Here is a 576,716-nt window from a genome sequence, read left to right on the forward strand (position 1 = left end):
TTCATCTGTAAGTGACACTAGACTCAAGACTTAGCATGCCTGGTCATTATGGAGCAGCGGCCAGCAAAGTTGGCTGAATGAAGAGCTGTATTGGGAAATTAGTAGAAGACAAGTCTCAGGTTGTCATGTTGAAAATGTATAGGGCTCTGGTCAGGCCATACCTTTAGGAATGTGTTCAGTTCCCATCACCAAGACACAAACATCCAAAACCTAGCTGCAGCGCAGAGAAGGGCCACATGACTAATCCCTAGTGACAACTGAGTTATGAGGATAAGTTTTTTAAAAACTCAACCCATCATCCTTGAAAGTAGGTGAATGAGAATATAAAAAGATAATTCTGGAGCATTATTTTTCTCTGGGTAATTTATTTTTCAGATTTACTAGAAGGATATGCTGATTAGATGAAGAGAGGTGGGAGAAGGTTCGTGTGGAGCATGAACAACGGCATAGACCAATTGGGCCGAAGGCCTGTCTCTGTGCTGTAAATTCCATGTAATTCTACGATGTGGTCGTCATCCTTCCAGTTATGTCTTTTGCTCTCTTCTGCTCCTAGGTTTCTATCTCTTGCTTATGGAATTTGGGGTCAAGCAGAGCACTGAATGACTTTCTGATCTTCGAACCAAGAGTTGGATCAAGAGCTCAGTGGTATATCATGAATGAAGGAATTATTGTAATTACTAACAATACCTGATGTGAAAAACTGTTAACTCTAATAAACAGAGGCCCTGCAATTTGGCAAAGGTTCTCCCCGTCTTCCACCATCACTCCATGGAATTGTAGACCCAGTGAGAATGAGAAATATAGAATAAAAGTTAAATAGAAACAGATAAGATGCTCGATGAACTATGGGTGGAGATGATGGAGGAATGTCAACTATGAAAATATCATATACATAACACCAGCTCATTTCATTAGAGAGAAAGACAGAATCACCACACGAAAGATGTGACACAATGAAGGCTAAGGCTAAGTGATGTTATTTTATCATATAATGGTGAGCTGTTGTGCCTTTGGGAATAGACTATTGTAATGAATGCTTTGCAAATCATAATCACCTAGATTATTATATGCATGTATGGAAATAGCAATTAAAATAGAAATTAATGATAAATGGAGGTTATGTTTAGTTCTTGACCTTTCTGATTTTGAAGAGTTAAGTGGTTGTACTTCATATTGCTAACGAATCATGATTTTGGCAGAGCAGTGTTTCAGTGAATATTATTTATATTGACTGCATCTAGGAAATATTGAAAGTAAGCCAAACATGTCATCACGTTAATTCCTAGTTATACAATGGTGAATCCTGATCCATATTTCTTGCATAATTATGGCATATTGGGATTTATCAGCTAGTTGCTTCCTGGATATTAATTTCCATGCATTAATGGGAATTTGAGTCTGGAATATATATTAATCTTTCCTTTAAATGTCAAGTCAAAAGCTCAAAGATTGTGTAAAACTGGACCTTATCCTATAAATTGAGATCAAAAAATACCATACATAATTAATACCTGAATGCCTTACTTTCAGGGGGGAAAAATGCCTTATGTATATAATATATATGAGGAAAATTGATGTCAGGGCCAAAATAACATGCAAGAAAATGTAGTGCATACAGTCCTTGGATAATTAGCCAAATTTCTAATCTGTTTTGCAAGGCAAATTCCCCTGAAGACTTAATTCTTTTTGTAGCAGAATCATCTCCCTTTAACACTGGACGTCAAGGAGAAATATAATCCTATTTTCCTGCTCGTTTCCCATATGCTTTAATAATTCTCTTGTTCAAGCAACTATCTAATTTGCTTCAAAAATAATTTATAGCCTCTGCTTCAACACTGGTAGAGAATTCCACATTATTAGCATCGTGTGTGTAAAGATTTTTTTCTAATCTCCCTTTTAATTCTTTGTGACTTTCTTAAATTTGTGCTTTCTCCATAACGTCTTGCCGACCACTGGAAACAGTTTATCACTATTTACTTTATCACAACCCTTCATAATCCTAAAGACCTCTATCAGGTCACCCCTTAACCTGTTCAGTTCTAATGAAGAAAGCTTAAGATGCTCTTCGTAACTGTGACCTCTCATCTCTGGTAACCTCCTAGTTGATCTCAGATATACTTTATCAATTGTCTTGATGTCCTTCTTATAAAGAGGTGCCCAGTACTGCACACAACACTTTAGCTGAGGCCTAATTAAGGTCTGTATAAGCTTATCATTAATAAGGGCTGAAAAATCTGGCAGAAAAGTAGGAATCCTCAGAAAAATTGGCCAATCTTGTCTCCATCAGCACTTCTGCTAACCTTTTATCAGGCCAGTGGTTGAATTTCATAGCACTTTTTCACAAGCCACAGAGAAAACTCATTTCTTGTTTCTGAATTCAGTACAGTCCCAAAACCATACAAACCAATGAATTTGATAAGGATAACCAAAGCATGCTAAAATCCATCATGTTCCCTGGTAGTTAGTCCTCAATAATATCATTGAAGTAACAGCAGTGGAAAAATAGATAATGCTTAAGCCAAGAACACAAAAACTCAGGTAACTGTGCCTTAACATTCTGTATCTGTCCAGAAGTTGCATAGAAAGCCCACAATTCAGCTGCACACATTACTTCTCCTGCCTGCGAAACTGTCATCTGTATGGTGTTGTCATCTGGAATACAGTCCTTTTACACATTTAAATACAAGGACAACTCTCATTTCCTGAACTAGGTTTGAAGAAGCACCCTATAGGCTATGGGACACCTGTCAACAAGACCGTCTACTTCCAGCTCTGTAACATCACCTGTCTCTGTCCCTGCCTCAGCTCATCTGCTGCTGAAACCCTCATCCATGCCTTGGTCACCTCAATGTTTTCCTGGCCGGCCTCCCACCTGGCACCCTCCGTAAACCTGAGCTCATCCAAAACACTGTTGCCCGTATCCTAACCCTAAACATAACCCAAGTCACGTTCACCCATCACCCCTGCGCTCGCTGACCTACATTGGCTCCCGGTCTGGCAAAGCCTCAGTTTTAAAATTTGCATCCTTGTTTTCAAATCCCTCCTCGGCATCGCCCCTCCCTGCCTCTGTAACCTCCTCCAGCCCTACAGCCCTCCGAGATCTCTGCGCCCCTTCAATTCTGGCCTCTTTCGCATTCCCGATTTTCTTCGCTCCACCATTGGCAGCCGTGCCTTCAGCTGCCTAGGCCCTAAGCTCTGGCAATCCCGCCCTAAACCTTTTCGCCTCACTCCCTCTCTCTCTTCCCTAAAGATGGTCCTTAAGATCTACTTCTTTGACCAAGCGTTTGATCACCTGTCCTAATATCTTATGTGGCTCGGTGTCAAAATCTTGTTTGATAATTGCTCCAGTGAAGCACCTTGGGACATTTTACAATACTAAAGGCGCTATGTAAATGCAAGTTGTTGTTGTTGTTGCTGCTGCTGCTGCTGTCGTCGTTGTTGTTGGCTGTTGGTGCCTCAATACAAACTGTGCAGGGTTTTACTGTGCTTTCAGTAACTACTACGGTTAGTTTTGTGAGACACCAGTCTAAACTAAGTCCATATTATACATGTAGAGAAGTAATGTGTAGCATAGTGGTTATGTTACTGGACTAGTAATCCAGAGGCCCGGACTAATAAATCCGGAGTCATGAGTTCAAATCCTGCCACAGCAGCTGGCGAATTTAAATTCAATTAATTAAATTAAAATACTACTATCAGTAATGGTGGCCATGAAACTATCGGATTGTCGTAAAAACTCATCTGGTTCACTAATGCCCTTTAGGGAAGGAAACCTGCCGTCCTTACCCGGTCTGGCCTATATGTGATTTCAGGCCCACAGCAATGTGGTTGATTCTTAATTGCCCTCTGAAACTCAGTTCTAAAATCTCGCTTAAAAAGTCATAATAAGAATAAAACCGGAAGGACCACTAGGCACCGGACACGACAAAGGCAACCCTGCAAAGTCCTCCTCACTAAGGTCTGGGGACTTGTGCCAAAATTGGGAGAGCTGTCCCACAGACTAGTCAAGCAATAGCCTGACATAGTCATACTCACAGAATCATACCTTTCAGCCAACGTCCCAGATTCTTCCATCACAATCCCTGGGTATGTCCTGACCCACCAGAGGTGGTGGTACAGAGATATACAGTAAGGAGGGAATAGCCCTGGGAGTCGTCAACATTGACTCTGGATCTCATGGCATCAGGTCAAACATGGGCAAGGAAACCTCCTGCTGATTACCACCTACCGCTCTCCCTCAGCTGATGAATCAGTCCTCCTCCATCTTGAGAAGTAGCAAGGGCACATAATATACTCTGGGTGGGGGACTTCAATGTCCATCATCAAGAGTGGCTCGGTAGCACCACTGCTGGCCGAGTCCTGAAGGACATAGCTGGCAGACTGGGCCTGAGGCAGATGGTGAGTGAACCAACACGAGGGAAAAACGTACTTGACCTCGTCCTCACCAATCTACCTGTCGCAAATGCATCTGTCCATGACAGCATTGGTAGGAATGACCACCGCACAGTCCTCGTGGAGACGAAGTCCCATCTTCTCACTGAGGATACCATCCAACATGTTGTGTGGCACTACCACTGTGCTAAATGGGTTAGATTCAGAACAGATCTAGCAGCTCAAAACTGGGCATCCATGAGGTCCTGTGGGCCATCAGCAGCAGCAGAATTGTATTCCAGCACAATCTGTAACCTCATGGCTCGGCATATTCCTCACTCTACCATTACCAACAAGCCAGGGGATCAACCCTGGTTCAATGAGGACTGTAGAAGAGCATGCCAGAAGCAGCACCAGGCATACCTAAAAATGAGGTGCCAACCTGCTGAAGCTACCACTCAGGATGACATGCATGCTAAACAGTGGAAGCAACATGCTATAGACAGAGCTAAGCGATTCCATCAACCAACGGATCAGATCAAAACTCTGCAGTCCTGCCACATCCAGTCGTGAATGGTGGTGGACAATTAAACAACTAACGGGATGAGGAGGCTCTGTAAACATCCCCATCCTCAATGATGGTGGAGTCCAGCACGTGAGTGCAAAAGTCAAGGCTGAAGTGTTTACAACCATCTTCAGCCAGAAGTGCCGAGTGGATGATCCATCTCGGCCTCCTCCCAATATTCCCACCAACACAGAAGCCAGTCTTCAGCCAATTCGATTCACTCTTCGTGATATCAAGAAACGGCTGAGTGCACTGGATACAGCAAAGGCCATGGGCCCGACAACATCCCGGCTGTAGTGCTGAAGACTTGTGCTCCAGAACTAGCCGTGCCTCTAGACAAGCTGTTCCAGTACAGCTACAACACTGGCATCGTGTGGAAAATTGCCCAGGTACGTCTTGTCCACAAAAAGCAGGATAAATCCAATCTGGCCAATTACCGCCCCATCAGTCTACTCTCAATCATCAGCAAAGTGATGGAAGGTGTCGTCGACAGTGCTATCAAGCGGCACCTGCTCACCGATGCTCAGTTTGGGTTCCGCCAGGACCACTCAGCTCCAGACCTCATTACAGCCTTGGTCCATACATGGACAAAAGAGCTGAATTCCAGAGGTGAGGTGAGAGTGACTGCCCTTGACATCAAGGCAGCATTTGACCGAGTGTGGCACCAAGGAGCCCTAGTAAAATTGAAGTCAATGGGAATCAGGGGGAAAACTCTCCAGTGGCTGGAGTCATACCTAGCACAAAGGAAGATGGTAGAGGTTATTGGAGGCCAATCTTCTCAGCCCTAGGACATTGCTGCAGGAGTTCCTCAGGGTAGTGTCCTAGGCCCAACCATCTTCAGCTGCTTCATCAATGACCTTCCCTCCATCATCAGGTGAGAAATGGGGATGTTCGCTGATGACTGCACAGTGTTCAGTTCCATTCGCAACCCCTTAGATAATGAAGCAGTCCGAGCCCGCATGCAGCAAGACCTGGACAACATCCAGGCTTGGGCTGATAAGTGGCAAGTAACATTCGCGCCAGATAAGTGCCAGGCAATGACCATCTCCAACAAGAGAGAGTCTAACCACTTCCCCTTGACACTCAACGGCATTACCATTGCTGAATCCCCCACCATCAACATCCTGGCGGTCACCATTGACCAGGAACTTAACTGGACCAGCCACATAAATGCTGTGGCTACAAAAGCAGGTCAGAGGCTGGGTATTCTGTAGTGAGTGACTCACCTCCTGACTCCACAAAGCCTTCCACCATCTACAAGGCACAAGTCAGGAGTGTGATGGAACACTCTCCAGTTGCCTGGATGAGTGCAGCTTCAACAACACTCAAGAAGCTCGACACCATCCAGGACAAGGCAGCCCGCTTGATTGGCACCCCATCCACCACCGTAAACATTCACTCCCTTTACCACAGTGTGGCTGCAGTGTGTACCATCCACAGGATGCACTGCAGCAACTCACCAAGGCTTCTTCGACAGCACCTCCCAAACCCACGACCTCTAACACCTAGAAGGACAAGAGCAGCAGGCACATGGGAACAACACCACCTGCACGTTCCCCTCTAAGTCACACACCATCCCGACTTGGAAATATATCGCCGTTCCTTCATCATCGCTGGGTCAAAATCCTGGAACTCCCTTCCTAACAGAACTGTGGGAGAACCTTCATCACACGGACTGCAGCGGTTCAAGAAGGTGGCTCACCACCACCTTCTCAAGGGCAATTAGGGATGGGCAATAAATGCCGGCCTCGCCAGCGATGCCCACATCCCATGAACGAATAAAAAAAAACCAGGAGGTTAGCAACCATCCTAAAAGCTAAATAATGTGCATCAAGTATAGATTTGTTGCAGCATTTCCAGGCCTCTGCTTGGCATGAAACTATGCCGAATTTATCTTGAAATTCTGAATATTTTATTATAACAAATCTGGCAGCAAGTAGGATTAAACATAAATTACATGAAAGCCTCTAGGAATCAGCATTTGAGCAGTTAAGGGATCAAGCGAAATATCATATGATTGTCATGTTTGTTACCTTGAATAGTTTATTTCAAAACAGCTTACCAGACATAACCTTTAAGTAAAAACCTGTCTGTTAATGACAAGCCAGAACTTACTACACCATCTGACAAACATCGGAAAACATCTGACAAAACATAATGAACAACCGCACTCATTAGCAATCTACAGCACATGCCAACAAAATGGAATGGGTTGATAACATTAATGTACTCATTCTATACTTGCTGTCTTTTGCGGTAACAAAATTAGATTTGTTTTATTTAGAGAACAATCGATCCTTGAGAATTAACTAATCCATTCAAAGGCTTCAGATGACACCTCAAACTAGACAAACAAAATTCAGGTGGTCTATATGCACCACCTGAACTCCAACATTTTATTATATTACTGTTTGATCTTCCATAGTGTTGTCCACAGGGAGTTACGGCCAATTACAGTCTTCAGGTGAAGCAGAGTTCGAGGGTGGGTGATAATTGGACCAGGGTGTACGGACATAATTCAGGCACCATTTTACAGTTATACATTCTGTCCTTAATTTTATATAATGCTTTGATATTGTATTGTTATTTACAATTGCATAGAAAAACTTACGAACAGGAGTGGAGTTGATTGGAGCATCGGAGTTTCTTTGCAGTACAGATGGAGGAGCTGGGAGATGCACAACTGAGGTGATACGGCATCACCCCTGGTAGAAGGATGTAATTACAGTGCAATGAGTTTACATAGGCAGTTTCCATTATAAATGCAGACAGAGGAACTTATAATGGAAACAAAACGATTTAGAGGAAGTATAAAGAGAGGCAGGTTTTTAATATGTTATAGACTGACCCCTCTTTGTAATGTTTATTGTTAATAACATTTATTATTTCATTTGGTTTATGAGCTTTTTATTCAATTTAGATTGATGTTTTTGGCAATAACGGCAGGCAATACATCCAGGTGTTGAACACGGTCTAAGTGTCCAAATGCCCATCTTATCTGCCCCAATTAATAATAAAAGGATACCATTGTCTTTGACCTCCTGTTAAAGTGCCATTGAGATGCTGCCTTTTGTGTATATGTTGACAGCACTTGAACAGGGGGCAGTGTTTAAATAAATGTAATTAACTCTAAAACATAATGGATGGAAGAGAAAACATGAAGGGCATCACCTCACTTACAAGACCCTCACTAGGGGCCAACTCACAAAAGGATGAGGCAGTCCCAGTATGCACCTGGAAAAAGACAGAAGGACCTATCAGCACAGAGGTCTGGAATTTCCCCTTCTACCGTTATCACACACTTTAAGACAGCAGGAGATCGGGAATGCTCTGAGGGCTCAGGGTGCCATCAATGTTTTTGAGGCTGTTTTGATTCTGGATTCAAACAGCTGCACAATGACCTTATAATCTTTCATCAGAAAATGCAGGGCAATTGGACACAATAAAATGTGTGGGCTCTTGTATCAACATGCTGATTACACTAATCCAACACCACCTGCACGTTCCCCTCCAAGTCACACACCATCCCAACTTGGAAATATATCGCCGTTCCTTCATCGTCGCTGGGTCAAAATCCTGGAACTCCCTACCGAACCTTCACCACACGGACTGCAGCGGTTTAAGAAGGCGGTTCACCACCATCTTCTCAAGGGCAATTAGGGATGGGCAATAAATGCCGGCCTCGCCAGCGACGCCCACATCCCGTGAACAAATAAAAAAAATCCTTCTCCTCTCACCTAAGGAATTAACTATTCCCACTTCCTTTGAGTCTTGTAATGGCCAAGCTAATTGGATTGTCAAGGAAACTGTGTTACATTGTTACCCCCCTCAGAGGCTAAGCCTCTGAACGATCTCTATATTGTTGGCTCCTCCTAAAGTGTAACAAAATTATGTTTATTTTCTTGCTAGCTGTAATTATGAGTGAGATTAACTACGGGGTCCTTTTCCTTCCTTTTTAAATATGTAAAAATATACATATTTGTCTCTTTATTGAAAGATTAAATAAAATGTATTTCTCCCACTTCTGCATCCAAGTCTTTATTCCTCAATGATGGAAATAGGTTACCATTTGAAATTAAACAAATGTCGAAGAAGACCTGTGAGATGTCCATGCTTTATTTCAATTTCTGGCATGTTCCAGTGAACATATCTTAACAGAACATTTCCTTCATGAGTTATCTCGTGCAGGTAATCTATTAAAATATTTGGATAGAGTAATTTCCATCTCTGTAATATTAATTATTGCCTCTTTAACTATCCTATATAATTTTCTTTAATTACAATGTAGTGCGCAAAAAAAATTATGCTTCTTACAAATCCTACAATTCCTAGAATCGTAGAACCCTACAGCACCGAAACAAGCCAATCAGCCCGACAAGTCTCCACATGAACTACCTCATTTAATCCTACTCTCCATACCCTTTAATATTCCTCTTTTTCAAGCAACTATCTAATTTCCTGATGAAAAGAACAGCTTGAGGTAAAGAATTTCATATTCTAACCATCTCACGCAAAAGTATTTTTTTTCTAAGCTTCCCTTTAATTCTTTCTGATTAACTTAAATTTGTGCCGTCTTATTACCATCTCGACCAGTGGAAATTATCGATCACTATTTACCTCATTGTGACCCTTTTTAATCTTGAAGTCCTCTATCAGTTACCTTTTAACCTTCTCAGCTCCAGTGAAAATAGTTCTATCTTTTCAAGTTCTGCGATAATATTTTGGCTATATATTTTAATTCTGTCAATGTTAATGAAATATGATAATTAATTGCAATAGTTTTATAAATCACAACAGTCGTGTGTGGTGCAGAAATATTTGATCGATTTGTGGCTTAGTATTTTCTTACCGCAGGAAGGAATTAAAATGTACTTCGAATGTGCCTTAATTGCTCAAATGTTTAATGCGGGAAGTAAACACTGTCATTGCTGGGCTTTTTGAGCCTATTCCACCCTAAATTACTGCTTTATTTAGTGATTTTCTACTTGGGTGGTAATGTTTAACTCGTGCAGTTAATTCACAGTGCAAACTATGAGTCAGAAGTAATAATGTCCAAAGTAGATTTAATGGCCAGAAAGCAATTTTCCACTCAGTGTTCATAGTGTCAAAATAATGCTGCACACATGACGATTTCACCTATGGCATTCTACAATTCCCCATAGTTGTACTAAAATAGGGAGCCCAGAGACCAGCCCTGCCATCATTATGTAGAGAAAATAAAACACTGGAAAGTCTCACTGGGGGAGTTTCTGTTGATTCAATAAACATTTCCAGAGTAAAGTGATACTGTAGAATTAAAATAATGGGTACTGTTCAACATTTTAAAAAATCACTTTTCTTTGTGAAGATTAAATTAGTTTGCTTTCACTAAATAGTTCACATTTCTCAATTTGAAATTTTCCTTTCATTACATCGAAAATTCTAGGGATTAAGTCAAATGTGAAAACTGATACTATAATTTTGGCACTTGTATGAGGCAAAAGACAAGTCTTAAAAGCCCCCAATATTTTGAAAAGCATGATTTAAGCACATTTTGGAAAAAAAATAATAATTTGCAGTGATTTAGTGAAATTTCTTTTCAAAATCTATTTCATTTGGATAGAACTTTATGCTAACCCAGTCCAAGTAAAATAACTGAAACAGGTTTTTATACTCCAACTAAACACAGTTAATTTAGCTGTAAAAATCAAAATAATTGGAAAGTTTCTTTATTTTTCTTACGATGAAGACATCCATCAAGCTGAACGGCATGTTAAGTAAACCCACAATATTGCAGGGTTTTAATGCCTTTAAAGAGACTTTTTTCCATTTTAATGTTTCCCAAATATTTTTCACACCCCTGTACAGTGTCCATTCCCCACAGGAGACGGCATGCAGATGACTTACTCCAAGCCCTACAGCAATGGTATTTCATAACTATTGTTTATAGAACAAACTTGTGAGCAAACTGAAAAGAAACTGCTCCCAGTGTCAGCCAAGGCTCAGTGGGCAGCACTCTTGCCTCTGAGTCAGGAAGTTGTGGGTTCAAGTCCTGCTCCAGTCTTAAGCACAAAAACCTGGGCTGACGCTCTGGTGCGGTACTGAGGGAATGCTGCACTGTCGGAGGTGCCGTCTTTTGGATGAGACGTTAAACCAAGGCCCCGTCTGACCTCTCAGGTGGACGTAATAGATCACATGGCACTGTTTCAAAGAAGAGCAGGGGAGTTCTCCCCGGTGCCCTGGCCAATATTTATCCCTCAACCAACATCATTAAAACAGATTATCTGATCATTATCACATTGTATATTTGTGGGACCTTGCTGTGCGCAAATTGGCCACTGCATTTTCTATATTACAATAGAGACTACACTTCAAAAGTACTTCATTGGCTGTAAAGTGCTTTGGGATGTCCTGAGGTTGTGAAAGGCCCTATATAAATGCAAGTCTTTCTTTTGCAAGATCACTGTCTGTCTTCATTTATTTAATCAGCAGCACATGTTCTTACCTGCGAACCACATACTTTTCAGCTGGGAGCTGATACAATGAATAATAGATATGAAGGACTCCCTAACAGGCTCCCTCTGCTGGATACATAGGCAATTACATAATATAGGGGGGGGAAATTCAACTTCGACAGGTGCAAATCAGGCGCTTGCGAATCGGCCGCCCGTTATACACCCCACCTGATAAAGTTAATGGAAAAGAAAATCAGACAGGTTGTATAACACAAGGACAATCCACTCCTGCCCGTTTTGCGCCCCTGCCAAAGTTGAATTTCACCCTCCTAGTCTTAAGCACCACAACAAACATCCACCCACCCGCTGGCATCTGTTTGAGCATCTCAAGTTGGCCTCCATCCCTGTGGTCAAGTTCTTTGCCTTAAAATTGGTACCTCCCCAACAGCCTGGCTGAGATCAGCATATCACTGTGCCGGTAGTTACAGGCCTATACAGATGATCTACAACACCATGCCTCAACATGTCAACACAGTGTGCTTTCAGACTGCCCCGAATTGCAACTTTTATTTTTTTAGGCAGAATCATTTATTGGTGTCACAAAAATCAATATGAACAGAAACTGGTAAGAAGAAAGATTTGAATTCAGCACTCTAAGGTAACAGCAAAACTATTGTATCTTGACCAAAATTACACCATCATTTGGACTTCTTAAAGTTTTAAAGCGTTTGGATAGACTGAAGCCGTCGATTTAATATCACCATTTCTATTTACTTGCAGATTCCGTACACAGGCACAAGCATTAGTTGGCAGAACAAATTGGTCCTTAAGAGGCATTTCTATCACTGGGATGGCATTGTATTGTGTAACTCTTTAATATATACCAATCATATCCTGCTGTAATGCAAAATAGAGAAGAGCTTCTGTGGAATCTTTCTGCTTTTGAATCACAAAATTATATTGAGCATCTTTATTCGAATGTGAAAACATTTGACCACATTTATTATTTGATTTTTGATGAAATAAAACAACTTCCTGCAAACTAATAATGAGACAGGAATTTCAGAATAAAGAATATTTTTTTCATATGGCACATGCATTATTGATAATTACAAGCACCACATAAATTAAACTGTATGTGCTTAAAAGGTTGTTGGAGACAAAACCTTATTTGTAGCCTGAACTTTCACATTTACACCTATATCCTGGTCAGTTATGGTTACTGGCCTGGAGGTGTTTCTGAGCCAGGCAGTGTGATGATGCTGAAAAAAAGAAAGACAGACTTGCATTTATATAGCACCTTTCACGACCTCAGGACATCCCAAAGTCTTTACAACCATTGAAGTACTTTTTAAAGTGTAGTCACTGTTGTAATGTAGGGAACGCGGCAGCCAATTTGCGCACAGCAAGCTCCCACAAACATCAATGAGATAATGACCAGGTAATCTGTTTTAGTGATGTTGGTTGAGAGCGGTGGAGTGCGGTGGGATTTTTATGTCCACCTGAAAGGCCTCGGTTTGACGTTTCATCCGAAAGACGGCACCTCTAACAGCTCAGCACTAAGCAACATCAGAGTCACTATCCAAGATGTAGAAACGTGAATAGCAATGATGAAGCAGCAAACAGTTATATATAACACATATATATAGGCCCGGAAATTGCTCTGAGTGATTAACCAACAGTCCCCACCGCTCATTGGATTTAAACTCACCCATTAAGTATCCGAGGGTTTTATCGGCAGCAATTTGCTTCAGTGGTGAGCTTAAACAAGTGCAACAGTCTTTCCCAGGCTTCTCTGAGCTCTGAGAGCGGGGAAAGGATCTCTCTCTCACCTCTCAATCAATCAGTTTGAAGCATCCTTGACAAACCGCGCAGTCAGAACCAGGGAGTGAAAGCATCCTTCACAAGCCGCGCAGACTGAGAACCAGAGAGAGTCAGGTAGATTAGTAAATTCACTATAAAATCAGTTAGAGAAAATGAAATAAAGAGAGGGTAAGAGTAAAAGGCAGAGATAAAAGAGACAGAAGGAATAAGTAAAAAAAAATAAAAATTTTACATTTTGAAAATTTTTTGTTTTAAATGTCCAACAACAATTAATATCAGGAGGAATGAGACTCCAAATTTTTAAAAGTTAATTTTCAGTGCCTGGGAGGTTGTGTTGCAATCATCAATATTTATCATGCTGTTAAAAGTTAGTTTAGACCTGTAAAACCCAGCGTACTTTTTTCATGGAGAGGTTAGTTCATTTCCAGCTGGGCAGTGCAGCAAATTCGTGCTGGTCCATTTATTCAGCCAATGTGTCTCTTTACTGCAAAGCTTTTAAACAAGCAGGCCAAATGGTAGAGCAATTTCTGGATTTCCGAGTTTGACTGCACATGTGCGCTCTCTGGAGCTTGCTCTTCCATTTGGCCTGAAATAATGGTGAGCCCTGTTAGCATTGCCATTATTTCATGAGAAATTTCTGGGCTATAGTAGCCTAGAACAATACCATGAGGTGTACAGGCTGAGCAATTAACTGTAGCTGAGTACATGACACCAACCATGATGAGGCAAGTACTGAATTAGCATCAGATAAATTGTTCTTATTGGGAAATTCAGCCTCATTTCTCTGTCTCAATGATTCAAAGAAACAGAGGTAAAACATAGGTCACATAAACTTTGACTGCAAGCATTAATTCAGTTCTCTCACACTCTCCAGGGAATTAGATTTCATCTGTAATGGGTGTTGCAAGATCATAGACTCAATCTTTATAAACAGGTTTACTGTTTTGCTACAATCTATGTGCCGAGAAAATCTTCCCCCAAGGCCAGTAACTCCTTCCAGGCTGTTCTACAATATCACCATTTAAATAAAAATATTTTTTTCAAAACATCAAAAAGAAATAATCAAATTAAATGATTAATGATCATGATGACACTGAGGGGGTCATTTTAACCCCCAAGAATGGGTGGATTGGAGGCTGGTGGGAGGTTAAAATAAAAACCTTTTGGAGTGGGACCGCATCCCGGCACCAAATTGCCCACTTCTGGGTTTAACCCAGGCAGGTTTGTATGCGTGTGAACAACGGACACCAAGACGTCCCGCTCCCACTTAAGCCAGGATGGTACTTAAAGGGGCAATCCACCTCATTGAAATAGTTGAGGTACTTCATATTTTGTGCTTCTGATTCATGTCAGGTGAAAGTAGACAGGAAGGGCTGGATCCATGAGGTGAGTGAAGGCCTTTATTGCTCTGCTTGTGGGCCCAGAGGAGCAGGAGTGCTTCATCCAGGCCCAACAAGCTCACCTGGCCGACAGGAATCCCGCAATAGGCTGACCACCCCCTCCAACCGATCCCCGATGCTGGCTGGACTCTCCCGATGTCGCCCACGTTCCCACACCTCCCCCACCCACCCCTCCCTAATTTATCCCAGTGCCAATGATCTCTCTCTCTCCCTCCCGCTCCCCTCTCTGATTTGCAGCTCCTTTCATTCCCAACAGGCAACCAGCCTGTCAATCTGGCTGGCACGTGGGAAACCGGGCAGCACAAATACTCACCTTCAAGTGAGCTGCGATCGCAGATTGCGACGCACTCAATTCGCCTCCGAGTTCCCCGTGCAAATATCTATGGACACGCGGGGTACCCGGCTCCAAGATAAAAACATGCCCTCACTGTCAGTTAAGAGGAGAAAGAAAGCCTTGCATTTATATAGCACCTTTCACAACTACAGGATGTCCCAAAACGCTGTTACAGCCAATGAAGTACTTTTGAAGTGTAGTCGCTGTTGTATCTATTAAAATTAAGATAAACTACATCCCTTTGTTGAACAACTGTTTACTTTCATTAATATTAATCTCATAGGAATTGTCTCACAAAGGAATAGCGTATGTTTTGGGATAAAACAAGAGGTAGAAATGATTTGTTAACCTGTATTGTCTCGACTCAGTGTGCTAACAAAGAGGCTAAATCATACTGTGAAGTACTGATAACAAATGAGTTAATATGTTTGTGTGAAATTATTTTGTTCGCTATTTTAATGAACCCATTAGCCCATTTATTTGAAATGAGTTAATGCTTTTTGTTAAAATGGTGCATAGAGGAAATCTATACAAATGCATTAATGTGTCTGTTACTAATATCACACAGATCAATTTCAACCTCAAAGTTGTTTTTCTGACATTCATTTTTCACCACATCAGCGAGCTATGCCACACATTTATGAGGAGAAAGAAAATATGGCAAAATAGAAATCAAGTTATCTATGTTGCTATACAATTTACAGGTTGTTGTGATGTCCGAAACAAGATTTTAACGAATCAGAGTCTTCATTTTAAAAGAGGCATTGTCTTCTTGCAAATCTTTAGCTAACCCTTTCTAATTTGTTTACAAACACACAAGATGATCTAAGGTAATTGACAAAAGAACCAGATGCGACATGAGGAAAACATTTTTTGCACAGCGAGTTGTTATGACCTGGAATGCGCTGCCTGAAAGGGCGGTGGAAGCAGATTCAAAAATAACTTCCAAAAGGGAATTGGATAAATACTTGAAGTGGAAAAATTTGCAGGGCTGTGGGGAAAGAGCAGGGGAGTGGGACTAATTGGATAGCTCTTTCAAAGAGCCGGCACTGGCATGATGGGCCGAATGGCCTCCTTCTGTGCCGTCTGATTACATCAACTGCATCAAAATTGCGTCACTTTCACTTGACATCATCATAACACAAAAGATACCGAGCTCCCTCTTCTTTTCAATTGAAGAAATGTTGGCCAAATATCTTTCTTTTCATGAAAACAGTGCCCATTTAAGTTCTTGCACTCTGAACTCAAGTGTACAGTAGCGGAGAATGCTGACGAAATGCCAGTAAAGTGAAGTGCTGAGATTGTTTCTTTGTGGGAGAGGCCAAAAGCTCAAATGGACAGCTACCGTTTAATTGTAGATACTTTCTTACAAAATATTATTTTCCTGTTTCAGTTGTCTGCTAAAGGTTTTAGCTGCATTACAAAACAATGAAGATGGTAGGTTCAGAACAAATACATATTCAATAAAAAATTGGAAATGCACTTGAAGTGCCTTAACCTACATGGCTACGGATCAAGAGCTGGAAAGTTGGATTAAGCTCTTTTTTTGGCCAGTACAGACACAATGGGCCGAATGGCCTCCTTCTGTGCCGTAAATTTCTATGATTCTACGAATTGAACTTGGAAGACAGCATTATAAATAATGCACCTCCAATATGCTCACTTTCGAAACTCTGCATTGAGTTTTAGTTGGACCCAATGTTTTAATCCTTCTGACCGAGAAGCGTGAAATAAAAATAACACATTCCATAGCCCCTTTATCCCACAAGTCCTTTTAACTTTTGTATATTATTTAGCTCCTGACAGGCAAGGATTAAAACGATTCTTCTGCTGTCGATGTTTTAGAAGACCAGTGTTCTTGCTATTGTTTTGTAACGAATAGATATATTTTGAAAAGGAATGTTTTGATTTACAGAGTTTGGAAGAATAAAAATGTAAATATTCAGCGGCTACCTACAATTCACAAAGGGAAAACAATTCACTTGAAATCGACCCAGATGTGGCGCACCTCTGAAAATAATTCAAAACCTGTTTTGATTTATCAATGAGTCATATTGCCCGTCGACAGAATCTATTTGTTCAAAGAGCATTGTTCCTACAGCAAGAACACTTCAGATGTATTTTTGTCTGCAAACAACTGGAAGAATCATGGAAAAAACAGGCAATCTTTCAAACAAGAAGATCAAAGGCCAGAGGGATGCACGAATGCAGCTCTAGTACGGATACAGATGTTTGCAGTTAGCTATCAAAGGGAACCAATGTTTCCAATACAGAAATTAATTCTGACATTTAACATGACACTGATCACAAAATGTATACTTTAGCAGGATTTTTTAAAAAATCAAATTATGGAAAATAAATAAACAGCGTAAAGAGTGCAGCATTATGGGGACTTGCACCTTCTTTACATTGAGATCTTCTGTCATGTATTGGGCTCGGTATTTTAATTTGTGTGGACAGATTGACTGGAACTTTCCTATTCATTTTCCAATGTCACGGCCATTCTAAAATAACGATCGGGTATATTTTGTGCACGTTGACACACCTCTGCTGCGTACATATGTATGCTAGATGCTAGATGTACATAAAGTATGCATACATGTGCATGCTTAAGCAAGTTAATAAAAAGAAAGAGGAAAATACACAGCAGGTGAACCAAGATCCTACAGCAAAAGACAGATTAACGTTTCAGATGTGATCCTTAGTCAGAGTTCCGATAAAAGGTCACAACCAAAACACTAACCTTTCTTTTTATGTCATTTGTTGGTCTATTTCCAACATTTATACTTCTTTTAATTTCAAATTTCAGATTTCAGATTTACATTAGTTTAATTTGTATCTCTTTAACTACTTTTTTGATTAGGGGTTGAATTAAGTTTTTAGGTATGCTTCACGAATGCTCCCATTTTTCATAATGATGGATGAATGTGGTGACCATTTGGAAGGTTGTAGGAGGAATTTGGTTGCAAGAGATTTGGTTTCAAATCCGCCTTTCACTGATACCGGCATACATCTGATTCAGCACTTACGAGATAAGCAGCTCTAAGGTGGGTTTGGGTTATGTGCATACCAATTAACTTGTAAAATTTGGGTCAATCTGTGACAGCAGGAGAATTCATACATAACCAGACTGTGGGATAAATCAGGTATTTGTTCGCCACTACAAACATGACACTGGGTTCTCAGTTCATGAGATGGGAATGGATGAGATAATCTCATCCATTCCCATTTTAACTTCGACTGATACACTAATTGGTCAGTGATGGGTGTTCTACTAGTTCACAGACAGCCAATTGTTGGACTGAACATTCCATCTCAGATGATGAGGGAAACATAGTGAAAGGAAAAGTCTGCCCCATCTTATCAGAAACACCCTCGCCAACTAATGTGGTCCAACACTAGGGCCCTCCTATATCAGGGGGCTGGAGGAAGGCAGTATGATAACAGAGAAGGCTGAATTATACAGATATATCTATATATTTTGACTGCCTAACTATTAAAAAAGACCATAATGGAGATTTCCTCTGTATTACATGCAGCAAAATCATAAACCCATTTATAAAAAATGGTTTTACAATTTCATTACAAACAGCACACAGAGGAACTGCTTTTTTATTTCCCCAACATTGTGTTTGAAGGTTTAGATTGACTGTCTGACTTAATTATCAGACTGATTTTCTTCAATAATGTATCTTTAATCATCTCAACACACTTGTTCAATTATTATAGAGAATATCAACACTGTACAACACAAATGATTTGAGAAGAGGTGGCATATTTTCAATTGGTTATTTTGTAACCTAGTCATAATGCTGGTGATGTGATTCAGCTTACGTGGAGTCATAAAAATCACCAGTATGTTTCTAACCATAAAATTATGCATTCCTATGTCACGAAGCACGTTGTACAGTTATTGGCATAGAACCAGAGGGATAGAGGAATGACTCTGAATTGTCTTTGGATGCCATTGTTTCCCATTGGTAATTTTGAATAAGGAACAAAAAATAGCCAAATGAAATTTAGACCTAAAGACTGCATAATTTTCAGAGCTGTGACTACTTATTTTCCTCTAGGAGAATATGGTAGCATATCATTTCACATCTTCAAGGCACTGTGCCAGGGTAGTATGATGTGGGTTTGTATTCATATCTCCACACATGGTGAGTTCTCGGCTATGCAGAAGACAACAACAACATCATGCATTTATATAAGTGCCGTTAACGTAGTCAAAACATCAAGGCGCTTCACAAAAGCGTTATCAGACAAAATTTGACAACGAGCCACATAAGGAGATATTAGGACAGGTGACAAAAAGCATGGTCAAAGAGGTAGGTTTTAAGTAGAATAGGAAGGGAGCAGTTGTTTTTACTCCTTGTAGAGCACATTTGGTAGAAGTCTGGGATTAGGTCTCCAGTCTGTCTGTTTGTCAGTAGAGTGTGAGAAGGCAATGTGAAGCAAATAAAAGTGTGTGGGGAAGAAAATAATAAAATACAAATAAACTAAAAAAAAACACTTACTCCAGTATTCACATGTGGTAGGATGTGGAGTTCTAGCATCAATTCCCAGAGAGTGAGTTAACAATCTCAGTTGTGGAGTCCATGGCTAAGCTGTGTGCAAACTGTCCCACAGGAAGGGAAGGAAAATGGCAAAGCTTCAACCCAGGCCATTCCTACGTCTATCTTAACAATCAATTCAAGAATAGTATTTGCAGAGCCCTGTAAGCAGATCAACTCTTTACCCACTCAGATAGGAAATGTTGCCTTGCAAAGTGAAACATACAGGACAGTGAGAAAATAATATAAAAATGGGACAAAAACTTTGGAAAAAATTGCAAAAGTGGTCAAAATAACAGAATGTTGAACTTTAAATGCACTATTCAACTTTTAAAAACTTTAGGACAGAAGAACAGTAAGCTGTGTGGAACAGTGAGGTGTTGCAAACCCTTTGCTCAGTAAAGTAAATAGAACCAAATCTCTCTTTGATCAAGTGCCCATTTTTGTTGTCTCATTTCTACCTATATACAATGTCCGTTAGATGTTACCGTGTCTACTATTTCAAAAGACAAATCACAAAAATCTGTGATTTGCTGAATCAAATTTTGTAATTGCTGTAAAATCCAATGTATGAATTGCACATTTCTATCTCTGGCAAGTTGGAGGAATAGCCTTTACATCACTGTTTAAGTCAAACCTTTACATACATTTTCTTTCTTGGTGTATATGGAGAAATGACTTTTATATGTGCACCCTGAGATCAAGTAGATAAGATGAATGACAAGATTTTAAACATCAGCAGCATCATGGAACTTCTTGTTTCAAGATCTGATTAACATTCACTTTTTATTCACAAACATGGCTGGGGTAGGAAGAGGAGAAAATCAGCAAGATAAAATAAAAGAATGGGTACTTAATGAACGAGAGAAATAAAGAGAAGGGACAGCCAGAAAAAGAGGAACATAGGAACATAGAAACAGCACTAAGCTATTTAGCCCCTCGAGCCATTCAATGAGATCACGGCTGATCTGTGACCTAACACCCATATACCCGCCTTGGCCCCCTATCCCTTAATCCCTTTGGTTAACAAAAATCTAATAATCTCAGATTCAAAAATTAATAATTGAGCTAGCATCAACTGCCATTGGTGGAAGAGAGTTCCAAACTTCTACCACCCTTTGCATGTAGAGTTTCCTAACTTCACTCCTGAAAGTCCTAGTTCTAATTTTTAGGCTATGTCCCCTGGTCCGAGGCTCCCTAACCAGCAGAAGTAATTTCTCTCTATCTACCCTATCAGTTCCCTTTAATATCTTGAAAACTTCTATCAAATCACCCCTTAATCTTCTAAATTCCAGGGACTACAACTCTAGTTTGTGTAATCTCTCCTCATAATTTAACCCTTGGAGTTCAGGTATCATTCTAGTAAATCTATGGTGCACTCCCTCCAAGGCCCATATATTCTTCCTAAGGTGTGATGCCCAGAACTGAACACAGTACACCAGGTGTGGTCTAACCAGGGCTTTATATAGCTGTAGCATAACTTCTACCCCCTTGTATTCTAGTCCTCTAGATATAAAGGTCAGCAATCCATTAGCCTTTTTGATTATTTTCTGTACTTGTCCATGACATTTTAATAATCTGTGTACATGAACCCCTAAGTCTCTTTGGACCTCCATTGTTTCAAGCTTTTCACTATTTAGAAAGTACTCTGATCTATCCTTTCTAAGTCCAAAGTGGATGATCTCACACTTGCCTACATTGAAATTCATTTGCCACAGTTTTGCCCATTCACTTAATCTATTAATATCTCTCTGTAATTTTATACTTCCATCTACACTGCTAACAATGCTGCCTAACTTTGTGTCACCGGCAAACTTGGATATGTGGCTCTCTATTCCGTTATCTAAGTCGTTAATAAATACAGTGAATAGTTGAGGCCCCAACACAGATCCCTGTGGTACACCACTAGTCACATCCTGTCAATTTGAGTACCTGCCCATTATCCCTACTCTCTGTCTCTTGCCGCTCAGACAATTTCCTAACCAGGCCAATCTAATTTTCCCTCAATTCCATGAACTTCAACTTTAGGTAACAGCTTCTTATATGGGACTTTACTGAATGCCTTCTGGAAGTCCATATAAACAACATCCATAGACATTCCCCCGTCCACTATATTAGTTCACCTCTTCAAAAAATTCAATAAAGTTTGTCAGGCACGACCTGCCCTTTACAAATCCATGCTGGCTTTCTCTGATCAGCTGAAAATTTTCAAGGTGTTCAGTCACTCTATCCTTAATTATAGACTCTAGTAATTTCCTGACAACAGATGTTAGGCTAACTGGTCTATTAGTCCCTGGTTTCCCTCTCTCACCTTTCTTAAATAGCAGAGTGACATGTGCAATTTTCCAATCCAAAGGAACAGTTTCTGAATCGAGAGAACTTTGAAAGATTATAGTTAGGGCATCCGAAACGTTCTCACCTACTTCCTTTAAAACCCTGGGATGGAAACAATCTGGTCCCGGGGATCTGTCACTCTTTAGTGCCATTATTTTCTTCATTACTGTTAATTTGCTAACGTTAATCATAGTGAGTCCCTGGGCCCAATATTAGGAGGGAGGCAGGTTGCAGCGGAGGGTCGACTGGGCGCGTGGGTAACCCGCCCAGTAAAATCGGTGGGTTCCCCACGCGATAGTAAGTAAATTGAAGCCATTTACCTTGGCTTCCGGGTTGCGCGCTGGAAAGCTGCGCAGCGGGCAGACTGCGCATCCGCATCATAGGCTGTCAGCTGGAGGAGCCCTATTTAAAGGGGCAGTCCTCCACTGACTGATGCTGCAGAAAGGAGCCAAAATTACAGCATGGTGCAGCCCAGGGGGAAGGCTGCTCCCAGGTTTAATGATGCCTCACTCCAGGTCCTACTGGATGGGAGGAGGAGGAGGACAGAGATCTTCTCCCCGGCGGACGGGAGGAAGTGGCCTGCCTCTGCCACCACGAAGGCCTGGCTCGAGGTGGCAGGAGGCGCTGCAATGACCTAAGTAGGTCAGCTGAAGTGAGTACACTTACTCATTCCCCTACACTCTGTCTGCCACATCACCGCCCCCACCCTACATCTCCTTCTGCACTGCCAACACTACTCTATCACATCACTCCTCACACCCACTCAAAGCTCATCTTCATCTTATCTGCACTTACTCACCTCGCCAGTACTCATCCCACCACTACCACTCAACCCAATCCTCATACAATCTCATGGCTCTGTCTCATATTCACCCTCTCATACATTTCTTTCATGGTCAGCCTCACCCCACCTGCCACTACCTGTGCGGCAGCCACAGGGCATGCATCATGTATGTGTAGTAGGAAGCGTAAGGCAAACGTGTCATGAGCATGAAGGGGATGCACAAGGGTGTTTGAGGGTTTGTCATGGTTTTTACTTATATTTGATTTCTGATTAACTCACATTACATATTATATTGTCACCACTACTGCCACGTCTTGGCCTTTCTTGACTGGCTTGTGCAATAATGCCCTTTCATGAGGTTCTCCATGAACACCCTTGATGCCACCCATTGGGTCACCCTACAGTGGGTGTATGTGTAGTTGCACGACTACTTTGTGCAGGTGCCTGTTGCGCAGCACTGTGTTGTGTAGCTCCACGTGGCGGAGGTGGACAGCGTGCCTGGCGAGGCTGGTGATGTTGCTCGTCCTCCAATGGAGTGATGAATGGAGCAATGGCCCCCCCACCCCACCCCATCTTGATGGTGTGAGTGTGAGGGGGCCCACAAAGTAGGTAAATGTGTTTGGACGGCAGAGTTTAGGGTAATTTGGAGTGTAGAGACAACGGTGTGGCAGGCAAAACTTTGTCTGAGGTGACAGAGTGCCCTGCTGCAATGAATAAGGGTTTACCCTGCACCTGTTAAATGGACCTTTGCAGCTGCAGGCTGCAACACGTCTGTTTAAACAGGGAGTGCTCCCCCCCAGCATGGGAAACACGCTCTGGGTAGTCCAAAATTCGAATCCTCCTAAAATCTCCAACTAATGAGGTCTGTAAACGACCTCAAGTACCCAGATAATGATCTTAAGTGAGATCCCGCCGGCTTTGATTGCCGATGGGAATCCCGCATGCGGGGGCTGCGCGCGCACCGATTCGCGTCATTGGGGAATCTGGAAGTGGGCGGGTTGGAGCCGGGCTCTGGACCCACTCTGGCAATTCCAAATTTTAGGATCCCCCCGCCACAAACGCAGCCACTCAGCCATCTGAAAATTGACCCCCCTGTCTCTGAGTCAAAATTAGTTTCCTTGTGGTGTCCGGCATTCTAGTCCCTTCCTTTACTGTGAATACTGATGCAAAGTAATTATTTAACATGTCTGCTATTTCCTTATTTTCATTTACAAATCACCATTATCAGTTTCTAAGGGGTCCTCATTGCTCTTGACCAAACTCTTTTTCCTAATATAATTGTAAACATTTTTTGTGCTGATTTTGATATCCCTTGCAAGTTCCTTTTCATACTCCCTTTCTGTAGCTCTTACTATCTGTTTTGTCACCCTTTGCTGTTCTTTATATCTTTCCCAGTCACCATGATCTGTGCTATATTTTGCATTTTTGTCTGCTTTTTCTTTTAGTTTTACGTTGTCCCTTACCTCTTTTGTTGTCCATGGTTATTTTTTGGCGAGTAGAGCTTTTGCCCCTTAGGGATATAAACTGGTTCTGTATCACATTAAATTCTTTTTTGAACACCACCCACTGATCTTCTGTTGTTTTACCCATTAACAGATTTGCCCAGTTTATTGTGGGCAGTCTGTCTCATCCCATTGAAGTCGGCCTTACCTAAATTTAGAATCTTAGTAGCTGTTATGGGTTTCTCCCTTTCAAACACAATGTTGAACTCGATCATATTATGATCCCTGTTAGATAAATGGTCATGCACTATTAGGCTGTTAACTAAATCTGGCTCATTACTCATTATTAAATGTAATATGGCCTGCACCCTTGTTGGTTCTAGGACATATTGTTGCAGAAAGCTGTCCTGAATGCACTCAAGAAATTCACTTCCTTTCTGACATGAACTTGTCTGCTTATCCCAATCTATATGAAAGTTAAAATCCCCCATTAAAACCACTCTGCCTTTGCTACATGCTTGTCTAATCTCTGCATTTATACATTGTGCCACTTCACAGCTGCTACCAGGGGGCCTATACACAACTCCCACTACAGTCTTAAATCCTTTTCTATTTCTTAATTCTACCCACCCATAAAGTCTTCACTGCCCGCTTACCTCTCGTTACATCCTCTCTTATCATGAAGTGATTTCATCCTTAATCACTAAGTTTACTCACCCCCCCCCCCCCCCCCACCATCAGAGAAGACAGGTACATAAAGGAAAAAATATGGAGAGTGAGAGAGAAGGGAAATTGAGCAGCAAGGTGGGTTAGAGCAACCCACTACTTCTTGGGCTACACTTTCATCTCAGTCCCTGGATTAAATTCCAAAGTTGCTGGCATGAAAGACTCCCTTCTCTGGCAGCTATGAGATCCTTTCATCCAATACATTGGTGCTATCTTGTCAATTTTCAGAGGGTACAAGTCAACATTACAAAACCAATTCAGCATTAATTTGAGCTGAATGAGCAACTTCATTCAGAGAATTAAGAAAGCTGAGGTGAGATATTATTTTAGAATTCATGAAGTAAAATAGGAGGAGTTGTTCTGAGGTTGGGGGTGAAGAATATTATTGGGAATACGTATTGGATGTCTTACTCTGAATCTGGTCTATGCTATACTCAACTGGGTATGCTTGACATTAGACCTGACATACTTCACCTTGATAAGCATATAAATATACCAAAAATGTTTTATAGGTTTATTTTTAGAAAAGACAGAAGAAACTGCCACAAACTGAGATATAGCAACATTTGCATCCTTGTGGTCTGTGGATTCATAGGGGACAATTTGAAAGCCGCTGAGTGGAGCTCGAACCAGGCATATATGTGGATAGCTCCATTGTCTTTTGGCAGAGGCCAGTGAAAGAACTAGTACATAACAGATGTCTGCCATTTGTGGATTGCACTTTAGGTCAGAGATTTGTATTGTAATATAACTGGCTACTTAAAGTCCTTGGGCTATTCAGTTGCTAGCCTTCTCAAGAACCTAATTTTAGTATCTCCATGTTGACATCATAGAATTGACACGTGAACCCAACTTAGGAGACTTTTAGAAAAGGGGCTGGAATGTGAATAAAAAGTCCCTTTATATCACCCCAAGATGTGCAGAAACAGAGCCTTGCAAAACAAAAAAGAGTTTAGAAAAATGAGGAAGGTTAACATACTGTACCATTGTGCAGTAGGATGTGAGCTGGACCCAGTGATGTTCCCACATAGCAAATTTCCAATCTCAACCATTGCAGGCGCGGGATGAATTGGATGTTGCCAGCAATTTACGCCACTCCCACGCACCTTCTAAAAGCTGGATACCCAATTACTCCCCCCGACCAAAGTACGGTGCATGTCACAAAGGGAACCTAAAGGTGAAGTTGAATAATTAAAAATGGAGTGGCCGAATAGATTTTTAAAAAAAAGTTTAACCTTTCGTTGCATTTGGTATTAACTGTCTGTATCCATGTATAATCCCTATTAAATATCAGTTGATAGGACACACCTCTGAGTCAGCGGGTTGCGGGTTCAAGCCTCACCATGGGCTTGAGCACGTAATCTAAGCTGATACTTCAGTGCAGCACTGAGGGAGTGCCGCAATGTCAAAGGTGCCATCTTAGAACCATAGAACCATAGAAAAGATACAGCACAGAAGGGGGCCATTCGGCCCATTGTGTCCGTGCCGGCTCGAAGAATAACCAATCTTCCTAGATGTTAATTTGAGGTCCAATCTACCAGTTCAGGTAGATGTGTACAACCTTGGCACTATTTGAAGAACAGCAAAGAGCTGCCCTGGTCAACATTCCTCCCTCAACTAACATCACCAAAGATAGATTTGATGGTCATTTTTCATTTGCTGTTTGTCGGACCTTCCTCTGCACAAATTTAGTGCCACATTTGCCTCCATAACAACAGTGACATTGGTTGTAAAGTGCTTTGGGATGTCCCAAGAACACGACAAATTGAAGTTCTTTCTTTTTATAAGGCACATGGCCTTAACAAAAAAAGATTAATTAGTAACATGATAAATAAATACAATTGGCAAAAAAGATTCATAACAGTTGTCTGTTTCTCCATTACCTTTAGAAAATCCAGAACTAATACCCCTAATGAACAGAACCAATTATTGCCAATTGTACACTTGGAACAGACCTGCATTGTGAACATTATACATCTGACTACTGTATGATTTATATGGAACTGATAATCTGAAATGGTATAACCCAATCACACCTTTGTAGCACTCAAGGTATGTGCTGGGGTCACTCAATGGTTCATGTATCCCCTAAGTATCACATTCCTTGTGTAATTGTGTGATGAGTTCGGCAACATAAATCAAAATAGTAAATTCATGCAGTAAATGTTGCATAAACACAAAATACTGGGAACGCACAACAGGTTGATCAATATCTGAAAAAAGAAAAATAGGTTAATCTTACAGACTTGGCCCTTCATCAGATCATGCTATGCATTTCTAGCGTTTTCCAGTTTCATCTTAGATTTCCAGTACTTACACTTTTACTCTATTAAGTACTGTAATTTATTGAGAGAGTACTAGAGTGGAAATGTATTGTTGCTCTACGTATATATCCATGGTGTTCAGAATTCAAAACAATGTTTTCATTTGTAATAATGTTAGAAAAAATGCATTGGTGTATTTCGAAAGCTGCAACAGAAATTTAGTAATCAAAGGATTATGAGATCAGACGTAAAAATACAAAATCCTGTGCAGATTGGATTAGTTACATAAGATACATCTGTTATAAAGCACATGGCTAGCATTGCATCATGTACATTCCTAAAATAGAAGATAAGGGAACACAAGATGGTAACAATTTCAAAAGATTACATAAATAAGCACACTATGCAAACAGATGTATTTTTGCCACCGTATTGCGTGATAACTGCATATCAGGCATGGCCAGAATTCACACATTAATAAATATTAAATGGGAAATTTTTAGCAGGTAACAGTGGTCCTTTGTCATTACGATCTGTAAATATAATAAGTTATCTGTTTCGTTATGCATTTCTCAATAGGATTAATGGTGATTAATGGCTATTGGTCATCACAGATTTTGTCTGCTTGTTTTTTAACGTAAATAGATAAAGCATTAACTAATATTCAAATCTAACCTTCAAGCAGTACTAATTGCCTGAGATTTTGCCTTTAAACAACTAGATATAAGATGCAAAACAAGACTTAATCATCCAGCTTTTCCTCTAGGGCCCTTGACTTCATTAAGGAAGTATACTTTCTAACTGGTGTGAAATAAATGGTAAGATATGTATTTATATCAAATTATGTTCAATTCAATTTAAAACAACTACAGCTGGCTAAGGTGATTTCCAATAAAGTTATATTCTTAACTTGTAGAATTACAACTGCAACTCTGATTCCTTTGTGAAATGATTGTGTTGAATGCATTGGGAGTAAGCAATCACATGTCACAGCTAACTATTGTAATAAGTGCACAGGATTAATAACAGAGCTTTTGTATAATTTACAAAGCAAGAAAAGCATCTGGTGAGTTTGGTGCACTTCTGATCTGCTTCAAATTTGCTTCAGTCTAGCACTAAAGATAATAAAAGGTTTCTGAGGTAGTGCAGGCTTTTTTGCAAGAGAAAACACACAGAATGAACACTGTCTTCTATATAAAATATATTCAGTGATTCCTTGATAGTTATTGGCCCTGAACATTTTTGTGTCAAAAGCATTTTCAACATGAAATTCATGGCGAAACAAACTGTTCACCTTTCAAAAATAAAAGGAATGACCTTTGCTGTCCAATTATCTTCAACTAATAGTGGATTAAATTCAAATAAAGGAACAGAAAGAAAGCAAAATATTGGAAACTTGAACCTTTGCAACAATAACATAATGTAGTTTGAAAGCTATTGGCAAAGATTAGTACATAAAATTTAAGAAAAAAAAGCTTAGCAGGGTGAAATAAATCCAAAACTTTCCCAACATTAAGAATCTTTACTATTTAAAGCAATCTTCTCCCAGAAGTGCTTTCTGCCAATGTTATTATTTTGCAGAATTTTGCAGCATTAAAAAGGTGTAGAATTATAATGAGATGACTGATTTCAATTAAACTTAAGATCTCATGGCAGCTTTTATGGCATTGAATTTTATCTTGAATTTACACAATCTTCATGCCAATTCCCATGAGTCAAAACTACAGTCTGCCAGCAAAACATTTATTTCAGCATTAAGTCATTTTCACATATGAACATTTTCTAAGATTCAACAGACTGGAGTCATCAGTAAATATAAACTATGAGCGCCTCAGATGGGAACCATTATAACGATATTTATGATCCTTATTCTGGGGTCATTATGGAGACAATTCAAAAATGCAGTCTCAAGTCCAGAAAACGATTTTGTATAGAATGACTGTTGAAAGAACAAATAGCAAATACAGTACAAACGGTTGCAATACAGGGGGAAGTAAACTGGGTCAGGAAATATTTGTAAATGTTGATAGCAAAACAGGATCTAACTACTTCAATTATGAAGTAACGACAAAGAAAAAAAAAACGATTTGATAAATGGCAGTTTTGACAAAGCTCTTCCTAACTGTAAAACAATTTCACAAGGTGCCCCAAACCACACTGTTATCACCGTCGCACAACTACAAAATCATGCTTGATTCGCTGCCTCTTTGAATTTTAATTACATTTCGCATGGCAGGAAAGGACAATGTAACCATGTGTGTCAGTTCTTGCATAAATGCAGTGGTTTGTGGTTTAATTTTCAACATACTTTTCACAGCTAAGCTAAGGAAGTAAGATCCAAACCCATCAGTTACAACCGCGATTCTGTTTATGTAGGTGATTCTGTAATTCATTTACACTAAGTGTACCCAACACAAACATTAAATACCGTTCATCAAAACATAATGAAATATTTCCTTTTTAAAAAGATTCCTTTCTCAGAATGATTCCAGATAATTAGCAACTTTACAGCCATTAGTCATAAAGCAGTTGCAGATTTATATGACTGATCAAAAAGAAATCATAATTTATGGTGAGGTACATTTTCATTAAAAGCTTTTCATCTGTTTATTTCTCAAGGTTATGTGCACAAAATAAATAACTTAAACTTATGTAGCACGACTGGCAGTCTTTTTTCCTCTTCTAGATTTGGAGCTTTTAAAAAGAATGTAGGAAGTGATTTTTCCCTTGGTAATTTCAACCCTGACTTACCATCATGCAGAAAATGGTTTTCAAGGCATTAAGTTGCATTTGCATGGTATTTATGCTAATGTTCAAAATCCAACAAGGATTTAACACCATGGTAAATCTTCAACTCTGGTAAAGTAAAAATTATCAATTAGCCCGGCTAGTTGGTCTGGGGAAATTCATTTCTAGGAACATAGGAACAGGAGTAGGCCATTCAGCACCTCAAGTCTGTTCCGCCATTCAATTAGATCATGGCTGATCTGTATCTTGATTCCATTTACCTGCCTTGGTTCCGTAATCCTTAATAACCTTGCCTAACAACGATCTATCAAACTCAGTTTTGAAATTTTCAATTGACCCCCAGCCTCAACAGCTTTTTGGGGGGAAGAGGGTTCCCAATTTCCACTACCCTTTGTGTGAAGAAGTGCTTTTTGACTGAATAGTTATGTAGCCTACATAACTTGAGTTAGAAGTGAAACGCAGATCGAGTTAATCTTTTACTGGTGAAGTAAAGCCAGTGTAATGGGTGTTGAATTTTAAAAACAATTCTGACCGTTTCAGTTAGTGCATTAATTATACTGATGTTTAAACCCCTTATTTGGTACACTGCAATATGTGCATCAAATCCTCTGTACATTGTGTTATATGATTTTATTTCTCTGAATAACATTATACATAGATGGAATTAAAACAAAAATGGAAGAAAAAGTATTCTCTTCAAAGTGACCCATCAGGATATCCACAGTAAAAACATTAATATTAGCAGGATAAAAGAGCACCACATGTGACTGAACATTCCAGAAGCTGTTATTTATACCTAGGAGGGTGAACAATAACAAAGCAATAATATTTGGCCTGGGATTAAAAGACAAGCATGAAAATGGAAAAGCCATAAGTGAGAAACATATATATCTTTTCGACAACTGGAAACATATAATTACTGAATAGAAAAGTAATATATGATTAATGTAGGTATCTCCTTTGCAATGTGAGATAAGTTACTTCTCATGGTTAGCTACACGCAAGAAAGATATTTCTGTACAGTGTCTGCATTACTACCATAACACTATGCAAGATTTAAATAGTGTGTCCCAGAGATAAAACTGTGTTTTGTCAAATCAATTTCTATGATAAGTATGTAAGATCAAAGATCAACCCATGTGACGGAAGTAGATCTCTCATAACTCAAACAGGAACATTTCCCTATCATATTTTTTTATATGATGTGACTAGATAAATAGAAACATGCGAATTTAAAATCAACTTCTGTTAGCTGTGGTTAAGAGATGAGGATAGATTTTACACATTCACATTCCTGACTTAGAGCTAAGCGCCACAGATGTAATCGTGCCCACAGGATTTCCCATCCGTTAATTTCAATGGATGGAAAATCCTACAGGGCCTGCTGGCATTCACATGCAAATTCCTAACACATGCTTCCCACACATGAAACCCTGTGCTAGCAACACAAAACTCACAAAATCTATCCTGTATTATTCTCTTGTCTGGGTGTCAGGGGCATTGATAGATTAAGTGAGTGGGCAAAACTGTGGCAGATGGAGTTCAATGTGGGGAAGTGTGAGGTCATCCACTTTGGAGCTACGAAAGTTAGATCAGAATATTTTCTAAATGGTGAAAGGCTTGGGACTGTGGAGGAGCAGAGAGATTTAGGGTTCCAAGTACAGAAATCTCTAAAAGCTAGTGGACAGGTACAAAAAATAATTAAAAAGGCCGATGGAATGTTGGCCTTTATCTCGAGGGGGCTGGAATACAAAAGTGTGGAAGTTATGTTAGTTATATAAAGCTCTTATTAGACCCCATTTAGAGTACAGCTTTCCGTTCTGGGGACTGCACCTCAGGAAGGATATATTGGCCTTGGAGGGGGTGCAGATTCACCAGAGTGATATCAGGGCTAAAAGGGTTAAATTATGAGGACAGATTGCATAGACTAGGCTTGTAGTCCCTTGAGTTTAGAAGAGTAAGGGGTGATCTAATTGCGGTGCTTAAGATGATTAAAAGAGTTGATAGTGTAGATACAGAGGAACTATTTTCTCTGGTGGGGGAATTCCAGAACAAGGGGGCATGACCTTAAAATTAGAGCTAGGCCATTCAGGGGTGATGTCAGGAAACACTTCTTCACACAAAAGGTAGTGGAAATCTGGAACTCTCTCCCCAAAAAACTACTGAGGCTGGGGGTCAATTGAAAATTTTAAAGCCAAGATTGATAAATGTTTGTTAGGCAAGGGTATTAAGAGTTATGGAACAGAGACAGGTAAATGGAGTTAAGATACAGATCAGCCAAGATCTAATTCAATAGCAGAACAGGCTCGAGGGGCTGGATGGCCTACTCCTACTCCTATGTTCCTCAAAACAATACATGTAACTGTCTAGAGATGTCTACATTTCCCGGGGCCATCAAGTTGAGTCAGTTGCCCAGTGACATTGTTGCCTATTTAATATTGATGCACGTTGCAGGCTGGGAAGAAGATGAAAATATTAGTTTTAACCCTAAACAATCAAAGAACTTCCAATCGAAGTGAAAGTCCAATCTGCATTGTTTTAAGCCTTGATAAATGGAACCCCCCCTCAACATTTTTGTGTTTCAGATTAATTATTAGTATTAATTATTAGTCTAGGACCTGCTAGTAGTTTTTATAATATTTTTGATCTTGGGTGTTGAAATCTGTTTTAGGAATCCCAGAAAATTATACAAAAGCTGGGAATTTACCCTGACTTTAGTTCTTTGTTTTGACTGCTTATTTTTATAGGAGGTGATGAAGAGGGGCTTCATGGGAATCAGTTAAAAGATTCCGGAAAGAACTGCAAAGGGTTTGGCCTCTCTGAAATAGTTTAAATATTATGAAAGTCAGGTATTGTATTACTAGTTACTCTCCGAGTACCTTCTGCTTCTATATAACTATCATGGATTGACACGAACAGGAAAAAGTGATGAACAGCCCAGGTAATCTATGGTGCACAATATCTTGATAAAAGGGCAACTATTAGTTCTGTGCCATTCACATCACACATAAAGATACAAATTTCAGTTCACAGTAGTTTTCCCAGACACAGGGGGCTCGATTTTAGGGTCGGGTTACCTGCGGGTTTCCAGCGGGGGGGCCCCGAAAATCCCGATCTCCGATCACGTGACCGGATTCGGACGAAATCCCGGCCACTTCCGGGTACCGCGCTGACGTGCGGGGCTGCGCGCGCAAGCCCCGCTGGTGGGAATCCCGCAGGCAATTAAAGCCAGCGGGGTTCCACTTGAGAGCACTTAACTTGCTCGTTGTGGTCAGTTAATGAGCTGAAGCAGCTGTCAAAAGAGGAAGTGTGGGATTTTACGGTCAAAGCAGTCAGTTTCCCACACTGGGGGAAACAGGACCCTTCAAACCAGGCGTGTTGCAGCCAGCAGCCTGTGCCAGGTGCCAAGGTGCGCTCCACGGGGGAGCGCCCTCACCCACGCAGGAGGCCACCGCGTCACATAGGGCAACCCCTGCCCTCCACCAACCCCCGCCAAGCCAGAGGACAGACCGACACGAAACCGCAGCCCCAGTCCGAGGACCCACCCACCTACCCTGCACAACCCCTCACACCAACACCTGCCAGATGGGTGGTGCGTTGACATCGTCGGAGGACGAACAGGATGACCAGCCCCAGCAGCCTCGCAGTCCACGCCGTCCGCCTCGGAGAGGTGGGGCCCCCCAACACGGTGCTGCGGCACACCCACCTGCACAGCAGGAGGGAGGGCAACCGCAGAGAGAGATGCGTCGCAGGAGGCACTACCCTCCGCACAGGGTGTACAGAGCGAGGCTCAGCTTCATGGACCTCTCCGAGGAGCAGTGCATACGGAGGCTCAGAGTCAATCGCCAGGTAGTCGCCGACATCTGCAGCCTCCTTAACGACGAGCTGCTCCCTGATGGACCAAGCAGCATCTTCTTACCTGTCGCCGTCAAAGTCACCACTGCCCTCAACTTCTTCGCATCCGGTTCCTTCCAGGGTGCCACCGGGGACATCACCGGGGTCTGTCAGTCCTCTGCACACAAGTGCATAAGGCAGGTCACCGATGGGTTGTTCCGCAGGGCCTCCCACTACATCAACTTCGCCATGGACGAGCGCAGCCAGATGGAGAGGGTGGTTGGATTCCATGCCATGGCCGGCTTCCCACGGGTGCAGGGTGTAATCGACTGCACCCACATCGCAATACGGGCACCTCCGCATCAGCCAGGGCTGTTCATCAACAGGAAGGGGTATCACTCCATGAACGCCCAGCTCATCTGTGACCACCGCCAGAGATTCCTACACGTGTGCGCCAGATACCCCGGCAGCTGCCACGATGCCTTCGTCCTCAGGGAGTCCGCCGTCCCGCCCATCCTGCAGGCACCCAACGCCGGCAACGGCTGGCTCCTCGGCGACAAGGGGTATCCCCTCCACACGTGGCTCATGACACCTCTGAGGAACCCCATCACCGAGCCGGAGCGTCGGTACAATGACAGCCACACTGCTACCAGGTCTACAATTGAGCAGACCATAGGGCTTCTCAAGATGCGCTTCAGGTGCCTTGATCGTTCTGGGGGAGCGCTCCAATACACACCATTCAGAGTGGGACGAATCATAGTTGTCTGCTGTGCCCTGCACAACATGGCCCAACAGAGAGGGGTGCCGCTGGAGGAGGCCCCATCCACACCCGCCACCCACATTGAGGAAGGCGAGGGCGAGGAGGAGGAGGAGGAGGAGGAGGAGGCGGAGGCGGAGGAGGCGGAGGAGGAGGACGCGCCCGAGGATGTTGGACGACCCATGCGCCGAGCCGCGACTCACCGGGATGGTCGCCGGGCCAGGGACGCACTCATACGTCAACGGTTCTCCTAGAGTCAGACACTGCGAGGCGCTCGCATCTCCTCACCTGCACATGCGAGCGGCCATACCAGCCCCCTCCACTGAAGAGTGCTGCCAGTAATCCTGCACCCACAGCAGTGTGCCCAATGGGTGGCAGCAGGTGTTCGCCGTCATGATGGCCTCCACGGAACGCAACTACTGCACAAGCCGCGGAAGAATGGACGAGAGGTGGCAGGAGTGGTGAGAATAGACTATTTAATATGTGGAATGTGACATCATTTAAGAAACAAAGTACAAAATAATAAACACCCTGGTGTATTCCCTTTGTGATTATAAGGCCTTTGGAATTCTTCTCCGGGAACCCCTACGTGGTGCTACCCCTGTGGCTCCAGCAGAGGTAGTGGCAGGTTGCTCGTCTTCTTGCCTTGACCGGGTAGATGCTTTTGGCGGACGGCCCCTGGGTTTCGGTGCCCGTGAGGGCACCTCCACAGACTGCTCCTCCTGCACCGGGGCAGGGGCAGACTCGGCCACCTGGAGAGGAGGCACCATTGCGGGTGCTGGTTGAGAGGTGGGCGACGGGTGGGACGTGGGGACGCCTTGAGAGGCGTCCCCGCTTCCATGTCCCCGGTCACCATCATCCCTCTCTTGGCCTCGGCCCACATCACCCCTTCCACCCTGCTGGACGGCAGTTTGGATGGCATGTGTGAGGCCTTGCAAGGCCACCCCTAGTGTATCCCTCAGCCTGTTGGTGGCGTCGGAATGTTGCTCACCCTGAATCCGTACAGACGTTGTCAGGGCCTGCAAGGACTCGAAGTGGAGCTGTGCGTGACGCTCGAGGGAGGCCAGCCTGTCCTCCACCGCAGACAGTCCCGCACCTACCCGCGACACTGTGTCGCCGGTACCCTCCTGTGCCTGCGCCACCAATGCCCACATGCAGGAGGTGGACTCCTCTATCGCCTGCACTATTGTGGACAATGCGCGCGGCACCTCTGCCAGCACCTCAGCAATTAGCTGGTGGCCCTCGACGACTCTCCTTTTCTCTGGTGGCCCCCTGGGTTCAGCATCTGGGTCCGGCTGAGCAGAGCCTGGAGATGAGTGCTCCCTCCGTCGCGGACCCTCCGCGGCTGCCCCTGCCACCAGGGTCTGCTCATGCTCACTCGTGCGCAGTGACTCACCAAGTGCTACCCCAACTAGTTGGCGAGGGGGACCCACCGAGGTGCGTGTCTCTGCGCTGGTGGATGGTTGGCTCTGATGTGACGATGCACCCTCAGAGACCGCCATGTCCTCTGAGGAATCGCCCTCCATGCTCGCTTGATCCAAAGACGCACCTGCAAGAGAACAGAGGGCACTTTGAGGCATGTGGACCAACTTGACAGTGCGCCTGATGGCAGGTGATGATACGGTCACTCGCGATCATGGGTGTTGAGTGTCAGCTTTCCCTTACCGCCCATTTCGGCAGCGACACACTCGCCATCGGCCACCGACAGGCAATGTCGCGTGCGGGCGAGGTCGAGCGCCTCCACCTCTGCGTCGGTGAGCTCCACCACTTGCGGCGGCCCACCTCCGGTGCGTGCCCTTTCGCGGTTGTTCTTGCTCCTCTTCTCCTGTGAAGGCAAAACACAGATGTGTGAGTGGGTGCGTCTTGCATCGTGAGACGCATCGAGCATCGGTGTGGTTGGGTTGAGCGTGGCGCGGAACGGATGGGAGGAAGTGTGGGCCACGTGCCCATCCCATTGCATGGGGATTGGGGTGTGTGGTAGTGTTCGGGTGGGGTCAGGGACGGTGGGTACTTGCGTGCACGGCGAGGATGGTGAATGAGTGGCTGTGAGGATTGCTGATGGAGCGCAGTGGTGGCTGTGCAGGAGGGGGTTGTGATCTGCTTGGCGTGATGGTGGGGACGGGATGTGGGAGGGTGCGTTGGTGTACTCACCTTGCCAGACCTAGTCAGGTCATTGAAGCGCTTGCGGCACTGCTCCCAAGTCCTTGGGGTGTTGCCCCTGCTGCTCACCTCCGCCGCCACCTCTGCCCATGCCTTCCTGGTTGCGGCGGCAGGGAACTTGCGCCCATCCTCAGGGAAGAGTGTTTCCCTCCTCCTCCTCACGCCCTCCAGCATCAGCTGCAGTGCCAGATCTGAAAAACGGGGCGCAGCCTTTCCCCTTGGTTGAGCCATTCTCCCAGACCTCTTGCTTGCAGCAGGAGGGGCTTTGGGAGACTGCCCCTTTAACTGGAGCTCCTACATCGCGTCGACGGTACTGCGCATGCGCAGCCGGCCGGCACGCAGCTGGGGAGCGCAGAACCCGGAAGCAGGGCTTAATGGGTCCAATTATCCCGCGATCGCGTGGGGGACGCACACAATTACCCGTCCGCGTTTTCGACGCTCCCGGAGGACCACCCGCTGGGAACCCGCAGGCCTGCTAAATTCGAGCCCAGGATTTTCCCCCACTGGTATTAAACCTCTTTGTTCTTACGATGTTGAGTATTCAAAATCACCCTTCCTTTCTGCTACCCTCTTTGTGGCGTGCAATGAATTTTGGACATTTTCTACATCAAAATATCTACACATCAGCTCAAACAATTTTCTCACATTTGTTTGTGAATGGAGATTTACAGAAAAATTATAAACTAAATTGCATTTACTTAGATCCGCAAATTCTGGCTCATGTTTGTACTCCATAATTAAAAATGTAGATATTAAGCTATGCAACTATTGACATGCTTTACATTAACTGCTGCACAATAGATTGATACCCTGTAATTTGCACATACATTTTCCATTCTTGAAAACCATTGTCATAAAATAGAAACCACACCTACACTAAAAAGATTCATCTGTGCACTCACACAAAGCATTCAAAATTGACATCATGTACTTAATGTGAATACAATATATCTTTCATAGTGTGACAGCAGTTTGGAAGAATTTCAGATTTTGAATCAACTCATCCATAACCACATGTAATACCCAATGAATCTCTCATAATTTATGCATGTTGATTGTATTACAATAAGACAAAAATAAAAGTATAATGATAATGCACAAGATTACATGTAAAGATGGAATTATGTGGAGAATAATGAATATATGGGAGAGATTACAAGACAGAACGTCTCATCAAGGAATTTCAATTGCCACGTAAACTGAGAGAATAATTATAACCTTGAATTCACTCTAGGATATCCATCCTTTTTTTAAATGTATGTTGTGAAGTTATTGGGGGTCATTTTATTTAGTTTTGTGCCCATATTTGTGCTGACAGTAACTCTTAATGGCCAGTGCATTCTGCATAGTTGATGCATGATGATATCTGCATTGATCACAAATTGTAAGAACAGGAAAATGCCATTAAGCTCAAAGAGCCTGTTCATCTCCATATGCCACCTACCCACCTTCTCATCATATCCTCAATCCCTCCTCTCACTAAACGTGCATTCGGTTGCCTTCTGAACCCATTTATATTGTCCACTTCAATGGCTTTCCCAAGTAACTTATTCAGCAACTCTACAATAATTTCACTAATGATTCTGACACAACAGGTAGGCCATATAAATTTTCTATCCGAGCATGGAGCTTCACATACTGGGAGCGCATGTCGGGAATTTGGGCAGAGATGACCAGAATGCACAAGATTTTCCATCTATTATTGTTAAGTCTATCAGATGACAACGAATAGTTAATTTCTAGGAAGTATTGTAGTCGGTATATATCAGCCCATCACCTTATGAAAATACCGTAATTGTAGAATTACAAATTGCTTGCATGAGGGAGAATGGAATAGAGAGACATGAGGCAGGGTGGGAAGTGGTAATTAGAGTGGAAGGCAGCCCATGTGAATTATAAACACCAACACAGATCATTTGGACCGAATGGTTTTATTCTGCGCTGTAAATTCTATGTAATGCTGCAATCACAGCATATTGTAGATTTCTGCACGTCTCCAATTCTGGCCTCTTGCACATCTCTCATTTTATTCACTCCACCATTGGAGGCCGTACCTTCAATTGCGTAGAACCTAAGCTCTGGAATTCTCTCCGCCTCTCTACCTCTCTCTCCTCCTGCTTAAAACCTACCTCTTTGACCAAACCTTTGGTCACCTGACCTAATATCTCCTTATGTGGCTCGGTGTCAAATTTTGTCTGGTATAGCCTCTGTGAGGGCCTTGGGACGTTAAAGGCACGACATAAATGTGAGTTGTTGTTGTTGTTGTTGTTGTTGTTGTTGTTGGAAGAATCCATCTCCTATTATACTCCCCGCACGATATTCAATTCTACTGAAGTCAATGGAACTGGATACCTTGCGGGGAGTGTAACAGGCAGCAGATGCGCTACTGCCCATTTAGCGAGACCGCACAAGATAACTTCCTACCCCTATTAAGTTGAAAGACGGTCACATGTGGAGCTCAAACATCATTTTGTGCCAGCGGTGGCCACAATAAACTTCTGTAATAAAACTTAAAAGTGGCACAGAGTGGAATTTTAAAAATATTAAAAGTTATTGCAGGGGAAGGAAAAGAAAATGAACGGAGTTATCTGCCAATAACACCAACAAGAAACTGACTACTGTCTGACATTGACAATGCCGGCACATTAGGGTCAATAGGTCACGGAAGGAAAAGAAAACCTGGGGCCGGACTGTCTTGGAAAAATAGCGGTGTATTAACGCCGCACGCCGTTCTTAATGCGCAAATCGACCAGCAAATTCAGGGGATTAAGAGATACGCTGTGTGTTGCGAATCTTCAGAACTTGCCAGCTGAGCTAGACTGCTTCACTCCAGCAAGATCCAGCCCTCGACCAATTTTGTAGCACAGTGTTTGTGGAAGTTTGCTTTGACTCAGGCCTATAGTGTCCTCTAGTGGCAAAAGATTTTTTTCCAGATGACAACAGCTTCCGTTTTACCTTAGTTCATCTAAGAAAGAACTTGCATTTATATGCACCTTTCACAACTTCAGGACAACCCAAATCTCTTCTAGACAACGAAGTATTGTTCCACCTATATTTTGCTCTCACTAATGCCTCCTACTCCTCTTTTTCCCCCTTCAGCTGAGAGGCTGGGTCTGTGGATATCTCCATGATCTCTGTTCAGGCACAATTTATGCCTGGTGGTAATTAGACTGGCACTGACAGTTTTTCATGGTGGAATATTCTGCTACCATCCAACTGAGAACTAACAGTGTGTAGTTGAGATCTGAAATATAAATTTCCATATCCTAGATGGACTGAACCACTACTACTCCACTAGAACTCAGGGGCTTTGCATCTTTGCCTTATTAAGGGCCATAATTTCCTGTGGTCACTAAAATTAATTTAAAAAAATGTTAGCTGACGCAATGTTGGTGGAAGGCGCTAACAGACTAATCATCTATGTTTAGCATTGTTCTAAGGATTGTTTCAAGCCAAAAACAGGTTCAAGAAAATCAGTGAACATTTAAAGAAACCAATCATGAACAACTCATGGGCCGGGAGGGAAAAGGTTGGGGTGAGATAATTAAAAAGTGAGTATTAAACTCCAGTTTAGTCAGTTTAACAAGGGAAAGATTTTGAAGCATCGTTACAGCAGTGAAAGAAATGAATACTCTCAAAGTCAGCTTCCATATGTATGCTGATGGCACCCAGACCTACTTCTCCACAACCTCTATGTAACCAGACTGCCCTACTCGCATGATGTCATGGATGAGTCAACACTTCCTTCAACTGAACATTGCAAAGACTGAAGCCATCATCCTCAGTTCTTGGCATCTGCGCCATCTTGCGCCTTGACCAGCCACTCAGGCTGAACCAGGCTGTGTGAAATTTTGGCTCCCTATTTAACCCACAGCTGAACTTTCAACCCTACATCCTGTCCATTACGGATACTGCTTATTTCTATCTCTGCAACACTGCCCATCTCTGCCCCTATCTCATCCCCTCTACGACTGAAACCCTCATTCACATTTTTGTTTCCAGTGTCCTCTTAGCTGGTCTTTGATTCTCTACCCTTCATGAACGTTAACTTACCTAAAACTCACCTGCCCATATCCTGTTCTGGGTTAACTCCTGCTCACCCATCAACCCATTCTTGCTAATCTACATTGGCTCCCTGTCTCTTTAATGCACTAAATTTTAAATCCTTGTTCTGGTCTTGAAATCTCTCCACACCCTCACCCACCCTACATTTGCTACCTCATTCAGCCTTATGTCACTTCTGAACCTTTGCTCCTCTGATTCTGGCCTTTTGTGCATCACTCCCCTTTATCCTATCATCTCGGGAGAACCTTCAGTTGCTTCTACTCTGAAGCTCCCTCCTTAAACCTTTCTACCATTCTAATCTCCACCTTTATAAATTCCTTAAAAACAACCTTTTTGACCGTCCTTCCTACTCTCTCCTATGGTTTGGCAATCATTCCTTTTATCTATTTTTAACTATTACCCCCCACCACCACACATTTTGTAAAGCACCTTGACGTGTTTTCTAAATTAAAGTTGCTAAACAAATGTAAGTTATTGTTGTTGAAGTGAAAACAATATACTTATACCAATTACCCTTATCACCTCATCTGGGCTCCTCCTCATAGATTCTACAGAGAACTGTAGCACAACCATCATCAAAATTACGTTTGAGAGAAAAAATGATAGAATTTGATTAAATTATACCCCAATGCACTTCTTCCTCTTTAACCCTGAATTATACTGCAGCCATTGGAACCTTTAGAGAGCAGTTTGCAGCCGGCAGGCTAGAACTGTACCAGGTGCTGTACTATTGGGTGCACATCTCCTTGCCGTAAACTAAATGGTAAATTTAACAATACGTGCTCTTAGAGTGGAACATTGTCTATTGGTAATTCATGTCACAGTATCACAGATACGCTTTCCATGATTCTCTGTCCATTCATTTTAATGGCTGGAAAATCATGGAGAGAGTGCCCATGGGCTCCCAGTTGGTGAGGCTTTGTGCCAGGAACATGCATTTATTAATATATGCTCTATGTATAACTTTCTACAATAACAACTTGCAGTTATATTGTGCCTTTAACCTAGTGAAACGTCTCAAGGCCGCTTCACAGGAGAATGATCAAACAAAATTTGACACCAAGCCACATGAGATATTAGGACAGGTGACCAAAAGCTTGGTCAAAGAGGTAGGTTTTAAGGAGCATCTTAAAGGAAGAGAGAGATAGAAAGGAGGATAGGTTTAGGGAGGGAATTCCAGAGCTTGGGGCCTAGGCAGCTGAAGGCATGGCCGTCAATGGTGGAGCGATGAAAATCAGAGATACATAAGGGGCCAGAATTGGAGGTATACAGGGTTCTCGGAGGGTCGTAGAAATGGATGGAGGAGGTCACAGAGATAGGGAGGGACGAGGCCATGGAGGGATTTGAAAAAAAGGAAGAGAATTTTAAAATCGAGGCATTGCCAGACCGGAAGCCAATGTAGCGAGCACAGGGGCAACATAATTTAATAGGACAAAGTCAGCATGGCTTTACGAAGGGGAAGTCATGTCTGACAAATTTGCTTGAGTTCTTTGAGGACATAACGTACAGGGTGGATAAAGAGGAACCAGTGGATGTAGTGTATTTGGACTTCCAGAAGGCATTCGACAAGGTGCCACATAAAAGATTATTGCTCAAGATAAAGAATCACTGGATAAGGGGTAATATTCTGGCATGGGTGGAGGATTGGTTATCTAACAGGAAGCAGAGAGTTGGGACAAATGGTTCATTCTCGGACTGGCAACCAGTAGCCAGTGGTGTTCCGCAGGGGTTGGTGCTGGGTCCCCAACTCTTTACAATCTATATTAACGATTTGGAGGAGGGGACCGAGTGTAATATATCAAAGTTTGCAGATGATACAAAGATGGGAGGGAAAGTAGAGAGTGAGGAGGACATAAAAAACCTACAAGGGGATATAGACAGGCTGGGTGAGTGGGCGGAGATTTGGCAGATGCAATACAATATTGGAAAATGTGAGGTTATGCACTTTGGCAGGAAAAATCAGAGAGCAAGTTATTATCTTAATGGCGAGAAACTGGAAAGTACTGCAGTACAAAGGGATCTGGGGATCCTAGTGCAAGAAAATCAAAAAGTTAGCATGCAGGTGCAGCAGGTGATCAAGAAGGCCAACGGAATGTTGGCTTTTATTGCTGGGGGATAGAATATAAAAACAGGGAGGTATTGCTACAGTTATATAAGGTATTGGTGAGACCGCACCTGGAATACTGCATACAGTTTTGTTGTCCATACTTAAGAAAAGACATACTTGCTCTCGAGGCAGTACAAAGAAGGTTCACTCGGTTAATCCCGGGGATGAGGGGGCAGACATATGAGGAGAGGTTGAGTAGATTGGGACTCTACTCATTGGAGTTCAGAAGCATGAGAGGCGATCTTATTGAAACATATAAGATTGTGAAGGGGCTTGATCGGGTGGATGCGGTAAGGATGTTCCCAAGGATGGGTGAAACTAGAACTAGGGGGCATAATCATAGAATAAGGGGCTGCTCTTTCAAAACTGAGATGAGGGGAAACTTCTTCACTCAGAGGGTAGTGGGTCTGTGGAATTTGCTGCCCCAGGAAGCTGTGGAAGCTACATCATTAAATAAATTTAAAACAGAAATAGACAGTTTCGTAGAAGTAAAGGGAATTAGGGGTTACGGGGAGCGGGCAGGAAATTGGACATGAATTTAGATTTGAGGTTAGGATCAGATCAGCCATGATCTTATTGAATGGCGGAGCAGGCTCGAGGGGCCGATTGGCCTACTCCTGCTCCTATTTCTTATGTTCTTATGTTCTTATAGGTGAACGGAACTTAGTGCGAGTTAGGATACGGGCAGCAGAGTTTTGGATGAGCTCGAGTTTATGGAAGGTGCAAGATGGGAGGCCAGCCAGGAGGGTATTGGTATAGTCGATATAAATATAAGTTCTTAAATCCCTACAGTTCACAGTACGATCAGCCAAAAAGTTGCTGTGCGCTATGCTTGGACACATGAGCAGAAAACAACTTCCCAGTGGCTAATTTTTCATTTTCGGAAAGCACAGACAGAAGATTCCTTTCTTTCATAAACAAATTCCATGCAACGTTTTAAATGGTGGCTCAATGTGGCTTTGCAAACTGAAGTTATACTGCAACTGGCATAAATTCAAGTTGGTGTGCGACTCCCTTCAAGGAAGCCATTCCCACAACATGACTTCAGTATCACGTCAGGAAACACAGAGTAGTACTGACATCTTTGCGTCATTTAACATTTGAAATCTCTGTATTGACGTGAAAATGCTTCAAGTTCAAAAGACAATAGGAACCCAAAGCAACCACAGTGGAACCTGAATTTTTCGGCCACCTGTTGGCCAAGAAAAAGTGGTCCTTCATTGTAGGCACACTGCATGAAACAAGAGAATTTCCAACCAGAATATTGAGGTTGCATATGACAGGGGCGGTCTCTCAATAGAGGGGCCTTAAAATATAGGTTCCAAATTATTTCATATGTTCTGGATTTTAATGCACACTTTGTATAAAGAGAGACACTCCTTAAAGCAGAGCTCATAAAGACAGCGACACCAACCTTTAAGAAATGATGGCCTCTAATGAATGGTTGTGTATGACTCTTTAGCTTCAAAAGAAGAATTTGGTCATGGTGCAAAATTTATAGCTTGCAGCCAATCTGTAAAGAACCCCCTTGTCAGACACACTGAAATGAAGTTAAATATCATCATTGATGAGGCGACAGGCCAAATTTCTAACAGAATATTGAAGCAAGTACAACTTAGTTGATGGGTGGTTGCTGAAATTGTGTTTGCATAAGTTTATTAAAAAAGTATATTAAAAAGAATTGACCCTCATTTGTTTCAGAGGAGAACATTCAAAATAAGTTGGAGAAGTTTAATAAAATGATTTAGATTTTTTTCAGGGTGGGGACTATTTGGATTTACTGAACTATGAGCTTTTTGTTAAAATCCCCCTTTTCATTTAATTTACTACAGGTGAGGCTAGTCAAACAATACAGTCTAAACTTTACTGTCCAGTAAGTGTCTTCAGTACATGAGCTACACAATTACAACCTAAGATGCCGATATTAGTGAACCAACATTTAGCACATTTGTATGACATTCCTTTGTCCATTATTTTAGTGGAAGCGATAGCTCATTAAAAATAAATGGGGTAGGGTTCAAAATTACAGATGGAGGAATGTCAGGATGGTGTGCTGAACATCTGCCTACTCCCATTACCAACAGTATTTTCTAGCCTCTTGTGTACAACATAAACTGCTAGCTGTATTTCCCTTCTGTGATAAACTGACTGCAAAAAATTGTACTTATGTAAGTAACCAAAATGTGATCCCACAGAATGGGATAAATGCCAATAATGGGTTTGCCTTTGTGGTTTGTATCTGGGCTGTGATCGGTGTGGCCATGGTAGTTACATATAGGGCCATTATAGGTGCAAATATTTCCATTTTCACAAGTGTCAACTTGATTTCTTTGATTTAGCTTTAGTGACTATTCACAGATAACTGGACATACTGTAATATACATTACTGATACAAACTATAAGATAATCTGTGATAAATTACCAATGTCTTCTTTTTTAGCAGTCTAGTTTTCAGAGCGAGTTTATTCATCTAAAAGGAACATCCAGTCACCTATTTATATTTCTGCAGGAGTTCTTACTACATACGAGACCTTGTGTGTAAATTAGGATTTTCACACTTTTTTGTTGTGCTATTATGCATAGCAATTGTGTATTCTTCAGATAGATTGAAAAACTTTGTGCCATTTGTAATAAAAACAGAAAACGCTGGACTCATTCACCTCCCCCACACCCCCCTCCCCCGTTCCCTTTTCTTTGGCTCTGCACTTGCTTAAAAGCTGTTCATCTCTAATATCTTCCAGTTCCAATGAAAGGTCATCGACCTGAATCATTATTAACTCTGTTTCTGTCCCCACAGATGCTGCCTGACCTGTTGATTGTTTCCAGCATTTTCTGTTTTTATTTCAGATTTCCAGCATCTGCAGTATTTTGCTCTTGTGTGATTTGTATTGGTTAAGTTATTATTTAGGTGATTGGGAGGTGTTAAAGGACCATCGCATTGTGATTAGACAGATTTTTTGTTATTCCAGCTAATGAAATCATCCTGCCTAAAATTGGCCATTTGTTAAAGATTCTTAAAAATTTATGAAAAAAGAGGATTTACGCCCTTTTTTGAAAACAAAATGTGGCCCTTAAAATTAAACTTCTATTCATTTCATTATCATATTCTACTAATTATCTGAGGTGTTTTAAGTGGCTCTCTACAGACAACATAATGAAGCACACAGCACACTAGCATCACTGTTCCCTGCATATTATACAGATGTAGCTATTTTTCCCTACTGGGATAGCCCATCCCTTTTGCACAAAAGATAATTCTGAGGAAGTGGAGACGACAATGAAAAGGGTGTTATGACAGAGAAAGCATTTAATTTTTTAATCACACATCTCCCTCTTGCAAATTAAATTTTGGACATTTAAGATGTAGAAACTGAGACTCTCAAGAGGTGACAATTTTGGCACTTCATTTCCAGCTACACTGAAAAATGATACAACATCACTTCTGCAGCTATGGATTGGACTTCCATGTAATTCCATCGTCAGCTCACCTGAAAGGCATTCAAATTCCCAGATCCAATGCCCAGCAATCTGCAGCCACACCAACCACACATTGGATATAAATCTGCGACTTCTGTTTCTGAAACTGAGAAATATATTTGTCACAATCTGAGACTGAGTTTAAGATGATTACAGGAGTTGATAGGGTGGAGAGAGAGAAACTATTTCCGCTGATGGGAAAGTCCAGAACAAGGGGGCTTAACCTTACCATTAGAGCTAAGCTGTTCAGAGGTGATGTCAGGAAGGACTTCTTCACACAAAGGGTATTGGAAATCTCTAACTCTCTCCCCCAAAAAGCTGTTGAGTCTAGGTCAATTGAAAATTTGAAAACTGAGATTGATAGATTTTTGCTAGGCAAGGGTATTAGGGAACCAAAGTGGGTAGATGGAGTTAAGATACAGATTAGCCGTGATCTAGTTGAATGACGGAGCAGTCTCAGGGGGCTGAATGGCCTACTCCTGTTCCTATGTTCCTGTGGTAAGATATAAACCTCAATACATAGCTAAACAAATAGATAATCAAGAACAAAGATTTACAATTCCCATGAAAATGTGAAAGTAATTACATAATTTGAATCCAAAAATACAACATCATCTCCTATAATAATACTTTACAATAAAAATACAATTTCACCAATTCAATCACCATAAATCAGTGGCTCTGATGATATATTATGTATTACATAGTATAAAACAACATATCCTTTGATACACTGGAGATCCCCTAGCATGTATAAATAGCAGTCACCACGGCAAGAACTGACAAGAAGAAGATAGACAATGGGCTGGAACTTGCTGGAGTGAGGCATCTCACAGCATGCCCGGTTAGTTCGGCTCTTTCCCTCACCCTTCAGCTCAAAAATCTTTTGCGCAGTATTTTGCTGGAATTGCGAGTTGGTATCGGGGCACCTGAGATCTTAATAAACGACGGGACCAACAGTCTATCTCCTTAACCAATGAGATTTAAGGATTGAGAAATAAACAGAGGAACAACCGAGAAGGAGGGTGAATTAGAGTCAAATGAGGCACAGAAAGAGAAATAAAGAGAGGGAAAGAAAGATTGGATTAAGAGAGAGAGAAAAATGAGACAGAAAGGAAAAGTAAGAAAAAAAAATGTAAAAATTAAAATTTGACATTATTAAAATCTCCAACAACAATTCACTACCTGAAGGAATGAGACTCCACAGTTTAAATTATTTACTTTCTGGGCCAAATGTTGATTGGCAATTAACAATTATCACATCGTTAAAAGGGTACTTACGCTGTTAATTACTAGACTTAACTTTCTGCAGCGAGTTTAAAGGTCAAATCCAGCAAGTTCCTAAAAGTAACGGGGAGGCTAAGGGCGAGATGCCGTTTGTGCGAAGCAAACGGTGGAGCGGCGTAAATTGACCAGCAATTTCTGGAGAGTCACAACTCATGGCGTATCTCTTAATCCCCTAAATTTGCTGGTCGATTTGCACATTAATACCGGCATGTGCCGTAACATGTCGTTATTTCTTCAGCAAGTTCCAGCCCATTAACTTCATATTAGCTCAACGAGCAAATTTATGGAAATAGTTTTGTCGCATATATCACGGTAATAACAGTGTGCAACACACCTTTTATTGTAATTGTACAATAAAATTATAATTAATGCCTTCTTTGTCCTTAGGAACATAGGAACAAGAGTAGGCCATTCAGCCCCTCGACCCTGTTCCACCATTCAGTGAGGTCATGGCTGATCTGTATCCTAACTCCATTTAACTCCATAATCCCTTAATACCCCTAGCTAGCAAAAATCTATCGATCTCAGATTTAGAATTATTAATTGAGCTAGCATCCATTGCTTTTTGTGGGAGAGAGTTCCACCCTTTGCATGAAGAAGTGTTTCCTAACTTCTCTCCTGAATGGCCTGGCTCTGATTTTAAGGTTATGTCCCCTTGTCCTAGACTCCCCCACCAGTGGAAAAAGTTTCTCCCAACCTACCCTATCAATTCCTTTCAAAATCCTAAAAGCCTCAATCAAATCACCTCTTAACCTTCAATATTCCAGGGAATACAAGCCTGGTTTATCTTCTTTATCCTTGTAAGCTAGCATTTAACAACTGGGGAAGCATACACACTATTTTTGGTACACCCCAAATCAGAATACACAGCCCCTAAGAGGAAGCAATGCTTTGCATAATCAATAGGGAAGCTAAAGATAGTGTGGGGGAAGATGAAGCTGGAGGTGTGTTCCTATGTTCTTCAAACTAGTCACATTTTAATAGCAAAAACGTAATGTTTACAGATACCTGCTTTGCACTATCATGACAGTTATTGGCCTTGAAAATTTCCTGCAACGGCGATATTGGTGACGAACGCTGTTAAGTTGGACCTTTGTGTGACAAATTTACACCAAAATTTACTGGAGAACTGATTAGTACACGCTGCAGTGAGCATAGCTGTGAATCAGAAACAGCGCTGCCAATGGCGGAAGCAAAAACCCATTGAGGTGTGTTTCTACTCAGTCTCCCTGCCCATCTCTTTACACAAATACAAAGACCAGAAACACAGACAAGTAGAAAGGAGTATTATTTATTGGATCATACTTCTGTACTGATTTGTTTGTTGCAAAACTATTAGCATCCAGCAGTCTTTAAAATAGATGTTTAACAGTGGAACTGAAACAAGCATAAATCCAAAATAAATAGAGTTAAAGCTCCTTAAGGGCTTTTTTTAAATATTTGTTTGCGTAGAAAGAAAGACTTGCATTTATATAGCGCCTTTCACAACCTCAGGACGTCTCAAAGAACTTTACAGCCAATGAAGTACATTTTGAAGTGCAGTCACTGTGGGAAATGCTGGAGCTTATTTGTGCACTGCAAGATCCCACAAACAACAATAAAATCAATGACCAGACAATCTTTTTTTAGGTGTTGGTTGAGGGACAAATATTGGCCAGAACACACTTGATTTTCTTCGAATAGTGGCATGGAATCTTTTATGTCCACCTGAGAGGTCAGACGGGGCCTCAGTTTAACGTTTCATCCTAAATATAGCACCTCCGACAGTGCAGCACTCCCTCAGCACTGCTCTGGGAGCGTCAGCCTAGATTTTGTACTCAAGTCTCTGGAGTGGGACTTGAACCCACAACCTTATGGATTCAGAGGTGAGAGGCTTGACACTGAGCCATGGCTGACACCTAGATCATTAGAACAGTGATTCCCTCACAACTTCCCATTGAGGTTATACAAACACTATGGAAACCAGAGGCTTTTAGTCATCAGTTACTCAAGCAGCCCGTAATCCCTGTGCTATTTTGGAGTTGCTACTTGCACTGTAATAAGGTGTAAATGGTCACATTGTGATCACTGATGGCCACATTCACAACGCATGGGATTAACAATCCAAATTATATCTTTAAAATAATGTGATGTTCGGCTAGTAGTTTAAGGCTAGGGGACTGGTAACCTGCTGCCCCCAGATATATATATGATTTCTGTTGCTTTGTATTTTGTACCAGTCTTTGAATGGTGGCATGGGATCTTTTATGTCCGAACAGTCAGAAACTGCCAGAACTGCACCGCCAATAATAAAAAATCACCACCTAACGAAAGCGAGACAATTATTTCTTAATTTAAAATTGAAATGGTAAAATAAGATTCCTGTGATTACACCAAACATACCGAGCCCACCAGCGCCATTCTGCACTGGGCTAATTGACAGCAGCGATCACAGTAGCATTAATTCAGCAAATTTGCGATGGTCATTAATTTTAATGGAGGGCGGGGCTATGCTAATTAACCATTCAACTGTTTCAGCGGATGAAACGGCGGAGCGGCGCAAAAGTCCCTGGAAATTAAGGGGCGGAGTAAGTAATGGCGTGAGTCACTGACACCATAATTTCCTGTGCCACTTGCCTGTAAAGAGGGGCCCTGGGACGTCGGTGCATCCATTTTCTGGGCCATTATTTCCGAACAGATCTACATCCAAGCCATTATAAAAAAAGGTTTTTCAGAATTTCAACAGCTTGTGCCCACATAACTGAACACCTGACGATTGCAGATATTCTACATACCATCATCAGCATAACTCCTTCAAGCTCCAGCATCATGTGATGTTTAATGTCTTCTCTAGTGGGCCGATAAATTTTAATGTCCCAGCTGAAAGACAGCACCTTCAACAGTACTGCACTCCAGTGTCAGCCTCGGTACATGCTCAAGTCCTCGAGTTGGGCTTGAAACCACCACCTTCTGATTGCGGCAACAGTGTTAAGGTAATTATAAATGCAAGTTCTTTCTTTGTTCAGGGCGCTGCCATTTCTACACAGGAGAGTAGGGTGCAATACTGCAGGTTTCCAGTTAACCCTGAAAAAAGAGAGAGAGAGAGAAAGGAAGATCAGACTATTGGCAATATGATCCGCAAGGTCCACTTTTTGGTGCCCATGAGAAACGGGAGCCACATCGAACCAGGCACTCTACATTACGTATTGGTGACATTTTCATTCACAAATAAACATGACACCAGTCCAAAACGTCTAGTGTAATGGATGTTAAAACTATTACATTTCAAATTCAGTACTTGAGGCCTGAATTCCATTGTCAAATTGGTCCTAAAAAAAATGTGAATGCCTGCAATACCCGTTGTGCTTGTAGGTGGCACTATGATAGGTCTTTTCAATGTTGAAGGCACCATGGCTCATTTGTCAAACCTGGTGTCACACAATAGGTGCTATTTTATATTGTGAATATATGTGGTTTTTTAAAAAAAAACTTTTAGTTTACATGCTTTTGCAGGCATTAATGTGAATAAATAAATGCTGCTTTCATCAATAAATAAATTGTGCTTTTTAGTTTGAAATAAATCCACCACACTTCGATTCTGATAACTGACTAAATGACCGTTTTCATTATCTCAGGTTCTCAACTCCAAATCTGAACAAATGTTCCTTCTTATAATTTATTACATTCTTAGTTGAAGAAATACTTTACTCTGTCCTAAATAAATAAGTGCCCCTTTTCTGATTTCATGTTCCAAAGTCCAAACCTCAAGGGACTTTGTTTTTTTATCATTTTTATTACATTTAACTAAAGGAGCATTCTCCTTCCATGACATTTTATTTTTCAAACAAACTATTTTCTTTCCTTTTCTCCCACTCGTTCTCTCTGTAGTGAATAAATAAATAAATCACACGTCTCCCCCTCAATGCTCAATCAATAACTAAATATCCAAATTTCCATTTCAACTTCAAAGCTAAAATCACTTTCCTCCTCATCATATATTATTCATTACACTTTATATTTAAAACAAATAAACATACCCCCATTTCTGCTATTACATTCTTCCCAGCATGAACTTGATTTATTGGTATTGTAACCCATTTCATTTATTCTCTACTTGGGCAATGGATTCCGTTCTTATTCTCTGTACTCAATGTACTTCGTATTAAAAAGATATGTTTTCAGCCAAACAATTAAACTATTATTGACATTTGTCAGTTTCTATGTCGGGGACTGATGTCACATTCAATATATAGAAATAAGAAAGATCAGTGTTATACAAATCTTGGGTAGATTTTCTGCTAGGATGTAAAACTGGCAATGTAGTTCAGAACCCATTATAGAAACTGCCCAACTTTCATTTCCAATCAGTCGAATCGGAAATCAGGCAGATTCTATAACAGGTGACCAATCCTCAATGCTAGCTTTACGATTGGGAGTCATGTTGAAAGTTTACCACTGCCAAGTCTGTGTGCAACGCCACAGGAAATTCACTACTAATAAATATATTCATTTCATTGTTCATAGGATTACAGATTCTAGCAATGTCAGTGCTTGGAAACTTTCCATGTCTGTAGCTGTTAATGGATCATTATTCAGTATATTACCCTTAGCTCTGTCTAAATATACTATATAATATATATATTATTCATGAAGATTTAGCTCCTTGTCTGCCCAGACGATGGTGTTGCGAGAAGGCACTAAAAGTTCATGCAAAGATTAACAGTACAGCCCGAAGATATTTAAAGATTCAGAAGCTGTATGAGTTAGAATTTGTTCATCTCAGAAGAAATAGCTTTTAAGAACACCATTGGGATTTTAAATGTCACAGTGATTTCATTGTCTATGTTATTTACCAAACAAATGAACCCAAAGCATCCGTCATTATCTCTCAAATAAAATCTATTCTGCTCAATTCTATTCATCTGTATTTATGGCTGACACTCAAGAAATGAATTAAAAAAAGGTTAAAATTTTTCATGTTTTGCTAGATGGCAAACAGTATAATTAATCAACTAGGTATATCAAAGTGGTGATGCAACTTTCCTGTGAAGTTGCTAGTTGGTGATTTTAATTGTCATTTTCATTGGTAGAAGTGTGGTTGCTAAGGAAATATTTGTTGCTTAGTGGCTAATTCTCATAGATGCAAGAGAAACAGTTGTTTTCAGTTCAAAAATTCAGCTGTTATGAGAAGCTCACAAGAAAGACCGACCTATATTTATATAGCGCCTTTCACAACCTCAGGACGTCCTAGAGTGTTTTATAGCCAATGAAGTACTTTGAAGTGTAGTCACTGTTCTAATGTAGGGAAAGCAGTTGTTAATTTGCGCACAGCAAGATCCCACAAACAGCAACGTGATAATAACTAGATAATTTGTTTTTGTGATGTTGGTTGAGGGATAAATATTGGCCAGGACACCGGGGAGAATTCGCCTGCTCTCCTTCGAAATAGGGCCATCGGATCTTTTATGTTCATCTTAAAGGGCAGATGATGCCTCTGTTTAATGCCTCATCCGAAAGACAGCACCTCCAACAGTACCTCATTACTGCACTAAAGTGTCAGCCTAGATTGTGTGCTCAAGTCTCTGGAGTGGGGTTTGAACCCACAACATTCTGACTCAGGAACAAAGGTCATTCCATATAAATCACTGATGGGTCGGTGTCTTCTCATGAGTGAAAGAATGCTGCTCATGGTATGAAGTCTAATTGGAATGCAGCGGCACCATGTTTGATATTTTATTTATTCTGTGGCTGCTTTTGGATAAGAGCAACATACAACTACGTAGGTGGTATGCATCAGGCCCAACCACATGACCCAAGACTGGCAAAGTTGAAATTGGTTCTAACAGTCTGTTCACAGGTAGATTAGCATATCCTCTGTGACATTTCTCACAGTGAATCAGAGAACATGTTGTGTCATTAACAAAGTGTGACAGGGAAGTGCGATGGGGAAACTGCCACAGGAAGTAAGTGACACAGGTGGGGGGAACAGAGAAGCTACAGTACGCTACAAGCTGGGGGAAAAGGGGAAGATAACGTAGGATCAGAGGCCAGAGAGGTAAAACAGTTTAGAAGCCAGGAATAAGGGGGACGTGCGGAAGGTTAGAGGCCAGAAAGGAGTATGGGAGAAGCAGATTAGAGGCCGGGGGGAGGGGAGAGCGGGGAGAGAAAGGTAAAGGAGAGTTAGAGGAGGCAAGAGTGATAGAAGATAGACACAGGCCACAGCAGAATTAGAAGTCCAAGAGGGAAGGGGGGGGGGCGGGGTTGGGTGGGAAGAGAATCAAATGCCACAGAAGACATCAGAATGGGGTTGGAGCCTAGAGGAAAAGGCCACACTGATGCAACCACTGACATCAGTGCGGTAAGCTCAGCCAGATGGAGCTCAGGGGTGAGGAAAGGGGAGCGAGGGGAAGAAGGCAGAAACGAGAGGACAGCAAGGTGGGCACAGGGAATGTAATAAAAGAGAGGTGGGAAGAGAGGTGGAGAGGGGAAAGTGAGGAGAAGAAGAGTAGGATGGCAGAGGAAGGGAGATGTAGGAGGAGAGGGAAGGAAGGGGTGCAGAAAGAAGGCAAAGAGGGGGGAGGAGAACAGGGGATGAGAAGGAGGAGGAAATGAAAAGCAGCAGTTGAAGATTTTTGGCATAGAATTGTTGCCATTGAATTTCTCCCCTCCTCATACCAATCAGCAGTCATGATTTTTTTAATATATTAGTTGAGTCTGACAAGTGATTGTTAATAGATTTAGAACATCCAATGAGCAATTGTTTTTGTATTGTGAGCCTAATTAGTGATTTTTAACATAATTATACAAAAATTAATAAGATATGATGAGAGTTGCCCTATGAGTAGAGATTGTGTAGAATGGGCCTATATTCTCTAAATTTTAGAAGATTGAGAGGTGATCTCATTGTAACGTATACAATTCTCAGAGGGCTTGACAGGGTAGATGTTGAGAGGCCGTTTCCCCTGGCTGGAGAGTCTAGAACTAGGGGTCATAGACTCAAGATAAAGGGTCGGCCATTTAGGACCGAGATGAGGAAAAATTCCTTTACGCAGAGGATTGTGAATCTTTGGAATTCTCTACCTCAGAGGGCTGTGGATGCTGAGTCGTTGAGTATATTCAAGACTGAGATCGATGGATATTTGAACACTAAGGGAATCAAGGGATAGAGCAGGAAAGTGGAGTTGAGGTAGAAGATCAGCCATGATCTTATTGAATGGTGCAGCAGGCTCGAGGAGCTGAATGGCCTACTCCTGCTCCTATTTCTTATGTTCTTATATATTTATTTCAAATTTAAAACAGCTGGAGGTCAGTAAGAGGGTAAAGAAACAGGAGCCTGTGGGGACATCAGACATGAGAGGTATACAAGAACATGGACATGCAAAGACCTTTAAAAAATATCAAAACCACACGAATGAGGTGAAAGGCAAATTTGATTTATTGTAAAGATACACATGCATACTATATATAAAATTCTTACCAGTACAATCATACCTACTGGTTAGGCCACAGCTGGAGTACTGTGTGCAGTTCTGGTCGCCACACTACAGGAAGGATGTGATCGCTTTGGAGAGGGTGCAGAGGAGATTCACCAGGATGTTACCAGGGCTGGAGCGCTTCAGCTATGAAGAGAGACTGGGAAGATTGGGTTTGTTTTCCTTGGAGCAGAGGAGGCTGAGGGGGGACATGATTGAGGTGTACAAAATTATGAGGGGCACAGATAGGATGGATACTAAGGAGCTTTTTCCCTTCGTTGAGGGTTCTATAACAAGGGGACATAGATTCAAGGTAAAAGGCGGGAGGTTTAGAGGGGATTTGAGAAAGAACTTTTTCACCCAGAGGGTGGTTGGAGTCTGGAACTCACTGTCTGAAAGGGTTGTGGAGGCAGGAACCCTCACAACATTCAAGAAGCATTTGGATGAGCACTTGAAATGCCATAGCATACAAGGCTACGGACCAAATGCTGGAATATGGGATTAGAGTAGACAGGGCTGATGGCCGGCGCGGACACGATGGGCCGAAGGGCCTCTATCCGTGCTGTATAACTCTATGACTATGACTCTATGACAAGGCAAAACACACTTAACATGTGAAAACTCCTATCACAGCACCACCTACAGACATACTAAATACTACACCTACTATAACAGGTTTTCTCATAGGACCAAGCTTTACTTGAAAGTTTTCACTAAAATGCAGACCCCCCCAAGGTGAATACATACATTTAATAAGTACTCAATGAATATTCTATTTATACCGAGGGACAGCCAGTAAATGTAGATACTTTCAATCCTTTTAGCAATTTTTTTATGGGTACTTGTAATGATATCCCAAGATCTTCATTGATGCCCAGAATCCCCTCCTTAATACTTCATCCAGGATTTCTATTTCTCTATTTGAAAACTGGGATATTTAATCTTGATAGTAAAAGTGATCATTTTAAGTCCAGAGTTCTTGAGACTATACTGACTTTACCTGGATTGACATCCAAGATGGTAATGGATGCTGATGTACAGGATTGCTAATAGATCCACCCCCTGATACATTTGTGGCCAACATAAGATGAGGGCAGCACAGTAACTCCTTGATGCAAGGGTGGGGGGATCTTGAAATGTTGGCTCTCCATGGAATTGATAAACAGCAATATTAGCTATAGTTCTGAAAAGGTAATGGATCTTGCCTTGATAGTTTTGGCTTAAGGGCACAGACAAGTTACCTCACTCAAGTAAGAATGAATGGCATGCTTGCGGCTGGACTGATTTTACATCTAAACAAAAAAAATTGTTTTTTGAGGCATTGCCCATCAAATAAACCAGACATTTATTTAAGAATAAGCAGCTTAAAGCCATGGCAAGAGGAAAGGATAAGCAGTCCCGCCTCCACCGTGATGTCAGCCCTCTTGTTCAAACATGCTAACATACAAAAATCACAGAAATACCCAAAGCACAGGCCCATGTTAAGAAATAATCTTCAATATTGATTGATTTGGAATTGTTTAGGAGAAAAAGTAAATGGAGGAGTATGATGCATTCGGGTTATGAGTCTCCATTTGAGTGGTGATCTGCCAGGACTCCAACTTAAATGTAAAAATGCCTGCAGATCAGAGTTTCTTATGGACAGAGTCCCCACATTTGTTAACATTATTTATTAAATGAAACATTTCTTCACTTAACAGCACCAGCATTCCATCCATAGCTTCCAAAAATCTCAGGCAATATTGTATTTAGCAACAGTCTTATTTTTGTCTGGGTTGCATTCAACATTTATGAAGTGCAGAGTATCCAATAAATATCAAAAGTGCAATAAAATGTTCTTCATGTTTTTGTAGCTTTCTTTTCTCCCTTGAAGGTACTGATATTAGTTTTGAGTATGGTTTCACAGCTGTTGATTGCCAGCTGGAAACTCAGCCGAGTGGTAATTCCTCAAGTGTGAGGCTCGTCAGTGGCTGTTTAACTGTGAGCGTTCCTGTGCTTACTTGACATTTGCACATGCACACACAAATATACACCACACACACCCTCGCCTTCCAGCAGGGGTCACCAGATGAATGTGAGGAACAGGAGTCTGAGCTGATTTTACTTCCCAGCCAGACCATTCAGGCAAACTGTAGCACCCTTAAAGCCATTTTAGCTGAGATCAGCTAATTCAGTATAGATTGGGGATCAAACCTAAAACCTTGCTGTTTATACGATTCAGTGGTGTACTGGTTGGTACGTTCACCCATTAAACTGTCAGAGCAGGTTTACTTTAACTTACTTTATAGAAAAGTTTCACTGCGTGAAGTTAGCAAGATAAGTTCACCTTAACTTTAACTTTACTTTATACTTTATAGAAAAGTTTCACTGCGTGAAGTTAGCAAGTTAAGTTCACCTTAACTTTAACTTTACTTTATACTTTATAGAAAAGTTTCACTGCGTGAAGTTAGCAAGTTAAGTTCACCTTAACTTTAACTTTACTTTATACTTTATAGAAAAGTTTCACTGCGTGAAGTTAGCAAGTTAAGTTCACCTTAACTTTAACTTTACTTTATACTTTATAGAAAAGTTTCACTGCGTGAAGTTCAACAAGTTAAGTTCACCTTAACTTTAACTTTACTTTATAACTCATTTCTGCTTTGGAAACCTCTACACTATTTCCAACTGGATGTTTCTTCTGCAATTATTCTAGAAAACTCGATTATCCCTTTTCTGTGTGTTAGTTTTACAGGACTAGGGACTGTTAATTAAATCACTAGCCAGGCATGTTAAAGAAATATTACCTCAGATTTAATTTGCTGATGTCTGTCCTACATTGGTAATATTATTACAATAGTAATATTGTCCCTCAGATAAATTGATTCCTTTCTATAAATATCAGTCCTAAACCTAACAAATGTAAATAACATTTCTTATTTTTTTAATACTTTGTGTGTTTCATAACTGAAAAAGAAAGGGCCTGAGTCAGGACACTAGCTCAAGATGAACAGCTTCAGAAATAAGGTTCGGGGTCACAAGAGTTGCAAATCACTGAGATGGTTGCTTCGTACACCACTGATACCAACTTTGCGACAGTCTCCAGTGCAAATGAAGGCTAGCTTTCACCTTATGAAAATAGTTCGATTCAAAGTGTGCCCTTTACTTTTTTTTTAAAAATCTTACTAAATTGAAGCCCATGGGATTAAAGGGACAGTGGCAGTGTGGATACACAATTGGCTAATGGACAGAAAGCAGAGGGTAATGGTGAGTGGTTGTTTTTCAGACTGGATGGAGGTGTACAGTGGTGTTCCCCAGAGATCGGTGCTGGGACCACTGCTCTTTTTGATATATATTAATGACTTGGACTTGGGTATAGAGGATATAACTTCAAAGTTTGTAGATGACATGAAACTCGGAAATGTAGTAAACAGTAAGGAGGAGAGTAACAGACTCCGGGGGGGGGGGGTAATTTTAACCCCCAAAAACGGGTGGGTTGGGGGGGTGGGGTGGGCAGTCAAAATAGTAGATATTTGGAGTGGGATCGCATCCCGGCCCCACACGCCCACTTTTGGGTTTAACCCAGGCAGGTTTGTCTGCGTGTGCACAGCAGACACCAGGAAGTCCCACTCCCACTTAAAGCCAGCGGGCCGATATTTAACAGGGCAATGTACCTCATTGAAATACTTGAGGTACTTAGTTCTTTGTGTATTGGAAAATTTAAATGAATTTAACCTTACCTGTTCGGGTTTCCCATCGTTTCCAATGCACATCAGGTGAAAGCAGGCGGGAAGGGCCGGATCCATGAGGTGAGTGCCTTTATTGCACTGCTTTTGGGCCCGGAGGAGCAGGAGAGCTTCATCCAGACCCAACAAGCTTACCAGGCCGACCAGGCCAACTTCCCCCCCCACCGCCCCCCCACCCTATGTTGGACCGCTCCCCGATGCTGGACACCTACTCCCCTCGATGGTGGACCCCCCTCCGATGATGGACCCCCCCCCCCCACCGATGTTAGACCCGACGAACCCGATGCTGGATTGCCCCCCCCCCCCAATCTCCAACACTGGCTAACCCCTCCCCCAACTGATCCCCAATGCTGGCTGGAGCCCCTGTTGCCGGCTGGAGCCCCCGATGCCATCCATATCCCACTACCTCCGATTTTTTCCAGTGCCAATGATCTCTCTCTCCGTCCCGCCCCCCACTCTCTGATTTTCAGCTCCTTTCACTGCCGGCAGGCTGCTAGCCTGTCAATCTGGCTGCCTGGCACGTGGGCATGAGGCGAGCTCAAATACTTACCTTCAGTTGAGTTGCGATTGCAGATTGTGACACACTCATTTGGCTTCCTGTTTCCCCGTGCGAATATCTGCGGACACGCCGGATACCAGGCCCCAAGTAAAAATCAGGCCCCAGGAGGACATAGACAGACTGGTGAAATGAGCGGACACATAGTTGATGATATTTAATGCAGAGATGAGTGAAGTGATTCATTTTGGTAGGAAGAATGAGGAGAGGCAATATAAACTAAATGGCACAATTTTAAAGGGGGTGCAGGAACAGAGAGACCTGGGGGTGTATATACACAAGTCTTTGAAGGTGGCAGGACAAGTTGAGGAGGCTGTTAAAAAGGTATGCAGGATCCTTAGCTTTATAAATAGAGGCATAGAGAACAGAAGCAAGGAAGTTATGCTAAACCTTTCTAAAACACTGGTTAGGCCTCAGCTGAAGTATTGTGGCCAATTCTGGGCACCACACTTTAGAAAGGATTTCAAGGCCTTAGAAAGAGTGCAGAGGAGATTTACTAGAATGGTACCAGGGATGAGGGACTTCAGTTATGCGAAGAGACCAGAGAAACTGGGGTTGTTCTCCTTAGAGCAGAGAAGGTTAAGAGGAGATTTGGTAGAGGTGTTAAAAAGCATGAAGGGTTTTGATAGAGTAAATAAGGAGAAATTGTTTCCAGTGGCAGAAGGGTCGTTAACCGGAAAACACAGATTTAAGGTAATTGGCAAAAGAACCAGAGGCGACACGAGGAAAACATTTTTTACGTAGCGAGTTGTTATGATCTGGAATGCACTGCCTGAAAAGAATGGTGGATGCAGATTCAATAATAACTCTCAAAAGGGAATTGGATAAATACTTGAAGGGAGAAAATTTGCAGGGCTTTGGGGAAAGAGCAGGGGTGTGGGAGTAATTGGATAGCTCTTTCAAAGAGCCGGAACAGGCATGATGGGCCGAATGGCCTCCTTCTGTACTGTATCATTCCATGATTCCATGATATTCAGCTCTGAGGAACGGTTTACACCTGAAATGTCAACTGACTTGTGTTTTCTCAATGGATGTTGCCTGACCTGCTGAGTGTCTCCAACATTTTCTGGTTTTGTTTAAGATATTCATCATCTCCAGTATTTTACTTTTTGTTTAAATTCACACACTTGAAACTTTTATGAATCTGGCCGTTAGGGGAGGAACATAGGAATATAGAAACAGGAATAGGGCAATTAGTCCATTCATCTGATCTAACAATTTGTTGGGCATGACTGTATCTTATAACCCAAATTCCCTGCCTTTTCTCCAAATCCCTTAATAGCCATACTGCCGAAAGAAGTATCTATCTCCCTTTTAAACACTCCCAATTAACTTTGCATCTATGGCTTTCTGGGGCAGTTTAGTTCACTTTCTCATGTTCTTTCTAGATTTGCTTTTAATTATCCTAAATACTAAGATTATGTTCCTTTGTTCTCGATTCCCCGACTAGAAGGAAGAGTTGTATCCTATCCACCTTGTCAAATCCCACTATTATTTTAACCACCTCAATTGGTCACCCCTTAAACTCATCTCCATCAATTATTTTAGATAGTAGTAAATTTCGGCCTGTGTGCAGCAGTAAGTAAACCTGCCCAGTGAGTGGTGCTGCAGTGCTAGATTTTTCTAAATACAAAAACAGGCTAATGTTCTGGCTGTCCTTTTATATTCTTGTGTTGCGAAATCATACATTACTGTGGCATGACCCAAACATAACAAATTGACCATTTCTTTGCGCATTATTTTTGTTTTGAAAAAGCTTAGTTGCACATTTTTAGGATCTACACCTTGGCATTTTCTTTCAGACTCTTGGTGGTTTTGTCAAGATTGCAAGGAGTGTACCTGTACATGAACAATTGTTTATGTACGTACAGTTAGAGATTTTGTGAAGTGAGACTACTTATGTGTTTTAACAGCAAATCGTTTCGAATCCTGGTCTGGTTAAGCAGTAGTGCCTTGAACATCTTCACAGGACTGTCAATTTGCCACTGTGAACAGGTTTGCTTGTTTCTGCAATCCCAAATGCTGTGCCACTGGCAGCTACCGCTCGAGAAGGATGCATCAAACAATAGGAGCCAGGCAAAGAGTAGCCTTCTGGTCCTTCAGGTTGGACATGGAAGTAGTAATCTGAACCTATACAAAATACGATCGTTATGGAAAAGATCCATTTCATGAAGTTCAGCAAAATAAGTTGAGCTGATCAAAGTGAACTGCAGAAATCCCACTAGCTTCTAACTGTAGATGGGATATGAATCTCTACGTTTGGTTCATTCCACTTGGGCTGCAGCTATTCCCTCCATTCTGCTGCTAGAATCAATACAGTACTGATTTCCAAGGATCTGGCCAGAGGCATCCGAGTATAGGAATCAATATGATTATTCTGCCAAACCCTGCTGCAGGCTTGTTTACCTGCTTGACTTTGTACTGAAGAGTTAAGAATTCCCTACCGTACGACAAATCCCAACATGATTTATGAACATGCTCCTCCGCAAGATGAGTGTTTGGAAAACAATTACACTTTTGAAACAGAGGTGACTACTCTCCATGAGGACAGGAAAGGCACCAGGAGGAGTGAGGTTATTTCATATATCTCCCTGAAAAAAAAGTGGAGTTTTAAAATGATTTGGAGTGAGCTGCTTATCATTTTATTTCCCAGGAGTTTAAAATGGTTGTGAGAATAGAGTTGAGTTCACCTTTACACGTGGAGACATAATTTCGCACAGGAATGAAGTCTTAAAAATAAATGCTATTTGGGTGTAATGGCAGTAGAGCATATTGGCACACCACAGAGTGGAAATACAAGGGTTCACTTCCCAGTTTCTCTTACATTGCCTCAGGGAGTAACCAAGTAAAGACAGGGCATCTTCCTGCATGTAGAGGAGAAACTGGAAGGGGTGGGGTGTGGGGGGGAGGGATTGAGGAGGTAAAGAGAGGGTCTCCACGAAGTCACTCTGATGTACCACCTGGTGGCTGGGTAAAAGCACCTTGGAGCAGGCGAACTGGCTCACCCTAAAGGAAAAGATAGTGACTGATCCTTTTAGAAAGATACATGGGCTTCAGGAAAAAAATGGTTCCATTTCAAAATATAAAAAAAAAATCGGTAAACCGAAGCTGTACAATTTTAACCACCTTTAGGTGTTTTGGAAAAATCCCAAATTGAAGCAATTAACATTCTAGCTCGAGTCTGCCTCAAATGATTGATTTTCATTATTTTTTGTGGCATTCAATTTTGCACCATACACAAGTGAAATGGATTTAGAGAGTGAATGCCTGGAATCAACCATTTGGGATCTTACAACGTGACCAATAGCATTCTGATGTTTCTAAGGAAGCTTGATTGGGTGAAGCACATTAGAGGTTAATTAGCTCCTCCTTTTCCTCGATCTTATGGTGTGTTTCAGTGTTGGGAGAGATGGAGAGCTTCTCTAATGACAGTTCTTTTGACAAAATCTTAAAATAAAATGCAAGGGGCGATCGTCATTGACATGATGCATGTATGTGACCTCTTGGTGGTGCTGACTTACTGTGCCTGCTTTTCAGTGCATTAATCATTCTTTCTCATTCCCCATAAGATACTGCAATAGTGAATTGAACTATGTTATATCTATCCATCTAAACTTCCTAGTGTTAAGGAGGAGTTATGAGAAACTTGGATGCCTTAACAATCATTGCACCTCAAAGCAATTAATTGTAGGTGAAATGCTTCGAGATGTTTACCAAGAGATGTGCTAAAACACAATATAAATACAAGTCCTTCTTTTAGTTTACTGACTTCTATTCCAATATAAAGGCTTTTATTTTGGTGTATTTCTTCTGCATGTATTCAAAAATCACTCAGTTGCAATTATCACACCAACAGGAAGAATAGGCTAATCCATTGGAGTAATGCAGTTAGTCATGTGGGTAAGAATAGCGGTATAAACTATTCTTGGAATGGAGAGATTTTGAATGCATGCAGGAAAAATACTACTTACAGAACAGATTTTACTTTTTCGACTTCTGAACCTTAACAGTCAACAACTCTTTTTTGGATCAAATGGCCTTTTAATTTCTAACCAAGGCTTGAATCTTGTGGGGTAATTACACTGGGTATAGAACCTTACCAGTATAGCATGTTATCTTACTAAAACTTCTCTGTTACTGGAATATTTCACGTAGAAAAGTTCCACGACAAGTTTCTTTTTTGTGGCTGGCTTGTACTTTTAAATTGATTTATACAAATGGAATTGTTAGTTTTGATTGGTAAAAGCATCTGAAATGATCTCCACTATCGTAATTTAAGGTATTTAAAGTCAGATACTGTTCATCTAGATCACAATAGATTGAATGGAGTTAGAAGATTTAAGAATGTAATGATGTTTTGTGTATTAGACACAAGGATGAAGCAATTTCGATCAAAGTATTAGAACAGAATGTAAAGTCTATCCCAACAGTTAATTCAATAATATAAGTTTCAAAAGCACAGAGAGAAAGTATATTATAAAAGCCAATGAAGAAAGTACAAGAAGTGCAAAGTTCAGGAAAAAACAATCAAAGACAGAAACTGATAAGCAGTGATGATTTGCCAAAGCCTTATCCTAGAGTTGAGACTCCGGTTTTGCAGAAGACCACACATTTGCTAATACCACAGACAACTGCTACTTAAGGAGAGAGGTTGTGTACATTCATGCTAACATTAGAGTACAGATTTAATACTAGCGGAAAAATAGTGTTGCAGTATTGATTATGAGCTTAATCTTGCCATGTTTATACTGTAATCTTGGACATTTACTTTTGCTGTGCTAGTTGCTAAGCCAGAACATGTTAATATTGAAATAAACTGATATTTATGTTTATTTTTGTGCTTAAAATGATTTTGATTTTGCTGACATCAGCTACTTTTACCATAATCACCTCTACAAAACCTTATGATGATACTCATCATAGTATTGTAGATGTCAAATAAAGTAGTGTGGCTAATAAATCTGTGTCCAACTCAATCCTTAATACTTTTGCAAGTAAGAGTTAAGTTGCACTTCATTCAGTATTTAACTGTGGTCCTCTGTTAACAGAGCTGGTTTAATCAATAATTAATATCTTTTGGATTGGCTCATATAGGACTGTTTGAAGTGTGGCATCACAAAAGAGCCTAGACATAAATAGTAAATTGCAATTCATTTCTGATATATCTATTTTGATTAAAAAGGTGTTGGGAAGAAAGTTGGGTGCTCTACCCTCCAGCTAGAATAGGTGATATACTCAAGACGATGAATTCATTTTTCCACATAGTGAATGCTTATCATTCAGGATTTTCCAATTCCATATTTCCTACATATGGGCATTGTTCAGGATTTAGCATTCAGATATCTTATTCTCCACAAGAAATCAATCAGTACTTTGGTGGGAAAATACCCAGGAAACTAACCACTAATCTCCCAGGTCTTGAGTTACTCGTATGTACAAAAGGCTGGATGTACTTAACTAGTTTACTGGAAAAACTTCATTGTTAAATCATTATAAAATAATAGGCCAGGAATTGACCACTCCCTCCCCATTGTAATGGCAGGATTTGATTACCCATTCCCATTAGACAGCCAGTCAGGTGGCAATATTTCAAAGATAGATTTTTTGAAAAGTCATTATTTTTATTTCTTTAGCTCCAGTTGAAAATCGTGACTACTTGTTCAACTGTCTACCTTCAATGGGAAGGCGGCTTTGGGGAAAGTTAAATAGAAATTGAATAAATATTGTACATTGGTGTCACCATTCATCTCAAATGGGATGGCCAACTATTTCAATTAGGTCAATTAGATTTAAATTTACTTTGGTTCGCAGCTCTGGATGAGACCGCAGTGATAATGAAAAGAAAGTGCAGATGGTGAAAGTAATTGTAAACAATTTTACAACACCAAGTTATAGTCCAACAATTTTATTTGAAAATCACAAGCTTTCGGAGGCTTCCTCCTTCCTCAGGTGAATGTGGAAATGAAATCCTCGAACCTTTCGCATTTATAAATCACAGAACAATACCTGGTGATTACAGATAGTCTTTCCAACTGCCCGTTGCCAAGGCAATCAAAGTGTTCAGACAGAGAGGTGTTACCTACAGGGCCACCGAATATACAAACAAACAAAAAACAGAGAGAGAGAGAGGCAGAAAGATAGAAACATCAATGACGACGAACACCTCGCTATGGCCATCCCCACACCTCCACTACTCGCCTTTAAACAGCCACCCAACCTCAAACAGACCGTCGTTCGCAGCAAATTACCCAGCTTTCAGGAGAACAGCGTCCACAACACCACACAACCCTGCCACGGTAACCTCTGCAAGACATGCCAGATCATCGACACAGATACCACCACCACACAAGAGGACACCACCCACCAGGTGCATGGTTCATACTCCTGTGACTCGGCCAACGTTGTCTACCTCATACGTTGCAGGAAAGGATGCCCCAGAGCATGGTACATTGGCGAGACCATGCAGATGCTGCGACAACGGAAGAACGGACACCGCACAACAATCGTCAGACAGGAGGGTTCCCTCCCAGTCGGGGAACACTTCAGCAGTCGAGGACATTCAGCCACCGACCTTCGGGTAAGCGTACTCCAAGGCGGCCTTCGAGACACACGACAACGCAAAATCGTCGAGCAGAAATTGATAGCCAAGTTCCGCACCCATGAGGACGGCCTCAACCGGGATCTTGGGTTCATGTCACGCTACACGTAACCCCACCAGCGAACAAAAGTTATCTGTTTTTAATATAACGGGTCATTTGCTGTCTTTCTCTTCCTTCCGGATGTTTCTATGTTTCTGCCTCTCTCTCTCTGTTTTTGTTTGTTGTTTGTATATTCGGTGACCCTGTAGGTAACACCTCTCTGTCTGAACACTTTGATTGCCTTGGCAACGGGCAGTTGGAAAGACCATCTGTAATCACCAGGTATTGTTCTGTGATTTATAAATGCGAAAGGTTCGAGGATTTCATTTCCACATTCACCTGAGGAAGGAGGAAGCCTCCGAAAGCTTGTGATTTTCAAATAAAATTGTTGGACTATAACTTGGTGTTGTAAAATTGTTTACAATTGTCAAACCCAGTCCCTCACCAGCATCTCCACATCATGGTGAAAGTAAGGGAAGAGAGAGGGCGATCTTTAGACTGCCAATAGTCTCAAGATATTTAAGCTTTGAGTGGATTAGAATCAATGACAGTGCAAATGTTGCTGTTGATAGTTCGTCCCAACTAAAATGCAGTGGAAGGCAAATGAGTATACTTTATACACAGTGTTAAGTTTTATAATGTTTTTATCCTTAAAGCCAGTCATCATCAGCATGGTAATATGAATGCAGCATGCTTGAACTGAGCACCTTGATACATATACTAACACTTACACACTCCTCTCCCTTCACCGATCATATCAACTATGTTTTAAATCTATGTATCTTGATATACACAATGACACTACAAATTAAGCTAACAGACGACAGTAACTCCCTCTGTTCTTGTTGTCTCGTAAGCCGGGCATATAATTAGTGCAGGTCCAGTAGCTCATCTAAAATGCAGAATTATTACTTGCAACCTGTTGTGTCTGGATAACATTATTGCATATGAAATCTTCTTCTATTAAGAGCATTCAATTAAAATCATCATCTTCATTTGTGTGCATCACATATACTAGGCAGCCTGACCACACTTTGAGGTATATAAATTATCAATGTGGACAATAATGTGTTGCACTAAATCCTGCCACATGACCAAAACTGCTGACATTCTAGGAAGTGGTAATGTTAATCCAACTACATTGTATCAGTGAAAGATAGATTTACACTGCTGCAAACTGCTGAACTCAACAACTGTATGCTGAAATACATGGAGGCAAACTTGTTTTGCAGCAGTAGTTTCCCAAATCCCAAATAGAAGGAACCTTTTCCATAATGCTTGTGTGGCTGACTATGACTGCCCTGTCATATTATACAGAGAAAAGCTGATGCCTGGCAGAGGTTAGAAAAAAATCTGTCTGATCAAGAGGTCAACTTATTATAAACCAAATTAGAGAAACTTGCATGGCTTGTATCAGTCATCTAAATGACAAGGGGATTATAAAATGGTAACCAGTCCAGGATATTGTCAATACTGTGAACTTCAGGGGTTGGTTTTGTTCAGTTTAGGGACCACTGTTTTAACAGCATATGCCATGTCACATACGATGAACACATTGAAGTATCGAGATAATTACTAGAGGTTTATTTAGAAATAATTTCAGTTGATTATTAGAAAATATAACCATTGTATAATATATAGATAACAGATGGAAGCAGTTACAAGACCATAATCTCAACAAGGGATTCCAAAAGGATATCAAACTGAATGTAATTACAGCAAGGTCTGAATGGTTTATTATCATCTAAATTTTAGGAGCACTTAGGACTGAAAAATCATGACTGCAAAGCTGGCAGGTTACTAACTTGCATGTTACATAAGGTAGAAGCTGATAAGACTCTAGTTATCATCAATCAAGTGTTTGGTTCCACTACTTGTGATCCATAGAAAATCAATGATGCCATTAATGCATTTTGTAAATGCTTATATACATTAAAGCGCACTTCCTCAGAAGGGGATTTAATGTCGGTCTTTCAGTGGGAACTCTTTGTGGTTTTCAGAAGAACAGAAGTTTAGATTAACACCATGACTACAACCTCCAAAAAGTACAAATCAGGAAATATCAGTATTCAAGTGTCATTCCTAGATCAGTAAAAGAAAATTTCACAAATTTCTAAAGAGAATTGGCCTGAACTTGTTCCAACTTATCTTATACTCCAAACAAATCAATGTCAAATTATTCTCTAAAGGTATTAACAAGCATAAAAAGGACATAATTGGAAAACAATAAGAAGTTGTGGATTCTCAAATCTGAAATCGTGCAAGGTACTCCCTTCAAAACTGATGGAAGAGGAGATTATCTGGTCTTAAGTGGTTACACATACTCTTACTTTGTTCAATAGAGGTAAACAAAGAAAAAAATGTCTATTTTTGTAAAACACAAGGGTCCAGAAATTCTGTGAGGGTTTTACCAGTCTTCCGCTGTTTTCCTGGGGTGCTACCAGTCTCACACCACAATGACAGCAGGGCACTGGCAGAATCCCTGTGGAATTTCAGAGTCAAGACATATAACTCCAATATTGAATGGCAAAACTGAGCTTTAGCTGGACAACGGTGCTGGTGCTGCTGTGCCGATAGTTCAGGGGGCAGGCCACACCGTGCCGAATTTTATGACAAAGTAATTTGCCCTAATTTGAATAGATTACGGTCACGTGATCAGCTTTCCCCATAGTGGACTTGGCTGACGAATGTCAAGACTGTTGAGACAGCAGCTCTTAAAAGGTATATCATTAAAGAGGAAGATGTGGTGGTGGCTAAAAAGTAGATTAGTTGTCCAAAAATGATTCAGTGGAGACATGTAGGAAACACTACTTGCTTTGATGATGAAGGGTTTAAGAAGGTGCTGCTGTGAGGCTGAAAATCCAACTTCAGTAAAACCACAGCTATAAACTGCATGGAGAGAGTCAATACAATTATCTTGGTCCTTCATACCTAGCTGCAAATGAGGAATAAGCATGCTGGTATTAAGATGAAGGTTAATGTGCTCCTCACATTTGCAAAATTTTTGTGGGCCCCCATTTAACCATGGTACAAACTTGTTGGGAATTGTTACACCATCTGGGTACCATTTCATGCATTGTATACAACCACTGCTCTGCTGCACATAATTTTTCATTGTGCCAAAGCTAAATGGTATGTATTTCTTGAAGGTGGAGGTATCAGCGGAGGACAGCAAATGGAAGCTGAGGTCTCCAGGTCCAGATGCTCCTTTGCTGATGGAAGCATTCTCAGTAGGGGTCAGCAGCAATGAATGCAGAGATAGCCCTATTCTCCCAAGAACCAATGATCCAGTTTTTTTCTTCATCGACCAGTGTTTCTTCTCCTTCAAATAATTTATGCACTGTGGACTGACAAATAATGACAGCATCGTGGCTGCTTCCTGGATAGTGGTCAGTGAAGTGCACAATGAGATTTCTGCGATCAGACACCACCTAAACAGTGATTAATTGCAAACACTTTCTATTGCGGCTGATATTAAGCACCCTGTTGTACACAGGGCTACCATGCGCAGTGATTTGCAGCCAGGGAATCCTGCCACCCAGTGAGTCCTGCCCAGCTCCTTTCCACAGGAAAAGCAATGAAGGTGTTCCCTCCTGCAAACATAACAATTGTCACTCACTTGATACACGTGTCCATTGGAGACTGATACATATGGCATACATCTTCTGGGCTGGTTGGAGGACCTGGTAGCATTAAAAGCCTCAGGTTGTGGTAAGAAGAGTCATCCCTGCTCCAGATGTTGTCTGCAGGTCATTGTGCAGATGTTACAACTTTAACAGCCTGTCTTGTGAAGCAGGGCAATGCAGAAAGATCTCCTGAGACATGTCCAGTTATATACAGAGGGTCTATAAAGGCATGTCCTAGGCTACTGATGGTTGATCAAATGACTTAGGTGCCACTACATTTGTTGGCTCCCAACAGAGTCCTCTCTCATGTCAATCATGTTGTGCTTGCAATCAGAAAGTCTAAAGGATTACCTCCCCTCACCTCTTTGTATGGTGCAATGTAAATTACAGCAGCAATGAAGATTAGTGAAAGAAATTATTGACAGAAAACAAAAAGTGAAAAGTAGAGGACTACCTAGCAAAGCCAACTAATGCATGGGACAAAATATATTTGAATTACTGAAGAATATCGAGATAGATCTTTGGTAAATCAGAATTCAGAAGTGACTCAATGACGGACCAAAGTGGGCTAAAATTTAGTTTGAGCTTTTCAGCAGCAATTTCCATGGCATTTGTGCCATCCAAAATATTATCTACACATTACTAATAACCATACAATACTGAGTACGGGCAGCAACTACCTAATGTAGGTGGTTAGTCAATGATGTAGCAGCTCAAATCCATCTCAGCCCCAGGACCACATACTGGAAGAAGAGATCGACTTTCATTGATAGGGTTTGTAAGATCTAGAGGATATGCCAGATGCATGTTGCGTTGATTAATCGTAATATTAGGAGTGAATACCTTTTAATTAAATCACAGATAAACTGGATCATAAGGCTCAATATTGACTTTAAGGACTGGGATTATCTGAGGGGATGAGTTCATATGTTGCATTTGCAGCAAGTATGTTAAATATACATCCATCTATGGCTATATAGATATACAGAAAGAGAAAAAGATAAAAATAAAAAGGTAAGAGAAATAAAATTGCACCATAGATAATTCCTAAATATCAGAGCAAGAAATTTTACTTTTTTTGAGAAAAAAACTGACCTCCTAGCTGAAGACATCACTATGACAGCAACACATTCCATTTCCTCTTGGGATGGCAATAAACTTCTGCAGATATAATTCAGATAAATTCTACTGGCAACTTTCTATTTATTTCAATTAAATTTTCTTAGATTTGATTTACTTGGCAGATAATACTAATATGTCAGGCAATGACAACACACTTGTCATCCTGTCAGAAAGTGATAAAAGTATGATACACAGATCTAATCACACTAATCCCTCAGCAGTTAATAAAAACACAATCACAGCTAGGGCTAAGGAACTGGGAAATGAAAAACTGAGATAACGAGTGACAGTTTTACAGATACTGACAAAAGTGACTGATTATCTTGCATAAAAGCAAATAAATGTGTGGTGAGGCAGCGCTATTGGAAAACATGACAGACAATGCATAGTTAAAGTTGCCAGCATCAACCATTCCCACCCCTCCCCCCACCGCCCTCCATTTTGCTTGATGGCCAAAAGATTACATCATTCTGGAGCTAGACTAAACACAAATTTCGTCAGCTTCACATTAAAAGCGGATAAGGAAGAAAAATATTGATCCTGCCTTCAACCCATGATTGGAAATGAAGTACATTCTGTGCTAAATGAATACTCAAGAGTACATAACCTAGTATCGTACTGAGGAAGAGCTGCATTCGTTGGATGAGACTTTGGACCAAGTCCGGGGATGTTAAAAATCTCATGGGACTATTCAAAGAGAAGCAAGGAATTCTCCCGGTGCCCGAGCCAAAATTCCTGCCTTAGCCAAACACTGTCAAAAACAAATTAGCTGGTCACTCACCTGATTGCTGTTTGAAGAATATTGCAGTGTGCAAAATGGCTGCTGCATTTGCCTTCAGAACAAGTCACTGAACTTCAAAGTAGTTCCTTTTAAGTAAGGCACAAATGTTTCAGCGATGGTACAATGTACTTTTTGGCAAACATCCTCTTTTTCCATGAAGCTAGGGCCTGCAGGAAAGCAGCCAACCTTAGCTAAGTCTGTATTCTCAATTCAGCGTTCTAATACATGTATACGATAGTTGAGTAAAGGATTTTATCAGTCTCAATATTTTAACATTAAAAAAAAATTCACAAATTATCTTGGGGTGGTTAATTTCCTCAGCCTTGGCTCAGTGGTGACAGTCTTGCCTCAAGTCAGAAGGTTTTAGGTTCAAGCCTCACTCTAGAGACTTAGCTATTTAATCTAGGCTGACGTTTCAGTGCAGCACTGAGAGAATGCAGTACTGTCAGAGGTGCCATTTTTTCAGATGAGGCATTAAACCAAAGCCTTGGCTGCTCATTCTGGTGGATGTAAAAGTTCCCATGGCTTCATTTGAAGAATAGTGGGGGGAGTTCTCCAAGTATCCTGGCCAACATTTATCCCTCAACCAACATCACTAAAACTGATTGGACCGGATTTTGATGTGAAAATAACGGTGTGGCGAACAGCGCTCATCGTTATTTATGAGCAAATCAGACTGCAACTTCCGGCGACTGCACATGCGCAGTTAAAGCGAAAATCCGGAAATTGATGTCTGAGATACGCTGCCTCTCCGCAAGCTGTGCGAAAATGGTATCTCGCCGTCTGGCTCCCCATTCAAATGTATTGAACGGCATGAAGTTCCTGTACTGACGTCCTACATACAGACTAAACTCGCCACAAAAAGTTAGGGCTTGTCCATTCCAGTCTAAGTACCCTTTTAATGGTGAGGTAAGTCATAATTACTGCCAAACAATCTCTCTGGCACTGAAAATTTACTTTTACAAGTGTGGAGATTCATCACTTCAGCTTTTAATTATTACTGGAGATTTAAAAAAAATGAAATTCAATTTTTAGAAACTTTTTCTTTCTGTCTCTTTTATCTCTGTCTCTTAATCCAATCTTTCTTTCTCACTCTTTATTTCACTTTCTGTACCTGATTTGACATTGAATTCACTATTCTAAATTTACACTTCATCTTTTAGACTCTGCGCTGCTCATTAACGATTCTTCAATCTGATTGGTTAAGGAGATACACAGTTGCTTGCCCTGTTCACACAGGTCCCAGATGCCCTGTAGAGGCCGCCGAGCTGTTTGGATCTCGCACTGACAGAAACTTGCCGTGCAAAACCCTATAGAAAGTCTACGGGCAAGTCTAACGAATGGTTGGTGCCGTTCTTAGCAAAATCTGACCCATTACCTGATCATTAACCTCATTGCTGTTTGTGGAACCTTGATGTGCACACATTGATTGCTGCCTTTCCCTACATTACAGCACTGACTGCACTTTAAAAGTACTTCTCTGACTGTGCAATGTTTTGCAATGTTCCTAGGCTAGGAAAGGCACTACATAAATGCAAGTTCCTTCTTTCTTTGCTCACTAAAGGATGCATTATAAGAGAATCAGTTTTTAACTCCCCTTTTTTAAATGTACTGACAGATCCATAAAACTATATTCATTGAACTTTCAGTATTAGATGCATTAAAATAACGTGGAACTAAAAACTAATCAGAACACACTAACAATAATTCTTCTGAGTCACTTGTTAAGATGCTAACCATGCACTTAAGACTGCATTTACACTAGAGCTGCAGCATCAGTAAAAAGCAAAACCATTACACACTGATGCAATAGCTGTAATGCAATGAATCCTATGTTAGAGCCCGGCCTGATACCAGAGCAATGCAAAATGAGACTCTGTGAGGGAGGAGGCTTCACTTTGAAATTAGTTTGGTCCTCGACGATTTATACCACATTAGTATCGGTGTAATGCAGGTTTAACTTTGCACAGAACCTAATTAAACTAGAGTATAATTAGACCATTAAATGAGCTCAAACCAGCAAATGTTGGTCAATTCTCGAGTGTAGCATGCATGCCTGCAGTGCTTTGTGTTCTGGTTGGGTCAGGTGAAAGTGTGGGGAAATTAATTTACCCCAAAGTCTCTGCATTAGGTCATGCTTGTAACATCAGTAATTCTAGTTCTCACACACAAAAAAAATTACAGCATATGTTTCCACTGGGATTTTAGCAACCTTGAGCAATGATTCAGATGCCTAGGCAGGTCAGGGAGGGTGCTACAATATAGCCCACCAATAGCTTCCCACCTTGTGTCAGTCATGGCTCAGTGGGTAGCACCCTCACCTCTAAGTCAGAAGGCTGTGGGTTCAAGGCCCACTCCAGAGACTTTGAGCATACAATCTAGGCTGACATTTTCAGTGCAGTACTGAGGGAGTGCTGCACTGTCAGAGGTGCCGTCCTTCAGATGAGATGTTGAACCAAGGTGCTGTCTGCTCTCACAGGTTGATGTAAAAGATCCCATACCATTATTTCGAAGAAGAGTAGGGGAGTTCTCCCTGGTGTCCTGGCCAATATTTATCTCTCAACCAATATCACTAAAACAAATTACCTGGTCATTATCTCATTGCTGTTTGTGGGAGCTTGCTATGTGCAAATTGGCTGCCACGTTTCCTATATTACAACAGTGACTATACTTCAAAAGTACTTCAATGATTGTAAAGCGCTTTGGGACGTCCTGAGGCCGTGAAAGGCGCTATATAAATTGAGGTCTTTCTTTATTGCTGTATCTGGTACCTGGCCGACTTTTCTCCCTCCCTCTTTGACCTCCTCACCTGTTTTCGATCATCCATCAAATTCACATGCAATTTACAACTTCCTATGTGATCACATGAATATCCTCGTTAGGTATAAACTCTCATGAGGGATTTTACAAAATGATATTTGAAAGTCAAGGTATATAATGCCAGATTACTTTCATCTAACAACTTAATTACACCTTCAAAAAATTCCAATAAATTTGTTGGATTTATTGTGCTTATTCTGTCTCTGTGCTCTTGAACTGCTGCATTTATAGCCAACTCCAATAATCTTCCCACTGTAGATGTTCAGATAATGGCTCACTTATTCCCAGCAGCAGGCTGCTGAACTTTTTAAATATTAGGATCGCATCAGCCATTCTCCAGTCTTGATGTTACTCTTGTGCTTAAGCGCTTTTCAAAATTTCCACCACAGCACTCTTGCTCATACCCTCGTATTCTTTATTATCGGATATATTTCATCTCAGCACATGAATCTTTAAGTGTTGCAGCTTCCTAACTACTTTAATACTGACCACCATTCTCTTCATACACTGTAGCGTCTGCATTGAGAGAATTGTGAAAACAAAACCTATTCAAAAGTTTCACCGTGCATTAAGCCTTCAACCTATCTCATTGTCACAATCAATGTTTGAGCATGGAAGATGTCAGTGTCGAGCCTGAACCTGTGCCCAGCTGACATCCCTGTACACGCACTCCCATACCAGTAGGAATTATTACTTTCTGCGGTGAGTTTAATGGGCCATTAATGTGCAAATTCAGCAAGTTCTTAAAAATAACGGGGAGGCTAAGGGCAAAATGCTGTTTGTGCAAAGCAAACGGTGGAGCGGTGTAAATCGACCAGCGAATTCTGGAGAGTCACAACTCACGGCATATCTTTTAATCCCCTGAAGTTGCTGGCTGCTTTGCACATTAATAGCGTTGTGTATCGTTAACACGCTGTTATTTTTCCAGCAAGATCCGGTCCCATATTTTATTTTTCTTCCGTGGCTTATTGGCCCTAATGTGCCTGCTAAGAGGAACACGTTAATACCTAGTGCCATTTTTACCGAAGTATTTTCATCACTTTTATTTTCGTCACATCATACTTTTAACAATTTTATTGAGCCAATTTTTAATCAAGGTGATGGGTGTCGATGTGGGGGAATGGAGCATTTTCCTAATTTTTGACACTCCTAGTTGGTATCTGTGAGCAAGGGTAAGAAAATAAATAAAATTAACCAGGATTCCCTCTCACAGTTCCAGTAACATATACTGGAAAGTGCATGTGTGTGTCTGGCTATTGGTTCAGGCACAGATACAATACCCTCCAAGGTAAAATAGCTTGCCAACTTCCATTCTCGTTATCAAACGATGAATAGCCATTTGGACCAGATGCTAGAGGGCTGGAAATGAATATCATATGAATATGATATGATGAGCAGCCGATCTGCAACTCCCTTTTGATGCCCGGACAGCAAGGTGAAAATCTATCCCACTGACCCTATCCATCTTTTAAATGAAATGTTAAACCAAGGCCCAGTCTGCCTGTTCAGTGGATGTAAAATATTTCATGGCACTAATCAAAAAAAGAGAGTTTTCCTGGTGTCTTGATGAACATTCACTCCTCAATGACACCCTCAACGAGAATTGTGAATCTTTGGAATTCTCTACCCCAGAGGGCAGTGGATGCTCAGTCGTTGAGTACATTCAAGACTGAGATCGATAGATTTTTGGACACTAAGGGAATTAAGGGTTATGGGGATAGGGTGGGAAAGTGGAGTTGAGGTAGAAAATCAGCCATAATCTTATTGAATGGGGCTCGAGGGGACGAATGGCCTACTCCTGCTCCTATTTTTTAATGGTTCTAATGCTCTTAAACAGATCAACTAGTCATTTATCTCATTGGCTGTTTATGGGACCTTGCTGCACACAAATTGGCTGTTAGATGTGTTTACCTATAAAACAACAATGACTACACTTCAAAAGTGATTCATTGACAATGAAATGCTTTAGGATACCCTGAGGAAATGAAAGGCTGTATTTAAATACAAGTTCTTTCTTTTTTAGCCCTTTCATATTAGGGGTAATTTTACAAGTTCATATCCCAGAAGGGAGCCTCTCCTGCCAGCAGATTGTATCAGCAATTCATTCACACAATGCATGCACTCAAAATCACTCCTGGTATACGACCACCAACACAAACTCATGCAGATTAATGACTACTTCCCCAGGAGTTTTCTTCATTCCTTCATTTTGAGGCCATCAATTGTGCCATTCTTATTTAAAATAGAATGAAGGGTGGCTCCGAGGGAAATCATGGCTGCCCTAAGCAGAAGCAGAGCACAGCCACAACCAGAATTATCAAGCATAATTTTGGTATCTCAAAGCAGCAGTTTACATCAGGGCTGATAATAGCCTCGAAAAAGCTGTGTTTCTGAGCCTAAATCCTCTCCATCACAAAGACCTCCTACTTCCATCTCTGTAACATCACCCCCCTCCGCCCATCTGCTGCTGAAACCCTCATCCAGGCCTTTGTAACCTCCAGATTCAAATATTCCAATGCTCGCCTGACCAGCCTCAAAACCTCCACCCTCTGTAGACTTCAGTTCATCCAAGCTCTGCTGTCCGTATCCCCTACCAAGTCCCAATTACCCCTTCCCTCACTGACCTCCCAGTACCCTAGCACATCAGATGTAAAATTATCATCATTGTGTTTAAATCCCTTCCTTCAGCCTTCTAACCCACTACCACATCCCCCTCCACCTATCCCCCCACCCCCAAACTCTCTATTCCTCAGATTCTAGCTATTTGGGAATGCTCCAACTATTAACAACCATGCCTTCAGCCACCTAGGCTCCACGCTCTAGAATACGCTCCCCAAACCCCTTGCATCTCCACCTTCATTTCCTCATTTAAGACCCATCCCTTTAAAACAAACTTGCGGAGGCACTGGCCGTAATCTTTCAGACATCCTCAGATACGGGGATGGTGCCAGAGGACCAGAGAATTGCAAATGTTACACCCTTGTTCCAAAAAGGGTGTAAAGATAAACTAGCAACTATAGGCCAATCAGTTTAATCTTGGTGGTGGGGAAACTTTTGGAAACGATAATCCGGGACAGAATTAACAGTCACTTGGACGAGTGTGGATTGATTAGGGAAAGCCAGCACAGATTTGTTAAAGGCAAATCATGTTTAACCAACTTGATAGAGTTTTTTGATGAGGTAACAGAGAGGGTAGATGAGGGCAATGCAGTTGATGTGGTGTATATGGATTTTCAAAAAGTGTTTGATAAAGTATCACATGGTAGGCTTGCTATTAAGATTGCAGCCCATGGAATAAAACGGACAATAGCAACATGGATACAGAATTGGCTAAATGACAGGAAACAGAGAGTAGTGGTGAACGATTGTTTTTCCAACTGGAGGGAGGTGTACAGTGGTGTTCCCCAGGGGTTGTGCTGGGACCACTGCTTTTCTTGATATATATTAATGACTTGGACTTGGGTGTACAGGGCACAATTTCAAAATTTGCAGATGACACAAAACTTGGAAGTGTAGTGAACAGTGAGGAGGATAGTGATTGACTTCAACAGGATGTATAGACACTTTGGTGGCATGGGCGGACACGTGGCAGATGAAGTTTAACACGGAAAAATGTGAGGTGATGCATTTTGGTAGGAAAAAAGAGGAGGCAATATAAACTAGAGGGCAGAATTCTAAAAGGGGTAGAGGAACAGAGAGATCTGGGGGTATATGTGCACAAATCGTTGAAGGTGGCAGGACAGGTTGAGAAAGCAGTTAAAAAAGCATACGGGGTCCTGGGCTTTATAAATAGAGACATAGAGAACAAAAGCAAGGAAGTCATAATGAACCTTTATAAAACACTGGTTTCACTACTACTGGAGTATTGTGTCCAGTTCTGGGCACTGCACTTTAGAAAGAATGTGAAGGCCTTAGAGAGGGTGCAGACGAGATTTACTAGAATGATTCCAGGGATGAGGGATTTAAATTACGTGGACAGACTGGAGAAGTTGGGATTGTTCTTCTTGGAACAGAAAAGATTGAGAGGAGATTTGAGAGAGGTATTCAAAATCATGAAGGGTCTAGACAGAGTAGATGGAGAGAAACTGTTCCCATTGGTGGAAGGGTCAAGAACCAGAGGGCATAGATTTAAGGTGATTGCAAAAGAACCAAAGGTGATATGAGGAAAAACTTTTTTATGCAGCGAGTGGTTAGGATCTGGAATGCACTGCCCGAGGGAGTGGTGGAGGCAGATTCAATCATGGCCTTCAAAAAGGGAACTGGATAATTATTGAAACTAAAAAATGTGCAGGGCTACGGGAACAGGACGGGGGAGTGGAACTAGCTGGATTGCTCGTGCATAGAGACAGCGTGGACTCGATGGGCCGAATGGCCTCCTTCTGTGCTGTAACCTTTGTTTGATTCTATGATTCTTTGGTCACCCCTCCCAATATCTCCTTCATTGGTTACGCATCCATTTTTTAGCCCAAAGGCTGAAAATAAAAACGCTTTGTCCCTCCCTTATACTTTTAGTATCCAAGATTTAATCGTGAATTACGCAACAAGAGCAAATTCTACATTATGTATAAAAATCAACTGACTTTATGAAATGTGTTTGAAATATCTTTTTATTAGGCTGTGAAAAACACTGGAAGAACCATTTTATCAAAGTGATAGACAGGCTCAAATTTAAACAACAACTTGTTTTTATGGGAACTCGTCTTTGTGCTCTCTGTAGCCCAAATGAAAAAGGTTTGCATCGTATTCAGTTTAGGAATGGAGAGTTCTGGCTATGAGGTTAGCACAATCATTGAAGGGACTAAATTGATGTACTTAAGCTTAAGCACAGCTGACTCCATTACAGCCTATGAGAAGACAGGTCCAGCAGACTTTATCTCAACTGGGGAAAATAAAACGCAAATCACTGCAGATGCTGGAAATCCGAAATAAAACCTGAAAATGCTGGAAACGCTCAGCAGGTCAGACAATATCTGTGGAGAGAGAAACAGAGTTAACGTTTCAGGTCGATGACCTTTCATCAGAGGGCATCATCTGTGACAAAAGGTCACTGACCTGAAACGTTAACTCTCTTTCTCTCTCCACAGGTGCTGCCCGACCTGCTGACCCTTTCCAGCATTTTCTTTATTTTATTACCTTAACTGGTATGAGTTCGTGGCTCAGTAGGGAGCAACGAAAGAAGTGGAGAGGAAATGTCAGGTATCAGTTTAATATTTTATAATCACTCGGGAACATAGAGACGAGGACTTGCTCCTGGCGTTCTTCAGGCAAAAAGGGAAAGAAAAACATAAAGAAAGTGAGAAGAAAACTAATGCAAGTAAAGAGTCAACGCATTAAAGAATAACCAGAAGTGAAAATGGGACAGCAGTTATCAAAATGTATTTTCTACTCGCTCTCGGGAACTGCTGTACAGTCTAGCTCTCAACGTTCTTGAAGTGAGTGGAAGAAGAAAGAAGGCACGGAGAAAACAATAATGTTGCAAACAAAACACAAAGCCAGCAGGTAACCATATCTGTAACTGGCAATGGGCACCATCACATTGTCAGCAAAAAGTAATAGTGCATATTCACTGCAAGAGCTCAGTGCTCGTTATTCTGCTCTGACTTTCAAAAGCAGATCCTCTCTTCCTCTCCCCTAGTAGGTCAAGTCACAAAAGAAAAAAAAAACATCCATATGTGTTGTTGTGGCTCCAAGCTAGAGATACTTCTTTCTTACTTTCCTGATATTATATCTTGGAGACTTACGACGAGCTGAAAAAAATGACAGTTTGAATGCACTGAAAAATATGTTTATTAGTTAAAGGATCAGGTTAACATAACTTGAAATCACCTCAATTGGGCAAAATTTACATAAATTTGATCAGATTAACCCACTGCCGATGTATTTCCTACAACAACGGCACTGCTACAGTAGAGTCTGTTATAGAGAAAGACGGATAAACCTGCTACCTGACAGATTTATCTTTAGGAGACTGCGAATACTGAATTAAAACCAGAAAATATTTTCTCTGCACTGCTAAAAAGATTTCGAGCACCGGTGCAGGCAAATATGTCTCCATGCTTTTCTTGTAGCTCCTAGAAATCTGATTATAAAACCAGTCCTGTGAAAGGAGATAAAGATGCTGCACTATTGCCAGTTAAGAGACTCCAGCAGACTGAGCGGAGTCCCAATGGACTTTCAGGCACATTATTAAGCTATAATGCTCTTAACTCTTAATCCTTGCTCTACTGAGAATAAAAGTGTTACCTGGATTGGACTAGTTCTGACTACTCAATCAAAAGAGAAGTCTGTCCTTACTGGTGCTCGGCACTTTACGGAGTCCCTGTAATTTAACTTAATCATTAAATTTGAACTAGAAAAGTGCTTGTTTGCCAGGAATTAGCTTCATTTTAGAGCTGCCCTCTGACAAAATCAAATTATTATTCATACTGAGAACACTGCATAATAAAATCTAATTGTATCCAACACTTGATGAGTCAAAAATAGAAAAAATTTCAGGACCTGCTTCTGAATTTCCACCAAGCCTACAATTTTCAACAAGTGCCAGATACGGATGACAAAAACAGAAAATGCTGGAAACACTCAGCAGGTCAGGCAGCATCTGTGGTGAGAAGAAGGTAGGGTTAATGTTTCAGAACTGATCAAGGGTCATGACCTGAAACGTTAACCCTACCTACCAGTTGTGACAAAGGGTCAAACTGCTCCTGGGTCACATCCAATGGTGCATTGTAGCTTGTTGCAAGGAGATGGGCAAACCCTTCTCACTAAGTTGTCTTCCCTCTGCCTTTGGAGAAAGCATCGTGTAGAATTGAAAACCTAAACTCATTGGGGTAGATCTTGACTTTTTGCGATGGTGTGAAACGGGTGAAAGCGAGTCGGCAGCCCATTTTACATCACTCCCGATTTTTATTTCCATTGATTTCAATCGGGAGAGATGTAACACGGGCTGCTGACTCGTCATCACGCTATCGCACAAAGTCAAGATCTATCCCATTGAATCTTGGATGTGAGTCTAGGTCCTACCACTCTATCTTACATTTTATTGGAACACTGTGTTACTATGATGCCCCCACCCATCCAAAGAACTGTTCCTTTTCTTAAACACTATTTTTACTGGTGTCAGACAACCGCTACTTTTTGATTAATCTGCTCTCGTCAACCCTGCTACCGTCCTAGACTATGGGTCTTGTTGTTACACCCAGGTTTTTCAATAAAATAAATCAATTTGACCTTCCTTGTTTTTTTTTTAACTTCAGCAGAAAATGTAATTTCAGGAATTAGTAATGACAAGTGCATGGGCCATAAGGAGAGAATATTCTTCAAGAACATGTTTAATTGTGCTTTCATCCAAAGCTTAATCCATCTTTGCCTTTTGTCACCAATGACATACAGAAGGCAACAACTTCAACATCACTAGAAATGTGAACAGACTCACAAACAGCCCATGTAATACCCATACTGATTAGACTCAATAAGACCCAATGATTATAGCTGCCAAATTTGACTCTACTTAATGTGAATGTCTTTGTCTTCCAGGGATTAATTGACTTTATTGAACATCAAAGTAGCTGGCATCTGCCAAATGAACAGAAGTCAGGTTAATTGATGTTGACTGTAATTAGGAGAGTGATGCCAACCTGCCAAATGGATGTGCAGTTCATTTGTGCTCTGATGTATTTTTGTATGTTTTGGAATGGATGTTTGGAGTCAGGGGAATGTATCACTCTTGTCAGATAATTGCACCTCCATGAAATAGTATTATAATTTATGCACAAACTCTATTGCATTCTATAAAAACCAGTGAACTAGAAAATAACATTGCAATGACGTGGAGTGCATGGAGTGTTTCTAAAGCTTGCTCAAACTAAGAAGGCTATTGGAACTTCCATTATCCATTTCCAATTATCTGCTATCCCGATTATCCCCAAGAATCTGTGTGAAGTAAAGCCTTGTATGTGACATTGCGTTGGATTTCCACCACAGGTTTCTCCAATGGCATGACCATGACCTATTTTCCTGGATCAGGGCTCCTGGTGGTATCTCCGCCCCAAAGAGGGAGCCCACCACTACCAAGGAGCAAAGTGCAGCAAAGCTGCCACATGGCGCCCACTGCAGTGCCGGAAGGAAGAGGAGGCACAAGTAAAGGGGGCAAAAAAAGAGGAGAAATAGCCACTACCAGATTTTCTTGAAAGGAAGACAAGGAACATTAATGAATATTTAAAATGAACCCCAGATAAGGGCATACTATTTATTTTCATGTTTTTTCTATCTTTGTCGATCATCAATCAAATTAATTAAACTCACAGCAGTTTAGTTGTCTGTACATGATAAGTGCTACATGTGGAAAATAAAGGCAAGCAATGAAAATTAATGGTTATTAAGTATGTAGTTCATATATGAACATGCCTGGAAGATGACCTTTGCATAGATATATCTATCTATTAACATATTATAATCTGTACTTGCAGAATGTATCAGGCTTGCTTCCTGTAACACTTTCCTGTTACGCTCTTTCCGTTATGCTATCCTGTCACAATTGTCTCTCAGGCTGAACTTACCTTTTTACTCTAACTTACCTCCCATCATTTCACCAACAAATGCTTCCTCCTTTTATAGTGAGGACTGCTAACATTTTGGAAGAGGTATCCAAACTGAGTCCTTATCAAAAAAAGCAGTAATAATAACTTAAATTCTAACAGTGAACTCAGGTGCAATTAAAGCAGATGGTGCTGTTGTCCACAGTGCCAGCCACTGGAGGCCAGTAAAAGTCTTCCAATGCTCCTCTTTGCAACCTCTCCTACCTTTCCCTGATGCCTCTGCTGCTATTCAGCTCTGATATGGTCTTTCTCCCCTTCTCCCAGCTGCTATCCCTCTGACCACTGCCTCCCTGACTGCCTATCTACATCCCATCGACCTGCACTGAGGAAATTCCAAAGGCCACATTATTGGCATAAGCTTTATGTTGTTTATGCAATTCCTGTGCTTGTACTCTGACAGTAAAAGTAGTCAACAATTGCAGTATACCCACAGGATGCACTTTTGTAAAACATTGTGCGGAGGAACCTTGATGGAACCCCATCCCACTGTTCTCAGAACCAAGGACCTGCTATTCCATACTTCCATTCCTCCCACAGCCCACCACTCCCCATCCCTTGCGCCCATGTCCCTAGAACATCCTCACTACATTACCAAACCACAATACATTCTTCCCCCTCCATTGTACTTTTATATGCTTCCTATCTACCTCAAACATCTTCCTTGCCATTTTGAGTATAGAAGATTAAGTGGTGATGGAATTGAGATGTTTAAGAACATAAGAAATAGAAGCAGGAGTCGGCCATTCAGCCCCTCGAGCCTGCTCTGTCATTCAATAAGCTCACGGCTGATCTTTGACCTCAAATCCACTTTCCCGTCCTATCCCCATATCCCCTGATCGCTTTAAAGTCCATAAAACTATCCATCTCAGTCTTGAATATACTCATGATGTGGAGATGCCGGTGATGGACTGGGGTTGACAATTGTAAACAATTTTACAACACCAAGTTATAGTCCAGCAATTTTATTTTAAATTCACAAGCTTTCGGAGGCTTCCTCCTTCCTCAGGTGAACGTTTGTTGGAAACAACAACGTTCACCTGAGGAAGGAGGAAGCCTCCGAAAGCTTGTGAATTTAAAATAAAATTGCTGGACTATAACTTGGTGTTGTAAAATTGTTTACAATTGAATATACTCAACAACTGAGCATCCACAGCCCTCTGGGGTAGAGAATTCCAAAGATTCACAATCCTCTGAGTGAAGAAATTTATCCTCATCTCAGTCCTAAATGGTTGACCCCTTGTCCTGAGACTATGCCCCCTAGTGCTAGACTCTCCAGCCAGGGGAAACATTCTCTCAGCATCTACCCTGTCAAGCCCTCTCAGAATCTTGTGTGTTTCAATGAGATTACCTCTCATTCTTTTAAACTCCAGTGTGTATAGGCCCATTCTACTCAATCTCTCCTCAAAGGACAACCCTTTCATCTCAGGAATCAATCTAGTGAACCTTAGTTGCACCACCTCTAAGGCAAGTATATCCTTCCTTAGGTAACGAGACCAAAACTGTACACTTTCCCACATTACACTCGGTCCCTTCATCTAATTCATTAATATAGATTGTAAATAGCTGAGGCCCAAGCACTGATCCTTGTGGCACCCCACTAGTTACAGCCTGCCAACCTGAAAATGACCCGTTTATCCCCACTCTCTGTTTTCTGTCCATTAATTAATCCTTTATCCATGCTAATATATTATCCCCAACCCCGTGAGCTCTTATCTTCTGTAACAACCTTTTGTGTGGCACCTGATTGGATTTTCAAAAGGTATTCAAATATACTACATTCACTGGTTCCCCTTTATCTACCCTGCTAGTTACATCCTCAAAAAATTCGAATAGATTTGTCAAACACGATTTCCTTTTCATATAATCATGTTGACTCTGTCTAATCATACTATGATTTTCTAAGTGTCCCATTTCCACATCCTTAATCATAAATTCCAACATTTTCCTGACTACTGATGTCAGACTATCTGGCCTATAGTTCCCTGTTTTCTCTCTACCTCCTTTCTTGAATAGCAAGGTCACATTTGCTACCTTACATTCCACTGGGACCATTCTAGAATCTAGGGAATTTTGGAAGATCACAACCAATGCATGCACTATCTCTGCAGCCACCTCTTTTAGAACCCGAGGATGAAGGCCATGAGGTCCAAGGATTTGTTGGCTTTCAGTCCCGTTAATTTCTCCAGTACTTTTCCTTTACTAATATTAATTACTTTAATTGCCTCACTTTCATTTGACCCTTGGTTCCCCACTATTTCTGGTATGTTTGTTGTGTCTTCTACTGTAATGACAGATACAAAATATTTGTTTAACGTCTTTGCCATTTCCTTATTCCCCATTATAATTTCTCCTGTCTCAGCCTCTAAGGGACCAACGTTTACTTTCGCTACTCTCTTCTTTTTTATATACTTGTAGAAGTTCTTAAAATCGCTTTATATTTCTTGCTAGTTTACTCTCATATTCTATTTTTTCCCTCTTGATTAATTTTTTGGTCATCCTTTGCTGCTTTCTAAAACTTTCCTAATCCTCAGGCTCACTACTCTTCTTGGCAACATTATAAGCCTCTTCTTTTAATCTAATACTATCATTAACTTCTTTAGTTAGCCATGGATGGATCACTTTACCCGTGGAGTTTTATTCCTCAATGGAATGTACAATCATCGAGAATTATGAAAAATTTCCTTAAATGTTCGCCATTGCTTATCTGCCGTCATATCTTTTAATCTAATTTCCCAATCAACTGTCACCAACTCAGTCCTCATACCTCTCTTATTGGCTTTGTTTAAGCTTAAGACTCTAGTTTCGGACTTAAGTACGTCACCCTCGAACTCAATGTGAAATTCTACCATATTATGATCACTCTGCCCCAGAGGATCCCTTACTATGAAATTACTAATTAACCCTGGCTCATTACACAAGACAAGATCTGAAATAGCCTGTTCCCTGGTTGGTTTCACGGCATATTGTTCTAGAAAATTGTCTCAAATATATTCCATGAACTCATCCTCCAAACTACTTTTGCCAATTTGATTTTCCCAGTCTACATGAAGATTAAAGTCCCCCATGATTATTGCATTACCTTTGTTACAAGAGCCTCTTATTTCTTGTTTAACACTCTGCCCAATAGTATAACTACTGTTAGGGGGCCTATAAACTACTCCCACCAGTGTTTAAAACTGCAGTTTGCATGGGAAAGCTTCTAGGAGTTTTAAACAAGTCAACATACCACTGGTAGAAGTGATACCATTGACGAACTGTTGAGACAGAATCATGGACACATAAAACCAGATGAGCACAAATAGGGGACCCCTTCACATTCCAAAGTACTTGAAAAGCCAAATGAGTACAGATAAGAGGAGCCTTCACATTTCAAAGTGCTGAGCTAATTGTACCTGGTTTTGAAATGTCCATCATAGAGGCCTAGTCACAGGAGGTAATTGGATTGAATGACACTTCCCTTACTTTCTTTACGCCCCAAAGTGCAAAACCAACATAAAAGGAAGGCATTGCAATGGAACAGGCACTGCAGTCGGAGGACAGAGCAACAGGAGCTCACCTTTAGAAGGAGGACAAGAAGACGACACAACAGCTTTGAGTGCGACGGACTGATCATCCAGAAAATTCAACGACCACACTCTACTTCGGGAAGGTTGTATGAACTTGTGCCAATAAAGTTGTTTAGCCTTAAAGCAATTTGCTCATGTAGTACTTTTCCAAAAGTTACCGTCCATGGTTCACGAACCCTTGGACATCAGTAAAGGCCAGTGTTTGGATTGTGTAGACAAACCTGCAACTCTCTCTCCCATTTCAAATTTTAAAACTGAGATTGATAGATTTTTGTTAGGCAAGGACATTAAGGGTTATGGAACCAAGGCGGGTAAATGGAGTTGAGATGCAGATCAGCCATGATCTAATTGAATGGCAGAACAGGCTCGAGGGGCTGAACGGCCTACTCCTGTTGCTATGTTCCTATGTCCCTATGGATCCTGTGGTAAGACATAAATCTCAATACATAGCTAAACAAATAGATAATCAAGACCACTGAATTACAATTCCTATGACAATGTGAACGGAATTACATAATTTGAATCAAAAAATATTACATTTTGTATTAAAAATTCAATTTCACCTATTCGGTCAGTGGCTCTGATGATACATTATGCATTACATAGCATAAAACAGCATACCCTTTGATACACTGGCGATCCCCAAGTATTTGTAAATAGTGAGAAGATAGAAATTAGTATTAGTTCAACATAGCAAATTTATGGAAATGGTATTGTAGCATTTACCATGGTAATAACTATGTGCAGCATATCTGCATATCTTTTATTGTCATTGTACAATGTAATCATAATTGATGCTTTCTTTGTCCTTGTAAGCTAAGGTAGCATTTAACCTTAGGGGAAGCATACACACTATTTTTGATGCACCCCAATTCAGAGTACACAGCTCCTAAGAGGAAGCAATGCTTCGCATAATCAATAGGGAAGCCAAAAGATAGTGTGGAGGTAGATAAAGCTGGAGATGGCACAAGGCATTGTGTTAGCATAGTATGTCACTGTCAGCAATGTTTGCAATCATCTGGGGACACACAGTGATGTAGCAACCACACAGATTTTCAGCCTCTTTTGGCAATCCTGCAGCACTTGCTGAAACCTAATCACAACACAAAGAATTTACCATCTGTTCTTTTCACAAAAAGACATCGAGCCACTGATGGAGCCAACACACTTAGATAATGAGGATAGATCCTCAGAGGTAGAGGTTACATCCTCACACAGAAGTTGCTCCCTCACAAGAAAAAAAAGTCAGGCTCTGACAGATGCAGTAACATCAAAGCACTCTGTGTGAACATCTAATTCTGAGCCAAGCACCATCCCAAAAGTATGCAATCCAATGGACAATTCAAAGGATCAGAGGGTGGGATACAAAGCACAGGCGAGCAAGCGGCAGGGACAGTGGGCATATAAAGGGCAGGCTGGTATGCAAAGGAGGTCTAGTGTGCCTCTGGCCCTAGAATAAGACCTAGCAGGGGTCTTTCAAATGAGAGATGCTGTATGAACAATCAGTACATCTGTGAGTCACCACTATGAGTCACTGTAAGATAGTGCAGCTAAATTGGAGAAGATTATTTCTGTGACTATTAGCAATATGATTGTTGCTGTGGTGGGGCTTTTTACCACTGACCATTTAGCAACTATTTTGGCGACCCTAGCAATGCAGAGGGAAGACATCTGTACAGAATGCTGCCGCTGATCGGAGGTGCTAAGACATTGAAGTTTATTTAATGTTTCTCTAAATTAAAGCCACTATATAAATGCAAGTTGTTGCACAATAGATAGCTTCAATATTCTTGGGGATAGAACACAGTAAACTATGACTGAGGGATTCAGAGACATAGCAGTACAATGGTCCATACTCAATCAGATCAGTTGCCTATGTGGGGGAATTGGCCCCAGCAAAGTGTGCATGGAGTGGCACACAAGTATCTGGATCTCACATCAGCACCAGTTGTAAAGACAGTTCATGGCACACATCAGTGACAAGAGGTAATTTAAAAGCATGCAGTACATCATATTATAGTCTTCTGGGACACCAGAACGTGGAGTAATTCTCCCTCTACTTTTTTTCTTCCTTCAGTCTTCTATCATTGCAGAACTGCATCCTGCAACAATGCTGCTAAGTAGAGAACATGGCCTCCTACTTTAGCTCCCTTTCTCCCCATTTATCTATCCACAAGCTGTTGACTGTCTGCACAGGTCCAATGCAGGATTTCATCACAGGAGAAATGAACAACTGAGTTAAGGTAGCCATAATTGACTTTTAGAAACGATTATACAACTTTGTATTGTGTATTGCTGATGATACAAAGATAGGTGGAAAAGCAAGTTGCAAGGAGGACACAAAGTGATATTGACAGGTTAAGCAAATGGGCAAAAATTTGGCAGATTGAATATAATGTGGGAAAATGTGAAGTCATCCACCTTGGGAAGAAAAATAAAAAAGCAAAATATTATTTGAATGGAGAAATACTACAAAATGCTAAGGTACAGAGAGATCTGGGTGTCCTCGTACATGAAGCACAAAATGTCAACATACAGGTGCAGCAGGTAATCTGGAAGACAAACTGAATATTGGCCTTTATTTCTTGGGGGATGGAGTATAAAAGCAGGGAAGTCATGCTACAAGTGTACAGGGTGCTGGTGAGACCACACCTGGAGTACTGCATACAGTTCTGGTGCCCTTATTTAAGGAAGGATATACTTGCATTGGAGGCAGTTCAGAGAAGGTTCACTAGGTTGATTCCAGGTATGGAAGGGTTGTCTTATGAGGAAAGATTGAATAGGTTGGGTCTACACTCATTGGAGTTTAGAAGAATGAGAGGAGATCTTATTGAAACATAAAAGATTCTGAGGGGACTCAATAGGGTAGATGCTGAGAGGATGTTACCCCTCATGGGGGAATCTAAAACTAGGGGGCATAGTCTCAGAATAAGGGGTCACCCGCTTAAGACGGAAATGAGGAGGAATTTCTTCTCCCAGAGGGTCGTGAATCTTTGGAATTCTTTACCCCAAATATCTGTGGAGGTTGAGTCATTGAATACATTCAAGGCTGAGTTAGACAAATTTTTGATCAGCAAAGGAGTCAAAGGATATGGGGAAAAGACAGGAAAGTGGAGTTGAGGTAAAAATCAGATCAGCCATGATCTCATTGAATGGCGGAGCAGGCTCGAGGGGCCGAATGGCCTACTCCTGCTCCTACCTCTTATGGTCTTATGAAGAAAACTTGCGATAATACATGCAAGAGGGTAAAGCCAAGGAGTAATATCCTGTCATGAGTAGTTAGCAAATAAATACTGTTTTACATCAAACATGAATAATTGAAGTAATTACACTGTAGTAATTACACAATTTGTACATATGGTCATCGTAACGGTTATCAAACAAAATCTAACACCAAGCCACATAAGGGAATATTAGGACAGGTGACCAACAGCTTGGCCAAAGATGTAGGATTTAAGGAAAGTCTTAAAGGAGGAGAGAGAGGGAGAGAGGCAGAGAGGTTTAGGGAGAGAATTCCAGAGCTTAGGGCCGAGACAATTGAAGGCACAGCCGCCAATGATGGAGCGAAGAAAATCGAGGATGTGCAAGAGGCCAGAATTAGAGGACCGCAGAGATCTTGGAGGGTTTTAGGTCTGGAGGAGTTTGCAGAGATAAGGAGGGGCAAGGCCATGGAGGGATTTGAAAACAGGATGAGAATTTTAAAATCAAGGCGTTGCGGGACCGGGAGCCAATGTAGGTCAGTGAGCACTGGGGTGATGGGAGAACGGTGCGAGTTAGGATACGGGCAGCAGAGTTTTAGATGAGCTCGAGTTTACGGAGGGTGCAAGGTGGGAGGCCAGCCAGGAGAGTATTGGAATAGTCAAGTCTAGAGGTAACGAGGCAAGGCTGAGGGTTTCAGCAGCAGATGAGCTGAGGCTGGGGCAGAGGCGGGAGATGTTCCGGAGATGGAAGCAAGCAGTCTTGGTGATGGAAAGGATATGGGATTGGAAGCTTGGCTCAGGAAAGGATAATCCATAGGAATGTAAATCACCCAGAGGGGGGTTGGAGTCTGGAACTCACTGCCTGAAAGGGTTGTGGAGGCAGGAACCCTCACAACATTCAAGAAGCATTTGGATGAGCACTTGAAATGCCATAGCATACAAGGCTACGGACCAAATGCTGGAATATGGGATTAGATTAGACAGGGCTTGATGGCCGGCGCGGACACGATGGGCCGAAGGGCCTCTATCCATGCTGTATAACTCTATGACTTTATGACTCTAAAGTACAGCTTTTTAGGGTGCTACTGTACACCATCCTTAAAAGTATATATGAAAAGTTTTTAAAAAAAGTTATAATGTAAATACCACAGACTCCACAGCTGCATAGGCAGTCATTCACTGAAAATCAAGAGTAATTACAAGAGAATAAGGATCAGGTGTTAATTCAAACTAATGTTTATGGTTAAACCACTGCGGCTGCAAATGCTAAGGTTCTCTGATCGTGCTAATTCTTCCTGTTTTCCCACTCTGATGACTTGCAGCTATAACTTCACAAATTCTCTAGACTGATTAATTATTAACAGTGTGTTCTGCTTGAGAAAATGTCCACCCACTGGAGTTCTTTTCAGCAGAATACAGATTACATTTGATAATACCATATTTCTAATTTGTCATGTAGATTTTACTGTTTGTGTCAACTGTTTGTGTTTGCTTACAGACATGAAGGGCAGGGATTCCCCTGCACAATCCCATCCAAAACTGAGTGGGAACACGATGAAGAATATTGGAAAATGCGGGTGGCGAGTTGGATAGGAGAGCATTGGAATAGAGAGCATTGGAGGTGACAAAGTCATGGATGAGGGTTTTGACACCAGATGGGCTGATGCAGGGGTGGAGATGGGCAATGTTACAGAGGTGGAGGTAGGCGATCTTTGAGATGGAGAGGATATGGGGTCAGAACCTCATTGTGGGTTCAATAGGGCAGCAAGGTTGCGAACAGTCGATTTCAACCTGAGGCAGCGGCGATGGAGGGGAATGGAATTGGTGGCAAGGGTACAGAGTTAGTGGCCTCGGCTGAAGACCAGTCTTCAGTCTTCCCAATGTTTATCTGAAAGAAATTACAGCTCATCCAGGATTGTATGTCGGACCAGAAAGCTGACAACTAAAGCAGGTCAGAGGCTGGATATTCTGCGACAAGTGGCTCACCTCCTAACTCCCCAAAATCTTCTCTATCACCTACAAGGCACAAGTCAGGAGTCTGATAGAATACTCTTGATGGGTGCGACTGCAACAACACTCAAGAACTTGAACACCACATCCAGGACAAAGCAATCCATTTGATCAACAGCCTCTCCACTACCTTAAACATCCACCCACTCCACCACCTGCGTATTATCTACAGGATGCTGTGCAGAACTCACCAAGGCCTCTTCAACAGCAGCACCCAAACCCGCAACCTCCATCCCCTAGAAGGACAAGGGCAGTAGGTGCATGGGAACAACATCAGCTCCAAGTTCCCCTCTATATTACTCACCATCCTGACTTGGACATATATCGCCATTCTTTCACCTTCGCTGGGTCAAAATCCTGGAACACCCTATCTAATAGCACTGTGGGAGAACCTTCACCACATGGACTGGAGCGGCTCAAGAAAGTGTCTCGCCACTACCGTCTCACGACAATCAGGGATGGGCAATAAATGCCGGCCTTGCTAGCGATGCCCACATCCCATGAATTCATTAAAAAAACAGGTGCAGTGCAGGGATTGAGAGAAGTGTTGGTGAGGTAAAGCTGAACACCATCCAGGACAGTGCATCCACTGAATGCATTGACATCCCCTCCACCATGGGTGTATTGTTCCAGAAGTATGTACCACCTACAGAGTGCGCTGCAGCCAAGTTTACTTCAAAAGCACCCCCAGCCCTGCGACCTCTACCACTAAAAAGACAAGAGCAATAATGTCATGGAAATACCATTGCCTCTATATTTTCCTCCAAGGCACACAACATTGTGAATTGGACATAATTCCTTCACTGTTGCTGGGTCAAAACCCTGGAACTCCTTACCTAAAACCATCGTAGGAGCAGCATCAACACGAGGATGACAGTGGTCCATGGTGAAGGCCTATCACCATGTTATCAGGACAACTAGGATGTCAATAAAATTCAGCCTTGCCAATGTCACCCACATCCTGAGAGCAACTCATGACAGAAAATCTCTCATCTGAAGGGAGGGACATGATAAAGGATTAGAAATAAGAAACTATTTCAACTCCACCCAAAAAAAATTCTTACCTTTTGAACACTTTAATTCAATTTGACCTATATTCTTAATAACAATTTTGACTTAAAGTTGAACATAGGGTCACATTAATATTTTGCCATGAATTGCTTTGGAGGTCAGTGTTGGTTTGTTTTGCAGAGACGCAAATTTAATTTTCTTGTGCGGACAATGCAAGAGCGTCTATGTATGAAATTCAGAACAGTGTGTCTGTGTTTAAGCGTATAGCAACATCACCAACATAATAACTAGACTTGGGCAAGGTGTTATTTTTTAATGGTGCCTTTATTACTTTAATAACACTGGCTGCACAGACTGCTATTGAAAAATACAGTTGAGCGCTCACAGGCTAATAAGTTCATTGTGATTGTTGCTGAAGTGGACGATCAGGCTGATGTAGAGAGCTGGGGGCTTGACATAATAAAGGAATCACAACCTATGAGGTGTGGCAGATTGAATGGAATCATTAAAGTCTGTTACCCTGTAAAAGTTACCATGATTGGTATGCAACCACAAGGATGAAATATATCTTAGATTGACCTCAAGTGTGTTATCTTCATGGGTCTGTGTGTCATATTCCATATAAAATAAATATTAAGTCTATGAACATCAATCTAAGAAAATACAAACATAGGAGTCTAAGATAAATCCTTAAAATGAAAGCCTCAAATTAAGAACATAAGAAATAGGAGCAGGAGTAGGCCAATCGGCCCCTCGAGCCTGCTCCGCCATTCAATAAGATCATGGCTGATCTGATCCTGACCTCAAATCTAAATTCATGTCCAATTTCCTGCCCGCTCCCCGTAACCCCTAATTCCCTTTACTTCTAGGAAACTGTCTATTTCTGTTTTAAATTTATTTAATGATGTAGCTTCCACAGCTTCCTGGGGCAGCAAATTCCACAGACCCACTACCCTCTGAGTGAAGAAGTTTCTCCTCATCTCAGTTTTGAAAGAGCAGCCCCTTATTCTAAGATTATGCCCCCTAGTTCTAGTTTCACCCATCCTTGGGAACATCCTTACCGCATCCACCTGATCAAGCCCCTTCACAATCTTATATGTTTCAATAAGATTGCCTCTCATTCTTCTGAACTCCAATGAGTAGAGTCCCAATCTACTCAACCTCTCCTCATATGTCCACCCCCTCATCCCCGGGATTAACCGAGTGAACCTTCTTTGTACAGCCTCGAGAGCAAGTATGACTTTTCTTAAGTATGGGCACCTAAACTGTATGCAGTATTCCAGGTGCGGTCTCACCAATACCTTATATAACTGCAGCAATACCTCCCTGTTTTTATATTCTATCCCCCTAGCAATAAAAGCCAACATTCCATTGGCCTTCTTGATCACCTGCTGCACCTGCATGCTAACTTTTTGATTTTCTTGCACTAGGACCCCCAGATCCCTTTGTACTGCAGTACTTTCCAGTTTCTCGCCATTAAGAAAATAACTTGCTCTCTGATTTTTCCTGCCAAAGTGCATAACCTCACATTTTCCAATATTGTATTGCATCTGCCAAATCCCCGCCCACTCACCCAGCCTGTCTATATCCCCTTGTAGGTTTTTTATGTCCTCCTCACTCTCTACTTTCCCTCCCATCTTTGTATCATCTGCAAACTTTGATATGTTACACTCGGTCCCCTCCTCCAAATCATTAATATAGATTGTAAAGAGTTGGGGACCCAGCACCGACCCCTGCGGAACACCACTGGCTACTGGTTGCCAGTCCGAGAATGAACCATTTATCCCAACTCTCTGCTTCCTGTTAGATAACCAATCCTCCACCCATGCCAGAATATTACCCTCAATCCAGTGATTCTTTATCTTGAGCAATAATCTTTTATGTGGCACCTTGTCGAATGCCTTCTGAAAGTCCAAATACACTACGTCCACTGGTTCCCCTTTATCCACCCTGTACGTTATGTCCTCAAAGAACTCAAGCAAATTTGTCAGACATGACTTCCCCTTCGTAAAGCCACGCTGACTTTGTCCTATTAAATTATGTTTATCCAAATGTTCTGCTACTGTCTCTTTATTAATAGACTCCAAAATTTTACCCACCACAGATGTTAGGCTAACTGGTCTATAATTTCCAGCCTTCTGCCTACTACCCTTTTTAAATAAGGGTGTTACATTAGCAGTTTTCCAATCTGCCGGGACCTTTGCCGAGTCCAGAGAATTTTGGAAAATTACTACCAAAGCATCCACAATCCCTACTGCCACTTCCCTCAAGACCCTAGGATGTCAGCCATCAGGTCCAGGGGATTTATCCGCCTTGAGTCCCATTAATTTACTGAGTAACAATTCCTTAGTGATTTTAATCGTATTTAGCTCCTCCTCCCCCTAGAGCCCCCTGTTTGTCCAGTGTTGGGATATTCTTAGTGTCCTCTACCGTAAAGACTGAAACAAAATATTTGTTCAGCATTTTTGCCATCTCCATGTTTCCCACCATTAATTTCCCGGTCTCATCCTCTAAGGGACCAACGTTTGCCTTAGCCACCCTTTTTCTTTTTATATAACTATAGAAACTCTTGCTATCTGTTTTTATACTTTTGCTAATTTATTTTCATAATCTATCTTCCCTTTCTTAATCAATCCTTTAGTTACTTTTTGCTGTCTTTTGAAAACTTCCCAATCTTCTATCCTCCCACTAAGTTTGGCTACCTTATATGTTCTTGTTTTTAGTCGGATACTATCCTTAACTTCTTTACTTAGCCACGGATGGCTGTCATTTGTTTTACACCCTTTTTTCCTCATTGGAATATATATTTTTTGAAAGTTGTAAAATAACTCCTTAAATGAACACCACTGCTCATGTACCGTCTTCCCCTGTAATCTATTTTCCCAGTCCACTTTAATCAATTCCGCTCTCATACCATCATAGTCTCCTTTATTCAAACTCAGTACGCTTGTTTGAGAACCAACCTTCTCACCCTCTAATTGGATATGGAATGTAACCATGTTATGGTCACTCATTCCAAGGGGATCCTTAACTAGGACATTATTAATTAATCCTGGCTCATTACACAGGACCAGGTCCAAGGTTGCTTGCCCCCTTGTAGAATCAGTTACATACTGCTCAAGAAATCCATCCCTAATACACTCAATAAACTCTTCCTCAAGGCTGCCCTGCCCAATTTGATTTGTCCAGTTAATATGATAGTTAAAATCCCCCATAATTATAGCCGTTTCCTTATTACATGCCCTGACTATTTCCTGATTAATACTTCTTCCAGCAGAGTTGCAACTATTAGGAGGTCTATATACTATGCCCACTAGTGTTTTTTTCCCCCTTATTATTCCTTATCTCTACCCAAACTGTTTCATTGTCCTGATCCTTTGTCCCAATATAATTTCTCTGTGTTACAGTGATTCCTTCCTTTATTAACATTGCCACCCCACCTCCCCTTCCTTCCTGCCTGTCCTTCCTGATTGTTAAATACCCTGGCATATTTAATTCCCAGTCATTGTCACCCTGCAGCCATGTTTCTGTGATGGCCACAAGATTATACCCATACGTCGTTATTTGTGCCGTTAACTCGTCCATTTTGTTACGAATGCTACGTGCATTCAGATAAAGAACTTTCAAATATGTTTTGTGACACTTAGTACCTGCTTTTTCCTTTTTTAACACTTTACCTTTTACTCCATACCTTCTGTCCCTTCCTGACACGCTTTCCTCTGTCTCCCTGCTTAGGTTCCCAACCCCCTGCCACAGCTTTGATGCTGGGTTAATCGCCTTACGCCTTCTAGTTTTTATTTTATCTGTCGTGCCTAAAGTACACTTTCTTTCCGCTGCTCTACGCTTTTCCCTCTCGCTTGTTCTTGAACAAGTGTTTGTACTATTTGTATTGTAGATTTCCCCTGGGTCTTCCCCTCTCTTGCTGCTCTCAATTTTATTCCCTTCTGACTCCCCGCTCAGGTTCCCATCCCCCTGCCACTCTAGTTTGAGACTTTGCTCCCAGGAGTGCCAAAGAATCTGGTAAGACCAAGTCATAGCGCTCTCCATTTTCCTGCCATTAATTTTAATCTCCGATTTGTCCTCCCTTTGAATGCAACACCATTCTCGAAGCGGAATTTTGTAATTTCGAGGCTGAGAGGTCAACTTATTTATTAGCTTAATATAAACTCTGAGCTTTTTTATTGATTTATTATACATACCAAAAATCCTACACTTTTACATTTATATTAATGACTCGAGATAATATAAGAAAATGGCCCAGGCCTCACACTGACCTCTATGGGAGGGGGTTCTCACCCAACCTTCACCCCAAACACTCCTTGGGTTAAAATCAGGGCTAATGTACAGCAGGGCATCTGCCTGAAACACTGAGCACATAAATTCCTGCCAAATAAGCACGGTTTGAAGGGGCTGACTTACAGACAGTATTGTTAAAATACTGAGGTAGGTCTTCCTCTGCCCTGTACCTGGGCAATTGGTGTTCCCTGGCACAGAGTAGAGGAAAAGACAATGGAAATCTGTTTCATCAGGCCTCCGCCCCATTGCGTTCTGCCACGATTTCCTGGGACCTCCCCCATAGAATGCAGGCCCGGCAAAGGTGGTACAACATGGCAGGAGAGGGTAGTCCTGTCCCCCTGCTTCATCTTTCTGTGGATATGCTTGATGAACATTCCAGGTCAGGACTGTCCAATGGAAATTTGGCACTATGTTCCAACCTCCCCCCCCCCACCGTCCCCCCCAGACCCCACTGAATACATCTATGCTATTCGCCTCAACCATTCCATGTGGTAGCAAATTCCACATTCTAACCATTCTCTGGGTGAAAAAGTTTCTCCTGAATTCCTTATTGGATTTATTAGTGATTAACTTATATTTATGACTCCTCGTTTTGGATTCCCCCACAAGTGGAAAGATCTTCTTTACGGTCTACCCTACCAAACCCCTTTGTAATTTTAAAGACCTCTATCAGGTCACCCCTCAAGCCTTCTCTTTCCTTGGGAAAAGAGCCTCAGCCTGTTCAGTTTTTCCTGATTTGTTGATCTGATTATCTGAAATCATTGCTGGAGTTGCCATTCAATTGAAAAGGAGACCTTTTTAAACAGAATAGCTGACATTTTCTTCAGTTGCAATGAATAACACTTCATAACAGACTCTGTTACAGCACAATATCAACAACATTTGGTCTCCATGTTCATTCATTACTGTTTAATGTAGTCAGCACCTGCTGACCATTATCACTTAATTGAATGTTTAGAAAATTTACATCACAGCATGTTATTAATTTTTAGATTATAGCCTAGATTTAACTAAGGCAAAGCAATTCCACCCAATTTAAAATATAATTACAGTTAATCAAGCACATAGTTTGCAACCTTAACATCTTTTTAAGATTATAGCTTTATAAATTAAAGCTTACTGGGTACTGTCTGATAGCTCAGATGAAATGTATCTATTATAAAACGTGTATAAATCCAAATAAGCACAAACTTGATCTAATCGGAAAGCTGCTACTAGCATAAGATTGTAATGTACCGTTACCTCATCCACTCCCACAGTACGGATATCTTGATCTAAAAGCAATATTTCTAGGCAAACTATTAGCATTTATCAAGTTTCAATTGCATTTCTGTGACTTAAAATAGAATGCAAAAAACTGCAAGGGAATACTGTTGCATTATTTACGCTGTTGAAACCACTGTGTGCATAGAATCATAGAATATTACAGCACAGAAGGAGGCCATTCGGCCTGTCGTGCCTGTGCTGGCTCTTTGAAGGACCTATCCAATTTAGTCCCACACCCCAGATTTTCCCCCATAACCCTGCAAATTAGTCCTCAAGTACATATTCAATTGCCTTTTGAAAGTGTCGATGGAATCTGTTCCCACCACTCTTTCAGGTATTGTGTTCCAAATCTTAACCCTATGTGAAAAAATGTCTTCTCATTTCCCCTCAAGTTCTTTTACCAATTATTTTTAAGACCCATTGTGCCTGTGCTGGCTCTTTGAAAGAGCTATCCAATTAGTCCCACTCCTGCCCTGCACTTTCCCCATAGCCCTGCAATTTTTTTCCTTTTCAAGTATTTATCCAATTCCCTTTTGAAAGTTACTATTGAATCTGCTTCCACCGCCCTTTCAGGCAGCGCATTCCAGATCATAACAACTCTCTGCGTATATAAAAAAAAATCCTCATTGGTTCTTTTGCCAATTATCTTAAATCTGTGTCCTTTAGTTAATGATCTTTCATTACTGTTACATGCCACGAATACAAAAAGTGAATAAATATCCTCCAGAGTTTACTCTGATCCGCTCACAAGTTAAACCACTCTGCTCCAAGCTTAAAAAAAATGATTTCTTAAGCTTGAGCAAAAACAGGTTGCTGCAAGTTCCTCTTCAACTAACTCACACTCCATCTTACCACCTGTAGTATCAACCCGACTTAAAATTTCAAATCACAGGCAAATCTGTTCAGGTTTACAGATCACTGGAGCCCAAAGCAAATCACAGCCACTTTTATTGTGCTGACAAGAACTAGCCTAAGCTCTCTGGGTTAGAAAGGTTTCTGGCACAAAAATTTGTTTTAAACTGAAAGGTGGTTCTGTTGCAATGAGCAAACCTGAAATTGCAGAAAAACTATTCAACATGAAGATCGATGAATATTTTGGCTTCCTGAAAGCTCTAATCCAAGGGAGTGCCAAGATTTGCGGCTCATAACTGCACAGTGCGTGCAAAAATACAAAAATTACACTGGATATTTTGAGCAATTATTTCTGCCTTTGTTTTTTCCATTGTCTGCAATCATTCTTCTGCACACAAAGGCACATAGGCAAATTAATATATCTGACTGTTATGGCTATTGATTAAGAACTAATACGTTTTTTCAATATTTAACACCAAACTGCTTCTTAGAGATTCAACATTCATCATTTAGCACTGTGGTCTGTTACTCAACAATGCTATTTTCCACCCCCCTCCCCACATCCCTCTATCCTTACCTGAAAAAACAAGTGTGAGGAGCTCAAGGATTTCTTAATTTACAGGACTGAGACCTCCTCTTCCCCTCTCTCCGCAGCTCACAGCCTTTTCCCAGTTCACGCACCCACTCTAGCCCTGAACTCCTGTCTCTCTGCAGCTTCTCCCTCATCTTCCCCCACCTTCTACAAGCTCACCTTATCCATCAGACCTGCCTCCTGTTCGCCCAGTCCCATTGCCACTCAACTTCTGACCTCGCAACTCCCCTTTCTGGCTCATTGGCATTGTCATTGGACCCTTCTCCACAGGAATTGCCCCTCTCTACCTTAGAACTATCTTCAACACCTTCCTCCACTAAACTCACCTTGACCCATCTCTCCTCACCAACTACCAGCCCATCTCCAATCTTCCTTCCCTCTTTAAGATCCTCAAATGTGTCATTACCTCCCAGCAAAGTGCCCATCTCTCTTCTGAAACTCCCTATTTAAATCCCTTCAGTTCTGTTTCTGCCTTTCTCAGAGCACCAAAACAGCCATAACACACTTGCAAAGCACATTCTGTGACTGACGATGGTGTACTATCCCTCCTTGTTACCTTGCCCTTTTTGTAGTATTCGACAGGGCTGACCATACCATTCTTCTCCAATATCTCTCCTCCATTGTCTAGCTCCATGGGACCATCCTTGCAAGAATCCTTATCTTCCCAAATATAATCAGTGCATTCCATCAGTTGTTTCTCTTCTCTACCCTGCAATGTCCCCAAAGGATTTATCTTTGGTCTCCTTCTCTTCCCTATCTACATGCTGTCACTCAGCATCACAGCTGCAGGCTTAGGGTCAGCTGTATATTGATAACACCCTGGTCTACCTCCCCACCACCTTTCCTAACCCCTTGATTACTCTATGTTGCCAGGCTGTTTGTCTTGGATGAGTTCCTCCAGGTCAACATGGGTAAGACCAAAGCCATCATCCTCAGCCCCCACCATTCTCCCCAAGTCCCTCTTTCAGGCTGAATCAGACAGTTCATAACCTTGGTGACCTGTTTGACATGGAGTTGTGCTTTAAAGCTCATATACTATCCATCTCACGAAAGACAATTTACTTCTACCCCCGTAACTTTGCCTGCATCCAACCCCTACATTCAGCCCCTCTGCTGCTGAAACTCTTATACATGCCTTAGCCACCTCCAGACTCACTTATTTTAACATTCCCCTATGTTGGACTCCCATTCTCCACCATTCACAAACTCAATTTGTTCAAGCCTCTGTCGTGTGTATCCTGTCAGCACACCAATTCCTGCTTGCACACTGCCCTCATCCTCTCTGACCTACATTGGTTTCCAGTCTCCCAACATATTATATTTAAAATGATCACACTCATCTTTAAATGGCCCCACCTTTTCTCTGCAATCTCCTCCAGACTTACAACCCTTCCTGAACACTCTATTTCTCTGACTCTGTCCTTCTGTATATTTCCCTTCCTTTGCAGCACTATTGATGTCAGAGCCTTCAGCTGCCTCAGTCCGAACATCTGAAACTCCTTCCCTAAACCTCTCAGCCTCTCTCTCCACCTTTAACAGCCTTCTCAAGACTCTTTGACCAAGTTTTTATTCATCCATCCTAATATATCACCTTCTGGCTCGACGTCTCTTTCTTGTGCCTATTTGTGAAGCACTTTGGGATGTGTGTTTATATCACAGGCACTATATAAATGCAGGTTTCTTTTAGCAGAAACAAAATTATGTTCAATACACACACATGTATAAAATATACTTTTGCAAACTGCTACAGAGAAGTAAAGATTAGATTATTTTAAAAATTAAGATAATATAAGCAGTAGAAACTAGGTTTGATTTTGGACTGTACTGAGTTAGCTGAGCGACAGAATTCACTGAACTAAGCCATACAGACTAATAATATTGTTATGTACATGGGAAACAGTCTTCTTCATTTGAGTTGCCAATCCTCCCAGATTGTCCTGGAGTCTCCAGGAATTAAAGATTAATCACCTGGATGATATTGAGAGCAACCCACGAGAAAAATTATAGGGAATTCTCAAAATGAACATTGAATGATGAATCAGACATATCTCTACCAGTTTCTCGTTAGTTCATACATTTCTGGGTTATAGTCCAGCCAGTGTTTAAAATGTCATGGCAATGTGTGCTTGCCCTCTCTCAACCATCGTATTAGTGTACTGGTGTTGCAACTCACGACAATCTCACTCTACTATAGCAACCAAACGTAACTCTGGCTCGCGGGTCACAATGTAGCCTCCTGGAATATTTCCAACCAGAGTTGGCAACCCTAGTTTTCATTCAATACAAAAGGTCCTCAGTTTCTTGAGGTGCCAACTTGTGTCCAATCTGGCGCTGGCCAGTTTGATGAAGCAGCAATTGTAAAAAGACTCATTATTTCAAAGAGAGGTCCACCCAACTTTCTCATGGCAACCAGGGATGGGCAATAAATGCAGCCTTACCAGCAACACCGATATTCTGAGAATAAGTAAAAAAAAAACAAAATTTAGTTCTTAAATAGCCAAATGGCCTGATTTTATAGCATAATTATACACAGGGGTTTAGAAACATAGAAACTTAGAAAATAGGAGCAGGAGTAGGCCATTTGGCCCTTCGAGCCTGCTCTGCCATTTCATATGATCATGGCTGATCCTTTATCTCAATACCATATTCCCACTCTCTCCCCATACCCCTTGATGCCTTTTGTGTCTAGAAATCTATCTAGCTCCTTCTTAAATATATTCAGTGACTTGGCCTCCACAGCCTTCTGTGGTAGAGAATTCCACAGGTTCACCAGACAGTTCTCCTCATCTCATTACATTTCTCCTCATTACATTTATTTGTTAACAAATTACTAAAATTGTAATTCCAGTAGATACACATTAAAATGACAATAAAATTAGAGCATGGAATTAGTCAACACTAATGAATCTGAACTTCTAATTTGGCTAGTTTGGATTCAGTGTTCATCCCCTGTATGATCAGACACAACCAGAAATGTAGAAATGACAATGGACATGACAGTAATGATGAAGTAACATTTGGTCCTCATTATGCCCATTTTCTGGATGGAAAACTGGGGGAGGGAATGGGCTAATTTCAGGGCATCCAGTAAGCGTTGCTGTGGAGCCAGGAGGACCTGGAGTGCTCCCCTACCCTATACAGGATTCGCAATCAGCGCCTCACCCACTGTCACCTACCACCCCACCCCTCCCAATATTAACATTTTCAAATGAGCGTGCAGGTGCGACAGGTGCAGGCAGCACGCCTAAATTATTGAAATGAGGTGTGAGGCCCAATTTCAGGCCGGCCTGGGATCTCCCAGTTGGGGGCGTGCACTGCCTGCGCAGCACCGATTCTGGGCCCAGACGAATTTCTACCTCGCTGTCACCTCTGCGAGTTACGTAATCAGATTTTCGATGTATCTTCGGATGAAGAAATTCTTTAACTGCATATTCATTATCGGTACAAATAAAATGAGAAAAATAACTTAAAATTTTGGAAATCTGAAAAATAAAACAGAAATTGCTGGAAATGCACAGCATCAGTAAAGAAAAAATACAGGTTAATGATTTGGGTGTACATCAGTTCTGAAGAAGGGATTATATTAACTTGCCTGTTCTCTTTGCAGATGCCTACTGACCTGTTGTGTATTTCGAGCAATATCTATTTCATTTGTCATATGTAATTGCTGCATATTAGCCCTCTCCAGTCCTTTCCCTTTCATTTTGGTAGATGTCATGATTAGAGGCAAGTGCTATAATAATGGATGTTGAAGGTTAGCATTTCCTCAGCTGTTAAAAAGTGTCTTGCGGCAACTCTCTTGGTGAATGATGCCATTATTTTGGTGAAGTAATAAGGCCATTGCCCTTGACATCTACGCGGTAGCTGATGACTTGAATGTTTTGTCTCCTACTAAAATAGCTTCGCCGCTAAACAAGCTACATTCAGCTGACACTTTATTTCAAAAAATGTTCCCTGAAAGGAAAATGGATTATGAGATTTGAAATGAATCAGTGACAAAATGACTCTTACGATTTTTCATGGCAGAGTCCTGTAATTATATAATCTTTCCTTATGACCTTTCAACATCTTACTTTATTAACCTTTTATCCACTCAGAAGCTATGAGGTACAACTCTATTACAAAAATACAGCAATTTGTTAAACAGCAGTGACTTCTCACTGCCATTCCAGTCACCTCACTGTTTCATACTTAATTCTTCTATAATAAAATGACAGTGTAATAGGCTTATAAAGAAACTCCAAAGTGCTTTTGTTCTTACAGTGACATTTATCAAGATTTTTATTTTGTATTCTGCTACGTCCTGGTTCTAATTACATAAAAAAAAACTGTTATCCAGTTTGATACTGAAATGAAAAATTGGTCATGAGAACATAATGAGAATGTTGATATACGACTATGGCAAAAATAATATTATAAATATATCTTATTTTGCAACCTTTGCATACTTTCATCACATTTTTTTGACAGGACCATAGATCATAACTGAGATTTTAGTAGCTGTTCCTCATTCAGATTTTAGTATAAATCTACATCCAATATAAACTGTGTTTCGTAGAACAAAATGAAACTAATTTATTAAAGTCAGTAACTACCCCTTAACTTAGGCCTCAAACACAAGCCTTTAATTCTTTAATATTACAGACAGCTGCTTTTGTTACAGTTCAGGCTTTTAACTCAGCTGCCTTTTTCAACAGTCATACCAGACTCTCCATGCATGAACAGCTCCATTATAGTCCAGCATTTTAAATCTTGGTTTGCATCGCTCAAGGTTAACAATTGCATTCGACTCCCACTACTTCAGTCTATTCAAACACAGAAATACCACAGCCAGCACCAGGCTGTCAGAGCCTATAATAAAGAAAGAAAAGAAAGACTTGCATTTATATAGTGCCATTCACGACCTCAGGATATTTTACAGCCAAATAGCGTTGTCACTATTGTAATGTAGGAAACGCGGTAGCCAATTTGCGTACAGCAAGGTCCAACAAGCAGCAATGATATAATGACCAGATCATTTGTTCTAATGATGTTGGTTGAGGGATACCAGGACACCGGGGAGAACTCCCCTGCTCTTCTTCGAAATAGCGCCATGAGATCTTTTACGTCCACCCGAGAGGACAGACAGGGCCTCGGTTAAACATCTCATCCGAAAGACTAATAATCATTACAGGTTTTAATAATTTAAATGTAATGCAAAATCATTACAGTATTTATTTACACTTAAATCATATACATATATAAATATATATACACACATATAGGAAGCAGGCAGTACCAGAAGCACAAGGCTTATAAAAGATCCTCTTAAAGAGCTTTTAGTGTCTCAGCTTTTCCAGTAGAAAAAATATTCCATAGTATCATGGCATGAGCAGTCCAGCAAGCTCTACTCCACCAATGTCTTTCAATTTCTCAAGGTCTCCTCTCACGGGACTAAAAGCCGATAAATCCCCTGGACCTGATGGCCTACATCAGAGGGTCCTAAAAGAGGTGGCTGCAGAGATAGTGGATGCATTGGTTATGATCTTCCAAAATTCCCTAGGTTCTAGAACGGTCCCAGCGGATTGGAAAGTAGCAAATGTAATCCCGCTATTCAAGAAAGGAGGGAGAGAGAAAACAGGGAACTACAGGCCAGTTAGCCTGACATCAGTCGTCGGGAAAATGCTGGAATCCGTTATTAAGGAAATGGTAACAGGGCACTTAGAAAATCATAATATGATTAGGCAGAGTCAATATTGCTTTATGAAAGGGAAATTGTGTTTGACAAATTTATTTTTAGGGTATTTTGAGGATGTAACTAGCAGTATAGATAAAGGGGAACCAGTGGATGTAGTATATTTGGATTTTCAAAAGGCATTCAATAAGGTGCCACTTAAAAGGTTGTTACACAAGATAAGGGCTCATGGGGTTGGGGGTAACACATTAGCATGGATAGAGGATTGGTTAACGGACAGAAAACAGAGAGTAGGGATAAACGGGTCATTCTTAGGTTGGCAGGCTGTAACTAGTGGGGTACCGCAAGGATCAGTGCTTGGGCCTCAGCAATTTACAATCTATATTAATGACTTGGATGAAGAAACCAAGTGTAGTGTATCCAAGTTTGCTGACGATACAAAGCTAGGTGGGAAAATAAGCTGTGAGGACACAAAGGGTCTGCAAAGGGATATGGACAGGTTAAGTGAATGGGCAAGAAGGTGGCAGATGGAGTATAATGTGGGGAAATGTGAGGTTATTCACTTTGGTAGGAAGAATAGAAAAACAGAATATTTTTTAAATGGTGAGAAACTATTAAATGTTGGTGTCCAGAGAAACTTGGGTGTCCAGGTAAAAAAAAAAACGCAAAGTTAGTATGCAGGTACAGCAGGCAATTAGGAAAGCAAATGGCATGTTGGCCTTTATTGCAAGGGGGTTGGAGTACAAGAGTAAGGAAATCTTACTACAATTGTAGAGGGCTTTGGTGAGACCTCACCTGGAGTACTGCATACAGTTTTAGTCTCCTTATCTAAGGAAGGGTACACTTGCCTTAGAGGCTGTGCAACGAAGGTTCACTAGATTAATTCCTGGGATGAGAGAGTTGTCCTATGAGGAGAAGTTGAGTAGAATGGGCCTATACTCTCTAGAGTTTAGAAGAATGAGAGATGATCTCATTGAAACATATAAGATTCTGAGGGGGCTTGACAGGGTAGAGGTTGGGAGATTGTTTCCCCTAGCTGAAGAGTCTGGAACTACGGGGCATAGTCGCAGGCTAAGGGGTCGGCCATTTAGGACTGAGATGAGGCGGCTTTTCTTCATTCAGAGGGCTGTGAATCTTTGGGATTCTCTATCCCAGAGGGCTGTGGATGCTGAGTCATTGAGTATATTCAAGTCTGATACAGATAGATTTTTGGACTCTAGGGGAATCAAGGGATATGGGGATCGGGCAGGAAAATGGAGTTGAGGTTGAAGATCAGCCATGATCTGATTGAATGGTGGAGCAGGCTGGAGGGGTCGTATGGCCTACTCCTGCTCCTATTTCTTATTTTCTTATAATGCCAGATTATGTAATGGAATTACTTCCTTCTGACATGCTCAGATGAGAAATGAACTGCAGAAAGTCCATCTTTAAAGATATTTTTGCCTTTGAAGTTACGATTGTCAGTCAGGCTTCATTACATTAAATAACAAAGTAACAATACTATATTGACATAGCCATTGTGCAGATTCATATAAAATTCTTCTAAGATTAAAATATGATATTATGGGGAATAGCTGCTACAGACTGTTGACATGGACCTTTTTAAAAATAAATACAGTGGTACTAAACATCTGCTATACAGTGCTAAGGTATAACTCCCAGCAGAGTTCTCAAAGTATCAGATAAGGACACTTTGGTATCTTCATTTGCATTTCAAGCACACTGTCCCCAGTTACTCCCAGGATCAAAGAAAGCCTCCATCTTATTTAATTCTCCATCAAAAGAATCAAATCTGTATGAGGGTTGACTCTGATCTTCCATTTTAAACTTAGGGAGGAACAACACCAATTTTGAACCTAGGTTAGCATAGCTTCGTTTTAAATATATTTTCATACAAGATTAAACTTCTATTTTTGACATATCTGTATTTTGGAACATTCGCATTTTTTAAGCTCTATGCTTCCATATCAAATAGCAACCTTGTTAGAGTTGGACTACTGTTGTAAGAATTCTGGGAATTCCACCTTTTCCCTGAGGATGTAAAACTTTGGCCATTGACCAAAATCCTAAGATGGAAGGATAGGTGAGAGGTCACCAGACGAAATCAACAACACACACAGTGGAATGTGGGAGAATTACTGCTTCAGACATGTCTCTGTTTTAATGCAAAACCTACAGCAGGTGGTCAACAATCAGCACTAATTCGAGAGGCAGTCGGCCATTGAGAGAGGCAACTGCTCCAGACATGGCGGGGCCAAGCCTCGGTTCTGATACAAAACCAATCGAAACCTAGGATGTGGGATGAAAAGGGAGCCTTGTGTGACAAGTGCTCGACAATCGGAATGAATTTGTAGAACAATGACCCATCGAGAGAAGCAATTGCAACACGATGAGAGACCATCAAAAGCCATCAAGGACTCTTAAGGACTTTGTAAGAACTGTTTAGACAGAAATGAAGTGCCTCATTTAAGTGACGAAGACTGTTGTGAGAGAGGGCTATATAAGTGGAAGCTCGAAACCCCTCTCTCTCTTGTTTTGCTCTCTTGGTTTGCTCTCTTGCTCTTGCCTCTTATCTCTTTTCCAGCTCGCTCTCTCTCTTAGTTCCTACTCTTTCTTTTTTTTTCACCTGAGCTCTCCAGGGAGGAGAGCGGCTTCCAGCGAAACCAACGAACCCTACCTGAGAGAACCGGTCAGCCAGACCTGCAAGTGCAAAGGATTGGTGAGCCTCGACCATATATATATATATGTGTGTGTGTGTGTGTGTGTGTGTGTGTGTGTGATAGGTATCTCCAGGGTCCCCACCAAACCCATAGTTTAGTGGGTGTGTGTAACTCAATGTACTGTGTAGGACCGTTTTAATCGTTATTTTCTTCGTATTGACGGTATAATAAAACCAACATTCCAATTCAATTCAAACACCGAGTTTGTGTGTTCTCTGTGCTATTCGGCTATGTGATCCATCACCGGGTGCGTTAGCATAAGTCCCGTTTTCCTGAACCCCCGATCTGTGAGGTATAAGTGTTCCTTGGCTTGTCAGATATCTGCACCAATCAATAGGGTGGGAACAAAGCGAAAACACCCTACACTGTAAACTAAAATATTTGTGTATTCTATGAAAATGAGTTCGTTTGACTGAACTACACATATTATTGATACAGTAAAAGCAAGCTTTGTTTACGTTTTTTTAGTGGATGCTATGTTTATTAACATAAATGATGTCAGAGGATGTGAATACGATGCTTTTCAATTTTTGTATCTGGTGTCAGTGTCAAACACTCCCAGGTCAATACATACAAAACACAATAGTATGCCAAAATGCCAAGCATTTGCTAATTTTTCTCCTGCCCCTTCCCATCCTGCAGGTGTTATCTACTTGATAGAGTAAGTTTCATGAGCCCAATTTTATAGCAAGAAACAATGGCCCGGATTTTCCTCTGAGCAGTGAACAAATGATGCCCGCCACTCGTTAGACTTACACTTACCCATAAACATTTCTTGTTTTTTTTCATGGCAAGTTCCTCGCATGGGGCGCTGAATCCAGCGCAGCATCCTCTACAGGGCATCTGGGACCTTTGTGAACGGGGCAAGCAACTGGGTATCCCCTTAACTGGCTCCAGACGTCATTACAGCCTTGGCCCAAACATGGACAAAAGAGCTGAATTCCAGAGGTGAGGTGAGATTGACTGCCCTTGACATCAAGGCAGCATTTGACTGAATGTGGCACCAAGGAGCCCTAGTAAAATTGAAGTCAATGGGAATCAGGGGGAAAACTCTCCAGTAGCTGGAGTCATACCTTGCACAAAGGAATATGGTAGTGGTTGTTGGAGGCTAATCATCTCAGCCCCAGTGCAATGCTGCAGGAGTTCCTCAGGGCAGTGTCCTAGGCCCAACCATCTTCAGCTGCTTCATCAATGAACTTCCCTCCATCATAAGGTCAGAAATGGAGATATTCGCAGATGATTGCACAGTGTTCAGTTCCATTCGCAACCCCTTAGATAATGAAGCAGTCCGAGCCCGCATGCAGCAAGACCTGGACAACATCCAGGCTTGGGCTGAAAAGTGGCAAGTAACATTCGCACCAGACAAGTGCCAGGCAATGACCATCTCCAACAAAAGAGAGTCTAACCACCTCCCCTTGACATTCAACGGCATTACCATCGCCGAATCCCCCACCATCAACATCCCGGGTGGTCATCATTGACCAGAAACTTAATTGGACCAGCCATATAAATACTGTGGCTACAAGAGCAGGTCAGAGGCTGGGTATTCTGCAGTGAGTTACTAACCTCCTGACTTCCCAAAGCCTTTCCACCATCTACAAGGCACAAGTCAGGAGTGTGATGGAATACTCTCCACTTGCCTGGATGAGTGCAGCTCCAACAACATTCAAGAAGCTCAACACCATCCAGAACAAAGCAGCCCGCTTGATTGGCACCCCATCCACCACCCTAAACATTCACTCCCTTCACCACCGGTGCACTGTGGCTGCAGTGTGTACCATCCAAAGGATGTACTGCAACAACTCGCCAAGGCTTCTTCGACAGCACCTCCCAAACCCGCGACCTCTACCACTTAGAAGGACAAGGGCAGCAGGCACATGGGAACAACACCACCTGCACGTCCCCCTCCAAGTCACACACTATCCCAACTTGGAAATATATCGCCGTTCCTTCATCGTCGTTGGGTCAAAATCCTGGAACTCCCTTCCTAACAGCACTGTGGGAGAATCTTCACCACACGAACTGCAGCGGTTCAAGAAGGCGGCTCACCACCACCTTCTCAAGGGCAATTAGGGATGGGCAATAAATGCCGGCCTTGCCAGCGATGCCCACATCCCATGAACGAATAAAAAAAAAGTTTGAAGCATGTTAATAAGCCGCGCAGATTCAGAACCAGGAAGTGTAAGTTAGACTAGTGAATTCAATGTCAGGTCAGGTCCAGAAAGCAAAACAAAGAGAAGGTAAGAAATAGTGAATTACGAGACTGAGATAAAAGAGAAAGAAAGAAAAAGTGGAACAAATTAAAATTTTGAAATTTTATTTTTTAAAGGTCCAACAACAATTAAAATCTGAAGCAATTGGACTCCACACTTGTTAAAGTTAATTTTCAGTGCCAGAGAGGTTGTTTGACAATCATTAAGACTTATCACGGTGATAAAAGTGTGCCTTGACTTAAATAACTTGATGTACCTTTTTTTGCCGAGTTGAATTCGTATCCATCAGGTCAGTGCACGTACTTCATGTCGTTCCATTCATTTGAACGGTGAGTCAGCTGGCGAGATGTCGTTTCTGCGGAGCTTATGGAGGAGCAGGGCATCTGGTACAGCAACTTCTGCATTTCTGTGTTTTGACTGCGCCTGTGCAGTCTCTGCAAATTGCTCTTTCAGATGCACAGAAATAATGGTGAGCCCTGTTAGCCTCACCATTATTTTCAGAGCAAAATCCGGCCCAATACACTCAGCAACACGTTGTTCACTTAAAAACAAAAATCAGTTTTCCTCAGCTACTGACGGCCAAGCATTAGGTTTCCTTCCCTGTAAGGCTGCTCCGTTATGTGACTGAGGGGTGTCCTGTAGCAGCTTCCTTGCGAAAGTTGAAGGAGTTGGAGGGGGGAGGGGGTGGACATGACTTTTGAAGGTCTAAGAGATGTTCTAAAGCTGAGATTGATAGATTTTTGTTTGGTAAGGGTATTATGGGTTACAGAACCAAGGCGGGTGGATGGAGTTAAGATACAGATCAGCCTTGATCTAATTGAATGGCGGAACAGGCTCAAAGGGCTGAATGGTTTACTCCTGTTCCTACGTTCCTATGTTCCTTCCTGTGATGCTGTTCTCAGGAAATCACATTACTGACTTAGTGCTCTACCAACAGTCAGCAAAAATCCAATTTTCAATTACAAGATTTAAAAGAATGCCGTGTACCTTTTGCATTGATTCAGGGGTCAGCAGATTCCTTCTGTGCATATGCATTATGATCTATTGTGATTGGTTTTGGATTGGGCAGAAGGTGACTCCTTTGTGGAATCATCACTCATTTACTTGAATAAAAGTGGCTACTCAGGACTAGACGGCCACAAGGGAAGCTGGAGGGAAACAGAAATAATACACTTAATACGGAATCGCATGACTCATGGGGAAGTGAGAATAAAGTCTTATATTCTCACATAAGAGAAGCATGATGAATCTCCAAAGCTAACTTAGTTGACCACCTTTGATCCAAACAGAAGCCACCATAGTAACAAACTCCTAAATCTTGGGTTAGAAAAAGTTCTTGGATTGCATATTTAGGCGTGCTGAGCCATGAGAACGGACTATTTAGAGACAATTTATACACGACAAGCTTAACCTGTATTGGGACTTTGCTGTCATTGAAGAAAGATGAGGAAGGCTAAAGTGCCATTTGTCTTTTGTTGGTGTATTCCTGAAGGATTGTGTTCTGGCTGAGGTTGGCATTCACCAGGACCTGCATGTACTGATCTGAATAAACAATTGGGACAAACACCCTTTGAATATTCCAATAAATGCAATACATTTTGTAATACTTAAGCCCTGATTTTAACCTAATTCAACCTGTCGATTATGTTAAAACTGGAGCTTTAGACTCCTGTATGATCAGCCCTGCAGTAAATCTCCCCTTGAAAGCTTGAAGTATGAATATACCACTGGGTGTCATTTCATCACAAGGCAGTGTGGGAGCCACGTGATCTTTGACAGCAAACACTGGCACAACACTTTAAATATTGAATTTCTGCATGAAATGCTGATAGTTGGCATCTTAGTAGCCCAACTTGAAGAATTATTTTTCATATTCTTGACTGCCGCTGGATGTTACTCACAAGCCAAAAGTGCACAAACTCCCGCATATCTGAACAAGCTCCACACCCAGGGGAGTTGTCCTTGTCTTTGCGTGATATCTCCATTTATTTCCACAATGGAGATAAAAATGGGGAAAGGTGTAAAACAGGCAGCCAACTCGCTAACACCCAGTTTAAACGATCGGCCAAAGTCAAGGTCTACCCCAGGGAGTTTGTGGAGCATTCTGGTGCAACACTAGGAGAGGAGACAGAGGTGATGGCAGCAAGAACTGACACATGGACAGAAATCAGGGAACGGCAACCATTGGAATGTACACTGTTGCTGTGCTGCCGATTGGATCATGGCATAAAAATAAGCAATGGCGATTTTCACAAACTTGAAAAAAAGATAATTGTCAATTCGAAATAAACAGATGGCTTATCTTCTTAATTTTGTGTTTCTAATGAAGGTGTAAGAGTAAACTTTCAGCAAGACTTCTTGCAGCCACTTCCTCAAACACCCAGGTAGTTTACTCCTTGAAGACATCTTTGAGATTACCTTTCTCAAAGCATATTGAAGTAGATATGCAGGTACAAGGAAAGTTCTATCAAGCACCACGGATCAGCCAGCTCTTGAGGCAGAAGCAAGCTCAGCAAAGCAAGACAAAACAATATAACTTGGAATAGATAAAATAAAGACTGGTCGCTGTGTCAGGAATTTCAGCTATGCTGGTTGATCTGCATCACAGGCAGACAGAAAAGACTTTTGGATTGGTGTCACGCTGGAGGACAGATGAATTACTCTTAGCCACAAGAAGGGGCCAGATTCTACTCTGTGAAACATTTATCTCATTGACGATCCGGATTCTTTCCCCTCAGTCTGGTTCAGTAAAAACTGAAGTCGAATACATTTTAAAGTTCTGCACAACTTTAATAGCAGGGTTCTTAGTCTGCAGCATTGATTTGGACTCCTGATAGAGTCCCTCTATGCTGGCAGAGCAAGAACAAAAACATACAGAAATCCACACGTTTTTATACAGATGAATAGGGTTGGAACATACTTAACGAGGGTCAACACCAATCATAAGCCGGGCATAGGTTGCCATGCGAGGTTACATTATTTCCGGCCAATCATAAATCGTCCATGTGCTGATCATGCTACTGTTAGACATCAAAGGGGATACTTCCTCACCTTCCAACTTGGAATGTTCTTCCCTGTCCCTTCTGTTCCTTATCTCCCAACCTGGAATGTCTTTCAACTTTGGCTAAGCTCATTACCTATATTGATCTGCCATAAACATGGAGACATTCAGACCAGTCCTTGACTCACATCAAAGACCTATCATTGATAAGACAATGCAGGCCTGCTGAATAAGCAAACATATGGCCCAGCAGGAGGCCAGGCCACCTGTACCAATCTCAGTTACTAACTAATTAACCCTTTCTAACCATTTTGCATTCTGCTTCTTTGCCACGTAGACATTTTAATATTTTACTGAAAACTGACCACGTAGGGATTCTCATCATCATCAATTTATAAAGGTTGCACATTTAAACTCACAAAATTAATATTGTGAGTTGTACCCTTTGTTAGTAACTCCTTTGTTATTCCATCCTTTATATTTGTACCACTTTGACGATAAACGTTAGCTTAATACAGCGTAACAGAACCTGATCACAAATGGAAGTGCTCAACTATAATCCTGAATGTTGCATTGATGACAATTTCATGGATAACTGTACGTTCTTGCTGGGGCAGGTGTCTCCACCATGGCACTGACCATGTGTCGTTCCTCGGTATGAGCATTGTGCATCTCAAGCTCAGAACTGAGAATTATGGATCCTGCAAGTCTGAAACCGCATTACAAATGTATCTAAATGCTGACTGTCGCCAACTGCTGTAACTTGATTTATCCCCAAAGGGAAAATTTCATTTTCTTATCCGAGATGGATTGGAATTCGTGTTTCTCAGGGAAATAGGTAGTAACAAAGATTGATGCCTCAGTCGCTGCTTGCTGGCTAAAGGCTGACTTCATTCAATTTACCAGGCCAGATGTAAGTCCACAACATCTGTAGCAATCACCAACAATGCTGCGAGGATATTAGTTTGAAGTATTATCTGTTAACTTTATTGTAAAACTCTATGCACCTAATTCAGTACTGCAGAACTCAGTTTTGAAACTGTACCAAGCCTAAACTGAATATGCATTTTGGTAACTTTAAGAAAAGCCAGCCAATTTTGAAAACAGATTATTGATGAATAATGATCATAACATTTTTTTGTGTCTTGATTGAAGTTGCATCCTTCATTTAACTTTCACACAAGTTGCTCCTTTAAATCAGGAATGTTACTTATGCTTAGGTGCAATTTACTATTCTAATTTAGAGCCATTGTAACACCCTGGTTCATTACTACTTCTCACTTATGCCTTAAGAAACTCGGCAGAATAATATTAATACAGAACTAAGAGATAGTGACAGTATTTGCCATTTTTTGCTATTTATCTAAATTGTATAATGTTTTTTGCTGTTTGGCATTTTGCTTGACCTTGCTAATATTGGAAAAGCAATATCTGAATGGACTTCTAATTGAAAACCAGTTGACCTAACATCAATATAACAGTTCTTCTACCCAGGTAAATAACTTACAACAAATAGGTGGAAAAATAGGGGGTTACTCGGATAAACCAGAGAAAGCAGGATGATCAATTGTAGCAAATGTTTAATAATTGAATCAATCTTACTTTTGTGCACCAAAATGCCATACTCAGAGCACATCAATAAAGGTTTTCTAAATTTCCTTTGATTAATGTGATTTAAAGAGTTGCAATTCTGCTGGAATCATTTTCAAATTTTGTGTAGTTTTCTTTGGAGAATGATGAAAAGATAAACAGCGATGCTTTCTTCTTTGTGTAAATGTCTCTTTAAATGAACACATCATATATTTTTAAGGCAGGGTGATAATTAACCAAAATTAATTTCATTATTTACTTTTACAATGTGTGTTTTAGAAAGGGGAGAAGGACTGCACTTGCTTAGAATTGTTATTTTTGTTTTTACTTCATTTTTCATCAATACTGAAAAATTGGTCGTGACGACACAATTCACAATGTAACTGAGTCACTGCTTCACCAATCACATCATTATACAGTTTGGCTTTCAACCCAGATGAAGTATTCTTTGGGACTGATTACAAGACAATGATGCTTGTTTAATCAAAAGCAATGATGCTTGTTTAATCAAAAGCAATGATGCTTGTTTAATCAAAGGCAATGGAAGTACTGAATGGCACCAAAGTAGACATACAGAAACACACAAATGCTTGTAATATATTCTTGCCATGCCCCAAAAAAAAACTTGATTCAGACTGTAAGTGTTGTTGAGATCACCTTTCCTAATTGCAGCATTATACAGAATTCGGCTCTCAAGATTGGCCAATGAAGTGAAGGGCCACTGGAAATATTGGCCCAGTTGACGCAAGGAGATTAGTGTCAGGGGAAAGTCAAAAGCTAATGTTAAGATAGGACATGATCCAACTCCTAAATTTCTGAGAGTCAAGGATAATGGGTCGGAATTTGCTAGAGTGAGGCATCTCATGGCGTGCCCGGTTAGTTAGACATTTTCCTGCACCCTTCAGCTCAAAATATGTTTTGCCCTGTAAGTTGCTGGAAGTGCGAGCTGATAACGGGCACGGCGAGGGCAACAGGCAATCTGGGGCCTTGGTGAACGACGGGACCAACAGTCTATCTCCATAACCAATGAGATTTAAGTATTAAGAAATAAACAGAAGAAGGATTGAGAAGGGGGGTGAATTAGAGTCAAATCAGGTGCAGAAAGAGAAATAAAGAGAGGGAAAGAAAGATTGGATTAAGAGACAAGAGGAAAAAAAATCGTAAAAAATTAACGTTTTTAAAATCACCAACAATTCACTAACTGAAGGAATGACACTCCACAGTTTAAATTGTTCACTTTCTGGGCCAGAGCGGTTGATTGGCAATCAGTAACCATTATCACATTGTTAAAAGGGTATTTGCACTGTTAATTACTAGACTTAACTTTCTGTGGCGAGTTCAATGGACAATTAATGTGCAAATGCAGCAACTTCATGAAAATCACGGGGAGGTTAAGGGCAAGATGCTGTTTTCGTGAGGCTGACTGCAGAGCGGTGCAAATCGTCCAGCAACTTGTAGCGATTCGCAATTCACGGGGTGTCTCTTCCTCGCCACAAGTTACTGGCTGATTTGCACTTTAATAACGGCGTGCATCGCTCACATGACTAATTAAGAAGTCTCAAGAGAAACTAGAAATAGAACAAATATTGCTTATCCCCTCATAGCAACAGAGATCCAAAATCAGTCAAATAGCGACCTGATTAGTTTAATTGTCTTATTTGTACGGTTCTTGTTGAAGTTGATAGCGTTTTTCAGTGTCAGTTTTTAAATAGAGCAGTTTCAGTGACATTGAACACTATAGGTAAGCACATGCCATTGGGAGGATATTCCTTGTGGCTATTCTGCAATCATCTGCCTGTAGCAGGAGCACTTGCCTCAACCCAGCACTGATCCCTAGTGGAGGGAGAAGGAGGCCACCAAGGCTTTTTGTGTCAATTTGAATAGAAGCTTTTAAAAACAAAACATGTTATTTATTATTTCTGCCCCCTCTGCTGCAGTTAAACATATATCTCACACCCATCGAGCGTTACACATGGGAATTCAATACTACCTGTGCCGCAGTGTTAGCTGGAGATAAAAGTTGGAAACTCCCATAACACATTGACAAAAGACAAAGGCCGATAAATTTGTCTTGAGCAGTAGCGGGAAACGGGCAATAGGGAATACACCCCGCCAGATTGGGAAAGAAAAGCGGTCAGAGTGCAGAACAGGCTGCCCAATTCACAATTGGCCATTTTGCACGATCGTCCGAGACAAATTTCTAACCCAAACAATCCAGTCTCCCTTGCACACTGTACCCAACTTCTGGCTTCTTCATTCACAATCGAAGATTTGGCAGCCTTGTGCTTTCGTCGACAGAAAACACAGTACATAGTCCTAACTGGAATGGAGTGGCAGCTCGGTGGAAAGGCAAGATCTCTAATGTGTAAGGGAGACTGAAAAGGAACAGGGAACTGGCATAAAACTGAAGCAAACAGACAAAGTAAAATACCAACAGTGAGAGATGCAGAGAGGCTAACGAGCTCAATTGAAGAGGAGACATTATAAAAATAAAAGTGGAATTTGAACAGATGCTAACTAATAGTATCATTTAGAGAAAAAGAAAATCACAAATAAATGTGTCATTCTCCCGAGCGTAGTTTCCTCTCCCTACCTAAATTATCATAGTACCACTATTTTTTTGTTAAAATATACTATTTCCCCCTAAAATGGCTTGGGGCTTCATGACAACTCTGACACAGAGTAAAAATCATGCCCAGGGCCGGGCACCCTGCGAGTCTGCAGATATTCGCCGGATCGCAAATCAATTGAAGGTGAGTATTTGAGCTTTCAGGTTTCCCACGCACCGGGCAGCCAGAATGACAGGCTGGCTCCCTGTCAGGAGGGAAAGGAGCCACAAATTGGAGATGGGGGAGGGAGGGAGGGAGTGATCATCGGCACTGGAAAAAAAAAAATCGGAGGAGTGCGGGCCGGTGGGGAGGTGGGGGAATGTGGACGACATCGGGATCGAGGGGGCCAGCCAGCATCGCGGATCGGGGGTGGATGCCCAGCATCTGTAGGGGGGGGGTGTCGTCAGCTGATTGCGGGGGTCCTGTTGGCCAGGTGAGATTGTTGGGCCTGGATGATATACTCCTGCTCCTCTGGGCCCACAAGCAGTGCAATAAAGGCATTCACCTCATGCATCTGGCCCTTCCTGCCTACTTTCACCTGATGTGAATCGGGAGCGATGGGAAACCCAAACAGGTAAGGTTAAATTCATTTAGGTTTTCCAATATACAAAATATTAAGTACCTCAAGTATTTCAATGAGGTACATTGCCTTTTTAAGTATCAGCCCGCCGGCTTTAAGTGGGGATGGGGTGCGTTGGATCTGGGATGCGGTCACACTCCAAATATCTGCTATTTTGACTGCCCACCCACCCCTAAACCACCCGCTCTTGGGCGTTAAAATCACCCCCATCAGTACAGTGCAGCAGGGTACTTTTTCCAGGTAAAATCAAGTTCACTAACAGCAGTGAGGCAGTTAATGCAACCTTACACCATCTAAAGTTATATACTGTACAATATTATTCAAATATATTAATATTATTCATATTTTGCCATGAGTTACAGTGCTTTCTTGCGTGGGCCCTATACCCTTTGCATGTTTACACTTTCAAGCCCTCTCTAATTAGTATGCCATGATCGTGGGCACCTCAATGGTTATATGCGCCCAGTTAATGATGTAGATATAGTCGAACTTGGTGGTGACTTATCTCATTGTCTTTTCTATAATGCCTTTCCCCATGAAGTACCTGACCACTCAGTTATTCTGTCAATTTTTGTCACTGCTACATCTTTACTGTCAGCCACTGTGGCACTCCGTCTCACCACACTGATTCCAAAGTCTGCTCATTAATAACCTTTCAATCTCCTCTCTCTGAGAATGTTATTGAGAAAGTAAAGGTGAGTAAAACTGAGTGCAATGCTGGTAGAAAGCGCCAGTGAAATACTTGTCCATGTGTAACGTGCTGTGAAAATCGGTCATATTCAAAGATGGGCTTACAAACCTGCATGAAAGTCAATTTTAAAAAAAAGTCAATTTAACTTGTTAAAGACCAATCCTGAAAAATATCTTCGTAATTCGCTAGGGTGCAAGATCAACAAAAGAGGGGGCTATAAATTGGGCTGTATAGCACCCAATTTTTTTTAGGCGCTACGCAGCCTCTTAAGGTCCAAAAATGGCATCCGGAATGCGCTCGCATACTTCTAGTGTGGTATGCGCCGGACACCATCTTGATAAATGCGTTTGCGCAGATAACGAACGCTGGTACCATGTAAAGTAAGAGTGTGCGTTAGATCAATGTGTAATGCTAATTTAAAGGGATAGATACCATTTTGACACTCAACGCTTCGGCCTACGCATTGTCTGAACCACGAAAAGCTGAACATGTCATGAACAGCCTGGAGGACCCCCCACCATCATTATTTAAAGGGACCATTCAGGATTTACAGGTTAGTTGCTGGATTATTGCTTCTGGCTGCTGATGCATTTGTACCTGTGTTTGGGGGTCTCCTATAATTCAGTATTAGGACCAGGGGACATAGCCTAACATTTAGAGCTAGGAAATGCAGGAGTGAAGTTAGGAAATGCTTCTACAGGCAAAGGGTGGGAGAAGTTTGGACCGCCCTTCTGCAAACGGCAGTTGATGCTAGCTCAATTGTTAATTTGAGAGTGATAGATTTTTTTTTAACTCAGGGTATCCAGGGATATGGGGCTAAGGCAGGTATATGGAGTCAGGTCACAGATCAACCATGATCTCATTGAATGGCAGAAGAGGCTCGAGGGGCTAAATGTCACTGCCACTTGCTGCCTCCTGTAATGCACCACCTTCTCCTGCAAGAAAATGGGACGTGTATCGGTGAGTGTCCTGCAGGATGTTTGGGTGATGTGCCTATCATGAATCATAGAATCATAGAATCATAGAAGTTACAACATGGAAACAGGCCCTTCGGCCCAACATGTCCATGTCGCCCAGTTTATACCACTAAGCTAGTCCCAATTGCCTGCACTTGGCCCATATCCCTCGATACCCATCTTCCCCATGTAACTGTCCAAATGCTTTTTAAAAGACAAAATTGTACCCGCCTCTACTACTGCCTCTGGCAGCTCGTTCCAGACACTCACCACCCTTTGAGTGAAAAAATTGCCCCTCTGGATCCTTTTGTATCTCTCCCCTCTCACCTTAAATCTGTGCCCCCTCGTTATAGACTCCCCTACCTTTGGGAAAAGATTTTGACTATCGACCTTATCTATGCCCCTCATTATTTTATAGACTTCTATAAGATCACCCCTTAACCTCCTACTCTCCAGGGAATAAAGTCCCAGTCTGTCTAACCTCTCCCTGTAAGTCAAACCATCAAGTCCCGGTAGCATCCTAGTAAATCTTTTCTGCACTCTTTCTAGTTTAATAATATCCTTTCTATAATAGGGTGACCAGAACTGTACACAGTACTCCAAGTGTGGCCTCACCAATGCCCTGTACAACTTCAACAAGACATCCCAACTCCTGCATTCAATGTTCTGACCAATGAAACCAAGTATGCTGAATGCCTTCTTCACCACCCTATCCACCTGTGACTCCACTTTCAAGGAGCTATGAATCTGTACTCCCAGATCTCTTTGTTCTATAACTCTCCCCAACGCCCTACCATTAACGGAGTAGGTCCTGGCCCGATTCGATCTACCAAAATGCATCACCTCACATTTATCTAAATTAAACTCCATCTGCCATTCATCGGCCCACTGGCCCAATTTATCAAGATCCCGTTGCAATCCTAGATAACCTTCTTTACTGTCCACAATGCCACCAATCTTGGTGTCATCTGCAAACTTACTAACCATGCCTCCTAAATTCTCATCCAAATCATTAATATAAATAACAAATAACAGCGGACCCAGCACCGATCCCTGAGGCACACCGCTGGACACAGGCATCCAGTTTGAAAAACAACCCTCGACAACCACCCTCTGTCTTCTGTCGTCAAGCCAATTTTGTATCCAATTGGCTACCTCACCTTGGATCCCATGAGATTTAACCTTATGTAACAACCTACCATGCGGTACCTTGTCAAATGCTTTGCTGAAGTCCATGTAGACCACGTCTACTGCACAGCCCTCATCTATCTTCTTGGTTACCCCTTCAAAAAACTCAATCAAATTCGTGAGACATGATTTTCCTCTCACAAAACCATGCTGACTGTTCCTAATTAGTCCCTGCCTCTCCAAATGCCTGTAGATTCTGTCCCTCAGAATACCCTCTAACAACTTACCCACTACAGATGTCAGGCTCACTGGTCTGTAGTTCCCAGGCTTTTCCCTGCCGCCCTTCTTAAACAAAGGCACAACATTTGCTACCCTCCAATCTTCAGGCACCTCACCTGTAGCGGTGGATGATTCAAATATCTCTGCTAGGGGACCCGCAATTTCCTCCCTAACCTCCCATAACGTCCTGGGATACATTTCATCAGGTCCCGGAGATTTATCTACCTTGATGCGCGTTAAGACTTCCAGCACCTCCCTCTCTGTAATATGTACACTCCTCAAGACATCACTATTTATTTCCCCAAGTTCCCTAACATCCATGCCTTTCTCAACCGTAAATACCGATGTGAAATATTCATTCAGGATCTCACCCATCTCTTGTGGTTCCGCACATAGATGACCTTGTTGATCCTTAAGAGGCCCTACTCTCTCCCTAGTTACCCTTTTGCCCTTTATGTATTTGTAGAAGCTCTTTGGATTCACCTTTGCCTGATCTGCCAAAGCAATCTCATATCCCCTTTTTGCCCTCCTGATTTCTCTCTTAACTCTACTCCGGCAATCTCTATACTCTTCAAGGGATCCACTTGATCCCAGCTGCCTATGCATGTCATATGCCTCCTTCTTCTTTTTGACTAGTGCCTCAATCTCCCGAGTCATCCAAGGTTCCCTACTTCTACCAGCCTTGCCCTTCACTTTATAAGGAATGTGCTTACCCTGAACCCTGGTTAACACACTTTTGAAAGCCTCCCACTTACCAGACGTCCCTTTGCCTGCCAACAGACTCTCCCAATCAACTTCTGAAAGTTCCTGTCTAATACCATCAAAATTGGCCTTTCCCCAATTTAGAATTTTAACTTTTGGGCCAGACCTATCCTTCTCCATAGCTATCTTAAAACTAATGGAATTATGATCACTGGTCCCAAAGTGATCCCTCACTAACACTTCTGTCACCTGCCCTTCCTTATTTCCCAAGAGGAGGTCAAGTTTTGCCCCCTCTCTAGTCGGGCCATCCACATACTGAATGAGAAATTCCTCCTGAATACACTCAACAAATTTCTCTCCATCCAAGCCCCTAATGCTATGGCTGTCCCAGTCAATGTTGGCAAAGCTGCCAGTGTGTGCGAACTTTGAGCTGCGGGTGTGTGGCTTGCAACAGTAGTAATGTGTGAGGGTGAGAGAAAGCATGTGACTGGAAGAGTTGAGTACTGATAGAAAGAGGTAGGTGGGTGATGGGGGGTGTAGTGCATGGAGCAGTGGATGCGGCTAGTGGAGCAGTTGGTAGGAGACGCCATTTGACAGTTGACCTGATTCACCTTGACCACACATGTCAAAGCATTGAACTTCTTCCTGCACTGCATCCATGTTTGTGATGCTATGCACCTGGCATTGACTTCATCCCCTACTGCCTCCCACTGCCTCTTGAGCATATATCTGGAGGGCCTCTTGCCCCCTTGCAGATATAGGATGTTCCTCCTTCTGGACACGTCTTGCACCAAGGTCTCTAGTGCATCATCAGAGACCCTTGGTGCAAGCTCTCTCGCAGGCCTGATACAAACTCAGATCGGCAGATTGGTGAAGTCTGGCTGCAGATTGGTGGATGTGGGATTTAGTAGTGCGCAACCTTTATTCAATGTTTTAACATAACATCAGTTTGTAGACATAGGGACGGGTCCTGCATCTATGTTTTACTTGTGCGATGCTCGATCTCCGTTCAGACTCTGTGCGGATTCATATCTTATATTTTGCACAAAAGAGGTGCAGACTACCTTTAAGAGGTGCATGTATGAGGTGCGAGGCACTCACACGATATCTGGCCCCCCCTGCTGGTGAGAAGTCATTCAACAGCGCAGCCAGGTCTGGCTGCTTGCGCTGGAGTCAGGTAAATGACCAGGCAGCACGAATCTCACATGTTGCCTGCATCAGAATGACCGGGCACGAGTTAATCGTGCACCGCAACCCCCTCGCCCCGATTCGGGGGTTATTGCATTTAACCCCCAGAATGTTTCAACTCCAGGTCAGGCTATGAATACAATAATGACAGGTGAATAGTAAAGAGGAGTATTTCGTTCCAGAAGCTGGGTTTAGTGCTCACTGCCAAGAATCTTGCAGTATAGTTGCAAAAGAAGGGGCGGTTATGCAGAAGGCATGGGACGTGAGCAGGCACTACCCCAGGCATTGGGCCTACTACAACAGTGAGTTTCCCGGATATGACGGGAGCAGGGCATGAGAAGGCCCAGGGTCAGGATGGAGGCTGTGATTGAGAAGGTGCTATTTGATTGCAGAATACCTGCAGGGATAGTTTACCTTCCAGACTGCGCTACTAGTGGCAGTGAAGGATTTGGTCTTAATTTTGAAGCCATAAATCTTTCCAGGTACCCGCAGGACATCTGAAGAGTGAACCACTTTGCTGCACACTGTTCCATAAAAAACCTATACTAAAACCTTGTAACACCACACAAGCTACAATTTTTTAGTATTGATCAGCAGCTTGTTGCAGAGACAGCTCAAAACCCTTACCACATCGATGGTTTCCCCAGGTTTCAGGGCATCTTAGTTAAGCACATTCACGAACTTCCCATCAATCCTGTGGCAAGTGATATAGGATCCACGCGGAAAAGAACACTACGTACTGACCATCGAGCCTGCTCCGCCATTCAGTAAGATCATAGCTGATCTTCTACCTCAACTCCACTTTCCCACCCTAACCCCATATCCCTTGATTCCCTTAGAGTCGAAAAATCTATCGTTCTCCGTTTTGAATATACTCAACAACAGAGCATCCACAGCCCTCTGGGGTAGAGAATTCCAAAGATTCACAACTCTCTGAGTGAAGAAATTTTTTCTCATCTCAGTCCTAAATGGCTGACCCCTTATCCTGAGACTATGACCCCTAGTTCTAGACTCTCCAGCCAGGAGAAACAGCCTCTCAGCATCCACCCTGTCAAGCCCTCTTAGAATGTTGTATGTTTCAATGAGATCACCTCTCATTTTTCTAAACTCCAGAGAATATAGACCCATTCTACTCAATCTCTCCTCATAGGACATCCCTCTCATCCCAGGAATCAATCTAGTGAACCTTTGTTGTACCTCTTCTAAGGCAAGTATATCCTTCTTTAGGCAAGGAGACCAAAACTGTACACAGTACTCCAGGTGTGGTCTCACCACAGCCCTATATAATTGCAGCAAGACTTCCTTACTCTTATACTCCAACCCTCTTGCAATAAAGGCTAACGTACCATTTGCCTTCCTAATTGCTTGCCGTACCTGTATGTTAACTTTGTGATTTGTTTACAAGGACAACCAAATCTCTCTGAACACCAACATTTACTAGTATCTCACCTTTTAAAAGATATTCTGCTTTTCTATTCTTCCTACCAAAGTGGATAATTTCACATTTTCCCACATTATACTCCATCTCCCACCTTATTGCCCAATCCCTTAACCTGTCTATATCCCTTTACAGCCTCTTTGCGTCCTCCCCACAACTTACTTTCCCACCTAGCTTCATATCATCAGCAAACTTGGATACATTACACTCGGGCCTCTCATCTAAGTCATTGATATAGATTGTAAACAGCTGAGGCCCAAGCACTGATCCTTGCGGCACCCCACTAGTTACAACCTGCCAACCCGAAAATGACCCATTTATTCCTACTCTCTGTTTTCTGTCAGTCAACCAACCCCCCAATCTCATGAGCCCTAATGTTGCGTAACAACCTCTTGTGGTGGCACCTTACGAGGAGAGATGACACAAATTGGAGTTGTATTCTCTGGAGTTTCGAAGGTTAAGGGGTGATCTGATCGAAGTTTATAAGATATTAAGGGGAATGGATAGGGTGGATAGAGAGAAACTATTTCCGCTGGTTGGGGATTCTAGGAGTGGGGGGCACAGTCTAAAAATTAGAGCCAGACCTTTCAGGAGCGAGATTAGAAAACATTTCTTCACACAAACGGCAATTGATACTAACTCAATTGCTAAATTTAAATCTGAGATAGATAGCTTTTTGGCAATCAAAGGTATTAAGGGATATGGGCCAAAGGCGGGTATATGGAGTTAGATCACAGATCAGCCATGATCTTATCAAATGGCGGAACAGGCACGAGGGGCTGAATGGCCTACTCCTGTTCCTATGTTCCTATGTTATCGAATGCCTTTTGAAAATCCAAATATACTTCATCCACTGGTTCCCCCTTATCTACCCTACTAATTACATCCTCAAAAACTTCTAATAGATTTGTCAAACATGATTTCCCTTTCATAAAACCGTGTTGACTCTGCCTAATTATATTATGATTTTTAAGTGCCCTGTTACTACATCCCTAATAATGGATTCTAGCATTTTCCCTACTACTGATGTCAGGCTAACTGGCCTATAGTTCCCTTTTACTCTCTCTCTCCTTTCTTGTATAACGGGGTTACATTTGCTGCCTTCCAATCCACAAGACCATTCTAGAACCTAGGAATTCTGGAAGATCAAAACCAATACATCCACTGTCTCTGCACCATTTTCCCACTGTTTTATATTACGTAAAGTCTGATATTTCTAGGGCACAAAACGAAGAGCATGATTAGTCTCGGAAATTTATACACATGGCTTACACCACTTCTGAAGTTAATTGGCAGGATAAATGAGAAGAAGAAAAAGAAGAAGAACAGTAAGAACAACATGAATTTGTCTAGCACCTGAAACATAGAAAAATATCGCAAACTGCTTCAAAAATGCTCGAGGAAACTGACGCTGAGTAAAAGGAGAGATTTGGAAGGGTGACCAAAACTTCAGTCAAAGAGGTAACATTGAAAAAGGGTCTTAAAGGATGAGAGGAAAGTACAGAAGCAGAGGGCGGAGGGAGGCAGTTCCAGAATGTGCGACACCTAAAGGCATAGTGGGCTGAAAGGAGGGGGATGCCCAAGAGGCCAGAGTCAGAAATGGAGAGTTCTAATGGAGGGCTGGAGAAGGTTGCACAGATAAGGAGGGGTGAGGCTACAGAGGAAAATTAAGTAAAACAGTGTTGTACTACTGCACCAAACAGACCAAAAGTTCAATCCCCAGTCTGCTGATGAAGAAGGCATTACATTTGACCTCAGCATCCATAGGTTAAGGAGGAGAATAACTAGCCAGGTTTCTGCTCCTGATCTCCAACTGTGATTCATACTAGAAGTGTATCATGCATGGATTCCACGTGAGGAAAGGATGAAGCTCAGCTGTGAAGGTCTCTGCATTAAGTTGAATAATTTATGTCCATTTGCCACATAAAGAATAGCTACCCGAGAGATACTAGAAGATCATTGTCACCCAGCATGATCAAGTGCCTTCAGGAAAGAAGGAGTAAGGGAAGAAATCAGTGGGAAAACTAAAGAAAACAAAAGCCCATGAATGTGATGAGATAAGGAATGGGGCATATTTTTGTCTGTAAAAGTTTAACCTGCCCAGACTGAAGCATTCTGCTCCTTGACTGGTTTCCCTGACAATGGGAAAATAGTTAATAAAAGCACGCAGGCATGAACTAAATCAATATTTATCAGCCACTTGAGTAGCATGGCTAATATAAAATGCCAATATAAATTGCAAAACTTTTAACTGCTTTTTCAATTCCTTAAAATATACCATTTTGTCTTTTCTTTATTACTTGACTGTTTTAATTTAGAACAGACAATGATTTAATGTGTGACATTATTCATTAATTTTCATGCAGTTCTGGTATTACAGGTATGTACAATAGAACCCAGGATTGCTGAGAAATATTGAAATAAAACATTTTCTTTCATCAATAGGGGACTAATGCAATAAAGTTATAATTAGATTACATGGTGGGATAAATAAAAGTTCTAATTGGAAAGCGTTGAGAATCATTCACAGGAAACTTAGATTTCACAATCTTTTATTGTTCTGTATTAGATACGATACAAACAAAGAGAATCACAACAGTGTGGTGTGTCCGTACAATGGCCCATGAAACATGTAGAATCCTAGATTCAGATTAGCATCTATCAAGGTATTTTTAGCACCAAAGAATAAATTTTGCATCGAACAATATTGCACTGCTGGTGCATAATCTTACCCAGTGAGAATGTAGATTGCAAAATTAGGCACAGAGATCAGAATACACAGTTTGTGGTGCCTATGATTTCCTAGTCATTAAGATCACCAGAAAATTGGGAACCCTTCAAATTGGGCACACTGACCACTCTGAGAATGTATCTTGTTGTAAATGAGCCAAGCTGATAAAGCTCTTTTCTCCACTTGTTTCTTATTAATTTGTGATGGGTTAGGTTTGGTCCCACTGCTAGATTCGTGGGGGTCCTTTTTTAAGGCCCCTTAAATATGTATATTAAGAGCTTAACGCCTGTTGAAGGGCCCCATTGAGAAATCGGTCATCGATGAGCAGGGACAGGCATCGGACCTGCCCCGCTCGGGATTCTTCAGTGGGCCCCCATAGCCACCAACTCCAAATTTACATTTTTTTTTTGTTTAAAAACCCACCCTGTGGAGACAGGTGGAGCAGGCGTACTATTCCGACTCCACGAGAGTTTGTGATCGCGCCCCTCCCGTAGACCACTCCGATCACCCCACTTGGGATTTACCCGAGGGCTGCTGCCGGCGAGGCAGGCCGCTCCACATTGACGTCTTCGTTCGTGCGAGCTGCCTGCGAAGGTGCGATTAGCGCTGGCAGCTCGCGCCGAGTGTGTTAATGAGGCCCGACGAACTATTTCCATCGATCCATGGGCCAACTGGCTTCCATCTGCAGTATAAATATCTATGGATCACCAGGGAGGTGTAAGGTGGGGAACTCAAACTGGTAACAGAGAAATTGCACCAACTTTTACATTTCTCCACTGCTATTGGAGCTCAAGATAAGACTAATCAATTCACTTGTCTGCTGAAGATGGAACTCCAACAATTGAACATGACCTCATTTCAGATGTTCATGGCCTGAACTGAGACATATTTTGAAATTGAGTCATAGACAATATTTCTCAAGTTATAGATGTACATAGATCAAAGTCTTACAGTAACTATACTATAGACGTCTCATGAGATGTAAGAAACACTGAAATTGAATAAGATACTTCTAGTAAATTGGTTGGCTTGGAATTGTTTCAGATTGTTGATTCCAGCTTCGATAGATTTTGAACTAGACTAAAGTGATCCATAGATTCTCAGCCAATGAGGTAACTGAGAATCTATGGCTCACTTTGTTCCAGTTGAGAGCTGTGGATCACCTCATTCCAGCTGTGAAATGTGAATCACTTGAGGATCAGATTACACTGAGCCAATGAAACAAAAATTACATTGGCCCACAGTATACTGGAATGACTGGACAGTTTTGAGCACAACTTGACAAGTGTATCTTTGGAACAAATGCCAAAAGAAATTACATGTCTCAGACCTTTCACTGGAATTATTTCTAATGACAAAGCCAAACTCTTAATCTAGTTGTCTATTCTATTTATTGGTCTAGTTTTTTCATTGTTCATTCCGTTTACATTGTTGCAAAAAATATATATATAATTCTTCACAAACAGAACATGACTGGAATGCTCTCTGGAGCACCGAATTAGTGTTACATCGAGTCTACAGCACAGAAATAGGCCATTCGGCCCAACTGGTCTATGCCGGCATTTATACTCTGCACGAGCCTCCTCCCTCCCTCCTTCATCTAACCCGATCAGCATATTCTTCTGGTGGATGTCAATAATTTCATCTTATAATGTGTTACAAATTGGACCCCCATGGTCAACCCATAATAAGATTTCAGAGTATCCCACAAGGGAAAAGATGTAATACTTGCATTTCTTTTACTCTGACAACTACAGCAGTCAACAAAAACGACATTGCCTTCAGGGCTACACATGAGCTCAGAGCTGTCATATCTTTGAAACACTGTAAATATGAAGTAAACGTACTACACAGGGTAAAGACACTTGCCCCTTTCTATTTTTACTTTCCTTCACCTGACCCCATGCAGGTTCCCTCTAAATCTTGGAAAAGGTTGAAAAAAATAATTGCACTCTTGTCTCCAGTGTATTTCATTGGATAGTCTAGAATTTAATGAAATGACTTGGAGAATCTATTAATTAAAAATGTGCGTCATATTAGATTGAGTTTGGTTGTATCTGCAACTGTGCATTTTCTCTTCTCTTCATTTCTCTTGTTCTGCTAAATGAGATTCAACATTCTATCTGCTAATTATGAAAACTGCACATGTGAAACGGGATCTATAATGCAAAACTATTCAGTTGTGTCAATATTTATAGAGATCATATTTCTACCCATTCATGCAGTAGAAGTCATGCCCTACAGCTCATGCTTTTAACTCGTTCGATCAAATGTTAAACCCAGATTCAGTTTTACTTAACAAAATTTGACACAAACACCAAAGTAGCCCAGTTTTGTGCATTCTTCAGGAGATTGTTACTTAATTATCAGAATCATTTTTTTTTAAGTTGAGGAACAGAAGGAAGGTTGTAAAATGAGTCAATCCATAATTCAGCAAATGGTGCATAGAAGTCCATTCTTGCCATTCGTTCATTTGTTAAATATAATGGCTCGGCATTTCCTAGATCGGACTTGTGCCGAAATTACTCCAAAATTTATCCCGATTTTGCCAACGGGAACTTACATCCAAATTTCCTACGGTGCTCATTTGCCTACAGCGGGATGTAAAAACCAGCGTAAAAGAAGTGCAAATGTAGCGCCATTAATAGGAGTAATATCGAGTGGGTTGCTGTCTTCTGCCATGGCACCTCACTCTCAGAGTCTATTGCCTCGGCTGCTCCTCTATCTCTCCTATTGTCATGCAGAACAGGGGTATGCCCAATTGGGTAGGCCATTCCAGCTTCTTAGGGAGGGCTGGGGTCCAAAAAAATTCGGGTGCACTGATACTGACAGCACTTTGTTTATGCATAGTGCAAGTCTCAGTAAGAACAATTCAAAAAAAATTGCAAAGAAAATCACTAACAAATTCCTGAATTTTGAGTTATGCCGATATCAGGTGAATTTAGGCCAAGGTGCACCTAAACCTTTGGGTGTAAATCAACACCAGCACATTATGGCACAAATGCAGCAAACTTGTGTGAGCTGTGTAAAAAGTCGGATAGCCAGGTGGTGAAGGATAGACTACTAGAGCTTAGTCTTCAGTTGCTTCCAAGCCTTTATTCTCACAGATTCCCCCTTACACACCGTGCACCCCCTAGATAAGCTTCCTCCTATAAATGGATACAAGAGAGTCCCCAATTGATACCCATTACCTGAATACAATTAACACTAATTGATATAAATCACGGATACAATTAACAAGCTTTTTTTTTCATGAAGGAGGAGCTACATAAACGAGCAGCAGAGGTTTTGCCGTACATTTCTCCCATTCATGAGAGGTTGAAGCATCTTTTTTAACCAAAACGCTCAAAAGCACATTCTGCACCAATCCCACTGGCTAGAAAATATGACCCACAATCTAAAGCTAGCCCTCTTACCGAATCAACTTTATTGCACAGGTTGCAGGCTGTGGCCTGGACTTATCAGTTAATGGTTAAAGGCGATGGAAGGATAGCTTCTGGGAGACCAAAGCATTTAGCGCTCTAGTAGCATTGCACTTGGCAGCAAAGAATCGACTGCAATTGCATGTGATGCTGTGTCCCAACTGTGCAACACAGTGAGTCTATCGTACTGGGCACACCCAAACAGGAACGATAGAAAACATGTGCTTAAGGAGGTTGAATTTAGCTGGGAAGCAGTGGCAGACTTCTGCCATCTTCTGCAAGAACACCTCCATCTGACATCCATGTGGCTCTCACATCACCTGATGCAATGGGGACACTTGCAACGTTAGCCAGTATTGTTGTGCACACCAGTAATAAAGATGCATTATTCAAAGAGGCCGACAACTTCATCACTTTCACCACCCATCAACAACCAACGTGAGAGGACATCAAAATTCTTCAGATCTGCTGCCGATCCCAGAGTCCGGTCAATTTGTACATATTACCATCCGGGCCCAGTGCCAAGTGCTTAGTTCTGTGCCCAGTATGAATTGAGAGAAATGTTATTCCCTCATACTTTCACTTCTAATTAAAGGGAAAGACAGCATGGAAGGCTGGCAGACCTATAATCATAAATAAATCCAATAAAGAACTCAGGAGAAACTTCTTTACCCAGAGAGTGGTGAGAATGTGGAACTTGCTACCACAAAGGAATAGTTGAAGTGCATGGCATAGATGCATTTAAGGAGAAGCTAAACAAATACATGGGGGAGAAAAGAAGAAAAGAAAGACTTGCACTTATATTGTGCCTTTCACAACCTCAGGATGTCACAAAGCACTTTAGAATCAATGAAGTACTTTTGAAATTGAAGAATATGCTGATAGGGTGAGATGAAATAAGGTGGGAGGAGGCTCGTGTAGAGCATAAACACTGGCATAGATCAGTTGGACCGAATGACCTATTTTTATGCTGTAAATTCTATGTAATTCTAAGTTAGACTAAGACCATTGAATGCAATCATGGCTCATGACATCCTTGCACCAACTACAGAAAGAGACACAGAGTGCAGATACAACAAATCATATGCTACAAAGGAAATTATCACTAATATCTTGAAGCAGTGTTTCAGATGTCTGGTGGGGGACATCTTAGAGAATAAACCTGCTAGGACTTAAAGAATAATTGTCATCTGCTGCATGCTCCATGACTTTGCCCTGCCAAGAAACTACGATGTAAGTTAGTGACCAAACTGGCAAAGCAAGAGGGTGAGAATGACAGATGGCAACCAGTGAAAGGATATTTAAGTGACTGAATCTGTTTGTGGAGTTATCAGAAGGTAATTAAGTCAACTGGAAACTTCACAGGAAAAGATAAGGTAGACTAGCAAACTCCTGTAGTCACAAAAAGTTATTAGAAGGCAAAGAACTATATTTTAAAAAAAAGTTATTTATAAAAAGAGCTTAGTATTCTATTGTGATACTTATTTTGTCTACTTGAGTTAGATTAAAGACTTTCTACTGTAAATATATACTGGTATATCATTGTTGAATTGTTCATTTTGCTTAATAAATTCAATTAATAACAAAAAAAAGGTCATGTAATGGGCTACTGTTTTTGAAGACGGAAGTGAGATCTCATGGAGGTGTAAAATAGAACAATTACCAAACTTGGTTTGCTGTTTGTTTCCCAGGAATGTTACTGAAAAATTATTCAGACCTCAAGGCAATGATAAACTCTCAAAGATATCATCCATGTCACTAATCTAAGATATGAGAGTGGAAATAATCTAGGGTAAGAAGATTTAACAAGACCCAAAAAAGTGGATGATTCATAGAAAGGGTATTTTTGATCACAGTTGGACTTAGGCAGGTGTAGTTAACATTCCAGCATTTGTATCCTCTCCATGTTCTTCTGGTATATGTGCTGTTGATGCAGTGTGTTGCTACATGTTAGTGAATAAGTGAATACCTGCATAAAGAATAAGGAAAGGATAGTAATGGCCGCTGACCGTTCCCTTTCCCATCCCATCAAGGGTAAAAGCTGTTTATTATATTGAACATTCACCCATCTTTTGTAAAGCTTAAATATCTGAACCTCCCGTAGCACTTTCTCTGCCCCAGCCTCGCCTCTCATTTCTCCCACTTCTTCCCTTTTCGTTTTCTCAGGGCACTAATCCTAGTAAAGCTGTAAAAGCATTTTACAAGAATATGAAGCTTTGGGATCGGAGTTCAGCAAATGTAATGCTCGCTGACTTGCAGCATGGGCCAACCTCACGGGATTTTCTGAGGTAGGCCTCATCTTGTATTTATAACATGCTCCAGGCCTGAATTAAGGCCTGCCAGTGAAACCTTGCTTTCAATACAGGGGATGGGAATACCTTTTGCAGTTGTAGCTCTTAAAGATTGCTATTCAAAAGGCTACTTGATTGCAAGTTGGACCAAAAAAAAAACACAAAATGGCTGGCTAATAATACAGAGCACTACAATGTTTTTAATACTGCTTCAGAGGTGCTTTGCAAGAAGTTTGGGATCTCAGGACACTTTCCCAACAGGAAAGCTACGCACCCTTCTTGGCAGAACGAAGCAGACATAGTAAATGTTGTGTCAAATTCCAAAAAACACAGGAGGAGATGAGAAAAATGGTTAAAAGCCTGAGGAAATCTGCCATGGTATGGTTGGCTACCTTTTCACTATATCAATACATGGGCAAATTATACAATCCACAAATAATTTCCTCTCACAATTTTAAACCATCACTGAAGCTTCCTTCATAAAACAGCTCCATCCAATCTCCACAAGTATGACTGTACTGGAACTGGGCGCACTGTATTACTGCTCATTAAAACTGCAACTGCTGTTGCATTACCATTAGGAAAGGTAAGCCCACAGAGCCAACTTACAACACAAACTAGCTGCATGATGCATGTTCATTTACTCACACACAAGCTGGGTGGACATTGTGCTGTCATTCTATCTATTCTTCTAACATACAACATGTCAATACTATTCCCTCCATTGAGTTTAACAACTTTAGCTCTTAATCACTGACCCCATTTTCTCTTGGACATTCTGTAACCATTAACATCTCATCTTTTGTTTCCCTGTTTGTCCCATTATCACATCCTTTTACTTTGCACCATCATCCCTTTTGTAATTTAATACACTCCTGCCCTCCACCCCATCACAGGCCTTTCCCTTTTTGTTCTTTCCCTGCCCTCTCTTTTCCCTGGCTTTGAACTTGCTTAAAAGCTGTTCATCTTTCAGTTCTGATGAAAGGTCATCGACCTGAAATGTTAACTCTGTTTCTCTCTCCGCTGAGCATTTCCAACATTTTCTGTTTTTATTTCAGATTTCCAGCATCAGCAGTATTTTGCTTTTGTTTTTATGTCAATACTATTTCTTTGCTTGCAGGACAAGGTAGGGCATTACAGAAAGGAGAAGACTCAATTGACAGGAGAGGCCTTTAATTTTATGCTACTGGATCAATTCAAACAAGAGCAGACAAGGGTAAAGCCTTTCTAAAGCTCAGGACTAATACCATCCTTTCCCTATTATTCTTTTTCCACTCACTCGCTAAAACGAATGACGAATGCATCAGTAAACGGGTAGGCACAGCCAACCATTGCAGCATCAGACATGGTGGCATCAGTCTCAGAGTCAACGCATGACTCAACACATGGGGGTACGGGGCTACCAAAACCCAAGAAGCTCCCACTGACACTTAGCAGCCTAAGCGACCTCACTCTCACCTGCCATTGAGGAAAGCACTTATAAGGAGCCCAAGATTAGGATGGAGAGCACACGAAGCATAAACCATCACCTAAAGTAAGCACTGGGTGAAGAACAACTCGCAGCATCACCTTTAGGGAATTTGATTGTGTTAATTGTATCCATATGATTTATATCAATTAGTGCTAATTGTATTCAGGTGGTGCGTATCGATTGGGGATTTTCTTGTCTCCATTTATATGAGAGCTTACCTAGGGTGTGGCCTGGGTATAATGTGGATCTCTGTGAATTAAGGCTCGGCAGCAACTGAAGATCAGGCTCAGTGTTCACCTGGCTATCCAATTTATTACAAATTGGACTTCGCTGATGGTGAAAAATAAAGTATTGGCAAATAAAACGAGAGGCATCCATGGTAGTTGAGTTAGTGCAGAGGGCAACATTGCTTAATATTTATTGGGCTGCTCTATTCTGCACATGTGGAGAAGAATGTAAGTGTACTGGGCAGATGTGGAATATAGGTCTATATTCAGGCTGATCGTCAGTGTCTTCTTCTATCTGTCGCTGTATTTGGGCCGTCTCCTTCCCCTCGCTCCATTGGTAAACCTTTCTAAATGGCTACGCTGTGCAGTGTGCAGCAAATTACAATTATCCTGGAGACTCTGAGGGAGCTGCATTGCAACACAATTCCTGATCTCTCCAGATATCTCAGGCACTGATTCAAGATGTCTATGGCGTGTTCAGTAATGATTCTGGTGGCTGCAAGGGCCTTGTTGTATCCTCACTCAGCTGCTGTTGGTGGCTATCCCCATGGTGTCAGGGCTGCAGACAGCAGCCTTGGTCTCCTAGAAGCCATTCTTCCATCCGTCTTAAATTATTGAAGCACAAAGAGTTGTCTTAAAAGTAAGGTGTCATGAGTGCTGCCTAGGAAGTGGGCATTGCCTTGCATGACTCTGTATTCCTGGCCACTGATGGTCTGAAGTGGAGTGGAACCCCTTGTCTTTATGAATTCTATGGGATTATGTGCAGGGAGGCCTTAGTGGCCTCATGGGTGCTTCAATAATGCCCTGGATTATGTGGCATCATGCAAGGGCAAAATAATTGTAGGACCCTCTCATTCTTCTGCTAATGCTTTGAAGTGGGTGGGAAGGGGGAATGATGAAATTGTTTTCCCCGGTGAAGAATGCATCACTGCCCTGCGGATTCATTAATTTTTCTGATGTCCCCTGTGGTCACTTGGAATGAGCCTATGGTATTAAAGTTCGTGGGTTTGCTGGCGTTGCCACTGGCCGTGCCATTCCTATGGTACAGAATTTCTGGAGGTCATCTTCAAGCAGATGACACAACTCTATCGCTGCCTTCCTGGTGAAGGTCAGAGTCCTCAGAAATTTCTCATTGTGTGTGCCTGGGTCTATAGATGTAGCTGCATGGGTAAGAATGGATGCAAGCAGTCTGTTTTTTGTGCATTCAAATCTGCCTCATGTCCCATCTTTCATCGTCTTCTTTCTCCTCCAAAAAAAAACACAAAAAAAAGAGATGTATACCTGTCAGAATTCCCATATCCATTTGATTGGAGCAATGAATTATCTTGTTGCCACAAATATGGGACAACAACCTCCAAAATTAACAAACGATCAAAAATAAACTGTATACGCCCCAATTAAAAGTACAATTGGTCGCTCTTTAAACACTGACTTTCCAGCAGTCCAGTACGTTTCTATCCCGGATTACCCATTTTATGAAGGTGACCTGAACGCACGGTGCATTTGATTAAACTTGGGAATCGCACTTGTGCTGATTTCCATCTCAACACCATTCATTGCAATATCAAATTTAAGCTCTTGCACATTTTGTGCAGGAGCACTTCAGGCTGACTTAAACGTTTGGGCAGAAGAGTCAATGCAGCGGACACCTGTATTCTATAGTTTTATTACCAATGCTGCCTGCTGATATTGGTTCTGCTGTTCCTATGGTGACATCAATACCCATTAGTGACACCTTATCTACAATCTCTCTTAGGCTATAACAGCACACATTTGAGTTTTCCAGCCATTAAATGGACTCAGAAACAAGACTGACATTTTGACACATTTTTTGTTATGAATGTCAAAATCTTATGTTGGGTGTCTTGCGTATCCTGTGTTATGATTTATTTGTAGCTGTCAAACAGACAGACAAGAGAAGTTTAGTCGTTAGTCCTTTCACAACTGAAACAGTCAAGTAATATGATCTTCAGTCATATCTTTCATTGTAGAGGTAGCTGTAATGGTTAAAAATTTAATTTTGCAAATTCATTTTTCCTATTTAAAGCAGAAGAAAACTAAATATTTTGTGTTATCATTCCACAGCTAAGACTACAAGTTAATGGTAATCTCCTAGTCCTCCATCAATGTCATGCTTGAGCTGGTTGCTAGGAGAGTGGGTCAGGATAGCTTGTCATCTTATTCTCCCTCCTTTACGTTATCTATGACCCTGATGTTGGAGGAAGGGACTTGCTTCTGGGAAGCATCAGTATCTTGATATATAGGGAACTGTATGAATCATAGAATCATAGAAATTTAAGGCACAGAAGGCGGCTTTTCAGCCCATCGTGTCTTTGCCGGCCAAAAAAGAGCCATCCGGCCTAATCCCACTTTCCAATTATTGGTCCGTAGCCTTGTAGGTTAAGGCACTTCAAGTGCACATCCAAGTACTTTTTAAATACGATGAGGGTTTCTGCCTCTATCACCCTTTCAGGCAGTGAGTTCCAGACCCTCACCAACCTCTGGGTGAAATAAATTCTCAACTCCCCTCTAATCCTCTACCAATTACTTTAAATCTATGCCCCCTGGTTATTGATCTTTCTGCCAAGGGAAAAAGGTCCTTCCTATCCACTCTATCTAGGCCCCTAATTTTATACACCTCAATTAAATCTCCACTCAGCCTCCTCTGTTCCATAGAAAACAACCCCAGCCTATCCAATCTTTCCTCATAGCTAAAATTCTCCAGTCCTGGCAACATCCTCGTAAATCTCCTCTGTACCCTCTCTAGTGCAATCACATCTTTCCTGTAGTTGGTGACCAGAACTGTATGCAGTACTCCTAACCAATGTGGCCTAACCAATGCTTTATACAGTTCTAGCATAACCTTCCTGTTCTTATATTCTATTCCTCAGCTAATAAAAGCATGTATCCCATATGCCTATCTGTCCTGCTACCTTCAAGGATCTATGGACATGCACTCCAAGGTCCCTCTGTTCCTCTACACCTCTCAGTATCCTCCCATTTATTGTGTATTCCCTTGCCTTGTTTTCCCTCCTCAAATGCATTACCTCACACTTCTCTGGATTGAATTCCATTTGCCACTTTTATGCCAACCTGACCAGTCCATTGATATCATCCTGCAGCCTACAGCTTTCTTCCTCACTATCAACCACACAGCCAACTTTTGTATCATCTGCAAACTTCTTAAATGTAGGGGGCTTGATTAAATCTAAATCATTGATATATACCACAAAAAGCAAGGGACCTAGTACTGAGCCCTGCGGAACCTCACTGGGAACAGTCTTCCAGTCACCAAAACACGTGTCGACCATTACCCTTTGCTTTCTGCCACTGAGCTAATTCTGAATCCAACTTGCCACTTTCCCTTGAATCCCACGGGCTTTTACTTTTCTGACCAGTCTGCCACATGAGACCTTGCCAAAAGCCTTGCTAAAATCTATGTAGACTACATCAAACAGGCTACCCCTCATCGACCCTCATTGAATTTTTTGAGGAAGTAACATTCAAGTTAGTCAGACATAACCTCCCCTTAACAAATCCATGCCTTTCTAAATTACGATTAATACTGTCCCTCAGAATGTTTTCCAATTATTTGCCCATCACCGAGGTTGGGCTGATTAACCTATAATTACTCAATCTATCCCTTTCTCCCTTTTTGTAAAAATGGTACAACATTAGCAGTCCTCCAGTCCTCTGGCACCACGCCTGTAGCCAGAGAGGATTGGAAAATGATGGTCAAAGCCTCCACTATTTCCTCCCTTGCTTCTCTTAACAGCCTGGGATACATTTCATCCAGGCTTGGCGATTTATCTACTTTCAAGGATGCTAAACCCTTTAATATTTCCTCTCTCATTCTGTTTACCCCATCCAATATTTCACACTCCTCCTCGTTAACTACAATGTTTGCATTGTCCCCCTCTTTTGTGAAGACAGACACAAAGTATTCGTTAAGAAGCATACGCACGTCTTCCGCCTCCACACACACGTTACCTCTTTGGTCTCTAATACTCTTTCCTTAGTTATTTTCTTGCTCTTTATGTATTTGTAAACATCTTTGGGTTTTCCTTGATTTTACTTGCCAATATATTTTCATGCCCTCTCTTTGCTTTCCTAATTTCCTTTTTAATTTCACCGCAGCACTTTTCATACTCCTCTAGGTTTTCTGCAGTATTAAGCTCTCGGTTTCTGACATAAGCTTCCCTTATGAAGCTTATCCTTATCCTACCACTCTGTAAAACATATTAGGACATTCCACTACGTCAGTCTGGTGAACCAACTTTTTGGTATCAATGGGTTTGTTAGCGATTGTGATTTCTGGATCTTTCCATATCATGTGACTTACAGACAATAATGCTCAGATAATGATGTTTCTACTCATGTTAAGAATAAATTACATACTGTATCTCTATTTTATTAGATTAGTAAATGATTGACTGTGAACGAGGCTCATTGAGATTTGCTAAGCCAGCAGATCCATATTCATAATGAAGGTACAGCAAAACCTATGAGATAATCTAAACTTATCAGGTAAACAGAATAATTATTAGTGCTGTACTCTTCTTGATATGCATTATAGTAGTTCTGCTGCTTTTAGATTTGAATTGTTATTTTGGGGACAAGACATCATGGAGAGGGTTCAGAACATTCTGCCGGGGGTAGGGGGGAGGGGGAGGGGGGAGGGAAACAGCCAGAAGTTGTGGTCCATGTGGGTACCAATGACATAGGAGAGAAAAGGGATAAGGTCCTGCAGCTGGAGTTTCAGGAGTTAGGGAGGAAGTTAAATAGCAGGACCTCAAAAGGTAATAATCTCTGGATTACTCCCAGTGCCACGTGCTAGTGAGTAAAGAAATAGGAAGATAGGGCAAGTTAATGCATGGCTAGAGGCATGATGCAGGAGGGAGGGCTTCGGATTCTTGGGGCATTGGGACCAGTTCTGGGGCAGGAGAGACCTGTTCAAGATGGACGGGTTGCACCTCAACAGAGCTGGGCCAATGTCCTCGCAGCGTGGTTCACTAGTGCTGTGGGGGAGGGTTTAAACTAATTTGGCAGGGGTGGTGGGCACCAGGATGTAATATCAGCAAGGAGAGACAGATGGCACTAGAGTAAGAAATAGTACAGTATTAGGTGGGATCAGACTAAGAGAGAGTACAAGATGGTCTAAGATAGGCTTAGAGTGCATGTGTGTAAACACACCAAGCATGGTAAATATGGTTGGTGAGCTGCGGTGCAATCAGCCACGTGGTAATATGATGTAGTGGCTATAACGGAGACCTGGCTCAAAAAAGGGCAGAATTGGGTACTGAATATTCCTGGATACAAGGTGTTCAGGAAAGATAGGGAAGGAAAAAAAGGAGGGGGCGTTGGCAGCATTGATTAAGGAGAATATTGCAGTGCTGGAGAGAGAGGGTGTCCTGGAGGAGTCAAGGACAGAATCTATTTGGTTAAGAAACAATAGAGGTGCCATTACACTACTGGGTGTATTTGAAAGGCCACCAACTAGTGGGAAGGATATAGAGGAGCAAATTTGCAGGGAAATTACAGAGAGGTGCAAGAATTAGAGCGTAGTGATAATGGGGGACTTCAACTATCCTAATATACACTGGGATAGTAATAGTGTAAAGGGCAAAGACGGGGAGGAATTTCCAAAGTGTGTTCAGGAGAACTTTCTTGATCAGTATGCTTCCGGCCTAATGAGGAAGGAGGCATTGCTGGACCTGGTTCTGGGGAGTGACATGGGTCAAGTGGAGCAAGTGTCAGTGGGGGAACATTTAGAAACAGTGATCATAGTATCATAAGATTTAGATGAGTTATGGAAAAGGACAAGGAGCAATCTAAAGTAAAAATATTTATTTGGAGGGGGGCCAATTTCAGTGGGTTGGTAAATTGGAATCAAAGATTGGCAGTCAAAACTGTAATCGAGCAGTAATGCCTTTGAAGAGGAGATGGTTCGGGTACAGTCTAGGTACATTCCCATTAAGGGGAAAAGGTAGGGCAACCAAAGCCAGAGTTCCCTGGATGACGAAAGAGATAACGAGTAAGATGAAGCAGAAAAAGGGAGCGCATGACAGATGTCAGGTAAATAATACAAGTGAGAACCAGGCTGAATATAGAAAGTACAGAGGAAAAGTGAAAAAGGAAATAAGAGGGTCAAAGAGAGAGTAAGAGAATAGTCTGGTGGCCGACATAAAAGGGAATCCAAAAGTCTTCTATAGGCATATAAATAGTAAACGGATAGTAAGAGGAGGGGCGGGGCCAATTAGGGACTAAAAAGGAGACCTACGCAAGGAGGCAGAGGGCATGGCTGAGCTATTAAATAAGTAATTTGCATCTGTCTTTAGCAAGGAAGATGCTGCCAAAGTCACAGTAAAAGGCGAGATAGTTGAGAAAGGATGGGCTAAAAATTGATAAAGAGGAAGTACTAGAAAGGCTGACTGTACTTAAAGTAGATAAGTCACCCGGTCCGGATGGGATGCATCCTAGGTTGCTGAGGGAAGTAAGGGTGGAAATTGCAGAGGTGCTGGCCATAATTTTCCAATCCTCCTTTGATACAGGGGTGGTGTCAAAGGACTGGAGAATTGCTAATGTTACACCCTTGTTCAAAAAAGGGTGTAAGGATAAACCCGGGGACAGGCCAGTCAGTTTAAACTCGGGGGTGGGGAAGCTTTTAGAAACGATAATCGGAGACAAAATTAATAGTGACTTAGACAAGTATGGACTAATAAAGGAAAGCAAGCACAGATTTGTTAAAGGCAAATTGTGTTTAACTAACTTGATGAGGTAACAGAGAGGGTTGATGAGGACAATGCGGTTGATGTGGTGTATATGGACTTTCAAAAGGCGTTTGATAAAGTGCCACATAATAGGCTTGTCAGCAAAATTGGAGCCCATGGAATAAAAGGAGCAGAGGCAGCATGGATACAAAATCGACTAAGTGACAGGAAACAGGGAGTAGTGGTGAACGGTTATTTTTCGGACTGGAGGAAGATATACAGCGGTGTTCTCCAGGGGTCAGTACTGGGACAACTACTTTTTTTGATTATATATTAATAACTTGGACTTGGGTGTACAGGGCACAATTTCAAAATTTGCTGATTACTACACTTCCAAGTTTTGTGTCAACAGTGAGGAGAATAGTAATAGACTTCAAGAGGACATAGACAGGCTGGTGGAATGGGCGGATACATGGCAGATGAAGTTTAATGCAGAGAAGTGCAAAGTGATACATTTTCCAGGAAGAATAAGGAGAGGCAATATAAACTAAATGGTACAATTCTAAAGGGGTTGCATGAACAGAGAGACCTGGGGGTATATGTGCACAACTTTGAAGATGGCAGGGCAGGTTGAGAAAGTGGTTAAAGCAGCATACGGGGTCCTGGGCTTTATAAATAGAGGCATAGAGTACAAAAGCATGGAAGTTATGTTGAATCTTTATTAAACACTGGTTTGGCCTCAACTGGAGTATTGTCTAATTCTGGGCGCCACATTTTAGGAAGGATACGAAGGCCTTGAGAGGGTGCAGAAATGATTTACGAGAATGGTTCCAGGGATGAGGGACTTCAGTTACATGGATAGACTGGTGAAGCTGGGGTTGTTCTCCTTAGAGCAGAGAAGATTGAGAGAAGATTTGATAGAAGTGTTCAAAATCACGAAGGGTTTAGATAAAGTAAATAAAGAGAAACTCTTCCCATTGGCAGAGGGTCGAGAACCAGAGGACACAAATTTAAGATGATTGGCAAAAGAACCAAAGGCGACATGAGAACAAACTTTTTTATGCAGTGAGTTGTTACGATCTGGAATGTGCTGCCTGAAAGGATGGTGGAAGCAGATTCAATTGTGGCTTTCAAAAAGGAATTGGATAAATACTTGAGGGGAAAAAAATTGCAGGGCTGCGGGGAAAGAGTGGGGGAATGGAACTAACTGGATTGCTCTTACAAAGAGCTGGCATAGGCTTGATGGACTGAATGGCCTCCTTCTGTACTGTAACCATTCTATGATTTGGCTGATCATGTCTGTGTTGGAGCTATCAAAAACTAATCCCACTGTCCTGCTCTCTCCCCATAACCCTGTATTCACATTTTTATCCATATTTTCCTTAATGGCTGCAATGGTCTGTGCAGATGAAAAAGCGTTACTTTGCAGAACTCAGAGTAAAGACTTTGGAAATTTCAATATGCACCAACAAACTTAACACTATTGCAAACTCCTGAGATTACATATCAGTAATGTTTCAGTAAATAGTTAGCCCTGATGGCAAAACTAATTTCTCAACCTATGTCAAAACGCGAACAAATAAGTCAGTCTCCCTCTAGTTGTAAGAGTTAATTGGAACATGCATATATAGTAATATATTACTTTGTGCTCCCTGTGCAATATATGTAGAGTTTAAGGTAGGTGAATATTGCATAATGCATTTTTGATTTGAAATCGTGAAAAAAATGCTTCCATTTTTTTTCTCCATCATTTATATGGATTGTGCTCTAATAAAATCTTTGCTATGTAATGGCTTCCATATTGACATTTGGGGGGTGATTTTAAACCCCAAGAACGGGTGGTTGGGGGTGGGTGTGAGTTGAAAATAGTTGTTTTCTTGGGTCGCAACCTCAACATTTTCAGATTTTACATTCCCAGTAGGAAGCCTGGACCTTTCCGCGCCGATGTTAAACCCGGAAATAAAGCCGGGTTGTGGTCGTGACCCAAAAAACAACTATTTTCAACTCCCACCCGCCCCCAACCCACCCATTCTTGGGGTTTAAAATCACCCCCTTGATCTCTTGACAACTTCAGCTATATCTAGGATGAAGCACTTCATTTGTCTCTTTCCTGGAGGAAAGTTAGCATTACAGCATCCATTTCCCTACGCAATATATTATTTTTCTATCAATCTCCTGCTTATATTTTGCACATTTTCATGTTTTCAATCTTCAGATTCTTTGAAATGACCTGTAAGTTCATATTGGGGCATCAATTCTATTGGAGATGTGGCCGATTTCATTTCCTGCATATTAAGGTGCTGCTCCTGCATTTGATGAGTTTTGCTCACAATTGTGTCTTCTTGTATTTGAGAGGTAGGGTCAACAATAGATTCTACCGAATCTAAAGAAGCAGAAATGGGCTTTTACATGTGAAAGAAGCAATGGTTGGCTATTTTAATGCTTTAATGCTCAGACATCGCTAATAGTGTAAAATATAGCAGATATCCCTAATATGGTGAAATCTGCTTATATTGAACCAGAGAGCATGAAACTCCATATTATGGCGATATTGCAATATCCCAATCACCATAACTGACTTGAATGACACTCTGTTATAATAAACTACTGTCCACAATGAAAACCTGACTCTGAATCTTTCATGATTGAGCCCACAAGGTGTAGTGGAATGTAATTCACAGATCAGTGGAGACTGGTGCCAGCAGTCACAAACCATCTAATCTCTGTAAATGCATTGGCTGACTCTTAATTACACTTTTGAGTTCAGATGCAGGAGAAAAAAGTCAATCTCATTTTACATTCCTTTCTTCGCAAGGTGTAGCGCTAGATTCAGGTCAGCCTCACAACCTGTAGAGGCAAAGATGGCATCTTCTTGGATCACATTGGAGTCTTTGAATCGCTTTTTGAAACAACATCAAGAATGTAAGCATTTCAAGTTGACAAAGGTATAATTTGAACATTCTGTTTTTATTTTTCATTTCATCACTATCAGTGACGTGTAGTCAGCTGGTTCCTGATGTAATTAAATATTATAGCAAAGTAGCATAATCAGGATAAAAGTACTTTGCCATGTATTATGGGTCACTAATAGCTGAACACTATTTAAATATGTAATTTGATATGTAGGGTAGTGTATATTGTTAACTGAACATTAGATGGCTCCCTGATGGGAGTAAGCACACCATAGGAATTACACTTCTCTTGTATTCTTCGGTTATTCTTTGACGGAATGTGACGAGAATAAAAGGACAACGCATTGTTCAAAACATTGAACATTGTTATTGTCTTCCCGGATATAGAATTTTTTAAAAAAGATCGTGTCAGCGTTACTTGGAAATAGCTTGCTAACTCTGACTGGATGTATTCCTGGAGGTTTCATCACATGAGCTCCACCCTCCAACTGCCCCGCCTCCACGCTCCCCCCCATTGGTCGCTCAACATGTCCATTCTCATGGCGCAATGCCTTCCCATGCCAATTAGAAAGTGAACTGACTCTTCATTACTCGAATGGATGACTCTTGACTGTCGGTCAAAACAGCCCTTTTCTTTCCCAACTCCAACATTTTTATAACTAATAAAAAACAAGCGATAAAAGAATTTTTCCTTAATGCCCCGATGATTTTTCTCCTGGGTTGCTCCCAGCAGTGTCCTGGAGATTAGTCTTCAACTCCTGGAGACTCCAGGACAATCCTGGAGGGTTGGCAACCCTACTTGGAAAAATTGAAGAGTACCAAACAGAGTTGAGCTGGGGAGATAATATTTATTTTGAGGCAAATGAACTTGCCACAGAGGCCAAAAGGAGAGCAGTTTTTCTTACTATCTGCGGACCTGTGCACATACAATAATTAAGAATCTGTTTGCTCAAGCCAAGCCCAGCCAAATGAGAAGTTGTTCCAAGTGGTCAAAGAACATCTGAGCCTGAAGCCACTCGTTATTGGGGAATAGTTCAAGTTTAACCAAAGAAGACAAAGGGATGATAAAAACGTTTCTCAGTTTGTGGCAGAACGGATGGAGGTCTGAAACATGTCAGGTTTCTCAACAATGCAATAAGTGGTCTGCAGTTTGAAGGAAACGTCGGTACAGAGGAAACTGTTGGTAGAAGATAGACACATGACTGCAAGAGCTCTCGAAATAGCACTCGGGATGGACGCTGATGCCAGGCATGCTAGCGAGTTACATGCCACTGTGTTCAACAACTCTGGGGTAAACAAGTGTTGCTTAACCACGATCATCATACAAATGGCCCCGAATTTGCTGGAGCCATGAACAAACAGCGGCCGCCGTTAGTTAGACTTGCCCTTACCCATTTCATTTCCATGAGATCTTGCGCTGGAAGTTGCTGGAAATGTGAGATGGGAATAGTGGCGCCCTCATCGGGGCATCTGAGACCTGTGTGAAGAAGCCAAGCAACTGTGTATCTCCTTAACCAATCAGACTGAAGGATTGTGAAATAAACAGCAGAATCAGAACCAGGAAGTGTACGTTCGAATAGTGAATTTAATGACAAATCAGGTACAGAAAGTGAATTAAAAAAGAGGGGAAGAAAGATTGGATTAAGAGAGGGAAAAAAGCAGAAAGAAAGAATAAAATAAAATTAACATTTAAAAAAAATCTCCAACAACAATTAAAAGCTGAAGGAATGAGACTCCACACTTGTAATAGTTAATTTTCAGTGCCAGAGAAGTTGTTTGGCAGTAATTAACACTTAACACACCGTTAAAAAGGGTACTTAGACTGAAATGGACAAGCCCCAACTTTCTGCGGTGAGTTTAGTTCATATCTACCGTGCAAGTACAGGAACTTCACGCCGTTCAATGCATTTGAATGGTGAATCAGACAACGAGATGACGTTTTTGCAAAGCTAACAGCGGAGCGGTGGGTGCATCTCGGACAATTTTCCACATTGTTAGGTAGACACCAGCTTTGTAGTTGTACTGGAATGGTTTGGCTAGAGACGCGGCTAGTTCTGGAGCACAAGTCTTCAGCACCACAGCTGGGATGTTTTCGGGGTCCATAGCCTTTGTTGTATCCAGTGCACTCAGCTGTTTCTTGATATCATGTGGAATGAATCGAATTGTCTGAAGACTGGCTTCTGTGATGGTGGGGATATCGGGAACAGGCCGAGATAGATCATCCAGTCGGCACTTCTGGCTGAAGATGGTTGCAAAAGCTTCAGCCTTGTATTTTGCACTCACGTGCTGGACTCTGCCATCGTTGAGGATGGGGATGTTTACAGAGCCTCCTCCTCCCATTAGTTGTTTAATTGTCCACCACCATTCACGACTGGATGTGGCAGGACTGCAGAGTTTTGATCTGATCCATTGGTTGTGGAATCGCTTAGCTCTGTCTATAGCATGTTGCTTCCACTGTTTAGCATGCATGTAGTCCTGTGTTGTAGCTTCACCAGGTTGGCACCTCAATTTTAGATACGCCTGGTGCTGCTCCTGGCATGCTCTTCTACACTCCTTATTGAACCAGGGTTGATCCCCTGGCTTGTTGGTAATGGTAGAGTGAGGAATATGCCAGGCTATGAGGTTACAGATTGTGCTGGAATACAATTCTGCTGCTGCTGATGGCCCACAGCGCCTCATGGATGCCCAGTTTTGAGCTGCTAGATCTGTTCTGAATCTATCCCATTTAGCACGGTGGTAGTGCCACACAACACGTTGGATGGTGTCCTCAGTGCGAAGATGGGACTTCATCTCCACAAAGACTGTGCGGTGGTCACTCCTACCGATACAGTCATGTACAGGTGCATCTGCAACAGATAGATTGGTGAGGATGAGGTCAAGTAGGTTTTTCCCCTCGTGTTGGTTCACTCACCACCTGCCGCAGGCCCAGTCTGGCAGTTATGTCCTTAAGGACTTGGCCAGCTCGGTCAGTAGCGGTGCTACCGAGCCACTCTTGGTGATGGACATTGAAGGCCCCCACACAGAGTACATTCTGTGCCCTTGCTACCCTCAGTGCTTCCTCCAACATGGTGGAGGACTGATTCATCAGCTGAGGGAGGACAGTAAGTGGTAATCAGCAGGAGGTTTCCTTGCCCACCTTAGACCTGATGCCATGAGATTTCATGGGGTCCGGAGTCAATGTTGAGGACTCCTTGGGCCACTCCCTCTTGACTGTATATCACTGTACCGCCACCTCTGGTCTGTCTCTCCAACCGGTGGGACAGGACATAGTCAGGGATGGTGTTGGAAGAGTCTGGGTCGTTGGCTGAAAGGTATGATTCTGTGAGTATGGCTATGTCAGGCTGTTGCTTGACTAGTCTGTGGGATAGCTCTTCCAATTTTGGCACAGGTCCCCAGAGGTTAGTGAGGAGGACTTTGCAGGGTCGACTGGGCTTGGTTTGCCTTTGTCGTGTCCAGTGCCTAGTGGTCCATCCGGTTTTATTCATTGCTGTGGGTCTGGAGTCACACATGGGCCAGACCAGGTAAGGACGGCAGGTTTCCTTCCCTAAAAAGGAATTAGTGAACCAAATGGGTTTTTACGACAATCCGGTAGTTTCATGACCACCATTACTGATACGAGTTTTTTTTTTAAATTCCAGATTTTATTTAATTGATTAAATTTAAATTCCCCAGCTGCTGTGGCAGAATTTGAACTCATGAGTCTGGATTATTAGTCCAGTAACATAACCACAATGCTACCGTACCCAGTTAACAACTCTATAGGTACAATTGCCAGAGAAAAATATTCCAAGAACTGAGTCTTACATAGAATTTATAACACAGAAACAAGCTCCACATGAGCCTCCTCTCACCTACTTCATCTCACCCTATCAGCATATCCTTCTGTTCCTTTCTCCCTCCAGTCTTTATCTAGCTTTCCCTTAAATGCATCTATGCTATTTGCCTCAACTACTCCATGTGGTAGCGAGTTCCACATTCCCACCACTCTCTGGATAAAGAAGTTTCTCCTGAATTCCGTATTGGATTTATTAGTGACTATCTTATATTTATGACTTCTAGTTTTGGACCACCCCACAATCGGAAACATCCTCTTGACGTCTACCCTATCAAAAGAGTTCACTATTTTAAAGACCTCTATGAGGTCACCCCTCAGCCTTATCTGTCTTAAAAGTCCTCAAAAGTGTGACATTGCTCCCTTAATGCAGATTCATCCAAGGTAAGACTTTACTGAATTTTATTCTTTCTTTTAAACAGCAGTGGGTGAATCAATACTCAACTACACCCCAAGTTCACTTTTACTCATCTCCGCCCTTTCCAATTTCTTACCACAATGTAAAATCACAGATAGGTTTAAACATTGAAGAAAAATCTGTGTTCATGGACTAAAATGTATATTTGGCAATTCTGTTTGTAGGTTTCCTTCAGAGAAACATCCACAAAAAGATAATTTCATAGTGCCTTATCACATCTCTCAGAAATGCCTCACAGACCTTTAGATACAATTCATTACTTTGAAGTGCAGTGGCTATTACGAAAGACAGCAGTCATTTTGCACACAACAGAATCACACAAATAGCAGTTAGATGAGTGTCCAGTTAATTTGTTTTTGTTTGTGTCGGCTGATAGAAGAACAGCAACATCCTGTTTTTATTCGGTGCCTTTAATATAGAAAATGGCCCAAAGTGCTTTACAAAAAAAAAGGAAAAATATATATAAGGGAACAGTTGCCAAGCTATGGTGGGAGAGATTAGAAGAGATAATTAAATCTTGGTTGAAAGAGAGGTTTTTTGAACGTTTTTAAAGAAGTGGAGAAGTGGAAGGGTTTAGGGAAGAAGTTCCAGAGAGTAAAGCTGATGCAGAGGAAGGCACTGCTGTTAATGCTGGGGTGAAGAATGTGGGGAGTGCAAAGAGGTTCAAAGTCAGAGGACTGAAGTGTGTGGGAAGGTACATAAGGCAGGAGGTGATTATAGCGAGTGGGTGGGGTGAGGCCACGGATGGATTTGAAGATGAGACTGAGGATTTTAAATTTAAATACCCACCTGAATCACCAAGACAGACAGGCATCGCATGTGAATGATGGGCTTCTGAAAAGGCCTCACTCCCTCAACATCAGAGTTGAGAGTCTGCCTCAATTATGTGCTCAAGTCTTGGAGGGGGTTGATCCCACAACGCAGAAAAACTCTGTCTTCTGTTCAGGAAGGGCTATCATTCCATCAATGCCCAACTAGTGGGGGATTGCCACTAAAGGGTCATGCAAATCTGTGCCAGTTTTGCTGACACAAGGCTTTCATCCTGAGACACTCATCCATGCCCCCCCTCCAGGAATGTCAGAGGATGGCTGCTTGGGGGGCAATGTCCATACCTAGCTGATGACACCTGTCTGCAATCCCAGCACAGGTACAACAAGAGCCATGAAACCTCCAGGAACATCACTGAACAGGCCATTGGCAACTTGAAGCTAAAGTTCCAGTGCATTGATCAGCCTGGGGGCTCCCTGCAATATGTCTCGGGCAAGGTGGATCGTATTATAGTCGTGCGCTGCACTCTGCACAACATGGCTACGAAATGAGGATTGGAGTTAGAGGAGGCACAGCAACAGCAAGAGGCATCATCCGACAAGGAAGATTTAAGTAAAGGTGAGGGAAAACCGGAAAGAGGGGGGGGGCCAGGGAGCAGTCAATCTCTCAGCTCTTTCGTTGACCTGTTCAATCCATTCACCAAAAAGGCCCGACAAAAAGCCCCTCTGCATTAACTGTCCTTCTTACCCCAATCACCACTCCATCAATAAGAGAAGTCAAAAGCATTCTGCCACCTCTATATTAGTATCACTCTGTCACTCAGTCTAACTGCAATAAAAGCAGATCACACACCAAACTCCCAAACGTGAAATAGGTGATGAATTTATTTACAAACAGAAGATTGAACTAAAATCTTTTGACACCCAAAGGAAGAATAAATGAAGAGCTGTACTCACCCTTGCTACTCCAGTGAGGTAATTGAAGCACTTCCTGCACTGTACTCAGGTCCTGGGCATGACGCTTCTAGAGCTGACAATCTCTGCAATCTCTCGCCATGCCTGGTGGACATGTTTGGCAATCCTTGTGGCACTGCTGGGGAACATGAGTTCCTGGCACTCATGAGCACCTCCAGGGAGGCTTCTGAGAACCGTGGCGTCTGCCTGCAACTCATTTCAGAAAAGGTGGTTCTTCCAGCATCAAGGAAACAAACAGAGCCGCAAAGGAATGCAATCTTTCCTAAAGAGGTGCATTCATTGAGATACATCGAAACTACAGCACAGAAACAGGCCATTCGGCCCATCTGGTCTATGCTGGCATTTATGCTCCACACGAGCTTTCTCTGTTCCTACCTCATCTAACCCAATTAGGATCTCCCTCATGTGCTTATCTAGCTTCCCCTTAAATGCATCTACGCTATTCACCTCAACTACTCCTTGTGGTAGCGCGTTCCAAATTCTTACCACTCTTTGGATAAATAAATTTCTCCTGAATTCCCTATTGGATTTATTAGTGACTATTTTATATTTATGACCTATAGTGGAAACATTTTCTCTACGTCTACTCTATCAAAACCCTTCATAATCTTAAAGACCTCTGTCAGGTCACCCCTCAGCCTTCTCTTTTCTAGTCCGCTTTTAAACAGGACTCTGGCCGATTGGCAGGAAACTGCTCCCCAGAAGTGGGTGGGTTTCTAGTCGAATCAGCCAATTCAGTGGGAAACCCGCCGGTGAGATTGTAATGAGGCCTGGGAGTTAAAATACCCCAGGTCTGTTTTTGGCAGCAGTGGGTGAGTTTTGAACTGAAACCAAAAACTTACCCACCCAAAATTGGCCCAGGGGCCAAAGCGTTTGCTGTGAATTAATGAACATATAAATGGTCACCTCTAAGGAATATGAACTCGACCTCATTCCTGCTGTTCAGGATTCAAACGCTTCGATGTCATTACTCTAAATGAGGAATGTCACAGGCTGCTATGAATCTTAAATCGCAATACAGCCCTATTTGACAATGCAATTTTTGTTTCACATTTGCAGATTCATTTTAATAAAAGAACGCAGCGAGAGAAGAGAGTTGAACAGGATGTGGATTGAGGTATAATGCCCTGACAACTAAAAAAAGGAATTTAGTCATCAGCACATTAATTCAGTGCTAACACTGGGAAGCACAATGTATTAGACCACTATCCATTCCCCTCTGGGAAAATGTTTTTTTTATCCAGCCTAAACAGCTAGGATGAAAGCCTCCTCTCTCTCCGATGACTGCTAAGAACCCTAAGTGGAATGAGACTGGGCAGTGTTGATCTCATTCTGAATGGATTGACGTCAGCAGCATAAAACACTCATAATTTGACATTAATTGGCATTAATTGGGCAATCTCAGACAGACCATAAAAACGGCTGATGTGGGAAATGAAAGTACATTAGTACAGTGAAACAGTTATATGCAGTGCATCAGAATGGACAAATAAGTTCAATACACTTGCATGAAGATTAATTATAAAATGATATACTACTGCAGGTAAAGATTAGATTAAATAAGTCTTGTTAACAGGCTGCACACACAATCTAGTTACACATGAATACTTAAGATGTGAAGCTCAGTAGAACACACTAATATTTTAGGCTGTTCATCATACAGAATAGCAGGCTTGTGCTGTGCAAAATTAGCATGAAGTTACTTTGGTATTTTTAATGAAGGCATTAACCTGTTTATTTTAAATAAATTAGAACCTTCATTAAAATGGTTGACAGGGCACTTTTACCCAGGTGCACCATTACATTCAAACACTAGTATTGCACAGCACAATTTCACAGCCATTTGTTAGCAGCAACTTCTAAAAGGTCTTCCTGGTTCAGTACTCTGTCTCATTTTAAAATATCGCAATATACTATTTAACACACAAGGGACTAACATGTAATGCTGGATTTTCTCCTTCATAATCACTAGCTTGGGTATTCTGCTGTTGGAGGCTTTGCTTGCACATAATTCTCAAATTTATTTCCTCTGGCAGCTGCCAGCTTAATTTTAAGATATTATTGCTCTATTGGAGGGCAGAGGACATCTTTCTCAGCTGTCACTATTGGAGGCAATGGGTATAAAGTCTGTCCAAGTTGTAAATGTGGGTTGTTTGAAAATTTTTTTCTACTGGCCTCATTGATTGCTTTTGATTTCACCCACCAACTATTTCTGCACCTCCTGGCACACCTACTTGGCAATGGCAATCAAAGGTGTCTTCTCAGGGTCCGTGGCAGCAAGGAGGCAGAGATGTGCTACCTGCTACAAGGACCCCTGCAGCTACAGTGCAGCGTATGGTTGGCACACACACAGTGACAGTAATGATCAGCCGTGGCCTGAAATCTGGTTGTACCCCAGTGCAGAGTTGCTGCAACGCTAACCTATGGTGCGACAGAGTGGCACAAAGGACCACCCTCCTCACAACCATCTGATACAGCCCTACTGCCACTGAAGCAGAATTGTTGGTAAACAAACAGGATTGTCACACAACTCTCAAACATTTTTTTTTCTATTTACACACATTATGGTATACTGCTGTTGGACAAATAACCCACAGAATCTCTTGGGTAACATTTTCAGAAATGATTGTACATCCTCTAGGAAGGAAGGGTGTAATAATTTGGAAAGCCAGCTCGTGAGGGATAGAATACTAGATCCTGGTCTTCAGTTGCTTCCAAGCCTTTATTTACAGGGAGAACTTAACCCTCCATAAGCTCTCATATATATGAATACAAGAGAGTTACCAATTAATATGCACCACCTGAATACAATTTAACACTAATCGATATAAATCACATGGATACAATTAATAAAAGGGAACTTAAACTGCTGAAATAAAATGCTGATTAAGGGGAGAAACACATTTGGAGTGAGTATTTTCTGTTTTAAGAGCACTTTTTGTGTGGGAGTTACAGTAAATAAATAAATAAATATAAACCACACAACTTGCATTTATATAGCGCCTTTAATGTAGTGAAATGTCCCAGTGTTATCAGGCATAAATTTGACACCGAGCCACATAAGGAGATTTTAGGACAGGTGACCAAAAGCTTAGTCAGAGGTAAGTTTTAAGGAGAGTCTTAAAAGGAGGAGAGAGAGAGAAGTAGAGAGGTGGAGAGATTTAGGGAGAGAATTCCAGAGCTCAGAGCCTAGGACAATGGAGGGGTGAAGAAAATCGGGGACGCACAAGTTGTTGTCGTTGTTGTAAAATAAATATTCTATGCACAATTTTCAGATGTTGATTTTATCCTTTAAAAAAGCAACTATCTACATTGGTCTATGGTATATTGGGCCGGAATTTGATGAAAAAATAATGGCATGCATCATTGTTATTAATGTGCAAATCGGCCAGCAAGTTGTGGCAAGGAATGCAAATCGCCACAAGTTGCTGGATGGTTTGCGTCGCTCCACCATTAGCCTCGCGAAAACGGCATCTCACGCTTAACCTCCCCGTCAGTTTCATGAAGTTGCTGCATTTGCACATTAATTGCCCATTAAACTCGGCACAGAAAGTTAAGTCTAATAATTAGTAGCACACGTACCCTTTTAACGTTGTGATATTGGTTAATGACTGTCAATTAACCTTTCTGGCCCAGAAAATGAACAATTTAAAAAAAAGTGTGGAGTCTCATTCCTTCAGCTAGTGAATTGTTGTTCGAGATTTAAAAAATGTCAAATTTTAAATTCTTAAATTTCTTTTCCTTTTTGTCTCCTTCTTCTTTAATCAAATCTTCCTTTCCCCTCTCTTTATTTCTCTTTCTGTTCCTGATTTGACATTGAATTCACCCTCTCTAATTTACACTTCCTTCTCAGTCCTTCCTCTGTTTATTTCTCAATCCATATATTTCATTAGTTAAAGTAGGGTTGAGGTCACAAGTTGAGCCTGTATACATCTGATTGCAAACAGTCAGATCAGCCTTGATCTTATCAAATGGCAAAGCAGGCTCGAGGGGCCAAATGGCCTACCCCCGTTCTTAATTTGTATGTTCGCATGTTAAGGAGATAGATTGTTGGCCCCATCGTTCACCAAAGTCCCAGATGCCCTGCTGCCCTTGCCGTGCCCATTATCAGCTCACACTTCCAGCAACTTTGTGGGCAAAACATCTGAGCTGAAGGGTGCAGGAAAAAGTCTAACTGACCAGGCACGCCATGAGATGCCTCACTCCAGCAAATGTTGGGCCAATGCACAAGCTTTTCTTGGAAAAGTATTTTCAGATTATGAAAAGTTTGCCCTCACCTATTATAATTTTTCTTTACCAAGCAGATTGGATAAATAACATTAAACTTTCATGCAAGTAAGAAGTAATTAACACTAATACTGTGTTGGTCTGATGAATATTTTGCTTATTTATGCAGTATATAACTTGATAGGCAATCTACCAATGGGAATATGGATTAACCAGGAACATTTTTTAAGGCACCAATCTAGACCAGAGTTTGCTGAAGAGGAACAACTGAATAAAGGCAACACTTTTCGTAGAGTAGACCTATGTCAAACGCAACACTGTCACGGTCAGTACCACAGTGTGTGGGTCCCACAAGGCAGTAGGATTATATATGTGTCACTTTATTTCTATGGCGACAAGTAGCCACGCTAAAAGTTTATACATGTATGTTTGTGCAATATGTTTTTCATAATTGATGGAGGTCATTTCACAATGAAGAAAAGATGGTACGGGAAAAAAAAAAGTTTAGCAGTGATAGCATTGCAAAAACATATCAATCCGTGCAGCAGTACAGTTACCAATGGAGGAACTCCAGACTCCCTGGCCTGGAAAATCCACTACTGTAGAATGATACTGAAACAGATGTTTAATTTTGAATTAATCACATTACTTGGCTCTTTGGAGTTGTTTTATTGGAATAATTTTAGTCTTAAAAACCACCAAAATACATACTTAGAATCAATTCTAAATTTGAAAGAAAAATTATTTTTGCTTACTTTTTCATTCCCCATTCTTTTGTGCTTACTTCTTTATTTCTAACTAATATACCCTATGCCAAATTCATAATTTATTTTTCACATTTAATTTAATTTTTCTAGTGCTTCCAAGTTCCAACATCCAATGTGGAAGACAGGACATATGTTTGGCTTGGCTGAAAACTAACTCAGGAGCTCAGTTGTTTTTTCAGCCAGATGTTCAGTACTGCAATGATTGCTACAACTGTATCATAAACTTGAAGATTATTGCTCAACCAGCAATCAAGTCCCAGAGATACAGTAGCTTTCCATGGTCCAAGGAAGAATATTTCTACTGTTTGCTATTTGTAGTAAGCAGTGTTTATAGTGAATTCAGAAATGCATTTATTATACACATTTATGATTTCACTATAAATACTGAACAGCAGAAACCTCCCCTCAGAGAGTTTACTTTTATCATTGAACACTCAATAATTTTGCTGAGCTGCAGTATGACTGAATCACTTTATCATGGCTTCAGGACATACCAAAGTATTTCACGTTCAATCAGTTACTTTTTGAAAGATGGGCACTATGTAGGAAAATGCAGACAATTTGCACACAGCCGGATCCCACAATAAGCAATGACACAAATAACCGGGTAATTTTTTTTATGGTTAATAAATGAAAGCCAGCACGGATTTGTTAAAGGCAAATCTTGTTTGGTTAACTTGATTGATGAAGTAATGGAGAGAGTTGATGAATGTAATGTGGTTGATGTTGCATATAGGAACGTTCAAAAGGCATTTGATAAAGTCCCACATAATAGACTTGATAGCAAAATTGAAGCCCATGGGATTAAAGGGACAGTGGCAGCGTGGATACAAAATTGGCCAGGGGACAGAAAGCAGAGCGTAGTGGTGAATGGTTGCTTTTCAGACTGGAGGGAAGTATGCAGTGGTGTTCCCCAAGGGTATTAGGACCACTGCTCTTTTTGATATATATATTTTAATGACCTGGAGTTGGGTATAGAGGGTATAATTTCAAAGTTTGCAGATGACACGAAACTCGGAAACGTAGTAAACAGCAAGGAGGATAGTAACAGACTATAAGAGGACAGAGATAGACTGGTAAAATGGGCAGACACATGACAGATGAAATTTAACGCAGAGAAGTGCGAAGTAATTCATACTGGTAGGAACAACAAGCAGAGGCAATATAAACTAAATGGTACAATTCTAAAGGGGGTGCAGGAACAGAGAGACCTGGGGGTGTATATACACAAGTCTTTGAAGGAGGCAGGACAAGTTGGGAAGGCTGTTGAAAAGGCATATGGGATCCTTGCCTTTATAAATAGAGGCATAGAGTACAAAAGCAAAGAAGTTATGCTAAACCTTTATAAAACACTGGGTAGGCCCCAGCTAGAGTATTGTGGCCAATTCTGGGCGCCATGCTTTAGGAAAGATGTCAAGGCCTTAGTGAGGGTGCAGAGGAGATTTACTAGAATGGTACTAGGGATGAAAGATGTTAGTTATGTGGAGAGACTAGAGAAACTGGGGTTGTTCTCCCTACAGCAGTGAAGGTTAAGGGCAGATTTGATAGAGGTGTTCAAAATCATGAAGGGTTTTATAGTGTTAATAAGGAGAAACTGTTTCCAGTGGCAGAAGGGTCAGTAATTTCAGGTAATTGGCAAAAGAACCGGAGGCGACATGAGGAATTTTTTTTTTTAAACACCGTGAGTTGTTATGATCTGGAATGCACTCTCTGAAAGGGTGATGGAAGCAGATTCAAAAATAACTTTCAAAAGGGAATTGGATAAATCTTGAAGGGGAAAAATTTGCAGGCTTATGGGGAAAGAGCAGTGGAGTGGGACTAATTAGATAGCCCTTTCAAAGAGAGATAGCTCAGGCATGATGGGCTGAATGGCCTCCTTCTGTACTGTATCATTCTATGATTCTACAAACTGGTAAATGGTGCCTTGGTTAAAAATCTCACATGAAAGATGGCACCTCCAACAATGCAACACTCCCTCAGTACACCAGTGTCAGCCGAGATTATGTGCTAAGGATCTGGAGTGGGGCTTGAACCTACAACCTTCTGACTCAGAGGCATGACTGCTACCCATTGAGCCAAGGGTGGCACTACAAACAGAGCACAAACAACACTGGATATAATTTATCTTTTTCTGAGTGATGATAACAATTTACAACTTTGTTCCTTTCGAGTTATCAGATCAGCCCACGCTTGATAGGAACATATCCAATAGCTCGTCACCACCAATCCCCTGCCTCGTCACTGCCAATCCCTTATATGCTACAATGGCCATCAAAGTATGTGTTTACACAGTTCATAGAGCTGATATATAAGAAAGTTAGAAATATATTGTGTTACATGTGTTTAAGACTTACCATATACATGTAAATATGCAATCAAATATACGTGTGTGTTTATTCTTGAAGTGTTATTCATAGTAAGAGGACTCTGCTGCGCAAGTACATTCCTTGATTGCATAATTGCTCCAGGGACACAAAAACAGACACGCAAATTCATCATCAGTGCAGAATAAGGCAACATCTTTAATCTCAACAGCAGTTTTTACTGTATAATGAATATAGCACTGAAAGGAAACACTGAGATCATGTAAGACATAATTCTGTTGTTGCAGTTTTAGAGTCAGCATCCCCTTGGAACTCACTACAAATAATGAAGATTTTTTTTTTAAAGAGAAGGCACCTTAGGGAATTTTTACAGAAAATGGAAAGTTCAGCTACATTTTTGAATCTCATATTTTATATCAGTTTTTTTTTGTTACAGTAGAAGCAAGAAGGCAGGTACCATTTAACGTGAGACACAGTGCAAAGTCCACCAGAGCTGTAATAAAGAAATCAGAACTTGACATTTAATGTGGATTTATATAGGTTCAGTCAACTGCCCTCCCACTAGCTGCATCCGCAGGGATTCATATGTCTTTGAAACATTCACGATCAAGTTCATTTTTGTGCGATGTTAAATCAGAAAACCGTGTTTGGCTCAGATACAAAGTGAAATATGTGCAAAATGATTGTTGCACTGTTTAATTCTGAGCCTGTGCGCCTCAGCTCGTCATTGCAGCCGACTCAATATCATTTTCTTCCTATTTTACTCTCATACGAGTAATATTACGCCAGAAATATTTCTTTTAATTCATCAAATTAACATAGTGATGTCACTGAACACAGGCCTTAGTCTTGGCAAAATGTGAAGATATGTGACACAAAAGGAGCACCAGAGTAGATGAGAATAGTCCCGGAGAGGTAAAAAGAAGCAACAAATTATTTTAAATGATCCGTGGATATTTGGCTCAAGCTATCAATTTATGACAAAGAATGCATCTCTCAGCATTCCAGTGTGTTAATTCTTTAAGTACTAAATATTACATTCATTTTCTACTCATACATTGCACCAATGATTTCACGTCTAATATATTCATGTTAAAGAAACAGGGAAATGTAGAAGTGGTCTGGAGGTGCAGTGAATGTACTGATGTATCATTGCGATGTGTTTTAAAGTGGCTATCATTCTCTTTATAGTGATTAGCTAATTTTGGCCACACTACAGGGAAGGCAAACCAACAGGCGAGTTAGTCTCAACAACAACAACTTGCTTTTATACAGCACCTTTAACATAGTAAAATGTCCCAAGGCGCTTCATAGGTGCATTATCAAACAAAATTTGACACTTGACATTTAATGTGGATTTATATAGGTTCAGTCAACTGCCCTCCCACTAGCTGCATCCGCACAAAAGGAGATATTAGGACAGGTGACCAAAAGCTTGATCAAAGAGGTAGGTTTTAAGTAGCATCTTAAAAGGAGGAGAGAAAGGCGGAGAGGTTTAGGGAGGGAATTCCAGAGCTTAGGGCCTAGGCAGCTGAAGGCACGGCCGCCAACGGTGGGGTGATAAAAATCGGGGATGCGCAAGAGGCCAGAATTGGAGGAGCGCAGAGATCTCGGAGGGTTGTAGGGCTGGAGGAGGTTGTGCCCAGTCGGAGCAGTAGTGACAGATGCTAAGGGAACAGGTCAGCTGCCTGACATCAAGGCTGTGGTATCAAAGGAACCCGAAGAGAAAAATTAATTAAAAGGGAGATTAAAAAAAAAATCAAGAATGTGAGTATTAATTGGTTAGCAAAAATATGGAGCTGAAAGGTCAGTTCATTTGTATTATATTTTAAGCAAGCTTTAATTAGTTTGGTTCATATTTCTTGTGAAACGATAGATTGCTTCATTCCTTAAGATAGCTAATAGACTGATCCCAAGTGTAATGAGAAAGGTTAGAAAAATTCAAGCTCTATTGTGTAGAAAGAAGGTGATAAAGGGGGTCCTCTTAGAGATTTATAAATATTAAATGGCATAGAAAAAACAATGCAGAATATTACTTTTAAGTAAGCCAAGAGAATAGTACAGAGGATATAAATCTAAATTAGTGAAATTTTAGTCAATTTAAAACAGATATTAAGAAGAAGTTTTTTACTCAATGATTGGATTCATCTGCCAAGCAGAATAAGAGAGACAATAACAGAATAGTAGAGACAAAAACATTTGGGATTTTCAAAATACAACTGACGGCTACAGTGGGTGAGTTAACGTACTGAACAAATGATTTAAAAAAAAATTTGTTCATGGGATGTGGGCGTCGCTGGCGAGGCCGGCATTTATTGCCCATCCCGAATTGTCCTCGAGAAGGTGGTGAAGGTTCTCCCACAGTGCTGATAAGAAGGGAGTTCCAGGACTTTGACCCAGCGACGATGAAGGAACGGCGATATATTTCCAAGTCGGGATGGTGTGTGACTTGGAGGGGAACGTGCAGGTGGTGTTGTTCCCATGTGCCTGCTGCTCTTGTCCTTCTAGGTGGTGGAGGTCGCGGGTTTGGGAGGTGCTGTCGAAGAAGCCTTGGCGAGTTGCTGCAATGCATCCTGTGGATGGTACACACTGCAGCCACTGTGCGCCGGTGGTGAAAGGAGTGAATGTTTAGGATGGTGGATGGGGTGCCAATCAAGCAGGCTGCTTTGTCCTGGATGGTGTCGAGCTTCTTGAGTGTTGTTGGACCTGCTCTTGTAGCCACAGTATTTATATGGCTGGTCCAGTTAAGTTTCTGGTCAATGGTGACCCCCAGGATGTTGATGGTGGGGGATTGATGGTAATGCCATTGAATGTCAAGGGGAGGTGGTTAGACTCTCTCTTGTTGGAGATGATCATTGCAGGGCACTTGTCTGGCATGAATGTTACTTGCCACTGATCAGCCCAAGCCTGGATGTTGTCCAGGTCTTGCTGCATGCGGGCACGGACTGCTTCATCATTTGAGGGGTTGCGAATGGAACTGAACACTGTGCAATCATCAGCGAACATCCCCATTTCTGACCTTATGATGGAGGGAAGATCATTGATGAAGCAGCTGAAGACGGTTGGGCCTATGACACTGCCCTGAGGAACTCCTGCAGCAATGCCCTGGGACTGAGATGATTGGCCTCCAACAACCGCTACCATCTTCCTTTGTGCTAGGTATGACTCCAGCCACTGGAGAGTTTTCCCCCCGATTCCCATTGACTTCAATTTTACTAGGGCTTCTTGGTGCCACACTCGGTTAAATGCTGCCTTGATGTCAAGGGCAGTCACTCTCACCTCACCTCTGGAATTCAGCTCTTTTGTCCATGTTTGGACCAAGGCTGTAATGAGGTCTGGAGCCAAGTGGTCCTGGCGGAACCCAAACAGAGCATTGGTGAGCAGGTTATTGGTGAGTAAGTGCCGCTTGATAGCACTGTCGACGACACCTTCCATCACTTTGCTGATGATTGAGAGTAGACTGATGGGGCGGTAATTGGCCGGATTGGATTTGTCCTGCTTTTTGTGGACAGGACATACCTGGGCAATTTTCCACATTGTCGGGTAAATGCCAGTGTTGTAGCTGTACTGGAACAGCTTGGCTAGAGGTGCAGCTAGTTCTGGAGCACAAGTCTTCAGCACTACAGCTGGGATGTTGTCGGGGCCCATGGCCTTTGCTGTATCCAGTGCACTCAGCCATTTCTTGACATCACGTGGAGTGAATTGAATTGGCTGAAGACTGGCTTCTGTGAGGGTGGGGATATTGGGAGGTGGCCGAGATGGATCATCCACTCGGCACTTCTGGCTGAAGATGGTTGTAAACACTTCAGCCTTGTCTTTTGCAAATAGCATAGATGCATTTAAGGAATAGGTAGATAAATACATGAGGGAGAAAAGAATTGAACAATATGTGGTTAGGGTTGTTGACCGGAGGTCACCGGTTACGGTTATTGGCTTCGTACACAGAGGAGACAGTCAATTCTCTCAATTCTCAATTCGCTTTATTAACGTTATTAGATCATGTACATACCGCTTATACGTCTGGTTAGATATAGGCATGCAGTTTACAGCAGGTTATACAGTTTTATACTCAAACTAGGATTTAAAAGCACACCCACTAGGTTTCTCTGACTAACACTCCCTGAGTGGTCACAGAATAGAAAGGATATTATATTACCCGGAAAGTAGAACTGACGCTGGCCAGGCGTTTCGTTCTCTCTCTCTCGACGTCGTCTCTACGTCCCTGACATAGTCTCTACGTCCCTGACAAAGGGTCCCTACTTCCGCGATGGTTAGTCTCCGGAGTCTCGCACACAAACACTGGCACCAAGCCTGCAATTCTTCAGTTTTATTCCAAGTCTGTCTTTTCGAATGATGCTGTCTTCTCCGGTTGGCTTAAAGTTCCTCGAGTGGTCGGTGTCATCCCCTGATTGGTTCTGTTCCAAGGGGTTAGGTAGCATCACCTCATTACTCCTTTTCTGAATAAGGTCTGGTGTCCCATCACAGTTCCTTTGTCCCTTAGAAGCGGAACTAATTCAAACCGGTTCCGTCCAGCTCAGACCAGTGACTGAACTCCAGATCACTTCAGTTCAAAAGTCAGTGTCTTTGTTAGCAATTCAAAATAAACTCAGTAGTTTTCTGCAGCCCCTGGCCAACAGGGTGAAATGAAGTAGGGTGGGAGGAGACTCGTGTGGAACATAAATAGTTGCACGACCCCCAAGCAAATTTACACTGCTATGTGGAAAGAACGGCGAAGTGGGACTAATTGGATAGCTCTACCAAAGAGCTGGCAGAGGCACGATGGGCTGAATGGTCTCCTCCTGTGCTGTATCATATGATACTATGAGAAGCACCTGCATCGACCAGTTGGGTCGAATGGCCTGTTTCTGTGCTGCAAATTCTATATAATGTAAAATGGGGTCAAATGACCTTTTCCCACCATTGAGTTTTCCAAAGCTCTTAAATGGATATTGCATGCAACAAACTGGGAACACAGCTAGTTTTTACTTATACTTTCTGCTTGAGCTCAGTAACATTAGCGATTTAAATACTGGCTCAAGCTCAATGAACCTAAGTCAGTCCAGGTTTAATTAACTCCAAAATCCAAACCAGTTTGACTTTGTTTTTAAATTTCACTAGAAAGTATTTTCCACTTGATTTGTACTTTCAATAAAATACAAAACAGGGCAAGCTAGTTTGCACTGGCGGCAGAATGAACACATATTTTGGTTTCAAAACTGTGCTGAAGTGAAATTCCTAAATATGTATCTGAAATAAATTGTTGGTGGCCACAGCTTTCATATTTCTATATTATTTCTGTATTAACTGAAGACAATAAAACATTGAAAGCATTACGTAACCAGAAACATCTCTACAATACATGAAGTGAATCAGAATCATACAGCACAGGAGGAGGCCGTTCAGCCCATCGTGTCTGTGCCGGCTCTTTGAAAGAGCTATATAATTAGTCCCACTCCTTTGCTCGTTCCCCATAGGATACATTTGAATGAAATAATGTATATAAAAGCGCCAAATAAACCACCTAGAATAGCCACTACTACAATGATTGTGTGCAATTACATATAATTCACACTTGTTCTGCTGTTAATTCCATGGTACTTACCACCGAGAGAATAATGTTCATCCAGCCATTGAAATACTACCTCGTCATAACACAAGGATACATTTAGAGGCAAGCAATGGCAAAAATAAAATACATTTAGAGAGCAGATTTTCAAAGAGTGCCTTTTAACAAACTCCAGGATAACAACAACAAATAGACTGCAATAAGGCATTTTACATAGTATTACGTAGTACTTACAGCACAAAACAGGCCATTTGGCCCAACAGGTCTACGCTGATGTTTATGCTCCACACAAGCATCCTCTCACCTTACTTCATCTCATCCTATCAACATACCCTTCTATTCCTTTCTCCCTAATATCCTTATATATCTTCCCCTTAGAATCATCGAAGGTTACAGCACGGAAGGAGGCCATTCGGCCTATCGAGTCCATGCCGGCTCTGTGAGCAATCCAGCTAGTCCCACTGCCCCGCCCTTTCCCCGTAGCCCTGCACATTTTTTCGTTTCAAGTACTTAAATGCATCTAACACTTTATAACCATTGTGAAAGTTGGTCGATCTTCTAAAGGTGAAAAAGAATTATAATAACATGCATTTCAGACTGGATGAACGCTGGGATTTTTCCCGTACACTTAGATTTTGAGATTTGGCGAATCACAGGCTGGTAATTTACATATGCTGTCACCACGTGTTAGAAGTGTTAGCAGGTAAGTCAGCCATCTTGTTTGTTCCCCACCCACCTACAAAAAAAATACAACCTACTAACAGCATTGTGCATCCCGGGAAGGGCTGGAGAGAGGATTTGAAGCAGCACGGTGACAACACTGAAGCAAACGGTAGGGAGAGTTAGAAAAAACTTATAGCTGGTGCAGAAGGAGGAGAGGCGGAGCTTGAGGAGTGAAAGCTAACTGTACAATTACTTATTCACACTTTTAATATTTAATTATGTAGTCAATTTAGAAGCTACTTATCTTAGAAAAAAGAGGAAACTATAAACAATTAAATTTAAAAAAAAATGATCTCACCAATAAACAAAATAGACTAAATAAACTAAACTGGGCAATGGAAATAAATTTTAAAAATCAAATTAAATATATCTATTAATCATAATTTATTATTAAAGGTGATTCAGTTAGCACTAGAAATAGATAAATAAATACATAAAGTAGATAATGGCAGCACAGGCAGTGTGACAAGCATTTGTAGATAGTGAGACTGTCCCACATGACTACATCTACAGAAAATGTTTATATCTTAACTCACTCTGACTCAGTCGTTGAGCTGGAGCGAGAGTTAGAGACACTCCGACACATAAAGGAAGAGGAGGAATATATAGACAGTTTAATCCAGATGAGTCACATTACACAGACAGATACAAGTACAGGAAGAGAAATATGTTGCAGACAGAGGAGTAGGAGCAACCTAGTGGAGACAGTGAAAGTGGTATGATGATGTAGCAGCAATGGTGGCCATATTAATGCTGGACCACAACATCCTGGAAGTAGTCTGGCACAAGGAAAGACTTGTCCTGCTATATCTGTGAGGTGAGTTGGATGAGGAATTGTGATCATCTAACTGTATGTAACAACATCTTTTCAAAGTGGGCTATTTTCTGCTAACCTCTCCCCCTCAGGTCATTAGGGTTTTGTAACCCCTAGTCTTACCATGGAAGGGGAGTAATGTTTTCCAATGGGAATTGCCCTACCAAAGTGGAGCTGAATACTTAACTGTATTGCAAAGTATCAAATTATGGTTTAGTTTAAAATATGAATTAAATGTGCAATTATTTCATTTTACAAAATGTCCTCTTTAAAAAAAAATTGAAAGTAAAACACATGTTTTCATACATACCAATTGTTCACGTTTTATACGGTCAGCATTTTGCATCCACTGCCTCTGTCTACTTGTAAATAAAAATCAGCTGGAATTTAAACACCCCCAAAGCACTAACATTTTCTTATGAGCTGCTGCTCATTTTCAATACTGAATTTTAATGGTCCCATTCCTACCCGTAGATGCAGATGGTGACTGGAAGTGATGTCATATGAACATGACCGGCATTCGATTCTAACCAGCTTTATTGATACTTAGGAATTGCTGATCTTTTGATGGGTTTGGAAGATCAGGAATTCCTACCCACAGCAAACAGGATCCTGGAGCAAATCAGCAGTAGGCAAGGGTTAGGTGCTTTGGAAAAAGGAATATTGTGGAAAGAAGAGTGTTTAGGACTTGTGGGAGGAGAGAAAGAAAGAACTTGCATTTACATTGCACCTTTCATGACCTCAGGATGTCCCAAAGCACTTTACAGCCAATGAAGTGCTTTTGAAGTGTGGTCACTGTTGTAATGTAGGAAACATGGCAGCCAATTTGCACACAGCAAGGTCCCACAAACAGCAATATGATAATAACCAGATTATCTGTTTTAGTGATTTTGGATTCCTTAAGTGTCAATAAAACTTGTTGAAACCTAAAGCAGGAATACAAGTCACTTTCATATGACATCACTTCCTATTACCATCTGCCTTCTTTCATTCCCTATGCAACTTGGTTCCTCTCCTGCTGCAAAAGTGGCAGAATCAGTGGCTAGAGGAGCATCTGCAACAAGAGATGTAACAGCAACCAGAGAGACTTAAATATCTGGAGCAGGAGAGGTGCACAAGGTACAAACAGCTTTTAATGTAAAGTTATTTTTAATACAAAACCCCTGTAGCTGCAGAACTGGCAGCAGCAATAGGTCTGTCACTCTTTCCCCCCCCCACCTTCCCCTCCACCTCCTCCTTCCCCTCCCCCTGGCTCCTTGTTGCAGATTATCTCCCTGCCTCTCCCACTCCTGCTGTCATTTTCTTGCCCGCTCCTCTTCACCTCCTCTACTAATGATCCCTTTGCTATATCTGCTGTTGCTCCTGCTCCCATAACCTTCTTGGTTTGACAGTGATTCACTGGATAAACACACTGTGACAACTTGTTTGGTATTATGTGTTTTTGCATTAGTGAAATGGTGTGTGTGTAATATAAAATGTGGTGTATGTAAAATGTCTACAACAAACTGCTGAAAAATGCACAAAATAAAATGCCAAAAATCAAAATATCTTGGGGTTGGGAGGGTCCCACCTAGAAAATAAATCTAGTGCATAATGTACAATATACCCATGTGCAATTGCTATTACACTACTGGAGGGAGGGAGGAGAAGAAAAGTGCTTCTGTGAACTTGAGGGAGGGGGAAAAGCTTTAGCAAGTTGATTTCCCACCCAGCACGGGGGAGGGGGCCACAACTTTCCTTGTGATGTCTAGAGGGGCACTCCTGCTCCTCTTGGCCCAACAAATGAAAGATTTGGATTTTACAGAAAGCCTCTTCTGTCTTCGGACTAGCTGCAAGCCCGTTCCTGCCCAGTGGAGAAGCCACAGCAGTTTCCCCCCCACCTTAGGCCCCGGGTTAAAATTGTAGTAGGATCCTATTCACATAAGTAAATTTGCATAAATGTATGAGGCTCCTGCCTGCTTTTGGTGGGCACCTCATCCGCCTACAAAACTCTGCAGGTTTAACATCACAAACGGGTTGGAAACAGTCGGGACTTGAGGGGGCAAGTAACCTCCTTGTTTTTAACTGCCTGGATTCCGCTGGGTGGGTAGGTTTAAAATGGACCCCAATATCTTTGTGTCAACGGTAGGACAACTTGACAGGATCAAATTGAACTACAAAGAGCACTAATACGTATCCAGGATCACTGTGTAAGAAATGAAAGAAAATCCCCACAATTTTTGCCACAAATTTCCACTATACAAGTGATAGACTGCTGGTTACACCTGTAGTATGGCAAGTCCAAAACCCACTGCCATTTCAGTGTAAATATATGTGATAGGCACAAATTCAAGGATGATCTGGAACTGTTGGGTTTTCTCAGAGCCGTGTCAGTTTTTGCTAGGTTTGTAGCATATCGTGTGTGTGTGTGTGTTTTTTAAATGACTCTTAAATCTTTTGGCCAATTTCTTCTAACTGTGAGAGCTGCCCCCCACTGGAAGCAAATAACCACTTCAGGATTGTTGCAGCTCCTTCCCATCAATGGCATCGCCACAGTATCTCTTGGAAGAAATGAGATTCAAAATGGCAGGTCTCCAGTGAACAAGGAATGAAGCATTTTAAGTATTGGTAATATGCATATTTGCTTACTTATTTGGAGACTGCCTGACCTATTTACTATCCTGAGGGAGATGAATAATGATGGGTAAACCTCCAAGATAAAACTCTGTGAAATATCTCCATGCTCCCTGATGGTAATCCACTGAACTCCAGAATGTCAGCCTAACATTACAAGCTGCATATTCAGTATTGACCTATTTAATTCCACGGATGACATTTCCATGATCCCAGCAGCATAGGAGGCACCATGTTCCATACTTAATTTCATTATGTCTATCCTTACCTCATAATCCCCTAAACCTATTCTTAACCAGATTTTTTTTTTATCCAGCTATTTATTAAATGGAGGTATAATCAACATATAATTAATTGCAGTTGTTCAGAGTCCATTCCACATAGCTACCACTCAGCAAGAGGAACATTTTTGAATCCCTCGTCCGTCTTGTTTGAGGCTTACTAACTTAGTGCTTAAGCCCTCTAGTTTTGTGATCACAGCTTAAATTAAATTAAATAACCTGTTTAGTCAGCCTCTCCATTTTTTTTTAAAAGACTTCAGTTGTATCTCCTCTGTCTTTGCTTCCTTCTCTGTCCCCAGTGTAAGAGGCAATTCATTGTTCACTATGTCCCGTCAAAGAGATGAGGCTATACCAGTTAACAGCAAATAAAACAAGACTTTATTGGTACCATATATATTTGTCAAGCTCAAAGGTAAAGGAAAGCCCAGGGGAAGTGCCTAGAAATATGTATATTACCAGTACTTAAAATGCTTCATTTCTTGTCCAGTGGAGACCTGCCATTTTGGGTCTCATTTCTTCCAGAGATGTTGTGGTGATGCCATTGATAGGAAGGAGCTGCCATGGTCCTTCAGTGCCTACTTGGTTTCAGTGGGGGCAGCACTCGCTGGAAAGAATGGAGCTGTCCCTATACACCAGAGGCTTCGCCACATCTGCAACGTCACTGGAGTGAAGGGATCCCAAAATGGAAGCCTTTCTATTGGACAAGAAATTCAGAAGTGGTTTAGGCACAGAAGGAGGCCATTCAGCCCATCGCGTCCTTGCCAGCCAAAAACGAGCTATCCAGCTTAATCCCACTTTCCAGCGCTTGGTCCGTAGCCTTGTATGTTACGGCACTTCAAGTGCACATCCAAGTACTTTTTAAATGAATTGAGCGTTTCTGCCTCTACCACCCTTTCAGGCAGCGAGTTCCAGACCCTCACCACTCTCTGGGTGAAAAAAATTCTCCTTAATTCCCCTCTAATCTTTCTACCAATTACTTTAAATCTATTCCCCTGGTCACTGACCCCTCAGCTAAAGGAAATAGGTGCTCCCTATCCACTCTATCTAGTCCCTTCATAATTTTATTACTTCAATTAAATCTCCCCTCAGCCTCCTCTGTTCCAAAGAAAACAACCCCAGCCTATCCAATCTTTCCTCAATGTTAAAATTCTCCAGCCCTGGCAACATCCTCAAATCTCCTCTGTACCCTCTCTAGTGCAATTACATCTTTCCTGTAATGAGGTGACCCAAACAGTACGCAGTACTCAAACTGTGGCCTAACCAATGTTTTATACAGTTCTAGCATAACCTCCTTGTTCTTATATTCTGTGCCTTGGATAATAAAGGAAAGTATCCCCTATGCCTTTTCAACCACCTTATCTACCTCTTCTGTTACCTTCAGGGATCTGTGGACATGCACTCCAACGTCCCTATGTTCCTCTACACCTCTCAGTATCCTCCCGTTTATTGTGCACTCCCTTGCCTTGTTTGCCCTCCCCAAATGCATTACCTCTCACTTCTCTGGATTGAATTCCATTTGCCACTTTTCTGCCCACCTGACCAGTCCATTGATATCTTCCTGCTGTCCACAGCTTTCTTTCTCACTATCAGCCACATAGCCAATTTCTGTATCATCTGCAAACTTCTTGATCAAGCCCCCCACGTTCAAGTTCAAATCATTTATACCACAAAACGCAAGGGACCTAGTACTGAGCCTTGTGGAATCCCACTGGAAACAGCCTTCCAGTCGCAAAAACACCCGTCAACCATTACCCTTTGCTCCCTGCCACTGAGCCAATTTTGGATCCAACTTGCCACTTTCCCTTGAATCCCATGGGCTTTTACTTTTTTGACCAGTCTGCCATGTGGGACCTTGTCAAAAGCCTTGCTAAAATCCATGTACACTACATCAAATGTGTTACCCTCATCAACCCTCCTTGTTACCTCCTCAAAAAATTCAATCAAGTTAGTCAGACACGACCTTCCCTTAACAAATCCATGCTGACTGTCCTTGATTAACCCGGGCCTTTCTAAACGACGATTTACGCTGTCCCTCAGAATTGATTCCAATAATTTGCCCACCACCACGGTTAGACTGACTGGCCTATAATTACTCGGTCGATTTTTTTTTTCTCCCTTTTTAAACAACGTTAGCAGTCCTCCAATCCTCTGGCACCACGCCTGTAGCCTGGCAGCATTGGAAAATGATGGTCAGAGCCCTTGCTATTTCCCCCCTTGCTTCTCTTAACAGCCTGGGAAACATTTCATCCAGGCTTGGCGATTTATCTACTTTCAAGGATGCTAAACCCCTTAATATTTCCTCTCTCACTATATTTGTCCCATCTAATATTTCACACTCCTCCTCCTCAACTACAATGTCTCCATTGTCCCTCTCTTTTGTGAAGACAGAAGCAAAGTATTCACTAAGAATCATACCCACATCTTTCACCTCTACACATAGGTTACCTTTTTGGTCTCTAATAGATCCTATTCTTTCCTTAGTTATCCTCTTGCATTTTATCTTTTTGGGTTTTCCTTAATTTTACTTGCCAGTACTTTTTCACGCCCTCTCTTTGCTTTCCTAATTTCCTTTATAATTTTACCCCTGCACTCTCTATACTCCTCTAGGCTTTCTGCAGTATTGAGCTCTCGGTGTCTGACATAAGCTTCCTTTTTTTTGCCTTATCTTACTCTGTATGCTCCTTGTCATCCAGGGGGATCTAGATTTGGAGTCCCACCCTTTTTCTTTGTGGGAACATGTTTACTCTGAACCCCTTGAATCTCCCCCATGAATGCCTCCCACTGCTCTGACACTGATTTACCTTCAAGTGGCTGTTTCCAGTCCACTTTTGCTAAATCACTTCTCAGCTTAGTAAAATTAGACTTTCCCCAATTGAGAACTTTTACTCATGATCTATCTTTGTCCTTTTCCATAACTATGCTAAATTTGACTGAATTATGATCACTACTACCAAAATGCTCTTCCACTGACAATCCTTCTACCTGCCCAGCTTCATTCCCTAAAACTAAATCCAGAATTGCCCTGCCTCTTGTTGGGCTTGCTACATACTGGCTAAAAAGTTCTCCTGAATGCAATTTAAGAATTCTGCACCCTCTATACCTTTTGCACTGATTCTATCCCAGTTAATATTAGGGTAGTTGAAATTCCCCACTATTACTGCCCTATTGTTCCTGCGCTTCTCAGAAATTTGTCTACATATGTGTTCTTCTATTTCCCTCCCAGATATGTGACTGCCCCTTTTTTGTTCTTTAGCTTTCCATGTGACTTCATTTGATGATCCTTCTAACATATCATCCCTCCTTACAGCCGTGTTTGTCTCTTTAACCAATATTGCCACCTCCCTCCTTTTTTATCCCCCTCTCTATACCGTCTGAAAACTCTGTAACCAGGGATGTTGAGCTGCCATTCCTGCTCCTCTTTAAACCATGTTTCAGTAATAGCTAAGATATCAAACTCAAACTTCCACATGTCTATCTGTGCCCTTAGCTCATCTGCCTTATTCACTATACACCTTGCATTGATGTATATACCATTAAGCACCGCTGAACTCCTTTTATTGTCTAGTTTCTAACCTTTATTTCCTCTGCCTTCCAAACTCACTTACTAATTTTCTGCCTTCCATTTCCAGCTCTGCTTCTCTCCCTTCTGAATCTATGCTCAGGTTCCCATCCCCCTGTCGAGCTAGTTTAAACCCTTCCCAACAGCACTAGCAAACCTCCCCATGAGGATATTGGTCCCGGCCCTGTTGAGGTGCAACCCGTGCTTTCTGGTAATTATGTTGATTATACTTTTCATCCCTATGTGAAAAATAATATTGAGTAGAAAGCACTCCCCTTAGACTTTCCTTACTGTTTAAAGGTTGTTGGTTGCACATATACACCAAAAGATAAAACAGATAGGTAACAATACACAAATTTAGCAAATGCAGCCTAATGTCAGTATTTGTGAGATAGTTATGCAGCCAAGTTTTGCTCAAGGCATTGTAGCTACTATCACTGAATGCTAGCAGTATTAGAGTACATTGTACATGCTCACTTCATACTCTGCCCCAATGTTATCATGGATGTAGAAGAACATAATTGTAGATTGTCCTGAGAGCTAATATTCTTGCATTAAACAGCTTCTGTTTAGTGTTTACAAACCCCAATTCCTTCACATCCCTCAAGTTGGCACAGAGAAGCTTCGTGACACTTGTGTTTACAAAGTTTTTTTACAAAATCATACAAATTTACAGCGTAGAAGGAGGCCATTCGGCCCATCGTGTTTGTGCCGGCCGAAAAAGAGCCATCCAGCCGAAACCCACTTTCCAGCTCTTGGTCTGTAGTGTGGTAGGTTGCGGCAATTCACGTGCATATCGAAGTACTTTTTAAATGTGATGAGGGTTTCTGCCTCTACCACCCTTTCAGGCAGTGAGTTCCAAATTCCCACCACCCTCTGGGAGAAATAAATCCTCAGCTCCCCTCTAATCCTTCTACCAATTACTTTAAATCTATGTTCCCTGGTTTTTTTACCTTTCTGCTAAGGGAAATAGGTCCTTCCTATCCACTCTATCTAGGCCCCTCATAATTTTATACGCCTCAATTAAATCTCCCCTCAGCCTTCTCTGTTCCAAAGAAAACAACCCCAATCTTTCCACATAGCTAAAATTCTCCAGTCCTGGCAACATCCTCGTAAATCTCCTGTGTACCCTCTCCAGTGCAATCACATCTTTCCTGTAATAATTTTAACCGGGTAGAGATAGAGTGATCCACAAAGAAAAGGCAGGGTGACCTATAAAGGAGCAATGAAAACACAAGAAACTAACAAAAAAAAAAGCCGCTGACACCCAACACAGAGGGCAGATCTACAGAGGAGACAGAAACCCATGAGAGACTCGGAAAGAGAAGAGAGGAACACGAGAAAAATGCTGTAGATAGGAAGCACTAGCTTATCCATCCTCTCTTTTCCCCCAAACACCCGATTAGTGCTGGAATACTTAAATCAGAACATATATTGTAGGCAGTGGGATAGTTCCCGTTTAGTCTATTGCTATTCATGGGCTGTTTCCAATATCCTCTTTGATGCATGTCAATCATGTGGTTCATATTTGTGCATTAGTGTGTTGGGATAATGTCATAGACCTGCCCAATCGATTCCAAATCACATCCACTATCCTTATCCTGCAGTTTGCTTGTTAAACTAATTACTATATTAAAATGCAAAACTAAGAATTTTAGAAATGAATGTGAAAATGTCTCCAATCTGTGGCTAGCCTCCTGATTTTTTTTTTAAAAAGATAAACACGAAAGCTGGAAATCTGAAATATAAACATAAAATTCTGGAAGCAGAAACCAGGTCAATCAGCATCTAAAAGAAAAAACCCTTTTAGCATTTTAGCTGGATGAAGGGGTATTCCCTGTACTTTTAGCTTCTACTTCTCTTTCGAATGTTGACTTGCTCAGTGTATTTTCCAACTTTATTTCTGCAATGTTTCTTATTTTGGACAGTATTCTTCTAAAGCTCCAGACACCTTTAAGAATCATAGCTTAGAAAGACATCCTGCCCAGATCAGTAACACTATTTATTTCACGTCCCAAAAAAATAATTATTAACTCTATCCCAGAAAACATTGTTTGCGATATTAGCGTGTGAACATTTAATGTGTTCATTTGACATTACTTTGTCTGCTATTTTAACCTGTTCATTTTAAATAGGTTAATGTTTCTGTTAAAATAGTAAATAAAGAAGTGCTACACGAATAAAAAAAAATGTACACTAATATCCTAAATATTAATATCCAGGCTTATATTTTCATTAAAAGCGTTACGAACAGCTGAAAAATTGAACCGTGTTATTTGTTGCTCTTCAGTGCAAGTCTTTTCATCATTGTATTCAAAATGTAGGTTTTGTAAAACCACAAATAGGCATAGCCCTCTTCACTCTTTCAGCCTGGCAGACATTTTCTTCTGATAAATTCTGGCTAATCGAGGTGAGTCAAGGAGGACTTAACATTGCTTCGATTACTGTTGATGTGATATGAAAGATACCTGGCTCTTGAAGGTAAATCCATTTCTTGTGTGGTGAAAATCAGCAATTCATCAAAAAGGGTCACATCATACACCCCAAGAAAAATGAGAATGAACAAACTGTCCCAAAATGAATTTAGCAATACCTCAGCTCACGGTTTTAGCCGTTTCTGTCCACACCTTACCTGGAACTGTCATCAATAACAATTTATTGAGGTTAACTACAAACCATATTTTAGAATAATTTACTAGTCTGGCCCTGCAGTCTTGTATTGGCTTTCCCATTGCTGATACAGCGTTCATTAGTTTGGGAGATAATCTGGCATGAAATTAACAGTATTAATCTCACCAAACTACATACTCCCATCGCATCCTGGTTTGAAAATAGACCCATTCCAGAGACTTGAGCACAAAATCTAGGATGACACTTCAGTGCAGTACTGAGGGAGTGCTGCACTGTTGGATGAGACGTTAAACTGAGTCCCTGTCTGTGCTCTCAGGTAGATGTAAAAGATCCCATGGCACTATTTCGAAGAAGAGCAGGGGAGTTCTCCTCTGTGCCCTGGCCAACATTTATTCCTCAACCTATATCAATAAAACAGATTATCTGGTCATTGTCACATTGCTGTTTGTGGGATCTTGCTGTGCGCAATTTGGCTGGCGTGTTTCCTACATTACAGCAGTGACTACACTTCAAAAGTACTTAATTAGCTATGAAGTGCTTTGGGACATCCTGAGGTCATGAAAGGCACTATATAAATGCAAGTCTTTCTTTCTTTCCATGGCAAGGCATTATGCAAGCATAAGTCGAGAAGTACTATGATAGAAACATTATGGGAGAGGGTTCAATCTGGTATCTTATATTTTGTCCCCTCCTATCTTGAGGGCAATGATCCATGCTGCAGCATGGTTCCTTGGGCATGGCAGTTCTCTGGCACCTTTCTAAAGAGGTCGTCCTTGATGCATGAACCAAGATAGTGAATGTTGGTGAGCTGTTTAGTCAAGGGAAGTAGCAAGGCAGCTAAGGCCAATTCCAATTTCACTCCATGTCTATACCGCAGCATTTATCACCAGGGGTCAGGTCAATAGATAATATCTCTTCAGCCATCCTTGATTACCAAGCAACCAGAAAAACCTGAGTATCAAAAAGTGGTTTTAATAATTAAAAAAAGTCAATGAAGCTTTTTTTAAAAAAAAACTGGCACTTTGTAAATGAGTGAAATAAACCTCCAGCTTTTCCTGTCAATTTTCTTCCCTCCCTCTCTCTAGAGTATTGACTCCTTGCTGGGGCACAATTACACTCCTGTACCTTGCCCAAGTGAGTTTGAGTCTTGACAGACTATTGGGCTGCATGAGGCATCAAAGCTGAGCCCGATCATGTCCTCACCAAGCTGTTTTATATACATACATGCATGCACGCACTCGTATGTATGTATGCATCTGTGAGTGTGTGTATGCATCTATGTGTGTGTATGTATGCGTATATATGTCCAGCAATAAGGATTGAAAACCCTAGCTGATTTGCTTTTCCCTAATCCAGGGGAACTGAGGCCAATTCTAACTTGCCAACTGCTGCCCCACCTAAGATCAGCTAACTGTACAGACCAGGAACCAAACCTGGAACCGTCGCAGTCTGCTGTAACCAGCTGAGGTGTCAGGGAGCCATCTGTGGCTTTTAAGAATGCCTGATAAAACAACTGGAAACAAACGTTGAATAAATATGTAAACCAGCCAGGAAATCTGTACGAGTGTAGCCACAGCTGCTGCTGGACTACCAATCGCCCTACCACCTGTTCTCACTTAATCCTACACATTATAGTGGATCAACAGTACGGAAATTAGCTTTTTGCATTGAACACTTTCCAAATGTAAATACCAGTAACGGCTTCAGGTTTTGCTAGTCCTGTTATTCGCCATTCCTCGTTATTACAAAATGGTTCCCTCGGTGCTGAAAGCTGCAGTATTTATTAAGTAGAATGTTAAAATGGCAGCACCGACAGATGAGAGGCAAACTATGAAGTGCAAATATAAATTCTTAGCTTTGGTGTTAAATGTGACTTAAAAAAAATCAAGGTAAATCCAATCTGAAATACTTTCACTATCAATAATTACACAGCTTGTCATTCACTTCATTTTCATTTCTGAAAAAATACTTTTTGATGAGGGTATCATACACTTTGATATCACAACTTCAAAAACAATTTCCTCTAAATTTTAATGATAAATACTTTAAAGTAAAATTAGATAACCCTACAATACTTTTTTACATTAATTATCTTAGAATGAACAGAATACATTTATCTTCGATTATAAGTTTAAGCTCGAGCTGTTCTCAAAACGTTGCTGTTAGACTGAATTTTCAAAGAATATTATCCTGTGATGTCCCTGCTTCCCAGTCTGGATTCTTCAGAACTGGCCTTCATTTCAGTTTAGTACATTAATCCCTCGTACTCCTTGACATTGTAAAACCCATACTGTTATAAGGCAATTTACTCTATGCTAAATAGGTGTTCCTTTCACAATTACAATTTATTTTTGTTAAATTTCCTCCTTAGCATCAATGAACCTGCTCTGCTGTTGTAACATCTTCTCTGTTGGAACAAAAAATAATCCCCTTTTCAACCACCCCCCCCCTCCAAGAAACCTCAGTAGCCAGATTAAAGGTAGAACTATGGGAGGTGACCCTATGAAAGAATAATATTAATTCTGTCTTGTTGTCGTTCACTCCATACCAAACCCTGACTCCACACTTACTTTACCTGAAGTAGTCATTGCCAGAGCTTCAATCAAAGCAGCATTTCAAAGATATTCGACCATTTACAATGTTAGTCTTTTTGAACATTGTTGAGTTAATTGAGAGGTGCCAGTTCCTAAGGGAAAAATACATATACTAGGCTGGAAATTAAATGGATCCCAGCAATGAAGAAAAGTGCTACAAAATGACCTCAATACCGGAAAAGATCAAAGGCAAAGAATACCTGTTCCAAGAGCCTGGGATGAAAATAATATATCAAATGTCGCCCTTCCCTTCTCAAATGCTCTTGTATTTTACATCACAGAGCCGCAAATCAAACAGAAAAAACTTTGAGACACAAGCGATTTCAAACCTAGCTGTGACGGTAAGTAATGCTGAAAATGTGCAAAAGCAATTGTAAAATGGCATTGCATGCTAACTCTTCTTTTAAAATAAGTTGGTCTAAAAGACTTAGCACTTTGTGTAATGCAAGCTGATAAATAGATTCATTATCTCAGCAATAAGCTAACTGGATGGTGATGGAAGTCCTTTTGAATGTGCTTGACCCCTTCATCCTCTGGGACTTATTTTAATGCTCTGGACTGTCACAATGTCGTATTCCAGTAGAGTAGTGAACTCATTCCTAACTCTCTTTTTACTTGTAACCTACTGAGGTTTCTCCTGACAGTTTTGATGTCTCACTATAGCTAGGGAATAGCAAAATAAATGAACTGTGCATTTGGAGAGCAGATGACCTTTGCCACAGAGACTAACAGGTGATTCTCTCTCCCCTTCCCCCACTCTAGTTAGTAAGCCATTTGATTTTCTAACATTGAATATAATTATAATGCCTGCAGCTTTCATGCATTTTATATGATCTGCTCTGAATTATAAGCTGGTGCAAAAATCAGAGGATCTGCTTTGTATGTGGTGCTTTCCTTTTACTGAATTTTGATCAGCAGGAAATGGAGTGTTTTTCTGACAGAGATCCACACAGCCTTTCACAGAAAAAATCTATTATTATAAGCTGGTAATTCAACAGATTGTTGCACCGTAACAGACTTTCTCATGGTTTTAACTGTGACTGGATCCATTAATACTAAAGACAGGAGCATTTCAAGGCTGCTGTATGATCCTTTTTGCACCGGCAGAACCAACTGTACTAATAACACCTCTCTTTAATAGCTCTGCGTGCATCAGCCTCTTGCTAATTATGACTAACCTATAACCTCTTATTATCAGTAAGTGGGCCTAATAGGCTCAGTGTATCATCAGTGTAGGATTATTTATTTGGCTGCATCGTGTTCTTGCTCCACTTCTGCTCTCGACAGTCAACTGTTTGAGTAGTGAGGTGACAAATCAACACAGGGGACTATTAAAGCTGGAAAATAAAAAGAGACAGAGAATCTCTCCAGACTCATTTAAGGCTTCAGAACACATCTGCGTCACTCACCAGAGGGAGAGGAAAGAACAGATAATTTGGATCTGAGAACCATGACAGCACAGTCCTGTGTATATATGAGCAGATAGCTTTCAGTACCTGTCAGACTATTTGCTGGTTCTGAAGCTGTAAGGAGTTCCCTTGAGACAGATGGAGGAAGTACAGGAAAGCTTATAGGTGACTGTGCTCCTCTCTCTGCACATCTGTAGGGTGTAAAGCCACCTGCTGTAGTGAGCTGATTGTTGTTCACAAGGTAACCTCGTCATTTGCTTGAGTGTGGCTTTTTGCCGTTGAGTGAGTGAGTGTGTGTGTGTGTGTGTGTAGCAGCTTAGGTCTGAGCTCTGAGCAAGTGAAGAGAGTGGGTCTTGCACACTCAAAACTGGAGTGTCCTGTGAAACGGAGTTTTGTCAACTCTGTTTCTGCCTCTTGACACACGGTCCTCCTCGAAGCCCACAAGAGTTTAGACAACAAACGACCACCACAAAATGTCAGGTTCTGGGAGGAAAGAATTCGACGTCAAGCACATCCTGCGGCTCCGTTGGAAACTGTTCAACCACCCTGCGTCCAGTCCAGCCGGGACCGGGACCGGGGGCTGCCTTCAGCAGCAAGACAGCTTCGAGCACTGGGGACCGAGCCAGAACAGGCTGAAGAATCACCATCACGAGAGGGGGAGCTTTTGGAAAAAAAGCAGCACCGTCAATGGCCTGCTGCTGCCGGGACACGGCAGAGGGAACAACCTGGAATGCCAGCCACAGCAACGCACTGTCTTTTACGTGGGAGCGGTGGAAGAAGTGCCCAGGTTGGAGTTTACAAGGGAGAGCAAGTCTACGGTGGAAGAGGTGAAAAGGGAGTTGGTGGCAACTGGCTGTTGTGAGGGACCAGGTGATGGATGTCTGCACAGGTATAGCTCCAGCTTTCAAGCTATAGAAGTAACTTTAAAAAGGGGCAGGTTCCCAGTCGCTTGTACGTGTTGCCTCTTGCATCAAGACTATTTCAAATAAAATAGGCGTAGTGCCTGTATCTAACATGCAGCTTAGCAATATGTTGAGAGAATAATCACAGCAGTGAAAGTCCTAAGAGGTATATTTCCATAGGCATAACCTGTAGAAAACCTTCTAACTGTCATTTTACAGGGTCTATCATTCATAGATACAGTCTATGGTGACTCTTCGATACAGTCCAAGCAATAATATTTGTAACACAGAATGTGAATTAGTCAGTCGTAAAAGTGAACACATATTGTCATAACAAGATATATATACATACATGCCAAGAAACTTATTTTGAATGCTATTCATTACATGAATTCTGTTTTCAGAACGCTTGTTTTGATTGCCTTAAAACCGAATTTGAACTGTTTACTTTTAATCCAATTCACTTGTGGGAGGCATTCAGTAGAAACATTGTTTTTGATTCGAGTTTGGTAATTAACCGGACAGCAGGATAGTGCATTTGTTGGAGCCCCCAGCCCATTGTGTCATATATGTAGGTCAGATATTTGTACCTATCCTGTTTCAAGTGCTAAGCTTTTGGCTTCAGTTATGCCTTCATGAAATGGCACTGACTGGGAGCTGGGCACTTTTCCCAGGGAGGAAGGGAAATCTGAAGGAGAGTCATGCTCTGCACTCTTACATATTTCTAATAGCATTGGTGGAGGTCTGAAAATTGGTCACATGGTGCTATCTTGGTCAAGATTGGAGCCAGATGTGCAGAAATCCAAGGAAGGGAGAATAAACTTTAAAAGGAGGGATCCTAATCTCCCCCGACCTCTCTCCCCCGCCCCCCAAAAAAAACTTCTCCCCCTTCCTCTACTGACTATATTACATCATGCATGGTAAGATTACCCAGACAATAATAGTTTTCGGGTAACTTGTTAGTGCCTAGTCCTCACCTGTGAGTCTAGACGGTGAGTGTTGACAGGCTACTCAACTGTGGGAGATATTACAATCGAGCCTAATTTTGTCCTTATTCAAAATCCAATATCCAGCAACTCCCAGCAGAGCTCAATGGATATGAATTAGGAATAGGAACTTGGTTTGATTATCTTTTACCTCCCAGGCCCAAAGATGACTCCAACTGTAGTGCTCCTATTGTTCCTCCTGCTAATTCAGCACAGAACAAAGATCAAACCTAAGACATTCCAGTTTGTGACCATCTCATGTGCAGCATTTAACTACAGAGGAGCTTAAAAGTCTCACCTTAAAAAAAAAAAAGCCCATGTTATGTGTCTAAAAGAGCTACAGTGTCTGATTTTCCATACGGTCCAATAGTAAAATGCGTACAGGAGCTTTCCATCAAATCCCTGCACATGTACTAACCCACCAATTTATGTTGTATACAACATTGGTATTTTTATCCATGCTCTTTAGCTTCCATTTAAGTGTTGTAAGTGATGTTTAATTTAAAGAAAGATCTAATTTTGCAAAGAATTGATTGCAAGAAAGAAAGGGAATTATCTGTCTCTTTGAATTTTCTCTTAACGAGACTTACGTTAAAGCGCAACTTTGAACATTTTTATTCCGGGGCACCTATTCTACTCTTTTTTTGCAGCACCCATGAAGTGTGATCCCGCCAAATAAAATATCTGATTGACGTATAGGATTAATAATTATTTACACTGCAGGAGACATTTTACATTCAACTGATAAACTTATAGCTGAGTAAATGATCAGGAAGCTAAACATTCCTTCTTAATAATAAACACATGGATATTAAAAAAAGGTGGACAGAAAAACAGAAGGTTTTGTTGATCAAAACAGCACTTGGTTAATCACTGAAAGGAAATGGCATGTCTGAAGCAAAGAACAGAATTGTGTACTGTTTGTTTTTGTGTTGAATTAGACATATGTGGAACAATCATTTCAGCTATGATTTAAAAAAAACTTTGCTCTAGGTAATTATAGTTTATTTTTTGTTTTATTGTCATTAATTTCAATGATTTTAATGAGCAGGAAACATCGGTTGATGTTTGTGTGCCAACTTGCAAAACAATGGGGGTAATTTTAACCTAACTTGTTGGGCGGGAAACTCACGGGATCGTGTAACTCTGGTTTTACATCCCGCCCAATATTATATCCCACTGACTTTGATGGGGAGCAAAGTTTACAAGATCAACAGGACCAGGCACCCTCCCCAGTACTTCACTCAAGCAGCCTCTCTTGTTTTCAATCCAGGCAGTGTGGATTGGCAGGTTTCTGGGACCAAAGGGGACATCAGCCTGACGTTGTCCTTCTCTGACATTCACACGTTCTCCAGCCATAATCACCGGATCGCAATCAGGAACAAGTATCCGAACAGATTTTTTCCCTTTCCTAACCCAGTGGTGTGGCAGTCATTGTACCGCCCTTGATGCTGCCCCAATGGAGATCAGCTAACTCCAAACAGATGGAGATTGTACCTGGGACCTTTCTATTCTGCATGTCTCTGGGTGGTACCTTTATCCGCTAAACTAAGGAGGTAATTTATGAATGGTACCAGGGATGAGGGAATTCGGTTTTGTGGGGAGACTAGAGAAGCTGGGATTGTTCTCCATAGAGAAGAGAAGGTTAATGGGAGATTTAATAGAGGAGTTCAAATTAGGAAGGGTTTTGATAGAGTAGATAGCGAGAAACCGTTTCCACTGGCAGGAGGGTCGGTAACCGGAGGACGCAGATTTAAGATAATTGGCAAAAAAAAAGTCAGGGGGAGGTGAGATTTGTTTTTACTCAGTTGTTATGATCTGGAATGTACTGCCTGAAAGGGTGGTGGAAGCAGATTCAAGAGTAACTTTCTAAAGGGAATTGGATAGATATTTGAAAGGGAGAAAGTTGCAGGGCCACCGGGAAAGAGCAATGGGATGGGACTAATTGGTAGCTCCTTCAAAGAGCCGGAATAGGCACGATGTGCTGAATGGCCTCCTTCTGTGCTGTATGATTTCTATAATTCCTCAGTTTTATCGATTTATGAAGGTAAGTAGGAGAGTTAGTTTAAAAAAAAATCCTGAGGGATGGGTACCTTCAGCTTAGCAAAGTTTCCTTTGAACTGCAGGCAGATTATAAACTTGTATGGGAGAAGCAGGTGGTAGATTCAACTGTCTTGGCAGATAGCCCAGAGATTTCAGTTGAGTTTTACAGTTCCAATACAAAAATTTAACATAACATTCATGGCGCAATCAGTGAGAAAACATGCAACACAATTTGGGGAAGGGGGGGGATAAAAAAAAACAACGGACAGCAAAAAGGTTATCAGATCAGATGGCTAACTCTTTAAAAATCAATCTTCTGTTCAGTACTTTTCAGTAGCAGTATGCCAAAATCTAGGCAGATCTTATTGAGAAAGGTGGAATTGCATGACTTCTCTCCGTAGGGGTTTCTTATCTCTCCTGCCTGTTTGTGTAGTCTGCACAGAAACCTTTTGTGATTCTCGTTTAGACAGCATGCCCTGTATAGAAATGGCTAGAAGGTATGAAAAGTGAGTGTGGTGTGTAGCCATGGAAAATCAGCAGAGGATTTATGTATATTATTACTCTTTATATAGAAAAAGGAATTCATTGTATGTGTCAATAGTTTAAGCCACTCCACAACATTGAGACAGCTAAATTAACGAAGATAAAATTCCATTACTCAGTGCTTCCATACAAAGTTGTTTATTATCTGAATGGTTGACAAGTGTGATTTTATATATATATGGAAGGTTATTTTATGCTTTCTCTTTTACCTTTAGTGATTTAATTTCTTATTAATATTGTCACAACTTTCATTGCCAATCGAGAAGCATAGCAATTTGTCGCTGTTTGTAGAAAATGAATATTTTTCTGTTGGATAGGCTGCGTTATTACCCTTCAGTATGATCACAAATTTGTAATAAAATCACCACCAGAACTATTTCTCCTCCACCTCTCAGCTACAGGCATAAATCACTTGCATGCAACCACATTTCAGCTGTAGCGCTGCACTGATAATCGACTGTGTGGAACTGAAACAAGGAAGAAAAAAGAAATCACATGAACACTATTTGGCGACCTGAGCCCCAAAGGTGTGCGTGCATACGTAACGGATGAGGCTCGGATTGGCCTTGAGCGTGATGCCCCACAGTGGAATAGCCCACCAAGACTCCTGCATGCCAAGCTGCCACTCGGGCAAGGTGCTAGAGGCTTGTTGGCAAATAGAACCATAGTGTAAAACTGCGGGGACTGTGAATTGGGTGAGCCTGAATTCCTGATGTGCACTCCAAGCATGCAAAGCTCTGAAAAGATGACAGTTTTCACCCATTTCCTCAAATGGGTGAGCACCTTCGTCAGAGAAGTGGAAGAAATTGAAGGAAAGGGGTAGTTTTTTTTCTGTGAAGTGACTATTGACAAATTTTATTCAAATATATTTTAATCAAAGAGCTCAATATTGACACTTATGTCTTGAGATAATGATAAAAATAGTAGCATCTAGGACCAAGACGGCCTTGTGAATTTAATGTTGAAACTCCACTCAGGAAAGTTTCAAGATGATGGCTGGAGAGAGGTGAATAACAGCAATCGTAACAGAATGAGCAACCTTCTCGCAACTTGTCATCTAATGAAAATAAAATTTTAAAATGTAAATTACTTTTTTCAAATTACCTCTACATACACAGCCTATCAATCAATTCCACATGGGGAATAATTATAGTGGACCTGGGGACATGATGATATTCGGCGCTTCTGTTCTATGTGCTGTTGATATGGCAACTCACAGAATAAGTCATCTTGCCGTATCTGATGATCTTAAGTTGTTGATTAGCCCACAGAGCATGTCGTCATTCTTGCTGATGCTTCTACTCTGGTGATCATGGATTGCTGGTGCAAAGGGAAACGATTTATTCAATCTCTGACAAAGACTTTCATAACTCAGTTCACACATTGCACATTTAGCCAGTCACCTCCATGCTTCCAAACAAAAATCCAAAAAAAAACCACGCAGATGCTGGAAATGTGGAACAGCAATAGAAAATGCTGGAAACGCTTAGCAGGTCAGTCAGTCAGTATCTGTGGAGAGAATAGACAATTTAACATTTCAGGTGTGGAACCTTTGTCAGAACTGGAAGGTATTACTAATCGACAGCATTTGAAAAGGGACATAAGCGAATGGGAAGCATGCACGCACGTTAAGTGGAAAAAAGGAGATGGTTAAGTGACAGAAGTTATATAAGTTTTGATTAATTGTGAAAGTTCCTCTTTGTTTCCCTTTGTACTTGCTCGGATATCAAAGTGAAGAGAAGCTTAACCTGGACTGGTAGCCTCCGTTCTTCAGTATTTTTTACTTTACTGTTTCACTATATGGGCTGGGTAATGGACTGTGAGGTTTCAGTCACCTGTAAAACTTGTCATCATAGATCATAGAATCATAGAATCATAGAAGTTACAACATGGAAACAGGCCCTTCGGCCCAACATGTCCATGTCGCCCAGTTTATACCACTAAGCTAGTCCCAATTGCCTGCACTTGGCCCATATCCCTCTATACCCATCTTACCCATGTAACTGTCCAAATGCTTTTTAAAAGACAAAATTGTACCCGCCTCTACTACTGCCTCTGGCAGCTCGTTCCAGACACTCACCACCCTTTGAGTGAAAAAATTGCCCCTCTGGACCCTTTTGTATCTCTCCCCTCTCACCTTAAATCTATGCCCCCTCGTTATAGACTCCCCGACCTTTGGATGATCAAAGTTACAGAAGAGAACTACAAGGCATATGGAACTTTTATTGTATTTAAATAGACGAGATAAAGTTAATTGAAGTATTATGATCTATAGTATAATCTATCTAAATTTGTTGATTTTTTTTGCTTCTGTTTAATCTCCACTCTTGATTTAAAAAAAACTACTGATTCATGGTGTCAGCCGTGGCTCAGTTGGTAGCACTCTCACCTCTGAGTCAGAAAGTTGTAGGCTGAAGTCCCACTCCAGGGACTTGAGCACAAAATCTAGGCTGATACTCCAGTGCAGTAGTGCAGGGCTCCCTCTGTATCGGAGGTGCCGTCTTTTGGATGAGACATTAAACCGAGGCCCCTCTGCCCCCTCAGGTAGAGGAAAAGATCCATGCAACTATTTTGAGGAAGAGCAGGAGAGTTATCCCCGATCTCCTGGCCAACATTTATCCCTCAACCAACACCATTAAAACAGATTATCTGACCATTACCGCATTATTGTTTGTGGGAGCTTGCTGTGTGCAAATTGACTGCGGTGTTTCCGACATTACAATAGTGACTACACTTCAAAAAGTACTTGATTGGCTGCAAAGCGCTTTGGGACATCCTGAAGTCATGAAAGGTGCTATATAAATGCACGTCTTTCTTTTTTTATAGTTATGAGCCAAGTCTGTCAAAGTGGCGCGTTCCATCAGTCAGAGGATAGCCGCTTCCCATATTATTTCCAGTGCCTGTGTATGTAAAGGGTAATAAAAGGTTCATTTACTATGGTCTTCTATCCTAGATACTTTGTACAGAAGATCACACTTTGGTTGATAGAAAGAGAATATTGCCTATGGAAGCTGACCTTTACATTTAGCATGAATAGAAAATTCCTGTAGACAGCCTGAATTATAATAGCTAGTTGTTCTTCCCCACTCATGAAGATGCATGAATGTTTGTGTCTTTTTGCTTGACACCCAAGTTAGCACGTACTGCATTCAGAGTTGTTCAGATTTGTTTGTGTTGAGTCCGTATTGCCTTTCTTGGGGAAAAATAGGGTTAGAAATTGGTATGGATTGCGCACGTTTTTCAGGCATGAAACGGGTAAGAGGCATAGCAATTGGCGTGGGCCCAATCTGCGCAGGCGTTGGTCCCATTGCGAATTTTGTGGGGCCTTTTATTTTTAGGTGTCCCAGGCGCTAGGCCCTATTTTACATTTTTAAGGGGCATAACAGCGGTAAAGTACCCCTTTTCAAAATTAATTGGCGATGAGCCACTCAGGACTTTTCAGCAGCCCCCCGCGGCCACCAACGTAGGGTGAGTAATAAAAATAAAATGTTTTGTTTGAAAAAAGCATGCTGTGGAGCCAGGAGACGGAGGAGTGTTCCTCTGACACCACAGCGGTCGTGATGCCCCCTCCTCCCCCTGCCTTCCCCCACCCCCCAGTAGCGCGCTCCAATAGGCCATCCCATGATTTACCAGAGGGCCACTGCCAGGGAGGTAAGTGGCTTGAGCGAGCTGCTTCTGGAGGTGAGAGCAGCTCAGGCCGAGTCTTCCTGACGAGGTACGAGGACCAATTTCCATCGATCCTCGGGCCTCCTTGTTTGGACGCACATTGGTCGTGCAGCACCGAGTCTAGGCTCATAAAATAGGCCCAGACCAAAATCTACTATATAGGGCTCAATTTTAAAATGGAGCCCGGAAGGGGGCGGGGGGGGTCAAATTGATGTAGTACGGGTTTCCCGGACGTCCTTACAATTTTGACGTAAGGACGTCTTTTCTTTTTTTTGTTGGTTTCCCGTCTGACTCACCGGCTGATCGACTGAGACCAGCCTGTCAAACGGGAGACCAACCAGGGAGAGGACGTCTGCAGGTAAGTCTTTGTATGGATGGATGGGGGGGGCATGGGTGGGCATAGGTGGGCATGGGTGCGCATATGTTGGCACGGGAATCGCGAGTCATGGGAGATGGTATCAGCGGTTAGTTACGGGGTGGGGGGGGGAGTCGGGGGCCACCGCTGGAGTCCGCGATCGTTGAGGGGGAGTGTCGGGGGTCGGAGGATCAGAGTGGGGGGGGGAGGATTGGGGTCGGGGGATCCGGGTCAGAGAGGGAGGGTTGGGGGTCGGAGGTGGAGGATCTGAGTTGGGGGGGGTCTACGGTTGGAGGTCCGCGACCGGAGTGGGGTGGGGTCCATGATCGGGGGGGGGAGGTGGTGGTCGGGTGTCCGCGATCGTTGGAGGGTCGGTGCAGGTAGGCTTGTTGGGCCTGGGGGAAACACTCCTGCTCCTCCGGGCCCACAAGCTGTGCCCTTACTAGGCACCTACCTGTTAGTTTCGGGCCTTCTTTCCTCCTTTCACGAGATGTAAAACAGAAGGCCCGGGAATCCCGGCTCCCCGGGGTTGAAATCGGGAATTCGAGAAAAATGGAGGCCTGAATCCTCTTCCCACCCTGGTGAAAACTGGAAATAGGCAGGTTGGGGGCGGGTCTGAAATGGTGGCAATTTTCAATGCCCCCCCCTGCCCTCAACCCACCCATTTTTTACTTTGAAAATTGAGCCCATAGATTCCATTCCAGTGGAAATAGATCAAGAGTTAGAGGCAGCTTCACAACACAGATGTCAGTAGCTGTTGGTATCGCTCGGTTAGGTTGACCAACTAATTACATAGACAATTAAATTGCCTTGATATTCTAGTTGTTAGCATATTTCTTAGCATGTCTATTGATAATTCCCTTACCCAGGAATCTAGGTTTGTGCTATTTGGTCTATTTAAAAACCACTCTGACTGACAAATGGAAAACCGCTGCATATGGCAGTCTCAAACTACAGCGAAAACAGTTTCCGGGAAACATGATAAATGCACTAACATAATATCTGAAGTTATAGAACACCATGATTAGTTTGTTTGCTTCTACTTGGAGGAAGCAGCTTGAGGCTGACTAGCCACAAATGGAAAGAGAAGATGGAGTGAGGTGGCAGTGCAATTTTACCTAAAGCTATAAATTGTGGGTTTGTGAAATTATCAGGAATGCAGCGAATGCATTTAGTCGCTGCCTTCAGGAGAGAAAGGGAGGAAATCAAAGGGAACTTGGAGGAGGGGAAAGAAACTTGCTGTTCTTCGTGATTTTAGTCGTGGTACGTGAGGACATCCATTGTAGAATTATTCATCGTGGGCAACTTACTCTTTCCTCATTAGCAACAGAGCTTTGACCTGTATTTACAGCTCTCGCATTGCCAGAGGAGGGAATCCATCATTAGAAGAGACTGTGCCTGACTAATCCTGCTGGAATTGAAAGGTTTGCCATGACTGACAGGAGACTGATCTAATTGACTGATCGCTCCACGATGATTTATGATGCAAAGTACAGTTTATTCTTATGAACTAAATAAGCATTCTTGATTGACTGGAAATATATAATTCAGAATGTTCAAATACATCTGCACACACTGAACCATAAATGTTCAATGATTTTGAACACATCTATAATTTTATTGTTTAATAATGAAACCTTACCCGCCTTGATGCAAGAGTAAGTGCGCAAATTTTGCAAGTTACAAGGGATGTTCAATTTTTCAAAAAAAAAGTGGCTGTGAACAGGAACATAGGAAAAGGAGTGGGCCATTCGGCCCCTCGGTCCTGTTCCGCCATTCAGTTAGATCGTGGCTGATCTGTATCTTAACTCCGCCTTGGCTTCATATCCCTTAATACCATTACCGAACAAAAATTTATCAATCTCAGTCTTGACGTTTTCAATTAACCCCAAGCCTCAGCAGCTTTTTAGGGGAGAGAGTTCCAGATTTCCACTACCTTTTGCCTGAAAAGTGTTATCTGACACCACCCCTGATCGGCCTAGCTCTAATTTTAAGGTTATGCCCGCTTGTTCCGAACTCCCGCACCAGAGGAAGTAGTTTCCCTTTATCTACCCTATCAAATCCTTTAATCGGCTTAAACACCTCAATTAGATCACGCCTTAATCTTCTTCTATGTTCGTGACAATGTGATATAGCGACAGGTATATCTCATGGCAACCGCCGCATTAGCAGTTCATTGGGGAAGTTGAAGGGGTGTGAGAGAATCGGAGAGTAGCCTTTTGATTGAAATACTCCGAGGAAGGATGGTGTCTCTTCAGAAACTGCTTGGGTGAACGACAGCAAGTAGATAATTCGACATTAATTTTTGAAAGGAATCAAAAGATCAGCGCTTAGAGATCCCACAAGAGAGGCAAAGAGAGAATATGGGAATAGACTGGCGGCCAACGTTAAAGGGAATCCAACAGTCTTCTACAGGCAGGTAAACAGTTAACAGGTACTAAGAGGAAGGGTGGGGCTGATCAGGGACCATAAAGGAAATCTGCTCATGGAGGCAGAGGGGATGGCCGAGGTACTAAATGAATACTTTGCATTTATCTTTACCAAGGATGAAGATGCTGCCAGAGACTCAATAAAGGAGGAGATACTGGATGGGCTAAAAATTAATAAAGAAGAGGTACTTGAAAGGCTAGCTGTACTTAAAGTAGATGAGTCACCCAGTCTGGATGGGATGCTTCCTCGGTTGCTGAGGGAAGTAAGGGTGGGAATTGCGGAGGTACTGGGCATAATCTTCCAAACATCCGTAGATACGGGGGGTGGTGCCAGAGGACTGGAGAATTGCAAATGTAACACCTTTGTTCAAAAAAGGGTGTAAGGATAAACGCAGCAACTATAAGCCAGTCAGTTTAACCTCAGTGGTGGGGAAACTTCTGGAAATGATAATCTGGGACAGAATGAACAGTCACTTGGACGAGTGTGGATTGATTAGGGAAAACCAGCATGGATTTGTTAAAGGCAAATCGTGTTTAGCTAACCTGATTGAGTTTTTTGATGAGGTAACAGAGAGGGTAGATGAGGGCAATGCGGTTGGTGATATATATATGGACTTTCAAAAGGCGTTTGATATTGTGCCGCACGGTAGGCTTATCATCAAGATTGTGGCCCATGGAATAAAGGGGGCAGTAGCAACATAGATACAGAATTGGCTAAGGGACAGGAAACAGAGTAGTGGTGAATGGTTTTGTTTCGGACTGGAGGGAGGTGTACAGTGGTGTTCCCCAGGGGTCAGTGCTGGGACCACTGCTTTTCTTGATATATATTAATGACTTGGACTTGTGTGTACAGGGCACAATTTCAAAAGTTGCAGATGATATGAAACTTGGAAGGGTAGTAAACAGTGAGGAGGATAGTGATAGACTTCAAGAGGATATAGACAGGCTGGTGGCATGGACGGACATGTGGCAGATGAAATTTAACACAGAAAAATGCGAAGTGATACGTTTCGGTGGGAAGAATGAGGAGAGGCAATATAAACTAGAGGGCACAACTCTAAAAGTGGTACAGGAACAGAGAGACCTGGGGGTCTATGTGCACAAATCTTTGAAGAGGGCAGGTTGAGAAAGTGGTTAAAAAAGCATTCAGGATCCTGGGCTTTATAAATAGAGGCATAGAGTACAAAAGTATGGAAGTCATAATGAACCTTTATAAAACACTGATTCGGCCACAATAGGAGTATTGTGTCCAGTTCTGGGCACCGCACTTTAGGAAAGATGTGAAGGCCTTAAAGAGGTTGCAGAAGAGATTTACTAGAATGATTCCAGGGATGAGGGACTTTAGTTACGTGGATAGACTGGAGAAGCTGGGGTTGTTCTCCTTGGAACAGAGAAGGTTACGAGGAGATTCGATCGAGGTATTCAAAATCATGAAGGTTCTAGACAGAGTGGATAGAGAGAAACTGTTCCCATTGGCGGTAGGATCAAGAACCAAAGGACGTAGATTTAAGGTGATTGGCAAAAGAACCAAAGGTGACATGAGGAAAAACTTTTTTTACACAGCAAATGGTTAGGATCTGGAATGCACTGCCCGAGGGGATGGTGAAGGCAGATTCAATCATGGCTTTCAAAAGGGAACTGAATAAGTACTTGAAAGGAAAACAAATTGCAGGGCTACGGGGATAGGGCAGGGGAGTGAGACTAGCTGGATTGCTCTTGCATAGAGCTGGTGCGGACTCCAAATGGCCTCCTTCCCTGCTGTAACCATTCTATGATTCTTTCCATGTATCTTGCACAAGGCCTACATTAGTTTTTAGTTTATTTAAAGAGGGAGTCTCATTATCATGACCCCTTTTACAAATCAGTTATGGTTTCTGTTGGCCTTTAAATCCTTTTCTTGCATTAAACACTGAGCACTGATGTGATGACTTTATCAGTTGCTGCCCTGAAGGAGTTACAAGACTGATTTTAAGTTAGCTGAACCATCATTAGTGGATATGCAATCATTGTCCAGCATTAGTCATGCATTTTAATTCAGTTCCCTCCTACTTTTAGACTCTGTCACCCTACCAAGTTGATAGCCCTGTTATAATTACCATTAGGAACCCCTTTAAAAATTATAGTTACATAAAAAATGAACATCTTTTTGTTTTCTTTCCATTTCCAATCTAAAAATAAAAACATTTTTGTTTATTTGCTGAATTTTTAGATTGGAAATGGAAAGAAAACAAAAAGATGTTCATTTTTTATGTAACTATAATTTTTAAAGGGGTTCCTAATGATAATTCTAACACCTGAAGCTATGGTTAAACAAATAGCAAAGTGGAACAGCATTTTATTTAAACTGTTTAACCATGTCTCCTGTTGGTGACAAATGGGAATGAATCCATTAATTCAGTACCCACTTACCACTGACAGAAGATGAGATTCTGGAAGATGGAGGTACAAACATATCTCCCTACGCATGTTTTCGCGCTACTTTAAACAGCAGCGGCGTGACGCATGAATACAACAAAGACTCCCAAAAAATGGCCACCGCCTGTCTGAAGGGTCGGTAACCTACTTTTTGGTGCTACACCCTTTTCTCCCTGCTCGCCTGTATGCAGTTGCTGCAATATTGCCGGAGGCAAACAAAGTCTGTTTTATTTTAAACAACTGCAAGAATTTGTGTTTTATTTTATCGGTTTTCTTCCCCCTGGAATGCACTGCCTGAAAGCAGATTCAATAGTAACTTTCGAAAGGGAATTGAATAAATACTTGAAGGAGAAAATTTTGCAGGGCTATGGGGAAAGAGCAGGGGAGTAGAACTAATTGGATAGCTCTTTCAAAGAGCCGGCCCAGGCACGATGGGCCAAATGCCCTCCTCCTCCTGTGCTGTATGATTCTATGATCATTTTCAAGACATCGAAGCTCCATATAGGTACATGCGAGTGAAACTATTGCAAATCTGAGTGGATGGGTGGGAGGGAGCATAGGAAGTGGGAGTGCTTTAGCCACTCAGGCTAGTGGCAGACACGTGTTTGATGGCTGCATTGTCCCCTTGCTGGTTAAAAAAACGTTCATTATAAACAGGATTGTCTCAACAACATGAGGGCAAAAAATACGATTTAGTGCAGCAACATCTTCACTGCAGAAATTTCTCCTGTCACTCAATGAACTTGATGGACAAGGGACCTCCAGGAGCCCATGGACAATGTGTATTTGTATATTTTTGTTCTTTTCTCCCTGAAGTAAGACATGTTGCAATTGGTTCTGATTCCTTAAATTGGATGTAAGATTGACTTGTTTACATTTTTAACATCCAGCTTGCGCTATGATTACACGTTCGTTGTAACTGATCTGTGAATACTTTATTTCTTAATTGTAATGAGAAATAATAAGCTCAAGAAGGGAATACTGCTTTATGATTCGTCATTTTAATTGCTTAGAAATCATGACCATTAAAGGAATGATCCACTTGACAGTGTAAATAATGGTCATGGTCTCTGCGGCAAAAAGGTCCACGGTTTCAATTTCCAAACCAGATAATTTTAAACAAGTTATCTGTTTCACATGTGTTATAGTTGGTTTAGGTAAAATTCTGGTGTATTTGTTTGAAAATGCCTTTAACTATCTAACCTAACACCAATGACTGTTATTTATTTTGACTGATGGAATTGCTAACACTTTAGAGAGTCAACACAAGACTCAAAGCACCAACCTGAGGCAACTGTAAGCATCTCTCATCTCCTTGTATGAAAATGTTTGACAGTGCAACTGGATGTTGAATAATGCAAGAGGGTATTCAAACAAACTTAGAAATCGAGTGCGATGACTATTGTGGTAAGGCTTCTCCTATCTTGTTTTAAATTAGAAAATGGTTTTACTGAGGGAGGGTGGAAATGAACCAGTGTTCTTACTCCTGATCACTATGCAATGACCCCTTCTGGAAAGTTCATGTGTGTGGACAATAGGTAAAGACAAGACTGACTTTGGCTGTAATTCCCTTCCTCTTCCCCCAACATTTACACTGTGCCCTACAATTACTGCCTAGGCTGAGAAACAAAGACTAGAAACTTGAATGGGTTACTGGAAGATGGATGGTGACAGTGGCATACTAGCAAGAGAGAAGGGAAAAAACCTATTAGAAACATAGCATATATTGTTTCCTGCCCCCGCCCCCGCCCCCATAAGTCATTTGTATTAAAGCATCCAATTAAGTGATGAGGTAGCACCCAAATTTGTCCGCACTTAAATCTTTTTCAAAGTCCATTAATCTTTCTGACATGCAAACAGAATTTTTCACACAAACCAGTCATTGAATCACAACTCTTTTGTAGGGATGTAGAAAGCTTTCCTATTTTCAACTTTGATCACTCATATTTTATACACACTGATCAATGTTGTATATCATTTCCCTTTACCTTGGTGTCTTAATTTCCTCAATCACTGGAGATATGTGATTATACATCTATTGCTGCCTACCAATAACACACTTTCTCTCATCTGCTATTCTGTAGGATACCTGTCAACTCCTGAAAATGTTTTCTCTAGAATTCTGTCAGGGGAAGGATCATGGCTGTGCAGGATCCATGCAACTCCCCAATACAGTTATATGTTAACCCTCTTGCTTTAGTGGAACATTTTTCTCACACAAATTGCCTGTTAAACAAGTAGAACATCGTGGTTAATGCAGGTGTATTAATACAAACCGTACTTTGAAAGATCTGATTTATTCAAATGTTTAAGTAGCTAGAATAAGCCAAAACTAGATTGTACCTCGAGTTACATCGAGTCTGCAGCACAGAAACAGGCCATTCGGCCCAACTGGTCTGTGCACCGTTTATGCTCCACACGAGCTTCCTCCCACTCCATCTCCTCCTAGTAGCATATCCTTCTATTCCTTTCTCCCTCATGTGTTTATCTAGCTTCCCCTTAAATGCATCTATGCTATTTACCTCAACTACGCCTTGTGGTAGTGTGTTCCACATTTTAACCACTCTTTGGGTAAAGAAGATTCTCCTGAATTTCTAATTGGATTTATTAGTGGTTATTTTATATTTCTGACCTCTAGTTCTGGACTCCACCACAAGCGGAAACATTTTCTCTACGTCTACCCTATCAAACCCATTCATTATCTTAAAGGCCTCGATCAGGTCATCCCTCAGCCTTAGAGCCACAGCCTGTTCAGCCATTCCTGATAAGGATAGCCTCTCAGTTTCTGGTATCATCCTTGTGAATCTTCTTTGCACCTTCTCCAATGCCTCTTTATCCTTTTCATAATATGGAGACCAGAACTGTGCACAGTAGTCGAAGTGTGGTCTAACCAAGGTTTTATGCAAGTTTAACATAACCTCTGCTTTTCAATTCTATCCCTCTAGAAATGAACTCCACTGCTTGGTTTACCTTTTTTAAGTCCTTATTAACCTGTGTCACTACTTTTAGTGATTTGTGTATCTGTATCCCTAGGTCCCTTTGCTCCTCTACTCCATTTAGACTTTTACTTTCCAAGCAGTATGTGGCTTCCTTATCCTTCCTACCAAAATGCACCACCTCATACTTATTTATATTGAAATTCATTAGCCAATTATACCCCCATTCTGAAAGTTTATTAATGTCTTCTTGCATTTTGACACATTCTTCCATTGTATTAACTACACCCCCTAATTTGGTGTCATCCACAAATATTGAAATTGTGCTTCCGATTCCCAAGCCCAAATCATTAATGTAAATTGTGAACAACAGTGGTCCCAGCACCGATCCCTGTGGAACACCACTTCCTACCTGTTGCCAGTTTGAGTAGCTACCCTTATCCCCTACTCTCTGTTTTCTGTTCAGTAGCCGGCTTGCTGTCCATTCTGCTACCTGTCTCCTAACTCCACATGCTCTGACCTTAGTCGTGAGTCTACAATGCGGTACCTTATCGAAGGCCTTTTGATATACATCACCCTTGTCTACTCTTTCTGTTACTTCTTCAAAGAATTCAATAAGTTGGTCAAACATGACTTTCCCTTCTGAAGCCCGTGCTGACTATTCTTTATTATATTTTTGTTTGAGTTGTTTTTCTATTACATCTTTGATTAAAGATCCCATTATCTTTCCTACCACCCACGTTAATCTAACTGGTCTATAGTTCCCTGGACTTGTTCTATCTCCCTTTTTAAATCTAGGAATCACATTAGCTGTCCGCCAGTCCTTTGGCAGTATTCCCTTCCCTAATGATTTTTTGTATATATGTAATAGTGCCTCTGCCATCTCTTCCCTAACTTCTCTTAATATGTGCAGATGCAATCCACCTGGACCAGGGGTTTTATTCTCTCTAAGTTTGGCTAGTTTATTATTATCTCCCCCGTTCTTTCTCAAATATCTTTTTTGATCTCTTCTTCTAATGTCATGCCCATCTTGTTAGTCTCCCTGGTAAATACTGATGCAAAGCAACTATTCAATATTTCTGCCATTTCACTATCATTACCTGTCAGTTTATCTTGTGCATCCCTGAGTGGCCCTATCTCTATCCTGATTTTTCATTTCTTTTGTTATTTACTATTTCTTTTTATATTCCTTGATAATTTAATTTCATAGTTCCTCTTTGTTTCCCTAATTGTTTTTTTGACTTCTTTCCTAACCTTTTGTCATCTTTTCCCTTATTGTCTTAGTGTATGCCTTTTTCTTTGGTTTCAATTTTACCCTTACTTCTTTATTCATCCATGGTGTTTCATTATTGACTATTTTGTTCTTGTTTTTTAGAGGAATATATTTCTCCTGAACTCCATTCATCATTTTAAATATTTCTCATTGCTGTTCTATCTCTTATGAATGAAAATTTCAGGGACCGTAAAGCAGTACACGTGGGTCACATTAAATATTTACTGATATGTTCACCATAATCCTTCCCTTAAGTTTGGGTGGAGTGCGGGACACTCCATGCTCATCCTTCTTGTCCCGAGAAGGTGATGGTGGGCATCTCACTTAAACCGCTGCAGCCCGTGTGGTAATGGTGTTAGGTAGGGAATTCCAGGGCACTTTATAGGAACCAAAATGTTTATTTAACATAACCTTCACAGACACATTCTCCTTATATAATACTGCACTTAACATCAAAAGATTTGATGATGCATATTTATGTATTGGTCTACCATATTATAAGCTGGACCAAGGACTAGATTACTGTGCATACTTTTTTTTAACTTTGTTTCTTGGGATGTGGGTGAAGCTGGCAAGGCTGCATTTATTGCCCATCCTACTTGTCCTGAGAAGGTGGTGGTGGACGTCTCACTTGAACTGCTGAAGCCCATGTGGTGATAGTGTTAGGTAGGGAATTCCAGGATACTGACCCAGTGATGTATGCCTAAGTCAGGATGGTATGTGACTTGGAAGGCAACTTGCAGTTTGTACTGTTCCCATAGCAGTGGTGCACTTGTGCTTGTCAATGGCAGGGATCACAGGGGAGGGAGGTGCTGTTGAAGTAACCTCGGTGACTGTAGATCGTACACACTGCAGCCGTGGTGCAACATTGTGGGAGGGGGTGGACACTGTGTACAGTAGCATGGGGCCAATCAAGTGAACTGCTGTGCCTTGGATGGTGTGGAGTTTCTTGAATGTTGTAACAGCTGTACTTAAGCGGTGACTATTCCATCACACACCTGACTTGAGCCTTGTTGATGGTGGCGAGGCTTTGAGGGGTTAGGAAGCCACTTTTTCACATTATCCTGCCTGTGCCCTGTTCTTGCAGCTGTGGTGTTGATATGGCGGGTTTAGTTCAGCTTCTGGCCAATGATGGCCTACAGAATGTTGATGGTGTGGGACTCAGTAATTGTGATACTGTTGAAAGCCATGGGGAAATGTCTGAACTTTCTCTTGTAGGAGGTGATCATTGCCCGGCGTTTAAGTGGCGCGAAAGTTACCTGCCACTTGTGAGCCCAAGCCTGGATGTTATCCAGATGCTTCTGTAGACTGGCTAGAGCTACTTCATTATCAGAGGCCTGCATGTGTGTGTGAGAGAGAGAGAGAGAGAACCAAAAACAAATAGGTACCACATGTATATCTTGCCAATCTCCAAGAAAATTTTCCAAAAGCACAAACCAATTCCTTCAAGGATTTAGTAGAATAATTACCGACCAGAGTGAAGTGACTTATTTTCCCATTTTGCATTTCCCATTCCCATCCTACACCCCCTTCCCAATTAAACCACTTAACTCTGCACCTCTTGTTCTTGTAGCAGTTGTCAGCCCAGCTTCTTCCATTTGTAAACAAAACAGAGTGCTTTTTATTTCCTTCCACCTACTGATGTATGCTGAAATGAGCCATTAATTGCTTGCCTATTAGAACTAAGTTGGGTCAATTGAATTGACATGACCAACAATGATATGGTTACAGGTTGCCTTCAAATAACGTGGGGGAAGACACCATACTAGTTATTTCTATAATTACGTTCCAGAGGTGTATAGATACGGAAAATAAATTGTATAAGGTGACATCATGTTTGTTTTTGATATAAGTGTGTACTGTAGATCACAATAAGAAATTTCTTGGATGTAACCAAGAATCACAAATTGCTTGGGAGGGGGGGGGCATTAAAAATTCCTTTAATTTGGAATCTTCAGCTAATGAAGCATTGGCTACTTAACAGCAACAACAACAAGTTGTATTTATATAGCGCCTTTAACATAGTAAAACGACCCAAAGCGCTTCACAGGAGCATTATCAAACAAAGTTTGACACTGAGCCACGTGAGATATTAGGACAGCTGACCAAAAGCTTGGTCAAATAGGTAGGTTTTAAGGAGTGTCTTAAAGGAGGAGAGAGAGGCGGAGAGGTTTAGGGAGGGAATTCCAGCGCTGAGGGCCTAGGCAGCTGAAGGCTGTAATTTTAATTGTAATCTAAAATTACGGTAGTTTTTTCATTCCAAATTTGAACTCGCCTGAGTTCCAGAAGAGTTTTGTCAAAATGTGATGATTCTTTCCACTTTATTTGGTTCCAGTGTTTTTTCAGTATCCAGCAATGGTGATCTGATATTGAAAGTGTTAACAAAGGAAGATTGAGAAGTAACGTAAAGTGAATGGTTGACAATGATACATATGTGAGCAGTCAGTATCACAAACAGAAGAAACAATGGTGAGAATGGGACGGCAATAACCTTATAGCAGCATTGTATACTTGGCCCTTCAGTCTGGGGGGTACAGTCAATTTAAGATAGACATGTACCATATTGAAGCATTAAGAATAAAACTCCAAGGTGCCAAACCACTTTTATTCCCTCCTATTTTATACAATTCATATTAAGCACAACAATTTAAATACAAAATTCTGAGCCAAGTTGAAATCTTTTCCACGTACATGTTTTTTTAGTGGTCAACATGCTAAACAAAATCAATCAACTGCCATGTTATGTTTTGAAACAGAAATACACGTCAGAAGTCTAATCTCACTGGTGCAAAAATAAGTGTCCTGTTCCTTTGCTTTAAATTGAATTGCTGAATTGTACATTGAATGCACCGTGGTACAAAGATTTGTGAGTTGTCGTTTTTTTATCTATAGTTTGCAGAAATCCTTATCCAAGCAGACTATTTCTCGGGGAGCTAGTCCTGCATTTATCAGGTTTTGACTGGTGAATACAATCTGTGAGCAAGGATCGCCTAAATTACGGTTTCTTGTTCGCTGTGAGCATCTGTCTATCATTGGTTTCAAAGCATTTATCAAACAAAATGAGTTTAAATGATGGCACACCCTCCATTCTTTTCCGTTGCAAGACTGTACGATGTGATAGATCAATTGCAGTGTCAAACACATTATTACATCAAAACTAACCATGCATCATTAGGGAAATAGATGGTGGAGAGCGGAACATCCTGTTGATCACACAGAATCCTATCACCTCCCCGATGCTTCCCAGATGATAAAGAGGATTACTGTTCTCTCATTAAATTGTTCTTTTATGGACACCGCCTTTTGGAATCTTCTAATGCATTCGTTTCTAGTAGCAACAGCTGTACATTAGTCAGCAGTGAAACAACACCGGTAAATCCCAGCAACAAAGAAAACCAAACCGACAATTTAACAAGCCTGCAGTTTCTCAATAAAATAGGCGCTCCAGTAAGTTGATCAGGAGGGAGGGCAAGGCCGGTGGCAGAGGCGGCCTAAACTTTGCTTGTGGGGTCCACCGGACCATTCCTGCTCTTCCAGGAATAACGAAGAAAGTTTTTTAAAAAAATTAAAAATACTTATCATTTAAGGCCTCTTCCGGCCCTGACTCTTCGCAGTAGATCGGCCTTGTGGGAAGGCGATAATCGTCATCTGCCTCCGGTCCAAGGTTAAAATAGCACTCTGGCTGCGATGACATCATCAGAGCCAGATCTGCATATTTAGAGAAGAACCCCCATCAGTTTTCTTCTTGCCTGCTCAGGTTAAAATTGCTGCCTGTGGGATTAAAATCGCCCTTTAAATATAATTGGATGAAATAACTGTGCATTCTTAGTAATCGACCATTAGAATGCAGCGTTCTAGAGACAGCCATCTCAGCATGCATCAAAGGTAAAACATGGGACCATCCTGATCTGTATCCCACAATCAAACAGTGAGTTTGTCTATAACCATACGAATCTTGAAAGCTATGACAAGGTATCCTTCGTCAGGTGAGCAAGTGTGGGATTCCATGGAAGGTTACCGCATTTATAGTCAGAGAACAATACCTGGCAATTACAGATAATCTTTCCAACTGCCCGTTGTCAAGGCAATCAAAGTGTTCAGACAGAGTGATGTTACCTACAGGACCACCAAATACACAAACGGCCAGAACAAAAGACAGACAGAGAGAGAGAGAGAGAGAGAAACATCCGAAAGGAAGAGAAAGACAGAGAATGACCCATTGTGTTAAAAACAGATAACTTTTTTTCGCTGGTGGGGTTACGTGTAGCGTGACATGAACCCAAGATCCCGGTTGAGGTCGTCCTCATGGGTACGGAACTTGGCTATCAATTTCTGTTCGATTTTGCGTTGTCGTGTGTCTCGAAGGCCGCCTTGGAGAACGCTTATCCAAAGATCGGTGGCTGAATGTCCTTGACTGCTGAAGTGTTCCCCGACTGGGAGGGAACCCTCCTGTCTGGCGATTGTTGCGCGGTGTCCGTTCATCCGTTGTCGCAGTGCCTGCATGGTCTCGCCAATGTTTTTTTTTATTCATTCACGGGATGTGGGCGTCGCTGGCAAGGCCGGCATTTATTGCCCATCCCTAAGAGGGCAATTGAGAATCAACCACATTGCTGTGGGTCTGGAGTCACATATAGGCCAGACCGGGTAAGGACAGCAGGTTTCCTTCCCTCAAGGACATTAGTGAACCAGATGGGTTTTTACGACAATCCGGTAGTTTCATGGCTATCATTACTGATACTAGTATTTTAATTCCAGATTTTTATTTAATTAATTGAATTTTTAAATTCGCCAGCCGCCGTGGCGGGATTTGAACTCGTGACTCTGGATTTTAGTCCAGGCCTCTGGATTACTAGCCCATACCATGCTCCGGGGCATCCTTTCCTGCAACGTATGAGGTAGACAACGTTGGCCGAGTCACAGGAGTATGAACCATGCACCTGGTGGGTGGTGTCCTCTCGTGTGATGGTGGTATCTGTGTCGATGATCTGGCATGTCTTGCATAGGTTGCCGTGGCAGGGTTGTGTGGTGTCGTGGACGCTGTTCTCTTGAAAGCTGGGTAATTTGCTGCGAACGATGGTCTGTTTGAGGTTGGGTGGCTGTTTGAAGGCGAGTAGTGGAGGTATGGGGATGGCCTTAGCGAGGTGTTCGTCATCGATGACATGTTGAAGGCTTCGCCTTCGACATCTTCACCTTCGACAACCAGTTCTCTACCCAAACACACGGAACAGCCACACGGAAGGTGAAGATGTCGAAGGCAAATTACCCAGCTTTCAGGAGAACAGCGTCCACGACACCACACAATCCTGGAAGCTCAGGTGTCCGGACCTCATTGTCAATTTAGTTTGCCCTCTCCAAAAATCAGAATGATACCACTATAGTTTGATCAGCAGAATTGTGCAAAATCCTGCGGGCAATGTGTCGGAGGAGAAAGATGAAGAGGACGAATTGCAGAAAGGAGAAGGGATTAACTCTGCTAATGCTGGACTTTGAACATTCAGCACTAACTGGGGGTAGAAGAAAGCTGAGAAGACATCACCAAAGTTAAAGGATCCTTCCAGAGCTCCCTACTATAAGGTCATCCCTTGGTGCATCTAGAAAACCTAAAAGAACATGTCAAACAATGGTTCAGACCTTTCAGCCTACCTCTTGAGACAGCAGGAGATGGGAGTGCCTTGATGGCTCAAGAGCATCAAAAATACATTTGATTCTGCACAGATAATCGTACACTAGCTAATTTATGGCATTGCATCCTTGTATTACACTAGCCAAATTTGCTTTGAATAATTAGCCAAGCAAATTACAATATTATATCAATATGCTGATTACACTAATCCATAAACTGGTTGGAGTCCTATGAGATTACTGAGGCAACATGAGTGTTACTATGGATGATGTGCCATTCCACTTAGAGACTGATTCTGTGAATAATCCTTGTAGTATGCCTCCTCTATAAATTATATATTAGGCAGTGTGCAGATTTTTTTTTTAAAGAAACAATAACAATCAGTCGTGACATCCTAATATTTGATTTTTTTTCTTCTGTGCAAACATAAGTGTGACTTATTTACCTTTCCTATGAAAATTTGTTCAGTAAATATATTTTTCTTCTGTGCCCAAGCTCTGCTCGTGTAAGCAGAAAAACTGTTTACCATTCTATTTTTTTTCTACATAACGTATCTGTGCATGTGGAGGTGGCTTAATGTATAGGAGGAAAATAATAAGAGTTAGGTGAATGCAGTGTAATTTTTATTTAAATTAATGTCATTATTCCTTTGAATCAACTAGACAATATAATATAATTATTTTAGATTGTTTTAAAAGTTGTGCTTTGATTGAAATCTAAAAAAATCATCTATAATTGCATAGTTGCAAATGACAGTGAATCCCAATGGTATAACACACAAGAGCTTCATATGTGGCAGAAAAACATGTTTGTGAAAATGCATTTTTCTAATAGAATGACTTAATAAACTTTGTGTCAAAAGTACCTTATAGCCCAACATGTTTATGGCAAAGAATGTGGAGAATTATAGATTAGCTTATTCTAGTTAAATGCACCCCCTAAGAAATGGTTTAATTGGTCTATTAATCACTGTGTGGAGATCTGTTTTTAATGCAGTGCATCATGCCAAAAGTATGCTAAAGTAATCATACTGCTAGAAATAGTAACCAGATGGTAAGATTATCACAGATAAGCTGATTCTGATCACCATGGAGGGAGGTTTGGTGTAGCAAAATTAAAAACTGCATTCTTCAGAAATGGGATAATGATTTCATTACACATTGCACGCAAATAAAATCCTTCTCTCCCCAAGTGCGCTATGACTAGGTTGGTGTAAATATCTATATAATAAAATGTTACATGGGAGCCATGTATGAAGGTCCATAAACATAAAGTGTGTGGGTCTATAGAATATTTTGTTTATGATCCCAACCATAACCCAACACTACAAAGCCTCAATTTGAATATGGTCAGGCTCATGTGCAGAGCAAATTCAGCATACCATAGATGGTTGGCATTCACAAGACTGTTTTCTTCTATTTGTTCTCTGGATGTGAGTGACAAGGCCACATTTATTGCCCATTGCACGCGGCACTGACCACTACCAATGTGGTGGTGGACCACCTTCTTGAACTGCTGCTGTCTTTGTTGCGATGTCCTCCCACATTGGTGCAGGGTAATGAATTCCAGAATTTTGGTCCAACAATAAAGAATGATGACGCATGTCCAGATCAAGATGCTGTGACTTGGAGAGGAATTTGGAAGGGATGCTGTTCCAATAATGTTGCTACTATTATCCTTGGTGATAGAGATTGTGGGACTGGGAGGCATTGCCGAACTATGTTTGGTGAGTTGGGGCAAAGCATCTTGTGAATAGCAAATAGTGCAATCAAAATATGCTGGTGGCTGGGGGGGTGGTTATTGAGTCCAGTGGCAGAGGCACCAATCAAGCACGTTGCCCTGTATTGGATAATGTTGAGCTTCTTGAGTGTTATTGTGGCTGCTCCCATTGAGACAGGTGGTGAGTATCCCATCGTACTCCTGACTTGAGCTTTGTAGATGGTGGTGTCGAGGTGAGCCACTTGTCTCCGAGGTCCTAGCCTCTCCCATGCACTTGTACCCACATTATTGAAATGGCAGGCCTCGTTAGGCTTCTGGTCAATGGTGACCGCAGAATTGATGGGGGATTTAGCAATGGTGTTGTGTTAAAGGTAAGGAGGGTGATCATTGCCTGGTCCACCTATGTGGAACGAATGTTATCTTGTCTCTTGTCAGGCCAATCCTGGATGTGGTGCAAATTGTGATGTAGCTTGGCATGGGCTGCTTCATTATTGGAGGAGTTGTGAATGGAATTCAGCACCATTGAATTGTTAGCAAACAGCTCCACTCCTGACTGTGACAGAGGGAAGTCATTGATAAACCAGCTAAAGATGGTTAGGCCAAGGACGCTGCCCTGAGGAGCTCCTGCAGTGATGTCCTAGGATTTGATAATTAGCCGCTGGTAACCACAACCATCTTCCTGTGTGTCGCGTATGACTACAGCCATTGGAGAACTTCCCCTTTAACCCCCATTGACCTCACTTTTGCTAAGGCTCCTTGGTGCCATGTTCAGTCAAATGCTGACTTGATATCGAGGGTAGTTACTCTAACCTTCAAATCCTGTGTCCATGCCTCGATCAAGGATGTGATGAGGTCCGGAAACAAGTGGCTTTGGCACAACCTGAATGGAGCATTGGTGAGCAGGTTATTAGTGATTAGGTGACAGTTAATGGCACTGTTGATATCAATTCCATCACTTTGCTGCTGATTGAGGGAGTGGCTGATAGGTAATTCACCAGGTTAGTTTTGTCATTGTTTCTTTGTGAATAGGATATACCTAAGTGATTTTGCACATTGTTGGCTAGATGCCTGTGTCCTCGCTGCATTGGAGTAACTTGGCTGCAGCAATAGGGCGGAGGGGAAGACAACGAAATCTGGTGTGTGGGCCATCAGCGTTACAGCCTACAGCCTTGGCCCAAAGATTTTGATGTGTTAAGTGCACTGAGCCGTTTCTTAATGCCATATGGAGTGAACTGAATTAGCTGGATACTGGCATTTATGACAGTGGGGACCTTGGGTGGAGGATCAGCAATTTTGGATAAAGATGTTTGCCAACACTTTAGACATGTCTCTTGCTTTAAAGTGGTAGACTCCACCATGGTTGTGGATGGGAAAGTTCATGGAGCTTCCTCCTTATTTCACCAGCATTCTTGGCTGGATATGGTAGAGCTACAGAGCTAGTGGGAGTACAGCCTGCTGCTTTTCACATTTAGTATGCAGGTAGCACTGTGATATAACTTTACTAGGTTGGTATCTTATTCTAATATATGCTTGGTGCTGGGCTTAGCATGGTCCTCCTGCACTCCTGACTTGATGATGATTGAGCGAGGGACGAGGCCATGAGATTGTGGTAGTGTGCAATTCTGCTTCCGCTGATGGTCCAGAGTGCCTCACAGATGCCCATTTTTGGGCTGCTGGATCTGTCCTTAATTTGTTTCACTTAACATATCACCATGTTAATGTCATATAAAGTGAAGCGAATTGGCTGGACCCTGGCATCTAAGATGGTGGAGGCTGAGTAGGATTGCCATACAGCACAATGAAGGGCATCCTCATTGTGGAGATGGGACTTTATCTTCACAAAAACTGTGCAGTGGGCCAACGACCATGGCTATCACGGATAGGTGAGGATGAGGTTATCTAGGTTCCCAGACGTGGCCCCCATTTGTCAGCTTTGTACTGTTAAAAGACTCAGTAAAGATGCCGCAAGATTAAAAAAAAACAATTGTAACAATAGTTACTTAAAAGTTATTTTACCAGTAATCGTTAATACTACTTCTTTCCTACAGAATTCTGTAATGATTCTGTCACCAGTCGAGCATTGCACTATCTCTTTCACTGCACATGCTGTGCAATGAAGTGCTGATATGCAAAACATAAATGTTCACATTTGAGAAACAGTGTAATGATTCTTTGAACATTTGATAATTCTAGCTGCCCAGACAGTTCCAGGCTTTTGGCTGTGTTTTCTACACCTGTAAATCAGAAATGAAAAATGTCATATGGCACTTTATTTTAGGTCATTAGATGAGGGTATGTCACAGCAGATATTTTGCACTTTTAAAGGAGATGTAATGTCAGGAGGTTTTGTTTCCAAAACTGTCACCTCTAAGTTCATGTTTAGAAATATACAGATAAACAAGACCATCTTAAATAAGATATCACCACCATGTAAATTACAATAACCTACTGTGCATAAATGTTGACCAGTTTTTGCACTACATTTAATGCATAGCCATATCAGAGTCTATGCAACAGGAATGGTTGACTATTTTTACATAGTGCATGTAAAATAATATGACTAACATTCAAAGTACTTTTTTAAAAAAATCATATTTTATGAAACTTTTTTTTCTCCAGTTTTCTCCCCCTCCTCTCCTGAAGGCATTAATACTTATCTGGTTACAGTTTCATAAGTGTCTCACTTAAACGCCTATACTCTGTGTCAGTCCAGACACTGAATGTTGCCGGGCATTTTAACTGTTGGGGGCACTGAAGCTGAGACAAATCCTGTCCTTGTTCAACATACACTCAGGCACACTTTCTGGCAGCGGGGTCACCAGATAGTGATCAGGACTGGGAATTCCGATTCCTTCTCCCCCCTTCCTCCAATTCCTAATGTCAGCATGTCTGAGATCAGTGCAAGACCAGGAATCAAACCCTGGAACCTTTTGGTATGTATGCAGACCATGTTTTAAAAAAAAAAGTTTATTTAATCATTAAAATAACTCTCTTGATACTTTTTTCTTTCCCTTCTCCTGTGAGGGCACTGCCTCGTGCTGAGGTAGTGTTTCCTGACTGCTGACCACTCTCCAACCGGTACCTCACCCAGTTGGCCATTTTCCATGTGTGAGCCTGGTGTGAACAGATGAGTTATCCATGGTGAGGGGGCACCATAGGTGAGCGTTATCCTGCCTTCATTTGGGGGCCAAGAATCCGCACCCCTCCCAGCACACTCCCGCTGTAAGTAAGAGTGTGCTGGAAGTGCCAGAAGCTAGGCTGGTGGGCACCTGAGATTGAGATGTGCTGAAGTCATGTGGGCATCCACTATTGGCATTGAAATGAAGAGACCTTTCTGACAATTGTGTGTCTTTTTCATTTTCTTTGAACACTTTTGCTTATTAGTTATAAAAATATTGGAAATGGGGGAAAAAGGCTGTTTGGCCAGGCGAGGTGGTTGGATGCGGGAGGTCATGTGATGAAACCACCAGGAATACATCAAACCAGAGTTGGAAACCCTTAGATAGTGACTTTTTAAAATATCTTGTTTAACCCCTAATTGGTGGTCTCTGAAGAGTTAGTTTCCCATTACAATTATCCTGCTTACATGGGGTCGGGGTGTTGTGTCAAATTGGCTATCAGTTAGCTTGTTGAGTATAATTTTTCACAAGCAGTTCACTAGATCATGACCTGCAATGCCACAAGTTAGTTTATCTTTTGTTTAATTGGTAGATCAAGGAATTTGCTGAGAAATACTGAAAGCTATTTGGTAAACTGATCATTTTGTGTACTCAGCCAAATAACTCCTTGGGCTCGATTTTTGGATGTCCAAGCGGGTGCGTGGGTGGCGGGGGGGCTCCGAAAATTGGGGATTCCCGAGGCGGGTCCGGAGCCCGGCTCCAACCCGCCCACCCGCATGCGGGACTCCCACCGGCAATTAAAGCCGGCGGGATCCCACTTAAAACAATTAATTTGATACTTCAGGTCGTTAGGAGACCTGATTTGGAGGATATTTTAGAAGGGGTGGGATTTTGAGGCCAACTAAGCATGTTTCCTGTAGTGGGGGAAACACTCCCAATTGAAATGGATGTGTTGCAGCCATCAGCTTGTGGCAGCTGCAAAGGTTCATTTGACAGGTTGGGGGGGGGGGGGCGGGGGAGACCCTCACTCATTACAGGAGGCCACTTTGTCACTTTGGACAAAGTTTGGCCTGCACCATCCTCCTCCTAACACAAAAAATCACAAACTTGCAACCTCATTTACCTACCTTGCGGACCCCCTCAAAGGTACATCTTCCGGATTGGGGCCGCCATAGCTGCAGTCATGACCTCCTTGGAGGACGAACAGCATCACCAGCCTCACCGGCCATGCCGTCCACCTCTGATACGTGGAGCCCCACAACACAGTGCTGTGACACATCCACCTGCACAGCAGGAGGGAGGGCAACCACAGAGAGAGATGCTTCGCAGAGGGCACTACCCTCGCCACAGGGTCTACAGACTGGGGCTCAGCTTCCTGGACCTCTCTGAGGAGCTGTGCACACGGAAGCTCAGAGTCACTCGACATGTAGTTGTGGACATCCGCAGCCTCCTTGATGCCGAGCTGCTCCCGGCTGGCCCGAGCACCAACTTCTTACCTGTTGCTGTCAAAGTCACCACTGCCCTCAACAACTTCACCTCCTCATCCTTCCATGGTGCCACTGGGGACATCGCCGGCAATCCCCAATCGTCTGCACAAAAGAGCCCTGCAAATACACCTACACCCACTCTGCAGTGACACAGTGGGTGGCATCAGCTGTGGGTCTTCATGGTGATCCTCAGGAAAGGGCATTATTGCACAAACCAGACAAGATTTGAAAAGGCAGTAGTGGTGATAACAAATTTTTATGTTTTTTTTGCAAAACAAACAGAAGTAATCAAAAACATGACATTTTGTCTTATACCCTCGTGCATCCCCTTTGTGCTCACAAAACCTTCGCCTTACGTTTATGGAAACCCCTACGTGGTGCTACCCCTGTGGCTTCAGCAGAGGTAGTGGCAGGTTGCTCTTGTCCTTGAGGTGCTGACCGATGAGATGCTTTGCGCGGACACCCTCTGGGTTTCGGTGCCCATGAGGGCCCCTCCAAAGACTGCTCCACTCGCACCTGTGCACCTGGAGAGGGGGCAGCATTGCGGGTACTGGTTGAGAGGGGGGGCAATGGGTGAGACGTGGGAGCGCTTTGAGTGGCGTTCCCACTTCCATGTCCCCTTTCACCATCATCCCTCTCCTGGCCCAGGCCCACATCACTTCTTCCACCCCGCTGGACGACAGTTTGGAGGACTTGTGTGAAGCTCGATGGAGATGCCTTCACGTCCCTGTGACAGAATCTTGGAGATACCCTCCTGTACCTGTGCCACCATTCCACTCATGCAGGAGTTGGACGACTCCATCCTCTGCGCAATTGTGAGAGTGCGCATGGCAACTGTTCCAGTACCTCTGCAATGTGCTGATGGCCCTCGATGACTCTCCTTTTCAAGGCTGGCCCCCAGGGTTCAGCATCTGGGTCCAGCTGAGCAGAGCCTGGAGAAGAGTGCTCCCACCAACATGGAATCTCCATGCCTGCCCCTGCTACCAGGATCTGCTTGTGCTTACATGCGTGGTGACTCGCCATGTGCAAGCCCAACTAAGTGAGGACGGGGACCCACTTAGTTGGCCTACTCCTCCTATTTCTTATGTTCTAATCCTCAAGGAACTGGATTTTGAAATTGTTTTGAATATCCCAAATAAATAACCAGGACGAGAATGGGTATCAGTTAACGATACAGCAGTGGCAATCTCTCATTCAGGGAGCTGCGACATATCATAGTGGAACGGCTCTTCCAATTATGAAACCTGACCACTAAGGTTTTTCAACAAACTGCCAGTACTCAATTCCTCCTCCTCTTTTACAGACCAATAAAATAATGACTTTTAAACAAACTACATGGGGAGGGGGAATTTTACATTGAAATAATATTTTTGTTCTCATTACATCTTTTCCTATTTTCATAGCTTAAATTGTACAAATTATCCTTTGCGCAAGGCACTGCATGGTTTCCACCTAATGACAGCAACTGAAAAGTAATAACAGCATGAAACTATTTACATTTCAAAACAACCTCCCATTACACTTGGAAGTATTTAAGAATAGTGCAGTGTGAAGCTGATAATGATTTGACACATATTAAAAAGGGTTCCGGTCTCCAGCATTGAAATCTGTCAGCTCGATGAACATTAAGTTCACCCAATGGAAAATGATGTCCAATATTTTTCATTAAAAATTCCTCAGAATCAATCCTATTGATTAATGAATGTGATTTGAATTAATGTAAATCAAATGTAGTACCATTGGGAAAAGTAATCCTTACATGTATAAGGATTATTCCATCACTTAGGCAGAGAGACTAGAGAAGCTGGAATAAAAACAGAAAATGCTGGAAATACTCAGCAAGTCAGGCAACATCTGTGGAGAAAGAAACACAGCTAATGGGCCCAATATTACCATGGCGGCGGGGGTCGACCCACGCGCCCGGTGAAATCAGTCTGCCCCGCGCGCAATCGCAGGCTGATTGGATCCACTTACCTCTTGTTCCGGGTTCCCCGCTGCTGAGCTGCGCAGCGGGCGGACTGCGCATGCGCAGTAAGGTCTGTCAGCTGGAGGAGCTTTATTTAAAGGGGCAGTCCTCCACTGACTCACGCTGCAAGAAATAGGAAAAATTACAGCATGGAGCAGCCCAGGGGGAAGGCTGCTCCCAGGTTTAATGATGCCTCACTCCAGGTATCATTGGATGGGGTGAGGAGGAGGGGGAGGACAGAGATCTTCCCCCCCCCCGGCGGGCGGGAGGAAGCGGCCTGCCTCTGCCACCAAGAAGGCCTGGCTCGAGGAGGTCACCTGCACCACCAACGTATCGCGCACCTGCATACAGTGCAGGAGGTGCTGCAATGACCTAAGTAGGTCAGCCAAAGTGAGTACACTTACTCATTTCCCCTACACTCCGTCTGCCACATCACTGCCCCCACCCCACATCTCCTTCTGCCAACATTACTTTGTCACATCACCCCTCACACCCACTCAAAGCTCATCCTCATCTTACCTGCACTTACTCACCTCGCCAGTACTCATCCCACCACTACCACTCAACCTAATCCTCATACAATCTCATGGCTCTATCTCATACTCACCCTCTCATGCATCTCTTTCACGGTCAGCCTCACTCAACCTGCCACAGGGCATGCATCACATATGTGCAGTAGGCAGCGTAAGGCAAACGTGTTGTGAGCATGTAGGGGATGCACAAGGGTGTTTGAGGGTTTGTCATGGTTTTTACTTATATTTAATTTCTGACCAACTCACATTACATATTATATTGGCACCACTACTGCCACGTCTTTGTGAATCTTGTCTGGTTTGTGCAATAATGCCCTTTCCTGAGGATCACAATGAAGACCCACACCTGATGCCACCCATTGTGCCACTGCAGAGTGGGTGTAGGTGTATTTGCAGGGCTCTTTTGTGCAGACGACTGAGAGACGTCGGTGATGTCCCCGGTGGCACCCTGGAAGGATGTGGAGGAGAAGTTGTTGAGGGCAGTGGTGACTTTGACAGCGACAGGTAAGAAGATGGTGCTCAGGCCAGCCGGGAGCAGCTCGGCATGAAGGAGGCTGCAGATGTCCACGACTACATGTCGAGTGACTCTGAGCCTCCGTGTGCACTGCTGCTCCGAGAGGTCCAGGAAGCTGAGCCTCGGTCTGTGGACCCTGTGGCGAGGGTAGTGCCCTCTGCGACGCATCTCTCTCTGCGGTTGCCCTCCCTCCTGCTGTGCAGGTGGATGTGTCACAGCACTGTGTTGTGGAGCTCCACATGTCAGAGGTAGACGGCGGGCCGGCGAGGCTGATGATGCTGTTCGCCCTCCGAGGAGGTCATGACTGCAGCTATGGCGGCCCCCATCCGGAAGATGTACATCTGAGGGGGTCCGCAAGGTAGGTACATGTGTCTGGACACCGGGGTAAGTGTGCAAGTTTGTGAATTTTGTTGTTAGGAGGAGGGTGGTGGAGGCCAAACTTTGTCCAAAGTGACAGAGTGGCCTCCTGCAATGGGTGTGTGTCTCCAAGGCGGCCTTCGAGACACACGACAACGCAAAATCGTCGAGCAGAAATTGATAGCCAAGTTCCGCACCCATGAGGACGGCCTCAACCGCGATCTTGGGTTCATGTCACTCTACACGTAACCCCACCAGCGAAAAAAAAAGTTATCTGTTTTTAATACAACGGGTCATTCTCTCTCTTTCTCTTCCTTTCGGATGTTTCTCTCTCTCTGTCTTTTGTTCTGTCCGTTTGTATATTCGGTGGTCCTGTATGCAAAGTCTCTCTGTCTGAACACTTTGCCTTGACAACGGTGTTGTGGGAAAATCACCACTCGGAGTCAGACTTAAAGATTCAACATGCAGTTTATTGGACAAAGTACTTTGGGAGAAGAACTGGACGCTCTGCAGTGTACACAGCTACCTTCTCAGCTTCAAAATGGTTGTTGCATTTTTTTATACCTTTCAAGTACAGACTTTCAGCAGCTATTACATTAGTCTTGATTAGTTGCACATTAGCCAATTAGGCCCCCACAGCAACAATTGACCTCCAATCACATTTAAACAACTGTTATCAATTTAAGGCAGTATGGTCTTTGTCTATTCAGTCTGGTTCTGTAGTTTTTATCAGCTCGTTGTGAAATGTCTTTGTAACTCCAGACTTCAGTTTTCTAAACTCACATGCTCAGCATTTTTTAATGTCTTCTCACACAGTCCATCTTGAGCAGAATCCATTTTGTTTAGTAGAGTCCATTTTGTTTAGTAGTCATATGTTATGTTTAAGCTTTTAATATGGTTAGTCTGGTCTGCGCAAAGTGCATTTCAGTGTGGTCTTGGGGCAGTGACCGCAGCCACACACGCACTATTCACCTAAGGTCATCTTTGCCTTTAACCCAACAGCTTAAATTTTACTTTAACAAACGGGCAGATGGAAAGATTATCTGTAATCATCAGGCATTGTTCTCTGACTAAAAATGCGGTAACCTCCAAGGAATCCCACACTTCACCTGACGAAGGAGAAAGCCTCCGAAACCTTGTGATTTTCAAATAAAACTGTTGGACTATAACCTGGTGTTGTAAGATTCCTTACATTTGTCCACCCCAGTCCATCACTGGCATCTCCACATCATGAAATGATGGGGGAAGCAGATTCAATAGTAACTTTCAAAAGGGAACTGGATAAATACTTGTAGGGGTGAAAATTGCTGGGCTATGGGGAAAAAGCAGGGAAGTGGGAATAATTAGTAGCTTTTTCAGAGAGCCGGCACAAGCACGATGGACCGAATGGCAACCTCCTGTGCTGTATGATTCTATAGTGATGTAATTATCTTGTTTAATCTGGATGTGTTGGGGATTCTGACCTCTGAACAATAAATACAGCACAGCTCCATTTGTACTGAAGCTTGTAGTGGTTGACTACCAAAGCAAATTTCTCAGCATGCAGCTGGAGCACCTTAAGGTGAGAGGGACAGATCATGACACAGTTCATGATGATGCCATTGTGACGTAGGTCATCCATTTTTTAAAAAAGTAGTGCACCAAAGGTGACTTTTTTTATGTCAGGACTCAACTGCAACTTCTTGGAGCTCCTCACGTGATCCAATTCTGAAGGGGTCAAATTTTATGGCTGGGTGACAGCAAAATGTACAAACCGATGGGCTGCACATGTCTAGTTTGAGCTGGATCACTGTAAATGCTGGATTTGGTCTTACATGAGCTTTGCTGTATGAACGGAACATAAATATTGAGATACTATTAAGGCATTTGGTTTTTAGAATATTAATAAAACCTATATAAAGTTAATGGTAGTATACTTAATTTCTCTTTTTTTTTGTTACCAATAGCTTATTGATATGCAATTAGAATGTTTTTAACATTTGTTTTTTGATATAGAAATAATTTCTACCAAGTTTGCATGTGAACCGGAAAAGAAAATGGAAAGTATGAGAACAGAAATGGTCACGTCAGTAAACAGGATTTAAAGGGTATATTTTTCTCAAGTTCACTGTTTTATCTTCATAGGGAAATATAAAGAATATAAAATCCAAGCTCCTGATGTAATTGCTGTGATCAGAATGATTTTCATTAAGAACATAAGATTATTTAAAATCTTTTAATGACTAATAAAAAAGAGATTAAGTTAGTTGGTAAGGGAAAAATCTATAAAAATTACTAAGTAGACAACCCTAATCAAACAAGCCTACAGTATATTTCTCTCCATCTCATCTAAAAATGTTCTCTCTTTTCCCCGGTTTCTCTCTGCCGTGTACTCACAATAGGGCAGAACTTGCTCCCGAAATAACGGAGAGCTCAACAGCACTCTTCGCTTTTTGTGGAGCAAGTTGCTGCCTTTGCACATGTGCAGTGACATGCGGAAGTCGTAAACTTGCTCCTATCGGTTCGCCGGTGAATTGGCAGCTGCGAATTAAAGGGCCATCTCACCCCTACAATCATAGAAATCACTGAAAAATCGCAAACCTGCTCACTCGCCCAGCTGGAACGTAACTAATTACGCCACCAAAAGGTACGCTTGAAAATACCAGGTCTGAAGTAAATTTTAAAAGTGCGATAACTCTTTATGACTGCCAAACAACTAAAAATTAGATTTTAAAGATGTGGAGTCTCATATTACTCCTTATTTTAATATTGGTCATTTAAAAAAAAAAAATGTTTTTTTTTCTTTTCCCTTCTGGCTCTTTAATTTAATTAAATTATTTCTTTGGCTTTTTATATAAAAAAAATTGTTTACAATAACTTCCAGAATACCAATTTTAAATGAATGAATTGCTTGCTTGTGGGCGTGACTTCTCTTCTTGTCAGATTTTTGTGGGAGTATCTTCCATTCTCTCAGACATTTCCATGCGAATCAACCTACCCTGTTCAGAGGCTAGGTTGATTGTGCACAATTCTTTAAAAGTTCAAAATCCCGCAAGTCAACGCCACAGAGCCCACAGTAAGTACGTTCGTAAATTTATTTCGCAGGAGCTGCAGCGATCGTTACCGAGCCACTCTGCGCAAGTTCTGCCCCACAATCTTTCTCTTTTTTTTTCTTTCTCTTTCACTCACTCATTCACTCATCGTAAAGGAGAGGAATGGATAAGTCTAGCATAAGATTATAGATACTAAGCAATCTTTGTCAGAGGAGATTTACTTACCGGATGTCTGAGATGTCATTAACTATTTCAGAGCAATTGTTGACAACTTTTCACAATTCCGTAAAGTATCTGGGTTTGATGGGGGAGGACATTTTTCCACTTATTCCATGCCTCCAAGAGTCTCCCTTCCTATCTTTTCCATGTCTTTCCTCCTTTCTGCCCTATATTTCTGAGACACTTTCATATCCATATCTTTGAGAACTTCCCACCTTCTAAGTCTTTGAGATTTATCTGATTTTTTTTTCCAGAAACACTGAGGAAGGCACATTGGAATATTAATTTAGATAGAAGGTGGACCTTTAACCCTTGGGTTTAGAATATATTGCTCTCCATAGACAATAATATAAATGGTAGATGAACTTTGCCATATTCCTCATAAAAAAAAAAATCTAAAACTAATCATAACAGTTCCAGGGAGACCAGTATGCTTTTAATAATCCAGGTGCTGATGAAGAAGTGCCACAGAATAAGGTCAACTAGTCTGGCTCAATAATAGCACTTTTGCTTCGGAGTTACATGGCTGTGGGTTCAAGCTCCATTCCAGAGACTTGAGCACATGGTCTACATAGAATTTTATAGCACAGAAACGGGCTATTTGGCCCAACAGGTCTATGTCTGTGTTTATGCTCCACATGAGTCTCCTCCCACCATACTTCATCTCACCCTATCAACATATCCTTCTATTCCTTTCACCCCCATTACCTTAAATGCATCTATGCTATTCGCCTCAACTACGCCTTGTGGTAGCGGGTTCCACATTCTAACCACTCTTTGAGTAAAGAAATTTCTCCTGAATTCCCTTTTGGATTTATTGGTGACCATCTTATATTTATGGCCCCTAGTTTTGGACTCCCCCACATGTGGGAACATCTTCTCTATGTCTATCGTTTTGAACCCCTTCATAATTTTAAAGACTTCATCAGGTCACCTCTCAGTCTTCTTTTTTCTAGAGAAAAGAGGCCCAGCCTGTTCGGTCTTTCCTGATAGTATAACCTCTCAGTTCTGGTATCATCCTTGTAAATCTGTTTTGCAATTTCTCCAGTGCTTCTATATCCTTTTTGTAATATGGAGACCAGAACTGTGCACAGTACTCCAAGTGTGGTCTAACCAAGGTTCTAGATAAGTTTAACATAACTTCTCTGCTTTTCAATTCTGTTCCTCCAGAAATGAACCCCAGTGCTTGGTTTGCACTTTTTATGGCTTTGTTAACCTGCGTTGTTACATTTAATGATTTGTGAATCTTATAATCCTAGATCCCTTTGCGCCTCTACCCCGTTTAGACTTTTATTTTCCAAAGAGTTGGTGACATCATTATCCCTCCTACCAAAATGCAACACCTCAAATTTATCTATATTGAAATTCATTTGCCATTCACAAGCCCACTCTGCAAGTTGGCCAAATCGGCCGCTAGAATTGGAAGGTTCCCCTCCTTGGAGGACATTCATTAACCAGTTGGGTTTTTCTGACTAGTAAGTATTATGATCATGATAGGCTGAATGCCCTCCCTCTAATGTGATTTCTATGGTAATTCATTGTATGTGAGATGCTCTGAGACATTTTTGGAGGGATGTGACGATAATGCAAATCTCTCTTTGGAAGAGTTAACTACATATAACGAATACTTGTAAGGAGATATAAATATGTACATAAAAGTCAACTAATAACAATTGTATGTTATATTTGTACCTCTAGGCTCTAAAATCCTTGAAACTGAGAAATTTATCATTATTTTTAATATTCAATAACAAGTGTAGAAAAGTCTAAACATTAGGCCTTTGACTGGATAGAAGATGACATTATTAAGAGCTGTTTTTGTAAATCCTGAAGCAGAACAGAGAAATAGGTCATTCTGCAAAGCAACTTTACCATGTCACTTTATTGAGCTGTGATCTTAAGTAACAGTGAGCTGTAAGGCTAGCATTCTGTAAAGTATTTCAGAAGTATGAAGGCAAAAGAATAGTTTGTGAACTTCATCTGAACCCCACGAGTTGCTGTTTTTAGCCTACTTGCAGATATTACATATTTGATGTCTGTTTGTCTATCTATCTAGTAATATTTGTGTTTGAAGCCCAAACTTCAGGTACCTGGAGCAACACTTCTGTGCTTTCTGATAGGATGAACATAGTGTTTGAATTGTCATTTGCGTTCTAATTGGTTGGTTGGTATTTGAAAAACAATCACATAAATTTCATTGGTTGTTTTTTTAAACAGGTAATCAAAAACCACTTAAACTTACTGATTTCAGGTGGTGCATATCAATTGTGAAATCTCTTGTATCCATTTATAAGAGAGCTGATCTAGGTTGTGGTGTGTGTTGTTGTGTTGAACTCTGTGAATAAAGGTATGGAAACATCTGAAGATCAGGCTCTAGTATTCGATCCTTCACCACCTGGCTATCCAGTTTAGAACAGCAAGGATATTCATAGTGCTCCCAGAACCCACTGACTCTTCCAAGCTTGCTCCAGGTGCTGTTAGACCTAGTCAGAGTGACACCAGTCCTGCTTCATTCAACTCATAGTCTCCTACCCTCCCAACTGTAAAATATGGTTTGATGGCACAGAAAATCCTTAGGGCAAAATATTTGCAGTGAGTCCACTGATTTCAAAGTAATTTCTTGCATAGAATGTAACCTGAATTATAAACTGACAAAAAAACACGGCAATTCCTTTCCAAAAAATTAAGAACATTTAGAAAATCTGAAGAATATAACTTGCAATGCTCAGAAGTGAAATATGGAATATCAGACATGAAATATCAATTCTGGACTACATATACTTTTAAAAGTTTTGTGTATAAGATGGTGGGGATATCTGAATGTGATTGTAAAAAAAACATATGTTACTCATTGCTCCGTGTAAACCATTTGACAGGATAACCAGTCATATAAGAAACAAGAAAATTAAATACAATAGCAATTAGACATACTGCAAGAAAGAGAAAGAGATGTAGAGAAAAAGAGGCCAGAGAAAGTGGAATGCATACAGTGCAGACAAGAAAGAGGAACAGTGGGGGGAGAAAAGAGGTAGAAAGAATTGAATAGATACAGGAAAAGCGTGTCAGAGCAATAGAGAGAAAAAGAATGAAAGGGATGAATACGAACAAAGAATTGAAGAGTATGATACCCACAAAGAGAAAATTACAGCAAGGCTGAGACAATGCTACAGGATATCTATCGAACATTACAGATTGTTATTTTGAGGCAGGCTCACTATAAGTTGAGATTGTGGTGATATGGCCCTGGTTATCACTTTCAATGTAAAGGATAGAAGTACCATGTGACAGGTACTGCTGATGGTTTTGTTGGAGATTTGTTATCTTACTCAGTGTTTAATGTAAGTCATATTCAGTTAATCATTCCGTCAGCATACTGAGTTTTAGCCGTTGCTCAGTGGTAGCACTCTTGTCTTTGAGTCCGAGGTTGTGGGTTCAAGTCCCATCCAGAGACTGGAGAAAACAGTCCAGGTTGAAACCCCAATCCAGTACTGAGGGAGTGCTGCACTGTCTGAGCACTGTTTTTCCGATGAAGTGGATGCAAAAGATCTCATGGCACTGTTTCGAAGAAGAGCATGAGAGTTCTCCTTGGCACCCTGGCTAATATTTATCCCTCAACCAACATCTTAGCCCCAGGGCATTGCTGCAGGAGTTCCTCAGGGCAGTGTCCTAGGCCCAAACATCTTCAGTTGCTTCATCAATGACCTTCCCTCCATCATAAGGTCAGAAATGAGGATGTTCGCTGATGATTGCACAGTGTTCAGTTCCATACGCAACCCCTCAGATAATGAAGCAGTCCGAGCCCACGTGCAGCAAGACCTGGACAACATCCAGGCTTGGGCTGATAAGTGGCAAGTAACATTCGTGCCAGACAAGTGCCAGGCAATGACCATCTCCAACAAGAGAGTGTCGAACCACCTCCCCTTGACATTCAACGGCATTACCATCGCCGAGTCCCCCACCATCAACATCCTGGGGGTCACCATTGACCAGAAACTTAACTGGACCAGCCACATAAATACTGTGGCTACAAGAGCAGGTCAGAGGCTGGGGATTCTGTGGCGATTGACTCCCCAAAGCCTTTCCACCATCTACAAGGCACATGTCAGGAGTGTGATGGAATACTCTCCACTTGCCTGAATGAGTGCAGCTCTAACAACACTCAAGAAGCTCGACACCATCCAGGACAAAGCAGCCCGCTTGATTGGCACCCCATCCGCCACCCTAAACATTCACTCCCTTCACCACCGGCGCACTGTGGCTGCAGTGTGTACCATCCACAGGATGCACTGCAGCAACTCGCCAATGCTTCTTCGACAGCACCTCCCAAACCCCCGATCTCTACCACCTAGAAGGACAAGAGCAGCAGGCACATGGGAACAACACCACCTGCACGTTCCCCTCCAAGTCACACACCATCCTGACTTGGAAATATATCGCCGTTCCTTCATCGTCGCTGGGTCAAAATCCTGGAACTCCCTTCCTAACAGCACTGTGGGAGAACCTTCACCACACGGACTGCAGCGTTCAAGAAGGCAGCTCACCACCACCTTCTCAAGGGCAATTAGGGATGGGCAATAAATGCCGGCCTTGCCAGCGATGCCCACATCCCATGAACGAATAAAAAAAAAACCTGACAAACCAGATTATCTGGTGTTTATCATGTTGCTGTTTGTGGGACCTTGCTGTGCACAGATTGGCTGCCACATTTTCTACATTACAACAGTGACTGCACTTCAAAAAAAAAAGTACTTCATTGGCTGTAAAGCGCTTTGGGATGTCCTGAGGTTGTGAAAGGTGCTATATAAACTCCAGTCTTTCTTTCTTTTCTTTGAGTGAAGGTTGGAGCCCCCTCTGCAATTTTACAAGTTAAAATTAAACAGCATTTCTCTACATTACAACAGTGGCTACATTTCATAAGTGCTTAATTGGCTGTGAAGCAGTTTGGGACGTCCTGAGGTGGTGAAAGACACTATATAAACGCACATCCTTTCCTTTTAGTGTGGGTAGTTTTCACTTTGGGTGTGGGTGGAAATGTGGCGGTTGCAAATGGGGGGCCTGTTATACACCTGGGCCCAATTTTTCCTTTTCCATTGACTTCAATTCATCTGTATAGTGGAGACAGATTCACATATCACATAGCTATGACAGTAATAACATTTTCATCATTAAACATTTGAAGCAGTGGAAGATACAAAGCTATGGGGTTAGAGTGGGATAGTAGGATTAATTTTGGATTGCTCGGGCAAAGAACGATCATGGATATAATGCCCGAATGGCCTCCCGCAGTGCTGCAAACTGCTATGGTTCTGCTGCGTGGTGTAGATTTGAACTTTCACCACTGGCGGTAATGAACCAATCAGCTGTTATACACCCCGCCTGATTTTTCATCCATCAGGCTGTACAATGGGCGGCTGATTCACTCCTGCCAGTTTTGCGTGCAGTGATGAAAGTTAAAATCTACTGACACCTCTGAGGCCAAGGCCATTCTTGGGGAAAAGTGATGCTGTAATGGACTGCAGCAGCAGTAAATCAATCAGGATTGGGATTATCTCTGCAAACCTGTCCTGCATAGCAAATGAGGGGGGTGGTGAGGGGGGGAACTGCCATGAATTAGTGGTGGGTTCACATTGGGCGGGCTGTATTCCTGCTCTGCTGGTAACCCACCAAAGTGAGGGCAATCCAGGCTAATATCTCAGTGGCATGCCTTGTGTTCTCTCGATGGGAAAGTGAACATCATTTAGGAATTATTAAATTCTGTGTTTTAACCTAACTTGCCCGGCAAGAAACGGACGGGATCAGATCGGGTATCCATTTCACACTCCGCCCCCAATCCATTGAAGTCAATGAAAAGTCAAATCGGGCAGGGTGAAAAACAGTTTTAAATTAAAATTATCCCCTGTGTATTTTCATTGGAGTTGGAATAAATCTAGTTCTAACAATTAAACACCCGTTGCAACTTTAAATATGTAATATCTTCATAAAGATGTATAATAAACCTCATCAGGGCGTTAGAAAATGTATGGACCGACAAATCATTCTTTATCCCTCCTGCACTTTAGCTGTTACTTTATGCTTCGCAATTCCAGTGTGAGGATTAGAGCCATGAACCTACGGTCTCAAATTGGAACCTTGGATTGTAATAAAAGCATTTTTCGGAGCTATAACGCTCAGGAATACATTTGTGACACAAATTATAAATGCTGGAATTTTGCCTCGATTAGAGAACATAAGAACATAAGAAATAGGTGCAGGAGTAGGCCAATCGGCCCCTCGAGCCTGCTCCGCCATTCAATAAGATCATGGCTGATCTGATCCTGACCTCAAATCTAAATTCATGTCCAATTTCCTGCCCGCTCCCCGTAACCCCTAATTCCCTTTACTTCTTGGAAACTGTCTATTTCTGTTTTAAATTTATCTAATGATGTAGCTTCCACAGCTTCCTGGGGCAGCAAATTCCACAGACCTACTACCCTCTGAGTGAAGAAGTTTCTCCTCATCTCAGTTTTGAAAGAGCAGCCCCTTATTCTAAGATTATGCCCCCTAGTTCTAGTTTCACCCATCCTTGGGAACATCCTTACCGCATCCACCCGATCAAGCCCCTTCACAATCTTATATGTTTCAATAAGATCGCCTCTCATTCTTCTGAACTCCAATGAGTAGAGTCCCAATCTACTCAACCTCTCCTCATATGTCCACCCCCTCATCCCCGGGATTAACCGAGTGAACCTTCTTTATACAGCCTCGAGAGCAAGAATGTCTTAAGTATGGAGACCAAAACTGTATGCAGTATTCCAGGTGCGGTCTCACCAATACAAATTAAAGGGTGATGTTGCTGAAATGGGGAATCATTCTGAAGCCAAGACACAAACTGTGTCCTATTTACATGAATTTTTTGTGTTTCAGTATATTGCTGTTGGCAATGAGCTTAGTAGCTTTAACGGATGTTTCACAAGCTCTTTAATGACACTGTTATAGTGGAGGGACTAGTTTGAGACCAGTGAGCTGCCTAGACAGGTGAAAGCTTGCAGCATATCTGACTCTGCATCATTCTAGTTCGGCAACAACAACAGTTTGCATTTATATAATGTCTTTAACGTAAGAAAACATCCCCAAGGCGCCTCACAGGAGCATAATAAGACAAAGATTGACACCAAGTCAAAGGAGGAGTTGTTAGGACAGGTGACTAAAAGCTTGATCAAAGAGGTCAAGTTTTAAGGAGAGTCTTAAAGGAGAAGAAAGAAGTTGAGAGGTGGAGAGGTTTAGGGAGGGAATTCCAGAGCTTAGGGCCTAGGCAGCTGAAGGCACAGCCATCAATGGTAGGGTGAAGGAAATGGGGGATGCATGAGTCCAGAGTTGGAGGAACACCGTTTTTGGAGGATTGTAGGGCAGAAGCAAATTACATAAATAAGAAGGGGCAAGGTCATGGAAGGATTTGAACATGAGGAGGAAGATTTTAAAATTGAGGCATTGTTGGACCAGAAGCCAGCGTAAGTCAGTGAGTACAGGGATGATGGTTGAGCGGGACCTAGTGCTGATTAGAATATGGGAAGCAGACTTTTAGATGAGCTCAAGTTTATGCAGAGTGGAAGATGAGAGGCCAGCTAGTAGAGCATTGAAATATTCAAGGGAGCAAAGGCATTGATGATTGGTTGCGGCAGATAAGCTGAGGCAGGTGCGGAGATGGGTGATATTACAGAGGTGGAAGTAGACAGTCTTTGTGATGGAAAGGATATGGAGTTGGAAGCTCAACTCGGGGTCAAATTGGGCACCGAGGTTGCAAACAGACTGGTTCAGCCTAAGACATTGGCTAGAGAGGGGGTTGGAATCAACAACGAGTGAACGCAGTTTGTGGCGGGGGCCGAAGCAATGGCTTCTGTCTTCCCAATGTTTAATTGGCGGCTCATCCAGGACTGAATGTTGGACAAGTAGGCTGGCGACACAGGCAGTGGAAGGATCGAGTGAGCTGATGGTAAAGTAGAATCGGGTGCCTTAAGCGTCATGGCTCGAATGTTGCCACTGAGGTGCGGAACGTAAACGAGAAATAGGAGGAGGGCAAGGATAGATTCTTGAGGAACTCCAGAGGTAACAATGTGGGGGTGGAAAGAGAAGTCATTGCAGAGGATTCTCTGGCTATGACTGGATAGGTAAGAGTGGAACCAGGCGAGGACAGTCCTGGACAATGGAGGAGAGGTGTTGGAGGAGAATGGTGTTGTCAACCATGTCAAAGGCTGCAGACAGGTAAAGATGGATGAGGAGGGATAGTTTACCATGGTCATTCATTTAGGATGTCATTTGTGACTGTTTTAGTGCTATGGTAGGGGTGGAATCCTGATTGGAGAGGTTCAAACATGGTGTTGTGGGAAAGATGGTCAAGGATTTGCAAGACGACCAGACGTTCAAAGACTTTAGAGAGGAAAGGGAAATTGGAGATGAGGCAGAACTTTGCAAGAACAGAGGGTTCAAAGGTTGGTGTTTTGAGGAGGCTGACTAACAATTCTGTAAGACTTTTTCACTGGGACAATTTGGCATAGCACCCTGGTCCACATGCTCAATATTTCCACGGAATTATGAGATGTCAGACTAAGTTGACCTTATAAGGTAAATTTTATGAATTTGCCCTTCCAATGCAGGGTCTTGCTTGCTGGGAGCGCATGTAATGAAGTTGTGTGCACAATTTCCCCATGTACACTCCCAGAGCGAGGCTCCATGCTGGGACCATGCATTCATAAAATGTATTCTTCTGTGATTTAAAAAAACCCAACTTAACTGACAAAAAAAAAATCTGCCCTTCTCAGTGGCAATAAGGTAAACTTTATAAATGCACTGTTGAAGCCATGCCCACCACGAGCGCCCATCAGGAAGTCATGTGCCCACCTCTCCCCATGATTTTCAGTCCATTCATTTCATTGGATGGAAAGTTTTAGTGGAACATGCATATATTCCTGATCTGCACTCCCGGTTGTGCTGCAGAAGTACACATTCAGAACATTTACTCTTAAGATACTTTAATCCGATAAATGAAATAGAGGATTCATTCAACAGACTATAACAAAGTTGCCTTATTTGTCATTCATGTTAGTAAGGCCACTGTTAAATGAGCAACCAGTTATTTAATTCCGTATACATGCATTTGTAGTAATCCATCTATCATATCAATTTTGCTAATCTTTGATTGTCTTGTAAGATTGTTGACCATGTCCTTTCAGCCATAAATTTCATTTTTTTTTAAAAATTGTTCATGGGGTATGCCAAGGTCAGCATTTATTGCCCATCCCTAGTTGCCCTTGAGAAGATGGTGGAGTGACTTCTTCTTGAACTACTGCAGTCCACATAGTAAAGGTATGCCCTCTACTATTACAGGAGTCATCTGATATCCCTAATATCAGCTTCATATTCTCAGATGTTTCATCATTCTTAATTTGTAGTGGAATATTTCTGTTTCTATTATGATTCTTTTATCTTTGTTAAGAGAAATCATTCCAGTTATTCACCACAGTTGATGAAATTAAAAACAGAAAGTAGTAGGAATGTTTGACCCGAGGTATTAACCTATCCTTCTCTCTTTGATGCTGATCAATGCAATTTCAGCATTTTCTCCTTTTATTTCAGGTTTTCAGCATCCTTAGTTTTCCTTTTATCCTTGTTAAGGCGGTGGGAATTATGTAATAGAGAGATATGGTCAGGACAAAACTGAAATGATGTGCTAATTCATAATCTAATGTATTTATTTATTGAAATAAATGTTACATTTGCAACTGTTTTTAAAATGACTGAGAGTTATTTCAAAACAAACCCTGGAAATTGGTGTTAATTACTCTCATTAATCTCTGGAAATCGGCATTCATTAGCCCTTGCACCTCAGTAAGAGTGCCAGCGAAATAAGAAGCTGTTAGTCGGACAACAGCCCAACTCTGTTGTTCTCAATGGGGCAATTAGAGAGTGATTACTATGGCATCATAGGTCTGGAAGTCAGCCAAGCTGATGGAAGAGGCTAAGCCATCTGGTAGGCTGTCTTTGCAGACTTTGATTGATAGCCCAAAGCACAGCCCAAAATACAGCTGCAGATGTAACCTCAAGTGCGATGTTTCTCTTCCCTTTAGTGCTTTTGTTCTCTGCAATTTTATTTATTTCTCTTTATAGCCACACAGGTAGTAAACCAGAGGGCTGTGGATGCTCAGTCATTGAGTATATTCAAGACTGAGATCGATTGCTTTTTGGACACTAAGGGAATCAAAGGATATGGGGATAGGGCAGGAAAGTGGAGTTGAGGTCAAAGATCAGCCATGATCTTTTTGAATGGCGAGCAGGCTCGAGGGACTGTATGGCCTACTCCTGCTCCTATTTCTTATCATCATATGTTATTATGTAAAACATTGTAAAATTGATAGTAAATGATTTGAGGTGTGATACTGAAGAAAGCAACATGCCTCACTTGAAAAGACTATGGGAACAGTGTACATCTGGGAACAGTGTACATCTGGCAGCAAAGCGATGATCTGATAAGCGTATATTAGTTGGCCAGAAGAGGCTATTGGATAAAGTCTGAGCAAGTCTGGTACCAAAAAACGTTAATACATGTGAAACGTAATAGCTCAGAAATTAAAAGATTCCATTCTTGGCGTGAAGTTTCATTCAGTGGATCAGAGAACTGGGTTCGGAGGTCAGTAGGTTCGATTTGCGGCACTCCTAATTTTCCAGCCATTAAAATCAATAGCCCGAAAATCTAGAGAGCCATGGATTGGGCGAACTGACTCTCGGCAGCCAAGAGCAAATCTTATAATTTTGAGGCTAGTGTTTGGACTCAGTTGTTTTAACAATCCAGTTTTGCTCCGTTACTGTAACAAAGGCTGTGCACTATTTGTTAACCTGTCACTGGGTGCTAATAAATTACACTTGCCGCATTCAACCATCTGATCCAAGCAAAGAATCTACCTTTTGCCACGAGAAAGTTTGCATTAAAATTTTTGAATTGGCAGCCAGAATTTGGGGTTATTCTGAACATAATATATTGTATATCAATGCTGAACTGATCTAGAATCTAAGCTAGTAAATGTAATCCATGACTCTTTCACCACCCAGTGTGTTAGGTATGCCGCATGTGGTAACCCACATCTCAAATAGGTAATGGCCAAAGATCCAGGTAACATACTGGGAATAGAGGTAGTGAGACCCTGGGTGACAGCGACCAATAAAATGATCAAATTTGAGTCGATCTGGGATTAATCAATACTCTGATATACAACTTTAAACTGGCCAACTTCAACAGAATAAGAAAGGAACAGTTCGGTTAGGGCTATTACTGTGTACTCCTATTAATTTAAAGTTATTGTTTGCTCAAGAATAATTTGAATTGCCCCGTTGTGTGAATTAAACAATTTAAGCAAAACAGTGAACAGGAGGCTTTGTTTGCAAAATTTCAATTGAATTAGCAAAATAATTTGAATTAAGCAACTTCAAATTATAAGGAATAAACTACTCCGAAAAACTCAGTTGATAACATAAGAAATACATTTACGGACGTATCACTGAGCATGCCGGATAAATACATACTGGGGACAAGTAAGTGCAGATGAAATTAATGTAATACTCAATGGATTAATAAGGCAATACAAAGTAAAACAGATGTCAAAACCTTTAGGGAGAAAGGTGAGGAAAAACACTTGAGAAGAATAGAGGAGCTACAGATGACCATAGGAGCAAAGGAGGAACTAGAAATGAACATAATGGTAGAAAACCAATGCAACATTCGAAATTGCTCCAGTAGTATAACAGTAGGAGGATTATCAAAGAAGGATGGGGATCCCTTAAGGATGTAAATAGGATTGAAACTGAGCATGAACAAAAAATATTTAACATGCTAAATGATACTTCGAAACATTCACTCATGAAAACATTAGAAGCATGACACCTGTTGTAGCAGGTTTTATAACTAAACTTAATGACTTCGACCACTCACTTGCTCAGAGGTGTCAAAATAATTACTTCCTCAGAGACAAACAGTTTAAACTCGAGAGTGAGACTAAGGATAAAATCTCCAAATTGCTGTCATTTGTGTTGGAATCAATGAATCCAGAGAAAGTCTGCAATACAAATCCATACCATACACCCAACAGCCTTAAATCAATGACTGATCACCAATCATTAGGAATAAACATGACGATTAGCTGTGTGAAAATAACTGAATACACAAGGCCCAAAATGGTTTCAGAAGGAGGTAATTCTACCTGACCAATCTCCTTTACTCCTCTGGAGGAACATTGGAAAGTCCTGTGAAGTGGTGCACCTGGACTTATAGAAAGCCTTCAATAAGATCCTGCATGAAAGGTTGCATATATCCTTGGAGTTGGAGAAGGAAATGTCTGAAAAAAGAGGATGCAGCTGGTACTAGTTAGGGGAATGGCATCAGGCTGAGGAGAAATACTAAGTCGAACACCCAGGGACCAGTACCAAGGCCTTACTGTTTCTAATCATGATAGCTGAGGCCAATCGTAACCTCACTTGACGTCAACACGGGTACACTTTCCAGCGGGGGCTACAGGGTAGTAATTAGCAGTAGGAATCCTGGCTGATTTTCCCTCTCCCACTCTTTCCCAGCGCAAGGATGCTGAGATCGATTGTAGCATGTTAACTGCTTGCCTGGCTGAGATAAGATAACTTAGCACAAATGTGTGATGGAGCCTTGGACTTCCTTTGTTTGGCTCAGTACCACATTGGATGGTGCAGTTACCACCAAGCTATCGGAAGAGCTTCAATATTATTTGTTTTAACAACAAGATTTCATTTCCGGGATTTAACTTAAAATGTTTTACTTGTATGCAGTAGGTGTCAGCTTGGAATAATGGTAGAACACTAGTTTAATGAGTCAGAAGGTCATGAGTTTAAGCCTCACTCCAGGACTCGAACACAAAACCTTGGCTGGAACTGAGGGAGTGTTGTATTGTCATGCTGCTAAACCGAGGTCCTATCTACCTCTTCAGAACATAAAAGGATTCTACGGCACAATTTGAAGAACAGGGGAGTTCTCCTAGTGTCCTGGCCAACATTCAGCCAATACTACCAAAAAGAAAGATTAATTCGTCATTTATCTCATTACTATTTGAAGGACTGTGTATGCAAATTAGCTGCCACATTTGCCTATAAATGAACCATAACTAAAGGGGGAATAGTAAATGGTTGTGAAGTGCATTAGGACATCCTGAAAATGTGAGCCATGCTGGAAATTATGCTTACCTTGATGACGAGTGAGGATAATATTGGCCTCAGCTGTCATGATTAGAAAATGAACATTCTTTCCTAATTGCTCAAAAATAATGGGCCAGAAATTGCTCTGACCAGCGTGGCAAAGTTCACAGTAGCCCCTACGAATGAAAGGAACGAATTTAACTTACTCCGTATCCATGGCGTGGAATTGCTTGAATTGAGAGGCTGAAAATAAATCGCGAGATCGGCCCAGCCTTGAACAGCGTGGGCTGATGCGCACAGCAAATGGCTGCAAGAATGGTAGCCCCGCCCACAAGCCGGCAAGTAAAACTCATTCATTTAAAGTGACATTCTCTGTTAGTGTAAATAAAAGTTTAACATACCTTATTATAAAAAGCCACGGAAATTATTTAATTTACTGAAACTTACAGAAGTTAAAAGTAAAAAAAAAAATTCTTTTAATTTTAAATTTAATTTTTTTTAATGATCAAAAAATATTCAAACGAGTAATTTGACATTCCACATTCTTAAAATTTATTTTTTTGTTGTTTTGTGGTCATTAACAGTCACCGTGCTTTCAAAAAGTAGTGTAGGGCTGGTATTTTCCAGTGTACTTTTAGTGACGTAAGTATCTTCATTCCAGCTGGGCAGATAGGTAAGTTTACGAATGTTCAATGATTGTGTTTGATTGTAGCTTAGGTGGCCCTTTAAGTCTTAACTGTCAAAACGCTGGTGAACCAATTAGATCAAGTACGTGATTTCGAGGTTTTACTGCGCATGTGCTCATTCGCGATCTTACTCCATTGATTCGCTGGCGGTTGGAGAGGACGCCGTTGCAATACAGTGTCCTCGAGTGAGTAAGTTGTGGCCCATTTATATTTTTCTCGCACAGAAGAAAGAACTGATGCACCCAAACCGCTAAAATATTTTTTTCCTTCAGCTATTCAAATTGTAATAACTAGCATTGTGAAAGTGCCTTCACCACACGGACTGCAGCGGTTCACGAAAAAGGCTCAAGGGCAACTACGGGTGGGCAATAAATGCCAGCCTTGCCAGCGACACCCATAATCCCAAGAGTGAGAAAACGACATACAGTCCTTACAATAACAAGTTGAATTTATATAGTGCCTTTAACATAGATGAGTGTCCCAAAGCAGTGAAGAGAAAGAATGATTGCGAGCCATCAAGGAGATATTATGAGGGATGGTCAAAGAGCTGGGTTTTTAAAAAAGAAAGGAATGTTGAGGAGCAGAATAGAATTTATGTGCTTTGGGTCTAGGTTGCTGAAGGCACAACTGCCAATAGCTGGGTGAAGGGAGGTAAGGGGGTGTAGGGGGTGTTGCACAAGAGGACAGAGTCAGAGGAACGAAGGGCTTGTAGGACTGGAGGAGGTTACAGAGATAGGGAGGGTTGAGTGCTTGGAGGGATTTAATGACAAGGATGAGAATTTTGAATTTGCTGGATGGTGGAGTTGGGAGGTCAGCCAGGAGAGCATTGATGTAGTTGAGGCTAGAGGTGAGAAAGGCACGGATGAGGGCTTCAGCAGCAAATGGGCTAAGAAACAAACAGAAGCAATTGATATTAGAGGTAGAAGTAGGTGGCCTTTATGATGGAGAAGATATATTTGACCACCATATCATCGACTCTACCTACCTTAATCTCCTAAGGGAGAAGATGGCCCAGTTTTATGAGGTAATCTTCAAAAACTCCAGGCTATCAACCAAACATTACAATTCATCCTATTGAATGCTTAACTCTGAAGATAGATTTCAAGAATGCTGCTGGCTTCTACTGTTCATCCCTTTCATGTGATTTGCAGGAACCCCAAGGCACAGAGCAGAGATCACCAGTAGAAGCGTACAAACCATGGGACGCTGAAATTGATCTCTTCAGTAAATGCTTAAATATCTTTGTGATGAGTGGTCCTGCTTTTAAACAAAAAGCTCTGGCATTGAAATCAGAACAGCCAAAACATGAGCCAGTATTGGGGCACTACTCATTCAAATAGTTAATTGTTTTTTCTACTATTTTTTTTACATTAATTTTTCACCATTTGCTCCTTTATCCACTTTTCATGTCAATTTCTGCAATATTTGTCCTTCTCCAAGAGAACAGGCAGGAGTCGACTCCGTGTAATTGTCATCAAAACTGTCTGATGACTGTCCAGCAAGAGTTGCAATTAATAGAAAGCAAACCGAATTATAAAGAAAGAAAGACTTACATTTATGTAGCTCCTTTCACAACCTCATGTCATCCCAAAGCACTTCATAGCCAAAGAAGTACTTTTTGAAGCGTAGTCACTGTTGTACTGCAGGAAACGCAGAAGCCTATTTGTGTACAGCAAGGTCCCACAAACTGCAATGTGATAATGATCAAATAATCTGTTTTTGTGATGTTAGTTAAGGGATGAATATTGGCCAGGTCATCGGGAAGAATCACCCTGCCTTCTTCGAATAGTGCCATGGTATCTTTTACTTCCACCTAAGGGGGCACACTGGGCTCTGGTTTAACATCCCCTCCGAAAGACAGCACCTCCGACAATGTAGTACTCTCTCACTACTGCACCGGAGTGTCAGCCTAGATTTTGTGTTCAAGTTTCCGGAGTGGGACTTTAACCCACAGCAATTCTGATTCATAAGTGAGAGTGCTACCACTGAGCCACAGCTAACACAATTATGTCAAGCTTCACTCATCTCCCCATACTCAAGAGAAGGTAAATTTTGTTTCTATACGACACATCATTAAAGAAAATGCAAATGACATATGTCTTTTATGTTGGAGAATTGCTTCTGGTATGTGATTTTGTGTTATGTTGGGGTTGTCATTGCTGCTTCAGTGGCAGCAGGCACTTATATTTGTAACCGACAGCACTGTTGCCTCCAGCCCTGGAAAGCCACCTTTTGAAGTTGTCCTCCGTGCCTGCAGAGGTAACAGCACCGTCCTTTAATGTCATACTACAGCAGCTGAATAAAGGGACTGCACTGCAATGTAAAAGTGGCATTAATGTAATCAGTTGAGGCAAGCAAATTTTAGGTCGAGGCAGTCCTGGGACTGAAACTTGTGATTGAACTGATTCAAATGCAAAACCGATCTGATTTGTACATACTTTTAAGCTGCTCTTACGATGTGCATGTTTATAAAGCTCTGATAGTACTTGTTTAAAACAACCCAAGTTAATTATGATTACCAGACACACAAAATAATCATCAATTGCAGCTAATCACTATGCATGTAATTTTAGAACTAAAGCCAAAAAAAAAAGAAATGAAAACATGAGCCATTTACAAAGAAAGTTGATGAGGTAAATAACAAAAAAAAATTTCAGAAAACCCAACAATCAAAATAATTTTGTATTTGCATTTCTGGAGTGTTGAATTCGTCTCTGGGCCAAATCTTGCTGGAGTGGGGCATCTCGTGGCGTACGCTGTTGGACTTTTTTCTGCATCCTTCAGCTTGAATATAATTTGCACCTTAATTTGTTGGAAGTGCGAGCTTATAACGGCGTGGTGAGGGAAACAGGGCATCTCAGACCTTGGTGAACAGTGGGACCAACAGTCTATCTCCTTCACCAATAAGATTTAAAGATTGAGAAAGAAACAGAGGAACGACTGAGGAGGAGGGTGAATTAGAGTCAGATAAGGTACAGAAAGAGAAATGGAGAGGGAAAGATTAGATTAGAGACAGAAAGAAAAAGTAAGAAAAAAATGTAACATTTGAAATTTAAAAAATTTCTAAGAATTTGTTACATGCAGGAATGTGGTTCAATCGTTTAAGTTGCTCCCTTTCTGGACCAGAGGGGTTGATTGGCATTGCATTAACAAGTATCACGTCATTAAAAGAGTACTTACGTTGTTAATTATGCGCCCTAACTTTCTGCGATGAGTTTAATGGGCAATCAATGTGCAAATCCAGCTAGTTCTTAAGAATAAAGGGGAGACTAAGGGCAAGATGCCGTTAGTGCGAAACAAACGGCAGAGCGGCGTAAATCGACCAGCGAATTCTGGAGATTCGCAACTCACGGTGTATCTCTTAATCCCCTGAACTTGCTGGCCGATTTGTGCATTAATAATGGCATGTGTTGTGAACTCACCATTATTTTTCCAGGAAAATTTGGCCCAATATATTATTAGTATTTTCTCCCTTTCGTTCTCAACCTTCATAATTGCTTACTAGTACTGAACATTCGAGCTTTTGTGCATTTCAGTTTTGACTTTGGTGGTCCTACCTTTTGAGAATTTGTGAAGTTAAAACTCCTCACTTTCCTAGCATAATGCCAAGCATCAAAGATGCATCTATCTATCTAGCAACCACCACCATTACTGCCCCAGACCACACAGTCTATCTGGACTGGCGGAATCATTGAACAGAACCAACCAAACCAAACCATTGAATAGTACAGAACTAAACCATTATCCGTGCCAGAAACTGAAGAAAGCCCATCCCCCAATCCCTACCACCAGCAATTGAAAGTGCTTCAATTAGTCTACCAGGTATAAAAATATCTTTTTAAAAAATGTGTAGTAAATCCAGAACCAGTCTATCTCTGTTGCGATGTCTCCAGTAATAAACTGCAGCTACCTATCCACTAATGAACAAAGATATTAGCAAACTTCTTGGAGGATATGGAAACTGGTCACATGTTTGAGATACATTCCTTCCTTTTTGCATACAATCTGTTTTTTTTTCCTGAAGGGATGGCACTTTGAAACCTGCACTAGTATGAACTGGGCTAAATTTCAATGCTCATGAAAAAAAGACCAAGTAGCTCACTTCAGGTTTATAATTTGTTCATCCTTGCTACTTTCCTTCATGAACTCTCTAGTAGTTTTGTTTGGTGACCAGGACACTAAGTTGTCATATTATTTGCTTAGAACAATCCCTCATGCTCTGTCACCAGTAGATGTGCTTAGAGAGAAATGGATAATATGTCACTTGCCTCAGTGATATGACTGATATAATAATAAATGTCACCATCAGTCTGGGATTTTAGGCTAAAAGGTATAGTGGGGATTAAATAAGGAGAATAAAATTACTGTTGATCTGAATTTAGGTAATCTGGTAGAATTGAGATAAAACCTAGTTTTGTTAATATGTTTGGATAAGGACTGATTTTTATTTTTTTGTCAATGTTAAACGTTAGAACGAAGAACCATGTAAAATCTTCTCATTGTCTTAAGGTGGGGAGGGGGGATGGTGAATTTAAATGATGAAGATTTTCTTGAATTAGACCGGACCAATTTATGTCATCAATGGTACTGTATTTAACGGGAGGAGGAGGCTCTGCAAACATCCCCATCCTCAATGATGGCGGAGTCCAGCACGTGAGTGCAAAAGACAAGGCTGAAGCGTTTGCAACCATCTTCAGCCAGAAGTGCCGAGTGGATGATCCATCTCAGCCAACTCCCGATATCCCCACCATCATGGAAGCCAGTCTTCGGCCAATTCGATTCACTCCACGTGATATCAAGAAACGGCTGAGTGCACTGGATACAGCAAAGGCTATGGGCCACGACAACATCCCAGCTGTAGTGCTGAAGACTTGTGCTCCAGAACTAGCTGCGCCTCGAGCCAAGCTGTTCCAGTACAGCTACAACACTGGCATCTATCCGACAATGTGGAAAATTGCCCAGGTATGTCCTGTCCACAAAAAGCAGGACAAATCCAATCCGGCCAACTACCGCCCCATCAGTCTACTCTCAATCATCAGCAAAGTGATGGAAGGTGTCATTGACAGTGCTATCAAGCGGCACTTACTCACCAATAACCTGCTCACCGATGCTCAGTTTGGGTTCCGCCAGGACCACTCTGCTCCAGACCTCATTACAGCCTTAGTCCAAACATGGACAAAAGAGCTGAACTCCAGAGGTGAGGTGAGAGTGACTGCCCTTGACATCAAGGCAGCATTTGACCGAGTGTGGCACCAAGGAGCCCTAGTAAAATTGAAGTCAATGGGAATCAGGGGAAAAACTCTCCAGTGGCTGGAGTCATACCTAGCACAAAGGAAGATGGTAGTGGTTGTTGGAGGCCAATCATCTTAGCCCCAGGACATTGCTGCAGGAGTTCCTCAGGGCAGTGTCCTAGGCCCAACCATCTTCAGCTGCTTCATCAATGACCTTCCCTCCATCATAAGGTCAGAAATGGGGATGTTCGCTGATGACTGCACAGTGTCCAGTTCCATTCGCAACCCCTCAAATAATGAAGCAGTCCGAGCCCGCATGCAGCAAGACCTGGACAACATCCAGGCTTGGGCTCACAAGTGGCAAGTAACATTCGCGCCAGATAAGTGCCAGGCAATGACCATCTCCAACAAGAGAGAGTCTAACCACCTCCCCCTGACATTCAACGGCATTACCATCGCCGAATCCCCCACCATCAACATCCTGGGGGTCACCATTGACCAGAAACTTAACTGGACCAGCCATATAAATACTGTGGCTACGAGAGCAGTTCAGAGGCTGGGTATTCTGCGGCGAGTGACTCACCTCCTGACTCCCCAAAGCCTTTCCACCATCTACAAGGCACAAGTCAGGAGTGTGATGGAATACTCCCCACTTGCCTGGATGAGTGCAGCTCCAACAACACTCAAGAAGCTCGACACCATCCAAGATAAAGCAGCCCGCTTGATTGGCACCCCATCCACCACCCTGAACATTCACTCCCTTCACCACCGGCGCACCGTGGCTGCAGTGTGTACTATCCACATGATGCACTGCAGCAACTCGCCAAGGCTTCTTCGACAGCACCTCCCAAACCCGCGACCTCTACCACCTAGAAGGACAAGAGCAGCAGGCACATGGGAACAACACCACCTGCACGTTCCCCTCCAAGTCACACACCATCCTGACTTGGAAATATATCGCCGTTCCTTCATTGTCACTGGGTCAAAATCCTGGAACTCCCTTCCTTCCAGCACTGTGGGAGAACCGTCACCACACGGACTGCAGCGGTTCAAGAAGGCGGCTCACCACCACCTTCTCAAGGGCAATTAGGGATAGGCAATAAATGCTGGCCTCGCCAGCGACGCCCACATCCCGTGAACGAATAAAAAAAAAATCATATGAGGATGATTGAAACAGGTATTATATTCCAAGCTTTCCCCCAACACTTTTGTTTCTTGCACACAGATAGAAGGCAGTTTGCATAAACAGATCACGTCTCTTACGAACTGAAACCTATCCCATTTATGTGCTACTATGTCCGGGTTTAACAATTAAACTGTAGTGGAGGTATGGGTTGCCCACCATAGTTTTGAGTCCCTTCTGAAAGATGGAAAATTATAATTTGCCACACAGAATAATGCATACAGGCTAAACAATGTGGTCAGATTTATTTACAGGATAAACAATACACAAAATAAACAATACACAGAAGCAGAACAGCAAGAAACTGAAACAGCTGTAAATACTAAAAAAGAAACAGCAAAATTAGAATCTATTCAAAAAAATGTATTTTTTTAGACTTTCTTACAAAATTTGATAATTTGGATGAAACCGTCAGATTTGTCTCTTAGTAGACCTTCAAGTTGTATTGTTGTATGTGGATGATGTAAATTTCAGTACATCCCCAGTGTTCAGACCTATTATAACTAAACATTACAGCAGAATCTTAAAGTTCTCATCCAGTCCAGGGGCATCTGAAGTTAATGTCGCCAATTATTCTTGATTAACAAGCACAATATAGAGAGACATTTGGATGCAGTAATAACAAACAGCTGTGTAAGATATGATATGAAAATGTGTAGTCATCTGGCCAGCAGCAGAGTTCAAAACAGAATATTTCACTGCTTATATCGCATAATTAATTTTCTTACCAAATTCCTGTCCAACTACGTCTTAATGTTATCAGCTTTGATCACCTTCCTGGACAGTCCATTTCAAACATTCAATAACTTTTTGGGCCTGAAATTCAGGTTAGGCCCAAAAGCAGAGATTAGGCAGATTGCCCACTGGCAGCTAGAGTTTGGGTGAGCCCAGTTTCACCAAAATTCTGTCCCATTTCTTGCAGATATTCATTTTCTAGTCGAGAGGAGTAGACCACTCCAGCAGGGATGGTTTATTGGCCATCCTTGGTTGCCTTGAAAAGGTGGCGAGTCTTCTCGAACTGCTGCTGTCCTTGTGGTGATGGTATTTCCACTTTCCCCCACGAACAAAAGAGAAGTGTGGAAAACTGGTTTCTAAATTGTTGCACTTTCCTGACAAATCCAGAAGCTTGAGATTGAATAAATTTAATTAAAGAAATGGGCGGGATTCCTGATTTTGGGAGCTATTGCATTTATTTATTTTATTATAATCCCATTGCATTTTGTGTCCGGATTGTGTGGAATTTAATTTTTCAGAGAAAAAGATGATGGAAAACACATTTGTACACTGGAGATTATAAGGGAAATGCTTTGGTCGTAGTCTGAAGGGATAGAAAGCGATAAACAATGGAGAATGTTTTGTGGAGCAATTTTGAAATGCACTGTCCCAGTGGTCAAAATCCAGATATTGCTTCAGTTGAAAAAACTGAAGTGTTTCCTGTTTATCAAAGTTATTGGAGCAATCCCTAACCAGTCCGCTTCACATTCAGACGATTCTGTGGCAAACAGCACTGGTGTGAAACTCATTACACGCTCCGAGAGTAAACGTCTTGGTGTAGCATGGGAATTCTTACAGTGTAATTTGTGTTAGTTCAGCAAACGAACTATGCGCCATAAATGGCTAAATCAATGCCCATTAGAGAGCTGCTTCACAAGCCTTGCATTTTCCTTTGTTGCTAAGACAGCATGATGTCATATAGACAAAATTCTTATTTGCATTAGTTATGGTGTTATTAATACAAAAACACATTCTACTTGCATGTGACACAGCCCAAAGATTCTGTTCTTTTCAGTATTAATAAGTCTCTCACTGGATAGTTCAAATTACGTCTGAACACTTTGAAGGAAGTGGCTACGTATAAAGAATGGAACCTGTAAAAGGTTGTACAGTCCTTTTATTCCCAGTTACAGAGATCCAATGGAGGCAAGTGGAAAATTTGGGGTTGCAATGCTCATTGGGGTCTATGTTTTTGTTCTGTACGTTCTTCTATTTTTTTGGGCTCATTAAGTTGAGAGATGCTAGTGCTAAGGAGTGAAACATTGTCTACTTCTGGCTTCTAGTGTCAGCACTCACTTTTAATGGGCCACAAAAATAATAACTCAAAATTTCCTGGGCCGATTTTTTTTTTAGCAGCCACCAGCGGAGGATTGCTGGTTAGACAGCTCAAAACTTGCTACAACTAGGCGCAGTAGGCGCTCTGCCCATTTGTACCTGAACTTTGCAATCAGGGTCCTACAACTGGCATTGGACTCTGATTTGCATATTTAAGCTGCCTTATTCCTGTTTCGGGTGGGAGGGCTGCTTGCCCATTTACAGGCCTTGCTGAATATTGCATCAGGCGGGCCTTGGGCGTCAAAGGAGCAGCTGAGGTGCCCCCGATTTTCAACTACTGGCCACCCATTTTTTCAGGTCTAAAACGGGTGGCTGGGAAGTTGAATTTTTCACACGATAAACTTCCATTGAACTAAAGAAAAAGGTAGGACTCCTAATCTTTGGAGCTATTGCAAGAATGCTTCACCTGGGCCCACGTAAAATAAAGTCTGCCTCGTTGCTATGAGACCCAAACCCAGCAGCGCCTATTGAAAGTGTGCCTTCCTAGCTGTGCCCATTAACCTTCAGATTAGGGGGGCGGGTTTTCAGCAATCATCACTCGCCTCCAAAAGATGGAATTTTTGTTTTGCAGATCCAACAAGGAGGATCACTGGGGCTTGAGACTTTCGGGCCACTGTTTTTGGATAGTGGTCAGACGGTCCTGAATCAGACCCCATTACCCCTACTGTAGGCCTCTCAGGAAGAACACTGGGGACATGTAAATGACCTGAACCTGAAAATATGGAGTGCACTTCAGGTGTTCTCAACTTGACCTGTCTTAAGATGGAGGCGGTGGAGGAAGGTGGGGGAATGTTGGTCCCACTATGTTTGAGTCTTTGGTCATTTCTGTGTGGAGACTGTTTTATAACAATATGGTCACAGTCCATATGAGTAGATTGCTGTATTTTTTATCAATTTCAATTGAACATATCAAAGATGAATTCAGTATGCTGTTTATAATTTAAGCAATAATGGAGAAGAAAACAGTGAAAATTACTTTGACAGGTCAAGATCTATTAAGGTATATTGGCTTCTTAACATTTTAGTTTGACAAGCTAATCACATAATAGCCACATCATCAATTGATTTCATATACACAAATTATAGATTTTCAGTTTCAAATATATTCACTACCTGACACACAATTGTTGCTCATATTTTGCTTAGCTTGTTTCTCTATATCTGTTAAATGGTTCTTATATAATTACATGTATTATATTTTGTTCAGTACATAGGGTCTGAATGTGCGATAGCTGTACACCGTATATATGCAATTAAGAGTCTTGTGTTTTTAATGTAATATCCAATCAGAAAACAATTTTCATTCCAGTGTTTCCATGGAAACAGCAGCCAGAAAATGTGTCACTCAATGTGTTTGTCCCCCGCACATTTGGAAATATATCTCTTTAGTTCCAAGGGCAGTCAGCTTGCAATGGTTCGGCCACTGATAGCTTTGTTTTAAGACACGATAGCTGCTTTCAGACAAGCCTTGAGTTACTCTGTACACCTGAAGGATGGAACCAATTATGTCGGCAGTGCTCCTGGAGCAGTATTCAGAGGGTTTGCTCAAGGTCCCTCATATTGGTGTGAAGTGTCTTAAGTGAAGGGACAAACTATCTGGAGACTAATTGCAGAGATAATCCAAGTTTGCTGCGTCAGGTTTAAAGTTTCTGTGCGGCTCCTAATCAATGCGTCTTGATACATAAATATAATTGAATTAATTCTTTAAACATACTTTTAAACTTGATATACCATAACCAATGTTTCCTTTTGTTTAAAATAGGTGATACATTAAAGTAGTGAAAGATTTTATTATTGAGGCATTTTTGAAGATTCTGTTTTCCTTTTTAAAAAGAAAAGTGTGTGCACTTTTTAAATGTTACTGTAGTTCTAAGTGCCATTTATTCAACCTTAAGTACTGTTTTTTTTAGTATTTGTTAATCAGAAAATTGATCTCCTTATCCAATTGACCCCAGTTTACACCAGGTTAAAAATAAGAGAATAATGTGTGGGTTGAAATGATTAGAAGAAAATCATAGAATCATAGAATGGTACAGCACAGAAGGAGGCCATTCGGGCCATTGTGCCTGTGCCGGCCCTTTGAAAGAGCTATCCAATTAGTTCCCTGTTCTTTCCCCATAGCCCTACAAATTTTTCCCTCATGTAGGAGTTCAAATTATATTGTAAAATGTGTGTACAAAAATATTGCATCCCAAAATGAAACAATTTTTGTTATAGTAATTTGATTCACTTTTGCCATAAACCCAACAATGTTGTTTTCAATAATAAAAATTAAGTCTCCCATCTTGCTATCGTATGTTGCCGTCTGTCATTGGTGTGTTTTTCCAGCATCGGGAATCATATTCCATTTTGAGAATAATAAATTAAACAATGATGAGCAAAGTCTCTAACAGTTACTTATTCTTTTCAAAAATCCTTCTCTGAAATTAACAGAGTCTTTGGATTAGCAAATTCTGACTGGCTTTGACCTTTTTCTCTTGCAATATGTGTCGATTCGAATTGCGTGATTGTGAACCTTATGTCACTGAATATAATGGTGAGGGGATGCTGAACAGCCCAGAGTTGGAGGAATGAAGAGTTATTGGAGGTTACTGAGATGGAGAGGGGCAAGGCCATGGAGAGATTTGAACATGAGAATGCGTATTTTAAATTTGAAGCATTGGTGGTCATGAGCCAACGTAGGTCAGCGAGCGCAGGGATGATGGGTGAACGGGACTTGATGCAGATTAGGATACGGGCAGCAGAGTTTTGGATGAGCTCAAGTTTATGGAGGGTGGAAGATGGGAGACCGGCCAGGAGAACATTAGAATAGTTGAGCCTGGAGGGTTTCAGCAGCAGATGAGCTGAGACAGGATCAGATACGGACGATGTTACGGAGGTGAAAGAAGGTGGTCTTTTTGATGGAGCAGATATGCGTTGGAAGCTCAGCTTAGGGTCGGATAGGAAAGTAAGGTTGCGAACAGTGTGGTTCAGCCTGAGACAGTGGCCAGGGTGGGGGATGGAATCTGTGGCGAGGGAACAGAATTCGTGACGAAGACAATGACTTCGGTCTTCCCAATGTTCAATTGGAGGAAAATGCGTTCTCATCCAGGATCTGACGAGCAGTCTGACAACACAAAGGCAGAGAGGTGGTGGTGAGGTAGAGCTGGGTATCATCATATCTTAGGATGAAGTCACCAAGGGGCAGCGTGTAGATAAGAAACTCAATCTTTCACCAACTCTATGGTCAGCTGCAAGAATAATATTCAGAGCTCCAAAATGAAGTAAAAATTTATTAATTTTTGTTAGCTTTAGTTAGTTTAAATAATGCACAGTTATTAATAAAGAGCTATATAATAATAGTCAACAACTGTCTTTTCTGGGTATTATTAGAATGTACTTAATGAGTTGCAATTGCAACAACTGATGACAGTGATGCCTATAGACAATGATTTACACATAAAACACAACTACCATTGAAGTGAAAGTGTCATAAATCCTTGATTCTGAAAAAGAAGTGAGTAATCCCTATGGGTACTAGATTCTAGTTTTCATCTTGAGATTCCGAAGGACACTGGACAGGAGAAATGAGGACACTTCCCTGAAGTAATCTGTTAGATTCCCTGCTTTAGCCAAGTTGACTTTTTTTCAGAAGGGGAACCTTTCCTTTATCAACCGACACACTTAAATTCTAAAATGTTAGCTTCTGAGGCAGGTGCAGTGTATTCTGATCATTTATCTCTTTCTTCCCTATGGAAGAAGGTCAGAAGGGCTCATCATTTTCATACTCACTTTTCATATCAGAGTATTGATCCATCCAATACTCTACCCCAGTTGCTACCTGTTTACTCTTTGCCCTAGGCTAGATATCAACTAAAAACTGTAGTGAAGAGAGTCTAAGCCATATTCTATTTTCTGATCCTTCGACTGCTACAATTTCTGAGTGTTGTTCAAACCTCTCTCAACCCACTCCTCCCAGATTACCAGGTCAGCTGTGTTTCAGCACCATTATTACTTTCACTGTCTTGAAATTGAACATTTTGTTGAGCAGGGCAGAGGTGTGATGATTTGGACAAGCTCTGACGAAAATCATCATGAGCATCCTGATGTCTAAGGCCTACTTCTGCTTGCAAACTGAGAGTACATAATTCCAGAAGGTTATTCTGAAAGTGACCCCAGACCACTCCCAAGGGAACAAAAAGAAGAAAAAAGAGCAAGAGCTGGAATTGTATCCCATTCATTACAGATAGAATGTAACATAAAGCTCATCCTGACACTGTTCTGCTTTCTCAGGATAGATATAGACCTTTACCTGAAAGTTAGTCTTGGACACAATAGCAACTTGGCAAAGGTGGATCCAATTGCCCTAATTTAGTGGCACACAGTATAACAGGTTAGACTTGGTTTCCTGAGTCCTTTGTCCTTGGGACACAGCTAGCCCCACATGATCATTTTATTCCTGGAGATAATATAGCGAGAGGAAATAGAACTTATCAAAATAGAATAACAAATAAGGCAACACAATATAATGGCTCTATTCTTTGTACCACAGCAGAGCAGGGCTTACTCAAATACTTCAACTAAAATGTACACCCAACAATTTCACTGCATCACAAGCAGAAATATCATAGACGTTATACTCTCCTCACATCTGCTGGCAGTTTTATATTCAAACATTTGACTCCAGGCAGGCACTTGGGAATGAGCTCAATGAATGGGAGAGAGAAGCAGGCAAAGAGGTGAAAAAGAACGGTGTAAATTCAGATTCAGAGTTCAATTATTTCCAGTGGCTTGACAATTGAAAGCCAGGGTGAGTGACTCGCAGGTAGCCTGTTTCTTGAGCTCCTTTTGTTTCATAAGAATTAATGGTATGGCCACTTAACCTTTTATTCCCTAGGAATGGCTCTACCTTTGTCCCATTAAAATCTAGAGTCTGCTATAAATGGCCACTTATACAACTCAGGTCAATCTATTTATAATGGCAATAGATTTAGTATAATTTTCAGAATTTTTTCTGTTCTCAGGCTAAATCTTTTTCTAAATAATTTTTGTGAATGCTGGTTCATCAGTTTGCTTGGAAATGGAATACTTTCTTTATTAGGCAAATAGCTGGGGGTATTTTCAACTTCACTTCCTGGGCGATAATCCAGTAGTTCGATTATCGCCCATCATACAACCCGCTCGATTTTTTTATTCCGTTTAAATCGATGGGATAAAAATCAGGCAGGTTCTAAAGCAGTTGGGCGATCAGCTCCTCCAGATTACTGTAAAGTTGAAAATTACCCCTGAGGTGTTAGCATTAAAGACTTCCAGGTCAGATATAGAATGATTACATGCATAATAAAGCTCCCGTCCATCCTGCTCAACAATATGTTTCAATCTCAACCTCAGAAAAGAAACCCTACCACAGAAGTCTCCATTTTTTCCATTCCTACATCTGCCATCTTGTCTTGAGTCAAGTTATCATTTCAGTGCCAAATTAACACCAGTCATAGGATCAGGAGGAGGCCATTCAGCCCCCAAGCCTGTTCTGCCATTCATTTAGAACATGGCTGATCTCTATCTTTACTCTATTTACCCATCTTAGTTCCATATCCCTTACCTAACAAAAATCTATCAATCTCAGTTTTGAAATTTTCAATTGACCCCCAGCCTCAACAGTTTTCTGGGGAGAGAGTTCCAGATTTTGATTACCCTTTGTGTGAAGAAATCTTGTGATATGCGCTCATGCTCACTAGAAACTATTGTAAACAATTTTACAACACCAAGTTATAGTCCAGCAATTTTATTTTAAATTCACAAGCTTTCGGAGGCTTCCTCCTTCCTCAGGTAAATGTTCAGGAGCTCCTCGAAGCCTACGCATTTATACATATAGAACAATACATGGTGTTTACAGAATGCCCCTGCAACTGCCCGTTGCCAAGGCAATCACCGTGTTCAGACAGAGAGGTGTCACCTGCAGAACCCCCAAATACACATTCAACAAAAAAACAAACAGGAAAAAAAACAGAGAGAGGCAGAAACATCCGGAAGGCAGAGAAAGCCAGCAAATGACCCATTATATTAAAAACAGATAACATTTGTTCGCTGGTGGGGTAATGGGTCATTTGCTGGCTTTCTCTGCCTTCCGGATGTTTCTGCCTCTCTCTGTTTTTTTTCCTGTTTGTTTTTTTGTTGAATGTGTATTCGGGGGTTCTGCAGGTGACACCTCTCTGTCTGAACACGGTGATTGCCTTGGCAACGGGCAGTTGCAGGGGCATTCTGTAAACACCATGTATTGTTCTATATGTATAAATGCGTAGGCTTCGAGGAGCTCCTGAACATTTACCTGAGGAAGGAGGAAGCCTCCGAAAGCTTGTGAATTTAAAATAAAATTGCTGGACTATAACTTGGTGTTGTAAAATTGTTTACAATTGTCAACCCCAGTCCATCACCGGCATCTCCACATCATCACTAGAAACTAGACTGAGGGTGTTCAAATTTGTTTCACCTAGAGGCCCCGTCCAGCCATTAGGCAGAGGAGACGGTTACCTCAACAGTCTGGATTGGATGTAAAGCCAGGCACTGTGGCCATTGCCTTTTTACCAGGATCCTTGGAATAGGGCGGTGCTTGAAGCAAGCACATAGCTAATTAAGGTATTTAAATCAGTCTGCTATGACGTCAATAGGGCCGGGATGCCATTTTAGGACTCAATTTGGAGTGTGCATGTCTTGCCCAGTTTCAGCTGGCATTCCAGCCAAAGAGGAGCCCAAAGCTAAGATTTGACTTAATTTTGTGGAGCAGGAGTACTCCCATGGGCTCCACAAAAATAACCTGGGCCGCTGCCATACCAGCTCCACCCCAGCTTCTGCTGAGACCCTCCGTGCCCCCGACCTACCTTAATCTGAGCCCAGAGACTGGCTGGGCTTCCCAATGCTGCAGCGACCTAGAGCCGGGGGGATGCCCCTTAGGGTGTTTTTTTCCCGCCCACAGCCCGCCAGCGATATGTTATTAAGGTCCGGCCCTCAAAATGGACCAGGTCTCCTGTCAGCAGCTATCTGGTGCGTTTCACTGGCTGGCCGCCCAAAAGATTCCTGGAGGGAAAATCAACCACAATGTGCCAAGGAGCCCTAGGCCCACTGCGCATTAGGATGGTATTCATAACATAGAAGTAGTGGAATCTCAAGGGAAGAGTGACCACAAAAGGATAATCCGGCGTTATCGCACGTTTACATTCACTTACATAACAAGAATCACTGCACGTCAAAGAAATTCAGTGCATGTGAAGTGCTTTGAGATGCTTTTGAGTGATGTAATAGGGCACCATATAAATGAAAGTCTTTCTTTTAATCTGCACCAGAAAGTACACTGATAAAATATATATTCTTTAAAATGGCAAACCTCAAAGGGATGAATAAAGAACTAAAATACATTAATAGGGAAATACTGATGAAATGTATCTCAGTTGGGAAAGAAATGGAATACTTTTAAAACAGTAATGTTGAGGATGCATGTTAAGTGTCTATTTAAAGAAGAAAGAACTAACTTGCATTTATATAGCATCCTTCATGACCTCAGGATGTCCCAAAGCGCTTAACACCCAATGAAATACTTTTGAAATGTAGTCACTGTTGTAATTCTAGGAAATGTAATGTAAGATAAATAATTGCAAACTCAGTAAGAATTCTGAATAAATCAACTAAAATGGAAAGGAAAGAGAAAAAAAAACTATACAAAACCTACAGGGAGGAGTATAGTAATTTGCTAAAATGGATTCAAAGGAATATTAGAAGTACAAAGAAAATCTTAGAGATGAGCATAGCTAAAGAATAGTAAAAAGTTCCTCTAGTATCATACAATAAAAGAACAGTTAGAATGGTAGAAAAAAGTTAGTGAACAAATGAAAAGAAAATTGTTCAATTATTGAAGAAATACTTTCACTAGAGACCATAATGCTAACTTGCAATCCAACTTTAGTAGTACGCGCAATACTCCAGAGAATTTTGGAAAAACTTTGTACCACTTCTGTAGCACTCCTCATATACAGAAAGATCTCTGAGTGCTTTGGAGTGTGGAGGAAATAAATAGACATGGAGCAGGAGTGCAAGAGTGAAACTGAAAGGTTGGGGGAAGGAGATTAAAAACACAATTGGAGAGGAGGGGTTTTAAGAGACCTTTGAAAGTAAGGGGGGGGAAGATAACAAGGCTTTAGAGGAGGAGTCTCATGAACAGGAGCATGGTGGATGAGAGAGCAGCCATTGCTGGGGAGTGGGTGGTGCAGGGAACAAAAGATAAATTGGTGTTGGAGGGTGTCCACAGGGTTGGATGGCTGCAGAAGATCACTGAAGTACGACAGGCCTACGATTCGATTTGAAGACAAGAATAAGGGTCTTGAAATCAATTCAATGGGACTTGGGAATCCAGTGGAGCTCAGCAAGAATTGGGATGACTGGAATCCAGGACTTTGTGTGGGGAAAGAGACAGGTTACAGGATTCTGAATGAGGTATTGATTGTGGTCAGTGATGGTATGGAAACCAGCAAGGAGAGGAAGGAGGGACATTTTGTAGGGCCCCTGTTATCGCCATGGGAGAAATGTGGGAAGTTCCATAATGCAGATGACAAAACTGATCCGGGTAACTATAGGCCCATTAGCCTAATATAAATCACAGGTAAAACAATGGAACGTGTTCTATGGAGACATTCGGAAGTAGTACCTGAAAGCAACAACTTAAGAAGCAGCCAGTGTGGATTGGAAGGGAAGATTCTGCCTGATAAACCTCTTTCGTTTCCTTGAGGATCTTATAGTTAAATTATATTATGGCATTCCCCATCATATAGTTTATTTAGACTTTCAGAAAGCCTTTGACATGAAAGACATCTCATGAAAGTTTCATATGATAAACTTCTGATTGAAATGAAAGCCATGAGAATCCAGGTTAGAACATGAGACAGGATAAGAAACTGGTTAAACAATAGGAAAAAGAAGGGAATGCATCACAAGAAATTGTAGGTGCATTCCCTGTGATTTTCCATCCATTAAAGTGAATGGGCCAGATTTTGCTGTAGCAGGGCATGTAACAACATCTGCCTTAATTAGACTTGCCCCTGCACTCTTCAGCGCAAAATATTTTTGTCCACTAAATTGCTGAAAGTGCGAGCTGATAACGGGGCAGCGAGGGAAACCGGGCATCTGGGACCTGAGTGAACGGGGCAAGCAACTGGGTATCTCCTTAACCAATCAGATTGAAGGATTGAGAAATAAACAGCGGAAAGACTGAGAAGGAAATGTAAATTAGAGTGGGTGAATTCAATGTCAAATCAGGTACAGAAAGAGAAATAGAGAGGGGGAAAGAAAGATTGGATTACGAGAGAGAGAAAAAAGAGACAGAAAGGAAAAGTAAAAATGTTTAAATTTGACATTTTTAAAATCTCCAACAACAATTAATACCTGAAGGAATGAGACTCCACACTTGTAATAATTAATTTTCAGTGCCAGGCACGTTGATGGGCAGTAATTAACAATTAGCACGTCGTTAAAAGGGTGCTTATGCTTGTAATGACAAGACTTAACTTTCTGTGGTGAGTTTAGTTCGTCTCTACAGGCAAATACAGCAACTTCACGACATTCAATGCATTTTAATTGTGAGTCAGACGGCGAGATGCCGTTTTCGCGAAGCTAACGGTGGAGCGGTGCACCTCGGGCAGCAACTTTTGGATATTAGCATTTAACCGCGCATCTGCTCCTCGCCTGAAGTTGGTGTAGCCACCAGAAATCCTTCTCCAGCCATGAGAACTAAACTGAACAGGATATGTACTCCTACGGGATATTATTTTTAATATCATGTCATCATTAGGCAACACATGGACTAAATCCAATTAAGGAGGATTTATCAGGAACTGTAGTGCAGTGCTTACATTACTTTACCAGTAATCCAGAGGCCTGGACTAATAATACAGAGGACATGAGTTCAAATCCCATCATAGGAATTTGAGAATTTGAATTCAGTTTTAAAAAAAATCTGGAAATAAGAAGCTGGTGATAAATGTGACCATGAAGTTGTCGGATTGTTGTATGAAAAATCCCAACTGGTTCACTAATGGCCTTTAGGGAAGGAAACCTGTTGTCCTTACCCGGTCTGGCATATATATGACCCCATTCCCAAATATGTCCATATGGATCACTCTAACTTCCTAGCAAGCCACTCAGCTGTATTAAAGGCCCACCATCACCTTCTCAGGGCAATTAGGAATGGGCAATAAATGCCGGCCTTGCCTGTGACGCCCACATCCCGAGAATTAATATAAAAAGGGATCAGATAACATTATATTCACTTCTCCACAAAAAGCTATCTGATATTATTCAGCACAGTATTTTTTCTGAAGTTTTTGTGGTTTTGATAAGACAATTGAAGTGTCTTTGGAGAAAGACACAAATCAAATGAAGCTGGGGAGGTAATGGTAAAGTAGCAAATATTCAGGAGGATGTAGTTTCCAGTGGAGTACAAATTGCACATCAGTATTTTGAAGTTGATTATGCTTAAAAATCTTTCCCTGACCTTTAAAATAATATTGAAGTTCCTCCTATGGGTATGGATTAAGATTATAGCAATACAACAGTAGCTTTTGTTAAATCCAAAGTGAGTATTGAGTTCAGTCAGTTGAATATATAAAAGTAGATCTTGAAGCCTAACCAGTCAAATACATTCATTCCTGTCATATAGAGTAACCTCATTGGTTTACTGTGTGGGTTTGAAGTATTTTGCATCAAGACCAGCTGTTCTCTCCAAAGTCTTCCTCAATTTAAGGGAACTTCTATTAAATGCTAATTTCTAAATCCACCATCAGCCTCCTTAGATTCATAGAATCATACAGCACAGAAGGAGGGCATTTGACCCACTGTGTCTGTGCCGGCTCTTTGAAAGAGCTATCCAATTAGTCCCACTCCCCTCCTATTTCCCCATAGCCCTTCAAATGTTTCCTTTTCAAGTATTTATTTAATTCCCTTTTGAAAGTTACAATTGAATCTGCTTCCCTTTCAGGCAGTGCACTCCAGATCAAACAACTCGCTGCGTAAAAAAAAAACAATTCTCCTCACCGCTGGTTCTTTTACCTTAAATCTGTGTCCTCTGGTTACCAACCGTCCTGCCAATGGAAACAGTTTCTCCTGAAGTACTCTCTTAAAATCTTTCAAAATTTTGAACAACGCCTTTAAATCTCCCCCTAACCTTCTCTGCTCTAAGGAGAACAATCCCAGCTACTCTAGTCTCTCCACATTATAGGAAGGATGTAGAGGCATTGGATTGGAGAGGGTGCAAAAAAAAAAGATTCACAAGGACGATACCAGAACTGAGAGGATAGCTTTATCAGAAAAGGCTGATCAGGCTGGGGCTCTTTTCTCTAGAACAGAGAAGGCTTTAATATAATGATCAGGTTTGATCGGGTCGATGTAGAGAAAATGTTTCCACTTGTGGGGGAGTCCAAAACTAGAGGTCATAAATATAAAATAGTTGTTAATAAATCCAATAGGGAATTCAGGAGAAACTTCTTTACCCAAAGAGTGGTAAGAATGTGGAACTCGCTACCGCAAGGAGTAGATGAGGCAAATAGCTGAGTAGTTGAGGCAGACAAACACATGGGGGGGAAAGGAATAGAAAAGTATCCCAATAGGGTTAGATGAAGAGGGGTGGGAGGAGGCTCATGTGGAGCATAAATGTCAGTATAGACCAGTTGGGCCGAATGGCCTGTTTCTTTGCTGTAGTTTCGATGTAACATAACTAAAGTGATTGTGACTGTATTTCTCTATTGTTCATGTTTGTTGACACTCAAAGTATAAATAGTTTCTACCAAAATGAATATTTGTATCAATGTAATATTCCTCCCCAGCAGATGTACCTGGTAAAAAATAGCATTCCATATTGACCAGATATATTTGTAACCTGGGGAATGAAAGTCCTGGAGTCTAGCTCTATAAACCCGATCAGTTCTAATCTAATAGAGCTCCTAACCAGTCCTACGCCTGGCAGTCATCAATCGCTTCATTCGGAGTTGAGGATAATTTCATATCAGCAGGATATCAATGAATTATTTATTTAACAATTATTTGCAGTTGCATCATGTTAAAAGCCAGATGATTCAGGCTAAATAGTGTCTTAACGTGTTTTGTTAGTTTTTTAGTATGTAAATGTCACTCTTCGCTGAAATCACAGATAAATTCCATAAGTTCCTTGAATATCACAGTAGTGTCAAACAAAATCAGATAGTTAATTGTTGCATGTAGCAGCAAATAAAATGCATATCTAATGCTTCAACATGCTTATTCATGCATTAACTTTATACAAACTGACTATTCGGTTTATATGTTACTGTCAGATTGTTTTATTGTAACTTGAGTCGCCCTTCTGGAATCTCTTATTTAGGTTCCTATCTGCACAATCATTCTGTCATAGATTTAATACATGCAACTCTTCAGAATAGGTGACTTAAAACTTTTCGGCGACAGGAGTTATTGAGTCACATATTGTAACCTCTCCTTGGGAAGTTCCAATCTAAAGGTATTGGTTCATCCTGTGAAAGTCATGTGATGACAAATGAATGCAGCTGGATAAATATCTGGTTAGGAAAGTGATGGAGGTTGTAGGCGGAAGACTGTCTAATTCCACGCCCGTAACATCGCCCGTCTCCGCCCTGCCTCAGCTCACCTGCTGAAACCTCATCCTTGCCTTTGTTACCTCTAGACTCGACTATTCCAATGCTCTCATGGCCAGCCTCCCACCTTGCACCCTCTGTAAACTTGAGCTCATCCAAAACTCTGCTGCCCATACCCTAACTTGCACCAAGTCTCGTTCACCCATCAGTCCTGTGCTCGCTGACCTACATTGGCTCCCAGTCTGGCAATGCCTCGATTTAAAAAAAAAAAAATTCTCATCCTTGTTTTCAAATCCCTCCATGGCCATGTCTCTCCCTATCACTGTAACCACCTCCAGCCCTACAACCTTCCGAGATCTCTGCGCTTCTCCAATTCTGGCCACTTGCGCATCCCCGATTTTTATCGTTACAACATTGGCGGCCGTGCCTTCAGCTGCCTAGGCCCCAAGCTCTGAAATTCCCAACCTAAACCTCTCAGCCCTCTCTACCTCTCTGTTGTCCTTTAAGGTGCTCCTTAAAACCTACCTCTTGCCTAAGCTTTTGGTCATCTGTCCGAATATCTCCTTATGCGGCTCAGTGTCAAATTTTGTTTGATTACACTTCTGTGAAGCGCCTTGGGACATTTTACTACGTTAAAGGTGCTTTATAAATGCAAGCTGTTGTAAGGTTAAGAATAAACCGAGAGGGTCAAATGGTGAACAATGGTTCCTGTGGAGATAGAGATGGGGTGGAGGGATTGGTGTTTATGCCTAAGAAAATCTGGAAATTTGCTTTATCATCTTTGGGAGAGGGGAATATTTATGATGAACATCACCTCAGGAGATTAGATGGTGAATCAAAGTCCATGACAGGATAGGTTGCATGTGATCCATTGAAGGGCTGAGCTTGATGGGTCAAATCTCCTTTTCTTGTTCCATGGTTTCTTATTTACATTCTTAAGAAGTGATTTTTCTTGTAGAATTCAGTAGTTTATTTAACCTTTGCTTTGTACTTCCCTGGCTCAAGGATGTTGGCCTCTTTTACTTTTAACTTCAATAGAATGTTAACAGAGCAGCCTTGGTACCATAAGCTTGTAATTGGTCAGAGTAGTTATTGCTTTACTGCTGAAATAGATATGCTTAGTCGAAAAATGTTCTCAAATGAAACATGCTGAATTGTTAAACATATTATGCACTTCTTGTTTATGATTCATATAAAATCTTGACGCAGGGTGTGTTGAAAAGCATTGAGCTATATTATCAAAGAATTATGAGACCTTGGGCAATTTAGGTATTGCAAGCATGATGATCGTTTTGCTTCTTGGTGCAATATGTAATAAATGTAACAGGCTTTTAGGCTATTATCTACATGATTATGAATGTAGAAACTTCTGTTAAGATAAAATTGCAGAGTTCCCATAAGTGCACCCGCTAATGGTATAAAGTTACATTACTGCAACACTGAGGTGGATTAAAGCTTACGGTTAAATTTGTCATGTGGTCGATCCAGTTATCTAGCACACATTCCCATTCTATCTTCACCTTGTATCATTTGCCTTCACTGCCACAACAGCAACTTCCATTTATATAGATGCTTTAATATAATGAACATCCCAAGATGTTTCACAAAGGGGTAACAGTCATTGAGCTGTAGGGGAACATTTAGGGGAGGTGACTAAATGTATGGTCAAAGAGATAGGTTTTTGAACCTGAGATAGCAAGTGGAGAGTATGACAAAACTGAAGTATTTTGTCTCGTTTTGACTTGGTGGCTGCCCTTTTTAATCCAGTAACATATGGCATTTAAATACCAGCTGCAGTTTAATTCCATTTTGCAGCTAGGATGTTGCCAGTGTGGTTCAAACTGGTTTTTGAACTATAGGCTTGAGGGGAGGAGCTTAGCCACATTCAAAGAAACATGTACTATGTAATTTCTTCAATTATCTGTATGGCAGACACTTATTTTTGAATCTAGCTGTCAGTCACTCAAATTCACAACTTTTGGGGGGATTATATATATGTGTCTGTGTTGAATTGAACTGATTGGAATTGAGTTGAGAGAATCTGCTTGGAATGTTGAAGGGTTTAGTTGGGCTAGTTTAGCTCTCACAGTGGCGAGAAATATGACTGTGTATAGTGACACCACAACTCCCAGCCAGAAAAGAGATGATTGGGTAATTCCCACATCAATCACGCTTGGAGACCGCACTCTTCTAAGTGACTGGGATTGATTTTTCGCACATATGTAACTATCCTCCACTCACTACGTTTTGCTGGAGAAATAATCCTGCTTTTATCGGGAGACTGTTTGCAGACTCTGTTTAAGTAGACTCTCTATGCTGAGTAAATAGACTCTGTTTGCTGTAAACTAGACTCTGTTTGCTGTAAGTCCTGCAGCCGCCTCCAACTTATTGGCTGACACAATGGTGTCAATACTCACTCCTGAGAAGTATAAGAAAACAATCACTATGTAGATAAACATTTAATTCATATGAGTAGTAATTTATACCGGCTTTGCAACAGTTTGTTATCCTTTTGAGGAGCTAGAAAGTGTAATTTCTACCATAAATATATATGTGGTATAATACTGTTATTTACTCACTTGTTCATATTTTGATCAATACATTTGTTTGATAGTTTAAGCCTAAAACCAGATCTGATCTTGTAGTAGTCTACTGCTTATCAAAGTCAGGAAAAGAATCCTTTGGAGGCACCGTTAATTCTAGTAGCTAAAATTAAAAATTTTCTGTTCATTGTCCAGGGCACATTATCAAAAACTAACCTAGATATCAAGGCAAGTGAAGATACTCTCGAAGTCATAGTGGGTTGGGACTTATCTATGAGAGTAAACTAAAATACGGAGGTTGTAAAATCTAGAATAAAACGGGTAGGAAAAACCGAAAAATATAACTGATGATTTTAAGAAGACAATTTCGGAGTATAATACCAAAATGGCTGAAGATTGCATCACTGAAGTTGGAGTGGAAGCAGAAGGTTTGAGAAGGTCCAGGTGAGGGGTGCAGCATTAGATCAGAGGAGGTTAAGAACATAAGGACATAAGAAATAGGAGCAAGAGAAGGCCATATGGTCCCTCGAGCCTGCTCCGCCATTCAGTCAGATCATGGCAGATCTTTGACCTCAACCCCATTTTCCTGCTCGATCCCCATATCCCTTGATTTCCCCACACAGTCCAAAAATCTATCCATCTCAGCCTTGAATATATTCAATGACTCAGCATCCACAGCCCGCTGGGGTAGAAAATCCCAAAAATTCACAACCCTCTGCGTGAAGAAATTCCTTCTCATCTCAGACTCGAATGGCCAATCCCTTAACCTTTGATTAAGCCCGCTAGTTCTAGACTCTCCAGCCAGGGGAAACAATCTCTCAGCATCTACCCTGTCAAGCCCCCTCATAATCTGGTTTGTTTCAATGAGATCACCTCTCATTCTTCTAAACTACAGAGAGTTATGGCCCATTCTACTCAACCTCTCTTCATAGGACAATCTGCTCATCCCAGGAATTAATCTAGTGAACCTTCTTTGCACCACCTCTAAGACAAGTATATCCTTCCTTAGATAAGGAGACCAAAACTGTACGCAATACTTCAGGTGAAGTCTCGCTAATGCCCTGTGCAACTGTATTAAGACTTCCTTACTCTTGTACTCCAAACCCCTTGCAATAAAGGTCGACATGCCATTTGCTTTCCTAATTGCATGCTGTACCTGCATACTAACTTTTTGTGTTTCTTGTACGAGGACACCCACGTCTCTCTGAACACCAACATTTAATAGTTTATCACCATTTAAAAAATATTCTGTTTTTCTATTCTTCCTACCAAAGTGAATAACCTCACATTTCCCCACATTATACTCCATCTGCCACCTTCTTGCCCACTCACTTAAACTGTCTATATCACTTTGCAGACACTTTGTGTCTTCCTCACAGCTTACTTTCCCACCTAGCTTAGTATCGTCAGCAAACGTGGATACATTACACTCGGTCCCTTCACCTAAGTCATTAATATAGATTGTAAATAGCTGAGGCTCAAGCCCCGATCCTTGCAGCACCCTACAAGTTACAGCCTGCCAACCTGAGAATGACCCGTTTATCCCTACTCCCTGTTTTCTGTCCTTTAACCAATCCTCTATCCATGCTAATATATTACCCCCAACCCCATGAGCCCTTACCTTGTGTAACAACCTTTTATGTGGCACCTGATTGAATGCCTTTTGAAAATTCAAATATACTACATCCACTGGTTCCCCTTTATCTACCCTGCTAATTACATCCTCAAAAAACTCTAATAAATTTGTCAAACACGATTTCTCTTCCATAAAACCATGTTGACTCTGCCTAATCATATTATGATGTTCTAAGTGCCCTGTTACCACTTCCTTAATAATGGATTCCAGCATTTTCCCGATGACCAAAGTCAGGCTAACTGGCCTGTAGTTCCCTGTTTTCTTTCTCCCTCCCTTCTTGAATAGCGGGGTAACATTTGCTACCTTCCAGTCCATTGGGACCGTTCCAGAATCTAGAGAATTTTGGAAGATCATAACCAATGCATCCACTATCCCTGCAGCCACCTCTTTTAGAACCCTCAGATGTAAGTCATTAGATCCAGGGGATTTGTCGGCTTTTAGTCCCATTAGTTTGTCCAGTACTTTTTCTCTAGTGATATTAATTGTTTTAAGTTCCTCACTCTCATTTATCCCTTGGTTCCCCACTATTTTTAGTATGCTTTTTGTGTCTTCTACTGTGAAGACAGGTACAAAATATTTGTTCAACGCATCTGCCGTTTCCTGATTTCCCCATTATAATTTCTCCTGTCTCAGCCTCTCAGGGACCAACGCTTACTTTCGCTAATCTCTTCCTTTTTACATACTTGTAGAAACTCTTATAATCCGTTTTTATATAGAATCATAGAAAGATTACAGCACGGAAGGAGGCAATTCGGCCCACCAAGTCCGCGCTGTTAGTTTACTTTCCTATAGGTTGTGGTAATAGAGTGAGGCAAGACCATGGAACAATTTGTAAACAAGAGGCAACTCATTCAATTTTTTTTTGGTTCAGCTCCCATTTTCCATTATAAATGAAATATCAAAGGGTTTCTTAGAATAGTGGACTCTGCCAAAATGTAGTTTTGTAATGTTAATAAGAGCAATCAAGAGGGAATTATAAGCAATTATAATGCTCCATCAAACTTAGTGTTAATGTCATATGACAGGAAGATAGATTGCCCAGAATCAGTATTCATTTTTTTTTAGTAGTATAAACAAGTTAATCTAAATCACTCATTAAAGAAGATTAAAGATTTTGACTTCATTGCACTGGTAGATGGAGAGCCAATGGCACACAAGGCACCAAGGTTGTGCACCTCTGAGAAACAAATTGGAACATGGGTAATAATAAACTGATCATAGGGGTTTAATTACTTCTGGTCATTAATAAAAACAAAGTTGGAGCTTTCCTGCCTCATACTCAAACCAACTTACTTATTCAGATTAATGACTGGAGAAAAATATACACTAACATGTACAAGACATGCTGTAACATGGAGTGAAATCGAGCCCAATATGACTGCAGTTCCACGATTTCTGTGGAAGGATTAGTTATATGGTCTGAATGGCGTCCATCAATTAAAAAGTAGATTAATAACATTCATTGCTACCTTTACAAAAGCAAATCTGTTTAATGGTCACCTAATTGGGTCAGTTTAACATCCTGTTATTCATTAACCATTGTAGTGTAGACAGTGAGATGTCATTAAAGCACAATTATTTTTGGTCTTCAAATCAATAGTACTCAGAAGAATATATGCTCCTGGAAAGATCACCATTTAAACCTACTCTATTCCAGATGTAAATTTGCTGATTTGAATTTAATGCAATCACTGTTTATTTATCTCCTGCCCGGACTATCAGCAGGCCATTATACAGCACCCTAGGCCCAGAATCAGTATTCATTTTTTTTTAGTAGCATAAACAAGTTAATCTAAATCACTCATTAGTAACAATCTATCTTCCTGTCATATGACATTAACACTAAGTTTGATGGAGCATTATAATTGCTTATAATTCCCTCTTGATTGCTCTTATTAACATTACAAAACTACATTTTGGCAGAGTCCACTATTCTAAGAAACCCTTTGATATTTCATTTATAATGGAAAATGGGAGCTGAACCAAAAAAAAATTGAATGAGTTGCCTCTCAGTTTGCCATATAAAAATAGTAAATGTGTTGAAAGGATATTATTAAACTAGAAAGAGTGCAGAAAAGATTTACTAGGATGCTACCGGGACTTGATGGTTTGACTTATAGGGAGAGGTTAGATAGACTGGTACTTTTTTCCCTGGAGAGTAGGAGGTTAAGGGGTGATCTTATAGAAGTCTATAAAATAATGAGGGGCATAGATAAGGTAGATAGTCAATATCTTTTCCCAAAGGTAGGGGAGTCTATAACGAGGGGACATAGATTTAAGGTGAGAGGGGAGAGATACAAAAGGGTCCAGAGGGGCAATTTTTTCACTCAAAGGGTGGTGAGTGTCTGGAACGAGCTGCCAGAGGCAGTAGTAGAGGCGGGTACAATTTTGTCTTTTAAAAAGCATTTGGACAGTTACATGGGTAAGATGGGTATTGAGGGATATGGGCCAAGTGCAGGCAATTGGGACTAGCTTAGTGGTATAAACTGGGCGACATGGACATGTTGGGCCGAAGGGCCTGTTTCCATGTTGTAACTTCTATGATTCTATGATTCTAAGTTGGAGCTTTAAATGCTGGGATACGCCACTGACAGATTTGTGGCTGCAAATTAAAATGGATGGTACATATTTACTCTCCCACTCTTACGCTAACTATTGTTCCAGCAGCTTTTATCAGACTCACCTGTAACTTTCCTTCCCTGGTATAGCTCTAGGGAATTGAGACAAGGAAGGATTTTGTGTAAAATCATCTCCCCAAAGGTTTAGCGAAGATACCCAATGAATAGCTCACGCCATCCAGATTAGGATGGCCCAAGGTTCAATCCATGGTGTAGTGAGTTAGCTGATCTCAGCCAGAGTGACAGAAGTGCTGCTATAATTGGCTCAGTTACCAGAGGGAGAAATCGCCAAGCGATCTCTGCTGAAAGTGTACGGGGTCGATTTTAACCTCCCTCGCCCAGCGAGAATGATGCGTGGAGGAGGGGTTGTGATCAGGTCGAGTCCACTTGCCGGCCTGAAATCGTTCCGTTCCCAGCCCGGCGACATCTTATCTGCACTGGCTTTGAAGTCGGCCGAGGCTGCTGCTGCAGGCAAGCGAGGGCCGAATTAAAACGTACAAGCCGCAGCCCAATGACGTCATTCGCACCGCGATGTGACTTTTACGAAGACTCGGGGGGGACCCGCCCGGTTTCCAAGCCCCCAAGGAATCCTGCTGGAAGGCAGCAGGGTTGCCAGAAGACGCCAAAATGAGTAAAATCAGACAGGGTCCATTATGGGCATGCACTCTGACCTGGCTGAGTTTCCGATAGTCACGGTACTTGTGTAGAAACCTAGCAAAGTCTGCTCTAATAAATCCACGTCCACATAGGGTTATGAAAGGCTCCCTCTCTCTCTCGCGCTCTCTCTCTCGCTCTCTTTCACTCGCGCTCTCTCTCGCTCTCGCGCTCTCTCTCGCGCTCTCTCTCTCGCGCTCTCTCTCTCGCGCTCTCTCTCTCGCGCTCTCTCTCTCGCGCTCTCTCTCTCGCGCTCTCTCTCTCGCGCTCTCTCTCTCGCGCTCTCGCTCTCTCTCTCGCGCTCTCTCTCTCGCTCTCTCTCTCTCGCGCTCTCTCTCTCGCGCTCTCGCTCTCTCTCTCTCGCGCTCTCTCTCTCGCGCTCTCTCTCTCTCGCGCTCTCTCTCTCTCGCGCTCTCTCTCTCTCGCGCGCTATCTCTCGCGCTCTCTCGCGCTCTCTCTCGCTCTCTCTCGCTCTCTCTCGCTCTCTCTTTCTCTCTCGCTCTCTGTCCTTACTGTTCTCTCTCTCGCTTTTTCTTTTCATCTTTCCGTTCCAGTGGGAAATGGTACATGGCTTGGTGTGGTCTAGTGGGGAAAGATACTTAACATAAACTTCATCTGAATCTGTCTGCTTGCTTTTTTTCAAATAACTTCAAAAAATAATTAAAACTCTCGAAGCTAAAGAACAGTAGCTGTTGTTTAAAAGGGAGAAAGGGATATACCGAGTAATTACAGGCCAGTCAGCCTAACCTCGGTGGTAGGCAAATTATTGGAAAAAATTCTGAGGGACAGTATTAATCGTCATTTAGAAAGTCATGGATTAATCAAGGACAGTCAGCATGGATTTGTTAAGGGAAGGTTGTGTCTGACTAACTTGATTGAATTTTTTGAGGAGGTAACAAGGAGGGTCGATGAGGGGTAGCGCGTTTGATGTAGTCTACATGGATTTTAGCAAGGCTTTTGACAATGTTCCACATGGCAGACTGGTCAGAAAAAGTAAAAGTCCATGGGATCCAAGGGAAAGTGGCAAGTTAGATCCAAAATTGGCTCAGGGCAGGAAGCAAAGGGTAATGGTCGACTGGTGTTTTTGTGACTGGAAGGCTGTTTCCAGTGGGGTTCCGCAGGGCTCAGTACTAGTTTGCTTGCTTTTTGTGGTATATATTAATATAGGGGGCATGATTAAGAAGTTTACACATGATACAAAAATTGGCCGTGTGGTTGATAGTGAGGAAGAAAGCTGTCGACTGCAGGAAGATACCAATAGACTGGTCAGGTGGGCAGAAAAGTGACAAATGGAATTCAATCCGGAGAAGTGTGAGGTAATGCATTTGGGGAGAGCAAACAAGGCAAGAGAATACAGAATAAATGGTAGGATACTGAGAAGTGTAGAGGAACAGAGAGACCTTGGAGTGCATGTCCACAGATCCCTGAAGGTAGATAAGGTGGTTAAGAAGACATACGGGTTACCTTCCTTTATTAGCTGAGGCATAGAATATAAGAGCAGGGAGGTTATGCTAGATCTGTACAAAACACTAGTTAGGCCACAGCTAGAGTACTGCGTACAGTTCTGGTCACCACATTACAGGAAAGATGTGATTGCACGAGAGAGGGTACAGAGGAGATTTACGAGGATGTTGCCAGGACTGTAGAATTTTAGCTATGAGGAAAGATTGAATAAGCTGGGGTTGTTTTCTTTGGAACAGAGGAGGCTGAGGGGAGATTTAATTGAGGTGTATAAAATTATGAGGGGCCTGGATAGAGTGGATCGGAAGGACCTATTTCCCTTAGCAGCGAGGTCAATAACCAGGAGGCATGGATTTAAAGTATTGATAGAAGGATTAGAGGGAAGTTGAGCAATTTTTTCACTGAGGGTGGTGGGGGTCTGGAACTCACTGCCTGAAAGAGTGGTAGAGGCAGAAACCCTCATCGCATTTAAAAAGTACCTGGATATGCATTTGAAGTGCCGTAACCCACAAGGCCTCGGACCAAGAGCTGGAAAGTGGGATTAGGCTGGATGGCTCTTTTTGGCCGGCACACACACGATGGGCCGAACGGCCTCCTTCTGTGCCGTAAATTTCTATGATTCTATGACCCCAGCAGTTCAGCAGATTGATTGGTAGATACGTTCTAGGATCTTGCATCCAGCTAACACATTCGCAGCTCAGAGCAAAAATATCAGGGTTAATTTTTTCCATTCACACTGCTTATCTTTTATTAAAACACACTGGTTCATAATTTGCTGTAGCATAATTTGCATCTAATGACATCTGTCATTTGTTGGACTTGCCCTTGCACATATAGGTTTTTAAATTTTTTGCCTGGCAAGTTACTGAAAGTGCGAACTGATAACGGGGCAGCGAGGGAAAGAAAGCATCTGGGACCTGAGTGAACAGGGCAAGCAACTGGGTATCTCCTTAACCAATCAGATTGAAGGATTGAGAAATTAACAGCACAAGGACTGAGAAGGAAGTGTAAATTAGAGTGGGTGAATTCAATGTCAAATCAGGTACATGATGTGGAGATGCCGGTGATGGACTGGGGTTGACAATTGTAAACAATTTTACAACACCAAGTTATAGTCCAGCAATTTTATTTTAAATTCACAAGCTCCGAAAGCTTGTGAATTTAAAATAAAATTGCTGGACTATAACTTGGTGTTGTAAAATTGTTTACAAAAATCAGGTACAGGAAGAGAAATAAAGAGAAGGAAAGATTGAATTAAGTGACTAAAAGGAAAAGTAAAAAAAAAGATTTAAGATTTTACATTTTTAAAATCTCCAGTAACAATTAAAACCTGAAGGAATTCACAATTGTAATAATTAATTTTCAGTGCCAGAGAGGTTGATTGGCAGTAATTAATACTTATCACGTTGTTAATAGGGTACATAGACTGGAATGGCGAAGACTTCACTTTCTGTGGCAAGTTTAGTTTGTATCTCCCGCACAAATATGGCAACTTCACACCATTCAATGCATTTCAATGGTGAGGCAGACAGCGAGATGCTGTTTTTGCAAAGCTAATGGCGGAACGGTGCATCTCGGACAGCTCAGTTTGGGTTCCGCCAGGACCACTCGGCTCCAGACCTCATTACAGCCTAGGTCCAAACATGGACAAAGGAGCTGAATTCCAGAGCTGAGGTGAGAGTGACTGCCCTTGACATCAAGGCAGCATTTGACCGAGTGTGGCACCAAGGAGCCCTAGTAAAATTGAAGTCAATGGGAGTCAGGGGGAAAACTCTCCTGTGGCTGGAGTCACACCTAGCACAAAGGAAGATGGTAGTGGTTGTTGGTGGCCAATCATCTCAGTCCCAGGTCTTTGCTGCAGGTGTTCCTCAGGGCAGTGTCCTAGGCTCAACCATCTTCAGCTGCTTCATCAATGACCTTCCCTCCATCATAAGGTCAGAAATGGGGATGTTCGCTGATGATTGCACAGTGTTCAGTTCCATTCGCAACCCCTCAAATAATGAAGCAGTCCAAGCCCGCATGCAGCAAGACCTGGACAACTTCCAGGCTTGAGCTGATAAGTGGCAAGTAACATTCGTGCCAGGCAATGACCATCTCCAACAAGAGAGAGTCTAACCACCTCCCCTTGACATTCAACGGCATTACCATCGCCGAATCCCCCACCATCAATATCCTGGGGGGTCACCATTGACCAGAAACTTAACTGGACCAGCCATATAAATACTGTGGCTACAAGAGCAGGTCAGAGGCTGGGTATTCTGCAGTGAGTGACTCACCTCCTGACTCCCCAAAGCCTTTCCACCATCTACAAGGCACAAGTCAGGAGTGTGATGGAATACTCTCCACTTGCCTGGATGAGTGCAGCTCCAACAACACTCAAGAAGCTTGACACCATCCAGGACAAAGCAGCCCGCTTGATTGGCACCCCATCCACCACCTTAAACATTCACTCCCTTCACCATCGGCGCACAGTGGCTGCAGTGTGTACCATCCACAGGATGCACCATTGGAACTCACCAAGGCTTCTTCGACAGCACCTCCCAAACCCGCAACCTCTACCACCTAGAAGGACAAGGGCAGCAGGCACATGGGAACAACAGGACCTGCACGTTCCCCTCCAAGTCAGACACCATCCCTACTTGGAAATATATCGCCGTTCCTTCATCATCGCTGGGTCAAAATCCTGGAACTCCCTTCCGAACAGCACTGTGGGAGAACCTTCACCACACGGACTGCAGCGGATCAAGAAGGCGGCTCACCACCACCTTCTCAAGGGCAATTAGCGATGGGCAATAAATGCTGGGCTCGCCAACGATGCCCACATCCCATGAATAAATTTTAAAAAAACTTTTGGATTTCCACGTTAAACCGCACATCTGGCCCTTGCCAGATGTTGCTGCACCATTTACACACGAGTAACGGCGAGCGCCATTACCCTCACCGTTATTTTGACGGCGAAACCTGGCCCAATATAAATTTACCTCAGTAAAACTTTTTAAATTTGTCCTCCTGTTTTTCTCGAAACTATTTGAAGAAATGCTGCTGTGTAGAAGGTTCTGGAAGCTAAAAAAGAATTTAATCAGTGACTGAACTGTATTGATTCAACCTTGGAAATTAAGCACATTGTACATGTTGAGACTGCACAACCCAAATTCAGCTCACTGAATCCAAGCTCTGGACAGAAATATCAAATCCACGCTTAGACTTTTCAGAGGGGGGTTGAGGTCTGCAAGCAAAAACTTTAGTGAAGAGATTTAAATACGCGAAGGACAATTCAGTCGATAAATTTCTTCACGTTGTTGTGAACCATGTCATTTTTTTCATTTTGTTTGAAGTCTTATTTTCGACATTAGGGTCTACAAATTCGATGGTGCGAGGTCTCCACCAAAAAGATAGGTTTTTAGAAAAAATACTTGCCTGAATGTGGAGCCAGGAGGGGCTGGATCGCTCCTCTTGGCACCACTGGACTGCCAAAGACCGTTGCTGGGCCCAGCTCAGCTTTCTCGATCCTGATCACTTCCCTCCTCTCACTTCTCCACTCTTCAGATCGCTCCCCCCCAACGTCTGATCACTTCCCCCCCCTCTCTCGGTCACATTCCCCTCCTTTCTGATTGTTTCAACCCCTCTCTCGGCCGCACCCCTCTCCCTTCTGATTGCTTCCCCCCCCCCCCACCACTTCTCGGCTGCTACCTCCCAGCCGTCACCCCGCTCCTGATCTCTTCACCCCACCTCCCCCCATCTCTTCCAGGACCTACCTGAGGGCCGTTGCCTGCGATGCAGCGGCATAAAATTGAAGTCCTCTTTGCAAATGAGGCCTGAGACCCAATATCGGGTGTGCCTTAGGCCTACCCATCCCGTGCAGGGATTGTTGCCTGTGCTCAGATTGCACTGGGAGGAAGATTCTGAGTGATATTTGGGACCAAGACTGTGTAATTACAGGGTGATATAATCTCATTATAAAATAGAGCATTTGTGTGTCTGAGTCTGACACCTTCAAAGTACTATCTGTAGAAGTAACAGGTACTTATAATGAGTTTTCAATGAAACATGTGCCCAGCATACCACATTTAATATATAATTGATAGAGTGATTGATCTGAGCATTGAAGGGCCCAGTGTTTTTGTACAGTACATGTATATTGATCTGAACATTGAAAAGACCCATGAGCTGGGCGACAGTCCTTTCCAAGTTTCAGACATTCAGACTTCTATTCGTTTTAAGGAAGAATTATTAGAGAAACAAAATAAGCTATGAGTTGTAGAATTAAAAATGCCTGAGTAGTCAAACTGTTTGCCGAGTTACTGCAGACTCTTACTGATTTATTTACTTTGTGGATTACTGGGGGCGGGGAGGGAGGGGGACACGAGCCAACTCAACGACCTTTCCAACCCTTTGAACGTAGGAGCAGCAGTGGGCCATTGAGCCTCTCGAGAATTGTACCGCCACATAAAAAGGAGGCTTATGATAAATGTCAGGCTCATATTACAGTAGAGAACCAAACTGAATACAGCAAGTGCAGAGGGGAATGAAAAAGGAAATAAGAGGGGCAAAGAGAGTGTATGAGGATAGATTAGCAGGTAACATAAAAGCGAACCCAAAAGTTTTTATAAACATATAAATAGTAAAAGGGTAGCAAAAAGAAGGGTGGGGCTGATTAGGGACCAAAAAGGAGATCTTCTTATGGAGGCAGAGAACATGGCTGAGGTACCATATGAGTATTTTGCATCTGTTCTCACTAAAGAAGAGGATGCTGCCAATGTCACAGCAAAGGAGGAAGGTAGTAGAGAAATTGGATAGGATAACAATAGATCAAGAGGAGGTACTTAAAAGGCTGGCAGCGCTCAAAGTAGAAAAGTCACCCGGTTCGGGATGGGATGCATCCTGGGTTACTGAGGGAAGTAAGAGGGGAGATAGCGGAAGCTCTGGCCACAATCTTCTATTCCTCCTTACGTATGGGAGCGGTGCCAGAGGATTGGAGGATTTCAAATGTTACACCCCTGTTCAAAAAAGGGGAGAGGGATAAACTCGACAATTACAGGCCAGTCAGCCTAACGTCGGTGGTGGGGAAACTTTTAGAGACAATAATCCGAGACAAAATTAATTGTTACTTTGAAAAATATGGGTTAATAAGTGAAAACCAGATTTGTTCAAGGCAAATCATGTTTCATGAACTTGATTGAGTTCTTTGATGAAGTAACGGAGAGAGTTGATGAGGGTAGTGCGGTTGATTTTGTAGAACCATAAAACCATAGAAAAGAAAGAGCACAGAAGGGGGCCATTCGGCCCATCGTGTCCGCGCCGGCTTGAAGAACAACCAGGTGCCCATTCTAATCCCACCTTCCAGCACCCGGTCCGTAGCCCTGCACCTTACAGCGCTTTAGGTGCAGGTCCAGGTACTTTTTAAAAGACTTGAGGGTCCCTGCCTCTACCACCAATTCGGGCAGCAAATTCCATACACCCACCACCCTCTGGGTAAAAAAGTTTTAATTTGCCACAATTCCCTGTATCCCATGGGCTTTTATCTTTCTGACCAGTCTGCCATATGGGACCTTGTCAAATCCAGGTAAACAACATCCACTGCACTGTGTATATGAACTTTCAAAAGGCATTTGATAAAGCACCACATAATAGACTTGTTAGCAAAATTGAAGCCCATGGGATTAAAGGGGCAGTGGAGCATGGATACAAAATTGGCTAAGAGATAGAAAGCAGAGAGTAATGGTGAACGGGTGTTTTTCACACTGGAGGCAAATATACAGTGATGTCCCCTAGGCATCGGTATTGGACCACTGCTCTTGTTGATATATATTAATGACCTGGACTTGGGTATACAGGGTATAATTTCAAAATTTGCAGATGACACAAAACTCAGAAATGTACTAAACAGTGAGGTGGATAGAAACAGACTTTAGGAGGACATAGACAGACTGGTGAAATGGGCAGACAAATGGCAATGCAATTTAATGCAGAGAGGTGTGAAGTGATAACTTTTGGTAGGAAGAATGAGGAGAGGCAACATGAACTAAATGATGCAATTTGTAAGGGGTGCAGGAACAGAGGGACCTGGGGATGTTTGTACACAAATCTTTGAAGGTGGCAGGACAAGTTGAGAAGGCTATTAAAAAAGCATACGGGACCCTTGACTTTATAAACCGAGGCATTGCGTACAATAGCAAAGAAGTTATGTTAAACCTTTACAAATCACTCATTTACTCCATCTGGAGTATTGTCTCCAATTCTGGACACCACACTTCAGGAAGGATGTCAAGGCCTTAGAGGGGGTGCAGAGGAAATTTATTAGAATGTTACCAGGGATGCGGGACTTCAGTTACGAGGAGAGACTAGAGAAGCTGGGGTTGTTCTCCTTGGAGCAGAGAAAGTTAAGGGGAGGTTTAATAATGATGTTCAAAATCATGAAGGGTTTTGATAGAATAAATAAGGAGAAACCGTTTCCAGTGGCAGAAGGGTTGATAACCAGAGGACACATTTTGAGGTAATTGGCAAAAGAACCAAAGGGGAGATGTGGAGAATTTTTTTTACACAGCGAGTTATGATGTTTAATGCGCTGCCTGAAAGGGCAGTGGAAGCAGATTCAATAATAACTTTCAAAAGGGAATTAGATAAATACTTGAAGAGGAAAAAATTGCAGGGCAATGGGGAAAGGACAGGGTAACGTGACTAATTGGATAGCTCTTTTAAAGAGACGGCACCGGCATGATGGGCCAAATGGCCTCCTTCTGTGCAGTATCATTCTATGATTAATTTAATTAGATGATGGCTAATCCTACTTCAATTCCATTTATCTGCCTTTGCTCCATATCCCTTGATACCCTTACCTATCAAAAATAAAAAAAAATTCTCTCCTTGGATGTACAAAAAATGCTTAATGGAGGTAGCTACATTATAAAGGAGACTGCATTGTTTCCCTTTGTTATAATTTCTTTTTAGAGGCATTTTGGTTAATTTTGTCTTCAATTTTCAATTTTTGTTCTTTTATTCCCTTTTCTTCATTCACCAGACCTGGTGTCCATAACAGGAAATGTCAGATGCACCATTTCCTCCAATTATGCCTTCTTGCTTGGTGTGGCTCAGATAAAATCTGAGCAGAGCGGATCTCAAAGCTGCATCTATTCGAGCGCTGATTTGTTCCCTTTTATCAACAATATACAATGTGTTCACAAAGTCACAAGATAGGTACAGATGAACAAGGCTATTTTGCTCATCCTACCTCATCGATCCAAAAACATAACTAAACTCCTCCCCATCATAACATCTAGCGCTTGATTCCAGGGACTTTTCCTTGATTACGCAAACTGGAAGTCCATTCTACATGTTGATCACTCCTTGTGTGAGGAGCTTTCTGACATTGGTCCTAAATTTGCATTTCACTAGTTTGGACTTGATCCTACAGTTACGTTTCAACTTGAAATAGTGTTCTAGATTAATCTTTTCTTTACCATTTACTAATATAACTCTACAAGATCAGTCTGAGTCACCACCTTTCAAGGTTGACAAACCCAAGTTCCTCCAGCTATTCCTTATAAAGCAGTGCTCTGACAATAGGACCAGTCTCATGGCTCTCTTCTGCACTGACCCCAGGGCTTCAATGCCTTCCTTAAGTCTCGGAGAAGAGAACCACACATAATGCTCAAGTTATAAGCTGACTTTACAGTCTAAGCATTACTTCTACTGACCTGTGCTCTGCTGATTTGGTTAGACAGCTCAGGATTCTATTTGTTTTGCTAATTGTTGCTATGCAGTGACTGCACATATTGGGGTCAATTATCATCTTTAGTGCTTCTGACATGAAGGAAGTGTGCATATTGGGAATTTGAGAGCATACCCAAACTGCACATTTTAAAATTAATGAATGGAAAATCATGGGCCCATGGATTGGTTGCGCACTAGAATTCCCAATATGTATCCAGACGCACATCGCTCTGCTTCAGGTATACTGAAATTTACCCTATTGTGTGCTAAAATTTACCCTAATGGGTGCTGAATCTGCTAATATCCCCAAATTTCTTTCAACTTTACCCGTACCTATTACGTCACCTGCCATGGAGTGCACATGATGGCCATTTACCTGTGCTTTGGCAACTACTGACAACCTGGGATTTCATTTGATGGCTTAACACTGAAGTTAAATTGTATTTGTAAAAGCAGAATTAGTATTCCCATGGTTGTGTAGTCATTATACATAATGACACCATTTTTGTCCCTCAAATAATCTTCAAGCTTGTAAATAGAATGATTCTAACCAAGGGAGTCTGATGTGAACAAAAAGGGTCATAGTTGATTAGAGACAAAGTCAGCCCTAGTTACCAGCGGTTTCTAATTATGAGGTATGATTGATGCAAGCAACACTATGACACACAAGAGCCATTAAGATCCTATGTTCACATAGATACAATTTCTCCTGAATTGTCAGTCCTTGTGCAACCTTGTGTTTGTGGTGTGTTGCCTTTGCCATTTCACTTATTTTTAAAGGAATTGACTACTTTTCAATGTGTATCCTCTTTGTACCTATGATATGCTGAAAAATACAGTTATCAGGCAGGCCTCATTTAAATTTCTGAGATTATACCTTTCTGTATTGATTTGGACAGTCTGCAGATGGAGCAAGCACTTGTTTGAATGAAGAAGTAAAATAGCCTTGGGCCAGAAATTGCTCGTAAAATAATGGTGAGCCTACCAGCACTCACCGTTATTAATGGGCAAATCGAAGAGCAAGTTCTGGTGACTGTACACGTGCAGTCAAATACGGAAATCGGGAACTTGATCTTCCTGATTCCCTGCTGATCTGACGGCTTAGCGTTAAAAGGATATCGTCGGCAGTAATCAATGGATCAGCGCCAACTTACTCTCCTGCCCAGCTGGAAACTAACTAATCTCGCCAGAAAAAAGGTACACTGAGTTATATCAGGTCTAACCTAACTTTTAACGGCATGGTAAGTATTAATGACTGCCAAACAACCTCTCTGGCAGTGAAAATTTACTTTTAAAAATGTGGAGTCTCAATACTCCAGATTTGAATAGTTTTTGGACATTTAAAAACATAATTAAATTTAAAATTTTATTTTTTTTTACTTTTTCTTTGCCTCTTTTTATCTCAGTTTTTTAATCTTACCCTCTCTTTATTTTGCTTTCTCTATCTAATTTTATAGTACATTTATTAATCTTAGCTGACACTTCCTGGTTCTTAGTCTGCACGGTTTGTAAATGAACATCACTTCCTGGTTCTCACAGCATAGCTTGCTTCAAGCTGATTGGTGGAGGGAACACAGAGATCCTTTCCTCCTCTCACAGCTCAGAGAAGCCCTGGAACGATGGCTGCACTTCTTGCAGGTCTCCACTGAAGCAAGTCTGCGCCGAGAAGCCCGCAAAAGGTTTGTGGGTGAGTTAGTTACTTCCGAGCGGCCGGTGATGTCCGTTCGCCGCTCAACGCAATTTCTGGCCCCTTGTGTACTTTGGGGCACATACTTTTGCAGCATCAAAGTGTCATCACTACTCCATAACATGGCCTTCTGGTTAACGTTGTATGCAATTCTTCTGTCTTTTTCTCAAGACAGAATAGCATATGCTGATGTCATTACTAATAAAATAATCTATCATCCTGAAGAAGGAGCAACAACAGAAATCAAGCCCTAAACAAAATAGTGTATAAAACAATTCACTTTAATTTGTCTTCACTCGTGCCATGAACAGAATGCTATGTGTTCTATCACGTGGCACATTTATTATCCCTAGTAAAGCAGACCATCTCAATTTAGAACAGTGCAAGTCATGGGTTATCTGGTGTGCCTCAACAGTAGAGTTTTTTGCAGTATACAGTGGCACTGGGTAATGGTTTGTATTTCTGGAAAGGACATATGCTTTCTCTTCTAAATCTACCCATGTTAAATGTTAAATCCGATGATTCGGTTGATGGGAACATGAATGGGAGACTCTCACGTGGAGGCCGATGCATCCCATTTGACGTGCAGGGCTTCCAGTTTCTATTTACAGTACACCCAATTTCTCGGCATTAAAATTGTAATAGCAAAACCGAGGGCACCGCGAATCGGGCACACTGGCATCCACATCCAACTCCAGCTCACGCTGAGTGAGACCGTGTTTCCAGAGCACTCGTATCTGTGAACATAGGATCTTAATGACTCTTATAGAGTTGTGTTTCACAGCATTGCTTAGATCAATCGTATCTCAGAACTAGAAACTGCTGTATTTTCAACCAATCTGATCTCAGAGCCGTATCACCAGAGACAAATGAGACCCCAGCACCATCTCTGTAGTGTCATTTCGGATTGGTTCGCTCATAAACGACCAAGTACATTTTACCACAATCATTTTCTGTGACACGCAGCCGACATGTCAGCTCCCCTCACACCCCACAAATGTGCCTAAAGTAAGCTTTATCACACAACAAAAAAAATCAATAATTGACAAAAAAAAATCACAAGCCTCCCCATTGTACCCTAACACCAACCCCTCCCATCCTATAAAATCAACAGCCTCACAAACAGATATTACCATACCTGTCAAGAGTGTGATGGAATTCTCTCCCCTTGCCTGGATGAATGCAGCTACAACAACACTCAAGAAGCTCAACACCATCCAGGACAAAGCAACCTGCTTGATTGGCACCCCTTCCACCACCTTAAACATCCGCTCCCTCCACCACCAGCGCACCACGGCTGCAGTGTGTACCATCTACAGGATGCAGTGCGGCAGCTCACCAAGGCTTCTTCAACAGCTCCAAACCCTCGATCTCCACCACCTAGAAGGACTAGGGCAACAGGTGCATGGGAGCACCATCACCTCCAAGTTCCCCTCCAAGTCCCAACTTGGACATGTATCACCATTCCTTCAATGTTGCTGGGTCAAATCCTACCCAACAGCACTGTGGGAGCCCATTCACCACACGGACTGCAGCGGTTCAAGAAGAAGGCTCATCACCACCTTCTCAAGGGCAACCAAGGATGGGCAATAAATGCCAGCCTTGCTAGCAACGCCCATATCCTGAAAATGAATTTAAAAAAAGCCTGCTCCTTTGTGTTCTAGGTTTTGAACCAACTTCAGCACAACATCCTAAGGCTTGACCTGCAGAACACATGCACAGGTGTAATAGACCATAGTCATGCCCACACGCATGGCTCTGTCCCTCCTCACTCCCCAATGCTAGCTCTGCTCATTCCCTCAAGCTCTATTCCTAGCTCCTGCAACTCTAGCCTTTAATTGAACAGTTCTGCTCTCCCAACCCAAGCTTGAGTCCACCCCATCCCTGTCTTGCTCCCACCCTGCCTCTAAACAACTGAGACCTCTTGTCCCACACAGGCATGGCCAAAAAACCATTCAGATCCATGGGGATGACAGGGCTGATTGCTTGGTCCCAGCTAAGCATTGCAGATGAAAAACACATATGCAAAAAAAAACCACAGAAGCAGATTGAATCTGCAAAGAATAAGGGAAAAGATTGAAACAATTCAGAAGCTTCGGGAGTGAGAACAGCTTCAATCTCTGTTATAGTCTCTCAGCGTTGGAGTTGATGGTTTTTCCTCTTTTTTTTCATTTATTTATATAAGGGGTTCTAAAATTGGCTTCAGCACTCTTGGGCTAAGGAGGTTTAAAAAAAAGAATCAATGAGGGTTCTCACTCTTTAGAATCATCAACATCAGAAAATGTATGGCAGTCATACAGAGCAAGAGAGTGAGACAGACAGTTAGAATGAATGCCACAGGAAACACAGAGGGAGAGACAAGAAGAATTGGATAGACGGTGGGAGGGATAGTTACTGGGAGCGAGAGGCTCATTTTTTTTTGAACTCTTGTCAGTAAATAAATAAATAAATGCTGTAGTTGTAAAGTGCACTGGAATATGGATTAAAAAAAAAAAATTATGGCATTTAGGTTGTCAAACTCGAATCTTAAAATGAAATAATTAAGAAAAAACATGGAGAATTAATTTACTTGTGGTGAAAGGTTCAAATACTAAGAGGGAAAAGTTAAAATGAGAATGTTAGGTATAAGAATTCAAGTGGAACTCATTCACTTAACTTATTTACTTAAATGCTAGTAGAATACATTAGTAGGTATTTTTTATAGAGAGAAAGAGAGTGCGGGAAGGCAGGGAGGTGTGATCTATTAAAAAAGGACAGGCCTGTTAGGAATAATAAAGGGCTGTTAGTCTAACAATTTTTGTTTTCTTATATTTCAAATAGGATTCACTTCCATTGTGTCTGCAGCAATGTTTTGATAATCACAGGGGTACAGACGAACCTTGATAAATAGTTTGCATCGAAATAGTATAATTGGCTCAGGCTTTCTATTTAATGAGTGAATAGAAATGATGCACTGGGACTGTTATGCTTGAATCAGATATGAATTTATTCACACTCTGCTCTACTGTCAGAAATTGTATATTGTAATCTGTGGAATCACTGGGACACATTAAGTAGAGTCCATGCATATGCCATTCATTTACTCAGGAAGCTTGACAACTTTAATATTTTTTAATTTTATAATAAAATAGCAGAGAATTATGCATTAGCTTCCAAATTCACTTTAATAAAACCACCAACTGATTTGAAGACATTGATTTATTTGATGAATGTTGTAAAAGCAAAGTGCTCAGGTGCAGAAACACAGCTTCAAAAAGCATTTCCTGGCTAATAGACACCCTGGGTCAACAGAGCAAGCAATAAGCCTGTCAAAAATCTACTTGGCAATTTTTAATAACAGTTGATTTATTCATATTGTGGGTGCCTCTAAAGTAGATCATTTCTCATTGGCAATGCTTTGGACTGCATCAGTCTGTCTTATAAACTGTATTGTTAGGAGACCACAGTTTTGAAATTAATAAATGGCAACAGATATAAAGTCAAGCTGCATTTTAGCAGTAATAACATTGCAAGACATCGTCTGGCCATTTCCAGGGAATATTTTCTTGGATATAGTAGATTTACCATCATTTAGGCATCGTTCAGCCAACCCCTTCACTGGGACCTTGTAAGGAGGCCAGGTCAATCACAACACAAAGAAGTTGGCATTCTAGGTACGTTATCTCATAAAAACAGATGTCTCAGAAGATGGAGGACAGTTTTGACCAGGTGTAATGTTCATGGTGTGACAAGTTATTTTCTCTTATTCAGACATGCAGATTCTCCCCTTGGTAAAACTGCCTTTATCATGTAGACAATTTTACAACACCAAGTTATAGTCCAGCAATTTTATTTTAAATTCACAAGCTTTCGGAGACTTCCTCCTTCCTCAGGTAAATGTTTCTCCTGAACTTGGTGTTGTAAAATTGTTTACAATTGTCAACCCCAGTCCATCACCGGCATCTCCACATCATGTTTATCATGTAGATTCAAGTAGGTGGACATTAGATAATTAGATTGTTTCCCCTACCCAGCTGTGTTTTCACAGCCGAAAATGTCCCAAGGATAACAAGAAGTCGGGAAGCAAATCTTCCTTTGGGTAACATGAGCAAAGGGTACCGTAGAATTGTATTCAAAGCATATTTAACCATAGTTAAACAGTGTTTAAATGTGACTGCATTTTCTGATCATGAAATGTTCCTAAATTTATAAAGAATATATGTACTATTTGTAAAACAATTTCATACCTTATTAGTAGCTCTAACGTCTCAGATACAGGAATATATGGGTACAGATACACAAATCACTAAAAGTAGCGATACAGGTTAATAAGGCCATAAAAGCAGCAAACACAGCATTGGGGTTCCTTTCTAGAGGGATAGAATTGAGGAGCAGGGAAGTTGGTTGGACCACACTTCGAGTACTGTGCACAGTTCTGTTCTCCATATAATAAAAGGGATATATAGGCAGTGGAGAAGGTGCAAAACAGATTTACAAGGATAATGCCAGAACTGCGAGGTTATACTAGACAGGCTGGGTGGGAGGAGGCTCATGTGGACCATAAACGCTGGCATAGAATAGTTGGGCCGAATGGCCTGTTTCTGTGCTGGAAATTCTATGTAATTCCATGTAACGTTCAGAGGTTACAGAGGTCCCTCTGGAGACTCCAACATGCAAGTTCTGTGCAATATTCATTATTATAACCTGGTAACAATCTAAAAATTAGATTCACTTACAGGTTCCATCATCACCATTATCAATATATCTTGACATTAAAGTGTCACAAAAGTATAAAATTGTTAAAACAATGAGATAAAATACATTAAAAAGTTTTACCTATAATGTATCAACTTAACTGAAGGAAAAGCCTTACTTTATGACTACCGACAGCAGCATTATTTTTCTGATTAGGTCAACTTAAGGTTGCCTCTCTTTGTGAAATCTACAAACAGGAAATAAGGTGGCATCCTGCCTTGAGTTCATAGAATCATACAGCACAGAAGGAGGCCATTCGGCCCATTGTGCCTGTGCCAGCTCTTTGGAAGAGCTATCCAATTAATCCCACTCTCTTGCTCTTTTTCCATCGCCCTGCAATTTTTTCCCCTTCAAGTATTTATCCAATTCCGTATTGAAAGTTACTGCTGAATCTGCTTCCACCACCTGTTCAGGCAGTGCATTCCAGATTACAATAACTCACTGTGTAAACATATTTCTCCTCATCTCCCCTTTGGTTCTTTTGCCAATTACCTTAAATCTGTGTCCTCTGTTTACTGACCCTTCTGCCAGTGGAAACAGTTTCTCCCTATTTACTCTATAAAACCATTCAGTTCTGTTTTGTTGCTGATTGCTGCCTAGGCCCTAAGCTCTGGAATTCCCTCCCTAAACCTCTCCGCCTCTCTACCTCTCTCTCCTCCTTTAAGACACTCCTTAAAACCTACCTCTTTGGCCAAGCTTTTGGTCACTTGTCCTAATATCATCTTATGTGGCTCGGTGTCAAATTTTGTTTGAACATCGCTCCTGTGAAGCACCTTGGAACGTTTCACTACGTTAAAGGCGCTATATAAATGCAAGTTGAAATTCACTAAAAATCTTAATTGCCTCATCAATTGATGTTTCCACACTAAGCATACCTGGAAAAAGTGGGATTTCTCACTGTTTCGAAAACAGACTTTTTTTTTTCCCTGTTTAACTTTTAAACATTTCTGGACAGCCCACTTAAAATCCATGCTGTCACTGCAAAATTGGACAGGTGGCATCCCTCAGTCAGGTTCCCATGCAACAGCCGCTGTTCCTTTGTCTTGTATCCTCGGTGCCATTTGTTAAATGCGAAGGTGGTGTGATCCTTGCAGGGAATGTTTATTTTTACATCCAGGTTCCTTACAGCAGTTTCTCATCTCCCCATCCGTGTCCCTCAGGGCCCATGCACTTGCTCACTCCCACAGAATCTGCCACAAAGTCACCTCTATTTAATCACTGTTGTAGCCCAACTGAATCAGTGTTTAGAATGAGAAGGAAGCATTACTTCTCAAAATGTATCACGGGCACTCAAGACCACAGCATATGCACCTTAAGTTAATGATTAAATATAAAATGTCAGACGACTAGTTTTACGGTAAACAACTGTATAAATAGGTGAAATTATTTCACCTTCACACAGGGGAGTCCAGATCAAGTGAAGGGCAAGGCTGGTAGAAGTAGGGAACCTTGGATGACTCGGGAGATTGAGGCACTAGTCAAAAAGAAGAAGGAGGCATATGACATGCATAGGCAGCTGGGATCAAGTGGATCCCTTGAAGAGTATAGAGATTGCCGGAGTAGAGTTAAGAGAGAAATCAGGAGGGCAAAAAGGGGATATGAGATTGCTTTGGCAGATCAGGCAAAGGTGAATCCAAAGAGCTTCTACAAATACATAAAGGGCAAAAGGGTAACTAGGGAGAGAGTAGGGCCTCTTAAGGATCAACAAGGTCATCTATGTGCGGAACCACAAGAGATGGGTGAGATCCTGAATGAATATTTCACATCGGTATTTACGGTTGAGAAAGGCATGGATGTTAGGGAACTTGGGGAAATAAATAGTGATGTCTTGAGGAGTGTACATATTACAGAGAGGGAGGTGCTGGAAGTCTTAACGCGCATCAAGGTAGATAAATCTCCGGGACCTGATGAAATGTATCCCAGGACGTTATGGGAGGTTAGGGAGGAAATTGCGGGTCCCCTAGCAGAGATATTTGAATCATCCACCGCTACAGGTGAGGTGCCTGAAGATTGGAGGGTAGCAAATGTTGTGCCTTTGTTTAAGAAGGGCGGCAGGGAAAAGCCTGGGAACTACAGACCAGTGAGCCTGACATCTGTAGTGGGTAAGTTGTTAGAGGGTATTCTGAGGGACAGGATCTACAGGCATTTGGAGAGGCAGGGACTAATTAGGAACAGTCAGCATGGTTTTGTGAGAGGAAAATCATGTCTCACGAATTTGATTGAGTTTTTTGAAGGGGTAACCAAGAAGATAGATGAGGGCTGTGCAGTAGACGTGGTCTACATGGACTTCAGCAAAGCATTTGACAAGGTACCGCATGGTAGGTTGTTACATAAGGTTAAATCTCATGGGATCCAAGGTGAGGTAGCCAATTGGATACAAAATTGGCTTGACGACAGAAGACAGAGGGTGGTTGTCGAGGGTTGTTTTTCAAACTGGATGCCTGTGTCCAGCGGTGTGCCTCAGGGATCGGTGCTGGGTCCGCTGTTATTTGTTATTTATATTAATGATTTGGATGAGAATTTAGGAGGCATGGTTAGTAAGTTTGCAGATGACTCCAAGATTGGTGGCATTGTGGACAGTGAAGAAGGTTATCTAGGATTGCAACGGGATCTTGATAAATTGGGCCAGTGGGCCGATGAATGGCAGATGGAGTTTAATTTAGATAAATGTGAGGTGATGCATTTTGGTAGATCGAATCGGGCCAGGACCTACTCCGTTAATGGTAGGGCGTTGGGGAGAGTTATAGAACAAAGAGATCTAGGAGTACAGATTCATAGCTCCTTGAAAGTGGAGTCACAGGTGGATAGGGTGGTGAAGAAGGCATTCAGCATGCTTGGTTTCATTGGTCAGAACATTGAATGCAGGAGTTGGGATGTCTTGTTGAAGTTGTACAGGGCATTGGTGAGGCCACACTTGGAGTACTGTGTACAGTTCTGGTCACCCTATTATAGAAAGGATATTATTAAACTAGAAAGAGTGCAGAAAAGATTTACTAGGATGCTACCGGGACTTGATGGTTTGACTTACAGGGAGAGGTTAGACAGACTGGGACTTTATTCCCTGGAGAGTAGGAGGTTAAGGGGTGATCTTATAGAAGTCTATAAAATAATGAGGGGCATAGATAAGGTCGATAGTCAAAATCTTTTCCCAAAGGTAGGGGAGTCTATAACGAGGGGGCACAGATTTAAGGTGAGAGGGGAGAGATACAAAAGGATCCAGAGGGGCAATTTTTTCACTCAAAGGGTGGTGAGTGTCTGGAACGAGCTGCCAGAGGCAGTAGTAGAGGCGGGTACAATTTTGTCTTTTAAAAAGCATTTGGACAGTTACATGGGGAAGATGGGTATCGAGGGATATGGGCCAAGTGCAGGCAATTGGGACTAGCTTAGTGGTATAAACTGGGCGACATGGACATGTTGGGCCGAAGGGCCTGTTTCCATGTTGTAACTTCTTCTATCAAGAGGACATAACCTTAAAATTAGAGCTGGGCCATTCAGGGGTGATGTCAGGAAGCACTTCTTCACGCAAAGGCTGAGATAGATAGATTTTTGGACACTGGGGGAATCAAGGGATATGGGGATCGGGCAGGAAAGTGGAGTTGAGGTCGAAGATCAGCCATGATCTTATTGAATGGCGGAGCAGGCTCGAGGGGCCGTATGGCCTACCCCTGCTCCTTATTCTTATGTTCTTATGTTGAAAGGGTAGTGGAAATCTGGAACTCTCTCCTTCAAAAAGCTGTTGAAGCTGGGGGTCAATTGAAAATTTCAAAACTGAGATTGATAGATTTTTGTTAGCCAAGGATATTAAGGAATATGGAACCAAGGCAGGTAAATGGAGTTAAGATACAGATCAGTCTTTATCTAATTGAATGGTGGAACAGGCTTGAGGGGCTGAATGACCTACTCCTGTTCCTTTGTTCCTATTTTATTTATCACTTAATAAAACAATGTTGAAAATATTTAGCCCTTAGAAATAGGATCATTTTCACTTTTAGGATTTCTCAATTTCCCTTTATACACAATTAAGGGACTGTTTTTCAGTCTAAAATTCCACAAGCATTTCCATGTGGCATATTCTTGAGATAGTTAAAAACCATAAATCCAAGACTGCATGGGTTTAGAAAAGGCAGATTGAACAGAACAAATTGATTAAAATTGTTAAAGGATGTGACAATTAGCACGAGAGAGTAAGGTGATGGGTGGGTATATATTACAATCTAAAGTTCTTCATGGCAAAAATATTAATAAGGTAAAATTTTATTGGTTTTAAGATGAAGTTGTAAATGATACGATTACTAGGTATCATTAATAACAATTCCATTTGTACAACTGTGTCCAGCAGAGGGGGAGTTGCGTTCTTGATTAGGGAGAACATCACGGCAGTAGTGAGAGGGGATATATCCGAGGGTTCGCCCACTGAGTCTATATGGGTAGAACTGAAAAATAAGAAGGGAGAGATCACTTTAATAGGATTGTACTACAGACCCCCAAATAGTCAACGGGAAATTGAGGAGCAAATATATAAGGAGATTACAGACAGCTGCAAGAAAAATAGGGTGGTAATAGTAGGGGACTTTAACTTTCCCAACATTGACTGGGACAGCCATAGCATTAGGGGCTTGGATGGAGAGAAATTTGTTGAGTGTATTCAGGAGGAATTTCTCATTCAGTATGTGGATGGCCCGACTAGAGAGGGGGCAAAACTTGACCTCCTCTTGGGAAATAAGGAAGGGCAGGTGACAGAAGTGTTAGTGAGGTATCACTTTGGGACCAGTGATCATAATTCCATTAGTTTTAAGATAGCTATGGAGAAGGATAGGTCTGGCCCAAAAGTTAAAATTCTAAATTGGGGAAAGGCCAATTTTGATGGTATTAGACAGGAACTTTCAGAAGTTGATTGGGAGAGTCTGTTGGCAGGCAAAGGGACGTCTGGTAAGTGGGAGGCTTTCAAAAGTGTGTTAACCAGGGTTCAGGGTAAGCACATTCCTTATAAAGTGAAGGGCAAGGCTGGTAGAAGTAGGGAACCTTGGATGACTCGGGAGATTGAGGCACTAGTCAAAAAGAAGAAGGAGGCATATGACATGCATAGGCAGCTGGGATCAAGTGGATCCCTTGAAGAGTATAGAGATTGCCGGAGTAGAGTTAAGAGAGAAATCAGGAGGGCAAAAAGGGGATATGAGATTGCTTTGGCAGATCAGGCAAAGGTGAATCCAAAGAGCTTCTACAAATACATAAAGGGCAAAAGGGTAACTAGGGAGAGAGTAGGGCCTCTTAAGGATCAACAAGGTCATCTATGTGCGGAACCACAAGAGATGGGTGAGATCCTGAATGAATATTTCACATCGGTATTTACGGTTAAGAAAGGCATGGATGTTAGGGAACTTGGGGAAATAAATAGTGATGTCTTGAGGAGTGTACATATTACAGAGAGGGAGGTGCTGGAAGTCTTAACGCGCATCAAGGTAGATAAATCTCCGGGACCTGATGAAATGTATCCCAGGACGTTATGGGAGGTTAGGGAGGAAATTGCGGGTCCCCTAGCAGAGATATTTGAATCATCCACCGCTACAGGTGAGGTGCCTGAAGATTGGAGGGTAGCAAATGTTGTGCCTTTGTTTAAGAAGGGTGGCAGGGAAAAGCCTGGGAACTACAGACCAGTGAGCCTGACATCTGTAGTGGGTAAGTTGTTAGAGGGTATTCTGAGGGACAGGATCTACAGGCATTTGGAGAGGCAGGGACTAATTAGGAACAGTCAGCATGGTTTTGTGAGAGGAAAATCATGTCTCACGAATTTGATTGAGTTTTTTGAAAGGGTAACCAAGAAGATAGTTGAGGGCTGTGCAGTAGACGTGGTCTACATGGACTTCAGCAAAGCATTTGACAAGGTACCGCATGGTAGGTTGTTACATAAGGTTAAATCTCACGGGATCCAAGGTGAGGTAGCCAATTGGATACAAAATTGGCTTGACGACAGAAGACAGAGGGTGGTTGTAGAGGGTTGTTTTTCAAACTGGATGCCTGTGTCCAGCGGTGTGCCTCAGGGATCGGTGCTGGGTCCGCTGTTATTTGTTATTTATATTAATGATTTGGATGAGAATTTAGGAGGCATGGTTAGTAAGTTTGCAGATGACACCAAGATTGGTGGCATTGTGGACAGTGAAGAAGGTTATCTAGGATTGCAACGGGATCTTGATAAATTGGGCCAGTGGGCCGATGAATGGCAGATGGAGTTTAATTTAGATAAATGTGAGGTGATGCATTTTGGTAGATCGAATCGGGCCAGGACCTACTCCGTTAATGGTAGGGCGTTGGGGAGAGTTATGGAACAAAGAGATCTGGGAGTACAGATTCATAGCTCCTTGAAAGTGGAGTCACAGGTGGATAGGGTGGTGAAGAAGGCATTCAGCATGCTTGGTTTCATTGGTCAGAACATTGAATGCAGGAGTTGGGATGTCTTGTTGAAGTTGTACAGGGCATTGGTGAGGCCACACTTGGAGTACTGTGTACAGTTTTGGTCACCCTATTATAGAAAGGATATTATTAAACTAGAAAGAGTGCAGAAAAGATTTACTAGGATGCTACCGGGACTTGATGGTTTGACTTACAGGGAGAGGTTAGACAGACTGGGACTTTTTTCCCTGGAGAGTAGGAGGTTAAGGGGTGATCTTATAGAAGTCTATAAAATAATGAGGGGCATAGATAAGGTCGATAGTCAAAATCTTTTCCCAAAGGTAGGGGAGTCTATAACGAGGGGTCATAGATTTAAGGTGAGAGGGGAGAGATACAAAAGGGTCCAGAGGGGCAATTTTTTCACTCAAAGGGTGGTGAGTGTCTGGAACGAGCTGCCAGAGGCAGTAGTAGAGGCGGGTACAATTTTGTCTTTTAAAAAGCATTTGGACAGTTACATGGGTAAGATGGGTATAGAGGGATATGGGCCAAGTGCAGGCAATTGGGACTAGCTTAGTGGTATAAACTGGGCGACATGGACATGTTGGGCCGAAAGGCCTGTTTCCATGTTGTAACTTCTATGATTCTATGATTCTATGCCCAAGTTTTTTTCGGGAACCTTAGAACCATTGTTTATAATATATCTTAATGATTTCCACATTCAATTGGTGAATTGGTAACTTTGGAAGTGATACCAAGTTGAATAGGAAAGCTGGATGTCCCAGGGAGAGGGATATAATTGAAACAGATATGCAGATATATAAATTTGTAACACATTACAATTAATTCTGATAAATTTAATGTATTGATATTAGAAATAGATACGATTATACAGGATGGGGCTTCTCTTTAAATGATGTACAGAAGGAAAACAAAAAGATCAAACATATTAAAATATTATATGAGATTGCTGCAAATATTATGGTGCATTGTGTAAGTATGTCAATAGATTGTGAGCCCATGGAGTGAACAATGATACCTAAAGCATTGGTGAGACCACTCCTGGAGTATTGTGCCTGGTTCCACTGTACATGGAAAGGACAATAAGGAGAATGGCTCATTCTGTTCCAATCATGAAGAGAAATTAAGGAAGCTAAATATCTTCTTGCTGGAATAAAAGAAAAGGGGAACATAATTTATATTTTTAAATCATAAAGGGATTTTTTGAAATGGATTTGAATTCTGCTTGTTGAACCAGGAAGAGAACTGGAGCATCATTATAAAGAAATAACACTTTAAGCATAATCTAGGAGTAAAACAACAAGCATCCACAGGCAACTCCAACTCATAAACTCTGAGGTTATTCAAGAGGCAGTTAGATGCTATGATGGGAAGTTTGAGTCAGGCCAAATTGCCTCCCTACTCGATACTTATGTTATGTATCAAAAAGGAAATGTGAAAAGCGGCAGCCAATTTGCGCACAGCAAGGTAACACAAACAGCAGTGAGATAATGATCAGATCATCTGCTTTAGATGTTGGTTGAGGGATAAATATTGGCCAGAACCCCAGGGAGAACTCAGCAAAAAAGGACCAAGAGATTGATTAAGAGGGGAAAAATAGAGTATGAGAGTAAACTTGCAAGGAACATAAAAGTGGACTGTAAAAGCTTCTACAAGTATGTAAAAAGAAAAAAGATTAGTGAAGACAAATGTTGGTCCCTCACAGTCAGAAACGAGAGAATTTATAATGAGGAACAAGGAAATGGCAGAGCAATTAAACAAATCCTTTGGTTCCTTCTTCACGGAAGAGGACACAAATAACTTCCCAGAAATGCTAGGGAACCAAGGGACTAGTGAGAAGGAGGAATTAAAAGAAATTAATATTAGTAAAACAATAGTGCTGGAGAAATTAATGGGACTGAAAGCTGATAAATCCCCAGGGCCTGATAATCTGCATCCCAGAGTACCAAAAGAGGTACCCATGGAAATAATGGATGCATTAGTTGTCATCTTCCAAAATTCTATAGATTATGGAAGAGTTCCTGCAGATTGGAGGGTGGCAAATATAACCCCACTATTTAAAAAGGAGGGAGAGAGGAAACAGGGAACTATAGACTGGTTAGCCTAACATCAGTAGTAGGGAAAATGCTAGAGTCTATTATAAAGGATGTGATAACAGGACACTTAGAAAATATCAATGGGATTAGACAAAGTCAACATGGATTTATGAAAGGAAAATCATGTCTGACAAACCTACTGGAGTTTTTTGAGGATGTAAGTGGTAGAATAGATAAGGGAGAACCAGTGGATGTGGTTTATTTGGATTTTCAGAAGGCCTTTGATAAAGTCCCACATAAGAGGTTAGTGTGCAAAATTAAAGCACATGGGATTGGGGGTAATATACCGGCATGGATTGAAAATTGGTTAACAGACAGGAAACAGAGAGTAGGAATAAATGGGTCTTTTTCGGGCTGGCAGGCAGTGATTAGTGGGGTACCGCAGGGATCAGTGCTTGGGCCCCAGCTATTCACAATATATATCAATGATTTGGATGAGGGAACCAGAATGTAATATTTCCAAGTTTGCTGATGACACAAAACTAGGTGAGATCGTGAGTTGTGAGGAGGATGCAAAGAGGCTTCAAGGCGATTTAGACAAGATGAGTGAGTGGGCAAATACATGGCAGATGCAGTATAATGTGGATAAATGTGAAGTTATCCACTTCAGAAGGAAAAACAGAAAGGCAGGGTATTATTTAAATGGTGATAGATTGGAGAATGTTGATGTACAAAGGGACCTGGGTGTCCGTGTACACCAGTCACTGAAAGCAAACATGCAGGTGCAGCAAGCAGTTAGGAAGGCAAATGGTATGTTGGCCTTCATTGCAAGAGGATTTGAGTACAAGAGCAAGGATGTCTTACTGCAGTTATCTCAATCATCTGACGAAGGGGATAATCTCCGAAAGCTTGTGATTTTAAAATAAATTTGTTGGACTATAACCTGGTGTTGTAAGATTCCTTACATTTGTCCACCCCAGTCCATCACCGGCATCGCCACATCATTACTGCAGTTATACAGGGCCTTGGTGAGGCCACACCTGGAGTATTGTGTACAGTTTTGGTCTCCTTACCTAAGAAAGGATATACTTGCCATAGAGGGAGTGCAGCGAAGGTTCACCCAGACTGATTCCTGGGACGGCAGGACTGTGGTATGAGGAGAGATTGGGTCGACTCGGCCTGTATTCGCTCGAGTTTAGAAGAATGAGAGGGGATCTCATTGAAACATATAAAATTCTGACAGGGCTAGACAGGCTGGATGTTTCCCCTGGCTGGGGGGTACAGAAAGAGGGGTCACAGTCTCAAGATACGGAGTAGGACATTTAGGACTGAGATTAGGAGCAACTTCTTCACTGAGGGTGGTGAACCTGTGGAATTCTCTACCACAGAAGGCTGTAGAGGCCAAGTTACTGAATATATTTAAGATGGAGCTGGATAGGTTTCTAGACACAAAAGGCATCAAGGGGTATGGGGAGAGAGCGGGAATATGGTATTGAGAAAGAGGATCAGCCATGATTGTATTTAATGGCGGAGCAGGCTGGAATGGCCTACTCCTGCTCCAATTTTCTATGTTTCTCCTGCTCTTAGAATGGTGCACACTTGATCTTTTGCATCCACCTGGTTTAACTTCTCATCTGAAAGAAAGCACCTCCGACAGAACAGCATTGGGAGCGTCAGCCTAGATTATGTGCTCAAGTTTCTGGAGTGGGACTTGAAACCACGACCTTCTGACTCAGAGGTGAGAGTGCTGCCCACTGAGCCACGGCTGGCACTAATGAAAGTTAATGGTGATTTTGTGATATTTTTGTTGTCCTTCTTATCAGGTTACACCTCAAATAATAGTAATGTTGGGACATGAATGGATAAGAGGAAACGCATTGGAAAATACAGCAGTTTGGTCCAGTTAAGATGGGATCAATTTTTTTCTAATTTATTTTAAGGACGTTTTATACAGCTAGATTAAACTGGGGCCTTACTGCTGATTTTCATGAAGGTGCTGAGGTACAGTCACACATCACAGTTAGAGGCCATAATGGTAAAAAAAATAATTCCGACAAACAAAACGGAGAAGGGAAGAAAATAGGGATGACGGTGAGCAGAATTTGAAGTGTTTTACACAGTTGTGTTTTTGCATATTTGCTTTAGTTATATAGGATTGAGATTAATGTAACTTAATCATTCCTGACATGGGAGTAGCTTTATTGCTCTAATACGAGTGTTTATTTCATAAGTGCCATAATGTGGGAGGTTAAATACATACAAAATCATCCAGCTCAGGGAGTCACTCATTTCCCTGGACATATCAGCAATCTAAGGAACTCATTCGGAAAAGTACCATTTAGCTCAATGGCAGTAAGGTGACATTGTTACTGGTTCTAAATGCTAAAGATTGTTTTACAGTGAAATACTTGCCAAATGCAATGAGATGTCATGAAACTTAGAGTCATAGAGTCATAGAGTTATACAGCACGGATAGAGGCCCTTCGGCCCATCGTGTCCGCGCCGGCCATCAAGCCCTGTCTACTCTAATCCCATATTCCAGCATTTGGTCCGTAGCCTTGTATGCTATGGCATTTCAAGTGCTCATCCAAATGCTTCTTGAATGTTGTGAGGGTTCCTGCCTCCACAACCCTTTCAGGCAGTGAGTTCCAGACTCCAACCACCCTCGTATTTGGGATATGCTTTCATTCCTAATTAGGGAGCAACTTGCATTTGTATAGGGCCTTAAATGTAGTAAAACATCACAAGGGGCTTCACAGGAGCGTTATCAAACAAAAATTGACACTAAGCCACATAAGGAAATATTCGGACAAAGAGGTAGATTTTAAGGAGTATTATAAACTGCAGCACAGCTGTTTATAGCCAGAGATGCAATTTAAGCAAGGCCAACCTGGGAATGACTTTTTTTCCCCCTCCTACTGATGTGAATCATTTGATTTTATATCATACTCCATGCAATTACTCAGCTAAGGACTGGAGACATTCACACAACTTATTCAAACAGGTTAGCTAATGGGGTGTGGGAGTGGGAGGGGAAGGAAAGAACAGAAACACAAAGTATGGTGCTACGTGACATATGATTTTTTTTTACACATAGGAATATCATTTTATGCATTTTAATCCTAGAAAAAGAAAATGTAGGAAAAGGCACTAACTGGAATCATAGAAAGGTTACAGCACGGAAGGAGGCCATTCGGCCCATTGAGTCTGTGCCGGCTCTATGCAAGAGCAATCCAGCTGGTCCCACTCCCCCGCCCTTTCCCCGTAGCCATGATTTTTTTTTCCTTTCAAGCAGTTATCCAGTTACCTTTTGAAGGCCATGATAGAATCTGCCTCCACCACCCCCATGGGCAGTGCATTCCAGATCCTAACCCACTCGCTGTGTAAAAAAGTTTTTCCTCATGTCACCTTTGTTTCTTTTGCCAATCACCTTAAATCTATGTCCTCTGGTCCTCGACTCTTCCACCAATGGGAACAGTTTCTCTCTATCTACTCTTTGTAGACCCTTCATGATTTTGAACACCTCTATCAAATCTCCTCTCAACCTTCTCTGTTCCAAAGAGAATAACGCTAGATTCTCCAGCCTATCCATGTAACTGAAGTCCCTCATCCCTTGTAAATCTATTCTGCACCCTTTCAAAGGCCTTCACATCTTTCCTGAAGTGTGGCACCCAGAACTGGACACAATACTCCAGTTTTTTTTTATAAAGGTTCATCATGACTTCTATACTTTTGTACTTCCTGGGCTCGATTTTTGGACGTCCGAGCCGGTGGGTTCGTGGCGGGGGGGCTCCGAAAATTGGGGATTCCCGGGGCGGGTCCGAAGCCTGGCTCCAACCCGCCCACTTCCGGGTTCCCCAGTGACGCGCTTACATGCGCGCGCAGCCCCCGCATGCGGGACTGGCGGGATCCCACTTAAGGCAATTAATGTGATAGTTCAGGTCGTTAGCAGACCTGATTTGTAGGATATTTTAGGAGGGGTGGGATTTGCATCTCAACTGAGCGTGTTTCGCCTACTCGGGGAAACACTCCCAGTTGAAATGGACGTGTTGCAGCCACCAGCCTGTGGCAGCTGCAAAGGTCCGTTTTACAGGTGGTGGGGGGAGACCCTCACTCATTGCACGAGGCCACTCGGTCACTTTAGACAAAGTTTGGCCTCCACCACCCACCTCCTAACAATAAAATTCACCAACTTGGAACCTCAATCCCGGTGTCCAGACACATTTACCTACCTTGCGGACCCCCTCAAACGTACATCTTCCGGATGGGGGCCGCCATAGCTGCAGTCATGACCTCCTCGGAGGACGAACAGCATCACCAGCCTCACCGGCCACGCCGTCCACCTCTAACATGTGGAGCCCCACAACACAGTGCTGTGACACATCCACTTGCACAGCAGGAGGGAGGGCAACCGCAGAGAGAGATGCGTCGCAGAGGGCACTACCCTCGTCACAGGGTCCACAGACCGAGGCTCAGCTTCCTGGACCTCTCTGAGCAGCAGTGCACACGGAGGCTCAGAGTCGCTCAACATGTAGTTGTGGACATCTGCAGCCTCCTTGATGCCGAGCTGCTCCCGGCTGGCCCGAGCACCATCTTCTTACCTGTCGCTGTCAAAGTCACCACTGCCCTCAACAACTTCTCCTCCACATTCTTCCAGGGTGCCACCGGGGACATCACCGATGTCTCTGTCGTCTGCACAAAAGAGCCCTGCAAATACACCTACACCCACTCTGCAGTGACACAATGGGTGTCATCAGTTGTGGGTCTTCATAGTGATCCTCAGGAAGGGGCATTATTGCACAAACCAGACAAGATTTGCAAAGACGTGGCAGTAGTGGTGACAATATAATATGTAATGTGAGTTGATCAGAAATCAAATATAAGTAAAAACCATGACCAACCCTCAAACATCCTTGTGCATCCCCTTCATGCTCACGACATGTTTGCCTTACGCTTCCTACTGCACATATGTGATGCATGCCCTGTGGCTGCAGCACAGGTAGTGACAGGTTGAGTGAGGCTGACCGTGAAAGAGATGCATGAGAGGGTGAATATGAGACAGAGCCATGAGATTGTATGAGGATTGGGTTGAGTGGTAGTGGTGGGATGAGTACTGGCGAGGTGAGTAAGTGCAGGTCAGCTTTGAGTGGGTGTGAGGAGTGATGTGACAGAGTAGTGTTGGCAGTGCAGAAGGAGATGTGGGGTGGGGGCGGTGATGTGGCAGAAGGAGTGTAGGGGAATGAGTAAGTGTACTCACTTCAGCTGACCTGGTTAGGTCATTGAAGCGCCCCCTGCACTGTATGCAGGTGCGTGGTATGTTGGTGGTGCAGGTGACCTCCTCTGCCACCTCGAGCCAGGCCTTTGTGGTGGCAGAGGCAGGCCACTGCCTCCAGTCCACTGGGTGGAAGATCTCTCTCCTCCTCCTTCTCCTCACCCCATCCAATAAGACCTGGACTGAGGCATCATTAAACCTGGGAGCAGCCTCCCCCCTGGGATGCTCCATGCTGTAATTTTGCCTATTTTCTGCAGCATCAGCCAGCGGAGGACTGCCCCTTTAAATAGCACTCCTCCATTTGACAGCCTGTGATGCAGGTGCACAGTCCGCCTGCTGCGCAGCTTTCAAGCACGAAACCCGGAAGCAAAGGTAAGCGGCTTCAATTAGGCTGTGATTGCATGAGGAACCCACCGATTTTACTGGGCGGGTTACCCATGCGCCCAGTCGACCCCCTGCTGGCAACCCGCCTCCCTCCTAATATCGAGCCCCATGCCTCTATTTATAAAGCCCAGATCCCGTATGCTTTTTTAACTACTTTCTCAACCTGCCCTGTCACCTTCAAAGATTTGTGCACATATACCTCCAGATCTTTCTGTTCCTGTACCCCTTTTAGAGTTGTGTCCTCTAGTTTATATTGCCCCTCCTCGTTCTTCCTACCGAAATGTATCACTCGGCATTAAATTTTATCTATCCTGTGTCCGCCCATGCCACCAGCCTGTCTATATCCTCTTGAAGTCTATCACTATCCTTCTCCCTGTTTACCACCCTTCCAAGTTTTGTGTCATTTGCCAATTTTGAAATTGTGCACTGTACACCCAAGTCCAAGTCATTAATATATATATTAAGAAAAAGGTTAATGTGATATATTTTAGAGTTTTAATGTGCTTTAAATATTGTGAAACTAGCCCGTATATACCATTTAAAAATGACAGTGAAGGTCTGAGAATTTACAGTATTAGCAGCCATCCTGTAAATCCTCTAAATAGGAATTAAATAAATTCACGGAAAATCTGGGTGTTAAATATTATTTTTCACCAGCAGGTCAGGGAGGATTGTGATATTGACAAGAAAAATGTAAAATGCCTTAAAATTCACCATCAGCTACCATATGAAAAAAAAACGATTAATTTGTGTACTTTAGGTATTACTGCTGTAAATTGTCTTAAACAGGTTACAGCAGTAGTGGGGAGAAGTAAACTTAGATATAGATATAAATATATAGATATAAATTTAGAGCAGAGAAGGTTAAGGGAGATGTAATAGAGGTGTTCAAAATCGTGAAGGGTTTTGATAGAGTTTGATAAGGAGAAACTATTTCCACTGGCAGAAGGGTCAGTTGCCAGAGAACACAGATTTAAGGTAATTGGCAAAAGAACCAGAAGGGAAGATGAGGAGAATTTTTTTTTACACAGCGAGTTGTTAAGATCTGGAATTCACTGCCTGAAAGAATGGTGGAAGCAGATTCAATAATCACATTCAAAAGGGAATTGGATAAAAACTTGAAGGGCAAAAATTTGCAGGGCTATGGAGAAAGGGCAGTGGAATGGGACTAATTGGAGAGCTCTTTCAAAGAGTGGAATGGGACTAATTGGAGAGCTCTTTCACAGACTCAAGGTCCAAATGGCCTCCTCCTGTGCTGCATCATTCTATGATTCAATGATTTTGTGATTCTATAGTACAGTGTGATAAATTTAGAAGGCTAAAGACCTTCATAATTCTGTAAGTATTTGTAAGTTTTCATTCTTATCATTTACTAAAAAGGCAGCATCAAATATCAGTACACCTGAAAAATTGTAAATGATTTAGTTTATTCAAGAATATTTTATTGATAAATTACTTCAGCCTTGTTTACAAAGTTTTTGCAAATGACCCAACACAAAATATATCTGACAATATTCATTCATATTTAATTTTTAGCTTCATAGCTATATCAAGAGAGCTGTATTTTCAAAACAAATAATACCAATGCTTTCTATTGATACAGGGACATTTGCTAAATCCCACTCATTTTTTCTTATTTTTTTTTTCTCTCTGATCTGAGATTGATGGCACAATTCATCATCACAAACAGAGTTTCCAAGGCAGCACAAACACTAGTCTGACTAATTTATATCTCAGATGCCCGAGAAAATTAACATCATTCATCAGCTACGAAGAATAACATTACAGGAATAAATCTGTTATGTACGCAAAGGGAATTTAAGATACAGTAACATTATTAAGAAAACCCTGACACAGCCAAATTAAATTATAAGGTATGTGTTAAAAATACAGTTGGTTTGAGGGCTCTATTATTCTGTAACTCGCCAAAAGTATTTCTTGAAGACATCTACTGCCTTTCTGACAGCCTACCAATCCAGGATGTATTCTATCCATTAAAATATATGGCCTTACACTTAGACGGTTGAGTATAAAAGCACTTTATACAGGCTTACTGCAGTGGTCATTTACTACCTGTCCACTAATACCCTATTTTCAGTCGCAACTGGTAAGTTAAATCACCCAATTGGCTGTTAGTTGTAATTATTTATATTTATCACTTCAATAAGCAGAAATCTGCTGTGCACATGAGATGACCTTTTGTTCTGTAGGAAGTGAATAATAGCAAACTAAAGATGACACCGGGAAAGAAAAAAAGAAGTTGCATTTAAATAGTGCCTTTCACGACCTCAGGACGTTCCAAAGCACTTTACAGCCAGGAGAGCATGTTTCTAAGAAATTGAACTTTTAGTATTGTCATATTGCATGAAATTGAAGAATGCCTTTATGCAGCTGAAACTCTTTGAAAGGCATGGGCTATCATTGCTTGAAGTTAAGAGTTTCCAAGGTATCTAGAATTGCAGATGATCAGTGATCTGAAACAGATTAAAAGTGGCTGGTAATATTGCTCACAGAAAGCCTGTTGCAACATCAAAGAGAAGTCACAGAGCATCAGAATCTTACATGGTCTGAAATGTAAATTGCACTATACTGTCTCTTGACAAGGAATTTAACATCACATGAGAATCTCGTTATTTTTGGCAAGTAATATAAAAATGTTCACTTTTTGTCCCACAATAAACAAATATTCATCCCACCATAACCATGAGCCAGAAATGTTTATCAACTTATTGCAGTAATTCTAGGTTCCACACCCCGATTTATTTGGTATGTTTGAAGTGAATAAATGACTGCTTTCTGGAACAGTCTAATTGTTAAAACATGCCCAGCCTCTGCACGGTTCAGTGTCCAGCATTGAAAGCTGCCACTGTCTCCTCCCTAGATGAGACTTTCAAATCCTATTCCTCCAAGTCAGTATAAGAACTATCTAAATATCCAAGGAGGAGGATGAAAATGTCAAACTGTGGAATTTCAGCACAGTCCCCAAGATACAAAATCCAGTGTCTGTACTAGTGATTTTTTTTGCATTGAAATGATCGCACAGTTCTGGCAGGATTTTCCACAGAGCCCTACATACATGCCATATAATTATTGAAACAGAAGACCTGGCTACAGTTGACAGGAGATGGACTTTGACCATTCATAACCTACACCCACAGCAAGCTGGAGGAGGCTGTTTGCCCTCCAGGACACTGTGCAGCCCATTTGTACCAGGCGGTTAGTGGTCTAACCAGTAGTCCTTAAAGGAACCACTCGAGGCTGTTTATTAAACGGCCAAAGTTTCTTTTAACCTTTTATTTTTGCGGGGCCAGGAGGAGCAGGAGTTTTTCCTCCTGGGCTCACAAAAAATACTCCACTTGCTGTTGGCCTACGCAAGGCCCCTTCAGAAACATCTAGCTCCTCCAAGCTCCAACTGTCAGCCGGCTCAGTGAGGGAGCCTGCCACAAGCTGTGAACCGCAGTGGGGCGCTCGTTTGATGTCCACAGCTTGCCAGCAGCACATAAATGAGACCCTCCGCCTCAAAATGGCTCAGGCCTCAACAACGGGTGGGTGACAGGCTCACGCTGCCTACCGACCAACCATCCTGGACCTCAAGTAAAACTTGACTCTTAAACATCAGTAACCTCACTAATGGTGCACTCCTGATACATGCTGGGAGCACATATCAAGGTAATTGTGCTTTCTGGCCTGTGATTTTCCATCCATTCATTTTACGAAACAGAAAATGTGCACTTAAATGATTCAAGATGAAAACCAGTTGAGGTTCAGCAATGTAGTGGTGGGGTAACTGCGTGTGCGGATGGGGTTATGGACGGATTGGGGGAAGGTATTTATAGGTGGGAACATGTAGGATGTTGGACCTGATAGATTGAAAGTGGCCAATGGCAGTTTGGGTCCCATTCTCCTGAATCCCCTCCCACTTAAGGCTGTTAGGCTCTCCCCCCTTCAATAATGCCACACCCCAGCAGGCCCAAAAGCTTCAAAATCTTGCTGATGCACAGAATTTAAAGACTGGGCCCCTAAAGTCTGCATCTCTGTCCCCTTCAGCAGATCCAGGACATGAGCTGACCCTCTGGTGAATTGTTTCTTGGGCAGATGTATCTCAAAGTACCTGGCCTTTATCTCAAGGGGCCTGGATACATGTGGGAGGAAGTTATGCTTCAGTTGCATAAAGTCTTGGTCAGACCCCATCTGGCGTGCTGCATTTAGTTTTGGGTACTGCACCTCAGGACAATACATTGGCCTTGGATGGTGTGCAGGGCAGCTTCACCAGAATAATACTGGGGTTTAGAGGATTAAATTATGAGGACAGGTTGCATAAACTTGTCTTGTATTCCCTTGAGTATAGAAGATTGAGGAATGAACCGATCAAAGTGTTTAAAATGTTAAAAGGATTTGGAGAAACTCTTTCCTCTGGTGGGGGAATCAAGAACAAGGGGACATAATAAAATTAGAACTAGGCCATACAGAATCGAAATCAGGAAGCACTTTTTCATGCAAACGGTAATATAAAACTGGAAATTCCCTTTCCCAAAAGGCTGTGGGTGCTAGGACAATTGGAGCTTTCGAGGCTGAGATTGATAGATTTTTGTTAGGTTTGGGTATGAAGGGATATGGAGCAAAGGCAGGAAAATGGAGTTGAGGTGCAGATCAGCCATGATCTAATTGAATGGTGGAGAAGGCTTGAGGGGCTGAATGGCCTACTCTTGTTCCTAAATAATTGCCACTCTGTACAACCCAAACTGGAAAGTGTACCTTGCTATTAAAGCTGCCAAAATATGGAGGTTGGGTAGTATAGTGATGCACACTCTTTCACCTCTGGGACCTGCGTTTGAGTCTAACCCAAAGGGAGGGGATGGAATCCTCTCTTGCCAGCTGTAAAGAATCTCACATGAGATGAGTCTGAGTAGTCCCAAGCCTGGTTCCTAGTTCCAGAGCACAAAGTTGGTTTGGTACAACCTGGCATTAAGCTGGGATCTTACACAGAGAGGGTGTGAGGACAGAAATTTTCATAGAACCCAGTACAATCACAGATGGCAGCAAGATTCAATTAATGAGGGATTACATGCACAGTGTAAATGGTGCAATATGGTGTGGACCTCTGAGTCTGGAGTTAAGGCTGATGATTTCAGTACGGTAAAGGGAGCTGTAATCTTCATGTGATCATGTTATGTCCAATGTGGGAGTATTTGATGTTGACACTAGGCACCGTAAGTGGGAAGAGTGTTCAACACTGACGTTCCTCATCTTGAGAAGTACAAAGGAAAACATGCTTTGTCAAGAGCACTATATTTCTCTTGACAATAAGTTGGCATCTAAATTATCCATAATCATATTATGGTCCTATTGTTGCTTTGAAACTCTGTAGTCTATGAATTTAATACCTGAAAAATGGATTTCTGGAAATTCTAATGTTAAAATTAGATAAGAGCATTACTTCTTTCACAGTGTTTTCTGAAGGAGCTGCAAATTGTAGCATACTTAATGCTTTTAATTTCAGCAGAAAGGCTATCACGCTCTTCAAACATTTAAAATCAGTTCCACATTAACTCATTTTAATGTCAGGTATTTCAGTCTTTTCAAAAGTCGTGTATAAATTTTCAATAACATTAGTTTGAATATTGCAGTAGAGGTTTTTAAATCAGAAATACTTCTATAATGCAACTACCCAAACTTTTGGTGGAATTCACCAGTTATACCTTTGCTTGCAATCCTTCATTAATTAATTTCTGCTGCAAGCAGTGATTGTGCATTAAACATCTTAAAAAGAACAGTCTTGCAGAATTCACATCTACACATGATAAATCAACTGAAATTATACAGTCGAATTAGAATCACAGTCGAGAGTTTTGTGTACTCATAAAATGCGGAGTGACCTAATGAATAAGGAATGAAAACAGAAAATGCTGGAAATACTCAGCAAGTCAGGCAGCATCAGTGGAGAAAGAAATCTTGAAATGATGGTGGGATGGCAGCGGGGGGCAAACCCGAATAAATGAAAAACTAAACTTTTCCGACGCGGTCACGGTGTAATTGATGGTGATTAAAAGTTGTTTCCGGGTTTCGCTCCCGGCAAGCAGCCTGATTGACAGGCTGGCTGCCAACAAGAGCTGCAACACTGAGGGTGGGGGGAGAGAAACGTCATCGGGCGCTGAAGATTGGGGGGGTGGAGAGAGGGGGGGAGATCGGCGGGGGGGGAAGGGGGAAATCGGCAGGGGGGGGGAGAGGGGGAGATCGGGAGGGGAGGGGGAGATCGTGGGGGGGAGAGCGAGACATCGGGGGCTGAGAGGGACGTCAGAGAGGGAGGCATCGGGGGAGAGGGGGACATCGGAGCAGGGGGGGGGTGCAGGTGACATCGGGTTTTTTTGTTTTTTAACTTTGTGCAATGGTATTTAATTTAATTTATTTAGTTTATTTTTGCCTGATCTGGCTCTTCACCCCTGGTTTGACCAGGCGTGAATTGGAAGCCATGGGAAAGCCACCCGGGTAAGTTTAAAATCGGTTTAACTATCTACTATGTCAGAAATAAAGTACCTCAATGAGGTACATTTGGTTCTTTAACTATCATCCCCCTGGCTTTAATTGCCGGCGGGACGTCCGCATTCGGGAAGCGCGGGCGCACACAGGCGCGTCTGTGGGAAACCAGGAGGTCGGCGGGTTAGAGCCGGCTTCCCCACCCGCTCGGGATTTTCCCGATTTTCGCAGCCCCCCACCCCCGCCCACCTACGCACCCGCAACTTCATTTGAAAATCGGGGCCAATATTTCAGATTGATGACCTTTCATCAGAACTGGAAGAAGTTCAAGATTTAACAGTTTTTTAAGCAAGTACAGAGCCAGGGAAAGTAGGGGAAGGGGAGGAAAGACCAAGAAGGAGAGGTCTGTGATCGGGCGGAGGGCAGGAGTGATTAAATGACAATTGGGATGATGGTGCAAAACAAGGAGGGTGATAATGGGACAAGAAAAGAAACAAAAGATGGGTCTAGAGGAGCTGTGAATGGCAACATCAGAACCATTACCAGCACCTGCTGTCTGAAAAAATGGGAGCAGTGGTTATGATCTGAAGTTATTGAAATCACTGTCAAATAAGGAGCACCATTTAATTGAACATATTTGCTCAAGACCCCAAAGGTTTGCTGACACAGGTGATTCTGTTTATCAAAGCAGCATCAGTGCAGGTGAACTGAAATAAGTTGCATGTTTAAAATAATTTCACTGGAACAAATAATGTTACTGCATTAAACAGGGTACCTGTTATTAGGCAACTGAACTAAACATTGTTAATTATTGTTTTCCCATACGTTTTCTATTGACAAGCTAGAAAGAAACTATTTAAAATGATAAACAAACTGATGTTATTGCTGTTACCTTTTACATTTAAAAGATAGCTAATGCCAGTGAAGCAACTGTTTGTTGCAGTGTATTTCATTTTATTATTCTTTATTTTTTCATTGCAAACATTTCTCATTCCTCTGATCAGAGCATGTACTTAGCTGGATTTTTGTGACATAATTTTCAAGCTAAGAATGTGGGTGAGGGATATTGCTGCAGTTCCAGTGAGATCAGAGTAAAGAACTCAATGTTGTGGGCTTTACAAAGGAACTATGTCTAAAATGAAATGATACACATACAATTGGTAGCAAGAGGCTGATACCTGGTATCAAAGTTGGCCTAAAGTTTGGCCAAAGTTCTGCTGCATGTCGAGAGAATCAATGGGCAGAATAGAGTGACACAGATTTCTTGCCCCTCTCTCTATGTCAGCCACTGAGTGGAGGCCATCAGTCTGTGCACAGGGAAAGAGGGAATTAGGAGCAGAGTCACCATCGAGCCCCTGATGCACACCACCTAACTGCTGGCTCAGAGGTGGCATTGGCAGAGATCAGGGTACAGTTTGCTCACTTGCTCAGGAGATGCCTGATCTGATGAGATCAAGGGGAAGTGGGCAGAAAGTAGAAGAATTCAAATCTTTAAGCTAAAGGTAAACTTAAAACATTCTGATCAGAGGTATTTAAAACATTCACCATAATAAAATGGTAAGAAAATATATAATGAAATGAAATAAATTACTTTACCACTGAGGTTTATTTTTGCTGTAAAAGGTATCAGTGGAGAATTTATCATTAGCTGTGTGCTAGCTTCCAATGCTTGACTGAATAAGATTGCTTTGTAAGTATTCTGTAATAGGACCAGCGCACACTCTTTCAAAACCCACAGACAATTCCTTTAAGTTAAAACAGCGAATGGAAAATGTCACTAAAATCCTTTGATTTTTATTGATCTCACACTGATTTGAAAGGTGATTTAGGAGCGAGGCACTAATTACAGTCCTAACATGAAGGCAATTGTTATGAATGGATGAACTTAGACTCTTCAATTGCTGTGGTCTAGAAAAACAAATACAACATTAACTTGGACAACCTTGATTAGTAAGGCTTCTTATGAGGGTTTTTGTATAACAGCAAAGCCTTTCGGGGGAGAATTACTCTGGTCTCTATGAGCCATTGAATGCATTTATGGTTTTGCTACACATCGCAACCAGAGCACTTCGCCCCCTATTTTAGTCTGTGATCTTCCCTACACGCCTTCTACTCCCTTCTTGAGATCTGGAGAGAGCTTGTTAAGAAACTTGAAGGAATAAGTCTCCTCCGAACTGTGATGGTTACAGTGCTCACAATTCTTTGGGTGAGCTGTTTTATCTTATTCCTCATTTTCAGCTTGTTAGAACTTGCCGCATCAATCATCACTTCTATTTAGTCATCTCCTTTAGTTTCGATAAGGTGCTTTTACATCGCAGTTCTGTTTTCAGGACAGTAGTGTGTACAAACCTCCCTGCATTGTGTTCCCCTATTTACTTCTTAACTCAGTCCTACCTTCCCTCATGAGTCAGACAGAAGAGGAGCCAGGGAATTTGATTGAAGCTTGTAAGCGGTGCATTATAGATGATCTCCTCTGCTTCTGGAACAAATCAAGTCAGTTTATAGGATAGATTTTCAACTTGCATAAAACTGGCATCCTGGATACAGTAACAGACTCACCTCCTGACTCCCCAAAGCCTTTCCACCATCTATCAGGCACAAGTCAGGAGTGTGATGGAATACTCTCCATTTGCCTGGATGAGTGCAGCTCCAACAACACTCAAGAAGCTCGACACCATCTAGGATAAAGCAGCCCGTTTGATTGGCACCCCATCCACCATCCTAAATATTCACTCCCTTCACCACCGGCACACCGTGGCTGCAGTGTGTACCATCCAAAGGATGCACTGCAGCAACTCGCCAAGGCTTCTTCGACAGCGCCTCCCAAACCCACGACCTCTACCACCTAGAAGGACAAGGGCAGCAGGCACATGGGAACAACACCACCTGCACGTTCCCCTCCAAGTCACACACCATCCCGACTTGGAAATATATCGCTGTTCCTTCATCGTCACTAGGTCAAAATCCTGGGACCCCCTACCTCAAAACACTGCGGGAGAACCTTCACCACACGGACTGCAGTGGTTCAAGAAGGTGGCTCACCACCACCTTCTCAAGGGCAATTAGGGATGGGCAATAAATGCTGGCCTTGCCAGCGACGCCCACATCCCATGAACGAATTTTAAAAAAAATTCAAGGTCATAGAAACAAGAGATGGCCATTTAGCCCTTCGAGCCTGTTCCACCATTCAGTGAGATCATGGCTGATCTTTGACCTAACTGTATATACCCACCGTAGCCCCATATCCCTTAATACCTTCGGTTAACAAAAATCTATCAGTCTTAGATTTAAAATTAACAACTGAGCTAGCATCAACTGCAGTTTGCGGAAGAGAGTTCCAAACTTCTATCACCCTTTGCGTGTAGAAATGTTTCCTAACTTCACTGCTGAAAGTCCTGGCTCTAATTTTTAGGCTATGTCCCCTAGACCTAGACTTCCCAACCAGCGGAAATAGTTTCTCTCTATCTACCCTATCAGTTCCCCTTAATATCTTGAAAATTTCAATCAAATCACCCCTTAATCTTCTAAATTCCAGGGAATATAACCCTAGTTTGTGTAATCTCTCTTTGTAATTTAACCCTTGGAGTCCTGGTATCATTCTAGTAAATCTACGCTGCACTCCCTCCAAGGCCAGTATATCCTTCCTAAGGTGTGGTGCACAGATCTGAACACAGTACTCCAGGTGTGGTCTAACCAGGGCTTTATATAGCTGTTCTAGTCCTCTAGATATGAAGGCCAGCATTCCATTAGCCTTTTTGATTATTTTCTGCACCTGTCCATGACATTTTAATGATCCTTGTACATGGAGCCCTAAGTCTCTTTGGACCTCCACTGTTTTGAACTTTTCACCTTTTAAAAAGTACTCTTTTTAGGTCCTAAGTGGATGACTTCACACTTGCCTCCATTGAAATAGATTTGCTACTTTTTTGCCCATTCACTTAATCTGTTACTATCTCTCTGTAATTTTATACTTGGAGGGAGTGCAGCGTAGATTTACTAGAATGATACCTGGACTCCAAGGGTTAAATTACAAAGAGAGATTACACAAACTAGGGTTATATTCCCTGGAATTTAGAAGATTAAGGGGTGATTTGATCGAAATTTTCTTGTATACTTGGCATACTTGGATATGTGGCTCTCTATCCCATTATCTAAGTTATTAAGAAATTCAGTGAATAGTTGAGGCCCCAGCACAGATCCCAGTAGGACACCACTAGTCACATCCTGCCAATTTGAGTACCTGCCCATTATCCCTACTCTCTGTCTCCTGCCACTCAGCCAATTTCCTAACCAGGTCAATAGTTTGCCCTCAATTCCATGAGCTTCAACTTTAGCTAACAATCTTTTATGAGGGACTTTATTGAATGCCTTCTGGAAGTCCTCCAGAATCGCTCCAGGTGTTATCTCCATCTAATTCAGCACAAGGTACAGGTGTTGAATTGTTTGTTAACATTTTGCTGAGTAAGATACTAGTCATTAATTCCAGGTACTGGCATTTAGATTGAAGAACAAATTCTAAAATATTAGATTCAACATAAAAGAGACAACAACACCATAAGATTCTAAGGAGAAACATTAAATTGCTAATAGTCTACAGGAAAAATTAGACCACAAAATTAATAGTGTCAATACAAAAATGCTTTGATCCTGAAATTCCATGGAGGTACTTTTGTTCTCTCGCAGTAACTCTGGCAGGACACTGATGGAAGCCACAGGAAAATGGCGGAGATTTTGCGTTACCCGAGTTAGGCCAGGTCTCCACAGTTTTCCTGGGATTCCTGCCAGAATGCTGGCGAGACTGAGAAAAACGTCCCTGCAAGTCAATTATCCAGGGGTTTTCTGCTGAAATTGTGTATCTGGAATGAATTAAAGCACATGGCTCTTACCGAGTGCTTTAATGAGTTGGAGGTCCCATATCCAGCATAAAATCTGCTCAATCATTTACCACAGCATTATTGAGTGTTATTCATTCCAGCTTTAAATCATACACATTTAATGGTTTCCTCAAAATCAGACACTTCAAGATGGGCTCTTTAATTTTTAATTTTCCTACATTGCAACAGCAACTACACTTCAAGTACTTAATTGGCTATAAAGCGCTTTGGGACGTCCTGAGGTAGTGAAAGGCACTATATAAATGCAAGTCTTTCTTTCTTTAATGTCCTTGTTCTGAGTGCTTACCTGCTGCCCTCTTCGGTCTATATGCACATCAGACTGAAGGATGTTCTTCAGATTTTTCTGGAATATTTGATTGTTCCAATAAATTTAATGATGTTTCAGTTATCTGTGTGCCGAGAGCCAACTTAATAGTATTTTGTCCAATAATGGTCCTTTTATTTGTTCCAGGCTTTACCTACTTATGTATCTGGATAACAGCCTTCAGGCTGAGCTACGCCAATGGTTCAGTAAATTGACCTAGTGAGTAACTGAATCATATAGATGAAGAAAGTCTCAGATTTGTACTGAGTTAGCTGATCTCTGTCAGAGTGGTGAAAGGGGAAACACTGTGCGCCTTAGAGCTCCTGGGTTAGTAAAAGGAAAATTGGCTAATAATCTCTTCCTTATCATCCTCCAGTGACCTCTGCTGGAAGTGTGCACGAGTGGACATCAGGCAAAGAAAAGCCATCAATCTTGGCTGCAATGCCCTCCCTGTATTGTTGAATAGCCCCCACCACCCAGCCAATATTCACCTTCAAGGCCACTTGGATCAGGTGCCAGTACGACCATATCCCAACAAGGGATCAACACCTGCAGGAGAGGAGGGGACAAAATCAGCAAGAAAGAAAATTAGATTTCTTGCATGTTGTACATCTGACTATATATAGCTCACTTCCACTGCTTCAGTGTCTGGTGATAGCACTGAAGTTCAAGATAAACAGATCACATCTGTCTATTATGTTTTTGAAAGCATTTTCATAGTGTACAGAAATGATGTCTACAGATAACGCTGGAATTAGTTTGGGGTTCTCATCCTTACTGCTATTGAAATCTTTAGGTTTGCCTCTATAACTTTGGCATAAAATCAGTGTGAACCTCAGATAGACATATAAACGAGGTGTCCATCACCTTCCGACAAAGTTACGCTTTTTAAGATATTAAGGGGAACTGTTAGGGTAGATAGTGAGAAACTACTTCCGCTGGTTGGGGAGTCTAGGATTAGGGGATATAGCCTAAAAATTAGAGCCAGGACTTTCAGGAGTGAAGTTAGGAAACACTTCTACATGCAAAGGGTGGTAGAAGTTTGGAACTCTCTCCTGCAAATGGCAGTTGGTAGCTCAGTTGTTAATTTTAAATCTTGAGACTGATAGATTTTTTCAAGCCCCACATCCCTTAATACCTTTGGCTAAGGCGGGTATATGGAGTTAGGTCACAGATCAGCCATGAATGGCGGAACAGGCTCGAAAGGTTAAATAGCCAACTCCTGTTCCTATGTTCTAACCAATTGGGAGAATCGCCAAGGAAGTTCCAGACCTCCCCTCGTTGCTAATAGACATCTGGGGGGGTAATTTTAGCCCCAAAGAACGGGTGGGTTGGGGGCGGGTGGAAGGTAAAAGTAACAGTTTTATGATGTGGGACATGTAACCAGGCTCCAACGCGCCCACTTCTACAGGCGCCATCGGATGCGCGCGCGCTGCAGAAACTTGGATGTCCCATCCCCACTTAAAGCTAGCAGGTGGAATGTTAAAGGGGCAATGTACCTCATTGAAATAGTTGAGGCACTTAATTTTTTGTGGATTCTAAAGCTGAAACTAATTTAAGCTCACCTGCACGGGTTTCCCAGGGCTTCTGATTCACGTCAGGTGAAAGCAGGCAAGAAGGGCCGGATCATGAGGTGAGGGCCTTTATTGCACTCGTTGTGGGCCAGGAGGAGTAGGAGTACTTTATCCAGGCCCAACAAGCTCACCTGGTCGACAGGACCCCCGTAATCATCTGCCCCCCACCTCCAACTCTTCATCCGACTGCCGATCCGATCACCTCTCTGCCCCAATCTCCAATGCCCCCCCCCCCCCACCCCGATCTTCTCCAAGGTGTCCCCGCATCCCCCATGTCCTCCACAGCCCACAGTCTCTCTCTTCCCCCCTCTCCGATTCGCAGTTCCTTTCCCTCCCGACAGGCAGCCACCCTGTCAATCTGGCTGGCTGTTGCATGGGAAACCCAGAAGCAAAAATAATTATCTCCAATTGAGTTGCGATCACAGATTGTGACGCACTCCCTTGACTTCTGGGTTTCCCACACAAACATCTACCCACCCGCTGGGTTCCCAGCTCCGAGTAAAGGTCATGTCCCAGGAATCTACCAGTGAGCCAAATTCCATATTCCACCCCACTTCTGACAAATCTTAGGTTCACCTCCACAGTTCTGCCAAACCTCTGGTTCATTTTTCATAGTTAGATGCAAGAATTCCCCATGTTGTCAAATCTCAACAGCCCCACTGCAATGCTTCCAAATTCCAGGATCCCTACCCCAGTTCTGTTACATTCGAGCACCATTCCCTAGTGCTACCAAAGCCCAACACTGTCTCTTGGGCCACCAAAGTGTAGTACAATCCCCAGTGCAAATAGATCCCACTCCTTCAGGTCCAGTATTGCTAAGATACCTAACTCCAACTAGTACATCTTGCATACCAGTTTGCCGTGTATCCTCAGCTTTCAAATAGGTAAGGGAGACAAATTAAATACGCAGGTAAAGGATTACATACGTAATAAAGGCCATTCATTTACAGTTTTCACAGGATGATGGACAGGGTTGGGAAATTGAATGCCCAAAACGCCAGTAAAAATCTCAGCAGACCATATATTAAAAAAGGCAATTTAATTTATTCAGTTATAGCATTCAAGGGCCTGATGTGATTCTTACAAGGCATAAAAACACCCTATTGATATAAAATAGCAGACCCTCTGATTCACCATGATGCAGTTAGAGATCTGACAGGTCCTTGCTATGTCTATTTGATATGCTGTTGACATGTGACCCAGATCAACAATCTTCATCCGAAAAGAAGCAGGCACTACCAAATAGCGAGCGCATAAGATACAATCAAGCTGTAGTGAAGCTTGTAGCAAAGGTAATAGAAAGTCAACAGCTCTGAATCCATCTTCATGTGACTCACTGGCTGTTTCTGATTGTGACATTTTAAGTACAGGATAAGAAGCTCTGACAACTCAAAATTCCTCCACTGAAATGTCATCAGTCAATAGCAATATTAGCATTCTGTCTCTACACCATGCTGTTGTCTATCATCTGGAGACAAAAGAAACAATCTGGATAAGTATTCAGCAGCAATGTTTTGCCATCCTTTTTGATACTAAACACCTCAGTTGACTTCCAGTCTTCCAGCAAGTAAGCCGTCCATTTTGTGGAATGTAGGGTTCTCGAGGCATCATAATCACTATGTAAAGCAATTTTTCTACCCAATAATCAAAGATATTTCTTCTCTGCAGCCATACATAGGAAAGACCTTTTCCACAAGTGTTTTATTTTTTCAGCATTTACTGTACTTAAACCAAAAGCAACTGTACATGCAGATCTGTGCTTGTGATTCTAAATAAGTATAGCAGTCCTTCATCTGAAGCATTAGTAGTGAAATGATGGATCAAAAAGTTAACACTCGATGCCCTATGTCATTCTCATAAAACTTGCCAAAACTATTCTGAACAGCATTAATTGATTTAGATATTTTATTTCCATTTGTAAAAACTTACAAAAGTTCAAGAGTAGTCGGATGCTGCAGCACAAATATACTTTGCCACATGTTAAGCCTGATGAAAGAATGTAGATTGACACAATGATTCAACAACAGATGCAATAATCTTACTGTTAAAAGAACGGCATGTTAACGACACACAGCGTTATTAATGCGCAAATTGGCCAGCAAGTTCAGGGGATTAAGAGATACGCCATGAGATGCGAGTCTGCAGAACTTGCTGGTCGATTTATGCCACTCCTCTTTGCTTCACACAAATGACATCTGGCCCTTAGCCTCCCGTTATTTTTAAGAACTTGCTGGATTTGCACATTAATTGCCCATTAAACTCACCGCAGAAAGTTAGGGTTGGAACTTAACAGCGTAAGTATCTTTTTAACAACGTGACAATGGTTAATGCAATGCCAATTAACCTCTCTGGCGCAGAAAAAGAACAATTTAAACTGTTCAATCTCGTTCCTGCATGCAGTAAATTGTTGTTAAAGATTTTTAAAATGTCAAGCCAAGCGTGCAGGAAAAAGTCTGGCCCATTATTTTCCTAAATTCTGGATGCATTAAAATGTTTAGGTGTCACACAAAGTCAAGAGTTTACATTGCAAACAGAGCTGTGGTGCTTTTCAAGCCAGTTTTTGTTATATCAGAAGTAGACTGACCAGTGTACATGTGTACCATGATTTTAAAACGTGCTAGGACGACTATCTAATTCGTAGTGCAGACTGATGGGGATGGGTAAAGCAGCACAGCTGCAGAGTGCTACCTAACACATGGAGTTGAGATGAATAGCATAGATGCCTTTAAGGGGAAGCTAGATAAGTATATAAGAGAGAAAGGAATGGAAGGATATGCCGATAGGGTTAGATGATGAAGCAGGGTGGGAGGAGAAGGCTCATATGGAGCATAAACATCGGCACAGACCAGTTGGGTGGAATGGCCTGTTTCAGTGCTGTAAATTCTATGTAAAACGCCATTTTAGATCAAATCTAAAATGTAGGATTGAGCAAACAGGCTTCTTATACATATTCAGGCCAACTTTAATACTTATGTTTGTTAGGCATTTGCAGTAATGACACATTCATGCCCGGCATACATAAGATTAGAGCGTTGTATAGATTCCAAGGACACATTTCGAGAATCAGTCATGCAGTATTGCCTAATTGTTTAATTGACTTATCGTTAACATTTTAAATAGGTTCGTGACAGACTTAAAAAGTTATTTTTATTTAGACAATAGCTGCAGTTTAGATAATTTTATATACCAACCACTTAAAGAACAACAAATAATAAGGTTACCTCTAGCTATTAAGAAAGACACAATCATTTATATCACTTATTATGCTATGGTACCTGCTAAAACATGAAGCAATTTTCTCCCAAAGATTTGGACTGGGCTACAAAAGAAAAACTGCCATGAAGGGGGAAGAAGACTTAGTGATAAAGACATTCTGTGAGTTAAAGCAGGTAGGCTTGATAAGATTCCAAGGAATACATTGTACTCATTTCCATCTACTCTATGTTGCAAGACCGTAGGCATGTATTGATTTTCCTTATCGGCTCCCTTAAGTCTGCTATCAGCAGAAAGTGTAATTAAGGCTACAAATTCACTGGCACTTCATCAACAACACATTTTTCCCTTTGTGGTCCACAGGCTGACAGTGACTAGCCATCCCCTGATGCCACACTGTGATATGGAAGCAGGCAGCTCCGAGGAGCTCTTCCAGGCTGTAAACCATGCAGAGCAAACCTTTCGTAAGATGGAGATCTATCTAAAGCAGCAGCAGCTGTGTGATGTTATCCTGATTGCTGGAAACCGAAAGATACCTGCTCATAGGTAGGGCACCTGTACATTTCTCCTGTCAACTCACTCTGAACAATTCAAAACGGATCTGTTAGATATAAAAGAAGATCTTTTACAATGCGTTGGCATTCTTTGGAAATGCTGAGTGGAATACAGATCCCCGTCAGCATCTAGCTAGAAAGTGTAGTGCCCTCAACTGAGGAGAGACAATTACTCTGTGCTTGTATGCACTCATTAGTAATCTTAGGGAAGCAAATTCCCAACTTCTCGCCAAGGCATTAGGATTTAAAACACTGAGATACCAATCTGAGTATATGGTTGAACGTATATTTAATTGGCAAGAGCATACCCTGGGGAAAGATTTCTACCTCTTGCTATTTGTAGCAAATTCCCAAACACATGTATGAAGAACAGGCTTTTGATTTTGCTATAAAAAGCAAACAGCAGAAATTTTAGCGAAGGTTTTTGTTTTTGCGTGTCGAAATTCAGAAGGCGCAGGCATTATAGCATGTCATACGATTTTCGCCTATCAAATTAATCCAGCACTGCAGGTAGAAGTTGAGAAGATGGACGATTTGTAAATAACCACATGTTCCCAAAGGACAATGGAATGGGTAATGCCCTTATTTATCGTCAACTGATAGAAAATGAGCAGATCTGAAGTCAATCTTAATCACAGTTCAAAAACTGCGATTGGAATGAGTTTTAATTGAGTACAGAAGTACTTTGCTTCCACTTGACCTTTCAGAATTATTTTCACAACAATAATTTGTTTTAGATCTCACCTTTCTGTGTGTTTTATTTGGGAGGGAGGGGGGTTGTTGCTTTAATTGACATAATAAGATTCCACTGACCCCTGTATGTAAACAGTAAACACCATACTCTGGTAAAAGTAAAAAAATTGAACAAAATTGGTCACTAGACAACTAAAAAAGTATTTTACAGCTTTGCCCTTATTTTGTAGCCGCAATATTAGGTGCAGAATTATATTATATATTTTAGGACAATTAAAGCTGGATTTTATTTTTACAGAAACCTCACTGCTTTCTACAGATATTATTCTTGGGAGAACATCTATTAATAAAATATAAGGCTAAAAATGACTGATAGTGATATTAAGGGAAACATGCTTATTGTGTATATGACATTCCCCTTCCACTATTTTAGCAGAGGAAGTTTAAATACATAGGTTTCCATGTGTGTTAAAATGGTGGAACGAGCAGTGTTCTTTACACATGTTAAGCATTTGTCCCCTCGAATCATCATCAGTAATTTCTAAGCTATAGAGTGTCTGCTGTTTACATACTAGGACTGGTGGAATCTGATGCAAATAAGTGGAAAAATAACCCCTCCTCCCCATCACCAACTGTATTAAAGTGAGTGAGATCTGAAACAAATTATTGACATGAAAATAATGATGAGAACTCAAACGGAGGCAAAATATTTCTGTATTTAATTAAAAACTCATTTTAATTGCAGTATTTAATCTGTAATTACGATTATCTTGTTGAATAATAAATAATGCAGATGCATTGTTATTTACCATACACTGTTCAATAATACACTATTGTACACCTGCACTACCGCTATTACTTCCAACATACAAATATTTTTAACATATAATATTACGTCCTCTTAACTTTCAGAGGGCACCTTTCACAAACAGCAAGAGGTATAGTATAGTTACATGTTTTGATATGGTGCTAAAACATTACATTGGTCGAAAAAATTCTTAATCTATATTACTGCAATATGCTTACTTAATGTCCTTTAAATACATAACTTTCCTCCTTCAACAATGATAGTCTGTTCTATGGACTTCTTTATTAATATTGCCAAAGTTCGGATGTAAATGTTGTGAAGGTTTCTATGGCTCTCACTGCTCCAGGCTTCTTTATGGCTATCAAAGCTATGGAACTCTGTTTTGCTGTTAATATTTTCCAGTTCTCTATGGTGGCCATTTTAGTGGAGTTCTTTGTGGCTCTAAATGCTGCCCACTTTCCCATTGCTATTCTATATCTATTAACAAGAAGTGTGCTTTTCAGGGTAGGAAGATGAGTAATTTTAGGAACAGCAAAATGGCCATTAGGCCCAACATATTGTCCCTTTTTCAGAGATCAATCCCACCCACTCTCAATCTCACCATATCCCTCAATCACTTCTCTTTATAAAAGCACATCCAATTATCTCTTGACCCTATTTATAAGCGTCCATTTCAATCGGCTTTCCTGATAACTTATTACACAGCTTTACTACCCTTTGGGGATCAAGTTCTGTCTGACTTTCCAGACTTCTCGTTTTAGTCTTAATTACCTATTTCAAACTTGTGTCTGTCATTTCTACTATTCACCATAGTGAATTATATACCTGGCTAAATCCCCTTCATAACACTGTTAACTTCAATTAGGTTACCTCAAAGCCTCTTCTTTTCCAAATAAGATAAATAAACTGTCTTAAATGTTATAATAATTTAGATTGCTGATACCCAGAACCATCTTGCCTCTTTATCCTCTCAAGAACAATGATGACCAGAAATGCACACAGTAGTCCAGACTGATTGTGATGAATTTCCTTTCCTCCTGACATGGAGCACTCTGCTACCAAAACATGCTCCACCTAATAAGCTAGATCAGAAACATTGAAGTTCACACTGGTTTGGAATCAAGTTTAGTAACAGTTGTGCATTGGATTCTATGCTGCTTTCTACCATGAAAATTGGTTCTGCCGTTAAAAGTGGGCTACCATCTTAATTTACAGTTAATAAAGAACTGGAAATCCTTTATTCATTGTATTATTATTCTTTATTCGTTTACATTACTACCCTCAAACTGATAATTCACTTAATGTAAACACTTTTTGAAATCATTATTATCCTGGCACAATGTTTTCCTATCAAGACTGATAGCCCTATAATTTAAAATAAATATGCAGTACATATAAATGAAAAGATACTGCACTAGAGAACTGAATATTTTGTTTTGTCCTAACTTTGGTTCTGATAGAAATTTCTAGCACTAATTTATTAAAATAAACAGGAGGACGCCGTAAGAGAATGCTTACATTAAGAATACTAATAGATTGTAAATGGTTTCTGCGGGCTGTTCATCTTGCTTGGTGATATGCAGCAGCCTGAATAGTTCCACACTGATGATTCATTTGCATCAGAAAAAATGAACGCACAGATGTTCCATCACCTTTAGCCATCAGAGAGCCAGAAGCTTGAATAGAAATCCTGCTCAAGTATAACCACTATATTGAAACCACTGCTTTAAGTGAAGAACATAATGCAAGAGACTTGAACTAATTAAACCAGTGAGGGCTTTGGTTGCTCGGAGTATTAATAATATGGTTGTGTGTATTTAGCAACCTCATGTTGCTGGAGGCAAGTCATTTATGGTCCATTAATCTGACAGAATGGATTTAGTTTCTGCCAACAACTAAACATAGAAGTGATGTTTCCTTCAAATTTGCTGATCGTAATACATAAATATTTCTCAGTGCAGGTATGTATGAATGTCTGATTTGTTTTCAAATGAGATAAAACTAAGCACAAGTCTCAATTATAATGTCAGACAGCAGCTGTTAACATTAAAAATTAATGGCTTCCTTTGAATGTTGTTAATAGTTTGCAAAAAAAGAAGAAAATACATTTTAATAAGATGTTAAAAATTTTAACTCAGCAATTAATGTTTGAGATATTAGGGTATTGATGATTAATGCCTCTGTTAAAATAACGAAACAAAAGAGTCTCATACAAGTGCGTTACGCAATCATATATAAAATCTGGAGGAATATCTCAAAGTGTGTGAGGACATGTGAACAAGAGGCCTAGGTTAAAACTAAAAGGAAAACTTAAGACAGATGTCAATAAGAGCTTCTTCAAGCATAGAGTAATTAACACTTGAAGGCCCCGGTTTTAACCTAAGCCGCCTGGCGAGAGCAAGGCAGGTTCAGATCAGATGCTGGTTTTACATCCCGTCCGATTTTACTCTTCATTGAAGTCGATGTAGAGTAAATTTGGGCTGGATGTAAAACGGGTGGCTGAGCTGATCCCGTCAATTTCCTGCCAGGGGGGCTAAATTAAAATTGGGGCCCCTTGGAATCGTCTTTTGGGTAGGGTAATGGAGGCAAAACCTTCAGATATATTCAAGAGTATGGAACATGATGGGGAAAATGTAAGTTTTTCTTTATTCTGGATGAATGAGCTGAGAGGAGCTGAAAGGACGCCTTCACCTGCCTCTATCTAGTGATCAAAAGCAGTCATTTTGAAACTTATGAAGTGGAACTTTTAGCTTTGGCGGGGGTGTATAACAGGTAATATCGGATCGGCCACCCGTTAAACAACCCACCTAATTTTCCTTTCCATCAGGAAGTGACCACTTAAAGTTATACTGCTGATTTAATTTTTGGTGCCATTCAGTTGCAAGCTATGGAGATTTCTTTCACTGCTTCCCTATTACGGGAGTTTGTGATCAATGGATAAAGAAAGAACAAACAAGGAATGCCAGGAATATCGTGTGGCACTAGAGGTAGATTAGCCACAACCACCATTGTGCCACAAACCTACAGTCCCACACAAAGCTACCTGGCGATAATGGGAGACAACTGGTTCTTCCGGCTTGTTTTCAGCAGAGAGGCAACAATAGAGTTGTACAATATGCTGCAAGACGATCTATAGCCAACTTTCGCCAGAGGGGCGGCATTGCATTGATAACCAAGGTCACCACTACCCTCAATTTTTATGTCCCCATTTTCTTTGATAATACAGGACACATATGCAGTGTCAGGCAATTTGATATCCACAGTTGTATTAAACAGGTACACTATTCAGCAAGGCCACAATATTCATCTCCTTTTCATTGAATGCAAACAGCAGCTTAACAGGTTACCCAATCTCACCGCACTGCTGGCTCCATTGGTCTTTATGTTTCATTTAGTTTTAATCTATTTATCCATAGAACTTTATTCTTTGATGTACCCCCTCTTCTGATCACAGCAGTGCGACTGTGTGTAAAAAAGACAATGGGGGTAAATCTCCTGATTGTATATGGCTACCAGGCAAAGCTTGCAAAATTACTCAATGGGCAGAGGTCAAGCACTTCACCACAGGGTGTAGAGAAAACTGGAGAGAATCTCATACCAGGCAGCCTTGAATGCATGCTAGCATAATGCACCAGGACCAGAGTTCTGGGAGTTAGACTGCCCTCTTGGCCATGAGTGACATATGGCTTAAAGTAGGGTTCAGACTTTTTTTTTTAAAGTGTAGGGATAGAATCATAGAATCATAGAAGTTTACAACATGGAAACAGGCCCTTCGGCCCAACATGTCCATGTCGCCCAGTAAATGATGTTCCTTCAAATTATAACTGGTATTCTGGTGGCCATTTTTCATTTAAATTTGCTTTATTGTTTTTGTATGGGAATATAATCAACATCTAGCAAATAACTATCATATTGAGACACGGTTTTGCTTCATGTACATTCTGGTTAGCACCTGCCCACTGATATCCCCACACAACAATTAAAAGGTAGAAACACTCCTACCTGCATTTGAGCTAGGAGCAGTACCTGGAGCCTTTGCTTTCCAAAAGAAGCCATCACAGAATTATGTCAAATGCTACAAGCAGAAATGATAGCCCAGCTCCAACACCAACAACCACAACCAACGCCATACTCTGTAGCTCACTCTCTAATTCCCCCATGGGTGGATATCTTTGGTGGGTACTTGCAAGGGAAAGAGTAAGTAATGGCTTGTGCTCTGAAGTGTTGGCAGTTCCAGATGCACTGGGGCCTTCTGGCCCATCTAGAGGAAGGAGAGATAAAGACAGGTTAGAATGGGTTGCTGAGGAATAGAGTTCACTTATCACTGTCAGTAGAAGGAGTGACATCAGAGTTTCATGACCCAGTTTGCTGACAGGCACAGTTGGATGAGTAGGAAAGAAAGCAGAAGTTCACGATGAGCCTGCAGCTGGCATCTGCTCTCCTCTTCCCCATTTCTGACACTATCTCCCCTCTCCCTGGATTAGCAGAGCTTCTTCATCGCAAAGAATAAGAGGTCAAAGGTTTACAAGCCACCACCTGTTACAGTTCTCTCTCTCTCTGCTGTTATGAGATATCTTATTGAAAAGAATGCAAAAAGTGAGAATTATGTTTGCTTACCATACGTTTCAGAGATTATAAGAGACATGTCCTGGTCGTAAACAGGGTTGATTTACTGAATCACTCTCTCACCTCCACCTTTTATTCTCTTCCTTCTTGGTTGTTCCCCCTGGTGTGATCCCTATCTTCAACCCCTCAAGTCCAAGTAGTGCAGACTTGAGCATATCTGGGGCACAACTGCTTTAGCCTTCCGCCACCAGATCAAATTGGATCACATCAAGTACTATCGGGCTTCACTCTCCTCCGCCAAAACTGCCCTCTACTCACGATCATCCTGGAGAGCACTGATAAACCCTGGCTCCTTTGCTCCGCTACTAACCACCTCCTTAAACTGCTGTTCCCTTCCCCCGCAACTCCCCTCCCCAACCTCACCTTCACCAAGAAGTGACAGGAGCTCATGGACTTCTTTCTCAATAAGATTAAGACCATTCGTTGAGCTGCCTCTCCTGCCCATCACATATAATGGATTTGATGATGGGTGAGACTTTAAGCAAAATGAATGCACATAAGGCTATGATTGACGGAACAGTTGCAGGCAAAAGCTGGGGGTGTAAAGAGCACCATCTTGGGTATTAATAATGAACAATTCAACCACTTTAACACAATGGAAGTCATTCTAAGTGATAGATATGCTTAATACTGTGCTTGACCTGGTAAGGTGACTAAGCCTTTTCCGGCACTGTATGGCTACATGTATGTTTTTCCAGTTGGCACTGACCCCCACATATCCCCAAAAGGAGCCTTACATTGATGTCCCTGTTTTAAATTGTCTCCTGGGTACAATATGTGCATTTTGCAGGACTTTCACCTGGGCAATTTCATGATGATATCCATATATAGTACACATGCCCTTTCACAAGCTGTGTTAATCACTCCTTTTTATTTGGATTTTCCTTTCTTTTGTACAGGCATTATTTGTGGCACCTGGCATACTTTTTTTTGTGTCAGCAGTTGGTATGTTTCTACTCCTGACCTTTGAGCCACAGTCATCTTTCAGCGACCTTTTCGAAGGACGTCTTATCAGAGATCTGTAACTGCCAATCAATATGTTAACCTGATGTGAAAGTGTCCCAAGTGAGAGTAGCCATGTTTTCCCTGCAGCTGTTCAAACAAAGCAAAGCAATTACTTCTTTGAAGTCTCAGTTTCTCATTCCAATGTCTCTCCATAATTTGTTCTGAAGATGTTCCTTAGGCAGGTTAAAAGTAAACAATTTTACAACACCAAGTTATAGTCCAGCAATTTTATTTTAAATTCACAAGCTTTCGGAGGCTTCTTCCTTCGTCAGGTGAACATCGTTCACCTGACGAAGGAGGAAGCCTCCGAAAGCTTGTGAATTTAAAATAAAATTGCTGGACTATAACTTGGTGTTGTAAAATTGTTTACAATTGTCAACCCCAGTCCATCACCGGCATCTCCATATCAGGTTAAAAGTAGGCAAAGCAAAGTTTCCTTTTCAATCATCCTGAATCTAGTCTCTACCTTCTGAGCCATTACACATTTAGAATTAGCTACAGGACTATCAGTAATTTGTCTTCTGGAAATCTTGAGAAAGATATTCCAGTTTACTGCATTTTTCACCTTTTTTTGCTTTAAATAAAAGAGGTTTCTTATTTCTTCCTCTTCTTACTCACTCCAACACCTCTCTAAATTAAAGTGCCATATGATTGATATAAGCTGGGGTGTGGGAGAAACATTGCCTCCTTTTGATTTACACTTTGTTAATTTTGTCCCTAATGTTCAAGAGTTAAATCTTTTCGAAATAAAATGAGAGATTAGCGATTTAAAGTTTTGAAAATTTTCTTCTTGGGCAGAAGCACTGTCATTCCTGAAACTTAATTGAATTTAGAAATTATGGAATTGACCAGTGGTTCAACTATGATCTTATTGAATGGTGGAACAGACTTGAGGGGCCAAATGGCCTACTTCTGCTCCTATTTCTTATGTTTCTTATGGTTCTATTGTAGAATAGTATAGGATTGATTTGGATCACTTGTGTTCAAATAGTGCGACTGACTACTATTTAAACTCAATTTCTTTCAGTTAGCAAGTTTCACTCATTATTAACTAGATATTAGATGGAAAACTGCAGTTGTGGTGCTTTCTATCGAAAAGTATCATTGATCTTGGTAAAGTCATCTACTCAGACCACCCTCCCTCTGAGCTAGAGTAGAAAGTACAACATTGAGTGGCAGAGTAGGAGTTGGATAAGAAAAATATCCATAAATAATGCAAATTAATAAATATATGTCACTTCTCCAACTCTCTGATAAACTGAAACAATTACAAGTTTCAGTGTTGAGTCTAAAAGACAATTTTGACTTAATTTCTGTCTAAATCTAGCAAATCTCAGTTTAGGCAAATGATTAACTTTGAATAGACTCAGACTTTTCCTCTGGATGTGCACTCTCTTTTGGATAATGCACTGAAGATTATTCCATATTGTGGCTTACAGGAGATGAGCTTATTTCATTATGATCATGGAATATGCACTAATACTCACCATAAATGTAAGTTTTGTTATGTCTCTTTCCAGAGACACCATTTTTATAATCCCCTAAAGAAGAATATTACATTTTAATCTCTTACACCTGATCCAACAGTAAGCCATGCAGCTATTTTTCAGTTCTGTACAGCAAGCCCAAACTACTGCTCATGTAAAATGCCCAGGCCCTTACCTGAACCAAAGCCCACATCCTCATCACCTCCTCTGTCTTTGCCAAGCTTTTCATTTGACTTACATATCTTTCCATGGCTTCGACCCACCCTACCTCAGCATTCTCCGCTAGATCTATGTCCACACACATGCTCTCCACAAATCCAAAAATGGCTTAATCCTCAGTGGCCACTCCCTCCTTTCCAGTATCAAACTACTATTGCTCCTGGCTTCTGGAACTTCCTCACCAGCATTTTTGCCTTCTCACTTCCCTCCCTGGCTTCAAAACCCACCTTAACATCCTTCTCTTTAGCCTTTCTCTCTCGTTAATCCCTCTGTTTCCCTTTTCTATCTCCTGCTCACTACTTATCCTTTGTCCCCCACCCCATTAAGAACTTTGAGATAGCTCTCTGCACATAGGGAGCACTGTAGAAACTGTCTCACTGTGCTGTTACCATGTTCACTAGTCATATTGTTAAGTGAAAGTGGGAGCAGATTAAAGGGTGAAGTTGATTGTATTAAATTATGAACATTAATTCCACATTTTCGAATTCACTCAAATGTTATGGTTAGATATTTACAATTTTAACAATATTGCAGAATATTAATTTTGATGGACTAAATTATCTCTAATTGCAGTTGCGCCCTGTCCATATAGTATGAATTAAAACGCTGTGGCATTGTATTGACTCAGCACAAATGCGGGTAATTTTAAGTTTTGAGGATAGTGTAAAATGGGCAATATCGGATCGTAGTCAGTGGAAAGAAAAATCGGCGAGATGTGCGACGGGCGGCTGATATCGCCCGTTTTACACTATTACCAAAAATTAAAATTACCCCCATAGTATGTATTTTGTTGGTTGTTCATTTTGGTTTATGTATAAACAAGAATGTTACTTTTAGCATTTTAATTTTCACGTATGAAAAAAGGAAGCATTATATCTTATTACTTGAACACTTGAAATAAATATGGTTTGATACTTAATATAATAAATGGCAATTTTAATAACTATATTTTTCCTTAGTGACCAGTCAAGTTATTCCATGATAACAATTTAAATTACCCAAAAATAGATCCCCTTTGAAAAACTGTCATGGTACAATAGGGCATTTATGCCTTTAGGTTTATTTAATATAATGGATTCCTTCTGTCAACTCTTCACAGCTAATTAATAGGCACTAATTTAATTAGATCCCTGTGGTGCTTCTCTTTACAGACTTGTTCTTAGTGCTGTCTCAGACTATTTTGCTGCTATGTTCACCAGTGATGTTTGTGAAGCCAAACAAGAGGAAATCAAAATGGAGGGCATAGACCCCAATGCACTCTGGGATCTTGTTCAATTTGCTTACACAGGTAAGGTGGAGTGAAGAGTCGTTTGTATACAGTAAATTATTGTACATATTGTAAGGCATAGAATCGATTTTTAATGAAGACACATTACACCCTTGGGCTCAAAACTGATCTTTATGTGTATTAACAATCAATTGACACATTGCTATTTTATTACTTTTCAGCGTTTTTCATATAAGCTTAAAAACAGTTACTTTCAATGGCATTAAATATAAAATATTTTAATGTTGTCCTTAGCCAAAAGGCTGACAAATCAATGATGTTAAAGGCAATGTGTTAATGTCTTCTGCCTTATTCATGAGTGAAAATAAATGTTATTGATATACCATATTTGCACATTCAGTATCCCAAATGCTAACTACTTTTTGAAGTTAATATTTGTACTTTTGATATAAAGGCCTAGAAATTGGTTCATGTTTGCCGCTGGGTCAGACATGGACGGCCATGCCGAAACCGATGGGCAATAGGACCACGCAAAATTGGTCCTCTTGCGCTCTCAGGACATAACCGGCGCGCTGGGGAAATCAATGGCGCCCCAAGAGGCTGTGCGCGGTTGCAAAGAATACGATGATTGGCTGGCGAGGATGCTGGCACTGGAGCATCCGTGAAGTGGGGGGCAGGGGGGAAAGAGATTGGGGGTATGGACGAGGTGTGGTCGACAGTGGCCCGCAGCTTTAATGTGGAGCCAGAAGCAGCACTACTGGTCCTGCCGATCCTACATATACGTAAATAAAAAAACTGTCACTTTCCTTATTGATGACAGCCTTCAGCGGTCCCTTTTAAAGACCACTGGTTTGAATGCTGTGTGTCCGAGAAAACTGACTGCATTGTGCAGGGTGCATGCTGAGGTCAGTCACAAACAAATTTCCAAAGGGGGCCTGATACACGTGTCAGACCCCAATTTTATAGGCAAACACCAGTTTCAGGCTGAATGACGACAGGGCACTCAAACCAATATGGTGTGGGCCACATACCCGGTACAGATGTATCATGTGCACGTAGCACGCCATATTAGACCCTTCAGTGCCCGTTTTTCACCTGAAAAATTTGCGCTGCCCTGTCCAACGTCTAAGCCAATATATCTGGTGAAAGATTGTTATAACTGGTGACATTTGTCATTTTAACTGGGCATGTGAAAAAAGGCACAGGTCATTTTGCAAGTTAGTTTCCCCCATTCTTTTGTGCTTTGCTGGAATATTATTCCCACAGTGCAAACATGCTCTGCTGATAAATAAGTTAGCCGTTTCCCTTTGAGTTTTCTTTCAGAACTTCATGCACTGAAAAAAAAAAGCATATAGCAAATACTGTACTGGCCAATGAACAAATATCTAGTAAAATGCTCCATAAAAGCTGGCTGCTTCATTTTAACTTCTGAACTCATCCTTTTTTTGTAATGATACATGACTTTTGGACGACAGTAATAGTATTGTTAAAGTAGGAGAATGCAGTAATTATACTTGACAAATGGAATGTTCATTATGCTTTAATATTGCAGAAACTCTAGGATTTATTGTGTTACATAAATCGATTTCCAGGTCTCCCAGAAATTTCAGCTTCACATGGATTCCCTTTTTTATATCATAATATCAAACACTTTATCAAATTATTATGTATGTATTAAATTTTGTGTAAAGAGCATGTGTAGCTTTTTAGCAGTTCACAAAATAAGAGCTCTTTTGCACAAATTGCAAATTCTGGAAATATGATTATATTATGCATAATTCATGAATTGTGCTTAGAGAGGTAGAAAATGCATCTTGGTAGTTCGAAACGTTGAAGTATTCCAAAGTTTCATCTACAGCAAAAAAAATACAGTCGTGGTGAGATTTCTCTTGGGCTTATATTTACATTTAAACAAACCAAAAGTAACAGTAATCAACAGCTATGGAGCAACGACTTTTATGTTGCACCCTGTCTTAGTAAATATAATTCAGTCTGGTACTGTAATGTGTACATTTAGCATATAATTTACATTACATTGAAACTTTCCAGTTTATCAATTTTACAGGGTTTCTGGCCTTACGCGATACTATGAGTGTCTCATCCATTCAACATCACAAAGTTAAATTGAGCTGTAAGAGCAGTTAAGAAAGGAATTATTCGATGAGTGCAAAGGTAGAAATCTGTAGTGGTTTGATAAGAAGTAGGTCTTAAATTAAAGCACCTGTCGGCCTTACAATAGAATTGAAGAGATGGCTTGGAAATTAAGCTGCCACACCACTGCCCTTGCTGACAAAGAGTCACGTTAAGCTTCCTACTGCAAGTGTTACCTCTGGCAAAAGTTAATTAAAATTTGGAATCTATATGCTGAGAAAGATGTGATTCATTTAATCTCATGAAAAAAAAAATTGCATAAAAGGGAAACTACTCCCTGTCTTGTAAACAAGCAATTCTATGTGTTATTGATCTGAAATGTTTAAAGGGAACGTGAATGTGTTCAACCATCTCATGCAAAATTTGAATTACATGCCAATACTTTCGATAAAATCTAAGCTTGTTATTGCAGGTTTTGTTGAATGTTGTTTTTGCATTTTGATAAAATTTGCAACAATTTGCGATTTGACCATTTCATTCAATATTAATCTTGAATTCTGGATGGTTATTTACAATCTTTTTAAACAAAGGACAGATTATTTTATAAAACAAAAGTTAAATGGGGAATAATGCACAATGTTATATTTCGAGGCTTAATTCTTTCAAATGTTAAAGAGAAAATAATAGATAAAAGGAAAGAACTAAAAGGAAACAATCTGTTCAAAGGGCTCATCATAAACTGCGATGGTGAAGTTCAGGACATTTATTACCATAGTCTAAATCCTTACACCAGAAGAGATAGGAGCAGGAGTAGGCCATTTGGCCCTTCGAGCCTGCTCCGCCGTTTAATGAGATCATGGCTGATCTGATTTTTATCTCAACTCCACTTTCCCTGCCTTTTCCCCATATCCTTTGACTCCCTTGCTGATCAAAAATTTGTCTAACTCAGCCTTGAATGTATTCAATGACTCAGCCTCCACAGCTTTTTGGGGTAAAGAATTCCAATGATTCACGACCCTCGGGAGAAGAAATTCCTCCTCATTTCAGTCTTAAACGGGCGACCCCTTATTCTGAGACTATGTCCCCTAGTTTTAGATTCCCCCATGAGGGGTAACATCCTCTCAGCATCTACCCTATCGAGTCCCCTCGGAATCTTATATGTTTCAATAAGATCTCCTCTCATTCTTCTAAACTCCAATGAGTACAGACCCAACCTGTTCAATCTTTCCTCGTAAGACAACCCTTCCATACCCGGAATCAACCTCGTGAACCTTCTCTGAACTGCCTCCAATGCAAATTATCCTTCCTTAAATAAGGGGACCAGAACTGTACGCAGTTCTCCAGGTGTGGTCTCACCAGCACCCTGTACAGTTGTAGCATGACTTCCCTGCTTTTATGCTCCATCCCCCTAGAAATAAAGGCCAATATTCTGTTCGCCTTCCGGATTACCTGCTGCACCTGTATGTTGACTTTTTGTGTTTCACGTACGAGGACACCCAGATCCATCTGTACCTTAGCATTTTGGAGTATTTCTCCATTCAAATAATATTTTGCTTTTTTATTTTTCCTCCCAAAGTAGATGAGTTCACATTTTCCCACATTATATTCCATCTGCCAAATTTTTGCCCATTCGTTTAACCTGTCAATATCCCTTTGCAGACACTTTGGGCCCGATATTAGGAGGGCGGCAGGTTCGCAGCGGGGGGGTCGAGTGGGCACGTGGATAACGCGCCCAGTGAAATCGGTGGGTTTGGCACGCAATCGCAGGCTAATTGCAGCCACTTACCTTTGCTTCCAACTTTCGCGCTGGAAAGCTGCGCAGTGGGCAGACTGCGCATGCGCAGCATGAGCTGTCAGCTGGAGGAGACCTATTTAAAGGGGCAGTCCTCCACTGACTGATGCTGCAGAAAATAGGAAAAATTACAGCATGGAGCAGCTCAGGGGGCAGGCTGCTCCCAGGTTTAATGATGCCTCACTCCAGGTATCATTGGATGGGGTGAGGAGGAGGGGGAGGATAGAGATCTTCCCCCCGGCGGGCGGGAGGAAGTGGCCTGCCTCTGCCACCAAGAATGGCCTGGCTTGAGGTGGCAGAGGAGATCACCTGCACCACCAAAATTTCACACACCTGCAAACAGTTCAGGAGGCGCTGCAATGACCTAAGTAGGTCAGCTGAAGTGAGTACACTTACTCATTCCCCTACACTCTGTCTGCCTCTTCACTGCCCCCACCTCACATCTCCTTCTGCACTGCCAACACTATTCTGTCACATTACTCCTTACACCCACTCAAAGCTCATCCTCATCTTACCTGCACTTACTCACCTCGCCAGTACTCATCCCGCCACTACCACTCAACCCAATCCTCATACAATCTCGTGGCTCTATCTCATACTCACCCTCTCGTGCATCTCTTTCACGGTCAGCCTCACTCAACCTGTCACTATCTGTGCTGTAGCCACGGGGTATGCATCACATATGTGCAGTAGGAAGCGTAAGGCAAACGTGTTGTGAGCATGAAGGGGATGCACAAGGGTGTTTGAGGGTTTGTCATGGTTTTTACTTATATTTGATTTCTGATCAACTCACATTACATATTATATTGGCACCACTACTGCCACATCTTTGCGAATCTTGTCTGGTTTGTGCAATAATGCCCTTTCCTGAGGATCACTATGAAGACCCACACCTGATGCCACCCATTGTGTCACTGCAGAGTGGGTGTAGGTGTATTTGCAGGGCTCTTTTGTGCAGACGACTGAGAGACGTCGGCGATGTCCCCGGTGGCACCCTGGAAGGATGTGGAGGAGAAGTTGTTGAGGGCAGTGGTGACTTTGACAGCGACAGATAAGAAGATGGTGCTCGGGCCAACCGGGAGCAGCTCGGCATGAAGGAGGCTGCAGATGTCCACAACTACATGTCGAGTGATTCTGAGCCTCCATGTGCACTGCTGCTGAGAGAGGTCCAGGAAGCTGAGCCTGAGCCTCGGTCTGTGGACCCTGTGACAAGGGTAGTGCCCTCTGTGACGCATCTCTCTCTGCTGTTGCCCTCCCTCCTGCTGTGCAGGTGGATGTGTCACAGCACTGTGTTGTGGAGCTCCACATGTCAGAGGTGGACGGCGTAGCCGGCGAGGCTGGTGATGCTGTTCGCCCTCCGAGGAGGTCATGACTACAGCTACGGCGGCCCCCATCCGGAAGATGTACATCTGAGGGGGTCCGCAAGGTAGGTACATGTGTCTGGACCCCGGGGTAAGTGTGCAAGTTTGTGAATTTTATTGTTAGGAGGAGGGTGGTGGAGGCCAAACTTTGTCCAAAGTGACAGAGTGGCCTCCTGCAATGAGTGAGGGTCTCCCCCACCACCTGTCAAATGGACCTTTGCAGCTGCCACAGGCTGATGGCTGCAACACGTCCATTTCAACTGGGAGTGTTTCCCCCAGTATGGGAAAAAGTCCCAGTTGATCTGAAAATCCCACCCCTCCTAAAATATCAGGTCAATCAGGTCTGTAAACGACCTGAAGTACCTGGTTAATTACTTCAAGTGGCACCTCGCTGGCTTTAATTGCCAGCGGGGGTCCCACATGCGGGGGCTGTGCGCGCACGTCAGCGCGTCTTTGGGGAACCCGGAAGTGGGCGGGTTGGAGCCGGGCTTCAGACCCGGCCCAGATTCCCCGATTTTCGCAGCCCCCCCACCACGAACGCACCCGCTTGGGGGTGCAAAAATCAAGCCTTTTGTGTCCTCCTCTCAATTTGCTTTTCCACCTATCTTTGTATCATTAGCAAATTTGGCCACAAGACACTCTATTCCTTCATCCAAGTCATTGATATATATTGTAAATTGTTGCGGCCCCAGCACTGATCCCTGCAGCACCCCACTTGTTACAGATTGCCATTTTGAAAATGACCCTTTTATCCCGACTCTTTATTTTCTGTTAGTTAGCCAATCCTCTATCCATACCAGTATATTACCCCCAACACCATGAGCTCTTATCTTGTGCAGTAACCTTTTATTTGACACCTTATTGAATGCTTTTTAGAAATCCAAATATACTGCATCCATTGGTTCCCCTTTATCCACCCTGCCCGTTACTTCCTCAAAGAACTCTAAGATATTTGTCAGACATGATTTCCTCTTCACGAAACCATGTTGACCCTCCTTGATTGTATTATGAGTCTCCAAATATCCTGCTACTACTTCCTTAATAATGGATTCTAGCATTTTTCCAATGACAGATGTTAGGTTAACTGGTCTGTAGTTACCTGCTTTCTGTCTCATTCCCTTCTTGAACAGGGGTGTTAAGTTTGCTGTTTTCCAATCCGTTGGGACCTTTCCAGAATCTCGTGAATTTTGGAAGATTACAACCAATGCATCCACTATCTCTGTAGCCACTTCCTTTAAGACCCTCGGATGCAAGTCATCAGGTCCAGGGGACTTGTCAGCCTTTAGACCCGTTAGTTTACCTGGTACTTTTTCTCTAGTGATAGTGATTGTTTTTAGTTCCTCCCTCCCCTTTGCCCCTTGATTTTCTACTATTATTGGTATATTATTAGTATCTTCTACTGTGAAGACAGATATAAAATATCTGTTCAATTCCTCTGCCATTTCCTTGTTTTCCATTATCATTTCCCCAGTCTCATCCTCTAAGGGACCAATGTTTACTTTAGCTACCCTCCTCCTTTTTATATACTTGTAGAAGCTTTAACTGTCAGTTTTTATATTTCTTGCTAGTTTACTCTCATAATTTATTTTCTCCCTCTTTATTATTCTTTTAGTCATCTTTTGCTGTTTTTTTAAAGTTTTCCCAATCTTTGCCATGTTGTATGCTTTTTCTTTTAACCTGATACCATCCTCGACTTCCTTAGTTAGCCATGGTTGGTTCACCCTTTTTGTGGAGTTTTTCCTCCTCTCAGGGATATATTTTTGTTGCGAGTCATAAAATATCTTTTTAAATGTTTGCCATTGCTTATCCACCATCATACCATCTAATCTGTTTACCCAGTCACTTTAGCCAATTCCGCCCTCATTCCTTATAATTGCCCTAATTTAAGTTTAATACAGCAGTTTCAGACTTAAGGGGCTCGATTTTAGGGTCGGGTTTCCTGCGGGTTTCCAGCGGGGGAGCCCCGAAAATCCCGATATGCGGTCACGTGACCGGATCGCGCCGCGATCCCGACCACTTCCGGGTTCCCCGATGACGTGCGGGACTGCGTGCGTGGCCCCCGCTGGTGGGAATCCCGCAGGCAATTAAAGCCAGCGGGGTTCCACTTGAGAGTACTTACCTTGCTTGTTGAGGTCAGTTAATGAGCTGAATCAGCTGTCAAAAGAGGAAGTGTGGGATTTTATCTGCATCGCAGAGTGTTTCACACACTGGGGGAAACAGTCTCTCTCCAACCAGGCGTGTTGCAGCCAGCAGCCTGTGGCAGGTTGCAAGGTGCACTCCACGGGGGAGAGCCCTCACCCACGCAGGAGGCCACCGCGTCACATAGGGCAACCCCTGCCCCCCACCACCCCCCGCCAAGCCAGAGGACAGACCGAAACGAAACCGCAGCCCCAGTCCGAGGAACCACCCACCTACCCTGCACAACCCCTCAGACCAACACCTGCCAGATGGGTGGTGCGTGGACACCCTCGGAGGACGAACAGCATGACCAGCCCCAGCAGCCTCGCAGTCCACGCCGTCCGCCGCAGAGACGTGGAGCCCCCCAACACGGTGTTGTTGCACGCCCACCTGCACAGCAGGAGGGAGGGCTACCGCAGAGAGAGACGCATCGCAGAGGGCACTACCCTCGCCACAGGGTCCATAGACCGAGGCGCAGCTCCCCGGACCTCTCCGAGCAGCAGTGCACACGGAGGCGCAGATTCGCTCGACATGTAGTCGTGGAGATCTGCAGGCTCTTTCATGCCGAGCTGCTCCTGGCTGGCCCCAGCACCAACTGCTTACCTGTCGCTGTCAAAGTCACCACTGACCTCTACAACTTCTCCTCCGCATCCTTCCAGGGTGCAGCCGGCTACACCGCCGATGTCTCTCAGTCGTCTGCGCGGAAGAGCCCTGCAAATACACCTGCACCTACTCTGCAGTAACACGATGGGTGGCATCAATGGTGGGTCCTCATAGTGATACCCAGGAGCGGGCATTATTGGACACAACAGACAGGATTCGCGGAGACATGGCAGTGGTGGTGCCAATATAATGTGTGCTGTTTGTTGCTCTGAAATTCAATATAGGTAACACCCATGGCAAACCCTCCGACACCCTTGTGCACCCCCTTCATGCTCACGAAACATTTGCCTTACGCTGCCTACTGCACATATGTGATGCATGCCCTGTGGCTGCAGCACAGGTGGTGGCAGGTTGAGTGAGGCTGGCCGTGAGGGAGATGCACGAGAGGGTGAGTATGGGATAGAGCCATGAGATTGTATGAGGATTGGGTCGCGTGTTAGTGGCAGGATGAGTACTGGCGAGGTGAGTAGGTGGAGGTAAGATGAGGATGGGGTTTGAGTGGGTATGAGGGGTGATGTGACAGAGTAGTGTTGGCGGTGCCGAAGGAGATGTGGGGTTGGGGCAGTGTTGTGGCAGATGGAGTGTAGGGGAAAGACTTCGTGTTCTCACTGTGGCTGACCTACTGAGGTCATTGCAGCGCCTCCTGCACTGTATGCAGGTGGGCGATACGTTGGTTGCGCAGGTGACCCCCTCTGCCACCTCGAGCCAGGCCTTCTTGGTGGCAGAGGCTGGCCGCTTCCTCCCGCCCGCCGGGTGGAAGATCTCTGTCTTCGCCCTCCTCCTCACCCCATCTGATGATACCTGGGGTGAGGCATCATTAAACTGGGAGCAGCCTTCCCCCTGGGCTGCTCCATGCTGAAATTTGTTCCATTGGTTGCAGCATCTGTCAGTGGAGGACTGCCCCTTTAAATAGAGCGCCTCCAGCTGACAGATCGCACTGCGCATGCGCAGCCCGCCCGACGCGCAGACCAGCAGCGCGGACCCCGGAGGAGCAGGTAATTGATTCCTATTAGTGTGTTGCCTGCTACAATCGCGTGGGCAACCCACTAATTTCACCGAGCGTGTTGACCACGCTCCCGAAACCCAACCCGCCGGAAACCCGCAGGCCTGGTAACATCGAGCCCAAGATCTTTGCTCTCAAACTGGATGTGAAATTCTATCATGTTATGATCACTGCTTCCCAAGGGATCCTTTACTTTGAGATCATTAATTAATCCTGTTTCGTTACCCATTACCAGATCCAAAATGGCCTGTTCCCTGGTTGGTTCCCCAACATATTGGTCTAAGAAACAGTCCCAAATACACTCTATGAACTCCTTCTCAGAGCTACTTTTGCCAATTTAATTTGTCCAATCTCTGTGAAAGTTAAAATCGTCCATGATTATTGAATTACCTTTTTTACAAGCCCCCCCTGATTTCCTGATTTATATTTTGCCCTACAGTGTAGCTACTGTTCGGGGGCCTATATACTACTCCCACCAGTGATTTCTTTCCCTTGCTATTTCTTATCTCCGCCCAAATTGATTCGACATCTTGATCTTCTGAGCCAAGATCAATTCTCACTATTATACCAATTTCATCCTTTATTAACAGAGCTACCCCACCACCTTTACCTTTTTTCCTATCCTTCCGAAATGTTACAACACCCTTAATGTTTAGCTCCCAACCTTGGTCACCTTGCAACCACGTCTCTGTAATGGTCACGAGATCATACCCATTTGTTTCTATTTGTGTCATCAATTCATCTATCTTATTACGAATGCTGTGCGTATTCAAATAAAGAACCTTGAATTTTGTCTTTTTGCCATTCTTTCCTACCCCGGCCCCATTTGCTAGTGCACTCTTATGTTTGTACGCTCTGTCCCTTCCTGACACTCTCGGTTTATCATTACCCCCATCACTTTCCTATACTACTTCCTTGTCTTTTCTCTTCATCAATCTAAACTTCGCCCCACCTGAACCCTCCCCCCTCTATTTAGTTTAAAGCGCTATCTACAGCCCTAGTAATTCGATTCGCCAGAACACTGGTCCCAGCATGGTTCAGGTGAAGCCTGTCCCAACGGAACAGCTCCCTCTTTCCCCAGTATTGGTGCCAGTGCCCCATGAATTGAAACCCATTTCTCCCACACCAATCTTTGAGCCACGCATTCATCTCTCTGATCTGATTTACCCTGTGCCAATTTGCTTGTGGCTCAGGTAATAATCCAGAGATTATTACCTTTGTGGTTCTGCTTTTTAATTTAGTCCCTGGCTGCTCAAACTCCCTCAGCAGAACCTCTTTCTTAGTCCTACCTATGTTGTTGGTACCTATGTGGACCACAACAACTGGATCTTCCCCCTCCCACTCCAAGTCCCTCTCCAGCCCTGAGGAAATGTCCTTAACCCTGTAAACCTGAGGTTAGAATATGTACTGTTTAAATTATACTGGCAATAAAAAAGCTTAAAAGTTCATTAGTTCCTCAAAACAATTTTCAGTCAACTTCTTCTGATTTTTTAATTTTATAACATACTTTGGAAATCGTGTTTTTTGAATGTGCTTCCATTTTCTCTTTTTCACTCTTTATGTTTTCTGTGGTGCGTGTTGTGAGAGGCATCAACATTCAGGATCTTACACTCAGTCTATCCATGATGACAGTCCCATTGAAGGATTACATTTCTGATATAATCACTGCAAGTTTGCAGGAATTCAAATCTTTCATTAATTATTTGGAAATAGCACTTCAGTAAATAGTTCAAGTAAAACTGAAAATTGTTTTGAGGAACTAATGAACTTTTAAGCTTTTTTATTGCCCGTATAATTTAAACAGTTAATATGCCACAGAAATGACTATGATTTAATTTGTTACAGTCAAAAGAAGACCTCATATTCCTTTTTTGTTAAAAACAAGAATATTTTTGGCACAAAATGATTTTTAGTTCAATGATTTTATTGTACTGCACTATCCACTTCAGCCAATCATTCTGAAGCCTTGTTATAGTGTAGCAATGATGTGGAGATGCCGGTGATGGACTGGGGTTGACAATTGTAAACAATTTTACAACACCAAGTTATAGTCCAGCAATTTTATTTTAAATTCACAAGCTTTCGGAGATTTTCTCCTTCCTCAGGCAAATGTTTCAAGAGCTCCTTGAAGCCTACGCATTTATACATATAGAACAATACAGGTGTTTACAGACTGCCCCTGCAACTGCCCGTTGCCAAGGCAATCACCGTGTTCAGACAGAGAGGTGTCACCTGCAGAACTGTTTTTAATATAATGGGTTTTTAATATAATGGGTCATTTGCTGGCTCTCTCTGCCTTCCGGATGTTTCTGCCTCTCTCTGTGTTTTTTTTCTCTTTTTTTTCCCTGTTTGTTTTTTTGTTGAATGTGTATTCGGGGGTTCTGCAGGTGACACCTCTCTGTCTGAACACGGTGATTGCCTTGGCAACGGGCAGTTGCAGGGGCAGTCTGTAAACACCATGTATTGTTCTATATGTATAAATGCGTAGGCTTCAAGGAGCTCTTGAAACATTTGCCTGAGGAAGGAGAAAATCTCCGAAAGCTTGTGAATTTAAAATAAAATTGCTGGACTATAACTTGGTGTTGTAAAATTGTTTACAATAGTGTAGCAAGTTCACTTGTTGATTCATAATCCACTTATAGAGATAGACACTATGAAAACAGATTTAGAGCTTGAAAATTAGACTTACGGGATGGTTCTGGTGATTCATTTGTACATAGTCACACGTCTGTGTAACAAATGGAATTCAACACGTCTCAAATTTTGTGGCTTTTAGTTACCTGATTTATCTTGTCTGCCGTGAACAGCCGTAGCCAATGACCCAACTGACAATCTGTCTAAATGAAAATAGTGCTGGCGTGTAGAATGAGATCGGGGTATTGAAGTATTTCTCGAGAACGTTGTGACATGAGAGCTAAATGACTCAGGCAGTGTTCTTTCAGTTTACAGTGTATTGTATTGACAGATTGAAGAGTTTCTGTTCAAGTCCGATTCCATTAAAACTGGGTACATTTCAAGAATTTAGGGCTTGATTTGGACCATGCTTGAGAGATTTGCGAAGAGTGCCATTCAACAAATGAGAAGGATTAACACATTGGATTCCAAATCAAATGCACACAGCTCAGAAAAACACCCCAGAGAATGTCTTAAAAAAATATTAGGGCTGAATTTCCTTGTCTGTTCCAGGCGGAATCTCGCCTTCACTCTGACGGGAGTCCGTCAAATCAGCTTGGAAATAGACTAGGTCCAGGATACACTGGATCATCACCCAAGCTGGAATTTCCTACTCGGCCTTATAAAGAGCACAGCCAGGAGTGGGCACTCCCTATGCTGTGAGTTTCCATAGCCCAAATGGGACTTGGCGTATGTCTGGAATGCCAGTTTGCCCATTGGAATGAGGTGTACCAGCACCCAGGAGGGTCCATTGAGACCAGGGAAAGAGGGGTTGGGAACAGTTTAACCCAGGGTAGCATCCTGGACTGCTGAAGATGAGGGCATTTTTTTTAAGGGGTAAGATGGCCAAGGAGGGGCAGAGAAAAGGCACCTCTTCTCCCCGCTCATGCAGGTGAGGTGCCCTCCTCCCCCCCCACTGACCACTCCCAACTCGGGCATGATCAGCATGGGAAGGGACAGGTGAATGTGATCCTGGTATAACTGATAATTTTCAGGCCCATTATCTGGAAAATAAATGATAATTTTCCACAATTTGCTGTTGACCAATAGACTAGCACTGCCTCCAAAATATCAGTCAAGAAAGCAACGTCCCTGAATTTTTTTTAAACATAACGAACACAAAGATATTTTATTGAACAGATGTAACTTTAATGGCAGGGAATGTATTCAAAGGCTGTATCACCCACACTTTCAGTATTTAATTATATTGTATGATGGAGAGAAATTATTTCCTCTGGTGGGGGGAGTCCAGAACAAGGGGGCATAACCTTAAAATTAGAGCTAGGCCATTCGGGGTGATGTCAGGAAACTCTTCTTCACACAAAGGGTAGTGGAATTCTGAACACTCTTCCTCAAAAAGCTGTTGAGGCTGGGGGGTCAATTGAAAATTTCAAAACTGAGATTGGTAGATTTTTGTTAGGCATGGGTATTGAAGGTTATGGAACCAAAGTGGGTAGATGGAGGTAGGATACAGATCAGCCATGATCTAATTGAATAGTTGGACAGATTCGTGGGGCTGAATGGCCTACTCCTGTTCCTGTGTTCCTATTTCATTAGCTCATGTAGGCTACACATTCATTTGATTCTTGAAATAGTTATAGCCATTAAAATGTCTTTAAACATCATTTTTTTTTAAAGTGTATCATGTTTTGTTTTTGATAGTTTAGTTTACTGCTGGAGTTCATACGTAGTGTTATCACTGCTAAATATTTGTAAAAATATGCTTGTGACCACCGACTTTATTTGTGTAGCTTCCCGGAAGTATAGATTTTTTTCAATGTTACAGTACTAAACCACAGCTTACAATGAGGTCATCTGACAGGAAAAAATTGTTTTACATAAATCATGAAAGCCTGAAATGAGACAATGCAAATTGACTCTTCAAGCCAACTCTTCCCAATTGTCTAATTGGCATAACTAACACTAATTGGGGTTTTCCCCAACAGAAAGAAAAAACATGCATTTATATAGCGTCTTTTACAACCTCAGGATATCCCAATGTGCTTCACAGCCAATAAAGTACTTTTGAAGTGTAGTCACTGTTGTAACGTGGGAAACAACAATACTCGTACATACATATACATTATAGACTGGTTGAAAAAGTTCCCACAATTTTATATTTGGTGAGTGGGGAAAAAAAGTCTGCAATGGAAATTTTTTGTTTCTTCCACATAAATTGATAACTGGGCCTGGAAACATGTTTAATTCATACTGCTATGTAAATTCATACCAGTTGATGGATGCAAAAATATTTAGATATGCACGATTTATGGTCAGTACTGCCTGATAAATGAAACACTTATGATATGTACTGCTCAGCTTTCCAGTCTCTTTTTAAAAAAAAATAATTCACAAATAGACCAAATATGCCACACATTTTGCTTCAATGTGAAGTAGTTTTGGCTTCAAGTCGGTGCGAAACTTCATTGTGTAATTTGGGCATAAAGTCACTCTTAAGTACATTTGGGCGTGTGAGACCACCTGGGCTTTGCGCTCAATGGTGTATAGTCAAATCTTAAAACATTCCCAGGTTATTCATTGGACCATCCAGTAATGTTAGACGAGAACCAATGCTCTTGTCAGCTCCCCCCTAACATTAAAGTTTAATCTGCATTCAGATGCCATAGAGTTGTTCCATGAAAGCACAGAGAGCCATTAAACCCGGCCAGAGAGCATTGTGCAAGCCAGCAGTATAACTCAGGTTTTCCAGCCCTTTGTTGAGTTATACACACATCATTCTAAGTCAGAAGGTCGTGGGTTAAAGTCCCACTCCAGAGACTCAAGCACATTATCCAGGCTGACACTTCAGTGCATTACTGAGGGAGTGGTGCACTGTTGGAGATGTCTTCTTTTGGATGAGACGATAAGCCGAGGCACTGTCTGCCCTCTCAAGTAGATGTAAAAGATCCCACGATGCTGTTTGAAGAAGGCGTTCTGGCCAACATTTATCCTTCAACCAACATCTAAAACAGATGACTTGGTCATTCATAAGAACATAAGAGATAGGAGGAGGAGTAGGTCATTTGGCCCTTCGAATCTGCTCCGCCATTCAATGAGATCATGGCTGATCTGAATCTGGCCTCAACTCCACTTTCCCACCTGTTCCCCATATCCTTTGACTCCCTTGCTGATCAAAAATTTGTCTAACTCAGACTTGAATATATTCAGTAACTCAGCCTCCACCGCTCTTTGGGGCAAAGAATTCCAAAGGTTCACAACCCTCTCAACCCTCTCAGATGAAATTTCTCCTAATCTCCGTCTTAAATGGGTGACCACTTATTCTGAGACTATGCCCCCTAGTTCTAGATTCCCCTGTGAGGGGAAACATCCTCTCAGCATTTACCCTGTCAAGCCCCCTCAGAATCTTATATGTTTCAATAAGATCTCCTCTCATTCTTCTAAACTCCAGTGAGTATAGGCCCAACCTGCTCAATCATTCCTCATTTTTAAAAAAAAACCCTTCCATACCCGGAATCAACCTAGTGAACCTTCTCTGAACTGCCTCCAATGCAAGTATATCCTTCCTTAAATAAGGGGACCAAAACTGTACTCATTACTCTAGGTGTGGTCTCACCAGCACCCTGTACAGTTGTAGCAAGACTTCCCTGCTTTTATACTCCATCCCCCTTGAAATAAAGGCCAATATTCCATTTACCTTCCCAATTACCTGCTGCACCCGTATGCTAACTCTGTACCGCAGCATTCTGTATTATTTCTCCATTTATATAATATTTTGCTTTTTTATTCTTCCTACCAAAGTGGATGACTTCACATTTTCCCACATTACACTCCATCTGCCAAATTTTTGCCCACTCGTGTAACCTATCTATATCCCTTTGCAGGCACTTTGTGTCCTCCTCACAACTTACTTTTCCAACAATCTTTGTATCATCAGCAAATTTGGCCACAGTACACTCGCTTCCTTCATCCAAGTCATTGATATAGATTGTAAATAGTTGAGGCCCCAGCACTGATCCCTGCGACACCCCACTAGTTACAGATTGCCATCCTGAAAATGACCCCTTTATCCCGACTCTCTGTTTTCTGTTAGTTAGCCAATCCTCTATCCATGCTAATATATTACCTTGTGCAGTATCCTTTCATGTGGCACCTTATCGAATGCCTTTTGGAAATCCAAATACACTACATCTACTGGATCCCCTTTATCCACCCTGCTCGTTACTTCCTCAAGGAACTCGAATAAATTTGTCAAATACGATTTCCCTTTCATAAAACCATGTTGACTCTCCATGATTTTGAGTCTCTAAATGTCCTGCTACCACTTCCTTAATAATGGATTCTAGCATTTTCCCAATGACAGATGTTAGGCTAATTGGCCTATAGTTACTTGCTTTCTGTCTCCCTCCTTTCTTGAATAGGGGCGTTACGTTTGCGGTTTTCCAATCCGCTGGGACCTTTCCAGAATCTAGTGAATTTTGGAAGATTACACCCAATGCATTCACTATCTCTGTAGCCACTTCTTTTAAGACCCTCGGATGCAAGCCATCAGGTCCAGGAGACTTGTCAGCCTGCAGACCCATTAGTTTGCCTAGTACTTTTTCTCTCGTGGTGGTGATTGTTTTTAGTTCCTCCCTCTCCTTTGCCCCTTGATTATCTACTATTATTGGTATGCTTTTAGTGTCTTCTACTGCGAAGACAGATACAAAATATCTGTTCAATGCCTCTGCCATTTTGTTGTTTTCCATTATTATTTCTCCAGTCTCATCCTCTAAGGGACCAATACTTATTTTAGCTACTCTCTTCCTTTTTATAAACTTGTAAAAGCTCTTAATGTCAGTTTTTATATTTATTGCTAGTTTATTCTCATAATCTATTTTCTCCCTCTTTTTTTAGTCCTCCTTTGCTGTTTTTTAAAGTTTTCCCAATTTTTGGGCTTACCACTAATCTTTGCCACATTGTATGCCTTTTTTTAACTTGATTCCATCCTTAATTTCCTTAGTTAGCCATTGTTGGTACACATTTCTCGTGGAGGCTTTCCTTCTTCCTGGGATATATTTTTGTTGAGAGTTATAAAATATCTTTTTAAATGCCTGCCAGTGTTTACCCACCATCATACCTGCTAATCTGTTTTCCCAGTCCACTTTGGCCGGCTCTGTCCTCATGCCATTGTAATTGCCCTTATTTAGGTTTAATACAGTAGTTTCAGACCCAAGATCCTCACTCTCAAACTGGATGTGAAATTCTATCATATTATGATCACCGTTTCCCAAGGGATCCTTTACTTTGAGGTCATTAATTAATCATGTTCATTACCCATTACCAAATACAAAATGGCCTGTTCCCTGGTTGATTCCACAACGTATTGTTCTATGAAAAAGCCCTGAATACACTCTATGAACTCATCCTCAGGACTACTTTTGCCAATTTGATTGGTCCAATCTATATGAAAGTTAAAATCGCCCAATGATTATTGCATTACCTTTTTTTCTTACAAGCCCCCATTATTTCTTGATTTATATTTTGCCCCTCAGTGTAGCTACTGTTAGGGGGCTTATCGACTACCCCCACCAATGATTTCTTACTCTTGCTATTTCTTACCTCCACCCAAATTGATTCTACATCTTGAACTTCTGAGCCAAGATCATTTCTCACTATTGTACTAATTTCATCCTTTATTAACAGAGCTACCCCATCATTTTTTCCTTTCTTCCGATCCTTCTGAAATGTCAGATACCCCTGAATATTCAGTTCCCAACCTTCGTCACATTGCAACCACGTCTCTGTAATGGCAACGAGATCATACCCATTTGTTTCTATTTGTGCCGTCAATTCATCTATCTTATTACGAATGCTGTGTGCATCCGGATCAAGAACCTTTAATTTTGTCTTTTTACCATTTTTTTCCTACTGTGACTCTATTTGCTGGTGCAGTCTTATATCTGTTTGCTCTGACCCTTCCTGTCACGCTCTGGTTAACATTACCATTATCTCTTCCCTGCGCTACTTCTTTGTCCTTTACCTTCAACATTCTAAATTTCCTCCCATCTGAACCCATCCCCCCCTCCACCCCCGCCCCCCGCCAATTTAGTTTAAAGTCCTATCTACAGCCCTAGTAATTCGATTCGCCAGAACACTGGTCCCAGCATGGTTCAGGTGAAGCCCGTCTTGGAAGAATAGCTCTCTCTTTCCCCAGTACTGGTGCCAGTATCACATGAATCGAAACCCACTTCTCCCACGCCAATCTTTGAGCCACGCATTCATCTGTCTGATCTGATTTACCCTGTGCCAATTTGCTCCTGGCTCAGGTAATAATCCAGAGATTATTACCTTTGAGGTTCTGCTTTTTAATTTAGCCCCTAGCTGCTCATACTCTCTCAGCAGATCCTCTTTCTCTAGTCTTACCTATGTCGTTGATACCTAGGTGGACCACGACAACTGAATCCTCCCCCTCCCACTCCAAGTTCCTCTTCAGCCCTGAGGAGATGTCCTTAACCCTGGCACCAGGTAGGCAACACAGCCTTCGGGACTCACGCTCTTGGCTGCAGAGAACAGTATCTATCCCCCTAACTATATTGTCGCCTAATACTACCGCCTTCCTTTTTACTCCCCCCACTTGAATGGCCTCCTATACCATGTTGCTGTGGTCAGCTTGCTCATCCTGCCTGCAGTCCTTGCTCTCGTCCACACAGCTTGCAAGAACCTCGTAACTGTTAGACAAGGACAAGGGCTGAGGCTACTGCAATGCCACCTCCTGGATCCCCGTACCTGTCTCACTCGCAGTCACATTATCCTGTCCCTGACCACGGGCCAAATCTAAAGTATTTAGTCTAAGGGGTGTGACTGCCTCCTGGAACAAAGTGTCCAGATAACTTTCTCCCTCCCTGATGTATCGCAAAATCTGCAGCTCAGGCTCCAGCTCCTCAACGCTGAGCCGAAGTTCCTCGAGCTGCAGACACTTACTGCAGATGTGGTCATTTCCACCGCATTTTATTGTGGTTTGTGGGAGCTTGCTGTGTGCAAATTGGCTGTCTGGTTTCCTACATTACAGCAGTGACTACACTTCAAAAGTACTTCATTGGTTGTTCAGCGCTTTGGGACGTTCTGGGATTGTGAAAGACGCTTTATAAATGCAAGTCTCTCTTTAATTCTGAGACTGGTACCTGTAGTATAACTGCTCCTGAACTCAATACAAACCACATACATAATCAGTGCCCATTTTGATGTCTAAATACTGAAGCGTATTAAGAAAGCACAGCTTCCAGATTGCTTCCTATTAGCTCTGTCACTCATTTCACTTGATTGCTCTGGATTTTCTCGATATGCACAACTGCCTCAGCTGTGGCATAAAGACCAGTTAGTTTACTGAAAGAGGAATCACTGAGCAGCATTGCTAGTGGAGAAGAAATTAGAAATTTATTACTGGTAATGGTAACCACCAGAATCGAAAGAAGTCAGAAATGAAATATGAAAAATTGAAGTCTCATAAACATGGCTTTGTGTCTTGTGCTGGTACAAACAGAAACTGCAGAGTTAACAGAATTGCTGCTATACCCTGCTGTATTTTATATAAATATATGGCTGTGCTGTACAATGCCATTTCACTTCTAATTTCTCTGCACGTGGATGATTTTTCTTGTAATTCCTTCTTAATGGTCTGAACAGGTGGAAATTATTCTCATTAAAGATACACAAGAGGGCACCCGAATGATTCAAATAGCATGGCCCATTTCTATTTATAGTCCTGATTTATGGCAATGCCATTATATAGAATTGTCACAGGGTTCAGTGTGAAAAATATTAAACCTTGAAGTGCGTATTTCTATTACAGGTGAGTTAGTTCAGAGAAATTTACAATTGGTCTGTTGAACCTTGGCAAATGTAGTTGTGACAAAATATTTGCATAAAGTTACACAACCTGTGTTAATAGTGTAACTTTAAGCTATTTTTAAAAATCGTTAACCTTTGACAGGATTCCATTCTATTTGTTGGTTGCCGTAAATCAAGGCTGTGAAAAGTATTTGATACAGTTTAAATGTGTGTGTGATTTACGTGAAATTTCTCCTCCTGAGATCTAAGATGCAATACCATCTCAGCTATCAAAGGGAGATGGCAAAGAGAAAGGTGGATACTTTACTACACCAAGGATAATGTCCTGGACCTGGGCAATGCTCACGTACTTTTACATAGAATTACATAGAATGTACAGCACAGAAACAGGCCATTCAGCCCAACAGGTCTATGTTGGTGTTTATGCTCCGCACGAGCCTCCTCCCTCCTCACTTCATCTAACCCAATCAGCGTAACCTTCTATTTCTTTCTCCCTCATGTGTTTATCTAGCTTCCCCTTAAATGCATCTGTACTATTTGCCTCAACTACTCCTTGTGGTAGCAAGTTCCACGTTCCAACTACTCTCTGGGTAAAGAAGTTTCTCCTGAATTCTCTGCTGGATTTGTTAGTGCTACCTTATATTTACGGCCCCTAGTTCTGGTTTCCCCCACAAGTGGACACATCTTCACTACGTCTAACCGATCAAACCCTTTCATAATCTTAAAGACCCTTGTCCAGCAACTGGCTCATGTCCAGTCTCAGGGATGGTTGATAATTGGCCTGCTAGAGAATAGATGTGTCCAGAGCAGGCCTAAGCAGAGGAATAACTTCATATCCAGAATCAAAAAAAAACTCATCAGTTTCAACACTGAAAATGCATAAAGATGTTTTTGACAGAACTACAAAAATGTTTTGGCCCTATTTAACCCAATCCACCCGACAGGAATGTTTCGGGTAAGTGGTTAAAATCGCAAAAAATCGACTTACTGCCCCCGTTCCCACTAGAAACCTGTCGACGACCATTTTACCTCCAGAGCTGACTCGGGTGGCAAATATACCCACCAGAAACAGGCGGTGCCTCATGAATAAATTCAAAATTGGGGTCCTGTGATGTCAGAAGTCCCACCCAGCGACAGACCCGCTGAGTAAAACTCAGCAAGATTGGCTTCACAAACTGAGTGACATGACTGGAAGCTGTATTTCAAGGGGCACTCACCTGCACTCAAGTCATTAGGATCATGTGCCATTGTGAATTAGTGAATTTCCAAGGCAGTTCTGAGCTTCTAGTTGGCTTTTTTTTTAGTTTTGTTTCTGTTGACCTATGCAGCCTGTTGTAGCAGGACCTGCTGCCTGATAGACCATGCCATGCCATGCCAGTGGTTGCCAAAGTCAACACCGCCCTTAACTTTTGCTCTATGGGGCATCACTCGCATCTCGCAGTCTGCAGTGCGTAGCTGAATCAAGCAGCTCATCAATGCCCTGCTTGCCAGGGCAAACCAGTACATTACCTTCCTCGTGGATGCCAACAGCCAGAATGAGAGAGCTGTGGGATCTGCAGCAGTGGTCGGCTTCCCTCGTGTCCAGGGTAGTAATAGACTCTGCTCGTGTAGCTATCAGGGTACCAGAGATGAGCCAGCAACTTTTGCCAACAAGAAGGACTTCCACTCCATCAATGTACAGCTGGTGTGTGATCACCATGAAAAGATATTGCAAGTCTCGGCCAATTTTGTTGGCAGCTGCCACAATGCCTGTGGCACTCATCCATCCCCCTCCCCACACACTTTTCCACCCATTCAAGAACATTAGATTATGGCTTCTGAGGGACATGCATTGCTGATGATGACCCCTCTGTCTGAATTCTTCCGCGTCTGATGTAGCCATGTAAGACCTGAAATGATAAACCTACCTTTCTCTCTCCACCGATGCTGCCAGGCCTACTGAGTGTTTCTGGCATTTTCTGTTTTTATTGGAAGAGAACTAGATTGGGGCTGTTGTTGAAGCATCCCACAGTGGAGCAATTGGGCAGTGCTCCCTGTCCACACTCACATGAAGAATCCTCAATTAATCGAGGCACTGGAGGGCTGCCAGTTCTCGTGGAACCGAGGCTCAGCATAAAGCAATGTCTTCTTGGAAGCAAAGGAGAAAACTGATGAGGAAAAGAAAAAAATCAGTGTCTATATCCCGAAAATACTGGCAGCATCTGGGAGGCTGTTTGGGAGATCACATATCTACTGAAAACAGTTAGTGGGATAGTACAATGTTCTTAAAGCCCTTCATGTAAAAAGGCATGTGATTATCCTGTACTATTAGAAGTTTATAAACAAGTGCATTTTCACGTGCCAATTACAGACTGTAGTAAAATAAATTACCAACATTTTTCAAATTCATTCTAGGGATGTGGGCATCGCTGGCAAGGCTGGCATTTACTCTCCATCCCTAGGTGCCCTTGAGAAAGTAGTGATGGCCACCTTCTCGAACCATCGCAGTCCATATGGTGAAGGTGGTCCCACAATCTTGTTAGGTAGGGAGTTCCAGGATTTTGAACCATGAAGGAACTACGCTATCTATCCAAGTCAGGATGGTGTGTGACTCGGAGGGGAACTTGGAGATGATGGTGTTCCGAGGCACTTGCTGCCCTTGTCCTTCTAGGTGATGGAGGCCACGGGTTTGGGAGATGCTGCTGAAGAGGCCTTGGTGACTTGCTGCTGTGCATCTTGTAAATAGTACATACTGTAGCCACGGTATACCGATGGTGAAGGGGATGGATGTTAAGGCGACTGGATGAAGTGCCGATCAAGCACTGCTTTGTCCTGGATGGTGTCGAGCTTCTTGAGTGTTGTTGCAGCTGCACATATCCAGGCAGGTAGTGAGTATTCCATCACACTCCTGACCTTGTAGGTAGTGGAGTGGCTTTGGGGAGTCGGGAGGTGAATCACACCCTATGGAATACCCAGCCTCTGACCTACTCTAATAGTCACGGTGTTTTTATGGTTGGTCCAGTTGAGTTTCTGGTCAATGGTGACTACACTTTTGATGTTGCTGAAACTGTTGGCTAATATAAAACAGAAAATTAATTCTACATTTCCAATAAATCAGATGTCAAGGATTTTTTGTAGGATTATAAATCTGAAGTGAATGACAGTTGGCATATACATTCTTAGACAGATAAGCCTTCAGCTACACAAGATAAATTGCACTTACCATAATATTTAGTCAGACTTGTAACGTACTGGGGCAGAAATTGCTTCCGAAATAACGGAGTTGCTCAACAGCATTCTCCGTTTTCTACGGCGAATCAAAGGAACAAGTTCCCGCGTTTGCACATACACACCAGAACGCGGAAATCGTGAACTTGCTCCTATTGGTTCGCCGCCAATTTGACAGCTGCGAATTAAAGGGACATCGCATGCTGCAATCATTGAAATCACTGAAAAATCACAAACTGATCATCTGTCCAGCTGGAAAGTAATTAATTACGCCACCAAAAGGTATGCTGAAAAATACCAGGTCTAAACTAAGTTTTAAAAGCGTGATAACTCTATGACTGCCAAGCAGCTAAAAAATTAAATTTTAAAAATGTGTATTACTCCTTATTTTAATAGTTTTTGGTCATTTAAAAAAAAAATTAAAAGTTACATTTAAAAAAAATTTTTCATTCTGTGCCTTTAATTTAATTCAACTAATTCTTTGGCTTTTCATTAAAAAAAATAAAGTTTTTGTTTAGAATGACTTTCAGAATACTAACTTTAATTGAATGAAGTCTGCTTGCCTGCTTGTGGGCGTGACGTCTCTTCCTGACAGATTTAGTGGGCGTGTCATCCATTCCCACGGACTGTTCCATGGGCATCAACTCACCCTGTTCAGAGGCTAGGTTGATGGAGCACAATTCTTTAAAAGTTCAAAATCACGCATTTCAATGCCACAGAGCCCGTAGTGAGTACATTTGTGAATTTATTTCGCAGGAGCTGTAGCGATCGTTGTCAAGCTGCTCTGCGCAAATTCTGGCCCATTGATACTTACCTTCCATTAAAGTGTCCACTTCTTCCAGGTTTTAAGATAATCCTCACAGAATGTAATTTTGCAAATGTTAAAATAAGTTGACGTATATCTTACAAATAGCTATCATAGGTCTGTGGGCAGCAGTAGTGTCCCCAGGTATTAGGAGCTTTGGGCCCAGTATAGCACGTACAATATGACCTCACATGACCTATTATTCCACAGTGCATCTATAGTGGGGACTTGTTATCTCTACTAGAAGGTTCGTATTTTTCAGATGCGTGGATGAATAACTATTCATAACAGTTTTATGCTGTACAAAGGCAATCTCTAGATTCTAGAATTGTGCATAAAAACAGATATGGTTGGGAAAGTTGAAGCTTTGAAAAATGGTTTGAATAGTTTTACAACCATAGAAGTTTATAGCAAGGAAGCAGGCTATTTTGCCCATTATGTCTGTGCCAGCTCTTCAGTAGAGTACCTCAGAACTAGTCACACTGTCCTGCTCGCTCCCCATAGCCCTGTATCTTCCTCTACTTCAAATATTTATCCAATTTGCCCTTAAAAGTTGCAATGGTCTCTGCCTCAAAGCATTCCATGTTCTAACATGCCTCCATGTCAAGAAGTTTCTCCTTGTTTCTCTCCTCATTGTCATTTTGATTTGATGATCCCTTGTCACTCAGTCCCAATCAGAAGAAATGGTTTTTCCCTATTCACTCTATCAAAACTCTAAATAATTTTTAAAATCTCTACTAAATCTTCTCTTAGCTGTCTCTGCTCCAGTGGAAATAGTCCACTATTTCAAGTCTCTCTTCATAACAGTAGTTTTCCATTCCTGGCATCATTTTGGAATGTGTACTATGTACTCTTTGACTTTAATCTTTTTTTATTATGGGGCAACTGGAGCTGCACTGAACAACTGTGGCCTAACCAGAGCTCTTACATCTTTATCAATACTAGCTTACTCTTGCACGGAGATACATGCACAGACCAAGAATAAAAGTGGAGCAGCAATGATCCTGGAGTATACCACTTATATTCCCTCATTTGCAAAGGGCCTAAGGCCTGCTTCAGGCACGGACCCTGGATGACTCTTTTGCTGCTTATACCAATATTGGGCGGTACACCTCCAGCTCAGAATGTTCCTGTGCTTGTCACCCACCATATTGGATCTTTGGCGCCTGTTTTACGCCCTTAACGCGGGCACAGCATCATCACAACGCTACCACATGGAAAGTAAGATCAATTGGCTGGGAGGGGGTGGGACAGTTTCGGATCAGCAATCCCCACAAGTACCTCAGGCTAATTTCAATGCCTGGGTGGTGGGGAGCTTTTGACTCACCAGGACTTCCCCCTTCATTGAGAGGAATTTCAGGATATATGGGGGGGGGGAAGAAAGATGCAGCTCTCTCCAAAACTCCCCCACCCCCACTTCGAAAAATATTGGGGCTTTGGATAAAGAGAAGCGGTAGTTCAGCACACCCACCCCTCCGACTGAGAACTTTGGGGACAGATGGCGAGAAAGAGAGTTCACGACTCCTGGCTAGATAAAAAAAATCCTGACCTCTCCTCATTAACATTGGTGAGAAACAGACTATTCAGAATAAAACAGTGCTGCTCCACTCTCAGATTGGTGTTGTGACAGGTTGTTAATGTAAAAGAATCCTGTATTTGTTGCAACTCAAAACATTTTCATGCTTTTTAAAAAATATTGGGTGGGGGGGGGAGGAAAATTGGATAGGGCCTATTATTGGGCGGGGGTAACGCGATCCGCTATTCCCCCACAGGACGAGACTTTTGTGAGGCCTGAGGACTTAGTTTTAAGCAGCATTCCGAATCAGCGTTGACAAGAGGATTCAATACAATTCACACTTTCCACTGGCAGCGGGAGCCCCAAACTCTTAAAGGCAGGCTGTCTCTTAAAAAAATCTCTTAAAGGTAGCTGGTACCTGTTATTTGCTGAAAATAACAGTCTGCTGACTGAATGGAGATCAGACATCGTACAGGCAAAACACAAATGCAGCTCCCGTTGTTATGTTTCCAAACTGATGAGTTATGTTAAAACATTGACTAAAGGTTGTGCACTACTAAATCCCACATCCTCCAATCTGCATGCCAGACCTCACCAATGTGCCAATCTGAGTTTGTACCAGGCCTGCGAGAGAGTGTGCACCAAGGTTCTTTGCTGATGCACTAGAGGCCTTGGTGCAAGAGGTGGACAGAAGGAGGGACATCCTATATCCACAGGAGCGGGGGCAGCAAGAGGCCCTCTAGACATATACCCAAAAGGCAGTGGGAGGCAGTGGGGAACGAAGTCAATGCCAGGCGCACAGCATCATGAACATGGTTGCAGTGCAGGAAGAAGTTCAATGCTTTGGCACGAATGGTCAAGTGAGCGAGGTCAACTGTCAAGTGGCGGCTCCTATCAACTAGACCACTAGCCGCATCCACTGCTCCTCGCACTACACCCCCCCATCACACACATACCAACAAACTCCATCAGTACTTAACTCTTCCAATCAGATGCTTCCTCTCACCCTTACACATTACCACTGTTGCAAGCTGCCCACCCACAACTCACAGGCCACACACACTGACAGCTATTCAACCATGACAGGCACATCACCCAGACACACATCCCACTTTCTTGCAGGAGAAGGTGGCGCATATCAGGAGGCAGCAAGTGGCAGTGGCATTTAACCCCTCGAGCCTGTTCCATCATTCACTGAGATCATAGGGTCCTGTGACCTAACTCCATATACCACCTTAGCCCCATATCCCTTAATACACTTGGTTCACAGAAATCTATCAATCTCAGATTTAGAATTCACAATTGAGTTAGCATCAGCTGTCGTTTGCAGAAGAGCGTTCGAAACTTCTACCACCCTTTGCGTGTAGAAGCATTTCCTAACTTCACTCCTGCACGTCCTGGCTCTAAATGTTAGGCTATGTCCCCTAGTCCTAGTATTCATGTGTAGGAGACTTCCAAAATCAGTTACAAATGTCTCGGCGGCCAGAAGAATAACCCAGCCCACTAATCTGTAAATCCTGCATGGTCCCTTTAAGTAGTGCTGGTGGGGGCTCTCCAGACACGCTAAGACACGTCTAGATGGTTGGGGTTAATACTGTACGTTGAGCATTGCATCCTAAAATGGTGTCTATCACTTTAAATCAGCGTTGCACACTGATTATATCCATCTTCTCCTTACTTAACATGCTTCCAGCATTCGGTATTTACACGTGCGCTAACTCCTAAACCAAGATGGCGTCCGGTGCACGTCACGCTGGAAACGTGCGTGCACAGCCAAGACGCCATCTTGGATGCTGGCGAGGCCATGTAGGGCTGAAACAACGGGCGCTACGTGGCCCAATTTAGCACCCATTATATTTTGTTTAAGCCAAAATAAAAAGAAAATTTGAATCGGCACAGATGAATTAATAGAATTCCCTAATAAACTATAAAACGAAATTCATGTGACACTGCAGATATTGAAGTGTAATGGTTATGGTACTTGCCTAGCAACCAATTGGTTGTGAGTTCAAATCCCACCCAGGGCAAGTTGTGAAATTGAATTCAATAAATCTGGTAATTTGTGGGCTGCCATCAGGGATAAATGGCCATGAATGTTACGTTGTTAAAACCAAGTATCCTTCAGGGAAGAGAACCTGCTACTGCCTAACTTATATGTGACTCCAGTCCAAAATATGGGGTTAACTCTTCATGCTGTCTGAGCAACTAGAGATGGGCAATAATTGTGGTCTTGCCAAGTGTCACCCACATCCCAAGGGTGAACAATGAAATGTAAAATGTTGTTGTGATTTGTGCCTAAACCATTTCTAAATGACTTGAAAATATCCATTTTGTTTAGGTATGAGTTGGAGGAACAAATCTATCCTTTAACTTGCATCACTTGCACTGTCTTCATCCCCAAATCATAACCCTGAAGTTGAAAATGTGGAGCTTGATCTTTAAAGATCAGTTCAATCTTTGCTGCGATTATACATTTGCTCACCAATTACAGACTTGCATTCTTAAAAAAATATTCGTTTAGGTTTTCTGAGTGAGGTTCTTTAAACGCTCAATAAACAGCGGTGTTAAAATTATTCTGATTCGAAAACCTAGGTTTGTATTTCTAGGCTGGGAGAGGGGAAACAGTTGTGCATCATTTGTATTACAGTGTCAGAGTGCATGCTGGCACTTTCACAATGCAGTGATTTGTATCACACCTCAGTGATTGCTGTAGAAAGATTTATTAAACAGTTCGGAATAAAGTCATTTGTCTGTTTAGCATAGAATTTACACACACAAACTGTTCAAATCTGTTTTTTAATGGTTTCATTATTATTGCGAAGCACGGAGAACTAAGTGTGTCATTGCAAACATTGCACAAAGATACCAGTCTTCTTGAAAATCTCTGTTTGCCATGTTCCTCTTTATAACATATAACCGTATATTTTGGGAATTTATTTTGTTTTCAGGCTGCCTTGAGTTAAAGGAGGAGACAATCGAGAATCTGTTAGCAGCTGCTTGCCTGCTCCAGCTCTCCCAAGTGGTGGAAGTGTGTTGCCATTTCCTGATGAAGCTGCTCCATCCATCAAACTGTCTGGGTATCCGTGCCTTTGCTGATGCTCAGGGCTGCACTGAATTAATGAAGGTGGCTCACAACTATACAATGGTAAGGCGACAAGAGATGTTTCATTTCGAATCACTTTCTTGCATCACTTCTCCCTTGCCCCCCGCGTGTATACTGTTGCCTACGTGAACAGACTTTCTCATGGATGGAGCCAGTGCTAAGGCTGGCCAGTCCACCCCTACCAGAAACTTAAATGGAAATCAAAATGTCAATGAAGATTGCATTCCTGGGCTAAATATTGTAAGGGTAAATTTTACAAGGTCGTTGGATGGAAAATCTTGTTTGGGGGCGGGAGGGGTCTACTGTACCCGAGTTCTCGATTCTATGCAGGGCTATGGGGAAAGAGTAGGGGGAGTGAGATTATTTGGATAGCTCTATCAAAAAGCCAGCACAAGCATGCTGGGCTGAATGGCCTCCTTCTGTGCTGTATGATTGTATGATATGCTTTGCTAGTGAAGCAAAGCTCCACACCGGGAGTGAAAATTTGTAAATTTACCCTGTTATATGTTTGATGTAGCTGCTAAACTACTTTTGACATTTCAATCCCCCTATAAATTTTGGGGATTGATGCTGATGAGAGTATTTTCTGGCATTTTTTTAAAACTGTTTCAAAAAAAAAACGGTGATATTTAGATTATTTTGACAGCTGATTCATAATGCTACACCAGCAATTTGGTTTTTATTTGTTTGACATTTTGGTTTAGAATTTCATGTAGACTTCCATTCCTGAAGGACCAGAATTAAACAAACGCAATCTTACTTCCCCCAATAGCTCAGCAAGTTTATGCACTGAGTGGTTGAAAGACACAGGCTACAAAGGACCTATATTTGATATTCAATTTATGCTAATTTATCACAGCTGATCTCAATGGTAAGGCGATTACAATTGGGCTCAGTGCCCCTGGATTTGGCAGGTGAAAATCCAGCAGGGTTCCTGCTCCTGATTGCTATCCAGTAATCCCACTTTTGGAACGATGGCTCCTAGGTTGAGGTTCTGGTGACTGGAGTCCCTGAAATCATATTCCAGCAAGGACTCAATGCTTTCAGGAGCGTAGGGGTTGGTAAAGCTTATGAGCACCACTGCATAAAAAAAATGTTTGGCAAACTATTTTGTTCCTTCACAAATTTCAACACGACAACCCATTCAATCCAATTTTAGCTGTTTTGGATACAGTTAGATGATTGTGATTCAAATGGCTTTTCAGGCAAGGAGGGTCTGTTGCTATTGTTTTCTCCATCCTGTGTCTGCAATTAGAGATCTCTCATGGTCTCACAACTCAACTGTCTTAATACAGATTCCATTCTTTTTAATTGTTACTGAGTCTGGACAGAGTGCTGGGCACAGTTGGATTAAAAAAAACAAATGCAGCTTCCTGAGATACAAAGTTGGTTACCAATCACTACTATCCGGATCCAAGCATTGCTGGAATCACACTTAACAATAAACACAACCAGACTAGTTCATCAGGCTCTGCTTTGTACATTTAAATGCTTTGGAAAAGACATTTTGCCATGCTGATTATACATTCCAACACTTTTATATACACATTATGACACTGTGTCACATATGTGCCATTGTGAACAATTTTCCAACCGTATCACAGTTTCCCATTTTATGGTGCGTTACTCCTGCACCCAATTTTCCAATTTCCCCCAACCGGGTGTGCTACCAGGCAAGACGAAATAGGGGGACAGAACTTATAAAGGAAAATTCACACGGATGTGCCTAAGGTTTGGGCCAATGTAAGACCATTTTTGTTAGAACATTGTGCCCAAAATTTCCATAGAATCTTCATATATTGTGCTGGCAGCGCTAAATTATTAAAATCAGTCTCGATCTGCGTCAGGGACCGATACCAAATAATAGTTTGTTTGGTTATGTGAACACTATGGAACTTAACCTCTTTAGATGATCAATAAATCTCCTCCAGTGTGTGGACATTAAAACATCATCTGTACTGTTCTAAGATATAGTACATTGAAAAATGTAAAAGCAATAAAATATAATTTAAATGCACTGTACTCGCCTGGAATAGCTTTCCATGGTGACAAAAATATTGATATAGAAATTTCTGGCACAATCCATAAAATGTAATGAAATAGAAATTGAGAATGCCCCAGCTGTTCAGTAGAGATATTACTGAATTTATTAATACTGTAAAATGTATTGAGACTTAGTACCCTAAATATTGGTGAATCTCATTATGTATGCTAATAAACAGGCTTGTGCAATAAAAGTATCAGCATAAATGAATAAGTAATGATGGTCATTGCATGCGAAAGAGACAGCAATCAAATGTGTGGGAATCTGCAATGTCCTGATGAAAGGGTTTTGGAGTAGCTACAGCAGTTGGCCGCAAGGAATTGCAACACTGACGTGAAACACATCACGATAGTTACCACTTACTATATTTCCTTCCCATCCCATCATACACCGTATATAAGCAAAGTGAAATACATAATCAGATAGGCAAGCCATGATCATGCTGAGTCAACACAGAGCATTTTTGCTTTCTCAACATAGGAACAAGAGAAGGCCATTCAGCCCCTCGAGCCTGTTCCGCCATTCAGTTAGATCATGGCTGATCTGTATCTTAACTCCATCTACCCGCCTTGGTTCCACAACCCTCAATACCATTTGCCTAACAAAAATCTATCAATCTCAGTTTAGAAAATTTCTATTGGCCCCCCACCGAGGCTCAACAGCTTTTTGGGGGAGAGAGTTCCAGATTTCCACTACCCTTTGTGTGAAGAAATGCTTCCCAACATCACCCCTGAACGACCTAGCTCTAATATTTAGGTTATGCCCCCTTGCTCTGGACTCTCCCGCCAGAAGAAATAGTTTCTCTCTATCCTACCCTATCAATTTCTTTAATCATCTTAAACACCTCAATTAGATCACCCCTTAATCATCTGTACTCAAGGGAATACAAGCCTAGTCTATGTAGCCTGATCTCATAATTTAACCCTTTTAGCCCCGGTATCATTCTGAAAAATGCACATAAACATAATCCTCTCTCAGGGTGGCAACAGCCAAAAAGAGACTGCAGTTGACGCCTCTGATGAAGACTTTTAAAGTTTGTGTTCTGTGTTGGGTCTTTCCTACTCTTACTTCAGATTTGCCATTCTATGTATTTTAGATCAAGCCCTATAAATCCAGGGCATCTTCACTAGCCTTGATATCTGGATGAGTGAGCTTTCAGTAATGTGGCCTGGATAACATGCAAAACAAACTTTTCATTAATTATTTATTTTAGCTACTGGAATTAATTTATACCTCCATTGGCTCTCTCCTATCTGAAACATATGGTAGAGCGTTACAGCTTTAAAACTCCTTTTAGGTTCAAACTATTAAGCAAATTTATTTAGCAAAAGATGGACAAGCAACTTTCACTAAATAAATTTGCCCAGGGGTACGGTAGTATAGTGATTATGTTACTGGGCTAGTAACCCAGAGGCCTGGTCTATTAATCCAGAGAATGTGAATTCAAAACATACCCTGGCAGTTTGAAAAATCCCAACTGGTTCACTAATATCCTTTAGAGAAGGAAACCTGCCGTCCTTACCCGGTCTGGTCTAAATGTGACTCCAGTCCTGCACCAAAGTGACTCTTTACTGCCCTGTTAAGTGAACTAGCAAACCACTCAACCACTGAGATTGCAATGGTTCAAGAAGAAGGTCCCCAATACCAATAAATGCTGGCCTTGCCAGTGATGCCCAAATGTTGAGGATGAATAAAAAAAATAAATAACAGTAACAAATGTTAACAAAAGGCCGACTGCCATTTCCTCTTACTTCAGATGCTTCCAGACTTGCTGTGTAATTCCACATTTTCTGTCTTTAGTTGAAGCCAGAAAGCAGGTCAGCTACATGCAAACGATGCAAGGCCTCATCTGGCTTAAACTTTCCTACAGTTCTGTGACCATAGATGGCAGTTGTTCAGGAAATAACTGGTTTATACATCCATGCAAAATGGGGAAAGTATGCAGAGGTAGGCGCCACCATTTTTCCCAAGCCTCAATTATCCAAATTCAGCCATATTGGGGTACTTGATGAACACTCTGATTTATGCCAATTAGTTCTGTGCCCACCTCATGCTCAGAGCACGTTGCAGAACTTCTGAAAGCACAGAGGTCACGGCATCTATTCTAAAAGTTGGCAGACGCATCGCGTGTTTGACCTTAATCTACACAGAAAACCCTCAGGTCGCAGGAGACAGAAATAAAGACGCAAGAAATCCACATATGTGAACCAAGAAGTGAACATGGCTCTACAGCAAGTTATGCTGTCAGGTTTGTGCTGTTACATCTGACTGGGATTTCTGACTGTGGTTTTGTTACTTAGTATTCTACATGAGTGGTATCCTATGTCAATGCGTACAGAATACATCAGCCCTAGGAAATAGAAAAATACAAGGGTCAGTGAGGTGTTACAATGTACAATTGCACCTTCATGTAGGTTCATGCAGACTGAAAATGTGGTAAAAAAAAATCACAAAATAAGCACTTTTTCCTGCAGTTTTGTTCTGCCTATACTTTACTCATTGATCTAGTACATAAGTTTTTAGAGTTGAGTTCAGGATACATATTTAAATTTGAATAGACCTGACTTTGGCTGATCTGATATATGTTATATTAAAAAAAAAATCCACATTGAAGGCATTTTGTTATTGATTGATGTGTAGTTAATTTCTTCTCAACCTCCCAGCCTGACTCTCTTGGTTCAAATTGGGATCAAGTGCTAGACACAGTTGTATAAAACCAAAACAGTTCACTAACAAATAGAAAACAAGTTGCTGGTCAGGCCAGAGTCTGCTTGCTATGGAAAAATTATACTCAAGTTCTGCATGATGATTAAACCTGTTTCAGCAGGCTCCATTCTGCAAACAGCTGAAGTAGAAACAAATAATTACTTCTGTTTTACACACATGATAAAAGATAGGCTACTGGCAGGCAGATTGCTTGTTACAGATATTATGTATCACCGAAGTTGGTGATAATTTTACATATTCTCACTACCTAGTGAAAGCTGGAGAACTAGAAAGAAAGAGAAAGCATCTCTTGTAAAAAAAAAATAGAGTTTGCAAACTATGTATACTATCTAGGCTATCCTGTCAATTGCCAATCAACTTTGTCAAGGTAGCACTTACAAAAATGGTTTTCCTCCTATTGCGCCTTCTAAAGTCCATTAGAGTAGCAATGGGGGTCAAAAGTAGAACAGTTCATAACTTTCAGGGGGTGAATTTATGCAAGGGGTTCTCCCGCACATTCGCTGTGACTTTGCAGAAGAGCTGCAGTAAATCCCGGAAAATTGGCAAAAACCGTGAATATTTAATATCTGCCATGGCTCAGTGGTAGCACTCTCGCCTCTGAGTCCGAAGGTTGTGGATTCAAGCCCGACACCAGAGACTTGAGCACACAAGTTAGGCTGACACTTAAGTGCAGTACTGAGGGAGTGCTGTACTGTCGGAGGTGCCGTCTTTCCAATAAGTTTGTTAAACCGAACCCATGGTACTATTCAAAGAAGAGCAGAGGAGTTATCTTGGTGTCCTGTCCAATAGTTATCCCTCAACCAACATCACTAAAACAGATTATCTGGTCATTTATGTCATTGCTGTTTGTGGGACCTTGCTGTGTGCAAATTGGCTACTTTAATTCCATGTATTACAACGGTGACTATATTTATTGGCGATGAAGGCAATTGACAACCAATACGTTGATCCAAATGCAAAAGGAGTTCTTTGTTATGCTTGAACAGCTGGTATGAGCACCCTATGCTGGACAAACATGTCAATGTGTTGTGCCGACAATTCACCTAACACAAACCTTTATTTCCAGCTATACATGCACGCACCATTGTTAACTACTGCAAAGCTTAAAATGGCTGTCAGTGGTATTATTGTAAAATAATAATATTTGCATTTATATAGCATCTTTCATGTAAAAAAATCTTCAGATAATGACACAAAGGTAGGTAGGAAAGTAAGTTGTGAAGAGGACATAAGGAGTCTACAAAGGGATATAGATAGGTTAAGTGAGTGGGCAAAAATTTGGCAGATGGAGTATAATGTGGGAAATGTGAACTTGTCCGCTTTGGCAGGAGGAATAGAAAAGCAGTATATTATTTAAATGGAGAGAGATTGCAGAATTCTGAGGTGCAGAGGGATCTGGGTATCCTAGTACATGAATCACAAAAAGTTAGTATGCAGGTACAGCAAGTGATTAGGAAGGCAGATGGAATGTTGCAAGGGGAATGGAATATAAATGTAGAGATGTTTTGCTACAGTTGTACAGGGTATTGGCGAGACCACATCTAGAATACTGTGTGTAGTTTTGGTCTCCTTATTTAAGAAAGGACATAATTGCTTTGGAGGCGGTTCAGAGAAGGTTCACTCGACTGATTCATGGGATGAGGGGGTTATCTTATGAGGAAAGGTTGGACAAGTTGGGCCTGTATACACTGGAGTTTAAAAGAATGAGAGATGATCTTATTGAAATAGATAAGATCCTGAGGGGATTTGAAGGGGTAACTGCTGAGAGGATGTTTCCCCTAGTGGGAGAGGCTAGAACTAGGGGCCACAGTTTAAAAATAAAGGGTCTCCCATTTAAGATGAAGATGAGGAGAATTTCTTTCTCTCTCAGGTTCGTGAGTCTATGGAACTCCCTTTCCCAGAGAGCGGTGGAGGCAGGGTCATTGAATATTTTTAAGGCTGAGTTAGATAGATTCCTGATTAACAAGAAAGTCCAAGGGTTATAGTAGGTAGACGAGAAGTAGGGTTGAGGTTGCAATCAGAACAGCCATGATCATATCAAATGGCAGAGCAGACTCGAGGGGCCGAATGGCCAACTCCTGCTCTTAATTCGTATGTGCGTATAATGAATTTCTTCCTAAAGTAACGTGATATATTATGCAAGTCATATAATTGAAAGCAATGGTAACATAACATTAAATGTTACTACAGAATTCTGTTCCGAGGCCTAGTGCAGTTAGAGGGTGGTAAGGAAGCTTCAGATATACAATGCCCCTACACCATGAGGGAAGTTAGAGCTACAGTGTCAGCTTGGTTCAGTTGGTTTTCTCTTGCCTCTGGCTCAAAAGGTTGTAAGTCCAAACCCCACGATAGACAAACACACAATCTAGGCAGACACTTCAGTATGGTACTGAAAGAGTGTTGCATTGCTGGATATGCTGTCTTTTGGATGAGATTTTAAATTTAGGCCTTGTGTACCTGGCACTAGTGATCCCATGCCACTATTCCATAAAGAGCAGGGAGTTCTCCCATTGTCCTGGTCAACATTTCTTCCCTCAACTAACAACACTAAAAATGAGTAACTGGTCATTCATTTGCTATTTGTGAGACCTTGTGTGCAGTTTGGCTGCTGTGACTGTGACTAAGAATTCTTAATTCAAAAAATAATTAATTGGTTGGAAAGTGCTTTGAGATGGTCTGAGGACACGATAAGGTATCATATAAATGTAAGTTCTTTTCTTTTTTCATGTGGGTTTAATAAATTGTCTGTTTTGAACTATGCCTTTAAAATAAAACGTACTAGAATCGCAATCACTGTTGTCTACCTTCACAGTATTTGAATATGGGATTTTAAGGTAAAACTGACCTAAGCTCAGCAGAAAGTCACAAATCATCTCTCTTTGAGATTTACAAGGTAGAGGTAACCAGAAGTCCCTGTGTGTCGCACATGCACTGTCAGGTTTTCCTAACAATCTCTGTCCACTAAAATGCATGCTCTTCTTCAGCAAAGATAAAACAGGGAATGTTCTAATTGTATTGAAGATTTATTTTTTTAATTGTTCATATTTCTACAGCAGTTGAAATTTCACTTAACATTGTTGTTATCTCAACCAGAAAATATTAGGTTTTAGATAAGCCTAATATTGCATACATTACCACCAGCTGAGTTATGCTGATATGAGCCTGTAATCCCAAAGGATTGAGCTATATCTGTGTCATTAAGATAAACCATTTGGAAAAAAAAAGGGGCTGAATGTTTGAACGTATGTTAGGAATGATTTGCCTTAACATTTGGAAAGATCACTGTTTTAAACAGAGATGCCAACACACAGATGTTGCCCTACAGCACATCATTAGTTTTTTCTGGTTGCTTGTTTGAGGTAACCATGACTACGAACAATAAAAATTATGAGGACGCTGCGTGGTCCACATCTGCTCATTGTTACAAATCTCTCCGCACGCAACAGATCATACGTTACTGAAGTTAAATCTAACAGTTGGTGAGTACGTTAACCCTTTAACCCTTAGAGGCTTTTCTTTTGAAACAGAATGGATATCTCAAACATTCTCTTCTGTTTGTCTCCTCCTTCGTGTCTTGCATTCATTTACTTGAGTCACCATCAACACACCTTATATGTGTGAAATGGCAGCAGAATAAGAGACAATAAAAACTAATTCAGCTCCCAAGGTGCGGCTGATTTTATAGTTGTCCGAGTAACATTTTGTATACACTGTCATTGATTAACTTTAAAAGCCATTGGAACTTCTAGGGTTTGTCATTATTTGCAGCAATGGATTTGCATTAGTGTGGTCGTACTGGCAATGTGGAATACCATTTTAATTTGATATGACAATTAATTAGGTGAGTTTTCTGGATAGGCAGCAGGTATACCTGATAAACGGAAAAGGTTTTCTGAGAAATAGCTAGGTGTGTTTGCCTAATGGGAGGAAAGGCCTGGGGGAGGGGAGAGTTAGAATGGTATGCTTGAACGCAATGAAATTTTCTAGACCAGTAGCCAGATACGCACCAGTCTACACCACGTAGCTATTATAGAAACCATATCAAAATTACTCTCTATCTTTTTGTTGAGGGCCCCAATCGTAGTCTCACTCGCCTTTCTCTCAGCTCCACCATCCTTCTCCCAGCGATAATGATCTTTAATCACCTTTAATGGCCATCACACTCTCTATTGAGAATAAAAAATAAATATTAAAATACCACCGGATTCCTAATTTCCTCCTTTTCAGCTAACAGTAACAAGGCTGCTTGTCATCATCGTTTGATGACAGAGACTCATAATGATCTTTCCAAATTAAATAATGGCTGTCATCAAATCATCCACTTTGAAATTTGTCTTCGTCAAGTAAATAAAGTAATCAAAATAAGTCAGTGTTAATACTTATCCAATACCTAGTTCTTATGTGCACAGCATATAAATTAGGAACATAAACATTTTAAATTGGTATGATTTGAATACTTTCATTGCCACATTATAGGCCCAGCTTAACTATAGGCTATGTATGTACAATCTCAATATAGCTATATCAACATCATATAAAGCCATGGTGTTATTATTACAAGCCTCACTGTGGCGTGATACTAGTGTCATCCTTTAAAAGAAAAATCTATCGTAGCAGCAGGGATATTACAGTTGACCTTGGCATCCTCAAGCAAGTGAGAGAAAATCCCACGTTTGATAGCCGGCAATCTGTTCTGAATGTACACTGCAGTGCAGTGCTGAGGGAGTGCTGCACTGTCAGAGGTGCCGTCTTTTGGAGGCGACAGGTGGATGTAGAAGATCTTCATGGCACTATTTCGAAGAGTTCTTCCTGGTGTTCTGGCCAATATTTATCCATTAACCAACTCCGAAAAACAGATTGGGCGCTAAATTGGGCCGCGTGGTGCCCATTGTTTTGGCGCTACACGGCCTCGCCAACATCCAAGATGGCGTCTTGGATGCGCACGCACATTTCCAGCAAGATGTGCGCCAGACGCCATCTTGGTATAGGAGTTTGCGCAGGCGCAGATAACAAACGCTGGAAGCATGTAAAGTAGGGAGAAAATGGCTTCAATCAGTGTGCAACATTGATTTAAAGTGATAAGTCCCAAAATGGTGTCTAACGCTCAATTCAACGCACGGTCTTAACCCCGACTATCTGAACGTGTCTTAGAGTGGCTGCAGGACCCCCCACCAGTGCTATTTAAAGGGACCAGGCAGGATTTACAGGTTAGTGGCTGGATTATTGCTTCTGGCTGCTGAGACATTTGTAACTGTTTTTGGAGGTCTCCTAGACTTCAACACTAGGACATTTAGAGGCCTGACATTTAGAGGCAGGACGTGCAGGAGTGAAGTTAGGAAATGCTTCTACACGCACAGGCTGGGAGACATTTGGAACGCTGTTCTGCAGATGGCAGTTCATGCTAGCTCACTTGTGAAAGTTAAATCTGAGATTGATAGATTCCTGTGAACCAAGGGTATTAAGGGATATGGGGCATAGGCGGGCATAAGGAGTTAGGTCACAAGTCCACCATGATCTCATTGAATGGTGGAACAGGCTCAAAGGGCTAAATGCCAGGGCCACTTGCTGCCTCTTGATATGCACCACATTCTCCTGCAAGAAAGCAGGACGTGTGTTTGGGTGATGTGCATGTCATGGTTGAATAGTTGCCAGTGAGTGTGGCCTGTGAGTTGTGGGTGGGCGGCTTGAAACAGTGGTAATGTGTAAGGGTGAGAGGAAGCATCTGGTTGGAAGAGTTGAGTACAGATGGAAAGAGTTTATTGGTATGTGGGTGATGTGGGGGTGTAGTGTGTGGTAGGAGACACCACTTGACAGTTGACCTCAGTCACCTTGATCACTCATGTCAAAGCATTGAACTTATTCCTGCACTGCATCCATGTTCAGGATGCTGTGCGCCTGGCATCGACTTCATCCCCCGCTGCCTCCCACTGCCTTTTGAGTATATGTCTTGCCCCCCCCCCGTGGATATAGGATGTCCCTTCTTCTGTCCACCTCTTGCACCCAAGGTCTCTAGTGCATTAGCAGAGAACCTTGGTGCATGCAGTCTTGCAGGCCTGGTACAAACTCAGATCGGCAGACTGGTGAGGTCTGGCGTACAGATTGGAGGATGTGGGATTCAGTAGTGCGCAACCTTTATTCGATGTATTAACATTACTTATCAGTGTGTAAACATAGGGATGGGATCTACATCTGTGTTTTACGTGTGCAATGTCTGATCTCCGTTCAGACTGCGTGCAGCAAATGACAGGTACCAGCTACCTTTAAGAGATTTCTAAGAAACATCCTCCCTTTAAGAGATTGAGCTCCCTCTGGTGGTGGAAAGTGCGAATTGCATTGATTCCACGTGCAAGGCCTGGAAAGGAAGGCTGATTGCAGGTGAGTGCTGGGGTGGGTCGAAACTTGCGTCCTGCCTGCGCAGGGGCCATTGGGCACGGGGTAATAGCACATCACGCTACCTACGCCCAAAAACGGCCCCTATCGAATTTTTTCCCCCTACTATTTGATCATTGCTGTTTGTGGGATCTTGCTGTGTGCAAATTGGCTGCCGCATTTCCTACATCACAACAGTGACTACACTTCAGAAAGTGCTTCATTGGCTGTAAAGCGCTTTGGGACATCTTGAGGTCGTAAGAGGCACTGTATTAATGCAAGCTATTTCTTTATTTTACATGTGTGCAAATGCCAGATGAGGTTAGGATTAAGTTGGCTGTGATGTCTCTGTGAGTTCCTCACCCCCTCCATAAATCTCACTGTCCAGGGCCTCACTGAAAGATGGCCACTTGTATAAAAAGAACTGCATTTCAGGACAGGAGCGATAAGCGGAGTAAGCTGGAGGAGGCAATAATACATTTCTCCTCATAATTCGAAGTTTCCTATATTTGCAATTTTTTTCTGATGACTGTCAATGTTACTGCTGTTTTAAATTTGAATACAGAGGAAGTACAGGTGTCAATATCCAATTAACAACCCTAGATTTAAACCACATGAGCATCTGGAATTAAACCATGTTAATGAAACTCCTAATGAGCATAGGCTAGGGATGTCAACTGGTAATGACACTTGTACCACTAAGTTCTTAATATGTTCACTTTTTTCACACTTCAGAGGCTGCTCATTTCCTTGTCTAGTTCACATATTAAACCAAAAAGTTTTACCACAGTGCTGTATGAATCTGGAGCAATTAATATTTAATGAGGCTGCATTATATGTAAAATCTCCTCAAGCGTGGTGCAGACTAAAATTGAAGCAGCACCTTATTCTCACGTCCTATAGGATTCCATGCTCAAAAATGCTCATATTAAATTCTTTTATAGATTCTGTTTGAGCAACTGCTATAGTTTGTGTGGTGCAAAATTTAAATCTTACAGCAATAAAAAGAAAAGTAACATGAATGCTGGAAATATGAAATTTAATAAAATGCACAGAAAGTCACTTAGCATTTGAATATGAAAGCTAAATGTTTCAGCTGAGATCCCAAGGACTTCAGCTTTTTTAATAACATCAAATAGAATTCTGCAGTACATTTTTTATTACAATTTTATGCGATGCCTACTTATATCTTACAGGCTACACTACATTCCATCTGATGTTTGCAGTATTTTGGGGGTTTCATATGCCATATGCTAAATATCTTTGGTCAATCTCTCATTCATTTGTACCCTTGATGAAAGAATACTTTTTTGTCTGGTATCAGTTCACAAAAGGAATATTTTTTCTGCTTTGCCTTGTGGTAACATAATTGAACCATTTTATGTGATAGGTGAAGAATAACATGCACCAGATGCTTCCCCCACATCGACTGTAATGACAAAAGGAGAGGTCTTCCAAAAACAAAATGAAACTTTCACGGGAGGTGAAATTGATCTTTAGCAAAGATACAAAACGGGCAACAGGATTGAAAATCGGGGGTGATGTAAAAGGGACTGCTGATTTATCCCCAATGTCCCCACATTCTATTGTTACTAAGAGCTATCCCTTTTTCATGTTTGCTACAATTTCATTTTTCTCAATCTCCAGTAACACTTGGGGAAAGGCCCAGTAACAGTTAATGACAAATCAAAATGAAGACTTGCTTCGAGTATTATTAATTGTTCTAATTTACTTTGGCATAGAATGATAAACTTGTTCTTTTCTCAACTTACACCTCCGATGAATAACGGTGCCGTTATAGTTTTAATTTTAAAATTTTGCGCTCACCGCAGGACCAGTGCTAATCCTGGGAAATAGAACCTGCTCTGATTTTGACCCAAGGGCAACATTAGGAATTCCAGCTGAAATATAGTATGGGCCAGATGCATGATAAAGGGCCTTTTATAATGGCCAGACAATTTGCTTTGATCCCAGTCTGAGGAGAGCATTTCCTACTGCACCAGTGTGAATCTTTCCATTTTTCATATTAATCAATCTTATAGCGCTCTGAGTGAGATTGTCAGTTTAGGAGCACTTTTATGGTAAATTAAAGATGGTTTTAATCAGTGGACGCACAGCCAGAAGGAACTTGCTTCAAATCGTCCAATCTCATTTCACTTAGAAGTCTTACAGCCGGCAGTGAGCAGAGATTTTCATCCTGTTATTTGGAGCTGGAGTCAAGACCAGATTCCTGAGGTGAAAGGTCATTATAGAAAGCCATCGTGCCATCAGTTGAGGGCCAATATAAGACTGGCAGATATGTTTTATTCAGTTCTTAACAGTTGCAAATATTATGACAAAATGTTGGGGATGTTACTAAATTGCCAACGTCATTTCATCAAATAAATGGATATGCAAAGCAATTTGTTGAGACTGGCGACATCTAATCCCAGTGGGAATAAAAACATCTTTTATTTTTGTGAAACATGAACAAGGCTTGAAAGATTGATAGTCCCCTTAAAATGCTGAGATTGGCATGCATCCTCACAATAATGGGTTCACTTGGTGGGTTTAGTCCCCAGGCATACATAATTTAGCACAGTCTTAAAGCTACATCAAAATTCGTGAACTAATGTTATACCAGCAAAGAAGCCGTAATGACAGGACTGCTATTTACCAAATGGCATCAAAATATTATTTTAGCCTAGTAGGACTCTTGACTCTGAATTCGAAGGTAATGGCTTCAAGACCCATCCCAGGACTTAAGCACATAATCTAGACCAATGTTCCATTTTGTCAAAAAATGGGATCCATGTCCTTTATTTAATATTTGTTTCTGACCACTAACAAAATGCTGGAAACATATAATTTGAAATATAGAATTTTGTTGAATGTGACTTTGTTATTGGAAGAAAAAAACAAAATATAGGTGAAGGGGTTTAGGAAGGAGATTCCAGAGAGTTTGGTCTAGACAGCTGAAGACATTGATGCCAATACTGGGGTAAACAGAGGGGCTATTGTCAAGAGACCAGGTCAGAAGTTCGGAGAGCATGGGGTGGTTGTACTACTGGAGGAAGTTAGAAGGGGACAGCGAGGCCGTGGAGGGATATACAACAATAAGAATTTGTTAAATTTGAGATGTTGGGGGATCAGGAACCAATGTAGGCTAATGAGGACATGTGTTATGGGCGAGCAGGACTTGGCATAGGATAGGATCTAGGCAGCAGAGTTTTGGATGAGCTGAAATTTGCAGACGATGATAGGCCGGTCAAGAAAGCATTGGACTAATTGAGTGAAGATACTGCCATGGCAGTTGCTACTGTGAGTCATATACCTCCAATGCATTTGTACTCCCACGCTGCTCACTCCTCCCACTCCTGATGCTGCTTTGAGATACCTGATTATAGCCACTAGATATCCATAGTTTGGCACAAAACTCCTCTGTGCTATTCACTTCTGTCACCACTGCACAGATATTTTGAAATCTTTGCCTTCCTTCAAATCAGTAACTCCAGATATGATTTAGAATTAAATTATAGTTTTCTGATTATCTCCCACCTTGTGAAATTTTGCCCATACTTTTCATCGTTAGACTTTAATAAGGCTTTAACAAGTTACGTTGGGACTCTTTAAATGGCTTTTCATTAAGTTTTGTAAATCCGTTTTAGATGGGAACATTTCCCAGAACAATGCTAAATATCCGTTGTTCATGCACATCTACTTCCCCATTAAAATTAGCAAACACAGGAAAATATGGCCTTTAGCGTGTTTATATTTCTATAAGTGTGTGCAACATAAATAATGCACATTTCAGATGCACTGATGGATTTGAACAGAGCCCTAATCTTGCCCCAAGCTATAAAACCAAATCCGTTTTTTTTCCCTGGAACTCTGTTTAATTCTCGACAGCAGCGTAATTGCTCCCAAGGTGCAACATCCCACTCTTTTGACATTAATAAAACAGCTACTGAAAGAAATGGACTAACTACTGCAAGAAAATGAATGGTTTGCAGCTCAATTAGAAGGCCCTTGATATAGTCCAAATGCTCACAACTTGATAGTCACTGCCACCAGATAGGTGAGTAAACGACTTGTGATTTTCATGACTCACTGTTCCTTGCAAATTCAGCATTCTATTGAATATATTAAACTTTTAAAAATCACAGGGGAGTTTGTGAGCCAGATTATATCATTTAATATGGGGTCTTTTGATTTTTTTCTGTACATTTACCTCTATTAATTCACAAAGCAATTAAAAGTAATGAATTTCCATTGAGAATAATGAAAAACCTTTTAGCATATATTCCATATTCAGCTGATGTACTTGTACTGGCAAGAAATCACGTTTTACTACTTGTGAATTTGTCCCAGGCCTTTGCCACTGCAACTTCATTTCTATTTTCATAGTTCCTTTGTTTTAGAATTCATTGTTCCATCTTTCATCTTAAGAGTTCAACAGAGTGCATTTGTTCAGAATACAAAATGGATCAAATAGGCAAAACTTATCAGTGAATTCCCAGAATTTACTGGCGTAAAATTCAACTTGGGCGAATAGTGCAAAATGGGCAATAGTGAATCGGAATGCCGTTTCACACCCCGCCTGATACTCTCTTCCATTGTGTAAAAGAAAATCAGGCGGGGTGTATAAGGGGCTGTCGAATCGTTAGCCCCCATTTTGTGGTACTGCTGAAGTAGAATTTCACCCTCAATATTTTTAACACAGTGAAAGTAATATCAGCAAAGATACAAGACAGGTATTCTTATAAATATTCACCTCTTTCTCACTAGAAAGTACGATCGATGGAATATACAGGAATGTACATTAGGGTCATAAATATAAAATAGTCACTAATCTGTGAATATTAAAAGAAGTTAGGGAGGAGATAGCGGAGGCACTGCTTCATATATATAAAAATTCATTAGAAATAGGAATAGTACCAGAGGACTGGCAGACAGCTAATGTTAATGTTATAGAAGGCGGCTCACCACCACCTTCTCAAGGGCAATTAGGGATGGGCAATAAATGCTGGCCTCGCCAGCGACGCCCACATCCCATGAACGAATAAAAAAAAAATCCTATATTTAAAAAAGGAGATAGAACAAGTCCAGGGGCCTATAGATCAATTAGCTTAATGCCGGTGGTAGGAAAGATGATGGAATCTTTACTCAGAGATAAAATAGAAAAACATCTAGAGAACAAAAATATAATAAAGAATAGTCAGCATGGATTTCAGAAGGGAAAGTCATGCTTGACCAATCTTACTGAATTCTTTGAAGAAGTAACAGAAAGGGTAGACAAGGGTAATGTAGTAGATGTAATATATTTGGATTTTCAAAAGACCTTCGATAAGGTGTAGACTCATGACTAAGGTCAGAGCATTGGGAATTGGGACCCGCAGCAGAATGGATTGCAAGCTGGCTACAAAACAGAATACAGAGAGTAGGGGTTAAGGGTACATACTCAGACTGGCAAAAGGTGGGAAGTGGTGTTCCACAGGGATGGGACCACTGCTGTTCACAATTTACATTAACGATTTGGATTCAGGAATCGGAAGTACAATTTCAAAATTTGTGGACGACACCAAATTGGGGGGTATAGTTAATACTAAGGAAGAATGCGTCAAAATGTAAGAGGATATTAATAAACTTGCAGAATGGGCATGTAATTGGCAAATAAATTTCAATATAGATAAGTGTGAGGTGCTGCATTTTGGAAGGAAGAATAAAGAGACCACATACTACTTTGATAAGAGTCTAAATGGGATAGAGGGCCAAAGGGATCTAGGGGTACACAAATCATTAAGAGTTGTGATGCAGGTTATTAAGACCATAAAAAAGGCAAATCAAGCATTGGGCTTAATTTCTAGAGGGATAGAATAGAAAAGCAGAGAAGTTATGTTAAACTTGTATAGAACCTTGGTTAGACCACACTTGGTGTACTGGGCACAGTTCTGGTCTCCTTGTTATAAAAAGGATATAGAGGCATTGGAGAGGGTGCAAAAAAGATTCACAAGGATGATACCAGAACTGAGAGGATATACTTATCAGGAAAGGCTGAACAGGCTGGAGCTCTTCTCTCTTGAAAAGAGAAGGCTGAGAGATGACTTGATAAGAGGTCTTTAAGATAATGAAAAGGTTTGATAGGGTATAGGGTAGACATAGAGAAAATGTTTCCACTTGTGGGAGAGTCCAGAAGTAGAGGTCATAAATATAAAATAGTCGCTAATAAATCCAATAGGGAATTTAGGAGAATCTTCTTTACCCAAAGGATGGTAAGAATGTGGAACACACTACCACAAGAAGTAGTTGAGGCATAGATGCATTTAAGGGGAAACTAGATAAGCACAAGAGGGAAAAAGGAATAGAAGGGTATGCTGATAGGGTTAGATGAAGTAGGGAGGGAGGAGGCTCATGTGGAGCACAAACGCCAGCATAGACCAGTTGGGCCGAATGGCCTGTTTCTGTGCTGCAGTTTCGATGTAACTCAATGTAGTAAAGCCAATAGTCACTAATAAATCCAGTAATGAATTCAGGAGAAACTTCTTCACTCAAAGTGGTTAGAATGTGGAATTCTCCACCACATGGACTGGTTGAGGCAAATAGAATACATGCATTTAAGGGGAAGCTAGACATGAGGGAGAAAGGAACACAAGGATACGCTGATAAGGTTAGATTGAGTAGGGTGGGAAGAGGCTAGTGTGGAGCATAAACACCAGCATGGACCAGTTGGGCTAAAAGACCTGTTTCTGTGCTGTAAATTTAATGTAATTCTACGCCCACACATAAAGTTGCACATATGAAAGAGAACGCACGGTGAAAGAGATTAGTTTGTTCAGCAGTGAGGTAATAATTTCGCTTTGTGTCTTTTTTTTTTGAAGACAGTCGTGGAGCAGAGATTAAATTCTGCCCTTGGTGATCACTGTCACGTTAGATTCTTGTAGATTTAATCTTGTCCACAGTGGACATGGAGTCCACAGCGTCAAACTAACTCCGATTCCGAGAAAATTCTAAGGTGTGACTATGTGGAGAGAGGAAGTGTCATCTTGATCTAGCAAGGAATATACTACTGAGTTTGGGCTGGAGGCATATTGTCAGCATGATGAAGGCTGTGTGACTGACTTCGGTTGGCTTGACGCAGAAATGTTTAGTCTTGACAGTGGATGCAATGTGGAAAATACTTTATCTTCAAGGCCCCCTGTCACTCACTTTCATGAACAGAGTACTTGAACGATAAATTTTAGAGCTGTACGATTATTTCAAAAAATGCAACCTGTCGAATCAAAACGTGACCCTGTGCTGATTTTGATAGGTGGTGAACAGCTTCTAGAAAATCAGAGTCTATTCCAGGGCCCATGTGTGACAATATGAAATAATTATATATTTTTGTACACATGCGCGCGTGTGTGTGTGTGTATATATTATTCAGAGAGCCCCTGTAGATAATGGAGCTGATTATATACTTGAACGGGATGGCAGGGGAGATATTGCAAAGTATATAGCCTAGAAATTACCATGAAAGTTGTTCTTATACAAAGTTGCTTTTATCAGATTCCTTCCTCTGCTAATTTAATTGTCGAATTAACCCATTTTTATTCCAAAAAACAGCAGAGTATCTGATACAAATGTGTTCAACTTTCTTATGATTACATTACTCATAATCATTTCAAGGCTTATATTTCTAATGGAATTATAGCTAGTACCACCGGGATTCCTTTGAGAAACCAGTTGGTAGATTTTTTCCCCCCTCTCCGATTGGATTTCAGGCGGCCAGCTGACGGTCCCAGCAGGAGGCCCGATCCATTCGGCCAGCGGGCTGCAAACAAGTGGCCCGGTGGCAGCCCACCGGTACTCCCGGGGGTAGTTTGCTGCAGCCATTGCAACGGCGGGAATGGGGGAGTAAATTATTCCCTACCAGTGTTGGGGTGCTAATGCACCATTTCCTCAAAATCTACCCCCCAAAAGTTAGATCTGTCTGACCATACACTCATACTGGCCAGCTCGATGATAATGAAGCCCGAGGCCCAATATCACGTGTGCCTCGGGCCTATCCATTCAAGCCCAGGGATTGATCCCTGCAACCCCTGCACTCAACACTCAATAGGGGACTGGTGCCTCTGGGTGAGGGCCTCAAAATCAACCCACAGAAGTTAGATTGTTATGACCATACCACGCATACTTCCTTTAGAAAAAGGTTGTCACAAAATGTACATTATTTTTTTCAGTAGGTTAATAGATTTTTTTTAAATGACGAGGGTAAATGGTAAACATTAGACGTTGCAGTGTATTCAACCTCATTTCATGAAATATATTAAATGACACTGACAAAAAAAAACTGGGGAAAAGAAACAATGTTATCACCTTATTACCCTTACAAGGACACAGATTTTATTTCTTTCACCTTTAAAGGTATTTGTACGCATTTGACTAATTCAGCCTGGAGACCAGCAGATTGCAATGAGATGCATGAGCTGAAGTAAAACCTTCATAAGTCTTAATACTTCTCATGATCTAGTCCCCCCATATAGTACATGCTACTTATTGATGCACAATACATTAATTGTAAGCAGCATGTATTTTTTTTAAAAAACAAAAGGACTGAAGTAAACAAATTGTGGGAAGCAGATTGTCAACGCAGCTTGCAAAAAACCAACCACCTGTCAAATCTTCACATCAGCTGTAATTTTGTTCTTTCCTATCCTTGCTGCTGCAGATTAATTCTGGTCCAAGTCAGCTCCATGTTATGAAACCTCGTTCACAGTCACAGCTTAGTTCCTGCTGGCAGACATTTCGTCTTTCTCATGAACTTCACCTCGTGTGGACCTTTGTGGCTGGTTCTTTTCCCAACCACAGGCCGCGAATGAGTAGGATTTAACGTCGCCAATCCCCTAGAATCATACAGCGCAGAAGGAGGCCATTCGGCCCATTGTGCCTGTGCCAGCTCTTTGAAAGAGCTATCCAATTAGTCCCACTCCCCCTGCTCTTTCCCCTTAGCCCTGCAAATTTTTTCCCCTTCAAGTATATATTTAATTCCCTCTTGAAAGTCACAATTAAATCTGCTTCCGCCACCCTTTCAGGCAGTGCATTCCAGATCACAACAACTCGCTGCGTTAAAAAAAATTCTCCTCATCTCCCCTTTGGTTCTTCTGCCAATTATTTTAAATCTGTGTCCTCTGGTTACCGGCCCTCCTGCCAATGGAAGCAGTTTCTCCTTATTTACTCTATCAAAACCCTTCATAATTTTGAACATCTCTAGCAACGTACTAGCCTGAATGTTGCTGCAGATAGTAATTAGGAGCAATTTTATACAATGGTACCTGCCATTTTTTGTAGCAATAAAATACATTAATCATCAGATTTAATTTTCCAGCACTGTCAACAAGAAGCTAGTGCCAGAGATGAAGGAAGGCTAGCAGGACTGAAGGTGCAAAATTCATATATAAATTAGTGAATATATTTTGCTCGTCTACCAATCCACAAATTTTAACAATATTTTGGATTAATTAGAATATTTCTATATATAACTTTTAGATTGAAATCATTGTTAAGAAACAAGTGGCATCATCATTCTTTGGATATAATGGGACAGGTGAAGCAGGCTACGGTAAGATGTTCCTTTAGTAACTGGGGTAAGATGTCCATTGGTGTACAGGTTTTCACACTTAAAGAAAGAACTTCGATTTATATAGCACCTTTCATGACTTCAGGATGTCCCAAACTCAATGAATTGCTTTTGAAGTGGAGTCACAGTTACAATGTGGGAAACACAGCACCCAGTTTTCACACAGCAAGCTCCCACAAACAATAATAAAATAAATCACCAGATAATTCACCTACTCTTCTTTGAAATAGTGCCACTTGATCTTTTACGTCCACCTGAGAGGGCAGACGATGTAACGTCTCATCTGAAAGATGGCACCAAGTCCCATTCAGCCATGTGCTCTTTCATTACTGTCACAACCTTCTGAGTCAGAGGCAAGCGTGCTGGCACTGAACCATGGTTGACACAGCTCACACTTCCATTCTATTACAGCACTGCTACTGACAGCAGCTAAGACTTTGGCAGCAATGTTGTAATATAAATGAAGCATCTCCTACTACATCAGGACCAACCAAGAAACCCCAGGAGGTGGTTTTCCAAGGATCCCTTGGAGACAGCAGTGCCACTTGTAGTGAATGTCGACAACCACAGGTGGGGGTGTTGAATGCCATTGACCAGCATTTTTCTAACTCTCGATTTTGTATTGCTGGCCTATATGGACCTTCCCCAGCCTTGAAGATACATTCCATGACTAGAGAATTAAATCCATGATTGTTACTTCTAAACCAGAGTGCAAGGAAATATTTCCAGGGTATTGGGAAAAGAGCAGGGGACTGGGACTAATTGGATAGCTCTTTCAAAGAGCCGGCATAGGCACAATGGGCCGAATGGCCTACTCTGATATATGATTCTATGTGCAATCTTGTATTGCTGTTTCTCAGTTGCTGCCACAGCTGTGGAATCTGCCCTTAATGTAAATTGGGTCGATTCCGTGACACTGGGAGCCTCAGCTATTCAAGTAGAAGTAGATCTGCAGTACAAATGGTATTAATATCCATCATCTTCCAAAAGACCTCCAATTATTCTCTGTGAATTAAATTTTGGAGACTGCTCTTGGCACAGATTCTCAATCGCAAGGAACACTAATTACAAAACTAGGCGCAGAGGTCAGTGCAGCAAATTGCCTGATCCGTGCTCTCATTGGGCTAAATCCTGCTAGGAACAGAATCATGAAGCATTTACCCCATTGTTTTTTGATTGACCGGTTAACACGAAGGGAAACAACATCATGTTACACTGCAGTATGTTTTTCTGTCCTGAGTTCTACATAATTGAAAAAATCCTTTTTGCTCTTCCAGCCTTTTTATGTTGTTTTTGTGCGTATGGTCATGGAGACTCTGAGACCATGTCCTGGGATATGCTTCAACACATTCATCAGAAATTTCTTCCGCTGCCATGTTCGAAGTGTTAGCCCATTTGTTTTAACTGAGTTGTTGTTTTCACTAAAATAGTGAAAAGAATTGTTTGAGATGAACAAGTGTAACCCATGGCATAATTTCAGGGCCAGAATTTCTTAGATACAGGGCATCTTTGCATTGAGTAGTTATACTTTCATGTTTTTAGTGGTCTGTAGAACCAGGCAAGTATTCTGTATTGGATTTATTGTAAACGATGTCAACGGTGTATTGAGTATCATACTATGATTTGTGAACTACCCGCCAATGACCTCCAAAAGTTGTGTTAAAGTTTTACCTGATAAGTGAACAAGATTGAAGACAGTAAGAGAACTAATCAGGCTCAGGACAGTAAGAAAGAGGAGAACTGGGTGGGATGTAACCTGGACTAGAAAGGCGATGGTAGGGTAGGTGATTAACCAAACAGTGATGTCACAACATAAACAAGGTTAAGTGCGATATGATTAGTCTGGAACTCTCTTCCCCCAAAAAGCTGTTCAGGCTGGGGGTCAATTAAAAATTTCAAAACTGAGATTGATAGATTTTTGTTAGGCAAGGGTATTAAGGGTTATGGAACCAAGGCGGGTTGATGAGTTAAGATACAGATCAGCCATGATCTAATTGAATGGCGGAACATGCTCAAAGGGCTGAATGGCCTACTTCTGTTCCTATATTTCTATAGGCATGTTTGAAATTAGACGATGAGCAAAGTCAATGCAAATTTGGTTACAGGTTATACTTCACTCAATTGGTTTTGTTATTACTTTGTCCTCATATTAAAACTATTAATTGAATGTAAGACTTGTTTTATTCTCTCCTCATCTGGTCTTCCAGCATCATGAGGCAGGGAGATGATCTGCTTCCCCTTCTCTACCAAGTGGCACACTGAACCAGTCACTGTTAATGCATGAGAGCAGCTCGTCAACTGTTCACCTTTTGAATGTCTATCACTTTCAGTAGGGAAGCCCTAGGCTTGGAATTCCGTGTAATACAGGTAAGGTCAGTTTCTCAGCAGGTCGAGGATTGTTAGCAAAAGCCCCTGTTCCACCAATCGGATACACCACCTGATGGTGCTCCAATACCCTACATTAACTTGCAGCCTTTAGTTATTTCATTTTATTCAATTCATTTTCAGGTATACCCAGTCCTGCATCATTCCCTGGCAGAGAAGGAAGGAACATGGGAACAGGAGTAGGCCATTCAGCCCCTCGAGCCTGTTCCGCCATTCAATTAGATCATGTACGTCTGATCTGTATCTTAACTCCATCTTAACCCACTTTGGTTCTGTAATCATTAATAGCCTTGCCTAACAAAGATCCATCAATCTCGGTTTTGAAATTTTCAATTGACCCCCAGCCTCAACAGCTTTTTGGGGGAGAGAGTTCTGGATTTCCACTACCCTTTGTGTGAAGAAGTGCTTCCTGACATCACCGCTGAATGGCCTAGCTCTACTTTTAAGGTTATGCCTCTTGTTTTGAATTCAACAGAAGAAATAGTTTCTCTCTATCTACCCTATCAATTCTTTTAATCATCTTAAACACCTCAATTAGATCACACCTTAATCTTCCTTACTCAAGGAAATACAAGCCAAGTCTATGCAACCTGTCCTCAAAAATGAACCCATTTTCCCCGGTATCATCCTGGTGAATCTGCACTGCACCCTCTCCAGTTGAATTATTACTACTAGGTAGGCACACAGCCTCATCACAATGCTTCAATACATTTTACCATCTGTTGTATAATAAAGCATCTTGGGGTGCCTCATTCATAAACCCACCCCCTGACCCCACTCTCCTCATAAGGAGATTCCTAACCTCCCTTCTGTTCCTTTCCTTACAAAATGTCTGAGTAGAAACTAACTGGGAGTGAAGTTCCTGCATTTGACAAGTTTAACTAAGAAGTAAACATAAATAGAAAAGGACAGAACTTTACTTGCTTTATTTAGTGATGATGGGAGTTCCTATCCCACTGTGAGAGAATTCTCATACATGTTGTATCAGTCTGTGACACTGCACATTAAACACCAACTGTTGTGCCACTGTAAGACCTTTGTGGATCATTTTGCAAAAATAACGTCAAAGCAAAGTACTCGGTCGTACACATTTTAAAGGGCTCCTGAAGTATTCCCTTGCAGAGAAAGTTACTACGGAACTTCAACAGTATTGAAATGTAAAATATTGTATTTGCAATACTGTTATACATGCTGGGAAAGATATCTTTCTTTAACTCCCCTAATGGCTTAAAGAATAAATGCATTCCTGGTGTGGTGCTAAGATGTGCAGACCAGGAAGGCCCTAGGTGCGATCTCCAGTTTGTGCTAAGTTAACTAGACCTGCAGACGCGAGCTGCAGTTGACTTTGTTATTCTGAGCGCGAGAGGGGAACACCGAGCAGCGGTTACACTCCTGATTGCAATCCAAAACCTCTTCTAGAAAGTGCACATGTGCATACGTCGAGAAAAATCAGGATTAGGCTCGGCTCTGTTGTCCTCAGGCTCAAATAGCCCGGTGACGTTGCTGTTTAGGCTCACTCAGAGAGAATAGTCACTGGTGTGAGTTATCAGAGGGCTACTGGCACCATTGGAAAAGGAGGAGAGAAATTGGGGGAGGGGGGAACTTTCTTTTGACATCTATGATTCTGCCTCAGTTCGATCTTCACGTTCCTTGTACTGAGGGAGCGCAGCACTGTCGGAGGTGCTGTCTTTCAGATGAGACATTAAACCGAGGCCCCGTCTGCCCCCTCAAGTGGACCTAAAAGATCCCATGGCATTATTCAATGAAGAGCAGGGGAGTTCTCCCTGGTGTCCTGGCCAATATTTATCCCTCAACCAACATCATTAAAATAGATTATCTGGTCATTTACCTCATTGGTGTTTGTGGGATCTTGCTGTGTGCAAATTGGCTGCCGCATTTGCCTACATTACAATAGTGACTACACTTCTAAAAGTACTTCATTGGCCGTAAAGCGCTTTGAGAGCTCCTGAGGTCGTGAAAGGCGCTATTTAAATGCAAGTCTTTCTTTCCTTCACCAGTAGTAAAATGCAAAAATTCAACCGTGCCTTCAACATAATTTAACGATAGAACTTTCATTTAAAACTTATTAGTCTTTCTTTTTACTTTTGGAGCGATACACTTCTTCATCTGCCACAATCTTGATCATTTTTAAGGAGACTTGCCTGGCTGAAAATGAAATGGAAGGTGATTGCAGAATTTTATTAGGTAAAATATTCTTGCTTCAGACTTGCCTCTAAGTCAAAATTTGACTTCAAATAGAGAAGATTAATAGCTATAGGTACTACAGCTACAGGCACATCAACTTCACATTGTAATTATGTTGAATTATTAAAAAGAGCAGAACTCATGAATATATTCAGTTCAAGAGTTCCTCCTGAACAATGTTGCCAGACAAGATGGCCGTTACAATTCCTTTTGTTTATATTTACATTTGTCAGTAAGACAAATTCTAACAGAATTCTGACTTTTACATTTTTTTTTTGTAATGTCACTTCATTTTACTAATATTGTAATAACCATAATTCCAGGAAGATTGCAGTTAATTGACCAAGCAATTTTACAATATCCATTTGAATTAGAAGTGATAGTTGCACATTATTTCCATCAGATAAATTAATTAAAATATCAGGAGTGTGAGGCAGAGAATCAGTGATCCAGGGGTTTGATCTTTCTTTTCTTGCCCTTGGAGCTATTAGTTTGTCTGGGTGCACTGAAGCATAATTAGGTGGGGAGGAGTGCAGGCTTGTAAGAGAGTCAGGTCGATTTTTATCCTCCCATCATTTAAAATTGGGTGGGTTACATAAGAGGTTTGCCCTCCTCCCTGCCTGATTGTCCTGTATTTACTGTGCTCAGGCAATCCAATAGCCCAAGGCTCAGGAACAGGAAAATCTGCCTGCAGTATTGTAGCCCCATCTCTGACCTCGATTGCCTCTGACTATGGCTCCCTGTGACAGTGCAGGATTGGTGAATTTACCCTTATATTTATGAAAGCATATTTGTATATTAATATAACAGTATTATCTATGGAATGTTCAATGTTATATTACACTAAGGGAATAGAACTGGGACTGATTTTATTTGGAAGTCATGGCAATATTAATACACCACTATTAAGACATACATTGAGCTTAGTTGCAGTTACTATCTCAACATCAGTCCATCATTATCGCACTTAAGTAAGTGAGGAACGTGGCTTCCAGCATTCCATCAGGCCATAGCTGTCACACTTAAGCAAGTGACTAGGGAGAATTGTTGGGCAGTCAGTCATGGTTGAATTTGATTTTGCCAATGCCAAAACAAGTTTCGTTGATCCACTTTATCCAGATTTTCAACAAGGGAATAATAATGCTTTGAATCAACTTTGTACTGAATATTGGAGTGGACTGGAAACAAGTAAAGAGGATTGGCTTGAGATTTGGTATGAAGAGGAGTAGAATAGAAAAGCTAACCGGGATGAAATAACATATTGTTGGGCAGTGGAAACTGCGAGTACATTGGGCATTTGAGTAGAGTAATGGGGAGAGGAATGTGCAAGAATCTGATATTAGGGCTTGTGTAAATTATATAAGTGCTTGCCATCTGCTGCAGAGAAGACATCTGTGACCAGAGTTGATGGTGAAAGGGACACCTGCATTCAGTTGTAATGCTGGCAGGGACTGATCCACCCACATCCAGTGGCTAAAGAGTGAAATAGTTCCATAAGCAGGGAAAGAGTTAAATCCTCCTGAGGAAAATTGGTTACATTTGTGGGATGGAATCAAGTAGCAGTTTGGAAAGTGGTACAATCTTTCTCATAAAAGTACTCACCAGCAGGAAATATCATTTAGCATGAAGGAAAAGTGTTCCAAAGATTTCTAAGAATTTCTTTTGGACCATATCACTGGGTTATTTACCACAAAATATAAAGATTATAATAATCTGCTAAAAAAAAAATCATAAAAATATTTAATGAACAAGCATGTTTGTGATACCAGCACATTCACAACAGATCAATAAAATCTTAGGAGTTTTACTGAATATTATATTCTTACTACCACTTTAATTCAACCCCTGACGCAGGTGACATATTAAAATTGTGCTGCGGAAATCAATGGAATGTATTATGTAAGTATGTTCTCATACTCAAAAAATAGGTGCGAGCATTATCTCTATCTTTCAGACAGAATACTGCTCCTCACAGTAACCTGCAGCAATTAGATTAGATATATTTAGTTGCTATTGGGTATCCCATGTTGAGAATTGATCAGGAGCAGAGCAATCAAAAATAATTTTGCTCAAAGCTAATTTGTTGCTTAAAGGTCAGATTTGTTTCTAATACCATAATTTAATTCTTTATAGATCAATCAATTAAAAATGAGCTGCCTAAGGGTCTGGAATCTCTCGCTGACATTCAAGGGTGCAATGTAAATATTTGCTCTTTTTTAACCTCTGATACCAAATCACCATTGGTTCATATTAATTTAATATTCATTTGAACTGTTATTGGCAAGTACTTGCAGTATTATAATTTCTTCAAGTCGAAATGTCACACCCTGTAACATTGCATGCAGTGAGCAAGGAAAGGCTTTTAAAGACATGCGGCAGAGTTTATTGATTGCGTTCAGAATGTCCTTCAGGGGTGCTGGATCTTAAGAGCTTAAGTTACTAAACAGTATGACATATCCAGAAAAAGTTAAATTATTACTCTTCAAAAATGGGAATTTAAATAACACTCAATGAATAATTGTATATTGAAGATTAAATAATGTCTGCCTGTCCATCTCTGTACAAATAGTTGGGGGAGGGGGGTGAATTTTATTTCAAGTATAATTCGGGTAGGCGGTGGGGAGAGTTAGCGCACTGCCTGTGTGATGTCACTGGTGGGAGGCCCGGTCAATTTTGGCGATTGAGCCTCATCTAGATAAAATAAAATTGGACAGTTGCCAACGCTAGACGAATGCTGACAGGTAGTTTGCCGATTTGTTGGGGGGAGGGGAGGGGAAACCAATGGCTCCTTCGCGGAGCCAAGTCAGCAGGGAGATCTTTCGGAGGTGGGGGGGTCGCGATAGCGGGGGAGAGCCACAGAGGGATCAGCAGCAGGTGGGGATGGTTTTTGTGGTGTCAGGGGGGAGCTCGGTGGTAAATCGAACTTACCGCCATGTTTTCTGTGCCATCTCTAGTGGTGCCATTAAGAATCACCAGTTTGGCCATTCAGTTCCACTGGGCGGGACTTGCACAGTTTGTGAAGGAATATTCTTCGTGATTTTTACTTTTTATTCTTACTGACGTCCCCACCCCACCCCAGGCAGTCAGAAGAATGGAGAACCTGGAATGGTCTTCCCAACAGGCGGATCATTGTGCTACATAATAATGGAAAAGGAGCAGCAGGGGCAAGAGGTTCTGAGAGTGAGGCACTGTGGCAGAAGACAGCAGCCCAATATAATTCCCCCATTGGTGGGACTCCATTTGCACTGGTTTTGAACCGATTTTTACTTTTCAGCATGGGCCAGTAAGCTCTGCAGAAAATTTGGGTGTAAGTTCCTGTCAGCAGGATCAATGCAGAAACATTACCGCGTAATTTATGCATGAGTGCGATCCAGGAAATCCCAGCCCTTGTTGCTAAGGTGTTGCTGTATTTAATTTGCTCAGTTTGGCTACAGAGACTCGGGCTACGAGATGTTTCCATATTTCACTGGAAGTGGCAAGTGCGTTTGAGTAGACAGACATTCCAAGTACACAGGACCTCGGTTTTGCGTATTGAAAGTCACCTCCTGCCAGAAACAGGTGAGCACTCCAGCTCCGCATCTCGGGACCCCATACAAGATGGTGGGGGCCAGACTCACCCATCTCAGGATCCTACCCAAAGATGGCAGCGCCCGGAGCAGCAGCGTAAATGTGGAGGTAAATGATCCAGCGCCATTTTCGAGCTGCTACCGCCCTGTTTAGGTCGGGCAGAGAGTGTTAAAATCACCCTTCTGTCTGCTGACTTCGAAGCAAAGTCTCAGTCTGATAGAGTGCATATTCAGTCCACTTTCTGAAGAGAGGAGAATCGTGTTGCAGTGAGTAATGCATTCTGGTAGCTGGTGTACAGAGTGAGGGCTGCCTTTTTGATTCAGTACATAGGAACATAGGCCATTCAGCCCCTCGAGCCTGTTCTGCCATTCAGTTAGATCATGGCTGATCTGTATCTTAACTCCATTTATCTGCCTTGGTTCCGTAACCCTTAAGACCCTTACCTAACTCAAATCTACCAAACTCAGTTTTGATATTTTCAGTTGACCCCCAGCCTCAACAGCATTTTGGGGGAGAGAGTTCCAGATTTCCACTACCCTTTGTGAGAAGAAATGCTTCCGACATCACCCCTGAACGGCCTAGCTCTAATTTTAAGGTTATGCCTCCTTGTTCAGGCCTCCTGCACCAGAGGAAATAGTTTCTCTCTATCTACCTTATCAAATCCTTTCATCATGTTAAACACCAATTAGTGCTCCTAATTGTCTCATAAATGTCCTGGACTGGGCACAGAGCACTTCCAGGCTTTCTTAGTCTCTCTCTATTCATCTTCAGACAGACAATTTAGTTAAAAGAATGAAAGAACTATATAGTGTCTTTCAAATCTCAGGATGTCCTAAAGTGTGTCAGATCCAATGAAATACTTTTGAAGTGTAGGGAAATGTGGCAGCCAATCTGTGCACAAGCAGCAATGTGTCAGTATTGAGTTTGGGAGCTCTGCTACTCCTTCCCTCCTGTGTACTGGTGGAAAATTACCGTGGGCAAAGCACCCCAGGGAAAACACTTATAGGAGCAGTACAAATAACTAGACTTTTTTTTTTGTTGTTGTGTAATGCCTCAGGATCAAAATAAAGCATGAACTCTTCAACTTTTTTCTGAGAGAACTTTGCAAAGAAAAATTATGCGTTCTCTGGGATAGCTGGAATATTACAGTCGGCAAGTACAGCGAGAAAGGGATTAATAACAGGTGACGGCTGAGAAGAAATCGAGTGGGGAAGGACGGGGGTGGAGGGGAATGACTTGGAATTAGTTTTTACATTTTGTAATGGATTATAGATGCTATTTTTTTATTGATCTATGTTTTCGAATTCTGCCATCGTCAAGATACTTAATTAATATGGACAGTGCGAGTTCTGGAAGGGTCGTGCAACTGTTCAAGTTTGGAGGGAGGTTCTGAATAATAAAGCTGATTTAATCTTTTGGTAAAACAAAGCAATGTTGCAGAGATATTTGGTAAGTCAAGAAAGACAACAACAACTTGCATTTATATAGCACCTTTAACGTAGTAAAATGTCCCGAGGTGCTTCACAGGATCGTTATCAAACAAAATTTGTCATGGAGCCACATAAGGAGATATTCGGACAGACAGGTGACCAAAAGCTTGGTCAAAGAGATAGGTTTTAAGGAGCGTCTTAAAGGAGGAGGGTTAGAGAGGCGGAAAGGTTTAAGAGGGGAACTCCAGAATGTAGGGCCTAGGCAGCTGAAGGCACGGCTGCCAATGGTGGAGCGATGAAAATCGTGGATGCGCAAGAGGCCAGAATTGGAGGAGTGCAGAGATCTCGGAGGAGGTCACAGAGATAGGGAGGGGCGAAGCCATGGAGAGATTTGAAAACAAGGATGAGGATTTTAAAATTGAGGTGTTGCTGGATCGGGAGCCAATGTAGGTCAGCGAGCAGAGGGGTAATGGGTGAAAGGGACTTGGTCAGAGTTCAGATACAGGCAGCAGCGTTTTGGATGAGCTCCAGTTTATTTTGTTCATGGTATATGGGCATCACTGGCAAGGCCAGCATTTATTGCCCATCCCTAATTGCCCTTGAGAAGATGGTGGTGAGCCGCCTTCTTGAACCGCTGCAGTCCATGTGGTGAAGGTTCTCTCACAGTGCTGTTAGGAAGGGAGTTCCAGGATTTTGACCCAGCGACGATGAAGGAACAGCAATATATTTCCAAGTCGGAATGGTGTGTGACTTGGAGAGGAGCGTGCAGGTGGTGGTGTTCCCATGTGCCTGCTGCCCTTGTCCTTCCAGGTGGTAGAGGTCGTGGGTTTGGGAGGTGCTGTCAAAGAAGCCCTGGCAAGTTGCTGTAGTGCATCCTGTAGATGATAAACACTGCAGCCACGGTGTGCCGGTGGTGAAGGGAGTGAATGTTTAGGGTGGTGGATGGGGTGCCAATCAAGCGGGCTGCTTTGTCCTGGATGGTGTCGAGCTTCTTGGGTGTTGTTGGAGCTGCACTCATCCAGGCAAGTGGAGAGTATTCCATCACACTCCTGACTTGTGCCTTGTAGATGGTGGAAAGGCTTTGGGGAGTCAGGAGGTGAGTCACTCGCCACAGAATATCCAGCCTCTGACCTTTTCTTGTAGCCACAGTATTTATGTGGCTGGTCAAGTTCAGTTTCTGGTCATTGGTGACCCCCAGGATGTTGATGGTGGAGGATTCGGTGATGGTAATGCCGTTGAATGTCAAGGGGAGGTGGTTAGACTCTCTCTTGTTGGAGACGGTCATTGCCTGGCACTTGTCTGGCGCAAATGTTACTTGCCACTTATGAGCCCAAGCCTGGATGTTGTCCAGGTCTTGCGACATGCGGGCACGGACTGCTTCATTATCTGAGGGGTTGCGAATGGAACTTAACACTGTGCAATCATCAGCGAACATCCCCATTTCTGACCTCATAATGGAGGGAAGGTCATTGATGAAGCACCTGAAGATGGTTGGGCGGTTGCAAGGTGGGAGGCCGGCCAGGAGCGCATTGGCATAGTGGAGTCTAGCGGAAACAGTCATGGATGAGGGTTCCAGCACTTTAATATTTCCTTTAGTTTAATGTACTTGGTATTCTTTATGAAAATCCACACTCTGAAGTCTCCTGTAACTTACCACTCCAGAGGTGTCACTATACTGATGTACCTCACTGCCAGCTTGTGACACAATTATGGATCGGACCGTCAAAGTGTATCTCCTCTTATGGTTACAAGCTCTTTCTGAATTTCAAACTCCAGAACGGTTAAACAATGAAAGGGACCTGGTGGGGAACGATGTCTTGGCCCTTTGTTATATGTCAAGAAAATAAGGAGGAAATTGACCATTTAATTTATAACTTGATCTATTGAGAGTCAGTACTTGAATTTTGATTCTCCTGATTTTGCACAATGTGTTTATCAGAAATGGAGGATTATCAATAAGCTGGGATATTAAATATACAAATATCTTTACTTGACTGACCTTAATAACATTTTGTACATTGAACTACCTGAATTACAAATGTGTGTTACAGAGCCAGTTTTAATATGTCTACCTTCATTCTTAAATGTGTCATATCTTTGCTAAATGTGCAAAATAACTCTAATAACATTTTCATAATGTCATTCCAATTTGTTCCATTCTCCTGCTGAAGGTGGTGATGTGCATAACCAAGCCACGGTCTTATGCATGGTTTACTTTCCAAAGCTGAGAAGATGCTGAGGGAGTATGTGATATACTCAGAGGGGTTCTGTTAGAGTAGATAGGGAGAAACTGCTCACACTAGCAGGAGGGTCGATAACAAGATGACACAGATCTAAGATAATTGGCAAAAAAGCCAGGGGGGAGATGAGGAGAAATATTTTTACTCAGCGAGTTGTTATGATCTGGAATGCACTGCCTGAAAGGGTGGTGGAATCAGATTCAATGGTAACTTTCAAAATCGAATTTGGATATATACTTCAAAAGGAAAAATTTTCAGGGTTATGGGGAAAGGTTATGGGAGTGGTACTAATTGGATGGTTCTTTCAGAGAGCTGGCACAAGCACGATGGGCCGAATGGCCTCCTTCTGTATTGTATGATTCTATGATTTGGATGTAGATCAGGAAGGATTCTATGATTCTATATACAGTTAGCTGAAATACAGAGATAAGGGTTTCTGTTTGATCCCTGAGCTCATAAACAGTTACCCTGATGTTAGACGTGTAAAGGCAAGCTGGCTTGTAGGGCAAGGGCTCGCTTAATGAGGTGGTCTTTGGTGCTAAGCATAAGGGAAGTATCTGAGGTAGAAGTTCAAAAAATATAGGGATTTAAGAAATAGTGGATGCAACAATGGGGAGGTAGGGAGGATTGTAGGGACCGATGAGCTGAACGACAGTGTCATCTGTATTTATCTTGTATTCCAAGCAGCATTGTTCAAGTAACAGTGATTTGTGGGTTTGCTTTTAATATATTTATGCCAAGGATACTTTGCATGCATGGTAGATCCTTCATCCACTAGTTACAAAACATTTGGATTATGTGGAGAAATGTATTTTTAAATATCACAACTTTGTTGTTTAAGATTAGTTCTTCGAGATGTTTCTATAGAGTAGTTCAGCAAGATTTAATTACATTTGGTGCAAAAATAACAAATAAGCAGCAACTGTTTCAAAACGCCAGATTTATAGACCTGTTTCCAATATTAAGTATCTTTCGAATATTCCCTACATTATGATTTTCAAGGTTTGTAGAACTATTAGGATTCATTACATCATACTAATTTTAACTAATACCATTATCTTCCACTCGAGGAATTTAGTTAACGGAGGGTGGGTTATGTAACCCACATCTAAGCACTTTCTCAAATCTAAGTCTCTTTGCTAAATTTGGCTTTATGAGTACACTAAAAGGCTTCATGGGCACTAGAGATTGATCTGAACCATGATTTCTGAGAACAGTCAATTTTTTATTTTCGCAGGAACACATTATGGAGGTGATCAGAAATCAGGAATTTCTGCTACTACCTGCAGACGACATCCTTAAACTCCTTGTAAGTGACGACGTGAATGTTCCAGATGAAGAGACAATATTCCATGCCCTGATGATGTGGGTAAAATATGATGTGCAAAGAAGATGCAGAGACCTTGGCACCCTGCTTGCCTATATCAGGTTGCCTCTGCTACCGCCACAGGTAAATTAGATGCAGAAAGACAGCTTTAAACATTTTTATTGCCCCAAAATCTCGCACTTTTAAAATTTCCAATACTAATATGCTTTTTCCTTCCCCTAAAAGGTTCTGATGGCTGGGTCATTTGGTTATCTACTTACAGAAAACCAGCATTTTCAGGATGATTCAGTCAGTTCCCATTTATTTCCCTAATAATCCACTTCCCCCTCCTCGCTTCATCTCAATGAAGATCTTCAATATCACATAATGCTCCATTACATGGCTGTGCCTGTTCAGTTTGGGATTTGAAGTTGCCAATCTACTAATATAAACACTAGATTTACTTGGCCCAAAAATGACGGTGCTGTCAGATTTGGTCTTGGAATTCATTGGATTTCCACAGTCGAATTACAATATTTGGCAAACCATTTAAACTTACAATCCCAATTCTCTGTAGTGCTTGTGCCCCATTCTGGATAGAGCTGCGGCTGAAAATTTTCTGGGGAACCCCATTCAATGGAGTCAGCGGAAAAATCCATCAAGGTCAAGTTGGGTGAACCTCACTGACTTTACACCACATTTCTGCTGAAATGGAAAATCCTAGTTACAGTTTCTCTTAATTCAAGCACATTGAACTCCTTGAAAGCCTCAACAGCAGCCACACCATGAACGTTATATTGTATGACCCTACAGCTACAGGTAGGTATGAAGAACATTACTAAGAGTTATAATTAGGTAAAGGTATCAGCAACCAAATATTGTGGGTCAGACAAGCCTGCGATATCTTGAACTGCATAAGTTTAAACTTCTGCAATACCACCCATTTGCCCCATCCTTGGATTTAAATATCTTACAAAGGCACAACTTCCTGGCTGCCACTACATGGAACGCTTGCCCACTGCTTTGTCCTGGCAGTGCCCCATCCTACATTCCAGTGATGAGGTCATTTAAATAATAGGCCTCTGTGCCTGCGGCGGTGCTATAGCAATGCCCGCCCCGTGGAAACAGTGGGAACTCGGAGCGGCAGCCTGTTCCTCCAAGAGGAGGAGCTAAAGGCTATTCAGGCCCAAGATCCAAAGGGGCAAAATCACAATCTATCTGTCCTCCAGCGATATATGGCCCCAGTAACAACAACAATTGATCTCTCTGGGACTATTTGCCTTTTAAACTTCAGGCCCCATTCTAGGCCCACAACAGAACCCATGCCTACTCTCAGCAGACATAGGTCCTACCAAACCTATCAGAAGTGTTTTTGGCTGAATTCATGGTGCGGCCCAGGAACGCATGTGAAAATGCCTCAATGCAACAGGAATGGGCAGAAGAAGAAAAAGCCACTGCCCTTCGGTGCAAATTGTTGGGCAGCAACAACAACTTACATTTATATAGCGCCTTTTAATGTCGTAAAATTTCGCAAGACGCTTCACAGGAGCGATTATCGAACAAAATTTGACACGGAGCCACAAAAGGAGATATTAGGATAGGTGACCAAAAATTTTAAGGAGTGTCTCAAAGGAGGAGAGAGGCGGAGAGGTATAGGGAGGTAATTCCAGAGCTTAGGGCCTTGGCAGCTGAAGGCACGGTCGCCATTGGTGAAGCGATGAGAAAGACGTGGAAATCTGGCAGATTCAGGTTCTGACCTGTTTTCAGTGTCCCCTGCCGGTTACATTCCACTTGTGTGATTCCTTTTGTGCAATTTCCAGGTTCAAATTACCCTTAAGAATAAATAACTTAAGTGGAAAGAAAATGGCCAATTTTCCAAAAGTATATTCTCAGCCCCGAGCCTTATTCATCGGGAGCCCGTAGTGAGAAATTGCAGGCAAAACCCCCAAGGTTTTCCATGCATGAAATCCCTGTGATTTTTCTTCCATTAACATGAACAATTCTGTCTGAGAAAGCAGCCAGGGAGGGGGATGAAGTTACTGCCTGGGTGTAGAGGTTTTTGGCATGGGCTGAAAACAATGACTTCTCTCTTGCTGGGATTCAAAGGGAGAAGTCCAGGCTCTTTCATGACTATGTCAGGCAGGCAGACTAGCAGCACAAAGGCAGTGATGGGCTCAAATAAAATAGGAAAGGGAGGTAGTCCTGGGTTACCATCAGTATATAGATGAAGAGGAACTTTGCAAAGGTGTTGATAATACCAAACTGGCAGTGGAATTGGAGGAAGAAGCTCAAGAATTGGACCGAATTGGATAAGATAAGTTTGTGGGTGTAGCCCAGCATCAATTCCAGATGAAATTTAATGCAGACAAATGCAAAATACTGCACACTGTACAATGGAAAAATAAGCAACACAAACACTCCATGAATGCTGTTGATATAGCTAAGGATGAAGTGGAAAGAAACCTAAGAGCCTTGGTCGACTCAACATTGAACATGTCCGACCAATTCAGAGCAGCAATCAATCAATACGTTGCCAAAACAGATGAACAGATACAAGTCTGAGGATGTTGTGATCAAACTGTAAAGTGCTCTGGTCAGACTGTGCCCAAGTCTGGTCGGTGAGAAATAATGGAGTCATTCAAGCACTGATACAAGGCAGAAAGAGCCACGAGGCTTAATGAGGGCAGGTGGGCCAAGTTGCAGAAAGGACCCAAGTCAGAGCTCGGTTGAGTGATGGACTGGACCTACCTGCTAGGCAAATTCTGGACTCCAACTACCAGGCATACCCCAGGCTTTGAGTCCATGCAGGCTTGGACTCTAACCACAGCAGGCCTCGTCTCCAACTCCCAGCCGCCCTTGACTGCACTCTCCAGGAGCATTACGAAAGCAAACTATTGATATACTGACATCTTAAAGGGCTTCACACAAAAAGATCCTTCTGACAAAACCTAGCTGCACCTTGAATATTCATGTACTCAGATACCCTGTGGGCTGTAGCATGGGCATTTAGGCATCCTGATATATCCAACATCTCAACAGTGCTTTTCTACATGCAGGACAATGTGGCCTATGACAGACGGAAGAAGTACAGAACTTGCAAGTATGAGCCATTGAAATTCATGTTATAATTCCCAGGGATTGACAACATAAAGGGAGTGAGGCAGTGTGAAGCCAAATTCACCCTCTAAACTGAGGGCTAATATCATCCTTCTCAACTTACTTGTTCTTTAGTCACTCGCACATTCGCTCACTCAATTTCACTGTCAGCTCGGCATATATTCAAGCACAATGCCATGATCTACATGCTTCAAGAAGTGTCATGCAACCAGCTTTTTTTGCTATATAACAGAATTGAAGCTATAAGTTCCCATGAAGAAGTCAGTGTCACTCACTCCATCTACCACAAGCTCCAGTACGTGTACATCCACCCTGAGAGAATTTGAATAGTGAGCTTGAGGAGGAAGCCCTGGGTAAAGTATTGTGCTTGAGTGAGGAGGAGCATATTGTTGGGGCCAGTCAAGCTCATCCATTTGATTTTCGCAGGATTATTTGGTACTCCATGTTATCTGAAGACTTATCCCAAACTAGAAGTGATTGCATTTTCTTGGATTCAGACTAAGGTTTATCGCTGGAAGTTGGGTGAAGATTTGGTGGGCATTCATGGAGCTAAGCTAGGCAGTCAAGTCGAGTCCATCAGTGAATTGTAAAATATTTGCAGTTAGCTGTAAGACCTTGTTTAATATGTCTACTACATAGCCATTTGCTGCCAAAAAAAATCTCAGTCCATTTTTCCACTTTGTCAATAATCCAGATATCACCTGCTTGGCTAAGCACCTTATTTTGATGTAGATCCTTGAATAACCTGCCACAGTATTCAGGCTGGTTTGGATGGATTGAATAATTCCCATTACTAGCTTATTTCTCACTAAAGTGCAGAGCGCCAGAGAAAACAATTGTAATATGGCGTCAGTGTCAAAAACAGTACAACAACAACTTACATTTATATAGCGCCTTTAATGTAGTAAATCGTCCCAAAGCGCTTCACAGGAACGATTATCGAAAAAAATTTGACACCGAGCCACATAAGGAGATATTAGGACATGGCGACCAAATGCTTGGTCAAAGCGATAGGTTTTAAGGAGCGTCTTAAAGGAGGAGAGAGAGGTAGAGGGGCGGAGAGGTTTAGGGAGGGAATTGCAGAGCTTGAGGGCCTAGGCAGCTGAAGGCACAGCCGCCAATGTATATTGTAGACAGTAGAATAAAAATGAGACGTTGTCTATACTTTACAATGAATGATAGAATTATTTTACCTTCACTGCATAAACACTGCCAGTGATTGTATCCTGGATTCAATTTATTCAGCCTTTTTTTTTCATTTCAGTACTTCCCACACAATTTTTTTTAATGCCTCACTGCTGTCCACTACTCTTTTGCCATCTTATCAATTGATGAGGCTTTCAAGGTTACTAAACGTAACAGCCCCTGTAAGTATTCCACAAGCTCATCTGAGATAGATAGCTTTTTGGCAACCAAAGGCATTAAGGGATATGGGCCAAAGGCAGGTATATGGAGCTAGATCACAGATCAGCCATGATCTTATCAAATGGTGGAGCAGGCACGAGGGGCTGAATGGCCTACTCCTGTTCCTATGTTCTGGTCGTGATCCCTTCTGGCATCTGATTACATTTTTGACCTGCTTCCTTGCTCGCTGCATCTCGTGGCCTGTAATGAACCAGCTGAAGAGCACTAGCACTAAAATGTTGGGCCAGGCAACGCTCACCGCAGCTCCTGCAGATTTAATTAATGAAAATACTTTTGAAAATGTGGAGTCTCATATTACTCATTATTTTAATAGTTTTTGGTCATTATAAAAAAAAAGTTAAAAATTAAAAAAAATTTTTTTTTACTTTTATAGTCTTGTTTGATTTTCTAGGATTATGTTGCCAAATGCAGTCAGGCACAAGCCTTCAAACTGATGGGCACAAACAATAGATTTTGCCAGTATGTCCATTTGTTTATTTTGCAATTATATATGGATGTGAAACAGATCTGTAATGAATGGTTTTGCTCACATTTTTTTTGGCCAGAGAAACAAAGATGCATACAGACTACAACAACAACTTGCATTTAATGAAGTAAAACGTCCCAAGGCGCCTCACAGGAGCGTTTTCTGACAAAATTTGACACCGAGCCACATAAGGAGATATTGGTACAGGTGATCAAAGAAGTAGATTTCAAGAAGTGTCTTAAAGGAGGAGAGAGAGGCGGAGAGGTTTGAGGCCTAGGCAGCTGAAAGCACGGCTGCCAATGGTGGGGCGAAGGAAATCAGGGATGCGTGATAGGCCAGAATTGGAGGAACGGAGAAAGACTAACAAAAGTAAGAGCAAAAAAAGATGAACCGATAAATACCTTGCAACGGGAGAAATACTCAAAAACAGAATTATAACGTCAGCCAGCAAAGGCTTTATCTTGGTGGTCTGCTTGCTTAGATTTTTGATTGTTCCCACAACTTGCTCATGGAGTGAGCGTGCATTTCCCACACTGTCCCCATATACCTCCTAACAACTGGCTCATGAGGGGCATTGGACAATGCCTGAGATCAGATCATTATCCATCCTCCTGGTGCAGACATGCTTTTATAAAAAAAAGGGTCATTTAATTACTTGAAACAAAAGAGAAAATAAACAACAGTGCTCTTTACAAAATCTGCGGATGCTAGAAATCTGAAATAAAAACAAGAAAAAACTGGAAACACTCAACGGGTCATCTGCGGAGTTAACATTTCAGGCCAATGACCTTTCGCCAGAACTGGAAGATTTTAGAGATGGACCGTTTTTAAGCATGTACAGAACCAGGGAAAACTGGGGGGGGGGGCGGGGTGGAGGGCAGGAGTGATTAAATGACAGGAGTGATAATGGTGCAATCCAAATGTGGTGATAATGAGACAAGTATCAAAACAAAAGTTGGGTCCAAAGGAGGTGTAAATGGTTACAACAGAAGATCAGAGGAGGAGGAAAGCACGGAAAAAATGCCAAAGAGAAGGCTCCATTGGCCCGGAAATATGGTGGGAGAAAGTCAGGTCGACCACACACAGTTCTCTTTATCCATAATAAACAGCTTTGGTCAACACAAAATATATGCTGTTTTTCCAGTCTATTTTCACAGACTATGCCGTAATAAAACTACTTTGCTTATCCAATTCAAATGAAGTCTCTGTTTATAGTTAATGTCATGGTGACACTTTATCTTCTGCACTCCTTCATAGTTCGAAGCTTGTAATATCTTTTGGGAACTGCTGTAGCTGATTATAATTGAATACTTTTAGATTACTGTCACTTAGGTAAAACATTATGTATGAGTCTAAGCAGAGCATAAAATATTCGAGGAATGGAGAGTGATATATGGTAGATCACTTTATTCACGTCTATTTGGCAGTTAGGTACAAAGAACTCTTAAATAGATGTCTGTATGCTTGTTCTCTTAACATTATTTGGTTTCCTTTGATTTATGTTAGATTGTGCATAAGTGAAACAGCAGCCTGAAACAGGCTCTCTTGTTTTGTCTGCCAATCCTTAAAACATGTCATGTAGCTGGTGAGCTGTAAAAATATCGATCGATCTCTGAAAAATATGGCTGTTCTTGACAAAGAATGTAGCTCTATCAGTTTGCCGCATTAATGGCCGTGCACAGTGTTTGTCTTATCACCTGTTAGCTTACATTGCATAAAATAGCAATAGTGTGCTTGTCAATGTGCATTCGGTGTCTGCATCAAGTGTGCAATATACATTGAAAGCCACTGTTTCTTCAATAACCTGCATGTCCTTGCCACTTTACTTAACTCCAGCAAAGGACATAAAAGAAAGGCTTTCATTAATACCTTCAAAATAGCTGAGTGGAGAGCATTTCCAGTAACAGGGATATAGGTTCATTAGTTATCTGTTGACTACAAGTAACATTTTGTGATTTGAAATGAAATAAAAAATGGTAAAGCTAGAGGCACTTGTTAAAGATGAATAATAGAACACTCAAAGTGTCAAAATGCAAGAAAAATATGCACACCTCTGATAGCTCTCATTAACAGTAGATGAGATTGGACTCTTAAACAAACAATCTTTATTAGCTTTGCCAACAACCAAGATTTATACATTCATGTGGTACGCTTATTATTTTCCAGCTAACAAAAAGCTAAAATATGCTAATTCAACACAGTCCAAGAAAGTCATTAAGGATATGCATAGACTCTACCAATTATATTTTAGCTAATCCATACAAAGATCAGCGGATTGAGCCCGAACTGAAGATTTACCTCAACAGCTTAGTTCTTGTAGCCCTTTATAAGTTTTTTTTAAAAAATGTTTTAACAAGATTTCAGCATCAACATCTTCTGGGCAATATTTCCACATTGCTACTAAATCTCTTCAGGGGATATTGACAGTCACAGAGTTTGGAACGAGAATATGATTCGGAAAAGGTTGAACAAAACATCCTGGGGTAGAAATTGAAAGAAGTAAAGCAGCTTTGTTGTGAGACTTAGCCTGCCTGTATTAGTACTCTCGTTGTCTAATTTGATCTTGCCCTTTAGTCTCTTGGTCCTCCTTCCAAACCAATTACAGTATTCACTTTTGAGGAAGTGAATGTACACAAACCAGCTGACCATTTGATGAGATCAAACTGTTTCATCTATGAACATTTTTTTACTTTGTAGGTCTAGAAATTATTATTGATGCAATATGAAATGGTTAACAAATGTTGTTTAAGCATTCTCAATGTAATTAAGCATGCTTGTCAGCCTGAGATTTTACTGTTTAACTTGCCTGAGGTTTAGCAAGACAGTAAGTACACAATGAGGCACAGCATCCAGTAGGGCATAAGGATCAATTGTCATGACTAGCACTCTTAAAAAGTAATAAGCAATCATTTGAACGCCTGAAACGGTGCATGGGAAGCAATGAAATTCTACTTAGATGACAAAACATTGGAAGTACAACTTGAAGGAGTATGAAAAGGAGGGATAGAACTTATAGCAGGGATGGCCACTCCCTCGTCCCAGAAACTACAACTGAATGGATATAACAACATGGGAACAGGAGTATACCATACAGATCCTCGAGTCTGTTCTGCCATCCAATTAGATTATGGCTGATCTGTATCTTAACTCCCTCTACCCCCACTTTGGTTCCATAACCCTTAGTACCTTTACCTCACAAAAATCTATCAATCTCGATTTCGAAATTTTAAATTGATCTATCCTCAACACCTTTTTAGGAGAGAGTTCCAGATTTCCACTACCCTTTGTGTGAAGAACTGCTTCCTGACATCACCACTGAATGGCCCAGCTCTAATATTTAAGTTATGCTCCCTTGTTCTGGACTCTCCCGCCAGAGGTAATAGTTTCTCTTTATCTACCCTACCAATTTCATTAATCATCTTAAACACCTCAATTAGATAACCCCCTAACCTTCTATACTCAAGCGAATACAAGCCTGGTCTATGCAACCTGTCCTTATAATTTAACCCTTTTAGCTCCGATATAATTTTGGTGAATCTGCACTGCACCCCCTCCAAGGCCAATATATCTTTCCTGAGGTACAGTGCCCAAAACTGTACACCAGATGGGGTCTAAACAAAACTTTATATAACTGTTGCATAACTTCCAGCCCCCTTGAGATCAAGGCCAACATTTCATTAGCCTTTTAAATTATTTTTTGTACTTGTCCACTAGCTTTTAGTGATTTCTATACTTGGACCCATGAAGCTCTCTGCTCCTCCACAGTTCCTAGCTTCTTACCCTTTAGAACATACTCTGATCTATCTCTCTTAGGTCCAAAGTGGATGACCTTGCACTTCCCTACATTGAACTCCATTTGCCACGGTTTTGCCCACACACTTACTCTATCAATGTCCCTTTGCAACTTTCTACTCCCATCTACACTACTTTCTGTGCCATCTAACTTAGTGTCATCAGCAAACTTGGATATACAGCTCTCTATTCCTTCATCTAAGTCATTGATAAATATAGTGAAAAGCTGTGGCCCCAGTACAGATCCCTGGGGGACACCTTAGTCACACCCTGCCATAGATGAAACAGTTTGATCTTACGGTGCATGGGTGCGGAGAAGCAAGTGCGTAAGCTGCTTAAGATGAAGCACCGGCTGGCCAGAGACCCAGGGTGGCTACTGGTTCTCCTGTAACATCTAGAAATTCAAATTCAAAGGACTGCTTATAAATGGAAACTCCTGTCTGAGCAGGATCATCACTACTAAGCAAGGTCTTGGGAAGAGTTCATTACTCAGAGCTGTGAAGTATTGGATGAACTCCTGTGGCATCAGCAGCAGAGACCTCAGGTGACAAGCAGAGTCGGAGCATCTTTCGTGAATGTTCGTATTGCCGCTACAGAACCTTGGACTCCTGTCCATCGTGCTTGGAGATCAGATAGAGACAACCTTGAACCCAATATCCACAGATTTTATATCGCCCAAAGTTCAGTTCTTCTTCAGAGCAGTGGATATACTGAGGGAGTGCCCAACAGCAGTAGCATGGATCAGGCAAATGGCTGTCAATAGGATGCCACATCTGGGCTATCAGTCATCCCTGTCACAAATGGAGGAAAGATTGTGGGACCAGGCAGCCAAACAGCACCAGACGTGGTTGACAGCCCAGATTTACGGCCATCAGATTGCCCACTACGTGGAGGAACAGTGCCATCGGAATCCCAGATGGCTATCAGAAGCCAGAACACTTAACTTCTTCAATACAGAATCACTGCGGCAAAGTAGTAGGTTAAGTCTTACATCTTAAAAAATACTTCTTTGTTTTTCTGGTGAAGGTAACGGAGCGGCCTTACTAATCTGAGATTGGATCAAATTTATCAAATATAGTTATTCAATGTAGCTTGGGCTCAAATAGCAAATTTATGACCATGGTTCCAATAGCACATACACAGTGCAGTGTTCACAGCACAAAACATAATCAAATATCGGCAAATTACAGATTGATGCATACAAATTACAATTAGAAATAGGAGAGAAATAATCAAAATAAGTTAAGCTTTACTGTCCACTTGCTATTTCAGCAGCTTGAAATATTAATCTGAATCAGACTCATGGTTCTACATTCAGATTAGTTTAGAACTGAGATAGAAAACAACAATAAGGGATTCAGATCCCAACGATGACGTGGCTTCAACATGCTAGGCAGTAATAGTAGGCTCAGCAGAAGCAGTGCGAGTGGCTTTTCATCATCGTAATCACTTCCAGACAGGCGTAAGATGGATTTGCTCCAGGTGTTGCTTTAATGAGTTTGTTGCTAAATAGCCTTTTCTCCTGCCTCTCCTAATATTTCTGTTACTGTGAAAATCTTCGATTTCTCTTCAGAGGTATGACGAAATAATCACAAACAGCAGATGTAACTTTTAAAAAAAAAACTCTGGAAGACAGTTTCATTCTGACTTGTGACAAGGACCTGGGGATATAATGGTGGTGGAGGAGATAGGAGAGCTAATGCTGAATTTAGAGTACTGGCAGCAGTATATATAAGGATAAATTTTTTGGTCACCATTGCAAGTGGCACCAGTCCGAGGGAGGCGGGTGAATGCAAAATCAATCAGAGATCAATCTTGCCAGATCTCCATTCATCCTACATCATGTGCAAACTTGCAGCGAGGACTTGAGGCAGGCCTGAGGAGCTCTAGCCGACAAGAGACAAAAGTATAATTTTTATATCTGAATCTATTAATATATTTTAATAGGATCCATATTGGTGCACAGGCAATTTTCTATGAGTGTCCCTAGGAATATGTTGAGTTCCCCCAGATAAAACAGACGCATCCTGCGCTCACAGTAAGTCAGTTTTTAAAAGGAGTCCTGCTGTGTTTTCATAAGAATTTTAAAGTGGCTTTTTTCTTTAGTTTTGTGCTAGATGTTTATTTTCAGTACTCATTCTTGTCTGTTCAACATTTTGGCTCAGAAATTTATTTGGCTGCTTGTTTTTTTTGTTGCTGCAATTTCAATGTGGAAAGTTGGCATTCCATTGGTGATTTATCTCTTCCTGTATTATTTAAGAGGAAGAATGAAGGGGTGCAAGGTGGGTCAGATAGCATCATAGGCAGACTCTCTGCACCCGCCCTCATCCACAAAACAGAATCTGCAGGCTGAAGTTCACTGATCCAGGAATGGCAAGGGCCATGAATTAGAAACAAGCCTATTTGTTAATGGGGAATTGTGGAAGAGTTAGGGCTAGGGTTCGTGTTCAAGTAAGGTCCATCTTACTATTATTATGTCAAAATCAACATTATCGCCTTGCACCGTAAATAGTACCTTATATATTGCTTCACAAAGGGGTTTTCCAGATATCATGCAGGAATTGGGCAAAGGTTAGGGAAAGTGATCAATGATGTGGGTGAAGAGATAGGTTTTGATGAAGCTTTTGAAAGTAAAGATGTAACGACTCAGAGAGGTTTAGAACAAGAATTCAGAGCTCAGGAATATGGTGGCCAATTTCCAAACCACATCTTGCTATAGGTAAGGATTAAAATAACTATTAGACCTTTTACACTATCTAATATTCTGCTTTTTGGTTGTTGTAATCGACTGTTGTAACTTATGCTGACTGCCATTCAGCATATCATATTTCTGGATTTTGTGACTGCTTTTCCACAGACCTTTTACATCTCTGGCTCCTTTCAGGCTCTTACAGTAAACATTAGTCAATCTGCAGTTCACAGATGTTTCAAGCAGATGACTGATGTGTTATTCACTAGGTCAAACAACTTCAGCACTTTCTCCATGGGCAACCAGCAGCAGAATGAGAGAACTATGCATTTTTTTTCCAGAGGGCAGTAACCCTTAAAGTCCATGCACTCATGGCCCTACGGGCATCTGCGCAGTTTCATGCCCTTCATGAACTGCAAGGGCTTTTGCTTCATCAATATGAAGATTGTCCGTGACCATCAAAACAAGGCTGGCTCCTAGGCGACCTAGGCAACCCTTTTCAGCACTCGCTCCTGACACCTTTGAGACAACCATGAACAGCAGCAAACAGATACAAGGCCTAAACGTTCACCAGGATGATTATTGAACACACCGCAGGCATCTTTAACCAGAGTTTCTGTTGTAGGACAGATCAGAGGGTATCTTACAATACACACCACCAGGGCCACTGAGATTATTTTAGATTGCTGCATACTTCATAACTTTGCCATCCAAAGAGGCATAAATATATAGTAAGTGAGGAAGAGGACATCCATCCACAGCCAAGAGCAGAATAAGACAGAGCCGAGGGAGGCAGAAGATACTCCTGCTAAGCCAGCTTTGCAGGCAGCAAAAGCCATATGTTAGGACCTCATTAAGGAGACCTTCATCTAAATTCACATCAAACTTCACCTCATCTCGTGCTAATTCGATCTACCATCATTGAGATGGAAGAAACGCACTTGCAGAAGACACGGGTATCCTGTTCAGCTCGCAAGGAGATGATCTTGTTATATTTCTGGATTGTACTATCATACAAGTAGATATAAGGCAGTGAGAGTCAACTCCCATAAAAGTAAGATGCTCAGACCGCTTAAGGGAGCAACTGATGCCATTAAAACTGAGAAGGCATTTAGATTTGAATCCATAATGATTCTTCTCTCAGCTTTCATTATCAATTTGCTGACAATTCGCAATCACTTCAGCAGTGCGGTATAATGATACGTATTACCAATTAAATAATTGCACTTCAGAAACAGAGTGCTTGTTATATAAAATAAAATGTGCCGCAGAGAAAGCTACAAGACTAAAATTCAACCTTGAAGTTCTGTTGACATTGATAAACCATTTGAACTCTGCTTTCCTTTACAATTTCATCAGAACTGCTCAATTGAATTACAGCCTTGTTACTCCTTCCACATCACCCCACTATTCCATAGATACTTTATGAGCAGTAACTAGCAAATGCAGAAATTAGTTACCTGAATTTATTTATTTTTACAGCTTTTAGCAGACCTTGAAAATAACGCTCTCTTCAAGGATGACCTGGAGTGCCAAAAACTCATTCTTGAAGCCATGAAGTACCATCTGTTACCAGAGAGACGACCTTTAATGCAGAGTCCAAGGACTAGGCCCAGAAAGTCGACAGTTGGAGCTCTGTATGCTGTTGGAGGGATGGATGCTAATAAAGGTAGGCATTTAGGTGCAGTTTTTAAAGTTAGAATGTTGGTAATTAAAGGCCAGAAATTACTGTCAATGATATTAGTGGATGATTAATTAACAAGTTCGGATAACATTCCTCTGGCTGCTATTTGAACTGAAATGCTTACAGTGGACAGAGGAATGTCATAGAAATACATTAAATGTTCATCCACTTGTATCACCAACAGCGATTTCAGGCCTTAAAACTCAAGTTTAAGTCAAATAGTCAATCTTTTGAGCAGTGGTTAAGGACCGATAAGCGTAGACCGAGGTAAATAGATAACCTGTAAGAAGGGATCGGTAAGGAGAGTGGCAAGAACTGTTATCAATTGCTGATCAGAGGCAAAAAGAATATTATAAAAATGCTTTTAGGGATTCAAGTTATATTGCATCTTTTCTTCTGTAAACTTTTCTTATTTGAGTGGATTTATGCTGCAATTTTGATGTGTATTCATAAAGTTGATTATGAATGTACTATTCAGCTGTTCACTGGTTTATAGCAAAATGAATAATGCATTGGAATCATTTCTCAACTGATGGTGGATTTAATGAATATAAATGAAACTCTGACAAAAGATGTATTAAATGTTTACCAAGGACAGTGAAAGAAGGTGAGTTGATGTGTTGAAGAAGGAAGAAATGAAAACAAACGGGAAAAAACGTGAAACTTAGTGGCGAGTAGCCTGTAGAGGAAATGGGCTGCTCATCTCAGCATTGGCAAATGGAAGAGGCAGTAAGAAAAATATCAAAATTATGGATGAACTGCATAGCTATAATTAGGATCAAATGGGTAGAAATCACACGATGGGATATTAGCATAAGAGTGCATTGATGTTAAACAGATTAACACCTGCTTTAAATTAGCGACCAGAGGAATTTTCTCGAAACATGTCGATATGTTAATCTCCCTTTTTCGGATGAGACATTAAACCGAGGCCACGTCTGCCCCCTAAGGCGGATGTAAAAGATCCCATGGCACTATTTAACAGAAGAGCAGGGGCATTGTCCCTGGTATCCTGGCCAATATTTTCCCTCAACCAACATCACTAAAACAGATTGTCTGGTCATTATCTCATTGCTGTTTGTGGGAGCTTGCTATGTACAAATTGGCTGCGACGTTTCCTACTTTATAACAGTGACTACACTTCTTAACTTCATGGGCTGTAAAAGCGCTTTGGAACGTCCTGAGGTCGTAAAGGCGCTATATAAATGCAAGTCTTTCTTTCCTTATTGTGTGATCTCACTCCAAAACTGTTTGCTAGTTTCTTTAAAAAAGGTTGATTAAGTAACTGTTGAATTGTGTCCTGTATATTTGGTCTGATGACATAACACTGATGAAATCAGCTTGCCCAACAAAGCAAGAGAAAGGTTAATAAATGTTTCACAGTCCTATTTATCAATGTGGAGATGTCATACAAAGGATAAGTGCTAATATTAATTATCAATATGGTGAGACAAATTCAGACAATATTTAGGAATTTCTGTTGTGTGAAGCTTCATTCCAAAATTCTACCAAAATATTGACAAGTCAACTTTGAGCAGATTATGTTGTACAGCTAAGATAAAGAGAGAAATACCCAGGCTATTATGCTGATCATGGTCCTGAGATTAATGTTTTAACTTAAAAAGGAGCCTACTATGGAATAGGCTACAGGGTGTAACCCTTTAGCCCACAGGATTGAGAAAACCAAAATGAATTTTTAGTGCTGATTTTAACCCTGCCCGCCTAACAGGAATGGTGTGAGCCATTGGTTAAAATGGCAGTCAAGTGCTTCCTGCTGCGATCCTGATGCATTAGTGCCTGCCGCCATTTTAACTGCCGGGTATTTGGCAGTGTCACAGCCGCAGGCAGTCGGGGGGGGCCTCATCATTATTTAAATATCGGGGTATGATGTCATCCTGACCCCGACGATGCCAACTGCCGATTCCAACGGTGACGCCCAGTGTCGGAACCACTAGGGAATGTTGGCGTCAATCGGAATCGTAGGCAGAAGGGGTCCAGGTATGTTCAAATTTCTCATTCTCTGAAGGTTTCCTTATATGCCTGGAGGAGCAGGAGTGGTCCTCCGGGCCCCACAAGGAAGCCTTTGTACTACTCTGCTCCAGACATCCCTCCCCCTCCCCCGGCCACGATCGCCGGCGGACGCCTTAACCCTCAGCACTTACCTTAGTGCCAGGGATCGTTCCCTTGGGCCCCTGGCGGCTGCCTTCTGCTGCGTGAATTCCGGTGCTCGCCCACCAGCCTCCTTGTCATTCCCGTCAGGTTCGGGCGGAAGTCCGTCCTGGAAGATGGTCATGGGGCCCATGAGTGAAAATGTCCCGGGCCTCACTGTGGTTCCGACATGGGCGCTTCCCACTTACCCCGGTACCCGAATGATGCACTCACGCCATGAGTTAAAATTAAGGCCTTTTTTGTGTAAGGAAACATAACCTACAGAATTGGTAGCCACACCTTTGATATCATCAAGTAGGTTCAGAAATCAGCAGTGACTGTAATACTAGAACACTGTTTTAGAATGCAACCAAAGATTTTGCTAAATTAACAAAAAAAAACCAAGAAATTCTGGAAATGCACTGCAGACCAATGGCCATTTGAAAGAAATGGAAAGGTTAACATTTCTGGTGCATCTCTTTGTCACTGACACTTGACATGCAATAGTGACCACACTTCAAAAGTACTTCATTGGCTGTAGGTTGTGAAAGGAGCTATAAAAATGCAAGTTCTTTCTTTAGAACTAATTACACCCAAAATCGTAATCTAACTTTATTTTTCTGATGTTCAGTCAAAACATCATAACCTATAATTTCTCTTTACAGATGCTTACTGACTTGTTGTGTTTTGCTTTTATTAATTTTAATTTCAGATTTCCAGCATTTGCAGTTTTTGCTTTTGATTTTTCTGATTCAAATCCTGATTGAACTCATGCCCATTTTTAGTTCTTTCAAATTCCAGCATCTGCCCTTTATTTTTCTTTAATAGTTTTGCCGGAACCCGATTCGCTTAGGGAACTGCAATTTAAATTTGATAAACAGGCATTGAATATGAAAAAATAATTAAATGAGCTTAACATTTATGAATGATTAATTTTGTTTGGCAAAAGAATAGCATTTTAAAAGAAATAAGATTTAAATAAAGAAAAGTTCAGATTTGAATTCAAGCAGTGCACGACAGATGTATATCAGGACTATGTGAGAGGAATTAGTTGAGATAAGTGACAAACAATTGAAAACCCAAAATGATGTAAATTAGACTGCTTCTGGTTTAGTCCTGAAGAATCAGATGTGGCTAAATTCAGATATTTCAAGCACTGATGCACATCTCATTTTTTTATTAAAAGGGAGGCATGTATGCACAGAGGGACATAAGATAATTTTATCTGCTCATTCATTGCCAGTAGTCATATTTCCCCAGAGGTATACCATGATCAAGTTAGTTGTTTGGTGAATATATGTATGGAGGGGCTAAGTCGCACAATTCAGATACACAATGCCATGTGATTTGTTCAGATATGTGTGGGGTTGCTCACCTTCCAGGATTGTCCTGGAGCCTCCAGGAATTAAAGATTAATTTCCTGGACACTGCTTCCAGCAACCCCGGAGAAAAAATAATTGGGGCATTAAAAAAATATTTTTGTTTACCATTTTCTTTCGAAAACTTTCATTTTATTAGTTATAAAAGTAATGGAGATGGGGGAGAAAAGGCTGTTTGACTGACAGTCAAGAAGCATTCACTCGGGTAAAGAAGAGTCTGTTCGTTTTCCAATTGGCGTGGGAAGGCGATGTGCTGTGAGGATGGACCAAAGTTGGCAACCCTAAGATATGTATCTGGATCTAACAGCCACTGGGGGGGGGGGAGCGGTGAAATTCGACTTTGGCGGGTGGCAAAATGAGCGATAACGAATAGGCCGCGCAGGTGGAAACTGACTTCCACAAGTAATCAGGCAGAAGTTGCACCGTGCTCCATTTGCCCATCACCAATCCCACCCACCATCGGGATTTTTATCTCAGTAAAGTTTCCCACCACAATTGATGATGAAAATTCTGTTTGAATTATTATTTTATAACTTCAGGTATGTTATTATAAACCCACCCGTTTTAACCATTGGGAACGCTGCGGATAATCAATTGGTGCATTTACAAATAGCTTTCACATTCTGAAGTTATACTTCCCTGTAACAAATATTTCGAGTGGTGTGGGAATAGCAAATGTTTCAACTTGACTATTTATATGTATCAAATAGCATACTGTGAACCCCTACATGGAGAGTTATGGGGGAAAGGGGATTTGACAATGCCTGTGACTCTAAGGTCGCATGAACAAAATAATTTTCAACAAATCACTCTTAAGGAATATTTTACCTTCATAGTACTTTTGGAACCCTGCAGTTCAAAATAATCTGCCAGTGTTTTGTAGTCAAAAGCAGAGATGGGTAATGCTTCCAATTTTCAGTTATACTGTGGTGTACCTATTTCAATTTGCGACAAATCCTTTAAGGCAATTTCGTACTGTGCCTGCCAGACATGACGTAGAATTACATGGAATTTACAGCACAGAAACAGGCCAATCGGCCCAACTGGTCCATGCTGGTGTTTATGCTCCACACGAGCCACCTCCCACCCCTCTTCATCTAACCCTATCAGCATCACCTTCTAGCTTCCCCTTAAATGCATCTATGCTATTCGCCTCGACTATTCCTTGTGGTAGCGAGTTCCACATTCTAACCACTCTCTGGGTAAAGAATTTTCTCCTGAATTCCCTATTGGATTTATTAGCGACTGTCTTATATTTATGGCCCCTAGTTTTGGTCACCCCCACGAGTGGAAACATTTTCTCTACATCTACCCGATCAAACCCTTTCATAATCTTAAAGACCCCTATCAGGTCACCACTGAACCTTCTCTTTTCTAGAGAAAAGAGCCCCAGCCTGTACAATCTTTCCTGATAGTTATAAACTCTCAGTTTTGGTATCATCCTTGTAAATCTTATTTGCACCTTCTCCAATGCCTCTATACACTTTTTATAATATGGAGACCTGGACTGTGCACAGTGCTGTAACTTTGGTCTAACATATTCTTTTATACATTGAGTGTATGTTTTTTTAAGACTTAATTTTGCAGAATTTAATTCTGTAGAATTTCCTTGTGGTTCGATAACCTATCAAGGTTGTCTATAACAATTTTTGAGATTAGTTTTAAAAATGCTAAGCAATTCTGACATGCCAAGATTTATGGAGTTGTTGCAAACAGTAAGAATAGTAATATTTGCATATCATTTGAGCTGATTTTTGAACTGCTGCCAAAGTCTCAAGGGCTGATTTTTGCTTTCAGCAGTGGCGGAAAACAGACGGTAGCAGAACAACTATTCCTGGCCCAGCTGTCCTTTCCAATCAGGCAGGATGTATAACAGGCGGCCTATCCACTGCTCCTGTGTGCAGAAATAAACAGATTTAACAGTTCCGAAGAACTTGTCTGTTGTCTCCACAGATGCTGAGTGACTTCTTGTGTATTTCCAGCATTTCCTGTTTTTGTTGTAGATTTTCAACATCTGCAGCTTTCCCCTTTTAACTTAAACCATTTAAATGGCTGATTTGCGAGATATTTCAACCAACCGTCCTAATCTCCTGGGTGGGGGGGGCGGGGGGAGAGGAATTTCCCAGTTTCTTTTTCCCCACGTTGGCCTGGGGTTTTTTTAATCTGGTTTTTCGCCTCTCCGAAGAGATCACATGGTTTGGGTGGGATGGAGAATATATATATATATATTGTGATGTACAAGATATCACTATTGTGTGGGACAGGCTGGATGGACCAAAGGGTCTTTTCCTGTCTATCATTGTTCGTATATTCAAAATCGTAGATAGCTTGTGTTTCTCTGGGAGTTAACGGAACTTGACTTTATATCAGTAACATAATACAAATTAAATCAGAAATTCCTTCTATGCCAAGCAGTTGCAGATGCTTTTTTTAAAAAATGGAGTAATAGCTCTTGCTTAGATCATATCAGCAGTCATAGGATGGATTTTTTTAAATATGTAACCAACATATGGTGTGTGTTTTGCCTTGACAGTGTAAGAAAGAAAGAACTTGAATTTATGAAATGCCTTTCATGTCCACAGGATGCCCCAAAGTGCTTCGCAGCCAGTGAATTACTTTTGAAATGTAGTCACTGTGGTTTTATAGGCAAACATCGCAGCAATTTGCATAGAGCAATGAGATAAGTAACCATCCATCACCTGTTTTTGCAGGCTTTTATTGAGGGATAAATGTTGGCCAGGACACAGGGAAACATCTTCTGTTCTTCTTTCAATAGTGCAATGGGATCTTTTATGTCCATCTAAACAAATAGATAAGGCCCCGGTTAAATGTCTCATCTGAAAGACAATACCTCTGACAATGCAGCACTCCCCCTAAGTGTCAGCCTTGTTGTATGAGTTTAGAAAAAAATTGCTGATTAGAGAATTTTAATTAAATGTCATTTGCTTTCGTTGAATTTAGATAGCTATAGAAGGGCATGTGTAGTTCCTTGGTGTTCTTGTAATCATTTGAATTTTGAAAGGGTCCTAGCGTTCCATCTTCAATAAAAACAAAAGCAAAATAATGTGGATGCTGGAAATCTGAAATAAAAACAGAAAATGCTGGAGACGCTCATCAGGTCGGGCAGCATCTGTGGAGAGAGAAACAGTGTTAATGGGGGTGATTTTAAACCCCAAGAACAGGTGGGTTGGGGGCGAGTGGGAGTTGAAAATAGTTGTTTTTTTGGGTTCCAACCGCAAAGTTTTCGGACTTTGCATTCCCAGTGGGAAGCCTGTACTTTTACGCCCCGACGTTAAACCCGGAAATAAAGCCGGATTGCGGTTGCGACCCAAAAAACTATTTTCAACTCCCGCCCGTTCCCAACCCACCTGTTCTTTGGGGTTTAAAATCACCCCCAATGTTTCAGGTCGATGGCCTTTCATCAGAATTCCATCTTTAATATTTGCTATAGGTACAAAAGCAAGATGATTAGTAGTTGGGTGGCACAAAGTGTTGGTATTTATAGACCAGGGGATTCAGCTATTCCTCACTCTGCTTCTTAGCTGATCCCTCCATTTCCGATCACCAAGCCACAGCTGAGTGAGGTAGACACAATGAATGAGTCGGGGTGTATAGTAATTTGGATTCCTGAGGCAGGTCCTGACGGGAGGCAGGAGTAACGACATTGGAGATATATGTCACCTGTTGCACTGCTGCCAATAAAACTCCAAGAGCAGCTTATCCTGCCAGTGCTCTTTTGGAGCTGGATAGTTATCATTCATACAAAAGGGAGAAATAGAAGTGTAGGATTAGAGAAACAGAAATGAGTGAGGAACGAAAGAGAGAGAAATGAAGGAGATGAAAATGGTAAAGTAATGGGCAATTGGACGTAGTGTTCAATCATTATTTTATCCGACTCAAAAAGCAATATAATCATACACCGCCCATTCACTAGCTATGGGACATGACTCTTTATGGTTGGATCTCACTCCATTATATACAACAGCCTGAGAGACTTGTGCTTTGCACCACATCTCCTACTGCTGTTTGCACTTCATTTTTCCCAGCCAGAGGGTAAAAGTCCACCGAGACCCAGTTGACTTCAGTTGTTAAAATGAACAAGCAGTGCAAAAGGAAAAGGAAAGAATGGGAACAAATATTGTTACTGTTAGAACTTAAAAGGTTTGGAGCTAAAGGAAAACTCCAGGCTACACTTTCAATGGCATAGTGGATAAGCACACTGCATTGTGTGGTACTGAGCTGCACAGATCAGGAAAATTCCCAGGTGTGATCCGTGATTTGTGCTGACATACTTGGGGGTGGTGGTGTCAAAGTCATATCAGGCCCCTTTGCCAGTACCTGGGGTAAAAAGAGGGAATAAAAGCAATGAGGATTCTCACTCCTGGTCACTGTCCAGTGATCTGAACCAGAAATACATGTGTGTGGATAGCAAGTTCGTAATGACCCCCGTGGTCAAATATTCTGCCTACACTCGCTATATAGGTATGCACTTAAGACGAATGGCCACTTGGGTGAGGTACTGTTGAAATTAAGGATTTAACTGCGGTACTCCTCACTATCTTAAGGAAAAGTAAAGGAGGAAAAATGGGCAAAGTAGGAATAGAAATACGGAACTTAGAAGCGGCACCATTTTCATGAAAATATATTTGGGGTAGAAGCAGAGATATGCATTTTTGTCACAATAATATAAAATGCAATTGACGTGATCATGCATTCCATTGTTATTTATATAATTGGGTCAAGTGTTGGCAAGTAATGACCAATTTGCCAACATAAGTCTTCAAAATGAGTCCACAAAGTTTTTCCCCTATTTCACCAGCTGAAACAATTTTTATAGTACCATTTCTAGCATGAGTGGACAATGGTTATTACCATTTTGTTCATCTTGTTAGAATAATCAATCAAAATGGCTATCTGATGATGTGACAACAACTTGGCTTGATTGCCCATGCTTCTTATCAGGAAGGATCTGCGAAATGAAACAACTACAAAGAATTCTCATTAGCTTTACCATCTTTTATTTTTGCAGTCCTGATTGGGGAAATTGGCTTTGATGAGTTACTGAGCTCAAGGGCACCAGGGAACTTGAATTAGCATGAAGAATTGAAACTGCAGTATCCTCTGTTACTTCCTAATGGCATCCACACCCTCTCACTGTCGGCATCAGTGGCTAATGGAATCAAGGGATATGGGGATAGGGCGGGAAAGTGGAGTTGAGGTAGAAGACCAGCCACGATCTTATTGAATGGCAGAGCAGGCTCGAGGGGCTGTATGGCCTACTCCTGCCCTTATTTCTTATGTTCTTATCAATAACTTTTTGAAGCCATCGTAATCATTGATATCATTAGAACTCATTGTTTAAAAATTCAAAATTCAGCGGAAAATAGGCAAAGAAACCAGAGTCTAAATTAATCTTATCTCTCAGTAATTGTTTAATACTTGAAAACTGTTGAGGAGGCAGAGCGAGAGAGAGAAGAAAAGAGAAAGAGAAAAAGGTGGTGCTGACAGAACATTGTCAATTACTGCAGCAAAAAGATCAAACCCATGAGCTAGGAGAATAAGAGACTGCAGAGAAAGCTATGGAAGATGTAGAGCAGTGATAGAGCATTTAAAAGATGCAGCTATACGATGGCACAATTGCTATTTTTACCCAAGCTGTATTTGATCAGGTGCTATACTGACCTTTAGGAAAACTTAGAAATGAAATATTATTTCATTTTGGATATCTCCAGAGGAAATAGAATCTGAAATTCTACATAAAATGTCATAGACAAAACAAAGTACAAATCAAAAAGAAAGTGCGGTATAATTTAATTGTTTTCATGCGTTTTTTGGTGTGTTTACAGCGATGTGTATACCAGAAAAACAGTTTCACAACCTAGGGAAAATGTGTGGGACACATAAATGCTTTACCATGATATCGAAGCACTGAAAGTCAGCTGTTCAGTCAACCATGAATAGTATTATAATTTAAAGTAAGAAGTCGCACAACACCAGGTTGTAGTCCAACAGCTTTGTTTGAAATCACAAGCTTTCGGAGCTTTGCTCCTTCATCACCTGACGAAGGAGCAAAGCTCCGAAAGCTTGTGATTTCAAATAAAGCTGTTGGACTATAACCTGGTGTTGTGTGACTCCTTACATTTGTCCACCCCAGTCCATCACCGGCATCTCCACATTATAATTTAAAGGTATAAGGTAAAGACATTTACATCCTATATTATAGATTGACAAATGATAGATGAATACATCAAGGACTGGAAACTAATCTCCCTATTTAGCAACAGGACTGCACGGTAAAATGTCACAATACATTTGAACAATCAAATAAGTAGAGCCATCACAATAGGCATGGCAGGAAGAGCTCAGAATTAAATTATAGAGATTCAACTCTGGTAACCAGAAGCAATGTCATTGTCACATGCTATTACTATAAATCCCACTCAACCATGAGTGGCGCACTCTCCATTACGTGCACTCCAAAAAGGGACTAGCATTTAAGCACCCCAAGCACATTAAATGCAGGAGATTTGACTAATTTTATTCCTTTCAAGTATTGAGTTTCTTTTATGCATCTTGATCTGCAGGCTGTATTCCATCATAATCAATGTGCTATCAATTAACAGAACAATTACTTCTGAATAATATCCACTGGAAATCTTGCATTTGTTGAATCATAAAATGTACATAGTAGTCAGGGAAAATACCTCATTCCGGGCCTTCAAAAAACGGTCGCATCACTTTCTTTTATCTTTTGTTGCCCTTTTGTTTTAGTTGCTGTTTCTATTGAATCTATTTGCCAAAATGAAAACCCAACGTGACAAATCGCAATACTTTTTATGCAAAAAGATTGCACTATTGCAGGGCATCTTCCTCAGTGTAATAACCCTACTGGACTTGTATTTAATGGCTGGCCGATTTGCTGGATGAATTAAAGCTCAGTGAAACTGGTTTGACAGTGCACGGCTAACAAATAGGTAGTGAAACAATGTTCCTTAGAGGTGATGGATAAGATTTTAATAAAATACCCATTGTTTCTAAACCCACAAAAAACAATTAATTAGCTTAACGCAATAAAATGTAATGCACCTAATAATGATTGATAGGATCATTCATTTTCTAATGTTTCATGAAGGCGCCTTCCTATGGTTACCTTGTGCATAATGTTGCACTGTTTTGTATTTTAGAAGATTAAGCCTCATGGTTCATTTGCTAAAGTATTTCATGTAAATGGAGTGATTGGTATGAATAATAAAAGGATAACTAGAACCGTGCATTGAATTGTGCTGCACAAAAACAATCCCACTCCTGGCGCAAACCTACTGCATGGCAGCCTGTATAATAATCTTCCTGTTTGTTCTGGGAATAATCCATTTAAAACAAGTGAATTGAACAAATAAGTTGTGCAAATCCCCAGATGGCCATTTTACTCGGAAAAGGGATCCTTCGGTCGATTGGTGGTAATGCCTCCAATGACAAGTGAAAACAGCAGTGCTGTGCCCATCAAATCGGTCATCCTTTGTGGTCAGTGGTTACCCGTGTCTGACATTGATTCACAACAACAGCCACAAGCCCGGGAACCAACCAGTAAAGCAACATTTAAACCCACTATGGGTTGAATCATGTTAAACTCTCCTGGTGCGATCAGTAGGCACCTTTGCTGCTTGATATATTATAGGAAACAGAAAGGTAACATGTTTGATCCCTTAACTTTTCTAAGTTGGTTGATCTCAACTCGGATGATGGTGGTTGCCACAGTTGGCCTCAGACTTCCTGGGCTAGTGAGGGGGAAACCAACCAGGGGTAACCACTATCCAGTCACCCTATTGGAAAGGATATATGTATGGACATTGTGTGAGGGGGGGAAATTGGGCTCAACTCACTGGCAAAATAATGTAACGACTCTGCCAGATTGCGATGTGGTCTGAGGTGCTGAATGGTTATCAACACTTTTGGAACTGCACTTCGACATTAGTCATTGTGTTCAACGGGGGAGAAGATTGTGGGGGAAAGAAGCAAATAACGTTGCATTTTCTGATCACTAAAGAGGCCTATACACACATTACTCGTGAATCCAGCACACAGCTGGCAATAACAGGATGAACACTGGGAGTGCTAATTCAAAACATCTACCTCCATATCTGAGGGAGAGGGTCTACAGAGACAGAACATCATACTTGGATAAACAGAAGAGCAGTATCTAAGGAAGTTAATCACTGTACTATGTCAAATTGCAGCAGGTGATGAGGGTCACCTTATTGACAGTATGAGCTGTACTTGCAGTTGTGAAAGTCACAGCTGGCTAATGCACCTGATATATGCCGTGAGGACTATACTATAAGACAGTATGTGAAGGGGAGATAATTGTAAGTGCCATGGATGCTTAGTACGCTGGATTAATGGAAGTTCATGGTGGGTTCTCCTACTTTAGCAAACCTGTTAAGGTCATTGAACTTCCATGTGGTGAGGCATTGACACTGGTGACCACCTCCTCCCATTCTCCGTGGGCTGTTTCTTCTTGGGGACCTGCCAAAGTGAGCTTCTCACCCCTTCCTCAGATAAAATCTCAGAGGCTCCATCAGAGCACCAGGCTGCTCCATGGCCTATTCCACTCCTTGTTGAAATTACTGTTCTGCAGTTTTTAAAAAAAAATGGTGCCTGCCCCTTTAAGCTGCTGGACGCATTGAAATCCTGAAGCAGCAAACAGACACCTCGTCCAGTAAAGGGTGAGCTCCCAATGAGAGGCATATTTCATGTAGAGCTCACCCATCCTATTTAAGCTATGCTGACCCAGGAAGTTTGTATGGATCGTAAATGCTTTAGACTCAGGAATTGGAAGTACAATATCAAAATTTGCGGATGATGCCAAATTGGGGGCTAAAGTTAATACTGAGGAAGATTGCGAGCAAATAAAAGATGTTAACAAACTTGCAGAATGGGCGTGTAAATAGCAACTTAATTTCAATATACCATAAGCACCTGCATAGGATCTGTTGGGCTGAATGGCGTCTTTCTGAGCTGGGAGTACTGTAATACTAGTACATTATGGTCTGGGTAGTTATGATTCATGCACCATGCAACGTCCTGTTGGGCCAATCAGAGAATCTAGGCTCTGAGCTCTATCCTGGCATACAAAGACCATGGGAGTAACTTTTACCCCCACGAATAGGTGGGTTGGGGGTGGGTGGGCAGTAAAAATAGTTGATTTTTGGAGTGGGACTGCATCCCGGCTCCAACACGCCCACTTCCGGGTTTAACCCAGAAACCCAAAAGTCCCGCCCCCACTTAAAGCCGGCGGGCCGATACTTAAAGGGGCCAGTGTACCTCATTGAGATAGTTGAGGTACTTAATTTTTTTGTGCATTACAAAAGTAAAACAAATTTAACCTAACTTGTTTGGGTTTCCCATCGCTTCCGATTAACGTCAGGTGAAAGCAGGCGGGAAGGGCCGGATCCATGAGGTGAGTGCCTTTATTGCACTGCTTTTGGGCCCGGAGGAGCAGGAGTGCTTCATCCAGGCCCAAAGAGCTCACCTGGCCAACAGGATCCCTGCGATCAGCTGAACTTCGCCCCCACCTCCCCCCCCCCCCCCCCCCCCAGATGCTGGACTACGGGTTCCCCTCGCGAATATCTGTAGGTGGGCTAGGTTCCCAGCTCCCAGCTAAAATCATGCCCCACGCATTGGCTGCAGTCCTACCCGGCCTACTGCAGCTTTGTAATTCAATGGGCAGAGGAAGAAAATAGTCGTTTCTTCTTGTATGATATTGGGCCGGATTTTGATGTAAAAGTAACAGTGAGGCTAACAGCACTCACCGTTATTTATGCGCAAATCGGACAGCGACTTCCAGCGACCACACGTGTGCAGTTAAACGCGGAAATCCGGAAGTTGCTGTTGCGATGCACTGCCCAAAAGCTGTGCGGAAATGGGATCTCGCCGTCTGACTCGTCATTCAAATATAATGAACTGCGTAAAATTCCTGTACTTACCTCATTGTTACGGACTAAACTTGCTGAAAAATGTTAGGGCTTGTCCATTCCAGTGTGTGTACCATTTTAACAGCATGGTAATTCTTAATTACTACCAAACAACCTCTCTTGCACTGAAAATTAACTTTTACAAGTGTGGAGACTCATTCCTTAAGTTTTTAATGATTGTTGGATGTTTTTAAAAAAAAAGAAAAAAAAATGTATTTTTTTACTTTTTCTTTCTGTCTCTTTTATCTCTGTCTCTTAATCCAATCTTTCTTTCTCTCTCTTTATTTTGCTTTCTGTACCTGGTTTGACAGTGAATTCACTATTCTAATTTACACTTCCTGGTTCAGACTTCTGCGCTGCTGATTAACGATTCTTCAATCTGATTGGTTAAGAGGACGCACAGTTGCTTGCCCCGTTCACACAGGCTCCAGATGCCCTGTAGAGGGGGCCGCGCTGTTTGGATCTCTAACTTACAGCAACTTGCCGTGCAAAACCCCATGGAAAGTTTATGGGCAAGTGCAAGTCTAATGAATGGCAGGTGTGTTTGTTCGCCACTCACGGCAAAATCTGGCCCATTATCTAAATTGTGTAATCATTGACATTATTTAATTTGCTATTTGCATTTCAGGTAATGATTTAGCTGGGGACGAGTTAACAAAGGCACAGAGTGGTAAAACCACTCACCCAATCACCCAATTTTTGTTCATGTTTTTGTTCACGGAGACTCCACACTTGTAATAGTTGATTTTCAGTGCCAGAGAGGTTGTTCAACAGTAATTAATACTTATCACGACATTGAAAGCGTACTTAGACTGAAATGACTTGACTTAACTTCCTGTAGCGAGTTTAATTGGTAACTACCATGCAAATACAGCGGCTTCTTGCCATTCATTGCATTTCAGTGGTGAGGCAGAGAGTGAGATTCCGCTTTTGCGAAGTTAATGGCAGAGCAGCGCATCTCGGACAGCAACTTCTGGAATTTTGCATTTAACTGCCCCTCGCCTGAAGTTGCTATGCGATTTGCACATAAATCAGTGAGCGTCGTTAGATTTTGACAGCAAATTCTGGGCTGATAATTTTTTGCAGTAAAGATAATATATTGTATAGTGTATTATTTTTTAGAGACATACTTCTGCTCTCTGGAGCTGTTCCTGGTGCCAGATAAAGAAAATGATAAAACCTAATGGTAGTTCTGTTACAGCTCATTTTCCCAGATGTATTGGTTGAATTCACAATTCATTTTTATAAATTGCAAAAAATGTGATTTTCTAGGATTTTCTCCAAATTTGTACGTCATAATGAATTTATTCCCTGACAATTTGCATAAAAATCCATCAGCAGAAGTCCTGTGAATCAAGCCTAATGTTGGTTTAGAATACTCCAGCTACAGATGATTCAACCTAACCATCCCACTGCAGGCACTTCAAGGGCAATCGGAACTAAGGACAGTCATTGAACTGAGCTGAGAAAATCAAACAAACAGGATCATTTGGAGTTCATCCCATGAGCACCCAAGGTGCCCCCAAATTTAGATTTTCTAGAATTTGGAAGCACCTGTCCAACAAAAGTGATGGAATACATGCAAAGAACAAATTGCTTTTTGCTTATGAATGACACTATTTTCCATATTAGAGAATAATTTTCCCAACTACAATGACACGTGATGGGTGAAATTCCAGTCAACGGGGTTACAAGTGAGAAATTGCACTTTTTAATTCACATTTTTTTACTGAGTCGGTAAGAGGAGTTTCATCCCCTTGTTGTTGGCCAGCTGTTGGGTCCACACACAGTAGCCCGGTATCTCTGTATCTCTATTTTAAGGTGTCAGCTGTGGCTCAGTGGGTAGCATTCTTGCCTCTTAGCTAGAAGGTTGTGGGTTCAAGTCCCACTCCAGAGACTGGAGCATAAAATCTAGGCTGGCAGTACTGAGGGAGTGCTGCACTATCTGAGGTGCTGCCTTTTAGATGAGATCTTAAACTGAGGCCCCGCCTGCCCTCTCGGGTGGTTTTAAAAGATCTCATGGCATTATTTTGAAGAAGAGCACGGGAGTTCTCCCCTGTGTCCTGGACAAAATTTACCCCTCAACCAACATCACCAAAACAGATTATCTGGTTATTGCCACATTGCTGTTTGTGGGATCTTGCTATGTGCAAATTGGCATCTGTGTTTCCTACATTACAACAGTGACTACACTTCAAAAGTACTTCATTGGCTGTAAAGCGCTGAGGTCATCAACGCCAACTCTTTTTTTCTTCTTTCTTAATTAAAAAATATTTCCATGCTTTGATCAGAAGATGTTACTATATTTCAGACTCCTTCCTAGTACTTTTGTCTTGTGTCCTCAATTGAAAGGCGGTTCCATTAGAGAACCCTAATCTGCGTCATTGTATATGCCACATGCCATGCATAGTTAGCATGTCCGGGTTTAAGAATTAGCCCCCTAATTGAGGTATAATCACCACTGGAAAATACATGGGATATCCACCATGCTCTCCTGACCCTTCTGATCAATGGACAATTAACATGCAATCAGATCAATGCAGAGATGATAAAACTATCTTGCCAAATTTATTTCCAGGTTAAATTACACACTAAAGCCAAAAGGTAAAGTAAGACATTGAAACACCACAAACTTAAACACAATCAAAATTGGAATCATTCCACAAGTAAATATCCTGTTAGAATGTGTTTCCTACAAAGTTCAAATGCAACAGACTATTGGATGAAATAGATTTGTCTCTTTTGTAAACAGTCGCGATGGGATGTTGTATGTCGATGACATGAATTTCCATTTCACCCGTGGAATTTAGATTCTTGTGCCAGAACTAAAAATGTACAGGTGAAACCCCCAACTTTCATACAGTATTAAAGGTTTTTTGAAGATGATGCTGTCAATCACCCATGATCAAAGAGTCATTGGGCCCGCAAAATGGGCAGACACAATCCTGTAAATACGTCGGGGTTGTGCCAAATGATGACCTCCGGCACTGGGGTCAATGGGAGATCACCCCATCTTAATAGGTGTGGCAGGTACCCTCATCACGACTGGTACATCTCAAGTGCCCACCTGGCCTAGGATGCTGCAAAATGTGGCCTTACAGCCCAGGTGAGGGAAAATGTTTGCCCCCCCCCCCACCTCAGAAATAATTCTTATGTAAGGGGGCCACATTAAACATTGAAAATTAAATTTCATGTACTTAGATCTTCAGGTGAGAAAGGCCAGCTTTCATTTTAATCTAGCTATTTTAAAAACCACTGTACAAAATAAATGCACCAATGTTCCTATTGTCACCAATGTATCTAAAGCTTGTCACTCGTGAGGTTGTTACAGTCCTTTATGACTTTATTGTTCTTTTGATGTTTAGTCCATCTGATGGTAAATATCTGATCCGAGGCAGCCTAATGGTAGGGTATGTATTCATGCATGATAGTGCCATACTAATCCAGGCATCGGATCAGATGGGAGAGAAGTTATGATGATTGATTGTTTTTGTTTTCTGGTCTAGTGAAGGATATAACCTGATGGTCTAAAGTATTTAATTCTTGTTGCTCGAGTTCAATATGAACTTGCTTTCAGCTTTGGCCCTGCAAAGACCCCTGTTAAGCACATCTGAACAAATTTAACTGATTGCATGAAACTTTCAATTATTTTAAAAGCTCAGTCTGTAAGTAGCATATATGACACCAGTCATGAATATAGGAACAGGAGTAGACCATTCAGCCCCTCAAGCCTGTTCTGCCATTCAATTAGATCATTGCTGGTCTGTATCTTAACTCCATCTACCCGCCTTGGTTCTACAATGCTTAATATTCTTGCCAAACAAAAATCTATCAATTTCAGTTTTGAAATTTCAATTGATCCCCAGACTCAACAGCTTTTTGAGAGAGAGAGTTCCAGATTTCCACTATCCTTTGTGTGAAGAAATGTTTCCTGACATCACCGATGAACGGCCTGGCTCCAATGTTAAGGTTACGCCCCTTTGTTCTGGACTCCCCCACCAGAGGAAATAGTTTCTCTCTATCTACCTTATCAACTCCTTTAATCAAAAACACCTCAGTTATATCACCCCTTAATCTTCCGTACGCTCAGGAATACAAGCCTAGTCTATGCAACGTGTCCTTATAATTTAACCCTTTTAGCGCCAGTATCATTCTGGTGAATCTGCACTTTACCCACTCCAGGGCCATTATATCCTTCCTGAGGTGCGATACCCAGATCGACTTAATCATGTTTTTTTACACTCTGTTTTCCCTAAACCTGCTGGAAAGTATTGAATAGCAACTGAAATGATGCATGTAATGGATTGTGAATGGTTGCACAAGTGACAACAACAGAAAGTGTGCTTGGGACTATCTTAGTGCCTCCAATGTTCATAAGTGTTTCCTGCCTATCAGATATCTTTACAACACATTTGTTTTCTGTACCTTCCACAGGATGTAAGAAGGATGATTATCTTGTAGCAGAAGTCATTCTATCTAGGCCAGAAACTGATTCAAGTACACCATTGGGATCATACCTCTTGTCTAGTTGATATGATCTGTAACTTGGTATTCCATTAGTACTTGCAAGCTTTCATTTAAATTCTTTTTTTCTTTACATTTAAATTTCACTTTACACATTGTGCTTTTTATTTGAGTTAAAAGTTTGCTATATGCCACTCCAGAGACTGGGGTAGACAATGGCATGCATTGTGCCCATTTTTCAGGCATAAAAGGACACAAAGCATACCAATTTAGCAATGGGATGGCTTGAGCCCAATCATCAATTGCGGTGGCCCCTCTACTAAATTCATGGGACCCATTTTTTAGACGTCCGCCTGGCATTAGTTCCTTAAATATGTAAATGAGGGGCTTAATGCTTGTTGAGGATCCTTTATAGAAATTTGTCTCTGATGAACAGACCAGGTGTCTGGGTCTTCCCTGCTCAGAATCTCCAGCGGCCCGAACGGCTGCTAACTAAAGGTAAGTTTTCAAAAATATTTTATTTAAATAATAAAGCACGCCCATGGAGCCAGAGGTGCAGGAGCGCTCCTCCAACTCCACAGGAGTCCCCTTGCCCACTCCAACCCCCGCCCCTTCCGCCCCGGCTGGGACTTACCTGAGGGCCCTGCCAGTGAGGCAGGTGGCTCAAATCTGAAGTCTTCGCTCGGGCGAGATGCCTGTGGATGTGTGACCAGCACAAGCAGCTCCCGCCGAGTGCGCTGATGAGGCCCAAGGATCGATTTCTATCGATCTTCAGGCCTCTTGCTTCAGGCACGCACTGGTCGTGCAGCTCCGAGTCTGGACCTGACGTCGAGGCAGCCTTCGACCGAGTGTGGCACCAAGAAGTCCTGGTAAAACTGAATTCGGTGGGGAATACTCTCCAATGGTTGGAGTTGTACCTGGCACAAAGGAAGATGGTTGTGGTTGTTGGAGGCCAAGCATCTTAGCTCCAGGACGTCGCTGCAGGAGTTCCTCAGGGCAGTGTGCTACGCCCAACTATCTTCAGCTGTTTCATCAATGACCTTCCCTCCATTGTAAGGTCAGAGTGGGGCTGTTTGCTGATGATTGCACAGTGTTCAGCTCCAGTCATAATTCCTCAGATAATGAAGAAATCCATGCCTGAACACAACAAGACCTGGACAATATCTAGGTTTGGGCTTATAATTGGCAAGTACTATTTGTGCCACACATATGCCAGGCAATGATCATCGCTAAGGAGAGAGAGCCTAACCACCTCTCCTGACATTCATTGGCATTATTATCAGCGCGTCTGCCGCTACCAACAGTCTGGATGTCACCATTGTGTAGAAACTCAACTGGACTAGCCAAATAAATGCCATGCCTACTAGATCAGGTCAAAGGCAGAATATTCTGCGGCGAGTGGCTCTCCTCCTGACCCCAAAAGCCTCTCCTTCATCCACAAGGCACAAGAAAAGAATGTAAAGAAATACCCTCCGCTTGTTTGGATGGGTGCAGCTGCAACAACAATCAAGAAGCTCAACAGGATCCAGAACAAAGCTGTCCACCTGATTGGCACCTCATCCACTTATCTAAAGTCTATCACTCCACTACCAGCATACTGTGGCTGCACAGTGTACTATCTGCAGGATGCACTCCAAAACTCGTCAAGGCTTGTTTTTGCAGCACCTCCCAAACCCGCGACCTCCACACCTAGAAGGACAGCAGATACTTGGGAACACCATCACCTCCGTGCTCCCCTCCGAGTCACACACCATCCCGACTTGGACACATATCGTCTGTTCCTTCATCGCCGCTGGGTCAAAATCCTGGAATTCCCTACCTAAAAACATTGTGGGAGCCCATTCACCACATGGACTGCAATGGTTCAAGAAGGCGGCCTTCATTTACCCTCTCAGGGCAACTAGGGATGGGCAATAAATGCCAGCCTTGCCAGTGAAGCCCACATCCCAAGGATGAATTAATTTTTTAAAATGTGAACAGATGCTTGAAGGTGAGATTTATACATCACTATTTGCAATTACAAGGCGGCAAGGAAAATACATTGTCATGGATAAATATTGATTATAGTGAATCTGAGTTCAGGCTTATTTTATCATTTGCTTTATAACATTATAAGATACAGTGTAATGACAATATATTAAATGTGTGGTTTAATAAAGCACAGTACTCTGATTTTACGAAATATATTCAATCATAACAATATTTTGATGGTGGTTAAATATTCAGCTATTTGCACATAATTAATAGTGTGGTCTTGCTATTCCACCAGGTCAATACCAGGTCAACAGCAGGTCTATTTATTTCCTCTGCATTACATTCATCATTGCATTGCAGCTGTGATGGAAAATCATTATAATAGTCATTTTAGGAAAGCTTGTTAGATATGTTATCATTATATTGATTCAAAATGTAATGTAAAAACATCTGGTGGGGAAGAAACACTGAGGAACAGTTGTTTTCTGCACATCGCAAGAGCCTTTTATGTTAGTGATTCTTGTTCGTGCAGGGCAGGGACTTTGCAGTTAGAAAGCATACAACTGAAGTTGCTTACACAGTCAAAGTCAGTGCTAAATCCTTGTCAAGAGATCTTGGGACTATATCTGAGTGTTCAGACAGAACTGTCTGTGATTCACTATTCAGGATGGAATGAGTCAGTACAGGAGCTATTATGGTATAAAGATGAAAGTGTGAACCCTAACAAATTAACAGAGATAGCATTGATATGAAATGGAACGTTTGGGCTTTAAAGTACATAGCTTATACCAATATTCAATTGGCCTAGAAAAGATGGAACAAAATCTTAAAGAAAAATTCCAGCTCAGGTGCAAGAGCATACTGAGGTATTGTCAAGACTTCAAAATAAAATTAATTATAATGGCAATCCCAGGCGGGTGAGTAAGAATTATAACAATATTATTTGCATACCATAGTTTTAAAATTCATTATTTGGAGCTGAAGGACCTGAAAATCAAAGCTTTTAATCCCAAAGGTGGAATTAATCCAAATTCATCCCTAGCATTTCGTACAGATGTAAATGTGTAGACCACAGTTCTTACTAACATAGCAGAATATAAATAGACTGATTCAAACTTTTTCAGAGATAAACATTTGCACAAATTTTGACTAATTTGTGTTAAATAGTTTTCTTTTTGATGTATGATTGTCTTGTTGCTGGTTTCAAAATAATGAAGGAAACAGGGACACTATTACACATGCATGAAGAAATCAAGCTTTTCTGGCACAGCTAAGTATTGATCAGAGCAGGAAACATCTAGAGGGAAGGGAGCCAATTATCATTCTGTTTATTAGGCAGCAAAATATCTACAATCAGTATCACTCAGGAGGCTCTCCATTGGGCTGGCTTGTTCAGATAGTCTTTTTGAACAATTGCATAGAAATTTTAATTTAGCATATTCACAAAGAACAGCTTTGTTACTAATTACTATATTGAGATATTGAGAGGGCTTTTGGTTCTTCAACAATAGCAGTGTAACTGAGTTCATTATATATTCTAACTATATGGAATTCCTGAGATGGGCATATTATTAAGGATCTCAATGGGCAGAACATTGAAATCTATCTGCTAACAACGACAACTTGTATTTATATCGTGCCTTTAACACAGCAAAACGTCCCAAGGTGCTTCACAGGAGCGATTATCAAACAAAATTTGACACCAAGCCACATAAGGAGATATTAGGACAAGTGACCAAAAGCTTGGTCAAAGAGGTAGGTTTTAAGGAGTGTTTTAAAGGAGGAGAGGGAGGGAATTCCAGAGCTTAGGGCCTAGGCAGCTGAAGGCACGGCCACGGATGGTGGAGCGATGAAAATTGGGGATGCAGACTTAACTACTAAAGTATCAAAAACGCAATTTTCAAAAACATACATATTAAATAGGCATGTTCACTCTGTGGTTTTACATCATATCTTGCCTGCCATGTAGCTGTAAGCAAAGAAATTCCAAACCATTGCTTCCTTAGTTTTAAAAGGTTTGCACCGAGCGACTTCTCATCCTCGGTGATTTCAACATCCACCTCAACTCATCATGCTCTCGCTCCTCTGCGTTCACCACCCTTCTATCTCCCTCCACATAAACTCCCCTACCCATATTCACGGCCACCTCCTCGACCTTGACATCTCACGTGGCCTCTCTACTCCCATCGTGTCAATCACGGATAAGGCCATTTCTGATCATTTCCTGGTATCCCTCTCCACCCATATCCCCCTTCTCCCTCCCAAGCCCAATTCCTTCTGTGTCCGCCCCTGGAAAAAAAACTCTGCCCCAAGTTACTTACAGCTGCACTTTCAAATTCCCAACTGTCTACCCTTTGGCCCTCCATTCACCGCGACATTTCTTCTCCTACCAATCTGCTCAATCACACCCTCACCTCCACGCTTGTCCCCCTCTAAACCATTACTATCTCTCATCCTGGCCGCTCCCCCTGGTATGGCCCTCATCTCCACTCCCTTAAGTCCAAGGGATGCAGACTTGAACGTTTATGGCAGACAACTGCTTTAGCCATTCATCATCAGATCTGGCTGGACCACATAAAGCTGCTCACTTTTCCAGGATAATCATGGAATGCAAAGAAAACCCTCGGCTTCTCTTCTCCACTACAAACCTTAAACCTCTCTCCCCTGCCCCCTCCACCCTCACCTCCAATGATAAGCGTGAGGAGTTCATGGACTTCTTTGTCACTAAGATTGAGACTATTCATTCAGCTGCCTCTGCCACTTCCTTCCCTTCCCCTAGCTCATCAAGCCAAACTTCCCCTAAGGTTCACCCCTGCCCTGCCCTAAACTTGCACCTTTCTCTAGTTTCTCCTCATCTCCCCTCATGCCCTATCCGAGCTCATCTTGACCAAGAGACCCACCTCCTGCTCCCTCGACCGTATTCCCACCAAACTGCTGACCACCCAACTTCCCTTCCTGGCCCCCACGTTAGCTGATATTGTTAACGGTTCACTCTCCTCAGGTATTGTCCCCCTCCCCTTCAAAGCTGCCGTCATCACCCCCCTTCTCAAAAAACCCCACCCTTGACCCCTCTGTCCTTGCAAACTACCACCCCTTCTCCAACCTCCCTTTCCTCTCCAAAGTCCTTGAACGTGATGTCGCCTCCCAAATCCGTGTCCATCTTTCCCGTAACTCCATGTTTGAATCCATCCAATCAGGTTTCCGCCCTGCCAGAGTACTGAAAGGGAACTTATCAAAGTCACAAATGGCACCCTATGTAACTGCAACCATGGAAATCTATCCCTCCAAATCCTTCTCAAACTGTCTGCAGCCTTTGACACGGTTGACTACGCCATCCTCCTCCAACGTCTCTCCTCCATCGTCCAGCTGGGTGGGACTGCACTCCCCTGGTTCCAATCTTATCTATCCAGTTGTAGCCAGAGAACCACCTGCAATGGCTTCTCTTCCTGCTCCTGCAACGTTAGCTCTGGAGTACCCTGGGGATCTACCCTTGGTCCCTATTTCTCATCTACATGCTGCCACTCGACGACATCATCTGAAAGCATGACGTCAGATTCCACATGGACACTGACGACACCCAGCTCTACCTCACGACCACCTCTGTCGACACCTCCACTGTCTCTCATCTGTCACACTGCTTGTCTGATGAGCAAAAATTTCCTCCAACTAAACATTGGGAAGACTGAAGCCATTATATTTGGTCCCCGCTGCAAACTCCGTTCCTTAGCCACCAACTCCATCCTTCTCCCCGGCCACTGTCTGAGGCTGAACCAGACCGTTCGCAACCATGGCGTCCTATTTGACCCGGAGATAAACCACATATCCATTTCATCACCAAGACCGCCTAATTCCACCCCTGTACCATCGCCCATCTTCGCACCTGCTCAGCTCATCTGCTGCTGAAACCCTCATCCATGCCTTTGTTACCTCCAGACAGGACTATTCCAATGTTCTCCTGGCCGACCTCCCATTTTCTACCCTCCATAAACTTGAGTTCATCCAAACCTCTGCTGCCCATATCCTAACTCGCACCAAGTCCCATTCTCCCATCACCCCTGTGCTCGCTGACCTACATTGGCTCCCGGTTCGGGAACACCTAGATTTTAAAATTCTCATCCTTGTTTTCAAATCCCTCCATGGCCTCGCCCCTCCCTATCTCTGTAACCCTCCTCCAGCCCTACAACCCTCCGAGACCTCTGCCCTCCTCCAATTCTAGCCTCTTGCGCATCCCCGATTTTCATCGCCCCGCCATTGGCGGCCGTGCCTTCAGCTGCCTCGGCCCCAAACTCTGGAATTCCCTCCCTAAACCTCTCCGCCTCTCTACCTCTCTCTCCTCCATTAAGACACTCCTTTAAACCTACCTCTTTGATCAAGCTTTTGGTCACCTGTCCTAATATTTCCTTATGTGGCTTGGTTTCAAATTTTGTTTGATAACGCTCCTGTGAAGCGCCTTGGGACGTTTTACTACGTTAAAGGTGCTATATAAATGCAAGTTGTTGTTTTTGTTGTTATCAATTGAGAAAAGAAGTGCATTACTATGTAAAAGCTGCATGGTAATTAGGGTACTTGGTGGGATTCCAAATATCTGTTCATGAAAAGATCTTGATGGGTTTCAAGTGAGTTGTCTTTCATCTCCGTTTGTTGTAATAGGTATTGTTAGGCTGCATATGATGTATGCATTCAGGATTCCAATGCACTCTTTCACGTCACAATCTTGTCACACTAATTGTCTTATCAGGTGCCACTACAATAGAAAAATATGACCTGAGAACGAATACTTGGACCCAAGCCGGAGTGATGAATGGCAGGCGGCTGCAATTTGGAGTGGCTGTCATTGATGATAAACTTTATGTCGTTGGAGGCAGAGATGGGCTGAAGACTTTAAACACTGTGGAATGTTACAACCCGAAAACAAAGACCTGGACTGTCTTGCCTCCTATGTCTACTCACAGACATGGTCTCGGTAAGCAATACCTGGGTTTCCAACATAGGAGGTCTAACATATAAGTTTTAAAAGCTTACTGTTCTGGGCCGTAAACTATTTTTTTCACCAAAACTGGACAGTTTCTTTGAGAGTTCCATTCAAACTTTCCCTCCTTCAAAAGAAAAATCAGACATGGCTAGTTTATAAAACAATTGCTTGGTTGGGCTGCTCATATAATATCTAAAAATATTGACCCTTTGAACATTTTCATACAAAACCATTCCTTTTCCAACCAACTGCAAAATGGCTGCCTATATTTTACTTGTAATGTGTTAATTTTTTAAAATGTTAAACCTATATTTTCCTTCATCAGAGCGTTAACAGTATAATTGAGGTACTAGTCATTTCACCACTGACAATGGAAAACATCTCCTTTAAATAACCCTTTCCTTTATTTGAATAAAACCGACAGTATTATTTGTTACAGACAGAAAAAGCTGAAGAACTATTTTGAGGAAAATATGAAATTTCCTGAGGAGGATTGTAATTTCTGTGGCAGTCATGGAATAATTTCAGTTCTCATCAATCTTGATTTATGGAGAACGGGAGACATATAAAATGAAGAGTTTAACAGTGGCTCCTAATATCAGTTATGAATTATTGGTTTTATTTGACAACAGGATTGAATAAAATAATTCTATGGTTTTGCAATATGAATGGTCTAGAATCTGCTATGCAATCAAGGATATGATGTAACTGAGCATGCTTAAAGTGTTATTTTAATGGCTTTAGTTGTCTGGTTAAATCACTACAAGTGTCATGTATTAGTTGCTTCATGAGGGGTGGACATTTGCCAGGAAAAATAAACATACAAAAATGTTGTTGGATTTACAAATTCTGGTGACTTTAGTCTAGAAATTGCTGTCAGCGATGAAATCACGAGTGCTTAATGCAGTCATATCAAATTCATCTCTCCGCTATTTTAAAGGAGGCACTAACCAGTCTATAGTAGCACTCCATTTTCAGTGTTTGACTGAAATAAAGCCACGTTTTTCAGATGCTTGTAGAATTCTATATTAATTAAAGAATAATAGTGTGAATACCTGCAGTGGACACCAGCGCTCTACCTTCCATTGTCATTGGGAAAGGCAGAATGGTTTGCCAAGTTGCAGAAGTTTCAACTTGCCAACTTAGAATATCCATGTTTTTCACCATTTTAAAGGGTTCCTTGGGATTAAACCATTGAAGCACAGCAAACAAAAATTGTTAAAAACGTCTGGGGAAGATTGAAAAAAACAAAGAAGATCAATGTTTACCATGCAGGAAGTTTACCTTTTACACACAAGTATTCACATTCAGCAATTTTGAATAGTGCCATAAATTGGCCACTGAACTACAAGTGCTGGAACCAAACTCTTTCTTCAGCAGTTGGTGCGCCCTCTCTCCAGCAAAGAAAGTGCCAAATTCTCATAGTCCCACATCGGCTTTGCATTATTTGCCAATGGGACAATTTAAGCTGAAGTACCGTACCCACCCCCAGGTGGGGCAAAACTCAGTGAGCTCCCGCATCACATGAGGGATCTTGTGTACAGGGACAGTTAATCCTAAAAGCATAACTGCAGTGCCTGCAATTTTCTGTCCATTGATTTAAATGGATGGAAAATCGTGGGTAGTGCAATTTAATTTTCTGACAAGCCACCCGAGTTAGACCTTGCTATTGGTGCTGGGTTTGAAAAAATGTCACCCAATGTGTGAGAGTTTCAGTGACACATCTATCTAAGGTGCTCTACCATCCAAAACACAACATTTGGATTAATTGATGGCACTGCAATGGTTTAATTCAATCTATAAATCTTTTTAACACATCTTTAGCTTTTCTAAAGCATTTCACCATCACTTTATGGAATGATTCAATTTTAGTAATCCAGTTATTTCTGAAGTCACCGTGTTGAAGAGCGACAGTTAGTCAATCTTTATAAAGTTATTGGCAGCATTTCATATCAGAAATAGCCAGAAAAATGGGGTCAGGACCAAGGAAGTGATTAACTCTGCTAGCATGCCTTCTAGCTAAGAAATCAAACAGTAAAAGGGATGAAATGGTGAGGCAGCTAATCAAGTCGGGACAGGCAGTTAAAAATTGGATATTGTGACAATTCTTGTGCACTGGATTTCTTTTAAGTTGATGGGCAAATTTTAAAAGCTCATATTTGCAATGTGCATTCTATAAGTGTGTTATAATCATCCTCTTAAAGAAACCCTAGAACCTATTTCAGTCAGGTATTCAGGACCCAAATGACATAATTGCTCACTATTCAGATCGTTTCTAGCACCATTAAGGATGACTGGAGAAAGTCACTTGCAAAATTAACCAAGAATATTTTTTTCCCTATGGTCTAGAACAGACCACTTGAACACCAAGGTGTTTCATTAAAAATATTGCACTGAAATCAGTAGCCAAATAGTTGCTTAATTACACTAAAATCTATTTGGAAGTCACACCTTAAAGCATGTTTTTTTGTCCTGTTGACCCGAGGTCACCGGTTACGGTTATTGGCTTAGTACAAAGAGGAGAAGAGTCAATTCTCTCTTAACTCTCAATTTGCTTTATTCACGCTGTTAGATCATATACATATAGCTTATACGTCTGGTTAGATATAGACATGCAGTTTGCACCAGGTTATACAGTTCTATACCCAAACTAGGATCTAAACGCTATACGTCTGGTTAGATATAGACATGCAGTTTGCACCAGGTTATACAGTTTTATACCCAAACTAGGATCTAAACGCACACCCACTAGGTTTCTCTGACACTTCCTGAGTGGTCACAGAATATAAAGGATAATACCCGAAAAGGAGAGCTGACGCTGGCCAGGCGTTCTGTTCTCTCTCTCTCTCGATGTCGTCTCTACGTCCCTGACGTAGGTTCTTCCACTTCCGCGATGATTGGTCTCCGGAGTCTTCGCTCTGGCTCCACGCCCCAGATTCTTCATTCTTATTCCGAATCTTATCTCTTCAAGCTGTGCTGTCTCTCTCTCCCGTTGGTTTAGGCTTGCTCGCCTAGTCCATGTCTTCTCCTCATTGGCTCTGTCCCAAGGACTTAGGTAGCATTACCTCATTACTCCTTTTCTAAATAAGGACTTGTGTCTTATCACATCTCCTTTGTCTTTCACAAAACTTAGCTAATTCAAACCGGTTCCAGCCAGCTCAGGCCAGCGACTGAACTCAGGTTACTTCAGTTCAAAAGTTGCTTTTGCCTGTGTGTCAGCAGTTTGGAATAAACTCAGTAGTTTCTGCATCCCCTGACCAACAGTCCTTTTAAATATAGTAATGTGACCTAAGCAGATGCAACTTAGTGGTTTCACTAAAAGACAGACATAAAATCAGGGTTCAACTTACTTATAAAAAGAAAAAAAATAGACTTGCATTTACTGTCTCCTTTCATGATCTCAAAACGTCCCAAAGCACTTTACAGCCAATTAAATACTTCTTGAAGTGTAGTCACGGTTGTAATGTAGGAAATGGAGCAGCCAAATTGTGCACAGCAAGATCCCACTATCAGCAATATGATAATGACCAAATAATCTATTTTTAGGTGTTGGTTGAGAGCTAAATATTGGCCCGAACACCGGGGGAGAAACGCCCCTGCTCTTCTTCGAATTAGTGCCTTTTACGTCCGCCTGGGAGGGAAGATGGGGTCTTATTGAATTTCATGGCAATTATTTTGCAGTATTTAATTTACATCAGAACAGACCTGCTATTGGAGAAAGGACACAGAAGTATGGGATATCAGTCCTTCCTTCTCACTGAAGAAATCCTGGACCATCATTATGGCCATGAAGCTCCGGATATTAGAAAAAAACATAAATCCTTATCCAAGTAGTATTTATATTTTATAAATAACAGGAGTCCTTCAGCCCTTTTACAACCCTTTTTAGCTCAAAATGTTTCCAATTAGGGCTATGCTCTGTTTTCTATTTTTAAGGCAATGTTCTATCCAACACCCCACGCACTATTCCATACCTCTGTATCTTAGTCATTAACGTTCATTAATTAATGTTCTGAGAAAATATGATGCATCGTCCCTTTAAATGTGCATATTTCAGGATTAGGAAATGGCTATGTGGCATAATAAGCCCCCCCCCACCCCACCCCAACAACACTTTTTGTTCGATCTCAACCCCACTTTGCTGCCTTCTCACCATATGACTCAGCCCCTTCATTCTCCCAAAATGTACCTGATCATCTGTCGTGGAAAACCAACCACTCGGTAGAAGACTAAACCATGTTACTTTAGTTAATTGTCTATCAATAGCCAAATAACACAACGTCCAGAATTATGGCGAAGTATTAGAGGGAAGTGTTGTTGATGGGTATTTGGATGGTCATTACCGATGAGAGTGATGAGGATTAAGAATCATAATTTGAGATGAGTGTTCATAATAGCATTACAGGTTACTGTAGAATGATGATTATTATAGATAAGCACTGAGGACAATCATTAGGGATGAGCACCAGGGATGAGTGCTCAGAATGAGCATCATGATTAAGAGTCAGGGAGCAGGGTAAAGGATCAGTACAAGAGATGAACATTATAGTTGTACTTTTACAGATGAGTATTGGAGTTAAAGACTGAGGATGAGGATCAAGGATGATCATGACAATATCAGAATTGGGCATTACACTTTTTTTATTACAAATGGCCATTAGATTTGAACAGTAGACTTTCAGTATCAGAGACTTCCGATGAACTCAAAAGAGTTCCAGTTTTCACAGTTGTGTACAAACAGCTTAAAATAATTCATGAGGGGTATATTTGTTTTCAACCATGGCTCAGCATCTGTTTTGGTTTGTGAAGCCCTTAGGATGTTTACTATGACAAAGACACTTGTTGTTCAGTACTGTGCTGCCATAAGGCAACTGGGGAATGAATGATTTACATGTTCAGGAATTTATAGAAACAGTGCAATTTGACAGTGAATGCCTGGAAGGAAACCTAGGAGAGCGAAGCCAAAGCACTTAAAATATCCACTTTGGCACACAAACTATGGTGCTCCATAGGCGAAACAGGCTCAAGGGGCTGAATGACGTACTCCTGTTCCTATGTTTGCCGACGTTGTCAGTGCTTTAGGTACTCAGTGTTGGACTTACAGGATGGCCTTCCACTGACGTGAATGGTGTCGCACTGACAGCGGAGCCAAGGAATTCTGGCCCTCCATCCCAATTGTGGAGGCCATGATGACACTGCAGATATCACCAGAGCTTATCTGGAATGACCCCAAGGCACAGAAATGGAGGGTGGGGCTGACTTTTACTGCCATATAGATAATAGTTTGACCCTGGAAGTCTTCATTCAGTAGATAGCACAGCTCCGTCACAGCGTCCCAGCTTTTCTCCAGCCTCCTGAGACACTGCTCCTCAGATATTCCCAGGCCACTACTCCCAATGCACTGAATACCAGCAGGACCACCCTGCCATTCTCGTTTGCCAAGTTTATATCAAAATCTACCTTTTTCCTGTTCTTTCTCCTCAGCCAATTGTGGTGCAACTAGCACACTGAATTCACTAGTTTTCAACCCAAAGTTGCAGCTCTTTTCTCCTGCTCTCTTTCTTGATCCTCCGAGGCCCAGAAAAATAATTCGATACTTACCTTTGGTGGACCTCTTCGGTTCTGTCGCCCGTGAAACTGTTCAGAGCATAAAATGGCAACCGGGGTCCTACTTACGTCATAGGGGCCTATTGCCTGAAACAGGCGGGAGCTTTGGACACCCGGTAGTATGCCCTTTTCAAAATGGAGCCAACCACGCAATAAAGCTACTGACCCCATTTAGAGGCTGTTACTGCCCCATTCACACCAGGCGAAGGCAGTGAAAATCCACCCTAGTGATTCCATTTATAGCTACATGGAGTCATTAACAATACTCTTTATTCATCAACAATGAATGCATCTAACAGGTTTATTCTCTATTTTCAGCCTGTATGCAGTGAGAGCAGTCCCAGCTCTTGTGGAATGCAAGTAGTTGGTGACATTGTGCATATACCTGTGTTTGTGATCTGACCAAAGGAATGTAAATTGAAAGAAGAAAGAGATAGTTACTGGACCCATAGTCCTTATTAGGAATTTATACTAATCCAGCCTAATTAATTTTGTATTATACTAATTATGTAACTAATGGTGCCACTTTTAAATTAGCTACACAACAACAATTTGCATTTATATAGTACCTTTAATGTAGTAAAACATCCCAAGGCGCTTCACAGGAGCGCTACCAAACAAAATTTGACACTGAGCCACATAAGGAGGTATTAGGACAGGTGATCAAAAGCTCGGTCAAAGGCTGGCCACCCGCCTTCCACTCTCCATAAACTTAAGCTCATCCAAATCTCTGCTGCCCGTATCCTAGGTTTAGGGAGCGTCGTAAAGCAGGAGAGAGAGGTAGAGAGACAAAGAGGTCTAGGGAGGGTATTTCAGAGCTTAGGGCCTAGGCAGCTGAAGGTACGGCCACCAATGGTGGAGCGATTAAAATCGGGGATGTGCAAGAGGCAAGAATTGGAGGAGCGCAGAGATCTCGGGCGGTTGTAGGGCTGGAGGAGGTGACAGAGATCAGGAGGGGCGGGGCCAGGGAGTGATTTGAAAACTAAGATGAGAATTTTAAAATCGAGGCATTGCTGGACCGGGAGCCAATGTAGGTCAGTGAGCCCATGGGGTGATGGGTGAATAGGACTTGGTGCCAATTAAGATACGGGCAGCAGAGATTTGGATAAGCTCAAGTTTATGGAGGGTGGAAGACGGGAGGCCAGCCAAGAGAGCATTGTAATAATCCAGTCTGGAGGTAACAAAGTCAAGGATGGGGGTTCAGCAGCAGATGAGCCGAGGCCAGGGCAGAGACGGGAAATGTTACGGAAGTGAATTAGGCAGTCTTGGTGATGGAGCGGATATGTGGTTGGAAGCTCATCTCAGGGTCAAATAGGACGCCATGGCTGCGAATGGTCTGGTTCAGCCCCTGACAGTGGCCAGGGAGAGGGATGATGTGGGTGGCTAGGGAACGGAGTTTGTGGTGGGGACCAAAGACATTGGGCTCAATTTTGAAATGGTGGCGGGTTTGCAGCGAGGGGCGGTGGTGAAGGTGCGCATGGCAAACCCGAATAAACAAACTTTACCGTTTCCGACCCGATCGCATCGTAATTGATGGTGATTAACGTGCTCTCGGGTTTTGAGCCTGGCAGCCAGCCTGATTGACTGATGGAAGATCAGGGAGGGGGAGGGGAAGATCAGAGGGGTGAAGAAAGGGAGATCGGGGGGACATCGGGGGCTGAAGAAGGGGAGATTGGGGGGACATCGGGGGGTGAAGAAGGGGAGATCAGAGAGGGGGACATCGGAGCAGGGTGGAAAGCTTGGTTGATTTTGTGTTTTAACTGCGTGCAATGGTTTTTTATGTAATTTATTTAGTTTCTTTTTGCTTGATCTGGCCCTTCATGTCTAGTTTCACCAGACGTGAATCAGAAGCCGCGGGAAAGCCGCCCAGGTAAGTTAAAAATCGTTCTAAATACCTAATATGTCACAAATAAAGTGCCTTAAGTGCCTCAATAAGGTACATTTGGCTCTTTAACTATCATCCCGTCGGCTTTAACTGCCGGCGGGACTTCCGGATTCGGGACGCCCGCACGCGCACACGTGCGTCCATGGGGAACTTGGACCTCGGCAGGTTGGAGCTGGGCTCCGAACCCGAACGGGATTTCCCCGATTTTTGGAGCCACCCCGCCCTTAACGCACCCGCAATTTCCCGGGAAAATCGAGCCCAATGGCTTCGGTCTTCCCAATATTTAGTCGGAGGACATTTTTGCTCATCCAGCCAGGCAAGCAATGTGACAAATGAGACAGTGGAGGGGTTAAGGGAGGTGGTTGTAATTTGGAGCTGGGTGTCGTCAGTGTACATGTGGAATCTCACATTGTGTTTTTGGATGATGTCTCCGAGGGGCAGCATGTAGATAAGAAATAGGATGGGGGCCAAGGATAGATCCTCAGGGGACTCCAGAGGTAACGGTGCCGGAGCAGGAAGGGAAGCCATTGCAGGTGATTCTCTGGCTACAACTGGATAGATAAGAATGGAACCAGGCGAGCGCAGTCCCACCCAGCTGGACGGCGGAGGAGAGGCATTGGAGGAGGATGGTGTGGTTAACATGTGCAGTTGTGGCCAATCAACTTAACACTGAATCAATGGAAAGAAAAAAGATGGGCATTGAAGTTTTCAGGGCTGCAGAGCAGATTTTATTGATAAATAAGGCTAAAAGGCTGATTTGAGTTACATCTATGAACATCATAAATATCATCGCTATAACCTATTTGAGATGATAAAACCACATCGACCATTTGATCTTCTGATTCTGCTTCTGCATCAATATAATTTGCAACACTAAATAATTCAAAACAGTGTGAAATGTGGGTATGCTCACTTCCAATGGTCCTACACTGATCAAGGTGTATCAGCTGTATCACGTGTATACCTGGGCCACTATGTTTTCCATTTAATTTTATTTACTCCACAAAATGGACTTTGAAAGGCACGAGGAACTCAAGCACTCAGTGAACTCCACAGATTCACATTACTTTAACATTAATCCCCAGTAGCCATGGTTCTTCAGACTCATGAATTGGACAGATACTGAACAGCTTTTCACTGAAATATGTGTGTGCAACTTTATTCTTTAGCAGTTTGAATAGCCTCATAGCTAGAGAGATAGTGATTCTTCCTGCTTTCCGACACACACATTTCTTCACTGATAAACAAAAGCCATTCTTGTGACCCACAGCATCTCCTTATTCACAGCACACCGCAGTGTGTATTTCTTATATCCTCAGGCAGAATTGACATCCTTTTGGAAAAAAAAACATATCGCTCCCTGTCATGAAGTAGAACCTTATCTTCCCTGAGTTCATGTCAGGTTAGGTTGGGCAGAAATACTAAGTCATGATAGAGATAAACGTTTGGCTGTCTTAGAAAGCATTGGTCCAAAACAAGAGCTTAGACATTTCAATTGTTGTATGTCAGGTCTGGCGGTAACGTAAACTGAGAGTGATTCAAAGCAAATAACTGTTATGAACTCAACATACTTTCAGATTGTCCAAGCTAAATACTCTGTTATCACTTAAAACGTTCTACTGGTCATGTGTGCACAAGAATCCGATAGAACTACCATCATACAGTATAAATTTGTCATTTTTTCATCTTATAATTTTGATATAATAGTGAAAAAAGAAGCAAAGGAGAGAGAAAGAGGTCGTCAAAAAGGCCATACTCGGCAGAGAAAGAGAGTGGGGCTGAAAATCCACAACGTACACTTCCCGCTGTAAATGCCAGCATGCGCCCACATGGGCTCTCCATTGCTGACCCTGCCAAAGTTAATAGGGTCAGGGAGAGTTCCCCTACTCTCCATACCACTAACAAGCACCCATGACGTTAGGGGTGCATCTACAGCACCTGCCTTGATCCAGAGACTGCAAACGGTGATGGAAGAGGCTGGGCTTGGGAGGGAGGCGCTGCCCCTCCATCTCAAACAAAAAAACACAAACAAAAAATAACCCCATTATCCTCCTTTGTAATTATTTTAAGAAATTCTTCAACGGTACAGGGCATGATCCCAGCCTCGATCCCCAGGTGGGGCACCTATGCACCTTCTGGTGACCTTGTATACCTGGTCCTATCAGTGGTACCACCCTCAATGATGTGCTGAGAACATAAGAAATAGGAACAGGAGTAGGCCATATACAGCCCCTCGAGCCTGCTCCGCCATTCAATAAGATCATGGCTGGGGAAGTGGGAAATCCCAGCATTGGAAGTCCCAGTCCCTAACTCCACCTCCTCCTAAGTCTCTGGCCTTGTAAAGGGCTGATGGAGGCTCTGTGACTTACAAGGCCCTGTGGATTCCCCAATGTAATGCAAGGATTCAGCATACCTAGGTCCTGGGCTAATTTCTAGCTCTTCAAGGTGCTGTTGTTCCCCTCCCTTTCAAAACCGCTGTCCTCACCCATTTTCTGAAAAAACTCACCCTCAACCCCTCTGTGCTAGCAAAGTATCACCCCATCTCCAACCTTACTTTCCGCGCCAAAGTCCTTGAACATGTCGTTGCCTCCCAATTCCGTGCCCCTTTTGTCCCCACAACTCCATGTTTGAATCTCTCCAATTGGGTTTTCACCCCCGCCACAGCACTGAAACGGCCCCAATCAAAGTGACAAATCACAAATTACATCCTCTGTGATTGTGACTATGGTACATTATGCCTTCTCATCCTTCTCGACCTCTCTGCAGCCTTTGACACTGGTTAAAACCTTGCTTTTTGACCAAACTTTCTGTCACAGTACTAAATTTTAAATTTTTACATTTTTTTCTTCCTTTTCCTTTCTGTCTCTTTAGTTTCCTCTCTCTCTTCATGCAATCTTTCTTTCCCTCTCTTTGGGCCCGATATTAGCACCCGCTATCGGATGCGTTCCTGGCGGCGGGGGGGTGGGGGGTGGGCTCCGACCCGCCCACTTCCGGGTTCCCCACAGACGCGCTGATGTGCGCACGCAGCCCCCGCATGTGGGACTCCCACAGGCAATTAAAGCCAGCGGGGTGCCACTTAACAGTATTTATTCTGCTATTTCAGGTCGTTAACAGACCTGATTAAGGGAATATTTCAGGAGGGGTGGGATTTTAGAAACAACTTGGACTGTTTCCCGTACTGGGGGAAACAGTCCTAGTTGAAATGGACGTGTTGCAGCCATCAGCCTGTGGCAGCTGCAAAGGTCCATTTGACAGGTGGTGGTGGGGGGGAGGGAGACCCTCACTCATTGCAGGAGGCCACTCTGTCACTTTGGACAAATGTTGGCCTCCACCACCCTCCTCCCAGCAATCAAATTCACAAACTTGCACTCTTACCCCAGGGTCCAGACACATGTACCTACCTTGCGGACCCCCTCAGATGTACATCTTCCGGATGGGGGCCACCATAGCTGCAGTCATGACCTCCTCGCAGGGCGAACAGCATCACCAGTCTCGCTGTCCACGCCGTCCACCTCTGACATGTGGAGCTCCACAAGACAGTGCTGTGACACATCCACCTGTAGAGCAGGAGGGAGGGCAACCGCAGAGAGAGATGCTTCGCAGAGGGCACTACCCTCGCCACAGGGTCCACAGACCGAGGCTCAGCTTCCTGGACCTCTCTGAGCAGCAGTGCACATGGAGGCTCAGAGTCACTCGACATGTAGTCGTGGACATCTGCAGCCTCCTTCATGCCGAGCTGCTCCCGGCTGGCCTGAGCACCATCTTCTTACCTGTCGCTGTCAAAGTCACCACTGCCCTCAACAACTTCTCCTCCACATCCTTCCAGGGTGCAACCGGGGACATCACCGACGTCTCTCAGTCGTCTGCACAAAAGAGCCCTGCAAATACACCTACACCCACTCTGCAGTGACACAATGGGTGGCATCAGGTGTGGGTCTTCATTGTGATCCACAGGAAAGGGCATTATTGCACAAACCAGACAAGATTCGCAAAGACGTGGCAGTAGTGATGCCAATATAATATGTGATGTGAGTTGGTCAGAAATTAAATATAAGTAAAAACCATGACAAACCCTCAAACACCCTTGTGCATCCCCTTCATGCTCACGACACGTTTGCCTTACCCTTCCTACTACACATATGTGATGCATGCCCTGTGGCTGCAGCACAGGTAGTGGCAGGTTGAGTGAGGCTGACCGTGAAGGAGATGCATGAGAGGGTGAGTATGAGATAGAGCCATGAGATTGTATGAGGATTGGGTTGAGTGGTAGTGGTGGGATGAATACTGGCGAGGTGAGTAAGTGCAGATAAGATGAGGATGAGGTTTGAGTGGGTATGAGGGGTGATGTGACAGAGTAGTGTTGGCAGTGCAGAAGGAGATGTGGGGTGGGGGCGGTGATGTGGCAGACGGAGTGTAGGGGAATGAGAATGTGTACTCACTTTGGCTGACCTACTTAGGTCATTGCAGCGCCTCCTGCACTGTATGCAGGTGCGCGATATGTTGGTGGTGCAGGTGACCTCCTCTACCACCTCGAGCCAGGCCTTCTTGATGGCAGAGGCAGGCCGCTTCCTCCCGCCCACCGGGGGGGAAGATCTCTGTCCTCCCTCTCCTCCTCACCCCATCTAATGATACCTGGAGTGAGGCATCATTAACCTGGGAGCAGCCTTCCCCCTGGGCTGCTCCATGGTGTAATTTTTCCTATTTGTTGCAGCATCGGTCAGTGGAGGACTGCCCCTTTAAATAGAGCTCCTCCAGCTGACGGACCTTACTGCGCATGCGCAGCCCGCCCGACGCGCAGCTCAGCAGCGGGGAACCCAGAAGACCAGGTAAGTGGATCCAATTAGGCTGCGATCGCGCACGGGGCAGACTGATTTCACCGGGCGGGTTACCCACGCGCCCAGTCGCCCCCCCCTCCCCGCCGCGAACCCGCAGCCCTCCTAATTTCGAGCCCTGTATTTCTCTTTCTGCACCTGTTTTGACTCTAATTCACCCTATCTCCATCTCCATCCTTCCTCTGTTTCTTTCACAATCCTTAAATTTCATTGGTTACGGAGATAGACTGTTGCTCCCGTTGTTCGCTAATGTCCCCGATGTCCCGTTCTCCTTATCGTGCAGTTATCAGCTTGCACTTCCAACAACTTGCAGTGAAAAACATTTTCGAGCTGAAGAGTGAAGGAAAAAGTCTAAATAATGAGGCTAGCTGCGAGATGCCCTGTTCCAGCAAAATCTGGGCCATTTTTTCTTAACAAGTCCTCAATAAGATTTATTTCTCTTCACTTTCATTATCTACAAATCTGCATTGTATGTGTGGAGGTATCATTTTAGGTGATAATGATGCAGTGTCAAGGGAATCTATGAAAACAAGCTGGTTTTGGCACCAATTTCGATGCTGCAGTTTTCCCACAACAGTTTACATCATGAGGAAAATATACTCCCAGGTGGGTAATAATTGAAGTTGTTTTTTACTGTTCTGGAGTGATGAATGTCCTGATTTTGTTAGGAACCGCAGGTGGGTGAAACAAAGTTGGAAACATTTTGCAGTTGTTATTGGACTACACAGCCCTAAAATGGTTCTTAAGCCTAGCTTCAAGGCACCTTTAGTTTCTCTAATTTATGTAACTATTTATCTTTCACAAGCGGTACATTAAATAGCATGTTTGGAAATCCATGAAAGTTTAAGTAAAGTATAAAGTATGCTGGTCTTTTAGAGCCAGAGTAGCGTGTGAAAAAGTGTGCCTTGATATACAAGTGAAGGCTGGGGTTAGTGGGATTAAAGAGAACTGCACATTTAGAGTTTGCAGAGATTGGGGAAGGGAACTTATGGTAAGGGAGAATTGATTGTTTTTGTAACAAAAGGTTTGTTAATGAGGTTGCTCTAATGAATAGGGAAATTCTTTCTAATCCAGTGGAAGGAAATAGTATTACCACTGAAACAATGTTAGCATAGAAAGATAATACAAAATATGTTACTGTGAGAAGGGCAGGAAGTGAGGTTATAACAGGTGTTAATAATATCACTAATGGTATAGTCTACAATTACAACTATTGATTAAATGTTTATATGTTACAATTTATACCGTGAAAGTTCCTTTACCTGAAAGTTTCCCTGTTAAAGGTTTTTTGTTCAGTACAGGAAAGAAGATGACAGAAAACAGCCCTCTCTGATGATGCCATGTCTGAGATTCTATGATTCTATGAAACTTCTATGATTCTATAGTTACATGGGTAAGATGGGTATAGAGGGATATGGGTCAAGTGCAGGCAATTGGGACTAGCTTAGTGGTATAAACTGGGCGACATGGACATGTTGGGCCGAAGGGCCTGTTTCCATGTTGTAAACTTCTATGATTCAAAGCTATTCTGTCAATTGCCATGGATCCACAGTGTACCATTTTGATGCAGCATTGTCAGGGCCACTGGCTTACTGCGACTCAATACATCAAACTCTGCTTTATTACGCAGAACACCATGAATATTACTGATCCTTTCCAAAATGCATTACATAATTCCCAAATGTTTATAATGTGGGCCATTGGTTTTTGGTGGTTGAATAAATCAAATTCTCTTTTTTATTACATGTGTGTCCATTATTTTTACTGATGCTTTGCAAATTGCATTCCATGATTCCATCCTTTTTAAAATCACAAACCTTGATAGTTAGTATAACCTCACTCAAATTTCTATACTCTGATATAGCTGTCTTTAACCCAACACAAGGATCAGGGCTATGAAGAATTTAGATTCATGTAAATAGATAAATGCAACAATTTTTATTTGGCATAAATGTGCACATTGTATTTCTCTCAATCCCTCAAAGAGATTTTTGAGAAAAAATTAAAGAACAAATGCTAGTCTCAGCCCTTCAACTCTGCTCCAAACATATTTGATTTCTACATTTCCAAAAAGGCAAATAATGTTCTGAATGATCTTAAATGTAATATTAAACTTCTGCTAATTGTGTGGATTTGATAATAGATGAGAAAAGTACTGTTGCCCTTTAAAATGTTGGCTAATCAGAAATAAGTGTTTTGGTTGTGAGTTGACTTTTATCCAAATTAAAACAAGTGAAATAAAATATTATAAAATAGTGCTGTTAACACACTTCTACATTTGCTTTTAGCCAGCTTTGTACTAACTTTATGATTAAATCCCTTTTTTCTGGATTCACCTACTAGAGAGAGAGTCATTCCCTATCTACCTTGCCAATTCCCTTCTTTATTTTAAATATCTCAATCCCATCGCACTTTAACCTCTCACGAAATTCCAGAAAGTGGGGCCTAGGTGGCTGAAGGCAAGGCTTCCAATTTCCTTTTTTTAAAATGTATTCATTCATGGGATGTGGGCGTCGCTGGCGAGGCCGGCATTTATTGCCCATCCCTATTTGCCCTTGAGAAGGTGGTAGTGAGCCGCCATCTTGAACCACTGCAGTCCGTCTGGTGAAGGTTCTCCCACAGTGCTGTTAGGAAGGGAGTGCCAGGATTTTGACCCAGCGACGATGAAGGAATGCCGATATATTTCCAAGTCGGGATGGTGTGTGTCTTGGAGGGGAACGTGCAGGTGGTGTTGTTCCCATGTGCCTGCTGCTCTTGTCCTTCTAGGTGGTGGAGGTCGCGGGTTTGGGAGGTGCTGCAGTGCATCCTGTGGATGGTACACACTGCAGCCACTGTGCGCCGGTGGTGAAGGGAGTGAATGTTTAGGGTGGTGGATGGGGTGCCAATCAAGTGGGCTGCTTTATCTTGGATGGTGTCGAGCTTCTTGAGTGTTGTTGGAGCTGCACTCATCCAAGCAAGTGGAGAGTATTCCATCACACTCCTGACTTGTGCCTTGTAGATGGTGGAAAGGCTTTGGGGAGTCAAAAGGTGAGTCACTCGCCGCAGAATACCCAGCCTCTGACCTGCTCTCATAGCCACAGTATTTATATGGCTGGTCCAGTTAAGTTTCTGGTCAATGGTGACCCCCAGGATGTTGATGGTGGGGGATTCAGCGATGGAAATGCCGTTGAATGTCAAGGGGAGGTGGTTAGACTCTCTCCTTTTGTTGAACCCATTCAAATTGAGTGCTATCACTACACTTGTTCACCAGTGTAATAACAATGCAGGATATAATAGCAGTGCGATTGCTTAAATCAAGAATTAAAATTGAGGGACAGTCAGAAAAGGGAGATCACTGTCTTCAGACTATATCCACATTCACCATTCCATCTATTTAACAATGACCATGTGCAAGATTGTAGTTCAGTAGCTGATGGTTAACGTTCAGATTAAACCATTCTGTAAGATTTAAATACATGTTTTCAGCTTTGCAAACGATAGTGGATGAGAATTATCATCTTTAGAAGGAAAAAGAAATAAGGGAAAGAAAAAGTTGTAAACAATTAGGAACCTAAAAAAAGTAATTATTGAAATAGTAAAAAAAAATGAGAGAATACATTGAACATTAGAAGAAAGGCTAGTGCTTTGAAAGCTTATTGCTTGGTTTGTTTTGTTTGTGCCTTGCCAAAATGGGATTGGAGTGCCCATAATTGTAACAGATTAATCTTACAAGCTTTTCGGATGACTGCTGAAAATGTAAATTTGGCACTGCTTCGAACCTGAACCTGACTAGCCACTGCTCGCAAGGAAAAGATGATGGATGTTATGAGCCATTATTTATAGGGTAGCTTTCAAACATCTCAGTGGACATTTGTTTTGGTGATGAAGTGGCTATTATACAATTGTCTTACTAAATTGATAACCGTGTGATAAGTTAGTGGTGGTTAGTAACCACTTTAGCAGCAGAAGAGAATTCCTCCGAGGCTCTGAAGTCTGGCCTGTTAGTTTCATTTGATTTACGATTAATAAAGGTGCCTCAAGCTCCCTGTAGAGAATCACAAAAAAACAGCACTGCTACCTGACCCTTGTTTTTTTGTATAAAATTAGTAACTGAATATTATTCAACTGCATTTACATCTCTTGGCAACTTATACCCATATTTTTTGCAGTTTTTTTCACCAAGTTCAAAAGGGTACTTATGTCAATAGGAATGATTAGTTATTCAACATGGATATACTGGGCTTTCAACCCTGATCGTAAAATCGCTGTTGTGGCCATGAATCTCAAATGAAGATACATTTCAATGGACTCATTCTTACCAGAAATGGTGTGAGGGATTTCAATCTGCAACTGATGCAGATATATAAAATTATGTGACAAGAGATGACTGAAATGGACTGCATTGATCCTCGACATTTCTCCGACAGGAGTCAGAAAACAGGAGTCAGAAAAAGAAATCCTATTCCAATATCCTAGCATAAATAATTCAACAAGCAGAGACTTTGGAAACCAATTAAATGTAATAGAATTTTCCTGCTCACTTTGTAAGAATGGTTCCCTGAAGGCAAGCCTGGTAATTACAGGGAAAGTAAGGCTGACCTTAGATGGGACAGTCTTTCCTTGCAGGCCTTTGTTTTGGAAATAGCATCATTTATCATCTTTGTAATGCCTTGAGTGAAGCCCATATTGAGGGCATTCATTTTGACATTTTTCTTATTAAATTTGGAACATACTGTCACAGGAATAACTGATACAACCCTGTCTCATTTGTCCTTTATATTTTACTGCATATTACATGACTGTGTACTTTTTAACTCAAAGAAGTTATCTCCCAACTTCCTAACTTACGCAATGTGGCACCATCTGCCGATGGTCAGCTTAAGACTTTAAAACGGTATTTTGTTAAGAACTGATAGTTATGTAAGAATTACATCTTATCAATAAAGATCCAGTGGAAACTTTAAATGAACTGTGGAATAAAATTTCACAGTGTGACTAGGTAAGGACTTACAATAATTCCACTTTATAAATTATAATATACATCATTATTATTGGTGTAACTCAAGACAGAACTGGGGCACAAAAACTGTAAGAAACAGTTTTGTTTTAAATTGAAACGGAATAACAAGTTGATACAAAAAATCTACACAGTGTTACTTCTCACATGGTTCATACTTCCTGTCCACTCCGTCAACAGATTTCTGTGTTTTTCAGGTGTTGCAGTGCTGGAAGGACCGATGTATGCAGTAGGTGGTCACGATGGTTGGAGTTACCTAAACACGGTAGAAAGATGGGATCCACAAGCACGCCAGTGGGCCTATGTGGCCAGTATGTCCATTGCTAGAAGCACAGTGGGAGTGGCAGCATTAAATGGCAAGTGAGTAGGGCATACGCTTTTAAGAGTATATTCCAACCTGAACACGTTGTCCCAGTAACACTAGCTCGCTGACTGATATTGTGTGTTGGATCAATACTATACTGGTGAAAATGAAATAAAATGATTGCGATGTGATAAAGCTTATTGGCTGATGGTGGTACATGATGATCCAGAGTTAAATCAAAGGGGGAGGAAAGAAAACCTCAGATGGATATTTTTATTACCCAGTCCTCCACATGTATAATTAAAGCAGTCAGGTATGTGTCTTTTATGGATACCCTGGATCCCTAACAACCCTTGGAGTTTCCGCAAGGGGTTTTTGGACCTTCCTTCTGCCCAAATAAGGCTAGTGGACAAGGCCAGAGGGCGGAGTCTGAAGACGGGAGCTTGGGAGGAGCCTGAAACAGCACTGGCGGCTATTTTGCCAAATGAGACCAGCGGAGGGGATCCCAGCTGAATCCGCCTGGTTTGCAGCTCCACAGAGTTTTTTTACTTTTTTTATTACAGAGAGGAATTGGGCCTCCTTTATGCTTCGCAAGGTTAGGCCTTCTGCTTCCTCACTCCTTGTGAAATTCCCAGGTGGTGACATGAAAATCCACTGGAAAATTTGAATTTGACAATTAGTGTTCGTCCTGCCGTACAAAGTGGTATTTCGAGCCTCCAAATAGGATAGTCAAAAGTCTGGTTCTTTCGCATTGTATCATCTGATGATCAGCTGGTATTTGTGCAGACAAGAACAGGATCTTGATCCATTTTATGCTGTCATTTTCTTTTTATGCGTGCATGGGATGTGGGTGTCGCTGGCAACGCCAGCATTTATTGCACATCCCTAAATGCCCTTGAGAAGGTGGTGGTGAGCCGCCTTCTTGAACCGCTGCAGTCCGTGTGGTGAAGTTTCTCCCACAGTGCTGTTAGGAAGGGAGTTCCAGGATTTTGACCCAGCGACGATGAAGGAACGGCGATATATTTCCAAGTCGGGATGGTGTGTGACTTGGAGGGGAACGTGCAGGTGGTGTTGTTCCCATGTGCCTGCTGCCCTTGTCCTTCTAGGTGGTAGTGGTCTCAGGTTTGGGAGGTGCTGTCGAAGAAGCCTTGGCGAGTTGTTGCAGTGCATCCTGTGGATGGTGCACACTGCAGCTAAGGTGTGCCGGTGGTGAAGGGAGTGAATGTTTAGGGTGGTGGATGTGGTGCCAATCAAGCGGGCTGCTTTGTCGAGCTTCTTGAGTGTTGTTGGAGCTGCACTCATTCAGGCAACTGGAGAGTATTCCATCGCACTCCTGACTTGTGCCTTGTAGATGGTGGAAAGGCTTTGGGGATTCAGGAGGCGAGTCAGTCGCTGCAGAATACCCAGCCTCTGACCTGCTCGTGTAGCCACAGTATTTATGTGGCTGGTCCAGTTAAGATTCTGGTCAATGGTGACCCTCAGGATGTCGATGGTGGGGGATTTGGCAATGATAATACCGTTGAATGTCAAGGGGAGGTGGTTAGACTCTCTTGTTGGAGATAGTCATTGCCTGGCACTTGTCTGGCACGAATGTTACTTGCCACTTATCAGCCCAAGCCTGAATGTTGTCCAGGTCTTGCTGCATGCGGGCATGGACTGCCTCATTATCTGAAGGATTGTGAATGGAACTGAACACTGTGCAATCATCAGCGAGCATCCCCATTTCTGACCTTATGATGGAGGGAAGGTCATTGATGAAGCAGCTGAAGAGGGTTGGGCCTAGGACACTGCCCTGAGGAACTCCTGCAGCAGTGTCCTGGGGCTGAGATAATTGGCCTCCAACAACCACTACCATCTTCCTTTGTGCTAGGCATGACTCCAGCCACTGGAGAGTTTTCCCCCTGATTCCCATTGACTTCAATTTTACTCGGGCTCCTTGGTGCCACACTCGGTCAAATGCTGCCTTGATGTCAAGGGCAGTCACTCTCGCCTCACCTCTGGAATTCAGCTCTTTTGACCATGTTTGGACCAAGGCTGTAATGAGGTCTGGAGCCGAGTGGTCCTGGCGGAACCCAAACTTTGGATCGGTGAGCAGGTTATCGGTGAGTAAGTACCACTTGATAGTACTGTTGATGACACCTTCCATCACTTTGCTGATGATTGAGAGTAGACTGATGGAGTGGTAATTGGCCGGATTGGATTTGTTCTGCTTTTTGTGGACAGGACATACCTGGGCAATTTTCCACATTGTCAGGTAGATGCCAGTGTTGTAGCTGTACTGGAACAGTTTGGCTGGAGGCGTTGCTAGTTTTGGAGCACGAGTCTTCAGCACGACAGCTGGGATGTTGTCGGGGCCCATAGCCTTTGTTTTATCCAGTGCATTCAGCCGTTTCTTGATATCACCTGGAGTGAATCGAATTGGCTGAAGACTGGCTTCTGTGATGGTGGGGATATCGGGAGGAGGCCACGATGGATCATCCACTCAGCACTTCTGTCTGAAGATGATTGCAATCGCTTCAGCCTTGTCTCTTGCATTCACGTGCTGGACTCTGCCATCATTGAGGATGGGGATGTTTACACAACCTCCTCATCCTGTTAGTTGTTTAATTGTCCACCACCATTCACGACTGGATGTGGCAGGACTGCAGAGCTTTGATCTGATCCAGTGGTTGTGGAATCGCTTAGCTCTGTCTATAGCATTTTGCTTCTGCTGTTTAGCATGCATGTATTCCTGTGTTGTAGCTTCACCAGGTTGGCACCTCATTTTTAGGTACGCCTGGTGCTGCTCCTGGCATGCTCTTCTACACTCCTCATTGAACCAGGGTTGATCCCCTGGCTTGTTGGTAATGGTAAAGTGAGGAATATTCCGGGCCATGAAGTTACAGATTGTGCTGGAATACAATTCTGCTGCTGCTGATGGCCCACAGCGCCTTATGGATGCCCAATTTTGAGCTGCTAGATCTGTTCTGAATCTATCCCATTTAGTACGGTGGTAGTGCCACACAACACGTTGGGTGGTGTTCTCAGTGTGAAGACTGGACTTTGTCTCCACAAAGACTGTGCAGTGGTCACTCCTACCAATATTGTTATGGACAGATGCATCTGCGACAGGTAGATTGGTGAGGATGAGGTCAAGTACGTTTTCCCCTCATGTTGGTTCGCTCACCACCTGCCGCAGGCCCAGTCTGGCAGCTATGTCCTTCAGGGCTCGGCCGGCTCAGCCAACTCGGTCAGTAGTGGTGCTACCGAGCCACTCTTAGTGATGGACATTAAAGTCTCCCACCCAGAGTACATTCTGTGCCTTTGCTACCCTCAGTGCTTCCTCCAAGTTGTGGTCAACATGAAGGAGGACTGATTCATTAGCTGAGATAGGGCGGTAGGTGGTAATCAGCAGGAGGTTTCCTTGCCCATGTTTGACCTGATGCCATGAGACTTCATGGGGTCTGGAGTCGATGTTGAGGACTCCCAGGGCCACTCCCTCCTGACTGCATATCACTGTACCGCCACCTCTGGTACATGGCAGAAACCCTGTACCCTAAAGTGATAACTAATGCCTCTGTTGTGCCCAGTTATGTTCTTGCCCATATAAAGTGTGCACCCAAGGTTGCTAGTTGCTGCAGAATAGGGGGGGTCACAGCATTCAAAGAGTGCTGCATATAGATACACCACTATTCCTGGCCCAGTCACTCAGACCTGGAGACTGTACTGCTGTTAGTGACTGGGATTGATTTTTTTATTGCAAGTAATTTGTATTCTGTAATTATCCTCCTCTCACTGCATTTTGCTGGAGAAATCACCCGGCTTTTATCGGGAGAACTTACTGTAGTTTAGGTCATGAGTTTTGTTTGCTGCAGTTCGTAGAGACTCTTTTAAAATAGACTCTGTAAATAGACTTTGTTTGCTGTAAAATAGACTGTTTGCTGTAAGTCCTGCCCCGCCTCCAAATCATTGGCGGACACTGTGGTGTCAATAGACACTGTGTTCAAAGAGACAGGCAGGTATTTTATGATGATTCTCAGAAAGCTTCTTTCTTTGCAGATATTTTTCTTGTTTTCTTTTCTTCCTGTCAACAACTGCTTTGCCACCTAGCTTCATGCCTTTTGTTGTAAGGTTGCTATTTACCTCCATTCCACTAACTGTACAGCACCCATTCTTTGGTACCACCACACCAGAATATACAGGACCAGATACTCTTCCAGTTGTCCCAAAAACAAGGCTTGTGCAGGCAGTGCTTTAAAAAGGAACTCATTAAAGTTAATGTAAGCAGTAAAACAGTATTAGAAAAGATAATGGCACTAAAGACTGACGAATTGGCAGGACAAGATGGTTTGCACCCCAGGGTTTAAAGCAAGTAGGTGAGGAAATTGCAGATGATTTTCTGATAATCTTCTAAAGCTCTCCTGATTCAGCAATTGCCCTTTTAGATTGGAAAAATGCAAATGTAACAATTATTTAAGAAAGATGAGAGAGAGAAACCAGGAAATTATAGACTTGTGAGTCTAACATCTGTTGTGGGGAAGTTATTGAAATCTATAATTAGGGACAGAGTGATTGAGCACTTAGAGAAGCTTGAGTTGATTAGAGAGTACCAACAAGGATTTATAACGGGTAGGTCATGGCTAGCAAACCTAATTGAATTTTTTGAGGAAATAACTAAAGTAGTAGACAGGGGAATGTCTATGGATGTAGTTTATATAGACTTTCAGAAGACATTTGATAAGGTTCCACATAACAGACTGTTAGCTAAAATTAAAGCTCATGGAATTGAAGGCAAATTATTGACCTGGTTAGGAGATTCGTTAGGCAATAGAAGACAGAGAATAGGTAAAATGGGTATGTACTTAAATTGGTGTCCCACACAAATCTGTATCTGGGGCATTAACTATTCATTATATTTATTAATGACTTAAATAACACAATAGAGAGCCATATATCCAAATTTGCCGATGACACAAAGAATGATGGCATAGTAAATAGTGTAGATGGGACCATAAAAATACAAAGAGACGTTGATAGATTAAGTGAGTGGGAAAAACTGTGGCAGATGGATTTCAATGCATGTGAGTGTGAGGTCATCTATTTTGGACCAAAAAAGGATAGATCCGAGTATTTTTTAAATGATAAGCAGCTAGGAACAATGGAGGTCCAAAGAGTTTTTGGGGTCCATATACACACATCACTAAAATGTATTAATCAGGTACAAAAAATAATCAAATAGGTTAATGAAATGTTGGCCTTTATAACAAAAGGGCTACAATATAACGGGGCTACAGTTATACAAAGCCCTGTTGAGACCACATCTGGAGTATTGTGTACAGTTCTGGGCACCGCATCTTAAAAAGGATATATTGGTCTTGGAAAGGAGTGCAGCGCAGATTCACTAGAATGTTACCAGGGCTCCAAGGTTAAATTAAGAGGAGAGATTACATAAACTAGGCTTGTAATCTCTGAAAATAGAAGATTAAGGGGTGATTTGATTGAGGTTTTTAGGATTTTGAAAGGGTAGAGAGAAACTTTTTCTGCTAATGGGGGAGCCTAGGACAAGGAGACATAACCTTAAAATCAGAGCCAGGCCATTAAGGAGAGCAGATAGGAAACACTTCTTCACACAAAAGGCGGTAGAAATGTGGAATTCTCTCCCACAAAAGGCAGTAGACACTAGCTCAATTAATAATTTTAAATCTGAGATTGATAGATTGTTGCTGGCCAAGGGTATTAAGGGATATGGAGCCAAGGCAGGTGGATGGAGTTAGGATACAGATCAGCCATGATCTCATTGAATGACGGTACAGGCTTGAGGGGCTGAATGGCCTACTCCTGTTCCTATACTCCCTCAGTGGATTATGCCACATGCTGCAAACTGAGCTAAAGCCCATCTCTGCTACAAGCATAGATCTGCCTTTCCCATGGACAACTGGTACTAGTCTGACAGGTCAGGGTGGCAGGATTCCCAAGAGTGCACCCACGTAGCCAAGTGTGCTCCCTTAATCTATGCAGGAAAGTACTGCGCTCCCTAAAATATCCAGCTCATTTGCAATTAGCAGCACCTCATGCATTTCCTTGGCGCATCTGCCTTGGTGTGTTCATTTTAAGGCAATCCAGCATGACAGCATTAGCCCACCCTGGAAGGGAAGTCTCAGTGTGTCCTGTGGGAGATCAGGGCTAACCTCTGCAGCAATGGCTGATGTCACCAGTTTCCCAGGATACCAGTAAACTGATGTCAATGCAGCCACTGCAGTCGTCGTAGGGCACACCAATGGTATATTGAAGGTAGACTTCAGGTGCCTGGATTGGTCTGCAATATAACAAAAGAAAGAATTTGCATTTATATAGTGTTTTTCACAACCTCAGGATGCCCCAAGACGCTTCACAACCAATGAAGTACTTTTTGAAATGTGGTCACCGTTGACATGTAGAGAAATGCAGCAGCCAATCTGTATACAGCAAGGTTCCACAAACAGCAATGAAATAAATGGCCAGATAATCTGTTTTTGTGATGTTGGTTGAGGGACATAGGTTGGCCAGGACACTGGGGAGAACTCCCCTGCTCTTTGAAAAGTGCCTTGGGATCTTTTACATCGAGCTTGGATGGCACACAGGGCCTCAGTTTAATAAATCATCTGAATGATGCCACCTCTGACAGTGCAACTCTCCCTCAGTACTGCACTGAAATGTTAGCCTCGCTTATGTGATTATGTGTCTGGAGTGGGGCTTGAACCCACAACCTTACGAATCATAGGCGAGGGTGATACTACTGAGCCACAGCTGACGCCCGTTTCCTATAGTCCAGGAAAGCAGACTTAATGGCACCAACAGGATCATGACGCCCTGTCTCATGGTTGTCTGCAACTGTTTGCTCTGAAGCTGGAAGAGACAGCCATCTTCACTCTGGTACTCGGACCTCAACATCGACATTCTGACCATCCATGGAAGAAACAGAGTTCTCTTCATGGACGTTTCCTCTGCAAATGTGCGCACAGCTGACTCAAGCTCCCGGGTAGACTACAGTTGGCTCCGGGTCCGACAACACCTCGATTTTAAAATTCTCATCCTTGTTTTCAAATCCCTCCATGGCCTCGCCCCCTCCCTCTCTCTGTAACCTCCTCCAGCCCTACAACCCTCCGAGATCTCTGTGCTCCTCCAATTCTTGCCTCTTGCGCGTCCCCAATTTTCATCGCTCCACCATTGGCGGTCATGCCTTCAGCTGCCTAGGCCCTAAGCTCTGGAATTCCCTCCATACACCTCTCTGCCTCTCTACCTCTCTCTCCTCCTTTAAGATGCTCTTTAAAACCAAGCTCTTTGACCAAGCTTTAGGCCATCTGTCCTAATAGCTCCTTATGTGGCTCAGTGTCAAATTTTGACTGATAATGCTCCTGTGAAACACCTTGGGATATTTTACTACATTAAAGGCGCTATTTAATGCAAGTTGTTGTTGCAATGCTGTGATCCAGCTGTCAGGATACTGCAAATGCAGGTAATGGATTTCTCCATTAGATCTACCATCTATGGCACCATCTGCAATGCTTGTGCATGCCTTTGTCACTCTGCAAACGTCCTTCTTTCAAAAGCAGGACCTTGATTGATTTGGAACGGCATTCCACGCCGGGGCAGACGGTGGGTAGAAGTCCTGCCTTGCTGCATTTAGGGAGTAGAGCAGTGCTCCAGGAATTTTGGCTTCCAGAGTCGGCAATCGAGGTTTTGATTCCTGGTCTGTGGTGAGTTAGGTGATCTCAGCCAGTGCAGCAGCTGCGGGTGCTACAATTGTTAGCATTACCTCTGAGTTAGGATGGGGAAAAATCAGCCAGGATTTCCAGCCATGACTGCTACTTAGCAATTCTGCTGGAAAGTGGGCATGTGGGTGTCGGGTGAGAACAGGAACAGGATGGCCCCATGGCCACATAATCTGTCGACATTCCCTGCTTCAGCCCAGACAGGAAGAATAAACCACTTGGGTAAGGCAGCAGAAAGAAAGAAATACTTGCATTTATATAGTGCCTTGCACAACCTCAGGACTCCGAGAGTGCTTTACAGCCAATTAAGTACTTTTTTTTGTTGAAGTGTAGTCATTGTTGGAATGTAGGAAACACAGTGCACAGCAATGTGATAATGACCAAATAATCTGTTTTTAGTGGTGTTGGTTGAGGGATAAATGTTGGGCAGGACACCGGGGATAACTTCTCTGCTCTTCTTCGAAATAGTGCCATGGAATCTTTTACGTCCACCTGAGAGGGTGGACAGGTCCTCGGTTTAACGTCTCATCCGAGAGATGGCACCTCCGACAGTGCATTGCTCCCTCAGTACTGCACTGGGAGTGTCAGCCTGGATTTTGTGCTCAGGTCTCTGGGGTGGGACACTGAACCCACAAACTCTTGACTCAGAACCATATCGTGAACTGCATCGCGATTCAGCATTTTTAGAAAAAGGAGAAAAGGGTAGATTAATTATAGTTCTGGTGCCTAGATGAGAAAAGAGAAGTGAACAATTAGCATATGATCGCTTACAGTGGGGGAGAGGTTCGACCTAAAACAACACACCTTAATACAAACTGATCTGTCGTATCTGGTTAACAGAATGGGTTTACACAGAAAACCTATTCTTTTCCACAATCTTTAATGCATCCGTATTTTAGGCAGCTGTAGATGACGCGATAGGGATCTCCAGTGCACAGAGGTAATATTCACAGTTAATATGAAGAATAATAGAAAGCCCTGTTTGGGTTGGGAGGGTCAGCTTACTATAATCGAATTTTCCTAACTCAAAATGTTCACTCCTCTTGATTTAGTTGCCTATTTATGATTACACTTGCATCTCTTTAATTACAGGGAAGGCAATTTGCAATGAGAAACAACACGAGACAATATTTGGTGAGAAAAGTGTCTCACTAAAAAATCAATAGGAGAATTTATATGAAATAATCTAGTAACTCAAGCATTCCTTGTTTTAAAAAAAAGCCTCTTGGGAGTTTTCTGACTTGAATTCCAATTTTGGGCATTACTGAAATGCAGGATTTACCAAACATTAATTAGTTTCTGTGGGAGCTAGTAACTGGATTGTAACCAAAACATAGTTATACATGTATTCCTGCTTGAATATTAGTCAACCTCCTGTGGCAAGTAAATAAAGTCAGGCTGATGTTCATTGTATCTTAAATACAGCAACAGTAGAATAAAAAACAAAGTGAGACAATTGCAGGTTGCTGCTTCCCAGCAATCTCTCCTCCTTTACACTTTCCCCCAAAAAAGGGAAAATCCAAATATTGGTCACAAACAGGTGTCGAAGGATTCGGAATGAAAGTGCATTCTTAGGGATAAGTGTGATTTGGCACACCGGACGTAGAGCTTCACACAACGAGAACGCATTTCGGGAATTCGGGCATGGAGGTTAGCTTGCCTGATTTGCCCCCACTTGGACTTGAGCACAAAATCGAGGCTGACACTCCAGTGCAGTACTGAGGGAGTGCTGCATAGTTGGAGGTGCGGTCTTTTGGCTGAGCCATTAAACCGAGGCCTAATTGTTTCCAGAATCCGGTACTAAGATACAGAAAAACACAAGTATCTGTCGTCAAAAAGAAAAGCCGCATCATGGGAACACTGGCTCCCATGTTTGTGATAGTAAGTCCAAAAAGACTAATTCTTCTAGATAATGCCCTGTTTGACACTGACAAATCTTGCTATTGCAAATTCAAATCACGCCATGAGAGCTGATAAATGCTACAAATATTAATTCAAGATCAAAGCCCAAATTTACATAAATAAAACAACAGCTGTATCTCTTGATCACCTCATTGTAGGTCACGCACCCATCTTGTCTTTAATACCTTTCCCAAGGATCCCTGCTTATTCATTTAAGTGATCCTTTGATTAACCTTCTTTCAGCCTATTGATCTCCAGAATGTATTAACATTTTAAACTATACTAATGAAAGCTGCTAAACTTTCATGCTCAAATCAATCTCAGAATGTTCAACTGGAAGGTGAATTTGACTTGTTACCAGAATTGTATAAGCCCAACAAATTATAGTGATTGAAAAGTTTCTTTTCTTCTTTGTATTGGCTACGCTGTGTAGTTTCTGCGATTCTGGTATGATTCTACGATTCCTGATCTTTTTGTCTGTCCTACATTCGTACCTTTCTCAAGCTAGTAGTGCCTCCACAAATGACTATTTGCTCCTGGTCATACACTAAGAATACTGCTAGATTTTGGTACCATTCCCTTCTACATAGACTTTTAAATTTCCCTGTTGTCACTGTGCAAAAGAAGCTGCTTTTCACATCACAGGGGAAGCTGAGATAGCCCTGCCTCCAAGTAACATCCCTGCATGTGCAGGAGTAAGCAGAATGCTGATGAGTTAGACTGGGTAAAAGAGGAACAGTCGGGTGAGAGAATAAATAGGTCCAGAGGGAGACAGATTGAGCAGGAGAGGGAGAAGTGGCAAATTTTATGAGAGAAAGGCAGAAGAAAGAATATCAGGTTTTGATGAGGTAGATAGAGAAAAACCATTTCTATTGGCATGAGGGACCAGAGGACACAGATTTAAGATAATTGGCAAAAAAGCCAGGGAGAGATGAGAATTTTTTTTTAACTCAGCGAGTTGTTATGGTATGGGAATGCACTGCCTCAAAGGAAATCATGGTTCTACAAACTGGAATTAATATAAGGAAGCAGAGTATTCTAAACTATGATAAATTTGTGCTCATTTACAAGTTCTGAATATTTTTTTCCTGATTAGGACAGGTACTCCAGCTTAAAGAGTCCACTCTCGTGAATTCTTGCCTATTTGTTGTTTCCTTGATCACCATCATCTGGTGGTAGCAGATTCAGTAATAGCTTTCAAAAGGGAATGGATATATACATAAAAAGGAAACATCAGCAGGGCCATGGGGAAAGAGCAGGGGAGTGGGACTATTTGGTAGCTCTTTCAGAAAGCCGGCACAGGCACGACGGGCCGAATGGCCTCCTTCTGTGCTGTACGATTCCATAAAGAGAGATCAAGTGGAAGCAGGACAGGAGAGCAATAGGGGAAGCATACTGGGCTAATTTTTTGCTCTATTCTGTAAAATCTGGCACCACTTACGCAGAAGGATGTTCAGATGGGGTGGTGTTATAGAGACAAACAAAGATAGATGTGCAGTTGTACAGAAGGTTATGTCTTGCGATCTACAATAAAAGAATCTCGAACCTTTCTTTTAGTCTCTCAGCAGAGTAATTGGCCTGGGAAAGGCTTCCTGTATTAGAAGAGTGAATGTTGAATCTTGCAGGAATTGCCTACGAATCAGGGATTATTGTCAAGTGGAAGCCTGACTGGTGATTACAAGGCTGTGGATTTGTGCAATAGAATTGTGCAGTGAACATCTATGTACGGACTATCACAGATAAAATCACTATAAAATCATCTGGTTGTTGATATTGGTGTTTTTGTTGCCATTTAACAAACTTTTCCAAGAAATGCTATGTGAATCTGATGTCGTGTTTGTAGCTGAAAGTGCGGACTGGTTAGTACAATAGGGAAGTGATTAAAAATAAATGAATTACTCTCAAAACACCGGGGATAATAATGAATTAGAAACAGGTTTTTAGTGATACAGAAATCATTTTGAAATGGTTTCTGAGTGCACCACAGTCATAAACAAACAGGAAATATGATATTATAAGTATAGAAGCTGATATAAAACTAATCACATGAAACAGACTTGCATTTTCAGTTTTCTGCAGTTCTATTCTTCTTCAGTGCATATCTGATTTGACTATATAATGATTAACTTTTGAAATGCACATTAATGTATAATGAAGGCCAATGCGTCACATTAACTTCCACTAAGGTCATAAGTGTTGGGCCAGAAATCGCTCCAAGCGGAGAGGCAACGCTCACCGCAGCTCCTGCGAATTTAATTAACGGAAATACTTACTGCGGGCGTCGAATTGCTTGAATTTGAACTTTTAAAGAAAATGCGCGCTCTCAACCCAGCCCCTGAGCAGCGTGAGTTACTGCGCAGCTGGAACAGTCTGTGAGGAGAAGACACACCCACAAAATCTGTCAGGAAGAGAAGTCCCGCCCACAGATTCAAGCTGCATTGCTGAAGTAGGCAAGCAGACTTCATTCATTTAAAGTTAGTATTCTGCATGTCATGAATAAAAATTTTAATTTTTTTAATAAAAAGCCAAAGTAATAGTTGAATTAAATTAAAGAAACAGAACGGAAAAAACAAATTTTGATGACCAAAAACTATTAAAATAAGCGGCATGATTTTAGCCTGGAAAAACAGGTGGGTTGTGGGCAAGGGGGGACAGTAACAATTGCAAAAATCTAAAACCCGCCCCCAAACCGCATCCAACCCGCTCATTTCCGGTTTTCACGGGGGCAGGACGAGGGGCAGGCAACCAACCCGCTCTTAGGAGGTGGGTTGGGCATTAAAATCTTCCAAGAAGGCTGCGGGCCTCCATTTTCAAAGCTCTTTTAAATTTAGCCTCTGGGGGCCGGGATTCCCCGGCCTTCTACTTCACATCACATGAGAGGAGGCGAGAAGGCCCAAAACTGCAGGTAATTGCCTTTATGGCACAACTTGTGGGTCCGGAGGAGCAGGAGTGCTTCCCCCAGGCCCAACAAGCCTACTTGTAGTGACCACCCCAACGATCTCCGCCCCTCCCCCTTCACGATCTCCGCCCCTCCCTACAATCTCTGACCCCCCCCCGATCTCCGACCCCACGATGACCCACCGATGACTGACCCCTCCCTGATGACTGACCCCCTTCCCCCCCCCGATGACTAACAAACCCCGATGACTGACCTCCCTCCCCCCCCCTCCCCGCCCGGAGACCTCCGAACCACCCCACCCACCTCAGTAACCCCTCTGCCCCTACCCCCCCCCCCCCCCCATTCTAACACTTGCCTGATCATGTCCTCTTCCTTCCTCTTCCGCTGATCAGGCTAGCCTGTCGGGCGGGAAACTGGCGAAGAAAAATAAGACAACGTCCGTCCTTACGTCAAATTCATAAGCACATCCGGGAAACCCCTACTTCTGGGTTTCCCGACAGGAATTGTCCGCCCCCCCACCCCGCCGCACCACCGATAAAATCATGCCCAAGGAGTAATATGGGGGGAATTTTAAACCCCAAGAACGGGTGGGTTGGGGACGGGCGGGAGTTGAAAATAGTTTTTTGGGTCGCAACCGCAAAATTTTCGGACTTTGCGTTCCCAGTGGGAAGCCTGTACTTTTAATCACCAACGTTAAACCCAGAAATAAAGCCGGGTTGCGGTCGCGACCCAAAAAACAACTATTTTCGACTCCCACCCGCCCCCAACCCACTCATTCTTGGGGGTTAAAATCATCCCCATAAGACTCCAAATTTTAAAAGTTAATTTTTAGGTTTTTTTAGCAGTCATTAAGACTAACTGCATTGTTAAAACTTAGTTTAGACCTGGTGGGGGTTAAATTCGCTAACCCCTGAATCCGGGCGCGGGGCTCACGGTGCACGATTAACCCACGCCCAGTCGTTCTGATGCAGGCAGCATGTGAGATTCATGCTCCCTCCTCATGTACCTGATTCCAGTGCGAGCAGCGAGGCCCAGCTGCATTGTTCAGTGACTTCTCACCAGCAGGGGGGGCCCAGATATCGTGAGTGCATCACATCTCTTAAAGGCAGCCTGCACCTCTTACGTGCAAAAAATAAGTTTCCGCACGGAGTCTGAACGGAGATCAGACATCGCACATGTAAACACAGATGCATGTCCCGTTACTATGTTTACAAACTGATGAGTTATGTTAAAACATTGAATAAAGGTTGCGCACTACTAAATCGCACATCTTCCAATCTGCATGCCAGACCTCTCCAATCTGCTGATCTGATTTTGTACCAGGCCTGTCAGAGAGCATGCACCAAGGTTCTCTGATGATGCATTTATGAGGCCTTGGTGCAAGAGGTGGACAGAAGGAGGGGTATCCTATATCCGCAGGGGGGGTGCAAGAGGCCCACCAGACATATGCTCAAGAGGCAGTAGGGGATGAAGTCAATGTCAGATGCATAGCACCGCAAACATGGATGCAGTGCAGGAAGAAGTTCATTGCTTTGACATGAGTGGTCAAGGTGAGTGAGGTCAACTGTTAAGTGGCATCTCCCACCAACTGCACCTCTAACCGCATCCACTGCTCCACGCACTACACCCCTATCACCCACCTACCAACAAACTCTTTCCATCAGTACTCAACTCTTACAATCAGATGCTTCCTCTCACCCTCACGCATTACCAATGTTGCAAGCCGCCCGCCCACAACTCAAAGGTCACACACACTGGCAGCTATTCAACCATGACAGACACATCACCCAAATACCTTGCAGGACACTCACCGATACATGTCCCACTTTCTTGCAGGAAAAGGTGGCACATAACAGGAGGCAGCAAGTGGCAGTGGCATTTAGCCCCTCGAGCCTGTTCCGCTATTCAATGAGATCATGGTTGATTTGTGAACTAACTCCATATACCCACCTTAGCCCCATATCCCTTAATACACTTGGTTAACAAAAATCTATCAATCTTATAATTCACAAGAGCTAGCATCAACTGCAGCTTGCAGAAGAGCGTTCCAAACTTCCACCACCCTTTTGCATGTAGAAGCATTTTCTAACGTCACTCTTGCAAGTCCTGGCTCTAAATTTTAGGCTATATCTCCTAGTCCTAATATTCAAGTATAGGAAACCTCCAAAAATAGGTACAAAGACATCAGCAGCTAGAAGCAATAATCCAGCAACTAACCTGTAAATCCTGCATGGTCCCTTTACATAGCACTGATGGGGAGTCCTCCAGGCCATCTAAGACATGTTCAGCTCTTAGTGGTTAAGACAGTGCGTTGGCTGGAGCATTGATGCCAAAATGGCATCTATCCCTTTAAATCAGCGTTGCACACTGATTTAATGCATATTCTCCTTACTTTACATGGTACCGGCACTCGTTACCCACGCGTGTGCAAACGCCTTTAGCAAGATGCCGTCTGGCGCATGTCACGCTAGAAGCATGTGCGTGCATTTTGGGACCTAAGGAAGCCACGTAGCACCTAAAAAAAAAAACGGGCGCAACATGGCCCAATTTGTAGCCCGGTATTTTTAAGTGTACCTGTTTGATGGCGTAATTCGTTACTTTCCAGCTGGGCAGATACGCAAGTTCACGCTTTTTCAATGATTTCTCTGATTGCAGCGTGCGAGGTCCCTTTAATTCGAAGCTGTCATATCGCCGATGAACCACTAGGAGCAAGTTCGGGATTTCCGTGTTTCACTGCGTGTGTGCGAACGCGGGAACTTGCTCCTTCAATTCGCCACTAAAAACGGAGAGTGCTGTTGAGCTCCTCCATTATTTAGGGAACGATTTCTGGCCCGTTATCTTTGCTCCAAAGCAGGATGGAATTTAGAATAAACACATGCCATTAAATCAACAATATTCATTATTGAATGTTATTAAGGCTAGCAATGTAATTATGACTACATCAGGATTCTCCTCTGGAATCCTGCCCAAAATTTGGCAGAATATCAGTAGCAAATAGGAAACCTTCAATAGCAAGGCCTACAGCCACGTTCCCTACACAACCTCAAGTTTCTCCTCCCACCCCAGCCAGTCGCCAACCGCCACATGTAAATACCAGTTGTGGGGGGGGGGGCGCAGAATGTCACCCAATTTCCCTTGCTACTGCCATAGCCACTGCTGACTCCACGGACCATTAGGAGAGGGCTGATGGTAGGCCTTGGAGCACTGGAGGTGTCAAGTACCCTAAGTCACTGGAGAGAGCCTATGAGCATTCTCCTCTCTCTCCGTATAGGCCAAAATATTGACTCGCTGAAGGCCTCAGCCCAGTATGAAATCGATGCTGCAATTTTCAGGGATCTTCTGCCTTCTTTAAGACCTCTTTCTCCTCTTCTGGTGCTGCAGAAGGTTTCTTTCCTTTGTAGCAATGGGCTTACTCTTGACGGCATAGATCCCACTTGGAGGTCACCCTGAATCCATAATGAGGCCCAAGGAGGAGACTAGGCCAGTGTAATGGTGGTGCTGGGGCAATGGTCAGAAGTCCCACCCTGACCCTCTTGGGAGTGGATGAAGAAAATCCATCCAATTATATCTAATGTAATTCTGAGAGAACATGTAAGGATGCTAAAAGTAAACATTTTGTTATGTTATACAGTTATATTTCCAGGTCTAAGAAGTACAGTAATTTGGGATACCATCATTTGTCTTTGGGTTTGGATCCATCAAAAACTAACTGAATGAAAGTCTCTCTCTCTCTTTATCTCATTTACAATTTATCTGAAGTAAAATGAATTTTACTCAATCACAATTTGGTTCTTAGTAGATGTGAATCCACAACACAGTTGTCACTAATTTGGCAATCTCAGGCAGAGAGGTCTTAAAAGTGCTTTGGCATGTGAACTCAAAACTCACACTGGTGCAATGCAGCTGGTGTTCTGAAGTGGGGTTAAAGCATTTGCAGAGATAGCTTGATTCAGCAGCTAGCTCATGCTTATATCTGACTGATGCTGACCCTGGGCGCATAGAGAGGAAAGGGTTCCATTCCCCTGCACTGCTTACCCCGAGGAGCACAAAAACTAAGAAAAAAACATGGAGTAAGTTTTCCTATTCACCAATTAGGCGATAATCTGGCAGAGCAGATCGCTCAGCTCTCCAATTTTTTATTCTGTTGATTGCAACAAAATGAAAACCAGGCAGGTTCAACAAGGGATGGACAAGCAGTTCCACCCAATTACCACCCAACTGGCAAAGAGGAATATTTACCCCCTTATCCTAATAAAATAGTAGCATTATGTTTCTTCTGTTTTAACTAAAAGATGCTTCCAAGTAGCAGGCACATAGACACCATACCAATACCTATGGTATTGTTTGTCTGCAGTAAAGTGGACTTCCAGTAGTGAGACGAAGAAAACCAATAGAATTTTGAAGGAAAATTAGGAGAGGCAATCTAAATTAAATGGTACAATTTTAAAGGGGGTGCAGGAACAGAGACAGTTTAGGTAGGATATCCAGGCCTTGGAGAGGGTGCAGAGGAGATTTACTAGAATGGTACCAGGGATGATGCACTTCAGTTATGTGGGAGACTAGAGAAGATGGGATTGTTCTCTTTAGAGCACAGAAGGTTAAGGGGAGATTTAATAGAAGTGTTTAAAATTATGAAAGGTTTTGCTGGAGCAGATGAGGAGAAACTGTTTCCAGTGGCAGAAGTGTCAGTAACCAGAGGACACAGATTTAAGATAATTGGCAAAAAATCCAGGAGGGAAATGAGGAGAATTTTTTTACGATCTGGAATGCACTACCTGAAAAGGTGGTGGAAGCAAATTCAATAGTAACTTTCAAGAGGGAATTGAATATATACTTGAAAAGGAGAAATTTGCAAGGTTATGGGGAAAGAGCAGAGGAGTGGGACTAATTGGATAGCTCTTTCAAAGAGCCAGCACAGGCATGATGGACCTCCTTATGTGCTGTATGATTCCTTGATTCTATGATGTTAGTTTGAATACCGTTCGCCACATACGAAGTGTCAGGCAGTTTTCATAATGAAGATTTAATGAGCATCTTTTACTTTGCGAACAGATTGTATGCTGTAGGAGGACGAGATGGAAGTGCCTGTCTCAAATCTATAGAGTGCTATGACCCCCATACCAATAAATGGAGAATGTGCACACCAATGTCCAAAAGAAGAGGAGGCGTGGGTGTGGCAACATGTGATGGTTTCCTTTATGCAGTTGGAGGCCATGATGCTCCTGCTTCAAACCACTGTTCTCGACTCTCAGACTGTGTAGAGAGGTGAAAGATTCAAATATACTTTCTTGTTGTGGGAGTACATGTTTAATGGATTGTGCAAAAATGTGAAGAATGAAAGTTCAATGAAATTCTAACTCTGCAAGAAATATTACTCTAGGTTTCTTGTGCTATAATGTTACTAAGCATTGTCACAATTTGTAAGTCTTTACACTAGATAGTGCCTCGGGTTTAGTATTACCACTCTTCCCCGTATGTGGACCTCATGTACCCTACATTCTGGAGTGTACCTTTCTCTATCCCAGTATCTAGTTAAGTGATAGCATGACCCCGGGATCATAAGTGGACACTTAGTACATCACTTACTGAGATAGAGTACATGCCATCATATGAATTTTCTTCTCTTTAAAGAAAACAGACTGAATAAGCACTCTACTGAAAGAAAGCACAGTCTTTGGACCAATAACTGGTTTATCTCTGTAAAATTAATGAATGAACCGTAGTCAGCTTGACACAATCAGAACACATGTAGTCACCTATGCTCCATGGTTCATGAAAACAATAGAGATACGACTTGGTTTCTCTTTGAATTTGGGCTCTAAGGTGGAAGAGTACCTTCTCTAGCTTAACGTTTCAAAGATAAGTTGATTCACGCTTTAAAATATAGACAGTATTTTTCAACTGGTTACAAAACCACAACAAACTCTGAGACAGAGAGGGATTGACTCCTGTCTCAGATTGCTGCCCCCTTAAGACAGTCAGTTGAGGTCTTCACCCACTGGCATATCAGCCACAGTGCCCATGACTGGCGCCTGCCCATAGACTTGTGGGTAGGCAATATCCCTCTCATGATTTAATTAACCCAGAATGGCTATTCGTCAATATTGAATGAAAACAATCTTTATTGATAGCATACGCTGTTTGTCAATGTATTTTAATACTCCATCCAACTCACCCCAAGGGTTTCCCATTCTTCTCAATGTCAGTAACTTACATAAATCATCATTGCCGGCCTGTCTAACTGAGTAACGCTTCAAATCATTATTGTGCAAGTCTAAATGAAGCTACATCTTGATAAAAAGTCTAGTGGACAACCAGACTGGTTTAAAGCTATTGGTTTACTATTAAAAATGTCCTGTCTGCACCCTTGGGCATTAACCATTTATATGCTGAAACTAGCACTACAGAAATATAAATTTTAAAAATCCAACTCAGACAACCTAGGCAAAATTCCTTTTTCTGCCACAAGTATTCAAATTATAGGTCATTAATAGATATGACTTGTATTATTTATTAATAGATAAGCTTGTATTGTTTATTAACTCAACAATGATACAGTAACGGGAAGTTTTATCGTTATCATGTGTTTCTCCATTTTCACACATTAGATATGATCCAAAGACTGATACCTGGACAACGATAGCATCAGTGAGTGTGCCCCGAGATGCTGTTGGAGTCTGTCTCCTTGGAGACAAACTGTATGCAGTTGGTGGATATGATGGACAAACCTATCTAAACACTATGGAATCATATGATCCTCAGACCAATGAATGGACACAGGTAATAATGCTAATTTTGTTGATCACGGATCTTTAATGGTCCTTTTGTTTCATGAAGGACGCATTTTTCAGTCATGGCTAAGCACAAGTTAACAATCATTACTTGAAAAGCATTTTCATGGAACAATTAACTCTTTTATTAGACATCATAATGCAGCAGCACTCAGTGTCATTGATTATTATGAAGTTATTTTAAAAATTTTGTTGTGCTGATAAGTACTTAATAATTTTCCTAAAATTTTATGATAATCTTCATCTGTTTGTATGTATTTTATTTGGAGAATCTCATTGGCCTTACTTAATACAAATGGTACAAATAGGTTGATATACAGTTTCGTTTATGGCTCGGAATTTTTTTTTAAGGAGTGCTAGAATTACAGCCAATTTCACATATGTTACAAATAGTTTGTTTTCAAAGAAACTAGTGTCCTGATAATTCCAGATATAATGCTAGAAATAATAAATTAAAACAGACATCTTAAAAGCCAATGATTAGGTTCTGAAGAATAACAGATGTCATCTGATTTCTCATGCTTGTGAAAACAGGAATGGGTAGAAATTAAATGTAGAAAGTATTATTTGGATCTCTGATTTGCATGTAAATCTGAAATATGATTGGTAGTCAGTGATTTGTACAATTGATCACTGGCTTTAGGTAGAGGGAGCAAAATTAGATAACTGGGGAAGGGGGGGAAGGTATGGTCATCTAGGGCATGGAACAGCAGATACAAAGTAAGTCAAGAGTCAGTGATTGAAGGAATATAGAACAAGATGGTACAGTGTAGGATCAAATCTTTCAGTTTATATTACCTTCAATTTATGGTAATTACACCGGGAGAGAGTAAAAATGTTGGCCAAACATTCATATAAATGGAGGGAAAATTCCAGGTAAACTTGATTATTTTTCTTGATTCTTACAAGCAAAAGACCAATAGCATTTACAGTGGATCATAAATGCTAAAGACTAAGAGTAACATACAGTTATAGTAAAGCAGAATGGAAACATTTTGTAGAATTTTGCCACATTTCAGTGACTCAGTAAAATTAAATAACAAATGCTGCAGTCCCACCAGTCTACTTAAAAATCAGAATTGATCAGTTTGTGTCACTATTTTGGAAAAACTTAAATAGTTTATGAAAATCCTAAGGAGTGAATGTAGTAATGAATTAAACAGGAGCTTTTATTATTGTTTTAGTGTTAAAAAAAAATCCTTCATCTTGAAACACTTAACAGCAAATGTGACAGAAACGTAACTGCTCACCTCCACAGAGACCAATGTTCTTTAAAAAGTATTTGGACGCTTACATTTACATGAGTCCTGGAATCCCGATTAGAAGTTGATTTTGATTATGGTCAGTTTTATTATGGCATCAGGAGTTTGATTGGGATCAAATTGATTTTTAAAAAATTCATTCTTGGGATTATGGGCGTCACCAGCAAGGCCAGCATTTATTGCCCATCCCTGGTTGCCCTTGAGAAGGTGGTGATGAGCCGCCTTCTTCAACTGCTGCAGTCTCTGTGGTGAAGGTTCTCCCACAGTGCTGCTGGGTAGGTAGTTCCAGGATTTTGACCCCGCGATGATGAAGGAATGGCCGATATATGTCCAAATCGGGATGGTGTGTAACTTAGTGGTTTTGGTATTCCCATCCGTCTGCTGACCTTGTCCTTCTAGCTGGTATAGATTTGTGGGTTTGGGAGGTGCTGTTGAAGAAGCCTTGATGAGTTCCGATTGATTTAAAATTGATTGTAAAATATGTGGGGAGGGGTCAATGCCGCAATGAGTTAGACTTTGGTCTTTCGTTTCTGGGACCTGGGCTCAGACTAATTGGAGAAAAGCCTTCCCAGATTGTCAATGAGCCATGTAAAATGCATTGGAGTAGTTTTAAGTGAGTTTATAATGGACACTTAGCCCAATTTCAGTCATGAACACCCGATAATTTTGGCAACCTCCAATTAAAAGTTGCACTATACACATGTGCAGGCACAAACTGGAATTATTTTAATTCGGGCAGCTCAAGGTACTGTTCCACAGCTGAACAAGTTGACTGCAAATTTCCTACCCAGCAGCATTGTGGGACCACCACGATAAGGAGTACAATGAAAAGGCCCACCACCACTTTCTCAGGGCAATTAGAGATGGCCAATAAATACCTTGACAGTGTCGCCCACATTTTGAGAACAAATAAAATAAATGTTCAGTCCTATGCTACAATATCTTTTCCATTTTATCTTGTGACTGTGTTGCTGCCTGAGACATGAGGCAGTTGAATATTATCATGGATACCCAGTGAATTGCATTTGGAGAATTTCACTCTAATGTTTTGCTTCTTTATTAAATATAAGAACAAAACGGGTTTCCCTGCAACAAAACAGCATAATATATTGTTGAGACTCCCTGTGAACATTTGCTTCAGCTTTTCCTTTCCAGAATGTATGGTAAAAACTGTTTACTTTTATATTTAAAGCCATCTCTCTCAATTAGTCCATAATCAAAAAAAAATTAGGTCATTTGTTCCATTTTAGTTGAAGTCAATTAGTGAGTCAAGGATAATGAGGTCATTACTTTATGGGCACAAATTCACAGGTGCTGGTATTTTTACATGTATTTAAATCACTGTTGATGAGGTTCTCCTTAATGGGATCATCTGATAAATTAGCTTTTTTTTTATTTCTGAGAAGAATATGTATTTACCAATTGCTGCTATTTATTTACACGCTGCCACTTTCAGTTATTAAATCCTCCAATTCAGACCCCCTAGCCCCTACCCAGCAGAAGTTGGCAATCCCAAAACTGGCACAGCACAAAGTTGCCCCTAATTCAGCACCAAGTGGCAATCGCACTCAACAAAACGATAGAATAGCTGGTGTGGGAAATGGAAAAATGTCACGTTGGTGCAGCAAGGGTTTGCTGTTCTGAATTGATGCTTGAGGCGCATTGTTGTGGCAGATTAAAGGAATCTTTACTCTGCATCTAATCAAAGTATAGCTGAACTGGGAGTGCTTGATATCTCAGCCCCAATATCCTTCACCCTGATGATGCAGTATCTGATGCTTTATACCAAGAGAAGAATAAAACGCTTTTGATATTTATGTGGTACCTTTTAATTTTGAAATAATTGAATTTTTAGACCAATACCAACATTGGAAGGTGCCATGTAAATAGAAATAAGGTATGCAATGGAAGTTACTAAAGTTCCAGTTTAGATTTAGGTATCCAAGTACAGGAATGGTTCAGTGGCCTTACCGCCCATGAGTGACCAGCAAGTTAATTAAGTGGCTAACTATTTTAAGATTTGTGATTAGCCCATTCTTGTAGGAAGCAGCCCTAAGTATAAGACATTTTAGGGAGGGGAATTATTTATATAAATGAAAATGAATAGTAAAACTGAGAATTTTCTTAAAATGTCCCTGGTAAGTTGATTCAAAGGTGACTGAAGAATCTGAATTTGACTTAATACTAGCGATAAATCAAAAATCGAATCTGAAGGTAGCATTATTTTTATCAAATGGATAGGTATTTTACATTTTTTGTGCAAGGAAAGATAAGCAACTCTCTTAAGAAGAAACAAACTATCTAATGATCTCCTGGACTGGTTTCGATCGCCTGAGGGGGTCTGTGAGAAATTTTCAAGATTTCTTTTCCCTTACTGGCCATGAGTTTTTTTTTCTAGTTTTTTGCTTCTCCTAGGAGATTACATGGCTGCTGAATGGGTGGTGAGGATGGGGGTGGGAGGAGTGTAGGAGGTGTCTAGCAATGATGCTGAAGGCATCATGAGTGTAGGGCAAGCTTGATGGACGTCCGTATGAATAAAATATGCGATCTTGTCCATTTGAAAAAAAAGCAAAATAAGTCATGTGCACTCCACCTGACATGACCTGAAACTACCTGTATTTCTGGGGTCTGGTCATTTGAATGGGCCCAACTCCCCTTGGTGTGGGCCTGTTCCTTGTTAGAGGCCTAGGCCCAGAATCGGGGGCTGAAATCTCACCGTTTAAGAGGCCTACAGTTATGCTAATGGCGACCGGCTATGGAGCCTACTGGCTGCTGTCCTACAGCAGGCCCACAGTCTTGAAGATTTTCTTTGAGAAGAAAAAAGGTACTTACATTTTCTGGGTTCTTTCCACCAACTGCCTCCTAGAACCTCCAATCTGAGTCGAGCCGGGTATAAGGTCTAACATATTTTAATTTCTGGACATCCTTCCTGGTTGGCTGCCCTGTACAATGCAAGGAAAATGAGGTAGAAGGCACCATTATGTTATTGCTGCTTCATTTGAATGGGATTAGATTGCTTGCGACTGCTCCAGGTGGAAGCACTCCATTTTTCCCTCCACCGTCCCAGGAGAAACCTTGGCCAAGGTTTTGCTGGAGCAGGGCATCTTGCAGCGTGTCCGGTTAGATTTTCCCCCTCATCCTTCAGCTCGAAATTTTTTTGCCCTCTAACTTGCTGGAAGTGCGAGCTGATAACGGCACAGCGAGGGCAACAGGGCATCTGGGACCTTAGTGAACGACGAGACGAACAGCCTATCTCCTTAATCAATGAGATTTAATGATTGAGAAAGAAACAGAAGAACAATGGAGAAGGAAATAGGGTGAATTAGAGTCAAATCAGGTACAGAAAGAGAAATAAAGAGAGGGAAAGAAAGAAAAGTAAGAAAAACTTTTTAAAATTGAACACTTCAAATTTTAAATATCTGTAACAATAATTTACTACCTGAAGGAATGAGACTCCACAGTTTGAATTGTTCCCTTTCTGGGCCGGAGAGGTTGATTGGCATTGCAGGAACATAAATCTCCTTATTAAAAAGGTACTTATCCAGTTAAGTACCAGCTCTAACTTTCTACAGCATGTTTAATTGGCAATTAATGCACAAATGCAGCAACTTCATGAAACTAACAGGAAGCTTGAGGACGAGATGCCGTTTTCTCGAGACTAATGGTGGAGCAGCACAAATCATCCAGCAACGTGCGCTGATTCGCAATTCACGGGGTATCTCTTCCTTGCCACAAGTTGCTGGATGATTCACACATTAATAATGGCGAGCGCCATTAAACTCGGCTTTACTTTGGCAGCAAATTCTGGGCCCTTGAGAATCCTAGGGCAATGCAAAGGGGATGGAGGTTGGGTATTGAATGTTTCCACCTGCCTTTTTCCATTGCTTTACACTACTATCTTTACATTATCTGTGTTATTATCTGAGCGTTCCTCAGGCACACAACAAACCAAAAGTGACCCTGGGATGTCTCAATTAAAGCTGGACAAATGCTGAGAAGCAAGCTGTTTTTTTTTAAATTCTACTCTCCTTGTGCTAGCTCCATTTTCAATATGTTTAGGTTACATGGATATACAGAGCATAGTGTTTGCGCCAACTTAGAGAGACATGCAAAGAAATATAGGAACATTGGAACAGGAGTAGGCCATTCAGCCCCTCGTGCCTGCTCCGCCATTTGATAAGATCATGGCTGATCTGTGATCTAACTCCATATACCCGCCTTTGGCCCATATCCCTTAATACCTTTGGTTGCCAAAAAGCTATCTACCTCAGATTTAAATTTAGCAATTGAGCTGGTATCAATTGCCGTTTGCGGAAGAGAGTTCCAAACTTCTACCACCCTTTGTGTGTGGAAATGTTTTCTAATCTCGCTCCTGAAAGGTCTGGCTCTAATTTTTAGACTGTGCCCCCCACTCCTAGAATCCCCAACCAGCGGAAATAGTTTCTCTCTATCCACCCTATCTGTTCCCCTTAATTTCTTATAAACTTCGATCAGATCACCCCTTAACCTTCGAAACTCGAGAGAATACAACCCCAATTTGTGTAATCTCTCCTCGTAACTTAACCCTTGAAGTCCGGGTATCATTCTAGTAAACCTACGCTGCGCTCCCTCCAAGGCCAATATGTCCTTCCGAAGGTGCGGTGCCCAGAACTGCTCACAGTACTCCAGGTGCGGTCTAACCAGGGTTTTGTATAGCTGCAGCATAATTTCTGCCCCCTTGTACTCTAGTCCTCTATATATAAAGGCCAGCATTCCATTAGCCTTATTGGTTATTTTCTGCACCTGTTCATGACACTTCAATGATCTATGTACCTGTACCCCTAGGTCCCTTTGGACAGCCACTATTTTTAACTTTTTACCATTTAGAAAGTACCCTGTTCTATCCTTTTTTGATCCAAAGTGGATGACCTCACATTTGTCTACATTGAATTCCATTTGCCACAGTTTTGCCCATTCACCTAATCTATCAATATCGCTATCAAGAAAGCTAGTGCATCTTTCTCCTAACGCCTTCACCCTTCACAGATCCCATATTAGTAGTGCTCTGGGAAAAGAAAAAAAATAATAGATTAGTTTGGGAGCAAATCCTTCATTGGCTTCAGTTGTGCTAAGGTGGCAATTTTACCACTTGCATAAATATTACAGACAGTAATGTCTTGATCTGTGCTTTTTTAAAAATGTTGGTATTTAATGCTAAACATGTTCACATACAAATACATTGAAATTCCTTTGTCCACTATTTTAACAGAAGCGATAACCCATTTAAAAAAAAACATGTTAATGATCGGAGTTAAAATAGCAGACAAAAGAAATTCACATCATCATGTTCAGCACCAATGCTGATATTTAACCAGTCCAATTTCAAGACCTTAATTTCCTCAGAAGATGTTACTCTCAAAATCACTGCTGATGATATTCGAGGACATATCCTTAACATCTTTCTATGACATTCCTCTATTTGCTATTTTAGTGCTGACTTTACACTTTTAAAAAATTAAATGCATTAAAATAGTGGACAGAGGCATGTCAATATAAAGGACTAAATATCTGCTGATAGTGTCAATTTCCAGACTACTATCTGTGTTTTATTTACAACGAGCTGTCTCTAAATACTGACTAATATGTTTGCAATGTATTTTCAGATCTATTGTTTAGTTCAGTAATATTTGGACAGGGTATGTTGATTTGGACTCAAAAAAGTTACGATGTATAAACAATGTTTCCACTCTTCTCAAAGTCTGGTGAATGCACTGATTTTTGGTTCTCCTCCAACAGGTAACATCCCTGAACATCGGGAGAGCCGGGGCCTGTGTTGTAGTTGTCAAAATGTGAAGCCACAGTCATTGCGTGAAGCTTTCCCTTCTATTGCTTTGAACTGGTGTTTGTAACATACTTTTACATCACAGATTCCCACTGGCAGTCAACAGTGAACCTGTTTACTACAAAGAAGTAACTTTGAAGATCAGCATGACAACTAAAACAATTTAGGGATGTTAGAAAGAATCCAAAATACCTGATGATCAGCCTAACTCCTCCATAACAATCTGAGCAATCAGCACAAAACCAAACAGAGAAGAAATTCAAGACAATTTTTTTTATTCTTGGCAAAATTAATATTGTTTAAATTAAAAGTTTGGGATTGATGTGCCCTGCAATGCATCTGTAAATCACTTTAAGCACTTAATGAGAAAACTGCCAAATCAGTATTTGAATTTAATGGATTTAATCCACAGAGAAATTGACATGTATGGAATTTGGACATGGAATGGTCCCGTCTCCTTATGAAAAATGTACTTGTATAAAGAATTGTCTGGTAAACATTCCAAATGAGACTTCTGAAAACCAAAAATTCTGAAAGCACACACATGAAAACTTTCAGTAAGTCTCTCTATAATAATTGTGTATAGATATATTGAGTTAGCAATTTCAGAGGATGAAAGACTGATGTCTTATAGGGAGATTTTGGTACTAATATGCCATTTCATAGTCCCCAAAAGTGCAGCCATAATGTCTACACATGAAGAGGTGTACAATATTAAACTATCAACTTACTAGAACCTCATGATGGTGGGATGTTTCTTTTTATTTCTTCCATTCTTCATCAACTCATCTTTTTTTACACAGGATAACTTTCTGAAAAGCCATCTTGAAGTGACCACCGTAATTATTTTGTAATCAGACGTTTCTATGTTTAATTTCCTACACTTGAGATTTTTGGTAAAATTGTGATTACTGTTGAAATCTTTGTTGTTATTCATTGTTATTATCATAGCACTTGCCTTATTTTCGCGCCTTATCGTGTTAATCACTTTGCACAATGAATTACCTTTGAGGCACTGTGATTATTATACAGGCAACTGCCAGTAACTGCAGCAAGGTCCCACAAATAGCAATGAGCTGAATGACCACCTGATCTGCTTTTGGAGGTGTTGGTTGAAGAGACAGACAGGACCTGAGTTTAATGTCCATCAGGACAGCACCTCCAACAATGCAGCACTCCTGTGGTACCACGCTAAAGTGTGAACATAAATCCTGGTATGGGGCTTGAACTTACAACTTCTGACCCAGCAGCAGGAATTCTATCTAATGAATTAAGTTGACATACCAATTATTGGTGAACAAACCCAACAAGAGGAAAACAATGGTATTTGGACCTAAAAGTCAACAGCGCTTAGATTGAGATCTGAGCCCAAATTATTATTATTGGTATATAATTGAATAATTATAGTGGTGAAAGATCACTAATATATTTTAGGATTTAGTCAGTGACTGACTCAAAAGTAGTTACATTATTACTTGTGGGCCAGAGAGATCATTTGTAGGTTCAGATAGTGCTTATCCATGTAATTCATTCTGCAAATCACTTGGCTCATTGTATTGAAGTTTCTCATTGTCACTTAATATAATAATGATGTGGTAATAATTCAGGACTGCTGGCTGGCACTTCAGGATTATAGGAGGAAACGCAACTGATTCTCTCAGATATTGTTCCTGGAGTACTTCTGGTCACATTAGTCACTTTAGCAGACCTGAGGATATTTTAAGTTCATAATGGACCAGAGAAATCATATAAAATGAAAGAGGGAGAATGTAATACAAGAGAGTATCTGTAGAGTTGACATATTAGCAGAAAGGGCGATAAACATGCTCAGCACCACCTTAGATCACAGCTTTCCAGTTATCATGTCATCCATAAACAGTTCATTTTTACTCTTCTTTTAAATTTATTTTGTTTTAGTTGCCTTAATAAATGTATTTATTTACTTAATTATATTTATTTAAGATGAATTCATCTAATTTTTGCCCAGTGACAGGCAAGGCAAATAAGCAGCGAGATGGTCATTTAGTAGTTCTTTGATGGTAATTAAAAAATCCTGAGTGCGACATTATTTAGTTGTTGCAATATATATTCCTCCCTCACTTTTTTGGAAGCATACATCGATTTTTTTCCCCCAAAATTTCTCCCTTTACTCCCCCCTGTCCTTCTCTCCTGAAGGTACTGATTCCCTTGATAGGTTAAAGTCCTCTGGGAGCCAACAACACCTCAGTACATCCCTTAAGTAGCCCCTCTTTATATGTGAGCTTAACTAGTGAGTGTCATCAGACTATTTGACAATGGAAGGCATCACAGCTAGCCTGCTCCTGTTCTAAACATACATCCACACATGCACAGTTTCCAGCTGGACAGCATTCAGGGAGGGAAGCCCTGGCTAATTTTTTTTTCCCTTTCCCCAACCCAGGGTTGCTGACATCAATTTTAGTCCCACCCACTCCAGCTGAGATCAGCTAACCCAGCACAGGTAGCAACATAGGAACAGGAGTAGGCTATTCAGCCCCTCGAGCCTGTTCCCCCATTCAGTTAGATCATGCCTGATCTGTATCTTAACTTCATCTGCCCGCCTTGGTTCTGTAACCCTTAATACCCTTGCCTAACAAAAATCTATCAAACTCAGTTTTAAAATTTTCAATTGACCCCCAGCCTCAACAGCTTTTTGGGGGGAAGAGAGAGTCAGATTTCCATTACCCTTTGTAGGGATTGAAGTTGGGACCTTTTTGGTCTCTCTGGATTACCAAGTTCATTTACCTTCTAAACCATCAAAGGAGTAATAATACTATTCCTACACTTTAACTTTACTTTTCTTCTGCACCTGTTTGCATGTTTTATGCCTTATTGCACACGAACAATTGTCTCTTGACAGCATTATTTATAATACTTTGCACTTACGGTGTAGCCTCCCCGATTGTTCATGTGTTTTTGAAACCAATAATGTGAAGCTGTGATTGTGTAAAATCACTTGTGCACTGTGATTGTGTGAGTTCATTTCTACACTGTTTCAGGTGCATTGAGTTGCTGTATGGAACAAACTGATATGTGTATATAAACTTTGAAAAATCATTGTACAGATACTTTGCAAAAAAGAGTCAATGTTACGTGACACTGTATTAGAAGACCAAAAAACTGCACATGAAGCCATTAATTATCAAGCTTGCCTAAAGGAATGAAGTATACAGTTGTTGTAAAATGTTGCACTAAATAGTGATAAGAATGAAGGAAACGTGCAAATGCATAGCCGCACCGATTTCTAGAATGCTCTGTACTAGCTTTTCTTTTTGTCTGATAAAACCTTGGAAATGTTTCAGCATTGTCATAATATGAGAAATAGGATGAGCAGTCTGTGAAATATGGCATGAATTACACAAGTAAACTGGCTTGTTTCACTGCTTTTACTGCCCGACTGTTTTGTTGTCACGTGATGCTTGTTTTCAAGGTTTAACCATTCACCACCTTTTTGCATTGATTTTAACAGGTAAAATGCATGCAGTAATAACACAAAATGCAAGGGCGCGGAGTTTCAGCATGATTTCCGCCCAGATATCAGCTTAATCTGGGCAGAATCGAATGAAATAGCGCTAAAGATCGCACAAATTTTGCGCCCATAACCACTTTACGTTGGAGTAGCCGCGATCTTTTTACGTCTGTTCAAAAGTCCATTTGCCCAAAGCAGTTTCTGCCCACACCCCTCATTCACGGGCGCACAGGCACCCGTGATCATATGAATCCAGCGTTAATCACCTGTACCTGCAGTCAATTGAAGCCTGACCCAGGTCTGTTTCTCCTGCTGCTGCGACAATTACTCGACGTTATTTTATATTGATTTGCCCTGGGTACATTAGACCTGTAACCAGCAGGCAATTGAAGCCACACAGGTGTGTCCTGCTCTGCTGCAGCAATTAGTTAATTGAAGCCAGCAGTGACCAGCAGTCAATTGAAGCCAATTATAAAGTAAAACCAAGAGTATAAATGCAGTCAATTGATGAGCTGCCCTGTTTAAAAAGTTGAAGAATGGCTCATTTCCTGGCAATCGCTCTCCTCTTCGTGCTGCAGAGAATTCCCTGTTCCACTCACGAATCGATCACGTTCGATTATGCTGCGATTATGCAATTACACGCCGATTCGTGAAAGATTTAATGTTCGGGCTTATGTGAATGAGTTTGCGCGGAAACTGGGGCGTAACTTCACCTCAGCAAAACCGACAGTGTCCAGCGCATTCTGGGCACGTTTTGCCAATTGTGCCCCTAGCGGAAACTTCAGGCCAAGAAGCCACTTCCAATGATGCACCGATCTCAAAGTGGATACGTAAAATGCAATGGCCTGAATGTTCCTGCGGTTGCTGAAGCTACTGCCCAATTTTATGATGCGTTTCACAGCACAAACCAACAAATTCCCCTTTTCACTTGGCATCCATACTCCAGTAAGGACCAGAATGGGATAACTGACAGGGGCGGGGGGGCTTTATCGCCCGTTCAGCAAGTTTTCATTTTTCAATATCAGTGGTGATGAGGAAAAAGTAAAGCAGTCCTCATCATTTATCCTTGAGTTTAAAAAAACACTCTTGTAGGAACACATCCAGGTCATGTCCTTATTGTGGCAGGACTCCAGTTATGATGATCAGACATTGTTAAATATTTTCCTAACCACCAACTGCATTCAACCTTTTATCTGTTAAGATAGACAAACACTGCTTAGCACCAGTGAAAAATGGCAGCATTAGTGATACAAACAGCAGCGGAAAGCCCAAACCTCACATACATGGAATTACATAGAATTTACAGCACAGAAACAGGCCATTCGGCCCAACTGGTCCATGCCGGTGATAATGGTCCACACGAGCCTCCTCCCGGACTACTTCATAAACCCTATCAGCATATCCTTCCAATCCTTTCTCCCTCATGTGTTTACCTAGCTTCCCCTGAAAGGCATCCATGCTATTCACCTCAACTATCCTTGTGGTAGCGAGATCCACAAACTAAATTGAAGTTAACATACAATTGAAAATACAAGTCCAGATTTTAACCTGACTGGTGGAAACTATCCCCAGCAAGCTAGGTGACCAAGGGTTGGGGGTAGGGAGGTTCGAACAATTGCTGTCAGGGAGAGATGGGGAAGCCTGAGGATGCCCGAGGTTTCCTTGTTGGGTGAGGAGGAGCACTCCTACTAAAGTGCAAGTTCTTCTTTTGTTAGAATTTATAAGACCATAAGAGATAGGAGCAGGAGTAGGCCATTCGGCCCCTCGAGCCTACTCCGCCATTTAATGAGATCATGGCCGAACTGATTTTTTACCTCAACTCCACTTTCCCGCTCTTTCCCTATATCCTTTGACTCCCTTGCTGATCAAAAATTTGTTTTACTCAGCCTTGAATGTATTCAATGACTCAGCCTCCACAGCTTTTTGGGGTAAAGAATTCCAAAGATTCACGACCCTCTGGGAGAAGAAATTCCTCCTCATTTCCGTCTTAAACGGGCGACCCCTTATTCTGAGACTATACCCCCTAGTTTTAGATTCCCCCATGAGGGGTAACATCCTCTCAGCATCTACCCTATCGAGTCCCCTCAAAATCTTGTATGTTTCAATAAGATCTCCTCTCATTCTCCTAAACTCCAATGAGTATAAACCCAACCTGTTCAATCTTTCCTCATAAGACAACCCTTCCATATCCGGAATCAACCTAGTGAACCTTCTCTAAACTGCCTCCAATGCAAGTATGCCCTTCCTTAAATAAGGGCACCAGAACTGTACGCAGTACTCCAGGTGTGGTCTCACCAGCACCTTTGGATTATATAATCCAATTCAGCTTTGGACGGCTGAAATCAATTGAGAAAACCTGAGGCCTAAGTCATATTTTGTTTTGCACGCCTCAAAATATGAAGTTCTGTTTATTCCTGTTTGCTGCTTTATGTTTATGAAATATAAACATTTGCATCTTGCTAGTTTTCTCCTCATCTGTATCTGTATTTGGCTCTTTTACTGTACTTAGCACTGTATTAACGGGAGCTTAGCAAGTACATAGATATTGACCAGATGGACTGTAATGGCCTTTTCTGGTGCATTACATTTCTGTGTTTCTATATCAACGTTAAAAATGTCAAAATACTAAGAATATCTCGAGATAACTCTATATAATTGGGGCCAAGTATGCTACATCTTGCGTTTTACACGAACCATGATTTCCTCACCTTTCTCCTATGAATTGTTTTGTACGTGTAATGTCCCTGACTCTCCCCAAACCTCCCCTTTCCCACATCTTTACACTAGTGCTTTACACTATATCCCACATCTCTCTCATTGTGACAATAGCTTTTGCCCACTTGCTGCCAATCCTGAATAACGGGCTATCTCATTCCTCTACATTTGCCCAGCTATGGTTCACCTCCTCCATTTCACAAACCTCTCCACACTTCCTCAGTTATGAGTTCCACAGTGGTTGATTGAGCAGAAATGAATAGCAGATACCAAGGAAACTGCCAGGCTATGTAAACTAGCTATTATCAGATCACTAAACACAGTCCTGCTGCATGCCTATCAAATATCCCATGCACTTGAGTGGTCAAAATATTTCACTGGGAGATGGGACTGCATCACTTTCTTGCTAATAATTTCCAGTTTGTTTTTTAAATTAATTCTTATTATAAGTAAATGTAACTTAATTATAAACTTCAGAAATTAATATCGAAGAGAAATTGAACAAAAGCGGTAAGAAATTAGGTGCATGGTAGTCAAATTTTTACATTGCTTTTGTGTGTACAGTCAGTCTTTTTTGAGTTAGGCGGGAGTCCCATAGAAGCTGCAAGAAAACTCAAATGGACAGATCTGACTGAAAAACTCAGACTTTCTGTTAAATACTGATAGCTGGCACCTTTGTACTCCACACACCTTTTTTGCTTTCAAAATGACCTCACAAAAATTTGGAGTTCGACCCAAAAGTCCACGGTCCCTGGACAATCGCCTGAAGTGCGGTGGAGTAAGACTCCTGCCCATCTGCAGAAAAGGACATTGACTCGGTCCCAAACAGCAGGGGCTGAGTCTGTCTCGGTTCTGGATCCTCTGGACTGGTAATTGCAATATAATTGCAATATAAGATGGGATGTCCTCTCAGAGACCCAAGCAATGGATAATTTGTTAGCCATGTCTAGTTATTCAGAAGGACACTCCACGTCTTGGTGTTGGAAACCTTTTTTTGATCTCTGTGAGGGCCGTGAGAGAAGCTTTTAGGGTTTATTTCAAACTGCCTTCGAAATTACAGCTGCAAGGAAATTCCCGGCATATGTTTTGAGTGGCGTGTTCTGTAGCCATTAAGTTGTGATTTGTTGCTGTTTTGTGAATGTGAAAGTTCAGCCAATCAACTGCAAATGAGATACAGAAATATGCCAATGATTTTGCTTTTGGGCTGGGTGCAAGGAAGGTTGCCATGCTTGGCACTCAAAGGCACCATCTCCAAAAGGGAGTAGCCCAACATGCCTTGTAGGAGGTGATGGCCACGGCTAATGATGTGTACACTACTCGCATAACCTGGGAACTGACACAGAATAAGATGGAAGACCTTTAGAAAGCTGCCAAGATGAGATGACACAACAGTACTAATTATCAGAGAGATGACCCAAGCATGTATGCACAAAGTGTTGTTTGTCAGTCAGTTGCACATTCACTCCTGGCTCATGCCAACCTCACACACAACCTTTCTGCTCACTCATTGAGTAACATAAATCTCCATTCTCCGGCAGGGCAAATATTCAAGTCTAAACATAAAGGAAAGAAAGAATTTTTATTTATATAGAACTTACTACATCCTCAGGATGTCCCAAAGTGTTTCATGTCCAATTAATTACTTTGGAAGTGTAGTGATTGTTAAGTAGGCAAATGCAGTAGCAAACATACACACAGGAAGATCCCACCGTGACGCAAATTAATTGTTTTTGTCTTGCTTTCGCTTGGCAGAAGTTCCTAACTGAGTCACAAAGCATGATGAGTTTAAAAGCCAGTTGCAGTCAGAATTATATTGATATTTAATGTTACAAAGTTTAATTTGTTGTTTCCCAGGCTTGAGGGGGTGGGGGAGACAAGCCCCATTCAAACAAATGCACACTGTGAGATTTGCTCATTTATGTGTATGACTGGCAGGTCCTTTTGAATCTGGCTGACAGTTATTCAATTCCAGGAAGCCTTGACATCTGTTCTCAAGGGTATATATGGAGCTGAACCTGATCTAAAAACTGAGATGAGTGGAGTCGAGCTGATTTGAATCAGCTGGAACCAGAAAAAGTTATATTAGATTAGAAAACTCCCACAGTTAGAAATGACTACTGTAAGAAAAATAACTGTGTTACAAAAGTGAATTACAAAAGAGTAGCTTAGTATATAGATTGGAACCTTTTTTTGTTCATGGAGATGGTTAATATATCTACTATAAATATATATGTGTATTGTATTTTTTATATTTGCTTATCTTTTGTTGAATAAATTTGCTTGACAGTTTAAAAAATAAATAAAGCTAGGTCTGACATTGTGATGTTCTGAAGGCTTTTCAAAAGAAAATGCCCACGGAGGCTGAGGATAAATCCAGTAGTTATAATAATTAACAGAAAGGTTTGTTGTCCCGGGAACATTTTAAGAAACAATCCCAAATACCTCTGGACTCAGCTATTCCAATGGTCTCCTGGATGGCCTCCCATCTTCCACCCTCCATAAATTTGAGCTCATCCAAAACTCTGCTGCCCATATCCTAACTTGCACCAAGTTCTGTTCGCCCGTCACCCCTGTGCTCGCTGACCTACATTGGCTTCCGTTTCCGGGAATGCCTCGATTTTAAAATTCTCATCCTTGTTTTCAAATCCCTCCATGGCCACACCCCTCCCTATCTCTGTAACCTCCTCCAGCCCTACAACTTTGCGAGATCTCTGCGCTCCTCTAATTCTTGCCTCTTGTGCATCCACTATTTTCATCGCTCCACCATTGGTGGCCGTGCCTTCAGCTGCCTAGGCCCTAAGCTCTGGAGTTCCCTCCCTAAACCTCTCCGCCCCTCTACCTCTCTCTCCTCCTTTAGGATGCTCCTTAAAACCTACCTCTTTGACCAAGCTTTTGGTCACCTGTCCTAATATCTCCTTATGTGGCTGAGTGTCAATTTTTGTTTGATAATCGCTCCTGTGAAGCGCTTTGGGGTGTTTTACTATGTTAAAGGCACTATATAAATGCAAGTTGTTGTTATTGATATCGAGCCATAGTCCCAAGGACCATGGGGAGTCAAAACTCATCTAAGAGAGTAATCTAAAAATAATGTAAAAGAGGTAGAAATGAACCAAAAACCTAACATCCACCGTGAGATGAATGACCGGTTAATCTGTTTTTTGGTGATGTTGGTTGAGGGAGGAATGTTGGCCTGGACACCCGGAAAGCTCTCTCTTCTTCTTTGAATAGTGTCTTGCTTTCCTTCACATCGCCTGAATCTGCAGATAGGGTCTTCGTTTTAATACCTTATGCAGATGCCAGTGTTAAAACTGGATAGCCATGTGGTGAAGGAAAGAATACTGGAGCCTGGTCTTTAGTTGCTTCCAAGCCTTTATTCACAGAGTTTCCTCTTGCACACCCCATACCCTCGCTAAGCTCTCCTATTAAAAGGATCCACGAAAGTCCCCAATCAATACCCACCACCTGAATACAATTAACCCCAATTGATACAATTAACAGTCAGCACCTCTGACATGATGCATTCTCTCAATATTACACTGATGTGTCAGTCCAGAATATGTGTTCAAGTCCTGGAGTGGGTCTTGAAGCCATAACTTTCTTACCCAGAGGCAAGAGTGATATCAAATGAGCCAAGCTAATACAATGACACCCATGACACACTCACATTTTCAAAGGGATTCATATATAAGGGTATACTTGCCTTGGAAACAGTACACCGAAGGTTCACAAGATTAATTCCTGGGATGAGAGGGTTGTCCTATGAGAAGAGGTTGAGTAGAATGGGCCTATTCTCTCTGGAGTTTAGAAGAATGAGGGGTGATCTCATTGAAACATATAAGATTCTGAGGGGATTTGACAGGGTAGATGCTAAGAGATTGTTTCCCCTGGCTAGAGAGTCTAGAACTAGGGGGCATAGTCGCAGGATAAGGAGTCGGCCATTCAAGACTGAGATGAGGTGGAATTTCTTCACACAGAGGGTTGTGAATCTTTGGAATTCTCTGCCCTAGAGGGCTGTTGGTGCTGAGTCATTGAATATATTCAAGGCTGAGAGGGATAGATTTTTAGACTCTAGGGGAATCAAGGGATATGGGGATCGGACGGGAAAGTGGAGTTGAGGTCGAAGATCAGCCATGATCTGATTGAATGGCGGAGCATGCTTGAGGGACCGTATGGCCTACTCCTGCTCCTATTTTTTATGTTCTTATAAAATTGTTATAATACATCTTACCTGAATAATATATGGTTCTTTACCAACACACATGATACGCTGAAGGCCACAAGGGTCCAATAAATGCCCCCTACTTTGGTAAATGCAGCAAGATGGTAATATCAGGCAGTTGTGTTACGCTGCTGTTGCTATTCAGTAGCCGTGCTGACCTAATCACCTAGCCCGGAAGGATGCAGAGGCAAATTGATGAGGTAACACATAACCTTCATTGCTACTGGCAATACTGTCCATATAGTGCTATATGGCTGCATAGATCTGCACACTATGATGATCTGGAGCCTGTGGAGCTAGTTCCCAATCATCATTCCTTGGCAAATATATCAATATGGTTAGTGGCATAATTCTGGGAGTGAGCAGTCCAACTCTAGTGCCTGTGGATCTCCCTGACACTTTCCTTCATCTTGTACCACTTCAGGCATGAAATTCTGGTTTGTGGAACTTCAAAGCCAAGCCCATCTTTATTATTAGCTTGAATTAGTGACTGTCATGACACTCTTCGTACAAATGCTTTGTTATTCCCTAGGCCACCATGAAAGGTTTGTTAGATCTCCTGTTTTATATCTTCTCATTTGTTTTTAGCTCTTCATGTTCTGCTTAAATCTTGGAGATTGCTTCAATTAGATTTGACTTTCCAGAGAATAAATGGACAATATTTGGTACATTAAGTTCTATTTGAAATGGGTGCAGCACTGTGTAGATAACCTGGCCTGTAGAAGTAGGCTTCTTAAAAGTGACTTTCACTTATTAACTGTTGGTTGGCAGGTTAAATTTTGTTTGCCTTTCTGCATTTTTATTGGTGCATTATTTTTTGTAGTTTAAGTTGTTTCTTTTTGCTTTGCTAGGCTTTTACAGTTAAAGGCTTTTAAAGATTAACTAATGAATTCAATAAGGAATTCAGCAGAAACTTCTTTACTTAGAGAGTGGTGAGAATGTGGAACTCACTACCACATGGAATGGTTGAGATGAATAGCATAGATGCATATAAGGAGAAGCTAGATAAGTACATGAGGGAGAAAAGAATAGAAGGATATGTTGATAGGGGGAGATGAATTAGGGTGGGAGGAAGCTCATGTGGAGCATAAATAGCGGCATAGACCTGTTGGGCCGAATGGCCTGTTTCTGTGCTGTAAATTCTATGTAATTCACTTTGAAACTAATTCTCTAACCACATCCTCCCTGAACACAGCTCCCAGCTAGGAGCACAGGATTGTTGAAATCACCCTTCATTTCCAATTCTATTTCTTAAAACTATCTTGCTCTCAACAGCAATTTCACTTGCAGTAACAAAAGTGGGCAGGATGGAATTCATTGGGGTTTCAATGGTGCTCCTACTTTGAAGGACAGATCGCATTTCTTTTCAAGTACAACTATACTTCATATATTGTATACCCACACATCCTTACCCCATATTTACTGCCAAGATAGCCTTTCCTGAGCAAGTCAGAGGAGACATGGCTTCAGTGCCTCCTCTTCACAAAGAAGGCTGCCACATAGATCTGTCATCTCTTGAAGCAAGCGCAGACAACTGATATCACATACCACAGGGAGATCTCTTCCAGTGGGCATGATGGTCATCAGGTCATCTCTGCATGTGTCTGGATCCTGCCAAGATAGAGCTGGTGACATTTGCCAAGTCAGCCAGCTCTCTGCAGATGCATCGAGCAAGAGACAGAGGACATGCCTGAAAGGGGCAACAAATTTATAGCTTTTTGCTGTGGAAAGAAGTTAGCAGCTCAATAGGCACAGGCATTTTCTTGAGGGACAGGGTCCCTAAGAGTGCAGACCATTGTAGATGACAGTAATGTATTGTACAGACTGCTGTATTCTGGGGAGGATGCGATGGAGTGAAAACATGGCAATCTTTCTTGCACCCAAATCATGTAGTAGCACAGCCATTTTCTCAGCTATTAAATAAGGTGCTGTACCGTTCTGTCACTTGCCCACAGACTCTGCTCATGTCTCCACATTTAGTTTCCTTTCACTTCATGTGACATTAGACACTAATTCATGTGACACAGCATTTATTTTTTATTCGTTCATGGGATGTGGGCGTCGGTGGCAAGGCCAGCATTTATTGCCAATCCCTAATTGCCCTTGAGAAGGTGGTGGTGAGCTGCCTTCTTGAACCGCTGCTGTCCGTGTGGTGAAGGTTCTCCCACAGAGCAGTTAGGAAGGGAGTTCCAGGATTTTGACCCAGCGACAATGAAGGAACGGCAATATATTTCCAAGTCGGGATGGTGTGTGACTTGGAGGGGAACGTGCAGGTGGTGTTGTTCCCTTGTGTCTGCTGCCCTTGTTCTTCTAGGTGGTAGAGGTCGCGGGTTTGGGAAGTGCTGTCGAAGAAGCCTTGGCGAGTTGCTGCAGTGCATCCTGTGGATGGTACACACTGCAGCCAAGGTGCGCCGGTGGTGGAGGGAGTGAATGTTTAGGGTGGTGGATGGGGTGCCAATCAAGCGGGCTGCTTTGTCCTGGATGGTGTCGAGCTTCTTGAGTGTTGTTGGAGCTGCACTCATCCAGGCAAGTGGAGAATATTCCATCACACTCCTGACTTGTGCCTTGTAGATGGTGGAAAGGCTTTGGGGAGTCAGGAGGTGAGTCACTCGCCGCAGAATACCCAGCCTCTGACCTGCTCTTGTAGTCACAGTATTTATATGGCTGGTCCAGTTAAGTTTCTGGTCAATGGTGACCCCCGGGATGTTAATGTAGGGGGATTCGGAGATGGTAATGCCATTGAATGTCAAGGGGAGATGGTTAGACTCGCTCTTGTTGGAGATGGTCATTGCCTGGCACTTATCTGGCGCGAATGTTACTTGCCACTTTTCAGCCCAAGCCTGGATGTTGTCCAGGTCTTGCTGCATGCGGGCACGGACTGCTTCATTATCTGAGGGGTTGCGAATGGAACTGAACACTGTGCAATCATCAGCGAACATCCCCATTTCTGACCTTATGCTGGAGGGAAAGTCATTGATGAAGCAGCTGAAGATAGTTGGGCCTAGGACACTGCCCTGAGGAACTCCTGCAGCAATGTTGTGGGCCTGAGATGATTGGCCTCCAACAACCACTACCATCTTCCTTTGTGCTAGGTATGACTCCAGCCACTGGAGAGTTTTCTCCCTGATTCCCATTGACTTCAATTCTACTAGGGCTCCTTGGTACCACACTCAGTCAAATGCTGTCACATTTGTTAGCATGTACGTGAAACCCATGATTGCATCAATCACTTCAAAAGTATACTCTATGCTATCCAATGGTAAATTGTATGTTCTGTGGCACTTTACTGTGATTTATAACATTTAATAGTTGCTTAAAACACCGTAGCAAAATCTTTTTTAAGGTATATCGATTTGAGATCTTCCAAAATTTAGAGATTATGGAACAGTTCCTGCAGGTTGGAGGGTGCCAAATGTAACCCGACCATTTAAAAAAAGGAGGGAGAGAGAAAACAGGGAACTACAGACCAGTTAGCCTAATATCAGTAGTAGGGAAAATGCTCGAGTCTATTATAAAGGATGTGATAACGAGACACTTCGAAAATATCAACGGGATTAAACAAAGTCAACATGGCTTTATGAAAGGGCAATCATGTTTGACAAATCTACTAGAGGCTTTTGAGGATGTGACTGGTAGAACAGATAAGGGAGAACCAGTGGATGTGGAGTATTTGGATTTTCAGGAGGCCTTTGATAAAGTCCCACATAAGAGGTTAGTGTACATAATTAAAGCACTTGGGGTTGGGGGTAATATATTGGCATGGATTGAAAATTGGTTAACAGACAGGAAACAGAGAGTAGGAATAAATGGGTCTTTTTCGGGGTGGCAGGCGGTATTTTGTGGGGTACCGCAGGGATCAGTGCTTGGGCCCCAGCTATTCACAATATATATCAATGATTTGGATGAGGGAACCAAATGTAATGTTTCCAAGTTTGCTGACGACACAAAACTAGGTGGGATCGTGAGTTGTGAGGAGGATGCAAAGAGGCTTCAAGGTGATTTAGACAAGTTGAGTGAGAGGGCAAATACATGGCAGATGCCCGTATAATATGGATAAATGTGAAGTTATCACTTTGGAAGGAAGAACAGAAAGACGGAGTATTATTTAAATGGTGATAGATTGGGAAATGTTGATGTACAAAGGGACCTGGGTGTCCTTGTACACCAGTCACTGAAAGCAAACATGCAGGTGCAGCAAGCAGTTAGGAAGACAAATGGTATGTTGGCCTTCATTGCAAGAGGATTTGAGTACAGAAGCAAGGATGTCTTACTGCAGTTATACAGGGTCTTGGTGAGACCACATCTGGAGTATTCTGTACAGTTTTGGTCTCCTTATATAAGAAAGAATATAGTTGTCATAGAGGGAGTGCAGCGAAGGTTCACCAGACTGATTCCTGGGACAGCAGGACTGTGGTATGAGGAGAGATTCGGTCGACTGGGTCTATATTCTCTAGAGTTTAGAAGAATGAGAGGGGATCTCATTGAAACGTATAAAATTCTGACAGGGCTAGACAGACTGGATGCAGGAGGATGTTTCCCCTGGCTGGGGGAGTCTAGAATGAGGAGTCACAGTCTCAGGATATGGGGTAGGACATTTAGGACTGAGATGAGGATAAATTTCTTCACTCAGAGGGTGCTGAACCTGTGGAATTCTCTACCACAGAAGGCTGTGGAGGCCAAGTCACTGAATATATTTAAGAAGGAGCTAGATAGATTTCTAGACACAGAAGGCATCAAGGGGTATGGGGAGAGAGCGGGAATATGGTATTGAGATAGAGGATCAGCCAAGTTCATATTGAATGGCAGAGCAGGGTCGAATGGCCGAATGGCCTACTCCTGCTCCTATCTTTCTATGTTTCTTCTTCATCAATCATCATGGAATTACAGGTATCCATTATCAATTTTAGGTATGTTTGCAACCTATTTTGCTATTAAATATGCCATAACTGCTTTCTTTCTAGACTGTAATATTTAAGTGTCTCTAATCCTTCCTCATAGCTCATTACTCTTTCTGCCCTTCCTTATACCCTTGCCAATGCAAGTACATCATATTTGTGGCGTAGTGACCAAAACTGAACAAAGTAATATAAATGTAATCTGATCAGTGCTTTGTAATGTCATGGCATAATTTCTATAGACTTGTACTCCAAATCCTGGTAATCGATTCGATTTTTAAATTAGTTTTCCACATTATTTAGACAGTGAAAATGATGTATCTGCTATTATTCCGAGGCCTTCTTTGAAGTGTGTTAGTTCAGTTTGATTTGGTTTTTATTTATGACCCACATCTTTTTGAATGGTCTACAATATTTTGGTATATATTTGAAGCTTAAGAAGAGCAATGAGAGTGAGGAACGTAAAGTAATTAAGATTAGTAAAGAAAAACTACTGGAGAAATTAATGGGACTAAAAGCCAACCAATTCCCTTGACCTGATGGCCTACATCCCAGGGTTTTAAAAGTAGCGGCTGCAGAGATTTGGTATCGATCTCCCAGAATTCCCTAGATCCTAGAACGGTAGTAAATGTAACCCCGCTATTCAAGAAAGAGGGAGAGAGAAAACAGGGAACTACAGGCCAGTTAGCCTGACATCAGTCGTAGGAAAAATGCTAGAATCTTTTATTAAGGATGTAGTAACAGGGCACTTAGAAAATCATATTGGGCCAGAAATCGCTTAGAATGGCAAGGCAATGCTCACCGCAGCTCCTGCAAATTAAATGAGCAAAAATACTTACTGTGGGCACTGTGGTGTCGAAATGCTTGATTTTAAACTTTAAATAAATTGTGCGCTATCAGCCCAGCCTCTGAGCAGCGTGAGTTGACGCGCATGGAACAGTCTGTGAGAATAGAAGACACGCCCACAAAATCTGTCAGGAAGAGAAGTCCCGCCCACAGATTCAGGCTGCATTGTTCAAGCAGGCAAGCAGACTTCATTCATTTAAAGTTAATATTCTGGATGTCGTTGTAAATAAAAATTTTAATTTTTTAAATACAAAGCCAAAGAAATAATTGAATTAAATTAAAAAGAGACAGAAGGGAAAAATTAAAAAAAATAACTTTTAACATTTTTTTTAATGACCATAAACTATTAAAATAAGGAGTAATATAAGACTTCACATTTTTTAAATTTAATTTTTAGTTGTTTAGCAGTCATTAAGACAACTGTGCTTTTAAAACTTAGCTAGACCTGGTATTTTCAAGCGTACCTTTTTGATGGCGTAATTAGTTACTTTCCAACTGGGCAAATGAGCAAGTTTGCGATTTTTTAATGATATCTCTGATTGCAGCATGCGGTGGCCCTTTAATTCGAAGCAGTCAAATCGCAGGCGAACCACTGGGAGCAAGTTCACGAATTCCATGTTTCACTGCGCGTGTGCAAATGCCTGAGCTTGCTCCTTCAATTCACCACTAAAAACTGAGAGCGCTATTGAGCTCCTCCATTATTTCGGGGGCAATTTCTGGCTCAATATGATTCGGCAGAGTCAACACGGTTTTCTGAAAGGGAAATCATGTTTGACAAATCTATTAGAGTTGTCTGAAGGTGTAACTAGCAGGGTAGATAAGGGGGAACCAGTGGATGCAGTTTATTTGGATTTTCAAAAGGCACTCGGTAAGGTGCCACACAAAAGGTTATTACACAAGATTAGGGTTCATGGGATTAGGGGTATATATTAACATGGATTGAGGATTGGTTAACAGACAGTAAAACAGAGAGTAGGAATAAACGGGTCATTTTCGGGTTGGCAGGTTGTAACTAGTGGGGTGCCGCAAGGATCAGTGCTTGGGCCTCAGCTGTTTACAATATATATCAGTAACTTAAATGAGAGGACCGAGTGTAATGTATCCAAGTTTGCTGATGATACAAAGCTAGGGTGGAAATGTAGGCTGTGAGGAGGACTCAGTGAGGCTGCAAAGGGATATGGACAGGTTAAGGGATTGGGCAAGTAGGTGGCAGATGGAGTAGAATATGAGGAAATGTGAAATTATCCACTTTGGTAGGAAGAATAGAAAAGCAGAATATTTTTCAAAAATGAGAGACTAAGAAATGTTGGTAGTCAGAGGGATTTGGGTGTCCTTGTACATGAATCACAAAAAGTTAACATGCAAGTAAAGCAAGTAATTAGGAAGGCAAATGGTATGTTAACCTTTATTGCAAGGGGGTTGGAGTATACGAGTAAGGAGGTCTTGCTGCAATTATATAGGGCTCTGGTAAGGCCACACCTGGAGTTCTGTGTACAGTTTTGGTCTCCTTACCTAAAGAAGGATATACTTGCCTTTGAAACTGTGCAACGAAGGTTCACTAGATTGATTCCTGGGGTGAGAGGGTTATGCTATGAGGAGAGGTTGAATAGAATCGGCCTTTATTCTCTGGAGTTTAGAAAAACGAGAGGTGATCTCATTGAAACGCATAAAATTCTGAGAGGGCTTAACAGGGTAGATGCCAGGAGGTTGTTTCCCCTGGCTAGAAAGACTAGAACTAGGGGTCGTAGTCTTAAGATAATGGGTCGGCCATTTAGGACCAAGATGAGGAAATATTTCTTCACTGAGGCTGGTGAATCTTTGGAATTCTCTACCCCAGAGGGCTGTGGACGCTCAGTCGTTGAGTATATTCAAGACTGAGATCAATAGATTTTTGGACAATAAGGGAATCAAGGGATATGAGGATAGGGCGGGAAAGTGGAGTTGAGATAGAAGATCAGCCATGATCTTAATGAATGGCGGAGCAGGCTCGAGGGGCCGTATGGCCTACTCCTGCTCTTATTTCTTATGTTCTTATGTTCAGAATAGCAATTACATAGTATTAATAGAAGGAAGAAAGAACTTGCATTTATATAGCGCCTTTCATGACGTCAGGATGTCCCAAAGCGCTTTACAGCCAATGAAGTACTTTTGAAATGTAGTCACCATTGTAATGTAGGAAACACGACAGCCAATTATGCACACAGTAAGGTCCTTCAAACAGCAATGTGATTATCTGTTTTTAGTCATCTTCTACCTCCACCTGAGAGGGCAGATGGGGTTCTGATTTAACGTCTCATCCGACAGACGGCAGCTCCGACAGTGCAGCACTCCCACTGAGCCACGGCTGACTCCTAATAGAGCGGAAAGCCAGAAGAGCTGCAATGTAGAGAGAGGTTGGAGGTGAGAGGTGAGAGAAAGATCAATTATCTGATAACGAGCACTTTTTTTTGTATCCTGTCCGGGAGTTAGAAATAATGAGTTTTTAAAAAAATATAACCCTTAACCCTAAGACATACATTTAGCGTGGTATTGAATACCACCATTAGAATTTGTTAACTCATTACAGGTAAGTTCTTTCAGTAATTTATTTCTCCACAGACTTTGACAATCTTCTTCTTGTTGTTCAGAGATAAATGCTTTATGATTCCCTTGAGAAATCCTCACTTTAAACACTTTATATATCATTCATGGTCTGACGACCCTAATTCCAGACCCTGAAGATGGATGTTTTGTGACTCAGCTAATCTTTACTTTAACGTTAGACTCTGAATACGGATGTTTTGTAGGATAGCTGATCCTTCACTCAGGCACCAAAGAACAAAATCTGCTTTCGGGCCCCGAAGATGGATGTTCACACACACTCTCAGCAAACTTTGCTCAATGGTTGCATATTTGTTTCTGCCAGAATTTCAGCATGAAATTAATCCTGCAAGGTTATACATAAATCCCATGGAAGTTCTTGGTTGTCACTTGAGATAACAAGGGGTTGTTAGATTGTCTCTTAAAGGGCCTCAAAATGAAACCGAGCAATCTGACCAATCTCAACATAACCAAACTCATTTGTATCAGCCAACGTGACCAAATAGAACCTGCGTAAATCGGCGTGTTACGATTTATGCCATTATTAACGCTCAAATCAGTCAGCAAGTTAAGAGATATGCTGTGAATTGCGAATCTCCAGAATTTGCTGGTCGATTTACGCCATTCCGTCGTTTGCACAAACGGCATCCCGCCCTTAGCCTCCCTGTTATTCTTAAGAACTTGCTGGATTTGCACATTAATTACCCATTAAACTCGTCGCGGAAAGTTAGGGCTGATGATTAAGAGCGTAAGTACCCTTTTAACGACATGATAATTAGCGATGCAATGCCAATCAACCGCTCTGGCCCAGAAAGGGAATAATTAAAACTGTTCAATCTCATTCCTGCATGTAGTCAATTATTGTTAGAGAGTGTAGATGAAAACATAAAATTACAAAGCGATATTGATAGATTAGGTATGATGTGGAGATGCCGGTGATGGACTGGGATGGACAAATGTAAGGAATCTTACAACACCAGGTTATAGTCCAACAATTTTATTTTAAAATCACAAGCTTTCGGAGATTACCCCATCATCAGGTGAATGAGTGAAAGATTCTCAAATCGCATATCTTATATTAGGCTGGGACAGCATCACACCAATCAAAAGGTGTCGTTGTTGTTCAAACAGGCCAGTCACAGAGAACAGCACGTCCCAGTACACTGGATATACATTGTGTCAATTACACAGACAGAAAGAAAGAGACCCAAATGGCAGAGAGAGAGAGAGAATATTAAAACACATAACTTTTTTCTCCCTTTTTGCTGGTGGGGTTACGTGTAGCGTGACATGAACCCAAGAACCCGGTTGAGGCCGTCCTCATGGGTGCGGAACTTGGCTATCAACTTCTGCTCGACGATTTTGCGTTGTCGTGTGTCTCGAAGGCCGCCTTGGAGAACGCTGACCCGAAGATCAGTGGCTGAATGTCCTTGACTGCTAAAGTGTTCCCCGACTGGGAGGGAACCCTCCTGTCTGGCGATTGTTGCGCGGTGTCCGTTCATCCGTTGTCGCAGTGTTTGCATGGTCTCGCCAACGTACCATGCTCCGGGGCATCCTTTCCTGCAACGTATGAGGTAGACAACGTTGGCCGAGTCACAGGAGTATGAACCATGTACCTGGTGGGTGGTGTCCTCTCGTGTGATGGTGGTATCCGTGTCGATGATCTGGCATGTCTTGCAGAGGTTGCCGTGGCAGGGTTGTGTGGTGTCGTGGACGCTGTTCTCCTGAAAGCTGGGTAATTTGCTGCGAACGATGGTCTGTTTGAGGCCTTCGAGACACAAGACAACGCAAAATCGTCAAGCAGAAGTTGATAGCCAAGTTCCGCATCCATGAGGACGGCCTCAACCGGGATCTTGGGTTCATGTCACGCTACACGTAACCCCACCAGCAAAAAGGGAGAAAAAAGTTATGTGTTTTAATATTCTCTCTCTCTCTCTCTGCCATTTGGGTCTCTTTCTTTCTGTCTGTGTAATTGACACAATGTATATCCAGTGTACTGGGACGTGCTGTTCTCCGTGGCTGGCCTGTTTGAACAACAACGACACCTTTTGATTGGTGTGATGCTGTCCCAGCCTAATATAAGATATGCGATTTGAGAATCTTTCACTCATTCACCTGACGAAGGGGATAATCTCTGAAAGCTTGTGATTTTAAAATAAAATTGTTGGACTATAACCTGGAGTTGTAAGATTCCTTACATTGATAGATTAGGTGAATGGGCAAAACTGTGGCAAATGGAAATCAATGTAGACAAATGTGAGGTCATCCACTTTGGATCAAAAAAGGATAGAACAGGGTACTTTCTAAATGGTAAAAAGTTAAAAACAGTGGATGTCCAAAGGGACTTAGGGGTTCAGGTACATAGATCATTGAAGTGTCATGAACAGATGCAGAAAATAATCAATAAGGCTAATGGAATGCTGGCCTTTATATCTAGAGGACTGGAGTACAAGGGGGCAGAAGTTATGCTGCAGCTATACAAAACCCTGGTTAGACCGCACTTGGAGTACTGTGAGCAGGAAGGACATATTGGCCTTGGAGGCAGTGCAGCGTAGGTTTACTAGAATGATACCCGGACTTCAAGGGTTAAGTTACGAGGAGAGAGTACACAAATTGGGGTTGTATTCTCTGGAGTTTAGAAGGTTAAGGGGTGATCTGATCGAAGTTTATAAGATATTAAGGGGAACAGATAGGGTGGATAGAGAGAAACTATTTTCGCTGGTTGGGGATTCTAGGAGTAGGGGGCACAGTCTAAAAATTAGAGCCAGACCATTCATGAGTGAGATTAGAAAACATTTCCACACACAAAGGGTGGTAGAAGTTTGGAACTCTCTTCCGCAAACGGCAATTGATACTAGCTCAATTGCTAAATTTAAATCTGAGATAGATAGCTTTTTGGCAACCAAAGGTATTAAGGGATATGGGCCAAAGGCAGGTATATGGAGTTAGATCACAGATCAGCCACGATCTTATCAAATGGCGGAGCAGGCACGAGGGGCTGAATGGCCTACTCCTGTTCCTATGTTCCTATTTTAAAAATGTCAAGTTTAACATTTTTAAATTGTTTTCTTACTTTTCCTTTCTGTACCTTTTATCTCTCCCTCTTAATCCAATTTTTCTTTCCCTCACTTTATTTCTCATTATGCACCTGATTTGACTCTAATTCAGCCTATTTCTTTTTCCCTTTTTCCTCTGTTTCTTTCTCACTCATGGAATCATAGAACGATTACAGCACAGAAGGAGGCCCTTTGGTCCATCGAGTCCATGCTAGCTCTATGCAAGAGCAATCAAGCAAGTACCACTCCCCCGCCCGACAAAGGAGATAATCTCCGAAAGCTTGTGATTTTCAAATAAAATTGTTGGACTATAACCTGGTGTTGTAAGATTCTTTACAGATGTTTATATGAGCCTCCTCCCACCCTACTTCACCCTACTTCATCTTACCCTATCAGCATATCCTCCTATACCTTTCTCCCGCACGTACTTATCTAGCTTCCCCTTAAATGCATCAAAAACGGCATCTCCCAGTGCAACACTCCTTCAATACCGCACTGAAGTATCAGCTTAGATTACATGCTCAAGTCTCTGGAGTGGGGATTTGAACCTATAGCCATGTGACTCAGAGGCAAGTGTGCTATCACTGAGCCATGTTTGACACCATTGAAATCACTCTCAGGTACTCCTTGTGGGGACACAGCCTGAGATCAATTAGAGGCAAATTGCAGAGGAGATCTCTGTCGATTGATGTCTGCGGTAAATTGCCAGCTCCTGGTCTTGGGTAGAAGTCAACTTACCAATGTCAGGAGAAACAGCAGTAAGGGTTGGCTATCTTTGTGTTTTTAATGCTTTTACAGTGTGACATATGAAGTAATACAGACATGCACCAGATGCAATACATTTATTTATATTGATAGAAATATTGCATATGGCGCTTACGCATTAAAGGTCTGAGATGTCACATTGCAGAAAGAAAACAAATGTTACGCATTTCTGATTGACTCAAATAAGAAACATAACTATACTGATTCACTGATTTCTAACTCAAATGAATAGACAACCATCCAAATATTCTTTATAAAACATAAAAAACACATTAAGAAATTAAATAATTCATGCTAAAAACTTTAAACTGGTGCAAAGTTTAATAATTTAATGTTAGAAGTCCCTTGAAGACATTTCCCCAGAAGAGGCTTGTATCTCTCATTTCATGTGACGGCCAAGTAGAAGATTTACAAGTTACAGTGCTAAACTTCAGGTCATGAAAAAAAAATCAAAGATAAAAAGATTTTATTTTGTTCAGGAACTTAAGCAGCCCAACCCATTAAATAGAGATTGTGAGCTGAACATGATGTGCTGGTTGAGAGTTTTCTTGTGTCGCTGAGGAGGGCTATATTTACCCTGAGGGCAGATAGATTTGTTTATGAGGTGTTTCGGTGCTGGGTTTGGGCATTAAGGCTGAAGTCAGCCAGTCACCCAGTCAGCCTTGTCAGAAGCATTGCAAAGGGCCACCAGCTATCTTAATTTTATTCAGGTAAGGAGGGAGAATTCTGGATTAAAAACTCTTGAATATAAGCATGCGACATAAGCAGGACCTCCTCAGGATAACACTAACTCCAGTGCAGTACTGAGGGGGTGCAGGGGAGATCCCCCCAGTGTCCTGGCCAATATTTATACCTCAACCAACGTCACTAAAACAGATTATCTGGTCAGTATCACATTGCTGTTTGTGGGAGCTTGCTGTGCATAAATTGGCTGCTGCGTTTCCTATATTACAACAGTAACTAACTTCAAAAGTACTTAATTGGCTGTAAAGCGTTTTGGGACGTCCTGAGGTCGTGAGAGGCGTTATATAAATGGAAGATTTTCTTTCTTTCTTTTAAATGCTGTTGCAGAGATTTTTGATGAAGGGAAAGATACAAGTTCAATCTTTTCTTAAGCTGTGTTTTTTGGTGCTCACCATAACAATCAACTCCTAGATCAATGGAACAATCTAATTATTTGACATCTGTAGGTAAGCCTGATGTATTCAGTCTCTCTCCCTGTTAACCTTTGAAAGCTATTATAATTTATATTAACTTTGATGAGAACATTCCATTTTGTGCTTCCAGCCATGAAGGACACATAGAAGGAACAATGAGGCAGATTATTGTTTAAAGCTGTATCTAGAATTGAAAGAAAAAAATGGATAAAGGAGGCTACAATTGATGCATGCACTTTAATTTTTGCAATAGATGTCAATGAAAATTTATATTATATAATACATCTGTGACCTTTGGTTTAGCTGAGGAAATGCCAATTTTCTAAGCAGTTTTCTTATTCAATACCTGTAATGTTGGTTTAGGCTTTGATAAAACCATTTCTGCAGTGAAAAAAAGTTGGTGTTTTTAATAACCAGCACTGTGACCCAGTCCTGATTGATTGACTGACACTGTCACAATAGCTGATGTGAGTATCAAACCAGCACATAAATATCCCCCTTACAAACATTATTCCCTCTCAATGACACAAAAAGCCTCAATCCAACCAACTGAATTATCTTCAGGATTCACTGCTGCTCACACCTCACCATTTTCATTGATAGTCAGGTGACACAGGCTGTCACGGTGCATTCTGGGCATTGTAGTTTCATAGGGGGCAGGGTCAAAACTACAATTCCAATGATGCTCCAAACTCCCTCACACACATTGCAGCTGGAAACCTCGAAGGCCGAGGTGAGATTTCCAACTCAAGCCTTAGGCTCCATAGAAGGACAGACTTAAGCAGACAAAACCTCTGGCCAACACCTGTAATGTTAAATACCCAATTTTGTATTTTATGGTTATATTTAGTAGCTTATTTTCAGAATTGTATGACCTTTTCTATATTTATTATGTTATAAATGTAATTTATAGGTGTGTGCATTGACCTGAAAAATGATGGCTGAAAACAATGTGAAGAAATAATTTGAGCAATTTGATTGATTTTTCTTTCTGGTATTTGCTGGTTTGTGAATGAAAAACAATTGAAAGGTTTGATTATTGAGCTTTCCACTAGTTACTTGTTCCTTACTTTTGCTAGCATTGATTTGTTGAAAATTGAACATTTGATTGCTAACAGGTAAGTGGTTTTTTGAGACAATCGTGATATCTTTGTCCTCTGGGCATGACACACATGAGGTGTGACAAGTGTAATGCTGTACACATGTACTAGACGCAAAACTTTTAATTATAACAAACCCTCTTGTATCAATGCTGAGAGAAAGTGGGTGTAATACCAGCAAACACATATAATGTATCATTTTCAGATCCAGTGATTTATGGTGCCTGAATAAGTCAGTTGTTTTTCCATTACATGGTAATCGGAGAATTTTCCTGGTGTTTTGGGGATCCAATTCCATGATTCTGTCCAGTTTTTGATAAAAACTGCCAATAAGTAGCCTTGATTAATATTGTATTTTTCTTTAACTATGCACTCAGTTTTTATCTGTTACCTTTTTCAATGTACAGGTGTTCGAAATTAAGTTTGAGAAATAGTAAGGGCAACCATTTTATGTGAAAGAATCACTTCATAGAATCATGCAGCACAGAAGGAGGCCATTCAGCCCATCGTGCCTGTGCCAGCTCTTTGAAAAAGCTATCCGATTAGCCCTATTCCCCTGTTCTTTCCCCAATGTTTTTCCCTTTCGAGTATATATCCAATTCCCTTTTGAAAGTTACTATTGGTTCTGCTTCCACCATCCTTTCAGGCAGTGTATTCCAGATCATAACAACTCGCTGCGTAAAAAAAAAAATCTCCTTATCTGCCCTTTGATTCTTTCACCAATTACTTTAAATCTGTGTCCTCTGATTATCGACCCTCCTGACAGTGGAAACTGTTTTTCGCTATTTACTCTATCAAAACCCGTCATAATTTTGAACGCTTATGCTAGGTTTCATTTTAAGAACATAAGAAATAGGAGCAGGAGTAGGCCACATGGCCTCTCGAGCCTGCTCCGCCATTCAAACAGATCATGGCTGATCTTCGACCTCAACTCCAATTTCCTGCCCGATCCCCATATCCTTCGATTCCCCTAGAGTCCAGAAACCTGTCTATCTCAGCCTTGAATATATTCAACGACTCAGCATCCACAGCCCTCTGGGGTAGAGAATTTTATATTCTGAAGTTACATCTGAGAATTAAAAACTGCAATAGCAGCTAACGGTACAATGTCTGTACAAGAGGCATTCTTGAAGGTCGGCCAGCACATGTTTAAATTTAGATTCACTTTATTATTGTAAACTGGAGACTCAATATCGTTATTTTGATGGCGTGGCTCCTTTTATGTCATGCTTACCCTAAAACCCGGATGTTTTTCTGTACATCTCAAGACTGGAGATTGAGGCTGCTACTAAAAGTGGGTAAGTGGGTTATGTAATGCAGATGCCTATGGAGTAGTGCAGCTGGAAACATCATGAATGGTGTAAAATCATAGCCATAGGTTGGGAGATAAAGAAGCAAGACATCTGGAGGGTTGAACTTACCCAACTTTTAACGTGTGTATCTTCTGCGGCAAAGCATCCCTTGTAACGTCAGGTGTTGGCCGTCAGTGTGTTCAGTTTCATTCAACCTTTAATAAACCTTCAAGCCTTTGACTACATGTTGAATTCATCCTTGGCATACAGGCCTCTTGTCTCGATTATTTCAAAATTTGTATTCCAAAAAATGTAGGCAAGATGTAATAAGTTTGAGGTAGGTACTTGATGATGGCTGCATTGGTGGACATAATGGGGTGTAACAACACTGTGGAGGTCCTAGACTTTGATACCAGCGGGAAGGGGGGGTCCTAGGCTTTAGCGCAACTGGGATTGGGGGTGGTCTTGAAATATGGCAGCTCCTCTGTGGGTGATTTGAGTTTTTGCAGCACCGAGAGGCCATCATTGGACTTAACAGCACAGGAGGGTCCTCGGATTTGGCAGCACTGAGGAAGTTCTCCAGGGGTTTGGCTGCATTGAGTGGGTCCTGAAGTTTTTGCAGCATGGGGACAGGAGGACCTGAGGTTTGGTGGCATTTACGGGATACTGCTCGGCTTTTCCAGCACGGAGAAGGGCGCCTGTGACAACACATGACAACTGACAGTGAGGACAATCCTGGTGTTTCACAGCACGGTGGAGGAAGCATCTGAGGTTTGGCAGAACTAAGGGTGAAATGTAAGGTTTGAGTAACTGGGCAGAATCTGGCAGCATTGGAGGATGGAATGTGGGATCACTGTAGTCTGGCAGTATTGGGGAAATGTAAGGAATCTTACAACACCAGGTTATAGTCCAACAATTTTATTTTAAAATCACAAGCTTTCGGAGATTATCCCCTTCGTCAGGTGAATGAGTGGAAGGTTCTCAAATCGCATATCTTATATTAGGCTGGGACAGCATCACACCAATCAAAAGGTGTCGTTGTTGTTCAAACAGGCCAGTCACGGAGAACAGCACGTCCCAGTACACTGGATATACATTGTGCCAATTACACAGACAGAAAGAAAGAGACCCAAATGGCAGAGAGAGAGAGAATATTAAAACACATAATTTTTTTTTTCCCTTTTTGCTGGTGGGGTTACGTGTAGCGTGACATGAACCCAAGATCCCGGTTGAGGCCGTCCTCATGGGTGCGGAACTTGGCTATCAACTTCTATTGGGGAAGTCAGGGCTTTAGGTCCAGCATCATTGAGGAGGTCCTGAGGTTTGTCCGCATTGGGGATGAAAATCTGGCACCGTACGTAGGAAGGGGTTTGCATTGGGAGAGGTGTTCGGGATATTGGCTGTTCATGCTATTACTGAGCGGAGGGAGGACACATGGCAAATAAAATCAGCTACAACCCACTTCAGCCCAGTGCCATCCTATTGCCAGCTCTTAGTGCCAGCCCCAAGTCATTTTTAAGCACTATTTGCATCTTAATACTGTATTTGCGAAGGAAGCCTGAAAGCAGCTGCACCAGAGCATAGTCAGTGGCCTTGGAGTCACACTAAGCCCTAGGCTCCTGAAAGAGGTTAGGCCTCACTACAAATCTCTGATAGAAGTTGGGTCGTTTTATAGGTAAGCAGAAATATTTTTGAAAAGTAGGTTTGTACATGGTATGTTATAAATTGTAATTTTCCTTGTTTGCTGTCAGGAGGTTCAAAAAATAAAATGGCATCTGTTTTTTAAAAAAAAGTGCAAAAACTGTTTTGAGCAACTGGATTAGTTCAGGTTATTTTTTTAGTGGTAGATTTTTGTCACTGTGATTAGTTACATAGATCTGATTTGATACGGTTTTATAAATACAAATCTCAGCCAATTAGAAAGTGTCACACCGGGTCATAAAGCCAGACGGTCACACCAGCGTTACACAGAAAGTGTGATACTATAGTACGCTGCCTGAAGTGTGAAGGATAGGTACTGTTGCACTGTTTGTAATATTTTATGAGCAAATCTCCTGCGAAGTTGCTCACAGTAAATGGGCTAGCAGGCTATTTTACAATAACAGGAGTATCGTAGTTTGTAAATGCGCTTTTCTGCTGTTTAGGTTGAACTGTGTTTCTATTGGCCAGAAAGTCTAGTTGCTATAAATAAAAACAGCCTGAGATCATTCAAGAGTTTAATTGTTGTTTCACCAAGAACCTTTGAAAATTGGAATACGTTTTTCAGTTTCAGGCTGTGGATGAGAACCACACAGCATTTTTAAGATTGTTCCACAGATATAATATAATGTGATGACTGCAGGGTATGGATGTTGACATACTGTGATCGGGTTTCTGCTTGTTTCCGCTCGCCTCCCAAATCCGTGCCCATCTTTCCCGCAACTCCATGTTTGAATCCCTCCAATCAGGTTTGCACCCCTGCCACAGTACTGAAACGGCCCTTATCAAAGTCACAAATGACATCCTATGTGACTGTGATGGTGGTAAACTGTCCCTCCTCCTCCTTCTCGGCCTGTCTGCAGCCTTTAACACGGTTGACCACACCATCCTCCTCCAATGCCTCTCCTTCGGCGTCCGGCTGTGTGGAACTGTGCTCGCCTGGTTCCATTCTTATCTATCCTGCTTCCATTCTTATCTATCCAGAATATCACCTGCAATGGCTTCTCTTCCACTCCGGCACCGATACCTCGGGAGACCCCCAAGGATCTATCCTTGGCCCCCTCCTATTTCTCATCTACATGTTGTCCCTCGGTGACATCATCCGAAAACACGTCTGATTTCACATGTACGTTGACGACACCTAGCTCTACCTCACAACCACCTCCCTCAACCCCTCCACTGCCTCTCATTTGTCATATTGCTTGTCCAAGATCCAGTACTGGATGAGCAAAAATTTCCTCCAACTAAATATTGGGAAGATCGAAGCCATTGTCTTTGGTCCCCACTGTAAACTCCGTTCCCGAGCCACCGACTCCATCCCCCTCCTTGGCCACTGTCTGAGGCTGGACCAGACTGTTCGTAACCTTGGCGTCCTATTTGACCCTGAGATGAGCTTCTGACCACATATCCGCTCCATCACCAAGACCGCCTACTTCCACCTTCGTCACATCGCCCGTCTCCGCCCCTGCTGCTGAAACCCTCATCCATGCCTTTGCTGCCTCCACAATGGACTATTCCAATGGTCTCCTGGCTGGCCTCCCATCTTCAACCCTCCATAAACTTGAGCTCATCCAAAAGGTACTATCTAAATGCAAGTCGTTGTTATCAGCGCAATCCGTTCGGAATCAGCCGAAGCAGCGCAAAAGATCGGGGAATTGTAAACGTGAGTGAGTTGCGTCCAAAACCACTCACGCTCATGTTTTCCGCGCTCTTTACCGTTGGTTCAAGATTCAATTCGCCCGATTCAGGCTCCGCCCACAAAATTGGCCACGCCTCCAGGTCAACATTGCGAGATTCCGCCGATTGCGCTGGTTTGGGAAGGCTCTTCAAATTCCACTCGTTTTCTCAGGCGCACGGGCACCAGTAGGCAGGTTTTAAACGATTCTTCATATCAAAAAACGTTGACTAGTGTACACCAATGAAACTATTAAATGGTTCAGTATAGTTTTTTAAGTCATTTTCAGTGATTTTAAATCGGGTTACTCACAGGTGGAGGACTGGACACCCTTATTAAAAGATGCTTATTTTTGGTGATAAACCCATTCTCAGCTCTAGTAATAAAACTGCACCAGGTTACCACTCTTGAATACACCAAGGAATACTTTTTAATGGTAAGAAAAAAAGAAAGAATTACATTCTATTATGTTGCCCGATTGCACTGGTTAATGCAAGGTTTTACGTTTGTGATTACGCAGATGAATTTTAGCGGCAACGTGAAGCCTAATCTAACCAGCGCAATTTCAACCGCATTTTGGACACAATATTCCGATTGAGCCCAAAGTGGGAACTCTGCGTTACTGTTTTTAATATATCAATTGATAAATAATTATATAAATAACTGAAAACAAAAGATCTTGCGGATAGAAGACAAATTAAGTTATTTGAATCTTGAGCAAGTTTGCTAAAATCCTAGATAAATGGGATTACCAGTATTATATCAGTGAAATAGGGGGGATAATTTTAACCCCCAAGAATGAGTGTGTTGGGAGCGGGTGGGAGGTTAAAATAGCAGCTTTTTGGTGCGGGACCGCATCCTGGCTCCAACTCTCCCACTTCTGGGATTAACCCAGACAGGTTTGTCTGGGTGTGCACAACAGACACCAAGAAACCCCGCCCCCACTTAAAGCCGGCGGGCTGATAATTAAAAGGGGAACGTACCTCATTGAGATACTTGATTCTTTTTGGAATGGAAAACTTAAATGAATTTAACCTTACCTGTTCAGGTTTCCCATCATTTCCAATTCACATCAGGTGAAAGCAGGCGGGAAGGGCCGGATCCATGAGCTGAGTGCCTTTATTGCACTGCTTCTGGGCCAGGAGTGCTTCATCCAGGCCCCACAAGCTCACCTGGCTGACAAGACCCTCGCGATCACCCCACCCCCCATCCCCCCCCATGGTATACCCCACCCCGGATGGTGGCCTCGTACCTACCCCTGACTCTTCACCCGACCTCCAGTGACCTCCGATCTCCTCGTCCCAACCATCCGATCTCCTCGCACCGGCCCATGATCCCTCCCTCCCTCCCTCCCTCCCTCCCTCCGATCCCCGGCTGTGGTCTGCCACTACAGGCCTTCCTGCCCGACAGCCAGCCAGCCTGATAATCAGGCCTGCTGCCGGATGCGAAGCCTGGAAGTAAAATTTGTCGATCGTGACCCAACTTACCTTCCGGGTTTCGCACCTGAAAATCATCCCCCCCACTCCCTTCCCAACTCGAGGTCAAAATTCTGCCCATGATATCTGTGAGGGCAGAATTTTGACAGTCTTAGTAATGTGTATTAGTAATTTTACCACATGTCAGTCATGCAATGTAATGTTTCAGTAAATTTCCTGTAGTACGGTGATGGGCTAGCTCCTATTGTACTTAAGTTGCAAAAATATCAGCAAGCACACTCCGAGTACCAGATTAACTACAAGGGACACCTTAGGGGATCTACTAGACAGGTTAAACATAAATCATTCTCGGAGGTGAAGTAATGGAGAGGGCTGATGAGGGTCGTGCAGTTGACGTTGTGTATATGGACTTTCAAATGGCATTTGATAAAGGGCCACAAAATAGACTTATTAACAAAATTAAAGCCTGTGGGATTACAGGGAAAGTGGCAGCGTGGATACAAAATTGGCTAAGGGACAGAAAGCAGAGAGTAGTGGTGAATGTTTGTTTTTCAGACTGGAGGGGAGTATATAGTGGTGTTTCCCAGGGGTCAATATTAGGACCACTGCCCTTTTTGATTTAATGTGGAGGATAGTAAGAGACTTAAGGAGGACATGGACAGACTGGTAAAATGGGCAGATGCCTGGCAGATGAAATTTAACGCAAAGTGTGAAGTGATGCATTTTGGTAGGAAGAACGAGGAGAGGCAATATAAACTAAATGGTACAATTTTAAAGGGAGGCAGGAACAGAGAGACTTGGGGGTGTATATACACACATCTTTGAAGGTGGCAGGACAAGTTGAGAAGGCTGTTAAAAAAGCATATGGGATCCTGGGCTTTATTAATAGAAGCAAAGAGTTCAAAAGCGAGGAAGTTATGCTAATCCTTTATAAAACACTGGTTAGGCCTCAGCTGGAGAATTGTGTCCAATTCTGGGCACCACACTTTGGGAAGGATTTCAAGCCCTTAGAGAGGGTGCAGAAGAGATTTACTGGAATGGTACCAGGGATGAGGGACTTCAATTGTGTGAAGAAACTGGAGAATCTGGGGTTGTTCTCCTTAGAACAGAGAAGGTTAAGGGGAGATTTAATAGATGTGTTCAAAATCATGAACGGTTTTGATGGAGTAAATAAGGAGAAACTGGTTCCTGTGGCAGAAGGGTCGGTAACCAGAGGACACAAATTTAATGCGATCAGCAAAAGAGCCAGAGGCGGCATGAGAAAAACATTTTTTTACGCCGCGAGTTATCATCTGGAATGCACTGTCTGAAAGGGCGGTGGAAGCAGATTCAATCGTAACTTTCAAAAGGGAATTAGATAATTACTTGAAGGGAAAAAAATCTACAAGGCTACGAGGAAAGAGCAGGGGAATGGGACGAAATGGAAAAGTTTAGGGAGGGTATCCTGGGAACAGGGCTATGGTAGCTGAAATCGTGTAGCGAAGGGAGCAGTAGATGCACACAATTCAGCAAAGAATATTTCAGGAAATGTATGGCTGGAGGAGGTTGCAGAAGAGGTATTTGAAGCTGAGGATGCAGATTCTAAATTCAGTGTTGAGAGATTGGGAGTCAATGTTGATCAGTAAGGACCTGAGTGATATACAAGCAAGACTTAGTGCGAGACAGGATAGCACATCTGAGTTTTGAACCAGTCGGACTTTTGAAGAATGGGAAGCCAGCAATGAGGGCATCGGAGAAATACAGTTGAGATGACAAAAGTGTAGATCAGGGTTTTGACAGCAGGGCAGGTGTGGGAGGGATGGTGGAAGTCAAAGTTGCAGAGGTTATTTTGGTGATGGATAGATATGGAGTTCAGCTCTTGGTCAAACAGGATGCCAAGGTTTTGCATGGTCCAGAACAGACCAGTCCCACCACAGGTAAAGGAAGGCACACCACTAAACAAAAGGAAGATGACACCTTTAAATCAATTCACTCACAGATATGCATAAACAAGGAGGTCCGAATCAATTCAAATGAAAGCAAAACTTTGGAATTCCATTCTGTTCTCACAACCAGATGTATTTCAGGTTAGTGCAAGCTATTCTTCAACTAACAGATAAGTTCCACATAACTTTTGTTTTGTGTCTTTGTATCCAGATGTCCCAATCCTGACGTAAATAATTGATGGAGATTTTTCAAGATTCTTGGAGAAAATAAACGTAATTACGAATTTGCTGAGAATCTTGGGAATGTCACTGGCCATTGCCCTAGTTTCCACGAGCGTAGAAAACACACCTCAGAAATTTCTCCCTCGTATTTGTATGCCAATCAGCAATTCAGTAAAACACCGAATGCTCATGATAAGATGAGATCACTGTTAGAGATACTGAAAATACCTTCTATAAATAAATCTTTAATTTGTTAAGTTCTCTTGTTCACTGTTCTATTGCAAAATGATTTATCACAGACATGGTCCTGGACTTGATTAAAGTTCACCCTAAGATCATTGGAACATTTCTCATAGTTCAAAAGACATTAAGTGCCACGGAATAAAAATCTATCATTATTAAGGCCATGTACATTCCCTGGAGCCAACTGTGTCATTCATTTGAACTTGAGCAAAACAAATTTTACTTTGGAATCTCAGAAGACTGCAAGATTAATATTAATCATTACTCCTCCCTTATGTCTACTGGGGGAAACAGATAACATTGACCAAGAAATTTGAATTCCACCCATAATGGGCGCAAAGTCAGTGGAGCAGTCGCTCTGCCCACCAGTGCGTGTCCCGAATCAAAATTCGGATTTGGGCCTCATCAACGTGCCGCTGATGAGCTGCGGGCACCAAATGGGAGTATTGCTGGAGCTCATCAGCTGTGGGAGGGTGAGGAAATAGCTGTGGGAGGGCAAGGAAACGCCCGCCTCTTACCTTGAGCCGGCCAGCAGGTCGGGTCTGGTGGGAGGTGAGGCAATCTTGGTGGGGGGGGGGGAGATTTGGTCAAATCGGTCAGCAGCAGGCTCCGGAGTTTATTTGTGGGCTCAAGAAGAGCATTCCTGCTTCTTCTGGGCTCACTTAAGAAAAAAAACTCAGCATTCCCATGGCCATTTTTTTTTGAGTGGCCTCCCTTTAAGACCCACTGGTTAGGCAGCTAAATGTATGGCATAACTAGACGGAGCCTACAGAGCGCATGCTCTGCCCATTTGTACCTGAATTTTGCAGTTGAAGTCCTGCAACCTGCGTAGGATGCCAATTTGCATATTTAAGCAGCCGTACGCCGGTTTCAGGTAGGCGAGCTGTTTTCCCATTTACAGGCCCGCCTCAATATTGCATCAGGTGGGCCTTGGCCGTCAAAGGGGCCACCGAGGTGCCCCTTCAATTCTCAACTGCTGGCTGCCCATTTTCTCAGCTGCCTGATAGGTAGCCACGCGTTGAATTTCTCCCCCATTACCTCAATGATCACCATTCCCATCCAGTTGATGAGATTCTAGGGTAGATTTTTGAGGCATTAATACCCAATTTTTCAGGTGCAAAATGGGAGTCACCAATTGGAAAATGTGGTGAGGATCAGCCATGCCAGATCACTGCCCATTTTGTGCATCACATGGAATTCTGGTGGGGATTTTGATAGATGACAGAATCACCCTCCAAAATCGATGGGAACTTAATTTTAATATTTAAATGGAGTTCCGAAGACATCATTTTGACATGGATACAATTTCCTGATGTATGTGTGTACATAACAGTCACAAATTATCCATTTTTACATTCGATATGTTCTTGGTTTGTACATCTCTATACATTTGTTTAAGTAGACCTCACATCCCTTACAATCTGGAGTGCACCGCTTTCTAATTAAATGATGGCATGGTCTGGGATTTGTAACATAGAACTTACTGCATATATCTGCTGCTGTAATATTACATATACCACCACATGTGTTCTCCTGTCTTTATAGAGGGTGGGCTGAAAAACATTATTTCAATCAATGAGACATGAATATTAACTAATTTAAGAAAACAAGGAAAACAGAAATTAGTGCAGGTTTATTAATTGCACCTTTAATGTTATGTCTTTCTTCAAGTTTCCTCTCTTCAGTGTTTGTTCATGAGTCTAACAATTTTTAGATTTTTGTGCTCTCTTAGGAACAGTATCATGGTCACTCCCATAAACAGACCTTTTGTTTCCTACAATTCGTAGTGCACCTATTGTTGCACCATATCTAGTTAGACAATAACATGACCTAGGGATCATAAGAGAGAGCCACTGCTCCATATACTGGCATTGAAATGTCGCATGCTCTATTATGTGTATGCATCTTATATAAAAAAAACAGACTGAAAAGCACGCTATAAAGATAAGGCATGGCTTCAATCCAGCAAACAGGTTTATTTAACATGAAATGCATGAATAAACAGCTTACAGCTTTTACAATGAGAACATTTAATCAAAATCACCACCCAGATTGAAATGCCTCCCTTTTTATATGAGGGCACAGGGGCCCAAAATCTTTGTCATGTTGTTCAAGCTCTTGTTCAAAGCATTTTTTTGTTCTTTGTTGACATGAGGTATCACACTGACAAGTTCATCCAAATTCATGCTTGTTCCTGTCCTGGATCTTGCATTTATTTGAATGAATGCAGACCTAAACAATCAATTACAAACAACTGTTGTTAGACATTTAATCACCAGAAGCACCTGTAACAGGATGGTTTACAGCAGTTTGAAGGTCAAGGTTGTGTTGTGTTAATGAATGAAGAATCATGGAAAGAAGGAAAAGAGTGAGACGAGCACTTTTTGAAAACAATGCACTACAGGCACCAATTGACAAGGTATAGCCACACAAAAATGTTAACTTTGGGTTAGAGGGAATCCTAAAGCTACATTTAGTTTGGTTGTCATGGCATGAAAAAGCCGAATAAGTGAATGATGTAAGCAAGGTCCACAACATCTAGGATGAGGGGTGGAAGACATTTTTGACCTTAGAAAAATACTAAGGCAAGGAAACAGAACAACTGTACATTTCACGTCACGTCATATATGGACATGTATAGGTATAAAACATCTCTCAGCCATTTACTCAACATATGGAGCAATAGAAACTGTCATTTTGTTTCTGTTGACTGTTTAACAAAAGCCCATCTGCCTGGTAACATCGCTCACCTGCCTGTGAACACAACTCTACCGCCAATTTTTAACGTGAGAGATTCTCCTAAAAGTCATGTTATTTGCTGAGCAGTGGCAATTCCCACAAAGTACCTGTAATGGTCATGTACAAGCAACCATCCACCTTTAATTGCTGTCTCGCACAAAATCTGTGTCATTAGGCTCAACAATACTCTCGGAGGTGAGATGTCACAACTGGCGGTCACGGTGGAAGAGGCTAGTGTTCCCTCATACGCTGGAAATTCTGCTGAAGGAACACTGGGGCCGGAACTCAGGGGAGCACTTTTGGACTTGAATGTTATAAGAACACTGGCATTGCTTCTCTAATAAACCCTGGAAGGGATATTAATCAAAGAGTACTAGTCAAACCTTAACTCCTCGTCAAAGAAAAGTCTGGAAATTTGCCAGCTCCGAACTAGGGACATACTGGATGGCTGAACTGTCTTACATCATCCAGTTCAGATTATATCAAGATTTTCACTACCAGCCTACGAGGATACATATAAACTATTGAGTGAATGTTAATCTCTTCTTGCCAAAGTTATCAAAGAGGAAGTCAGACCATGGAAATCAAGAACTAACATTTCTTTATTAACACATTTAGGATAATACAATTAGTAGCATCTTAATGCTAAACAATAATTGTTTGCAAGAATTAACAGCTGAGGTTAAAAGGGCAGTTCAAGTGTATCACTGCAACGCAACCTCTGCTGACTCTACTTATTAAAGTTGACCCGATCATACTCAGTGTCCAATATTGACAAAATGTCAGCAAGCTTAGTTTAGATTAGAATTTTTTATTTGCTAATGGAGTTCTCAAACTTCTCTGAACTCCTGTAACCCCTCTCTATCTTTTCCTGATCATTCTTCTACCTCTTGCTTCCTTTCCGATCTTTCTTTCGACTCAACTGACTTTTATGTCGTAAAACACCATCTACTGTACATTTGATTCACAATGCAAATTCTTTCAATATCATTTCAGCCAATTTCTTGTGATATGTTTATTGCAGAGATTCCCTTATTTCTGTAATAAACATATCACAAGAATGTTTATTACAGAACAAGCAGATATCATGCACTTAGAATGAAAAAAAGGTCAAATTGGCCCTTTAGCTCCAAAACTGTTTATTCTATCAGTCCACAAATACCTGCAGTACGACAACCAAGGTAGGAATCAGGTCTTCAAGCATTTTGGTGAGGACCCTTTCATTTTGTATGGCTGTAAGTCATAGTCGGGAGAGGGGGACAGGATATGATAAGAAGTGAATGCTCTAGGCGTTTCTTGTGGTCATCAAAATATAATCCTTCATTCACCCTTGATTCTAAGTGTTTTTAGTTTCAGTCACTAATTGGAACCAAATACTAACTGTGAGAAACCCTTTTTTTTTTCTCAGCGTGCACAAGATGGTTCTTAGCATTAACTCCTTTTTTTCCCCCAGAGTTAAGGAACATAGGTACATAGGAACAGGGGCCGGCCATTCAGTCCCTCAAGCCTGTTCCACCTTTCAATTAGATCATGGCTGATCTGTATCTTAGCTCCTTCTACCCACTTTGGTTCCGTAACCCTTAACACCCTTGCCTAACAACAATCTATCAATCTCAGTTTCGAAATTTTCAATTGTCCCCCGGCCTCAGCAGCTTTTTTTTTTGGGGGGGGTGGGGGAAGAGAGAATTCAACTTCTTTAATCATCTTAAACACCTCTTTTAGATCACCCCTTAATCTTCTACACTCAAGGGAACCTGTTCTCATAATGTAACCCTTTTAGCCCAGGAATGCTGGACTTCAATTTGATGACAATGTGCCCACAATTTAAAGTGGAACAGAATTTCTGCCCGTCTCATGGATGTACTCCAGAGCCCTTCCAAATCCCAGTATCAGAGGTGTTTGCGCATTGCAAGTGGGTGCCTATCTCAGCTGGGTGGTAGGGAATCAGCTGTAAATCCCAGCTTCAATGTAAGCCTATCCGTGTTACGAGTCCAAGATCTATAAAAACAATTATTGCTGCTGCTATTGCTTCCAAAAAGAATTAACCACTCTTGTGTTTTAAAGTTTAAAGTGTAGATCAGCAAGCACAGGGGTGATGGGTGAACATACTGATCATTTCAGGATTCTTACAATGGCAAAGATCCCATGTTTGCTATTGTTTCAACTGAAGTCCTTGAGGTGACACATTACTGCTCTAAACTACTGCAGTATGCAGCTTCTTCACTTAAATTCCTACCTAGAGCACACTGCATTTTGGCTAAATATTTCTCCATATAAGGAATCCCATTCCTGTTTCGAGAGAGCAGATCCAGAGAGGAGGCAACATTCCATTGCAAATGGGAGATTCTTCAAAATATTAAGGGTCAAAGGACAGATTTCTTTTTAAAGAGATGAATGATCTAGAGAGATACTTCCATTAATGAGATTATCGAGAGAGAGAGAGAGACTCATAGTTATGTAATTCTCCATCAAAGCGCTCTAAAATATTTCAAAGCACTTCAGATTCAATGCCCTCAATATTAACCTCCTGTGACGGGCGGGAGAGAGTTGGGGCGGTGGGTTAAAAATGTAAAAAACGGGGGGTCCCAACCTGCCGCTTACATGCCCGCTGTTGTTTTTACGGTGAAGGTAGTGTGCCGTGCGAGTGTCCTGCCCTCGAGAGGCGGGGCACCTCATTAACATATTTAAATCAGGCTCCCGCAGTGTAATTGTTGAGCCTGAGTTAAATTTAAACGTTGTTGGTGGGTTCCCGAGGGCTCGGGAAACCCAGCGGCGAAACGGAGGCTTTTTTACAGACCTCCTTGTGGACCAGGAGGAGCAGGAGTGCTCCCCACCCCCCCCCCCGCACCGGCCCCTCAAGGAAGCTTTCGGCCTTCCCCCTGCTGATCGCGGCCTCTCTCTCTTCCCCCAACCAACCCCCCCTCACCACCAAACCCTGATCTGTAGCTCCCTCCCTCCCAATTAATTGATGGGGACCATCCCCAAGGGATGCGGCCTCCTGCTGCTGGTTTTCCTGCCCGGCAGCAGTCTAGCCTGTCAATCTGGCTGGCCGCCAGGCAGGAAACGGAAGAAAAAAAGTATAAAGAGGTCCTGCCGTTAAATTCGGCCCAACCTACGTGTCCCGTTTTTCCCCGTGTTAGTGCGCTCCCCCGCGCCCTCCCCACCTCCCCGTAAATATCGGGCCCAGTGGAACAGACAAATGGGGCCTTACCTTAATATCTGATCCAAAGACTCCAACAATGCAAAACTCCCTCAGTACTGCACTGGCGTGTCAGCCTAATTATAGACTCAACTTCCAGAATAGGACTTGAACCTATGACTTTCTGACTCAAAAGCAAGAGCGCTACGCAGTGAAATAAGCTGATCTAAGTGGGCCCAAACACTTGGAGTAACTAATCTATGCTTAATCTTTTCTGTCCCTTGTTTGGCTGAAAAACTGTTTATGGAGCTGATTTTTAGCCAATCTAACGTCAATTTTTTTAATGTTGCTCCCACTTCCAAAGGAAACAGTTTGACTCAGACAAAGGTAATGAAAAGCTCCAGTAGGTTATATTGCTTAAACAGTAAAATAATTACAGGAGAGATCAAACGGAGAAAGAGAGAAAGAAAGCACAGCAAATGCAGGCTAGCGGAGATAAAGCTCTTAACCTGGAGATTCATGGGGCGATGACTTGGGAGCAGATTGGGGCAGAGTGGAACTTCCGTCTGCCCCATGGATACATCCCTGACTCCGTTCAAGCGCCTGTGTCAAGGTCATTATCATATTTTGGGCAGGAGCCCGCCTCCTTTTTGATACAGCTGGGGTGCCCGCCACAGCAGAGGGAGGGATATTAATGTGGCACCTTGCTGAAGGCCAAGTAAAGCCGTCGTGCTGGACAGTTATAATCTTCTGGAGTTAGCCACGTTTTTGATATTCCTATCACATCATAGTTCCCTGCTACCATAACAGCCTTCAGATGCAGCAACCTTATTTCCAATGCTTCTAGCAATCATGAATATGCATCTTAATGTAGAGTTGCCTGCTTTCATGGCCCTAAGTGTGTGCCCTTTCCTGGTCTTTAGTTCCTGTTCCTCTGAGTGTCTGTGTCCATATACACCTCCTGACTACCTTCTGCTCTATATTCAGTCTTGCCTGAGGTTCTTACTCCTCCCTGGTGGCCCCATGCCCCCGCACCACCTATCTAGTTGAAATGATTAATTATTCTGCGAAGGAACCAGTTAAATTGACAATTTAGCAGGTAACGAAAACAGAAGAGGAAAGTTTTGTAGCCAAAGAAGCTAATTTTTTTTCTTATCTCCATGGAAATGGGCCTCATTTACTGCTGTACCACTCCAGTGATGCCACTGTGAATCGCCATGCATTCTGAAGCGGATTCATTGGAAACAGCAGGGACTGGGACCTCAAACTGATTTGTGAGCCACTCCAGATTTGTGGGACTCTGAGAAACCAGGAGTGTGGGGCTAAAAAATCAGCACTAGCGAATCCATTATTTTTCTGTCTAGAATGGGAAGGTAGTTTGAACAAAAAGTGTACCCTCTAGACTTTGCTTCCCCTTCAAATTCTAGGTACAGTCAAGAAACCTTTTCATTTAGAGGTTTAAATATAATTTTGGCTGCAACAATTTTTCTTTAATGATGTTTTCGATATTCAACAATCTAGGGTTAAGCTGCTCTCCTGAATGATTTGTGCATTCATCTGTTTTAGGCCAAACCCTGTAAATCATGATGCAATTTATTTTACATCAAATTTGAAAGATTTAACATTTACATATCGTTTACTGAAGAAAGGCTGTAACACAGGGGAGAGTGCAAGTTTATTTGAGCTGAATTGTGGCTCGTACTAAATGAGAATTGTAGATAAATTATAGTTTTTGTTACAGCAGTGCGGACCAGACACCTTTACTGTATGGAATGGATTCTTTAAAATTCCAATTGGTCCTTTAATTACAAGCTTCATGATGCTCGGCACCTATTCATAAAGGGAATGGAGAACAATTACTCATCCTCATGAATTTGTGAGGAATTACAGCTGCATCCATTATACTTCTTACTTTACCTGCAGATAATGCATTTACTAATTACAAACTTTATAGCCGTGACTTTCCAGCATTGACGAACATGGTGCTTGTGTGTCACTGCATGTGTTTGTTACAAATTTTAACGTCTACTCTAGATAGTCTCTCTGGTTCAGCATCAGTGGTTCTCTCCTGTAAATAGATCTCGCAACCCTTATAATCAGGAGTTTATCTTTACTGACTAATACCTAGTCATACGAAGACGTGGCCTTGGGGAGGGGAATCGTAACAATTAAACCCTTTGTTATATGAGCTGGATACCATAATCTCACATGTGCAGTTATATGTCCGTCTTTAATTTTTCAAAAGGCAGACTGATTCACACTTGAGTGAGACGAGGCTGCTTACAATTCAACATACAGGTTTAACTTACAAGCACTAATTGAACATTCAGAGTAATGTTCATTGTAAATCACAGCTTGCTTCAAATTAATTCTGTCCATCCTCACAGTATCCTGAACTGAGCTTCCGATGTCATACCCTCTCCATCACCAAGACCACCTACTTCCACCTCTATAACATCGCCTGTCTCCAACCCTGCCTCAGCTCATCTGCTGCTGAAACCCTCATCCATGCCTTTGTTACCTCCAGACTCGACTATTCCAATGCTCTTCTGGCTGACCTCCCACCTTGCATCCTCTGTAAACTTGAGCTCATTCAAAACTTTATTACCCGTATCCGAACTCGCACATTGGCTCCTGGTCCGGCAATGCCTCAATTTTAAAATTCTCATCCTTGTGTTCAAATCCCTCCAAGGCCTCTCCTCCCTATCTCTGTAACCTCCTCCAGACCTACAACCCTCCGAGATCTCTGCGCTCCTCCAAATCTTGTCTATTGCGCATCCCCGATTTCCTTCTCTCCACCATTGGTGGCCGTGCCTTCAGCTGCCTAGGCTCAAAGCTCTGGAATTCCCTCCCTAAACCTCTCTGCCTCTCTACCTCCCTCTCCTCCTTTAAGATGCTCCTTAAAACCTACCTTTTTAACCGAGCTTTTAGCCTCCTGTCCTAATATCTCTTCTATGTGGCTCGGTGTCAAATTCTGTTTGATAATCGCTCCTGTGAAGCGCCTTGGGATGTTTTACTACATGAAAGGCCCTATATAAATGCAAGTTGTCATTGTTCTAGAAAAATAACAAAAGGAGCTACACTGTCCCTGTTAGCAGGCTAAATATTATTTTTCTAGTCAAGCATTCCTGTTACCCTGATTGTTTCTGAACTTAAGATGAGAGAACTTTCTTTTGCAGGGTCTGGCTTCATTCCTTGATCTTACCAAACTCATTCCAGACAAGAGGCTGCGTTGTGGCCCTTTTTCAGGTGCTACCCAGTCTCCTAAGCCTCCAAAATGGCAGGCAAGAAATGTGCACACACTTCCAATCAGAAGTGCATCACCCGCCATATTGGGTAAGGACAAACAAGACGCGTCCTTTACCCACGCCAGAAGCAGGCGTTGGGCCGTTTCCATATGCAAATAAGGAGCCTAATGCTTGCTTGAGGTCCCTGATGCTAGATGGGCTTGCCTCGAGGCAGGGAAACCAACCCTGCAGAACGCCTACAACAAAAAAGGCCAGTTGCTTACCTTCGAATAAGGAGCTGGGAGGAGCATGAGTGCTCCTCTTGACGCCACATTAAACTCCCTACTGATTGTCGCTGCTCCTGGCCCTGAGATCACCAACCCCCGTCCTCCAGGCTGCCCGACCCCTGATCCCATCATCCCCCTCCTTCCAAAGCCTGCAGTTGTCCCCCCTTAAGGGCCCTCGCTGACTGAGCATGTTTCCTGTTCTCTGTGTTCCCAGCCAATGGGAGGGCAAGCCCTCTGACTTCCTCCTGTTCAGGCCAACATCTCAACACTAATTCTATTTGCACGACAAGGTGGCACGTAACAGAAAAAAAGGAGACCCAAAATGGATGACGAGCCCACAATTATAAGCCCTTGAGCGCTTTTGAAGTCCTTGGAAATCTTTGGGATTAAGAGCATGGAAGGACTGGAGCAGAGTGAACTCACAGGCCTTCCACAAGCTCAGGGCTAATATTTTTGTTCCTCATATTCTTTGATCTCTGCCTCCTAACACACTTTCACTATCTTACGGGGATATAGTCAAGCACAACACTATAGCGCACATTATAGAACTATGTACGTAATATTCAAGAAGCCATGTGGCTAGCGTTATAATATATGTTCCCCCTTTTGCAAGAGGATTTGAGTACAGGAGCAGGGATGTCTTGCTGCAGTTATACAGGGCCTTGGTGAGACCACACCTGGAGTATTGTGTGCAGTTTTGGTCTCCTTATCTGAGGAAGGATGTCCTTGCCATGGAGGGAGTGCAACGAAGGTTTACCACTGATTCCTGGGATGGCAGGACTGACGTATGAGGAGAGATTGGGTCGACTAGGCCTATTTTCACTAGAGTTTAGAAGAATGAGAGGTGATCTCATCAAAACATATAGAATTCTAACAAGACTAGGCAGACTAGATGCAGGGAGGATGTTCCCGATGGCTGGGGAGTCCAGAACCAGGGGTCACAGTCTCAGGATGCGGGGTATGCCATTTAGAACCAAGATGAGGAGAAATTTCTTCACTCGGGGTGATGAACCTGCAGAATTCTCTACCACAGAAGGCAGTGGAGGCCAAGTCATTAGATGTATTCAAGAAGGAGATAGATATATTTCTTAATGCTAAAGGGATCAAGGGATTTGGGGAAAAAGCGGGAACAGGGTATTGAGTTAGACGATCGGCCATGATAATTTTGAATGGTGGAGCAGGCCCGAAGGGCCGAATGGCCTACTCTTGCTCCTATTTTCTCTGTTTCTATTTTTTCTATGTTTGTTTCTATGGGCGTCTGTTGCCAACCGGTCACAACTCCCAGTACCACAGAAGAAGCCAGCACCTTACTTCTCTCTGCATCACTCACTCCATCTGTTGCAAGAGTCAGCACAGTACATCCATCCCTGGGAATTTAGGTAGGAAGCTTGAGGACACAGTCCCAGGTGAAGCAATGAGCATGAATGAGAAGCTGCAAATGGCAGAGGTGGGACCTGCAGATTGGAAGGCCAACTCATGTCCTTTATCAGCAGCAAAGCCCAGGGATTCAGACCTCATGGACCTGCTTATAAACGAAGGTTGCCAACTGAGCACGGTCATCTTATGAAGTAATTTTTGAGACTTTTCAGAGCACCTTTCAAGGTCTAGTAGTGACTATGAGGAGTCCATTGCCCTTACCTGTGCAGTTGTGTATCATGGCTTATTGGAGAGAATTTCAACATGGAGCACATGACAACTCCAAGGGCATCTGGAGTGACGATCACAGTGAAGATGGTTAGTTCAGAAAGTTGGAATATCTCTCATGAATTCTCATGTTGCTGGTATGAAGGCCTTGGACTCTAATAAGCAGCATACTCTCATACGGCTTTAACATGCTGGCAGATCAGAGTAAGGCAGCCATTATGCAGGGCTTCACAAACATTTTTGCTGCGCAGATAGCAGAAAATCCAAAGAAGGACTTCCAGTTTAGGTAGTTACAGCAGAGGACCATGTTGGGGCACTGCCTAGTGCACATATGGATAAAAGACTTATTGAAATGGGCCGTGCAAACACTTAGCTGAATGTTTCATCTATGACAGCCTAGTGTTCTATTCCTCTGGCTAAAAGGGTATTTCTCAAGCAACATCCTGTGGGTTATTGTCAGTGTCATCCTCTAGTCTTAGCAGCAGATAGGTTTTCTCCTCTTCCACGTTCTCCATGGTTGTGCCTCCTTGGATAGCAAAATTGTGGAGCATACTGCAGCTAAAAATTATTTTGGACATCTTGCTTCAAGACGCCAATAGACCTGTGATCACCCTAGTAACTGCATGAGCCTCACTGTATCTGTGCTCATTTTCTGACTGACAGACAAGGCTGCGGAGAGTAGCCATTATCTCCCAACAACCACCTTTCAATTGTATCTTTTCCTTCATTGGCATTTTACCTCTTTTACTCATGTCTACATTTTTGATAAACTTATTGAACAAAGGAAACTATGGTCCTTATGAAGCATTTAGTTACTATATGACAGACTAGCTCATGAACCTCAACTGACAGCCTATTAACCCTTGTACACCAGCTGGGAGCTTCCTTGAACCTAATAACTTGTCCTCAGAAATCCATCTTACCCTTGAGTCATCCATATTCAAATAGGAAAAGAAATCATTTTCCTCTCGGTCATGACAAAATACATATAAATCATGCATAGTTTCATTATTTGATATTTCTGTCACAAACTGTATGATATAAATGTAGTACTTATTTTATCACCACAATCCTTGTATTTTGTCTCACTCGATTACCACATTCTGCTCATACGTTTTTTTAATCTATGTAGTTTCATTATGTATGTTGCCATAGAGACAGAAAATTAAATCTTGCTACACTTTTCTGAGGGTTTTTAATGTTTTCAGTCATGAGGCTCTGGATGGTAATCACTTGTCCTGAAGCTGCAGTTTCAAATTATGGCTTCGCATTATTTATATTATTTATAGCAGTGTCTTGTTTGTGGCTTCACGATGTTCAGTAATTGCTCCTTCTCAGTCAACAAAGACCAGACCTGAACAAATGCCTCTCCTGTTGCAAAATTCTTAACTTTGCAAGGAAAGCTAGGTACCATTCAAAGCTGCAAAGTGTCACAATTAAATGCTAAGCTTTTAAAGTTTTCTTATTGAACGCTTTGAGAGTTTAAACTCAATGGAAAGATGCTGATGAGCGTAGATGAACTGAGAAACCTAAGGGTGCAATACATATTTCCTTGAAAGTGCGAATGCAGGTAAATGAAGCCATAAAAAGGGCCAATAGCATTTTGGAATCTATAAATAGGGGCATATCTTTCAATGGTTATGATAAATTTAAGTTAGAGTACTGAGTGCAGTTTTGGGCATCCCATTATAGAAAGGGCAATAAAGTCATGAAGGGTACACAAGTATAGATTCACCAGGATCATATCCAGGTTGAAAAACTATAGGTTTGAGGAGAGATTTGACAAACTGGGACTATTTCCAATGGAGCAGAGGAGGCAAAAAGGAGAATTAATAGAGGTTTTGGTAGAATTAATGGGGAATCAGTAATCAGGGGTGATAAATCTAACATTATCACTAAGAGGTGAACAGAGAGGATAGAAGTTTCTTTTTGCAGAGAGTTGTTAGAGCACAGAATGTGTTTGTGGCAGAGACCATGGTTAAATAAAGTTTAACCCCTGTACAAAAGGGTTCAAAGGCTTCGGAACATTAGGAAGATTTAAGAAAGTAAAGATGAGAAAGACTTAGGAAGTTAAGGGCAAGTTTCAGAAAGATTAATTTGTTTAGATCAAAGCAGAAGTGGAGAACATTAAGTGCACTCCAACAGTTAGATTAATAGTTTTGAAGCACATAGAGAAATTACAGTCGAAGAGCCAACAGACACAGTACAATACAAGGGTATGTGTGAAGTTCAAGAAAACAAAACAACGGAAGAACCAGGAAAGATAACCACAAATGATTCACCACAGATGTACTCTAATGGTGAAACTGGAGCATTGCAGAAGAATGAATTGCCCAATGTCACAGCCAAAAAGACGGTATACTTTTATGCTAATGTCACCCAAAGGAACAGAAATAACACTGGATGCCTTCCAGTACCACTTTGAATGTGGTGAATTTTGATCTTGCCAAGGCTCTACTGTAATCTTGGACTTCAAATGTTGCTCTGTTACACCGTTATTAAGTGAAACCCAATGCATGCTAAAATATCAGGGCTGATCTTCCTCTCCTGGTACTGTCCAGAAGCAATTAGTGCAAAGCACACTAAAAATGCACTGCGCTGGGACCAGAAGCTGAGTGCTCAAACTTGCTCTGCGGCCTTGAATGAAGGAAATGGCACATGGGTGCATGTTGGGCAGACATTTGGCAGCAGCCATTAAGACAGAAGAGGGGCACATGCTGGGCCTTAAAAGGCACCAGCACCATTAAAGGGGCTGACACACTTAAAGCCCTTAGGGAAAGCAAGAAACTTTTTTTTTGAGGAAGTAATGGAGCAGGATTATTATCCGGAATGTCCGATGAAGAATGGTAAGTTTTCAAATTAATGTGTGCCTGATGGAAGTACTTTTGAAGTGTAGTCACTGTTGTAATGTAGGGAAATGCAGCAGCCAATTTGCACACAGCAAGGTCCCACAATGAGATAAATGACCAGATCTCTTTTACTATAGTAAGGATAAGAACTCCCAGGAAACAGGATGAGTTAGAAGGATTAGAAGCAGTTTGCAGTCAGGCATGACAAACAATAGAGACAATGCTGTATCTGTTAAAAATATAACCCACGAGATCGTGAATGTAAAGAGGATGAATTAAAAGGCCAATACCAAACAGTAAAATCTGATGATAGTAAATACAGGATCGATGCTGCAAGGTTCCTAGAAACAATCATTCTCTGTTGAAAAGAACAGTTCAGGCAGGCTGAAGCAAAAAAAGAGATATAAATGAAAGGTGGAATATAAAGACAAGCATGTAAAACAACTAGAGTTGGCACTTGAGAGAAGAAGTCAGAACATGATGAGGTAAAACATATAAAGACTCTAATGGTACAAGTTAGGAGGAAATGAAGGATCGTAAATGCAATGAAATGGAGAGTGACAGGTTAGACAGAAAACCCCACTGCACAGATCGTGATGTTAAAAAGAAGACTCTGGATCTTAAAATGGTGTTAGCAGACATCGATCAGGCAGGAAGTTCAATGTCACCGGTGAAACCAGCCGCTCACTGAGGTGATGAGAGTATTTAGTTTTAGGGTGTTCTTAAGTGAGCGCTGACAAATCACAGAGGCTGAGGAAAGTACAAAGTACAAATTGAGGGAGACAGCCCAAGAACTTTAACACTATAAAGGACAATGTACACACCTTAAAGCTCAGCTCACTGAATCAACAGAAAGGAAAAACAATATAAATACTACTAGCCAGTACCTTGCATAAGAAAATTTGATCCATAGGATTTCCATATTTCTATTAGAATATTTAACAATGGTTAACTCCCGTGGAGACAAGTGATGTGACATACCTGTAGAAAAGAGGGATTGATTTATATATCTCACTGTGACGCCTATTGTATGAAGGTGGACAGATCCAAAGTTGAGATAGATGGCAGAAAAATGCAGAGCTGTGTGAGTTACTAAAAAGGGAATATATTTGATTTAATAGTGTAGATGGAGCAAATGCAACAGCATTACAAACAAAATAACAAAGAAATGCAGATCCAAAGGCCTTTCACTGGAAAGTACGTTACATATGCTTTGCAGGTAGGGATTTATATCAGACCTGAGGGAAAGAGTTTACTAGCAGATTTAGCAATAATTTGTTTTCTGATATTCAAATAAGTGGGGATGCCTCAAATTATTCCATCATGGAGATAGCGTATGAAGCACAGAGGATATTGCTTAGATTAGAATGCCATTGAAAGGTGACCTGGATCATCAGAAACAGAGAGAGATGAGGTAGCAGCTACTTCATAAAACATCAATAAAATTAACCAGTTTGTTACATAAATGAGAATTTAAATTACTGGTCACAAAATCAGACACGTCCGTGACGGAGCTTCTAGTAGCCAAGGTTACGAGAGAGTTCAGCCTTACAGTCGAGAGATAACCGAAACAGGAAGTCAAACTTATTGAAATAAAAAAACAAAAAAGAAAATGTTCGAAACATGCAGCAGATCACTAAACATCTGTGGGCAGAACAAACTTATGTTTTCTCTTCACAGACATTGGCTGACCTGTGTGTTTCGAGCATTTTCTGTTTTTGTTTCAGATTTACGGAATTTTCAGTTTCATGCTATTCACTGGAATAAGAATTTGAGAAACAGCAATAAGTCAGAAACAGGAATTTGACTATCAGATAGTGGGATTCAAATGACAAGGAACTGTGATCCATATAAATTTAATTATATAGGTCAGAGGTTCCAAAATGCTAGTGCCTAGTAGTAATGGGGACAATATCATAGAAAAAGATAATCATCATATGGTGAAAGAAATAGAAAACTAAGAAAGACATGTGGCAGTATCAACAACAACAACTACTAACATTTATATAGCATCTTTAATGTAATAAAACGTCCCGAGGCTCTTCACAGGCGTATTATCAAACAAAATTTGACACCGAGCCACATAAGAATATATTGGTCCGGGTGACCAAAAGCTTAGTCAAAGAGATAGGTTTTAAGGAGCATCTTAAAGGAGGAGAGAGACGTGGAGAGGTTTAGGGAGGGAATTCCAGAGCTCAGGGCTTAGGCAGCTGAAGGCATGACCGCCAATGGTGAAGTGATAAAAATCGGGGATGTGCAAGAGGCCAGACAAAATTGGAGGAGTGCAGAGATCTTGGAGGGTTGTAGGGCTGGAGGAGGATACAGAGATAGGGAGATGCAAGGCAATGGAGGGATTTGAAAACAAGGATGAGAATTTTAAAATCGAGGCATTGCTGGACCGGGAGCCAATGTAGGCCAGCGAGCACAAGTTGATGGGTGCACGGGACTTGGTACGAGTTAGGAAACGGGCAGCAGAGTTTTGGATAAGCTCTAGTTTACAGAGGGTGCAAGGTGGGAGGCTGGCCAGGAGAGCATTGGAATAGTTGGGACTAGAGGTAACAAAGGCAAGGATGAGGGTTTCAGCAGCATCCATCTAACACACATTGGGAGTGAATGTCTGTAGAGGTTCTCCCACTTGTTCCCGATAACTTCAGTGGAAGAGCCACAGAACCTCTGGAAAACGACTGACACTTCAGTGCAGTACTGAGAGAGTGTTGCATTGTCTAAGGTGCCATCCTCCAGAGGTGATGTTGAACTATAATCCTATCACTATTCGAAAAGACGTCCTGATGTCCTTACCAACGTTCGTTCCTCAACAAATAACATGAAAGACAGATTAAGTGTCATTCATCCCACTGCTGTTTGTGGGACATGGCTAGTGCAGAATGGGTGATGTTTGGCTGCATACAACTCTCACCACATTATGTGAAATGCGTGAGACATTTCAATTATGTGATACGACATTACATTAATGTAAATTCGTTTTTATAATGTTAAAGCTTCAATTCTAAAGAGGCACCATCTCCATGAAAAAAAATCTAGTCTCATTTATTTACAAACATACTACCTAATGAGGTGAATGAATCAAATCACATCACTTCTCATCAGTTGTACATGAAGTGATCGAGGCAAGATGCACACATGGATCTTACCTGCCCTGATTTTGTGAAACCGGCAAAATTAAGGCTGTGCTCGATCCTGGTGTGGGTGCAACTGTGCCAGCAGTAAGGAGGGCTGGCCTTGCTGAATTTTGGTAGACGATCCCCAGCTCCTCTTAGATTTAGGCTTCCTGCACAGGATAAATAGGTGCAGGAAACCTCCCCACCTGTGTCATTGGCTGTGCGGTGGGAAACCAGGCCAGGCAGCAGTATTTAAAAGAGGCGGTAACATTTATCACTGCAAAAATTGCGCAGTGTTTTGTACTTCAGATATTTTGGTCCATTATGTATCGGACTTGCCCACGTTTAAGAGCAGCTGATACACAAAACCAGTCAACACCTCACTGGACATAGTAGGGACTGTCTAGCTATGTGAGCCAGGAGATACTGAGTGGGTTCGTTCAGGCTTGGAACTGAGAAACTGTAGGATACTGAACTTTATTATCTTGTAAAGGATGATGTCTCGTGAAGTAAATTGTACTGTAGCGGTCAAAGAGATCAACCAGTAACTGCGACTTGGAGTGAGGTAACTGAGTCCTGCTCACCTGTAAACCAAGTTATTGGCCCTGAAATTCCACTTTATTCAGTTTCTCCGGCGGTTTCCTCGTACTCCTGCCAAAGTTATGGTGGGAAATCAGGAGAAACCCCACGGAACTTGAGAGGCATTGTTCTCTAACATCACCATTGTTTGATTCGTAACTGGTATTTAAGAATATTAGTAGTCAACGAGGAGGACGGGGGAGCCCAGTGCAGGGGAAGCCCAAGGCATCCTTGTGAGGCCTTACTTGGTTCCTCGGTTAATTTGGTGAGCACGTCCTGATGTCATCGAGAGTGATACTCCCATTTAAATTAGGCCCCGGCTCCTCTGGGGCAGCCTTCCTGTGCTTGAATTCAGGGAAGTGAAAATGGCGGAGAGTGGGAACGCATCGGGAATGTGGCGCAAACGAGGGGGTTAAAATCAGCTTTATAATTTCTCGAAATTACATTGTGTTTTTAAAGTCAATTCATATTGTCTGTTTATACTGCAATGTTAAACCTACAGCTTGGATGATATTAGTGTAGAGATATAGGGGGTGATTCTAAACCCCAAGAACGGGTGGGTTGGGGACGGGTGGGAGTTGAAAATAGTTGTTTTTTTGGGTCGCAACTGCAAAATTTTCGGACTTTGCTATTCCCAGTGGGAAGCCTGTAATTTTACGGCCCGACGTTAAACCCGGAAATAAAGCCGAGTTGCAGTCGCCACCCGAGAAACAACTATTTTCAACTCCCACCCACCTCCAACCCACTCGTTCTTTGGGTTTAAAATCACCCCCATATAATCTGTTTGATCAGCTGGCAGGTTAGCTCTTGAATCAAAGCAGTTAACTCTCTGTGATTTCCTGCTGCAAGCATTTGGAATATGTTTATCTGTCTTCCTGGTTCACTGACGCTCTTTGCTAATTTCTTTTCCATAATTTTTGTAACACCTTTTATGTGCAACTTGAGAATGGGGAAAATTTTCATCTTCGCCCCTTGGTTGGTAATCTGACAGAGCAAATCTCCTGCCCATTCTACAACCTGCCTGATTTTCATTCAGTTGATTTCAATGGAATGAAAATTGAGATAAGGGTTCGGGGGTTTTATAATGGGCTGGGTGATCTACCCCACCAGATTACCAACCAGGCAGTAAAGATGAACATTTAGCCTCTTACTTCTCTTAGTCACACTTGTACCTACTTATCTTACGCTGCTTTTTTCCCTCCACTGTCATAATGTATATTGCTATGAGGGACTCCTTGCCCATCAATTTAAAGGATTAGAAAATCACATGAGGCACAAGCCTGAATTTCCAATATGCGATCCTGGGTAAGGCTTTCTGGAAGGGATGTTGTATCAAAAACTACCCCTTGAGGCAGTTTTATTAATAATAACGTGTAACTTGCTATCCTCTAATTAAGTGCAGATGTAGAGAATCTTTCAGAAATAAAGGGCTCTATTTTGAAAGGGGTGCCAGCGGGGGTAACCCGACTACGAAAATCTTACCGTTTCCCACGCGATCGCAAGTTAATCGATGGCCACTTACCTGGCTTCCACGTTTGCCGTCCGAAAGCTGCGCACTGGGCGGACTGCGCACCCTGGAGCGGCTCTATTTAAAGGGCCATCACACCGATGGCTTTTGCTGCAGCAAATACCAAGATCACACAATATGGAGCAGCACAGGGGCAAGGCTGCTGCAAGGTTCAATAATGCCTCTCCACAGCAGCTACTGGCCGAGGTGAGGAGGAGGAGGAGGGAGTGCTTTACCCCGCGGATGGAAGCAAGTGGCCTGCCTCTGACACCAAGAAGACCTGGCTCGAGGTGGCAGAGGTCACCAGCAGAAACATCTGCCACACCTGGATCTGGCACAGGAAGCGCTTCAATGACCTAACTAGGTCAGCAAAAGTGAGTACACTTATTGATTTTCCTGCATTCCATGTTCCACATCACCCCTGCCTCCCCAACTCATTCTGCATTGCCAAGACTACTCCATCACATCACTCCTCACACCCACTTGCGGCTCATCCTTAACTCATCTGCACTTCCTCAGCACTTCCTCACCTCCCCATTGGTCACCCCACCACTACCACTCGCCCCAATCCTCATCCAATGTGATGTCTCTGTCTCATACCCTCTGATGCATCTCTTTCACAGTCATCCTCTCCCAAACCAATGTATTCATCAGCTGACCACTTCACCGTCACTCACTCACACATCTGTACTTTCTCCTCTTGTCGAAGAGAGTGCAAAATGCACGTGAGAGGGCGAGGACTGGAGGGGGGCCACAACAAATAGTGGTCCTCACAGAGGGGAGGAGGTAGCCCTGCAGATCAGCCGCACCCTCGATTGCCTGTCTGTTGGGGACGCCCACACTGGCACCCCACAAACGTCTGGTGACACAACTTCAACATTCATCACACACAACATGAATTGATGTTAACAATGCTTGGCATGTTGAACACCTCAATATGCTCATCGCAACATGACACATCTGTGATGATGCTTAATATTGCCTTCTGTTCTCTTACGGGCCATTCAACGACCGCAGTGATGGGAGAGGGCGATTCCTCAGAGGAGCTCCAGGCCTCTGGGGGCGCGCCGTCACATCATAGCGAGCTATCCACCAACGCAGATACTCACACCTTGGTGGGTCCTAGTATTCAGTTAGTTGGGTTGGCACCTGGTGAGTCACCACACACAAGTGAGCACGAGCAGACACTGGTGGCAGGGGCTGCTGTGGAGAGTCCGTGGGCGCACTCCTCTCCAGGCTCTGCTCAGCTGGACGCAGATGCTGAACCCCGGGGGCCATCCTTTAAAAGGAGAATGATCGAGGGACAGCAGCACATTTTCGAGGTACTGGAACAGGTATCACGTGCACTCTCCACAATAGCGCAGAGGATGAGGAGTCCATGAGTGGAATTATGGGAGCGAATTGCTGAGATAGTGTCGCAGGTAAGTGCGGGAATGTCTGCAATGGAGAGAAGACTAGCCTCCGTTAAGCTTCAAGCGTGGCTCAGAAATGAGTCCATTCAGGCCCTGACAATGGCCGTTTGGACTCGGGGTGAACAAATTCTGCTGCCTTAAATAGGCTGACAGATTCTTTAGAAGTGGCCTTAGAAGGCATCACACATGTCCTCCAAACTGTTGTCCAGCAGGGTGTTAGGAGTGATATGGGCCTGGCCCAGGAGAGGGATGATGGCGAAAGAGGACATGGAAGTGGGGACGCCACTCAAAGTGCTCCCAAGTCTCACCCATTGCCCCCCTCTCAACCAGTACCCACAATGCTGCCTCCTCTCCAGGGGCCGAGTCAGCCCCTTAACAGGTGCAGGTGGAGCAGTCTTTAGAGGGGCCCTCATGGGCTCCGAAACCCAAAAGGCGTAGGCTGAAAGCATCTAAGTGAACATGAGCAACCTGCCACTACCTCTGCTGCAACCACAGGGGATGCACTGTAGAAGTAGTAGGAAGAGAAGAGCTAAGTTTTTGTGATCACAAAGGGTATGCACAAAGGTGTCTGACGGACTGTCATATTTTTCATTTATATTTGTTTTTTGTCATATTCACATTAAATGTTATCATTCTCACCATTACTGCTATGTCTTGCCCATTCTTGACTGGCTTTTGTGACAGTGCCCTTTCATGAGCTTCACCATGAACGGCGAGACTTGATGCCACCCATTAGGTCACTTTACAGTGGGTGTATGTGTAGTTGCAGGACTGTTTTGTGCTGGGGTGGGGGTAGAGGCGGTGAGGGGGCTGCTGTTGGCGCCAGCCTTTCCAGGTGGTGTGAGGACTGGACTCTTCGCACTTTCTGATCTTATGAGAACCGTTCACATATGAGTGACTCCCTGGCCTCACGAGCAGTCAGGTGAGCCGCTGCTCTGGCCATGGGTTGGTCCTCCGCCTCCTCCTCCTCCTTAATGAGGATGGGGCTCCTCAAGCAGCACCCCTTTCTGTTGTGCCATGTTGTGCAGGACACAACACACTACTATAATGCGCCCCACTCTGTCTGGTGTGTATTGAAGCACTCCCCCAGAACAATCGAGGCACCTAAATCTCATCTTCAGCAGCCCTATAGCATACTCAATTGTAGACATGGTGCCGATGTGGCTGTTGTTGTATCAACACTGTTGCTCGCTGATGCGATTCCTCAGAGGTGTCATGAGCCACGTGTGCAGGGGGTATCCCTCGTCCCCGAGGATCCAGCCCTTAAGGGTGTTCGATGCATGGAAGAGGCGCAGGATGTTGGATTCCCTCGGAATGAAGGAATCATGGCAGCTGCCAGGGAATCTGGCACACACATGAAGGAATCTTTTGCGGTGGTCACAAACAAGCTGAGTGTTGATGGAGTGATACGCCTTTCTGGTGATGAGCAGTCCTGGCTCGTGTGGAGATGCTCGTATTGCTATATGGGTGCAAACAATTACACCCTGTACCCGTGGGAAGCCAGCCACAGAGTGGAAACCCCTGCCCTCTCCGTCTGGCTGAGGTCGTCCATGGGGAAGTTGACGTACTGCGAGGCTCTGTGAAACAAGCCGTTGGTGACCTGCCTTATGCACTTGGGTGCAGACGACTGAGAGACCCTGGCGATGTCCCCGGTGGCACCCTGGAATGATTCGGAGGCAAAAAAGTTAAGGGCAGTGGTGACTTTAACTGCGACGGGTAATGAGATGTCACCAGGCCCAGTCGGGAGCAGCTCGGCATGAAGGAGGCTGCAGATATCTGCGACCACCTGACGACTCACCCTCAGCCTCCATATGCACTGCTCCTCAGAGAGGTCCAGGAAGCTGAGCCTCGGTCTATAGACCCTCTGGCGAGGGTAGTGCCTCCTGCGACGACGCTCCCTCTGTTGTGCAGCTTCCTATGGTGCAGCACTGTGTTGTGGAGCTCCAAGTGGCGGAAGTGCACACCATGCCTGGTGAGGATGGTGGTGTTGCTCGTCCTCGGATGTAGTGGTAAATGCAGCTATGGCACCCCCACCCCCCCCCCCATCCTGATGGTGTCAGTTTGAGGGGGTCCAAAAAGTTTGTAAATATGCGTGAATAGAAGGATTCTGAGTGTAAACCAAGAATTCTCAGGCTAAACACAAAGATCTCCCAGCCAAAAGTTTGTTTGAGACACCTGAGTGCCCTGCTGCAATAACTCACCTTTTATCCCCATCTGTCAAACAGGCATTTAAATGTCCAACTGGCTGCTGCCTGAAACACGTCTCCTTGAACATGGAGCGTTTCCCACAGCACAGGAAACACGCTGAGGTTGAATTAAAATCGCACCCCTGCCTCAACCTCCACAAAATTAACGACTTAAACAACATCACCGATGTCAATAAGTGGTTTAAGTATCGTCCCGTCAGCTTTAATTGTCGGCGGGACTTCCAGATTCGTGAAGCACGCACACCCACTGGTGCGTCCGTGGCAACCCTGGAAGTCGGCGGGTTGGAGCCAGCATCCGAACCCGCTCGGGATTTTCCTGATTTTCGCAGCCCCACCCCTGGCCCCAAAGCACCTGCAATTTGATTTTAAAATTGAGCCCGAAGTTACTCTCAAAGATAAGATGTACGGATGTGCTTGTGTGTTTTTAATTGGAATTTTAATCTTGATGGAGAGTAATTGATCAAATTGCCTGATGTAATACTTTAGATGTGAATTGTTAATGGATTTACATTTGTTCATTCTGATTTAAGAAGTCATATAAAAGTATCAGACTGTACTCTATAGGCGTCATGAGCTACCCCTGCACTTACCTGAATTTCCAATATGTACTCCCTGTAAGGGGTTTCTTTTTTTTACTGTTTCTCGGGCTTATAATAGGTCAGCCAGTTATGTTTTTCCTGAGCTGCCCTGCCCGCAGTGCGGTTGCGAATCGCTTACCCCTTCCTGATTCTGAGCTGAGGACTTATCGAGTGGTAACAAAGACAGACAAACAGACCAGTGGATTGGTACAAGGAAAACCAATGTTTATTAATAAGAAAACTAAAACTACAAGGTAAACAGTATAATACAGAAGATAAAGAAATCGCTATGGATGTAATACAGTCTTACACTTATCGGGTTGAAAGAAACAGACACATCGAGGGAAAATTCTAAAATCACAAGTTTAGCAATATCCCTTAACCCCCAACCTTACACTTATGCTAGGTTGTCTTGTGGCAGCCAGAAAATTAATGCACACCGGTGAAAACAGATGAAAAGGCCTGGCCCCTGTGCCTGCTGCTGCCGTCGACATGTGGTTGCGAGGTTTACTGGATGGCTTCCTTCTTAGTTGCTAGCAGACAGACAGGACAGGGCCAAGAGGCCAAGAGAGCAGCTACTCCACTTACTACTACTACTCAGAAATATACTGGGCAGCTTCAGTTATACCCTCTTGGTAACAGGTTTTTTCATACCTTATCAGCTTGCTTCATTGTTTGATTTAAGCACGAAACGTAAGACAAAGGACCCCAACTCTGGCCCATTTACATTAATGGCCGGTTCCTGTATCGATCTGTTTGCTAACTGCTTTACCATTGTTCCGAATGTACCTTGATGGTTCACCTTTTGTCCTGCGATCACTTCCTGCTCGAATTTTGATGTGTTGACCGGCCATGTTGATAGCTTGCCTCAGGGCTAGAAAGCAGCTGCATTGTTTAAAGAAATCTGTCTAGACACGAAAACCTGCCAAGTTGTTGAGAATGCAATTTCAAATCTGCCGGTCCTTGGCCATGTGTCTGACTGCAGCCATTTTGAGAGACCTTGGATTTTTTAAAACAGTCACACCAGGGTTACTTTAATAACTCCAATAAATCTTCGGGGTGGGGGGAACATGTGAAATTTTGCGAATCCCTTCACTCCCAGCAGACAAGACTTCCCACCGAGTGCACAATGTCAGAAAATTACCTCTTAAGCACTCTGCAATGTTCACTACTGGACCATTGACAATGAATCCTTCACTGAAAGAATTCATCTTTGGTTTGAGGCCTTATTACTGTCTCTTGAGGTCAGCATAGTTAGAGCACAATCCAGCCTTGTGATGTCAATGCCATTTAGAGAAGTTAATCCTATCTTGTTAGATTCGCTACCAGGAGCTCGTGGTCTGGCTGAGTTTCTGGCCTGGTGCCCACTGCTGCAGCTGCTAAAGCCAATAGCATTTGCAACTGCCGCTACAGACTGAAGTTGAATTTCTTGATTCGTTCCAAACAGAGTTCAAAGTGCAGAGGGCATGAACTGGAAGTGGTTGCAAAGGTAGGAAAAGTTGAGACATGGCTGGAATTGTGAACAAGAATTTTGAATTCAATGTATTGGGTGACAGGGAATCAATGGAGGTCAACAAGGCTGGGTGTTGCAGATGGCAGAGTTTGAACTTGGAGTTTATATAGGATGAAAGCGAGGAGAGTGTCGGAGAAGCTGAGCTTGATGATGAAGGCATGAGTAAGGGTTTCATTTACGGTAGGGGTGAACGATGGGGCTTTTGATGATGTCAAGTGGGACGATGAGGTTTTGCAGTTCCAAGTTCAGTCCAAGTGAACAGCTGGAGAGGGAAATGGGATGAGAGGCTTGGTTGCAGAGTTTTTATTGTAAGGCAAACAGCAGAGCTTCAGTCTTGTCAATATTGAGGCTCTGCCTCATCCATGATTTGATGTCAGTCATACTGGTCGTTGTGGTGCTGGTGTTGTCAGTATTAATATCGAAGCTGAGCCATTTCCAATGGATATTATTATGAAGGACCAGCATGTGAATGATAAGTAGGAGGGGACCAAGAATGGATCTAATCGGCATGCCCAAGGTAACCATGTGGGGGTAGAAGTTGAAGCTTACACAGCAGGCAATATGTATATAGAAATGGACACAGAGATAATGGGGCCGATTTTCCTATTCGTGTATGAAGGTATATTGGATTTCTGGGAGCAGTGAATAGAAAAAAATTGTGAAGGATTTCACGCCCATAAAGGAGCCTGCTGAATTTTTAGTCCATTTAAATGGGTTAGGGGGTATGGAGAAAATGCACCTCCCCACCCCCGACTGAGGGATCTAAAAGGTGTAGGCAGCAAGCACTTGGTGATACGTATGGTACTTGCAGATCGTTAACTGAAAACTGGGTGGCCCCTTGATGGAAGTAAGCACATTGTAGCAACTACACTCCAAGGTCTTTCTTGTATTGTTTTTGTTATTCTTTGACAGAAATATTCTAGGGGGTCTAGAAATAAAAGCGACTAGTTATTACCCCACCAATTCAAGTGTTTATTTGGACACAGCAGTACCAACGAGAATAAAGGACAATGCATTGTTAAAAAGATGGAATATTGGACATCTTTGTTAGTTAGGTAACGGTCTGCCTTGTCCCTGAAATTTTATTTTTATCATGTTAGAAAAATTGGAGAGTATCGAATGGCGTCAAGCTGAAATGAGTATGTAGAAATACTTTTTATCGCGAGGCAAATGAACTTGCAAAAGGTGCCAAATAGAGAGCAGTTTAGCTTAGTATCTGCGGACTTGCAACATACATATTGCTCCTGCCCAGCCTAAAAGCAAAACATATGAGGTGTTGGTCCAAGTGGTCAAAGAACAACTGAGACTGAAGCCACTCTTTATTGCTGAAAGGTTCAAGTTTAACCAGAGGAGGCAAATGGATGGTAAAAATGTTTCTAAGATTGTGGCAGAGCTGTGGAAACTATATTTTCCATACCAAGAAAGGGGCAATGTGAAATTGTAGCCCCGTCTGGATAGAAGGTATTAAATGTAAATTTTAATTGGACACTGAGGCCCCGTCTGTTCTCTCAATTGGATCTAGAAGATTCCATGGCACTATTATGTCATCAAAACTAAATGAGGAAACGTTTCAGAAAATTGGCTTACAAAAAACAATGTGTTACTGAAAAGTTACCCTGGACACCCATTGCTAGTCCTTGGGAAAATAAACGTCCAAGTAAAAATTGAAAATAAGATGGAACAATTGTCTGTAATTGTAATTAAGGGCCAAGGTCCCTCATTGATGGACTGAGATTGATTTTGTAGCCTGAGATTAAACTGGAGCAATATTAAGAAGATCACATCTCAAATACCGTGGGCATACTCACGGAAGATTACAAGTCCTTATTCAGTCCGAAATTTGGTACAGTAAAGGGTATCCAGGTGTACCTTAATGTGAAGGAGAGGGTGAAGCCAAACATTTTTAAGCCCAGAGCGGGACCCTAATCTGTAAAGGAGAGGATAACAGTGGAATTAGATCGCATGGAGTGTGAGGGCATAATTGAGAAAATCAATGACAGTGACTGGTCAAGCCCAACCATGCCTGTGGTAAATTCTGAACAGAACGGTTCAGAGATTGTATCTGAATGTGAAACCATCAAAGAAAGCTATGATGACAGTGTGTAGCTTTAAAGAAGAGCAGTTGAAATTTCTCATTCTCGAAGGCAAGAAGCGATATGACTGGAAATTTCTCTTCAGTTTCCAGTTCATACCAGCCAGTATCCAGAAACCAGATGGTTTGCCAGTAATCAGCGATGTTGTCCTTGAGAAGTTTAACCAGATCAAACTAATGACAAGATCTTTGGACCCCTTGTGAATTGCTGTCCAGGGGCCGAGACTTCACGTCATAAGAACATAAGAAATTGGAGCAGGAGTAGGCCAATCGGCCCCTCGAGCCTGCTCCGCCATTCAATAAGATCATGGCTGATCTGATCCCAACCACAAATCTAAAGAACACAAGAAGTCGGAGCAGGACCCGGCCACATAGCCCCTGGGCCCTCTCCGCCACCCACAGGGCATTGACCGATCCGAACTCAGCTTCATGTCCAATTTCCTGCCCGCTCCCCATAACCCCTAATTCCCTTTACTTCTAGGAAACTGTCTATTTCTGTTTTAAATTTATCTAATGATGTAGCTTCCACAGCTTCCTGGGGCAGCAAATTCCACAGACCTACCACCCTCTGAGTGAAGAAGTTTCTCCTCATCTCAGTTTTGAAAGAGCAGCCCCTTATTCTAAGATTATGCCCCCTAGTTCTAGTTTCACCCATCTTTGGGAACATCCTTACTGCATCCACCCGATCAAGACCCTTCACAATCTTATATGTTTCAATAAGATCGCCTCTCATTCTTCTGAACTCCAATGAGTAGAGTCCCAATCTACTCAACCTCTCCTCATATGTCTGCCCCCTCATCCCCGGGATTAACCGAGTGAACCTTCTTTGTACTGCCTCGAGAGCAAGTATGTCTTTTCTTAAGTATGGAGACCAAAACTGTATGCAGTATTCCAGGTGCGGTCTCACCAATACCTTATATAACTGCAGCAATACCTCCTTGTTTTTATATTCTATCCCCCTAGCAATAAAAGCCAACATTCCGTTGGCTTTCTTGATCACCTGCTGCACCTGCATACCAACTTTTTGATTTTCTTGCACTAGGACCCCCAGATCCCTTTGTACTGCAGTACTTTCCAGTCTCTCGCCATTAAGAAAATAACTTGCTCTCTGATTTTTCCTGCCAAAGTGCATAACCTCACATTTTCCAATATTATATTGCATCTGCCAAATCTCCGCCCACTCACCCAGCCTGTCTATATCCCCTTGCAGGTTTTTTATGTCCTCCTCACTCTCTACTTTCCCTCCCATCTTTGTATCATCTGCAAATTTTGATATGTTGCACTCGGTCCCCTCCTCCAAATCGTTAATATAGATTGTAAAGAGTTGGGGACCCAGCACCGACCCCTGTGGAACACCACTGGTTACTGGTTGCCAGTCCGAAAATGAACCATTTATCCCAACTCTCTGCTTCCTGTTTGATAACCAATCCTCCACCCATGCCAGAATATTACCCCCAATCCCGTGATTTTTTATCTTAAGTAATAATCTTTTATGTGGCACCTTGTCGAATGCCTTCTGGAAGTCTAAATACACTACGTCCACTGGTTCCCCTTTATCCACCCTATACGTTATATCCTCGAAGAACTCAAGCAAATTTGTCAGACATGACTTCCCCTTCATAAAGCCATGCTGACTTTGTCCTATTAAATTATGCTTATCTAAATGTTCTGTTACTGTCTCCTTAATAATAGACTCCAAAATTTTACCCACCACAGATGTTAAGCTAACTGGCCTATAATTTCCAGCCTTCTGCCTACTACCCTTTTTAAATAACGGTGTTACATTAGCAGTTTTCCAATCTGCCGGGACCTCTCCTGAGTCCAGGGAATTTTGGAAAACTATCACCAAAGCATCCACAATCCCTACTGCCACTTCCCTCAAGACCCTAGGATGGAAGCCATCAGGTCCAGGGGATTTATCCGCCTTGAGTCCCATTATTTTACTGAGTACCATCTCTTGAGTGATTTTAATCGTATTTAGCTCCTCCCCCCCGAGAGTCCCCTGTTTGTCCAGTGTTGGGATATTCTTAGTGTCCTCTACTGTAAAGACTGAAACAAAATATTTGTTCAGCATTTTTGCCATCTCCATGTTTCCCACCATTAATTTCCCGGTCTCATCCTCTAAGGGACCTATGTTTGCCTTAGCCACCCTTTTTCTTTTTATATAACTATAGAAACTCTTGCTATCTGTTTTTATATTTTTTGCTAATTTCTTTTCATAATCTAACTTCCCTTTCTTAATCAATCCTTTAGTTACTTTTTGCTGTCTTTTGAAGAATTCCCAATCTTCTATCCTCCCACTAAGTTTGGCTACCTTATATGTCCTTGTTTTTAGTCGGATACTATCCTTGATTTCTTTACTTAGCCACGGGTGGCTGTCATTTCTTTTACACCCTTTTTTCCTATGAAGATTTTGGAAGGCAGTCACAAAGTGGATGAGATGGAGTTCCTGATGATCCTAAAATATAGAAAAACACAGGAACTATTCCAAAGAGTGAGAAACATCCAGAACAAACTCATAGCACAAATGTTTCAACAGTTAGTGAAGGAAGTAGCTGTTAGCACTCCTCAAAACACTTCAGATCTTTTGCCTATTCCCATGTGTAACGAACTAACCCATCTCCCAGGACGTTGTTTGTGTTCCTGATTCTGATGCGAATTCTCCAGGAACGTCCGCGAAGAAAGTTGTGCATCTTGAACTGGTGTGAAGCAGGTGTCAGCCGTGGCTCAGTGGGTAGCACTCTCGCCTCTGAGTCAGAAGGTTGTTGGATTTACGTCCCTCTCCAGCGCAAAGTCTAGGCTGACACTTCAGTGCAGTTCTGAGGGAGTGCTGCCCCTGACGGGAGTGCTATCTTTCAGATGAGACATTAAACTGTGGCCCCAACTGCTCTCTCAAGTGGAAGTAAAAGAACCCATGGCACTATTTGGAAGAAGAGCAAGGGAGTTCTCCCAGGTGTTCTGGCCAATATTTATCCCTCAACTAACATCACTAAAAAACAGATTATCTGGTCATTACCACATTGCTGTTTGTGGGACCTTGCTGAGCTTAAATTGGCTGCTGCATTTCCTACATTACAACAGTGACTACACTTCAAAATGACTTTATTGGCTGTAAAGCACTTTGGGACTTCCTTAGGTCATGAAAGGTGCTGTATAAATACAAATCTTTCTTTCTTTTTGACAGTGTTGAAACCGAACCTGAGAAGTTACCACCTACTGCTGTTATTAGTCCCAGCTCACTCTTTGTCAATCCTACTTGAAGACATCCACAAAGGTCAAGGAAACCTCCAAATCATTTAGACTTGTAAATAGTTATAAGTGTAGTGGTTTTCATTGTGGTCCATTATTGGCATAACCCATCTACCTTTCTCTGTACCACTGGGAGAGTGCTATGGTTTTTTTTTCATCATGTGGATACTGAGTTTCTTTACTTAATGATTTTTACCTGTTAACCAGGCTCGTTCTTGAAGATGATTATTTTCACCTTGAAATTCTGATTGGAGAATTGATGTGTATGGTACGTGCATATTAACTAAACACAAGATGCTTCCCTGATGGGAGTAAGCACATTATGGCAATTACACTCAATGGTGTCTCTTGTACTGTTTTTGTTATTCCTTGACAGGCATATTCTGGAAGTAAAATCAGCTAGTTATTACCACACCAATACGAGTGTTTATTTGGGCATAACACATGGAAGACCTAAAAAGATAAGTACTTCCACCCTACCCCGCCCCCCCCCCGCCCCCGCCTCCCCCAGGGCCAGCAGGAAGACAATCAGGGCTGGAGGCCATTAGTACCGTGCAGGTCTCAGGCCTATAGCAGCAGTTGACTTTCATCCCCTATTTCCAGGTGCAAAGCCAAGTTAAAGAGTAGGCCTGCACCAGGGAATGGTGGGCCCATTAGGAACTTATAGGTCAGGCAAATTGCACTTGGGGAGAGGAAGGGAGGAAAATTGGCCCTCCCATTTGCTGAATTCAAATGGCCAAGCAACGCGCTGTGAGCAGAGCCTCGCCCGTGGTTGTGAAATCCAGCGTGGTAACTGAGGCCTCAGAATATCAGGATTTTAATGTGGTCTAGAACTGTGCGATAGAATAGTGGAAATTTGGAAGCTAATGTAAGTTACTTTTGACTTGCTTTTACACAAGATAGTCCACAGGGAAATTAAGCCTGTGAGTGCATAGAAGGCAAATATAAGTTACATGTGCCCTGATACTAATGGGGCAACAAACTCCCTTGTTCTTTGCCTCGGCTCAATTTATTATTAGTTCCAGTCGGTGGTAGATACCGAATGCAGGAGCACTGCTGTCATCTTGTGGCTGAATATGGCAACAGAAGAAAAATCAATGCAGGTACTGAAGATTTTCTTAAAGATTTTACACAGCCTTTTCCATTGTCTGAAAGCAAAGATGCCTTTTATGATAGTAGATCTCATGTAGCACTGGCAATCCAGGACCCATTTCTTACTCTGGTCTCAGGGCACTATACATGTGACGCCATCACTATTACAAAGTAAATTTACTGAAGCAGTATAACCCATGATTGACAGAGCTAAAACATTACACGCCGTGCTGTTATTAAAAGATAGTGGGCTTACAGATATAATGTACTGAATTTTAAACCCGCACGGGATGAGTGCAAAATGCAGTCACTGGCCTAATTTTCAGGCTTGGGGTATTTTAACTCCAGGATCTCATATTCATCCCGTCGGTTCACTTGCCACCCCGAATGGGCGGGAACAGGGCAAAGAATGGTTTCTGGCAGGGAAAAATCAGACTGCCCACTAGCTTGCTGGTAAGTGGCTAGGAGGGAGGATCCCACTCGAGGGAGGGGGGGGCGTTCGGGAGGCCGTGACTTTCCTCGTGGGCTCTCCCGGAGGAGCACTCCTGCTCCTCCTGTCGTGTGATGTGATGTAGTTGCCATGGCACATTCTGGATGTTGTAGCTCCTCGGGAGAGTGGTGAAAACTGCAGCTTCCACGAAGCGTTTTACTCTCACCTGCAGATAATTTCTCAATGGAACTTGCCAACTCAGTTGAAGAACCCAATCTCTGAGAACAACGCAGAAATTGAGCCCCAGGCCCGAGAGAGATGGGCAGGCCTGTACAAGGCAGGCTTCTTGGAGGCATTTCTAACATACAATGGCCAACTTTATGAATAAATTTGTTTTTTTTTAAAGAGTTATATAACAACTTAGAATTATATAGCACCTTTAGTGTAGTGAACATCTCAAGGTGTTCCACAGAAATGAAACACAGAACTGTAGAAGAGTTTTAAGGAAGGTGGCTGATGTCAATGGTTAAAGAGAGAGATTTTGAAGAGGCATTTGAAGGTGGGCAAAGAGGTAGCAGGATGGAGAGCTTTAGGATGAGAATTCCAAAGAGTAAGACCAAGAATAAAACCTCTGCCACTGATAGTGGAGTGGAAGGAGGTAGATAGTCTCAGCAGGTCAGCATCAAAAGAATAGAGGGTGTGAACTTGGAAATGGGGCTGTAGAAGGTTGATGGAGTAAGGTCTATGATGGAACTTCTAAACAAGGACAAGAATTTTCAGTTCAATTTATTGGGAGATAGGGAGCCAGTGGAGTGATAGGTGTCTGAGCCATGATGCAGGACAGGAAGTGGGTAGCAGAATATTTTTTATGTATTTGTTATAGTATAAATTTCATTTTTTGGGAACGTGTGAGAAAACAACATGGCCGTTCAAAAGACCTGAAGAAAATTGGACAACTGGTCAGTTTTCTAATATTTGCTGCCTTGTGAATGGTAGTTTTGAAAAGAAGATAGAGTGGCATGATTGGTTGCTTTTGGTTGGAAACTTTTCCTACCTCTCTAGTGAACGGAACTGGATTTTGGATGGATTGCATTCAATCAGTGGGATATTTGAACCAATTAGCATGGTCAACTTACTGGTTCCTTGAGTCCTGTGGGCACTTTTGAGGTGCATTGTTCTGAAATGTGAAGGTAAATTTTATGAATCTGCGCCGCCATTGCAGAGCCTCACATATTAAGACATCACTGGCACATTCCCCACAACTTTGCAGTCCATTTAAATGAATTTAGGTATGTTTGCATAGTTTTCCCTGCGATGCTTTGAAGCATGATGCCTTTGAGATGTCAAGCTGTGTGATACTAAGTACAAGAGCCAGAATTTTCCACTCTAGACCACCCCATGACCCTGGCCAATTTCCTGGGATCAGGATAATTTGCGTTCTTTTTGGCAAGCTTCCAGCGGGATTCCTGCCTCCGTCGGGAAGCATGCGTGGCAGTTTGTGGCGAATGGGCTGCATCAGAGCCCGGAGTCCTGCCACGGCATAGCATTGACCATTGGCTTGTGGGCTGGCCCAAAATAAAAATTACATTTATATTTTTTCAATAAAAGTGCAACTCTTTAATTTTTAAATCTCTGGCCACCATGGCAACCCTGGATGCCAGGAATTCACAGCTGCCCCTCACCCTCAGCATTGCTGGGGTGAAAATGATAGGTAGATGCTCCAGGCTTCACATGTCTGCAGTGTATCCTGTAGATAGGATACACTGCAGCCACAGTGCACCGGTGGTGGAGGGAGTGGATGTTTAAGGTAGTGGATGGGCTGCCGATCAAGCCCACTGCTTTATCGACCTTCTTGAATGTTATTGCAGCTGCGACCCATCCAGGCAAGTGGAGAGTATTCCATCATAGGTGAGTCTTAGCCAGTGAGCGGTTAGAATGTGGAAATCACTACCACATGGAGAAGTTGAGAGGCAAATAGCATAGATGCATCTCAGGGGAAGCTAGATAAGTACATGAGGGAGAAAGGAATAGAAGGGTATGTTGATAGGGTGAGATGAAGTAAGGTGGGAAGAGGCTGGTGTGGAGCATAAACACCAGCATGGACCTGTTGGGCCGAATGGCCTATTTCCGTGCTGTAAATACTAAATAATACTTGTAGGTGGTGGAGAGGCTTTGGGGAGTCAAGAGGTGAGCCACAAACTGCAGAATACCCAGCCTCTGACCTGCTGTATTTATGTTTATGTTACTGGTCCAGTTAAGTTTCTGGCAATTGAGTTTGTCTCACTTAAATTTAAAACCCTTGATTGTGTCTCTCTCTTCTCCGTCTTAAACCTAATATCAAATTCAGTCATATTATGGTCACTATTCTTGTTCGTTTCTCATTACCAAACCTAGAATGGCCTGTTCTGTTGTCAGTTCTAAAACATATTGTTCTGGAAAACTGCCCTGAATACAATCTAGAAATTCATTACCTTTGCTACTTGAGCTGTTCTGCCTGTCCCAGTCTTATGTCAAAATCAAAATCTCCCATTATAACCACATTGTTTTTGCTATAGGCTTCCCTGGTCTCTGTATTTATACATCCCCCCTGCTACATCTCTACTATCAAGAGGCCTGTAGACAACTCCCACCAGAATCTTGCATCCTTTGCAGTTCCTTAATACTACCCATTGTGTTTTCACTGCCTGCTCGCCTTTACTGAAATCATTTCAATTGTGTCTTTTATCAATATTGTTACTACTCCTCCTTTCCCAATTTTCCTGTCCATTATAAAGTTCCTATAGCCTGAAATATTTATCTCCCAGTCGTGCCCAGTTTGTAGCCAGATCTCTGTAATGGCTACTACATCACATCCTTTAAGCAGAATTTGTGCTTCTAACAAAACTTTCTTATGCTATGTGCACTTGTTCTTATTTGGGTAACTGCTGCCCATATGTCCTGTTATCTTTCACACATTTGAACACAGTGTGGATTTTCCTCTCCCACTCTCTCAGTTAAGTTAAATCTTTCCCCACTGCCCTATTTACCTTTTCCACAATGACACGGGTGCCTCTCCGGTTTAGCTGAAGGCGACTCCGTCTGTGCTGCTTCCTTGACCCTGAAAGTGGTCCGTGTGTCCCAGGAATCTGAATCTCTCCCCTGGACGCCATCCTCCCGGGCACAATATGAAAGGCTGTCATGTTCTTGTAATTTGAGACAATAGTTTAATGTTGTTGCTTTTGTGTGACTTTGGATTGTATTATAATGATCGAGCAGTTGCAATAGGCGGCAGGGTGAGTGAGAATCTGTGCATGATTCCTGCTCCTGTCTCACTGATTTGGGAATGGCACCCTCTGCTGGTACATCTACGTGTTATTAAGCCTGTTACACAGAACTAAGCCAACATGAGCACCTATTGAAATATCAACTGTTGCAGCACTGTGTCAAGTTGTACCAAATACACAATATAGCTTGATACGAGTAATTAGAATATAGTTTTTATATATTCCTATTATCAATGCTGAACCAATATACCAAAGGGATTTTATATACCTGTAACTATTTTTGACATAGTGAAATAAAAACAGAAAACACTCAGCAGATCAGGAGAGAGAAACAGAGTTCCGGAGGGGACAGTTCCCTCCGCAACTCCCTGGTCCACTCTTCCATCACCCCCAACATCCTCTCCCCTTTCCCCGGCATGACTCTCTGTTTCTCTCTCTACAGACGCTACCTGACCTGCTGAGTGCTCCCAGCGTTTTCTGTTTTTATTTCAGATTTCCAGCATCTGCAGTATTTTGCTTTTTGACATGGTGAAGACTTATGAGGACTATAGGTCCATTGATCCTGCTCTGCCATTTCTGGGGGAATGGCAAATCTATCTTCTTAATCCTATTCCCCTGCTTTCTCTCCAAATCCCTTAATGCCCTCGCTTCCCAAGTACCTATCATGCTTTTAAACACCTCATTGATTTTGCATCTAAAGCCTGCTAGAGCACGTTCTTTCAATCCTTTGAATTTTTTAAGATTTCTGTGCCTGATATTTTGCAGTTTTGGGGTGGGCAAGAACACAAAGTGCAATGGCTAACACCTTGAAAGAAAGACTTGAATTTATATAGCATTTTTCACAACCTCAGGACGTCCCAAAGCGCTTTACAGCCAATGAAATACTTTTTGAATTGTAGTCACTGTTGTAATGTAGGAAACGGGACAGTCAATTTACGCACAGCAAAGTCCCACAAACAGCAATGAGATAATAAGAAGCTCCGGATTTCGGAACTTGAGCAGCAGCTGACGTCACTGCAGTGTATCCGTGAGGTTGAGAGCTACGTGGATAGCACGTTTCAGGAGGTCATCACCCCGCAGCTTAAGAAAGTGCAGGCAGAGAGTGGCTGGGTGACCGCCAGCCAGACAAGGAGGACCAGGCAGGTAGTGCAGGAGTCCTCTGAGGGCATCTCACTCTCCAACCAGTATTCAGTTCTGAATCCTGGTGAGGGAGAGGGTTCCTCTGGGGAGTTCAGCCAGAGCCAAGTCCACAGCACCATGGGTGGCTCAGCTGTATGGGGGGGGGGGTGGGGATGAGAAAAGTCAGGAGAGCGATAGTGATAGGGGATTCCATAGTTAGGGGAGCAGGCAGGCGTTTCTGTGGCCGCAAACGTGATTCCAGGATGGTATGTTGCCTTCCTAGTGCCAGGGTCATGGATGTCGCTGAGCAGCTGCAGAACATTTGTGGGGGGGAAGGTGAACAGGCAGAGGTCGTGGTCCATATCAGTACCAACTACACAGGTAGAAAGAGGTCCTGCCAGCAGAGTTTAAGGAGTTAGGAGAGCGATTAACAAATGGGACCTCAAGGGTAGTAATCTCCGGATTACTCCCAGTGCCACGCACTCCTGAGAATAGAAATAGGAGGATAGAGCAGATGAATGTGTGGCTGGAGAGATGATGCAGGAGGGTGGGCTTTAGATTCCTGGGGCATTGGGACCTGTTCTGAGGGAGGTGGGACATGTACAAGCTGGATGGGTTGCACCTCAACAGGGCCAGGACCAATATCCTTGCGGGGAGGTTTGCTAGTGCTGTTGGGGATGGTTTAAGCTAACTTGCTGGGGGTTGGGAACCTGAGAGGAGATTCAGAAGGGAGAGTAACAAAGCTGGAAGTGGAAGGCAGAAAAGTAGTAAGTGAAATTGGAAGGCAGCGGAAACAAAGGCCAGCAGCAAATAAGGTCAAAATAGGAAAAAATGTTAAAAAGGCAAAATTAAAGGCACTTTATCTGAATGCACGTAGCATTCGCAACAAGGTAGATGAATTGACGGCACAAATGGAAGTAAATGGGTATGATCTAATTGCCATTACAGAGACGATGGCTGCAGGGTCACCAAGGCTGGGAACTGAATATTCAAGGATATTTGACATTTAGGAAGGACAGGTAAAAAGGAAAAGGAGGTGGGGTAGCGCTGTTAATAAAGGATGAGATCAGTACAATAGTGAGAAAGGATCTTGGCTCAGAAGATCAAGATGTAGAATCAGTTTGGATGGAGCTAAGAAACAGCAAGGGGCAGAAAACATTGGTGGGAATTGTTTATAGGCCACCAAACAGTAGTGGTAATCTAGGGCATGGTATAAAGTAGGAAATTAGAAGTGCATGTAACAAGGGTAATACAGTAATCATGGGGGACTTTAATCTACATATAGATTGGGCAAACCAAATTAGCACTAATACTGTGGAGGACAAATTCCTGGAATGTATACGAGATGGTTTTCTAGATCAGTATTTATTTTTATTCATTCATGGGATGTGGTCGTCGCTGGCGAGGCCAGCATTTATTGCCCATCCCTAATTGCCCTTGAGAAGATGGTGGTGTATGTTGAAGAACCAACTAGGGAACAGGCTATTTTAGATCTAGTATTGTGCAATGAGAAAGTGTTAATTAATAATCTTGTTGTAAAGGCGCCCCTAGGGAAGAGTGACCATAATATGATAGAATTCTTCATTAAGTTTGAAAGTGGTGTAGTTCAATCTGAAACTAGGATCTTAAATTAAAACAAAGGAAACTACGAAGGTATGAGCTGCAAGTTGGCTGCAGTTGATTGGGGATTGCAGTTGACAGGCAATGGCTAGCATTTAAAGAATTAATACATAATTTGCAACAGATATATATTCCTTTAAGGCACATAAACCCAGCAGGGAAAGTGGTCCAACCGTGGCTAACAAGAGAAATTAAAGATAGTATTAAATCAAAGAAAGAGGTATATAACGTTGCCTGAAAAAGCAGTAAGCCTAAGGATTAGGAGCATTTTAGAATTCAGCAAAGGAGGACCAAGAAATTGATAAAGAAAGGGAAATAGAATATGAGAGTAAACCAGCATGAAACATAAAAATGGACTGTAAAAGCTTCTTATAGGTATGTAAAAAGGAAAAGACTGCCAAAGGCAAATATGGGTCCCCTGCAGACAGAGACAGGAGAATTTATAATGGGGAATAAGGAAATGGCAGAAAAATTAAACAAATACTTTGTGTCTGCCTTCACGGAAGAAGACACAAAAAACCTCCCAGAAACACGAGAGAACAAACGGTCTGGCAAGAATGAGGAACTGAAGGAAGTTAGTATTAGTAAAAAAAATAGTACAAGAAAATGGGACTGAAAGTCAATAAATCCCAAGGACCTGTTGATCTACATCCCAGGGTTTTGGAAGAGGTAGCTATGGAGATAGTGGATGCATTGGTTGTCACCTTCCAAAATTCTATAGATTATGGAACAGTTCCTGCAGATTGGAGGGTAGCAAATGTAACCCCACTATTTAAAAAAGGAGGGAGAGAGAAAACAGGAAACTACAGACCTGTTAGCTTGACATCAGTATTAGAGAAAATGCTAGAATCTATTATAAAGGATGTGATAATAGGACACTTAGAAAATAATAATAGGATTTGGCAGAGTCAACATGGATTTACGAAAGGGAAATCGTGTTGGACAAACCTATTGGAGTTCTTTGAGGACGTAACTAGTAGAATAGATAAGGGGGAACCAGTGGATGTGGTGTATTTGGATTTTCAGAAGACTTTCGATAAGGTCCCACACAGGAGGTTGATGAACAAAGTTAGAGCACATGGAATTGGGGGTAATATACTGGCATCGATTGAGAATTGGTTAACAGACAGAAAGCAGAGAGTAGGAATAAGTGCATCTTTTTCAGATTGGCAGACTGTGACTAGTGGGGTACTGCAAGGATTGGTGCTTGGGCCCCAGCTATTCACAATCTATATCAATGATTTGAATAAGGGAACCAAATGTAATATTTCCAAGTTTGCTGATGACACAAAACTGAGTAGGAATGTGAGTTGTGAGGAGGATGCAAAGAGGCTTCAAGGGGATATAGACAGGCTAAGTGAGTGGGCAAGAACATGGCAGATGGAATATAATGTGGAAAAATGTGAAGTTATCCACTTTGGTAGGAAAAACAGAAATGCAGAGTATTTTTTAAATGGTGAGAGATTGGGAAATGTTGATGTTCAAAGGGACCTGGGTGTCCTTGTACATGAGTCACTGAAAGCTAACATGCAGGTACAGTAAGCAATTAGGATGGCAAATAGTATGTTGGCCTTTATTACACAAGGATTTGAGTACAGAAGTAAAGATGTCTTACTGCAATTATATAGGGCCTTGGTGAGACCGCACCTGGAGTATTGTGTACAATTTTAGTCTCCTTACCTAAGAAAGGATATACTTGCCATAGAGGGAGTGCAACCAAGGTTCACCAGACTGATTTCTGGGATAGCGGGATTGTTGTATGAGGAGAGATTGAGTAGACTAGGCCTGTATTCTCTAGAGTTTAGAAGAATGAGAGGTGATCTCATTGAAACATACAAAATTCTTACAGGGCTCGACAGGGTAGATGCAGGGGGGATGATTCCCCTGGTTGGGGAATCTAGAACCAGGGGTCACAGTCTCATAATAAAGGGCAGGCCATTTAGGACTGAGATGAGGTGAAATTTCTTCACTCAGAGGGTGGTAAATCTTTGGAATTCTCTACCCCAGAGGGCTGTGGAGGCTCAGTCATTGAGTACATTCAAAACAGAGATCGATAGATTTCTAGATATTAAAGGCATCAAGTGATATGGGGATAGTGCAGGAAAATGGCATTGAGGTAGAAGATCAGCCATGATCTTGTTCAATGGCAGAGCAGGCTCGAGGGGCTGGATGGCCAACTCCTGTTCCTATTTCTTATGTTCTTACGTTCTTAATCTGTTTTTAGTGATGTTGGTTGAGGGATAAATATTGGCCAGGACGCTGGATATTGGCCACGAATGATGTTTGCAAGTTTCCACTGGAAAAATGATCAGCAAGAAGAAATGCATCTCTCCTCCAAATATGGGTGGTCAAATTTGAATGAAATGTAATGCTGACATCAGACGTCTGGTTTTCCCAGTACTTAGAATGATCCTTTAAATGACTTCTACCTTGAAGTGCTCAACTCAATTATCAACAGAAGAAGCATACTATATAGTGGAAAACTCAATGTTGGGTGTAAAATAAGTCACTAATACCGGGCAATGGCTCTGCTTGGCCACCGGTCAGTAGGAGAGCAGAATGGATGGTATCTTTCAGATTGTTGAAACCCTGAGAGATGGTTGTCTGCAAGGTCCAAAGCTATTTGAGATAGACCTCTCTAAGCTGTCACCTGATCTCAATGGCAGCAGTCTGAACATCCATGTCAAGGGTTATGATTTATGGCCTCATTGTAGATGGATCTGGAGCTGCCACATGTTATAGAATGGACTTGCACCCATTAGGGTACTGCAGATATGACTAGCAGACTCCTTCAAAGCACCTATTATAGAATTCAAAAGCAGAGAAGTTATGTTAAACTTGTATAGAACCTTGGTTAGACCACACTTAAGAGTACTGTGTACATTCTGCTCTCCATATTACAAAAAGAATATGGAGATACTGGAGAAAGTGCAAAAAAGATTTACAAGGATGATACCAGAACTGAGAGGTTATACATTTCAGGAAAGAAGGAACAGGCTAGTGCTCTTTTCTCTAGAAAAGAGAAGACTGAGAGAGGTCTTTAAAATTACAAAGGGGTTCCATAGGGTAGACGTACAGAAGATGTGCCCACTTGTGGGTGAGTCCAAAACTAGGGGCTATAAGTATAAAATAATCACTAATAAATACAATAAAGAATTCAGGAGAAACTTCTTTATTGAGAGAGTAGTGAGAATGTGGAACTCCATTACTACATGAAGTGGTTGAGGTGAATAGCAGAGATGCATTTAAGGGGAAGCCTGATAAGTACTTGAGAGAGAAAGGAATGGGGTGAGACGATTTAAGGTGGGGTTGTTGGGCCGAATGGCCTGTTTCTGTGCTGTAAATTCTAAGTTATCTGACAGAGGTTCTTGAAAACAATCTCCAGTGCCTTAACAGATGTCCCATGCTCTGATATCATCCTTCTTTTAAAAGCTAGACCCCTGAGATCTGAGTCATGATGCTTCTGAGCTGGAGACGAATATTTCATGACTCTCCAAGATCCACTCGCTGACATCCTTGAAGGAAACATTCAGGAATAAGTCCACTTTAAAAATTTTGTGGCTTGCCCCTTTCAAAGTGCTGAGGCACCCTAAATGCTGCGGCAGCTTAGATTCCTCTGCCTCCCTTACCACTAAACAGTTTCCAATGATGGGAGGTATTACTGTCAGCAGCTAACCCAGAATAAACAAATGAGGCTGATACTGGAAGAAGCAACAGGGTCAGTGCGACGGTCGGAAGTCCTGCCCAACCATGCTTCTAATGAAAAATTGCCGCATCAGAGTATCCAGACCTTGTGAGAAGGATTTGCTTTTACCTGGATTTAATTCTAAAATCGTCCCCTTATTCTAGATTCCCCAGCCGAGAGGCAGTCATTCCTTATCTAACCTGTCAATTCCCTTAATTATTTTAAACGCTACAATCATATCACCCCTCAACCTCCTTATCGCCCAGGGAATATAACTCAAGTTTACCCAATCCCTTCATCCCAGTTATCATCCTGGAATTGTTGTGGGATGTTCTCCAAGATCAATATATCATTCCTAAGATGGGGTACCCACAACTGAATACATCTAAATGAGGTCTGACCAGCGCTTTCTTGCTTTTATAGCACTTTCTAGCCAGGTGTCAACTGTGTTTCATTGGTAGCACTCTCGCTTCTGAGTCAGAAGATTATGAGTTCAAATTCCACTCCAGGGTCTTGAGCACAAAATCTTGGCTGACATTCCAGTGCAGTAATGAGGGAGTGCTGCACTGTCGGAAGTGCCGTCTTTGGGATGAGATGTTAAACCGAGGCCCTGTCTGCCCTCTCAGATGGACGTAAAAGATCCCATGACACTATTGGAAGAGGAGCAGGGGCGTTTCCCTAGTATCTTGGCCAATATTTATTCCTAAACCAACACCTAAAAACAGATTATCTGGTCATCATCACACTGATGTTTGTGGAGCCTTGCTGTGTGCAAATTCACTGCCGTGTTTCCTACATTATAACGGTGACTATACTTCAGAAGTACTTCATTGCCTGTAAAGCACTTTCGAAAGGTCCTGAGGTTGTGAAAGGCGCTATATAAATGCAACTTTTTCTTTCTATCTTATATTTATCTGCATTAGATAGGTAATCAACCAGAGAAGTCAGTTGTTTAATAATGCTGCATAGGGCCATCTCCAACATAGTGCTATTTTAAACAGACTAGTATATAAATTCTTTAGTGAGATCAAAATTTTTTGCTAATAGACGCTCTGGCCTTTAGGTATGTTATGCAACAGAAAAATAATGGTAAAATTTGCTGTCTACATGTTCGTGATGGGTTACAAAAAAGAGCATCATTTTTGTAAATAAGTACTCAACCTTTGTCACATTGCATTTGCTTGACATGCTAAAATAAAGCTTGCACCTGAAGTCATAGCAACTAAGGTCGCAATTCTTTGTGGGTACACAGGTGTACTGCAGGAAGATATGGAACAATTATTCGAGAATAAGAAATAGCATCTCATCTTTCTATTAGGCACTTTGCAGCCCTCTAGCAATAACATTGATAATAGCTTCAGATCTTAACTGCAGTTCCTACGTTCTCTTTGGCAGGAAATGCTGGGTGTGGTTGATATTTTGGAGGCTCACGGAAGGGTTGGTGCTTGAGGTGGGAACCCTCCGATGGAACACTGTGCTGGCGGGGTGATCTGCACCCTTGGTACGGACCTGTTTTTTTTCTTCTCTTTGACTCCTGGGCTGCTGGAGCCTGCTTCGCTTTGCCAGTTGTTCCTGCTTCAATTTTCACCTGCCTTAATTCCCCTCTGCCCCACCACCACTTCCTTTGCAAATGCTGTCCATCCGTAATTTCTTCCTGTTCTGACAAAGGGTCTACACTTGATACATTAACATTCTAGCATTTTTTGTTTTTGTTTCTTAGAATCATGCTTTGAGATAAAAAATTTTAAGCATTGAAAAATGTATGGGTTGATCCAGCAGAATGGAGTTGTTGAAGGTATGTTGTGTTTGACAAACTTAATAGAGTTTTCTTTGACGAAGTGACCAATTGGATAGACAAAGGCAACGCAGCAGCTATAGCGCATATGGATTTTCAGAAGGTGTTAAATATGGGGGTCTCACAAGAGGCTTATTGGGAAAAAAAATCAGGTGTATGATATAAGAGGAAATGTAACACCATGGATACAAAGTTGGCTGATGGATAGGAAATAAAGAATTAGGGTAAATGAGTGTTGCCCAGATTGGAGAAGGATTGGATGTGGTGTGTTGCAGGACTCAGTGATGGGGCCACTTTTGTTCCTGGTGTATATAGATAATTTGGATCTGGGTATAAAGAACTTGGGGAATTTTTACTTTCTTGAGTGACAATAGTCGATTGGCTGCCTTTTATACTCTACGTCTGATTGTCCTATCTATTACCTTCTATTGAATAACACTGGTATTCAGCTACCACCAAAAGTGAGATTTACCGCTGTGGTTCTCAAAATATGCTGACAACACAATAATAAGATGTTTGCCAAACAGTGAGCAGGACTGGGAAAGACCTCAGCAAGGCAAATAGGTTAGCGGAATGGGCAGACCGGCGGCAGACACAATTTAATATGGATAAGTGTAAAGGAGCGAAAACAAGGACTGGGAGTATACACTGAAGGTGTGGATGAACTGAGAACCTATAGGTTTAAACACATGGTTCCCTGAAAATGCGAGTGCAAGTAGATAAAATTATAAATAGCCCAGTAGATTTATGGCCTTTATAAATAGGTACAAGAAAAAGAAATAATGGTGCATTCTAATGATGGATTTATACAAAATATTAATTCGGTCACAGTTAGGGCACTGTGTGCAGTTTTGCACACCCCATAATAGAAAGGACATCAAAGCTATAGAGACTGTACAATGTAGATATACCAGGCTGAAGCCTGGGATGGGAAACTATAATTATGAGGAGAAACTTAGACACTGGGACACTTTCTATTGGACCAGAGTAAGCTAAGGGGAGATTTAATAGGGGCTTTTAAAATTATGAAGAGTTTTGATTATCTTAGCGGCAAAGAGTTATCAATTTAAAAATATCACTGAGAGTGAGGAGAGAGGCTCGGAGAAATTTCTTTACAAAGAGAGTTGTTGGAGCATGGCACGCTTTGCCACAGGGGGTGGTTGAGACTGTTCGATCTTTATTGGAAAATTGGATAAATATTTGAAGCAGAGGAAGATACAGGGCTATGGGGCGAGCAGTGAAGTGCTAGTACAAGCATAATTGGCTGAATAACTTCTTTCTGTTTTGTAAACTTCCATGGTTCGAAAACAATTTGTACTGATGTTAAAACCATGTTTGTCAGTAAAACAAGATTAATTGTTTCAATAGAGGCCAACCAATGCCTGAAACCAATTAAGGTAAAGTCATGTAAATTTGTTTATTGAGATGGAATCATGGACAGTTAGGATCCAACCTACTACTGTGTATATTATCAAGTAATAATCAAGAAAGGTTAACCAATCATGGCTCAGCACACAGAAACAGATTACAAAATGTTTCCAACTATGTGCATAACACAATTTGCATTTATATAGCGACTTTAACATAATATAACGTCCCATGGTGCTTCATAGGAAAGTTATCAAACAAAGTTTGACACCGAGCCACAAAAAAAGATATTAGGACAGGTGACCAAAGGCTTGGTCAAAGAGGTAAGTTTTAAGGAGAGTTTTAAAGGAGGAGAGGGAAGTGGAGACGTTTAGGAAGGGAATTCCAGAGCTTCAGGCCTAGGCAGCTGAAGGCCGCCAATGATGGGGCAATCAAAATCAAGGATGCGCAAGAGGCCAGAATTGGAGGGACACAGAGATCTTTGAGGGTTGTAGGGCTGGAGGAGGTTACAGAAATAGGGAGGGGCGAGGCCACGGAGGGATTTGAAAAAAAGGATGAGAATTTTAATATCGAGGCGTTGCCGGACCGGGAGCCAATGTAGATCAGTGAGCACAGAGGTGGTGGGTGAATGGGACCTGATGCAGATAGGAATTGTACAGCTAGTTCATTGCTATTAGAAGGGTATTGATTACGTTAGACAAAGGTATAAACATTGAAAAAGGTTTGGGAAATGTGCTTGTCAAATAGTAATGTCAATAGTTAACATGCAGGTACAGCAAGGAATAAGGAAGGCAAATGGTATGTCGGCCTTTATTGCAAGGGGATTGGAGTACGTGAGTAAGGAAGTCTTGCTGCAATTGTACAGGGCTTTGGTGAGACCACACCTGGAATACTGTGTACAGTTTTGGTCTCCTTACCTAAAGAAGGATATACTTGCCTTAGAGGCGGTGCAACAAAGGTTCACTAGATTGATTCCTGGGGTGAGAGGGCTGTCCTATGAGGAGAGACTGAGTAGAATGGGCCTAAACTCTCTGGAGTTTAGAAGAATGAGAGGTGATCTCATTGAAACATATAAGATTCAGAGGGGGCTTGACAGGGTAGATGCTGAGAGGTTATTTCCCCTGGCTGGAGAGTCTAGAACTGGGGGCATAGCCTCAGGATAAGGGGACGGCCATTTAGGATTGAGATGAGGAGGAATTTCTTCACTCAGAGGGTTGTGGATCTTTGGAATTCTCTACCCCCGAGGGCTGTGGATGCTCAGTCGTTGAGTATACTCAAGGCTGAGATTGATAGATGTTTGGACTGTAAGGAAATCAAGGGATATGGGGATAGGGCGGGAAAGTGGAGTTGAGGTCGAAGATCACCCATGATCTTATTGAATGGCGGTACAGGCTCGAGGGGCCGTATGGCCTACTCCTGCTCCTATTTCTTATGTTCTTACGTTCTTATAGTACTTAATAGAAATTAATTTCACTTTAAAGATACCTAGCCAGTTTTGTGTTGAACATTCTTGTGGAACTGAACGACTAAAAGAAGAAAAATGTGATGGATATGCTTTGTATTCTGTGCAGGATATATAAACCTGGATAAACTGTAAGTTTGTAGTTAAATTGGGAGATGAAGTGTTTGTAATTATGCTGCAATTTTCTAACCTGACCATGCTGACTTGATTTGGGATTGTGACGGTTTGATGAAGTCAATTTACAGCTTTAATTCAGGAATTAATCTTGGAGGATGGGTAATGGAATCTGGTTGATTACACTATTCCAACAGACAGTTGTGTGCTGTGTAGGATGACATTAAACGATAATGAAAATCGAACTTGAAAAATGTCTTGCTGGTGGAGTGGGCAAAGTAATAGAAAAGTGTACCTACCATTGGTTGCATTGGCAAGGGTTTAATGTTCATTTTTCAGTGGGGTATAGAAGGAAACAAATTGGCAATGGCATAATTTTTCCCATTGCAGCTAAGCTACACAGAGCACCTCGGATTTCCTGGTATCGAACCATCAGCCTTCTTCGGCGGCCTTAGCCCGCCTAGTCTGCACCTGAGACCTCGACAGAAGAGCTAGTATGTGATCTCACCCTCTGGCGAGCTGGTACCTCTGGCGTCCAATGCCCCTGCCCTAGCTCTTGCACACTTACGGCCAGCAATTCACCATGAGAATAACCACCTCTAGCCCATGCTCTAAAGTACGTGCGATGTCAGTCACTGAGCTTGTGCTTGCTAGGGTCAGATTGAGTGACGTTGCATCTTCAGGAAGGCTGGCCTTCTCTTGCTGATGTGGCACAGGGGCCTCGACATTTTCAGCTCTTGAAATGAAAAAGAGGGATAAGGGTTTGCTATTAGTGTGAAGCTAGAGTAGAGTAGAGTAGAGTAGAGTAGAGTAGAGTAGAGTAGAGTAGAGTAGAGTAGAGTAGAGTAGAGTAGAGTAGAGTAGAGTAGAGTCTGAAAGTTTGTCATGCAGAATGCATAGGTTGAGACTGAAGTAAGAAGGGAAAAAGAGGTGAAGGTGTGAAGAAACCCTGCACAATGTCTCCTCCAACATTGCACTAGACACGGCCATGACTCTACCCCTGCCCAGGATGGCCAGTATGTTTTCTTCCAGAGGGGACAGGGTGAGCAGGTGGGCTCGATCTCCTCCAGTCGCGTCCTCCTGCTGCAACGAAGAAGGGTGTCTGTTAGTGACAGCCTTGAGTGATATTTTAAGGATATGCCTGTTATGGACGAATAGCTTGTATGTCGATCGGAAGATGTGAGACGTGGAGAAGTGAGGGTTGCAACAGTGGCTAGAGTAGAAGGTGCAGAGTGTGTGAGGGGGAGAAAGGGAAGGAGTTGGAGTGTAGTGTGGTGCAGTGATTGTAAGAGTGATAAAGGGAAGGTGGGGAGGGGAATATTGAGTGTAGTACGGGGACGGTGTGAGGATAGAGTAATTGAGGTGAGAGATAAGATTCTTACCCTGACAATTCTGGTGAGGTCATTGAATTTTTTCCTGCATTGCAGCCATGTCCTGGGAGCTGAGCTCCTGGCATTAACTTCCTTTGCAACCTCTTCCAACTGGCAGCAGAAGAGTTGCCTGAAGGGCTTTCTGCCCCCTAGGAAGGGGGGAAAGGGGAAATGGGATCTCCCTCCTCCACTACACTAATGAGCCAACGGGCTACGAGTTGGAGAAAAGTAGGATTTCTAAAGGAGAAAAGGCCATTGGAAGTCTGGAGAGCCGAGTGTAGAAGGAGCTCATGGGGGCTGAGGTCCTGATGGTGGTGAGATTTGGCATGGGATTTATGTGATTTGTTTTTACATTGAATTGGTTTGATGAATGCTAGGCACTGGCCTGATTTTCCTTCCATTTAAAATCTCCTCATGTTTTGCAATAGAGCTGATGTCTGGTGGTCATTTTGGAGGGGAACAGGAGTTTGAGGAATGGAGGCCAGCAGGTGGCAGCCTTGACACAGTGAAGGCTTGGAATAACACTTGCCTTCCTATTACCACTGTCCAAAATACAATGATCCTGCATTACAGAGAGTTTTACCTTGTTTATACTTCAACGAGAGCAGAAATGCTGGGTCAAATTTTGCTGTAGCAGGGCATCTAACAGCGTCTGCCATTAGTTAGACATGCCTTTGCACGTTTAAGTTTTAAAATTTTTTTACATTGCAAGTTGCTCAAAGTGCGAGCTGACAACGTCGCAGCGAGAGAAACAGGGCATCTGGGACCCGAGTGAACAGGGCAAGCAACTGTGTATCTTCTGAAGCAATCAGATTGAAGGATTGTGAAATAGCCAGGGCAAGGACTGAGAAGGAAGCGAGAAGCTGTTTTCGCGAAGTTAACGGCAGAACGGCGCATCTCGGACAGCAACTTTTGGATTTCTGCGTTTATCCGCATCTCAGCCCCTCGCCTGAAGTTGCTGTACCATTCATGCATAAATAGCAAAATCTGGCCCGTTATCTTTCATGGGATATAATGGAGTGGGTGAGTGGCTGCTGTGTCACTGAGGATTTTTTTTCTTTGTTGCATTGTGATGGACGTAATTTTTTTTTTGGTGTAATGTAATTGAGGCAAAGATTAAAATTTGTCGATAGGTTTTCTGCAATACGATTGAACATCAACAAAAGAAAATCCCTAAATGGAAAGGAGAAAAAATACAGGAAGGTTGCCCTGGGGAGGCAGTGCAAAACGGGCGATATAACATTGTCCACCCATTACCCCCCTCCGCCCGACAGTCTGTCCCATTGACAGCGTTGCTCACGGAGAGCATGTATTGAGAAATTACGGGGGGGATTCCACATGATCGTCTGTCCATTAAAGGGCAAAACAATCATGCAGAGGCCACCAGTGATGTCCCAATATGGATTCATCCCATTTGTAAAATCAGCCCTTGTATGTCTAAAATTTATAATTGTAAACAATTTTACAACACCAAGTTATAGTCCAGCAATTTTATTTTAAATTCACAAGCTTTCGGAGATTTTCTCCTTCCTCAGGCAAATGTTTCAAGAGCTCCTTGAAGCCTACGCATTTATACATATTGAACAATACATGGTGTTTACAGACTGCCCCTGCAACTGCCCGTTGCCAAGGCAATCACCGTGTTCAGACAGAGAGGTGTCACCTGCAGAACCCCCGAATACACATTCAACAAAAAAACAAACAGGGAAAAAAAACAGAGAAAAAAAAACACAGAGAGAGGCAGAAACACGTTACCCCACCAGCGAACAAATGTTATCTGTTTTTAATATAATGGGTCATTTGCTGGCTCTCTCTGCCTTCCGGATGTTTCTGCCTCTCTCTGTGTTTTTTTTTCTCTGTTTTTTTCCCTGTTTGTTTTTTTGTTGAATGTGTATTCGGGGGTTCTGCAGGTGACACCTCTCTGTCTGAACACGGTGATTGCCTTGGCAACGGGCAGTTGCAGGGGCAGTCTGTAAACACCATGTATTGTTCAATATGTATAAATGCGTAGGCTTCAAGGAGCTCTTGAAACATTTGCCTGAGGAAGGAGAAAATCTCCGAAAGCTTGTGAATTTAAAATAAAATTGCTGGACTATAACTTGGTGTTGTAAAATTGTTTACAATTGTCAACCCCAGTCCATCACCGGCATCTCCACATCATAAAATTTATAAGAGAGTGAGTCTTATTTACTTTTTGAAATCATAGCCATATTAACATTTATTTATATGTTACATGTGGAATGAAATAATAATTAAAACATTTACATATTTAGTAGGGAATTTAAAAAAATGTCATTCTTGGGATGTAGGCGTCACTGGCAAGGCCAGCATTTATTACCCATCCCGAGTTGCCCTTGAGAAGGTGGTGGTGGGCCTTCTTCTTGAACCGCTGCAGTCCATGTGGTGAAGGTACTCCCACCGTGCTGTTAGGTCGGGCATTCCAGGATTTTGACCCAGCGACAATGAAGGAACGGCCGATATGTGTCCAAGTCGGGATGGTGTGTGAATTGGAGGGGAACCTGGAGGTGATAGAGTTCCCATGCACCTGCTGCCCTTGTCCTTCTATGTGGTGGAGGTCACAGGTTTGGGAGGGAATAACACAGTTGTTACTTCATTTGCTTTGATATGCAGAGTTTCAATTATTTTCACTTAGTCCAGAGTCGACAAAGGAAATGACAAATATGTTCATCTATTTCAGTGAGAAATGGATCCAGAGAACCTCTTTTCAATTTGAATTTCATTGTCTGAAACTTCATAATCACACCCACAATTCATAAATTTAATACCATGGAATTAATAATCACCTGCGCACTTTAAGACTGCAGTTGTACTGTGCTGCAGGTTTAAGATCGATAGCCGCAGAAGCAGTTTACAGCCGGCAGCACCTGATTTACGTTGCCTGTCTGGCATTGCACTCAGGGCCAGGAGAGAGCTTGGTACATGCGTGAGCTCTGCTCCCAGATATATGATGAGGATTTTTAATGTGTAGGCAGGAGTGTCACACTCAAAACATTTTTAAAAAAACTCTGCTTCATTTATAAAGAGCCCAAGGAGTCCAGCGTACACTTTTGTACCTAGTTTAACGCTGCAATGAAGTGATGGAAAAGTGCCAGTCGAACTGTACGTTACATTTTGGGGTTTTATGCCAGATGTTCTACTTTAGTACAGCATCAATGACCACTTCTGTACTGAGATATTTGTAAACAATTTTACAACACCAAGTTATAGTCCAGCAATTTTATTTTAAATTCACAAGCTTTCGGAGGCTTCCTCCTTCCTCAGGTAAATGTTTGAGATATGGGGGTAGATCTGGAGTTAGTGTGAATCGGGTGATAGCGAGTCGGCAGCCCGTTTTATATTTATTTCTACTGATGTCAATGGAAATAAAAATCGGTCGAGATGTAAAACGGGCTTCCAATTTGCTTTCACCTGTTTTACACGATCGCACGATGTCAAGATCTACCCCACTGTGACTTCTATGAACCGGTGTATGTTTTTATCTGCCTGATATCTAGGTACGTGTAGTGAGACCCATGAACTGAACAGAGAACCCTTGTTTCGTTACTGAAATATATCACGTGCTACTGCACGACTTCCTTGTTTTTGTTGGGTGGATAGTCAGTCTGAGGCCCAGGCTATATACCAACGGACAAATTTAATATTAAACAAGCAATTGAAAAGTATTCAGTACAAACAGTCATTTAAAAACTCTACTATCCTCCTCAAAGGCACAAAGGCAAGGGTGGTTCTTGAACCACAGATGCTGACTTCTTGTGTGACAACAACCTGCATTTATACAGCGCTTTTAACGTCGTAAAACGTTCCAAAGCACTTCGCAGGAGCATATCAGACAAAATTTGACGCCAAGCCACATAAGGAGACATTAGGACAGCTTGGTGAAAGAGGTAGGCTTTAAGGAGCGTCTTAAAGGAGAGAGGTAGAGAGATTAAGGGATGGAGACACAGTCAAAATCCATGAAGATCTAATGAAGCAAGGAAACGTTGAAAAAAAACTAACCATCATAACTACATTTGTTTAACTTCCATTCCCAGCCTTCAAACACAGACAATCCATATAGACTAAGCCTGGGTCTATTATGTATCAGTAGATTGGAACTGAAAGCTTGGCCATTTGAACATGTTGACATAACCAAGTCACAACTGCTATATACAGCTCCCCATCCAAGTACAATGACAACAATGAAACCATGCGGGCCAATACTTTCCTGAACTGTACGTGTCTCGTACAACTTGCAGAAACAGTGAGCGTAGACTCACCCTAATCCTGTCTGTGCCATGTTCAGCAAGAAAGAAGCTGACAAATAATCTAACATAGTCAAAAATGTCACACTGCACTCAAAAGAGCCAGCAATAAATGTCAACAGGTCTCAAAGCATCAATGTGCAGATGGCACGTTCTGGTTTTTTTGTTGGATATGGTCCATGTTTGAAATAACGTCCCCCTCACATTCTCTTCATGAAGCACTTAAGGCTCAATGTCGGAAGCAGATCACACCCATCTGCTCTCTTTGCATATGCATATAACACATTGCCAAATTAGGCCTTTTCGCTGAAACAGTTCAACACCAAGGTCACACATTTTCAGAGTTGGACTTCTGCTCGGTTACCACAGTTACGCAGATTCTGCTGTGGGGCCGGTAACCTGGGTTTGTTATCTACCTGAAGTCAAACTGCTGCTGGTTAGCATGGTGCGATGGAGAGTGAGAACAGACAGCACATCTGTGCTTTCATATCATTTATGGCAACACAGCAGTTACTTTTATTCCCTGGATGGAGAAATTACTAATTAGTCGGCCCAAATCAATCCCTTCCAATAAGGCAATGCACAGTTTCACAGAGCAGCACAACTGTCCACGGTGTACAGTATCTAGGTCAAAAAAAGGCTCCAAATCCCAGAAACACCTGTTACAAAGTGAAGTGTTGTGCAGATGGTAAAGTCTTTTGTGATGATCATGGAAAATGCTGTTTTCTTCTTCAATACTAACAAAGCTGAAGTGACTCAACTTTTCTTTTTTGTAGTTTAAGGGGCAAATTTGGTACGGTCCTTTTCTGCTGGCAAGATTTCTCATGCAGTCAGTGCCTATTGGCAAATCATTGCACGAGCTGCATATGAAACCCTGATAGCAGTATAGGGCTTTGCAAAATGTACGTTGTAATTCTAAGCTTTCATCAAAATAATAGTCAATGTAGGAGCACCGAGATGTTAACCTTATTTCAAAGACAATGTAAGCAATAAATATGTAGGCCATTTATAATACAACTTTTTCCAGTTATAATTCATAAAGAAAAGTAAGATATTATCTTATCTTATTAAATATGTTAACCATCAATCATTCATGCTGAAAGTGCACCAGTTTGAATTGGGGGATGGGGTGCTGTTAATAAATTGGCACTTCATCTCATTCGCTTTCCTTTGCTCTTAGCCTCACTCTGTTTTAAAGATGCTTGACAAGACTGGGCTCCGGTTAGGATTTTAACAAGCATTTCTCATTTGAAGAGAAGACTGCACAAAAATAAAAAGATGAGATTGTCCAAACAACCAAAACAAAACAAGTGAGGTAGAGAGTGCAACTGTGAAGTGGGTGGCGCAGTTTTTGCATATTGAAATGCCAAAGGATCACTCTGATAAAATGGAGGGCATCGTGCCTGGAGCTGAAGTCCCTTCTTCTCCAACCTTGGAAAAGTATCCATCACTGCACCGGAATGACAACAACAACAAATTGCACTTATACAGCACCCTTAACATAGAAAAATGTTCCAAGGTGCTTCACAGAGGTGTTTGGACACTGAGCCAAAGAGAGAATGATTAGGAGGGCTGATCAAAAGCTTAGTCAAAGAGTTGGGTTTTAAGGAGATTTCAATAGATCAAATACTGACATTTATAGTTCAAGAGGCCTTGGCCTGCATAGTTTCATTGTTGTCGTTGTGCACCTGCGGTTCCCAACCAATGCTCCCTGCAAACGAGGCTCTTTGCTGGGAGCGTCCAATTAGGGAATCAACATCAATGACAACTTGCATTTATATAGCGTATTAAAACATCCCAAGGTGCTTTACAGGAGCGTAATTAAAGAAAAATTTGACACCGAGCCACATGAGGAAATATTACAACAGGTGAACAAAAGTTTGGTCAAAGAGGTAGGTTTTAAGGAGTGTCTTAAAGGAGGGGAGAGGTTTGGGGAGGGAATTTTGGAGATTAGGGCCGCCAATGTTTTTTTTAATTCATTCATGGGATGTGGGCGTCGTTGGCGAGGCCAGCATTTATTGCCCATCCCTAATTGCCCTTGAGAAGGTGGTGGTGAACCGCCTTCTTGAACTGCTGCAGTCCGTGTGGTTCTCCCACAGTGCTGTTTGGAAGGGAGTTCCAGGATTTTGACCCAACGATGATGAAGGAACGGCGATATATTTCCAAATCGGGTGGTGTGTGACTTGGAGGGGAACGTGCAGGTGGTGTTGTTCCCATGTGCCTGCTGCTCTTGTCCTTCTAGGTGGTAGAGGTCGCGGGTTTGGAGGTGCTGTCGAAGAAGCTTTGGCGAGTTGCTGCAGTGCATCCTGTGGATGGTACACACTGCAGCCACCGTGCGCCGGTGGTGAAGGGAGTGAATGTTTAGGGTGGTGAATGGGGTGCCAATCAAGCGGGCTGCTTTGTCCTGGATGGTGTCGAGCTTCTTGGTTGTTGTTGGAGCTGCACTCATCCAAGCAAGTGGAGAGTATTCCATCACACTCGTGACTTGTGCCTTGTAGATGGTGGAAAGGCTTTGGGGAGTCAGGAGGTGAGTCACTCACCGCAGAATACTCAGCCTCTGACCTGCTCTCGTAGCCACAGTATTTATATGGCTGGTCCAGTTAAGTTTCTGGTCAATGGTGACCCCCAGGATGTTGATGGTGGGGGATTCGGTGATGGTAATGCCGTTGAATGTCAAGGAGAGGTGGTTAGAATCTCTCTTGTTGGAGATGGTCATTGCCTGGTACTTGTCTGGCGCGAATGTTACTTGCCACTTATCATCTCAAGCCTGGATGTTGTCCAGGTCTTGCTGCATGCGGGCTCGGACTGCTTCGTTATTTGAGGGGTTGCGAATGGAACTGAACACTGTGCAATCATCAGCGAACATCCCCTTTCTGACCTTATGATGGAGGGAAGATCATTGATGAAGCAGCTCAAGATGGTTGGGCCTAGGACACTGCCCTGAGGAACTCCTGCAGCAATGCCCTGGGGCTGAGATGATCGGCCTCCAACAACCACTACCATCTTCCTTTGTGCTAGGTATGACTCCAGCCACTGGAGAGTTTTCACCCTGATTCCCATTGACTTCAATTTTACTAGGGCTTCTTGGTGCCACACTCGATTAAATGCTGCCTTGATGTCAAGGGCACTCACTCTCACCTCACCTCTGGAATTCAGCTCTTTTGTCCATGTTTGGACCAAGGCTGCAATGAGGTCTGGAGCCAAGTGGTCCTGGCGGAACCCAAACTGAGCATCGGTGAGCAGGTTTTTTTTTTTTTTTATTCGTTCACGGGATGTGGGCGTCGCTGGCAAGGCCGGCATTTACTGCCCATCATTAATGGTGAGTAAGTGCCGTTTGATAGCACTGTTGACGACACCTTCCATCACTTTGCTGATGATTGAGAGTGGACTGATGGGGCGGTAATTGGCCGGATTGGATTTGTCCTGCTTTTCGTGGACAGGACATACCTGGGCAATTTTCCACATTGTCGGTAGATGCCAATATTGTAGCTGTACTGGAACAGCTTGGCTAGAGGCGCAGCTAGTTCTGGAGCACAAGTCTTCAGCAATGCAGCCTGGATGTTGTCAGGGCCCATATCCTTTGCTGTATCCAATGCACTCAGCCGTTTCTTGATATCACAAGGAGTGAATCAAATTGACTGAAGACTGGCTTCTGTTCAGTGAAGAAAATTGGGGACGTGCAAGAGGCCAGAATTGGAGGAATGCAGAGATCTCAGAGGGTTATTGGGTTGGATTGTTAATTGTACCCATGTGATTTATATCCATTAGTGTTAATTGTATTCAGATGATGGGTATCAATTGGGGACTCTCTTGTATCCATTTATAGGAGGGAGCTTATCAAGGGGGTGCATGGTGTGTAATGGGGATGTCAGAGTAAAGGCTTGGAAGCAACTGAAGACTAGGCTCAAGTATTCTATCCTTTACTACCTGGCTATCCAATTTATTACATGGAGGAGGTTACAGAGGTACAGAGGGGCGAGGCCATGGAAGGATTTGAACATAAAGATCGTTGTACATTGGACTAGGAATTCAGGCTCATACATTTTTGGGGGCGCAGGCATCAATCCCTGTGCATGAATGGTGAGGCCTGAGACACCTCCAATATCGGGCCTCGGGGCTTATTTCCATCGAGCAGCGGATAGTGGCAGACAGCTCGCCAGCGAAGGGCGATTAAAGGTCGGGCCGCTGCTGAAATCGAGGAGGGGGGGGGGCGCCAACCAGGGGAAGAGGGATCCGCGATCGGGGGGGAGAGGACGGAACGGTGGCGATTGTGGGCGGGGGTGGGGGTGGGGGTTGCGTCCAACAGCAGCCCACGTTCGTTTAATATGGGTCCTGCTCCTCTCGGCTCCACACTCAGCTAAGAACATTTTAAAGACGTGCCTTATTGGTTGTGGCCTAACAGTCCCTTTAAGGGCCGCCTGTTAGGCCACTTACAGGCCTGGTTTTCCTGAGTGCAGCCCTCTCTGTTCTCGGCCGCCTCAGGACAAACCAAGTTTGCAGTGGGCGACTGTTGTTGGTTTCTCTCTATCTGGATGAAGTCCATTTGAATATAATCCAGTATCCCACATTTTGGACATGTTCATCAAGGAACCGCTGCTCACATTGGTCATACCAGATAGTATGCCAAATTTCTGCCGTGTTAGTCTGCCTGGTGCTTTGAAAGCTTGTTATCACATTCTGCAGGGTGTCTTGCAAGTCTAGATAGCAATGCATGGTGTAAGAATTAGGTTCAGTAACAATATTATCTTAAACTAAAGTGACAAGTGATATGAGAGACGTAGATTTTAGATAAAATAAAGGAGTTTTATTAATCCTCTTCTTTGGTTGTGTTTGTGTTTCTACCAAGCCCCAAAACCAGATGAGGGATAGAATCAGTTGGGTTTTGTATTTGATTTTCTAATCATAAAAACTCATCTAAACCCTTTGTAACATCAATAATTAATGAGTCCATCTGTAAGCAAGTCTACATTTGGATTCTAAATGTAAAATAAGAAGACGGTTAAACTAAATTTATGTCGGAAGAATTTATTTTTGATCTCTGGTTTACAGCTTAAAAATTTTTGGACAGACCACTTAAAAAAGTGAATTGTAAAATCAAAATCTATAGTGGTGGCTACCCTGTGAGGTTTGTGCCTTTGGGCTGTATTAAATGTACAAGCAAATGAGAAAAAATAAGCCTAGAAACTGCTGTCAGCATAGAAGTAATGGCATTGAGCATCACTGGCCAGCAATTGGTATCGAGCAGCAATTTATCAGGTCCAACACATGATTCCTTCCCAGCTTCCGCTGGTCCGGAAATTGCTGTTTATGGTTGCAGTATGCTATTGCGCCTAAGCCATGCATTGGCCTTGTATTCATTATTTCCAGCTTATTGGTGATGGGCACAAGATTCCAGCCTTTATGCATTGCGCGTGCACTGTGCGCCTTCTACCCATATGCATTGGTGGTTGCAGCTGAGACAGATTCTCGCATTCAGAAGGAGCTGTCGCCATTTCATTAAGTTTCTACTGACAAGAGAGTTCACTACAATAGGGATTTTTTTCAGTGCTCTTCTCAGTACTTGTTTCCGGGAAGGAAGATGAGCAGAAGCAGAGCAGGGCTGCCAAAGAAGCTAGTTGGCACCAAAGATACAGGCCTAGAAATCCGATCGCAGCCAAATTTCTAGGCCATTCTGTCCAGGCCTGCCATGATCGCGCATTGCAATGATTAGGTGAAATCTGCTATCTTATTACAAATGTTCGGCGAAGATGATGTAAATGGCATCTTTGCTGTGCACTTTAGCGGGTTCATTAACATTTCAACAGAACATGTGCCTGAAACAAAAGCAAAATAAAGTACAGTTAAATAAAGTTAAGCCAAGCAGGGAGATTGCACCTTGCTAATCTATAACTATCTATGTGTAACCTGCTTTGTTTAGAACAGATAACAGGCATTGCTGACAAGTAAGTGCAATACATTACTAAAAATAACACATTGGGATTGAATTTAATTTCCCTCGCTCAGTGAGAACAGTGCGTGGAGGAGAGGTTATGATCAGGCCGAACTCCCTTAGTAGCCTGGCGACATCTTGCCTTCGCTGACTTTGAAGTAGGCCGAGGCTCCAAGCAACAGCCTCATTTAGATGTAAAAGTCTCGGCCCGATTGACTTTTACGAGGACGCGGGGAGGCCTGCCCGTTGACATAGCCGCTAGAGAAATCTGGCGGGAGGCAGCAGAGTGGCCAGAAGAGGCAAAGATAAGTAAAATTTTTGAATCTTCAGAGGAGCAGGAAGGAATCTTCCAGCCTCTCTTGTACAGTGTGCTCAATTTTCCAGTTTATTCACAAGTAACATTGTACCCTTACTCTTTCAGTCTGTACTTTCATGCCTTCAGTTTGCATACCTTCACCTCTCCATGCGTACATAGGAACAGGTGTAGGCCATTCAGCCCCTCATGCCTGTTCCGCCATTCAATTAGATCATGGCTGATCTGTATCTTAACTCCATTTACCCGCCTTGGTTCTGTAACCCTTAATACCCTTGCCTAACAAAAATCTATCAATCTCAGTTTTGAAATTTTCAATTGACCCCCAGCCTCAACAGCTTTTGGGGAGGGGGGAAGAGGACTTGGAAGGGGAAGACTTCTGGATTCCCACTACCCTTTGTGTGGAAAAAGTGCTTCCTGACATCACCCCTGAATAGCCTCATTATAATTATACGCTCCCTTTTTCTGGACTCACCCACCAGAGAAAATAGTTTCTCTCTATCTACCCTACCAAGTCCTTTAATTATCTTAAGCACCTCAATTAGATCACCCCTTAATCTTCTATACTCAAGGGAATACAAGCCTAGTCTATGCAATACCTCAGTCATAGCATTCTGCTGCTGTCTCACCTAATGCCAAAAATCCACCACCTATTTTATATTCTAAGCTTAATGCACATGAACTGCGTTGCTGCCCAAACGAGGACACAACCCCAGTAGCTGCTATGCATTTTACTGCCACTACTAGTTTTCATATAATTAATATTTAATGACCATGATTTAACACATGGCAAGTTCACAATTGTCACTGTACATGGGGGGAGAACTCCTAGGAACTTCACAGTGGGGAGTGAGAACCAGAGACTGATTAATTGTGAGCTGCTCTCCCCATGTACACACCTCCTTCTGACTGGATCAATAGCAAGATAACATTAGCAGAGGCTAAGGACAGGTTGCTTGTTTACTTTCTCAATTAGGGACTTGTGATTGTATGGGGAGTTGCTAAAATAAAGAAAATACAGTAACACAGGAAAAGAACTAAAGTTTCTTTATTTAAAATCTGTTGAAGTGATAAAGAATTGTATTTCTTTTCCCTTTTTTGCATTGGGTTTAAGCCCAACTCCACATAGTCCAGGCTGATGATCCAGTGCAGTACTGAGGGAGTGCTGCACTATCAGAGGTGGAATTTTTCAGATCAGACATTAAAGTGAGGCCTCATCTGCTCTCTCAGGTGGACGTATCCGAAAAAGAACCAGGGAGTTTTCCCAGCATGCAGGCCAACATTTATCCCTCAATCAGCATCAATAAAAAACATAATTTAATTTCTGTTTGTGGGACCTTGCTGTGCGCAAATTGACTGCAGTGTTTCCTTATGTCGCAACAGTAACTACTTCAGAAAAGTACTGCGAAGCACTTTGGGATGTTGTGAGGTCATGAAAGGTGTTATATAAATGCAAACTTTTTCTTTCTTTACTGAGCCAGGTTTTGACCTGACGAAGGAGAAAGCCTCCGAAAGCTTGTGATTTTCAAATAAAATTGTTGGACTATAACCTGGTGTTGTAAGATTCTTTACATTTGTCTCAGCAGGAAAGAATCCAGAGATTAAAGTAAATCAAATGCTGGAAATCTGAAACGAAAATAAAAAGTACTGGAAATATAGAACAATTCAGTCAGCGTCTAAAAGAGAAAGGTCTTCTTAAAATAAAGCAAGTGTTTTCATATAGATCTCATCATTAGGAAAATTCTTGTACTATATTTATCGTGTCACTGAAGTAACACAATATACAAAATCACGTTTAGTGAATAAGCTATTCGTACATTCTGAGGCTTTTGTATGACTCTGGCCCATAATTGAATAATTAATGGTGCAGGGTACAGGGACAAAGGATATAAGGTTACCTTGGATCGTTAGACTGCACTGCAGCTGCAAAATAAACAATTTAATGTCATAGTAATTAATGGTGAAATGTCTGTAGATAGAGTAAACTTGCCTTGAAGCAGAACTAGCTCTTACATTAAGTAATTTGCTTTATGACGGTGGTATGGGAATAATTTTGTTTCTCCCTAGTAAATTTGGTATGCACCTAATTGACTACAGTGTGAGGGTTATCAAGCATTATAGACAATTGTGTGCTTATCATATAAGTTTGTTGTTCATGTGCCATAATTATAATGATTCGGCTCTTTCGCTTTGATAGTGCTGTTGATAACCAATGTAACAATACACATATGTAAATATTTGCATTTATGGCGAAGCAATCATTAAGGTAAATATGGCATTAATCAGCATTTCTGTCAGTCATAATTTGTCAAGTAACTTTATATAGAATTTGCAGCACAGAAACAGGCCATTCAGCCCATCTGGTCCATGCCGGTGTTTATACTCCACACGAGCCTCCTCCCGACCTTCTTCGTCCAACCCTATCAGCAGAACCCTTTATTCCTTTCTTCCTCATGTGCTTATCTAGCTTGCCCTTAAATGAATCATGCTATTCGCCTCAACTACTCCATGTGGTAGCGAGTTCCACATTCTTATCACTCTCTGGGTAAAGAGATTTCTCCTGAATTCCTTATTGGATTTATTAGTGACTATCTTATATTTATGGCCCCTAGTTCTGGTTTCTTATTTAATTTAGTAATTTTGTATGGAGTGAACTATTCCATGCTCACTTGATGCAATGTAACATCTGAGGAAATTATTTGAAAGATGCCTAGAGAATAATGCAGCATATTCAAGTTAAATGCAACTCGTGCCAATGGTTGACATAATTCAGCATAATTCACAATTCAGGAACACACATTTTCAATAATATCAACAAAAATTAAAGATCTCTTCCGTCCAAAAAATTTTCAGCTACGTGCGTCTTATTGAGGAATGCGTAGGAGAGAACCATTATGGGAGATCAGGAAACGGCAGATGTGCTAAATTAATTTTTCACATTAGACTGTGGACACATTCCAGATCCAGTCATATTGGCTTAGGAATCAGCAACATATGTAGAGGTGTGTAAAGCATGTGTTATGAAGAAGTTTAAATCATTACATCTTTGGCAGTGCACCTGAATCAGATGACAGGCACATTAGAATCCTCAACTAACTTAATAAAAAATACAAGAAATAATAGTTAATACTTTTGGAGCATTTTAGGTGCATTGTCTGAAAACTGGAGGGTAACAAATGTAATCTCGTCTCCACGTTATAAGAAGGAGATAGAGGCACTGGAGAAGGTGTAAAAAAGATTTTTAATGATGATACCAGAACTGAAAGGTAATACCTATCAGGAAAGATTGAACATGCTGGGGCTGGTTTCACTAGAAAATAGAAGACTGAGAGGTGGCCTGATAGAGGCCTTAAAGATTATGAAAGGATTTGATAGGGTAGACGTAGAGAAGATGTTTCCACTTGTTGGGGAGACCAAAACTAGGGGCCATAAATATAAGATTGTCACTGATAAATCCAATAGGGAATTCAGGAGAAACATCTTTACCCAGAGAGTGATGAGAATGTGGAACTCGCTCCCACTAAATGACGGTGAGGCAAATGCATTTAAGGGGAAGCTAGATAAGCACGTGAGGGAGAAAGGAATAGAAGGATATGATGATGGGGTGAGATGAGGAAGGGTGGGAGGAGGCTCTTGTGGAGCATAAACACCGGCATGGACCTGTTGGGCCGTATGGCCTGTTTTTGTGCTGTACATTCTATGTAGTCGTTAGTCCAAAATGAAGTGCGACATGAACAGTGAGTTACTGGCCACTTCATCTCTCGTTGATAATAAGGAACACTCTTAAAAGCATTTTACAAGATGCTATGATAAGTTCAGCTGGAGTTTCACTGCATTAGGCACTGGGAGGATGGGGTGGGGAGGGGATGAGGTGAGTGGGGGATGGTGAACACAGAATTCCAAATCCTTGGGAGTTTTACCCTTGGCTAAATCTCCCTAATGTGATTAAGTCAATTGGGGTCCAGTGCAAATTGTACACATTCTTTCAGAGGGAGTTGGCTTCATGGACTAACTGGACTTTTTTTCATTCTTTTTGTATGTGAAAGGAATTGATTAACAACTGAGAGTCTTCATAGAACTATTGAATCATTGTGTCTGCGCTAGCTCCTTGCCAGATCAATCCAAAACTAATCCCACTGCCCTGCTCCCTCCCCATGACCCTGTATTTTCCTCCGCTTCAAATATATCTCCAATTTTACAGCAGGAGATGCAGTGGTTTCTGCCTCAACTACTCCCTGTGGCAACGCATTCCATGCTCCAACAAAAACTACTGTTTCACCTAGCCTCCCTTTTCAGTCTCTTTGAGGCAATTTTAAACTGATGACACCATAGGGAAGAAAAAAGAAAGACTTGCATTTATATAGCACCTTTCCTGACCTTAGGACATCCCAAAGCGCTTTACAGCCAATGAAGTACTTTTTTAAAGTGTAGTCACTGTTGTAATGTAGGAAATGCAGCAGCCAATTTGTGCACTGCAAGTTCCCACCAACAGCAATGTGATAATAACCAGATAATCTGTTTTAGTGATGTTGGTTGAGGGTAATATTGGCCAGGACGCCTGAGAGAACTCCCCTCCTCTTCTTTGAAATATTGCCATGGGATCTTTTACAGGTCCTCGGTTTAACATCTCATCCAAAAGACGGCACTGCCGACAGTGCAGTATTCCCTCAACACTAGATTTTATGCTCAAGTCTCTGGAGTGAGATTTGAACCCACAACCTTGTGACTCAGGCACGAGTGCTACCACTGAGCCACAGCTGACGGGGGGAGTATCCTTTTTGGGACAGAGTTCCGACTCCTCTCTTTCCGCCCAGCCCCGACCAATTTTCCTGGGTTGATGCTCATTGCATATGTACAGCAAGCTCCCAGCAGGATTCCTGCCTCCAGTCTGAGTGAGAAAACTCCGGAAACAAGGATGCCGCAGCAGCGCCAGAAATGGCAGTGAAGGACCTCAAAGTGCCCCGTTGATTGAAAGGCAAGCTCCCACTGACGGCCCTAACTGAGATCAAGATCTTCAGCAGGTGTGTCTGTGAGGCCAACTAAAGGGAGAGGAGGCTGCTGCAAGGCCCTCTCGCTGCACTGGGGAAACTCTGGGCTTTTACTATCACATCAACAACACCAGCAACAACAACTTGCGTTTATATAGCGCCTTAAACGTAGTAAAACATCCCATGGCGCTTCACAGCAGCGTTATCAGACAAAATTTGATACTGAGCCATGTAAGGAGATATTAGGACAGGTGACAAAAAGCTTGGTTAAAGAGATAGGTTTTAAGGAGCATCTCAAAGGAGGAGAGAGAGGTGGAGAGGTTTAGGGGGAGAATTCCAGAGCTTAAGGCCTAGGCAGCTGAAGACACAGTCGCCAATGGAGGGGTGAAGGAAATCGGGGATGAGCAAGAGGCCAGAATTGGAGGAATGCATCCTGAGGCCTACTGCCACTTTCCACATGACAGCCCTGGGAAGTAACTGGGGTAGAAAGATGTAAAATTCACCAAGAACCCAGGACCTGGGCCTGACTACCACTACTTGCATGCGACAGGCAGGGAAGGAACATCTTTTGATGGTCCTGGCAATGATTGGGTGAGGGATATCCCAGTCGGGGCGATGAGTTGGCAGTGGACCTCACTGCCCGAATTTTCTGACGCGTTTGGCTGGAATTAAGGAAGAGAATTCCCACCCTTGTCGCTGACTCTGAACCAGAGGAAATACGGTGAATCAGGAAAGACTATCAAAACCCTTCATAATTTTAATAACCTCTGTTAACTCTTCTCTAGGCCTTCTTTGCTTCAGTGGAAATAGTCCCAGTATCTCAAGTCTCTCCTCATAACTATAACATTCTTGCCATCATGTGAGAGATTGATAGCTTATAAACCCATAGATATGTGTGTAGATTGTTCATAGTAACCTCATTAATCATTCTCATGAGTTAGTTATTTCTCATTTAATCTGAAATAGTGGAAGTATTTTGCAACATAGCAGTTCTATATATTGTGATGGCACAATTTGTAATGTAATACAATTCTGACTTTTAAAATATATGGTACATCAATCACATAGTGCAACAGCACGTCATAAAACATCGGATATAATTATTCCATCACTAAAGATTCATTTTAAATTTGAATTTCTTAACCTCATCCAGGTAAACAATGTCAGTGGAATGGCTTACACATCCATTTAAGCACTCACAGTTATCAGTAAGTATTCCCTGATCAGGAACTACAGTCAGATCATATACTACCCAATCCATGCAAACACTTCCTATTAGGTCACAAACGGTGAAATTACAACATGCTCTTTGTGATTTTTACCGACATGTAACACAATATTTGATTTTTGAAATCATATAATATCAATACCGTGGCCAATTGCATTTATGTATCAGTTCTACATAAATCAGCATATAATGAATAATGCACATCAATGATAATTTCTATTGAGAATTTTAAAATAAATCTATTTTAAAAAATTATCGTGCTATCAAATTGACTTACAGCCCTGCCGTATGCATAGACTGATAATGAAAGTAGAAAAATGAATAATAATTGTTTCACGGCCCCCCAACACACCCGTTATACACAGTTGCTTAATGATTTGTTATCCTTTTAGCATAAAGCTGCAATTTTATAATTTTGCCGTGTATATTCAATATTCAGCCCATTTAAAGGTTACTGGTAAATGTCAACTGCCTGGCTTGCTAATAATGTGACAGTGACTTCTGCAATCCCTGCAGTAAAATAAGCATTTGATGACCTTTATTTCCACTGGTATCAGTCAGCAAAATAAACTCTTCTACAATTCTCACAGACTTTATTCATTGAGAGGAAAGTTACTCCAAGAAAGATCCTGCTTTCTTTCTTTTTCTTTGTTAAAGAAAGAAAGAATGAAAAAATTACATTTATGTAGCGCCTTTCACTAGCTCAGGACGTCACAAAGTGCTTTACAACCATGAAGTACATTTGAAGTGTAGTCACTGTTGTAATGTAGGAAATGCAACAGCCAATTTGTGCACAGCAAGATCCCACAAACTGCAATGTGATAATGACCAGATAATCTGTTTTAGTGATGTTGGTTGAGGGATAACTATTGGAAGGCAAATGGTACGTTAGCCTTTATTGCAAGGGGGTTGGAATATAAGAGTGAGGAGGTCTTGCTGCTTATATATAACTCTGGTGAGACCACACCTGGAGTACTAAGTACAATTTTGGCCTCCTTACCTATAGAAGGATTTACTTGCCTTGGTGGGGATGCAACAAAGGTTCACTAGATTGATTCCTGGGATGAGGCATCAAGGGGTATGGGGAGAGAGTGGGGATATGGTATTGAGATAGAGGATCAGCCATGTTCACATTGTAAACAATTTTACAACACCAAGTTATAGTCCAACGATTTTATTTTAAATTCACAAGCTTTCGGAGGCTACCTCCTTCCTCAGGTGAACGATGTGAAAAATACCGGAGGCTACGAAAGCTTGTGAATTTAAAATAAAATCGTTGGACTATAACTTGGTGTTGTAAAATTGTTTACAATTGTCAACCCCAGTCCATCACCGGCATCTCCACATCATGTTCACATTGAATGGGGGAGCAGGCTCGAAGGGCCGAATGGCCTACTCCTACTCCTATTTTCTATGCTTCTATGAGAGGGTTGTCCTCTGAGGAAAGATTGAGTAGAATGAGCCTGTATTATCTGGAGTTTAGAAGACTGAAAGGTGATCTCATTGAAACGTGTAAAATTCTTAGTGGGCATGACAGGATAGATGCCGAGAGGCTGTTTCCCTTGGCTGAAGAATCTAGAACTAGGGGTCATAGTCTCAAGATAAGGGGTCGGCCATTTAGGACCAAGAAGAGGAAAATAAATTTCACTTAGAGAGTTGCGAATCTTTGGAATTTTCTACCCCAGAGCGCTATGGATGCTCAGTCGTTGAATATATTCAAGGCTGCGATTTTTGGACACTAAGGGCATCAAGCGATATGGGGATAAGGCGGGAAAGTGGAGTTGAGGTAGAAGATCAGCCATGATTTTATTCAATGGCGGAGCAGACTCAAGGGACTGTATGTCGTACTCCTGCTCCTATTTCTTAGGACACTGGGAAGAGCTCCCCTGCTCCTCTTCGTAACAGTGCCATGGGATCTTTTACATCCACCTGAGTGGGCAGACGGGGCCTCAGTTTAACGTCTCATTCAAAAGATGAATTGAAGGTACTTTATATATTCAAGTTGTTGTTAAAGGATCGTTAATAGAATTATGTCATAGGAACATAGGAACAGGAGTAGGCCATTCAGCCCCTCGTGCCGGTTCCGCCATTTGATAAGATCATGGCTGATCTGTGATCTAACTCCATATACCTGCCTTTGGCCCATATCCCTTCATACCTTTGGTTGCCAAAAAGCTATCTATCTCAGATTTAAATTTAGCAATTGAGCTAGTATCAATTGCCGTTTGCGGAAGAGAGTTCCAAACTTCTACCACCCTTTGTGTGTAGAAATGTTTTCTAATCTCGCTCCTGAAAGGTCTGGCTCTAATTTTTAGACTGTGCCCCCCACTCCTAGAATCCCCAACCAGCGGAAATAGTTTCTCTCTATCCACCCCATCTGTTCCCCTTAATATCTTATAAACTTCGATCAGATCATCCCTTAACCTTCGAAACTCGAGAGAATACAACCACAATTTGTGTAATCTCTCCTCGTAACTTAACCCTTGAAGTCCGGGTATCATTCTAGTAAACCTATGCTGCACTCCCTCCAAGGCCAATAAGTCCTTCCGAAGGTGCGGTGCCCAGAACTGCTCACAGTACTCCAGGTGCGGTCTAACCAGGGTTTTGTATAGCTGCAGCATAACTTCTGCCCCCTTGTACTTTAGTCCTCTAGATATAAAGGCCAACATTCCATTTGCCTTCTTGATCATTTTCTGCACCTGTTCATGACGCTTCAATGACCTATGTACCTGAACCCCTAAGTCCCTTTGGACATCCACTGTTTTTAACTTTTTACCATTCAGAAAGTACCCTGTTCAATCCTTTTTTGATCCAAAGTGGATGATCTCACATTTGTCTACATTGAATTCCATTCGCCACAGTTTTGCCCATTCACCTAATCTATCAATATCGCTTTGTAATTTTATGTTTTCATCTACACTGCTTACAATGCCACCAATCTTTGTGTTATCGGCAAACTTAGATATAAGACTTTCTATGCCTTCATCTAAGTCGTTAATAAATATTGTGAATAATTGAGGCCCCAAGACCGATCCCTGCGGGACTCCACTAGTCACATCCTGCCAATGTGAGTACCTTCCCATTATCCCTACTCTCTGTTGCCTTTTGCTCAGCCAACTTCCTAACCAAGTCCGTACTTTTCCCTCGATTCCATGGGCTAACCGTCTTAGCTAACAGTCTCTTCTGTGGGACCTTATCAAATGCCTTCTGGAAGTCCATATAAATAACATCCATTGACATTCCCCTGTCCACTACTTTAGTCACCTCTTCAAAAAATTCAATCAGGTTTGTCAGGCACAACCTACCTTTCACAAATCCATGCTGGCTCTCTCTGATTAACTGAAAATTCTCGAGGTGTTCAAGTCACCCTATCCTTAATTATAGACTCCGGCATTTTCCCCACAACAGATGTTAGGCTAACTGGTCTATAATTCCCTGGTTTCCCTCTCTCTCCTTTCTTAAAAAGCGGAGTGACATGTGCAATGTTCCAATCTAGAGGGGCAGTTCCTGAATCTAGAGAATTTTGAAAGATTATAGTTAGGGCATCTGCAACGTGCTCATCTACTTCCTTTAAACCCTGGGATGGAAACCATCTGGTCCTGGGGATTTGTCACTCTTTAGTGCTGTTATTTTCTTCATTACTGTTGCTTTACTTATGTTAATTTTATCGAGTCCCTGTCCCCGATTCAATATTAGTTTTCTTGGGACTTCCGGCATGCTATCCTCTTTTTCTACTGTAAGTACTGACGCAAAGTAATTATTCAACATGTCCGCCATTTCCCCATTGTCAATTTCCCCACTTTCAGTTTTTAATGGGCCAACACTGCTCCTGACCACCCTCTTTTCCCTAATGTAACTATAAAAGTTCTTCATATTGGTTTGGATATCCCTTGCAAGTTTCTTTTCATACTCTCTTTTTGTAGCTCATGATAGGCTTCTTTTTGTTTGATTACTGTTAATGAAATCACATACACCAGAATCTCATCTTTCTTACCTGCGTCTTCCCTGATTTTTGTTGTCAAGTCATAAATTGTGATTTATCAAGATGCATTTCTCCTACTGGTTCAGACTGAAAAAGATATAGTCAAGAGACCCCTTCTAAATTTCTCTATGGGAATTGTCGTATTAGCCCCATGTTGTGCAGTTGCATGCATAATTCCGTTGATGACAACATAATCTAAGGAAGCAAAGAATATGGGAGAGATTATCATTTTATTCTTCATTTTTAAAAATATTATTCATTGAATCTTGCGTCGCTGCTGTGGAATCCTTCATACGGATTGGATAAGATTTGAATCATCTACCCTAAATCTTATCATTTTCCTTGTGACTGGAAGAATAAGCCCTAAATTCAGACTTCAGGTTTGAAATGAGCTTTGGAATATCCAGGATTATGTTCCTTCTTATCACAAGTTCAGCTTTTAAGGCCACAGTACAGAAGTGAAAATAGCAGTCATTTTCAACCTTGCTCATTAGTATAGATGAAGCCCCTAGTGTCAAGTTGTGTAGTTTACTTCAAGGAGCATTGGTAAGAACATCTGTCACTGGGATTTACAGACTGCAAACATCCCAAGGTAGATGAAAACCATGATAAATTGATTCCACCTAAGGTAAGGAGCTTAGGTGGGGAATCACGAGTCTCCATTTTATCATCTCCATTAGATTTTTTTTTTGTGCGGTGGTGATAAACTGAGCGCCCCAATCTATTTTCAGTACCTTGGTTTAAGTCTGGTCGCAGTTCCCTAGTTCACTTTTTGAAAAGCATTCCTGTTCTTCTGAAAGTATAGTCGTCCCCCGTCCCTGATTTCAGTGGAAGTGGGCAGTAAGCATAAAAAAATCAAGTGAATTGAGACACAAGGACCCACACTCATTTTTACGCTATGTGCAAATTTCCTCGATCCTTTGCGCCAAAAATCCGCGTAAAGGCGTACTTATGCCATTGTTTCAGGAAATTCTGGGTCGAGCAATTTATTTTGGTGTTATCTCTCAATATACTATGGCCTGGAATTTTCTCAGAGCTGCTTCCACTCTTCTGCCATAATCTCGCTGGCAGTGCGACGGAAATCATGTTTACGCCGTAAATGGAGTTTCATAGAATCATAGAAAGGTTACAGCACAGAAGGAGGCCGTTTGGCCCATCGAGTCTGCGCCGGCTCTATGTACGAGCAATCCAGCTGGTCCCACTCCCCTGCCCGTTTCCCTGCACATTTTTTCGTTTCAAGTACTTATCCAGTTCTCTTTTAAAGGCCATGATTGAATTTGCCTCCAACACTCCCTCAGACAGTGCATTCCAGATCCCAACCACTCGCTGTGTAAAAAAAGTTTTTCCTCGTGTCACCTTCTGATTCTTTTGCCAATCACCTTAAATCTATGCCCTCTGGTTCTTGACCCTTCCACCAATGGGAACAGTTTCTCTCTATTTACTCTGTCTAGACCCTTCATAAATTTGAATACCTCCATCAAATCTCCTCTCAACCTTCTCTGTTCCAAGGGGAACAATCCCAGCTTCTCCACTCTATCCATGTAATTTAAGTCCCTCGTCCCTGGAATCATTCTAGTAAATCTCCTCTGCACCCTCTCTAAGGCCTTCACATCCTTCCTAAAGTGCGGTGCCCAGAACTGGACACAATACTCCAGTTGTGGCCCAACCAGTGTTTTATAAAGGTTCATCATGACTTCCTTGCTTTTGTACTCTTTGTCTCTATTTATAAAGCTCAGGACCCCGTATACTTTTTTAACCGCTTTCTCAACCTGTCCTGCCACTTTCAACGATTGTGCACATATACCCCCAGATCCCTCTGTTCCTCTACCCCTTTTAGAATTGTGCCCCCTAGTTTATATTGCTTCTCCTCATTTTTCCTACCGAAATGCATCACCTCGCATTTTTCTGCATTGAACTTCATCTGCCACATGTCCGCCCATGCCCCCAGGGTGTCTATATCCTCTTGAAGTCTATCACTATCCTCCTCACTGTTCACTACCCTTCCAAGTTTTGTATCGTCTGCAAATTTTGAAATTGTGCCCTGTATTCCCAAGTCCAAGTCATTAATATATATCAAGAAAAGCAGTGGCCCCAGCACCGACCCCTGGGGAACACCACTGTACACCTCCCTCCAGTCCGAAAAACAATAATTCACCACTGCTCTCTGTTATCCTGTCATTTAGGCAATTCCGTATCCATGTTGCTATTGTCCCCTGTATTCCATGGGCTGCAATCTTAATAGCAAGCCTACCGTGTGGCACTTTATCAAACGCTTTTTGAAAATCCATGTACACCACATCAACTGCATTGCCCTCATCCACCCTCTCTGTTACCTCATCAAAAAACTCTATCAAGTTGATTAAACACAAATTGCCTTTAACAAATCCGTGCTGGCTTTCCCTAATCGATCCAAACTCGTCCAAGTGACTGTTAATTCTGTCCCGGATTATCGTTTCCACCACACTTCCGGCGAAGTTATGGCAGCGAAGCAGGGAAAGCTCTGAGGAAATTCTGGGCCGATGTCGTTGCTGTTGTTTTAGGACTTAACATTGCCTGTTATTTACCATTGAAATCCCTAACACAGCACCACCTACAGGCATAACTGGTATTACAGGCAAACATTGACCCTTCCATAATGCATTTCCCCATTGAGAGAGAATCGTAGCATCACACAGCACAGGAGGAGGCCCATCGTATCTGTGCCGGCTCTTTGAAAGAGCTATCCAATTAGTCCCACTCCCCTGCTGTTTGCTCATAGCTCTAGAAATAGTATGAGATGGAATGTTTCCAAGCGTTTTGAAATGAAATGCTGCAACCCACTCATTGATTTCAATACACAGAAATACATAGAATGTACAGCACAGAAACAGGCCATTTGGCCCATGCGGTGTTTATGCTCCACGCGAGCCTCCTCCCTCCTTCATCTAACCCCATCAGCATATCCTTCTATTCCTTTCTCCCTCACGTGTTTATCTAGCTTCCCCTTAAATGCATCTATGCTAGTCGCCCCAACTACTCCTTGTGGTAGCGAGTTCCACATTGTAACCACTCTCTGGGTAAAGAAGTTTCTCTTGAATTCCCTATTGGATACGTAATAGACAATACTATTTATGCACCTTTCAGATCATTAACAAAGCCCTGGGGATCTCTTAACATCCCATCCCTGTTTCAACCCTTTTTCTGCTCCACTTTTTTTACAAGATTTTACCTTTGTTGTGCATTTTACTTTGAATTTACCTACATTAAAGATGCAAACAATAAATATCATATTAATGTAGAATATGCTTATGTAAAGATGATCAATCTCAATTACTGGACAATCTAATGGGAACAAATGTGCTAACTGCTCCTTTTGGCATCCGTGATTGTGGACCTTTTATATCAATGACACTTTATCAGGAGTAGAAAGTTCCCACACACCATTATCCATCAATTGTAATACTTAATGTTGCTGTGACTCACAAGCTAATTGAGGTAATGGAATGACAGAGAGAAAAGAAATTCACATGTAATTTTCAATTATAATTTCCAATATTAAACAGTGATAGTCTTTAGACCAAGTTGAAGTTAGTTTTAATAATCTCGCAGTACAATAGAATTCAGTCAAACTCACTTCCTAATCAAATGGCTGCACACCACCAGTATCATGAACTTACTGAGAGGAGGCAGCTCCCTACAAGCAGAATTGACAAGGTTTCATGAATAACCTAGCTGTAATTGAAAGGCATGTCCAAGACGATTTAAACTCAGCAGACAAGTACTGAATATTATGTCACAGTGCAATCTCGCAATCACTATCATATGTGTTTCCAGTAGTCCCAGGAATGATAAGAGCTAACAGTTTTAATGCTACCTGCTCATCCTGGGTACCTTTTCAGTGATTAAGCAAATATCAGTGAGTCCGCATTGTTAACTAGCATGCAGCAAGTAACCTGGATAAGAAGCCTTTATTACAACGAAAGGATATGTTACTTATGCTGGACCTGGCACTTCAAAGTGACAGGCCAGGCAAGGTGCAATACCTATTTGCATTGTATACTTACCAAGATGGAAATCAATCTAATCATGCTGAGTTCTACTATAAAGGAAAGACAAGAACAACATGAATTCTACAAAACATTTTAGCAATACATAATTTCCATCCGAATCCACAGTTGGGGGTTTTCTTTCATTGTCAGTGTTGGAAGAACACCTCTCTCTCCATTCTGTATCCCCTGTTAATGCTACCACCTCCTTGCTGCTTAGCGTGGAATTCTGACTGGAAGGACCAGAGTTGAGAAGCTGCCTGGGGGTTTGTCTTGGAGTTATTGCACACTTCAGCTGCAGTAGTATTTCAGGTTCCTTCGATCGCTTCACCAGTAAATTGTTCAGAGTCCCCTTGAAGATCTGACAGGTGGGGCATGATTTTAGCTGCAAGCTGGGAACCTGGCGCATTGGTAGATATTCGCGTAGGGAACCCGGAAGCTAAATGAGCGCAACTCAATTGAAGGTAAGTATTTGTGCTTCCGGGTTTCCCATGCGCCAGGCTGGCTGCCTGTCGGAAGGAAAAAGAGCTGCGAATCAGAGAGGGGGGCGGGAGGGAGAGAGAGAGAGACCATAAGCCATGGAATCAGAGGGGTGGTGGTGGGGGAGGAGGTGGGGTGACCTGGACGACATTGGGAGGTCCAGCCACCATCGGGATCAGGTGGGCCAGCCACCATCGGGATTGGGGGGCCCAGCATCGGTTGGGGGGGGTGGGTTTCGGCTGATCGCGGGGGTCCTGTCGGCCAGGTGAGCTTGTTGGGTCTGGTAGGGTTAAATTTGTTCTACTTTTGTAATACACAAAAAATTAAGTACCTCAACTATTTCAGTGAGGTACATTGCCCCTTTAAATATCGGCCTGCCGGCTTTAAGTGGGGGCAGGACTTCCTGGAGTCTGTTGTGCCCGCACATCCAAATGCTCCTGGGTTAAACCCAGAAGTGGGCTCGTTGGAGCCGGGCTGTGGTCCCACTTCAAAAAGCTGTTATCTTAACCTCCCACCCACCCCAACCCACCCGTTCTTGGGGGGTTAAAATTACCCCCGTAGTCTCACTGAACTAGGCAGAGTTCAATACCTGGTGAAGTACAGTCTGCTAACAAGGCAGGCATGTGGCATTCTATCCGAAGTTTCATGCAGGTCACGTTTGTGGCGCCACCCTTATATCACCGACCGATCTTTATCTTTGGAAAAGCTCCCTCCTTCCTGAAACTTTTGAGAAGCATAGCCTGGAAATTAATGCATTCATATCAAATTCATCTGTCTGTTATTTCGACAGAGGCAGCAGCCCATTTTTTAAAACAGCTTAACAGTTACTTTAAAGTTGCAACAAACTCATTTGATACAAATATTTAAATGTTCATATAATATCTCACAGCATAATTTCCAGGCTTATAATTATCGTCCCCAAAAGTGATATTGGATATTCTGGAGTGATTTTAAAAGTACAGCAGAAAAAAAGAGAAAGATACAGATATATAAATACATTGATTATTACAGTTAATCCCGAATAATGGATTTCAGTTCATTTCTGACCTACTTAATGAGTTCACTGCTAGCCAATTGTCGCTGGGTCAAAATCCTGGAACTCCCTTCCTAACAGCACTGTGGGAGAATCTTCATCACACGGACTGCAGCGGTTCAAGATGGCAGCTCACCACCACCTTCTCAAGGGCAATTAGGGATGGGCAATAAATGCTGGCCTCGCCAGCGACGCCCACATCCCATGAACGAATAATAAAAAAAACTATTCAATTACTAGGAGTGACACTGAACAGTTTTTGCAAAGACAAAAGTTTTGTTTTGTTATGATCCCTGGGTCTTGCTATTCTTTATTGAGCATAAAAAGAAACACTCAGATCATAGGGGACAAATGGTCTGCTTAAGGGAATGGTGGGTGATGCTGAACCTGAGAAAATGTTTCGAGTAAATAAGAACAAAAATGTGCTGTCTATTTAATGGCACCTGACAGCTTGCCCACATGATTGATGCAGTCAGTCACCAGCGAGGCCATCTGTGCCCTGACAATCACAGGTAAGGTTTCACGCACTTTCTGGACAGTCTTGCTTGATTTTGGAATTTCACTCTGACACAAATGTCCAATAACGTATTCCCAGTCGAAACCAAAATATTTTCTGACAAGTGGGACATGATGTGGAATAAGTAACAGGCTCGGAGTTTTATGCTGATTTCAGGAGGACGACTTTTAGGTCTGAATACAGAAGGCTTGCTGCAAACTTTGGCATTATTTCTTCTAAAAACAATCAAAAGGCCTATTTAGCTCTAAGTTACATGATAGAGCTTTATTAACACATGTCCTCTCCTCCCCAAAGCCTATCCTAATCATGTTGGAGTCTGTAATACCTTGCACACTTACTGCTGCTGAATTAAATTTAAATTGTAACACACCTGATACTTGATACGATATAGCTATGAGCTTTCTTGTATTTCAATTTCAAATTGAAAATTCTTGTAAATAGCTAACAGCAGAGAGGTCAATGGATTTTATCATAGATAATTGTGTCATAAAAAGCTATCATGCTGTCTAATCTTATATATGGTTATTTCACAAAGCATCTGCAAATCAAAACAAAAAAAGTGAAGACTGGGTAACAAAAATATTTTGATAAATAATTAGTTCAGAAAAAATTGTATGCTTTAGCAGATCTGCAAAAGCTATGTGATTATTAAGTCTGATCTTAAGCAAAGAGCAGTAGATTGTGAGAATGGATTACCAATCTTTTTAGTAGCAATTGCTCAAGAAAATCAGTAGATGGGGTTATGACGCTAGTTCTTGTACTTTATCTGTTTTCATGGTTTTGTTTCTTCCAAATTAACTCTTGTTAATACAGGCCCCTGCTATAAATCCATACACTTTGTCCTCCAAGATTGGCCAGTTGCCTTTGCAGAGCATTACTGCATATATATCAAGAAACAGCTGAGTGCACTGGATACAGCAAAGGCTATGGGCCCTGACAACATCCCGGCAGTAGTGCTGAAGATTTGTGCTCCAGAACAAGCCGCGCCTCTAGCCAAGCTGTTCCAGTACAACTACAACACTGGCATCTACCTGACAATGTGGAAAATTGCCTAGTGATGTCCTGTCCACAAAAAGCAGGACAAATTCAATCCAGCCAATTACCGCCCCATCAGTCTACTCTCAATCATCAGCAAAGTGATGGAAGGCATCGTTGATAGTGCTATCAAGTGGCAATTACTCACCAATAACCTGCTCACCGATGCTCAGTTTGGGTTCCACCAGGACCACTCGGCTCCAGACCCCATCGTAGCCTTGGTCTAAACATGGACAAAACAGCTGAATTCCAGAGGTGAGGTGAGAGTGACTGCCCTTGACATCAAGGCAGCATTTAACCGAGTGTGGCACCAAGGAGCCCTAGTAAAATTGAAGTCAATGGGAATCGGGGGGAAAACTCTCCAGTGGCTGGAGTCATACCTAGCACAAAGGAAGATGGTAGTGGTTGTTGGAGGCCAATAATCTCAGCCCCAGGACATTGCTGCAGGAGTTGCACAGGGCAGTGTTTGAGGCCCAACCATCTTCAGCTGCTTCATCAATGACCTTCCCTCCATCATAAGGTCAAAAATGGGAATGTTCGCTGATGATTGCACAGTGTTCAGTTCCATTCGCAACTCTTCAGATAATGAAACAGTCCGTGGCCGCATGCAGCTAAACTTGGACAGCATCCAGGCTTGGGCTGATAAGTGGCAAGTAACATTTGCACCTGACAAGTGCCAGGCAATGACCATCTCCAACAAGAGAGAGCCTAACCACCTCCCCTTGACATTCAACGGTATTACCATCGCCGAATCCCGCACCATCAACATCTGGGGGTCACCATTGACCAGAAACTTAACTGGACCAGCCACATAAATACTGTGGCTACAAGAACAATTCAGAGGCTGGGTATTCTGCGGCGAGTGACTCACCTCCTGAATCCCCAAAGCCTTTCCACCATCTACAAGGCACAGGTCAGGAGTGTGATGGAATACTCTCCACTTGCCTGGATGAGTGCAGCTCCAACAACACTCTAGAAGCTCAACACCATCCAGGATAAAGCAGCCCGCTTGTTTGGCACCCCATCCACCACACTAAACATTCATTCCCTTCACCACCGGTGCATCGTGGCAGCAGTGTGTGCCATCTACAGGATGCACTGCAGCAACTCGCCAAGGCTTCTTCGACAGCACCTCCCAAACCCACGACCTCTACCACCTAGAAGGACAAAAGCAGCCGGCACATGGGAATAACACCACCTGCACGTTCCCCTCCAATTGACACACCATCCCAACTTGGAAATATATCACCGTTCCTTCATCGTCGCTGGCTCAAAATCCTGGAACTCCCTTCCTAACAGTACTGTGGGAGAACCTTCACCATACGGACTGCAACGGTTCAAGAAGGTGGCTCACCACCACCTTCTCAAGGGCAATTAGGGATGGGCAATAAATGCTGGCCTTGCCAGCGATGCCCACATCCCATTAATGAATAAAAAAATGTATAATAAACATTTCAAAATGGACTAACACCGAGCTCTAGAAATTCATGTTTGCAGCAATTGCTTGTTGATGTATTTTAGCTGAATGCTTGATGTGGCTTTTTAGCTTGCCTTTTTTTGGAAGAGTTAAATTTGTACACTGATCAGGTGAGTATCTGTATATGTGTGTGTGTTTGCAAACCACCATTAACACGAGCTCGAACACTCCAAATTTAATCGAGGAGTAGATATTGGCAACAATATAATATATAGTTAACTGCCGATGCAAACAAAAAACAACCTATGTATGGCAGACCTGTGGAATATTCTCTAATTACCTTGTCACCATGCCGGGATAACTGCATAAATCTCAATGAAAATTAAAAAGTTAAAAATAAATAACTTGAGACTGCAAAATTGTAATTGGGCCCACTGCTAGATGGGCAGGTTATGAAAGGGAAGGACTGGCAAGGGGAAATAGTGGCTATTTTTCTTAGGCAGTAATGAATTGGATTTTGAACTCACACACCCATTTTCTTTTCAAATTCAGAAATGGTCTAGGTCAGGGGCAAAGGGTGGAAGTGGATTTGAGACAATTCAAAGTTTGGGACTCCAGCAGGCTTAGTTTACGAAATATATACCATATTTTCCAAATTGTGTGCTAACTCGTTTCTAAGCTTAAAGGGTTATCTACTCTATATTTCAGCTTTGTTCTCTCTATCTCTTCACTTCCTGCCTTTATGTAAGTATGAATGTCTTTTATCTCTCTTAAACGTGTGTGTTTCTCCCTGTGCCTGTGTCTCTGTCTGTCTGTCTCTGTTGTGAGCATTTTCTCCCATTCTTTCTCTCCTCTTCCCTTCTCGACCTAACTCGTATTGTAGAGGAAAACAAAGTTCTGTTGTGCCCAGACCCTCAAAACTCATCTCCCCGTTGCAAGTAAGAGACACTGCTAACCCTGCCTTAGAAGCCCATTTTTTCCATATGACAAATTACAAACCTGTATACAAAACAAGTACATTTTGGATTTAAAATATAGGGGAGAGTTTCCACTTTGCTGGAAAATGAAAGGCTGGGGGAGGGAGGGGGGGACACAGTTTCCCAATATGCTTGGCGCTGATCTTCACTCAACAGTCCATTTTTCCATATGACAAATCACAAATATAGATTTCCTGGAGCAGAAAATCTCCCCTATACCACCCATGTTTCATCAAATTTTAATCAATTCATTTGTATCCAATAATATATTAATCTCCACAAATATTGTATGCTTCTAACCATGTATTTTTGCATTATCATTGTTAACAGGAAATGATTATTCACTGTTGCTACAAATCTTAAATGAAATGTTAGCATAACATTCCATTCCTCCCCCCCCCCCCCCCCACTGCTCCCCCCTTACCATGATTCATTTCCCTTATTTTAGGTACTATCTAATAATAATAGTTTCCACGGAGAACGTTATAATACATTTGCTGAAAAGTGTTAAATTGCTTTTAGTTTAAACAAATTCTTAATTTAGTTCCCTCCCCTTAAGAACATACTCTATGCACCTTCTTAAGATCCCTTGTATCAGTATTATTTTTTAATGGTGCAGAATTTTCATAATTAAGTATTCAGAAGACTTGTTTTTCCCTTTATAAGCACACAATTCAGTATTTCATACCAAAATGGATTGCCATATCACCTGTACATGACATAATTCTGACAAATGTGACAGTTTCCCGGATACTTTTCGTGTTGACAATGCTCCCTAAGTAGCAAATGCTTCACCACTGTGCTCCTGTTGGCTTTGCGACAGACTACAATAGCAAGTATTTCAAATTTCTACTGTATTCCTCTGTCCTTCTGTGCACTATCCCATTATATATCTCTCCCCTTCTCTCTTCACTACTTTCTGTCTTTTCTTTGTCTGCGCCCTGGGCTCGCTATCCTACATCGGCACCCGGTCCGGAAATGCCTCGATTTTAAAATTCTCATCCTTGTGTTCAAAACCCTCCATGGCCTCACACCTCCCTATCTCTGTAAACGCCTCCGGCCCTACAACCCTCCGAGATATTTGCACTTCACCAATGCTGGCCTCTTGCGCATCCCTGATTTTCACCGCTCCACTATTGGCGGCGTGCCTTCAGCTGACTAGGCCCTAAGCTCTGGAATTCCCTTCTTAAGCCTCTCCGTCTCTCTCCTCCTTAAGCCTCTCCGTCTCTCTCCTCCTTTAAGACACACCTTAAAACCTAACTCTTTGGTCACATGTGCTAATATCTCCTTATGTGGCTTGGTGTCAAATTTTGCCTAATGCTCCTTGAAGTGCCTTAGGACGTTTTACTATGTTAAAGGTACTACATAAATGGAAGTTGTTGTTTATTGCTTCTACCTGGTTTATTTTGTTCAGACCAGTATGCCAAATTCACAACCTTTCTCCTGTGCTTTTCCCATGCTCAGTCATTTTTGCAGTATGTGTTCTTAAACACGTCTCTATATGAAGATTTAACCAAGTACAGTGGGTAAAATGCAAAGCAACACAGATTTACTCCAGTGACCCTAATTTTTGACATGTCTATCGGATCACTATATTTTTCCTAATGCATCTTACGTCAACCCTGAGCCAGTCCAAACTCTCCATTCATCTACAAGTCTCTCCCTCTTCCCTCACCCTTTTCCTTTCTGGCTTGTGGAAAATTAAATAACCACAATTAAGCAAAAGAGATGAACATAATAAAAGGGAGTGGATCAAATCAAATTAAGCTAATGTCAAATCCCCCTATCTGAACTGTAAAATAGAAACCTCATCCAAATTAAATTTTTAAAAAAACAGTAATGTTGAATACAAGGAGGTTATTAAATTAATATAGGGACAATACAATGTGAATGAATAAAAAGGGAGGATAATAAATCAAATTAAAGGTGACTAATATGTGTAAAAGAGGAATATTATATAGATAGCATCTAAATTCAATAAGAGCAAAATTCAATAAAATTAAAGCTACAAAGCTAATAATTTGAAAGCACGGGACGGGCATTAAAATAAAATTACATGGAAAAATATGCAATCTAGTCCATCTTGAGTCTTCAGAATGATGTTCCTTTCTTAAATTGCAAACATTGCGTTTACAGTATAACAAACAATGGTAACAACTGGTGGTTTTGGAATCACATTTTTATTTAAGTATTAAAACCCTTTAAAGAGGTGAAGTGTGAAGCAATTATATCTCTTTGAATTAAAGAAATAGCAAGGCTAAATACTCACTGGGTTCCTATTAGTATCATGAAGGATTTCGGGTTGAATATCTTGGTGAATGTTTAGCCATGTTGGTGATGATTAGGAGGTAATACTAATGAAGCAATAAAGGGCATTTCATATTTTCTAAACGGAGTAATACTGCTAGCAGTAAGGATGTCGTTAATAGTTTCCACAGATGATGCACGTCGTTACAAAGGTCCATAGGCAGGTATTGGACCAGAAGAAACCATTGTGATCACCAAATTAAAAAGCAAATGCATCACTCTATCTTAAATATCCCCCAATTACTTTCTCTGTCGAATATCCATCCAGTTCCCCCTCGAATTTGCTGATGCTCTCTGGACTTCAAGGCAGTTTCTTCATGGCCAAATATGGATCATTACATACACATGTATTTTTTTTTCTCCTTTCCAAGAATGACTGCCAAATCACCATAGTAGTAGGAGGGAAAGAATAAAAAGGTTAGTGGAAGTCAATAATGATAGAATAGACTGCAGCAATCCAACATCTCACCACCAGAAAGCTCCACAGGGTTATCCTGAAAAAGTACAGGAAGATACATCAACTACTATAGTCGACAGTTTGCCCTTCAAATCCTCCAGCAACCTTAAGGCAGCAGGAGAGAAGCAGAACTGCAAGATTCAGAGTGTAGAAAATCTAATAGGTTCCATACAGACTAGTTCACCTAACATCACAGAGACTTTACTTTGTTGAATCACAGCGTGAAAGATGGTTTGAAGGAGTTGGCTAAATAGGTTGCTGCTTTTATCGACCTGTGTACCTCCTCAATGTAGCTCAAGATTGTCATCTGTCAGACTTATCTCAACTCTTCAGACGATTGAGGTGGCATGATTCTCGGGTTGAGATCATCTGCTTGATTCAGTTGGTAACACCCTTCCCTCATAGCCAGGGGATTGTGTGTCCAAGCCCACCCAAAGGATTGAGTGCATAATATATATTGACAGTCCAGTCCATTGTGGAGCAAGTGTCAAGTTGTCAAAGGGAACATCATTCAGATGAAATGTTAAACTAAAGTGTCCTTTAGCCTGTTTAAAATGGATGTAAAAGTTGGCAATAGGAAGGTGGCAGGGTTGGTATTCTGGTAAAATGAGGTCAAATGGCTTCTTTCAAAGAAACATCATAGCCCGAAATTTACTGTGAGTGGTGAACAAACGGCACCTGCCACTCATTAGATTTAAACTCGCTCACAATCGATCCACGGGCTTTAGTGCAGGAAATTCCTCTAATGGTGAGCTGCCAAAAGTGCAGCGTCCTCTCCCGGGAATCTGTGAGCTGTGTGAACGGGGAAAGGAACGTTCTGTCCCCTCAAACAATCAGATTGAAGCATCCTTCACAGGACGCGCAGAGTCAGAACCAGGAAGTGAAAGCTACATCAGTTAATTCAATGTAAAATCAGTTAGAGAGAGCGAAATAAAGAGAGGGTAAGAAACATTGATTTAAAAGCCAGCAATAAAAGAGACAGAAATAAAAAGTAAAAAAAAATAAAAATTTAAATCTCCAAAAATAATTACAATCAGAAGGAATGAGACTCTACCTTTTTAAAAGTTAATTTTCAGTGCCAGCGATGTTGTTTGGCAATCATTAAGACTTAGCAAGCCATTAAAAGTCAGTTTAGACCTAAAAAAAACCCAGCGTACCTTTTTCTGTGTAGATTAGTTTGTTTCCAGCTTGGACAGTGCAGCAACTTTGCGCTGGTCCATTCATTTTACCGGTGAGTTGTCTTTCCCGCACAGCTTTCAAAGGAGCAGGGAATCTCGTGGAGCAACTTCTGGATTTGCACGTTTGACTGCGCATGCGTGCTCGCAGTTGCTCATCCGTTTGCCCTTAAATAACGGTGAGCGCTGTTCGGCTCGCCGTTGTTTTTGGAGCAAATTCCGGGCCATAGTTGCTTTGCATATTGTTGGTAACAAAACTTGTGAATGCTGTAATGGTTTTCATGCTCTCCACACAAATGTACTATCTGTAGACTTCAGTAAGTGAGAAGTTGGTAAACCCAAACAAGCAGTAGTCTATTTTATTTTACTTTTATTCAATTGATTTCCTTTTTTTAAAATTTGTGTATCTCTAGATTGTGGCCCTGTTTGGTGCCAGAAAATTTATAAGGTGTTGCTGAGAGGTTGGCAGCACTCTCAAAACAAATTATTGAATGCTGTACCTTTAAGTAAGCAGCGTCCTTGTAACAGTAACATTTCTCCCACAGTAGGAGTTTTATTGAAACCATGGACTGTGTAGCACTACTCAGTTTTCCTGCCAATTGGAGGGTAGCAGATATAACCCCACTATTTAAGAAAGGAGGGAGAGAGAAAACAGAGAACTACAGACTTGTTAGCCTGACATCAGTAGTAGGGAAAATGCTAGAATCTATTATAAAGGATGTGATAACAGGACACATAGAAAATAATAATAGGATTTGGCAGAGTCAACATGGATTTATGAAAGGGAAATCATGTTTGACAAACCTACTGGAGTTCTTTGAGGATGTAACTAGTAGAATAGATAAGGGGGAAACCAGTGGATGTGGTGTATTTGGATTTTTAGAAGGCTTTCGATAAGGTCCCACACAGGAGGTTAGTGAACAAAGTCAGAGCACATGGAATTGGAGGTAATGTACTGGCATCGATTGAGAATTGGTTAACAGACAGAGGGTAGGAATAAACAAGTCTTTTTCAGGTTGACAGACTGTGACTAGTGGGGTATCGCAGGGATCGATGCTTGGGCCCCAGCTATTCACAATCTACATCAATGATTTGGATGAGGGCACCAAATGTAACATTTCCAAGTTTGCTGATGACACAAAACTAGGTGGGAATGTGAGTTGTGAGGAGGATGCAAAGAAGCTTCAAGGGGATATAGACAGGCTAAATGAGTGGGCAAAACCATGGCAGATGGAATATAATGTGGAAAAATGTGAAGTTATCCACTTTGGTAGGAAAAACAGAGATGCGAAGTATTTATTAAATGGTGAGAGATTGGGAAATGTTGATATTCAAAGGGACCTGGGTGTCCTTGTATGAGTCGCTGAAAGCTAACATGCAGGTTCAGCAAGCAATTAGGAAGGCAAATGATATATTGGCCTTTATTACACGAGGATTTGAGTACAGGAGTAAAGATGTCTTACTGCAATTATATAGGGCCTTGGTGAGACCGCACCTGGAGTATTGTGTACAATTTTGGTCTCCTTACCTAAGAAAGGATATACTTGCCGTAGAGGGAATGCAACCAAGGTTCACCAGACTGATTCCTGGGATAGCGGGATTGTCATATGAGGAGAGATTGAGTAGACTAGGCCTGTATTCTCTAGAGTTTAGAAGATGAGAGGTGATCTCATTGAAACATACAAAATTCTTACAGGGCTCGACAAGGTAGATGCAGGGGGGATGTTTCCCCTGGCTGGGGAATCTAGAACCGGGGTCACAGTCTCAGAATAAGGGGTAGGCCATTTAGGACTGAGATGAGGAGAAATTTCTTCACTCAGAGGGTGGTGAATCTTTGGAATTCTCTACCCCAGAGGGCTGTGGAGGCTCAGTCATTGAGTACATTCAAAACAGTGATTGATAGATTTCTAGATATTAAAGGCATCAAGGGATATGGGGATGATGCAGGAAAATGGCATGGAGGTAGTAGATCAGCCATGATCTTGTTCAATGGCGGAGCAGGATCGAGGGGCCGGATGGCCTGCTCCTGCTCCTATTTCTTATGTTCTTAGTGCCTAAGGCACTGCATTACAATCAGATGGAATGATTTTCAGCAGTTTTTAAAAAGAAAATCAGCTTTAGATGTGTCTGCTGGTGTTGAAGTATTAAAAACTAGTTTCAACATTGGCAAGTTTCAAGGTGTTGTGTGCTTTAATTATTGGATTAATCGCATTTTAATTATTTCAACAGTAACTATTACCATGGAATGTTGGTGTCAACTGTAAAACGTAGATGGTAATTTTGCCTTAAGCTAGTTTTACCACACAAATTTCATTTTTCCTACTGGCAATATACTGTATCTCCCAAAACTCCAGAATACTTGGAATAGAAGTTCTGGGTCATAGGTTTAGATGTCTTTTTGTACAAAAGGTCATCTAAACCTATGACCCAGAACTTCTATTCCAAGTATTCTGGGGCCTTCAAAGATCACTCTTGTACTGCACATTTTATAAAAATGGAGATTGTGACAGTGAGTCACTGGATACCATAAGTATTTAACAAATGAGCTCACAATGCAACCCACGAGCAGTAAAGCCATTGGAACTCTATGTCAGAGTTAAATAATTAAAAAAACAAAAGGCAAAAAACTGCAGATGCTGGAAATCCTGAAACAAAAACAGGAAATGCTGGAAACACTCAGCAGGTCAGGCAGCATCTGTGAAGAGAGAAACAGAGTTACCTTTTAAGGCGTAGACCATTCGTCACGACTGGAAGATATCTGAAACATTTTGGGGGCAATTTGAACCTAACCCACCCATCAGGAAACTGGGGGGATTGGTGGAATGCTGGTTTTACACCCTGATCGATTTTAATCTCCACTGAAAGACTGAACAGGATGGGGCTCTATTCTCTAGAAAAGAGAAGGCCAAGGGGTGACCTAATAGAGGCGTTTAAAATTATGAAGGGGTGTGATAGGGTATGCGTAGATAAAATGTTTCTGCTTGTGGGGGAATCCAAAACTAGGGGTCATAAATATGAGATAATCACTAATAAATCCAATAATCAATTCAGGGGGAACTTCTTTACCCAGAGAATGTTTAGAATGTGGAAATTGCCATTACATGGAGTAGTTGAGGCGAATAGCACAGATGCAATTGGGGGAAGCTAGATGAGTACATGATGGAGAAAGGAATGGAGAAAGGAATGGAAGGTTACACTGATAGGGCTTGATGAAGAAGGGTGGGAGGAGGCTTGCATGGAGTATAGACCAGGAGGACCGAATGGCCTGTTTCTGTGCTGTTATTTCTATGTAATATTGGGTGGGGTGTAAATCCAGCCTTACACCTGATTCCGTGGTTTTCCCGCCTGGCGAGTTAGGTTAAAGTTATCCTCATTAACTCACCTGTTCTCGTCACAGATGCTGACTGACCTGCTAAGTGTTTCCATCATTTTCTGTTTTTTCTTTTAAATAATAAGTGTTGAGTTATTTTTGCTGCATATAAAAGTGCTGATAAATTTCAGTATTATTTACATTTAAAAAAAGATTTTACGAGATGAAACAATAATCTAAACTCCCCAGTGAAACAGTTAGACACGTGCAGTTACTATCTCTGCTATGTTTGAGCTTTAACTGGCCTGGATATTTGTGGTATTAAATCGGATCTCATGGGCCATTTTCATGCTACAAGGATAGATAGGCTGGAATTTCCTCGGATTTGCTCTCACTCCGCTGGTGTAAGGTGGCTTAAATGGGGTTTCCGGCAAAGTTACAACGGTGGAGCAGGAGCAGCTCCGAGGAAATTCCCGGTCGTATATACTTCCATCGACATGTTTGAAGGATGGGAAGATGTATTCAGATTTTGTTAAAACAATGTGTGATGGCGTGCTTAGGCTTTGAATATTAGCATCCAAAGTATATAAATAGGTTAACACGTCTATTAAAATATAGGCGAAGGAATTGCATATAGGTGCATTAAGTGTTAGGAACATAGGAACAGGAGTAGGCCATTCAGCCCCTCGTGCCTGCTCCGCCATTTGATAAGATCATGGCTGATCTGTGATCTAACTCCATATACCTGCCTTTGGCCCATATCCCTTAATACCTTTGGTGTTCATGTCCTAACATTTGCACAGTGTAATCTTGAGGCATTATACTGTGAAGGAATGCCAACACATGGTATAAATGTTTTGTTAATCAATTAATCAATGAACGTAAAAGTATCCCTAGATATTTAATGCTGCATCCAGAAATTAAACTATCACCAAGAGTGGCAAACTTTAATTAAGCCTATATTAATTGATTTCACATTGTATTAAATCTGAAAATTAACACACACCTTAAAACCTATTAATTAAAAAGAAACTAATAAGAACATTTTCTGTAACTGTGCACCTTGATTTTTTTTTGCATTGCAGTACAACATGATACAACTGGGTTTATAAATACAGTTCTTCACACAACATGTTCTTAGTCCTGATCTCCAGGGCACGCATTCAGGAGAGGCTAAGAATAGAGATCATGCATTTTCCGACAGCAAATGAGAAAAACAGCTAGCCAGCCCAGTTTGCTCTCAGGGACCTCCAAGTGGCCTGTTACAGATAATCATACGATAAGGCTGAGGGGCAGGCTAGCTCCCTGGAATCTTAACCAGGGAATGGTGAATGGCAAAAAGACATGCATAGAAAAGTAAATAACTAAAAACAGTAATGCAAAATAAGTATATATCTCTCTTTTAAATGTCAAGT

At 42.0% G+C, this 576,716-nt stretch overlaps 1 protein-coding gene across 1 annotated transcript; it reads left to right on the forward strand.

The window, feature by feature from the left end:
* The first annotated feature begins 178,075 nt into the window (after window positions 1–178,075).
* Window positions 178,076–457,107, forward strand: LOC137322595 (kelch-like protein 1). The gene is made up of 11 exons (XM_067985502.1): window positions 178,076–178,491; window positions 302,679–302,861; window positions 312,859–312,995; window positions 340,961–341,157; window positions 374,918–375,130; window positions 387,958–388,144; window positions 412,834–413,058; window positions 430,585–430,747; window positions 448,275–448,487; window positions 449,831–450,002; window positions 457,051–457,107. Exons 1-11 carry the CDS (start codon window positions 178,076–178,078, stop codon window positions 457,105–457,107), a joined length of 2,163 nt encoding a protein of 720 aa, XP_067841603.1.
* The last annotated feature ends 119,609 nt before the right edge of the window (window positions 457,108–576,716 follow it).

This window comes from Heptranchias perlo, chromosome 6, assembly GCF_035084215.1.
Source record: "Heptranchias perlo isolate sHepPer1 chromosome 6, sHepPer1.hap1, whole genome shotgun sequence".
Classification (NCBI taxonomy): domain Eukaryota; kingdom Metazoa; phylum Chordata; class Chondrichthyes; order Hexanchiformes; family Hexanchidae; genus Heptranchias; species Heptranchias perlo.

What these genes read in the sequence shown, in the direction of transcription:
- LOC137322595 (XM_067985502.1), top strand. Translation starts at nt 178,076, where the DNA reads ATGTCAGGTTCTGGGAGGAAAGAATTCGACGTCAAGCACATCCTGCGG. An exon ending in TGTTCAATTTGCTTACACAG is followed by an intron (nt 312,996 to 340,960) that starts GTAAGGTGGAGT and finishes TTTTGTTTTCAG; the next exon opens with GCTGCCTTGAGTTAAAGGAG. An exon ending in TACTCACAGACATGGTCTCG is followed by an intron (nt 413,059 to 430,584) that starts GTAAGCAATACC and finishes TGTGTTTTTCAG; the next exon opens with GTGTTGCAGTGCTGGAAGGA.